This window comes from Gorilla gorilla, chromosome 10 (genome assembly GCF_029281585.2).
Source record: "Gorilla gorilla gorilla isolate KB3781 chromosome 10, NHGRI_mGorGor1-v2.1_pri, whole genome shotgun sequence".
NCBI classification, from domain to species: domain Eukaryota; kingdom Metazoa; phylum Chordata; class Mammalia; order Primates; family Hominidae; genus Gorilla; species Gorilla gorilla.
Genome location: NC_073234.2, coordinates 36195944 through 36717500, shown reverse-complemented (window position 1 = coordinate 36717500; position 521557 = coordinate 36195944). Strand labels below are relative to the sequence as shown.

The following is a 521557-nucleotide window of genomic DNA, read 5'->3' as shown; positions in this document are numbered from 1 at the left end:
ACATTAGAGGACTCTATATGAACAAGTTCCTAGGGGAGGAAATTGGTGACTTAGATGAAAGGGTGAAAAAGGTGAAACCTTCACTTTGTTGTGTAAGGGATTGTCCCAGAATGTGTGCAATTTGATGTAGTCCTTCTTGTCTTCGTTTTTTCCTCAGATGTTCTGGATGAAACAGTTCCCCCTGTCACACGTGGAGATAAGGATGTGGCTCTAGGCAGGGCATATCCTGTGTTTAAGACTGTGTTGACTCTTCTTTTACAGTGTCTGCCACTTGTTTCCTGCCTAGGTCTTTAGTTTTGAGTGAAGTACAGCTGTGAAGTCCTAGACTTGTAATGCTAAGGCGTTCATTATGTTAAATTCAGTTTCTTTTTTTCTTTTCTCTGCTTCACATCAGCCGTGTACTTTAGCAGGTTTCCAGTCCAGCCTTGGTAGCTGGGCTGCCGTTCTCCTTGACCCGTCCCTTTGCAAGCAGCAGACCACGGCCGGGGTTGGGAGTCCGGCTGGGCCACTGACCCCAGTGCTGAGGAAAGGTGGAGCGGGAGGCCCTTTCCTCCCAGCCTCGGGCTTCCTGTGCAAGCCACTGAGGAGGAAAAGGAGCTGGAGGGCGTGTGAACCCTCAGGTTATACAAGCAGCACTTCTGTGCAACAAAGAAAATGTAAATTGCTGTAAATTACCAAAAAAAAAAAAAAAAAAAAAATTGCTGGCTATCTGCTTTCCAGGGCAGATGGAGGGTAGCTTTTATTTATACATTGGTCAGCTGATTGAGTAATGTTTAAAAACCACCTTTACTTCTGGCACTTCTTGGCAGTATCAGTTTTGTTTTTTTTTTTAATGGATAGAGAAGCTTTTTTATTTTACAGATTATAACTGCATATCTTTACCTGAGGGAGCTCAGGTTTGCTCTATCTAGCAGCTTCCACGTGTCATCTCTGTATGTGCAGTTGGTGCCTGCATTAAGGAGGACGGACAGCCTTGTGGTGTTGATGCCTCTGTTCTGTGTCTAAAGCTATTTATTTGGGGGTGGCTGCCCCATGAGCAGCACATCAAAGTGGTGTTCAGTTATGCTGGCCAAGTGCTGAATTGCATTGTGTTTATTTTTATTTCCAAGGTTATTTTATTTTTTACACATGAAAGCCTTTTTCCCTCCTAGATTTTACTTTTTTTTCCCTGATTAACAAAGATGTGCAGACTGAGGATAAGTTTTTGAAAATTTTGTGAAAATGTTGAAATTTTTATGCAGAAAGAGAAACAAAGTGGGGGCCCATCCCAAATCTCACCAATCAGGCAGAAACTATTTGTCATACTGGATATGGTTTCTCTCTCTCTCTTTTTTTTTTTTTTTTTGTGGGGGGGATCTTTTCATTAAAAAACTCTTCTGTAGGCGTGTTAACAGCACTTGCATGGTCCTTAGGAGATGAAGGTGTTTCGCCATTTCTGGAGTGTTGCACATGTAGTTTTCTTCTTTTTAAATTGTCAGTGGCCCTGGCCAGATTACTAATTCCCTACTAAGTTGCCAGTTGTGCTAGTACCCCACCCTCCAAAATCCATATTGACCTTCTGTATCAAAATGGCTAAGTCGTCAGAAACCAGCAGTGGGCAAACGTTAGGGTCTCAGCTTTCCTCCTTTCTTTCACTTGCTTGGCTTCATTGGCTTTGAATCAGATAGACCCGGGTAGGAACCTCACCTAGCCCCTCCACTAACTTTGTGAGCTCTGGCAAAATAAATCTCCCTAAGCCTCTATTTCCTATATGCAAAATAGGGATGATAGTATTACCCAATTCCAGGGTTATTGTAAGAATTCAGAGGCAAGTTGTGAAGGGTGTGGCATGGTGTCTGGAATGGGTGATGATACAGTTCCCTAAGGGGAGCTGCTGCCACCTCTGTGCTGGGGACTCTCCCTTTGCCCCATCCCAAGAATTTGGGTTGGCTAATCCTGCCCTGTCTGGTTTTGGATGAGGGACCAGGAAAGAAAGGGAGGCAGGATAGGGGAGGTGTTCTTGAGAAAAACCTTCTTTTTCCCTCTGCAAGTATTTGTTTCAGGCATTTCGTGAACCCTCGAAGACTGATGGGGGCTGGTCCTGGGTCACCCCAGCAGGGTTCAGTGAAGTGGGCCAGGGGCACTGGACTCTCGGCTTTCTCCCTGCAGGGGGATCTGCCTCCCTGGCCTCGCCTCTTGTGATCTTCTGTGCATGTTCACTCCTTACTCACTCTGAGCCTTCTGACTCTGACCAGCCTGTGTTCCTGGCATTCTTTTGATGATGTAAGTGTTTCACACCCTATCTGCAACCAAGCAGGAGGATGGAGAGGACTTCTGCAGCAAAGAGTACCTCTAGAAATTGCTTTTGTGAGGTTCTTTGAGGTGCTAATCAGCTAACTTTTATTTGAATTGCTCTGACTTATCATTTAATAACTCCAGAGGACTTTTTACTTCCTTGGCAGGAGGAGGAAGGTGATTCCTCAGATAAAACCAAAACCTAGGGCTGCACTTCTGAAGGAAATTGCTGCTCAGGTAGGGCTGGATGTGTAGGTGTTCTCCATGGGCCCATGCCATGCCTGTACCAGCGTCCTGAATTGACGGCAGCAGAGGGGTATCTTTCTTCATTCTTCATCATTGATTACCTGAGGCAGAATGAATACTTGTACACTTGGGATTTCAGCCATGCCTTTTAAGGGCTGTGAACAGACTTATCAAAGAGCCATCTTGAGTGGCCTGTAGGGCGGAAGGGAGAATACAGGACAAGAAAGTGGATGGAATTAATGGGAACAAGAGTGATATAAAACAGTTTAACCCCCTGTGGCCCTCTTCAGACTTTTACATTTGTCTATTTTTATTTATTTAAAATTTTTTAACTTTTGTGGGTACGTAGGTGTATATATTTATGGGGTACATAAGATTTTTTGATACAGGCATATAATGTGTAATAATCATATCAGAGTAATATCACCCCAAGCATTTATCATTTGTATTACAAACAATCCATATATATTCTTTTAGTTATTTTATTATCTTATTTATTTATTTATTTTGAGACGGAGTCTTGCTCTGTCACCCGGGCTGGAGTGCAGTGGCACGATCTCAGCTCACTGGAACCCCCGCCTCCTGAGTTCAAGCGATTCTCCTGCCTCAGCCTCCTGTGTAGCTGGGATTACAGGCCCGTGCCACCGTGCCCAGCGAATTATTGTATTTTTAGTAGAAATGGGGTTTCACCATGTTGGCCAGGCTGATCTTGAACTCCTAACCTCAGATGATCCACCCACCTCGGCCTCCCAAAGTGCTGGGATTACAGGTGTGAGCTATCGCACCCAGCCTATTATTTATTTTTGAGAGATAGGATCTTGCTCTGTTGCCCAAGCTGAGTCATGCTCACTGTATACTCTACCTTCTGGGCTCAGGCAATCCTCCCACCTCAGCTTCCCAAGTAGCTGGAATCACAGGTGCACAGCCGCCACTCCTGGCTAATATTTTTATTTTTTGTTCAGACGGTGGGGAGGCTCTTGCTGTGTTGCCCAAGCTGATCCTGAACTCCTGGGCTCAAGCGATCCTCCTCCCTCCGCCTTCCAAAGTGCTGAGATTACAGGTATGAACCACTATGGCTAGCCTGGTCTACAGAAATGTCTAATTTTCTTCAGACTTTGTTCTCCCTTCAAATTAGGTTTCATCTGGCAGAGTGGCTACTCCATTTGTTTGCAAGCCTCTGCCCTTGATGTTCAGATTCCTGCTGCTGGTGGAGCCGGCTGAGTTTCCCAGATGGGCTCCACCTGCCTCCTCCTCGGTTGCTGCAGCATTCATTGCTTCGTGCTTCCTGTCTGGCTCGCCTCCAAATGAGCCTGTTCATTTCCTTTCTCCGGAAACTGTCCTTATCACTGAGGTTCAAAAGTTCCATAAAGGATATGGCAGTCTTGAGACTTGACCTCCAAACTTTGACCTTAATAAAAACTGGTTTTTTAAACCCAGCCAACCTGAATGAGTGGACTATGGCTTTTAATTGCTGTTAGCTGAAGGAGATGTATGGCTGCTGGGTGACGCCTTGAACAGTGAGATGTTATATATAATCTTGAATTTGGGGTGGTGCTTGTGTCACCACTCGGAATTATGTTGTCAGCCTCACTTCCCTCCTGGCTTCTTGGCAATTGTCTTTATTAATGTTTTCAATTTTCTTACTATCCAGTGAACTTACTTTGTATTTATTGTTTGGGGTAGTGTTGTAGATGGTATTAATATTTGAAAACTTACTGTTGAAAGGGACCGTAGTCCAGTGGCCTCTTTTAATAATCAGGGAAAACTGAGTCCATGAAGACACGCCTGCCTTTGAAAACCTAAGAATCCACTGCTTTTTCTGTTGAGACAGACCCCACAGAGATCTCCGAGAGGACGGCTGCAGCAAGAGTGCTGACTCCCATGCAGCCGCATTCCTTTTCTAATTGTCAAAGCTGATTAGTGGATTTGGATTGGCGTGGCTCGGAGGCCTCTAATAATCTTTCCTTTCTCACATAGCTCACCTAGAATTTGAAGAAAATTAAACCAGTTGTGAAATATATCACGTTTCAGAAATGAACAGCATCTTAATTGATTCCCTTTGAAAACACATCAAACTGGGATTTCTGAGTGTAATCTGGTATGCCTTGAGGTGGGGACCTCATGCTGGGGCACTCAGAGGAGACTGGTCCACCTCCAAGTTTGTTTTCTGGCTCCAAACAAATGAGTGGCTGTTTGACTGTTGGCACACTACCCAGTTTTAAAAGTACAACCATATAGGGTATGGAGGGCTGGTAACCAGGGGGTTTAAAAAGTGAGGTCATGGAAGGCCCAGATGAAGCTCTTTTAATGTGTATCACAACTGCAATTAATCTTATTAACATGCTGGGCCTGTTCCTGCTTTCGCTGCCCCGGGTGTGTGAGAGTATTTAGGGGGCATGCTTTGAAGGATTCTTGTTCTTTGATGATGCACATGGATAACAGAAGTACATCAAACTTTGTATCTGGCATTAAAAGGGCTTTTGTATGCCTCTGTAGATTCATTCAGTTCTGAGAAGAGAGCAAAAAGCTTCATGCCAATTGATAAGATGTACAAAAGAGGGTGGATTGCAAATGCAGTCTTGCAGCAGTGAGCTCTATGACCAGATCAGAATCAGCTGAACAGGAATGGAGCCCTCTTCTATATCCAACACTAAGGTAGTTCCAGCACAGTATTCTGGGAGTGAAAGATGTAAAAAAGCAGCCAGGCACAGTGGCTTATGCCTGTAATCCCAACACTTTGGGAGGCCGAGGTAGGAGGATCGCTTGAGCCTGGGAGGCGGAGGTTGCAGTGAGCCGATGTGGCCCCACTGCACCTCAGCCTGGGCGACAGAGTGAGATCCCGTCTCAAACAAACAAAAGTGTAAAAGCACTGTTGTGTATTTGGGAAGCAAAAGTATGCACAGGAAAGAACAAGGCATAGAAGGTGTTGTGGATCCTAAACCTGAATTGATGAGGGTAGCATGGGGATTCTGAGGGCAGGGAGGTAACTGAGGGCTGTTGTGGTTAGGACGGCTTCCTGGGTGGGGTGGGCCTTGAACGCAGAGGATTACCAGGTGAGGAGCAGGATGGGGTGCAAGTGGTGCTCTTAGCTTGTGCTGACTGGTAGGGCAGTACGTAGTGAGAGGTAAAGTTGGGGGAGTATAGTAGCAGCGGGTGGTACACTTCGGTTTTCTGTGTGCACTCTTTCTCTCTTGCTCTCTTGTTTTCTTTCTTACAGGTATATTTAAGGAAGGCTAGTATAGTACTCCAGCCTTGTAAGGTTGCCGCTTCATTTTACTTTTCTAGACCATGTGTTAGAAGTTGTCTAAAATACCCACCTAGACTCCCCCCTGCTTCTTGCTTAACAAGTAACCTCAAGGACCAAGAAAGAGGTTAAAGTTTCAAGTTCAACAGATGGGGATTGCGTGTGCTAATAATCCTCTAATGAGTAGAATCTGCTCACTTCAATGAAAAATAAGAAAAAAGAAATATTCCTTTATAATGTACTCATTTGCTCATAGTTAATGAATATCACATAAGATGAAAAGTCTCTTAAGGTTTTCTTGCTATGTCCTTTAACTGGTTTATTTTTTAATTTTTAAAATTTTAAATAGAGATGGGGTTTCGCAATGTTGCCCAGGTTGGTCTCGAACTCCTGGGCTCAAGCGATCCTCCCATCTCGGCCTCCCAAAGTGCTAGGATTACAGGCATGAGCCACTGTGCCTGGCCTGGTTTCTTAACTGCAGGATTTCTTAGAGTCTTTAACTTTCTAAGGAACACTGGGAATCTCTAAGAGGAGTGAAGGAGGAGGAAGAACAGGAGGGCCTTTTCTGTCCACAGCACATTTTGGAGGATTGGTGTTCCATGGAACACTCTTTGGAAAGCATGGCCCCCTGCTGTTCTGCAAAGCTGTGTGCCTTGCCCTTGTTCATTCCAGTTGCCCTCTGTTTTTCCACTTACTTTTCCTGCCCTGAGATAACAGTGATGCATCTATTGCTACAAGGAGGATTAGGGGATGGGGAGAGGCTGTTAAGTCCCTCTCTAACCTTTTCCTGCTGTTCAAAGCATGAACAAAGTGAACATCTTATATGGCTGCACTAAAAAAGTTGCCTGCTTACAAGCTGAATTCAGGCAAGATGAACTCCTGAATCCTCACATAAATGGAAATAGAGCCCCACCCTGTATCCTGCCATTAAAAAAAAAAAACAAAATCCTCTCATCTGGCAGGGGGAAAAAAATCCCAGCCCTAGAGTGGCCAGGATGAATCAGCATGCCAGGGCCATACACCAAGATAAGCATTGAGTCTCTAGATGTGGCACCATGGCAGATTATCAACACTGGTGCCGTGAGAACACTGCAGCAAGCAGCACACTGTACTTTTAAGGACAAGAACAGCAGCACCAAACACCCCAGAAACAACTGTTCTGATTCTTTCCTTCAGGAGTAGAATTTTTTTTTTTTTTTTTTTTGAGACGGAGTTTCGCTCTTGTTGCCCAGGCTGGAGTGCAGTGGTGTAACCTCCATCTCCAGGGTTCAAGCGATTCTCCTGCCTCAGCCTCCTGAGTAGCTTACAGGCCTGAGGGATTACAGGCATGCGCCACCACACCGGGCTAATTTTTTGTATTTTTAGTAGAAACAGGGTTTCTCCATGTTGGTCAGGCTGGTCGTGAACTCTTGACCTCAGGTGATCCACCTGCCTTGGCCTCCCAAAGTGCTGAGATTACAGGTGTGAGCCACTGTGCCCAGCTTTTTTTTTTTTTTTTGATGGAATCTTGCCCTGTCGCCCAGGCTTGAGTGCAGTGGCACAATTTTGGCTCACTGCAACCTCTGCCTCCTGGGTTCAAGTGATTCTCCTGCCTCAGACTCACAAGTAGCTAGGATTACAGGCTCACGTCACCACACCTGGCTAATTTTGTATTTTCAATAGAGATGGGGTTTCACCATGTTGGCCAGGCTGGTCTCAAACTCCTGACCTCAGGTGATCTACCCACCTTGGGCTCCCAAAATGCTGGGATTACAGGCATGAGCCATTGCGCCTGGCCACTTTTTTTTTTTTTTTAGACAGGGTCTTGCTGTGTTGCCCAGGCTGGAGTGCAGTGGCATGATCTTGGCTCACTGTAACCTCCATCTCCTGGGCTCAAGTGATCCTCCTGCCTCAGCCTCCCGAGTAGATGGGACTACAGGCGCACACCACCATGCCCAGCTAATTTTCTATTTTTAGTAGAGACGAGGTCTCCCTGTGTTGCCCAGGCTGGTATTGAACTCCTGGGCTCGAAGGATCCACCTGCCTTGGCCTCCTAAAGTGCTGGGATTACAGGAATGAGCCACTGTGCCTGGCCTGGAGTATTGCTCTAGAACATCCTGTTTCACATCGTTTTATGTGGGGTTTTTCCTTCCTCATTCTTCATTTACACCTCTGTCTATTATAGTCTGTATTTGCAATGTTTACTACAGTAATTAGATGAAGCTTAAAATTCAGTTCTCATTTCCAGGGCTCAGAAGCCACATGTTGCTTGTGGCAGCTCTGATGGACAGCACAGTTACAGGACATTTCCTCCACTGCAGAAAATACTGCTGGATAGCCCTGATGTATATCAACAATGCTGATCATTATTTGAGAAAACTTTCTGGGCTCCCTCAATACCTCTGCCTACTTTATTATTTTAAAACAATTTTTTGTAGGTGCATACCACCATACCCAGCTATTTCTATTTTTTTGTTTGTTTTTTTTAGAGACAGGGTGTGCTGTGTTGCCCAGGCTGGCCTTGAACTCCTGGGCTCAGGTGACCCTTCCGCCTCAGCTTCCCAAAGTGCTGGGATTATAGGCGTGAGACACCATGCTTGGTGACTCTGCCTACTTTAATATCTTAGAGGTTTTGGTACTGAAAGTGAAGAACATTGGACAGACATCAAACGTAAATACAAAACTGTCCCAGGTGGCTCTTCTCATACATTTCACTAGGGTTGAGCAGGACATGCTCCCCACCTGGAAGACCCTCCTAGGGCTTTGTAGGTTTAGCTCTGTGTGACAGTTCTCTTTGTATTCATCACAGGGCGGCCTCCACTTTGTATACCTAAAAGACTTCTGAGAACAGTATTTTTCCCTATTAATCATATTTTAAAATCTAGTTTAGGAGCATCTAACTTCACATGCTGAAATTTTCTTTTGAAATTTCCTTTGAAACCCCCACACTGCTTGCTCTGTAGCTCCTGGAAATCACTTACTTCATACCATGCTTCATTGCATACCTGCTTTGGTTTGCTTATAAGTCCCTCCATGAATTCATTGGAAATGTCTCTCCCAGAGAATGTTTTTCTCTTTAGGTCTGGTCCATGGTACTTTATTTGATGTCCTTATTAGAAGACATCTAGAGGAGTCAAGACCTAGACTCAGTTCAGTTTGAGCTAGGCTTGAATTCCATTTGCAACATGGGATGGGCCCACTGCTCCAATAAATGTGATGTTTTGCATGTGAAAGGTGCTTGATGTTTTGCTCTATGCAATTCCTAGGCTAGAACCTGTTCTGTCTGTTATTGCACTGGGTATTGCAGTCTGTTGGTCATCAGCAGGTGACTGCCTATTGCCAAAAGAGATGATGAGATGAAAAGTAGGAATTCATGATTTCAGAATCTAGCCTTACTTGGAGAAAGCACCTGTTGGCCTGGGAAGTTCACCCTTCTCTGCTGACACAGGCTGGACCCCACACCTGACCAGGTGTCAGAGCACCTGTGAGAGCTCTGGGACCTCCTAGTGGCAGTGTGATGGTACCACTTACTGAGTGTCATGCCACTGGCATCAGGCACTGTGCATATATTGTCCCCCACTCAATCAGAGCATCTGTGCTATTAATATTTGCTCTTTTTTGTTTGTTTGTTTGTTTTTGGTAAAAGGTCTTTATTTTTTAAAGAGATCCGTAATACCAAAAAAAAAAAACCAAAACCCAAAAACCTCTTGTGGGGCTGGGGTGGGGAGTAAGGTAAACTAGGCTGTCAGCCAAGCAAAGGCAGAAAGGTGGGGTCCACAACTGTCTCTCACAGCTTTAAGTGCTTGGCACCAATAGGCACTCAATAAATAGTTGTTGAATAATGGCTTATATTATATCTTCATAACAGTTGTGTAGATATTCTTTTGCACATTTTACAGTAATGAGAAAACTGAGGCCCAGAGAGGTTAAGTAACTTGCCTCTGGTCACACAGCTAGAATGTGGCAGAGCTGTGTGATTTTAGACCTAAGTATGTCTAAATCATAGTCCACAGGCCATCACTAAGCTAAAGTAGAGGAAATGATAGGGCCACATTCACCTTCTCTCTTTTGAACAGTCACTCGTTTTTTGAAGCGGGGGTGGGGACAGAATTGCTGTGTTGTCCAGACTGGAGTGCAATGGCACCATCTCAGCTCACTGCAACCTCTGCCTCCCAGGTTCAAGCGATTCTCCTGCCTCAGCCTGCTGAGTAGCTAGGATTACAGGTGTGCCACCACACCCAGCTAATTTTTGTATTTTTTGTAGAGATGGGGTTTCACCATGTTGGCCAGGCTGGTCTCGAACTCCTGACCTCGTGATCCACCCACCTCGGCCTCCCAAAGTGTTGGGATTACGGGCGTGAGCCACCGCTCCCAGCCTGAACAGTCACTCTTAATTGCACTATGTTTATTTGGGCGTTTTGTTATGTTTTTATGTTTTTAATTTTGATATAATTTCACAGTTATAGAAAAATTAACCAAAAGAGTATAAACAATTCTCAGACCCTTTACTGAGATTTGTTGGGACATATTCTTAGAAAGTCTGAGTTGTGAGCCTGTGGGATTGGGCCACACTTCTTGAGTAGAGCCTGGGTCATGCTACCCGAGAACTCCTGGGTGCCTGTGAGGTTGGGTGTGTCCCATCTGAGAAAGTTCGCTGCTGAAAAACAGTGACGTAATCCCACCCAGGAACTGAAGTGAGCCTGAGAGCAGCTCTCCAGGGCTTGCTGGCTGGAAACAATGAGGGAAGAGTCTAGGATTTATGAAATATTTTTTTGTGGAAGAACTCTTCCTCTGAGAAACTGCCGGAGGGTTTGGGGAATACAAAACAAAACTGACTTATGAAAAGATGACTTGTAACTCACCAAGCAGACGCTCTCAGGCGTGGCATGGTGCCCTCACTGGCTGCCAAGAACAATAACTGACACATTATCCACAGACGGCTGCACCCCATGCCATTTCCTCTCCTGCCATCACAATGAAAGACCAGAGTTGACACTTGGTATTGTATCTATTCCACGTCCGCTGCACCATTTTCTTTTAACCCTTCTTTCTTGCTCTCACCCCTTTACCTGTTGGAGCTACTATGCCCCTCCTGGGTTTCGTTTTCTTCTCTTCCTTTTTCCTGGGCATACAGCTGCGTTCCTAGAGATTGTGGTTCTGATTCATAATCAGTGTATGTGGAGGAAGGGGCAGGATTCTATTCTGTGAGGGGACGGGAGGGTCTTTTTTAAAGGGGTAAACAATTGGGAAGTTTTTAGAGTTAAGGGTCTTTCTCTGATGCTAAATGAAACCACTGTCCTCTGTTCCAAGGCCTGAGCTTATGTCTTCTTTGCTATGAGACCCAGAGAAACAGTGCTTGGTGGCCATTTTGGAAGCAGTTTGTCCTTTGACCTTCCCCACTCCACTTGTGCAGACACCACGCCCCGTGAGGACGGGTGTGGTGTCTGCTGCTGAGCCTGACTGCCCCACACTTAGGCAGGTACCTGGCACATGGCAGAAGCCCAGCAAATATTTGCTGAATGATGAGGCCTTGGTGTATGATTGCTACATTTTTGGCTTAAAAAGTACAGCATCAGGGCCCTTTGGGTTTTACCTGCTTTTCTGGGATATACTTTCCAGCTGATCTTTGTGGTTTTTTTTGTTTGTTTTTGAGACAGAGTCTCACTCTGTCGCCCAGGCTGGAGTGCAATGGCGTGATCTCGGCTTACTGCAACCTCCACCTCCCGGTTTCAAGCGATTCTCCTACCTCAGCCTCCCAAGTAGCTGGGACTACAGGTGCTTGCCGCCATGCCCAGCTAATTTTTGTATTTTTAGTAGAGACAGGGCCACCATGTTGGCCAGGCTGGTCTCAAACTCCTGACCTCAGGTGATCCGCCCACCTTGGCCTCCCAAAGTGCTGGGATTACAGGTGTGAGCCACCACGCCCAGCCAGTTTCCTTGGTTTTTAATCTCTGAGAAGGAAAGATAATTGTTACATAAGGATGTCTCAGTTATCTATGTGTGGATGATCCAGGGAAAATTTCTCTTTCCAGACTGGCTTACTCTTTGGATTTTCCTCAAGCTTCTCAGTCTGCCTGTGCGAAGGGGCCTAAGGCTGGGTGTTATGTCCCATAGCATGAGCAAAACCTGTAATTTAGGGTTAACCAGCTTTACTTAACTCCCATTACCCCTTTTCCTTCTCCTCATTCTTAGAATTCTCATGTGAGTGGTAGTAAGCCCCTAGGATGTATGTATGCTGCTGTGTATGTGCTTAGCCATTTCCTGTGTATTTAATGGTGAACCTTTGGTGATTCCTCACATGGAACCCTTTTGCCCTTGGTCACACTTGTGAAAGCACCTCCACATCTTTGCAATCAGATCAGCCTAGGCCAGGAAGCACCTTAGAGGAGGTGATTGACTCTAGTTCCTTGTTTGGTAGAAAATGAGGGAACAGGCTCAGAAAGGTTAAGCCCAAGGCACAGGGTTAGTTGGTGACAGACCCAGGACTGGAGCCCAAGTCTTGCAGGTGTGGTGCACTTTCTGCAACACGCCTTTGCCCTGCCAACTTCACATCCCACATCCATGAGATTTTAAGTCCCTTATTGTACACTTTTTAGTATATGCTTTGAAGAGTCTTTGGACAGTTAAAACTGAATGTACAAGCCAAGACTACCTCATTTTCTTCTTCAGCTATGACTGGTACCCAGCTAATTGTGGATTGGTAAGAGCAAGACAATCAGAGATATGATACATGTTTAAAACTTCATTGGGGCTCAGTGCAGTGGCTCATACCTGTAATCTCAGCACTTTAGGAGACTAAGGTGGGAGGACTGCTTGAGCCCAGGAGTTCGAGAGCAGCCTGGGCAACATAGCCAGACCTCATCTGTACAAAAAATTAGCTAGGCGCAGTGGTGCTTGTCTGTAGTCCCAGCGATTCAGGAGACTGAGGTGGGAGGAATGTTTGAACTCAGGAAGTCAAGGCTGCAGTGAGCCGTGATCACGCCCCTAAACACCAGCCTGGGTGATAAAGTGAGACCCTGTCTCAAACAAAACAAAACACTTTCTTGGAAGTAGTCACTGGAGCTTTTGAAAGTTTATTTTAATCCACAGCTTTTCCCCCACCAAACACTAATACCAAAAATAAGATTACTTTGGGGTTTTACCTTGGCAAATAGGATGCTCCCAAGGGACTTTGAAGCCTACCCCTGAAGCTAGGGAATGAACACATTATCTTGTGCTGGTATTTATCCAGTATTACCCAATATACTGACCCATTAGACTTCACCAGGATGGTGCTGACGTTGAAAAGTCACAGAGATAGGCCGGGCGCCACGAGATAGGTGGCTCACGCCTGTAATCCCAGCACTTTGGGAGGCCCAGGTGGGCGGATCATGAGGTCAGGCGATCGAGACCATCCTGGCTAACACGGTGAAACCCCATCTCTACTAAAAATACAAAAAATTAGCCGGGCGTGGTGGCGGGTGCCTGTAGTCCCAGCTACTCGGGAGGCTGAGGCAGGAGAATGGCGTGAACCCGGGAGGCGGAGGTTGCAGTGAGCCCAGATCCGGCCACTGCACTCCAGCCTGGGTGACAGAGCAAGACTCCGTCTCAAAAAAAAAAAAGTCACCAAGATAATTTGTAGCCAGCACACCCCTCTTAGGGTCTAAAGTCAAAGATCTTGAGGCTTCAATGGATCAAGAGCCTTTTCTTACTCTACATGGTATTGATGCAAGTTCTGTAGTAGCCCCTCCTGGTGTATTTACGACACTAGCTTCCAGTGGGCAGATGGAAACCAGTGCCTGCCTGGAGACTATCCAGCTGTGAGAATGGTGTGATGTGTCTGGCAGAAAGAGGCGTGTTTACAAAGGCTTTATTTTGCAGGCGTAAATCATTGGATTTTAACTGTTCTTCCTCTCTTTGTGTTGAATCTGATTATGCAGCTTTTCTGTAAGTTTTTAAATGTTTACCCACACCAGACCTTTGGGGACCGATTGGATTTAGTGGGAGCACCCTAGAAGACCTGGATTAAAGTGGAACTTGGTCTCTCAACTAGTTGGGTTGTCCTTGGACAAACTGCTTGACCTCTGTAAATCTTCTGTCCTTATCTGTAACGTAGGGGTGCTAATTAGCATTAATTAGCTCATTGTTGGGAGGATTAAATGAGAACACCCCTGTGGAAGTACTTAGAACTCCCAGTAAAGGCTGGAGTTAGGGAGGATTAGCAGGCTTTCATTTGCTTCCACATTTTTTTTCAGCAGTTTAATTTACTGAAACTGGCATAATAATGCCTCCTTGATTAGGTTGTTGGGAGAAGTAAAGGCGATACAAGTTTGGTGCCTGGTATACTTCATCAGGGTGACAAAATGCTGTCATTTGGTCATTTGTGATCATGTCTGCTACTGCATAATGTCATGCACTGGTGGGACTCTTTAGACAGCTAATTATTGGTAAATTCTTCACAGTGAGAAGAGGATTTAACCGATATTTCTCCCTCTAGAGTGTGGGGAGGTAGAGAAGTGAGTGAGACTGGAAGGGTGGGAAGGAGAAGTCTGGCTACTTGTATCTTGGCCTGGGGATTTGTTTGGAAGATGAATTATCCTCTGGTAGTTGTGTACAGTTTACAGGTCAGTGATTAGTATGAGTCCGTGAATAGTGCCAGTTAATACTGATTAACTGCTGTACTTTTTGCCAATAAATATTGTAAAGCTATAAAGACAACAGAGTTAATACAAGTTGCTAAAGAGAAACTTGTGGTAAATGTCTTTAAATGTTGTTTAAAATAGAAATGGCCAATCTAGCAGGCATGCTGAGGAAATGATGTTTTCGCAGAAGGGAAATTTAGCAATGACAGTTTTGCAGAATATATTGGTAATGAAATGTTACTTGTAGCTGCTGACAAATTAGTTTTCTTAAAAAATATATCCCCTAGGAAGACTGTAGTATGAAAGAATGAGAACCGTAATTGGTGGATGAGCCTGGAGAGTTTGAAGGTAAGAGAGAAAGAGAAGCAGCGAGGGAGAGAAGGAGAGAGAGAGAGAGAGAGAGTGAGTGTGTGTGTGTGTGTGTGTGTGTGTGTTTCAAGGTAACATGCAAGAACAATAAGGTTCTTCTTGTGTGGTTGTAATTTTTTTTTTTTTTTTTTTGAGACAGGGTCGCACTCTGTCACCCAGGCTAGAGCATAGTGGCATAATTATGGCTCACTACAGCCTCGACCTCTGGGCTGAGGTGATCCTCCCACCTCAGTCTCCTAACTAGCTGCGACTACAGGTGTGCACCACTGCGCCCAGCTAATTTTTGTATTTTTTGTAGAGATAGAGTTTCCTCATGTTGCCCAGCCTGGTCACAATCTCCAGGGCTTAAGCTGTGCCGTCCTTGGCCTCTCAAAGTCCTAGGATTGCAGGCTTCCGCCACCACACCCAGCCCTTGTGTGGAATTTTAAAAAAATCCTGACTTATCCGTTTTTTTTTGTTTTTTTTTTTTTTTTGAGACAGAGTTTTGCTCTTGTTGCCCAGGCTAGAGTGCAATGGCGTGATCTCAGCTTACCACAACCTCTGCCTCTCACGTTCAAAGTGATTCTCCTGCCTCAGCCTCCCAAGTAGCTGGGTTTACAAGCATGCGCCACCATGCCCAGCTAATTTCGTATTTTTAGTAGAGACAGGGTTTCTCCATTTTGGTCAGGGTGGTATTGAACTCCCAACCTCAGGTGATCCGCCCACCTCAGCCTCCCAAAGTGCTGGGATTACAGGCGTGAGCCACTGCGCCCGGCCTATCCGCACTTTTTTTTATGATTGCTCACATGTGACATGTCTTGTTTTTCTTCTAGGATGTTGAGAAAGAGAAGGAAACCCACAGTTACCTCAGCAAAGAGGAGATCAAAGAGAAAGTTCATAAATACAACTTAGCAGTCACAGACAAGTTGAAGATGACCTTGGTAAGTACTCACAATACTATTTAGGTTGACACCTGTCAAAAGACAAATATAAATTGTTGGTACTACAATCTATAGTTCTAAATATCTGAATAACATTTGTAGAAGTGTAGTAGTCAAGGTATACAGAACAGGAAAGTGGAATATTTCTGTGGCTTTCCATTTAAATCTGTATTGTGAAGTAGCTTTGTCTCAAAAATCAGTTGCTGGGTTAACCTTAAAAAAGTGAAACACTTATAATTTTATTTTAAAAGATTTTGTGACCCACCCCTCCCTCCTCAAAGGATTTTTAGCATCATTACCTAACATACAGAAATGGTGACTCAGATTCTAAGAAGGTGTTTTGTTTTGTTTTGTTTTGAAACAAGGTTTTGCTCTGTCACCTGGGCTGGAGAGCAGTGGCATGATCACCGCTCACTGCAGCCTCAACCTCCGGGCTCAAGTAATCCTCCCACCTCAGCCTCCCGAGTAGCTGGGACCACAGGTGCTTGCCACCATGCCCAGCTAATTTTTGTATTTTTTGTAGAGACGGGGTTTTGCCATATCACCCAGGCTCATCTCAAATTCCTTGGCTCAAGGGATCTGCCCAGCTTGGCCTCCCAAAGTGCTGGGATTACAGGTATCAGAAGCCCCTAAGTTTTTGTCTTGTACAAAATAAATATGGAAGTGTCAGGGAAAGGATTTTGAGCCCATGGATTGGAATATAGAGGTATATAATAGGATAGTTTTCTCTGCGGTCGTTAGTGTAAGACAAGGTACTTAATACTCAGTTTCTTCCACGTAGCCGTCGCAGGCTTCCACAGCATTGTACCACACTGTTTGAAGCATGCAAACAGGGAGTCGGCGTACAGGAGGGAGAAGCCTCAGGGCCTGGTGACAGGGAAACGAGCTGACAGCGGAGCTAGAGTATTCATGTTCCTCTAAACTTAGCTGGCATCTAGGTCTCGCCTACCCATTGGGTGGCCTGCCTTCTTCATGGCACTTGTCAGCCCTTGGTGCCAGTTTCCAGGGCACTTGGATCCCCGTCTCTCAGTCTGTTTACTGTGAACTGACAGAGTTTGGTAAAGGACAAGGTGATTGATTTAAAACAGGCCCTACCGAATCGGTGATTCTTGGGGAGGAGCTTTCAGATAGAAACCCTTGTGGTAAAGGACCCCTCCCTGGTAGAACTCCTCCAAAAAGAGGGGAGAGGAGCAGAGAATCCCAAGATAACTCTTCATCATTCCAGCAGCAAGATTTCTTTTTCAAACACATTTTTTCATCAAAGGAGAATTCCACTTGCTATGTTTTTTTTTTTTCCTTTCCTGATAGAGACCAAAACAGATACAAATTATCCATGTCATTTTAAAGATAAAAATTTTAGGCTGGGCACAGTGGCTCACACCTGTAATCTCAGCATTTTGGGAGGCTGAGGCAGGTGGATCACTTGAAGTCAAGAGTTCGACGATGGCTCACGCCCATAATCCCAGCACTTTGGGAGGCCGAGGTGGGCAGATCACGAGGTCAGGAGATCGAGACCATCCTGGCTAACACAGTGAAACCCTGTCTCTACTAAAAATACAAAACTTAGCCAGGCGTGGTGGCGGGCGCCTGTAGTCCCAGCTACGTGGGAGGCTGAGGCAGAAGAATGGCGTGAACCCAGGAGGCAGAGCTTGCAGTGAGCCAAGATCGTGCCACTGCACTCCAGCCTAGGCGACAGAGCAAGACTCCGTCTCAAAAAAAAGAGTTCAAGGCCAGCCTAGTCAACATGGCAAAACCCCATCTCTCCTAAAAATAGAAAAATTAGCCAGGCATGGTGGCGGGTGCCTGCAGTCCCAGCTACTCAGGAGGCTGAGGCAGGAGGATCACTTGAACTCAGGAAGTTGAGGCTGCAGTGAGCTGTGTTCGTGCCACTTCACTCCAGCCTGGGTGAGAGAGTGAGACCCTGTCTCAAAAAAAGAACAAACTAGAGAATTAGGATTGAAAATTGATCTTGTGGGAAGGAAGAAAAATAACACACCATAAAGGTAGTTTTAAATGTTCTACTTTAACTGTGGCATTTATATGTAACACTTGACAGTTTGTTTTAATAAAACAGTACAATAAATCTTTTCTAAATATACTGTTTTTGTTTGTTTGTTTTTGAGATGCAATCTCTGTTGCCAGGCTGAAGTGTAATGGCGTAATCTCGGCTCACTGCAACCTCCACCTCTGGGTTCAAGAGATTCTCCTGCCTCAGCCTCCCGAGTAGCTGGGATTATAGGCACCTGCCACCACACCCAGCTAATTTTTTTTTTTTTTTTTGTATTTTTAGTAGAGACGGGATTTCACCCTGTTGGCCAGGCTGGTCTCGAACTCCTGACCTCCAGTGGTCTGCTCGCCTCGGCCTCCCAAAGTGCTGGGATTACAGACATGAGCCACTGCGCCTGGCCCCAAATATACTGAATACAAAAATAAAAATAAAAAGTGAAGACCAAACTGTTATTACTGTTTTTGGCAACTAAGAAATAGTAATTCTACCATCTGTGAAGGTAGTTGTTTTTAAGATCTGTACTGTGAAGTATAGTGGTTTGAATTTGTTTTTTTTGTTTTGTTTTGTTTTGTTTTGTTTTTTGTTTTTTGTTTTTTGTTTTTGAGACAGAGTCTTGCTCTGTCGCCCAGGCTGGAGTGCAATGGCGTGATCTTGGCTCACTGCAACCTCCACCTTCTGGTTTCAAGCGATTGAATTTTTTTTTTTAAATGCTGCTTAAGAGACCCGAAATGCATTCTATGCTGTATGGCATATATGCTGCATTAAAAAGTTAAGCAGAGTGAGTAATTCAGTGCATATGAATATAGCCACTAGGAATGAAAATAGCCTGTTTTCTTACTGTCCCCTTGTTGTTGACTTCAGTATTTCAGAGCCCTAATTGTGACCTTCCTTTTGTGTATAATAGTCACCAGTTGAGGATGTTGTTTCCTTTGAGCCTGTAGCCTAGACATATCCCCCAAGCTTTAATAAGTTTTGTGGTTTGGCTAGCATCTGCTCCGTTGGATTGTAACCTCGCAAATGGGCCCTGACCTTTTGCCAGTAGCTTCAGGGGCATGAGTCTGGGGCCGGCAGTCAGCCACAGCATCAGGAGGCTTCTTCAGTGTCCACATCTGCCCTGCAGACCTTGCCTCTGGAAGCACTTTGCCTGGTGTGTTAACCACCCTCTGAGGTCATTTCCTTGGGGGCAATCTTTAGTGAAGTTCTGCCACAAACCTCAAGAGAAGAGAACAAAGGAGTGTTTCACCTTCCCGTTTTGTTTTGATATGCTTCTTCCCTAAAGTGCCACCATCCACCCAGCTAAGTGTGTGCTTCTCTCCCTGCTTCAGAATTCAAATGGGATTTACACTGGCTTCATTAAAGTACAGATGGAACTCTGCAAACCTCCACAGACTTCTCCAAATTCTGGAAAATTCTCTCCCAGTAGCAATGGCTGTATGAATACACTTCATATCAGCAGCACAAACACTGTCGGGGAAGTGATCGAGGCCCTGCTCAAAAAGTTTCTCGTGACTGAGAGCCCTGCCAAGTTTGCACTTTATAAGCGTTGTCACAGGGAAGACCAAGGTACGCTGCCAGCTTAAAAGGAAAATGGTCTGTGCTTCTACTTACATCTGCTGTTCTCATTAGCAGAGGGAAGACTGGTGGGTCTTATCCATGTCAATTGTGTCAGAACCTGGAGTCCAATGCTGGAAGCCATGGTGATCTTAGCATGCACTTAGTGCTTCCTGGCTGTCCATATTTTTGAGTTGGACAGTTGAGGGTCTGAGGAGCTTGGAAGCATCCATATGTGATTGGCAGTTACGAGTATTTTGTGTTGTTGGTGGGGGGATGGGGCGGGGGCTGTTTTTGGTTGTTGTTAGGAGTGGCTTTGATTTTAGTTTTCTTTAGGACACAAAAGAGTGCCTCTGTGTTTGAAGTTTTCAATAGCACATTCCACATTTGATGTGCATCAGTACGTGGAGTGGTTTGGTGGACCTGTGCTGAGATCTTGCGACTGGGGAGGCACATGTGCATCACAGCACATTTCAGCATACTGATGGAAACGGCCCAGCCCTGGGCTCTCCTGTTTCCTTAGCTTGTCTCACTTGGTGTTACACAGGGACATTTTGGTACTCTGTCCCCCAGAGGCTCATAAAATGAGTGAATAACATTTTGATCTAGGGTCTGACTAAAACTTCATATCCACATTCAGGGGATAGAAAGAGAACATTAAATATTAAATTACTGCATGAAACAGAATGAGATATTCCAGGTCAGGCAGTGACCAGAAATTGATAACAGTGGTGGACAGTAGTGATTCATGCGATTTGAAATCGGGGTGTGTGTGTGTGTGTGTGTGTGTGTATGTGTGTGTGTGTGTGTGTACAATAAACTATTTAAGCTTTCTTTGGTTTTTCTCGGTAAAGCCTAATGTAGCTATAGAAGAAAATATATTAACCTTGACATGATAGTAATGTTCTTCAGTTACACAGGATGAAACCCAGCTCATTGCTGAGTATGCATACATCTTTTTAAAAACAAACCATGGGGCTAGACCCTGTGGAATACAAAGATGAACAGGCCAGCGTTCCTACCTTCAGAGGTCACAAGCTTAGTATTGTGGGGGCTTATATCTATAGGGAAATTGGCACCTGCGATGCAGTGCATCTGGAAGTGCCACAATAATGTAGAGAAGCTCGATGGCATTTTTATCTGCCAGTTTCTTTGCCTGCTCACCTGGTCTTTAGCTGTACAATCTGAAAGTAATAGTGACTTGTTGAAATATTACCCCCATGGCTGGCAAATCCTTTAACATGATTGGCAATGTCACTGTATGTGTGTGTCTAGCATGAGACATATATAGCTGTGCTTGAAGCTACCAGAGCTTATATTCTGATTGCTTGGTTTGTAGCTGCTAATTCGCTAATTCTTTTTTTTTTTTTGAGATGGAGTCTCGTTCTGTTGCCCAGGCTGGAGGTGCAGTGGCGCAGTCTCGGCTCACTGCAAGCTCCACCTCCCGGGTTCACGCCATTCTCCTGCCTCAGCCTCCCAAGTAGCTGGGACTTACAGGCTCCCGCCACCACGTCTGGCTAATTTTTTTGTATTTTTAGTAGAGACGGGGTTTCACTGTGTTAGCTAGGATGGTCTCGATCTCCTGACCTTGTGATCCGCCCGCCTCAGCCTCCCAAAGTGCTGGGATTACAGGTGTGAGCCACCGCACCTGGCCTCGCTAATTCTTAATTAATCTGTAGAGAGATTTGCTTTTAGAACTCTTGTTTTTATGTTCTTTGGATGGTATATACATTTTTTTAAATTTGTTTTTTGTTTGTTTGTTTGAGACAGAGTCTTGCTCTGTTGCCCAGGCTGGAGTGCAGTGGCACAATCTCGGCTCACTGCAACCTCCGCCTCCTGGGTTCCAGTGATTCTCCTGCCTCAGCCTCCCAAGTAGCTGCAATTACAAGTGCTCACCACCATGCCCAGCTAACTTTTGTATTTTTAGTAGAGACGGAGTTTCACCATGTTGGTGGCCAGGCTGGTCTCAAACTCCTGACCCCAGGCAATCTACCTGTCTCGGCCTCCCAAAGTGCTGGGATTACAGGTATGAGCCACCACTCCTGGCCTTGGTTTTTGAGACAGTGTCTTACTCTGTCACCTAGGCTGGAGTACCATGGCATGATCGTAGCTCATTGTAACCTTGAACTCCTGGGCTCAAGTGATGCTCTTGCCTCAGCCTCCTAAGTAGCTAGGACTATAGGCGGGCACCATTATGCCTGGCTAGTTAGAAAAAAATTTTTTTTTTTTGGAGACCAGGGTCCTGCTATGTTGCCCTGGCTGGTCTTGAACTCCTGGCCTCAAGTGATCCTCCTGCCTCAGCCTTTAAGTGTTGGGATTACAGGTGCGAGCCACTATGCCTGGCCTATTTTTATTGTTTTTAAAGGAGTAGTGGACCCTTTTTTAGGTTTCTTATCTTGCCTTTTTTTTTTCATTTAAAAAAAAATTTATTTATTTTTTGAGACAGAGTTTCACTCTTGTTGCCCAGGCAGGAGCGCAATGGCACGATCTCGGCTCACTCCAACCTCCACCTCCCAGGTTCGAGCGATTCTCCTGCCTCAGCCTCCCAAGTAGCTGGGATTACAGGTGCCCGCCACCACGCCCGGCTGATTTTTTGTATTTTTAGTAGAGACAGGGTTTCGCCATGTTGGCCAGGCTGGTCTCAAACTGCTGGCCTCAGGTGACCCGCCCACCTCGGCCTCCCAAAGTATTGGGATTACAGGCATGAGCCACCATGCCTGGCTCTTACCTTGTTTTCTAAAAGGAAGAGTAGAGCTAACTAACTATAAGCATATTTTGGGACTAATACCTATTAAAATTTATTCTTGAAAATAATTTCCTTCTTAATCAAGGCACAGTTTATATTTGAACAGAAACAGAATAGATTTTATTCCACTGTGGGCTACTGGTATTAAATAATAAGATGAGCCGACTGGCGACTTAGAGGCTGGGGTAACTTGGATGGTTACCTTGATCTGGAGGAGGGGATCACAATGGGGAAGTGGTCTCAGGAATGGCTGAATACTCTGTAACATGCTGCTTGTTTCTTTACCCAGTCTACGCCTGCAAGCTCTCAGACCGGGAACATCCACTCTACCTGCGTTTGGTAGCAGGGCCCAGAACAGACACACTTAGTTTTGTTCTTCGTGAACATGAAATTGGAGAGGTAAGTTATTGTTCACTATTGCTTTAAACTATACAGAACAGCTGGCCCTATTTTATTGCAGTAGCCTAGTGACTTGGCTATTGATGGGGGATGGGAAGAGAAGAGAGTTGGAGGGCAGGGAGAGGGAGAGAGATTTTGAATTGTCAGAAATGAACCCAAAGTTAGCCTATGATGTCATTCTCTCACAACCTTATATTATTAGTCTGTCATTTTCAGAGGTGGGAGAAAATAAAGTTTTTTTACTTGATCTCCATCCAGAGAGTCATTTTCACCCCTTCCCACCTCCAAAATACTCCAGTCCAGCTGAACTTTGAAAGTTGACACTCACCATGTGTTTGCTACTAACAAAAGTCTCCAGGCTAATTCCCTTCTAAAGGGATATAAAAGGAAATTTGATCTCTTTACCATGGAAGGCATTTAGCTTTCTAGCATCTTTTTTTTCCCCCTTGCCCAGTCAACTGATTAAGAAATTATGTTTCCATGTGCATCATTTGCCATGTTGTCTCCAGGGAGGATTGTATTTAGCCAGTTCAGTAGAAGAAAAAAAGCACTTGAGCCTGCCCTCTAGATCAAGTGTCAGCTTTAAATGACACTTGAGCAAATCCCAAGCTCCTGTCCCAGTCTTCTGTCTGGAACAGGAAATGGTATGAAATGTCCTACATGGTGCAATTGAGAATAGGGTTTCTAGGTTAAAAGTTAGGAAACGACTCTGTTTCCTACTGTTTGTTAGATTAGTAGCATGACCTTGGATAAATCTTCTAATCTTTTAGCCTTCAGTTTTAAAATCTGTTAAGTGGGACTAAACACTTTACAAGGTGGGCTTTGAGTCGCAATTAGAAATGTATACATGTAAGTGAAGGGAGTTTTAGGAAGACAGTGGTTTTAGATGTTTTTGAAGTTTCTTTTGATTCTCGTGTTTTGAAGCTTTTCAAGACATTCAGACTCATTTTGGGGAGAAGGCAGGGTGCAGAAATCTGACTTGGCTTTGCAGTTGGTGACCATTCCCTCTGCCAGCTTAAGCCAGACACATTAGCATAGTCTACTCAGTGTTTTATTTTTCTTGTACTTAGTGTTTTAAGTAGCAACTAGAACTACATTGGGCAAGAATTTTATTAACTTTGTTATTTTATTGTATTTTAATTATAATTAGAGATAGGGTCTCACTACATTGCCCAAGCTGGTCTCAAACTCCTGGGCTCAAGCAGTCCTCCCACCTCAGCCTCCCAAAGTGCTGGGATTACAGACATGAGCCACTGCACCTGGCCTTAACTTAGTTTTGAAATTGACTTGACATTGGGTTTTATTGTTCCAGACTGCTGTACTGGACCTCTGTATGGTGTTCTTATTTCTCAGTTATTTAAGGAAAACTGAACTGAGGAAGAAATTTCCATAGCTGTTAGGGGGTGGGAGGGATATTTATAGGATGTCTTTATTTTGGAGACTTCAACATAGGTGAAAGATAATCTGTTAAAATTTTAAAAATTAACAGAATATTCTAACGTAGAAGTTTTGCTCTCCTACTCCATGTTGCTCTTTTTTTTTTTTCTTTCTAAATAACCAGCCTAAACTGATCTCCAGGAATTCTTCTACCACTGAGCCCATTTGGTGGATTTACTTATTTTTCACTATTTGTTTGTATTTGGTTATCTTGAATCTTTTCTCTACACCATCAGACAGCAGTTCTCCACCAGGATCCAGGGCCCCCTTTGGGAGAGGAGGATGTGTTTGGAAAAAACCTCCTAGACGATGCTAGATACCCTCCTTGACATTCACTGCTTCTATTTTTTAAAATCTGTTTTAATTTTTTTTTTTTCTTTTTAAAGAGACTAGGTCTTGCACTGTCACCCAGGCTGGAGTACAGTGGCAGAATCATGGCTCACTGCAGCCTCAATCTCCCGGGCTCAAGCAATCCTCCTACCTCAGCCTCCCAAGTAACTGGGACTACAGGAGTGTACTGCCACAGCCAGATAATTTTTAATTTTTTTGTAGAGACCTGGTGTCACTATATTGCCCAGGCTGGTCTCGAACTTATGGTCTTGAACTTCTGGGCTCAAATGATCCTCCTGCCTAAGCATTCCAAAGTGCTAGGATTATAGGCATGAGCCACAATGCCCAGCCTAAAAACTTATTTTGTGCCTGCTAAATAAGTACTAGGAGCTGTTAGGGAAACAAGGCTCAGAGCCTCAAGGCAAGAGATAAACTCCAAATAGCGAGAAGTACGGCAGCTGTGGTGTAGGTAAGGTGCAGGTGAGATAGATACTAAGCAAATAATTGTAATTTAAAAATCTTGGTTGTGATCAGGGGCTCTGTGAAGGATTTTGATACACTTAGTCTTGGGTGGGAAGAGAGGGGAGGAAGTTGTGGAAAGCTGCTTAGAGAAAGTGGCATTTAAGCTGAGATGGGGACGATGAGTAGTTCATAGCCAGGCAAAGTGGAGGAGGGGAGAATGCGTGCCACTTGGGTAGAGAGTGAAGCTCGGTGAGAGAGAGATGGGGCCGGAGAGTTTAGAGTCTTTCAGACAGCCTCAGCAACTAAGGGAAGCCATTGGATGGTTCTAAGCAGGGGAGAGTCTTGGCCAGATGAGCATTTTACAAAGGATGTTCTGTTTGGGGAACAGATAGGGGAGCATAAGAGCCAAGTGAGGAGGCCAGGTAGGAAGCTGTTCCAGCGATGCAGGAATAGATGATAGTAGCTAGCACCAAGGGGCCGTACCGAGGGAGAGAAGGCTGAATGGAGAACTGTTTGGGGGTGATAAGACTGATTATGCGAGGTAAGAAAGTCAGTTACAATGAGGACTCGAGGTTAAGATGAAAGGACTATCGAATTGTTTTTAATGCTGTTGGGGGTCAAATCAGGTAAGGAATGAAAGTGTCCAATAGACTTAGGGATATGGAGGTCTCTGGCTTTTAGGGAGATCGTCTTGAAGAACAGTGGGAGGAGAGGGTAGGAAGGTGATTGGTGTGAGCTGAGGTGGGAGTGGGAGTGGAGGGAGCCCTTAGGCTGGCAACACCCCAGCTCTTGCAGACCACACCTTCTGCGGCATGGGGCTGGGAGGGGAGGGCAGCCGCACCTCTGGGAGCTCCTGGTCAGCATTCCTAAGTTTAACTGAGTATTAAACATCTGGCATTTTTCTTTCTGTGTTTCCTGACAGTGGGAAGCCTTCAGCCTTCCAGAACTACAGAATTTCTTGCGCATCTTGGACAAGGAAGAAGATGAGCAGCTGCAGAACCTGAAGAGGCGCTACACAGCCTACAGACAGAAGCTGGAAGAAGCCCTCCGTGAGGTGTGGAAGCCTGATTAAAGCGGGGCTCCCTGCCCGTGAGGCCCGGTGCAGGACCGATGTACAAAACAGCAGCAAGTGCCTCTCTTCTCAGAGGGCTGCTGTCTTGCCCCACTATGCTAGGGTCTTCGCCTTTCTATCTGTAGATTTTGTTCCCCAAACCTGGTCACACAGCATCCTGCACCTTAGCGTCCCATGTAAGGGACTCTGCAAGCTTGTTGTTCAGCACCGCAGTGTTACCTCTTGGCAAGCTGTGAACCTGTCGCCTCATCAGGAGCATTCGAGGGTGCTTGGAAGCATGAACTCTGGGGGTGTTTTTTTTTTTTTTTGGTTATTTTAATTATGTGATGATGCTGTTAAGCTTACGGATATGCAGTTGATTTTTTAAAAAGCTTAACTAGGAATCTTTCTGAATACTTGTCCTATTTTGAAACTACCTGTCTGGTTTTTTGTTTGGTTTTGTTTTCTTTTTTTAATGTCAGAGGAATCTATCCATGTGAATCGAAAGGCACAGGAATCTAGGAACTCTGAGGAATTTATTGTGAAGGATTTTGTTAGGGGGTTGACAGAGAAAGGAAAGTGTAAGTTTGGAAGAAGGCATGTGCGGTGGTGGCGAGCACTGCGGGCTATGGAAGGTGACTTGGCTTTTCAGTTAGGGGTAGTGGAGAAAGGGGTAGTTGCTTGTAAACGAGTTAAAAGCATTCAGTGTGGAGGTGTTAAACCCATTTTAGGATCACTTGGTTTCCTGGTGGGTAGAATATGGAAACAGAGCCAGAGGCAGGAGCTAAACCAAAAGGAGGGACCCATGAACTCTGCAGCTGACCAGTCAGAGAATCAGGCAGGTGTAGCCTACTGACCTGGGCAGAGGTGGGCCTCACGCAGCTGGATCCGACCCTCTAATTCTGCCCTTTTGGAGTGGAAGGTCTGATTGGTGTAGCTGCTCTGCATAGGCAGGACAGTGACCGTTCACTAACTCTTGTTAAGTTACATAGTGTATAGCTTTCCCCCCCACAGGTGGTTTTCAAAGTTGAGACGGAATTTGGGTAGGGGCAGCTGTTTTTCCCTTGATTATTAGCTAGGATATTTATCAAGTAAACTTTGGTGACAATCAGTCTCTTCCCTTTTATTCCTCCTTTCCTTTTCCTTTCTTCCCTTTTTTCTTTCCTTCCCTGCTGTCTCCCACCCTACCTTGTTCTTTTCCTCCCTCCCTCCCTCCCTCCTTCCCTCCCTCCCTCCCTCACTCCTTCCCTCCCTCCCTCTCTCTCCCTCTCCCTTTCTTTTCTACGTTGAAATCTGTTCTTACATAATATAGAACAGGGCTATTGAATAAAGACCCAATCCTACCAGATCTTTAGTTCTAAAGGGCAACTTGACTGTGAGTAGGAGGGCCCCCAAGAAAGGGAGGAAAGTCCACACCCAGCTAACCACACAACAGGGCTTCATTATGGAAATATTTTAACAAAAGTACATGTTATTACCAACCAAAGAGATGCATGTGCAATAGAAGCCTTCCTTAAAAACAGGCTAAATAACCTCATTTTATGCAGCAGTTTAATCTGAGAACAGAGGGAAAGGTGTGCAGTGGTTCCAGAGGGGCCTTATATTCTATTTTTAGTCTAGATATTTTTTGTTTATAAATTCCCAAGGAATTGTTAACACTTTGGTGACACCTAATGGATTCTTTTTGAAATTCCAAGGTGCTTCAGTTCTTTGCCCAAGTGAACTGTGCCTTTTATTGCATTTCTGTTCGTCTCTTGGTGGCTCTTCTGACTTTTTGGAGAATACCCATCTTGTTGGAGGCAGACTTAAGTTGTTATGCTGTGCCACACAATTTACTGAGACAATCATATCTTCCTAAGCATTTAAGGAAAGTTGAAAAAAATAGAATTAGCAGCTATAAAATATGTATGGCACATCTTGTTTAATTTTGCATGTAACTTCTCTTTAGTACATTGATGAGGTTTTAGTGACATTGTCATCCAACACTTTACCTTTATTGTTCAGGGAATGCCTTCGTGATTTTTTGTACTGGTTTTACTATTCAGACTATGGCCTGGATTTGAGTATATTGTTATTACCACCTGGTTTTTTAATTATTCATCCCAGTAAACTTATATTTTGTGAAGCATTTGTTTCTCAGATTAAGACACTGTTAGAACCTAAAGTAGTAGCTGATGGGTATCTGTGAATTTTTTTTTTTTTTTTTTTTTTTTTACTTGAAGTAGATTGTCTGAATAGGCATCCTCATCTATATTTACCCAGAACCTCGCTTACTGTCATGTGCACTACAAATTGCAATTTGGAAACCTACTGTATTGAAATTCTGTCAGTTTATGGTTCTTGAAGACTGTTGTCCTTTCCCAAACACTGGTTACTGCAGCAGCATTTTTAATGTGTAAGTGAAGAAAAAAGGCCACTAAGGCCAAAGATTTTTTAAGAATCATTGTACAAATCATTATGTTAAGCTATCTAAGCTTTGCTGTAATACTGTTTTCTCTTCAATATGTGATGGTACAGGAAGGATGTTAAATGAAGGGGTAGTATTGCAGGAGAGCATTTTAAATGGCAGAAGTAAAAAGTTATAATATTTATAATTTTGATGGGTTTAAGTTTATTTTTGTAGGGAAGATTTTTCTCCCCTAAAATAGTTTCTAGAATGGCAAAATTGTTTCCATTATTAAAAACTGAAGTTATTAGTTGTTTATGTGTGTTTATTTATGATAATATGCTAGATTTAAAAAGGTCACAGGAGCGGGCTGAGCTGCTTTTGCACATACACAGGGACACATGCTGGAATGCAACAACTTTACTAGGTTTGCGTGGGTCATATTTGTTCTCCCAGATATCATTTTCTCTTTGCCTTATCCTCTGAGGAAAAATAACCCTAAGCTCACACAGCATGTTCCAATGTATTTAAAACAATTGTTTTAATTTTTGAAATATACACATTTAAAAGTATATAAAGCATGTAAAAGAGGAGGGAGGCCGAGAGTGAAAAAATAAAAATAAAAAAGCATGCAAACAGTTTAAAGGATTATTATATAAAATGGACACCCCATGACCATTACCAAAATAGAACCTTGTCAGTTCTTTAGAAATCTCTCCCTCCACCCCTGTTCTTGCCCTGAGGTCTCCTATCCCTGAAACATACCACTTCAACATAAAGTGAGTATTTGTATTTTTTTGGTCACCATGACTGCCTTACACAGATGGGATGGATAGTGTCTAGGGAACCACAGGGACGATGGAGTTCCACCCTGTGCGCACCTGCACCTCGGCTTTGTGCCATGGTTTCAGCTTCCATGCCTGCTGTTGGGAGTGTTTTTACTGCTACACTGCCCCCTGGAGGGGCTGATGAAAGGAGCAAGGCTGGCACCAGGTGGTAGAGGCCTTTCACGTACCATAGCTGCTCTCTAAATAAAAATACTGTGATAGAAAATTATGGCTCTGTATAATTTTGCTTTTCTACTGAAATATTCAGAGGAATCAGGTTTGGGGGTTCTACTTGGGTTACTACCCAAGGTGCGTGGAGAATGGGAATTTTTATATTTTTATCCTTTATTTTTTTTGGAGATGAGTCTCAATGTGTCACCCAGGCTAGAGTGCAGTGGCATGATCTTGGCTCACTGTAACCTCCACCTCCCAGGTTCAAGCGATTCTCCTGCCTCAGCCTCCCTAGTAGCTGGGATTACAGGTGCCTGCCACCATACCCGACTAATTTTTTTTTTGTATTTTTAGTAGCGACGGGGTTTCTCCACGTTGGCTAGGCTGGTCTCAAACTCCTGACCTCAAGTGACCAACACACCTCAGCCTCCCAAAGTGCTGGGATTACAGGTAGGACTTTTTTTCTTAAGTCAATTTTTATTACTAAAAAAAAACTTTTTTTTTTTTTTTTTTGAGATAGAGTTTCACTCTGTCTCCCAGGCTGGAGTGCAGTGGCATGATCTGGGCTCACTGCAACCTCTACCTCCTAGGTTCAAGCGATTCTCCTGCCTCAGCTTCCGGAGTAGATGGGATTACAGGCGTGTGCCACCACACCTGGCTAATTTTTGTATTTTTAGTAAAGATAGGGTTTCACCCTGTTGGCCAAGGTGGTCTCAAACTCCTGACCTCGGGTAATCTGCCGGCCTTGGCCTCCCAGAGTGCTGGGATTACAGGTGTGAGCCACCGTGCCTGGCTCACATGAATATTTATTGAAACAACACTTATCAGTTGGTGACAAATTCGGAGACACTGTCAGATAACGCTAATTAGGTATTTTGTTTTATTGAAAGAAGGGGGCTGGGCGCGGTGGCTCATGCCTGTAATCCCAGCATTTTGGGAGGCCGAGGCGGGCAGATCATGAGGTCAGGAGTTTGAGACCAGCCTGACCAAACATGGTGAAACCCCGTCTCTACTAAAAATACAAAAATTAGCTGGGCGTGGTGGCACACACCTGTAATCCCAGCTACTCAGGAGGCTGAGGCAGGAGAATTGCTTGAGCCAGGGAGGCGGAGGTTGCAGTGAGCTGAGATCGCCCCATTGCACTTAGCCTGGGCGACAAAGTGAAACTCGGTCTCAAAAAAAAAAAAAAAAAAAAAGAAGAGGGGCCAGGCACAGTGGCTCACGCCTGTAATCCCAGCACTCTGGGAGGCCAAGGCGGGCTGATCTCTTGAGGCCAGGAGTTCAAGACCAGGTTGGCCAACATGGCAAAACCTCTTCTCTGCTAAAAATATAAAAATTAGCCAGGCGTGGTGGCACACGACTGCTGTCTCAGCTACTCAAGAGGCTGAGGCAGGAGAATTGCTTGAACCTGGGAGGCGGGGTTCAAGCCCCGTGATTGCGCCACTGTACTCCAGTGAGCCGTGAGTACTGCAGTGAGCCATGATTGCGCCACTGTACTCCAGCCTGGGCAACACAGCAAGACTCTATCTCAAAAAAAAAAAAAAAATGAGGGTGGTGGTGAAGGTCTACACTATAGTAGCCAATGCCAACAAAGTGCTTACCATGTGCTAGGCATTCTTCTGAAATGCTTAATATGTATTAACTCACTGACTCTCCCATGACGTTATCACACTGTTTCATCATATCCCTTTTTTCACAAATGTGGAAATGGACATGTTGAGGTTTAGCAGCTTGCTCAAGGCCACTGTGTGAGTGAGTGGCAGAGCCGGGCACTGCCCCGTTTCTCTACCATCTTTTCCTGTAAGTGCTCTCTAGTTTCTCAGTTAAATTGCCTATTGAGTGAAGGAGCAAAAGTCTGTTAAATTGCCGTAATGGACAGTTCGCCCAGAAGCGTAACTGTTTTGGTGCCATTGGGGTTTGTTGATATCAGTGTGTTCTCATCCATTTTGGTTCATTTATCATTTCATTTAGGTGATTATACTAAGTCACATAGAATGAAATGCTGACCTGTGCTTTTTATTTTTTCGGATGGGGTTTCACCTTGTCATCCAGGCTGGAGTGTAGTGGCGTGATTACGGCTCACTGCAGCCTTAACCTCCTGGGCTTAAGAGATCCTCCCATCTCAGCCTCTCAAGTAGCTGGGACTACAGGTGCCTGCCACCACATCCAGCTAATTTTTTTTCATTTTTGTAAAGATGGAGTCAGGCTATATTGCCCACGCTGGTCTCAAACTCCTGGGCTTAAGTGATCCTCTTGCTTTGGCCTCCTAAAGGGCTGGGATTACAACCACCATGCCCAGCCCAGACCTGTATTTTCATTTAGAGGTTCTGTTGCATGGGGGAAATAACACGGCAGGTAACCAAACTTAGTGGTCTCACTGCAGTTGGTAAGACAATTCTCCTGGAACCACCAGAAGAACAGCTTCAGTACTACAGAGTGCTATAGGAGCCACAAAACTTGTGCAAAGGTTTGACTCATGGAACCATTCCCCCAAACAAGGCTCATCCTCTGCAAAGAGACACTAGGAGGTAAGTATTCAAAGTCTAAAGCATACGCTTGTGTGGTGTGAATCACTACTTGCTTAATTGAATGTTCAAGAAAGAAGTTTGATATAAGGATAAAGGTGGGGGGGCAGGTGTGGTGAAGGCTGGAATAGGAGGGAGTGGGGACTAGCTGGGTTATATACCAACAACTCTGAAGCTAAATCATTTATTCCATCTTCAGGCTTGGATCTGGGTTTGGGTTTTTGTTTTTTGTCTTTTGGGGTTTTTTTGCCTGTTGGTTTTGGTTTCATTTTGTTTTGTTTTTTGACAAGTCTTTCCCTATTCTAGGAGATAAGAGTAGCAGGGTACAGGATAGACCCCTTTGATCTTAAATAGTGTTTCCAAAGGATGATTGTGGTTCTCACGTGTCTGGCTGAGGCTGCATTTGGCATCAAGTGAACTCTGAAAGCTCCTCTCTTCTTGTTTCTGAGAAATGTGAGCACCTTTAAGTATTATTTACGCACAAACAACAAAACATCAGGGCTCTTTGTAAACTTCAAAAGAAATTGGGATTTGACTTTGTTTTGGGGAGGGAGTTATTTCAATGAGGAGAGTTCATTTTTTTCTCTTTCTAAACGAGGAGTTCCGATTACAATGGGCCTGGGTCATTGAGGGCATCTATCTGGTTTGTGTTTGCTGGCATATGTACTGCTGGCTGTTGAGCCATGCTTTGTGGACACGTGGGATTCATTAAGCCCTCTGTGGTTCCTGTCTCTGAAGTGGCTTTCTAGGGAGGCTCTGCTCTACAGGGTTTTTCCATTTACAGGTGCAATAAAATTTGTTTAAATTCTAAAAATTCTGAAGCAGCAAACTTTAGTGCCTTGCCAAAACTTAGAATTCTTGAATTACTGCTGTTGCAGGCAGGGAGGCAACAGCTTAAATTCAAACCTTTTACTCAGAACTATAAATGGTGTCTTCAGATTCTTTTAAAGATGGTGAACATTTCAAATATTTTTCTTGCATATGTGATCTTTGCAAGGAAAACATTCATAGTCAATTTTGTTTAGGTCAGATTGAGCATTTCGAGGCCTTATTAATAAAAGATGCTTGACTGAGCAGGTAAGGCCAACCATAGAAACTGAGGAACAAAAAGACCAGCTTTCAGAAAACTTCCAGTTCTTTTTTTTTTTTTTTTTTCTGAGACAGAGTCTCACTCTGGTGCCCAGGCTGGAGTGCAGTGGCTCGGTCTTGGCTCACTGCAGCCTGCGCCTCCCAAGTTCAAGCGATTCTCCTGACTCAACCTCCCGAGTAGCTGGGATTACAGGCACCCACCACCACGCCCAGCTAATTTTTGTATTTTTAGTAGAGACAGGGTTTCACCATGTTGGCCAGGGTGGTCTTGAACTGCTAACTTCAGGTGATCCACCCGTCTCGGCCTCCCAAAGTGCTGCGATTACAGAGGTGAGCCACTGTGCCCAGCCATCAGAAAACTTCCAGTTCTATCGCCTTTATCTAGATACAGTTTGTATAGGAGTTTGTGTGTGCTGGGGAAGGAAGTGGGCTTTAAGGGTGTAGTGGTGTCGGGGAGGCCAGAAATAATGTCCCCTTTATCATAGAAAGTTATTTGTTATGAAGGTGGTAGTTAGGAAAAGGCAACGTTTAGGATCTGTTGGAAGATATTTCAAGACAAAATGAGGTTACCACACTATTTCTTCACAGACTGCCTTCGGAACTGTGGAAGGTGCTGAATTTTGTTTTTTCGAGGTAGGTCTTGCTCTGTTACACAGTAGCATGATCATAGCTCACTGAAGCCTCTAGTTTCTAGGCTCAAGCAATCATCCCACCTCAGCCTCCCAAGTAGCTGGGACTAGAGGGGCATGCCACCATGCCCAGCAAATTTTTTAATTTTTTTGTAGAGATGAGGTCTGGCTATGTTGTCCAGGCTGGTCTCGAACTCCTGGCCTCATGATCTTTCTGTCTTGACCTCTCAAGACACTAGGATTATAGGTGTAAGCCACTGCCCAGGCTGATTTTTTAAAGGCAGATTTTTCTGTTCCCTGACTCTGAAGCTACTTAATCTGAATCTCTGGTACTGGCCCCTGAGAATCTGCCATTTTAATAAGTGCCCCCTATTTTTTCAAATGCTGACTGCAAATCCTAGAGCTCTATAGAGGGTTTCTGGGGCTGAAGGGATACATCATTGTGCACAGAGTATTTCCCTCATACCCCTTGTTTTGAAATTTTAAATAAATTACTTCCAAATTGAGAGTAATGACTAGCCTGCAAAGAGGCTTTCTGACCTGCCTCACTTAGCCCTGGAAAGGACAATTCTATATACCCTGTTCCCCTGGACCATGGCTGATTGGATCTTAGACCTCTGTTGAAAGGCCATTGATCAACTAGATTTTCTCAAAATTTTATTTATTTATTTATTTATTTATTTATTTATTTATTTATTTAGAGACAGAGTCTCGCTCTGTTGCCCAGGCTGGTGTGCAGTGGCATGATCTTGGCTCACTGCAGCCTCCACCTCCACCTCCCGGGTTCAAGTGATTCTTGGGCCTTACCCTCCCAATTAGCTGAGATTACAGGTGCCCACCACCACACCTGGAAGATTTCTTTTTTTTTTTTTTTTTAGTAGGGATGGCGTTTCGCCATGTTGGCCAGCCTGGTCTCAAACTCCTGGCCTCAGGTGATCTGCTCGCCTTGGCCTCCCAAAGTGCTGGGATTACATGCGTGAGCCACCGTGCTCGGCCAAAACAAAACTTGTGGCCAGCTACTTGGGAGACTGAGACAGGAGAATCTCTTGAACCTAGGAGGCAGAGGTTGCAGTGAGCCGAGATTTTGTCACTGTACTCCAGCCTGGGTGACAGAGTGGGACTCCCTCTCAAAAAAAAAAAAAAAAAATTGTTACTCTTATTCTGTTCTCTCTCTCTACATATATATATATATATATATATATATATATATATATATATATGTATGTATGCATATGTATACATACATATATATATGTATGTATATAGTGACCTCTATTATCTATTGGCTAGCTTCAAAGAAGCTTGCCAAATGACAAGTGCTGATATTGCTGCTGCAACCAACTTCATAGGTCTTTCAGGAATTTACTGTTTACAAGTGTCTGCAGTATGAAGCTTTAATGCATATGATCTGTAATATTCTAACCTAACATTTAAGCTTCCACATTATTGGAAACACAGTCGGGTCTACATGTGGTCTCTTCTTTCCCTCTTTCCCTCCCTCCTTTCTATCTTATTTAATGTCCTTGTAGCCTGTGATATCTGTACTTTTTTTTTTTTGAGATGGAGTCTTGCTCTGTCGCCCAGGCTGGAGTGCAGTGACACAATCTTGGCTCACTGCAAGCTCTGCCTCCTGGGTTTATGCCATTCTCCTGCCTCAGCTTCCTGAGTAGCTGGGACTACAGGCACCCGCCACCACGCCCAGCTAATTTTTTTGTATTTTTTTAGTAGAGACAGGGTTTCACTATGTTAGCCAGGATGGTCTCGATCTCCTGACCTTGTGATCTGCCCGCCTCGGCCTCCCAAAATGCTGGGATTACAGGTGTGAGGCACCATCCCGGCCTATTTATTTTTTAATTGAGATGGAGTTTCGCTCTTTTTGCCCAGGCTGGAGTGCAATGGCACCATCTCGGCTCACTGCAACCTCCGCCTCCTGCATTCAAGTGATTCTCCTGTCTCAGCCTCCCAAGTAGCTGGGATTACAGGCATACATCACCATGCCTGGCTAATTTTGTATTTTTAGTAGAGACGGGGGTTTCTCCATGTTGGTCAGGCTGATCTCGAACTCCCGACCTCAGGTGATCTGCCCACCTTGGCCTCCCAAAGTACTGGGATTACAGGCATGAGCCACCACACCTGGCCTGTTTTTTTTTTTTTTTTCAAGTCCGCACTGCCTGGTCCCATGACCCACCCCCTAGAACTGGGTAGATTATGATGAGTGAGAACATCATGAACTCTGTTATGAAAATCAGAGTCCATGTGTAGTGTAAACTGTTAAGTGTCATAGAGATAAAATTCAGTGTACTATGAGTGTATAACTTAGGAGGACAGAGAACGCGTCCTTGAGAAAGTGATTTAGAGCTGAGATCTTGAGGAGGAGGAGGAGGGGTTACCTAGAAGAATAACTTACATGAACATGTTCTGCATGGTGGGGACTGGTGTCTGAGGTCTTTCTTTTTGACAGTGTGTTTTATCGGGATTACTCTTGCCGGTTCCCCACCCCCCCATGGCAAAAACCTCAATTACTTTTGTACCAACCTATAATATTATAAGCAAAGAACTTTAGGCCTAAATAATTATCCTAATGTTAAGAGTTCATCTTTGGCAAGGGTGGAGTTAAAATTAACAATGGCAGGCCGGGCGTGGTGGCTCCCGCCTGTAATCCTAGCACTTTGGGAGGCTGAGGTGGGAGGATCACCTGAGGTCAGGAGTTCTGGACCAGCCTGGCCAACATGCACCTAGCTGGGCATGGTGGCACCCAACTCTCAGCTACTTAGGAGACTGAGGCAGGAGAATTGCTTGAACCAGGGAGATGGAGGTTGCTGTGAGCTGAGATTGCATCACTGCACTCCAGCCTGGGCGACAGAGTAGGACTCTGTCCCCCCGCCCTCCCCCCAGAAAAATTTACAGTGGCAATTGCTCTGGCTCAAACATATTTTTTCCCCTTGTAAAATGGAGAGGACATCACTTGTTTGCCTACCTCACAGGGCTGCTGCGAGGACCAAATAAGATTGGGAATGTGCATGTATCTTGTGCATTGTAATTCCTGGTATAGCGTGAGATGGTATTATTTTCCAACTATTTGTTCCTACAATAATGTGGCTGTTTCAATTCTGGGCCAATGATAGATGCTTATCTATCATTCTAGAGGCATCCTAGGTGCCAATTTCCAAGATGGACATTTTTCCAAGCAGAAAGGGTTTTGTTTTCTTTTAAAAATTCATGGTCGGGCATGGTGGCTCACACCTGTAATCCCAGCACTTTGGGAGGCCAAGGTGGGTGGATCCCCTGAGGTCAGGAGTTTTAGACCAGCCTGGCCAACTTAGTGAAACCCCGTCTCTACTAAAAAAAAATACAAAAATTAGCTGGGGGTGGTGGCGAGCACCTGTAATCCCAGCTACTTGGGAAGCTGAGGCAGGAGAATCGCTTGAACCTGGAAGGCGGAGGTTGCAGTGAGCCAAGATTGCGCCATTGGACTCCAGCCTGGGCAACAAGAGCGAAACTCCATCTCAAAAAATAAAATAAAATAAAATAAAATTCATGCTAAGGGAAGGAAATAGAGTTAAAAGCAAAACATTCAAGATTCTTAGGGTGATTGGTAGGCCAGATTGTTTAGTGCCTTGCCTTGTGTTCCCTAAAAATACAGTCACAAAGTGTTCTTTCTTCCTTGACAAGATAGAGCCCAAATGCTCAGAGCAGCTGAGACTGGGGATGCCCAGGTTTTCATATCAACATAAGGCACAGAGTGGTGTTGCATGATCCAAACCAGACGGCTGTGTGTCGGTGCAGTCGGGGGCCTTGACCTTTGTTTCTAGTCCATGTTTTTATGCATGTGAATTCTCCCCTAGATAGTAATCTCCTTGGAGACTGGACCATATCTTCAGTTCACTTTGCATCTCTCCTAGCTGCAGGGCACAGCATTTGTGGGACTAAACATTTCATAGACATGTCTGGAAACAGCCAGTTGGGCAGCTTTGAGACAGGAAGGTAGCCCTCTACAGAGAGACCTGGAGCTGCAGCTTCCTGCTGCTCCTCATCCAGCCAGCATTCACCTTTGGCTGAACTCTTAAACAGGACCTTCGTTGGCATTACAGGAAGAAGGAGAGGGGCCAGGATGATTGCAGGCCAGAGTGTTGTTATCCCCTGCTGTGCAGAGGACCAGACGTGGCATCATGGGCTTCATCCTCTGTGGGAGCATTGATGGGCATTGAGCTTTAGGCTGAAGCCTGTCCTGATAGATGACAAAGTGAATAGTCACTTGCTCCAGACTGCTGGAAAGAACCCGAGTTGTCATGTTGATCTCAGGCCTAATTAGTGTGCTGCTCACCTAATCTGGGAGACGCTGGGTAAAAGGGACTGGGAGGAAATGTACACGAAGCAGCCCCTTTCTTAGGGACTTAAGTGGGAACAGAATCAATTGTGCATCTGAGCTACTTTCCCATCGTTGGGAGGAGGAAGGGAGAAGTGACTGATGGTCTTGATTTGGACAACAGGTGCCTCAGACACCCAGCCAGAATCTTGGCGTGCTGCAGCTGCTGAGGGGCCGCTCTCCCAAGCTGCAACTCTCCCTCGCACCAGCTTTTGGAAGTTACGAAGACCCACTAGAGAGAAGACTTTGGACTCATGACTGGAGCCTTCCAGCCAAGAGTCCATTAAAATATTTTCCAACATGTGCTGAGAACATTTTAGCAACCATTCCAACAAAGAAGCTTCCACTTGGTTTTAGTAACAATAGCTAGGAACCAGTGCTTATTTCTATTATTTCAGTATGTAACGTACATATTTTCCCCCACTTCGGAGACAATCTGAGCCTCTACCGCTGGACAGCTCTGCTCTACCCTGTAGTAAAAAGGGCTCACTGCTCGATGCACCGGAAGCCGATACCACGACACTGGGTTTTTTGTTGTTTTTGAGAAAAGCTTTATATTATATATAAGTCGACTCACAAGGAGATAGGAGTGTCAAGCTCAAATATTTCTCCCTGTGCTGTCTTTAAGGCAAGCAGTAATTTTATTAGAAAAGATTAGACAGGCATGCTGGAGCATGCCTGTAGCATGCCTGTAGTCCCAGCTGCTTGGGAGGCTGAGGCAAGACGATCATTTGAGCACAGGTGCCATTGCACTCCAGCCTAGGTGACAGACTGAAACCCTGTCTCCAAAAAAAAAGAAAAAAGATTTAGGCTGGGCACCATGGCTCATGCCTGTAATCCCAGCACTTTGGGAGACTGAGGTGGGAGGATCACTTGAGGCCAGGAGTTCAAGAACAGCATGGGAAACATAGTGAGATCCCATTCCATTTCTACAAAAAATTAGCTGGGTGTGGTGCCATGTGCCTGTGTCCCAGCTACTCGGGAGGCTAAGGCAGGAGGATTGCTTGAGGCTGGGTGGTTGAGGCTGCGGTGAGCCATGATCACAACACTGTACTCCAGTCTAGGCAACACAGCAAGCCCATGTCTCAAACTGCCCCTGCAAAACCCCCAAAACATAGAGCCCCATCTCTACAAAAAAAAAAGGAGTTTGGGGGTGGATACTGGGATTAGCAGGTGCTTGGTGGAAGGAAAAGGGAAGTCTGGAAAGTCCTTGGGTGCATGTAGTTGTTTCTTTATGCAAACTCATGGGTCAAAGGTGCAAATTTGGGGAGTTCATGTGAAATATGCAGTGGAAATTCAGGCTGTGACGTCAGCAGACTCGTTCTATGCAAAATCTAGTTAGCTAGTTTTCTTTTAAAATCTGCTATCCTGTAAATTCAAGAATTTTTGTTACTGTTTTTTAATACTTTGGGGGCACAATTTTAATTTTAGCTTTTTATTTTTATTTATTTATTTTTTTGAGATGGAGTTTCACTCTTGTTGCCCAGGCTGGAGTGCAGTGGTGCGATCTTGGCTCACTACAACCTCCACCTCCTGGGTTCAAGTGATTCTCCTGCCTCAGCCTCCTGAGTAGCTGGGATTACAGGTACCTGCCACCACGCCCAGCTAATTTTTGTATTTTTAGTAGAGACGGGGGTTTCACCATGTTGCCCAGGCTGGTCTCGAACTCCTGACCTCAGGTGATCCACCTGCCTTGGCCTCCCAAAGTGCTGGTATTACAGGCATGAGCCACCATGCCCAGCCAGTTTTAGTTTTTTAGCAAGTTCTTTTCTTATCTGCTATCCTGTAAGTCCAAGAATTTAGTCATTTTTCTTTAACTTTTTGGGGCACGGTTTCACTACAGGTACCTACAGTTGGGTGCAGTGGGTGCAAAAGTAATCGCGGTTTTTTGTCATTGGCAAAGCTTTTGCACCCGCGTAATAGATTTGGCAAAAGGCTGGCCCAGTTTCTCTCAGTAAACCAGCTTCGGTCATTATATTAGTTATATATTGCTGCATATCAAGTTACCCCCAAACCAGCAGCTTACAACAGCATTAAACATTTTTTAGGCTGGGCGCAGTGGCTCACGCCTGTAATCCCAGGACTTTGGGAGGCCGAGGAGGGCAGATCACCTGATGTCAGGAGTTCAAGACCAGCCTCGACATGGAGAAACCCTGTATCTACTAAAAATACAAAATTAGCCGGGCGTGGTGGTGCATGCCTGTAATCCCAGCTACTCAGGAGGCTGAGGCAGGAGGATTGCTTGAACCTGGGAGGCAGAGGTTGCCGTGAGCCGAGATCGTGCCATTGCACTCTGGCCTGGCCAACAAGAGCGAAACTCCATCTCAAAAAAAAAAAAAACAACAAAAAACAAAAACCATTTTTTAGATCCTGTTATTATATTCTGTGGGTCAGGAGTCTAGTAGCAGCTTAGCTTGATGGTCCTTGCTTGGTCTCTCACGAGGCTGCAGTTAAGATGATGGCTAGGGCTGCAGTCATCTGAAGTCTTGACTGGGGCTTGGAGGATCTGCTTCCAAGGTGGCTCTCTCACATACCTGGCAAGTTGGGGCTGGTTGTTTTCAAGAAGCCTCAGATCCTCACCACGTGGACCTTACCAAAGATCTACTTTGGTGTCATTGATATGGCAATAGTTTTCTTTTCTCCCAGAGTTATCCAAGAGAGAGCAAGGCAGAAGTGGCCATGTCTTTTAGGACCTAGTTGTGGAAGTCACACAGCATCACAGGTGCCCTATTCTACTGGTCACATGGACCAACCCTGATGCATTGTGGGAGGAAACTGCGCAAGGATAATTAGGCGCCATCTTGGAGGCTGGCTACCACAGCCATGCTGGAAACGGTTAAATGAGGCATACAGAGAGGAGCCCTCTTTTTACTTGTTTTCTGACAGCAAGGCTATAGTGCAGGACAAGAAGACACTTGAATGGCAGTGGCACCTTCTCCTCTTAGTCTGAAACCATAGTTTCCCTGTAAGTACAGGTATGAGAGACGAGTTCTCTTTTCAGTCTACATAGTAATGTCCTGGAGGAATAGAATAATTCCCTTTTGTAACTAAGCTCACCACCAGGCAGAGTAGGCACTCACATATATAATGAGGTGGGGACACAGCCTCACAGATCATGGTGACAGCAGAGTTAATGGAAAGATGGCTTTAAAACCACATCTTTGAAATTTTGACTCTTCTTTGACGAATTAGTTTTGTGAGTTTCGATAAATTAAGCTGAGGGAAATAAATCTATCTTATGGAGCTGTTTTATCCTCCTAAAATGATAATTACAAGCATCTTTATATCTCTCTATCCTTTGAGAACCTATCATCATCAGTTAGAGGTGCAGGTTACGATGACATATATGGATATCAGTCTCACCAGCAGGTGATCATGAAATCTTCCTCTCAAAGACTAAGATTTAGAACTGTTAAGGCTGGGCGCGGTGGCTCACGCCTGTAATCCCAGCACTTTGGGAGGCCGAGGCGGGTGGATCACGAGGTCAAGAGTTGGAGACCATCCTGGCCAACATGGTGAAACCCCGTCTCTACTAAAAATACAAAAATTAGCCTGGCGTGGTGGCAGGCGCCTGTAATCTCAGCTATTCGGGAGGCTGAGGCAGGAGAATCGCTTGAACCTGGGAGGCGGAGGTTGCAGTGAGCCGAGATTGTGCCATTGCAATCCAGCCTGTGCGACAGAGCAAGACTCCATCTCAAAAAAAAAAAAAAAAAAAAAAGATTTAGAACTGTCATCTGCTCTACCATACTCCAGGAGCTAGCTCCCATGTCCCACATCTAAATCTTGTCTTATTCAGTGATTCTAGGCCATCAATAGAGATCTCAGCACGATGCTTTTAGCTTGTATCCTTTGGGCTCTCTGGTTGTCAGCTCTTGCCTCAACAGACGACTTTCGTGTATACATATGACCAGCCCTTTATATCCACTGGTGGTGGCTGGGTGCAGTGGTTCATGCCCATTATCCCAGCACTTTGGGAGGCCAAGGCAGGTGGCTCTCTTGAGCCCAGGCGTTCAAGACCAGCCTGGGCAACATGGCAAAACCCCGTCTCTATTAGAAATACAAAAATTAGCTGGGCATGGTGGTGTGTGCCTTTAGTCTCAGCTACTTGGGAGGCTGAGATGGGAGGATCAGTTGAGCCTGGGAGACAGAGATTGTGGTGTGCCAACATAGGGCCACTGCATCGAGCCTGGGCAACAGAGCGAGACCCTGTCTCAAAAAATAAAAATAAATCCACTGGTGGTAGAGGAAGATGAAACAAACACTACTTCTGTAGGGAATTTGGTTCTACAGGGCAGGTACCAGTTTCAGTGGGAATAGCTGGGATAAGTTAGAAAAAAAAAAAGGATCTAATGGAGTCTGTATTTATCTTCATTCCGAGTCTATGCAAGTGAAGATTCTCTTCTTCCTTGTTGATGGCTTGACTGACTGTGATGTAATCAAATTTCCAATGTTTAGGATGGTAATTTAGTGACTTTACGGGTGCTCTGTACCATCTTGCGTTTCTATTAGTATTTGGTCAGTGATCACAGGGGCTCTCCTTTCTCTGCCACCTTTCTCTAGTATTTAGACAAAGGCCAGACCAGGTAGCTCTCAACACTAAATCTGAACCGATGCTTAATCTTGTTATCCTTTCCCTTTTCATCACTTTAAGGTCTTGATGTCTTGTCTTGAAATATGGAAGGCCAGCACCCACTTCTCTTTCCCATGTTTCTTTTGGCCTTAGGTCCCAGGTAAAAAAAAAAAAAAAATCTCACTTAAGCATTTAGGTCTACAGTTGCTATTCTTGGCCTGATCTAGCATTCTAGCCCTTCTGGAGGGGGAAGAAACATCCAGCCAGGTGATCCCCTGCTACTGAACAGCTGACAGCTGTTGGGAGAGGCAATCCACTATGAACCCCAAGCATCCTTGCACCTCCTTGCTGGATATGCCAAGAACGCAAGGTCCTGACCGTTTTTTTGAGATAGAGTTCCACTCTTGTAACCCAGGCTGAAGTGCAGTGGTGCAATCTTGGCTCACTGCAACCTCCGCCTCCCAGGTTCAAGAAATTCTCCTGCCTCAGCCTCCCAGGTAGCTGGGATTATAGGCGCCTATCACTGCGCCCGGCTAATTTTTGTATTTTTAGTAGAGACGAGATTTCACCATGTTGGCCAGGCTGACCACTTTTTATGCTGGCCATTCCTCAGGGTTGTCTGTAGTGAGCAGTTTGAGGGATAAGTTAATGTCTCCTTCTGGAACAAAGAGCAGCCTCGCTCAGTGCTTGCTATAAAACAGCAGGCTCAGCTGGGTGTGGTGGCTCACACCTGTAATCCCAGCACTATAGGAGGCTGAGGCGGGCGGATCACCTGAGGTCAGGAGTTTGAGATCAGCCTGGCCAACATGGCAAAACCCCATCTTTACTAAAATACAAAAATTAGCCAGGCGTGGTGGTGTGTGCCTGTAATCCCAGCTACTCAGGAGGCTGAAGCACGAGAATTGCTTGAACTCAGGAGGCAGAGGTTGCAGTGAGCCAAGACTGCGCCACTGCACTCCAGCCTGGACGAAGCCTCCCCAAGCCTAATGTTCTTTTCCTGTAACAAAACCCACTGCATGTGCAGGCATCCCTCTGGGCCCTTTGCATCATACCTGTAGGACTTGGGTGTTAAGTGTGAACTGACAGGCTCTTACTGCTTGCTGTGCTGTACTACAGTCCTTTGTCTTTATCCCAGGAGTCTCATGAAATAACAGACCTACTTAATTAGCTTGCAAGAAGGGTACAAATCCCAGACCCTAATAAATGACCTTAAAATTGTGATATATCCAAATCCCCTATTTTTCAGTTTTACAATTGAAATATTTTTTATAGTGACAGAATCTCGCTATGTTGCCCAGGCTGGTCTTCCAACTCCAGAGCTCGAGTGATCCTCCTGCTGGGGTCTCAAAATGCCGAGATTAAAGGCGTGAACCATTGCCCCTGGCCCAAATCACCTGTTTTTCTGATAGTAATCTGGCAATTTTATGAGTGTCTAGCATTGTTTTCTATGTGGTCTTCAGAATTGCTAAGATATGAGGCAACCTATAAGCTCTGGGGTTGGCAAATTATGACCTACTTGTTTTTGAAAATAAAATTGTATTGGAACACAGCCACACACTTATCCATTGTCTATGGCTACTTTTGTGTTATAACAGCAGAGGTAAATAGCTGTGACAGTGAACACATGGCCTGGCAGCCTAAAATACTGGCCGTCTATCCCTTTAAGAAGTTTGTTGACCCCGTAAGAAGTCATTCCTCATCTAGAGCAATGGATCACATGGCAAAGCACCTTTGAAGGCGAGCTTAGTCTGTTTGAAAGCCAGCCAAGATAAGACTTTTTCTCCAAAGCTGTAAATACCTACAGATTTATCAGGAAATATTTTCTACATGGTGCTTCATTCAGGGGTTATCAGTAGGGGCCATGTATGTAAGAGCTATACAGGTAGAGACTATAGGATCTGACTAGAAAGCCCATTTCCAGTACTAGGTGAGTGATTAAAACAAACTGCATCAGAAGAAAGCATCTTGTCAAAATTACTACTTGTGAACTAAAACAAAGGACACATTCCCACTAGAACAGAAATAAATTTTAATTCATTGAAAAGTGCAGCAGTGAACAGGGTCCTTTTGAAGGGCACTTTCTAAGTCAAATGACTGAGATGACACAGAGCAAGGGCAGAATAGGAACAGAGGATGCAAACACAGGAAGTTACAAAATTCAGTGGGAACTAACTGGTGGTAAAACTCAAGAACCCAGCTCTACCCATCTAATTCCATTGGTGGATCAGTTGAATTAACTTTTGCTTTCTTTAGGATGAATCCTGGGACAACTTTCCTTTAAAAAAGCACTAAACCTTAGTTTAGACACTTAATAAGTTTAAGAACACTTCTCACAGAATAAGGTAAAACTTCCATGGCTATCATTACTATTTTGTACAACAGCCCTAGTGTTGTCAACTAAAATGTGTTTGCAGGCTGGGCACGGTGGCTCACACCTGTAATCCCAGCACTTTGGGAGGCCGAGAAAGGTGGATCACCTGAGGTCAGGAGTTAATCAGCCTGGCCAACATGGTGAAACCCCGTCTCTACTAAAATTACAAAAATCAGCCAGGCGGGGTGGCAGGCGCCTGTAATCTCAGCTACTTGGGAGGCTGAGGCAGGAGAACTGCTGGAACCCAGGAGGTGGAAGTTGCAGTGAGCTGAGATCACGCCACTGTACTCCAGCCGGGTGACAACCGCGAGACTTCATCTCAAAAAAAGAAAGTGTTTGCAACAGCACCATTTGTCAAATTCAAAGATGCTCAAAAGGTGTTCCCTACTTTGCATGAGAGGGAGAGCTTTGTAACAGGAAATTGTATAAGGCAAACTCTCTATTCATTCCTAAGGCCTCTGTTCATTCCTAAAGTTTACATGGTTCTCTACTCTGAAGGGCACCAACATGGACCTCACCTTCTTAACATGGAAAATCAAAATCTAAATGAATACAATTAAAAGGAGGCAGCAAGCTTCTTGCAGTGGGTCCCTTAAACATTATGAAAACATCAGTGCATTGTGTAGTCTGTTACGCTATAAACTGAGGTCTCTTTATGAAAGATTATTTTAGCACAAATTCAGAATGAAGCCAGTCCAAGAAAAAAAGAATTGGAAGCTATTTGAAGGTTAGATAGGAAATATACCAAAAATAGAAGAGCGTAGAGAGGGCTGCACCACACCCCACCACACAAGCACACCCACTGAACTGAGTAAGAGTGGCGTGGCTGAGGTGCCGTCGGCAGCTGACTATGTCACTCTTATGAGTTCTGCTCAGGAACAAGCATAAAACTGAATAATATGACATCACAGTCCAAGACCTGGTAAGAGTTGGTTTCTTTTTATTTGGAAATAACTATGGTCAACTTTCATTAATGTGGAAGTTGACTGATAATGTTAAGAGTCAAAGTGAAAAAGAAAGCCGATACCCATATTCAACAATGCTTTCAGTTACAACATTTTTTGAATTTCCTTCTCTAAAACATTCACAGCAGAGGTGTCCATTTCACTTGCCTGTTTCACCTCTAGATACCACCACAGTTGCTGGGATCATGTGAGGTAAAGGAATATATCCAATTGACTGTTAGCCCAACATGACTATCTGCAATTCTGATAGAAAAGCTACTTTCAGCCATGTCTTACAAAGTGCTTAAAGCTGGACAGAAGACTTTAAATAAAGCTAAAATCGCTTATTGCCTGAGTTGAACAAGTTACAAACCACAGCTCTTCCTCCTCCCCTGCTGTCTCACCACCAATTAGCCTTCTTGTGAGGACAACATTAGAAATGGAACTGGTTTTTGAGCCAAGAAACATAAAAATTTTGGTGTTCTTAGCCAAGCGTGGTGGCTCATGCCTGTAATCCCAGCACTCTGGGAGGCCGAGGTGGGTGGATCACAAGGTCAGGAGTTCAAGACCAGCCTGGCCAACATGGTGAAACTCTGTCTCTACTAAAAATACAAAAAATTAGCCGGGCGTGGTGGTGCGTGCCTATAATCCCAGCTACTCAGGAGGCGGAGGCAGGAGAATCGCTTGAACCCAGGAGGCGAAGGTTGCAGTGAGCTGAGATCACGCCATTGCACTCCAGCCTGGGTGACATAGTGAGACTCTGTTCCCACTTCTCAAAAATAAAAACATTTAGGTGTTCTCAACAGTGAAGAAACCTGAATAGATTTGATTTTGACAGGGGAATACTGATAATCGTACAAGACTCCAAAACTCAGGAAGAACCCATCTAAAAGGGGAGAAGGTAGGGTAAAGTAGTTGATACTTTGCATCAACTGTAAGAAAATTTTCCACCTTAAAACAAATGAAGAGAATGACAGAAAAATGCAGATAGAGCCAACGGCTTCATACATGGAACTTAAATTCAAGCTCCCTGCTGGACAGGCACTTCCTTCCTTTATCCCTGGTACAGCCCTTCCACTTGTCTGTTCAAGAGCCCTGTCTTCAGAAGGCCCTCGGAAGAAAGACAACCTTCACCAACTCTTGGCAGTTCTTCACTGCTGATGTTCCTAAGCCACTTCATTTTTCAGATCTCAGAGGGGAGTCTCAAGAGAAGGGACCTTGCCTTAATCCTTCCAGTGTTAACTGGCACTCCCTGTGGTTGGCAGCCACTGGAAAGTAGATGGCTATCACCTTCAAGAGCTACCTGGAATTGGCCTTTATACAAGCTTACTGGTCTACTTCAGTGCAGCACCAGCCTAGAATTCACAAAAACATGAACAGAGCTTGGGTGACATGTTTTGAATTTGCAACCTTACCACACTGTGATGAACATCATAAAAAAATGTATCTCTACTTATCAATGAACAATGGTACTTGTTCTTACTCGGATGATTCAGCTCTGATGGTTACTCTTCAAGCCATGTGATGTTAGTATTTTTGATAGTGAAGTGCTCAATCTGAAATGCTACACAGGTCCTTTGATTTTAGGTCAAGCTTACATATCAAAAGGTGTATCTGCGTGTTTGTGTGTGTCCTAAAGTACTGCCATTTATCTGAATGGGTTTACAAATTCAGTCTTTAACCACAAGAGGAATAATCAAGAACTGTGGCCCCAGGATAAAAAGAATACAGTGAGAACAAAGACCTCAGGAGTGTCCTTGTCAGCTAAAGGAAGAGACCAGAGACAGCCACTCCTGACACACGGGCAGAGTTCACAGTTTAACACATTGCACAAGGAAGTCAGCTGACTGGGTTGCTTTTTCAAACAGGACTTAAAGCCAGCCCAGAAACTCTTCCAGGTGTGGTCTTGAAGACTAGCTACAGACACCTACTACAATCACTTCATCAGAAAGAGGCGTGCAGGGATCCATCTGCAGAGGCTGTGTGAGGTCGCTACAGATGTTTGGAAAATCTTCGAGTTCTGACACTGCCGCGATTGCTGAACATGAGACGGGGGTCAAACCTGTATCTGGGGAGGAAAAACCAAATGTAACATTAGCTCTCACTAGCTTCTCACTCAGAATATTATTCAGTGGAAAGGATAGCAGGAAGGGGTGTAAAAGAAACAAATCACCAGAAGGGACTCTAGTGAGAAAGTCTATGGTACAAAACATGAGCCCTCTACAGTTCTGAACATTTCTATCACCAGTCAGCACACACAAAGTCACACACTGCAAGTCAAGAGGAGAAAAACAAGTAGGTTAATCTTGAAAGGTGTCAGAAGGCAGCAAGATTTGAGATTTTTTTCTTTTGAGGGAGTAGGGGTGGATCAACTGTTACATTATTACAGTGCTTGTGTTCAAGTCACCCTGATTTTATTTAATAATGGCTCCAAACCACAAGAGTAGTGATGCTGCCAATTCAGAAATGCCAAAGAGAAGCCATAAAGTGGTTCCTTTAAGTGAAAAAGTGAACGCTCTTGACTTAATAAGGAGAGAAAAAATCGTACAGCAAGACTGCTAAGACCTACAAGAGCCTCACCATAAACATGAGTCATTTTTGGTGGGGGTGCTGGCAGGGGGACAGAGTCAGTCTGTCGCCCAGGCTGGAGTGCAGTGGCACAATTTCAGCTCACTGCAACCTCCACCTCTTGGGCTCAAGTGATTCTCCTGTCTTAGCCTCCAGAGTAGCTGGGAACACTGGCGTGCGCCACCACACCTGGCTAATTTTTTTTTTTTTTTTGTAGAGACAAGAGTTTCACCATGTTGCCCAGGCTGGTCTAGAACTCCTGGGCTCATGTGATCTGCCCGCCTTGGTCTCCAGAAGTGCTGGGATTACAAATGTGAGCCACCGCGCCCAGCCAGGAATGAATCTTCTATCTGTGAAATCATGAAGAAGGAAAAACGAATTCTAGTTTTGCTGCCACACCTTAAACTGCAAAAGTTAGGGCCACAGTGCATGACAAAAGCTTAGTTAAGATGGAAAAGGCATAAAATTTGTGGGTAGAAGACGTGAACAGAAACATCTTCCGACTGATGGCAACTGGGCCTGGCACTATCCTTGGGGCTTCACGCATCCACTGTGGGTTCTGGAATAGATCCTCTGTGGATAAGGGGGGACTACTGCATTTTAGAACTGCAATTGACCAAGATTTTTTGTAAAGGGCCAGATAATAAATATTTTAGGGTATGGGAGCCATACAGTCTCTGTCCTAACCATTCTCCTTTGCTGCTGAAGCACACAAGCAGCCAAAACCAGGTAAAGGAATGTGTGAGGCTGTGTTCCAGCAGGTGGGGCTAGATTGGGCTCACAGGATCTGGTCTGATGACCCCATTTTGGAGGACTCAACAGGCCCAAATGTTTGATAGGAAAGGAATAATCAGGGCTAAGGAATTTAAAACAGAAAATCAGGTTAAGTTTAAGTAGTTCAGGCTAACAGGCCCAAATGTTTGATAGGAAAGGAATAATCAGGGCTAAGGAATTTAAAACAGAAAATCAGGTTAAGTTTAAGTAGTTCAGGCTAACATCAGCAAAGCCAGCATCTAGCACTTTAGTTATAAGCTTCTAAAATGTGAGGAAGACAATTTGTTGCAGTTAAAAACCAAACAAAACTTGCTTAGGAAATAATGTATTCACTTCCTTATAGGGTGACCCTTGGGCAAATCGCAACTGCAAGCTCAATTTCCTCATTTGAAATTTACCTGTTTGGGCTCTAAGGGCTGTGTGGAAATTCTATGAATTCTAACACTTAGAGCGAGATGTTCAGAAGAAACAGACAGCTGGCTCCATCTACCTTGCATTGGCCAACCAGATGCCAGCCTGGCAGGTCCATGTCCTAGCAGTGGCATGGTCAGGGACTGTTTGGCCACACATCACAATCCAAGAGGTCCAGTCCCTTGACCCTCCATTTAAGATTTAATCAGATGCTGGCTTTAAGTTCCCAGAGTCAGCCAGGGAGTACATGGTTAAAAAACATTAACTGCTATCGACATCTAACTTAATTTGGTTTAAAAGAACATTCTGAGCTAAGTAACTGTTGGAAATTGCAAAGTCAGCACATGTAAACTGGAAGTCTTGTGCTTTTATTTTAGGGACTGGACTTCCTATTTCAGGTAACTGGTACCAAGCTAGGATCTATTTCACTAACTTGGAGGAAAGACCAAAGGAAAGACCAATGGTCAAAATTCTTGACCATTCTTATTGTACTAATGGGATTATCCATATAAAAACAGTTATTTCATTTAAGCGATATAAAATAATAAATATTATCTTTTTATATTGTTACCTGGCTTTAGTTTACTGGTGTCCATGCCACTTTGGCACTATATACATTATTTAAAAGCAAACAATGAATAGTCTATCATCGAGTTTTTCTACTCATTCACATTCATTTGTCTCTAATTTGGACTAAAGATAAAATTTAATACAAAGACGGCTAAAAAATTAAGTGATAACTTTCCATCAACTTAGGACATCATTCTTCCCTCTCTTACAGTCTGAAGGTAGGAACTAAAATATTCCTTTCCCAGTGAAAGTTTGATTTTTAAACTTCATGATCTTCAAGCAAAAGATAAATGACAAGCTTCCTGCCACCAGCAGCTCAAATGCATGGTGTACTGACACCCAGTGTTACTGCTGAGAAGTTACTAAGAAGGACCGTGTGGGGAACAAATCTGACAGCAGGTGATAGCTAAACATCGTTTATACCTCCATATCGTGCAATATTTCAACATCTGAGTTTTCACCTTCTATTTTCATTGTGTGTTTAATATATTAAATTCACCAGCAAACATTCAAGTTTCTGTAGTAGGGGTTTCTGAGAAACGAAATGAAGGCATATACTCTTGCAAGCTCTAGGGAACAGGCGAACAGGGCAGCAGTGGGTCGCAGCTTACTTAAAGAAGCCCCAAGTGTCACCAATGCAAACAAGTGGTACCATGACAATAATCACAGCATGAAAATAACAAGAGCCCCATGTTTGGTGGGGAGCAGGGCTGTACCTCTGGCTAAAGTACCAACTGGCAGTGGAGAACAAAAGTTGCAAAAGCTTGATTTTCCCAGCACAACGGGCTGATGCAATTAGAACACAGTATTCCCTCTAAAGCAGAAGAATCATCATCTCACAGCAAAAAGGGCTCCCTTTGCCTTCAAGAACAGCATGTCTACTAGAAAAAACTTGGCCAAGTAAATGAAGAGAAAGGAAACTTACCCGGGGTCAAAAACCCCTGGAGTGCGACAGGTTGGCCCAGAACAAGACTGTAACATCATTAACCGATAGTTCATCTTTCCTAAAAGCTCTGGGTCTATGGTTTTAGCAATGTTAGTGATCTGGTCTGGGTCTGCAGTCAGATTATAGACTTCTACAAACACCTAGAGGACATGAAAGAATGGAGGAAAGAAAAGAGCAAAGGTTAGCTGTGAAGAAATACTCTTAACGTGACTTATTTCTAAAGGGGAAGGGAGGAGGTAGATTTAAAAAAAAAAAAATCAAGGCCCTGGAGACTCTCAATCTGTTTTCAAGATCCTCAAAGAGCTCACTGCTTCCTTGAGATGAGGGAGCATCTGTTCTGGGGGTTCAGTTGCTTCGGGTCTCTAGCCACATGCTAAAAAGGGGCCCCTGCACACCCTGTGCCTTCAGGCAGAGGCAAGAGAGGGTATGGGGAAGAAATGCATTATCTTCTGTAATTAGAACAGAAAGCAGGAGCCTCCAATGGCAAGGTCTCAGAAACAAGACTTGGCAATAAAGTTACTAAAGTGAGAGCGAACATTTAAAGGTGATTTTTGCCCTAGAACTGTGAAGTTCAAATGAGAATGATATGAAAGTACTCTTGCCTGTGTTATACAAATGTTAAGTTTTCCTATTTTAAAAAGTAATTGTGGATATATTGGGGAAGGACACAATACTAATTATTATTTCTAAAATAAGACAGGTCTAATGCAGTACTTTTCCCTCTATAATCTGTATGCTGTTCTCCAAACTGGAGTCAAATGTGAGGCTAGAAAGATGGTAGGTAATTCTGCCTATAATGGCTTCAGGCAGCTGCCCTCACTCACACAATCACTTATAAAGTAGTTATCAAACTGATAAACATTGTGGGGGAGCAGGGAACAGGAACTGAGTTTGAGGAAAGCTCTCTTGCTTGTTGTCCAAAGTGCTTATCAGCTGCAAATGGAGTGGAGAATGAGTCCATTTCTGAGAAACACAGATGGGCATCTGTTCCAGATGGTCAGATGAGGGTTGCCAGATGGGGCAGGTGAGCATATGCTGATAAACAGTAAGAAACCACAAGGGACTAGAGTCCATGGGATCCTTCAGATAATCCATACCAACCTGTGTTGGCCAAAAACCACCTTCTTCCATGGATGGACTCCTGGGCCTCTGACCCCCACTCTAATCTATTACAGCAGCATTGGATTATGCTGTGGTGGGAACAGGAGTTTCCGAATACACCAGGTGCTGGTAAGCTTTCTAGAAAATGCTCCACCCAATCTACCAGGGAAGCTAACAGACAAAGCATTTATCATTCTGAAAACATGAAATTGTGCATTTAAAGTGTATATTTGGGTGGTGGTGGGAGTGGAGAGAACTCAAGTCAGAAAGATTACAATTAGAGAAGTGAGACATGGCCTTACAACTGAAGGAAACCTAAAGTGAAGCACAGATAAGAAACACAACCTCTTCCCTAGGGAACAGCCTTGGAATTGCTCTTATGCCACCAAGTCCAGCCAACAAAGCACCAGCAAGAAAGGAGCGGGGGAAGTGCAGGCAGAAGTCCCTCTTACCTCCTGGTCATCAAACTCGCAATACTGCAAATTCCACAATGCTGACATTGTCCTCACACAGGCATAGGTATTGTTATAAGCATCTTCACATACACAGTCTGGGAAGCATTGCTGTAGGGATATTTCAAAAGTTAAATGAAGACAGTTCTTCCATAGTAACAAATACCTAGTTGCCTAGAAGGGCAATCGGCTTGGCTCATGCCGGACGTGCAATTTGACAGCAATTAGAAAACCTTCCATGGGGAAGCCAGTAACTCAAAAACAGATGTGAGGTTTTGTTCCTTTGGCTAACTTGATCAAGGTATATGGGTTGTTCCATTTGTAGACTGTTGCCATCCTTGTCTGCTAAACTCCTGACAATAATTACTTAAAATGGGCACCTGTAAAATGTATGGGTTGGCAAGGAGAAGAAATCAACTCAAATGACTCCTTTCTTTCTTTTTTTTGCGATGGAGTTTTGCTCTTGTCGTGCAGGCTGGAGTGCAGTCGTGCGATCTCAGCTCACTGCAACCTCCACCTCCTGGGTTCACACGATTATCCTTCCTCGCCTCCTGAGTAGCACAGGCATGCACCACCACGCCCGGCTAATTTTTGTATTTGTAGTAGAGATGGGGTTTCGGCATGTTGGCCAGGCTGGTCTCGAACTCCTGACTTCAGGTGATCCACCCGCCTTGGCCTCCCAAAATGCTAGGATTACAGGTGTGAGCCACAGTGCCCAGCCCAAATGACTCATTTCTAAGAGCTACTAGGAAATGTCACCCTAAGAAGTTGGAGGAGAAGGCTAAAATGAGTTTTGTGGAATCATGTGCAAGTAAGTTATTTATGAGTGTTCTTATCACCAGGTACGACTTAAATCTAATTTGTCTACCATATGATCTGTTATTGCACTTTTGGTTGGTTCATTATACTGTAACACTTTGGTGTTAGAAGAATCAATCAACTCCAAGTGGAAGCCTATTTTCCCTTCTCCAAAGTGAGGCCAACATGGCTGTTTCCCTCTTTGTGACCTGCCTGGCTGCCGCCAATGCGAGGCACTCATAATGGCATGGTTACAGGCAGGAACCACATCTCTCTACAGCATGCCTCAGTAACATTATCCCTAATTAAAAAAAAATGGTACTGTTATTGGGAGGGGTAGAAAAACAGGGAAGAGGAATTGATAAGAACACGGGTGGATACATGCACTTGCTACATAAATTGGAAGATTAACAGTGCACATTCTGATGACAGGTCAGCAGCATCATTTCCAAGATCACTGGATTTACCTTTGTCCATCTACTAACCACTCACAGTCAGTGACAAAGGAACAGGACTCAGATGAAAGGTTTCAATATTTGACACATGGCAACCAGCACCTTGCCATGTTGTCAGTGAGAAAGCTGTCTAAGTTGATTCAAGCTATTACTCACAGATACGCCAGGACTCAGGGAAGGGCATGTTGGGTCAGTGACGTTACGGCCTTCTCCTTGGTATTCCACCAGGACATCTGATCGCCAGGTCAAGTTACTGGCACCTCTCTAGAAAGAAGAGCAAGTGGAATTTCTGTAATGCACATAGACTATGATAAAGATCACAAAGTAATTGACTGCTAAAGGGGACTTGGGAGTCAAAAGTAATTGGACTGTTCATTCAGTAACTAAAGGGAATGACTAAAACAGGTACATATGAAAGCTACTGAGCAGTATGTTTGGTACTTAAGGGCCTTTACAAATGATGGTCAAATGCTTTGAAAATTTAATAGTTCCTTCCCAAGGCTACTTCTGTGAATCAGGTCAGGAATGGAACCTGACAAGGTAGCTAAGCAAGAATCAAAGTCACAGTGCAAGTTGCTGAAAGTCCAGACTAGAATAAATAATACTGTCATATGCTCTATGTAAGAACTGTTTTAAGCTCAGACTAAGGAATTTATAACCTAATAGACACAAGGACAATAAAGAAATATTCCACAGACTTGTGTGCTAAAGACTGTAACAGGTTCAAAGCACCTCTTGATGGTCAGAATGAAGGTATAGTACATTAACTCACTCACTCTTCAAAGTACATTCATGGTGTGGAAGGAAAGAAGTGGCAGCATTTGAAAGCAGCAAGTTTAAGACACAAATGGTGAAAGGAGAAAGAATCTAGGAACGGGAGCAAGTTTTAGATTCAAAGAGCATGAATATAGGTTGAACGCACACCACTTAGATGTGTGGCTTCCTGAAACCCAGCTTTCAGACAAGGAAGCAGTGCACAGTGAGGGTGGAGAGGCAGGCTGGTACCACACAGGAAAAGGCCCTGAACCTCATGCTGCCCAGGCTTGTCCTATAAAGAACAGCAGGTGATGGGAAACCATAGGAGGTTTTTGAGCAGGGAGGTAACACAATCAAGGCAGTGATTTAGAAAAGTCAGCTTAGTGGCAGAATCTAGAGACAGAAACTGCATTATTCATAACAGTCAAAAAGTGGAAAGACAGGAAGACCAGGTTAGAAGCTGCTCTTAAAATGGTCAAAGTCTGGTTGGGAGCTTGGTGAAATGCAGAATCTCAGGTCCTACTCTAGCTCTAATAAGCCAAAGCCTGCATTTAGTAAGAACTCTTGGTGATTTCCACGCATAGTAAAAATCTGAGCAGCACTGCTCTAAAAAAGTGGTTCTTAAAATGTGGTTCCCAGGACAAGCAGCATCACCTGGAAACTTGTCACAAATGCAAATTCTTAGTTCCTAACGTAGGTAGACAGCAACCTGGGTTTTCGCAAGTCCCACAGGCAATTCTGGGGAATGCCTGTTTGAGAATCACTGCTCTAAAGAATGCTAAATGTGGGTGAGTACAGTGGGGAATGGGTAACGGCTTGTGCAAGGCCTTGAATGCCGCAGTCACCTGAAAAGGGGGAGTTAGAGATAGGAATTATTTCCTAACTTGTTGTTCTACAATGAAACTTGAACAATCCTGTGCGGCTCAGGATCTCGGAAATCATGAGTCACTGGAGACTTAAAAAGCTCATGCTGGCTGGGCACGGTGGCTCACGCCTGTAATCCCAGTACTTCGTGAGGCCGAGGTGGGTGGATCACCTGAGGTCAGGAGTTCGAGACTAGCCCGGCCAACATGGTGAAACCCCGTCTCTACTAAAAAATACCAAAAAACTAGCTGGGCATGGTGGCACACACCTGTGGTCTCAGCTACTTGGGAGGCTGACGCAGGATAATTGCTTGAACCCGGACGGCAGAGGTTGTGGTGAGCCGAGATTGTACCACTGCACCCCAGCCTAGGTGACAGAGCGAGACTCTGTCTCGGAAAAAAAAACAAAAAAAAAAACAAACCTCATGATGCTGCCAAACCTGAGCCATGGAAGCCGGAAGGTGGAATTGAGTGAACTGTCAGAATTGAGTGAACTTCAAAATCCCACCCTTGAATGTCAAAGTGTCCAGAGGAGAAAAGAGCACCTGAGAAGTCTAGATCAGTGGTTCCTGAACTTTGCTGCATATTAAAATCACCAGGGAAACTTGAAAAATCCCAAGGGATTCTATCTCATGCCAATTAAATCAGAATCTCTAGAGGTGAGGCCCAGGCATTAGTATTTTAGTTTCTGAATGATTCTGATGTCTGACCAAGTTTGAGACTCGTGGTCTGTAGGAGTTGTTAAACTTTTTTTGTAAAAGGCCACAGAGTAAATACTTAGGCTCCTGGCTATACAATCTCTGTCACATCTACTCAGGTAGCAGGGAAGCAGCCATCAACAATACATAAATGAATGAGTGTGGCTGTATTCTGATATAACTTTATTTACAGAAACGGGGGTGCGCTAGATTTGGCCCACAGGTTGTAGTCTGCCAACTGCTAGTCCAGCAGAACTTTCTGGCTGAAACATTCTCGATCTTTGCTGTTCAATATGATGGCTACTGAGCACATGATGTGCAGCTAGTGCAACCGAAGAACTGAATTTCATTTTTAATTCAAATAGCCACACATGGCTAATTAACTGTTCTAATACATCAGTATTTCATCGGAATAGCCTCCAAAAACAAAACATGAACAAGGAAAATAACCACATCTTAAGTGGCACTTAGAGAACTGTGCAGAGAAATTATACACAACATAATGATTTTTACCCCTAGGGTGAATCAGTTTTTTTTCTAATTAGAAATAAACTTAATGCCGGGTGCAGTGGCTCATGCCTGTAATCCCAGCACTTTGGGAGGCCAAGGCGGGGGGATCATGAGGTCGGGAGATCGAGACCATCCTGGCGAACACGGTGAAAGCCCGACTCTACTAAAAATACAAAAAATTAGCCGGGCCTGGTGGCAGGTGCCTGTAGTCCCAGCTACTCGGGAGGCTGAGCCAGAAGAATGGCATGAACCAGGGAGGCGGAGCTTGCAGTGAGCTGAGATCGTGCCACTGCACTCTAACCTGGGCGACAGAGCTAGACTCTGTCTCAAAAAAAAAAAAAAAAAAAAGAAATAAACTTAATAAGGTACAAAGTATAAGACTTGTATGAAAAGTTAAAAGACGTAAAATTTCCTCTAACTGATCTATAGGTTAAATGCAATTCCAACCAAAAGCCAACATTTTTCAGATAATCTGAAAAGCTGATTCTAAAGTTTATGTATGTGGAAGACAGGGGCTAGGATCCCCATGAGGACAATAAGCCTATTGCAATAAGGTATGCCTATGCAAATTAAGATTTAGTTACACAGCTTTATAAGACAAAATCATATTGGCACAGGGATGGACAGATTCGTGGAGCAAAAAAAGACAACTGAGTATCTATAGAGAAAAAAAAAAAAAGAAACTGAATCCCTGACTCCTATCTTACAAGAAAATAAATTTTAGATACATCAAGGACTTGGATGTAAGAGGCAGAGCTATAAAACTTTTAGGAGAAAATATAGGAGAATAGCTTTCTGGCTTCAAAGTTTAGAAGCATCTTTATAAATACACAAATGACACTAAACATTAAAAGAAACAATATATACATTCAATTCTTGGAGTGCAGTGGTGTGATCTCTGCTCACTACAACCTCCACCTGCTTGGCTCAAGCGATCCTGCTACCTCAGCCTTCCAAGTAGTTGGGACTACAGATGCACACCATCATGCCTGGCTAATTTTCTGTATTTTTTGTAGAGACTGGGTCTTGCCATGTTGCCCAGGCTGGTCTTGAACTCCTGGACTCAAGAGATCAGCCTGCCTTAGCCTCCCAAATTGCTGGGATTACAGGTGTGAGCCACTGCACCTGGCTCCCATATCTTAATACATGGAAAAGACAAGTCATAATAAGGAGACTATGATACGCAAAAATGCAGAGGCATTTCTCAAAGGAAGAAACACAAAAAGGCATAAATGAAAAGTGATTCCCTGATCAATAACACAATAAAAAAAAAACTGGGCAAAGGATCCGAATATGAACACATCTCCAAAGAAGCTATACAAATGGCTGACAAACACATGATGAAATGCTAACCACCAACAGTCAGCAGGGAAATACAAATCAAAACCACAATAAGGTACTACTTCACACCTACTACAATATAATAATCACAAAGACAGATAATAGCAAGTATTGGCTCACACCCGTAATCTCAGCACTTTGGGAGGCTGAGGGGGGAGGATTTTTTTTTTTTCTTAAAATCTTGGAAAACAAGCGAGGTTCTCTTGAGCCCAGGAGTTCGAGATCAGCCTGAGCAATGTAGGGAGACCTCATTTCTACTATAAAAAAAAAAAAAAATTAGCCAGACGTGGTAGCCGGCAACTGCAGTCCTAGCTACTGGGGAGGCTGAGGTGGGAGGATCCTCTGAGCGTAGGAGACTGAGGCTGCAGTGAGCTGTGATTGGCAACACTGCACTCCAGCCTGGGTGACAGCGCAAGACCCCATCTCGAAAACAAACAAAACCATTACAACTGCATTATTCATAATAGCCAAAAAGTGGAAACAGCCCAAATATCTGATGAATGGATAAATAAAATGTGATATATTCACACACAGAATGTTATTCGGAAGTAAAACAGAACGAGGTACTAACACATGTTACAATGATATGATCCTTGAAAACACTATGCTCAGTGAAAAAACCAGTTACAAGAGGCCACATATTATGTAATTTCATTTATATGAAAAGTTCAGAACAAACAAATCTATACAGACGTAAAGAAGATTCGTGGTGGGAATGGGAGCAACAGATCTAATCAATTCCCTGCACCACAATTTAATCAATTCTCTACTAGATATTTGGATTTTCAGTTTTCTCCTATTAGAGTGACTAATGTGCCTGGGAGTTTAGGGTGATGAAAATGCTCTTAGATTATGATGATGGTTGTACCACTCTGAATACACCAACAACTATTGAATTGGACACTTTAAAAAAAATGATTTATTTATTTTGAGATGGAGTTTCACTTGTTGCCCAGGCTGGAGTGCAATGGTGCAATTTCAGCTCACTGCAACCTCCACCTCCCAGGTTCAAGTGATTCTTCTGCCTCAGCCTCCAGAGTAGCTGGGATTACAGGTGCCCGCCACCATGCCCAGCTTGTTTTTTGTATTTTTAGTAGAGACAGGGGTGCACCATGTTGGCCAGGATGGTCTCGAACTCCTGACTTCAGGTGATCCACCCACCTTTGGCCTCCCAAAGTGCTGGGATTACAGGCGTAAGCCACCGCGCCCGGCCAACACTTTAAATGAGTGAATTGTATGGTATGGGAATTAAGCTGTTAAAAAATAATTCACCTCATTATTAAACAAACAGATGCACAGTAAGACCAAATGCCACTTTTCACTCACCAGACAGGCAAAAGTTAACTTGTCTGACTGTTTTTGACATGTGTACTCTGAAGTGATATGTCTTGTTAAACTAAACTCTTGGTAAGTTATACTGATTACACTTGTATGAAAAGTATATGAAGTAGTTTCCAAATTCTCAGACTTCTGAAATCTTGGGTATTTTAAAAATCTTTGTCAGTTCACAGAGAGAGGTCTCCTTCAGTTAAAGCATTTCTGTGATTAGCACTGAAGTAATCTTTTTGCGTTTGTTTTAGCCATTTTTAATTCTTCTGCAAGTTGATTAGCCACTTTTTTTGCCCATTTTCCCACTGGGATATTAATCTTTGCTAAGAACTCATGTATTTGGACTAATGACTCTTTTTTATGTATGTTGCAAGTGTGTTCCCAACCTCTCTTTATTTATGGTGGGTGTTCTTAGAGGAGAGCAAAAGAGGGGAGGAAACAACTCTCGATTTCACATGTGGTCTAATTTTTTATTTTAGAACACTCCTTCCCATCACAAGATTTTCTGCCCCCAAATTTAATAGTATTATTTAATATTTAAATGCTTAAGTCTTTACACAACCCAGAATTTATTGCGGTCTTGGCTCAGGCCTGATTGAGGGCACTATACTTACCAAAATGGGCAATAAGGACATCCCATCCATCTGTGTCTTATTTAGGTCGTAGCCAGCAATGTCCAAAATAGTAGGACCCAAGTCAATGTTGGCAACCAGCATCTATGAGAATGAGGGAAAAACAATCTAGAACACAGCTGGTCTCATTTTCCTTTTCTACCTATACTAAAGTTCTCTTCCCCCCACCCCGCCCATGAGACAACAGCACTATTACCTTTTATACAGCCCATGCTTTGGTCTGTTTCATAGATTAAAATATAACTATAATAACTTCAAACAAAATATAAAGGCTTATAAGGCTTGTATAATAGTATATCCCCCTGGGAAGTTACATATTTATTCTACCCATTCTGTTATTGATCAAAATGTTTTTTGAAAACTCCTTTGGGACTGCTTTGAGTTTGTTGCGAATCATGAGAAAAATGTTGGTCTAATTATTTTATACAAAGTGTCTTACAACTTGATTATTCAGATTAACTAAATTTGATTTCAAATGAACTCCAGACATTTTGGAAGGCCTCAGAAAAGGAATGCTTGCCATCAGTGAGAATTATTAGCTCTTTTTATAGCTTCTCAAAGGGACAACACTGCCAAAATATGTTTGCAACAGGCTGTGAAGGCTGCAGAAAATTTATTCCAAAAATGTAGCAATAAAAGTTTTTTTAAGAGCAAAAGACTTAGATGTTTTTAAACATTCTAGAAACTAAAGGCATTGTCCTGTATTTATACTTTGACTTATTTCCTTGGTTATTAGACTATTTTCCTTCTGTAAGACAATGCCTCTACAGGGCCTAATCCAGAGTAGCCTAATGGAAATATAAAGGGGACCCCATATGTAATTAACAATTGTCCAATAACCACATTAATAAAAACAGGTAAAATTGTATATATTTTAACCTCCTATAAAATATCTGAATATTAATATTTCAACATGTAAACAATATTTTTTAAAAAATCAATGAGATTTAACTTTTTGTGAACCAAGTCTTTGAAATCTGGTATTTCACAATAATAATACATCTCCATTTGGACTATCCACATTTCAAGTGCTCGACAGCCACAAGTGGATAATGCAGGCCTAGAAAGAATGTAAGCACAGAAGTCACTTGGTCACAGGCTAGAAAAATCTTCAAGCACTGAAACAATCCATTGAGCGAAACAAAGAGGAAGTGAGAAAAACTGGGAACTAAAGTTTACTGTGCCAGGCATTTGACATTTATTCTCATTTATTCCTCATCACAGTCCTTGGACACAGTGTTTATAGGTGAAGAAATGAAACACAAGTCACTGAAGCAAAGTTGTCAGCTTATAACTGGAAAAGCCATTACTTACTGACAGGAAGTAACGGTCTTCAAAACTGTTGAGAACACTTAGATCATCTTAGGAGAGGCCAAACAGGGAGATAAAACAAAAACACCCCAGCCCTGCCACTTTTAATTTAAAAACAAAACCAAAAGTACAGATATGAAAGGCAAAAAAAAAAAAAAAAAAAAAGCTTCAGAATATTATCAGGGGCCAGGTTTCCTGATGGCCAGGACAGCTCTTAGAGGGCAGAATGATAAATATCCTGGCCCTGAATCAATTAGTCTAACTCTGCAGCTGTCAGGTATTACCGCCCAGAGGCAGGCACTTCAGGAGAAAGGCAATCCATATGTTACTCAGTGGGGGAAAAACCTCACACACAAAAAACCATGTCTCCAGGGATGATACAAGACCCACTGTTACAGATAATTTTCCTGGTTCGAAGACCCCCAGGCAAACTGAGCAGCTTGGAAAATAGTCATCAAGTGTGAGTGTCAATATGGAAGAGGTCACAGCAGGAAAGGAGGGTCAGAGAGAGATACCATCTCCAGAATGAGATCAAGACAACAAGCCATCTACAGACCCTGAAGTGTGACTAACAGATCTTCAGTGATATCTGTAACATGAATCAGGTGAAGCCAGTTCCTCAGATACTACTATGATGTCCAAGGCAGTTTTAAAAGAAAAGAGGAAACATAAAAAAACCCAGAGATATAAAATGATGACTGTCATCTCACCAAAAATTGCAAGAGCCACCACCTGTATAATGGGAGGCTTGTTCCTTTTTTGGTGAGGTGGGGGGAAACTCTTTTTTGTTTTGTTGTTTTTTGAGACAGGGTCTCATTTTGTCACCTGAGCTGGAGTGCAGTGGCACAATCACAGCTCACTGTGGCCTTCACCTCCCAGACTCAACTGATCCTCCTGCCTCAGCATCCAGAGCAACTGGGACTACAGGTACACACCATGATGCCCAGCTAAATTTTGTATTTTTTTATTTTTAGTAGCGATGCCATGTTGCCTGGGCTGGTCTCAAACTTCTGAATTCAAGTGATCTGCCTGCCCTGGCCTCCCAAAGTGCTGGGATTACAGGCGTGAGCCACTGCACCCAGCCGAGGCTCTTTCTAATGGCATTTTGCTCTCTGGAGATAAAGGGGTAAGTTCGTTCCAGTATAAATCCAAAGTCACTAAGATTCAGCACAAGTACCGTAAGCACAAGTCATTCCAGGACTCTTTTTCCCTAGAAATCTATAATGATCACACTCCCCTAAATATAATGGATAAAATGTCTCCTCTTCTAGAATTTTATTTGAACAAGCAGACAGTCTCAAAATTAGCATACTATATCAGGAGATGGGAGACTTCTAGCAAATACCAAGTATGAATGAAGAGTTAAAAAGAATTATACCTAACTCTGGTTTTTATATAACCAAGAATTTGGATGGATTCACCCATCAATGTGATGACTTTGAGAAACACTAGTTTCACAGTATTGCTTTTGTCTAGTATAAACTTAAAAATTCATTTAAGGGCTGGGCACAGTGGCTCTCGCTGGTAATCCCAGCACTTTGGGAGGCCAAGGCAGGAGGATCACTTGAGCTCAGGAGGGCAAGGCTGCAGTGAGCCATGTTTGAGCCACCACATTCCAACCTGGGTGAGAGAGCGCCTATCTCAAACAAACAAAAAAATCATTTACGGATTGGAACAGAAAAAGCTTTGACAAGACCAAAAATATATCTATTTTTTGAGACAGATTTTTTGCTCTGTGATCTCAGCTCACGCAATCTCCACCTCCTGGGTTCAAGCAATACTCTTGCTTCAGCCTCCCAAGTAGTTGGGATTACAGGCACCTGCCACCACACCTGGCTAATTTTTTTTTTTTTTTTTTTTTGAGTCGGTGTCTCACTCTGTCACCCAGGCTGGAGTACAGTAGCACGATCTCAGCTCACTGCAAGCTCTGCCTCCCAGTTTGATGCCATTCTCCTGCCTCAGCCTCCCAAGTAGCTGGGACTACAGGTGCCTGCCACCACGCCCAGCTACTTTTTTTGTATTTTCAATAGAGATGGGGTTTCACCGTTTTAGCCAGGATGGCCTCGATCTCCTGACCTCGTGATCCGCCTGACTCGGCCTCCCAAAGTGCTGGGATTACAGGTGTGAGCCACCGTGCCCGGCCTCTTTTTTTTGAGACGGAGTCTCGCTCTGTTGCCCAGGCTGGAGTGCAGTGGTGCGATCTCGGCTCGCTGCAAGCTCCGCCTCCTGGGTTCACACCATTCTCCTGCCTCAGCCTCCCGAGTAACTGGGACTATAGGCGCCTGCCTATAGGCTAATTTTTTGTATTTTTTAGTAGAGACGGGGTTTCACTGTGCTAGCCAGGATGGTCTTGATCTCCTGACCTCCTGATCTGCCTGCCTCGGCCTCCCGAAGTGCTGGCATTACAGGCGTGAGCCACCGCGCCTGGCCTAATTTTTGTATTTTTAGTAGAGACAAGGTTTCACCATGTTGGCCAGGCTGGTTTTGAATTCTTGACCTCAGGTGATCCACACCTGCCTTGGCCTCCCAAAGTGCTAGGATTACAGGCGTGAGCCACCATGCCCAGACAAAAAAATAAATTATTTGATAAATCACACTTTCTCAGGTTGAGAATGTTCTTAGGATTTAAGTATATAAATATCCTAATCAAATGAAAGTCCTTAGAAAACCCTGGGGTAGACTGGCTGTGGTGACTCATGCCTGTAATGAGGGGAGGAGGGCTGATTGCTTGAGCCCAGGTGTTCCAGACCAGCCTGGGCAACATAATGAAACCCCGTCTCTACAAAAACAAACAAACAAACAAAAAACAAAAAACAAAAATTAGCTGGGCATGGTGGTGTGCGCCTATAGTCCCAGCTACTCAGGAGGCTGAGGTAGGAGAATCACCTGAGCCTGGGAGGTGGAGGATGCAGTGAGCCAAGATTGTGCCACCACACTCCAGCCTAAGTTACAGAGCAAGACCCTGTCTCAAAAAAAAAAAAAAAAAAAAAAAAAAAAAAAAAATTCCTGGGGCTTAAATCAAAGGGTATCATGCATTGAACCTGCTTATTCTTGCTCTGAAAGAATGACACTTGCATAATTACTGAAAAGAACAAGATGGCAACGGGCTCTCAGAACACATCAGGTTTCCAGACACCCAAACCCTGATGTTGAATTTCTGTAGAGTTATCAAAGAAAAGGCTCCAAACATACCAGAAAGCACCCCAAATCCATTTAGTGAAAAGCACTGTAACCACATGAGAAAGTGCAGAATCCCCTATCTTGGTTGCTTCAGCTGGACTTGCCCCTCAGTTCCAGCTTTCCTGACAAGGAAGAAGCTGGGGCATCACCTGGTTCCACCTGATAATGGAGGCTTAACATCCTCTTACTTTTACAAAACTAGGGGAACCAAGGCTGATTTTGTCCAAAGCCAACAGGTCGTCTTCCTGACTCCCAGTTCAGTTCTATTTCCCTGGGACGGTGCTGTGTCATTCTAGTTTTCCTACTAATCTTTTCCTTTTTAGAATTCCTTTTGCAGAACTTCTACCACCAAATCTAAAGCTGAACTAGTCAGAGGAGAAAACGTCAATAGCCAATCTTTGACATCTACACATATGACCTTGTCCCATTTCTCCCACACAGCTAAGTCCACCAGTCAGTTAAATGTGCACTGATCTGGCTGTCAAGGCTGCTGACAGCTCAGCTCATTATGCCCAACTCACAAGCCTGTGCCACTCACACAGAACAGCTGGCACTGAGACAACTATGCTGCCAACACATGATGCATCACCCATCGTCTCTGACATTCTTTGTGCCAGGGGAAAGCTGGGGCATTTCATGCTTCTCAAATTACACCTGTCAATGCAGCAATGTAAATTCTGAGAATGCACAGACTTAATTTTCAGTCCCTGATCTGCCACTTACTTTGCGACCTTGGCAAAATCCATTCAACCAATGTGGATGTTCCCCAGTGTATGTTAGGGGCTGGATATTTTAAGTTTAGATAGTTCCTCTTTTCTAGGACATCCTAGACTGAAAAAGACAAACGTAATAGGGTGTGACAAGTGTGAGGCCAGCTGGGAACATACAGGAAGGGGCATCTACCCCATGTGGGAGCAGGATTATGAAATGACTTCCCAGAGGGAGCGGTAAACCAAAGCCCTAAAGGACAATTAACTTGACTAGCTGAGGAAGGCGCGAGATGGGCATTCCAGAAGGAAGGAGTAGTCACTTGCACAAAAGCCAGGAGGTGACAGAGAAGGTCCGCTTAGGAAGTACAAGGAGTTCAGTACAACTGCTACCTTCTGTCTCTTGAACAAGCCTAGCTTATCGCTACATCTGGGCCTTCGCATTTACCGTCCTGCTCAGGACACTCTTCCCACAGATCTCTGCACAGCTAAATCCTTTTCAACATCCACATCTGCTCAAATGCCAAATGCCTAAGAGGCTTTCACTGACCACTGTAGCTTAAATATCTGGTGCTCCCTGACACAAGGATTTAAGAACTGATCTTGTGACCAGGCATGGTGGCTCGCGCCTGTAATCCCAGCACTTTGGGAGGCCGAGGCAGGCAGATCATGAGGTCAGGAGATCTAGACCATCCTGGCTAACACGGTGAAACCCCATCTCTACTAAAACAAAAACAAAAACAAAAAATTAGCTGGGCATGGTGGCAGGTACCTATAGACCTAGCTACTAGGGAGGCTGGGCAGGACAATAGCGTGAACCCAGGAGGCGGAGCTTGCAGTGAGCTGAGATTGCACCACTGCACTCCAGCCTGGGTGACAAAGCGAGACTCCATCTCAAAAAAAACTAAAAAACAAAACAAAACTCATCTTGTTTGATTGCTCCTTGCCGTATGCAAGGCTCCTTGGTGTACCATGCTGGCAAAGAAGATAAAAAATACTTGTTGACTGAACTATAATGTAATGGTTAAGTATACAGACTTGGGAGCCAGAGTGCCCCAGTTCAAATGCAGGGCTCTGCTACTTTTTGGCTATGTGATCTTCAGCAAACAACTTCTCTGCTTCAGTTTTCCTCATCTGCAAAATAGGGATAACAGTACCTCTATCTCATCACCTGTGAGGATTGAATGAGTTAAATCAGGTAATAAACTTAGAATAGCACCTGTCCCATACTAAACACTCAATAAATGTTAGCTATATTACTGAAATGGCTTCTCAGGAACCAGACTTCATTTAGATTGCTTAGAGAAGGTGAAGTTTCTGATTTTTAACATTTAGATGGCAATGTTAACTTAAAGAAAAAAAGGAACAGTTTTTTCCACAGGCAGCTGGCCGACACATTTCACTATGATCTCATTCAGCCTCCTTCCCATGTGGGCTGAGGTAGCCCTGCTCCTAAAAACAGAACATGGCTGCTGACATGGTCTCCTCAATCAGTTCCAAACACCAACCTCAAGAAAACACTTTTAAGATTTAATGGTCTTCTAAACTTGCTTATCTCCTTTGAAAGAGGAAGCCTGTTTAGAAGGCACTGAAATTTGTAGGGAAAAGTGACTAGCTTTAGGAATGTGGGTCTTCAGAGAAAAACACAAAACGTAATTATGAAGGCCATTTTACCCTTCCAAGAGAATTTTAACAGAATTCCATCAAGAGTGTTTTAAAAGGAAATAAGTGAAAAATAGACATTTAAACAAGTAAACATCAAACTCCAAAATTAAACTAAAGTACCCAATATACCCAGAAAGTCTGGCCCATTTAAAAACCCACTTTGCAATTTTAGCTTAAAGTGTGTATTTGTTCATCTTCCTTGGTCTCACAGAACTGGGACTGAAACTGAAATTGTGATATCAGGAAGGAGAGAAGACATAGCTGGTGGAGCCTGTCAATTCTTTTCTCCTGAGTGTTGGAGGACAGTATTTTGGATGAAGGTCCTCATGACCGCTAGGAACAAAGTGCCTCAGCGTTAGGTACCACGTTTAGAAAAAGACACTGAAACCAAATGGGAAAGACAACAGAACAATGTGGCATATTATGGCAGTTCTAGGAGAGAGAACCAGGAAAGCAACAAAGCATTCATAAGGAAGAGCCCAGCACAGGGAAAGACTAATTCCTAGAAGACATGTTTTTGATAGCCTTATACTCAAAGCAAGGTCAGGCCAGCAGCAAACATCACCCAGGAGCTGATGAGAAATGGAGAAGCAGAATCTGCATTTTAACCAGCTCCCAGGGGATTCACACACAGAAAAGCCTGAGGGGCTCTGCTCTACAAGGCAGTGGGCCCCAAACCAGGCTGCCTCTCAGAATCACCTGCAAACTTCAAAAGGAAAAAAGGCAGATGCTGGGTCCCTATTCCAGACCAAGTGAGTCAATCACACTCTTTCTGGATATTGCCCAAGCATGTACCATTTTTCTTCTTCAGTTTCGAAGGGCAATTTTGATGCATATCCTCTGTTGAGAGTCACTGCTCCAGAACAAAGTAAAGATCTAGTCTCAAAAGACAAAGAAAAGCTATGCATTCTAATGAGACATGTATATGTGGGGTGAAAATACAGATACAGAGAGCAGTGGGAAGTTAAGGAAAAAAAAAAAGCAATCATTGTTTCCACTTAAAAACTCTTCTGCCGCTCAGCCCTAGTGGGAAGAGGAACCTAACCAATCTTATCTCAGGAGGAAACACCTTATTTTCTCAGGCAAGTGCCTACCTGTCCACAGCACCAGCTTGTCAGGCACCTACCTTGCTTGTCTGATTTGGTTTGATCCCAGGTCCTCGAACCAACAGTGGAACTTTGATATCAAACTCATACAGCTGTCTCTTGTCTATTGGCAAGGAAAACTGTCCTGAAAACAAAACACACAATGTAAAGATGGAGCCAAGACAGGAGCCTTGCTCATGTTATGTTTCACTCATTTAATCCACAGCCAAAACTAAAACAACTTTGTTCTACTGATTCTGGTGTTTTAATAGAAAGCTGAAATTTGCCTGGGTCTCTTGTTACTACAAGGCAGGAAAACAACAAATTCATCTTCTCTAAACAAATGACTAGAAGGGACTCCCTGGCTTATGATAGAACAAAATAAGCAAAAATAATGACAGGAAAGTATTGAAACACAAATACATAAAAAATTATGCATGCTACTCAGCCTCATCACAACTGAATGAAGTTTACTCCAAAAACTGTCAAATGAACAAAAACACCTATCCTGTGTTTCCTGAATAAACTGCATCTCAAAATAACCAAATAATTGATAAGGGGAAGTTCTTCTCTGAGGAACTTCAGCTAATAAATACAAAAGAAAGGACAGGATTATGAAATCAATATTTTGCAGTTTCTGAGGGAATAATGAATTTAGGCAGCAATCATCAACGGAACAACAGAAAAGCTCATAGGAAGAGCTAAGGCTGAAACCACCTGACTCATCAATCAACACCAGCACCCCAAAGACAGTGCAGTCAGATGCCACGGGCCTCATGACATGATGCAACAGGAAGTACACAGCAGCAGGTGAGGATGCACTGTCACCTGAAAATGCAAACTTCTATCAAGTCCCTAATCTAACTACCAATCTATAGGAAATGCTAACTGGAGATGAACAAGTTAAGGCACTATAAGACAGCAGTTAGCCAAATTCAGAATGTGAGACATTCTGATGGACAAAGACCCACTTCTCCCTGTAAATTCGTGGCAAATGACAGAGTTAGGAGATACAAGAACTAAAGGTAGTATGTGGACTTTGCCTGCATCTTTTTTTTTTTTTTTTGAGATGGAGTCTCGCTCTGTCACCCACACTGGAGTGCAGTGGCACGATCTTGGCTTACTGCAACCTCTGCCTCCTGGGTTCAAGAGATTCTCCGGCCTCAGCCTCCCGAGTAGCTGAGACTACAGGCATGTGCCACCACACCTGGCTAATTTTTGTATTTTTAGTAGAGAAAGAGTTTTGCCATGTTGGCCAGGCTGATCTGGAACTCCTGGCCTCAGGTGATCCACCTGCCTTGGCCTCCCAAAGTGCTGGGATTATAGGTGTGAGCCACTGAGGCTGGTGGTCTGCATCTTGATACATAATAACCAGAGTCAGATGCATAATCCGGTGTTGAATCCTGGAGTCATGTGTATGGGAGTTGCTTCAAAACCTTCTAGTAACAAAAGAAAAACACAGGGAGAGTAGGAAGAATTCAAAAGACTGGCCTCATGCAGCTGAAAATCTAAGCTGGATAATGGAGGTTATTTTACTATTCTCTACTTTGAGTGTTTAAAAATATTCACAGGCCAGGCGTGTGGCTCACGTCTGTACTCCTAGCACTTAGGGAGGCTGAGGTAGGCAGATTACCTTAGGTCAGGAGTTCAAGACCAGTCTGGCCAACATGGCAAAAACCCATCTCTACTAAAAATACAAAAATTGGCCAGGCGTGGTGGCATGTGCCTGTAGTCCCAGCTACTCGAGAGGTTGAGGCAGGAGAATCGCTTGAATCTGGGAGGCAGAGATTGCTGTGAGCCGAGATCACGCTACTGTACTCCAGCCTGGGTGACAGAGCGAGATTCTGTCCCCCCACCAGCCCCCCCAAAAAATCACAATAATGCATTAAATGTCTAAGCGATCTCCTCCTATGCAAGCAAGTCTCAAGTGAACCCCGTTCAAGTGGACATTTATATATGTGGAAAGAAGAAAACATTTGCTTTTAACAACAGAAGGTCCAAGTAGAAAGCACGAAAGTCAAGGACACAGAGCTGACTCATCCTGCAGCTTTTGAAAAAAACAACACCCAAAAAACAAATTCCATGAATGGCAAGAAAGTTTTCCCAAGACAACCTCCTTTTGGTCTTCCTATCTCAAATGCCTTCCATACGGCCTGCCTCCAACCCATCAAGCTCATGCTCTGCTCCCACTCCTAGAACACCATGTCATCTTGCATGTGAAACAGCAAACAATGAAACCTGGTTTCTCCACGTGGGAATGATGTGGTGCTCCAACTGGAGGGGTCCTGAGGGCAAGATCCTCCCTCTGGCATGTCCGCAGTTATAAAAAGACTAGAACTCCCTCCCAGGGCTCATTGGGTGAAAAAGGAAAGACATATTCTCAAAGATCACAGCAGTACCTAATCCTGCCTCTGACCTGTGTGATAGCCATTGTCTGAGGTATAGAAGATGTAAGTGTTGTTGAGCTCCCCAGTGAACTCCAGTCTCTTGACCAGTTTCTCCACAAGGTCATCAACTGAGAGGAGAGTTTGCCACCTGGATGTGAACAGAAGGTAGAAATGGGACTTCAGGGGCAATGGCTGAGGTATCACTATCTTGCCAAAAAAAAAAAACCAAAAACAAAAACAAAGACAATCCCGTTTAAAATAAAAAATCCAAAACAACCCCCGTTTAAAAAAAAAAAAAATCCAAAACACTCTCCCCCAAAACTCAAATCCCCAATCTCCATTCCCTAGACCTTCCCATTGTAAAAAACAGATTAGAAAATTCCAGAACATAATTAATTCATTCCAAAGTTAATTGTTTCCAAAGAAATAAACTCATTTTTAAATAACCAGTTAGCTTTACTTTTTATTGGCAACAGTGATGAGAGTAGAGACAATCGGAAGGAAGAGTTGTCCATTCTCAGTACTGTGTATTACAGATTAATTCAGATAGGACTGTGTTACAAAAAAGCTTAAGATGTTTGAACTAGGAGCTGGCAAGCTATGACTCATGGGCCAAAGCTTGCCCACTGTCTGTTTTTATGAAGTTTTACTGGACCACAACCATGCTCATTCATTTACATGTTACCCAGGGCTGCTTTTGTGCTACAACAGCAGAGCTGAGTAGTTGTGACAGAATGTATGACCTGCAAGCCTATTAATATTTACTATCTGCCCCTTTACAGAAAAAGTTTGCTTATCCCTGGTCTACACTAAACACTTCCTAAAAGAAAGTAATCGATTTTTAAAAATTGACTTAAGAGAATTTCTTGAAAATTCCAAATGGCAAAGGCAGATATTTTGATCTTGTCTAAGCTTTTGGGTCATTTGTCACATATGACAATGGGCTCTCTCAACCAAGTCACCTTTTCTTTAAAGCAGGAGAAAAAATTCCACCACATGGTTCAAGTTTGCAAGACTTTTGCCAAGTCCTAAAAATGGGCAGTCTAATTAGTACTGGGGTCCAAATGCCACCTCATTCATTTGAGTGTAAAGGAATCTCTCTGCTTCTGGTGCCCCATCGAAGCCTCTCTCCCACTGACTTGCTTCCCTCTGTTTTTGTTTCAGAGACAACAATGTGGTGTGGTCTCCTCTTCATGAGCTGATTTGTAGGGTCCTTAAAACCACTCAGATTGTTATGTAGCAGCAGCTCTTACCTTTTCCTAAATGCATTATCTAAAAACTGTATTGAAGAATTAGTCATTGGAGTCTTGGCTTGCCTAATTAACCAGTGCTTGTTCTAAAATTTAGAAGAAAAAAAATGTTAACACCAAGTCACCACAGTCAAACAAACTACTGGATTACTAGAGTAGATAATAAATAGAACCGTTTCACTCATACTTCAGCAAGAAGGAACTAACTGGAACTTGTTTAAGCAATTTCAGACCTTCTCTCCCTTCCTGTGTTCCTAAAATAGAAATTTCTGTAGATTAACTCAATCTCTCATTCTTCAGCTTCCCAGCACCTCCCAAACCATAAAAGGTCTTGGCTTCTCTGTTGGCAGTATTAAGAGATTTTAGAGGATGTCACTGGGAAACTACTAGCTAAAACGAGATTACATTTACAACTCTGATCTTATGCCTTTGGTCTACTACAATTACAAAATGGGCAAATAACTTTACCTTCCTCTAAGTTGCTTTTTTTGAGACAGAGGCGGAGGTTGCATTGAGCCAAGATCGCACTACTACACTCCAGCCCAAGCCCAAGCTGGAGTACAGTGGCACGATCTCGGCTCACTGCAACCTGTGCCTCCCGGATTCATGCGATTTTCATGCCTCAGCCACCTGAGTAGCTGGGATTACAGGTGTGCCCCAACATGCCTGTCTAATTTTTGTATTTTCAGTAGAGATGGGGTTTCGTCATGTTCGCCAGGCTGGTCTTGAACTCCTGGCCTCAAGTGATTCTCTTGCCTTAGCCTCCCAAAGTGCTGGGATTACAAGCATAAGCCACCATACCTGGTCTACCTTCCTCTAAGTTTTGCCTAGCCAAGATATCGGTCACCCTAGATCCCAAGGAAAAATCTTATTACAGCAATTTCCTAAAACTTAAAGTCCAAATCTGGAGGGCCCTCCCATTTAAACAAAGACATCCCTATATACTATTCTCTTTTCTCTATTCGTAAAACCCTAAGCCACCAGATCTCAAACTATGCTCCTCTAAGTGTTATTAAGTTTGAGAAATGCTGTATAGCATATTCTCCTGCTAGAAATTCACATTCGATCATGAATAACTCTGAGAAGTCCTGTAGCAGAGTGACTTATTTAACTCAAACTTTCCAAACTTACTTGACCATGGGAACTTTTTATTAACTTCTTTTGGAACACAGATTGAGAATGGTCCTATTTTACTATTTTTTAATTTATTTTATTTTATTTTATTTTATCTTATCTCATCTCATCTTATTTTATTTTATTTTATTTTGATGGAGTCTTGCACTGTTTCCCAGGCTGGAGTGCAGTGGTGCGATCTCGGCTCACGGCAAGCTCCGCCTCCCAGGTTCACGCCATTCTCCTGCCTCAGCCTCCCGAGTAGCTGGGAGTACAGGTGTCCACCACGCCCGGCTAATTTTTTGTACTTGTAGTAGAGACGGGGTTTCAGTGTGTTAGCCAGGATGGTCTCAATCTCCTGACCTCGTGATTTGCCCGCCTTGGCCTCCCAAAGTGCTGGGATTACAGGCATGAGCCACTGCGCCCGGCCAGTCCTCTAATTTAAAACACAGTTCATTCAGCTTTGAAACTGTATTTAGCAAGCACATGCCTATAATGTGCCAGGCAATATGCTAATTGTTTCTATGTACTTGAATTCATACAGTAGTTCCATGAGGGATCAAGAGCTCCCACTTCACATGAAAAAATGAAGTTAAGCATTGTGCTCATAGTCTGTACTGAGCTAGAAAGTGGTAGTACTGAGTTTGACTTTATGACTCATTCTTTCTATAACCTTACAAGCAATTACAATTTCTGGATAACAAACCTGAGGCAATGCAGGCCTTCTGTCTTTGAACCAGGGAACTGTCTATACACCGAGCCAAGGGAAGTATAAGTAATTGGCACATGAGGCAAATATATGGGTTGTTGCGGCTCTTAATCATGTCACCTCGTTCATTTTTCCATTCAACTTCCCTTTCCAACCATATTGCTCTGTGCCACCCCTTCTTCCCATGCCTCAAAGGCTAGTGAGGGCCACCAGGAGGCTGGTGCAGTCCCGGCTATGCCAGGAGGGAGGAGAGTCAGCACAGAGGTTACCAGGAGAGCCTGAGTGATATTCCTGAAAATTGGGAAAGATGGCATTCTTTACCATTCCCTGTCAACTCTCCAGCTGCTCACTGGATGTGTAGCAGGAACTTTATCTGTACTTGCAATGCAAGTTTATAATATCGGTTGTACTAGGGACAGATGCAATTACCTTTAAAATATTGTGAAGAAAAACCCACTACATGGCTCAAAGGCTTCCTGACAAGTATATCATATAGTTAATGATACTTAGTATGGCTGAATACAAGTGGTGGGGGAAGCTACCGTTCCATGGATGTTGAAGTTCTTGTTTCTTGGTGCAAAGACATTCTGGAAAGCCTTCTGGTACTGAGGTGCAGCTGTCCAAGGCGAATGAGGCGCTGGAGTGGCGATCATCATGAAGAAGGGCTCAAAGTTGGACTTGTAGTCCAGAAAGTCCAAGGAGACATTAGCCTGACACATAAAAAGATTTGTCATCTCCTACCTTACCCAACAGATGAGTATTTCATAGATAAATGTCTTCTGGTGAGCAGACAGTACAGGGTCTTACTAGCTTTTAAGCAATCTTAGCACATGATCTTATGTCATAGCCATTTGCAAGCATATTGTTGGAACAAATATATTTGCTTTTTAGGCAATACTTTAAAAACTGAGAAGCATACCAACATAAGAAGGCAATTAAGATCTTGATGACTTTTTATGACCTAGAAATCATGTCTCCCACAAAGAAGGAAACAGTAACTTGGATATTTTAGTATTAACTTACACTAATGGAGATTATGGTATCTACATGTGATGCCTTAAAGAATGTAAAAAGAGAGTCAACTTAAAACAGTGGGAAAGGTAGATTAAGTTACCTTAACCTTATGAAAATATGTAGAAAGTAGATGTCATAAATTATGCACTGAAGTAGCTAAGTGAATAATATTAGATTCAAATACATTCCACTAGGGTTTTAATACATGGACTTAGTTTTGCCTTTGCTTATCAGGAGATACTTTAGGAAAATGAAAGCATGCTACATACATGTTGTTTTTCATTGTTCTGAAGTAGTTTCATGTATTCCCAACACTAACTCAACAGATACTGACTGTATCTATCTCCTATAATCCCTCCATCCACCTTTCACTCCAGTCCTATCAGCTTCCTTGTGGTTTCTCAAATATGCCAGGTACACTCCTGCCTCAGGGCCCTCCTACTTACTGTTCCCTGACTCTGTAGCACTCTTCCCCCTGATATGCACAGCTCATTCTCACCTACTTCAGGTTTCTGCTTAAATGTTATCTAAGTAACCTCATACCCTAACTTATTTCTCTAACTGATCACCAGCTAATGATGCAACACATAAGACTGTGTGTGTTTGTGTGTGTAAACAAAATTAACTTCCACAGAATCAGGGACTTTGCTTCATTTGCTGTTGAACACTGGCTACACTAGGTGCTCAACTATTGAGAGAATATATAATACTATTGAAGACTGTCATTAGAAACGCCTCAGAATAGGAAAGTCCCAATTTCACCTGCTTTCAGTAATTTTTATATGTAAATACCCAATGCCCAAATAAATCGAGTATCCCTATCTCTCCATCCTCATAATGGGGCCTGTGAAGCTGCCATCTTGTAGCTTGTGAGTAAAACCGGGGTCAAGAGTAGGTACACTTACAAAGTAAAACCTCTACAAAGTAATCTCTGTAGTCGAAGAGATTAACCTTTGGAAAAGGGATTTGTTGCTGGAATTTCAAGAGCATTAGATCTGAGCCTGGCTTATACACAAAGAAAACACCCTGAGGAGTTTGTAATCAGCTGGAAATACTCTTGGGCAGTTAGACCAAGTTACTGTGCATTTATATTACCCAACACAAACAAATAAGATTATAGGTTTTCTAGGCAGAGTCTTCAATCAAATGTGAGCCAACCCTGTAAGGACAGAGCTACAGAGCTTCTGCAACTCACCAAAACATCTGTCAGGTAGTCCACACTATAGTTTTCACCATGCTTCCGTGCCTTCCCATTGATAGACAGGGTGTAATTATAATACTTAGAATTCTTTTCCTATTAAAAAGAGGAAAGTCAAATTTGTTATGAGGTCAGTGCACAAAGTGGAAGTCTGAATCCGTGCTGGGCTAAACTATACTCTGAGCAGTGATAAGACATTAAAAAGATAATTACTCAAGTCAATACTGAATTGGATTTTTTGACTAGGGTTTTATTAAAGACAAGCATAGTTTCAATTATGCATTCTAGTTTAAAAGCCAGAAGTAGATCCGGTAGAAAAGCAAACTATTTTGCTAAACCTTGTACAATGCAGGAAAAACATCCCAGAAAGGAGTGACTCACAAGTCAATAGACTTTTTTTTTTTTTTTTTTAAAGAGACAGAGTCTCTCTTTGTTGCCCAGACTGGAATGCAGTGGCACAATCACAGCTCACTGCAGCCTCAAATTCCTGGGCTCAAGTGATCTTCTTACCTCAGCCTCCCGAGTAGCTGGGACTACAGGCACACGCCACCACACCCAGCTAATTTTAAAATTTTTTGTTGAAATGGGGTCTCGCCATTTTGCCCAGGCTGGTCTCGAACTCCTGAACTCAAGAGATCCTCCTGTCTCTGCCTCCCAAAGTGTTGGGATTCTAGGCATGAGCCACTACACCTGGCCACAAGTCAATAAATTTTAAGGTTTTTAAAATGACTAATTGTAAAAGCAAATAAAGTTATGTCAATATCAGAGCTAAATTAAACATATTCTGCATCTGTAGGGCTGCATAAAATTGTCACAGACTTCAATAATCACTCACCAAGGCATACCAGTAACTCCAACCCAGAGGAACGTGTTCTAGTCCACCTGCATCTGGGGCTCCGTACTGAAAAGCAAAACAAGTAGGGACAATTACAAGTCCTTAGATATGACCAGACCAGAAAGAAACAGGAAATTTTACAATCTTTTTAGACCAGTGCCTGAAACATAGTAGGTACCTAATTTCCCCAAATAGACACTAGTCAAAAATAAACTCTAATAATCCTAGGAACTTCTAAAGCAGGAGCTGGCAAACTACAGCCAGTGAGCCAAATCTGGCCTGATGACTTTTGTATGAACAGCAAGCTAAGAATTTAACAATTTTAAAATACAAAAGTTAATCAAAATAAGAATATTTTGTGAAATGTGACAATTACATAAAATTCAAATTTTAACAGCGATAAAGAGTTTTATTGGAACACAGCCACATTCATTTACATACTGCAGTGTCTGTGGCTGCTTTCACGCTACAGTGGCAGAGCTGAATAGTAGCAACAGAGACATATGGCCTGCAAGGCCTGAAATGTTTACTATCTGACCCACTACAGAAAAAGTCCACACAGCCTACCCCACACAGCCTATTCATGGGGTGAATGCTGAGCTGCTGATACCACAGACTGAATAGTCCAACTGACCCTAAGCAGTTCAAATAATCAGACTATAAGCTATTGACTTATTATACGTTGAACATCCCAAATCTGAAAATCCAAAACTTTTTGAGTGCCAACACGACACTCAAAGGAAATGTTCACTGGAGCACTTCAGATTTTCAGATTTGGACTGTTCAACCAGTAAGTATCATGCAAATATTTCAAAATCCAAAAAATCTGAAACGCAAAATACTTCTGCTCCGAAGCATTTTGGATAAGGGATAATCTGTATTTCAGTTGCCCTGCAGATGAAACCCACTTTTAGAGCTCGATTTATCTGATGAGATGAATAAAATAAAGAAACCACAGAATTATCCCACTTTATCCTTACAAGGTTTAATGCCATCCACTTAAGGCAGAATTTAATCTCTGAAAACAAAATCTTTATACTTTAACGATCTCTCTTAATTTTATATACACATCAGATGACCTTCAATATGCAAAGTACTGTAAGCTCTCTTTATGAACCATAGCCCCAACCAAATGATCCAGTATCCACAGTTCCTATTTCTCATGATCCTTTTCAAACTGACTCATCTTCCTGTAAACTCACAAGGTTGCATATTCCCCCAGTTACTTGGGGGAGGGGAGAATTAACAGAAAATCCAGATCAGATATTAAGATCTCTAGCAACTACAGATAAAAAATATAAGTACATTTTCTCTGTCTTGAACCCCCACTTTAACTGTAAGAGCTAACCCCAAACATTCTCGAACATACTATTTCCTTTAAGCTTGGACTTTGGGTAAAAGCTAAGGCCAATGTGTGAATGTGGGCACATGGAATCCAGCCTTGACAGGTCACCACGAGGTATTCCCTCCATCCAGGTCTACAAGGCTGGTGTACCAGCTGCTGGCCATACACTTTAATGACCTGCACGACCCTGACTCTGGGTAACTAATCTCTGCACATTTTGTTGCCATGTTTCACATCAGAAAATGAATTAAGCATTAAGTTGTTATAATTCAGAAAAGATTCTAAGAAATCTGAGGAAAGATTCTAAGACGAAAAATGTCTTCAGTTAGATACTGATAACAAGGAATGGAAACAAAGATACCATGACAGCCACATGACAAACAGAATTCCTGAGGAAAAAGGGAAGACACATCAGACAGCAGCACTCTTAGGACAATTTTTAAATACATGCTCCTGGGACTACTGAAAGGAAGAACAAGTGCCCATATCATATAAATACACAAGTTCTTACCCAAATCATGTAAATATGTACGTGTACTTATATGAACATATTTACATGATATGGGTACTTGTTCTTGTTTAATGGGCAGATTCACAGAAAACAACGTATACCAAGAAATCCTTTAACATTAATTGAAATTAATAATAAAATTAACATGAATTATATTCACATTTTAAAAGCCATTATAAAAAAAGAAGCAGATCATTCAACATACCTCATTTAAATATTTCCCTGCAAAAAAGGTCTGATAACCACACATTGATCTGAGAATTGCTGGGAAAGTATTTGGTTCTTGGATCTTCTGCCAGGACTTACTACTGCAGTTCCCCTCCAGAGTGTTGTTCACAACATGATGATTATGTGGGTACTTTCCTGTCAGGATACTGGCTCTGCTGGGGCAGCAGAGAGCACTTGGCACATACTACAAAGGAAAGGAAGCAAAAACGACAAAGTCACACAAGAAAGATGGACTTCTCATCATTGTTAAAGAGAGTAAAGAAAAGCTCCTTAATATTCTAACTTCAAATATGTAGTTTCTCATGGAATATATATTTTTTCTACACATGACATGCTTCAGGGCTGCTTTAAATCATAGTGGAGACATTAAAGCAGACAGAACAAACTGAGAGAACGGATTTCTTTCTCAAGTGGCTTCTTTCTGCAGGATAACGGTAATTCTAGTCTCATCTGCCACAGAGATAGTTGCTTTTTTTTTTTCTTTTGAGGCGAGCTCTCACTCTGTCACCCAGACTGGAGTGCACTGGCACAAGCACAGCTCACTGCAGCCTCGACCTCCTGGCGCAAGTGATTCCCACCTCAGCCTCCCAAACAGCTTGGAGTACAGGTGTGTGCCACCACTCCTGGCCTTTTTTTTTTTTTTTTCCATTTTTTTATTTGTAGAGATAACGTTCTTCCTGTGTTGTCCAGACTTGTCTCAAACTCCTGGATTCAAGTGATCCTTCCACCTTGGCCTCCCTAAGTGCTGGGATTACAGGTGTGAGCCACTGCACCCAGCCAGAAATAATATTTATATACAGGGGGCACAGCATGGTGAGAGACGGGTCTTAACCAAAGACAAAGAATACTACTTGGATCTAATTGAGACACAGTGGTTCATTTGCAGGCTGATCTGCAGCTTTACACATTTCCTATATCATTTTATACACTGGACACAGACTTTTTTCCCTACTGTAATTATATTTCCATTAGCTACTGTCAGCAACAGATTTTCCCCATTCTACCCAATCATATTGGTACACATCACCAAGCCACTTCACAGAAAGGTAATACTAGCTTATACTTGGACCAGCAGGGAAGGAATGGGCATTTGAGCACACACTCATGCAAAAATTGGGTATTATCCTTTCAGTATTAGCAAGTTTTTTTGCCTTTCAAATTTGATTTGGCATTTTTATTTTTATTTATTTATTTTTTTGAGATGGAGTCTCGCTCTGTCGCCCAGGCTGGAGTGCAGTGGCGCGATCTTGGCTCACTGCAAGCTCCGCCTCCCGGGTTCACACCATTCTCTTGCCTCAGCCTCCCAAGTAGCTGGGACTACAGGCACCCGCCACCATGCCTGGCTAATTTTTTGTATTTTTAGTAGAGATGGGGTTTCACCGTGTTAGCCAGAATGGTCTCGATCTCCTGACCTCATGATCCGCCTGCCTCGGCCTCCCAAAGTGCTGGGATTACAGGCGTGAGCCACTGCGCCCGGCCTTGATTTGGCATTTTTTTTTTTTTTTTTTTGAGACACATTCTCGCTCTGTTGCCCAGGCTGGAGTGCAGTGGCGCGATCTTAGCTCACTGCAAGCTCCGCCTCCTGGGTTCACGCCATTCTCCTGCCTCAGCCTCCCAAGTAGCTGGGACTACAGGTGCCCGCCACCACACCCGGCTAAATTTTTGTAGTTTTAGTAGAGACGGGGTTTCACAGTGTTAGCCAGCATGGTCTCGATCTCCTGACCTCGTGATCCACCCGCCTTGGCCTCCCAAAGTGCTGGGATTATAGGCGTGAGCCACCGTGCCCAGCCGATTTGGCATTTTTAAATAATGGTGAGGAGGAACATTCTCCACATGTACTGACTGACTGTGTTTATGTGAACGGTTTGTTCATATGCTTTGCTCATTTTTTTCCTCCAGGGCTGTTGGCCTCTTGTTACATAAGATTTAAGTTAAGGAAGAATTCAGTCATGTTACAAATACTTCCCATTTTTACTTTTGCCTTTTAATTTTATTAGATGTTTGACTTCTTAAGTTTAAATTGGCAACTCTTAACTCTTTCTCTTTTTGTTTTCTGATCAATTTTATGGCCAGTACACAGTTTATCTTAATATTACATTTTAGCATCTAGTAAAGCAATTTTTTTTTTTTTTTTTGAGACAGGGTCTTACTCTGTCACCGAGGATGGAGTACAGTGGTGCGATCTCAGCTCACTGCAACCTCCGCAACCTCAGGGTTAAGCAATCCTCCCACCCCAACTTCCCAAAGTAGATGGGACTACAGACGTGCACCACCATGCCTCTGTTTTTGTTGCTGTTGTTGTTTTGAGATGGAGTTTCGCTCTTGTCACCCAGGCTGGAGTGCAGTGGCACAGTCTTGGCTCACTGCAACCTCTACCTCCTGGGTTCAAGCAATTCTAATGCCTCAGCCTCCCAAGTAGCTGGGCTTATAGGTGCTCGCCACCATGCCCGGCTAATTTTTTGTATTTTTGGTAGAGATGGGGTTTCATCATGTTGGGTAGGCTGGTCTCGAACTCCTGACCTCAGGTGATCTGTCCACCTCAGCCTCCCAACGTGCTGAGATTACAGGTGTGAGCCACCATGCCTGGCCCAATGCCCAGGTATTTTTAAGTATTTTTAGTAGATATAGGCTCTTGCCATGTTGCCCAGGCTGGTCTCAAACTCCTGAGCTCAAGCAATCCACCTGCCTCAGCCTCCTAACATGCTGGGATTACAAGCATGAGCCACTGTAATTTTTTTAAAAAATTACTTTGATTATTCTCATCTATTTATTATTCCAGATAACTTTTGGAATCACTTGAGTCTCAAATAATCTTGTCAGGATTACAACTAGAATAAACATTTTATTACATAATATTGTGTCTTAGCTGAGCACAGTGGCTCACACCTGTAATCCCAGCTATTTGGCAAGCTGAAGCAGAGGATCACTTGAGGCCAGGAGTTTGAGACCACCCTGAGCAACAGAGTGAGACCCTGTCACTAAAAAAAAGTGGAAAAAAATTGGCCAAGTGTGGTGATGCATGCCTGTAGTCCGAGTTACTTGGGAAGCTGAGGCGGGAGGATCGTCTGAGCCCAGGAGTTTCAGTTCAAGTCTTCAGTGAGCTAAGTCACTGCACTCCAACATGGGCGGTAGAGTGAGACCCTGTCTCAAAAAAGAAAAGAAAGAAAGAAAGAAAGAAATGTATATAAAATAATGTGCATATCTACATATCAAATATTTTTTATCTTACCACTCGCATCATTTTGTAAAATACATAGGTCATAGCCATTTCTGGCCCCAACCAGTTACTCTTAGAGAGTTTATAAATTATGAATGAGGCTGGGCATGGTCGCTCACACCTGTAATCCTAGCACTTTGGGAGACTGAGATGGAAGGATCACTTGAGCTCAGGAGTTCCAGACCAGCCTGGGCTACATAGTGAGTGAGACCTTTTCTCTATCTTTATATAGAATAAAAAGAAATAATTATGAATGAGATATTTTGTCTCCCGCCTTCTATTTTTCTAACTGATTACATGGAAGAAAGTTATTAATTTTTATTTTTTCATTTTTATCTTGCTGAATTCTAGTGATTTTAAAGGGTTTTCAATAATTCTCCTGTGTTTCTTAGAAAATCCAAACAAGCAGAAATAATTTTTCCAATATTTTTACCTCTTATTTCCATAAGACTTATGGCTATGACTAGACAGTCGGAACAACATTAAATGGAGCACTGTTTCATCCCTAACAGCAATGCCCTGAGTCTTTTACCTTATGTATTTGAAATAGGCATCATAGTCAGGATGTATTCTTATGATAGCTTATTACCAGGAAAGGATGCTAAAATTTCAGAGTACTTTCTCGTATCTATTGGGAAGAACATTCAATTTTCCTTCTTTCACTTACTTGTATCATGTTGGTAGACATATAATAACCAACATCATGTAGTATTTACTATAAGAAGTCAGGCATTGGCTGGGTGCGGTAGCTCATGCCTGTAATCCCAGCACTTTGGGAGGCCGAGGCGGGCAGATCACTTGAGGTCAGGAGTTCAAGACCAGCCTGGCTAACATGGTGAAACCCCATCTCTACTGAAAATACAAAAAATTAGCAGGGCATGGTGGTGGGTGCCTGTAATCTCAGCTACCCAGAAGGCTGAGGCAGGAGAACTGCTTGATCCCCAGAGGCGGAGGTTGCAGTGAGTCGAGATTGCGCCACTCAAAAAAAAAAAAAAAAAAAAGAAAGAAAAGAAAAAATAAGTCAGGCACCGATAGAAGTGCTCTACGCCTATTAACTCAACCTCACAACAACTCTGAAGAAGATTTTGGTACTCCCTTTTATAAATGGGGAGGAAGAGGGCCAGAGAGGTTAAATAGTTTGTCCAAGGTCACACTGCTAGAAAAGAGGCAGAGAGGGTGTTCCAGACTAGGCAGTCTGGCTCCAGAGTCTGAGCACTTAAACATAACACTATGCTACTGTTCAAGGGATTTCCTGATAGTAGGCTACCCTTACATTCCTAGACTACCATTCACTTGGTTACGTACATGGTTCTTGAAAATGAATTGCTAATACTTTATTTTGAATTTCTGCATCTATATTTATGGGGTGTGTGTGTTGCTATTTGTCAGTTTTGGCTATTAGGGTTAATTGGGTTTTTACCAAGGAAAAGTTTACACAGCATACATATTCCTTGATTTTTTATAATCCATTTTCAAACCTCAAATGGTGAGGTTTAAAATAAAATTCTCTAGTTCTGAGACTGGCTTAGAAATATCTGCAATTAATCTTCAATTGATAAGAGGTAATATTTCAATTAAAAGAGTTTATATCACATTAAATAAATCCTTCCTTCAGATCAGGCATTTAACAAGGAAAAAACCACATAGATCATACCAGATTCCCGAGAAGAGAGTATCTTCTTAGAATACAAACACAGTTAAATTAACAAAATTGAATTAGCTTTCAAACTTACAGCACTGGAAAAAGTCATCCCCATCTCTCCGATGAGAGCTTTGGTTTTCTTTAGTGGTGTCTGTAAAAGTAAGTAATTATCCATTAAACAATTTCTTCCAGTAAATTGAGACACACAGCCCAGAATTCCTGTTTTGTTACATCTTACTCAATCTTTTATTCCCAAATGGTCAGCTCTAAGCAACAGCTAAAGAGAGTCCTGTATGATTCTAGAGACAAGTTTGGTTCCGGCCAGCTCCATCCTGTATAAAAGTGCAGGAGGTCAAAATGCTTGCAGGAAGGGAAAGTTCAGTTGATGGCAATAACATCTTTGTGCCCTTATTAGTCATCAGCGCCCAAATAAGGCAGATAGGGCAGACCTATCTCCATGAATTAATCTTTAGAAGTAGGATGTGGGAAATGATATAAAGGGAGCCTTCCGCCCTATAGAACAGAAGTAAGACAACAGTTGGATTCTGAAAGCCAGACAAGGCCCCAGGACTCAGAGACTGATTCAAACCTCACACACTCAGTGGTGGAGGCCAGACACACACTGTTCAACTACCAACTACTGTTGTCTGCATAGACCCACAAGCACCTCAGGATAAGGACTTGAACCAGGTGGCAAGCAGGGGTACACAGAACACTCACTGTCAGGCAAAAGGCTACTCAGAAACTATTTTATGTCCTGCTTTTCATCTTTTGTTCAAAATCTAAGATCCTTACAAGTACAGAGAACAATTAACTTCCCTCTAGAGTGAGGACAAAAGTATGAAGACAGTCATTTAAATACGAATAAGAGGAACACTAATATTCTTCAGATTCCAGACAGCAAAAAGCACCATTGAAGAGGTCATTTTAGTTGTAATATAGGTCAGTTCACGATGGTTCTGAGATACCTTTGAAACCTAAGACCATATTGAATGCAGTTTTAAGTATATTTTGTTGTGCAATAATTCCTTAAAGATCGCTAATCTAAATACATAAGTAGGTTAACAGGAGCCTCATTTTCAATAATGTATAAATGACTTTTCCCCATTGTTTTATATAAATACAAAACCTACGGAATCCATAAACTCAAAAGGATGAGGATTCTAACTTATCCAAAAAAAGCTCTGATAATTTCATGAGTAGATCCAGAAGAGGCTGCCAAGAGACGCTAGAGAAGCAGAAGATCTTCGCCAGCCTTCCGAAGCAAGGTCGTCAGCCATACTCTCCTCAAAGCATCACTGGGTACCATCCTCAGGAAAAGAATACTGGGCTTCATGAGACATTGGTTTGATAAAACACCTGAGTTACTGTGAGGACATCTGAAGGTGAAATGAGGATTCAAAGAGTAAGTGGAGAAAAGGACCAGAGTTGACTGTATGGGACTTAATTGTCAAACTGTCTGATAAATATGTAAAACTATGAAAGAATATCTGATTTACAGTAAGACTGTGTAATAACATTTATTAAACACAACATGTGCCAGGCATTAATCTAGGCAGTGGTGGACAGAAGATAGATGGTCCTTGCCCTCATGATCTCTGCACTCTTGGGGACTTAAAACAACTAACAGGTAAACAATCAGTCATTTCAGGTGGTGGTAAGTGCTATGAAGAGAATAAACCAGGATGATGTGATTACAGCTGGTGGGAAGAAAGGGGAACTACTTTAGATGGGTGGTCAGAAAAGGCCTCTCAGGAGGTAACTTCAGTACGGAGAGCCATGCGATGAGGAGTCAGTCATGCAAAAATTCAGAAGATGTTTCAGGCTGGGTATATAGCAAGTACAAGGGCTGCCAGAGGAAGGAGAGAGGCACCTGGGAGGAAACAGAGAAGCCAGTGTGGTGATGGAAGCAGCTTAGGGAGGAAAAGGGAGAGTGAGGTAAGATGAGGTCAGAGAGGCAGGCAGGAGCCAGTGATGCAGGGCCATATAGGAATTTAGACTTTAGGCCCGGTGCAGTGGCTCACATCTGTTATCCCAGCACTTTAGAAGGCAGAGGCAGGAGGACTGCTTGAGGCCAAGAGTTTGAGACCAGTCAGGGCAACACAGCAAGACCCTGGCTCTACAAAAAATATAAAAATTAGCTGGGCATGGTAGTGCATGCCCATAGTCCCAGCTACTTGGGAGGCTGAGGTGGGAGGATTGCTTGTGCCCAGAAGTTCGAGGCTGCAGTGAGCTATGACTGCACCACTGCAATCTAGCCTAGGCAAGAAGAGTGAGACCTTGTCTCCAAAAAAAAAAAGTTTTTATTAACTGTCATCTTTATACTGCTAACTATAGTACAAAAGACAACCATAATCCGTGCTTAATTGAAAAAGTCCCAAACAAGAAACCACACTACTCAAAATGTGTCATGTGTCTCTATGCTAATTAGAATGTAAAATGAATCCTTAAGATCTAAGCAAAGACAATGGCTGGTCAAGTTAAGGCCATGCAACAGTCTTTAAGCAGCAGCCAACTTCATGCCTTCATGTGGGCAAACATGTTACTCTACTCACCCCAAGCAGAATCCTTTTCATTAAAACCCTAAAGAATCATTTACTTTCCTGGTTCCATGCACAGTTGCTCTGAAACGACAATTCTGATAATTCTGTGGCTAACAATGGAAATTGTTTTGCTTTCAATGAAGCAATGACATATTTATTCTCACACCTGTAATCCCACCACTTTGGGAGGCTGAAGTGGGCGGATCACTTGAGGTCAAGAGTTCAAGATCAGCCTGGCCAACACGGTGAAATCCCGTCTCTACTAGAAATACAAAAATTAGCCGGGCGTGGTGGTGGGTGCCTGTAAACCCAGCTACTTGGGAGGCTGAGACAGGGGAATCGCTTGAACTCAGGAGGCGGAGGTTGCAGTGGGCCGAGATCGCGCCACTGCACTCCAGCCTGGGTGCAGAGCAAGACTCCAACTCAACAACAACAACAAAAAAAAAAAAAAAAAAAAAAAAAATTATTCTTCCCCTACCTTTCATCATAGTTTCTTCTTTCACTTGCCTGCAGTTTTGGCCAAATGTCACTTTTCTTAGAGTAAATGATTTTTTTTTTTTTTTTTGAGACGGAGTCTTGCTCTGTCACCCAGGCTAGAGTGCGGTGGCACCATCTCAGCTCACTGCAACCTCCACCTCCTGGGTTCAAGTGATTCTCTCACCTCAGCCTCCCGAGTAGCTGGGACTACAGGCACGCGCCACCATGCCCGGCCAATTTTCGTATTTTAGGGTTTCACCATGCTGGTCCTGAACTCCTGACCTCGTGATCTGTCCACCTCAGCCTCCCAAAGTGCTAGGATTACAGGTGTGAGCCACCGCGCCTGGCCGTGAATTATTTTTAAAAGAGCAGCTTATGCTTCTGTGAAGAACAGTGTGTCCACCACACTATAATGATGTTTAAGTAAAATCAAGAAAGTGATAAGAACAGTGTCCTGGCAAAATAAAAAATAAAAACAGAGTCCCACAGATACCTGGAACAAATACAATGAAATGTTAAAGACGATGCTACTATATAAAAGAGCATTTCAAAGATGCCTGAAAAATTCCACTATAAATCTAAATCATGTTGTAAATGCTATATACAATCCTTTGACCTGAGTGAGTTTGATGGGGGTTAACCACTGTTTATTTTGCCAACTATGGCAGCAATCTGTAATCTTTTTTAGGTTAGAGCTCTTTCCACAAAAATGAAGATATTATACACAAAGTTTTACATGTAAATTAAGGAATTCCATGATGTCACTGGCATCCCCGAATGTCACCTGCAGACTCTCTGACCTATGGTGTGATTATGCTGGTGTGGGTATGTGGAATGAAATCTGATTATTATCACAGTATTCTAGAATAGGAGAAAAAGCATGGTGATCTGAGGTCATAAGATACCCAGGCTTTGTCCAATATTAGCTATATGAAATTAGTCATGTCACTTAACCACCTTCCAGTTTTAGTTTCCTTTTAAGATAAGGATACTATGTACAGCAGAGGACTCCTGTGATGACTGAAGCACAAGTATAAAAATCCTCATACTCTGCTCGGCTCCAAGTAAGTTCTCAAATGCTCTTGTCTTAGCTCTTCCCCTTGGAGTCCTGTTTGACAATTAGTGGTAGAATATTCTGAAAAAGCCTAGAAGAGAAGCCAGAATTCTTGAGTTTGGAACATTAAGTTTGACTTATGCCCTCCACTCAATTTTGGTACCTCTCTCCAGTAGAAACACTTATTAAAAAAAAGAATCTGGGCCGAGACAGTGGCTCATGCCTGTAATCCCAGCACTTTGGGAGGCTGAGGTCCAGGAGTTCAAGAGTTCAGGAGTTCAAGAGTTACTTGAGTCCAGGAGTTCAAGACTGACTTGGGCAACATGGAGAAATCCTGTCTCTACAAAATATTTAAAAATTAGCTGGACATAGTGACATGTGCCTGTAGTTCCAGCTACTAGGGAGACTGAGGCATGAGGACTGCTTGAGACTAGGAGTTCAAGGCTGCAATGAGCTTTGATTGTACCACTGCACTCCAGCCTGGATGACAGAGCAAGACCCTGACTCAAAAAATCTGCTGCTGGCTTAACGAAGCAAATTGGATTAACATACTAAAAGGAAGAGACCTCAAATACACACAGACTACAGCCGTGGTTTATAAGAATTGAAGAAACAATTCTGAATACCTTATATTTAAGTAATCAATTTTGTTTTCAACACTTAAAAAAGCCTGACCTTTTGACTGAGTACTTAAGTCACTGCTAGAGAAGGCTTGCTTTTTCTGGACAAAACACTCTTCAAGGACACAGTTTTTTTTTTTCTTTTTAATAAAAAAGGAATTTTGTGAGCAGACAAGTAAGTGCAGTAGTTGGAAGAGTAGTGAACCTAAAGTGTAGGAGGAAAATTAAATTAAGACTGATGTCAACATGGCTTGGTAGAAACTAACAGACAATGAAGCATATATGGCAGGAAGAAATGTGTAGTCAAAATGGAAGCCTCTTAAAACATCAGCTATAAAAGACTCTCAAGCTCTTGAGCATCAACCTAAGAAATATATTTTACAACTCGGGAAGAAAGAGAGATAGATAATGATTACCTTTATCAAGTGTAACACACACACACTCACACACATGGACCTTTTCTATTCTATTCTATTCCAGAGGAAATAAAAAATGTTGGTAGTTACTCACTAAACTGATTTCACAACTCACTCAAGGGTTGGGACCAGAGGTTTGAAGGACACTGAGCTAGGGTGTGTAACTACACAAGAAAAGTTAGGAACGTCTTGCCTGGAGTATTTCATAGTCTCAGCATTCAGCTGAAAGCAAAAAGAGAACTGAAACGAAGAAAGCAATAAAGCATTTGGTTTTAAAGCGAAGAGAGGAATGCTGAACCCAGGGTCAGAGGACTCTGCCTCAACTACTCATGTCTTGGGCAAGTTGCTTTCTGGGCCTCCATGGGGAAGGGGTTGGAGTGGATGTTTCCAAAGGTCACACATTCCATAATTCTGCAATACACAAGCAAAATTAACTCTGGAAAAAAATGAAGTCTTGTGACAACACCCATTAGATAGAAAATGAAACACTGACAGTCTAATGCAACAGTCAGGTGTTCAATCACACTAATTGAATTTTCTTGATTCTTGTGAGGCAACACACACCCTCAATAGTTCGACGGTCGGCCTACCAGATTAGTTCACTTCAGGCCTTTTTTCTTTTCTTTTTTTTTTTTTTGAGACGGAGTCTCGCTCTGTCGCCAAGCTGGAATGCAGTTGCTCACTGCAACTTCCGCCTCCCGGGTTCAAGCGATTCTCCTTCCTCAGCCTCCCAAGTAGCTGGGACTACAGCTGCGAGCCACCACGCCCAGCTAGAATTATTGTATTTCTAGTAGAGACGGGGTTTCACCATGTTGGCCAGGATGGTCTCGATCTCTTGACCTTCTGATCCGCCCGCCTCGGCCTCCCAAAGTTCTGGGATTACATGACTGAGACACTGCGCCCGGCCCAGGCTTATTTTTATTGACATCAGATACAGACATTGTATACAGGCACAAACGTGGAGGTGGTCTAGGTCCCTCATAAAGGGGACTGGACTTGTCTGTGATCCTCTAATCCAAAAGAAAAACAATCAGGCCTTGAGTGCTCTTAGACAGCACCTGATCCTCATTGGTTCAACCCATCCTCCACTGGTCTCCACATGTTTATCTTGGGATATTAACGTAAACTCCACAGCAGTACGGTCCAGACTAGAAGCTCCCTGTGCTGTACGCATGTGCCTCAATCCAGAAAGGAAAAGAGTATTGCAGTCCCTTACACCGGCATAAAGGGCCTCAGGTGGGAAAACCAAACCTATCCAAGGATAAGACAGCCAGTTTGGGGAGGGGGGTGGGGACCGGGAAAGAGAGCAACAAACCGGGGAGTCAGCCCGAGAGATAGAGGGGCGGGGCAGAAACAGAAGAGTTACCATGCCGCCGAGCACTTCGTCCTGGTCGTCCGTGAGGAGCAGCACCACGTTGGGCCTCCGGGTTCCCGCCGCCACCCCGAAGACCCCCAGGCAGCCGCCCAGCACCAGCAGTAGCAGCGCTGGGCTGCAGGAGGGCAGGTGGCGGGGGCTGCCCCGCCGGAGCCGACCTGGGGCTAGAGGCAGGAGCCGCATAGCGGACAGGCTCCGGGGTGACCCCGGGACGGGACCGGACGGAGGGACGCACAGGTATGAAGGGCGAGAGGCCGACCAGCCGAAGGAATAAAAAGCCGTGCCTTGAAGGCCGGTGGCTGGGGTCAGACGTTTTCTCCCTAGGCGCGATCACGTGAGCCGGGGACAGGGGGCGGAGCACGCTGCGCGGTCACGTGACGGCCGGCGTGTGGTGGGGGGGCCGCGGACTGGCGCAGCCGGGAGGGAGGCATCAGGCAGTGGCGGAAAAGGGGCGGAGAACCGGAAAAAAGGGCGGAGAACCGGAAAAAAGGGCGGAGAACCGGAGAAAAGGGCGGAGAACTGGGAAAAGGTCAAGACCTGTACGTACCTCTAGCGCAGGCTCGGGTTGCGTTCTGGTAGGACGTGTTTCTGAGTGCTTGGTGGAAAGATTTAAATGGGGGGAAGAGAAGATGAAAAGCAGGAAAGAGTTGGCAAATACTAACCAACCGATTAAGGAAGAGAAAGGAGGACTGTACGTAACAGATATTATCATCAGCTGGTGAGGAAAGTGGACTCTACCATATTTAATCCCCAAGTCGACGGGCACTTATTCAAGGCCCGGATGTTTAATCGTTTTTAATTTTCTCTACAACTTGTGAGATAAATCTTAACATTCTCATTTGGCTCAGACATTAAATTCGGAACTGGTTAGCTTTCTTAACTCCAAAGCCTGATTATGTTCTGCTTTCCTCAGCAGACATCGTAGTTTCAAACAATTTAGGGATGTCCTGGCAGCTTTACCCTAATGGTTATCCTAATGGTCCTTGGTGACTTTTTAAACACCCTCTTGGAACATGTTGGAGGATGTGCAGATCGAACAAAAATCTTGAAACGTGGTCATCCAACTGTGTTATTAAGTAATCTTTAGCGGGGAATAGCCCTTGAAACTAGCTCCAGATATTTCTGTGGTCGCTCTGGAACAATTAGACTTTGCCCCTCTCCTCTCACCGCCCACCGTGGGCGCGGTGGCTCACGCTTGTAATCCCAGCACTTTGGGAGGCGGGTGGATCACCTGAGGTCAGGAGTTTTAGACCAGCCTGGCCAACATGGGGAAACCCCGTCTCTACTAAAATACAAAAATTAGCTGGGCGTGGTGGCAGGCGCCTGTAATCCCAGCTACTCGGGAGGCTGAGGCACGAGAATCGCTTGAACCCGGGAGGCGGAGCTTGCAGTGAGCCACTGCACTCTGGCTTCGGGGACAGAGCGAGACTCTTGTCTCAAAACAAACAAACAAACAAAAAATCACAGAGATCTTCCTGGCAAGGTGAACTGTCAAGTCATATCCCCAGACCGATATAACAAGGTATACCTCCTTGCTGGTAAAAGTATTTTCTCTTGAGTTGAACTGTTTGCCAAGAAGAGTCTCTTAAAACTCGTGAAAACTATTCCAGAACTTAAAGTATTAAAAAAAAAAAAAAAAACTCGTGAATATACTATAAGGTAAAAATAATGATGGAAACACTTTGAAACCTCATGTATACAAGGATAGGGCTTATGCAAAAAAAAAAAAAAAAAAAAAAGAATTACCTTTATTACTTTGTTTTTTTCACACAGAGGGGTAATGTGCGGAGTCCTAACAAGGTTTGAGGTAGGGGTGGTAACTCACACAATAGCATGAAAACCCAATCATCAGGCTTATGAACCACAAAAGGATCTTAATACTTTTTTTTTTATGTAAGCCTACAGAAGGCAAAAGAAGCTTTAAAAAAACTGAAGTAGTTTTTCTGCAAGAAACAATTATGCCGGAAATATGGTCAGAGCAGTTCCTAGACAACCAGAATACTTGGTTACAGCCTTGGCCTAGGCCAATTTTTCAAGCTGGTTAGAATAACTAATCCTTATGTATTCAGGTTTCAAGACTTCCAGGAAGACTTTCTTGCACAAAAAAATAACCTATTTCATCTGTATCGAAGCCCCAAATTGTAAAATTGTTTCTTTTCTATTTTTTTCAAGGTTAGATTATAAACTATTTGAGGCCAGAAATTGTGTAATTAGTTGCCCACTTTGTTCAGGATGCTGCTGTCAGAGGCGATTGAACCAGAGCAACTCCATCTTGAAAAGGGGCTGAGTAAAATAAGGCTGAGGCCTGCTGTGCTGCATTCCCAGATGGTTATGCATTCTAAGTCACAGGATGAGATAGGAGGTCATAAAAATACAAGATACAAGATGCATATCATAAAGACCTTACTGATGAAACAGGTAGCAGTAAAGAAGCCGACTAAAACCCACCAAAACCAAGATGGTGATGAAAGTGACCTCTGGTCGTCCTCACTGCTAAATTCCCACCAGCGCCATGACAGTTTACAAATGCCATGGGAATGTCAGGAAGGTACCCTCTCTGGTCTAAAAAGGGGAGGCATGAATAATCCATCCCTTGTTTAGCATATCATCAAGAAATAACCATAAAAATGGGCAACGAGTAGCCCTCGGGCTGCTCTGCCTATGGAGTAGCCATTCTTTTATTCCTCTACCTTCTTAATAAACTTGCTTTCACTTTACTCTATGGTCTTGTCCTGAATTCTTCCTTGCTCGAGATCCAAGAACCCTTTCTTGGTGTCTGGATCAGGACCCCTTTCCGATAACACTGCTACACTAGTGCTGAAGAGACATTGTCCCTCGTTCATGGAATTTGCAGTCTAATGGCAGAGAGATGGACAATCTAATCTTGTATATGATTACAAATAGACATGCTATGAAGGAAAAGTAAAGGGTGCAATGAGCATTTCAGGTGGTGGGAGGCTGACTTAGTCTAAGGTGCCCTGAGGAAGTGATCTTTGAGTGAAATCTGAAGTTTGAGTAGGAGATAATTTGTTAATGGAGTATTGGGGTAGTGGAATGTCTCCTAAGCACAGAGTACAGCATATGCAAAGGTTCTGAGCTGGTGCATTGCAATAACTAAAAGAAGCCAGTGTGGTTAGAGCAGAGGGAGAGAGGTGGTGAGGACCCAGATCCTATTTTAAGGACTTGGGTTTTTATAGTAAGGCTAATTGGAAATTACTGGAAGAATATAAGAGAAATATAATCATACATGAACTTTTAGAAGATCCTTTAGACTGTGGCATGAAGAACAGATTGGAAGAGGACAAGCATGGGTGAGGGTAGACCAATTAGGTGGAGAGAAAAGTGGATAACAGGGACAGATTCAAATTTTGTGGGGCCTGAAGTTTATGTGCATTTGGCGAGTGGAGGCTCCTTAAGAAAAAGAATAACAATTTTAGATACAAAAGTAGGTACACAACTGAATATGTATTTAGACTAAAACAAAATACAACGTTATAAATTTTTAAGAGTTGAAAAATATTACAAATAATGCAAAAATTTAAAGTAACATATTTTTATTAAGTAACTGCCAGGCATACTTCTTCATACTTTTTTCCCCTTACATTATATGGCTATGTACTCTTTAATCATCTCTTCATATGATGTTAGTTTATAATATTTTCTAAAGAGAATAGAAAGATAATTTAGTTTTTTCTCTAGTGTGTTTGATCAGTATTTGCTTTTTATTGGTGATAATTCAGAAAAGTTATTTTTCACCTGCTCAGTTCATTATTGGTTTTATATATATGTTTAGTATTTTTGTCAAATTTCAGAAAACTCTATCAAATATCCTCGTAACATAGGCATTTCGTGACATTCTGCATTTTATTTTATTTTATTTTTTGAGATGGAGTCTTGATCTGTCTGCGCTCTTGGCTCACTGCAACCTCCACCTCCCAGGTTCAAGCGATTCTCCTGCCTCAGCCTCCTGAGTAGCTGGGATTACAGGCATGCGTCACTATGCCTGGCTAATTTTTGTATTTTTAGTAGAGATGGGGTTTTGCCATGTTGGCCAGGCTGGTCTCGAACTCCTGACTTCAGGTGATCTACCCGCCTCAGCTTCCCAAAGTGCTGGGATTATAGGCGTGAGTTTTATGTTATCTTCCTCATGCTAGTGTGAGATCAAATCGAAAGAAATTTGAATATTTTTCAATGAGTTTATATAATTCACAAGTTGTCAATTTAATAGTCTATTTGTTACTTTCATTTGCAATTTATCTCTTCCTCTTTCCAGCTTTATTGAGATATAATTGACGACAAAATTATGTATATTTAAGGTGTACAACATGATGTTTTCATATACGTATAGAGTGTGAAATGATTATTCTTTTCCTCTTAATGAATTACTGTTTTTCTTATGATTGAAACTTTTTTTTGTTACTCTTTACTTCTTAATGTCAGGATAATTTCTCTTTACTTTCTCATTCATCTTTATCACTTTGGTTTTGTATCCTATTAATTTTTTTTTTTTTTTTTTGAGACAGAGTCTTGCTCTGTCACCAGGCTAGAGTGCAGTGGCATGATCTCGGCTCACTACAACCTTCACCTCTCAGGTTCAAGCAATTCTCCTGCCTCAGGCTCCCAAGTAGCTGGGATTACAGGTGTACACCACCACACTCAGCTAATTTTTGTATTTTTAGTAGAGACAGGGTTTCACCATATTGGTCTGGTCTCGAACTCCTGACCTCAGGCTGGTCTTGAACTCCTGACCTCAGGTGATCCACCCACCTTGGCCTCCCAAGGTGCTGGGATTACAGGCGTGAGCCACCACGCCCAGCCTAGCCAAGTTGTTTTTTAAAGAGCATGCAGCCCTTTTTCCTAATCATTATAATAGCTGTGTTAACAGATGACTGATTGTAAATGCTGTTTAACCACAGGTTAAAATAACAATCTTGTTTTGCTTTGTTGAATAATGTCTCAGATGTTTTCAGTTGGCTAAAAATATTTAAAAATTGCTCGTAGGTTTTCCTATTAGAAAGCAGTGCCCAATAATTGCCAACTCATCAGTGGTTGTCATATCCAGAATAGAATATATAATATTATTTGGTGTTTGGTTATGTGTTTGTCTTACCACTTTTTAAACATTTTTTTCATTATGTCAATTTTTTCCATAAATTGTTTTAGTAAAAAAAGTCCTGTTTTCATTTTGACATGTTTTTCCAAGAGCTTAAGCAAAAATGGATCCAATTCAGCTATTAGTTGAAAAATTCCTGTGGAATTTTCATTATAGGAACAATAGTACTTTTCACCATGACCTCTGAAGTGTGACTTTCACTTAACGTTTAATAACCTCAAAACTTCCATCTCTGGCCACGATGGAGTAACAGTGCCAGACTAATTCTCTTGCTAAAAACAACTAGAAAACAGGGCAATATAGATGCCTTTATACAAGTGACAATAGTGAAGGACTGTGATCCACATGTAAAGAGAAAGAAACAATTGCTCCAACTTTTTGCCTGGTGGAGGGACATTCTGAACCAGAGACCAGGAAATAGGATCTCATGCTTGACAAAGTTGACTTGCTAACTTTGGGTGGACAGAGATGAAAGTTGAGGGAGACTGAGGCAGCTGGAAGTTTGCAGGGAAGAATTCCAAAGAGAAGGGTGCTGTATAGATTTAAAAGCTCCATAAGTTTGTACAGATGTCTTTCTGAAACTTTGCTGAACACTGAGATGTGCATTCACAGGGTGAAACACCACCAGAAGGCAAGGCAAAGAATGACCAAGGTAATGTAAAACAAATAATTCTCAGAGGGGTTGGGATGTTTGAGATCCAGCCAGCCATAGGGGAAAGTCCTCCTTGATCATCAGGAGCACTCCTTAGGAACCTGGAAAGGTCATGCCCTAATAGTGGAGCTAAACTATCATGAATAAAAAGTACTGTGCACCCACAGAAACAAAGCTTGGGTACAGCCCTCAAAAGATCAAACTAATCTGCAAGGAAAGTAACTTGCCTTCCAGAATAAGGCTCAACACTCTTTCAGGGAAGACTACGAAACCTAGATATTCAACAATATGAAATTCACAATGTCCTGCGTTGAATAAGAAAATTACTACACAGGGCCGGGCGTGGTGGCTCACGCCTGTAATCCCAGCACTTTGGGAGGCCGAGGCAGATCATGAGGTCAGGAGATCAAGACCATCCTGGCTAACATGGTGAGACCCCATCTCTACTAAAAAATACAAAAAATTAGCTGGGCATGGTGGCGGGTGCCTGTAGTCCCAGCTACTCAGGAGGATTAGGCAGGAGAATGGCGTGAACCTGGGAGGTGGAGGTTGAAGTGAGCCTAGATCGCGCCACTACACTCCAGCAGCCTGAGCGACAGAGCAAGACTGTCTCCAAAAAAAAAAAAAAAAAAAAAAAAAAAAATTACTATATAGGCTCCCAAACAGGAAAATGTGACCCCATGACCAGAAGAAAAAATTGTCAGTAGAAACAGATAATAAATGACAGGGATGAAGAAGTTAATAGATTAATGTGTTAAAACTCCTATTATAACTTGTTCAAGTATTTAAAGGAAAACATGAGCCAACTGAGAAGAGAGGTGGAAGATATATAACTGGGCCAGGCACAGTGGCACACACTTGTAATCCCAGCACTTTGGGAGGCCTAGGTGGGCAGATGGCTTGAGCCCAGGAGTTTGAGACCAGCCTGGGCAACTTGACAAAACCCCACCTCTACAAAAAAAAAAAAAATACAATACACAAAATTAGCTGGGTTTGGTGGTATGCTCCTGTAGTCCCAGCTACTCAGGAGGCTGAGATGGGAGGATGGGAGGATCAGCCGGGGAGGTCCAGGATGCAGTGAGCCGTGATCGTGCCACTGCATTCCAGCCTGGGTGACAGAGGGATACCCTGTCTCAAAAATAAATAAATACAAATAGAATCTATAACTGAATAGCACTATATCTGAAAATTCACTACATGGATTAAGAGATGATTAAACAATATGGGGGGGAGATAAGTCAACTTGAAGATATAGCAAGAGAAAAATACCCAAAATAAAGCAAAGAGAGAAAATAATGAAAATAAAAATGAGCAGGGCGCCTGTGACCTGTGAAACAAAATCATGGGGTCTACTATTTACATAACTGGAATTCCAGAAGGAAGAAATAATTTTTCGAAGAAATAATAGTTGCTGTCTGCATATAGAGAAAACTCTGATCTCAGATTCAAGAAATTCAATGAACCCCATTCAGAAAAAACATAAAGAAAATCATACTGAGAAACATCACAATCAAAATTCTGGAAACTAGTAATAAAGAAAAGTAGACTTTATGACAAAAATATTATTAGAGATAAAAACAGGGCATTTTATAATGATAAAAGGTTCAATCCATCAGGAAGATATAACAATTATAAATATATATGGACCTAACGAAGTACCAAAATTCTTGAAGTAAAAACTGATAGAAATAAAGGAAAAAATGGACAACTCGATAATAGTTGGAAACTTCAATACTCCACTTTCAATAATGGATAGAGTAGCTAGGCAGAAGATGAACAAGGACATAGAAGACTTGAATAACATTATAAAATAGGTAGACCTAACAGAGATCTACAGAACTCTCCACCCAACAAGAGCAGAATCTATACTCTTCTCAAGTGCCTGTGGAATATTCTCCAGGATAGACCATGTACTAGGCCATAAAACAAACCTCGATAAATCTAAAAGGGTAGAAATAATACAAGTATGTTCTCTCACCACAGTGAAATAAAATTAGAACATAAGATTCCCAGAGAAATTTGGGTAGCTCACAAATATTTGGAAATGAAACAACATACTCCTAAATAATCAGTGGATTAAAACAGAAATCAAAAGGGAAATTAGAAAATACTTTGAGATGAATGAATATGAATACACAGCATACTAAAACTTGGGATACAACTAACATAGAGCTTGAAGAGTAATATGCGGCTGTAAATGCCTATATTTAAAAAAAGAATGATCTCATATCATTAATTTAACCTTCTACCTTAAGACACCAAAGAAAGCAAAATAAACCTAAAGCAAGCAGAAGGAAGGAAATAATAAAAATTAGAGCAGAAATTAATGAAACAGAGGATAGAAAAAAATAGAGAAAAATCAATGAAAGCAAAAGCTGATTCTTTGGAAAGATTAACAAAATTGTCAAATCTTGGTGGTCCCTATCATATCTCCATTTAAGTAGCCGGTCTGGCCCCTGCAGAAAGGATCATGGGAAATGATCATAGCCTACCACAAGCTCAACCAAGTATTAGTCCTGACGCTGTGGCCATGCTGGATTTGATACCTTTGCTAGACAAAATCAATATGACTACAGGTAAATTTTAAGCAGCCACCGATTTGGTGAATGCACTCTCTTCTGTCCCTATCAGAAAAGAGGCTCAGAAACACTTCACATTCATACAGAATGAACAACAAAAGACATCTACAGTTTTGCCCCAAGGTTATGTTAACTCATCTCTGTGTCACAATATGTAACTATGTGACTATGTGTTATAATACAGCCCCGACAAATCCAGACTGCCCAGGTATCCTGCAGAACATCTTACTCATCCAATACATTGATGACATCATGCTGATCAGGCAGGATGAAAAAGAGGTGATTAGCATCTGGACACCTTGATAAGATACACATGCTCCGGGGGGGGGGGGGGGGGAGGGGTGGGAGACAGGCTCTATGAAAATTTAGAAACTTGGTACTTCAGTAAAGATTTTTAGAGGTCCTGGCGTGTGTCATGACATTGCCTCCAAAGTAAAAAAAAACTGCTGCATTTTGCATTTCTTACTAGTGAGAAAGAAGCACAGTGCTTGGTAGAACTCTTTGGATTCTGGGTGCAATACATTGTATGCTTAGGAATACTGACCAGCCCATATATGAAAGGCTGCCAGCTTTGATGGGGACTGGAGCATAAAAGTGCTCTGTAACAGGCAGGGCTGACTACATAATCTGTGGGGTCCAGTGTGAAACAAAAATGTGGGTTCCTTTGTTCAAAAAGCAGAAAAAATGTGCCATTTAAGTTACTAAAATATAAAACTTTTTCTTTAAAAAATCTTATTACTTACAAAATATAATAGGGGTTATAATAATACATGAGTAACAACATAATCTTAAATTTATATAATATAAATAATGAGACTTTATTATGTGATATCTTGATTACAAGTTTCTTCTGACTTGCTTTTCTGCAAATTCAATTGTTTTTTCTTTTAAACAGGGTCTCACTCCATCACCCAGGCTGGAGTGCAGTGGTGTAATCACAGCTGACCACAGCTTCAACCTCCTGGGCTCAAGCAATCCTCCTGCCTCAGCCTCCTGAGTAGCTGGGACTACTGGTGCATGTTATCGCACCCAGCTAATTTTTACATATTTTTGTAGAGATGAGCTCTCGCTACCTTGCCCAGGCTAATATCAAACACCTGGCCTCAAGTGATTCTCCCACTTTTGCCTCCACAAAGTGTTGGGATTATAGGTGTGAGCCACCATGCCTGGCCTGCAAATTCATTTCCTAGGCCATCATACGTTTTCAGCAAATTCATTTTCAATTGATGTAGTTGAAAGCAATGTCAGTGACTCTTGGCAAATGCAAGATTGCAAATATTTTTTGATAACATTAATTTTGAGAAGGATCTTTCTTCTGTTGTAACTGTTACTGTTGCTGTTAAGACTATTTTATAGGCTGTGTAACAAAGGAATAAATTTGACAAATTATTTCAAAATAGAAATTTTAGCACATGGGCCAAGTGTGGTGGCTCATGACTGTAATCCCAGCACTTGGGTAGGCTGAGGCAGGCGGATTGCCTGAGCTCAGGAGTTCGAGACCAGCCTGTGCAACGTGGCAAAACCCCATCGCTACAATAAAATACAAAAATTAGTTGTGTGTGGTTGTGTGCACCTATAGTTCCAGCTACTCAGGAGGCTGAGATGAGAGGATCGCTTGTGCCCAGGAGGTTGAGGCTTCAGTGAGCAGTAGTTGTACCACTGCACTCCAGCCTGGGTGACAAAGCTGGACCCTGTCTAAAAGAAAATTAGAAAGAAAGAAATTTTAGTACATGTAGAACTGACGATTCCTGTAGATTTTTTTTTTTGAGTCGGAGTCTCACTCTATTGCCCAGGCTGGAGTGTAATGGTGCGATCTTGGCTCACTGCAACCTACGCCTCCCAGGTTCAAGTGATTCTCCTGCCTCAGCCTCCTGCGTAGCTGGGATTACAGGCGTGCACCACCACACTCGGCTAATTTTTATAATTTTTTTTTTTTTTGAGACGGAGTCTTGCTCTGTTGCCCAGGGTGGAGTGCAGTGGCATGATCTCGGCTCACTGCAACCTCCACCTCCCAGATTCAAGCAATTCTCTGCGTCTGCCTCCCAAGTAGCTGGGATTACAGGCACATGCCACCACGCCGGGCTATTTTTTTTTTTTTTTTTTTGTATTTTTAGTAGAGACGGGGTTTCACCATCTTGGACAGGCTGGTCTTGAATTCCTGACCTCGTGATCTGCCCACCTTGGCCTCCCAAAATGCTGGGATTACAGGTGTGAGCCACCGCACCTGGCCTAATTTTTGTATTTTTAGTAGAGACAGGGTTTGACCATGTTGGCCAGGCTGGTCTCAAACTCCTGACCTTGTGACCCACCTGCCTTGGCCTCCCAAAGTGCTGGGATTACAGGTGTGAGCCACTGGGCTCGGCTGAAAAATTTTTTGAAAAATATTTAACTCTCCCTACAAATCAGTTTTAAGTTGAATTTAATTTTTAATGTAAAGTATAAATTGTAATTTTGCAATTGTAAAATTGTAACTGGCATAACAATTACATTGTAACATTTTCTTTGAAATTTCCAGTAACTTTTGAAGGTCATTTGAAAAACTCCATGGCTTCAAACTTTTATACGATTCAAAGTGCTTATTTATACATTCTATCACCGTATCTCTAATTACAAGGAAAAAGTAATTTTAATTAATAATAGGCTCATCCGAAACTTCCTATGAAAATAGCGTTCTTTCTTGTCAAATGTGAACATCTTTATATTTCTAAAGCTGTGGATATTTGATTTGCCATGTTGCAGAAGTTTTCAAAAGTAGAGACTCTACACTCTGAAGAATTGTAATAGTTCCCTGATATGGTTTATTACAATGTCTGAGTATGCTTTGTTTTTTTTGGTAACAATTTACTGACAGTGTGTACTGCCTGAACTGGCAATTTCTGTCCCATCTCTCAAGCCTGAAAATTAAGATTTGTGCAAATGCCACAAAGATGGGATTTGGGAAGTAGCCAGGCAAGCTAGGCTTCCACAGCAGGTCCCAGGGCTGGCTTTATGCAGAATCCCTTTACTCCCCTACTGCTGCCACCACTGCTGCTGCTTCTCAGCTGTTGCTGCTGTCAACTGGCACTGGTCCCCACCTAGCTACTTTGGGGCCCTTAAGTGCCCATGACTGCCCTTAGGTGTGCATGTGTGACAACTGCATGGTGGCTGGTGCTGCCTGCTGGACTTCCTAGCTTGGCATAACTCTGCTTCTCATGCATGTGGCCATTGTCCCATATGACTGCACTTATAAAACACCAATTCCTTTTTCTTCTTTTTTTTTTTTTGAGACGGAGTCTTGCTCTGTCGCCAGGCTGGAGTGCAGTGGTGCGATCTCAGCTCACTGCAACCTCCGCCTCCCGGGCTCAAGTGACTCCCCTTCCTCAGCCTCCCACGTAGCTGGGACTACAGGCGAATGCCACCACACCCAGCTAATTTTTTTTTTTTTTTTTTGTATTTTAGTGGAGATGGGGTTTCACCATCTTGGCCAAGATGGTCTCAATCTCCTGACCTCGTGATCTGCCCACTTCAGCAGATCGCAGTGCTGGGATTATAGCCGTGAGCCACCATGCCCGGCCAAAACACCAAATTTAAAAACAAAATTGTTCACCATTTCAAGATGGTGATAATACAGCATTAAACCAGGAGTAAAGACCTTCTGAGAGTGGGGTTCTGTACAACATATCCATGAAGCCCATCCTGGTAGCAGGTCCTAGCTGTGGTTCAAGTAGCCCTTCTGCTTGGGCCATATACTCCAGCAGAGCCTAAGGTATTCCATGTGTAAGATGCAATGTGGTGCAAACCCCAATAGGAGGGTCACAAGGCAGGCCCATAGGGTTTTGGGGCAAGGTCATGACATCTATAGCAGGAATTACACACCATTTGAAAAACAGCTCCTAGTGTACTGAGCCCAGATCAAGATGGAACTCTTATCCATGAGGCACCAAATGACCATGCTTTCTGAACTATTCATCATGAGTTAGGTTCTCCTGGATCTACCAAGTCATTAAGTTGGTCAGGACCAGCATTAATCCTTTGTAAGCTAAAACACTGCATTTGGGAACAAGCACAAGCAGGACCAGAGGGCAACAAACAAGTGCATGAATAGGTAGCCCAGACTCCCATATCACTAGTCATAGTTACACCACTGCTCCTCTCTCAGCTCACGTCCAAGGGCCTGTATGACCAGCTGAAGGAGGAGGAAAAAGCCCCAACTTGGTTTATAGACAAAACAGCATGGTGTATAGGTGCAAGGTAGAAATGGATGATAGCTGCAATCACTCAGCATTGGCCTTGAATCATAGTAGTTTAAAAAAACAACAACATAGTAACAGGAAGAGCTTTGGGTGGTACACCTGACCATTCAGTTTGTGTGGAAGGAAAAGTGGTCTGAGATTAGAATATATATGGACTCACTGGCAGTGGTGAATGGCATTGGCTGACTGGTCATGAGCCTGGAAGGAAGAAGATCAGAAGATTGGAGAAAGGGAGGTCTGGGGTTGTGGCACATGGATGAACATATAGGAATAGGCACAAAATGGCCAGGCGCGGTGGCTCACGCCTGTAATCCCAGCACTTTGGGAGGCTGAGGCAGGTGGATCACCTGAGGTCGAGAGTTCTAGACCAGCCTGACCAACATGGAGAAACCCTGTCTCTACTGAAAATACACAAATTAGCTGGGCGTGGTGGCACATGCCCGAGGTTGAGGCAGGAGAATCGCTTGAACCCAGGAGGAGGAGGTTGTGGTGAGCCAAGATCGTGCCATTGCATTCCAGCCTGGGCAACAAGAGTGAAACTCTGTCTCAAAAAAAAAAAAAAGAAAGGAATAGGCACAAAGTATGAAGATCTTTGTATCACATGCTTATGCCCAGCAGAAAGCATTCATGTTGGAAGAGGCACTAGACAACCAATTAGACAAAATGGCTTAGTCAATTGATATTAACCAGACTTTGTTGGTGGCCATTCAAGTGCTGGTACAATAGGCACATCACTTCCTTTATTTATTTTTTTTGAGACAGAGTCTCACTCTGTCACCCAGGCTGGAGTGCAGTGGCGCAATCTCGGCTTACTGCAACCTCTGCCTCCCCAGTTCAAGCAATTCTCCTGCCTCAGCTTCCCAAGTAGCTGGGATTACAGGCGCCTGCCTCCGTGCCTAGCTCATTTTTGTATTTTTAGTAGAGATGGGGTTTCACCATGTTGGCCAGGGTGGTCTTGAACTCCTGACTTCGTGATCCACCTGCCTCAGCCTCCCAAAGTGCTGGGATTACAGGCGTGAGCCACTGCGCCTGGCCTACATCAGTTCTTTTAAAACAATGTCACTATGCCAGGAGTTTGAGATCAGCCTGGGCAATATGGCAAGACTCTGTCTCTAAAAAAAGAAAATCACTTTAATACAGATGAGAGACAGAGGCTTAATTTTTAGCTGATACGTATTGAGCAGCCATAAACTTTCTTTCTACTATTGCAAAGGAAAGGTTATACTCTGTCACTTTGAAATCTTGTGTAATAATAACTAAGTAGTAAACTAGATACCCACAATTCCTGTAAGCATCATGACTTGAATATCATTCTGCATTAATAGTTTACTCACTGTCTACTGTGTATTAATATGCATTTCCTAAATTCTGTCTAAGGTTTGATGGCTTTAAAAAGTACTAAAATTGGGGCCGCATCTTTGCTGTTTGCAAAACTCAGCCATTCTACCCTGTGGGCTTTGGAGAGTCCAAACCAACTGAGGGTGGAAGGGATCCCCCAGCACAGCACAGCTGTTCTACCAAAACATGGCCAGACTGCTTCTTTAAGTGAGTCGCTGATCTGTTCCTCCTCACTGGGCAGGACCTCTCAACTGGGGCCTCTAGCCACCCCTGCCAGTGTTCTCTGGCCAACAGAGATTTGAAAACTGCCTAGGACAAATTTCCTAGAGGGCAGGGTGAGCTACCATCTTTGCTATTTGGGCGACCTAGCCATTCCAGCCTCTAGGTGTTGAAGAGCCCAAGCCAACTGGGAGAGGAAGTATATCCCAGCACAGCATGGCTGCTCTACAAAAGCATGGCCAGACTGCTTCTTTAAGTGGGTCCCTGATCCCCTTCCTTTTGACTGGGTGAGATCTCCCAACCAGGGTCTTCAGCCACCTTCTACAGGTGTGTTTGAGCCAGCAACAGGTGTGCACTTCCCTGGGATGGAGCTCTCAGAGGAAGGGGTGGGCTGCCCTCTTTGCTGTTTCACAGCCTTCACTGGTGATACTTCCAGGTACTGGAAAACCCAAGGTGACTGGGACCAGGCTGCCAGCAAACCACAGCAGCCCTACAGAAAAGTGGTCAGGCTGTTAAAACAAAAACAAAAACCATCCAAAGGTCAGCAACCTCAAAGATTAAAAATAGATAATCCCATAAAGATGAGAAAGAATCAGCACAAGAATGCTGAAAACTCAAAAAGGCAAAATGCCCTCTTTCCTCCAAATGACTGCATCACCTCTCCAGCAAGGGTTTGGAACCAGGCCAAGGCTGTGATGGCTGAAATGACAGAAGTAGAATTCAGAATATGGATAGGAACAAACTTCACTGAATTAAAGGAGGATATTGTAACCCAATGGAAGGAAGCTAAAAATCATAATAAAACATCATAGGAGCTGACAGAAAAAATAGCCAGAGTGGAGAAGAATGTAACCAACCTGACAGAGCTGAAAAGCACACTGTAAGAATTTCATAATGCAATCACAAGTATTAATAGCATAATCAAGCAGAGAAAAGAATCTCAGAGCTTGAAGAATGTCTTTCTGAAATAAGATAGGCAGCCAAGAATAGAGAAGAAAGAATGAAAAGGAATGAACAAAACCTCTGAGAAATATGAGATTATGTAAAGAGACTGAATCTTTAACTGATTGGTGTACCTGAAAGAGATGGGGCGAATGGAACAAACTTGGAAAACACATTTCAGGATATCATCCATGAGAACTTCCCCAACCTAGCTAGACAGGCCAACATTCAAATTCAGGAAATGCAGAGAACCCCAGTAAGATACTCCATGAGAAGATCATCCCCAAGACACATAATTAACACATTCCCCAAGGTCAAAATGAAAGAAAAAATGTTAAGGAGACCTAGAGAGAAAAGCCAGGTCACTTACAAAGGGAAGCCCAGCAGACTAACAACAGACCTCTCAGAGGAAAACCTATAAGCCAAAAGAGATTGGGGGCCAACACTCAGAATTCTTAAAGAAAATAATTTTCAACCCAGAATTTCATATCTGGCCAAACTAAGCTTCATAAGTGAAGGAGAAATAAGATCCTTTTCAGAAAAGCAAATGCTGAGGGAATTCGTTACTACCAGACCTGCCTTACAAGAGCTCCTGAAGGAAGCACTAAATATGGAAAGAAGGCCGGGCATGGTGGCTCACGTCTGTAATCCCAGCACTTTGGGAGGCCAAGGTGGGCACATTACTTGAGGCCAGGAGTTTGAGACCAGTCTGGGCAACATGGTGAATCCCCGTCTCTACTAAAAATACAAAAATTAGCTGGGTGTCATGTTGTACACCTGTAATCCCAACTACCTGGGAGGCTGAGGCATGAGAATTGGTTGAACCCAGGAGGCAGAGGTTGCAGTGAGCCGAGATTGCACCACTGCATTCCAGCCTGGGTGACAGAGTGAGACTGTGTCTCAAAAAAAAAAAAAAAAAAAATATATATATATATGGAAGGAAAAGACTGTTACTAGCCACTGCAAAAACACACTGTAGTACACAAAGCAGTGACATTATAAAACAACTACATAAACCAGCCTGCAAAGTAACCAGTTAACAACATCATGATGACAGGATCAAATGTATACATATCAATAATAACCTTAAATGTAAATGGGCTAAATGCCCAATTAAAAGACACAGAATGGCAAGTTGGATAAAGAACCATGACCTAGTGGTATGCTGTCTTCAAGAGACCCATCTCACGTGCAATGACACACATAGGCTCAAAATAAAGGGATGGAGGAAAATTTACAAAGCAAATGGAAAACAGAAAAAAGCAGGGGTTGCAATCCTAGTTTCTAACAAAACAAACTTTAAACCAACAAAGATAAAAAAAGACAAAGGGGGCATTATATAATGGTAGAGGGTTCAATTCAACAAGAAGACCTAACTATTTTAAATGTATATGCACCCAAGATAGGAATACCCAGATTCATAAAGCATGTTCTTAGAGACCTTCAAAGAGACTTAGAGTCCCACACAATAATAGTGAGAGACTTTAACCACCTGCTGACAATATTAGACAGATCATCAAGAAAGAAAATTAACAAAGATATTCAGGACCTGAACTCAGCACTGGATCAAATGGACCTGATAGATATCTATAGAACTCTCCAACAAAAACAACAGAATATACATTCTTCTCATTGCCACGTGGCACTTACTGTAAAATCAATGACATAATCAGAAGTAAAACGCCTCTCAGCAAATGCAAAAGAACTGAAATCATAACAATAGACAACAGTGCAATCAAATTAGAACTCAAGATTAGGAAATTCATTCAAAACTGTACAATTACATGGAAATTGAATAACCTGCTCCTGAATGACTTTTGAGTAACGAAATGAAATTAAGGCAGAACTCAAGAAGCTCTTTGAAACTAATGAGAACAAAGATATGACATACCAGAATCTCTGGGACACAGCTTAGGCAGCGTTAAGAGGGAAATTTATAGCACTAAACACCCTCATCAGATCTCAAGTTGACAACCTAATATCACAACTAAAACAAATAGAGAAGCAAGAGCAAACAAATCCCAAAGCTAGCAGAAGACAATAAATAACCAAAATCAGAGGTGAACAAAGGAGATAGAGTCATGAAAAATCATTCAAAAGATGAATCCAGGGGCTAGTTTTTTTTTGAAAAAATTAATAAGATAGACCACTAGGTAGACTAACAAAGAAGAAAAGAGAGAAGATTCAAATAAACACAGTGAAAAATGGTAAGGGGAATATTACCACTGAACACACAGAAATACAAGCAAACATCATAGAATAGTATGAATACATCTATGCACATAAACTAGAAAATCTAAAAGAAATGGATAAATTTCTGGACACATACACCCTTTTAAGACTGAGCCAGGAAGAAATTCAGTCCCTGAACAGACCAATAATGAGTTCTGAAATTGAGGCAGTAATAAATAGCCTAACAACCAAAAAAAGCCCAGGACCAGATGGATTCACAGCTGAATTCTAGCAGATGTACAAAGAAGAGCTGATATCATTCCCACTGAAACTATTTCAAAAAGTTGAAAAGAAGGGACTCCTCCCTAACTCATTCTATGAGGCCAGCATCATCCTGAAACAAAACCTGGCAGAGATACAACAACTACAGAAAAACTTCAGGCCAAGATCCTTGGTGAACATTGATGCAAAAATCCTCAACAAAATACTGGCAAACTGAATCCAGCAGCACATCAAAAAACTCATTCACCAGGACCAAGTAGGCTTCATCCCTGGGATGCAAGGTTAATTGAACATACACAAATCGATAAATGTGATTCATCACATAAACAGAACTAAAGGCAAAACCACACGATTATCTCAACAGATGCAGAAAAAGCTTTCAATAAAATTAACATCCGTTCATGTTAAAAACTCTCAATAAACTAGGTATTGAAGTAACATACCTCAAAAAAGTAAGAACCATATATGACAAACCCACAGCTAATATCCTACTGAAAGGGCAAAAGCTGGAAGCATTCCCCTTGAAAACAGGCACCATACAAGGATGCCCTCTCCCACTGCTCCTATTCAACATAGTATTGGAAGTTCTGGCCAGGGCAATCAGGCAAGAGAAAGAAATAAAGGGCATTCAAATAGGAAGAGAGGAAGTCAAACAATCCATGTTTGCAGATGATATGGTCCTATATCTAGCAAACTCCATCATCTCAGCCCAAAAGCTTCTTAAGCTGATAAACAACTTCAGCAAAGTCTCAGGATACAAAATCAATGTGCAAAAATCACTAGCATTCCTAAACACCAACAACAGTCATGCCAAGGGCCAAATCAGGAATGAACTCCCATTCACAACTGCCACAAAAAGAATACAATACCCAGTAATACAGCTAACTAGGGAGGTAAAAGATCTCTACAAGGAAAACTACAAACCACTGCTCAAAGAAATCAGAGATGACACAAACAAATGGAAAAACATTCCATGCTCATGGATAGGAAGAATCAATATCATTAAATTGGCCATGCTGCCCAAAGCAATTTATAGATTCAATGCTTTTCCCATTAAACTACCATTGACATTCTCCACAAAACTAGAAAAAACTATTTTAAAATTCATATGGAACCAAAAAGGAGTCTTGCTCTGTTGCCCAGGCCGGAGTGCAGTGGTGCAATCTCAGCTCCCTGCAACCTCTGCCTCCCAGGTTCAAGTGATTCTCATGCCTCATCCTTTCAAGTTGCTGGGATTACAGGTGTGTGCCATCACATCTGGCTAATTTTTGTATTTTTTTAGTAGAGATGGGGTTTCGCCATGTTGGCCAGGCTGTTCTCAAACTCCTGGTCTCAAGAGATCCACCTGCCTTGGCCTCCTGAAGTGCTGGTATTACAGGCGTGAGCCACTGCACCCAGCCATCAGTGGTTCTTTCTTATATCCAGAGCTTCAGGGAACTTGTGTGGGGCCTGCCAGTTTCCTGGTGGCAGTAGTGTAGGGTGAGAAAAGCGGCTGTCCTTTGCCAATACCGCTTCTAGGATTATATTTACTGAAGTTAACTTTTCTTAGGAAAGTAGGTAATTGGTTGTTTTTTTCTCTGGTTTTCATGGTATTCATTCAATTAGTTAATTAAACAAATATTTATTGAGCAGTTACAATGTGCCAGGGATTGTTTTAAGTGATGGGCATATATCAATGAACAAAATAGACAAAATTCCTGTGCTCGGAAGCTTACATTTTAGTGGCAAAAGACAGATAACAAAATAAATCAGTAGATTATGTACTGTAGTATGTGGGAAGAGGGTATTATGGGGAAAAAAAGAACAAGGAAGAGAACTAAGGAAAACCTGGGGGATGGGGAGCTGCAATGTCAAATAGGGTGGTTATGGAGTGATTCACAGAGAAGCCTTTTTTTTTTTTTTTTAAGATGGAGTCTCACTCAGTCACCCAGGCTGGAGTGCAGTGGCATGATCTCGGCTCACTGCAACCTCCGCCTCCTGGGTTCATGTGATTCTCAGGCATGGGCCACCACACCCAGCTAATTTTTGTATTTTTAGTAGTGACGAGGCTTCACCATGTTGGCCAGGATGGTCTCGATCTCTTGACTTCGTGATCCGTCCACCTTGGCCTCCCAAAGTGCTGGGATTACAGGTGTGAGCCATCGCGCCTGGCTCACAGAGAAGACATTTAAGCAGAGACGAGACTCTGGTGAGAGCAGAGTCATGCCAATATCTAGGGGAAGATCATTCCATAAGTACAATGATCTTAAGCGTGCTTTCCTTGTTAGTTTTTAGTTTGCCATTTTCCTCTCTTTAGATTTGGTAATGATGGGGAATGGGAAATAATTTTGAAGTTCTTATTAACTTAGAAATGTTGAATGTCAATAACCTATTGTTTTCTTGGTCTCTTTTTTCCCTTCAGCTCACTTTGAGTTTCTTTACCTGTAATTCCTGATAGAGATTCCCTAAATGAGAATAGTGCTGAAGACTAATAGTTAATCACATCTCTTCCTAGGGGGCAGAGATAAAAAGGGCTGGGAAGCCAACTAAAAAAATAGGTCCAATTTCAGTGTTTACTCCTCTGAAAGTCCTGCTCATTGCAAAGTTTGGCATACGAAGGAGGACTTGGAACTCGTTGAATGCCAGGGACAACAGGGAAAAAGACCTCAAAAAACAAAACAACAGCAATATAATAATGAATTCTACTCTCATTTCATACATTTAAACATTAAATGGTAACAATAGTCATTAATATAGTTATAAAACCATAAAATAATATTTCCAGTATAATTTAAAATTCCGAATACCTAAGCGAAAAGTACAACTTCTGCTTGTCTCATATTAACTCCAGTTTCAAAAAGGGCCCTTTTATTGCAGTGCTGGTGTCAAGGTACACCAGATTTCTACCAGCAGGGTCAGGCTCTATTATGAAAGTGCCTTGGAAGACAAAACTGTGCTGAACAAACACGAAACACCAGTGTTGTTCACCAGGTGTGTTGTTGCCCCTTTTGGAAGTGTGGTCAAGTATTTAATAGCATTTGACTAATATATATTCATCCATAATGAAAGCCAGACACTTTATGAAAAGTTCACTTTGTTCTTTGTGAATGGACACGTTATTTAGCCTCTTCGTGCCTCAGCTCCCTCAGCTGAAAAGTGAGAATATAACGACACTTAACTGCTTTATAGGGTTAAAGTGAGGATTAAGTGGGATAATTCATGCAAATCTCTAAGAACAGTGCCTGACATACAAAAAGCGCTAAACATGTTGCCAATTATTAACTTCACAAAAATATCTACAGTGGAGCGGCAGTTCCGAGTTCTATTGAGGTCTAGTGTAAGATACATCTTCTCACAGTCTCTTGTAAATTTTTGATTTTACCATCATTAGAACTAGCTCAATTAATACATTAGTTCGGTCATCTCAAGAACATTTATTAAACCCTCACTCTGGTTACATCTTGTATCAGGGAATTAGTTGATTTTAATCCAGTGCTTTGTTTTTCACTGGAGGAAAAAAGTTCACAGCGTTATTAAGTCCCAGATATTTGCCAGGTGTTCAGAGTTTTAGAAAGCTTATTGTCAGAGACTAAACTAAGAAGGCTTTTGAAGGCGCTCAGATCAGGAGGGAAAGTGAGAAGGGCTGGGTATTGTGTTCCGAGTATGTCAAGAAGGAGCTCCTGGCCTGGGCCTATTGATGGGCGTTTAGAACCCTCCTGGGCATTATTTCTAGCTGGCGGCTGAATAAGAGGCAAGAGTCACCCTCTTTTTGAGTTAAATCACGTGCTTAATTAAAAGTGAAGGTGGCGGCGGCCGCAGCGTCCTCCCCCTCCGTGCTGCTGGCTTCTTCCCAACGGTGTTCTGGCCACGTCCTGCGCCTTCTCGCGCATGGGAGAGCGCTCTGGGTAGAGGCCAGGCCCCGGCAGCAGGTGGCCCCAGGTAGCTCAGTGGCGTGGCAGTCTCCTTCTCGCCCGGTCCGGAGCGGAGGGGAGCGGCTCAGGTTGCCGGCTCGGGGGAGGCCCGGGCACCTCGGGGATCCAGAGCCCGCTGGCGCCGCGCCCGGGAGGGCACCACCGGCGAGGACGAAGCCGCGCCTCCTCCCGGAACTGGCCGGCGCCGCGAGGCGGGAGGAGCAGCGGGAGCCGGGCAGCCGCGCGCCGGGGACCATGGACGTCCTTCCCACCGGCGGGGGCCGCCCGGGGCTCCGGACGGAGCTGGAATTCCGCGGCGGCGGTGGCGAGGCGAGGCTGGAGAGTCAGGACGAAGAAGCGATTCCTGCAGCTCCCCCAGCTCCGCGCCTCCGGGGAGCGGCGGAGCGGCCGCGGGGCTCCCGGGACTCGTGGGACGGCGACGAGGACACGGAGCCCGGCGAGGCGTGCGACGGCCGCACAAGCCGCACAGCGTCCCTGGTGAGCGGGCTGCTCAACGAGCTGTACAGCTGCACAGAGGAGGAGGAGGCGGCGGGCGGGGGCCGCGGGGCCGAGGGCCGCCGGCGGCGCCGCGACAGCCTCGACAGCTCCACCGAGGCCTCGGGCTCCGACGTGGTCCTGGGCGGCCGCAGCGGTGCCGGCGACTCCCGCGTGCTGCAGGAGCTGCAGGAGCGACCGAGCCAGCGGCATCAGATGCTGTACCTGCGGCAGAAAGGTGAGGGCCGGGCGCAGCAGGGTCCCGGGGGCTTCCTGGAGCCGGGTTGTCCTCGCCGTCTCTGCCCGCGCTCCAGCGCGCACCTGGGCTGCTCGGCCGAGCGCTCAGATACTGTCTCTTTGGATCTGACGGTGGTACCCACCGTGGCACAGATTTATGTCCACACTTAGTTCTTAAGTTCTCCGGAGTAATTGAATCAAGCGTCAGTTGATGGCGTGGGCAGTTTCCCTGCTCTTCCCTCCTCCCATCTCCCGGTGTGTTCGCGGAGGCCCCAGGGGAGAGGCAGCCCAGATTCTAATTTCACCTGAACAGCTGTTAGGACAGGGTTGGAGGTTCTGATACGTATACCTGACCTACCTAGAGGGCGCCGCCAGAATCGAGGCGAGTCGTAGGGCTGTTCTTTCCTTTTTTTGTTGTTTTTAAAGTCCGCCTTCCCTGGTCACACCACTTAGTGTTTAACTAGTGAGGCAGAATAATTCGATAATGCGGTTTCGAAGCAGAGCGTGTGAATTCTATTTCTGCCAGAGCGTACGGTTCCAGGCAGCTCACTAGGAATTTTTGTTGTTGTTGTTTTGTTTCCTTTTTTTCCTTCTCGGTGGCAGGTTAGTGGAGGGCCCTAGAGTGTTGAGGTTTATTACAGAATTTAACTGCTGGTACCTTCAGTTGGCATGGAGAGGTGGACCTGAGAAAATGGCCTTGGCTTTCAGGGAGAGAGGCTAATTTGGTGTTTCTTTTGTTATGAGACTCTGATGCTCGTGTCTTGAGCTCGTGTCACACTTTTTTTTTTTTTTTCATCTGGTCATAATAGCTTGCCTTTCAGGCAGTAACACAGTTATTAGAGTTGTCTTTTTTGGTATAGAAATATCAAGACCTCCATTTACAAAATGAGGTGACGTATGGAAAACAGATGCCGAGCCACCATAACATTTCTTGACAGTAATGTCCTTGGGCTGAGTTACCAGGGGAGGGAGGAAGGAGAGTCTCCCATCTCCTCAGTGTATTAAAAAAAAAAAAAACAACCTAGGAAAAGAATAAATCTGTCTGCTTTCTCAGACCTACGTAAACAGCTTTTAGCTTCCTCTTTTGACTTCCTAGTGAAGATTTTTTTTTTTTCCCAGCTGATTGTTATAGATAGCTTCCAGGTTCCTCCCCCTGCCTGGGACTTTGGCTGTAGCTGTGCCATTTCATTTTATAGAATTATTTGGTTGTTCTCAGAGTGTCTGTGTATGCCGCAAGTCCCATAGGGCAATAGTTCTTTCAGACTCCAACAGAATCAATTTTGCAGAATTATGATTTCTCTTTTTACAAGGTTTTACATTTTTCATCACCGAGGGAATTCTGGGGATTAGTAATTTCCTTTTTGAAGAGGAAAATTGGCAAGCTAAAGTTTAAAGAAGTAGTAACGGTACAGCTAACTATGCAAGTGGATTTCATATGAGTGGCCACACAACTAACCAACCACAAGCCCTGTAATAGTTCGTTTTGCCTGTTTGGTCTTATTGCATGGCTAGTTGCCGGTTAAACCTTTCTTCCCTTGTAGTCAACCCTATTAAGATGAACAAAATGCCATATCATAATAGTCCTATACACACATATGCGTGCTTACTTGTGCACACATACACACACTAACACACTCCCTCTCCCCTTTATTGATAACATCATTCGCGTGCTAAGATTAAAGTATCAGGTGATGATACAGCTGTCTGCGTAAAGAATGCTGCTTATCAGGTTATTTGATCTTTTTCTCAGGCTCAAAAAATATTCCCCCCAATATAACTACTCTGCATTCAGTAAGAATGTCATACAATACCGATAGCCCGTGTATTGTCTCCTCTCCCTGCCAGGGATTTTGCTGTAGCACTTATTTAGCTATATATTTAACATGTGTAGGTCCTTTAGGTGAGGCACCAGAATGGTTTCTCAGGACATCTGGGCTCTCTTCAGTATTTCGTTGGTTAAGGGGATGAATTTTGGAGTCAGACTCCTGGGTTGATATCCGGCCACAGTTCCTTACCAACTGTGTGACCTTGGACAAGCTATTTAACATCTCTGTGTCTCACTTTCTTATAAATAGGGATAATAATAATACCTACCTCAGAGGGCTGTGGTGAGAATTACATAAGTTAGAGTGTATGAAGTGCTCAACAGATGTTAGATATAACTTTTTATCATATACCCTGGAATTCCTTAGGACACTGAGCACAGGTTGTGAGTTGACAATGTCCTTATTTTTCCTCAGTTATTTAACACTGTGTAAGAGGCTATGGCCGATGTCATGGAGCATTCAAAGATGAAAGAGACCTGTTTCCATCCCCAAGAGGCTTCTATACCAGCAGATATTGCTGTAAAAGACATTTTAACCCTCAACTCTGAAAAAATTTTCCCATATTGAACAATAAATGTAATTCAGAGAATTGGAGTTGTAGGTACCTTAGGGATCACTGGAAATGAGATAATGTAAGAACCCTTTTGTGGAGGAAAAGTATAATTTAAATGTTTTGTGATTATATTCCTACCCCTTTTATTTCTAGAAGGAAAATGTTGATTTGGTTCTTTGGTTTTTTTTTTTTTTTTTTTTTTAGACAGAGTTTTGCTCTTGTTGCCCAGGCTGGAGTGCAATGGTGCGATCTTGGCTCACTGCAACTTTTGCCTCCTGGTTTCAAGCGTTGCTCCTGATTCAGCCTCCCAAGTAGCTGGGATTACAGCCATGTGTCACCATGCCTGGCTAATTTTGTATTTTTAGTAGAGACAGGGTTTCACCATGTTGGTCAGGCTGATCTCAAACTCCTGACCTCAGGTGATCTGCCTGCCTCGGCCCCCCGAAGTGCTGGGATTACAGGTGTGAGCCACCGTGCCCAGCCCAAAATATTGAAATATTCAGAGAAAGATGTTTGTTCTATCTGAAGGCATCTAGGAATGAAGAGCCTCTGGTTGCCTCTTGTAGGCTTTTTCTCATATTTAATCATATTTTCATTTAACTTAAATGTTCTCTTTTCATTATATCCTACTATGTTTAAAATTAGGGAGACAGGAAGAACTAGCCTTTGCCCTCTTCTTCATGGTAATTCCTTATTCTTACTTAAAGCATTATTTATGTTAGTGTTTATAAAGACCATACCCATTTTTTTCTCAGCATAATCCTGTATGCTAGGCGTAATTTGAGACTTGGAGCACACTTCCTTGCCTAAAAATCACTCAGAGAGTTGGCTGATCCAAAAGCAGTCCTTTTTAACTCAGGGCCAAATGCATTTTCCATGGTGAGGTCAGGTTTGAGAACCCTGCGTTTCTTTGTTACAGACCCCAAAAGTTGACTTTGATCTCTAGAGTGCATTTCTACTTTTGAGCATTTATTTTCTTCTCTTCTGATTCTCTTTAGTTTCTCCATATCCCTTTAAAAATGAGTAGATCCAAACCCCACAGAGAACCTCTAATGGGGGGCTAGCTAAGGTTAAGTTGAGTGGAAGGCTTTGCCTGCCTACTAGATCGTGCTCTAGTGACTAATCATATCAAATGTGACCGAAAAAAACCTCCTCCCAAATCGTAATGATCATTTATATAAAGACAGTAGACAATTCTGGTTCCCAAATTTGTTTTGACCTGTAGAAAAACTGCTGTTAAGGGGAGGGAGAGCATTAGAACAAATACCTAATGCATGTGGGGCTTAAAACCTAGGTGATGGGTTGATGGGTGCAGCAAACCACCATGGCACATGTATACCTGTAACAAACCTGCATACTCTGCACATATATCCTGGAACTTAAAGTAAAATAAAGTAAAAAAAACTGCTGTTGTGAATATTAGTTTTATGAATGTAGAATTATTGTAATTTATCTGTGTAAAGGAAATTTATTTTCTACCATATTTGAAAAATTGCTGAGGCTCTAAGATGAAATATTGTACCTCTAAGACGAAATGTTTTTAGGCTATTGGAAGACTGGATATTTAAAACAAAATCAGTATTGCCACATTCATCTACATTACAAAATGTGGTAAAATTATTTACTTTTAGCTCATCATTTGTAAACATAGATGAGTACTTTAAAGACTTTTTTTTTTTTTTTTGAGACGGAGTTTCGCTCTTGTTGCCCAGGCTGGAGTGCAATGGTGCGATCTCGGCTCACTGCAGCCTCCTCCTCTCGGGTTCAAGCAATTCTCCTGCCTCAGCTTCTGGAGTAGCTGGGATTACAGGCATGTGCCACCACTCCCAGTTAATTTTGTATTTTTAGTAGAGATGGGGTTTCTCCATGTTGGTCAGGCTGGTCTCCAACTCCTGACCTCAGGTAATCTGCCCTCCTTGGCCTCCCAAAGTGCTGGGATTACAGGTGTGAGCCACCACGCCTGGCCTTTAAAGACTTTTTTTTTTTTTAAATTAGCTGTTAGGTTTATTATTAATGTAACAGACTAAAAAAGATTCTTTTCTAGCAAGCTTACCATCTGAACACTTCAGTGGTACAAAATATACATGCCAGTTTTCAGGCAATGAAAAGTAAATTTGCAGCCAGAGCTAGATATGGTAAAAGTAGGAGTTTTTGCGTACATGTTACAGATAGGCTTGAGGATAAATTTACCTTACAGTATCTGTCTCATGGACAGGGCAGATAAATGAGTGACTTATTTGATCGGAATGTCCGAGCTGAATGCATACATGTAATCTTGAGTGAAAACCTAGAATTAGTTGGTTTAAATGGATGTTCTATTTATCTTTGGACCAATATCACATTGGAATTTGTATTCCTCTGAATGTATTAATCGTTATTCTTATTTTTCTTTACTGATAGATGCTAATGAACTGAAGACAATCCTTCGAGAGCTAAAGTACAGAATTGGCATCCAGTCGGCCAAGTTACTTCGGCATCTGAAGCAGAAAGATAGGCTTCTGCATAAAGTGCAGAAGAACTGTGATATTGTGACTGCCTGCTTGCAGGCTGTGTCACAGAAGAGAAGTAAGTACTGGAATGGGTTACTTCTTTTGCCACATGCAACTAGAATGTTAGGAAAGCTGAGCCAACAGTCTGTGTTTGTGAATATATTGAGAAGTTTTAAATGCAAGCTTATACCCTCAGAACTAAGAACAAGGAACAACTCAGACAGTTTCCTATTTTTCAGTTAAAATGTATACTTCATGTCTAATGTTACAACCTTAGATTTATTATTCTAGATTTGAGGTAGTACTTTACTTTGACAATAATTTTACCTAATGCTGAATGATGATTAAAATTTTATTTTATTTATTTATTTTTTTGAAACAGAGTCTCACTCCGTCACCCAGGCTGGAGTGCAGTGGCGTAATCTTGGCTGAGTACAACCTCCGCCTCCCAGGTTGAGGCAATTCTCCTGTCTAAGCCTCCCGAGTAGCTGGAACTACAGGCGCCCGCCACCAGGCCTGGCTAATTTTTGTATTTTTAGTGGAGACGGGGTTTCACCTTGTTGGTCAGGCTGGTCAGGCTGATCTCAAATTCCTGATCTCAGGTGATTCACCCTTCTTGGCCTCCCAAAGTGCTGGGATTACAGGCGTGAGCCCCTGCGCCCGGATAAATTTTTATTTTTAAAACAGCATCACTGGCTGGGTGTGGTGGCTTACGCCTATAATCCCAGCACTTTGGGAGGCCGAGGCTGGTGGATCACCTGAGGTCAGGTGTTTGAGACCAGCCTGGCCAACATGGTGAAACCCCATCTCTACTAAAAATTAGCTGGGCGTGGTGGCTGGCACCTGTAGTCCCAGCTACTCAGGAGGTTGAGGCAGGAGAATTACTTGAACCTGGGAGGCAGAGGTTGCAGTGAACCGAGATCGCACCATTGCACTCCAGCCTGGGCGACAAGAGCGAAACTCCATCTCAAAAAAAAATAAATAAAATAAAAATAAATAAATAAAACAGCATCACACAGACATAACCTAAAAGGCATGTCCTTTTTCTCTTATTCTGTGTTGCTACAGTAAGTGAATTAAATAATTGATTTAAAGAAATAGATTCTTGTAACAGGACCTTAACAACTTGCTCTGAAATCTGAAGATGGCAACATATTTAAGCAAATGTAACCTATCTCTTGCATAATCATAACTAAGAGCTGTGTGGGAGCTGTGTGGTTTGTTAATCAATTAAAAATAAATTGTTAAATTGCTGATACACATTAAATACTAGGTATAAAACCTTGTGAATTAATTTTAAAATTCTCCATGCAATAGCCTTATGTTTTATTCTGCTAATATTTAACTATTTTTGTTTTGCATTCTTTATTAACATGCAGCATGGCAGAACAGTATGCTCAGGTATGGTAAATATAGGCACAATGATGTTTTTGATAAAATGCCTGTGACAGCTTTTCAGGCGATTGTGGAAGTTGCCTTTTGTTGCTCTTTCACTCCGTCACATTTTGTACGTAAATTGACACCTCCTAGAGTGTTTTTTTTTCAAAATTGCAAATTAAGATGTGTTTGCTTTCATGAAACAATTTTTGGGGTTTGATTAGTTTCTGGTAATGAAATTAATTGCTTAAATTTCATTCTTATGTTTATTATTAAAAGAAAATCCTGTATTTTCTTGCTTCTCTTCTATTATATTGCTGTTTGTTATCCCTAAAGTATTATTTACGCTGTTTATTAAAGAAGGTTTTACCTAATAGATATTAACAGATTGCTGCAGGCTGGGCATGGCGGCTCACACCTATAATCCCAGCACTTTGGGAGGCCAAGGTGGGCAGATCACCTGAGGTTAGGAGTTCGAGATCAGCCTCGCCAACATGGTGAAACCCCATCTCTACTAAAAATATAAAAATTAGCTGGGTGTGGTGACACATCTGTAATCCCAGCTACTCAGGAGGCTGAGGCAGGAGAATCACTTGAACCCAGGAGGCGGGGGTTGCAGTGAGCCAAGATTGCGCCACTGCACTCCAGCCTGGGCAACAGAGTGAGGCTCTGTCTCAGAAAAATAAAAAAAAAAGAGTGCTGCTTGATTATCATAATATCACTGTCGTTCATACAAACAGGAATGCGATTGAGTAGACTGACTTTGAATAGGCTTTTCTCCAGAGTCAAGCACTTGTCTGACATAGCTAGAGAAGGAAGAAGGGTGTGTAGGGGTGTGTGTGTGTGTGTGTGTGTGATTTGTGTGTAGCTATTGAAAGGTGGCATGTATTATAAGTATTTGATAGTTTTCCATTAATTCTGATTGATTTACACGTCAAGTTAAAAAATATTTTCCCCTTCTATTATGAGATACCTTGGTTTTGATTCTTCTCCTTTCAACTATGTTTATATCCTACTCATTATTATTGTTTGTACCAGCAGCTGAAAGCACAGAATGGTAAATGCATGGGTTTTTGATGTGTGGGAAAGTATAAGGGAGGGTGGAACAAGTTCAGGAGATAGAAAGGAATATCAGGTTAGTCCAGGGTCACAGATTGGTGGATTCTATTGTTAGTTACTAGGGACTGATTATCATTTGGAATTTAAATTTACTTGATTTATATAAGGACTGGCATTTATATCATTTTAGAAAAATGTGCCCACAAGTGCTCACCGTAATTCATGAATTTGTCAATGCATCCTTCCTATGTATTTTAGAGTTTGTCTCTTTAATTCCAGCCAGGGTTTTGCATTTCAGAGAATACAGGGTTGTCTGGCACCTTTCCTGAGAGTTCAATTCTCTCTTTGCTAATAAGACCCTATTCAATGGAACAGAATGTTTTTTGGTAAGAAATAACTGCATTAGAATTATTACTTTCATCACAGGATACTGTATTTTGATATAGACACTGTCAAAAATTTGACTACATGGTTATTTACCCATCTTAAAACTCCAGAGGTTAGATATTTCATGACTAAATCCCTGATTCCAGTAGTTGCATGTTTTGCCTCTTTCCTCAAAGTCAACTAATTCTAAAGAATTGAGATTTAAAAAAAAACTGAGATTTCACTATCACACTGAATAACATGTTGACTTTCTTGTATTTAGTATGCAGAAGTTCAGATAATCCCCATTTTGGTCTCCACATAGATTTGATGCTTATGATTCTTTGCATAAGTGACTTTTCCCCTTCTTCTTCCTTCTTCTTCTTCTTCTTCTTCTTCTTTTTTTTTTTGGAGACAGAGTCTCACTCCGTCGCCCAGGCCCAGGAGTGCAGTGCTGCAGTCTTGGCTCATTGCAATCTCTGCTTCCCGGGTTCAAGCGATCCTCTTACCTCATCCTCCCGAGTAGCTGGGACTTAGGTGGGTGCCACCATGCCCAGCTAATTTTTGTATTCTTTGTAGAGACACAGTTTCACCATGTTACCCAGGCTGGTCTTGAACTCCTGGGCTCAAGCAATCTGCCCTCCATGGCCTCCCAAAATGCTGGGATTACAGGTGTGAGCCACCTCACCTGACATATTTTTCTCCTTCTATAACATGCTATAGAATAAAAACTATTTTATTGTTTTATTAAACTGGGTTATTTCTTGTTAATACACAAAAGGGAATATAGTAATTTTGAAATAAGAGTCACAAGTAAATATAATTAATGAACCAAAATGGCTAGATCATTTTTATTTCTAACACAAATGACATAGCTACTTACATTTTATGGTTTCCTACACCAAGCCTTATAGTAGTATCTCCTTGTTTTAAAACTGGGCTGGGAATAAGAAAAACAAGATCAATATTGTATTATAGAAGAGCATACTTTTTTCCCCCTATATTTAACCATTTAAGGATAACCATGGTATAACCAATTTAATACTGAAAATTGATAATAAGAGTAGCAGCAGCTGTTACCATTCACTGAGTACATGCTTTATGCCAAACTTGCTTTTATTTATCATAGCAACTCCAAAATGGTATGTAGCTTTAGGCATATTTTATTAGGAAACTGATTCAGAAAGGTTAAGTAATTTGGCAAGCGTCACACAGCTGGTAAGTATTTGAGATAGGATCTGAAGATAGGTATCTTAAAAGTCCACACTTTACATTATAAACTGTGACATAAGAGGGTTCTACTTTTTCTTAGCAGTTAGATAGACAACTGTAATGTTATTGGAATACAGCTGAGCAAGAATAAATTTATAACGAGTTATAAATACAGAGTTTCTGGTTTATTAGAATGTGCGGCTTCAGCATAGTTTGCATATGAAATCAGTACTTTATCTTTCTTGGGCCAAATGGATTATTGAACAAATGTAGCTTGGTGTGCAGGAAAATACACCTAAAAGCTTCAAGGCACAATTAGAAGAATAAAAAGAGTATTTGGTCAGGAGGTTGATTCTGATGTTAGGATTTTTAAGTGGTTTGTTTAACCTGTTTTTCCTGAAAGCAGAAGGAAGGTCATATTAATTATTAGCATTGTATAGTTTTGCTATTTCCTGCATTGGTATAGTAAATGTTTAAGTTATGCTGATTGAATTTGTGAAATGGTTTTACAGATCAAGTGATAAAATCTAGCTGTCACTTGAAAACTGAAAAAAAAAACATGAACAAAATGTGAATATATGCAGAAATATTATCTTAGCTTTGCTGATCAATATAGAAATTTTAGACAGCTTACAGCCTAATTTTATTAATGTGTCCACTCTCACATCCTGATAATAATGTAATTAAATCTTACTATGATAAATGCCTAAAATGCCTGGTAGAGACTGATGGTTTGTGAAATAGGTGAATAATCTTTTTCTTTTCATAATGAGTGTCTTCTCTTCATTAATACCTTGTCCTCTGTGGCAGGAAAAAGAATTTGTGTGGTCCTGAGTTTGGTGGCACTAAAACTCAACATTTTCCACTAAAAGACAATTCTCTTTGTAAAATTATCAAAATAATCCACCCAGCCGGCATTTTCACTCCTAGATTTCTACCCGAGAGAATTGAAGACATATGTCCCCACAAAAACTTGTACAAAAATGTTCATAGCAGCATTGTTTATAATAGCCAAAAAGTAGAAACAATTCAAATGTCTATCAATGGATGAATGGATATATCAAATGTGATTATTATTCATATAATTGAATATTATTCAGCCATAAAAGAATGAAGTATTGACTCATGTTACATCATGGATAAACCTTGAAAACATTATTCTAAGTGAAAGAAGCCAGACACAAAAATTACCATATTGTATGATTCCATTTGGCAAATATGTAGAGACAAAAAGTAGATTAGTGGTTGCTAGAGGCTGGGGGTAGGGGAATGGGCAATGACTACTAATGGTATGGGTTTCTTATTGGTGTGGTGAAAATGTTCTGGAATTAGATAGTGGTGATGGTTGTACAATTTTATGGCATGTGAATTATATAAAATATGATAAAGTGTTAAAAATGTAATATACCCATGGAAGCCTTGGAAAATACAGAAATGTAAAAGGAAGAGAAAAAATTATTTTTTAAAGACAGTCCCTTAGAATATTCAAGTGGTGTTTTGTTGTTGTTGTTGTTTTGTTTTTGGTTTTTTGAGACAGGGTCTTGTTGTGTCACCCAGGCTGGAATGCAGTGATGTGATCACAGTTCATTGCAACCTATGCCTCGTGGGCCCAAGTGATTCTCCCACGGCCTCCCGAGTAGTTGGGACTGCAGGTGTGTGCCACCACACCTGGCTAATTTGTGTGTGTGTGTGTGTGTTTGTGTGTGTATATATATATATATTTTTTTATATTTTTGTAGAGATGGAGGCATGGAGGGGGTGGTGGGGGAAGGTCTTGCTATGCTACTCAGGCTGGGCTCAAACTCCTGAGCTCAAGTGATCCTCCTGCTTCAGCCTCCCAAAGTGCTGGGATTACAAGGCGTAAGCTAACGTACTTGGCCTGTAGGAAGGTTTTAAATTATCGATCCAGCTTTTAAAATAACTACAGGATTATTTGTATCTTCTATTTCTTCTTGTGTCATCCCTGGTGTATTATACAGAATTTGCCATAACTTTTCACATTTGTAGGCATAAAATTATTAAGAATATTTTGGGTGTTCCTTTAGTTTTTCAAGATGTTAAAACAATTTCACTGATTTTAAACAGGAATTCACTTACTACTTAAAATATCTTTTATTACAGAATGTATCATAAACAAGAGAATGTAATACATATATGTATTTTTTAAAGAATAAGTAAACAAAGGTGTATACATGTGGATATTCACCTGTCAAGCTTGAGTAACAAATATCACTGGCATGTTAAAAGCTCCCTGCGTGCTCCTTCCTGGTTGAAATCTCTCTCCCCCACATTTGTGTTAACCATTACCTTGCTTTTCTTTATACTTTCTCCACTTCCTGTATAGGTTCCTAAGCAATATATGGTTCTGAAAAACAGAGTAGCAAGCCCAAGCCTTGTTATGTGGGGAAAGGGTAATGTTGCTATCTTAGATAAAACCTTTCAGAAGATAAACTGTACTGGCTCTGGGTCCCAACCTGGTTTTAGGTTCCCTTCTGGAGAAGTCAAAGGGCAAGGTTATAAATGAGCCCTGTGACTTCTGCCAGGCTATGCTTTAGGCTAGTTATTATTTATTTATTTATTTTTGAGATGGAATCTTGCTGTGTTGCCCAGGCTGGAGTGCAGTGGTGCGATGTTGGCTCACTGCAACCTCTGTCTCCCGAGTTCAAGCGATTTTCTTGCTTCAGCCTCCCCAAGTAGCAGGGATTACAGGTGTGTGCCACCACACCCAGCTAATTTTTTAAAATTTTTTTAGTAGAGATGGGGTTTCACCATGTTGGCCAGGCTGGTCTTAAACCCATGACCTCAAATGATGCGCCTGCCTTGGCCTCCCAAAGTGCTGGGATTACAGGCATGAACTACTATGCCCAGCCTAGGCTAGTTATTGAATAATCAACTAGGCTGGGGGAGAGGCTTGCTTTTTGTTTTTGATTCAAAGCTCAGCAAGGCCTTTCCATGCTCTCCCCTCCATGCCCACAGAAGTATTGTGCTTTGGCCTACTTCTAGGAGCAGGAGCAAGGCCATGGTGAGCTTTGAATAAAAAATAAAGAGCAAGCTCGCTGGGTGTGGGGTCTCACACCTGTAATCCTATCACTTTGGGAGGCTGAAGCAGGAGGATTGCTTGAGCTTGTGAGTGGGAGACCAGCCTAGGCAACATAGTAAGACCTTATCACTACAAAAAATAAACAAAAATTCTCTGGGCGTTGTGGCATGCATCTGTAGTCCCAGCTACTCGGGAGGCTGAGGCATGATAATCGCATGAGCCTGGGAAGCAGAGGTTGCAGTGAGCTGAGATTGTGCCACTACCCTCCCACCTGGGTGACAGAGTGAGACCCTGACTCAAAAAATAAAAATAGGCAGGGCGCAATGGCTCATGCCTGTAATCCCAGCACTTTGGGAGGCTGAGGCAGGAGGATCCTGAAGTCAGGAGTTCAAGACCATCCTGGCCAACATGGTGAAACCCCATCTCTACCAAAAATACAAAAAAAAAAAAAAAAAAAATAGCTGGGCTTGGTGGCACGCACCTGTAATCCCAGCTACTCCGGAGGCTGAGGCAGGAGAATTGCTTAAAACCTGGGAGGCGGAGGTTGCAGTGAGCCAAGATTGCACCACTGCACTCCAGCCTGGGCAACAGAGCAAGACTCCATCTCTAAAAAACAAAAACACAAACAAAAACCACAAGTACAGATGAAAATATGGATGAGTTCTCCTGGGCATTCTGTCCTTCAGTTAGAAAGATGGTCCGGCAGCAGGAAGCCTCTTGTGTTGACTTCCCTCACACAAGTGTTGATTGAGCCACGCTGCTCCACTCCCTACTGGCTGGGCTCCATCTGCATGCACTGCCATCCTGGGAGCCTCACTGTGGAGGCTTTGTCTCTCTCCTGTGTTGGATATCTTGTATCCTGGATCTTATATTTCTTTCTTGATTATTCTTTTTATTTTGTTTCCCATATCCCCTTGAGAGAGAGTGCTTATGAAGTAAGTTTTTGGTAACTGTGCACGGGTGAAAATGTCAAATGTCTTGATTCTAAATATATGCACTTTGATCGACTATTCTATACTTGCTGTATTGCCTTCTCACTTGTCTTGTTGCTCTTGAGAAGGCTGAATGCCTTCTCTTTCTGATGCCTGACACTTTATCCTGGACTGTTTATTTTTTTTCCCTTTAAAAGCTTGTGGACTGTTCTCCTTGTTCTTGGTGTTCCTGAAATACAACAATCATGTTTCTTGGAGTGGGTCTGTTTTCACTCAGGTCATTGTCACTGGGCCTAGACAGGCTCTTTCAATCAGGCAACTTTTGTCATTCAGTTCTGGAAATTTTCTCTGAATTATTTCTTTGTTGTTTTTTCTCCCTCCTTTTTCTTTTTGCTTTTTCCTCTTTCTGGGGTTCTACTGTTTGGCTGTTGGAACTTATAGACAAGTCCTGTAATGATCTTTCTTTTTTTTTTTGAGACAGGGTCTCGTCTGTTGCGCATGTTGGAGTGCAGTGGCGCAATCGTGGCTCACTGCAGCCTTGACCTCCTGGGGCTCAGGTGATCCTCCCACGTCAGCTTCCTGAGTAGCTGGGACCACAGGTGCACACTACCACACCTGGCTAATTTTTGTATTTTTTGTAGAGATGGGGTTTCAACCACATTGCCCAGGCTGGTCTCAAACTCCTGGGCTCAATCAAGTGATCCCCGTATCTCGGCCTCCCAAAGTGCCAGGATTACAGGTGTCAGCCACTGCACCTGGCTGTAACGTTTTCTCTCTTTCTCGCTTCCCAACTCCTTGTTCTTTTGATTTATTTCTTTGGAGATTACCTCAACTTTATTTTCCAGTCCTGTTATTGAGAAATCTTTTTGGGTTGCTATTTGAATGTTTCTTTTATATGGTATCCTGTTCTTGTTTCATAGATGCAATATATTTTCTTATTGCTCTAAGGATATTATGATAGAGACTAAAACAGACAAAAGAAAACAATTTGGAAGAGATAAGATTATACAGGGAGGAAAGAAACTTTCAAAACTGTATTATATTTAGAAGCTTTCCTTAGATGTCTGGTATTCCTTGGCGGTCTGCTCATAAGTAAGTGTGGGAGTCTAAATGCTGACTTGAACTCTGGGCTCCCCGGCAGGGCTTATTGACTTTGAGCTTCATTGAAGTGCCATGTGGATGGGCCCTTTGTTGTGGAACCCCTCAGGTCAGTATCTTCAAGTCTTTCATCTGGGCTGGTCAGATTCTTCAAGGAAGAGTCTTCTGATCTCCTGCTAGAAAGGGTGAAGGTCTGGCTGCTGGTATTTTGGGAGCCGAATGGGGTGAAGAGAGCTGGGAGTCTCTGCATTCAGTATGCATATGGCCACTGAGTCCCTGTTTTAGGTAAGGTACTCACCCTCAGCTGGTTGTCCAAGGACTGTGTTATCACTCTCTTCAAATATAAGACTCTTAAACTTTTGCAGGGGTGGGAAAGTGGTAATTGCCCAACCTTATGAAGAGAGGAACGAGGGATCCAACTACTTCTCAACAGCCTTCTCCCCATATTTCTTGTCAAGCCTCCTGGGGAACTGGTTGCCAATCCCCAAGTCTCTTGTGGACTATGTAGTATAAGATAAGTTGGATTTCAGCTTTCCTGTTAGTTTGGGATTTGGCTTTCTAGGATCCTCTGTCAATTTATGTTTGTTTGCTTTTCCAGCTTCAAAAATTCATTGCTGTTCTCCATGATCCTTTTTTTTTTTTGTCCTTCACTCTGGTCCTTGTGGGTTATGATTTAAAAATTATCTTTAAAATATTTTTAGTGTGGTTTTGGTGGGGACCAAAGTTAGATGCTTTTTTTTTTCAATCTTCCGTCTTACCCAGATGTGCTTTTTCCTTTTTCATAAACTCATTTCTTTTGAGAGACAAAAATAAGTTATCATTTAGATTAGGGTAGATTTGCCTTAAATTTGGAATTTGCCTGCAAAATTGTGAATTTAATTACAAATTTGTTAATATTGATAACCGTTTTAGGTATGTTTTTGATATATAATTAGCAGCCTGGTCTACCCTGAAATAACTTAGAATATGACTAGATGAAAGAAACTGATTGAGCTTGCATACAGCATATTTTAGCAACAGTTTCTCCTCATTTTCTTTAAGCTCTTTAGCATCTTAAAGTTAAGAGTTTTTTTTTTTCATTTTGTCATAATTTACTTGTGTTTCTTATGACCTCATTATAAAGGGGTTGATTTGTAGGAAAAAAATCTGAATCTTAGTCATGGTAATTGAGAGCTACTGGAAATTTTTAAGAAATGATCTCCATTTACCCACAACCTTTGGTTGAGCAAAGGGAAACTTGGAAAAGTTGAACTTTGCTGGAACTCGCTCAGCTGGTTAGTGACTCAGGAGTTTTTTGTTTGTTTTCTCTTGTCAGTTATGGCAAGAGAAAACTATATATACAGCCAGCAGGGGGAGCTCCTTCCCTTAAGCTTACGTGAGAGAAGTATTATACTATTTATGTTCTCTGTATTGCCACAAGGGTAAGACAGCCTCTAAGACTAAAAATGATACAACATCAGATAGACACCATATGAAAGAAATAAAGGGAACTTTTGTTGGAACTACCATATATATGTATTGTGACCATTTTTGTGTTTAGTTATATTATGAGAGAATACTTCTAGAAGTGGGGATATTTTGTCATTTATAGTTTAAAAAGAGGCATTTACATTAAACCATTCTTTAGAGACTATATCTTTCAAAAGCGTTATTCATTTAACAGATATTCTATGTTTACTATTTCCCACACATGATTGTAGGTGCTGGGAATATGGTAACAAGCAATATATCAAGATTAAGACCTCACGATTTGAAGTTCTTTTATACGAAGTGTAAATACAGACCTAAAAGAAATACTTTTTCCCCCAAAAGAATTGACTCTTTAATTTGGTAGGACAATCAACTGCATTTTTCCTATGTCAAATCTTTAATCAACAGCAAAATATAAGATGATAATATGACTTATACTGAATGCTTACTTTTAGGAATTTCACATATATCTTCAAATATCATTCTCCTCTGCAAAAAAAAAAAAAAAAAAAAAAAAAAAAGAAGACTATTCCAGTGTTCTTAAGCTTTGCTGCATATTGGAATCACTTGAAAAATTTAAAAAGGCTATTAATGCCTGGCTCCCCAACCCAGACATTCTGCTTTAACTGGCATGGAGTGTGATCTAAACATTGTGATTTTTAAGCTCCCTGGGCTATTCTAATGTGCAGAAGAGTTTGGGAACTGTTGGACTGTTTCCTAATAGTGACAGCTTCCTGAAGACAAGCTCCGTTGAATCCCTGTTCTTCCTGTTCTGTCACCTTGCACAACATATTTGACCTAGCAGTGATCAATAAACATCCAGTGCTTGGTTTCTTACTAACTCTGCTTAGAGTTTATGGTCATCAGCGTAATGACTCACTTGTGTACATATTTAACTTATTTATTCCACTCTTTGTCATTTTCACCTTGCAAAACCCCAAGCCTGATTAAACTCAAGTCTCTGCACATTCTGTCTCTGCATCTACCTAGCTGACTGCAGCTGCAGAAACACATATCATGGGGACGACTCTCTTTAAATATGTGACCACCAGCCTCACAGACACCCTTGGTACCACCAGCAATCCTATGATATTTCTTTAGTCTGTTCATACTCTCTCTCTCTCTCCCTTTTTACATCCTATTTTCTCCCCTCGCTCTCAGCTGGTGATTTTTGCCGTGTATTTTAACAGGGAAAATGTAAGCAATCAAAAACAAATGTCCTCATACTCCCACCTGTATAGGTGGCATTCCTCTGAACCTCGAGATGAACTGTTCAGCTCTTCTGGGGTACCCTGGATCCATCTTGTCTTCCCTACTCAAGGAATCATCCTTCTTCTTGTCTCTCTTCCTTCATCAGGTTTTCCATCTCTGCTGGATGATTTCAACCAGTATAGAAGCATATCATTTTATCCTTAATCTGAAACCAAACATTAAAGTCATCTCTACACCTCTATTCAGCCATCATTCTGGTTTTCTGTGCCTCTGCTTTTTCATCTGTAAAATGGACAATAGTATTGGCCCTACTTATCTCTTAGAACTATGTTTTGAAGACAGAATTGAAAGTACTTTGAAATGTTAAGTGTGTACATGTATATATGTAATTGTTTATAAATTCAAAAGTTCTGTGTTGAGTACCTGCTGGGTGCTAACGTGCAAAGAAGAAGAAAAATATATAGTATCCTCAGTGAGCTTTCAGAAGAATAAAGTCAGAGAAGCAAATAAAAAATTACAGTATAATAGTTCTAATGGAGGTTGTGGTATATTGAAATAGATTTTTCGACAACTGCCATTTTTACACATCATGTGTTGACATTTTGAAGTATTCTGAATCCATCTTTCTGATATAATCAGCTAACGAATGGTGGTTTTAACTGTACCAGGTTTCAGCTTGACATTCCAATGAGTCTTACACTGTTTCAGGATAGAATTATGTATTTTTATGAAATTGGAGGAAAATGCTTAGGAGAAGGTGTTGCTGACATAGGAGAATTTCAGGCAAGTCAAGGCTGATTTGATATTCTCAAGACAAGGACTTGTTTGAGTGGTATTAGACTACCTGAAAGACCTCCTATTATAAAAATTAAAAACCTTGACGTTTGCTCAATTATGCAACAGAGTTATTCTGGGAATGAGTGGTAGAAAGATGGAATGGGAGCTCAGAGTGTTCTCTGTGTATACAGATCCTCTTCTCTTCTTGGTTCTCTTTCCTTGGGACCACTTCTTCAAGGTACAGACTGGGCCTCAGCATCTGCCAGGCTGGTCTGGCTTCAGGCACTTTTTTTTTTTTTTGTTGTTGAGACAGAGTCTCGCTCTGTCGCCCAGGCTAGAGTACAGTGGCACGATCTTGGCTCACTGCAAGCTCCGCCTCCCTGGTTCACGCCACTCTCCTGGCTCAGCCTCCCGAGTAGCTGGGACTACAGGCACCCACCACCATGCCCGGCTAATTTTTTGTATTTTTTAGTAGAGACGGGGTTTCACCTTGTTAGCCAGGATGGTCTTGACCTCCTGACCTCGTGACCTGCCTGCCTCGGCCTCCCAAAGTGCTGGGATCAGGCACCTTTCTTAAGAGCAGGGATGGAGAAAGGTGAGAGAAGCCTGGGCTTCTGACGATGTGCCTCTGGAGAGCTGATGGGATGGGAGGGGGCATATTGGTTGAGAACATGGACTCTGGAGCCATGTCCCCTGGGCTCAGATCCCAGTTTTGCCACTTACTAGTTCTACAGTCTCATGCAAGTTCCCCGACCCCTCTGTGTTTCAGTTTTCTCATCAGTAAAGTGGGAATGATGGTAATTTCACTTCATAGGATGGTTATGTGAATTAAGTGAGTTAAAGTATGTAAAATGTTTAGAAAACTGTCTGGCTGTAGTATTTACTACTACTGCAATAATTCCCACTGTGGGAGGTTTAGAGGTTGCCTTTGCCATCAGCATTTGCATCCTAGCCTGTGTAAGGCAATTATGAAGGTTGCTGGGCTTTTCACTTATAAAAGAAATTGATGAGATGGGTTATTTGAGGAGCAGGTGTTGAATAATCACTGTTAGGGATAATATAATTTTTTAACTCTTCGGGATAGGATTGCTTCCTCTTCTCCAATAACATGCAAGAAGAGTGCTCTTCCTCTGTGTGTTTCCATTGAGAATGTGATACGTAAATGTGTCTTGGGGATACATGTTATATCTGATGGTCAGCCTTGTGTGTACAAAGGGCAATAGGAGCAAAGGTGGGAACCACCCTAATCTTCAAAGCACTAGGGAACATGGGGAAGTGCGATTAGAAAAGGCTGATAGAGGCCGGGCGCAGTGGCTCATGCCTGTAATCCCAGCACTTTGGGAGGCTGAGGTGGGCAAATGACGAGGTCAGGAGTTCCAGACCAGCCTGGCCAACATGGTGAAACCCTGTCTCTACTAAAAATACAAAAAATTAGCTGGGCGTAGTGGCAGGTGCCTGTAATCTCAGCTACTTGGGAGGCTGAGGCAGGAGAATTGCTTGAACCCTGGAGGCGGAGGCTGCAGTGAGCTGAGATCGCGTCATTGCACTCCAGCCTGGGCTACAGAGTGAGACTCCCTCTCAAATAAAACAAAACAAAACAAAAGCCTGGTAGAAATGTGCCCTGTGGACAGGGGTAGGGGGGTGGCAGACATTCCATGCAGAGATAAGGGCACAGAGGCTGAGGGAGCATCAGGTATTTGGGATACTCTTGGTAATCAACAATTGCTAGATACAAAACTAGAGGCTGGAGAGAAGTGGCAGAAGTTGAGACTGGAGTTTAGATTGTGTGTCCTGTAGCAATATCTCCCTGAGCACAAAAGTGATGTGACTGGATTTTCATGTTTCAGAGGTCATTTTGACAGCAGTGAGGACAGGCTGGATAAGGTGAGTGGATGTGAGGAGTATTGGGAGAGGCGAATGGAATCAGCTCGTAGAGTCGATGGGCCCTGAGAAAGGGGCTCCTGGAAGTGGAGGAAAGGCAATGAGATATTTAGGAGGCAGATTCAGTGGGACTGGAGAGTGTGATATGGGAAGAGGAGGAATCTGGGTGGATGTGAGGGCTTGAGTAAGATGTGGGAGGCTGCAGCAGAGATCCCTCAGGTACCACATATAGACTGCAAGGGAAGGGAGTGACCTGTTAGAGAGGGCAGAACCCTGGGAGAGAGAAGAGCCAACAAGGAGAGCAGCGTGGAAGATGCTGTGGGAGGCTAGAGGCAGGGTCTCAGGGAGATGCAGGGTTAGCTTCCACAGAACAGCTGTCAACAACATGTGTACATATAGTTAAATAGAGAAGTAAGAAAAGGTTGTGAAAGAGCATTGGAATTTTCCCTTTTAAAAATGATGTTTCATTTAAGAGGAGTTTATGTTTCATGCAATGGTGGGGACAGAAGCCACATTACACTTGGTTTCTCAGCAAGGATGTTAGAGTCATTCAGGAGTTTTCTGGAGGTGAGACAGATGAGAACTAGGCTTGTTCTGTGCTCCTCGTACAGAGCTGCTTCTGTCCCTCTCCGTTTGTTAGAATTGATGAATTTTTCCTCCTCTGAACCTCACCATTCCCTATACTTATGTCTATTAGAGTGCTAATTATATTTCATATTTGTTTCTTTATACATCTGTCTTCTCTCTCCCTGCCCATTAGACATAGATTTTCTGGAGGAGGGGCCGTATCATTCATCTTCTTTTTCTCAGCATCTGTTACACAGCTTCATTACAGTAGGACTCATTGAATGTGTGTGAGATGAATGGATAGATGGGTGGGTGGATAAGTTAAGAGGTTGGATCAAAGTTTGTGTGTGTGTGTGTGTGTGCATGTGTGTGCACACATGAAGCAGGTGATTTGGCTATGAAAGCAAGAGAGGCAGGTGGGGTAGGCTTAGAGCTTATGAACAACAGTACATATTTATAATCATCACTTTGACAAACAGGAAAGGGACTGCTTGGGAAGGGGCACCAACAGGGTTCTATTGAGATCGGAGTTTCTTAGTTCATAAACATGGAGGAATTTTATGGAATTATAACATCTTAGGATTTTGGAGCTAGAGGGAGCTGTAGGGTTAATCTAGTGCCACCTCCTGTTGAACACAGGGCACTAGTGTATGTGGGCTGCCTTCCTAGCTAGATTAAAAGCATTTTGAGAGTATAGCAATTATCCAGTAAACATTTATTAATTGACAGTGTTAATACAATCTTTACATGAGGAGGGAATAGAGAAAATTAGGTTTATCATTCTAGTTAGAAAGACTGAAAAATAGTTCAAAAACCTATGTATCAGGCAGCAGGAGAATAGCAAAGACAGGTAAATTCAGATGTGTTCTGAGGACCTCCTTAACAGCATTGTGAAATTTTATTTACCCAGTCTTAAATGTGCATCTAACCTTATCCCCTCCCCAAACTGCAGGAGGTTTTCTTCTACCTGCTTTTTGGCGTTTTTGCCGTGAATTTTTACTTTCAGTGGATTATATGCTATTGAACAATAATGAAACATCATTTTTTTTTTCTGGTACTGGCACGAACAAGTACTTGTTTGTAATGGACTCTGTATAGAAATATATTTTGACACTGTGTGTTGGAAAATAATTGTTGCTAATGAATGCACGTCCTATCCCACGCCTAGCCCATTAGAGCTCTTTTTTGGTTCTGTCCAGTATTGCCTCCCCGACATCATTTGCAGAAAGGCATATGCCAGGACATGGTCATTAAGGAAGCATTAAAGCTTGCCGTCTGGCCTGTGATCTTTCCCAAAAAGCTTTGGTCATGTATGAATGTTGCTGTCGCTGGGCACCTTGTTTTGTTTTTGGCATATCTGGGCCCTCGAGCTCTGGGTGGAGACGAAAAGGGTCGCCCACATTTTGCTGCTGTTACCTGAGATGGCCAGCAGAGGGCAGGCTGGCTCCTTTCCCTGATCCAGTACCTGGGACGACTCTTCCTGCCCTGTTTGTCTCTGATCCCCACCAATTTTGTTTTTTTCTTTCTTTCTTTCTTTTTATTATTATACTTTAAGTTCTAGGGTACATGTGCACAACATACAGGTTTGTTACATATGTATGCATGTGCCATGTTGGTGTGCTGCACCCATTAACTCTTCATTTACATTAAGTATATCTGCTAATGCTATCCCTCCCCCCTCCCCCACCGCATGACAGGCCCTGGTGTGTGATGTTCCCCATCCTGTGTCCAAGTGTTCTCATTGTTCAGTTCCCACCTATGATTAAGAACATGTGGTGTTTGGTTTTCTGTCCTTGTGATAGTTTGCTGAGAATGATGGTTTCCAGCTTCATCCATGTCCCTACAAAGGACATGAACTCATCCTTTTTTATGGCTGCATAGTATTCCATGGTGTGTATGTGCCACATTTTCTTAATCCAGTCTGTTATTGATGGACATTTGGGTTGGTTCCAAGTCTTTGCTATTGTGAATAGTGCCGCAGTAAACATACGTGTGCATATGTCTTTATAGCAGCATGATTTATAATCCTATGGGTATATACCCAGTAATGGGATGGCTGGGTCAAATGGTATTTCTAGTTCTAGATCCTTGAGGAATCACCACACTGACTTCCACAATGGTTGAACTAGTTTACAGTCCCACCAACAGTGTAAAAGTGTTCCTATTTCTCCACATCCTCTCTAGCACCTGTTGTTTCCTGACTTTTTAATGATCGCCATTCTAACTGGTGTGAGATGGTATTTCCTTGTGGTTTTGATTTACATTTCTATGATGGCTAGCGATGATGAGCATTTTTTCATGTGTCTGTTGGCTGCATAAATGTCTTCTTTTGAGAAGTGTCTGTTCATATCCTTTGCCCACTTTTTGATGGGGTTGTTTGATTTTTTTCTTGTAAATTTGTTTAAGTTCTTTGTAGATTCTGGATATTAGCCCTTTGTCAGATGGGTAGATTGCAAAAATTTCCTCCCATTCTGTAGGTAGCCTGTTCACTCTGATGGTAGTTTCTTTTGCTGTGCAGAAGCTCTTTAGTTTAATTAGATCCCATTTGTCAATTTTGGCTTTTGTTGCCATTGCTTTTGGTGTTTTAGACATGAAGTCCTTGCCCATGCCTATGTCCTGAATTGTATTGGCTAGGTTTTCTTCTATGGTTTTTATGGTTTTAGGTCTAACATTTAAGTCTTTAATCCATCTTGAATTAATTTTTATATAAGGTGTAAGGAAGGGATCCAGTTTCAGCTTGCTACATATGGCTAGCCAGTTTTCCCAGCACCATTTATTAAATAGGGAATCCTTTCCCCATTTCTTGTTTTTGTCAGGTTTGTCAAGGATCAGATGGTTGTAGATGTGTGGTATTATTTCTGAGGGCTCTGTTCTGTTCCATTGGTCTGTATCTCTGTTTTGGTACCAGTATCATGCTGTTTTGGTTACTGTAGCCATATAGTATAGTTTGAAGTCAGGTAGTGTGATGCCTCCAGCTTTGTTCTTTTTGCTTAGGATTGTCTTGGCAATGTGGGCTCTTTTTTGGTTCCATATGAACTTCAAAGTAGTTTTTTTCCAATTCTGTGAAGAAAGTCATTGATGGGGATGGCATTGAATCTATAAATTACCTTGGGCAGTATGGTCATTTTCACAATATTGATTCTTCCTATCCATGAGCATGGAATGTTCTTCCATTTGTTTGTGTCCTCTTTTATTTTGTTGAGCAGTGGTTTATAGTTATCCTTGAAGAGGTCCTTCACATCCTTTGTAAGTTGGATTCCTAGGTATTTTATTTTCTTTGAAGCAATTGTGAATGGGAGTTCACTCATGATTTCGCTCTCTGTCTGTTATTGGTATAGAGGAATGTTTGTGATTTTTGCACATTGATTTTGTATCCTGAGACTTTGGTGAAGTTGCTTATCAGCTTAAGGAGATTTTGGGCTGAGACGATGGGGTTTTCTAAATATAGAATCATGTCACCTGCAAACAGGGACAATTTGACTTCCTCTTTTCCTAATTGAATACTCTTTATTTCTTTTTCTTGCCTGATTGCCCTGGCCAGAACTTCAACACTATGTTGAATAGGAGTGGTGAGAGAGGGCATCCCTGTCTTGTGCCAGTTTTCAAAGGGAATGCTTCCAGTTTTTGCCCATTCAGTATGATATTGGCTGATCCCCACCAATTTTCTGATGTGTCAGATTGCAGACTCTAGAATCAGTTATGTAATGAAAAAACTAGTGGGAAAGGGGCACAAAATTCATTTTTTTCCTCTAAACCACTTGAGGTTTTTGGGGCAGATCTCTTTTAGCCCACATTGGTGGCCTTCCCTGAGCATTTTCTGCCCTAATTCTCCTAAAATCACCCACAAAAGGTATACGGGGCTCAACCCTCAACCCTGTGATGTGGGGAGGTTTGTAGTCGTCAGGTGTTGGATGATGATTCTTAGTAGAACCGTTAAAGAGGCTTCTTTTGGCCGAATGCGTGGCTCACACCTGTAATCCCAGCACTTTGGGAGGCTGAGGCGGGTGGATCACCTGAGGTCAGAAGTTCGAGACCAGCCTGGCCAACATGGTAAATCCCTGTCTCTACTAAAAATACAAAAAAGTAGTTGGGCTTGGTGGCGGGGCCTGTAATCCCACTGCTCAGGAGGCTGAGGTGGGAGAATTGCTTGAACCTGGGAGGCAGAGGTTGCAGTGAGCTGAGATGATGCCATTGCCCTCCAGCCTGGGTGACAGAGTGAGACTCTGTCTCAAAAAATAAAATAAAATAAAATAAATAAAATAGTTTCTTCTTTTAAGATTTTAGTTGCCATAGTAAGGAGGATTAATCCTATATCAGAAAACATAACAGCTTTCCTGGGGGGAATGAGCAATTCTCTCTGCCATCCCAGTCTGACCACTAAAAAAAATTAGTTGCAATTTATTTCTGTATTAAGAGTGAATGTTGAACAATGAGCAGAAGATGTGTCTGCTGTTGTCATTGTTCATTCAACCCCACCAATGGGAAGACCAGTGGAATGTAAAATTGCTTCAGCTGTGTGTACTGTTCAATTTCAGCATCCATTGACATCTGTGTCTTCTCCATGGAAGGCTGGGGCTAGGCTTTCTTCAACTTTCCCATTAAGTTAATTCTCCTTGCACTTGAATTTCAATATGTATTTTACTTGAAACCATATCCAAAGTGTGTGTCAGTGCTTTGAATATAGTTAGGAAATGAGAGCCTCAGAGTGATTAAATGAAGTGACTGAGTTTTCCTGGAAAATGAACCTAATCCTTCTCTCAGTTCATACAATAATGAAATTTGAGATCCTTCGGGGATCATCTAGTCCAATTTGCTCATTTTACAGATGAGGAGATTGAAGGCTCAGAGAGTTGAATAAGATGCATACAGCCAGCTCACATCCATTAGGAGCTCTGTTATTGTTTAAAAAAATCAGAAAATGACAAATGTTGGCAAGAATGTGGAAAAACATTGAAACCCTTGTGCATGGTTGATGAGAATGTAAAATGGGGGAGCTGCTATGGAAAACAGTATGGTGGTTCCTCAAAAAATGAAAATAGAATTGCCATGTGATCCAGCAAATCTATTTCTGGGTGTATACCGAAAAGAATTGGAAGCAGGGTCTCAAAGAGATATTTGCACATCCACGTTCATAGCAGCATGAGTCACAATAGCCAAAAGGTGGAAGCAGTCCAAGTGTGCATCAGCGGATGAATGGATAAACAAAGTGTGTTACAGCATCTACATACAGTGGAACACTATTCAGCTTTAGAAAGGAAGGAGACTGACACATGCTATGACATGGATTAACCTTGAGAACACTATGCTGAGTGAGATAAGCCAGTCACAAAAGGACAAATACTGTATGATTCCACTTATAAGAGGTACCTAGAGTAGTCAGATTCATAGAGACAGAAAGTTTAATGGTGGTTTCCAGGGGCTGCGGAGAGAGAGAGTGAGCGGGTTTGGCTGTGTCCCCACCCAAAGCTCATCTTGAATTGTGGTTCCCAGAATCCCCACATGTGGAGGGAAGGACCCAGTGGGAGGTGACTGGGATCATGGGGGTGGTTCCTCCCATGCTATTCTTATGATAGTGAGTTCTCACAAGATCCAATGGCTTTACAAGGGTTTTTCCCCTTTTGCTTGGCGCTTCTTCCTGCCATCATGTGAAGAAGAACATGTTTGCTTCCCCTTCCACCATGATTATAAGTTTCCTGAGGCCTCCACAGCCATGCTGAACTCTGAATCATTTATAAATTACCCAATCTCGGGCAGTTCTTTATAGCAGCGTGAGAATGGACTAATACAGAGAGGAATGGAGAGTTGTTGTTTAATGTGTATAAAGTTTCACTTTTGCAAGATGAAAAGAGTTCTGGAGATTGGGTATACAACAGTGTGAGTAGTGCCTAACACTACTGAAGTGTACACACAAAAGGGGTAAGATGGTAAACTTTGTATTTATTTTACAGCAGTGAAAAAAAGATGCTCTCAAGTCACATGGGTAGTTGGTGCTGTATTTGCTCTCAACTCCCTGTCCTGTGGTTTTCCTAATATGCCATTCGTGGCATTCTTTCTACCAAACTAACCATGGATCAAAAGCTAAAGCATCCTTTCCCAAACTGGTTTTTTTACCAGTTTAAAAAATTTTACCAATTAAAAAATTTAATTTTTTAAATTTTTTAGAGACAGGATCTTTCTCTGTTGCCTATGCTGGAACGCAGTGGCATAATCATAGCTCACTGTAACCTTGAACTCCTGGGCTCAAGGAAGGCATCTTCCTGCCTCAGCCTCCTGAGTAGCTGGGACTACAGGCCCATGCCACCCTGCCTAATTTAATTTTTTTTTTTTTTTTTTTTTTTGTAGAGCTGGGGTCTTCCTATGTCTTCCAGGCTAGTCTTAAACTGCTGGCCTCAAGTGATCCCCTCACCTCAGTCCTGGAAAGTGCTATGATTTAACAGCACGAGCCACCATGCCCAGCCAGAAAAATAAATTTCATTGTTTGAACTTGGCTGCTGTTTGACTCTCCACCTTCCTCTCTCCTTCAGATGGCTCCTTCCCACTCTGTGCTCCAAGCAGAATGAGTTACATGCAGTACTTACAATTTATCACATTCTCTCTTGCCACATGCTATTTCCTCTGCCTGGTACTCTTTTCTGCACCACGTTTATATAGTACTTCTATTTTTAGGATTCAGCTGAAGCACCATCCCTTTTGAAAGTTCTTTTGACCACATAGTCTGATTTAGGTGCTTACTACTTCCAGGGTCGTCCTGGCCACGTGGCATTGCAATACTCTATTTCCTGGTCTGCATCTCCCACTGGACTGTGCCGTGCCTGTCTCAGTGCTCTGTGTCCAGCACATTGCTTGCACAGGGGAGGTGCTCAAAAATGTTTGCCATAAGATGAACTATACCTTGGAAGATACTGCCATAAGAGAGACATACTGAAAATTGCCAACTGATTTGCATCTCTCTGGCTTTTCTAAGGGTATCTCTTATTTTTATTGTGGTAAAATATATATAACAGAAATTTTACTATCTTAACCATTTTAAGTGTACAATTCAGTGACATTAGGTACAGTCACGCTGTGCATTCATCACCACCAGAACTCTTTTCATCTTGCAAAATTGAAACTCTGTACCTATTAAACAGTAATTCCCCATTCCCTCCCTCCCCAGCCCCTGGCGACCCCCATTCAGTATTTGTCCATTTGTGATGGGTTTGTTTCACTTAATATAATGTCATCAAGGTTCATCCATGCTGTAGCATGGATTATATAATATAGTAATATATCCATGCTACAACATGGATATTTAAGGCTGAATAATATCCCACTGTATGTATTACCACATTTTGTTCTTCCATTCATCCATCCATTCATCCATCCATTCATCCATCTTTGGGCACTTGGGTTGCATCCACCTGTTTGGCTGCTATGAACATGGTATAGCTCTGTGTTTTAAAACATGGCAAGTCTGTCTTTGTGCTATCCATTCAATACCACACAAAACTATACTTCTAATAACTGGAATTCTTTTTGTGAATTTTATTTAAATAGTTTTTGGGGAACAGGTGGTTTTGGTTACATGGATAAGTTCTTTAGTGGTGATTTTTGAGATTTTGATGTACCGGTCACCGAAACAGTGTACACTGTACCCAATGTGTAGTCTTTTATCCTTTACCCCCCTCCCATTCTTCCCCCCAAGTCCCCAAGGTCCATTATATCATTCTTTTGCCTTTGTGTCCTCATAGCTTAGCTCCCACTTATAAGGGAGAACATATGATATTTGGTTTTCCATTACTGAGTTACTTCACTTAGAATAATGGTCTCCAGCTCCATCCAGGTTGCTGCAAATGCCATTATTTCATTCCTTTTATGGCTGAGTAATATTCCATGGTGGAATGTTACTTTTGTTTATCTACTTGTTGGTTGATGGGCATTTAGGTTGGTTCCATATTTTTGCAATTGCAAATTGTGCTGCTATAAACATGCGTGTGCAAGTGTCCTTTTCATATAATGACTTCTTTTTATTAACACCCTGTAGTTAATAACCTGAATTCTTTATAGCTTGCATTCTGAAACATTTTTCTCGAACTATCCGCCTTCTGGCCTGTTCCAGTCATTCTGGCTTTCATCTTGATTTGTTTTTCTTAAAACTTTCTCCAGCTTCCCTCTGCATCTGTGATTCATGCTCTGCTTCTTGTTTGTGACTTTGGATCAATAATGCTACAGATCCAGTCTAATTAATCATGGATCAAAAGCTAAAGCATCCTTCCCCCAGATGGTTTATTATTAATACCACCCAGAAAAATAATTTATAATTTAATTCTCTACCTCATAGTGTTTGGGATCCTTGGTAGAATGTGTTCCCTTCCCCTTTTCTTCTTCGCTATTTCCTCCTCTTCCTCTCCATCAAAAGTGGCTTTATCTCCACTTTTGCAGCTGACAGCAACCCTCCCATGCTCAGTTGATGAAGCCCTCCTTTCTTAACCCCTCGTCCATATGGCTCTCCCTCCACCCTGCTCCATCTCCTGTGATCTCAAGGCCTCGGAGAAATGATCTCAAGGCCTCGGAGAAATGAAAAGTGACCTTTGGTATTTGAGACAACCAATAGCAAAATATAGCTCCCACTTCCAACAGCCCATATTGGTGGGGGAGGGATTTGCTTCATACGTGGTCTGTGTTGGGCCATTCTCCTTCTCCATGTTTTCTCTGTTCTTACAGCAGCATCTTTTTGCCTCATTTCTTTGCTCTACTCTATTCCTCCCCCATCATCGTCTGGTGACTCACACTGTAATCCTAGCACTTTCGGAGGATCACCTAAGGTCAGGAGTTTGAGGCCAGCCTGGCCAACATGGCAAAACCCCGTTTCTACTAAAAATACAAAAATTAGCTGGGCGTGGTAATGGGCGCCTGTAATCCCAGCTACTCAGGAGGTTGGGGCGGGAGAATCACATGAACCTGGGACCGGGAGGCTGCAGTGAGCCAAGATGGTGCCACTGCACTCCAACCTGGGCAACAGAGTGAGACTCCGTCTCAAAAAACAAAACCAAACCAAAAAAACCCCCGAAGTACTACTGACCTAATGCTATGTAACACAGTTTACAGAAGGCTTTAGCGCAACATGGAGAGAAGCTGTAGCATGAAAGAAAATAGGCAATGGCTAACTACTGAATCAAATCCTAAACAATATTGTTCTTAAATGACCTTTGACTTTCTTCTCCTGGGAATTCCTCCTGATAATCTTTTCCTCTAGGCTCTACTAATCTATTCTGTTGCTCAACCATCCTTACTGTTAGGAAGCCAGAAGCCCCAGAGCCTAGAAGGTAAACTCACATCACTGGCCTAATCCAATTTTTCCCTCATGGAGGAGTCAGCCATAGATAAATTTGCTGCCTACTAGCTTCACTCTGTGCCATTCTGACTCACCTGGATGGCATCAGGCAGGATAGAGGAGGCATTCTAAACATTTCTCTTTGAACAAAGTTCATTTGGAATCAAGTTGTATACCAAATTTTGTAATGCAAGTCTTAGACATATGGCAAGGGAACATCGGAAATGTTGACTCACTCTATCAAAATGTCAACATCAGTAAGTAGTTAATGAGATTTTTATGAGATTTAATGAGTAAGTGTAATATAGTGCAAGATTTTTAAAGCATTTTAAAAAAGTCTTTGGACAATTTTGTTCGAATCATCTCAAAAGTTATCTTAACACAGGTAGTGATTATGACAGCTGCTCCCTGCATGGGAGGGAACACAACAATGGCACAAAAATTATTCAAGGCCGATTATACTGAGTCTGTATCATTGAACATTTTCTCTCTATGGAGAGGGTCTTCAGTTTGTTGCTTTTTCAGCTAACGAATCAGCTTCCTGTTTCCTTTCTCACATTTGGCAAATTAATTTTCGGGACAAATCATGTCTGCGGTTTCTAAGGAAACTACAGGGGCTCAGATTTCTCCCGGATGAGTTACAGGGTGGGTTGATGCAGAAAGGAGTGCTCTGTGAGGTGCTCACCAAGCCCCATCCCACTGTGTACCCTAATTGACTCCTGTATGTCCAGCTATGGCATCGTATAAGATAGAGCCAGTATTTGTAGCCCTTACCTGAGAACTTCACTTGTTCTGTTATCATGAGATTTTTTTGTTAACTGGCAGTGCTAGGCTGACCTTGTTGTTGCTGCTTCTTTGATATTTCTACCAGTACCTTGTTTGTACTAGTAGTTAAATAATGGAAGAAGAGTTTTTGGAAATGATGGACATTTCGTTCAGTTGGTAACTTAAATGGGGGCTGTGAACAAGTCTACTTTCAGAACTTCCAAAATGTTTTGATCCTGCTAAGATACAAAATACCTGATTATATTTTATTGACTTAGTAGATAGAGTATGGCTTTCAAGTGAGACAGACCTGGGTTCAAATCTCAACTTCACCACTTAGTAATTGCATGACCTTGGGAAAGTTATTTAACCTTCTGGTCAGTTTGTTCATTCATTTGTTCATTCTTTTTTCTTTCCTGCCAGAATAAAATAATTAGAAAAGTGCAAGGAAAAATATAATAATTTCCAATATTCTAACTACCCAGAATTATCTACTTATATTTATATGACTATATTTTCCTTTAGTTGTTTTTTTCCTATGCCTAGGAAAAAATTACCCTATTGATATATGCATACACTCCCCTTTTACTTCTTGTTTCTTGGGTAATAATATATACTTTGTTGGGCTAAACAAGATAAAATAATTAAAGCATCCTGCCCAGTGTCTGATCCACAGTAAACAATTGGTATATGGCAGTAGTTGTTATTATTGTTAATCCTCCTCCTATATTTGCGCATCTCCGTTAGCAAATGTAGTCCTGGTAAATCAACAAACTTATAAAAATAATTGTTTTTGGACAAACTATTTCTCCTCCCACGATATATTTGTAAGCCACAACTGGAAGAATTGGTGTTAATACGTGTAGGAATGTAGAATACATTGTAAAACCTATTTATATTGCAAATAATGAAAATGTATGCAAGACCAGACCTTTTTCATAAATGATGGACTGCACTTGGTAAACTTTAAAAAAAAATGTTTGAACCAAATTTTAGAAAATTGCATGCATTATTTAAAAAGCTATGATGTTGGAGGAATAAAACAATTGAGAAGAAAATTGCTCACTTAAACTTTGCTGTGAAAGATTGATTTTTTTTTTTTTTTTTTGCTTGCAGTGATCTTGCAAAGCCAGTGGCTACGGAGTAATTAATGGTGGGGGCTTTATTAATTTATGAAGAGCAGGAAAGTGATCTTGCATTAAATTTCTAGGTCAAATTGGGTGGTAACGAAATTAAAGAGCAAAGAAGCTTGGGTGACCTGGCGGCATTGTTGGTAATCTATGACAAATGTCGTAAGGTAGGTTTAAATGTCCTTAAAAATATTGTAGGGTTGGACATGGTGGTTCAAGCCTGTAATCCCAGCACTTTGGAAGGCCGAGGTGGGCAGCTCACTTGAGCCCAGGAGTTTGAGACTAGCCTGGCCAACATGGTGGAACCCCGTCTCTACTAAAAGTACAAAAATTAGCCGGGTGTGGTGGTGCACGCCTGTAGTCCCAGCTACTCGGGAGGGTGAGGCAGGAGAACTGCTTGAACCTGGGAGGTGGAGGTTGCAGTGAGCCGAGATTGCGCCACTGCACTACAGCCTGGGCGACAGAGCAAGAGTCCATAACAACAACAACAACAACAACAACAACAAAAGAAAACCCCTATGAAGTAGGCACTTTTGCTGTCCCATTTTCTGGATGAGCAAACTGAGACAATGAACTTACCCAAGTTTACATAGCTACTGACTGTGGGAGCCAGGTTTCAAACCCAGGCAGCTGTACATTTTAGCTACTATTCTATGCTGACTGCCATTATATCTAGAATTTCAAGAGCATTTTCACCTGATGAGTAGAGCAAATATGTGACATTTGAGCATCACATGTTTTGGAAACTTGTCAGGGAGACTAAGAATAGTGTTTGAATTTTTTATTACGTGGTGTAAATCTTAGTCAAAATAACCATTTGTAAATACATCTGCTAATTTCTCTTGTAGTTGGATAAAAAGTCCTTTTCTAATGAGTGGGATGGTATGGCTTCCTTCTTGACATGATGAGCTCATGATTTTCTGTCTTTTTAAAGTTCATGCTGACTGTCAAATGTGTACGGAGCCCCATGCTAGCTGCAGGCAGGGGAGGAGAGAGATACAACAATGAGTAAGACTTAGTTCCTGTGTCACAGGAGTTTATGATGTATTGAGAGGAAAGAGACTGCCTATGAATAATACAAGGGCGTGGATGAATCAGGTGTGGGAGTGTGGAGAAGTGTACCATTTGGAATACAGGTGTTAAGGAAGGTACTTTTTTTTTGAGATAGGGTCTGGCTCTGTCACCCAGGCTGGAGTGAGGTGGTGTGATTTTGGTCCACTGCAAACTCCACCTCCCGGGTTCAAGTGATTGTCGTGCCTCAGCCACCTGAGTACCTGGGATTACAGGCGAGTGCCACCATGTCTAGCTAACTTTTGTATTTCTAGTAGAGACGGGGCTGTGCCGTGTTGGCTAGGCTGGTCTTAAACTCCTGGTCTCAAGTGATCTACCTGCCTCAGCCTCCCAAAGTACTGAGATTACAGGTATGAGCCACCATGCCTGGCCAGGAAGGTACCATTTCTAAATGTCAAATCAGCAGGATCCCAATCTGATATTCTTCATGTGCCATAGATAAAATTAAAAAAAAAAATTTACTGAGAGCCTAGTTTGTATCAGGTCATGTGCTAAAAAACTACTTTGAATTTTAAAAAAATACACTGTGGGTACTTAGTTTTCAAGTATCAGGAAGGTTTAAAATCTAGTGAAACTAGAAGTAATTTTTTAAAAAGATAGAATCTGTCCTCCTGAGGAGCTTGCATATCTGATTGATGCTGGCACTGGGCCATACTGATGCACTGCCAAGTGACACTCTGTTGTAAGCACGGACTAAAGACGGTGGTAATTAACAGTGCTGGCACTGCTATATTAAGTACATGAGTATAATAGGCCACGCTTATACTGTTTCTAAAAGAGAAGGAGAACATAGAAAGTGTATATATTAAGAGCTGTCTGCTTCCTTAGGAGTTTTTCTCTACTACCAAAACTTGAGATTGACTTTCAAAAACAAGACATAAATTTGACCATTACCAGGGCCCACTATTACTGGTGGATTCTTATATATTTAGATGGTAAAGATAAAAGTGAAAGTAAATCACCAGATATGCTACCTTTTGAAATGCTGAGGCCTATAGTGACTGACATACCATTAAATTCCTCTTATCCCCAAATATCTGTCACTTGTATAATTCAGGAGACATGTACGTTCCTTTTCATGTAGATGCTGATGTGATTTGAAATCCCTTTACGTTCACTCCTCTATGATTCAACCACAGCTGAATGTTCTGTTAACCTTTATCTCTAGAACATAGTAAGGGAAAACATTTGATAATTCTGTTAAATGTTCCTTTTGAGTCAATTTTTTAATATTGACTTTTGAAATACAATGCCAATTCTCTTTACACAGGTCTTAATTTTACTCATGGGAGTTAACCTGCTTAGTATGACTTTGGCTTACATTTTTTTCTTTCTGGTTCTCTGAACTGCCTTGAAAATAAGTTTCATTTTAAGAAATAAAATTCGCAGCTACTTTATGGTGTTTCTAGAAAAAGCAATAATAGAAAAGCAAATGTAGAAGCAGGAATTATGAAGTTTAGCTATTAAAAAAGACGTTTTCAAAAGGAGGTTCTGTGAAGAATCCTGCATCTCTACTTTCATTTTTAAAATTAAACTTTAAATTTATTGCAAAGTAAGACTACTGTAGCAGCACCTCATTGCATTGGAATATAACAAATATATCCGTAGAGAACTCACAAGGAAATAAATTCATGAAAAAACTCATAAAGCGTTTAGTTTTATATGCACATATACAATCATGCATAAATATATTTTTTAAACTTTCATATTTCAGATGATGACTTGGGTTCAGCTTAATTACATGAACTTCCAATACTTGTCTTGAACTCTTAAACAATGAGAATAACGATGTAAAGATAATGTAAGATTTTTTTTTTTCTTTTTTGAGACAGAGTCTTACTCTGTCACCAAGGCTGGTAGTATGGTGATGTGATTATGGCTCACTGCAACCTCGACCTCCTGGGCTCAGGTGATCCTCCCAAGTAGCTGGTACTATAGCCATGTACCACCATGCCTGGCCAATTTTTTTGGTAGTGTTTGTAGAGACAGCGTTTTGTCATGTTGCTCAGGCTAAGGTTCTTAATAAATACATGAAAATTTGATTTGTTCAGAATACTTTTTTTTTTTTTTTTTTTTTTTGAGATGGAGTCTCGCTCTGTTGCCCAGGCTGGAGCGCAGTGGTGCGATCTTGGCTCACTGCAACCTCCGTCTCCCGGGTTCAAGCGATTCCTGTGCCTCAGCCTTCCAAGTAGCAGGGATTATAGGCATGCACCACCACACCTGGCTAATTTTTGTATTTTTAGTAGAGATGGGGTTTCACCATGTTGGCCAGGCTGGTCTGGAATTCCTGACCTCAGGTGATCTGCCTGCCTTGGCCTCCCAAAGTGCTGGGATTACTACAGGCATGAGCCCCGGCATCCAGGCCCAGAATACTGTTTTTAAGTCAAGAGAGTGTAATACCGTGTAGAAATATTCTTAACGAGGACTGATACCAAAAAGATTTCTTTGTTTAAATTTCAGTTTATCTGAAAACACAGCAACTCAAACTGTATTGTCCAAGCATTGCTGTTGGCCAACATTTATATTGGATTGATGAATTCTAATAGAGTAATAAGACTGTCTGAGTATCAGTTAAATTGGTCTCAGAGAATTCTAGGGTTGGAAGCTGCTCTACTGGTATTGCTAGTCTGGCCTCAGCTCATTTTAAATGTCCTTTCACAGCATCCCCGACTGCTGGACTTGCAGCCTTTGCCTGAGAACTCCAAAGGAGAGGACATTTATGATCTCCTGAGGCTGGATGTTATATTACAGTCACAGCATTCTTTTGTTCCTTTCTTTTCTTTTCTCTTTCTTTCTCTTCTCTCTTTTCTTTCTCTCCCTCCCTCCCTCCCTTCCTGCCTTTCTTCTTTCTTGCTTTTCTTCCTTCTATCAGGGTGTTGCTCTGTCACCCAGGCTGGAGTACAGTAGTGTGATCAGGGCACAATGCAGCCTTGAAATCGTAGGCTCTCAAGTGATCCTCCTGCCTCAGTCCACCAAGTAGCTGGGACTACAGGTGTGAGCCACCATGCCCAACAGAGCATTCTGAAATTTTGCTGATATCTGCCTCACCACAGCTCCCACTTAGCAGTTCTAACTTAGTCCTTTGGAGCAAACACATAACTAATTTCACAGTTTCTACCAAGTGAGTGAGGGCACTAGAGGAGTATGCGGCGAAGACCTCAGTGGGGTATCCTGGCCAGTCAGACTCACCCTGTGGGTCAGAGTCTGGGTCCTGTGCTGGATAGACCTCTGGGATGACTGCTCACAGCGCCATTTTAGCCTCTAGTGCAGCAACAACAAGCACTAATCAAAGGACAGTATTGAGCGCCTGCTTTATGCCATGACTTTCATTATGTCATTTAATTCTCACCGTAACTCAAATATCATTATTCTAAAGATGAGGAAACTGAAACCCAGACATTAAGTAACTTGCTCAAGGACATAGAGGAAGCAAGTACTGGCATCAGAATTCTTTGTCTGCTGCGTTGCCTCCTGGAGGGTCTCACCAGGGGTGATGACCTGACCTGTGTCTCTTCACACGTCTCCTCATTGGCCCACACGTTCTACATTGTTTCTTCTGAATGAACTCAACCTGGAGAGTGAAGGTTTCCAGACCTGCCAAACCAAAATTATTGTTGATTCCAATCTCTCTCCTCTTCTGGTACTTCCCTCTTGTCATCACCAAAATCAAGCATATTACATTTGAACGCATCACCCTTCTCCTGTCTAGGGACACATTTCTAAGTTAAATCTACCTCAACAGATATGAGAAACCTCTCCTTTCATACTTCTCCTCAACAGGGTCAAAAGAATCTTTGGGCCTGGCACATGGCTCATGCCTGTAATCCCAGCACTTTGGGAGGCCAAGGCAGGCGCATCATTTGAGGTCAAGAGTTCGAGACCAGCCTGGCTAACATGGTGAAACCCCATGTCTACTAAAAATACAAAAATTAGCCGGGCATGGTGGCATGCACCTGTAATCCCAGCTACTCAAGAGGGTAAGGCACAGGAATCACTTGAACCCAGGAAGTGGAGGTTGCAGTGAGCCGATATCCCTCCACTGTACTCCAGCCTGGGCAACAGAGTGAGACTCTACCAAAAAAAAAAAAAAAAAAAAAAAAAATCTTAGAATGGCTTGGTGTAAGGTTGGGGAATCCCAGCTAAATGGTTCATCATGACCAGGTTAAAGTTATTTCATCTTCTGCAGTGATGAGTGTGAGTCTTCCAGTTCTATTCCTGATGTGGAACTAAAGAGCTGAATACCACAACTGTAAGAAGAGCATACATGAGCTTTGTCCTTGGCCTGTTTTCAGGTGAAATTTAATAGCTCAATGAAATGGAGCTCTGGGAAAACATTGCAACATATATAATACTTAAGATGTAGCAAGAATGGTATCTCTCCAATTATTCACATAGTATTTTAAAGGACCTTTCACACAATCCTTGTGTCCTTGTCACTACTCACTCAGTAAACTGTAAACTATTTTTTTTTTTTTTAAGACAGTCTCATGCTGTTGCCAGGCTGGAATGCTGGAATGCAGTGGTGCAATCCTGGCTCACTCAACCTCTGCCTCCCTGGTTCAAGTGATTCTCCTGCCTCAGCCTCCCAAGTAGCTGGGATTACAGGCACGTGCCACCACGCCCAGCTAGTATTTGTATTTTTAGTAGAGACGGGGTTTCACCATGTTGGCCAGGATGATCTTGATCTCCTGACCTCGTGATCTGCCCGCCTCGGCCTCCCAAAGTGCTGGGATTACAGGCATGAGCCACTGCACCTGGCCAACTGTAAACTCTTTGAGGGTAGAGTATGTACTGTGTTCATAATTTTCTCTCTCATAGTTCTTAGTACAGTGCCTTTCCCACAGCATCTGATTAATGATTTTTTTCATGAATAAATGAATGAATAAAAGAAATATAAAGGTGTCTTTATATGGTCAATATCAATCTAGCTCAAGTAGTAGTGAGTCAGTTTCGGTCATTTTGAAGCAAGAAAATACTTAACAGGAAATACCAGGACAAGAAGAATATGATGATATCTAAAATCTTTGGTTAGTTATGCATCTAAGGTTACATGGATCTGGCAGCAGAGTTTTAAGTACATTTCTGTATGACATTCTGAGTGTGATTTGGTGTTGGAATTTTAAAGCCTGTCTGTTCCATGCTTGATAGAGTCCTTTCTCAAAAATTAACAAAATACAAAAGCTACACCTGATTGTCTTAAAGGGTGCCTGTATTTAAATAGAGAAGTTATTTTTATGACTAAGATAAGAAAATCATATAAATAGAAAATGTCCCATGTAGGTAATGTGATCTGTCAAATAATTGTAAAGTTTTTTTCTTCCCCCTCAATTTCCTCCTGCTGCCCTGCCCCTTCATCTCTGTCATGAGGGGGAAACTGTTACAATGCTCATAGTGTGTGGACTCTGTCTTGGATAATGAATTGAAGGAACTACTTTTTTTTTTTTTTTTTTTTGAAATGGAGTCTCGCTCTGTCACCCAGGCTGCCAGTGCAGTGGCATGATCTTGGCTCACTGCAAGCTCCGCCTCCCAGGTTCAAGCGATTCTCCTGCCTCAGCCTCCCAAGTAGCTGGGATTACAGGTGTGCGCCACCACACCCAGCTAATTTTTGTATTTTTAGTAGAGATGGGGTTTCACCATGTTGGCCAGGCTGGTCAGTCTCCCGAAGTGCTGAGATTATAGGCATGAGCCACTGCACTCGGCCTTGAAGGAACTACTTGTTAAGTCCCTACTTTAGTAGGTCTGAGGAAAGTGTTAACTTCTTGTAGAAAAGGCCACAGATCTTGTCTGGTTAGCAGACGCCACTTCACTATTCAGGAGCTGTTTACACATGTTCAAAAATTGTGGGATGAGGAGAGAGGAGGAAGAGTGGCTTTTATGCCAACAGACCTCCATTCTTTTTATTATCACAGGTGCTAAATGTCCCCATCTCCTGCCCAATGGGAGACAGCACTAGATCTGGTGGTCTGATGAGATCTTTGATGCTCAGCTTGTGTGCACATCAGCACCTGCCAGGGAACTCCGCAGCTGTACAGATGAGTTCCAGGCCCACTTCCCCAGAGCAGGCTGGCTCCCTGTGGTCTCTCTCTCCTCATAGCAGGCTTCCAGGGCCTTTTCTCTTGGTAATTGTCAGTCCCTGAAGATAAGCACGTAGGCCCTTTTTATTTTAAGACTTTACTGTTAAACAAAAAAAATAGCAGCATTAGGAAATCACAGGTCTCAGACCCACTTCCCCTTCTGGAAGCCCCTTGGGACGTAGTTTTTATTCCTTGTGTTGGGCTTTCTTTTCTTACTGACTTCTTCCCCCTTCTCCCATTAAAGGAAAAGTTCGCTCTCAAGGAAACCTCATTCCCAGCATGTAGGCCTGAAGATGCAGGGTATGCCGAATGGTCCATACTTTTTTTGTTTCAGCCTGGGAGCTCACATCTGTGGGGGATGTCCTCAGGTTATTAGCTCTGCGACATTCGGGGCATTTCCTCAAAGCCTTCATTTTCTTTAGCAATCCAAATAACATTATCTCATCCAATGTGAAGTGTTCATTAAGCCTTCCTTCCCTAAATTCAGCATAAGTCATAACCATTGTAGACTGTGGCAGTGTATAATTTGCCCAAATGTGAATTCACTATTATTTGATTGGTAAAGCTTGATTAGTAAAGAATAATGGTAAATTGGCCTGGCTCCTGAGATTCTCAGGCAAAGTCCATGCTGGCTTGAGTTCTCTGTAAGTTGACTTTAGATGACATCTTTCACGTTTGGAAAACAATATTCCAGACATGAAATAAAAAACTGTGAGTCACACAATCAACATAATACTAGGCTTGGGCCATCGCTGCTTTTAGAGTATTGTGTTTTAGTGCTCATGTAATTATCTGTTTGCTATAAAAGTTGGCAGTCCTGACTTTCCTCTCTAATGTAAACAAAATAATATTATCTAATTCCTTTGCTGTTTATTGCCATCATAGCAGAAACTCTTAAATTTTATTTTAAAAACAGAGTTAGATTTTCCTCGTAATAGATCTAAAAGAGGTGAAATTGAATGTTCCTTTTGCAAGCAAAGAAGCTTCTGTCACTACTAGTAAAGGAAAGTATTATAAGTAAAGAAGAATCTAAAGAGAGGTCTTTTTATCAGTCATGACACATGGGTGAGTTGACAGCCTAGAGTCTAGATGTCAGCTTTGGCAGTCTGGAAATTTGGTATCTTCAGGTTACCGACTGCTGAGTGAACTCAGGGGTATTGACTGCTATTAACTGGTCAGTATATTCTCTGTGCTGCAGCAGAGTCTATATGGGAAATCAAATGACAATCCAGAGTTTGCTTGGTGAGCATGACGTCAGAGCCAAAGGGAGTTGGATGGTCTGAGTGGCATATGTCACAGCCCCAGGGGCAGGACGTCCTCCTCTCCACTCCAGAGACAGTGTTGTAGAACAGAGCTGATTGCTTGTCCTCTTGGCTTGCCTAGTGATGGAAACCAAGCATGAATAGCCTCTCTTGTTAAAATAGAACACAAAACCCTCTAAGATTTGAGCATATGAGAGGTCTGGAAGACGAGACTGGGCATGCAGTTACCAACTTGTCCTGCTGGATTTTCCCTCTCCTGCCAGTTCCCTCTCTTTGACTTCGGGTGTTCATCACCATCTTCAGCCCCAGGGTATACTGTGCCCTCTAAAAAACTGGTCAAAGGGAAGCATCAGACCTCTTCCTATGGCTCTCAGTACAACTGAGATAGGCTGCAACAGCCAATGAGTGTCTTATTAAAATTAATACAAAGCTGAAGGATACAAACATGTACCAAAACTGTAAAAAGTTGATGGTTGATGGAGGATAAATTTCCGTACCGGAGCTCGCAGCAAAAGGTTGGGAAATTTAAGCCAAGCAATTAGTCATGACCAGCTTAAACAGTGACTTCATTTTCTAAAGTGATGCCTTTTCAAAGAGTACTGCCCTTTTGAAAGCATCTTTACCTCTGCCAGGCAGCTACAACTGAATAGCTTGCGTGTCCTTTATTAGCCTGCTTTACTTTTGCAGATGGCTCATTTCATTTTTAATAGATTCTTATACAGCTCATTCTTAGGGTTGCACCATTTCTGACATTGTCCTCAAATTCTGGGAAGCGTCATAGGAATGCCTTCTTTTTCTGGCTTGTTTAGGCTATCTTTATGAAGGCATTTAAAAATATTCAATATTTTTTCAATCAATAGCAGCCATTTTGTTTTCTTTTGATACAGGGTCTTGCTCTGTCACCCAGGCTGGAGTGCAGTGGCCCATGATAGCTCACTGTAACCTTGAATTCCTGGGTTCAAGTGATCCTCCTGCCTCAGCCTCTCAAGTAGCTAGGACTACAGGCATACACTACCACACCTGGCTAAGTTATTTTATTTTTGCAGAAACAGGGTCTTGCTATTTTGCCCAGACTAGTCTTGAACTACTGGCCTCAAGTGATTGTCCCACCTTGGCCTCCCAAAGCACTGGGATTACAGACCTGAGCCACAGCGCCTGACCCAGCAATTAATTGCTTTTTGTTTTTGTTTTTACTTCTGAGGCAGGGTCTCACCATCACCCAGGCTGGAGTGCAGTGGTGCGATAATGGCTCATTGCAGCCTTGACCTCCCTGGCCTCAGGTGATCCTCCTACCTCAGCCTCCTGAGTAGCTGGGCCTACAGGTGTGTGCCATCATGCCCAGCTAATTTTTGTAGCTTTTTTTTTTTTTTTTTTGTAGAGATGGGGGTTCGCATGTTGTCCAGGCTCAGCCATTGTTTTTCAAGTTCAAATTGTTTCATCTTTGGCCAATAGGAAGGAGCCTATTTATGTGACTCTTGTGTCCTTTTGACTTGACCCCATTAATTGTGAAACATTTCCTTTCTTTTTGAGCTCATCAAAATGTTTCAGGGTCATCTTGTACTTTTTCTGTCCCAAACCTGGAATCAGTCACTCCTCAAAAGAGCCTTAGTTCCTTTGAGTGGGGAATGGTTTTTAGAGACCATAACCTGGGTGCTGCAGGTGTTCATTGCTGCTGAGTTGTCCTTACTTCTAAACCTATTCAATGAATGTATGTATTTTTTTGAAAAGAAAAAAAAATGAGTTCATACTAGTGTTTCCCATATAAATATATAATTGTAATATTTTAAAGAAAACTTAATTACTTTGGTTATACACATATTTTCTATTACACTGAAAACATCTTGGCTCCATTTGATGTTAGCATAATTATTTATTTGCTTTATCCTGTAGTGGATATAAGAATTTAAGAAATACGAATATTATTAATAACAAGAATAATACTGAATGAAATGTAAGGTTTCTTTGCAGTTTTATTTGCTCTGGGAATATGTACAACTGTTGATGTACAGTCATAATATTGTGTTCTATGTCAAGAGAGAATTTTTTCTGTGTTCTTATGCTATAAGTGGGATAGTCCATTAGGTTGATTTGTTTCCATTAATTTTCAATGGTTAGGGTTTTCTTTTACAATTTAGAAATAATTTATTCATTTATAGTCAGGGACTAGGTCTGTTGCTCAGGCTAGAATGCAGGGGTGCAATCATAGCTCACTGCAGCTTTGAACTCCTGGTTTCAAGACATCCTCCTGCCTTGACCTCCCAAAGTGCTAGGATTACAGGTGTGAGCCACCGTGCCCAGACTATTTTATGTATTTTCAAAATTTATTTTTATTTTTATGTCTTTTTAAGAGATGGGGTCTCGCTATGTTGCCCAAGCTGGCCTCAAACTCTTGGGGCTAAGCAATTTTCCCACCTCAGCCTGCCAAGTAGCTGGGACTATAGGCATGCTGCTCCATCATCCTGGTTTTTTAAAAATTTAATTTGTTAATATTATTAATATAGTGTTATTCCAGAGCCAAAACTACAGGAGACACATCAAGAGAGGACTCAGTTTTCCATTCTTGTCTCCTCCATGATGTTCCTTCTCCTATACAAGTTTTCTAATTTGTTTTTGGTTTATCCATCTAGTGTTTTTTTATAAATATTAGCAAACACAAATATCTTTATATCCCCCCCACACCCTTTCTTTCATCCATTTTAATGGTAAATATTCTATTGGTGAATATTGCCGTTTGAGAATGACTTTTTTTTTTTTAAAACCATAATGATGGGCAATAGTTCAGAACTACTGAAGTCTGGCTGGAGAGATGAGGAACATTACTTTTTAATACTGCTTGAAAAGAGAACACTTTTTTTCTGGAAGCCCATTTTTCTAAAAGAAACAATCATTTTTTTTTCCTTCATTTTCTCCGCGCCCCTCTAATCTGCCAGGAAATAATTCAACGCAATTCGGGCTGAAGCGTGTGCCTCGCCGCCTGCTGTTGGGTCACGGCCCCTTCTGAGACTGCTCGGAAGTGGGAGAGGATGCTTGCCCTCACGGGTGTTCTGCCCCTGAGACTGGCGCCCCTTGGTGCTCCCTCTGTTCCCTCCCAGATCTTGGGAGAAGCACGGACATCTCTGTTTCTGCTTTTGGTCCCCGAACGCAGTTACGCGCCCACTGGCTCACTGTCTCTGGCGCTTCTGGGCGCGGGGGAGCTGGGGCGGCCCCGCCTGCGCACGGCGGTGCCGGGATTGGGGGCGGGCACGCCGCCTCCGTCTCCCACGCGCTCGCTCGCTCGCTCCCGCCCTCCCCGCCTCGAGCGATCTCCTGCCTCAGCCTTGCAGGCTCCGCACTGCAGATGCCTGCTGGCTTCCCTGCGTTCGGCGGCTCCCGCAGTGCCCCGCAAGTCCCCGTGACCCTACAGCACCGGCCGGCTGTGCGCTCCCTGCTCCCAGGGGCCGGTCAGCCGCAGACACTCACCCAGCTCCGCGAGCTCAGCCGCTCAGCCAGTGGGGTAGCGGGGACCGAGACGGACGGTGGCCGTGCCAGAGCCCGGGGCGCTCTCGGATGCGGCAGGACAAGCTGACCGGGTCTCTGAGGCGCGGGGGGAGATGCCTGAAGCGGCAGGGCGGCGGCGTGGGCACCATCCTGAGCAATGTGCTCAAGAAGCGCAGCTGCATTTCCCGGACCGCGCCCCGGCTGCTGTGCACCCTGGAGCCGGGTGAGGACCCAGGGCTGCAGATGGGGCGCTGTAAAGTAGCGCCGGGGCTGCCCGCGCTTCTGCCTTAGCCTGACTCCGTCTAGGCCGGGGAGCTCTGGGAAAAGTCCGCGTGCCACCTGGTGCGGGGCACCGCGTTGGCACCTGCAGGGAGCGATTGGTCTGGAAGGGTAGAGGGCAGACGGGGGCCTGGGCGGGGCAGCGGCCTCCCCAGGCGCGGAGAACCCGCTGCTTCCACCCTCTGCCCTCGGACCCCCACCCTGCGGCCTGTGTGCTCGGCTTTCTCCGCGTGGCGGGGAAGTGCGGGTGGCTGCCCGGGCCCTCAGAGGCCGCACCACCTATTGTGTTCCAGGCTCGCAGGAAGCCAGACCTTACGAGAGGTGTGTGGGGGCGGAGAGAGGCACAGGTTTGACACTGGAGGTCGGAGGAGGAAGACAGTGGCTGCAAAGGCAAAATCGGGTGTTATTTTCCCAAGAGTCCCTTCAGCGTGAGTGCCGGGGTCAGCTCGAACTGGAGCCTGTAATTTGTGAGTGCGAGTGGGGAGCAGCAGGAGATCCTTTTCATAGGTGAGGTCCAGGAACGAGCCTGGTCGTGCTAGGCAAGGCCCTTCCCACTGTCAGCCTGTGTTTACCCATCCCTGCTTCTCCAGACTGCATAACTCCGTGTCGGCTCCATCACCCGGCATCCCTCCCCGGGATTTTAAGAGCCTGGCCCTAGCGCGGGCTCCTGGGCACGGAGGTTTCTGGCAAGGAGTGGCTGCAGAGGGAGTTGGCTGTACTCTCACTGGTGCTTGGCGCTCACCTGTTCACCGGAGTGGCACCGGCTGCGTTCCAGGCGGGTTCGCGGTCCCCGGCCCCCGCCCCCCAGCGCCAGCGCCTTGGGGACCTGCTGTAGAGCCGCAGGAGAATCGAGCTGCAGAGTCCCAAAGGGTGGGATGCGGCGCTGCCTTTCCCAACCTCGTGGTTTCTTTGTTGTTCTCCCCTAGGAAGTGTCTAGTTGCAGAGGCTGTAGTATTTATTCACCATCTTCCTTTACCTCTTTTTTTTTCTTTTAAATCTCCTTCCCACGTTAAAAGTAAGTGTTTTGTATTTCTGAATCCGGAATAGCTGTGATTATCAGATGAAACATAAACCTTCTCTCTGCCCGTATTCTGTTAGAAGAAAAGCGGGGTGAAAGTGACCTGGTTTAAGCTTTTGCATGCAGGCGGCGAATCAATTTCAGTTAAATCCTCTTGCTCATTTTTGATCTTGAGAGGATAGTTGTGGTTTTGGCCAACTAACCCCTGCTGGGTTTCACTATGAGAAGGCAATCGGCATGATGCCCAGCAAGTGCCCCGGAAAAGTCAGAAGAGCATATTGGTCAGACATACAGGGAATCCTTGTAGTGTGGCAAGAATAAGTCAGCGCGGGACCGAATTTCCTGATCTTTGTTATCAAGCAAACGTCATGATTATACGCTCCTCCATTCAGCACCTCGCGTCTGGACAGCAACCTCACTTGTTTCAGCGTGCCTTAAAGTGTGCGCTGGGCTGGAAACACTCCTGTGGCCATTGTTATCCCCGTTCTATGTTTGGGCAGGACTTCGTTTAAACCACCTCAGAGAGAGGCGGATCCATGTGGTACTTAATATTCCTTCGGAGAAAATAAAAACTTATCTATCCAGGCAGAGTGTGGTTATGGCCCTGAAGCTTTAAAAAGAAATATCAAGGCATTGATTGGATGCCTGGGATTCTCTGCCACAGCTTACTTTGGAAACCTAGGACCCAACTCATGAATTTACAGCGCTCTTCCAGGGTTCCAAGAACACCTGCATACTGATATGGGCTTGCAAAAATCAGATACATCTCTTTCCAGCTTCTTGACTCCGTGTATATATATATATTTTAAAAGACCAGTCTACTTGATTACTTACTATTATTTCATAAATTCTGAAGATTGCTCCTATTCATACCAACCACTAAGAAGTGGAAGTTGTGGAGAAGTTTTTAGTACACCTAATCTGCAATCAACAATCTTAGAAACAAAAATGCCATCATTTGACTTTTGAAATTTGTAAAACTTAATGTTATTGATAGTATTTGGCATTTCTTGGTCCTTGAACTTTTGGGCAATAATTCCTTTAAAAAATGGGGCCGGGTGCCGTGGCTCATGTCTGTAATCCTAGCACTTTAGGAGGCTGAGGCAGGTGGATCACTTCAGATCAGGAGTTTCAGATCAGCCTGACCAACATCACGAAACCCTGTTCTACAAAAAATACAAAAATTAGCTGTGCGTGGTAGCACGTGCCTATAATCCCAGCTATTTGGGAGGCTGAGGTGGGAGGATTGCTTAAGCCCAGGAATCCAAGGCTGCATTGGTGCTATGATTGTGTCTGTGAATAGCCACTATACTTCAGCCTGAGTGATATATTGAGACTGTATCTCTTAAAAAGAAGAAAAGGAATTGAGACTGAGATAGGTTAGATAAATTGTTTCAGTCTAGGAACCAAGTCGAATGGAGGACTGTATGACTCCAAGCCTGTGGTTTCATTTTTTGTTTTTGTTTTTGCTTTTGTGGTACTCCAGGCATCTATGTAAACCACCATCATATGTAGTAAGGCACTTTCTTTTGCTGTAAGGTATTTTCTTATTTTAAGAATCAATATGCTTACCTTTTGGCAAAATTGACTAAAATTTAGTAAAGACACATACTTTAAAAAAATTGTGATGATTCAGTAGAATCAAGCTTTTACTAGTATTTTTGATACAACTTGTTATATTCTCCAAAAATAACATCTATTTATGTATTTTTCTTTCAGGAGTTGATACCAAGTTGAAATTCACTCTTGAGCCATCTTTAGGTCAAAATGGTTTTCAGCAGGTAACTTTGGTTTTGAAAACACTCTTCTTTTGGGGGTACCAACAGGGCACATTGAGATATATTCTCAAAGTGGAAATAACGTATTCTTTGATATGAATGTGAAGATGAGTCACTTCAACAATATTTCAGGTAAAGTAGCTTTTGAGCTACAAGTGGCCTGGGTTTATATTTGCAGTGACAAATTTTGCACTTTCTATTAATGGTACATGTGTGAAAAATTTTAAAATGAATAAATTTCACACCTGTACCATAATGTCTTTTATTCTGAACCCTATAATATATATTTTGGCTTATTAACCAGAGCTTCCCAACCATTTTGTTTGTACTGCAAAGGGTTCACAGATGTGTTAAGGGTGCCCAAGGGGTGGGACGTGGCACAGTAATAGCCATGGACTGATCACTTCTGTCTGAAAGAAGCTTTGACTGTTTACCCCATTGTGCTGTGCAAATTTCAACACATTCTGTGAATGTCAAGATGGGAAAAAGATTGCAAAGTGCTTATCTAGGTCACTGTGATCACCTCCTGGGATTTCTTCTTTGTTCCTAGTGGTACGATGCTCTCAAGGCAGTTGCCAGGCTATCCACAGGAATACCAAAGGAATGGAGGAGAAAGGTAAGGAGGACTCATAGGGCTAAAATACAGAAGGATCATCACTGCCCTTCTTTAGAGCCTCTGGAATGTCAAAAAATATATTCTAGGTTTAGTTACTTGAAAACCTGTCTTGATTATTCATTCATGCAATAAATATTTATTGATTATTCTGTGCCAAGTAATGTTCTAGGTTCTAGGGATATAGCAATGGAAAAAAACAAAACAGACCAAAGTTTTTTGTCCTCATGGAGCTTACAATGAATAAAATATAAAGTATGTCAGATGGTAATAAGTGCCATGGATAAAAATAAAGTGTAGAGAGAAATAAAGAGCGTTTAGGAGAAAAGGGGTAAGGAGGTGGAATTTTAAATAGCAAGGTGACATTCGAGTAGGCCCCTGAAGGAGGTGAGAAGGCAGCCATGCATCTACCTGGGAGGAGATACTCCAGGCAGAGGGAACAGCCAGCGCAAGCACCCTCAGCCCTCAGGCGGGAGCATCTTGCATCTGGGTTGTATTCAAGCAAAGATGGGGTGGGGTGGGGCTGGGGTACAGTGAACAAAGGGGGAAGCAATAGGTGAGGGGGTCATAGAGGTAATGTGGTGGGTTGAGGGGTGGCAGATCATGGAGAACCTGGTAGGCTATCATAGGTCTTGGGCTTTTGCTCAGTGTGAGCTAGGAAGCACTGGGAAGTTTTGAGCAGGGGAGTGACATGATCTGACTTTTATTATGAACGGGCTACTCTGGGTACTGACTTGAGAATATGAGAGACAAGGGCTGAAGTAGGGAGACCAGTAGGAGACTTGCAGTAGCTCAGGCAACAGATGCATCAGGGTTGTGGTAGTGGAGATGGAAATCCTAGACATATTTTGAAGGCTGAGCTTACATGAATTCCTATTGGATTGAATATAAGGTATAAAAGGGATGTCAAAGATGACTTCAAGATTTTGGCCTGAGTGATTGGGAGGTAGAATTACTGTTTACTCAGATGGGAGGAGTAGGTGAGGTGTGTGTGTGTCTGTACGTGTAGGTAGGGTAGGTGGTGGAATAAGTGATTGGTTTTGGATCTGTTAAGGTTGAGATGCCTATTAGATATCTAATTTGAAGGTATCAAGTGAGCATTTGGATATATGCTTCTGAGGTTAGGAGAGAAGTCTGGCTGGATATATAAATCAATGTTTATTTCTGCTAAATCATGTTTAAATACCAAAACTTGAAATACACACTTAGGATATTAATTCATAAGCCTAATCTTTATATTTCTAGAATTTGAAAATTGAGGGTTCCTCACAATAGTCATAAAAATGACATCATGAAATATAACTTTCAGAAACAGATTTTCTGGATAAGATAATCAAAGGGTAAAAATATCCAGTGGCTCTTTTAAAAAACTTACTCATTATGGGAGCCCATCTGTCAGTTTTGTGTATGTGTGTGAGAGGGATGGTTTAAAGGCAGAGGCCACTCCATGGTGAAAAAAAGCCCCATTCACCATGAGTGACCAGATGGCTCTTCCTAAGTATGGAGAGCAATACAGAGCCAAGTAAAACAAGCTTATGAGATTATACAGGTTATTCAATGAACAGAAATACAATTTGAAAATCTTCTTGGTTTGTCTTTCTAACAGTATCCCTAATGCCTGGATTGCTGCTTGACACATAGTGGGAACTCAACAAATATTTATTGAAAGAGTAAATGAAAGGCCCTAAATGGTGCAAATCAGTACAACAAACATTTCAGTGAGACTCTTGTAGATTTCTACTTATGAGCGATAGCTGGTCTAGGGACACTTCCCATTTTCTTGTCGAATGCAATAACTACTTTCTAATAAAGGTGAAGTTATATATTCTACTTTGGCATTCTCCTTTGTCTATGTAATATTTTAGGTTTGGTTGACCTTGGCAGATCATTATTTGCACAGTATAGCCATTGACTGGGACAAAACCATGCGCTTCACTTTCAATGAAAGGAGTAATCCTGATGATGACTCCATGGGAATTCAGATAGTCAAGGTAATGCCCCTGAACTTGGCCTGTCATCCTAATATAGAAGAAAGACTCTAAAAGCCAGTTGCTTTTTGGACAGAGGATCAAATGGTCTCTACCTTCTGGTTTGAATGTCTGTATATTTTCTGCCTTCTCATTTCATTAGCTTTTTCATGGGGAACCTTGACAATGTGTTGTCTGCATAAATTTAAATGTTGCCGGTAAGAAGAAAATATTTGCAAATGAGCTTTCATTCACATTCAACTTATTAATCTTCCTCACACTATAGGAAGGATGCTTTGTCATGGGTCAATGATGCCAACTGGATTTTTATATAAAAGTCACTGATTGAAAAAGTTAGTTAAGTGTATTTCATATGAGAATCATTTGGTTCTTATTAGGGTCTTTGATAGTTTCTTAACTGCCAATTTCTAAAGACAGGTTCACAGGTGGGGTCTACTTCCAACCAAATACTTGTGGGTTCAAGCCAGCTGTGTAGGCAGTTGTGGCTTGCTTACCTGGATTATTACAGTTGAACAGAGCCTGGTGCTAAAAGCCAAGGATACTGATTCTGTTTGATCCCAGTATTATCCTCTTACATAAGGCTCTAGCACATGGTTTTTGATTTTATATGAGTACATTACAGTGTGATACTCAGCTGGGGTTTTAAAAGGAAAGTTGTTTCATCCAAATTTTGGCCACCTCAAGATGGCTAATGTTTTGGCATATTTGGAAGTTTTTTTTTAAGGATGAAGTACTAACTAAAATGAGCTACTTTCTGTTCTAACTTGGTTTCAGACAAATGCTAAAAAAGTTATGCAATTTTACATTGTGTACTAAAAAGCCTTTGCATTATTCACATTTAAGCTATATATTTGGAATTTTAGAATATGTTTCGCAGAGATGAAGTATCTCATATTTGAAATATTTCCTTTTTGTCTAACTGGTGAATTAAGGCAATGCACCTTTTGTAACAATCATCTTATTAAGACTATCTTTTGTTTTCTCATTGAAGTGAATGCTGTGTCAGTTAATGACTTCAGCTCTTGAAAATTGTAGTTCCTGCTTAGTAATTAAATTATAGATATTGCCTTCATTAAAGCATAGCAAATATTTCTGTCTTTCTTATATACATTCATAAAATAATTTGAATAGAATGATTTTTCTCTCTATAATCACATTTTTTGCTATTTTGATTTCACGCCTTTATGTTATTTAGAGTTTTGATAGCTAAATATTATACTTTATTTGTAGAAAGGAAGAATGTTAGCCTCAATCATACATGTATTGTGATGACTATTGTTTTACCTGAGAAATATTATTAAAACAATAAATTTATATGAAATTATAATGTAATTATTGTTAATTCTGAGCTACTTTTTGTGGTAATCCTGGAAATGTTTTAAGTTGAAAATTTGCCTGACTGAAATTCCCCTTGCAAATCTCTCTTAAACAGCATATTACAAAATATTATGAAAAAGAAAGCTAAAAATGCATTTTGGCTCATATGTATAAAAACACACATTTTTTAAAAATTTTATGTTGATAATTTGACTCTGTTTATTGAGTCAAAAAAAAGGTATTGTTTTGTAAAGAATATTAGGAGTTATTTTTGAAAATATTGTTTCCCTTCCATTTAGGACCTTCACCGCACAGGCTGTAGTTCTTACTGTGGCCAGGAGGCTGAGCAGGACAGGGTTGTGTTGAAGCGGGTGCTGCTGGCCTATGCCCGATGGAACAAAACTGTTGGGTACTGCCAAGGCTTTAACATCCTGGCTGCACTAATTCTGGAAGTGATGGAAGGCAATGAAGGGGATGCCCTGAAAGTGAGTAGCAGGCTCTGACAAAGGCAATGGACATTCTTCTGAGAGTGAGAAATTGGAACCATAATCTCTCTTCCTTGATGTCTCATCCTTTTCCAAGGTGTTTGCCACACCTTTGTAATGACCTATGATAGCATTTCCTCCAGGTTAGAGCCATGTCAAGTGACAGATTCATGTAGCTGCCAACTATGAGGCAAATGATTATGTGTTTAGTCTCATTTATAAGACATCATATTTTTAAAGCAAGTTAAATATTAATTGTATTAATTATTCATTCCTGTTCAACAAATTAGCTGCTTAAAACAGCAAATGTATTATCTTACAGTTTCTTTGCGTCAGAAATCTAGGCACAGCCTAACTGCCTCAAGGACACATCACTGTTGCTGTTGGTTGGTGTTGCGATCTCATCTGAAGGCTCAATTGGGGGTGGGCATTGGCTTTCAAGTTTGTTTATGTGGTTGTTAGCAAGATTTAATTCCTCACAGGCTGTTGGACTGAGGCCACGGTTCCTTGCTGGCTGTTGACTGGAGGCCTTTTATAGTTCCTTGCCATGTAGCCTCTCCATCTCTCAACCCAGTGGCTGGCACCCCCAAAGTGAACATGAGAGTAAAAGATAGTGAGCAAGGCAAAAGAGTTTAAGTTACAGATTTGTAGCCAAACATCAGAAGTGACATCCCACTATATTTCCATATTCTGTTCTTTAGAAGCCAGTCACCAGGTTCAACTCATAGTCAAGGAGAAGGGCTCATACAAGGGTGTGACTCAGGGGTCATGTTAGAACTGCCTCCCACACTAGTTATGCTTAATTTTGATTGGATTGCCCTATTGAGTTGCTTTACTCTTTCATATTTGGAGCAAGATATGGAGGAGTTGGGCTGAGAGTGAGTGTCTAAGGAAGGTGTTTGCATGGAGAAGCATTATGGAATTGACTTACATTAATATCTTTTAATCTTTGATGCCTACGACCTTTATTAGTTAAAACAAATTTTAAAAACGTGGAGATGGGGCACTAGTGATTTAAGCTTAGTTTGCATGTGTGTCAGTGAGTCACCAGAAATAGAGTGCTTATGAGAAATGAAGCATTTTAAATGTGGAGGCTAATGCCTATTTGCTTAAGGCAATGTGGGATTACTAATTCATATTTGAACCTTTAAACTGCTCTTGATTGCAATGCTTTGTGATGTATGAGATAGATACTCAGTCTTCGTGTTCAAGAACCGCCCCCTGCCACAACCCCACTCCCAACAACTTGTGTTTGACTATGGTGAATACCTTATTGATACTGTCAATCACTGATTAATGTGATGTGGAAAAATAAACAAATGTTCCTCTTGGTTTTATACAAATGATGGTGGACTAGTTATAAATCCAGCTTGACATGATCTAAATCTGTATTCAACCTCCCACTTTTTCCATTGATGTATTTAAGGAAGCAGCTTTGAAGTTACTTGTTCATCAAAAAGGCGAGGGTAGGAGAGGGAGGAAGGCAGTGACAAATACATGACTTTAAGATGTTTTTTATTAAGAAGCAATTTTGTTTACTCAGTCTATCAGCTTTCATCAGTTTTTTTTTTTCAGATGGAATTGGTATGATGATAAAATGGGAATTGTTGTCTAGAGCAATTGGAATAAGTGAATCAAGTTAGGGGGTCGGATGGAGATGTTCAGGGAAGGAAATGTACATGCCAATCAAATTATAAAAGGGCTCAGTAATACTTGAGAAACTAGAAATTAAAAACTCACATAAAAATATGGATTAGATAAAGATGAGAAACTGAATATTTCAGCCCCCACGAAAATGGGCTCCATGCAATGAGATGATGTCATCATCCTTTAAGAGTGTGTAGATCTTGTGTTTAGACATTTAATATACAGAGGAAGGTTGGCTTCATGAAGAAACACTTCTGATGTTGAGGAAAATATTGGACGTCTATTTTCTCAGCATGGCCTCTACAAGTCATAATTACTAGGGAAACATATAGTTTATTAGAAATAGGTGAACCATTTTTCCTGCTATTTAGCACTTAAGTTTTTACTTAGCAAATCTTTTATTTTCAACCTTTTGTTAAAAATTCAGAGCTCTCCCATTATTTAGCCAAATCTTTTTTTTTTTTTTTTTTTTTTGAGATAGAGTCTTGCTCTGTCACCCAGGCTAGAGTGCAGTGGCATGATCTTGGCTCACTGCAACCTCCACCTTCCAGGTTCAAGCAATTCTCCTGCCTCAGCCTCCCTAGTAGCTGGGATTACAGGTATACACCACCACGCCCAGCAAATTTTTGTATTTTTAGTAGAGATGGGGTTTCACCATGTTGGCCAGGCTGGTCTCAAACTCCTGACCTCTCAGGTGATCCTCCTGCCTCAGTCTCCCAAAGTGCTGGGATTACAGGCATGAGCCACCGTGCCTGGCTTTTTTTTTTTTTTTTGGATCTAAGATTTGACCTTGGAAATACAGTGGTGGGTGGTTTGAGTGAGCTGGCTCTATGTCTTCACATCAGACATTGAGATGCCTTCAGATAGAGAATTTCACTGTCACAGGAATTAGTATGATAATTGAAGAATTTTTTTTTGCTTGTTTTCATGTAATTTTGAGGGATCATAATTTCTCAATAAAAACCAAATATCTTTCTCAGCATTATATGTCTTATCCTTAGATGAAAAATACAACAGTTGTCAGTGTACATCCTTTACGTCTGCATTCATGATCCTGTAAATTCCTCTAATCCTGATCCATAGAGTGCTAGGTTCCTGCAAGGGTACTCTACCGTGCTGAAACTTGCTCTCCTCATCAGCTGCTGCCTCCCAGAACCTCCTCTTCCCGCAAAGACAGAATTTACTCCTTTCTTGTTGCTGAGCTCTTATTTGCAAGATGATGTTACGTTTACCTGGTAAATTTTATCCTAACATAAGAAGGCTAAGGCCTTCCGGGTCTGGCCACCTTACAACAAAGGAGAGGGTCCTCCTGGAGAGCATGCCCCTGCCCTACTGACTCGTTCAAAACTGTGACCCTGAAAAGTGGAAATTATAAGCTGGGGAGGAGGGGAAAATGGGCCCTTGGCAGGGCGGGAGATTTTTGTTTTTGTGGGGCGGGTTGGGGGGTGGAAATAGAGTTTTATAGTATCCTGAATGTCAAAATGTGAGATAGCTACTTTTCCATCGACATAGAGCCCATTATATATATAGAACCAGTTATGATTTTGTTCTTAATTTTGTTTTTCTGGTGCTTTGGGGAAGGAGCTGGTCTTTTAGGGAGTGGGTCAGGTACATAGCATGCCAGACCTTTTAAGAATGAAGCCGCCTGAATTAGCACCTGGATACTCTTCAGAGAACTGCAAACAAAGAAAGTAGAGGTAGTGATTCAATACTATTATAACTCTGAAAATATCTGACTTCTCCGATTCCACTGTACAAATGAGCCTAAACATTGAATGGAAATACATGGTTCCAGGTATTTTTGTTGGTAAGAGTTTGGTGGGAAAGAACCAGGGATTGACATACAGAACTCGTATGTGTTTGGCTGGGTCATTCTAGAGGTTCTTGACATTTTAGGAAAGGTAATACAAGTAGAAAAATCAAAATGAAAATAGCAATTTGAAGAACCTCTATAACAACCTTATGAAAGAAATACAGATTCTGAAAAGTACTATTTGTTCAAGCAAAGCATAGTTGCATTTTCCCAGGAAGCGGACAAAGAGCCAACATGAGTTGCTCTAATAGCCCAGGCTGATGGTGAGTAAATCTTGAGAGCTGCTTCAGTGGGGGTGTTTTATGATAGGCCTGCTCTTAGTTTTCATATTGAGGTTGTAAAACTGTGCTGACATCAAGGAGCCAATACTGAGGCTCTGCTGGCTGCTGCACAAGCTTGGGCTTTGTCATTTCTCAGAATGACGCTAAGGGTTGCATAATCACAGCTACTTATGGGCCGAACTCAGGTCTAGCAACCCATCTAGAAATTTCACACAGCAGCGGACTTGGGGTCTGAGTTACTTAGATGATTATGCCACATGCTCCCTAGCCAGGCTGCAGGAGAGCCTTGTAAATCTGGAACATTTGGTACTGATGCATTTAAGGATAGTGTGCTTTGGCTAACAGCGTTTTATCTATTTGAATACTTATTTTCTCTTTAGGACGTGTTGGGATCCCAGTTTTTACAAAGCAGTCTTAAGCTTTATCTTTTTTTCTTTAGATTATGATTTATCTTATTGATAAGGTACTTCCCGAAAGCTATTTTGTCAATAATCTCCGGGCATTGTCTGTGGATATGGCTGTCTTCAGAGACCTTTTAAGAATGAAGCTGCCGGAATTATCTCAGCACCTGGATACTCTTCAGAGAACTGCAAACAAAGAAAGTGGAGGTAGGTTTCAATGCTATTATAACTCTGAAAATATTTGTCTTCTCTGATTCCACTGTACAAATGAGCGTAAACATTGAATGGAAATATATATTTCCAGGTATTTTTGTAAGAGCTTGGTGTAATGAAATAGATTTTTAGAGAATGAAAACAAAACTGACAATAACAAAAGGCCACATGTTGAACCTCTAACTGGTCATAATTAGGAAGTCAGTGAAGAGCCTAATACTAGTACCAGATCAACAACTGAAATGATGTGCTCTGGATGGAATACCATGTACACATCTTACTATCTAGTTAAACTGCTCTAAGTTGGCACCAAACCTGTAGGAGTCTTTAAAACTGAGCTACAGGTACAATTTAGTACAAACTGGTTTTACCTGAACCATTGAGATTATGAAAGAGTAGCTAAGAGCCGCTGCTGTCTATTGGGCATCATCCAGCTTTTGGAAGTATCTGAGCTCATAGCTGTCATTATACCTACTGCTTGTACTTCCCTGGCTGTGCGTACAGAATAGTCAGGAGTTTGTTGTGTTTCCTCCAAACCAGTGGTCCCCAACCTTTTTGGCACCAGGGACCAGTTTCAGGGAAGACAGTTTTTCCACAGACCAGGACTTGGGGGATGGTTTCAGGATGATTCAAGCATATTTATTGTGTACTTTATTTCTATTATTATTACATTGTAATACATAATGAAGTAATTACACAACTCACTGTAATGTAGGATCAGTGGGAGCTCTGTACTTGTTTTCTTGCAACTAGATGGTCCCAACTGGGGGTGATGGGAGAAAGTGACGGATCATCAGGCATTAGATTCTCATAAGGAGCGTGAAACCTAGATCCCTCATGTGCACCGTTCACGATAGACCTTGTGCTCCTATGAGAATCTAATGGTGCTGCTGATCTGACAGGAGGCAGAGCTCAGGTAGTAAACAATGGGGAGTGGCTGTAAATACAGATGAAGTTTTGCTTGCTGCTCACCTCCTGCTGTGTGGCCTGGTTCCTAGCAGGCCACGGACCCAGAGATACCTGAATGTCTCTAGGCATTTCCTTCTAAACCATTTGAATAATCTCATTTAACTTGGCTCTGCAGTATAACTGTGTGGATTTTATAATGCTTCCGGATGGGCCAATCTTCCCTGTCCCCTAGTCAGACACACTTTAGTGAGCTACATGTTTTTACCCAAGTGCCTTGCACTTGGCTGTGAGGAACAACCTCAGATTCTAGTCTCTGAACAAAGATACTCCCATTGTTCATAGGTAAGGAAGAAGAAAACGAATATAGGAAAACAGACATCTTTTTGTTTACACTTAGGTATAATTGTACATATTGGCTGTAATTTGAAGGGAGGATCAGTGTAAATATCTAAATATTTATATTTCATAAAAATATATACTGATCACATAAAGTAAGAGGGAATACTATGTTTTTAATAAATTTAGAAATTTCAAAATTTGCTGGACCCCAGATCTTTAGTTGGAAATATTTTTAAATGTAATGTTTATTCTCTGTTTTGGGATTTGCCAGCTATCTTTCTGTTAATGATTTCTAGTTTAACTCCACTGTGGTCTGAGAACTAAGTATAACTTAAGAAGTTGATAGATAATTTATAGTGAGCAATTTATTCTTATCAAAGCAGCATTTGAATATAAGTGGGCATTATATGATTTTGAAAATCTGATGGCTTTTGCTTTTGAGAGGCTGAAGTCCTTTCTTTTTCTTCTATTTTTGGTGAGGAAAACTTTCTACTTAATTTTCAGCTCACTACAATAGGTAGAGCCAAAGTAAGTTTTAGGTTAAGATTTCTGAAGTATTGTAAATATTTTTTGAAGTTCATATTTGTTAAGCGTACCTGTGTTCTTCCAGAAACATGGCAGGAAAAAGAAAGAACAAGAGTTTAGAAATTTGAAGAAATCAGTCAAGAAATACAACAAATTTGAGTGGACATGGAAGACTAGAAAAGGGTATCTGCATATGCTGCCAATCATCAGTTCTGAAGGAATTGAATGTGTTTGTTTTATTTCAGGTGGATATGAGCCCCCACTTACAAATGTCTTCACGATGCAGTGGTTTCTGACTCTCTTTGCCACATGCCTCCCCAATCAGACCGTTTTAAAGATCTGGGATTCAGTCTTCTTTGAAGGTTCAGAAATCATCCTAAGGGTGTCGCTGGCTATCTGGGCAAAATTAGGAGAGTAAGTGATTTCCACCTTCTGCTCTGTTCTGTGATGTTGAGGGCCTTAAGCAGTTTTTGTGCTCTAATGTGTAAAGCATCAATATTTAAGTGAAATGAGAAAGTTGTGAACTTTTAAAATTGCTTTAGCCTCCTGAAATCTCAGCAGGCTCATTGCTGGCACATACAGTCTATTTTGGAGAAGGGGGCAGACGCCTTTAGGCCTGTAGATTCTCCCACTCCTCCTCAAGTGCTTGTGTCCTGGCTGGTTCACTCTTTGTCAGCATCTCTTTGGACACTAGTTGGGAAGAGGGAAAGGAACTTAGGTGGCAGAGAAACTGAAAGATCTGGTTAGGAGTAGGTGAATTTGTTAGTTAATATCATAATTTGGATTATTGATGAATCTTTATTTTGTTCTGCCTTTCAGGGCTGTGATAAAATCAAATGAGATAACAAGGTATCTAGCCTGGTAGAACACATAGAACTTCTTTCCTTTCATTAAGAATTAATTCTCTGTTGGAATCTGTTACTGCCAAAACATATTACCAAATAGATTTTGCTTATATTCTTTAGTAGTAGCAGGACTGAAAAAGATAGGGTATTTTTCATTCACCTTTGATATATTATGATTACTACATAAATATTGTGCCTTTTGGGTAACGGAAGAAGCATTAGGAAGAAACTTACAGTTAAGAAGCAGTGAAGTTTTTACTGTTTCTCTTCTGGAGCTATAAATGACGAGTGGGTTCCCACAGACAACATGTCACAAAACTAGTAAATCACTGGCACTGTTGTTTCAAAAACCTTTTAACTAGCCTTTGTATTTATGGTAAGTTGTTTCCTGGGAGACTTCTGGCATGTTTAACAATTTTGCAAAGAAAGATCCACCAACTATCGGCCGAGCGCGGTAGCTCACGCCTATAATCCCAGCACTTTGGGAGGCTGAGGCGGGTGGGTCACGAGGTCAGGAGATCGAGACCATCCTGACTAACACGGTGAAACCCCGTCTCTACTAAATATACAAAAAATTAGCTGGGCGTAGTGGCGGGCACCTGTATTCCCAGCTACTCGGGAGGCTGAGGCCGGAGAATGGCGTGAACCCAGGGGACGGAGCTTGCAGTGAGCCGAGATCGCGCCACTGCACTCTAGCCTGGACGACAGAGCAAGACTCTGTCTCAAAAAAAAAAAAAAGAAAGATCCACCAACTATCAATTCAGGGACTTAAAAAAATTATTATTGTGTGTATTTTTAAACATCACCTAGCTATCTCCTTTGCCTTGGTTTTATTGTACATTGCTTTTCAGTTGGGTAAATAAATTCATCTGTATGGGATTTGGTGTGCTATTTACTTATCTTTCATTACCCCCCAATAGCTACCTCTTGCTGCAGCCATGTATTTCCAACTTACTCTATATATTGTAAGCCCTTTGAGCTCTGATAGTTTCTTTGGGTGTGGTAGTCCAGTTGCTGCATAGCTGGTTTATAACATTAAAATAGTAAAGCACTTTACTGTATGATGAGTCAGTTATAATTGCCTTTGTGTTGGTTCTTCATGAAGGAGCAGGAAGAAAAGAGATTATCCTGGTTTTACTCCTCTCTATCCATTAATCTGTAGGATCAGAATTTATTCCTAAGATCATCCCAGGGATGTCATACTGTTGAAATAATAATAGCTGCAACAAAAGCCAATATTCATTGAGCGCTTGCAATGAACAGGCGCTGTTCTAATTACTCTGCATGGATAAACTCATGTATTCTTCATCATCCTATAAAGTATGCACTGTTGTCATCTCCATTTTATAGATGTGAGAATTGAGGCACACAGAAGTTCAGTTAATTGTCTAAAGTCACCTAATTACTAAGTGGAATGGCCTGAATTTGAACCCAGGCATTCCTGGCTCTAGAGTCTGTGCTTTTAATAATGTGAATCTACTGATAATAAATGGCTAGTCTTTTTGAAGTTTAGGGGATATATGAATCAGAATGATAGAATTTTAACTCTTTCAGTTTTTGCTTATTATAATTCTATATGTTTTGAGCATGCAGCTTGTTAAGGGAAAGGAAAGGCAATTTACATACATCATAAGTGCCTGCAGTGCCTGCCATTGTGTTAGGCAGTTTAAACACATCATCTCATTCAGTTCTCCCAATAACCCTGTGGAGTAGATAGGGTTATTCTCCCTGTCTTTTCAGTAAGAAAATTTCCCCAGGAAGGTTAATTAGCTAGTTCATAGTCACACAGCCAGTGAATAGCAGAACTGGGACTTCAATATGGAACTTTCTGATTCTAGTGCCTGTAATCTTCCCCACAAACTTCCTGTTGGAAAAACCATAAAAGCATATAGGTAATCTCCAGTTTATGTACACCTGAGTAACATGTGCCTTATGTATGGTGATGCAGGACCTCTCCTTTCACCTGACTTCTGCAACTTGGAATTTCTCCCTTTCGCTCACCCTAAGGGTACTTGGGAATATGTAAATTGTAGACCATCAGCACGCCATCACTAGCATCTCTTTATGTGTCCTTTCTCCTCTGCCCCTGCTGTTTTGGTTTCCTCCCTTGTCACCCCATGCCTGGCCCACTCTGGTGTGTCCTCCTTGGTTTCCTCATGGTAATCCACACTTGCCGTGCCACCTCCAGGCAGACCTTGCCAAGGGCACAGCTGTTCCCTCACTCCCTATTTAAAGCCTTTTCGTGACTCATGCTCTGTAGAGGCTCAGCTGGCAGGTGAGGCCTTTGCTCTCTGCTCTCAGTAGCTCTCTTCCCTCAGCTCTCACTGGGTTCCTCTGGTCCTGCACCACTACCCCAATGCTGGTCTCGCTGGTTGTGCGGAGCTACTTGCAGTTCCCCAGATAAGGCCTGCTGTCTCCTGCATCTGTGTCTTTGGGATGCTTTTTCTTCCTTGTCAGCCTGAAAAACACTTTTCAAAACTCATCTCAAGCATTATTTCTCTTCCTTACCTCCCAGGGTAAAGTTAAGCACCTTTCATTCATGCCCACAGGCTGCTCTGCTCTTTTATAGTAATATTTCAGCAGTTTGTTCCATTCATTTATTTACATTTGTGGCAATGGGATTAGAACAGCACTCCAGAACCTATGGTTTTTCCATAATCATATTATTTTGGATGGCTTTACAGAAATCCCCCAATATTAGTATGTATCAAAGTGTAGGTCTTCTGGTTGGTGGGAAACTAGAGTTATCCTACAATACAAACAACGTTGTCATATAAAATGGAAATACCTAGGCTGGGTGCCATGGCTCATGCCTGTAATCCCAGCACTTTGAGAGGCCGAAGGAGGTGGATCACTTGAGGCCAGGAGTTTGAGACCAGCCTGGCCAACATGGTGAAGCCCCATCTCTACTAAAAATACAAAAAACCAGCAGGGCATGGTGGTGGGTGCCTGTAGCCTCAACTACTCAGGAGGCTGAGGCAGGAGGATTGCTTAAGCCCAACAGGTGGAGGTTGCAGCAGGCCAAGATCACACCACTGTGCTTCAGCCTGGGCAACAGAGCAAGACTTTGTCACAGTAAAAAATAAATAAATAAATAAATAAACAAACAAAATGGAAATACCTGGTACTCTTTGTCTTGGGCTCTTCTGTTTTCCCCTTTGTAGAAGAAAGATTGAAGTCCAACCTGGCTCACAGGTAGCCAAGTGAGTGTCAGATTCTTTATTTACATGTAGAACTGAATGCAAGAAGAGGTGTAATCTCCAACTAGCAGCAGCACCCTGAGAAGAACTCAGAAAATTCTGCCTGTGAAAACACCCCATGGACTGATGAAATATGCAGATACAGTTCTTGTAATTTTCATCTTTTATTCCTACTGTGGTTTGGTTTTAAATCTATTATATTAATGATATCACTGTTTGCAGATTAAGACCAACAGAGTCCCTTAAAGGAGATAATTGTTTTTTAGTACCCAATTTCATGGTTATGCTTTCTAACGAGTGGTGGGAATTCTGATGTGTAGATTGTGTCCCATGGAAGCAATAAAGATGCCACAGGTGGGACTGTGAGGTGAGGAGAGCCAAGTAGGAATGACAGGACTTACCCAAAACGAGTACCTCAAAGTTGCTTTTGGTATTTTTAAATGTTTCATCCACAGTGGGCTTTACAAATATCAGGATTTTGATATTTGTTGATTGATAACTTGAGTTACTTGATGGCAAAAGGCAACTGCCCCCCGCCCTTTTTTGAGACAGGGTCTCACTCTGTTATCCAGGCTGGATTGCAGTGGTGCTATCATGGTTTACTGCAGACTTGGCCTCCCAGGCTCAGGTGGTCCTCCTGCTTTAGCCTCCTGAGTAGCTGGGACCACAGGTGTGCGTCACGATACCCAGCTGATTTTTAAAATTATCTGGAGAGATGGGGTCTTGCTGCATTGAGGCTCCTGGCCTCAAGCAATCCTCCCGCCCCAGCCTCCCAGAGTGCTGGGATTATAGGCATGAGCCACCATGCCCAGTCCAACATATCTTATACCTGCAGCATGTACTGTTACACAGCATGGATGCCCTAAACAAGTTGTATTTTCTGTCCTTTCTTTATCTAGGCAGATAGAATGTTGTGAAACAGCAGATGAATTCTACAGCACTATGGGGCGCCTTACCCAGGAGATGCTAGAGAATGATCTTCTGCAAAGCCATGAACTCATGCAGGTGAGTCGGCAACATGGAGCAGCTTGGCTCAGGGAACCCCGGGCATGGTGGGAACAACCAGTGCCAGAGCAGCGGTCTTGAGAAATGTGCTTGGTTAGCTGTCAGACTTAGTTTCTCAAATTGACCAAGAGTCTGTTTATAATTTGATAAGAATCTATGTCATAGAAGGAAGGAAGAAATGAATGATGGATATTTGTTGTAGCTTTCCGTCAGACTGTGTTGCTTAGAAGTCATTAGCAGCAATATAAACTGGAAAAATACACTGGAAAAACAAAATCACCAAGTGCTTATTCTGAATTTTATTCTTAGTCTTTGTTTTCTTTTTTGAGACTGTCTCATTCTGTCACCCTGGCTGGAGTGCAGTGGCACAATCGTTGCTCACTGTAGCCTCTGTCTCCTGGGCTTAAGTGATCCTGCCACCTCAGCCTCCTGAGTAACTGGGACTACAGGCATATGCCACCATACAGCTAATTTTTTATTTTTTATTTTTGTATAGATGGAGTCTTGTTATGTTGCCTAGGCTAGTCTTGAACTCCTAGACTCAAGTGATCCTCCCACTGCGGCCTTCCTAAGTGCTGGGATTATAGGCATGAACCACTGTGCCCAGCCTACTTAGACTTGTGGGGGGAAACACTTATTGTGGGGAATAAATTATTGAGGATAAAAAGATTATTCTCATCAGCATTTTGATTCATTTGTTTTGCCCACACTTTCAACTCAGGTAATTATATATTAATCATAAATTTTAAAGTGAAAGACTTGAAGGGTTTGGTTATTTTTTATGGCATGTTACTGTACGTCAATATCATATTCATCAAGTCTTTGAAATTGACAGCAAGTATAGAAAAAATAGCTGTCTTATTAACACTCACTCTTCCATTAGATTCTTTTTTTAATTTTTAATTTTTGTGGGCACGTAGTAGGTGCATGTATTTACGGGGTACATGAGACACTTTGATACAGGCATGCAATGCATAATAATCATATCGGGGTAAATGGGGTATTCCTCCCCAAATGTTTATCCTTTGTGTTACAGACAATCCAATTATACTTTTAAATTTATTTCTAAATGTACAATTAAATTACTATTGACTATAGTCAACCTGTTGTGCTATCAAATACTAGGTCTTATTCATTCTTTCTAACTACTTTTTGTACCCACTAACTATCTCTACTTCCCTATCAACTACTCTTCCCAGCCTCTGGAAACCATCCTTCTACTGTCTATCTCCATCAGTTCAATTGTTTTAATTTTCGGCTCCCACAATTAAGTGAAAACATTCAAAGTTTGTCTTTCCATGCCTGGCTTATTTCACTTAATATAATGACCTCCATTTCCATCCACAAATAAGCTCCCACAAATAAGTGAGAACATTCAAAGTTTGTCTTTCCGTGCCTGGCTTATTTCACTTAACATAATGACCTCCATTTCCATCCATGTTGTTGCAAATGACAGAATCTCATTCTTCTTTTTATGGCTGAATAGTACTCCATATTGTATATATATCACATTTTCTTTATCCGTTCATTGGTTGATGGATACTTAGGTTGCTTCCAAATCTTGGCTATTGTGAACAGTGCTGCAAGAAACATGGGAGTGCAGATACTGTTTTGATATACTGATTTCCTTTCTTTTGGGCGTGTACCCAGCAGGGAATTTTTGGATCATATGGTAGCTCTGATTTTAGTTTTTTTTGAGGAACCTCCAACCTGTTTTCCTAGCGGTTGTACTAATTTACATTCCCACCAACAGTGTACAAGGGTTCCCTTTTCTCCACATCCTTGCCAGCATTTGTTACTGCCTGTCTTGATTAAAAGCCATTTTAACTGGGTGAGATAATATTTCATTGTCATTTTGATTTGCATTTTTCTGATGATCAGTGATTTTCTGTCCCCAGGCTGGAGTGCAGTGGCACCATCTCAGCTCACCAAATTGCGGTTCAATAATTGCTCCTGGGGGCTGAGCGCGGTGGCTCATGCCTGTAATCCCAGCGCTTTGGGAGGCTGAGGCGGGCAGATCACGAGGTCAGGAGATCGAGACCATCCTGACTAACACGGTGAAACCCCGTCTGTATGTAAAATACAAAAAATTAGCCAGGCGTGGTGGCGGGTGCCTGTAGTCCCAGCTACACAGGAGGCTGAGGCAGGAGAATGGCGTGAACCTGGGAGGCGGAGCTTGCAGTGAGCCGAGATTGTGCCACTGTACTCCAGCCTGGGCAACAGAGTGAGACTCCATCTCAAAAAAAAAAAAAAAATCGCTCCTGGGTTCAAGCGATTCTCGTGCCTCAGCCTCCCGAGTAGCTGGAACTATAGGTGTTTGCCACCACGCCAGGCTAATTTTTGTATTTTTAGTAGAGATGGGGTTTCGCCATATTGGCCGGGCTGGTCTCAAACTCCTGACATCAAGTGATCCTCCCGCCGAGCTTGGCCTCCCAAAATGCTGGGATTATAGGTGTGAGCCACCGTGCCTGGCCTTGAGCACCTTTTCATAAGCCTGTTCGTCATTTGTATATCTTCTTTTGAGAAATGGCTATTCAGATCTTTTGCCCATTTTTAATCGAATTATAAGATTATAAGAGTTATTTGAGCTACTTGAATATTCTGATTATTAATCCCTTTTCAGATGAGTAGTTTGCAAATATTTTCTCCCACTCTTTGAGCTGTCTCTTTATGTTGTTGATTGTTTTCTTTGCTGTGCAGGAGCTTTTTAACTTTATATGATCCCATTTGTCCATTTTGCTTTGGGTGTCTGTGCTCATGGGGTATTACTCAAGAAATTTTTGCCCACTCCAATGTTTTGGAGAGTTTTTCCAATGTTTTATTGTATTAGTTTCATAGTTTGAGGTCTTAGATTTGAGTTTTTAATCCATTTTGATTGATTTTTGTATATGGCAAGAGATAGGGGTCTAGTTTTGTTCTTCTGTGTATGGATGTCTAGTTTTCCTAGCATTATTTATTGAAGAGATTGTCTTTTCCCCAATGTGTGTTCTTGGCACCTTTGCCGATAATGAGTTCACTGTAGATATGTGGATTTGTTTCTGGGTTCTCTGTTCTGTTCCACAGATCTATGTGTCTGTTTTTATGCCATGCTGTTTGGGTTACTATAATAGTAGTATAATTTGAAGTCAAATAATGTGATTCCTCCAGTTTTGTTCTTTTTGCTCAGAATAGCTTTGACTGTTCTGGGTCTTCTGTGGTTCCATATAAATGTTAGGACTACTTTTCTATTTCTGTAAAGAATGTCATTGGTATTTTGATAGAGATTGTATCAAATCTGTAGATTGCCTTAGGTAGTATGGACATTTTAACAATATTGATTCTTGCAGTCCATGAACGTGTTGTATCTTCCCATTTTTTTGTGTCCTCTTCAATTTCTTTCATTAATGTTTTGTGGTTGTCATTGTAGAGCTCTTTCATTTCTTTGGTTAACTTAATTCCTAGGTAGTTAATTTTATTTGTTGCTATTATAAATGGGATTTTAAAATTTCTTTTTCAGATTGTTCACTGTTTGCATAGAGAGATGCTAGTGATTTTTCTTTACTGGGAGACTTTTTATTATGGCTTCAGTCTTGTTACTTGTTATTGGTGTGTTCAGGTTTTGGATTCCTTCATTTTTCAATCTTGGAAGGTTGTATGTGTCTAGGATTTATCCATTTTCTCTAGATTTTCCGATTTATTGGTATACAGTTGCTCATAGCAGTCACTAATGATCCTTTGATTTTCTGTGGTATCAGTTGTAATGTCTCCTTTTTCATCTCTGAGTTTATTTGGATCTTCTCTCTTTTTTTCTTAGTCTGGCTACAGGTGTGTCAGTTTTATATATCTTTTCAAAAAAACAAACTTTTCATTTCTTTAATCTTTTGTATTGTTTTTTCATTCAATTTCATTTATTTCTGCTCTGATCTTTATTGTTTCTTCTACTAATTTTGGGTTGGGTTTGCTCTTGTTTTTCTAGTGCTTTAATATATGTCATTACATTATTTATTTGACGTTTTTCTTGTTTTTTGATGTAGGCACTTATAGCTATAAATTTCCCTCTTAGTACTGCTTTCACTGTGACCCCATAGGTTTTAGTATGTTGTATTTTTATTATTATTAGTTTCAAGAACATTTTCAGTTTCCTTTTTAGTTTCTTCATTGACCCACTGGTCACTCAAGAGCATATTGTTTAATTTGTATGTGTTCGTATAGTTTGCAAAATTCCTCTTGTTATTGATTTGTAGTTTTATTCCATTGTGGTCAGAGAAGATACTTGATACTGTTTCAATTTTTTGAATATTTTAAGACTTGTTTTGTGACCTAACATATGATCTATCCTTGAGAATGATCCATATGCTGAAGAGAAAAATGTGTATTCTACAGGTGTTGGATGAAATGTTCTGTAAATATCTACTAGGTCCATTTGTTCTATAGTACAGATTAAATTTGATGATTTTTTTTTGTTGATTTTGTGTCTGGGTGATCTGTCCAATGCCGAAAGTAGGGTATTGAAATCTTTAGCCGTCACTGTGCTTGGGTCTATCTCTCTCTTTAGCTCTAATAATAATTTTATTTTATTATATCTGGGTGCTCCAGTGTTGGGTGCATATATATTTATAATCATTATATCCTCTTGCTGAATTGACCCCTTTATCATTACATAATGACCTTCTTTGTCTCTTCTTAATTTTTGTCTTGAAATCTATTTTTTCTGATGGAAGTATAGCTACTCCTGCTCCTTTTTTGCTTTCCATTGGCAAGGAATAACTTTTTCCATCCCTTCATTTTCAGTCTATGTGTATCTTTTTTTTTTCTTTAGTATACTTTAAGTTCTGGGATACACGTGCAGAATGTGCAGGTTTGTTACATAGGTATATACGTGCCATGGTGGTTTGTGGCCCCCATCAACCTGTCATCGACGTTAGGTATTTCTCCTGATGCTATCCCTCCCTTAGCCCCATACCCCGCGACAGGCCCCGGTATGTGATGTTCCCCTCCCTGCGTCCATGTGTTCTCATTGTTCAGCTCCCACTTATAAGTGAGAACCTGTGGTGTTTGGTTTTCTGCTCCTGTGTTAGTTTGCTGAGAATGATCGTTTCCAGCTTCATCCATGTCCCTGCAAAGGACATGAACTCACCCTTTTTTATGGCTGCATAGTATTCCATGGTGTATATGTGCTACATTTTCTTTATCCAGTCTATCATTGATGGGAATTTGGGTTGGTTCCAAGTCTTTGCTATTGTGAATAGTGCTGCAGTAAACGTAAGTGTGCATGTGTCTTCATGGTAGAATGATTTACAATCCTTTGGGTATATACCCAGTAATGGGATGGCTGGGTCAAATGGTATTTCTGGTTCTAGATCCTTCAGGAATTGCCACACTGTCTTCCACAATGGTTGAACTAATTTACACTCCCACCAACAGTGTAAAAGCATTCCTATTTCTCCACATCCTCTCCAGCATCTGTTGTTTCCTGACTTTTTAATGATTGCCGTTCTAACTGGTGTGAGATGGTATCTCATTGTGGTTTTGATTTGCATTTCTTTAATGACCAGTGATGATGAGCTTTCTTTCATATGTTTGTTGGCTGCGTAAGTGTCTTCTTTTGAGAAGTGTCTGTTCATATCCTTTGCCCACTTTTTGATGGGTTTTTTTTGTGTTTTTCTTGTAAATTCATTTAAGTTCCTTGTAGATTCTGGATATTAGCCCTTTGTCAGATGGATAGATTACAAAAGTTTTCTCCTATTCTGTAGGTTGCCTGTTCACTCTAATGATAGGTTCTTTTGCTGTGCAGAAGCTCTTTAGTTTAATTAGATCCCATTTGTCTATTTTGGCTTTTGTGGCCATTGCTTTTTGTGTTTTAGTCATGAAGTCTTTGCCCATGTCTGTGTCATGAATGGTATCACCTAGGTTTTCTTCTAGGGTTTTTATGGTTTTAGGTCTTACGTTTAAGTCTTTAATCCATCTTGAGTTAATTTTTGTAGAAGGTGTAAGGAAGGAATCCAGTTTCAGTTTTCTGCATGTGACTAGCCAGTTTTCCCAACACCATTTATAAATAGGGAATCCTTTCCCCATTGCTTGTTTGTGTCAGGTTTTTCAAAGATCAGATGGTTGTAGATGTGTGGTGTTATTTCTGAGGCCTCTGTTCTGTTCCATTGGTTTATATATTTGTTTTGGTACCAATACCATGCTGTTTTGGTTACTGTAGCCTTGTAGTATAGTTTGAAGTCGGGGTAGTGTGATGCCTCAAGCTTGTTCTTTTTGCTTAGGAGTGTCTTGGCTATATGGGCTCTTTTTTGGTTCCATATGAAATTTAAAGTAGTTTTTTCTAATTCTGTGAAGAAAGTCAATGGTAACTTGATGGGAATAGCATTGAATCTGTAAATTACTTTGGGCAGTATGACCATTATCACGATATTGATTCTTCCTATCCATGAGCATGGAATGTTTTTCCATTTGTTTGTGTCCTGTCTTATTCCTTGAGCAGTGATTTGTAGTTCTCCTTGAAGGGGTCCTTCACATCCCTTGTAAGTTGTATTTCTAGGTATTTAATTCTCTTTGCAGCAATTGTGAATGGGAGTTCACTCATGATTTGGCTCTCTGTTTGTCTGTTATTGGTGTAGAGGAATGCTTGTGATTTTTGCACATTGATTTTATATCCTGACACTTTGTTGAAGTTGCTTATCAGCTTAAGGAGATTTTGGGCTGAGATGATGGGGTTTTCTAAATATACAATTGTGTCATCTGCAAACAGAAACAATTTGACTTCCTCTCTTCCTATTTGAATACCGTTTATTTCTTTTTCTTGCCTGATTGCCCTGGCCAGAACTTCCAATACTATGTTGAATAGGAGTGATGAGAGAGGGCATCCTTGTCTTGTGCCAGTTTTCAAAGGGAATGCTGCTTCCAGCTTTTGCCCATTCAGTATGATATTGGCTGTGGGTTTGTCATAAATAGCTCTTATTATTTTGAGATACGTTCCATCAATACCTAGTTTATTGAGTGTTTTTAGCATGGAGCGGTGTTGAATTTTGTCGAAGGCCTTTTCTGCATCTGTTGAGATAATTGTGGCTTTTGTCATTGGTCCTGTTTATGTAATGGATTACGTTTATTGATTTGCATATATTGAACCAGCCCTGCATCCCAGAGATAAGGCCAACTTGACTGTGGTGGGTAAGCTTTTTGATGTGCTGCTGGATTTGGTTTGCCAGTATTTTATTGAGGATTTTTGCATCGATGTTCATTGGGGATATTGGCCTGAAATTTTCTTTTTTTGTTGTGTCTCTGCCAGGTTTTCATATGAGGATGATGCTGGTCTCATAAAATGAGTTAGGGAGGAGTCCCTCTTTTTCTATTGATTGGAATAGTTTCAGAAGGAATGGTACCAGCTCCTCTTTGTACCTCTAGTAGAATTTGGCTGTGAATCCATCTGATCCTGGGCTTTATTTGGTTGGTAGGCTATTACTGCCTCATTTTCAGAACTTGTTATCGGTCTATTCAGGGATTTGACTTCTTCCTGGTTTAGACTTAGGAGGGTGTATGTGTCCTGGAATTTATCCATTTCTTCTAGATTTTCTAGTTTATTTGCCTAGAGGTGTTTATAATATTCTCTGATGGTAGTTTGTGTTTCTGTGGGATCAGTGATGATATCTCCTGTATCATTTTTTATTGTGTCTATTTGATTCTTCTCTCTTTTCTTCTTTATTAGTCTGGCTAGCGGTCTATTTTGTTAATCTTTTCAAAAAACCACCTCCTGGATTCATTGATTTTTTTTGAAGGGTTTTTCATGTCTCTATCTCTTCAGTTCCACTATGATCCTCATTTTATGAGTCCAGCATCATCCTCATACCAAAACCTGGCAGAGACACAACAAAAAAAGAAAATTTCAGGCCAATATCCCATTTGCTTGGTAAATCTTCCTCCATCCCTTTATTTTGATCCTATGTAGTCTTTGCATGTGAGATGGGTCTTCTGAATACAGCACACCGATGGGTCTTGACTGTTTATCCAGTTTGCCAGTCTGTATCTTTTAATTGGGGCATTTAGCCCATTTACATTTAAGATTAATATTGTTATGTGTGAATTAGATCATTATGATGCTAGCTGGTTATTTTGCTCATTAGGTGATGCAGTTTCTTCATAGTGTTGTTGGTCTTTACAATTTGGTATGTTTTAACAGTGGTTGGTACCAGTTTTTCCTTTCCATATTTAGTGCTCCCTTAAGGGGCTCTTGTGAGGCAGGCCTGGTGGTAACAAAATCTCTCAGCATTTGCTTGTCTGGGATTTTATTTCTCCTTTGCTTATGAAACTTAGTTTGGCTGGATGTGAGATTCTGGGCTGAATATTCTTTTCTTTAAGAATATTGAATATTGGCCTTCACTCTTTTCTGGCTTGTAGGGTTTCTGCAGAGAGATCCACTGTTAGTCTGATGGGCTTCCCTTTGTGGGTAACCCTTAACATTGGCTGCCCTTAACGTTTTTTCCTTCATTTCAACCTTGGTGAATCTGACGATTATGTGTCTTGGGGTTGCTCTTCTCGAGGAGTATCTTTGTGGTGTTCTCTGTATTTCCTGAATTTGAATGTTGGCCTGTCTTGCTAGATTGGGGAAGTTCTCCTGGGTAATATTCCTGAGGAGTGTTTTCCAACTCAGTTCCATTCTTCCCGTCACTTTCAGGTATACCACTCAAATGTAGGTTTGGTCTTTTCACATAGTCCCATATTTCTTAGAGGCTTTGTTTGTTCCTTTTCATTCTTTTTTCTCTAATCTTATCTTCGTGCTTTATTTAATCTCTGATATCCTTTCTTCCGCTTGATCAATTTGGCTATTGACACTTGTGTATACTTCACAAAGTTCTTGTGCTGTGTTTTTCAGCTCCATCAGGTCATTTATGTTCTTCTCTAAACTGGTTATTCTAGTCAGCAATTCCTCTAACCTTTCTTCAAGGTTCTTAGCTTCATGGTTCTTTAGCTCAGAGGAGTTTATTATTACCCACCTTCTGAAGCCTACTTCTGTCAATTCGTCAAACTCATTCTCTGTCTAGTTTTGTTCCCGTGCTGGGGAGGAGTTGTGATCCTTTGGAGGAAAAGAGGCGTTCTGGTTTTTGGTATTTTCGGTCTTTTTGCGCTGGTTTTCCCTCATTTTCATGGATTTATCTACCTTTGGTCTTTGATGTCAGTGACCTTCGGATGGGGTTTTTGTGTGGACATCCTTTTTGTTGATGTTGATGCTATTCCTTTCTGTTTGTTAGTTTTCTTTCTTAACAGTCAGGCCTCTCTGCTGCATGTCTGCTGGAGTTTGTTGGAGGGCCACTCCAGACTCTGTTTTCCTGGGTATCACCAGAACAGCAAAGATTGCTGCCTGTTCTTTCCTCTGGAAGCTTTGTCCCAGAGGGGCACCTGCCAGATGCCAGCCAGAGCTCTCCTCTATGAGGTGTCTGTTGACCCCTGCTGGGAGGTATCTCCCAGTCAGGAGGCACGGGAGTCAGGGACCCACTTGAGGAGGCAGTCTGTCCCTTGGTAGAGCTCGAGCACTGTGCCGAGAGATCCACTGCTCTCTTCAGAGCCAGCAGGGAGGAACGTTTAAGTCTGCTGAAGTTGCGCCCACAGCTGCCCCTTCCCCCAGGTGCTCTGTCCCAGGGAGATGGGAGTTTTATCTATAAGCCCCTGACTGGGGCTGCTGCCTTTCTTTCAGAGATACCCTGCCCAGAGAGGAAGAATGTAGAGAAGCAGTCTAGCGACAGCGGCTTTGCCGAGCTGTGGTTGGCTCCTCCCAGTTCGAACTTCCTGGCAGCTTTCTTTACACTGTGAGAGGAAAACCACCTACTCAAGCCTCAGTAATGGTGGACGTCCCTACCCCCACCAAGCTTGAGCATCCCAGGTCGACTTCAGACTGCTGTGCTGGCAGCGAGAATTTCAAGCAGTGGATCTTAGTTTGCTGGGCTCCATGGGGATGGGATCCGCTGAGCTAGACCACTTGGCTCCCTGGCTTCAGCCCCCTTTCCAGAGGAGTGAACAGTTCTGTCTTGCTGATGTTCTAGGCACCACTGGGGTGTGAAAAAAAAACTCCTGCAGCTAGCTCAGTGTCTGCCCAAATGGCTGCCCAGTTTTGTGGTTGAAACCCAGGGCCCTGGTGGTGTAGGCACCCGAGGGAATCTCCTGGTCTGTGGGTTGTGAAGACCATGGGAAAAGCATAGTATCTGGGCCAGAATGCATCATTCCTCATGGCACAGTCCCTCAAGGCTTCCCTTTGCTAGGGCAGGGAGTTTCCCAACCCCTTGTGTTTCCTGGGTGAGGTGATGGCCCACCCTGCTTCAGCTTACCCTCCGTGGGCTGCACCCATTATCTAACCAGTCTCAGTGAGATGAACGGGGTATCTCAGTTGGAAATGCAGAAATCACCCACCTTCTGCATTGATCTTGCTGGGAGCTGCAGACCAGAGCTGTTTCTATTCAGCCATCTTGCCAGCTACCTGAGTCTATGTGTATCTTTACAGGTGAAGTGTGTTTCTTGTAGGAAACAGATCATTGGGTCCTATTTTTTCATCCATTCAGCCACTCTGTGTCTTTTGATTGGAGAATTTAGTGGATTTACATTCAGTGTTATTGATAAGTAAAGCCTTACTCCTGCCATTTTGTTATTTGTTTTCTGGTGGTTTTGTGGGCTTCTCTTTCTTCTTTCCTTCCTTTCTGTCTTCCTTTTTTGTGAAGGTGATTTTTCTCTGATGGTGCGCTTTAATTTCTTGCTTTTTATTTTTTGTGTATTGTATGTTTTTTGCTTTGAGGTTACCACGACACTGGCACATACTATCTTAAACCTATTATTTTAAACTGATGGCAACGTAACACTGGTTGCATAAACAAACATGCAAAAAGAAAACTAATAAAAACTCCATACTTTAACTTTGTCCCTCTGCTTTTTAACTCCTTGTTGTTTCTCTTTATGTACTGTCTATGTCTTAAAAAGTTGTTCTAGTTATTATTTATTGGTTCAGCATTTAGTCTTTCTTTTTCTTTCTTTTTTTTTTTTTTGAGATGGATTCTTGCTCTGTCGCCCAGGCTGGAATGCAGTGGCATGATCTCGGCTCACTGCAAGCTCCGTCTCCCAGGTTCATGCCATTCTCCTGCCTCAGCCTCCTGAGTAGCTGGGACTATAGGCGCCTGCCACCACACCCAACTAATTTTTTTGTATTGTTAGTAGAGACAGGGTTTCACTGTGTTAGCCAGGATGGTCTCGCTCTCCTGACCTTGTGATCCACCTGCCTTGGCCTCCCAAAGTGCTGGGATTACAGGTGTGAGCCACCACTCCTGGCCATCATTTAGTCTTTCTACTTAGGTCAAGAGGAGGTAATACACCACAATTACAGTGTTATCCTAAATTTGTGTTTTTCTGTGTGCTTACTATTACCAGTGAGTTTTTTACCCTCACATGCTTTCTTCTTGCTCATTAACATCCTTTTCTTTCAGATTGAAGAACTCTCTTTAGCATTTCTTATAGGACAGGTGTAGTGTTGATGAAATCCCTCAGCTTTTGTTTGTCTAGGAAGGTCTTTATTCTTCCTTTATGCTTAAAGGATATTTTCACTGGATATACTTACTGTTCTAGGGTAGAAGTTTTTTTTTTTCTTTTGGCAGTTTGAATATGTCATGCCACTCTCTCCTGGTTATGCCACTCTCTCCTGGCCTGTAAGATTTCCACTGAGAAGTCTGTTGCAAGACATATTGGAGCTCCATTGTATGTTACTCATTTTTTTTTTCTTGCTGCTTTTAGGATCATTTATTTACCCTTGACCTTTGAGAGTTTGCTTGTAAAACGCCTTGAGGGAGTCTTCTTTGGGTTAAATCTGTTGGTGTTCTATAACCTTCTTGTACTTGACTGTTGATGTACTTCTCTTGGTTTGGGAAGTTCTTTGATATTATCTCTTTGAATAAGCTTCCTATCCCTATCTCTTTCTCTAACTCCACTTTAAGGCCAATAACTCTTAGATTTGCCCTTTTGAGGCTATTTGCTAGATTCCATAGGCATACTTCATTATTTTTTATTCTTTTTTATCTCCTCTGTGTATTTTCATATAGCCTGTCTTCAAGCTCACTAATTATTCTACTTGATCAATTCTGCTATTAAGAGACTCTGATGCATTGTTCAGCGTGTCGATTGCATTTTTCAAGTCCATAATTTCTGCTTAATTATTTCACTCTTTTGGTTAAATTTTTATGATAGAATTCTGAATTCCTTCTCTGTGTTATCTTGAATTTCTTTTGAATTCTCTGTCTAAAAGGTCATATATCTCTGTTACTCCAGGATTGGTCCCTGGTGCTTTATTTAGTTCATTTGGTGAGGTCATATTTTCCTGGATGGTGTTGATGCTTGTAGATGTTCTCTTGTGTCTGGACATTGAAGAGTTAGGTATTATAGTCTTCACAATCTGAGCTTGTTTGTGCCTATCCTTCTTGGGAAGGCTTTCCAGGTGTTAGGACATTCTTGCATTGCTACAAAGAAATACTTGAGACTGGATAATTTATAAAGAAAAGAGGTTTAATTGGTTCATGCAGGCCGTATAAGCAGCATGACCCTGGCATCTGCTTGGCTTCTGTGGAGGCCCAGGGAGCTTTTAATCATGGCAAGGTAAAGAGGGAACAGACATGTCACATAGCCAGAGCAGGAGGAAGAGAGAGTTAGATGGGGGGGGGGGGGGGGGGCGGTGCCACACACTTTTAAACAACCAGATCTTATGTGAACTCAGAGCAAGAGCTCACTTATCATCAAGGGAATGGCTCAAGCCATTCATGAGGGATCTGCCTTCATGATCCAAACACCTCCCATCAGGCCCCACCTCCAACATTGGAGATTACAATTCAACATGAGATTTGGGTGAGAAAAATATCCAAATTATCACCAGGTATTAGAAGGGACTTGGGCCCCAAGCCCAATAATGCTGTGGTTTTTGCAGACTTGTAGAGGTACCCATCTCGGTGGTCTTTCATAAGATCTGGAAGAATTCTCTGGATTACCAGGCAGAGACTCTTATTCTTTTCCTTTAATTTCTCTGAAACATGTGGAGTCTCTTTCTGTGATGAGCCCTCTGGAACTGGGGGTGTGGTGATGCAAACACCCCTGTGGCCACTACCACTGGGACTGTGTTGGGTCAGACCTGAAGTTAGCTCAGCACTGGGCCTTGCCCAAGGCCCTTCCCTTCAGGGCAGTGAGTTCCCCCCAGGCCCCAGGTGTGTCTAGAGTTTTTTTCTGGGGGCCAGGGATTGGAGTTAAAAACCTTAGAAATTTACCTGATAGTCTATTCTACTGCAGCTAAGCTGACACTGAAACTACAATACAAAGTTCTTCCTGCTCTTCCCTCCCCATACCACAGGCAGAAGAGCTTCTACCTGTGGCCACCACCACCACTGGTCCATAGGGGGTTCTGCTGGGCCACTACCAATGTTTGCTTAAAGCCCAAGGGCTCTTCCATCAGCTTATGGTGAATGCTGCGAGACCCGGGAGTCACCCTTCAGGGCAGTGGGCTCCCCACTGCCCCAGGGCAGGTTCCGAAATGCTGTCCAAGAGCCTGGGCCTGGACTCAGAGACCCCAAGAGCCTGCTTTGTTGCTCTACCCTACTGTGTCTGAGCTGGTATCTAGGGTGCAAGACAAAGTCCCCATTACTTTTCCCTCTGTTTTTCTCAAACAGATGAGTCTTTCACCATAGCCACCACAGCTGGGAATATGCTGGGTCTCCCCTGAAACCAGCATGTCTCAGAGCTCGGGCCCATGGCATACTCCCTGGATATTGCTGGTTGTTATTCAGGGTCCAAGGACTCTTTAGTCAGCAGGTGATGAATCCTGCCAGTGTTGAGTCCTTCCCTTTAAGGCAGGGGTTCTCTTTTGGCCCAGGGTGTGGCTGGAAATGTCATCTGGGAGCTAGGGCCTGGAATAGGGGCCCAGCATTTTGCTACCAGAGTAATGATCCATACTTACTGCTTTGGTCATTTCCTTGCTCTACACTAAGTCCTTCAGCACTTCCTTGTTACTAACCACGGTAAATAAAATGCTTCAGCCTGATTTTCTATGCTGTATATTAACTTCTCCAAATATTTATCGAGCACCACTAAATGTCAGGTAATGTGCCAGGTGCAGGGACACAGAAGAAAGCATGGGCTATGTCATCGGGAGCCTATAGTCTCCTAGAGCACAGTGTGGGGAGTGCGTGGAGGGAGGTGTGCAGAGGGGCTGGGAGCTGAGGAATAGAGAAGACCTCATCTAGCCTGAGGGGCAGGGGTGGAGTGAGTTGGAGGAGAGGAAGTTAGGAAAGCCTTTCTTGAGGGAATTCATGGCTGGTTTTACCTTTACAGAAGAATAGGATTTGACTAGGCTGTGTGTGTGTGTGTGTGTGTGTGTGTGTGTGTGTGTGTGTGTGTGTGTGTGTAGGGGTGCACATATATGCGAGGGTGTTGTGTGTGTGTGTGTGGAGGGGTGCACATATATGCGAGGGTGTTGTGCGTGTGTGTGTGTTGAAGGCTCTGGTGCAGAGTGGAGGGTCAATTCGTGTTTGAGAGAGCAGCATGTGTCAAGGTCTGTTGATAACATACTGCATAAGTGTGAGGGGGACTGTCAGAAGGCTGGAATTCAGGGACTGGCTCATGAAAGACCACAATGCCTGGTAAGGCACTTGGACTTGATGTTTCAGGTCAGTGATTGAGAGATTGTATTTGCTGGAGTTCTAGGGCTTCTGTGGACCCTTTGGAAAGGGGAATAGAAGAGCTGTGGACCTGAAAGATTTTAAGGAGAGGAGGAAAATGGTTTGAGTTTTGTTTTGAGTCAACTCCACGGGCAGCTCTGTGAAGGATGGATTTCAAAGGGACAAGTCTGACAGCAGGAAGGCCTGTGAGGAGGCAGTGAAGGGTGGAAACAGATTGGAACAGAGACAGTACTTACAAGGTGAAATTGACTGGACTTGGCCATGGAAAAGGGATACAGGAGTGAAAGAAAAAGTAATGGGGGAGAAAGGGCAACCCATAATCTCCTGGCTTAGAAGGAAGAGGGCAAGTTTCTGAGGGGAGGAGGATGGGTTCATTTTCAGATAGATTGCTTTAGAGGTGTACTTGGACTGCCCCATTCCTGACCTATCCAAAGGTGTTCCTGCTATTTCACAGACAGACTCTATGGCACTGGTCATAGCTCTGTTCCCATCCAGGCCTCTGTAGGCCATTGCTTATTCTGCAACAGGTCTTGTGGTCCCTCTGATGCTGCATCTGTGAAAATCCTATTTGCCCATCTGGATGCCGCTCAATCTCCTCTCTTTCCCACTCCCAGAGCCTCTGTTATCTCAGGACTCATGGATGATGGTTCCTCTGTACTCCTCCAGTACTAAAGATTCTTCTTCTTCTTTTTTTTTTTAAACATGGTCTCACTTTGTCACATAGACTGGAGTGCAGTGGCATGAACATGGCTCACTGCATTCTTGACTTCCTGGACTCAAGCGATTCTCCCACCTCAGCCCCCCAAGTAACTGAGTCTACAGGCATGTGCCACCAGGCTGGGCTAATTTTTAAATTTTTTGTAGAGATGGGGTTTCACCATGTTGCCCAGGCTGGTTTTGAATTCCTGGGCTCAAGCAGTCCTCACTCCTCAGCCCTGAAAGTAGCTGGGACTACAGGTGCATGCCGCCATGCTTGGCTAATTTTTTTTAATGTATTTTAGAGATGGAATTTTGCCATGTTTCCCAGGCTGGTCTTGAACTACTGGGCCTCAGGCGAGGCCTGCCTTGGCCTCCCAAAGTGTTGGGATTACAGGCATGAGCTACTGCACCCGCTGCTTTTCAAGTATATTACTTTTTTTTTTCTGTAAGTAGCAAGTTCCTTAATTCAGCAACATCTAGCCTAGTGTGAATAATACAACTGGTTACTCAGTGAATACACAGAATCATGAAATGTTAGATCTTGAGGCTGTGGTTTTCAAACTGGACTGTGTAAGAAACATCCAGGAGTGTATGAAAATGCAGACATTTGGCCCATGGGTGGTTCTGATACAGGTGGTTTTCAGAAAACTCTTAAAAACTGGCTTTAAAGAAACTTAAAGATCAGTTAAGCTAATTCTGTCATGTTAGAGAGAGGAAACTATGAGTTGGAGTGTGAGCAACTTGTTGGTTTCTCAGATTGTCTAGTGGCAGACCCAAGACTGCCTCCGGGTCCCTGACTCCTAGCTGAATGCTTTTCCTCACCACCCAACACACTGCTTCCACCTATTCAAAAGATGTCTTTATAAAAGCTGAAATCCTCTTTAGAAGAATAAGGCAACATCTCATTTCACTTACAGTTTAAACGTTGCCAGAAGGAATGAGATGTGTTGGATGCCATCTTTGTCCTCTAGGAATTTCCAATCTTAGGTATTAGGAGAAGGAACCACTTTGACACTGCTTAAAGCAGAAGAATCCTAGAAGGAGAATTGTAGGCTGTGGATTGATTGATGGGATTCCATTTGAGTAGCATCCTTCCTGTCGAGGAAAACATCTGCGTGAAGATGAACTAAGCCTAATTTTGTGCAACTCATGTTTTCATATTTCTTGTAAAGCATATCAATAATTACAAAATATAATGTCTTTTCAGTGACTAAATATAAATGTCTATTTAAGTGTATGTTGGTAGTTCAGATAGTAAATAGACTTGTTAGTTTTCCTTGACATCATAGAATGTTCAGGAGAGAAATGGTGAATGTCATTTCAAGCCATTTTCTTTCCTATATTCATTCATTTTTTTAAAAATTTAGTGCTGTCAGCAAACCCAAAATAGCGCCAGATGAAAAATGTGGGCTGAATGTAAGGTCTTTATTTTTGAGCTGAAGAGATGAAAGCATTCTCCCCTTTCAGTCTTTCCCTTTTCTTTCCGTTCTAAGTGCCATACTGAAAATCGTATGCTGGGGTTTCCTCCTTGTAGAGCACTGTTTTCTTATTAGCAATGGTCATTTTCATGTTTGTTTGATTTTTTTTAATTGATCGGGTAAAGAAACTGGAGGAATGCTGATTAAATAATGTACCTGGATATCAGTAGGATTTTTGACAATGCCTCTTGTAAATTCCTTGAGGGCAGTGTAGAGAGAAATTAGTTAAGATGCTATTATTAGGGTTTGTAGGTGCTTGGGAAGCCTAACCCAAAGTGTTTGTGACTGACTTCCTGTTGTCTGGTGGGAGATCTTATGTACTGAGAGGCAGGACTTTCCTTTGCACACACTCTGTTCACTTTTTTCCATAAGTGATGGGGTGGAAATTACAAGGGTATGGATACTTGTTCAATACAAGGATCATGTTTGATGAATTAAATTGAAACCGTCTGTCCTGCAAAACTGTGTGTGCCCATAACTGAAAGTGCTTAAGCTGTGCCTTTGTGGCCATCTGTTGGAGATGGTCTAGAAGGGACTCCTACTTGGGAGGGAGGTGGAACTAATATGTTTGAATTCTTTTCTAACTCTGTGATTCTATTACTGTACCGTATTTTGGCTCTAAGATGATTAGTCAAATCTCTTTCTTGGAATCTGTTGTAAATCTCCGACTTACCAAGGTGGAGGCCTAAAGGTTTCGGACACCCTGAGTGCTATGTCGGTGTGCCAGGGATGCTTATGCTCCTGGGATAAACATGCCTTCAGACGTGAGACCTTCAAGTGAGTGAGTGAATATTTGGGAAGAACTGCTATAAACAACTTTGTTTCAGGAATACTGATTTCTTCTTTGAAGGACTTACTAAAAGTCAGTGACAGAGAAAGGAAGACATGAAGTAGAGGATGAAAGTGCAATGGAGCTAGTTTTCTTTTTGGTCAGGTGTCTTTAGCTGAGTGGCCCCTGAGGGATCTTGCTCAGAGCCTAGACCATCATCCCTGGGGCAGGGCAGGGTGCGGTAGGGGGAGGATGTACTTCCCTGTTCCTCTTATGAACTTCCTTCACAAGGCTGGATGAGGGAATTTACTGATACCTCGTTACAAAACTGGCAAAATGAAACACAGGTGAACCTTTAGCTCGTCACTGTACTTATTGTCTTTAATAAGACATCTTATTTCACTTGTCAGGAATTTTGAAATTCTTAGCATCAAAAATCTCATCTTTTAAAGTTGAATCCAAAGGACATGGGTTTCTTAAATGTCTGAACACATTTCTAAACTGTTAGGGAGGAAAAAAAATTACATGAATGAGGGTTGATTCTTGGCCCAACTGTGGGATCACATTTGATATGTGATGGTCAGATAGAGTTAGGGCGATGCAGCTCCTACCCAGCCCCTAGAGAAGGTGCTGTGCTCTGGATCGGCTGCTGAGGAGAGGATTTCACATCTCTTGCGTTCCCTCAAAAGGGTATGTGGAGCTAAGACATGATAGTAAGAGCAAGCAGGGAAGAATTCTGCAGTGGCAGCGAGGTAGCTGTTGCATAGCTTTGTGGGATCAAAGGACATGAGAGTGCTTCTGACTACATTATTAATAAAATTATATGAAGTATTTTGGGCATATAGGATGTATTAAGAATAATACAATAAAATCTACATATCCCCCACCCAATTTAAGAAATAAAAATTAACAACCACGGGAAAACACCCTCATATAACTTCTCCCTGATCTTATTCCCATCTCTCCTCTCAGAGGTAACCACGATCCTGAGTTTCACACCCTTTATTTTTTAAATGAGGAAAAGGAAGCCCAGAGAGGTGGGGAACTGGTTTAATTTCACACTCAAGGCTAGTGAGAGCCACAAGATGCCTTCTGCTTCTTTTCTTGGGGCACAGTTTATTGTTAGTAAACCTGTACTCCTTCTCAGCCTTTTGGGTATAATCAAGTCTGGAGTGTCTGTGATAAGACAGCTTAGAGATTATGTTTGCAGTACCTATAAGCTGTGTAGCTTTGCGCAGTAAGCATGGAGAATTGAAGAGAAGGAATTTTAGCCAACACCTACTTGTTAGGAATCTTGGGCTGGTACAGTAAAGTATAAAGGGATACCATGACATCTGGGGACAGTCAGATGTACAGGTTGTTAGAATAAAATTGCAGGGGACTGTCACAATGGTGGCACTAAGCTATAAAATGAAGAAGCATCACAATCAAACTCCTTTCACAGCCTTCCTTTTGGCACATGCTAAATTAGACATCTTCTAAGCCTTCATAAAAACAGTCCTGCTGAAATAAAAAATACCTTTTTAAAATATTTTCCTAGGAAAGCATTATCAGGCTATTTCTTTGGCTTCCCAGGAGAAATGAACATGTGATTGATATATGTTTTCTGGTGAATAAGAATCAGGATTGAAGAAACATGTTTGGAGCTATTAAATTTTAATAAAAATAAGAAAGCATACAATATTACTCTTTTATTGCTGATAGAATGATACATAATTTTGAAATTCTGGTGGAAGCACAGGTGCTTTTCCCCATTTTTATTTATAGAGTTTTAACAGCCTAGGCTTTACACCCTGTCACTTTTTTCTTGTCTTTTTTTTTTTTCCTTTAAAAACACCACCTAACAATTTTCACCTAGAACTCATCCACAGACATTTAAAAAGGTGGTATCTTTGGAGAAAACTTGTAGTCGATCACAAGATCATCCACTAGATTTAATTTTATCCAGAAGGCTGACCTGATACTAAATGTCTAAAAATCATCTAACAGAGCTGTGAAAAGTAAGCACTACATAGGAAGGACATTTGTGAGTTCTTTGATACAGAAGACATAGGGAGCTGTGGATTTCTGCATTAATCCATTTATTGAACAACAGGAGGAAATCAGACTGCCCGTGATTGCCCACTCTTGTTTACCAGTTGGAATGCCCAGCTGCAGCTGGGTTGATTTGAGAGCTCACTGGGTCGGGTTTAATCATCTTCTTTTGTCTGTCTTGAAAGCGGATGTTGAAGTGGAATCTCTCCACCTGCTGTGTAAGGAGCAGTATCTGCCTCTTCACACTCGACTTCATAAAACTTTAATGTCTTTCCAGGATTGATAAGAGTTGTGAAGGCTACTGTTTCAGACTTGGCATTTTTGCTTTTGTTTTACAGACTGTTTATTCCATGGCTCCGTTCCCTTTCCCACAATTGGCAGAGTTGAGGGAAAAATACACCTACAACATTACACCGTTCCCAGCCACAGTTAAACCCACCTCAGTTTCTGGGTAAGGTTTTTAAATTCCTTGTTGTTTTCATGATGGAGGACTTACTATCTTAATTTGTTATTGTAAATTAATATTTATGAAGCCCCAGAGATATGTTAAAGTAATTTGACACTTAGAATCTAATGTCCCTTTCCAAATGGTTTTGATTTGAACTCAAGAGAGATTTTTAAAAGTGTACTTTGCAGAGAAATTTGGAATGTAAACTGAAGAGAGATTTAGCAACCCCACCACGTATCTAATGATATCAAGCATTAAAAATCTCCATAGTTAAAATAGTGTGGAACCTGTATACAAGTACACAGATGAGCTAACTTAAAAACCGTGAAGACCAAAAATTGACAATTGATAAACAGTTTATCAGATGAAAAATAGGCATATTGAATCAATGGTGAAAAGTTACACTGTTTGGTAAATGGTGATGGGCTAATGAGAACTAATTTGGAAAGAAAATGAGAGTCAGACCTCATACTAGATGCCAGGATAAATTCCATATGGATGAATGTGTTAAATAGAAACAATGAAATAATAAAATCAGCATAAGAGAATGTGGAAGAATTCCTTTAGTTCTTTGGAATTGGAAAGGCCTTAATAACTGACTCAAAATTTAAAAAAAAGGAAAAAATTAAGTCCTTTAAATATAATTTTCTGGGTGACCCAAACGGAACAAAACCAGACCTCTATAAGTAGACTCAAAAATATCTGTGGAAGGATATTTTTAACTTACTATGCAAAATAGGGATGGATATTGCTAATATGTAAAATTCCTAGAAATCGATAAGAAAATGGCCACCAAAGCTGGGTGTGGTGGCTCACGCCTGTAATCCTAGCACTTTGGGAAGCTGAAGCAGGAGGATCACTTGAGGCCAGGAATTCGAGACCAGCCTGGGCAACGTAGCAAGACCCTGTCTCTAAAAAAATTACAAAAATTAGCAGGGTGTGGTAGTGCATACCTGTAGTCCTAGCTACTTGGGAGGCTGAGGCAGGAGGATTGCTTGCGCCTAGGAGTTTGTAATAGTATATTATTGGAAACCACTCAAGTGTATACCATTAGCAGCCTGGCTCCACACTGTGGGGTGTGTACATCCAGTAGAGCTGTAAGAAAGCATGAGGAAGCTCTGTGTATTCTTGTGTACCATGATTGTGCAGTGGTACAATCATGGCATACTGCGGCCTTAACCTTCCAGGCTCAAGTGATTTTCCCATCTTAGTCTCCTAAGTAGCTGGGACCACAGGCACGTACCACCGTGCCTGGATAATTTTTAAATTTCTTGCAGAGACAGAGTCTCGCTATGTTACCCAGTCTGGTCTTGAACTCTTGGGCTCAAGCAATCCTGCCTTAGCCTCCCAAAGTGCTGAGATTACAGGTGTGAGCCACTGTGCCCAGCCCGTAAAGATTTCTTGTATAAATAAAGGCAAGATGCAGAAGAGCATATATAGTATGCTAATAGTTATGCAAAAAGAAGAGAAAAATAAAAGCATGTAGTCATATTTGCTTATGTGTGCACAGAGAAACTGAAGAATACATAAGAACCAGTAACAGTGATCACCTATGGGAATTAGATGGGAGATTCTCACAAATGACCATGGTTACTAGTTTCAGTGGGCAGAAGTTGGACAGAGATGGGAGGGAAACTTTATAAATCACGTCATTATATATAATTCTTTTTTTTTTGAGACGGAGTCTTGCTCTGTCGTCGCCCAGGCTGGAATGCAGTGACGTGATTTTGGCTCACTGCAACCTCCGCCTCCCGGGTTCAAGCGATTCTCTAGCCTCAGCCTCCCAAGTAACTGGAATTACAGGTGTGCGGCACCACACCTGGCTAATTTTTATATATTTTTAGTAGAGATGGGGTTTCACATTGTTAATTATATGTAATTCTATGTTAATTATATATATGGCATTTAAACCATGTAACCGTATTATGTTTTAAAATACCATGGTTTTCTTTGTATATTTCTTTTTTGTCTTTTATGTTTTCCAAGACGACATAGTAAGGCCAGAGACAGTGATGAAGAGAATGACCCAGACGATGAGGATGCTGTCGTTAATGCAGTGGGGTGTCTTGGACCTTTTAGTGGGTTCCTGGCTCCTGAACTGCAGAAGTACCAAAAACAAATTAAAGGTAAAGAGGTGGCTCTTGATTTAGATTATCATGATGTATTGGTTTACTACAATAAGAGTGATATTGTGTCCTATAGATGCCCCAGTAATTTTCTGAACTGGTTACAACTATTAAAAGTCTTTATTAGGCTAGTCATGGTGGGTCATGCCTGTAAGCCCAGCACTTTAGGAGGCTGAGACAGCATGATCATTTGAAGCCAGGTTTTCAAGACTAGCCTGAGCAACATAGGGAGACCCAGTCTCTACCAAACAACAACAACAACAACATTAAAAAGTCATTACTAGGCTGGGTGTGGTGGCTCACGCTTGTAATCCCAGCACTTTGGGAGGCTGAGGCAGATGCATCATGAGGTCAGGAGTTTGAGAGCAGCCTGGCCAGTATGGTGAAACCCCATCTCTACTAAAAATACAAAAATTAGCTGTGGTGGTGCGTGCCTGTAGTCCCAGCTGCTTGGGAGGCTGAGGCAGGAGAATTGCTTGAACCCAGGAGGCAGAGCTTGCAGTGAGCTGAGATCATGCCACTGCACTCCAGTCTGGGCAACAGAACAAGACTCCATCTCAAAAAAAAAAAAAAAATTGTTACTAAAAGTATCTTCTCTGTTACTTTATCTTTTTATTATGTAATGGTTTTTCTCTGTATTATGTGTTACATGCATAGTACACATTTCTTTTTCTCTATGGTGACTTTTGCTCCCATGCATTGGATTCAACTTTGTATGCTAAGTTCCTTAGCACAGACCCTGGCATATAGTAGATGCTTAATATATTCCATCTGAGTTTAATTTATTCCAGACTGGCTTCTCTTCCAATAGGATTACCCTTTAAATCAAAACATTATGGTGACCTCTACTTGAATTTCTTGAGTGACAAGAAACTTATTATTTCACAAGACACTTTGCTTGATTCTTCCCCTTAGTCCATGGTTTCTATTTACAAAGAGATAACTTCCACCTACCCGTTCTACTAATAGTTCTTCTCTTTGCTTTTTTTTTCTATTTGAAGGCATCACTGTTTATTAACTGACCAGATTACAGAAATAATCATGGTAGACCCCTTAGTTCATCCTTCTAATAAGCCTGTAGCTCTTCTCTTCCCTATTGCCAGCATTTCTACCTTCCACAAAATAGGAGGTCTTTTTCTTCATTCCACCTTGTGGAGAGGATAATTTGAAGGGTCACAGGAAGTTATTGGCTTCTTTGAAGCCTTTTCCAACAGTATAGATCTCATGAATCAGATCCTCCATGCAGATGATGTCATATTTACCAAGAGATTGAGCAATCAAAGTGTTATCTGTCATGGCAATTTGATTCTTTTCGATTTTGCTATAATGACACTTGTAGATGAGTTCATTTACTTACTTTAGGTTTGGGTACCGCCATGCAATGTGTGGTTCTCCAATCCTCACCATGTTAATTGAAGCCTTGCTGAGCTTAACAAAGATTCCATTGAAGATCTGACGAAGGTGAAGAAACTCCAACACCTTTCAGACCTTTGGGCTCACACCATTGATACCTCTGATCCTTAGGGAAAATGACAGTTTGGGTTCTGTAAGAACATAGAAGTTGCCAGCTTTTCTTGCCCTCCTAGCCATTCGAATCTCAGTTCTGTTCATCTGCCTGTATTCCTTGTGACTGTGTTTAGCTTTTTCATGGATAAGCTTCCTCCTTGCCTTTTGAAGCATCTTTTCGGCAAACTTCTTTCTCAGGTGCTTGATCTTCAGCTCTGCAAAATTCCTTTGCTTTTTCTTAAGGGCTTCTGGCATAGCATGAACCTTCTTTTTCTTCTCTTCGACACCCTCCATGGTTCCAGCTGGAAAAGAGGATTCTTCTCTTTGGAAAAAACCAGAACAAGTCTACTTACTCCCTCTTCTACCTGACATCTCTTCAAATCTTTGAGGACAGCTATCATGTCCTCCAAAGCTTTCTCAAAGGCCCAAGTTCAGAATTTCTTTAAGCATGTCTCTTAAGTTATGACTTCTGGACCTCCTAATATTCTATTAATTTACCTCTAGATATCCTGTAATTTGGTAATGTTCCCCTTAAAATGTGGTGCTCTGAATCACATGCATGTTTTATTTCATTTTTTTTTTCTAAACAGAATAGAATTCTGTGGTCTGGAATTATCAATGTTATGCACTGTTTTAAAGTTTGTGGTTCTCTACGTCCTTTCTTGTCTTGGGTGGAAGCTTTTCTTTTAGGATATTTATTCTACCTCTTCTAGTTTGAAGACCATTCTCCTTGTTCAAAGATATTAGAAATATGCTGAAAGAGGACAGAAACTGAATAGATGTCAGGCACCTCTGTGTTCTCTTTGCCATCTGCTAACTTTTTACTACCTTCTTGAAGTCATGGGGCTATCTTCTCTTTTTTTGGTTCTTATTTGGAAGATAGGAGCAGTGGCAGCAGCTGATGCTACTTCTAACTTTTGGTTGTGATCTTTTGGAGTATTTCCTGCAAGCCTCAGCTTGTTTGAATTTTAACCTTTTTAATAGCTGGGCTCATACTGTTTTGTGAGTATGTCCTTGGTATGTGCTCTTCTGTCATCCTTTTAAAGGCTTTTTAAAAATCTGAACCCAACAAGAGTCTTCTTGATTTCTGCAATGCCTTCTACCCCCTTTCTTATTGCCTGAGTTCCAGCTTTTGATTTCTAGCCATAGGATCAATATGTATTTTAGTGGTAAAGTTTTTGAATCTGCATTTCTATAGCCTGGGTCTATGTTTCATTTTTTTTCTCTGTTTTTCTTTCTGTGCATTTTTGTGCTCTAGGATGACATGATCACTTTCTCCTAAATTTCATCATGAGTCTTTCTTGTTGATTTTGCTCTGATTAGCAGTTTCTCTTTTAATTTTCTTCTCCTTACAGAAATGATTACAGTAAAAAAATGAATTTCTGAGATGTTTAGCCTTTGTCTGAATAACACTCTCAGCAGATGTTAGGATAGTTGGAGTCTCTCGGTCTTTTTTTGACTCTGGCTCCCATGTCAGTTTTACAAATTGTGCTGGAGAAGCTTGCTGTCTCCCGCTTTGGCCTGTGCAGTCTGTGGGTTACTCCCACCTAGTATTGTTTCTCTTTTTTGGAGGTCATCTCAATTTTATTTAAGAGACAAATCTGCTAGTTGTAGCTATCACAGGAGCAGACACCACATCCGATATAACAACAGAGTGGACAGGAAATGTTTGTTAAATGAACAAAGCATTCATTCTAGTGATACAGTGGTCTGAAGTCTTGATAATTTTATAAATTGTGTTACTATTTTTAATGTAAGAAGAATGCACTTTTAATGACTGTCTAAACTCTACAAACCAATTCTGTATAAATCCTCATGCCGTTGTGTGGAAATCTGTACAATGATTTTAGAAATTAGGAGTTATATCTTTCTAAGGGAATCTTAGACAATGGCAGTGATTTTTTATCTGGAAGCAGTTGATGTTATGTCTATATAGCTAACAAACTGGTAACAAAATCAAACACTGAACCCATATAGCTCATGTCAGACCCACAGTTAGGTTAATAAGAAAATGCAGAAATATTTTCAGGAGCACATCAAAATAAGCACATCAAAATAAGACAAACTCTAGTATGCATTTTTTTCTGTGGTTTAGAATTTCATGGAGGTTAAGATACTGCACTGAGTTGTAGTGTTATCAATGTCCATTTACTCCTGTTCCCCTCCACCGACCATCTCCTTATGTCTCATCCTTCGAGCGCAGAGCCAAATGAGGAGCAGAGTCTGAGATCTAATAACATTGCAGAGCTGAGTCCAGGAGCAATCAATTCCTGTCGAAGTGAATACCATGCAGCTTTTAACAGTATGATGATGGAACGCATGACCACAGATATCAATGCACTGAAGCGGCAGTACTCTCGAATTAAAAAGAAGCAACAGCAGCAGGTTCATCAGGTGTACATCAGGGCAGGTAATGTGATTGTTCATTTGAATCAATTTCAGCTCTATCTCAACTTGTAAAATGAAGAACAAATAATCCTAGGAAGGCCTTGGAATTACTAACTGTAGCTCAATATCCATCAACACAGCTGGCATGACATAATAGCATATTTAGCATCTCATTTTAAATTTTATTTTATCAGGCTCTAAAGAAGAAAAAGACTGCAGGTTCTTTTTAGGCCCCAAGGACCAGGCAGTTGATGGTATTAAACATGTCTCTACTATGTGTGCTGTGGAGAAGGGTTTACAAATGATTAAAATGTTGCAAAGCCTTGCAATCCTTGGACTTGAGAAATTTTGGAGCATAAATTTTATGCATCTGAATATAGAAGTCATCTGTGCACTAGTAAATTAAGCTATATACTAGTCATTTAGGTGATATTATAACAGATGTTGTGTCAGAGAAACTGGGAAAAAAAAACATTAAAAACCTGTGCCTTGCTGATGGCAAGTATCTTGGGAATATACTAAGAAGAACACAATTATAATGCAATTGGAAATACTCTTTTCCAAGGATTGCCAAGCTTTTTTCTTTTTTATTCCAAAAATCCCAGTGAACAATCTGCTTTATTGTTTAATATATGCTGATTTGGGAGTTGTTTTTTCTTGCTTGAAGTGAATATCTTAATGAAAATGGTGCCTGTCCAGAATTAACTGAAATATAAATTTGACATGTTTTTAAAGTGGCATGTGAGCATGTGACTGATCCTGCACAAAAACTGAATTTACCTTCCATTTATCAGAGAAGAATAGTTGACTTCTTGACGATTCTCACTTTATCCTGAATCATTAAGAAACCAGTCACAAAATAAATGAACAATTTCACTTTAAGTTTCAAAAACATTGGCACATACATTTCCTCATTTTGTCCTTAAAACAAATCTATGAGGAAGGCAAGGACAGATAGTCTCATCTTCTTCCAAATAGTGAGGAAATGGTGATTCAGGAAGGCTTAGCAATTGTCCAGGGTTATATAGCTATAGTGAGTGGTCAGGCCAGGGCTAGAACACAGGTGTTCTGATTCTTTGTACAGTCCCTTTTTAACTACACTGTACAAGTCTTTGGGTGTGATGGTAAACAATTGCTCAGGGTGCTAAATCGGCCCAGTGGTTTGTACCTTCATCAGGGATCAGCAAACTGTGGTCTGTAGGCCAAATCCTGCTCACTACCTGTTTTTGTAAATACAGTTTTTTGTTTGTTTGTTTGTTTTGAGATGGAGTCTTACTCTGTCATTCAGGCTGGAGTGCAGTGGTGCAATCTCAGCTCACTGTAACCTCCACTTCCCAGGTTCAAGCAATTCTTGTGCCTCGGCCTCCCAAGTAGCTGGGATTACAGGCATGCACCACCATGCCTGGCTAATTCTTGTATTTTTAGTAGAGACGGGATTTCACCATGTTGGCCAGGCTGGTCTTGAACTTCTGACCTCAGGTGATCTGCCCACCTTGGCCTCCCAAAGTGCTGGGATTACAGGAGTGGGCCACCGCACCTGGCCTGTAAATACAGTTTTATTGGAACACAGGCATGCCCATTTGTTTACAGGTTGTCTAAGGCTCCTTTCACACTACAGTGGCTAAAGTATTTACAGTCTGGTCCTTTACAGGAAAAGTTTGCTGACCGCTTCTTCAGATCATGGTTGATGGTGGTTCTCTTTAAGGGAGAGATTGCTGCTCAAAGGCAAAGCTCTAGAGCATTGGTTCTTGAAATTTAGTGTGCATACAGATCATTTGGGGATCTGCTAAAATATAGACTCCGTTTCAGTAGGTTTGGAATGGAGCTGAAATTATATGTTTCTAATAAGCCCGTAGGCACTGCTGGTGCTGCTGCTTGGGGACTGTATTAGTCTGTTTTCACACTGCAAATAAAGACATACCTGAGACTAGGCAATTTATAAGAGGCTTAATGGACTTACAGTTTCACATGGCTGGGGAGGCCTCACAATCATGGTGGAAGGCAAGGAGGAACAAGTCACATCTTACGTGGATGGCAGCAGGCAAAGAGAACTTGTGCAGGGAAACTCCCATTTTTAAAACTATCAGATCTCGTGAGACTTCTTCACTATCACGAGAACAGCATGGGAAAGACCTACCCCCACGATTCAATTATCTCTTACTGGGTCCCTCCTACAACACGTGGGAATTATGGGAGCTACAAGATGAGATTTGGGTGGGGATATGGCCAAACCATATCAGAGACCATGGTTTGAGTAGCATGGTTTTAGATGAGATTGTATATGATAGGATTAGCAGCACAGGTGGAGAGATTGAACTTGAACTAGAGGCAAAAAGACCTTAGCTTCTGAGACTTAGTGGAAGGTGGTGAGTATGGTGGTTGAGGTATCAGCTTCCGAGGTTAGGGAGGATGGGAAATAGAGGCCTTTCAGATCTGATAGCTTTTGTTTTCATGGAGAAATTGGGGGAAAGTTGTTTGGTGGGAATAAGGTGGGGATTGGGAGTAAATGAGAGGTTAAAGAAAGTAATGAAGATTTAGTTAGGTCATTGAAGGGAGCGAGAAAGGGAAATGAAAAGATTGTTTGGCATTGAGGACCCAGTGAAATGGGAGGTCATGAATTTGAAGGGCTCAGTTTCAGAAAAGAGAATGTAGATCATGGACCCCATGTTGGGGCTTTACTAGCAATGTGTGACAAAGAGACAGGGATGCCTATGAGGGAGTGATCTAAGCGGTCAGCCATGCATCTGGCAGGATAGGGGTGTCAGTGAGCCGAAGACACATGAGGGGTTGTGAGGAGCCTGAGGAACAAGAAGCCAGAAGTCTCTGTGGTTCATTACCACATATAGTTAGACTGAGAGCCTGAGAGCTAGAAGAGCCAAAATGAGGAGTATTAGAATTAAATATTTTCACATAAGGTAGAGCTGGGTGATAATGTTTAGGATGGAACTGGAGAGGTTGAGGAACTATGAGAATGTAATGGAGGGCCAGTCACAGTGACAGTCAAATAATTGGGGAGGTGGCAGGAATGTGGTGAAGAGGAGACAGTTATCAACATTTTTAGTTGATATTGGGGTATGACCAGTGGTAAATGACAACAGTAGAGAAGGGTGGAAATTAGTTCAGCCAGATGACATGGACATCAAGGAAGAAGGAAACTCGCACACAGAGGGAGAGGCCTTCTCCCTACAATTTCTGTCTGCAGCTGCCATCCTGGGACCATGTGTGTTGAATGCTGCATTGGAAATAGGAGTCTGGTCATAGTCGCAGGTGGTCAATGATAATGCCATCGACAGTGCCTTCTAGGAGAACAAAGCTTTTTTGTTTGTTTGTTTTGAGAAGGAGTCTCACTGTATTACCCAGGCTGGAATGCAGTGGCGCAATGTCAGCTCACTGCAACCTTCACCTTCCGGGTTCAAGCAATCTCCTGCCTCAGCCTCCCAAGTAGCTGGGACTACAGGTGTGCACCATCACACCTGGCTAATTTTTGTATTTTTAGTAGAGACAGGGTTTTGCCGTGTTGGCCAGGCTGGTCTCGAACTCCTGGCCTCAAGTGATCCTCCTGCCTTGGCCTCCCAAAGTGCTGGAATTACAGGCATGAACCACGGCACCTAGCTGAGGACAAAGCTTTTGGTGCTTTTCAGTTTTCAATTGTCTTTCGAAGTCCATTGAGGACACAGGAGTGGTTTTTCACCTGTAGGGCTAGATGCTGGATAGCTGTGATTTCACTGCATTCTCACTACCTTTTTATCACTTCTGTCATTCTGCTGGATCTCACTTCATAATATGCAGTGTGTTCTTTTCCTACCTCTCAGAGGCTGACAGATGATAATCCATATGGTCATAGTGTTTGTTGTATTATTTTTTTTAAATCTGCAAAGATTTTTCTAAGTACAGTAACTCAGAGGTTGCTACTCAGAGCCAAGAGCTCTCTGTAAAAAAAAAATTAGGGAGTCCAGGCTCTGATTAGGAATGAGGGGTCAGATGTTCCTTTTTGTATCATCACCCTGTGGTCCCTTCCTCTTTAAAGAAGAACGCATTGGTATTCCAGGCTCTTCAGTTGAATTCAGTTTCTGCTGTCTTCAGTCACATGACTCTGCCCCTCCCTGGGGAACACATGGGAAGGGATGTGGTAGACGGGGCTGGGAGGACCTCTAAGTGATTTGTGTTCCAAGATGGATGTGTTTCTTTGTGGTACACTTCATACTACCTTTCAACATTTCTTTCAGACAAAGGGCCAGTGACCAGCATTCTCCCATCTCAGGTAAACAGTTCTCCAGTTATAAACCACCTTCTTTTAGGAAAGAAGATGAAAATGACTAACAGAGCTGCCAAGAATGCTGTCATCCACATCCCTGGTCACACAGGAGGGAAAATATCTCCTGTCCCCTACGAAGACCTTAAGACGAAGCTCAACTCCCCGTGGCGAACACACATCCGAGTCCACAAAAAGAACATGCCAAGGACCAAGAGTCATCCGAGCTGTGGGGACACCATAGGGCTGATAGATGAGCAGAACGAGGCCAGCAAGACCAATGGGCTGGGGGCAGCAGAGGCGTTCCCCTCTGGTTGTACAGCGACAGCTGGGAGAGAAGGCAGCAGCCCTGAAGGCAGTACCGGGAGGATGATCGAGGGGCAATCTCCAGAGCCGGTGTTCGGAGATGCTGATGTGGATGTGTCTGCGGTTCAGGTGAAGTTGGGAGCCCTGGAACTGAACCAGAGGGATGCTGCCGCTGAAACTGAGCTCAGGGTGCACCCACCCTGCCAGCGGCACTGCCCAGAGCCGCCAAGTGCACCCGAAGAAAACAAAGCCACCAGCAAAGCTCCCCAAGGCAGCAACTCAAAAACCCCCATCTTTAGCCCTTTTCCCAGCGTCAAGCCCCTGCGGAAATCTGCTACTGCCAGGAACTTGGGATTATATGGCCCTACAGAAAGAACCCCAACCGTGCACTTTCCTCAAATGAGTAGGAGCTTCAGCAAACCCGGCGGTGGAAACAGTGGCACTAAAAAACGATGATGTCTCCCCGAAACTTTGTATCTGGACTCACCTTTTCACAGTAGTATAAGGGTTGCAGCTGAATGGCTCTAAAAGAGTTTTATTTGTCCAGTGAAAATGAATAGGTTCAGGGATGAGCAACAGCCCATAAAAAATGGGAACTGGAAGTTTTATAATAGGAGTTAGAACAGGGCTGTTTTCCCAGCTACTTGCTAACTGACGAAGTGGATTCTTGTGGCAAAATAAATATTGTGGTTTTATAGTGTGAAGTTTTCCCAATTTTTTTATTGTGAGCTGTTTAAAAAAGACTGTATAACTAGATTGTTAACTCTCGTCCATCCTTCTGTTCTGGGGGCCTTCAGAGTCCCTGTGACAGCACCCCCAAACCTTCCAGTTCTCTGGGTGTTACTAATACTCAAGCATGCACATACCAGCTTGCTAGGACAGAAACTGTAAAAAGAAAGTAAGTTTCTTCGTTACGAAAAACTTCCTGATTTTCCTTTTCATGCTTTACGGAGGGGATTGTGTCGTGTGAGATTTCCCACAGTACCGGTTTCAAATTTTTTTTTTATTCTTATGCTAAATCATAGGAGAAAAATCTAGATAGCCTTTCTTTAACTGTCTATTTCTACCTGCAAAATGAAGAAAACCTTTCATCTGTTGAAATTTTGGTCGATAACCCAGCTGAAGATCTTATGCACAGGACACACTTGGCATATGCTTTACGCAGTTGCTCCGGACAGCTTGCTCGTGCCACTGAGCTTTTCCTGAGGTTTGTGTTCACCTCTCAAGGAGAGCTTTGGTCCTCAGTGGTACGGATGACTTGATGGGCTCCATGCGGAGCCTGGCCTGCATCCCCCACCACACAGCTCACTCATGCACCAGCTCTAGACTGCAGACGCACAAGGCCTCTGCTCAGAAGCCAGAACACAGCACCTGTGACTCTGTTACTTGAATTTTGTGCTTTTTGATTGGAGTCCTTTGTTGAGTACTTTGTTAATTGAACACTGCCTTTCTCTGGAGAAGGCCCCAGTGCTTTCTAGCTCCCTCTCACTCCTGCCCTTTCTAGCTCTCTCTCACCCAGCGGGTCAGGGATAGCACCTCTTGTCTCCACTATGCAGATGGGAACTCTGAGCCACACAGAGGTGAAGTAGCACTTCAGTTACTCAAGGTCAGTACTCCCGGTATTCCAAGTGACTTAGCCACATTTCCTTCAGTGCAATAGGTGGGTTTAATGCTCTTTGTACACAGATGTATTGGCTACATAGCGTGTAAAAACCAAGACTGGGAAGCCATTCACCAAAATCCCTCCTGACTCAAAGGACCTGTCTCCAGATGGTACAGAGTCCCTTGATGGCATTTTACAAAACCAGCTCTGACTTCCTTATCCTGAACAGGGAGTTTATTTTAAAAATGCTTCATGCACCTGTTATTTGGCTGAACAGAAGGCTCACTCCTCAATCCCCTTCTCCTCGCCATCATTAGAGGAATAGACTCAGCCTTCATGTTTGTCTCTGGAAGACTATTGGCGATACTTGCAGGAATATTGTTGATGCAGCCAATATTAATTTGAGCTAATGGATTGTTAATTCTGAAACGAAAACTGTAACTGTAGAGCAGGCTTTTACTATGAGAGGTACTACTTTTTATAATAGAGAATGTGGTTGTGTGGGCTTTTTTTGAACAGAAAACACAACAATGACCTATACCGTGAGAAAAGCTATTTTATCTTCTTCGTGGTATTTTTACCCCCAAAGGAACTGAAGATGGAAAATATGACTAATAAGTTATTGCAGTTTTGGTCTTGAATTCTGTGCCATCTGAAGTTAGCATCCAGCTTCTTAAAAAGCAGCCACGCCTACAGCCTGTTTTTTGGGAAGGGTGTAGGTGGAGAGATGGGCTTATTTTGCATACCACCCTCAGGGCCCAGAGACCCACTGCATTTTCCAAAGTTAAGCAAATGACACCATTTTCTTCCATCAGCTAAACTTTACAGATAATAGTGATTCCACCTCATATCCTTTTCTTTGCCCCTTCTCAAATGAGTCAGAATAGTCATGTTCCCCTTGAGGGATGTCTGACTTGAATGGAGAATTGTTCTTTCCTCTCTTGAATCAGCTCACTAGCTCCCTGATGGTCTGGGTTCAAGGAAATGGTTAATGAGGTAGAGGCCACTTATACAAGTCCTTGGGATTGTACCATTGCTGTCCACAAACTTAGTATCAACAACATATGCTGTGCCCTGTGAACACTCTCCTCTCACCTATTTCCAGGGTTGGTCTTCCTGAGAAGGGGATGGATGAGGTAACACACAGTTTGGGATACGTATCTGTTGAATGAATGAATAAGTGAAAGGATAATAGTCCTCTGAGGTAAAAATGGCCTTGTCAGAATTTTGAAAATCCAACAGATTCCTATTAAAGCACTCTGTGTACCAATAACATGCATGCATTGTACCAAGTAATCACAATGTGAATTGGTCAATTTATAAGCCTTGCCTACTTTAGAAAATAAACCTGCAGTAGCCTCTACCACACAGCATGTACAAAGACCAGTATGGACTTGCTATCTTCCCTGTGTATTGGACACTGTATGCAAACACCAGAAGTACTTAACAAGTAGTGGTTTCTTGATTTTTAGATATGTCTGTAGCCTCTTAGCCCTTTTGCAGGGAATCAACTCATTCTGATGCCTCTGCACCTCAGTTCCTCTTACAAAAGCCTCCAGATGATCTAAATCTAGTTAGCAATGTCAGCCTGTGGACTGCAGCTGTTTGGGACATTGTATTCCTTTGTTTGTCTCTTGTTGTTCTGAAGGATTGTATTGATCACAAAGCTATATGCATAAAGATTCTCATTGTTGTAACTGTTCTGCCATTTTCTGAGCGCATGCATGGAACACTGTTGTGACAGTCCCTTCTCCCTTCTTCCTTCTTCCTTCACCCCCAACCCCAGACCCCCCTTGGTCACATGAACCAGGGAAACAGCCCAATAAGCTCCATCTCCCCCAGTCTAATCGCTGGGTTGCAGGGTGGCCTGTGACCTGCCCAGCATTTGCAGACTCGCTGGTTCCTGAATATGAGTAAGCACAGAGTTTACCTAGAGAGTTTACCTAAAATTAACCTTTAGATCTACTATTTATTTTTGTCTTAATAAAATGAACAATAAATATAGTTTAGCTGCATGGCATTAAGGATTCTGTATGAATAGATGTATAGTTGCTGCCATCTCCCCATATAAAATCTCTCTTTACATCGTTTCTGAGCCACTTTCTTTGCTGTTTACAGCATTTAAAATATATTATTTTTCCTAATTAGAAAAGTCACAGGTTTTAGAAAATTGAGAAAACAAAAAGAGCATAAGGAATCATCAGTACTCTGATATAGATATAGATCTTTCCAGTACGTTTGTGTATGTGTGTACACGCCATTATCTACAAAAAAGTTATGTTGAACATGGTAGTTTAAGCTGTCTTTCTGGTAAATGCTGTTATACAATATGATTTTTAGTGACTAATATTCCCTAATGTGTTCATGCCAGAATTCACATAACCAGTACCTTGTCAAATAGGAGGTTTCTGATTAGATAGTAGTAGAGACAGTATCCTGTTACATGTATGTACATAGCCCGAATTATTTTCTTAGGATATGCGTATAGAAGTGGAGTTGAAGGGTCAGGAAATATGTCCATTTTTAAGATACATATATCTCCAAATTGCCATTCTTAAAGGTTGGAGTTATACAAGTAGTGAATGAGAATGCCTGCTTCTCTACATCCTGGAAGAGGCAGCAGTCTCTTTCCTTTTTTTTCCTTTCTATGACTTCTAGTGTGGAAGTGCCAACAGAAGTGTTTTAGAAGCAGTGATAATGAACACTCATAACACCCATACCTCATTCCTGACTTTTAAAAGAAGCATTAAGTAAGATGTTGAGGTTTCTGGTAGGTGCCTATTATTAGGTTAAGAAAATTCCCTTTTATTCTTTGCTTGCTAAGAGTTTTCTTCATCAACAGGTATTGAATTTCATAAAAAGAACTTTAATTGTATCTTTTGAGAAGGGAATAGTACTTGAGACTTGGTATCCTGAACTCAAAGAAATAGCCATTACTAGGTTTTGTCAAAGAATACCAGATATTTTAGAGTTGGAAGTTATGCAGTAAAAGCTTTATGTGCAAATGTTCATTGAAGTATTAAATGTACTAATGGAAACCTGAAAACAATATAAACATCTGGGAATAGGGGAGATGTTTGGATGAATTATGATTAATCCCCAGGATGGAAATGTGAAGGCTGGTGAGTATTTGGGCCATTGAAGTGGGAGTTATCTGTTATCCACATCAGGCAGCTCAGAGTAAAGTCAGCAAGTCTACAGTCATAGAGCCACCAGGATACAGTGATGGATGGGAGGCCTTTGCTGGACAGTGGCTGAAGGCAGAACTGTCGGAGTGGTTCTTCCACAAAGGCAGCCAGTGCTCACCTGAATGGGGACTGGTACTGTAGGTATTGGGTCAGCTTTCATGCCGTTCCCTGCTGGCCATCTCCCAATGCTGAATGTCTGACTCAGTTCAGGCTGCTGTAACAAAGTACCATAGACTGAGGTGGCTTAAACAACAGACATTTCTTTCTCACAGTTCTGGAGGCTGAGAAGTCAAAGATCAACGTGTCCGCAAATTTGGTATCTGGTGAGGAAGGGCCCTCTTCCTGGTTTGCAGATGGCTACCTTCTCACTGTATCCTCACACAATGGAGAAAGGGAGTATGTTCTGGTCTCTTCCTCTTCTGATAAGGGCACTAACCTCATCATGAGGGTCCCATCCTCATGATGTCATCTAAACCTAATTACCTCCCAATGGCCCCGCCTTCAAATACCATCACGTTGAAGGTTGCTTCCTTCCTGGTCATTTGCTCTGGTCAGACCAAATGACCTGCAAAGTGTCACTTGATTCCATTCTCTCCATCCCTTCCATCCCAGGCAATCTTTATCTGGCTACACCAACCTGTGCCCCAGGGGCTTCAAGAGTTGTTGTTGTTTTGAACTCTCAGGGAAGCAGACTCACTCATTTCTACTGGATTTGGTCCTAAGTTGCTAAGGTTTGGGGAAAATTGGGTTACATATAGCTTATGTGATTAACTCCATAAATGAATATGCAACAGAATTTAACCTGGAAGGAAAAAGCCCAGGAGTTGTTGCTGGCAGCTGTCTTGTAACTATGAGGGGAGAGCTTGTTGGAGAAGAGTTAACACTGAGCAAGCAGAGCTGAGAAACAGAGAGAAAGCAGGCTGCTTTCAGGGCCTGTGGGCTCTGAATCAGGCCATGCCCAAAGCCAATTTGTCTCATCTTATTTACTATATCAGCTAACATTCCAATTTTGACGTTTAGCCAGTTTGGTCAGATTTTCTACCACTCATGTTGAAAAACTCTTAACTGGAACAGAGGTGTTGTGAAGATTACAGATTATAAGGGCAAAATGGTGGCTGTATCAGTGAACAGTAGTCAGGATTATTTTTTACTTTCCAGTGACTCAAACCTCTCCTAAACTCTCTCAGTTTTGGCTCCATCTTCCCATCATAATAATAGGTGGTGTAGAGAGGTGACAGAGTCAAGGAACATGGTTCTTGTTTTCTGAAGATGGTTCTTTCCTCAAGCCCTTTGAGTCTTCTTTGGTCTTATATTCTCATCACAGAAGGAGAGGTGATTGTCTTTCCCCAGTTTTGTCTACCATTCCGGTTCCATCTGCATTCCCGGAGGAGTCCTGTTGAGGGAAGAGTGACTGTGAGCAAAACATGAAGAGCTGTGTCACCAAGTTCCATAAAATCTGGGAGCCCGAGCAGCATATTTGTGGGATTTGTCTGACAGAATGCAATGGAAACAGAGCGTGGCATTCGCTCGTGGCCATCTCCCCCAGGTGAGCGGCAGCTTTCTCACAGAGAGGGGGCTCTAGCGCATCCCTAATGGCGTCTGCAGGGAAGCAGCAGGGCTGGGTGAGAAAGTGGGTCTCACGGGACCTGCAGTGTTCAGCAGAGCCGTGGGAGTACCTGCTGGGAGCATACTTGTTTGGGAACATGTGAGAGGCACCCCCTGAAGATTTCAAGAAAACCGGATAGCATTAGGAGATATACCTAATGTAAATGACGAGTTAATGGGTGCAGCACACCAACATGGTACATGTATACATATGTAACAAACCTGCACGTTGTGCACATGTACCCTAGAACTTAAAGTATAATAAAAAATATATATATACATATAAAAAGAAAACCTTGCCCAGTTAAGGGGATGGGAGGACTTTATAGGCCCTGTTTCAAAATATGTCTGTGAGAACAGTGTTGAGTCATTGTTGCTACAGGGACCCTATCTGGACCAAGAAGTTGCTAAGGTCTGAGGAAGGTTGAGCTACATATAATGTATGTGATGAACTCCACAAATGTCTATGCAACAGAATTTAACAGATGGTGAAAAGTGTAAAGATTTTTGTTGCATATATAGCTATGGAGCAGAATTTCTAGTACATTTGTCAAGTGTGAAACAAATTACAGAATCATGATATTATTTAATAAAAAGTGCTTATATCACAATAATAAACATTACTAATGGCAATCCTAGGCATCATGTAGCTCAATGATTTTCAAAGGTTTTTAAGAAGCAGAACATTATAAAATTATTGTTTAGACTATTATTTTAAGTAGATAATATTTGCACATGGTGAAAATTTAACATGTACAAAAAAGCACATAGGAAAACTAGGTCTCCCTCCACCCCTTGTCCCCTGTCCACTCAAAGCTTCTACCCACAGGAAACGATGTTACTCCTTTCTTTTGTATCCTTTCAGAGATGTTTTATGCGTATTCAAGCACATTCTCACACACACACTTTCGTAAGCAGTAACACAATAACCTTCTGAACTTTCCTTTTTCACTATGTACCATGAAGATTGTTCCAGAACAGTGCAAGTAGAGCCACCTCGTTCTTTTTTACTGCTGCATAGATTTCCATTTCAGGTCTGTACCCAATACATTTATTCTCTAATCTATTATTAGATTATTTGTTTGCTTCCAATTTCATATCTATGGAATATGCATATCCTTGTACATATGATGTAATATTGCTAATAAGGAAGTTAGCTAAAGAATAAATTCTAAGACATGGAATTACTTGTCAACAATGCACATTTAAAATTTTGATACATGTTGCCAAATTGCTCTCCACAGATGTTCCATAAGTTTCTGCTTCCATCAGCAATGTAAGGAAGTGCCCAATTCCTCCTACCCCCACATTACTGAGAATCTTATCAAATTTTTTGATCTTTTCTGATTGGGTGAGTACTTAATGTATGTTTGAAAAATATGCATAAGGTTGACATATATTTAAAAGTTATTTATATGTCCTTTGTTCATAGGCTTTGCTCATTCTTGCTGTTTTTTTTCTTACTGGTTTTTCTTTCTTTTTGAGACGGAGTCTCACTCTGTTGCCCAGGCTGGAGTGCAGTGGCGCGATCTCGGCTCACTGCAAGTTCTGCCTCCCGGATTCATGCCATTCTCCTGCCTCAGCCTCCCGAGTAGCTGGGACTACAGGTGCTTGCCACCACGCCTGGCTAATTTTTGTATTTTTTTTTAGTAGAGATGGGGGTTTCACCATGTTAGCCAGGATGGTCTTGATCTCCTGACCTCGTGATCAGCCTGCCTCGGCCTCCCAAAGTGCTGGGATTAGAGGCATGAGCCACCACACCCAGCCTTTTTCTTACTGATTTGTGAGTTTTTTATGCGTTAAGAAAAACATCCTTGTCTGTAATCTGTGTCACAATATTTTTCTCATTTTGTCAGTTATCTTTTGACTTTGTTCATGCTGATTTATTGACATGTATATAGATTTAAGGTCATTTTTATTTGGTCATATCTATTAATCTTTTCTATTATAGCTTCTGGGTTTTGTGTGATGTTTGGAAAGGCTCTCTCTACTTCTTTGTGGTTGTTTTAAAGTTCTTTAATTTTTTCCTTCTACTAGTTTTATGGTTTCATTTTTTATGTTTAAATCTGACTCATTTGGAATTTACTTTTGTGTAAGTTGGGAACTAAGGTTCCATCTTAACATTTATTTTTTCCAAATAGTTACCTAGTGGTGCTGGCACCATTTATTAATCTTTCCCCTATTGATTAAAAATGCCACCTTTATAATCACATACTAAATTCCTGTATGTTTTAGGGTGAATATCTGGACTTTTGGAGTACAACTGAACCACTACCCTCATTGAGGTGGGGGCAGAGAGGCCAGAGCTCTGTGCACTGGTTTCCTCTCTGGTTGCCAGCATTACCCCTGAAGTTGCTTTGGGGGAGATCTTGGGGTTCTGGGGAACAGAGTTTGGAAACTACCAGTCTGGACCACTCTCTTTTTTCACTGATGAAAATCTGTAGCTCGGTGTAATTAAGTGACTTAAAATAACATTCTGACATTAGCAAGTTGCCGTATGTTCCCAATCCCCTAACCCCCCGCCATGTGCATGGAGTATATCATTGGTGTAGGAGGCTCACTGTTACGAGAATCACAGGAAGTTGGCCAGGGAGCCCACAGCTGCTGTTAGGGACTGCTATAGTGTCAGAAGGCCTCATCCATGTATTTGGGGGAAAGAATGTTCCAGAAAGAGGAAACAGCAAGTACAAAGTTTCTGAGCTACATATGTAGAGAGATATAGGTATAGGTATAGAAATAGTATAGATAATTTAGAAAGACAGAGATAGAGACAGACCTAGAGATTAGAATGTGCTTCAGCTAAGAATAGGACCATTTTTACTTAGCATGCTGTTCATAGTAATAAGTTGCTGTTATAATTTTCACAGCCAAAAGTCCATACATGATGTTATTTGTATTGCTTATGTTGTTTTATATATTGTTTTTATTTATGCTTATATTTTCACAGCCCTCCTAAATTGAGTGGAATGATTGCAAAGTGTTTCCAATAAATGAGGATACTCCACCCCTTACCCTCCAAAAGTCTTCTCTTCAATTTGGGTTTGGTGCCAGCAATTTAGTCTTGACTGATACAATAACATTTCAAATTTCTAGAAATAGTTGGGGGAGGGGAAGACTAGCCTGTGTTGTAGAGCTTTGAAGAGATAAAAACAGCTTTGCACCTGATGCCTCTCCCTGAGAAAGTAGTCAGCCCCAGAGAGTCCCAGTTCCACCTTCTTTTGAAATTATCTTAAAGGTAACCAATGGATCCCCTCCAGGAGGGACTGTCCATCCCCACCAGGTGCAGAGAATGAACCACTGCTTAAGTTTGCCTGGTAAATGGTTTGGAATGTCACTGCTAGACATGGTGGCTGTGATGTCACTACTGTGTGTATCTTGAAAGGTCAGTAAAGAATGAGTAAAACATTTGAAGAGGTTCTTATTCAACAACAATATTTGTTTAAAGGCTTGCCAAAAACACAAAACAAAGCCTTAAACCCCAAACCTTTAATAGTATAAAGATAACGAGGCTTAAGTCATAAACATTGGATTTCCAGAATTTAAAAAGGTAATTTTTGAACAGGAATTACATCAAGAAAAGATTTTTTTGAATTGACTGTCTTCTAAAACAAATTAAAAAAAACAAAAACAAGAAAAGCAATAACAAAAAACAGTTGCTAATGTTCAATCCAGAGAAATGGATGGATTCCAGTATTTTATTCACAAACAAGCTTCATCCAAATGGCAGAACAACAGGGGTCTGGCCTTCTGCATGCTCAGGCCTGAGTTTCTGAACCGGAGGGTATATGGTGAGGTTGGGATTAAGGGTTTTCCTGCCTCATTTAATCAGGGCCTAGTCACAGTTGCACCAGCAGTTGTTTTCACATCCAATTCTGTTGGCCTTATAGTCTGGGAAAATTCTCCCAACTCCAACAATGAACTGACTTGGAACTTGAGACTCTGCGGTGCTGATATTGACATCAGAAAATCTGGACACTGCTCCAGGGTTCTTTCATAAAGTCCAAGAGGTCATACTATGTTCATAGCAACATCAGGGTGTGATTTGCCTTTTTCACTCCCATTTTCTCACAAGTATACAAGGAGGTTTTCAGAGGCTGCATAATGTGTGATATCACAACAGCCTGAATGCAGGAGCAGATAGGAGAACCCAGCTGTCTTCTATTAAACCACATATGAAAGAGATTTGCAAAAATGTAAAGCAATACTGCTCTTTCACCAAATATTTTTGTTTTGGAAAATGTGGTTATTTTTCATAGAATCTTATTTATGATAATGGATTTATTGTATATTTAAAAGAATTAAAATATTTTGACTTTACTTATAATACACTAAATAAAAGATATCATGTATAAGCTCTTTAGGGTTCTCATAATTTTTAAGAGCTTATGTTAAGTTTAAAGTTTGTCTAAAGAGGTTCAGAGACCATAAATTTTGAGAATTATGAGTCTATGGGATAGTGAAGGAAGATAAACACAAAATAACAATTAATATTTATTGAGTGCTTCCTGTTTGACAGGCACTGTGCTAAGAGCCTTACATGGATTGCCTCCTTTAATTCTCATAACCACCCCTCAGAGTAAGTACCAGTGTTTCTTCTTTTATTTTTAAGACACAGGGTCTCACTTTTTCACCCAGGCTGAAGTGCAGTGGCACAATCATAGCTCGGTGTAATCTTGAACTCCTGGGCTCAAGTGATCCTCCTGCCTTGGCCTCCCAAAATGCTGGGACTACAGGCGCGTGCCACCACGCCTGGCTTTAGTGTTCCTTCTTCTGCAATAGATGAGGAAACTGGAGCTTGGAGAGGATGTTACTTTCTCAAGGCCATAGAGCCAGAGAGTGGCAGAGGATGAAATTGAACCTGGGTGTGTGGCTGTAGCTCCCTTATTCTTAACCACTTGGTGGCGGTCCTTCTAAAAGCCTGTGTCCCCCCAACCCCCAAACCACTGTACTAATGTGATGTAATGGAAGACTGTGATCTGGGAGGCAACGGGAGAGGATATTGTACTACAGACACTCAGAAAATCTTTCTCTCTCAGAGTCAGGGTTGGGCTGGAACAACTGCTGGCCTCTCATGGTGTGTGGACACCACATGGGCAACTAGATCCTAAAATACAGTGACCCACACTGGTGTCCCTCCTCTTTTAAGTTGCTTTGGGAACAAAAGGGCCATGATTATTAAAAAGTCATAGTTTTGCAGGAAATGGAAGCCAAGACCCATTAACAGGGGTACAGCTAATGGGCATGGTGTATGAAAGAGGCAAGGGCCGCTTGGCATTGTTTTTCACTCTTAGATAAAGCTGGAAAGGACCTCAGAACAATGGCATGTTTTAGCCTAAAGAGAAAAAAAAGTATGTTTCTAATCTGAGGGAAAAATGATGGTGTGTTAAAGAATATGAATTAGTGGATGCTAAAGAGGTCTGTTATTACTCACAAGGGCTAACATTCACACAGAATTGAATTTGACTAGGCCGGCAGAAAAACTTCCAAGTATTCCTTTCTGTCCAATGCAGGGATCAGGCATTATCGCCCCAAGGCGGATTAGCCTTAATTGGTCATACATTTGCAAACATTAGCATAATGCCTTTCCATTTCTTATATTATCTTAACGAATTGCTTTACATTGGCTCTCCTATTGCCTTATCTTTCTTGCCAAAAGCACTTGATGGCCCAGTGAAAGGCACTTGGACTTCCCTAAAGATATGCAAACTTCATTAGCCTTGGTTCTTTAAAGGTGTTAGGCTACGCTTTCAAGTCAAAAGTCTGGGATAGTGTCAAGGGATAGGGTGGACTGTCAGAGTAAGAGACACCATGGGTTTGCTGCTTGGCTTCCTTAGTTAACACACTGTGTTTTGCCACGTGAAGGGAGAACTGACAAGGTATTTGGGAACTGAAAAATCATAGTTACAACTGAGTTCACAAAACTCTGAGCTGGAGTTGGACATGACATTACTGGCTTCTCCTGGTAGACGACCTGTGCTCCTCAAGGTCACCCAAAGGCATGACTAACCACTCTCCTTGGTGTTATCCCGATTCTCCAGTGAGCCATGACCTCATATTATTGACACTAAGAGCAATGTTCTCAGGCCAGGACGGGACTCTGGAGCTTCACAGACCAGTAAAGTCACATTCCTTCCCTCACAGAGTTTAAAGTCCCGCAGGGAAGGACAGATGGGTGAATGAAAGGCAAACACCAAATGGTAAATGCACTTGGGAGCTTCCTCTTCTTTGAGATAAGAAGGAAGGCTGAAGAAACAGAAATGTTGAGAGGCTGGTGTGGGGAAGTACAGCAGGTAGAGGTGGGAGAGAGTGACGGAATCTCTACTCCATTTGAACAGGAGATGGGAGTTTGGGCTGTAAGTGAAGGAGGTGGGGGGAAATTGCGCTGCAGGAAAGTGAGAGAGAGGTGAAATGAAATAATTGCAGTGGACTTTGGAAATTTAAATCAGATTTAAAAATACTCCTGCCCCCTGGCTTAGGAAAAAAATGAACATAGGTAAGCCTTATCGAAATAAGCATCTTCCTTCCATTTCATTTGTTCCAGTTTATGTTTGGAGGATTTGTATTTGATCAGATAGTTAATAAACAGATGAAATATGAGTACAAGAGAAAGAGTTGCCATTCCTATAAAATCTAAGATGAAAACTTTGGAAAGGCTCGATAAAACTGAGTTACCAAAAAAGCATCATTGAATAAAAGGTGAGAGAGACAACTATAAGAGAAAAAAAATCATAAAAATCAGTGGAGGGAATTTTGTTTCACAAGTGTCTTAAGGTTCTCACCATATAATAAGCAAACGCTGGGCACTGTATATGATGTACAATGGTTGGTTTGTGCAACAGAGACTAGCAGCAACTTGGTGGATCTGCATTCAGGAAAGAGACCCTGGCCATGCATCACATGATTGGTGAATACATGCATAGTTAGATGTATGTTCCAGGTTAAAGTGTTTAGTGAGCTCTGCATGTATCATTTTAATGATTCTCTGTTTTACTGACTTTTTTGATTTTTCAACCAATTCCCTGTCAGGTATGGTTGGATAAGAGGTATAAAAGGAGAGTAAAAAGGCTTGGGGTTTTGTTTTTTCCTCCTTCACTTGAGGTGAGCAGGAGTGTGATTATTTCATCTGACCACTAGATGTCACTATTGCTTCATGGAAATATTTTCCAGCTGCTTTGGCTCTAGCAATTTACGCTGGACATTTTACTCTTAACTGAGTGCTTGTGTGAGGAAAGGCAGAATGGGTCCCATTGTTACCTCCTTCACCTGTGCTCTAATCTAGTAAAGTTTAAAAAGTATATAGACGTGGCATTTGAATAAGGGGCACCCAGGTACAAATTTCCCAGCTAAGGATCATTATTTCTTGAAGAATGACTTCGAAAACGGCTTCCTTTTATTTTATTTTTATTTTTATTTTTTGGGACGGAGTCTTGCTCTGTCACCCAGGCTGGAGTGCAGTGGCATGATCTTGGCTCACTGCAACCTCCGCCTCCCGGGTTCAAGCAATACTCCTGCCTCAGCCTCCCAAGTAGCTGGGATTACAGGCGAGCGCCACCACACCCAGCTAATTTTTGGATTTTTAGTAGAGACAGGGTTTCACTATGTTGGCCAGGCTGGTCTCAAACTCCTGACCTCAAGTGATCCGCCCGCCTCGGCCTCCCAAAGTGCTGGGATCACAGGCGTGAGCCACCTCGCCCGGCCCAGCTTCCTTTTAAAACAAGTAGAGTGATTTATTGTAAGTAAGGGGAAATAAATGTTCCGTCTGATTTAGGGCATACACACTACCTTGTGTCCAGTGCAGGTCACTCTGTCATAACAAGCCTCACCAGGTGGCTATCCCTGGCTGCACAAAGGGTAAAGCTGCCGCTGAAGCCCAGCACCCCTCCCCAATGTGAGCCCCTACTCTATATGCTGAGGAATTCCTCAGGTCAGTAAAGTCACCTTCTGAGGAATTCCTCAGCATATAGAGTAGGGGCTCACATTGAGGAGGGAGGAGGGCCAGCCCTACAGTGTCCTGAGCTGGCCATGGAGATCCCCTCTACAGACCCTGACATCTGTTTCAGGGACCTCAGAGTTGAAAGAGCTCTTGGAGGTCACCTGCTTCAGTCTCCCACTTACTGCAAGCAATCCTTTGGTAACATCCTTGGTACATGAGTGCTCACCTGCTGGAACACTCTCTGTACTAAGATCCCTACTTGGTTGGGCGTTTCATTTCCTTATGGGGCAGCACTGTTAGAAATCATATTCTATATTAAGCCAAAAGTTGCCTCCCTTCAACTTCCTTTAATCATTTTTCATGATTTCCAGACTCCTCATCAATTCAGGAGATAGGAAGGAAGGATGATGAAGGATTGATTCTGGATAATTCAGTCCTTATTTATTGAACAGCTTTAGGGCCAAGGCCCTGTGCTAAGCAATCCAGAGCATCTCCTGGAGACAGTTGGGATTGTCAGTGTTCTTACTGTGTCTTTCCTGGAATGAGACATAACATTCCAGGTGAGGTCCAATTCATGCAAGGTATAGGGATAATTACTGCACTCGATCTGGAAGCTTCCATTGAATAAGATTATATCAACTTTTTATACACTATAACAATACTGGTTCATTTGTGGTTGAGGTAGATTTAAATTCCCAAGTCTTTTTTTTCTCAGAATCAGTGTCAAGCAAATTTTTTTTTTCTATTGTGTACTGCTTATTTTTATTTATTTTTTGGAGACAGGGTCTCACTTTGTCATCCAGGCTGGAGTGCAGTGGTGCCATCCTGGCTCACTGCAATCTCAGCCTCCCAGGGTCAAGCAAACCTCCAGCCTCAGCCCACCAAGTAGCTGCGACCACAGGCATGTGCCACCACACCCAGCTCATTTAAAAACATTTTTATAGAGCCGTGGTTTCTCCATGTTGCCCAGGCTGGTCTGGAACTCCTGAGCTCAAGCAATCTGCCTGCCTCAGCCTCCCAAAGTGCTAAGATTACAGGTGTGAGCCACTATGCCTGGCCGTGTACTGCTTATTTTTAAATTTAAATTTAATTTTAATTAAATTAATTTTTTTTTTGTTTTGAGATGGAGTCTCACTCTTGTCGCCCAGGTTGGAGTGCAATGGTGCGATCTCGGCCCACTGCAAACTCCACCTCCTGGGTTCAAGTGATTCTCCTGCCTCGCTGGGATTACAGGTGCCCTCCACCATGCCTGGCTATTTTTTGGTATTTTTAGTAGAGACGGGGCTTCACCATGTTGGCCAGGCTAGTCTTGAACTCCTGACCTCAGGTGATCCACCTGCCTCGGCCTCCCAAAGTGCTGGGATTACAATTAGTTGTGAGCCACCATGCCTGCCTAATTTAATTTTTTGAGATGGGATCTTATTATGTTGTCCAAACTGCTGTCAAACTCCTGAGCTCAAGTAATCCTCCTGTCTCAGCCTTCTGAGTAGCCGAGATCCATCCTGTACTTTATTTATTATTTAATTTAACTGTTATTTTAAGTTCAGGGGTACGTGTGCAGGTTTGTTATATAGGTACACCTGTGTCATGGGGTTTGTTGTACAGATTATTTTCTCAAATGGTATTTCTATTTTTAGGTCTTTGATGAATTACCACACTGTTTTCCACAATGGTTGAACTAATTTACACCCTCAACAACAATGTATAAGCGTTCCTTTTTCTCCACAACCTCACCAGCGTCTGTTATTTTTTGACTTTTTAATAATAGCCATTCTGACTAGTGTGAAATGGTGTCTCATTGTGGTTTTGATTTGCATTTCTCTAATGATCGGTGATGTTGAGCTTTTTTTCATATGCTTGTTGGCAGCATAAATGTCTTCTTTTGAAAATGTCTATGCCCTTTGTCCACTTTTTAATGGAGTTGTTAGTTTTTCTCTTGTAAATTTGTTTAACTTCCTTATAGATGCTGGATATTAGACCTTTGTCAGACGCATAGTTTGCAAAAATGTTCTCCCATTCTGTAGGTTGTCTGTTTACTCTTTTGGTAGTTTCCTTTGCTTTGCAGAAACTCTTTAGTTCAATTTATCCTGTAGTTTTTAAACAAAAATTTTCACTACAAACCTAGGTCTTTGTTCATCCATTCATTCAGTTAGTGGCTATTGAGTACTTCATAGTCATACCTGCCACTTAGCTAGGAGATATGACAATTAGTCTACCCTTTGTTCGTTTCTCATTTTAGTGGACTCTCCCAGGGTCCTGTCGTTCACAGATTTGAAACGTATGCTTGCTCTGACTTCATCCTAATTGCTAAAGCATGACTGCTTGTGCTTGTTTGTTCTACAAGAACTTTAGATGCATCTGACTCATTTTTATGGACTCTGAGTCAATACCAAGGAATATGAATGAAATTTAGCTTGGATTTGGGATTCTATTTATCATCATGTAAAGATGATGCTTTATAATTTTTTTCGAATGGTGACTTAGTTCCACACTTTTAGTTAAATATGGTACACATAGATATGTGATTATGCTCAAAGAATTTGCAGAATAATAGTGTGTATCAGGGAAATCAGAAGTGGGTAATATGAAAGCATGTGCCATCCTCCACTGCTGATAGTTCCTGGAGCTCAATTATTGTTTGAGGGAAATATGGCCTTGAAGACCTTTTTGGGAATAAACCTTCTAGAAGCTTCTTCTGATTTAAAAGGGTGATCATAAGCAAAGAAGAGGCAGCCTCAGTTTTACAGGGGACTAAATGTTTCTGAGAAACCACTTATCTGTTGTGAGCTAGAACTATATCACACATCTCTTTTCTTACAAAGACACTGACTGGTTCCAAGTCTGGTTTTGTTTATGCCTTGCTACAATAACCCATGAATGTCACACTGGCCAGCTAAATACTAATCTGTATCAATGGAAGAAATAACCAAGTCAACTGGTTCCAAGAACTCAGTAAGTGTTGGTCAAAACCCTTGAAATTAACCGAATAATTAATATATTGTCTGATAAAATACCAGATTACTAAATATTAGCCATTATGTGTTTAAAAGGGTTTGTTATGATGACATTTAGAGTTAGAAATAGCTCCCCCAAGTTTTGGTCCTGAGCTACTCATTTTGGTAAATGATGAGATTAATATCATTAGACAATGTAATTACTATATTTCAGATATTAGTCATATGTGTCAGTTTGATATTTCTACATATATATGCCCTATTCATACTATACCTAAGCTTCCAGTTTATTTAATTAAGTTGTGACCATCATAAGTAGGAAAACACATATTAAATGAAGATAAGAATCTGAACCACAAGAACTGCATGTGACAAATTAATGGGCAATATAATGCAGTGATGAAAGAGATATTTACATTGCAGGCTGCATTTGGAATGCAAATAGTTTGATTATACATTTCCTGGAAAAGTCTCTAAGAGGAATCTAGGATTTGAGGGAAACTTTTGACTCAGATTTTGTTCATAGACAGACTGTTTTTTACTCAGCTTATAGGATATGACACACACTTGGTTTTCCTTCTACCTCACTGATTCCTGCTTTTCAATCTCCTTTGCTGGTATTATATCAAATTTAGCCTAAAGCTGCCTCCTTACATATTTTAAGTTTGGCCTAAAGGTTTCTCTGTACCTTGTGAACTATAACAAGTGGAAGTGTAAACAGACCCATATCCTACAGTTGTGCCAATCACCAAGTCTTGGCCAATCAAATGTAGCCAACTGTTCAAACCATGTTCAAATAAGGCAAATGCTGAGCCGTAACCAATCCAGCTGTTTTTGTACCTCACTTCCATTACCTATACATCACTTTCCTTTTTCTGTCCATGAATCTTCTTCCCCCATGTGGCTGCGCTGGAATCTCAGAGCCTATTCTGGCTCAGAAGGCTGCCTGGTTGACGAATCATTCATTGCTCAGTTAAACTCCATTACATTTAATTCAGCTGAAGTTTTTATCACTGGTTTCTCCTTTTCTTCCCATCCATTTAATACTGAGGTGCCTCGGGGCTCAGCCCTAGCCCCTCTTTATCTATATCTACTCCCTTGGTGACCTGTTCCAGGTTCATGTCTTTAAATACCGTCTTTATGCCAACAAGTCCCAAATGTGTGCCTTTAGTCCAGAACTCCCTCTGAGTTCCAGACACAAGAACACCCAAATATGAACTCCCAATCTTCCTTCCAAACCTGCCCCCCTCAGCTTTTTCATCTCAGTTGATGATAACTAAGTGTAGCAGTTTATTAGGTCAGAAAAGTGACAAGAGACTTGCAGAGACTTGTGTGGAGTTTGAGTTTTCTCTGAATAAGTTAAGACAGAGTGTTTTGAGCAAGAAGTGGAATTATCTGGCATATTTTAAAGGGCTCATTCTGGCTGTTTTGCAGAGAGCAGACAGTGGAGGCACAAAGATATATCAGGAGAGACCAGTTAGGAGGCTGCTGCAACGACCCAGGTGTGAGATCATGATGACTTGGATCAGGGTAGTAGTAGTGGTAAGAAGTGGTCAGATTCTGGATGTGTTTTCAAGGTAGAGTTAATAGGATTTCTTGGCAGGATGCAGGATGTGAAAGAAAGAGAAGTCAGGGATTATTCCAAGACTTTTAGTTTGAGCAACTGGAAGAGTGGTGTTACCTTCAGCTGAGATGGGGAAGATTGCATAGTGAGTTTGGGATGTCCACTAGATATTGAAGCAAAATGTTTGAATGGGAATTTGAACATTTTAGTCAATTTGAAGTTCAAGAGAGAGGTCTGGACTGGATATGTAAAACTGGGAAATCATTGGCATATAGATAGTATTTAAAACCTCAGAGTGGAAGAGATCACTAAGGTCTAAGACACTTATAGTAAAGAGAATTTCCTATAGACCTAGAGCATTTGTTCTCAACCAGAGGTGCTTCCCTGGGGATATTTGACAATGTCTAGAAACATTTTTGGTTGTAGGGAGTGGTTGCTACTGGGACCTAGTGGACAGACAGCAGGGATGCTACTATATATATATATCTATCCTATAATGCCCAGCACAGCCCCCAACAACAAAGAATTATCTGGCCAAAAAGTCAGTAGTGTCAAAGTTGAGAAACCCTTGTGTAGATGGAGAAGACCAAGGACAGAGCCTGGGACACTGCAATATTTAAGAGGTAGAGAGGAAGAGGAGGAACCAGCAAAGGAGACAGAAGAGTAATCAGGCAAATAGGAGGAAACTAAAAGTTGTGGATCCTGGAAGGCAAGTGAAGAAAGTTTATCAACAAGGAGGTGTGTCAAATGCTGCTGATTAGGGGCATAGCATCAGGTGCCTGTAGTCCCAGCTACTGGGGAGGCTGAGGCAGGAGGATCACTTGAGCCCCAGAGTTCAAGGCCAACCTGGGCACCATAGTGAGATGATGTCTCCAGAAAAAAAAAATGCTGCTAAGTCAAATTGGTTGATAACTGAGAATTATTCATTGTATTTATCATCATGCATGTCATTTATGACCTTGAGAAAAACAGTTTCAGTGTATGTGTTGGGTGGACTTAAGACAGAATGGAAGGAAAGGGAGATTGCAGACAACTAGTACTTAAAAGTTTTGGGCGAGGTTTTTTTGCAAAGGAAAACAAAGAAATGGGGCAATGGCTGGTAAGTATCAGAGAATTGGGCATGAGTTTAGAGTGCTGACTGTCAGACCACATCAAGGACCTTAGAACCAAGGATAAGGCAGATCCAGGTTGAAATGATTCTGGACACAGGTCTAGAATGAGAAAAAGGTCTAGAAATTATTTTTGTTGGGTGATGGCTTCATGAGTCAGAGGCAGGTCTGATGGCTGGGGCCAACTGGACCAGACAGTTCTAAGACACACTATTCTTTATATTCTATCCTTTTCAGTCCAAATAAAGGACTGGAGCTGGCATATGAATTCTTCGCAATAACTCAGTACAAGATTCCTTGCTGTCTCTGACTTCTAGGGGTAGGCTTGTTTTTATTTTATGTGGCTCCAAGGGTGCAGGTAAGTTTCAGGGCCCTCTCTGTCTGGACTATTGCATCACTCACCTGACTCCAGCTTGCTGCCTTTCACTCTCTTCTTTATTTCCAGAGTGATCTTTCTAAATGCAAATCCGAGTCTATCATTCCCTGTCTAAAAACTGTGTATGGCTTCCCATCCTAATCAAGATAAAATTCAGGCTCCCTTGTGTGGCATACAATGTTATCTCAGACTTAGTTTTCCCCGTGTTTTCCAGGCTTGTGTCCAGCTTCTCTGTGCCTTGCAGCAGATATTGGACTTCTCCACATCCATGGTTCCATGTACTTACCGTGCAGAGTCACACCTCCAAACCTGTGCTTAACTTGTTTACCCTTCTATAAGACCCTATCTACTTTTCTGTGCTTGGTTAACTCCTGCTCATTGTTCAAGACTAATTTCCTTTAGAAAGCTGTATACATTAGAATTCAATTTGGTTACAAGTGACAAAAAATAACAGTGGTTCTGTTGCTGCCCTGGAGTAAACATGAGAAAGAAAAGGATATTCTGGGGTCCATGGAGAGGAACATCAGATGCTTCCACAATCTGTTCTTGGAACCACTATTATTCAACTGGGACTGGCAAATCCCAGCCTGATCTTTCTTAGATTTCAAGACTATGATGTTGCTGCCTGGTATGTGCCTTCAGCTCTAGGGAATTAAAGTCATGTATTTTGCTTTGTTTTGTCTCATATTTTGCCCGAGCCTTGTTTTAGATTAACTTGTCACTTCATTAATTCATTCAATGACTGATTCACATGTGGGTTTGCTGTAACTTACTATATAAAAAGTCTGTTTCTTCTGGTTTAGTCATCAGGGTTTCTGGAGGTGTGGAATAGCAGACTAATTATCCCTCTGTAACCACTCATGTTTTTGAGGTGAATTACCTATAGTATGAATTCTTTGCTCATTTACCCTATTATTTGTTTAAAAAGAACTATTGGGCACTTGTCACTTACCAGACACAGTGCTTGGTGCTCAGGATGCAGAATGAGAGACATTCCTTGTCCTGAAGGAGCTGCAGTCTAGTGTCAGGGTAGACAAGGAAAGCAAGAGTGGAGTGTAATAAGTTCTCAGGTCAAGGCATACCTGAAGTGTTATAAGAGTCCAGAAGAGGGGCATGTGATTGCGACTTGGAGTCAGGGAAAAACCTCAAGAGAAAGTAGTGCCTGGAGGTTGCAGTGAGCAGAGATCATGCCACTGCACACCATCCTGGGAGACAGAGTGAGACTCCATCTCAAAATAACCAACTAACTAACTAACTAACTAAATAAATAAAGTAGTGCCTGAACTGAGTGATGAGAGACCTAGGAGTCAACAGGAAGCTAACATGGGCTGAACCAGCTTGATAAAATAAAACTCTCCACAGTTTCATCAACCCTAACCCACACCATTTCAAATAAATATTCGAAGTAAAAAAAAAGTGCTTGGTAGGCAACTTTATCACAAGTTCCCTAATCTCCATCAACCCACCCCAGTGTTACCCCAAATAAATATATAATACAAGTTCCTCAATTTCAACTAGATCCCCACCTGGATTCCTATCCCTCCTCTAGAGACTTCTGGAATGTCACTGCCCTATTTTCTTCACCCCACTCCATCCCTCAGACTCACCCCTGTCCCTGATACCTACAAATCAGCATCATCCTTGGGCTCATCTAAAGAAAGTAATGAGAGATGGATGGAGTTAAAGGACAAGGCAAAGTTCAGGGGCGAGATGAGGCTTTAGGATGAAAAAGGACCAGGAATTGGGTGGGGATAACTGCTGCGCATATCCTGTAGTAGTGTGTGGCATTAAGAGTCTGCCTTATACCTTAGAAGAACTCTTTCTCCATCTCTGCTGGTAGGGTAGAGGATAAAGTGGAGACAGTCTTACTAGTTAAAGTGGAGAGAGTCTTACTAGTGCATCTTGCCAAGGGCTTTTTTTAAAAAACAGGTTCTAGCTCCGTCATCCCGGGCTGGAGTGCAGTGGTGTGATCATAGCTCACTGCAATCTTGAACTCCTGGGCTCAAACAATCCTCCTGCTTCAGCCCCTCAAGTTGCTGGGACTACAGGCACATGCCACCATGCCTGGCTAATATTTTGATTTTTTTAGAGATGAGGTCTCACTGTGTTGCCCAGGCTGGTCTCAAACTCCTGAGCTCAAACAATCCTCTTGCCTCGGCCTCCCAACATGTTGGGATTACAGGTGTGAGCCACTGCACTAGGCCCATTTTAACCATTTTTAAGTGCACAGTCCTGTGATGTTGAGTCATTTGCATTGTTGTGCTTTCCTGATACTTCTTGAGCTCTTTCTATCTGTAGACTTTGGTCCTCCCTTAATTCAAGATAATTCTCTTCTAGCATATCTTGATTATTTTTTTGGCCACTTTCACTGTATGTGTCAGAGTGTGTATGTGTTTTAACCAACATATCACATTCTGAGGAGAGTGCAGCAATGTGGGTTCTAGTGGTTTCTTCTTATTCTCCTGGGCCGCTTCAGAATTTAAGTGTTTGGTTTAATAAGGTTAAGGAGCTGTTTTTTTGTTTGTTTGTTTGTTTGTTTTTTTGGAGAGAGGTCAGCAAAATGCTCTGTGGATAAACCAAGAACTTAGTATGCAAAGGGCTTTTGGTAGCCTGTGCACACAACCCGAGCACACATGGTATGAGTGAGTGTCCACACACAAGCATGCCCTTGCTTTCCTAGGTCACCTGTGGAGAAAGAAACATCATCTCTCAACAGAGGATTGTTCCTCCGTTTGATGATACGTGCATCCTGGCATCTAGAATTCAATTGACTGTTCTGTCTTGGAGCCAAGAATCTAGAAAGTGAGTGGGAACATCAGATGTGAGTCAATATTTCACAATGTCACCAAAGAGAACATATCAACACTCAGTTGACAGGCAGCAGCCCCGTGCAGATGATGACAAAGGCTGGATACATGTCAGGGTGTGAGTGTGGAAGAGGGCAGGGGCTGGGGACTTTTATAAGAATGTTTCCGTGCCTAGCTCAGTGCTGGCCACATGTTTAGTTAAGCAGGACATTTCCTTACTGGGAGTCTGGTTGGAATTGATTTTCTATTAACTATTTATTTTGATCTTCTATTTTCTCCATTTTAATAGGTTGTTAGCAAAATCAGCTTAATGCTGGTCATATACATTGATTAACTGTTTCATTGATCATACAAACACAACTATTAAATGCTTGTGTGTTACAGAGAAAATTATTGTAACTATATTCATACTAGACAGATAGACAAACAATATGCTGGGAAGGAAGTTTTTTTTTCTTCTTTTTAATAAGAAGTAAATTTGATACTCAAGAGGTAGCGTGGTGGACTTAGAATGCCCCTCCCTACTTTGCTCATCCTTCAAGGTCTGACTGAAATATGACCTCTCTCCAAAGCCTTGCACAGTCTTCCCAGGCCCCGTCATGGTTCCTTCTGCGGCTTGTGTGTGTTCTCATAGCACTGCATATAGCTGTGTATTTACCTGAGGCAGGAAAGTGACCCTTATTTATCTTTTGCATGTAGTAGAAGCCCAGTACATTCTGACTAGTTTTTGTTGTTGTTGTTGTTGTTGTTGTTTGAGACAGGGTCTAGCTCATTGCAACCTGGAACTCCTGGCTCAAGAAATCCACCTACCTCAGTCTCCCTAAGGGCTGGGATTATAGGTGTGAGCCACCATGTCTGGCCCTTGATTCGATTTTAATTTCGATTTTCAAAAAGTAAAAGGAAGGTTTATTGTTTTTGCTAATTTTACAAGTAACCAGGCTCACTGGATTGGGATTAGACAATAAAGTAGAACGTGCAGTCACCTTCAGCCTATCACTTAGAGACAACCATTATGAATATTTTGGGATATTTATCTCCAGATCTCTCTCTCTCTCATATGTGTATATATATTTATTTATATTCATAAACTTAGAGGTAGAGATTTTTCTTTTTTTTTTCTTTCTTTTTTTTTTTTTCTTTTGAAACAGAGTCTCGCTCTTTCACCAGGGTGAAGTGCAGCGGCATGATCTCTGCTCACTGCAACCTCTGCCTCCCGGGTTCAAGCAATTCTCCTGCCTTAGCCTCCCGACTAGCTGGGACTACAGGCGTATGCCACCACACCCAGCTAATTTTTGTATTTTTAGTAGAGACGGGGTTTCACCATGTTGGCCAGGACAGTCTCGATCTCTTGACCTCATGATCTGCCCGCCTTGGCCTCCCAAAGTGCTGGGATTACGGGTATGAGCCACCGCCCCCAGCCCGAGGTAGAGATTTTTCTAAATAAAAATGAAATCACACTATAACTTCTTCTTCGTCAGAAGCTCTTTTAACTCAATATGCCATAGGCATCTTTTCCTTCCTTTCTTCCTCCCTCCCTCCTTCCCTCCCTCCCTCTCTGCCTCCTTTCTCTCCTCTTCTTCTCTTTTCTTTTCTTCCTGTTTTTTTTGACAGAGTCTTGCTCTGTCACTCAGGCTGTAGTGCAGTGGTGCAATCTCAGCTCACTGCTCACTGCAACCTCCACCTCCGAAGTTCAAGTGATTCTCCTTCCTCAGACTCCCGAGTAGCTGAGACTGTAGGTGTGCGCCATCACGCCCAACTAATTTTTGTATTTTTTAAGTAGAGATGGGGTTTCACCATGTTGGCCAAGCAGGTCTCGAACTCCTGATCTCATGTGATCCACCCACCTTGGCTTCCCAAAGTGTTGGGATTACAGGCATGAGCCACCATGCCTGGCCACCATAGGCATCGTTCTGTATCAATAAATATGGAGCTAGACCTTATAAGAAAATAATCCAAAATTATAAACAAAAATGAGCATATGAAGGAAACATTTACTTAGACTGAGAAAAAACTTACAGCGAATTCCATGTGATATGCTTCGGGATATGATCATGACTTTAAAAAAAAGCAAACAAACCCTACAGCAACCAGTATATTAAAACAGGAAATATTAAAAGCTTTCCTGTTGATGTCATGAGTGAGAAGATGATAATGTCTGCTATCACCATTTCCATTAAACATTATCCTGGATGTTCTAGTCAGAGAAATGGCAAGAAAAAGAATTTAAAATTAAGAACAAGAAAAGAAAAAAATAAAATGTCAGTGACATATGGTATAGGTAGATAATTTAAAAGTTACTACATATAAACTCTCAAAATTAATGTTAATTTTTACAAGTTATCTGGATAGAATAAAATATACACAATCAAATGTAGTGATTTATACATTAGAAACAGTAGAAAATAATATTAGTAAAGTATACTACTTAGTGTAGTTTTAAAAAAATTGAAACCCAAGGAATCGATTTCATAATGAGTGCCCCAGACCGCTACTCCCAAACTACAAAACATTATTTAAAGACATTAAAACTTACATCATGCTCATTAGTTGAAAAACAGTATTGTAAAAATGTTGGCTCTCCAAAGATACATCTGTAGTTTCAGCGAAATATCGAACAAAATCCCAGTACTCTTTGAAATGTGGAAATTGACGACATAATGTTAACCTTTCCCTTAAACTGTAAAAGGCCAAGAATAATGAAAGCAATCCTGAGGAATAATGAAGGTGGAGGAAGCCAGCATGGGATATTAATTCCTATGAAGCCAAAGTAACTGAGTCAAAGTGGGACTGACAACTCATCTCCTATCTTTTCCCCTGCAGATCTCTTCTTCACCTCACTTGGGATTCCACACTAGGAACTGGGCTACTCTCCTGTCTAGCCACTAGTCTAACCTTACTAAGTTTCTAACACTTCATATCAGACCTCTCCCCTGTTCATCCCCCACCACAGTGATGTCTTCCTCATCCTATTCAGGTATTGACACCCATACTAGGATACTCCATGTATAGATATTCTCCTTGCTCTCTGTGATTTATGTCTCCACTTGGCTGAGCCAGGGTACCCAGATTTTTGGTCAAACATCATTCTAGATGTTTCTGTGAATGTATATTTAGAAGATATTAACATTTAAATGAATAGACTTTGAGTAAAACATATTACCTTTCCTACTAAAAGTCTTAATAGGAAAAGATTAACCTTTCCCAAAGAAATCCTGCCAGCCCACTACCTCTGGACTTGAATTACAGCATCAGTTCTTTTCTGGGTCTCTAGTTTGCAGGACTACTTTCTCTCTCTCTGTATATGTGTGTGTGTGTGTGTGTCTGTGTGTGTACAGCTGACCCTTGCACAACACAGGTTTCAACTTCACAGGTCCACTTATACGTGGATTTCTTCAATAAAAGTAACACCAAGTGTGCCTGCTTCTCCTAAGCCCTCCTCCACCTCCTTCACTTCTTCTACCTCTGCCACTCCTGAGACAGCAAGACAGCCTACTCAATGTGAAGAAACAGGAATAAAGATCTTTATGATGATCCACTTCCACTTAATAAATAGTAAATATATTTTCTCTTCCTTGATTTTCTTAATAACATTTTCTTTTCTCTAACTTTGTTGAATGAATACAGTACATAATACATACAACATACAAAATGCATGCTAATCAAATGTTAATGGTACTGGTAAGGATTCCTTTCAACAGCAGGCAATTAGTACATAAGTTGTGAGTCAAAAATTAGATGTGGATTTTCAACTGTGAGGTTGGCATTTCTAACACTCACGTAGTTCAAGGGACAACTACAAGTATACACAGATACAAACACACACATACAGACTCATGCATATGTATTAAGATATAATAGAAATGTTCTTTTTCTCTGGCGAACCCTAATTGCTTTTAGTTAGTTCAGTGGGTTCTGACACACCACTGAATTCTCACTCTCCTTGGACACTCTTCTAACACCACTTGGGCCCTTGGGCTCTTACACCACACTCAGGTGCTTATAGTTTCTCTTAGAGAACCACTCCCTTCCTTACCTGATATACAGTCCCACTTGCTAGGTCCCATCTAATAGGTCAAGTTCAAATTATTCAGAAAGAAAAATGGAAAAAAACGAAAAAAGGAAAAAGAAAGGGAAGGGAATGGAATGGAGAAGAAGAAAAAAACAGAATATTTAATAAATTTTGAAAGTGAATATTATAATGGATGACTCATGCCTAGAGAATAGATACATACATCTACTTATGTCTCACCCTTAGCTCAATTATGCCTAGGACTGGATTAACAAATGCCATTACACAATATCATGGCTTTAAAACTTAAATTCATTACATGTTTTCTCTTGCTCTAGGATGAATAGAAAGAAATACTTTGTTTATAATAATGGTCTATCTAAAATGTTTTTCAGTTTGTTCATACGGGCACAAGAAATGTTGGAAATAATTTTTAAATGTATGGTCATATATCTAGTTTTAAAAGATATCACTCAAGTAATTTTTAGATCCAACAAATAACTATCTTAGTAGATTATTTTTATGTTTTTGAACAATGTAGCTATGTTCCTTTTATTTTTTCATGACATACTGGACACAAATTACAGAAATGGTCCATGCGGTGAGGCAGCTGTTATTTCATATCCCAACGAAAGATCTCAGAGCTTTCTTAAAAACAATTGTTAATAAAGTAAAGCTTCGTGATGATAAAAGCAAAGTGGAAAACCTTTCTATAGTTGGTCCTAAGAAAAATGTAAGAAAAATTTATGAAAAACAAAATCAAATTAAAGACTATCACAGGACTCTTCTAGCCCTCAGATGTTTATCATTACTGTTGAAGTCAATTATTGAATAAAATACTACTTCAACCTAACTTGATAACATGAAAAGTTTAAAAATTCAAGATACCCTTCAACAACATCATTTTTGATGACTAAATGACTGCAATAGAAGTTGAAGGAGATACATTCTTTCTGTTAGTAAAGATACACTGTGCTACTTTTTTGGAATAGCTAATATGGCAGAAAGTTATATAGGTCTTTAATATGAGTTGAAAATCTTATTGTTTAACAATTCTGCATGTTTTCTTAAGGCCTATGAGAAAAGTAACTTGCAGACCTAGTGTAGTATATACCTAACAACATCTAACAAGTTTGCCACCTTGGAAACGTTCTTGCAGTTATTCAAAATATCAGATATATTTGCAAAATTACACTTTTTCTTCCATCTTCAATATTAATGACATCATTTTATTTTTCTTTTTCAGTTGTTTAGAGATCTTATATTAATGAAAAGATTGGATTAAGAGTATGGGAGATATTGTGAGGGGAACATCACTAAAACTCTGAATGGAGAGGTGTGAGGGATCAATCTTTTGGTAAAATAATCCAGGGTTACTTAAACTCTGATTTATCCTGTTTGTTTCAGTAAACTCTTTGTTTACTGAATGCATTATGTATGAATTATTAGAGACTCTATTAAGAAAAATCAGGTGAGGGAAAGGGAGAGAGGTACTCTCATATAATTCAAATTGGTTTTGAAAATTTATGAAGGCAATAGAAACATATTTCCCTTTATACTAAAGGAATAAAAATGAGACTTTCACTTTCCATCAGAGATGCAGGGAGCAGGAGTGTCTCACCTACATCCTTATGATAGAAAAAAAGATGAATAAAATATGAATAAAATGCAAATCATAACTTTTCTTGAACCCATTAAGCAGTTGAGCTTATGGGTAAACAGCTAACTTAAAATCTCAAGAGTGATGGGCTCCTGTAGGAAGAAACAGGATTTGAACACTTGTTTACGTGGGGCAGAAGTCACCCAATGCTGTATAAGTAAGTATAATGAATCAGCTAGAAAATTTTAAGAAGTTGCTAAATACCAAGGATGGGTTGACAAGAGAAAGTGAAGCCCCTGAATGCTGCAGACGTAAGGGGCTTTATGCCTCTTGTGGCTGATTTCTTTAGTAGCCTCACTATGTACTCTATATGAAGATTAGAGATAATCTTTAGAGAGCCCCATTGGTACTGACTGGGGCATGAGAACAGCAACTACTCTTCAAGCCCTATTCAAGACCAATCTCTCCTTTCTCCCTTAAAGAATAAAAGTCCTTATCTTCAATAGGGAATGGCAACAAAAACTATGATTTGAGAGTACTGGTGAAAACCCTTGCAGCTGGGAAAGGAAGCCAGGAGAAAACTCCACTCCTCAGAAAGGAATAGATCATCCTCAAGACCAAGATTTACAGAGCTTGCCTAATATTGAGCTTCATGGGAACATCACCCTAATGCTAATGAGTATCTAGTAAAAATCAGAGTGGAATATAGCTGGGAGAGCTGCAAGATACAGATTTTTTCTGGGTAATACAGCAAAAGGGGAAACCAAATCTAGACAGGGGGCAGATTCTATATACATGTTTTTCCTAAAATATTTAAAGCTTTTGATATTCCCAGGGTAATCATAGCAACAACAACTTGAAACTCAGCCCTCTTACTGACACAACCCCCCACAATACATGCCAGGCAGAAGGAAAGATGTGATTATCTCCATGTAAAATAAATATTTACTTTAGTATTGACATTCCTATACCCCATTTGTGGATTTCAACCAAAAATTCTGAGACATCAAAAGGCAATAAACACACCTACTGAACAGATATAGCAATCATCAGAACCAAACTGCAATATGACACAGATGTTGGAATTATCAGACAAAGGTAGATTTATTTTTAATGCATGTGAATCAAAGAAACATTTTTTTGTGGAGAATTTAAATGTATATAATTTTTTTTGGTAAGATCAGTCCCAAACCAACTGGTAAATAGACAATTTTTTTTGTATTTATAATCTCACTTTTCTGGTCTTTTCTCTCAGTTTGTGCATATCCTCATGTTCTATTTTCACTCCTATCAAAAACCTGCTTCTTAAAAAGGAAATATATAACTCACAATACACAGTGAATGAAAACATTTCTCTTCCAACCTTGTTGGAGATTAAGTCTTAATTCAGAGGCATAAATTTATAATGATGGAACTTGGGACAACATCAAAGTTTGCAGTGCCAATTGGCTGGTGGTTAGAGTTGTGTATGTGGATATTAAGAAGATGTTGTCTCCATGTAGACATAGCTCTCTTGAGGATTCTGGTATCATGTCACTTTAAAGCCTTCACCAGTGGGCAGAATGGAATCATGAATTAAATGGGAGAATTCTTACTTTCCTGGAAACACACAACCTCCCAAGTTTGAACCAGGAAGAAATTGAAGCCCTAAACAGATCAATATCAAGTCCTAATTTGAATCAGTGCTAGAAACCCATCCAACCAAAAAAGCCCTTGGCTGATGGATTCACAGCCAAACTTTACATATATATAAAGAGAAGTGCTGGTACGAATTCTTTTAAAACTATTCAAAAAAAGTTAAAGAGGAGGGACTCCTCCCATTTCATTATTGAAACAAGCATCATCCTGATACCAGAATCTGACAAAGACACAGGGAAAAAAGAAAACTGCTGGCTAGTATCCCTGATAAACATAGATGCAAAAATCCCCAACAAAACACTAGCAAATCAAATCTGACTGTATAACACAAAATTAATTCACCATAATAAAGTGGGCTATATTCTTGTGATGCAAGAGTGTTCAACATACACAAATAAATAAAGGTAATTCAGCACATAAACAAAATTAAAAACAAAACCCATAGTATTACCTCAATAGACACAGAAAAAGCATTTGATAAAATACAACATCTCTTCATGAAAAAAAACCACCCACAACTAGGCACTGAAGGAACATACCTCAAAATAATAAGTACCATCTATGACAAACCACAGGCAATATCATACGGAATGGGCAAAAAGCTGGAAGCATTCCCCTTAAGTACTGAAATAAGAGAAAGCTGTCTTACTCTCACCACTCCTCTTAAAACTAGTACTGGAAGTCCTAGCCTGAGCAATCAGGCAAGATAAAGAAATAAAAGTCATTCAAATAGGAAAACAGGGAGTCAAATTATCTTTTTTGCTGACGATATGATTCTACACCTCAAAAACACTAAAAATTCTGCCAAAAGACATTTCTACCTGATAAGAAAACTTCAGCAAAGTCTCAGGAAACAAAATCAACATACAAAAATCAGTAGCATTCTATACACCAATAATATTCAAGCTCAGAACCAAATCAAGAGCTCAATCCCATTACCATAACCATATAAAAATACCTAGGAATAAACCTAATCAAGGACGTGCAAGATCTCCATGAGGAGAACAACATAACAATGTTGCAAGAAATAGAAGATGATACAAACAAGTGAAAAAACATTTGGTCCTCATGGATGGGAAGAGTAATATCATTAAAATGTCCATTCAGCCCAAAGTAATCTAAATTGCATTGAATATGCTACTCCTATCAAACTACGAACATTATTTTTCACAGAATATAAAAAAAACTATTCCAAAATTCATATGGAATCAACAAAGAGCCCAAATAGTAAATGCAAAAAGAACAAAGAAAGAGACATCACACTACATGACTTCATACTACACTCTAAGAATATGGTAATCAAAACAGCATGGTACTGGTACAAAATAAACACATAGACCAATGGAATGGAACAGAGATCCCTAAAATAAAGCTGCTTGTCTACAACAAATTCATCTCTGAAAAAGTTGACAAAAATCAACAATGGAGAAAGGACACCATATTCAATAAATGGTGCTGGGAAAATTGGCTAATCAGATGCAAAAGAATAGTATCAGACCCCTACCTCTCAGTATATATAAAAGTAAACTCAAGATGAGTTAAATAACTAAATGTAAGACCTCAAACTAAAAATATTCTAGAAGAAAACCTAGGAAGTATTTATCTGGACACTGGATAGGAAAATAATTTATGATAAAGATCCCAAAAGCAAGTGCAACAAAATCAAAAATAAACAATTAGAATTTGAGCCAAAGAGCTCCTAAACAGTAAAAGAAACTGTAAATGGAGCAAACAGGCAACCCACAAAATACGAAAAAAAATCTCCATACTACACATCCAACAAAGGACTAATATTCAGTGTTTTTTAGCAACTTAAATAAATCACAACACAAAAACCCAACTGAAAAGTGAGCAAAGGATATGAGCAGACATTTTTCTAAAGAAGACATAGAAGCAGCCACTAAAAATAAAAAAATAAAAAATTATAACTAATCATCAGAGATGAAAATCACAACCACAAGGAGATATCATTTCACACCTGTCAGAATTGTTATTATTTAAAAGTCAAAAAATATCAGGCTTTGGTGAGGTTATGGGAGAAGGGAACACTTACACATTGTTGTTGGGATTGCAAATTAGTGCAGCCTCTGTGGAAAGCAGATTGAATATTTCTCAAAGAACTACCAATTGACCCAGTAATCCCATTACTAGGTATATATTCAAAGGAAAATAAATCATTCTATCAAAAAGACACAGGCACTCATGTTCCTTGTAGAACTATTCACAATAGCAGAGAATGGAATGAACTTAGGTGTCCATCAATGGTGGATTGGATAAAGAAAATGTGGTACGAATACATTATGGAATACTACACGACATATGAAAGAATAAAATCATGTACTGAATAGCAATATGGGTGCAGCTAGAGGCTATTATCCTAAGCAAACTAAGTAAGAAACACATGTTTCCACTTATAAGTGGGAGCTAAATCTTACATTTCCACAGACATAAACATGAGAAAAATAGACAATGGGGACTCCAAACAGAGGGAGAGAGAGATGGGGACAAGGGACAAAAAATCTTCCTTTGGGATAATATTTTCTTTATCTGGGTGACAGAATCTATAGAAGCCCAACCCTCAGCACCAGACAATACACTCTTGTAGCAAACCTACACATGTACCTCTGGATCTAAAATTTCAAAAGGAAATTAAAATAAATAAATTTCATCATAAATAAATGGTCCTACTAGATATTTACAGAAAACTTTACCCAATAGTTGAAGAATGCATATTCTTTTAATCAGTTCATGGAAAAATCTCCAGGACAGAAATATGTTAGGACACAAAACAAGTCTCAAAAATTACAAAAAATCAAATTCATGTTAGGTATCTTATCTGACCATATAAAATAAAACTAACATTATAACAAGAGTAACATTAAAAACTATACAATAAGTGTAAAGTAAACAGCATGTTCTTGAATGACCAATGAGTGAAGAAATTAATAAAATTTTAAAAATTCTTTAAAACAAATGAAAATAGAAACACAATATACCAAAATCTATGAGACACAGTACAATCGGCATTAAAAGGCAAGTTGCAATAAAGGCCTACCTCAAAAACCTAGAAAGATTTCAAATAAAAACCTGAGTGTATACCTCAGTCAACTAAAAAAAAATCCAACCACACCCAAAATTAATAGAAGAAAAGAAATAATTAAGATCAGAGCAGAACTAATTGACAAACAGTGTAAAAAAAATAGAAAAGATTAACATAAAAATGCTGGTTCTATAAAAAGAAAATGAAAATTGACAAACCATTAACTAGATTAAGAAAAAAATACCCAAATAAATAAAATCAGAAATAAACAAGGAAACTTTAAAACAGCTACCATAGAAATATGAAGAATCATTAGAAGATACTCTGAAGCACTATTTATTTCCAATAAATTTGAAAACCCAGAGAAAATTGATAAATTTTTGACTCACAACCTATCATGATTGAATGAAGAAGGAATAGAAAATCTGACAGGCCAAAAGCAAGTAACATGGTTGAATTAGTAATAAAAAGACTTTCAACAAATACAAGTTGAGGACTGTATAGCTTCACTGTTGAATTCTACTGGTTTCTACTGGTACCATTCTTTTTAAGAAGAATTAACTCATTATTATCAAACTATTATAAAAATGTGAAGCAGAAGGAATTTTTCCTAACTCATTCTACGAGGTCAGCATAACACTGTAATCAAAACCCAATCAGGACACCAGGAAATAAGGAAACTACAGGCTAGTATTCCTGACAAACATAGATGCAGAAATACTCAATAAAATACTAGAAAACTTAATTCAACAACACATCGAAAAATAATATACAATGGCTGTGTGAGATTTATCAAAGGAATGCAAGGATGATTCAAAATATGTGAATCAATAAGGTCTTATCAGTAGAATGAAAATCATGTCATCATCTTAATACAGAAAATGCTGTTGACTAAATTCAATATTCCTTCATGATAAAAATTCCTAATAAATTATGTGTAGAAGAAAAATACATCACTATACTAAAGGTCATATATGAAAAACCCACATCTAACTATTTCCTAAGTAATAGAAATCTGGGAGATTTTTCTCTAAGCAATGGAACAAGTATGTCCACTCTCACCATTCTTAATCAACACAATACTGGAATTTCTAGCCAGAGCAAATAAGCAAAAGAAAAAGAAGGGCATTTAAATTGGAAGAGAGGAAGTCAAGTTGTCCATTTTTGCAGATGACCTGATCTCATGTATAGACAATCTAGAGACTCTACACAAAATTAATATACAAAAAATTAGTGGCATTTCTATACATGAATAATGAACTAGCTGAAAAAGAAATAAAAAAGATAAACCTATTTACTGTAGCTCAAAAAAAGACCTACAAATAAATTTTGGCAAAGAAGTGAAAACCTCTACAGGAAAAAGTGCAAAATGCTGATGAAAAATATTGAAGAGGATACAAATAAATAGACATTCTGTGTTCATAAATCAGAAGAATCAATATTGTTAAAATGACACTACTACCCAAAGCAGTCTTCAGATCAATGCAATTTATATCAAAATACCAACAACATTCTTCACAGAAATGGAAAAAAATTCTAAAATTTTTACAGAATCACAAAGTCCTCAAATCACCAAAGCAGTATTGTGCAAAAAGTACAAAGCTAGAGTCATTAAACTATCATACCTCAAAATATACTATAAAGCTGTAGTAATCAAAACAGCATGATACACAGGCCAGTGAAACAGAATACAAAATCCAGAAATTAATTCACGTATTTAAAGCCAACTGTTTTTTTTACAAAGATGCCAAGAACATTCATTGTGGCAAGGTTAGTCTGTTAGATACTAGTGCCGATAAAACTGAATATACATATGCAGAATAATGAAACAGGGCTCCCATCTCTTACTTTATACAGAAATCAATTAAGAATGGGTCATAGTACTAAATGTTATACCTGAAGCAACAAAACTACTATAAGAAATCATGGGGGGAAATTTTTCAGGACATTGGTCTGGGAAAGATTTTATGAGTAAGACTTTTAAAGCACAGGCAACAAAAGCAAAAATGAATAAATGAGATTATAACAAACAAAAGCTTCTATACAGCAAACAAAATAATCAACAGGGTAAAGAGCCAGTCTACAAAATGTGAGAAAATATTTTCAAGCTACGATTCAACAGGTGGTTATTATCCAGAATATACAAGGAACTCAAACAGCTCAACAGCACAGACAAGCAATTTAATTTTAAAAAGGGGGCAAAGAGTTTGTACAGACATTGCTCAAAAGAAGACATACAAATGGCTAACAAATATATCTTTTAAATGATCAACATCACTACTTAAAAAGAGATGTGAAAATAAAAAACACCCTGAGGTGACATCTCACTCTAGTTAGAATGGCTATCATAAAAAAAAAAAAACACGCAAAAAAAATGCTGGCAAGTATGCAAAGAGAATTCTTACACACTGATGATAGTAATGTAAACTAGCACAGCCACAAAGGCAACAGTATGGACATTCCTCAATAAACTACAACGGAAAAACCTTATGATCTAGCAACCCCTGTACTGGGAATTTATCCAAAGAAAATGAAATCACAATATTGAGGAGACATCTGCACCTTGATATTTATCTTATTCCTATTCATAATAGCCAAAATATGGCATCAACCTCAGTGTTTGACAATAGATGAACAGATAAAGAAAATGTAAGATAGAAAGCAAGCAAGCAAGCAAGCAAGCAAGCAAGAAAGAAAGAAAGAAAAGAGAAAGAAAGAAAGAAAGAAAAGAATGTTCTTCCATTTGTTTGGGTCTTCTTTCATTTCGTTGAGCACTGGTTTGTAGTTCTCCTTGAAGAGGTCCTTCACGTCCCTTGTAAGTTGGATTCCTAGGTATTTTATTCTCTTTGAAGCAATTGTGAATGGGAGTTCACTCATGATTTGGCTCTCTGTTTGTCTGTTATTGGTGTATAAGAATGCTTGTGATTTTTGTACATTGATTTTGTATTCTGAGACTTTGCTGAAGTTGCTTATCAGCTTGAGGAGATTTTGGGCTGAGACAATGGGGTTTTCTAGATATACAATCATGTCATCTGCAAACAGAGACAATTTGACTTCCTCTTTTCCTAATTGAATACCCTTTATTTCTTTCTCCTGACTGATTGCTCTGGCCAGAACTTCCAACACTATGTTGAATAGGAATGGTGAGAGAGGGCAACCCTGTCTTGTGCCAGTTTTCAAAGGGAATGCTTCCAGTTTTTGCCCATTCAGTATGACGTTGGCTGTGGGTTTGTCATAAATAGCTCTTATTATTTTGAGATACGTCCCATCAATACCTAATTTATTGAGAGTTTTTAGCATGAAGGGCTGTTGAATTTTGTCGAAGGCCTTTTCTGAATCTATTGAGATAATCATGTGGTTTTTGTCTTTGGTTCTGTTTATATGCTGGATTACGTTTATTGATTTGTGTATGTTGAACCAGCCTTGCATCCCACGGATGGGAAGAATCAATATCGCGAAAATGGCCATACTGCCCAAGGTAATTTATAGATTCAATGCCATCTCCATCAATGACTTTCTTCACAGAATTGGAAAAAAACTACTTTGAAGTTCATATGGAACCAAAAAGGAGCCTGCATTGCCAAGTCAATCCTAAACCAAAAGAAAAAAGCTGGAGGCATCATGCTACCTGACTTCAAACTATACTACAAGGCTACATAACCAAAACAGCATGGTACTCTTGCCAAAACAGAGATACAGTCCAACAGAACAGAACAGAGCCCTCAGAAAAAATACCACACATCTACAAGGATCTGATATTTGACAAACCTGACAAAAGCAATGGGGAAACGATTCCATATTTAGCAAATGGTGCTGGGAAAACTGGCTAGCCATATGTAGAAAGCTGAAACAGGATCCCTTCCTTACACCTTGTACAAAAATTAATTCAAGATGGATTAAAGACTTAAATGTTAGACCTAAAATCATAAAAACCTTAGAAGAAAACCTAGGCAATGCCATTCAGGACATAGGCATGGGCAAGGACTTCATGACTAAAACACCAAAAGCAATGGCAACAAAAGTCAAAATTGACAAATGGGATCTAATTAAAGAGCTTCTGCACAGCAAAAGAAACTACCATCAGAGTGAACAGGCAACCTACAGAATGGGAGAAAATTTTGGCAATCTACTCATTTGACAAAGGGCTAATATCCAGAATCTACAATGAACTCAAACAAATTTACAAGAAAAAAACAAATAACCGCATCAACAAGTGGGCAAAGGATATGAACAGACACTTCTCAAAAGAAGACATTTATGCACCAACAGACACATGAAAAAATGCTCATCATCATTGGCCATCAGAGAAATGCAAATCAAAACCACAGTGAGATATCATCTCACACCAGTTAGAATGGTGATCATTAAAAAGTTAGGAAACAACAGGTGCTGGAGACGATGTGGAGAAATAGGAACACTTTTACACTGTTGTTGGGACTGTAAACTAGTTCAACCTTTGTGGAAGACAGTGTGGCGATTCCTCAGGGATCTAGAACTAGAAATACCATTTGACCCAGCCATCCCATTACTGGGTATATACCAAAAGGAATATAAATCATGCTGCTATAAAGACACATGCACATGTATGTTTATTGTGGCACTATTCACAATAGCAAAGACTTGGAACCAACCCAAATATCCATCAATGATAGACTGGATTAAGAAAATGTGGCACATATACATCATGGAATACTATGCAGCCATAAAAAATGATGAGTTCATGTCCTTTGTAGGGACATGGATGAAGCTGCAAACCATCATTCTCAGCAAACTATCGCAAAGACAAAAAACCAAACACTGCATGTTCTCACTCATAGGTGGAAATTGAACAATGAGAACACTTGGACACGGGAAGGGGAACATCACACACCAGGGCCTGTTGTGGGGTGGGGGGAGGGGGGAGGGATAGCATTAGGAGATATACCTGATGTAAATGACGAGTTAATGGGTGCAGCACACCAACACGGCACATGTATACATATGTAACAAACCTGCACATTGTGCACATGTACCCTAGAACTTAAAGCATAATAAAAAATATATATATAAAGAAAGAAGGAAGGAAGGAAGAAAGAAAGAAAGAAAAAAAGAAAGAAAAAAATCTGCATATTTAGAGAGATGTAGAGAATACTATTTAGCTATAATAAATAATGAAATCTTGTCATTCACAGCAACACAAATGGAATTGGACAACATTGTATTAAATGAAGTAAGCCAGGAGCAGAATGTTTTGCACCACATGTTTTCACTCATATGTAAAAGCTTAAAAAAGTTGATCTCATAAAAGTAAAAAGTAAAAAAGAGGATACTAGACTGGAAAGGGTAAGGAGAAAGGAGGAATAGGAAGAGATTTATTAAAATATACAAAATTACAGCTCAAAAAGGAGCAGCAAAATGGCAGTAGTAAGGTCTTACTTTCAATAATCACATTGAATATATATAGACTGAATTCTGCAGTTGAAAGACATAAATTTGATGGAGTGGATAAAAATAACAAGGCTCAACTATATTTTGCCTACAAGACACTCATTTCACCTGTACAGACATGCATATACTGAAAGTGAATGAGTGAAAAAAAGATAGTCATACAAATAAAAACCAAAACAAAGCAAGAGTAGCTATACTTATAACAGATAAAATAAATCTCAAGTAAAAAATATATAAAGAGACAAGGCTACTATATAACGATAAAAGGATTAATAAAAGCATATAACAATCATGAATACATACACAACCAACATCCATCAAAGCATTTAAATACATGAAGGGTACATTAATCAATCTAAAGGGAGAGATACACAGTAATACAATAACAGTAGGGAATTTCAACACCCTGCTTTCTGCAATGGACAGAATATTTACAGCAAACCAAGAAGAAAACATCACATTTAAACTGCACTCTAGACCAAATGGACCTAACAGACATTAAAAGAACATTCCATCCAACAGCTGAAGAATACACATTCTTCTACACTGGACGTGGTATTTTCTACAGGACAGATCATATGTTAGTCTACCAAAAAAGTCTTAACAAATTCAAAAAATTAAAATCATATCAAATATCATTTTTCATGAAAATGAAGTAAACGAGGAATCAACAATAGGAGGAGCTCTGAAATGCTACATATACATGGAAATTAAACAACATGCTTCTAAACAACCAATAAATTGATGAACAAATTGAAAGAAAAATTTAAAAAATTTCTAGAGACAAAAGAAAATAAAAACACAAAATACTAAAACTTATGAAATACAGCAAAAGCAGTCATTAGAAGGAGGTCTATAGCAATAGATATCTACATCAGAAAAAGAAAAAAGCTCTCAAATGAACCACCAAATGAGGGATCTCAAGGATAGAAAAGCAAGAATAGACTACATTCACAATTAGGAGAAGAAAAGATATAATAAAGATCAGAGTACAATAGAGACTTAAAAACAATACAAAAGATAAACAAAATAGCTGATTTTATGAAAAGATAAATGACATTGACAAACTTTTAGCAAGACTAACCAAGAAAAAAAGAGAGGAGTAAAATAAATAAAAGCAGAGATAAAAAAGAAGGCATTACATCTGATACCACAGAAATACAAAAGATCATAAGAAACTACTATGATATGCCAACAATATGAAAAATCTAGAAGAAATGAATAAGTTCCTAATCACAAAAACCTACCAAGGGTGGGGCAGGTTGGGAGGACGGGTGAGAGATAAAGACTACATATTGGGTACAGTATACACAACTCAGGTGACAGGTACATGAAAATCTCAGAAATCATCACTAAAGAAATTATCCATGTAACCAAAATCTGCCTGTAACCCAAAAACTATAGAAATACAAGCAATTTATCAAACCTGCCAAGATTGCATTAAGAAGTAGAAAATATGAACAAACAAATAATGAGTAATGAGATTTGAAGCCGTAATAAACTCTTCCATGAAAAGAAAGTCCAGGACATGATGGTGTCATTGCTAAATTCTAGAAAATATTTTTAAAAGAACTAATACAATTTTTCACAAACTGTTCCAAAAAAATTGAAAAGGTGGGAACTCTTTCAAACTTACTATATGAAGCCATAATTACACTGATTCCAAAACCAGAGAAAGACATAACAGCAATACAAATACTTGAGGTCAATATTCCCGATGAATTTAAATGTAGAAATTGTCAACAAAATACTAGTAAACCAAGTTTAACAGCATATTAAAAAAATTCAGTGGGATTCATATCAGAGATGCCATGATATTTCAACATATGTGAATCAATAAGCATGATACATTACATCAACAGAATCAGATAAAAATTATATGATCATTTCAATAAATGCAGATGCATTTGACAAAATTTAACACCTCTTCATAATAAAAACTCTCAACCAATTAGGTACAGAAATAACATACTTCAACATAACAAAGGCCATATATGACAAATCCACAGGCAGCAAAATGCTGAATGAGGAGTTGTTGAAAGCTTTTCCTCTAAGATCGGGAACAATGTGAAGCTCCGCACTCTTACCGGACCTACTCAACATATTACTGGAGGTCCACAAAAGACTCTGAATAACTAAAGTAATTCTGAGCAAAAGGATAAAGCTAGAGACATCACACTACTTGCCTTAAAAATATACTACAAAGCTATAGTAATCAAAACAGCATTGTATTGGCCAAAAAAAAATTAGAAAAGACAAAAAGTTCAGTGTAACCAAACAGAGATCCCAGAAATAAATTAATGCATTGACAACCAAAAGATTCAAAAAAGACGCCAAAAACACAAATTGAAGAAAGCTCGGTCTCTTCAACACATGGTGTTAGGAAAACTGAATATCCACATACAATACAATAAAGCTAGACCTCTATTTCTCACCACATACACAATTCCATTCAAAATAGACTAAAGAGTTAAATGTAAGATCTGAAACTATGAAAGTACTAGAATAATACAAGAAGAAATGCTACATAACTTCAGTCCTGGCAAGGATTTATTAGGCGAGATCTCAAAAACACAGGCAACAAAAGCAAAAATAGAATAATTACATCAAACTAAAAAATTTCTGCATGGCAAGGAAGCAATCAACAGACTAAGGAGAAAACCTACAGAATGGGAGAAAATATTTGCAAATTTTACATCTGACAAGAGATTAATATAAAGAATTTATAAGGAACTCAAACAATTCAATAGGAAAAACCTAATTTAAAAATGGGCAAAGACATTTTTCCAAGGAAGATATAGAAATGGCCAACAGTTATATGAGAAAAATGCTCAGTATCACTAACAATCAGCGAAATGCAAATAGAAGCCAAAATGAGATATCACCTCATCCCAGATAGAATGGATAGCATCAAAAAGGCAAAAAAAAAAAAAAAAAAAAAATGCTGGCAATACTGTGGAGAATAGGAAAGTTTTACAAACTGTTGTTAATGTAAATTAGTACAGGGGTTATGAAAAACAGTATGGAAGTTCCTCAAAAATTTAAAAATAGATCTATCATATGATCCAGCAATCCCACTACTGGGTATATGGCCAAATAAAATGAAATAAATATGTTGAAAAGTCATTTTGCACTTTCATGTTTATTGCAGCACTTATTCATATTATCCAAGGCATGTATTCATATTACCCAAGGCATGGAATCAACCTAAATGTCATCAACAGAGAAAAGGATAAAGAAAATGTGAGGTAGATATGCATAATGAACTCCATTCGGCCACAAAAAAAGATGAAATCCTGTCATTTTCAATAAAATAGTTGAGCCTTGAGAACATTGTGTCCAGGGAAATAAGCTAGGTATAGAAAGAAAAATACTGCATGGTATCATTCATGTGAAGAATCTAAACAAATTGATCTCAAAGGCATTGAGAATGGAATAGTGGTTACCAAAGATGGGAAAAACGGGAAGTGGAAGATGGGGAGAGGTTTTTTAATGGTAAAATGTTAAAGTTAGGTAGGAGGAATAAGTTGCTGTATAGTAGGGTGACTATAGCTGACAATAATGTATCTTTCAAAAAGCTAGAAGAGAGGATTTTGAATGTACTCACAATAAAGAAATGATAAATGTGTAAGGTGATCAATATGCTAATAACCATTATTTGATCATTACACAGTGTATACATGTACTGAAACATCACATTGTATTCCATAAATATGTACAATTATATGTGTATGTGTGTTTATGTGTGCATGTGTATGATCCCATCAGATTTTTTATATGACACCTACAAACCTAGCAAATGTGTGGTTTTCCTCAAGTTTCTGTTTGTGTAATTAATGTATCTTTTCTCTAGTTTACAGACTGGGGAAACAATACATATATTAATTATATATATTAATACTTTTTTATATAAGTGTGTATGTATATGTGTGTGTGTATATATACATAGACACACACACTGGAAGTTACATATATATGTGTGTGTATATATATGAAGTTACATATGTGTGTGCGTGTATATATATAGGAAATTACATATATAGGTATTTGTGTATGTATATATATAACTTTCAGGCCATTTCCCAGATTCTAGTAATATTTATTTTGTGTGACTTTGCTATACTCAGGCATACTTTGTCTTATCACATGGCTTTCTGTCTATCAAGGAATACTAGCATCATGCGGAATTTTTTAAAGATGTCCAAGCTATATCACAAATGCTTGAATTCAGAATCTCTAAAGTAGGTTTATAATTATATTTGTTGAAAATATATTTTTACACTTGACTCTGATACAAAAAAAATTTAAATCAATTAAGAATAAGAAACTACAACCTCTAGCATTCATTACAGTAGAGTTGTTCCTACTAGAAAATGCAATATTTAAATATTTGATCTCATTTTCCCTATTTCTTGCCTGGCTTGTAGAGATCTGGAAGATATCTTTTTCTGCATGATGAACCAACAAACAAGTATGCAAGAGAGTGACACAGATTTTATTTCTCCCAGAGAATAGACAGATGCAATGAAGACACACCTTATCAATGGATTTTGTTTCTCAAGTCAAAGTCAGCTTTTCTTAAACCATTTCCTTATGCAAGAAGATGGGGAGCTGAATGTGGAAAAATGCTATTCAAACAAATAATTTGATAATTGCCAATGAAGAGTGTTCCTTCTTCTCACTACAGATGAAATACAAGAGATGTATCTAAGACCAGAGCTTTTACTTTCTCTAACTGGAGTGAAATTAAAATTGATGGATATTTTATTTTTATTTTTATTTTTTCTTCTTTTTTTTCTTGTGATTGTCTTTTTTATTTTAGCCATTTAAGTACATCAAAAAAAGGAAACACTTCCTCAAAGTGAATAAAAATGGAATCAAAAATCAAAAAAAAAAAATTTCCATAGGCCTAGCAGAAACTTAACACATGCTATAATATGTTGCCTAACAATTATACCTTGCAAATATTTGACTATTTCTATTTTTTCAATAGTATCTTAATGGGAGGTTGGAAGAAAATACATCAAGGTGGCTAGCAAACATAATTTCAAATTATAAAGTAATAACATTTATAATTTCTGAGTAATGTACAATTTAACATGAAAAATAGATATCATTATAGCATAAATCCAGGCTAGATTTTAGGCCTAAGTAAAATGTCTCAATGGTTTTGTTTTGTTTTAAAAAAAGGCATAAGGTTTTCTCCTTATTTAGGCTATTAATCTATCTCCACCTTTTTACTTCCACTTGTATTCTAGTCATTGGTTTTATTAAGAGTTACAACTACCTGAGCAAGTACTTTTTCTTCTATCACATATTAACTATTCCTCTCACTTCAAATTTTTATAAATTATATATTCTAAACTACAAATGCTTGTGTAGCTATGTCCTAACCATGGGTACCATTTTTTATAGTTTGTTTCATTATAAATTCATAGGCTTATTCATTGTTGCATCATAAGTGAAGAATGTGGGAATTCTCAGTGAAAAGACCCAGAACACCACAAAAATAACGTCTTATGGAATCAATACATTAGTTGGAAACAGCAGCAAAATTATTTTTTTCCTCATCTTAATTACATGCTTTACTGTTCTTCAGCAGAAGGTACAAAATGTTCACTGTCATTTAAGAATTCTAAGTTTGCTTCATCCATTACTTGTCTTTCATTTTCTGATACTTTCGTATCCTTTCCATGGAATTTTTTCTTTACAACAAAAATAAATACAGTAAGTAAAACAAGTACTGGGAATAATAGGGCTACCTTCAAGCCAAAGAAGGCTCTTCTGTGAAAAGAGAATAAAGAAAATAGATTATTAAATTGTGTAAAATATTTTACATTTTTTTCTCCCCAGTATGCAGACCTTAAAAGAAAAAAAAAAGAAGTTATACATACAAATATTAAGAAAGCAATTCTGTTTATTCTTTTCATTGGGGAATAAAAAACTTTCCTTTTTTTTTTTTTTTTTTAATACAAAGCTACAGAAACCAAACTCCGGCTTTCTCTAGCCTTCCTCTGGGATGGAGAAAAATATACATCTCCAGCCCCCTCAAACCCTCTCATTCTACGTAAGGGCAGGAGAGAGAAACTGAGAAGCAAGTTCGAAGTTCATAATCCACAGGTACAGGCTCGCTAAAAGATTGAGACCTTATCATAGAACTGTTGAATGCTACTTTTTCTCCAGCACCTTACACCACATTAATAAACCCTTAAATACAGCCGTTCCTTTTACCCGGTACATTTTGTCTGGCTGTCAAGAAAAAATTGCAAGTCTCATACTAAAAGGCAATAAACACAGTCTGAAAAGAATAAGACTTAAAGCCAGATCCAGGTATATAAGGGACGCTGGAATTATCAAAATGGGAATTTAAAACAACTATTATTAATTTGCTAAGGGCTCTAATGAATAATGTAGAGAGCATGCAAGAACAGGGGAGCAATGTAAGTAAGGAGATAACAATTCTAAGAGCCAAAAAGAATCACTAAAGATTAAAAAATACTGTAACAGATATGACAAATACCTTAATTTTTTTATTGTTAGGTAGATTACAGCTGAGGAAACTATCTCTAAGTATATCCCAATACAAACCTCCAAAATTAAAAGCAAAGAAAAGTAAGACTAGAGGAAAAAAAAAAAGGATAGCCAAGAACTTTGTGATAACTACGTGTGTATAATGGAAATACTTGAAAGGGAGAAAGAAAGGAACAAAATAAATATTTGAACTAAAAAGCACTGAAAATTTTTCTTGAATGAATGTCAGACACTAAACTACAGACCCAGGAAGCTCAGAAAACACCAAGAAGGAAAATTGCCAGAAAAATTATGCATAGGTTTGTTATTTTCAGACTGTAGAAAATCAAAGATGAAGAAAACATCCTGTAAGAAGCCAGAAAAAAAAACAAACCTTATGTATAGAGGAGCAAAAGATTACATCAGACTTCTCTTCAGAAACCATGCACTCCAGAAGAGAGTGGACTGAAATATTCAAAGTGTTGAGAGAAAAACACCTCCAACTTAAAATTCTGTACCCTGTGCAATTATCTCTCAAAAGTCAAGTTGAAATAAAGACATCGTCGGAGGGCAGCCAAGATGGCCGAATAGGAACAGCTCCAGTCTACAGCTCCCAGCATGAGCGACGCAGAAGATGGGTGATTTCTGCATTTCCATCTGAGGTACCGGGTTCATCTCACTAGGGAGTGCCAGACAGTGGGCGCAGGCCAGTGGGTGCAGCGCACTGTGCGCGAGCCAAAGCAGGGTGAGGCATTGCCTCACTCGGGAAGGGCAAGGGATCAGGGAGCTCCCTTTCCTAGTCAAAGAAAGGGGTGACAGACGGCACCTGGAAAATCGGGTCACTCCCACCCTAATACTGCACTTTTCTGACGGGCTTAAAAAACGGCGCACCAGGAGATTATATCCCGCACCTGGCTCAGAGGGTCCTACACCCACGGAGTCTCCCTGATTGCTAGCACAGCACTCTGAGATCAAACTGCAAGGCGGCAGCGAGGCTGGAGGAGGGGCGCCCGCCATTGCCCAGGCTTGCTTAGGTAAACAAAGCAGCTGGGAAGCTCGAACTGGGTGGAGCCCACCACAGCTCAAGGAGGCCTACTTGCCTCTGTAGGCTCCACCTCTGGGATCAGGGCACAGACAAACAAAAAGACAGCAGTAACCTCTGCAGACTTAAATGTCCCTGCTTTGAAGAGAGGAGTGGTTCTCCCAGCATGCAGCTGGAGATCTGAGAACGGGCAGACTGCCTCCTCAAGTGGGTCCCTGACCGCTGACCCCTGAGCAGCCTAACTGGGAGGCACCCCCTGTAGGGGCAGACTGACACCTCACACGGCCGGGTACTCCTCTGAGACAAAACTTCCAGAGGAACGATCAGACAGCAGCATTCTCGGTTCATGAAAATCCGCTCTTCTGCAGCCACCGCTGCTGATACCCAGGCAAACAGGGTCTGGAGTGGACCTCTAGCAAACTCCAACAGACCTGCAGCTGAGGGTCCTGTCTGTTAGAAGGAAAACTAACAAACAGAAAGGACATCCACACCAAAAACCCACCTGTACATCACCATCATCAAAGACCAAAAGTAGATAAAACCACAAAGATGGGGAAAAAACAGAGCAGAAAAACTGGAAACTCTAAAAAGCAGAGCGCCAATCCTCCTCCAAAGGAACGCAGTTCCTCACCAGCAACGGAACAAAGCTGGATGGAGAATGACTTTGACGAGTTGAGAGAAGAAGGCTTCAGACGATCAAACTACTCTGAGCTACAGGAGGAAATTCAAACCAAAGGCAAAGAAGTTGAAAACTTTGAAAAAAATTTAGACGAATGTATAACTAGAATAACCAATACAGAGAAGTGCTTAAAGGAGCTGATGGAGCTGAAAGCCAAGGCTCGAGAACTACATGAAGAATGCAGAAGCCTCAGGAGCTGATGCTATCAACTGGAAAAAAGGGTATCAGTGATGGAAGATGAAATGAATGAAATGAAGCGAGAAGGGAAGTTTAGAGAAAAAAGAATAAAAAGAAACGAACAAAGCCTCCAAGAAATATGGGACTATGTGAAAAGACCAAATCTACGTCTGATTGGTGTACCTGAAAGTGACGGGGAGAATGGAACCAAGTTGGAAAACACTCTGCAAGATATTATCCAGGAGAACTTCCCCAATCTAGCAAGGCAGGCCAACATTCAGATTCAGGAAATACAGAGAACGCCACAAAGATAATCCTCGAGAAGAGCAACTCCAAGACACATAATTGGCAGATTCACCAAAGTTGAAATGAAGGAAAAAATGTTAAAGGCAGCCAGAGAGAAAGGTCAGGTTACCCACAAAGGGAAGCCCATCAGACTAACAGCTGATCTCTCAGCAGAAACTCTACAAGCCAGAAGAGCATGGGGGCCAATATTCAACATTCTTAAAGAAAAGAATTTTCAACCCAGAATTTCATATCCAGCCAAACTAAGCTTCATAAGTGAAGGAGAAATAAAATACTTTACAGAGAAGCAAATGCTGAGAGATTTTGTCACCACCAGGCCTGCCCTAAAAGAGCTCCTGAAGGAAGCACTAAACATGGAAAGGAACAACCGGTACCAGCCACTGAAAAATCATGGCAAATTGTAAAGACCATTGAGGCTAGGAAGAAACTGCATCAACTAATGAGTGAAATAACCAGCTAACATCATAATGACAGGATCAAATTCACACATAACAATATTAACTTTAAATGTAAATGGACTAAATGCTCCAATTAAAAGACACAGACTGGCCAATTGGATAAAGAGTCAAGACCAATCAGTGTGCTGTATTCAGGAAACCCATCTCACATGCAGAGACACACATAGGCTCAAAATAAAAGGATGGAGGAAGATCTACCAAGCAAATGGAAAACAAAAAAAGGCAGGGGTTACAATCCTAGTCTCTGATAAAACAGACTTTAAACCAACAAAGATCAAAAGAGACAAAGAAGGCCATTACCTAATGGTAAAGGGATCAATTCAACAAGAAGAGCTAACTATCCTAAATATATATGCACCCAATACAGGAGCACCCAGATTCATAAAGCAAGTCCTGAGTGACCTACAAAGAGACTTAGACTCCCACACAATAATGATGGGAGACTTTAACACCCCACTGTCAACATTAGACAGATCAACGAGACAGAAAGTTAACAAGGATACCCAGGAATTGAACTCAGCTCTGCACCAAGCGAACCTAATAGACATCTACAGAACTCTCCACCCCAAATCGACAGAATACACATTTTTTTCAGCACCACACCACACCTATTCCAAAATTGACCACATAGTTGGAAGTAAAGCACTCCTCAGCAAATGGAAAAGAACAGAAATTATAACAAACTGTCTCTCAGACCACAGTGCAATCAAACTAGAACTGAGGATTAAGAAACTCACTCAAAACCGCTCAACTACATGGAAACTGAACAACCTGTTCCTGAATGACTACTGGGTACATAACGAAATGAAGGCAGAAATAAAGATGTTCTTTGAAACCAAGGAGAACAAAGACACAACATACCAGAATCTCTGGGACACATTCAAAGCAGTGTGTAGAAGGAAATTTATAGCACTAAATGCCCACAAGAGATAGCAGGAAAGATCCAAAATTGACACCCTAACATCACAATTAAAAGAACTAGAAAAGCAAGAGCAAACACATTCAAAAGCTAGCAGAAGGCAAGAAATAACTAAAATCAAAGCAGAACTGAAGGAAATAGAGACACAAAAATCCCTTCAAAAAATTAATGAATCCAGGAACTGGTTTTTTGAAAGGATCAACAAAATTAATAGACTGCTAGCAAGACTAATAAAGAAGAAAAGAGAGAAGAATCAAATAGACACAATAAAAAATGATAAAGGAGATCTCACCACTGATCCCACAGAAATACAAACTACCATCAGAGAATACTATAAACACCTCTACGCAAATAAACTAGAAAATCTAGAAGAAATGGATAAATTCCTTGACACATACACTCTCCCAAAACTAAACCAGGAAGAAGTTGAATCTCTGAATAGACCAATAACAGGCTCTGAAATTGTGGCAATAATCAATAGCTTAGCAACCAAAAAGAGTCCAGGACCAGATGGATTCACAGCCGAATTCTACCAGAGGTACAAGGAGGAACTGGTACCATTCCTTCTGAAACTATTCCAATCAATAGAAAAAGAGGGAATCCTCCCTAACTCATTTTATGAGGCCAGCATCATCCTGATACCAAAGCCAGGCAGAGACACAACCAAAAAAGAGAATTTTAGACCAATATCCTTGATGAACATTGATGCAAAAATCCTCAATAAAATACTGGCAAACCAAATCCAGCAGCACATCAAAAACTTATCCACCATGATCAAGTGGGCTTCATCCCTGGGATGCAAGGCTGGTTCAATATACGCAAATCAATAAATGTAATCCAGCATATAAACAGAACCAAAGACAAAAACCACACGATTATCTCAATAGATGCAGAAAAGGCCTTTGACAAAATTCAACAACGCTTCATGCTAAAAACTCTCAATAAATTAGGTATTGATGGGACGTATCTAAAAATAATAAGAGCTATCTATGACAAACCCACAGCCAATATCATACTGAATGGGCAAAAACTGGAAGCATTCCCTTTGAAAACTGGCACAAAACAGGGATGCCCTCTCTCACCGCTCCTATTCAACATAGTGTTGGAAGTTCTGGCCAGGGCAATCAGGCAGGAGAAGGCAATAAAGGGTATTCAATTAGGAAAATAGGAAGTCAAATTGTCCCTGTTTGCAGATGATATGATTGTATATCTAGAAAACCCCATTGTCTCAGCCCAACATCTCCTCAAGCTGATAAGCAACTTCAGCAAAGTCTCAGGATACAAAATCAATGTACAAAAATCACAAGCATTCTTATACACCAATAACAGACAAACAGAGAGCCAAATCATGAGTGAACTCCCATTCACAATTGCTTCAAAGAGAATAAAATACCTAGGAATCCAACTTACAAGGGATGTGAAGGACCTCTTCAAGGAGAACTACAAACCACTGCTCAATGAAATACAAGTGGATACAAACAAATGGAAGAACATTCCATGCTTATGGGTAGGAAGAATCAATATCGTGAAAATGGCCATACTGCCCCAGGTAATTTATAGATTCAATGCCATCCCCATCAAGCTACCAATGACTTTCTTCACAGAATTGGAAAAAACTACTTTAAAGTTCATATGGAACCAAAAAAGAGCCCGCATACCAAGTCAATCCTAAGCCAAAAGAACAAAGCTGGAGGCATCACCCTACCTGACTTCAAACACTACAAGGCTACAGTAACCAAAACAGCATGGTACTGGTACCAAAACAGAGATATAGACCAATGGAACAGATCATGAGTAATAAAGATATGTCAATATGGGTTGTCAATTGTAACAAATCTACCACCCTGATGGGAGATGTTGATAACGGGCAAGGCTATGCATGTGTGGGAGCAGGCAGGATATGGGAAATCTCTGTGCTTTCTCCTCAATTGTACTGCGATTCTAAAACTATTCTAAAAAATAAAGTCCTTTAATAATCATAAGATAACCATTTAACTGTGTATTAATTGGCAAATAACTGCTCTTTTAAAAATGTCCACTTTAAACAATCCAGCAGTGAACACAGATGACTACAATAAAAGTAGTAAGGGCCATGTGTCAGCTACAATATGCCAGGAGAGTTGTAAAGAGGGATGGTTATTTCTAGCTGGCTGAAGTGGTGCAAACTTTTGAAGAAAGGGTGTATGAGATAAGCTTGAAGCATGCACTGGATGTCAGAAGCCTAACACTTGCCTTAATTGGCTAAAATCAAGGTATTGATAGAGCTGCATCTTTTTATTTTATTATTTATTTATTTTTGAGATGGAGTCTCACTCTGTTGCCCATGCTAGAGTACAGTGGCAAGATCTTGGCTCACTGCTACGTCCACCTCCCAGGTTCCCGTGATTCTCCTACCTCAGCATCCTGAGTAGTTGGGATTACAGGCACCTGCCACCATGCCAGGCTAATTTTTGTATTTTTTAGTAGAGACGGGGTCTCACCATGTTGGCCAAGCTGGTCTCTAACTCCTGACCTCAAGTGATCCACCTTCCTTGGCCTCTCAAAGTGCTGGGATTACAGGTATAAGCCACCGCGCCTAGCCCTGCATTTTTTTTCTGTAAGCTCTACAACCTGTCTCCTTGTCTTTTCCCACTTCTAGAGGCGACCTACATTCCTTGGCTTCTGGGCCCTTTCCTCCAACTTCAAAACTGGCAACAATATGCATAGTTGTTCTCACATCACATCCCTCTGACCTCTTCTGTTGCTTCCCACTTACATACACACATACATATATATGTGTGGGTGTACACAGCACACACACACACACATTTCCTTTTAGTTCTACCAAAACCTTCACTAAAGGAAAAGAAACTAATATGGGTTTTTAAAAAAATTGTTTTAGAAGTCTTTTCATACTGAAAGTAAAGTAACTAAAGTAATGCTATCCTAAAATGTGATGTTAATGCTTGGACTTGGTGATCATTGCTTTGGGGAGATTCTGAGGAGCATCTTGACAGTTGTCCTAAAATGAGTTATAATTCCAAATAAAAATAAACACTTTCGGCTGGGCACAGTGGCTCATGCCTGTAATCCCAGCACTCTGGGAGGCCTAGGCGGGTGTATCACGAGGTCAGGAGATTGAGACCATCCTGGCTAACACGGTGAAACCCTGTCTCTACTAAAAATACAAAAAATTAGCCGGGCCTGGTGGCAGGCGCCTGTAGTCCCAGCTACTTGGGAGGCTGAGGCAGGAGAATGGTGTGAATCCTGGAGGCAGAGCTTGCAGTGAGCCGAGATTGCGCCACTGCACTCCAGCCTGGCCAACAGAGCAAGACTCAGTCTCAAAAAACAAACAAACAAACAAAAATAAACACTTTCTTAACATAATGTCATTAAAGTAAATTTAGTAAGTGTTGCTTTTTTATTTCTTTCCATACTTTTATTCATGAAAATAAAATCTACCATTTAGGAAGACATTTTATATAATAAGACTTAAAGTTAGGAGAATGTGGGGTAGTGAATGCTGCTTTACTACAATTCCAGGAAAAGCTGGATCATTACTTGTTGGGAATGTTTGATAGTGAATTTACACATTAAGTGAGAGAAGGTTCTAGTAAATTTGACCCAGGGAGTTTTCTCCAGGGATTTAACCTGAACTAAGAAACATTCCCCACTTTACATAAATAATAGCATGCTCCACGTATTCTTCCTGCTTTGTCTTTTTTTTAATGTAACAATATATTGTGAATAGGGTCCATATTAGAAAATACATATCTCGTTTCTTCTTTTTTTAAGAACTCAGAATATTCATTTGCTTGCATGTGTCATTATTTGATAACTTATTGATTGATATTTACATTGTTTTCGGTATTTTGGGAATATAGCTTGCGAGAGGATAAATTCCTAGAAGTACTCCCACTGGCTCAAAGTCATTTACTTTGCAAACACAATCTCCAATCAACACCTTTGTTGACAATCTGGGTGACTTTTAATTGCAATTCTCTTATTGTCAATGAATAAAAAAATGATGTTCATATTTTCATGTTTCATAACCTCTAGTGACTTTTTTGGAAAATGTTTGATGATTTTTTTTTCTTTACTAGTTCCTATATCTTATAGCAATTTTAGTTTTACAGAAAACTGTACAGAAAGTATGGAGGGCTCCCCTGCCCAACATACGCACAGTTTCTCCTATCATTAACCCCTTGTATTAGTACAGCACATTTGTTCCAAATGATGAAAGAATACCAATACATTATTAAGTCCGTATTTTACATTAGAGTTCACTTTCTACATTGTAAATTTCCAAAGGTTTGGCAAATGCATATTATGATGCAACATTATAATATCATATAGAATAGTTTCACTAGCCCAAAAAATGTCTTGTGTCAGACCTATTCAGACCTATTCATCCATTCCTTCTCCCCACTGAGCCCCAAGAAACAACTGATCTTTTCATTGCCCATTGTTTCCCTTTTCTACAAAGTTATACAGTTAAAATTATACAATCGGAAGCTTTGTAGGCTGCCTTCTTTTATTTACACATTTAATTTTCCTTTCTTTCTTTTTGTAGATTGATAGCTCATTTTTTTAAATTGATTGATGTGATTTGGATTTGTGTCTCTGCCCAAATATCATGCCAAATTGGAGGAGGGGCCTGGTGGGAGATGACTGGATTATGGGGGTGGATTTCCCCCTTTCTGGTCTCAAGATAGTGAGTGAGTTATGAGATCTGATGGTTTAGAAGTGTGTGGTACTTCTACTTTTGCGCTCTCTCTCTCTCTCTTTCTCTCCTGTTGCCATGAGAAGATATGCTTTGTTTCCCCTTTGCCTTCTGCCATGATTGTAAGTTTCCTGAGGCCTCCCAGTCATGCTTCCTCTAAAGCCTGTTGAACTGTAAATGAATTAATCCTGTTTTCTTCATAAATTACCCAGCCTCAGGTAGTTCTTTATGGCATCCTGAGAATGGACTAATACATTGATGACTAATGTTCCATTGTATGAATGTACCACAGTTCAATTATTTGTTTACCTATTAAAGGACATCTTAAATGCTTCCACTTTTTAACTTTCAAATGCAGGGTTTTTTTTTTTTGTGGACATGTTTCCAATTAATTTAGGTAAATATCTGGGAGCATGATTGCTTAATCATACAGTAAATCTATCTTTTGCTTTTAAAAAACTTTGACTCTGTCTTCCAACATGGCTGTACCATTTTATATTACCTCCAGCAATGAAAGAAAATTCCTGTTATCTCATTCTTGCCAGCATTTGGTGGTGTTTTTGTTAATTTTTAAGAGCTTTTTATATACATAGGACATTTGCCCATGTCTGTGTCTGACTTAGAAATTCTTCTAATTTATCTTTTGTTGTTGAATTTCACTTAAAATAAGTTTTGGTGATGCAGTTTTTAAAATATTTTATTATTTGTTCCTTGTCTTTATCTTCTTTGTTTTAACACTTATTTTAGGTTCACGGGTACATGTGCAGGTTTGTTATATAGGTAAATTGTATGCTATGCAGGTTTGGTGTACAGACTTATTGTCACCCAGGTAATAATCATAGTCACTTATAGGTAGCTTTGTATCTTCACCCTCCTCTCACCCTCCACCCACAAGCAGACCCCAGTGTCTCTTGTTCCCGTATTTGTGTCCATATGTACTCAATGTTTAGCTCCCACTTAAAAGAGAGAACATGTGGTATTTGATTTTCTGTTCCATAGGCTCACTTATGATTCAACATCACTAATTATTAGAGAAATACAAATCAAAACTACAATGAGATACCATCTCACACCAGTTAGAATGGCTACTGTTAACAAGTAAAAAAATAACAGATACTGACAAGGTGGTGAAAAAAAGGGAACACTTATACATTGCTGGTGGGATTGTAAATTAGTTCTGCCATTGTAGAAAGCAGTCTGGTGGTTTATCAGAGAATGTAAAACAAAATTACCATTCAGCCCATTAATTGTATTACTGGGTATAAACCCAAAGCAATAAAAATCCTTCCACCATTTTTTTTAAATTATCATTTGGGGCATTTGGGTCATACTTAGTGTTATGGGTTGGTTGTGTCCCCATCCAAATCTCATCTTAAACTATAGTTCCCATCATCCCCAAATGTCATGGAAGGGACCCAGTGAGAGGTAACTGAATTATGGGGATGGTTATCTCCACACTGTTCTTGTAGTGAGTGAGTTCTCATGAGATCTGATGGTTTTATAAGGTGCTTTTCTCCCTCTTTGCTTGGCACTTCTTCTTGCTGCTGCCATGTGCAGAAGGATGTGTTTGCTTTCCCTTCTGCTGTGATTTTAAGTTTCCTGAGGCCTCCCCAGCCCTCCAGAACTGCAAGTCAATTAAACCTCTTTCCTTTATAAATTACCAGTCTTGAGTATGTCTTTATTAGCAGTGTGAGATTGGACTACTACAGTAAATAGGTACCAGGTAAGGGGGCACTGCTGTAAAGATATCCCAAAATGGGGAAGCAACCTTGGAATTTGGTAACAGGCAGAGGTTGGAATTGTTTGGATGGCTCAGAAGACGACAGAAAAATGTGGGAAACTTTGGAACTTCCTAGAGACTTGGAGGGCTCAGAAAATAGGAAGATGTGGGAAAGTTTGAAACTTTCAAGAGTCTTGTTGAATAGCTTTGAACAAAATGCTGATAGTGATATGGATGATAAAGTCCAGGCTGACGTGGTCTCAGATGGAGATGAGGAACTTGTTGGGAGCTGGAGTAAAGGTCACTGTTGCTATACAAAGAGTTGGGTGACATTTTGCCCCTACCCTGGAGATCTGTGGAACTTTGAACTTGAGAAAGATAATTTAGGGTATCTGGTGGAAGAAATTTCTAAGTGGCAAAGTGTTCAAGAAGAAGTGGAGCATAAAAGTTTGAAAAATTTGCAGCCTGATGATACAGTAGAAAAGAAACCCATATTCTGGGGAGAAATTCAAGCCAGCTGCAGAAATTTACATAAGTAATGACAAGACAAATGTTAATTGCCAAGATAATGGGGAGAATGTCTCCAGGGCATGTCAGAGACCTTTGTGGCAGCCCCTCCCATCACAAAACAAGAGGCCTAAGAGAAGAACTGGTTTTGTGGGCTGGGCCCAGGGACTCCTGCTGTGTGTAGCCCAGAAACTTGGTGCTACAAGTCCCAGCCACTACAGCCATTTTTAAAAGAGGCCATGGTACAGCTTGGCCCATGGCTTTAGAGGTTGCAAGCCGCGAGCCTTGGCAGCTTCCATGTGGTGTTGAACCTGTAGATGCACAGAAGTAAAGAATTGAGGTTTGGGAACCTCCGCTAAGATTTCAGAACATGTATGGAACTTTCTAGGCAGAAGCTTGCTGCAGGGATGGGGCCCTTATGCAGAACCTCTGCTGGGACAGTGTGGAAGGGAAATGTAGGGTTGGAACCCCCACACAGAGTCCCCACTGGGGCACTCCCTAGTGTGGCTGTTAGAAGATGCCCACCATCCTCTATACCCCAGAATGGTAGATCTACCAACACCTTGCTTTGTGTGCCTGAAAAAGCTGCAGACACAATGCCAGCCCTTAAAAGCAGCCTGAAGGGAAGCTGTATCCTGCAAAGCCACAGTGGTAGAGCTGCCTAAGACCATGGGAGCCCACCTCTTGCATCTGTATAACCTGGACGTGAGACATGGAGCCAAAGGAGGTCATTTTGGAACAATAAGGTTTAAAGACTGCCCTATTAGATTTTCGGCTTGCATGGGGCCTGTAGCCCCTTTGTTTTGGCCAATTTCTCCCATTTGGAATGGGTGTATTAACCCAATGCCTGTACTCCCCATTGTACCTAGGAAGCAACTTATCTGCTTTGATTTTACCAGCTCAGAGGCAGAAGGTACTTGCTTTGTCTGAAATGAGACTTTGGACTTGGACTTTTGAGTTAATGCTGAAATGAGTTAAGACTTTAGGGGCCTGGTGGGAAGGCATAATTGTGTTTTGAAATGTGAGGACTTGAGATTTGAGAGGGGCCAGGGACAGAATGATATGGTTTGGCTGTGTCCTCACCCAAATCTCATCTTGAACTGCAGTTCCCATAATCCCCATGTGTCATGGCAGGGACCCATTGGGAGGTAATTGAATCATGGAGATGGTTACCTCCATGCTCTTCTCATGAAAGTGAATGAGTTCTCATGAGATCTGATGGTTTTATAAGGGGCTCTCCTTTTCCTTCACTCTGCACTTCTCCTTGCTGCTGCCATGTAAAGAAAGATGTGTTGGCTTCCCTTTCTGCCATAATTGTAAGTTTCCTGAAGCCTCCCCAGATCTGAAGAACTGTCAGTCAATTAAACCTCTTTCATTTATAAATTACTCAGTCTCGGGTATGTCTTTATTAGCAGTGTGAGAATCGACTAATACACTTAGAAACACATTTTTTTCTTCCTAGATAATTAAAAGAAATCCTATGTGAGTAGTTCTAATACTTATAATTTCACATGTAAAATTTGTGTATTTGGTCAATATATAAATTTCAAATTAATGTTTCTATAATTAGTAAGGTACAATTGCAGCAGCTTGTTTTCCTCCAGATGATCATCCAGTTATCTTAATGTCACTAAGAGAATACCTTTGCCTATGAAGAGTATTGAAACATTTTTTCCCATATTTTCCTCAATGACCATATAACCAGAGCCCGGCTGGTCATTCTATGTCTTCCTGGAGAAGCCAGAGGAGGAGAATTTTGTAATAAAAAGAGATTCAAGTACAGATCCCAGCTGTATTTCTTTTAGTTATGCTATTTTGGACAAGTTATTCATTATTCTTGAAACCTATTTTCTTCATATTTAAAGAAGGAGAAAATAGTGATTTTCTACAGTTTCTATGATTATTAAAATGAGATACCAGAATGCCTGAAACAATACTAAATACAAAGCAAGGGTTCACTATATGGTAGCTATCATTATTAATATTATAATCACACTAAAATGATAGACTTAGGAATTAACATAGTCAAAGCAAAAATCTATTAATAAAATATATTTATGACAACTTACCCCAAATATGTGGAATTATATATCCTACAAGCCCCTCGTGCTCCACAGCTGTTGGTGGACCACTTCATACACGTTGTATCAATCAGAGCCCCAAAATATATTGGAACTAGAATACCTCCTGCAACATGAGATAAGAAGATATCAATCCAAGGAAAATGTTTCAGATATAACTGGGTGATATTCTACATTGATATATTTTGAGTTAAAAAAGTTTACAATTTTGGAAAATTATTCCATTGTTTTGGCCTACATCTACCCAAGAATCAAAATTATTAGGAAGCTCAAAGGCTTAAGTCATATGGTAATGTCATAGACATATTTGATCTACTCTTCCCTCCCTATATTCATAGGGAAGAAGGAGGATTATATACCTATATACTCTGTTCTTCCTATAACATCGATTAACTTAAACCTGATTGGTAAAAGGGGAACGTTATTAGTAAAACATGGAAATCATATTGATTCATATACTATTTTTCTTAGGCAAGAAAGACTGGATTACTGGGAGTCAAATTACAACCTTATGGGAAAAGGAAAAAGGTCTCACCTCAACTGCTGTAAAGTCAAAGATTTTTAATACTATTTTAAGAAAATTAAAAAGTGAATGCTTACATCAGGATTCCCTCCCCCAGAGATGTTCAGGCCTGGTTTCAAAGAGCGCTCAGCTATTGGCCAGTTTTACTTCTTTCTGGGCTCAGAACCCCATTTCCTCCTTCTTGGTGCTCTTAAAGACCACAGTCCAGCATTTTCTTTCCATTGATTTAATGCTTTTCTTAATATCTCCTAAAGCAGCCTAGGCTGTACAGGTTAGGGTCGCTGCTAAATTTTGTTTCTGTCAGTGGTCTTATCACAACGGTGCATACATTTCAGTGGTCTGTCCCTAAGTCAATTTTTATCTGTAGTGCATGGTTTCACGGAAGGTACAGCATTCCAGGAATACATACATTGTTTATAGGAGAAGTATACATTCTGAGATTAACTCCTAGTTTTAAGCATAGGTAATTTGGTCAAAATTTTGAAGGACATCGTAGTAGAGAGCTATCCTTCAAATGTTGGAACTGAAGCATACAAGATTTTAGTTTGTTCTTGTTCTTTTTTGTGACTCATACTTTTCAGATTTTGTCACAAAACATGACAGTGATTTATATATGGCAGTTTACTGATTCTGCTTATTTTTAATCATTCTCAATTTCTGACAGTAAGAAATATTAGAATGACAAGGGAATGGTGTCTGAGGCCAATGTATCTGAAGCAATCTAGTGCTGACAAAATGGGTGAGAAATTTGCAGATTTCAAAAACTCAGGAGCACCTTTGAAAAATAAAAAATAGATGCCAACAATTTATTTTCTTCACATTATGCCACTGGTTTAAACAAACTTTATGAAGTAAATGTGTTAACTAACACTTAATTACTGGAATTAGAAACCTCTGATGACCTATTTTCTAAATAACTTTTTCAATTTAATACACTATATATTATAATAGGCCTTCCACAATTTGCAGACATACCATATTTAAGACGATTGTTTGTGAATTGGAAGTTTGGTACTAAGTGTGCATTTTTCCCATAGAGGCATTTGAGCTTCATTGTGGCATATGGTGGACACATCGAAATTGGATGTTCACAATTAGGATGGCCAGATTTTTTTTTTCTATTTTATGTTGCTAAAATAATTTCTATTTTCAGTCTCATTTCAACATATCAGAAGAAATACTAACTACCCAGAACTATTTTCAGCCTCTGTGTTCAAGTTCCAGGAGTGAGGTATCTTCATTGAATCTGAAGGTAGAGAACTGCCAAGATTACAGAGGCTGGAAGATTAGGGACACAGAAAGGGAATACTGGGAAGAGAACCGATGTAACCCTGCAGCATCTCCATCTTCTCTCTCCTATTCCCTTTGCACTTCTTTTTACCTTTCAGGATCTGTGACCTTCTCACCAAATACACTTCATGACAACTCCATTGTAATTTGGCCATACTTTTTCCTTTGCTTGCAAGGGTCCCAGAAACTGACCCCTCCCACTTCCGTTTCCTTCTGCCATCAGTGGTTACCTATGGGCCATAATCAGTCCTCTGCACCAATCCCTAGATGAATGATGCCCTTTTTGCTACTTCCCAGGAATAAGCATATAAGGTTTACAGTTCTTACGAAGGAGCACTCACAGGGGTTAGGCTAGACATTGTTTAACAACAGGCATCTGTGCAGTAAAGAAGGCAAATGGCAACAAGGGAGAAAGGGTAATTTTCTAAATCTTTTCTAATCAACTTTGAATATTTAAAATATAGGCCTCTAAAAGGTGGCCGATAGGAGGCAGGACCAGCTTGCAGCTCTCACTTGGACAAACAGAGCAGCATGTGGAGACTCACATTGCGAACTTTTTCTCCAAGAACTACCATAGCAACATAGTGGGAAAGCTGAGAGAATCCACAAACCCTTTGAAGGAACTGTATCACCAGCTGCAGGCTCCCTGAGATGCCAAAACACGGAGTCAGCTTCCTTTCTCAGCAGGGAGGCTGGTGGTTAGGGGCAAGTTTTTAGCCTTCGTCACCAAATACCTGGTAATAGACTTAGTGCTGTTGGGGGTCACAGTGGCAGTGAGATCAGCCTGTAGGACTGCATGCTAGATAGGAGCAGGGTAAGGCCTGTTACTGCCGGTCCTTCCACGCCCCCCTGCCGCTCACCTGGCCCCCCACTACTTCTTTTGAAATCTGTGTGACTCAGCAGAGGCAGCCATAATTCCCTTGGGAACATAACTTCATTGGCCTGGGAACCACACCCTCATCCCCCACAGCAGCCACAGCAAGCCCTACCCAAAGAGAGTCTGAGCTCAGACATGCCTACCTCTGCCCCCACCTGATGATCTTTCTCTACCTGCTCTGGTTGCCGATGACAAGAACGTAATCTCTTAGGAGCTCTATGGCCCTGCCCACCAACTGAGAAACCTGAATACTTAACCAGGTGATCCTAGGGCAAGTTTGCTTCCTCTCTATAGTACTGCGGCTGATGTACTCTTGAAAGCACCACCGCTTGGCTGGAAGCCAACCAACACAAAACCGGTGAACTAAACAAAAATACAACCAAGGACCCTATCACAGTCCACTTCAACCTCCTGCTACCTCCGCCAGAGCAAATGCTGGTATCTATGGCTGAAAGACCTGAAGATGGATCACATCACAGGGACTCTTTGCAGACACTCCCTAGTACCAATCCAGAGCCCAGTAGCTCCACTGGGTGGCTAGACCCAAAAGAGTAAAAACAACAACTGCAGTTCAACTATCAGGAAGCCGACCCCTAGGGGAATGGGTAGAATGCCACGTCAAAGGAGCACCCTATGGGACAAAAAAATCTGAACAGCAGCCCTTGAGCCCCAGATCTTCCCTCTGTCATAATCTACAAAATGAGCAGGAACAATAAAAACAATTCTGATAATATAACAAAACAAAGTTCTTTAACACCCTCAAGAGTCACACCAGTTCACTAGCAATGGACCTAAACCAGACAAAACCTCTGAATTGCCAAGAAAATAATTCAGAAGGTCCATTATTAAGCTAGTCAATGAGGCGCCACAGAAAGGTGAAGTCCAACTTAAGGAAATAAAAAACATGATACAAGATATGAAAGGAAAATTTCTCAGTGAAATAGATAAGATAAATCAAAAACAATCGCAACTTCTGGAAGTCAAGGACACACTTAGAGAAATGCAAAATGCACTGGAAAGTCTCAGCAATAGAATCAAACTAGCAGAAGAAAGACCTTCAGAGCTGGAAGACAAGGCTTTCAAACCAAATCAATTCATCAAAGAGAAAGAAAGAAGAATTTTAAAAAATAAACAAAGCCTCCAGAAAGTTTGAGACTAGGTTAAGCATGCAAACCTAAGAATAATTGGTGTTCCTAAGGAAGAAGAGAAATCTAAAAATCTGGAAAGCGTATTTAAGGGAATAATCAAGGAAAACTTTCCCAGCCTTGCTACAGATCCACACATCCAAATACAAGAGGCTCAAAGAACACCTGGGAAATTCATCACAAAAAGATTATCACCTAGGCACGTATTCATCAAGTTATTTAAAGTCACGATGAGGGAAAGAATCTTAGGAGCTGTGAGGCAAAAACATCAGCATCAGGTAACCTATAAAGGAAAACCTATCAGAATCCCAGCAGATTTCTCAGCAGAAACTGTACAAGCCAGGAGATATTGAGTTCCTATTTTTAGCCTCCTTAAACAAGAAAGTTATCGGCAAGAATTTTGTCCCCAGCAAAACTAAGCTTCATAAATGAAGGAAAGATACAGTATTTTCCAGACAAACAAATGCTGAGAGAATTTGCCACTACCAAGCCAGCACTACAAGAACTGCTAAAAGAGCTTTAAATCTTGAAACAAATCCTCAAAAGACACCAAAATGGAACTTCCTTGAAGCATAAATCTCACAGGACCTGTATAACAATAACACACACACACACACACACATACACACACACACCCCAAGGTATCCTGGCAGCTAGCACGATGAATAGAATAGTACCTCACATCTCAATACTAACGTTGAATGTAACTGACCTAAATGCCCCACTTAAAATATATAGAATGGCAGAATGGATAAGAATTCACCAACCAAGTTTCTGCTGTCTTCAGGAGAGACTCACCTAACACATAAGGATTCACATAAACTTAAAGGAGTGGAAATAGATATTCCACATAAATGGACACTAGAAGTGAGCAAGAGTAGCTATTCTTATATTATACAAAACAAACTTTAAAGCAACAGCAGTTTAAAAAGACAAAGGGGCACATTATATAATGATAAAAGAACTAGTCCTATAGGAACATATCAGAATCTTAAATATATATGCACCTAACACTGGAGCTCCCAAATTTATATAAAAAACTTACTACTAGACCTAAGAAATGAGATAGACAGCAACTCAATAATAGTGGGGGACTTTAATACTCCACTCACAATGCTAGACAGGTCATCAAGAGAGAAAGTTAGCAAAGAAACAATAGACTTAAACTACACCCTAGAATAAATGAGCTTAACAGATACTTACTGAACATTCTACCCAATGACTATAGAATATACATTCTATTCATCAGCACATGGAACATTGTCCAAGATAGACCATATGATAGGCCACAAAACATGTTTCAGTAAATCTAAGAAAGTGGAAATTACATCAAGTACTCTCTCACAGTGAAAGAAAATTGGAAATTAGCAGAAAAAGGAACACCAAAAACCATGAAAATACATGGAAATTATATAACTGTCTCCTGAATGATTGTTGGGTCAACAATGAAATCAAAATGGAAATTTAAAAAAGTTTTGAATGGAACAAAAATGTGACAAAACTTATCAAAACTTCTGGGATACAGCAAAAGTGGTGCTAAGAGGAAAGTTCATAGCTTTAAATGCCTATATCAAAAAGTCTGAAAGAGCACAAATAGACAACATAAGGTCATATCTTATGGAACTAGAGAAACAAGAACAATCCAAACCCAAAGCCAATTGAAGAAAAGAAATAACAAAGATCAGGGCAGAACTAAGTGAAATTGAAACAACAACAACAAAAAAATACAAAATATAAATGAAACAAAAATCTGGTTCTTTGAAATGATAAATGAAATTGATAGACCATTAGCAAGCTTAACCAAGAAAAGAAGAGAGAAGATCAAAATAAGCTCAATTAGAAACTAAATGGGAGATATTACTACTGATACCACAGAAATACAAAAGATTATTCGAGACTACTATGAACACCTTTAAGTGCATAAACTAGAAAATCTAAAGGTGATGGATAAATTCCTGGAAATAAACAACCAGGAATAAATAGAAACTCTGAACAGACCAATAAAAACCAATGAGATTGAAATGGTAATCTAGAAACTGCCAACAACAACAAAAAAAAGTCCAGAACCAGACAGATTCACAGCTGAATTATATCAGGAATTCAAAAAAGAATTGTTACCAATCCTATTGACACTATTCCACAGGATAGAGAAGGAAGGTATTCCTCCTAAATTTTCTATAGACCCAGTATCCCCCTAATACCCAAACCAAGAAAGGACATAACAAAAAAGAAAACTACAGACCGATATCCCTGATGAACATAGAAGCAAAAACCCTCAGCAAAATACTAGCTAACTCAATCTAACAGAAGATCAAACAGATAATACACCATGATCAAGTGGGTTTCATACCAGGGATGTAGCGATGATTTAACATCCACCAGTCAATACACCACAAAAACAGAATTAAAAACAAAAATCACCTGATCATCTCAATAGGTGCAGAAAAAGCATTTGACAAAATCAGGCATCATTTTATGATTAAAACCCTCAGTCAAACTGGCATAGAAGAGACACGCCTTAAGGTAACAAAAGCCATCTATGGCAAACCCACAGCTAACATTTTACTGAATGAGGAAAAGTTGAAAGCATTCCCCCTGAAAACTGAAACAAGATAAGGATGCCTACTTTTCACCACTTCCATTAAACATAGTACTGGAAGTCCTAGCCAGAGCAATCAGACAAGAGAAAAAAATCAAGGGCATCCAAATTGGTAAAAAGGAAGCCAAACTGTCACTGGTGATGATATGATTGTAAACATAGAAAGCCCTAAGGACTCATCCAAAAAGCCCCTAGAGCTGGTGAATGAATGCAGCAAAGTTTCAGGATACAAAAATCAATGTATACAAATAAGTAGCTCTGCTATACACCGGCAGTGACTAAGTGGAGAATCAAATGAAGAACTCAACCCCTTTCACAATAGCTGCAAAAATATAAAATAATTCTTAGGAATATACCTAACAAAGGAGGTGAAAGACCTCTAAAAGAAAAACTACAAAACACTGCTGAAAGAAATCATAGATGACAAAAACAAATGGAAACAAATCCCATGCTCATGGATGGGTAGAATCAATATTGTGAAAATGACCATACTGCCACAAGCAAGCTACAAATTCAATGCAATTCCTGTCAAAATACCACCATCATTCTTCACAGAACTAGAAAAAATAATCTTAAAATTCAAGTGGAACCACGTAAGAGCCTGCATAGCCAAAGCAAGACTAAGCAAAATGAAAAATCTGGAGGCATCACATTACCTGACTTCAAACTACACTATAAGGCCATAGTCACTAAAACAGCATGGTACTGGTATAAAAATAGGCACATAGATCAATAGAACAAAATACAGAACCCAGATATAAAGCCAAATACTAACAGCCAACTGATCTTTGACAAAGCAAACAAAAATATAAAGTGGAGAAAGAATACCCTAGTCAACAAATTGTGCTGGGATAATTGGCAAGTCACATGTAGAAGAATGAAACTGGATCCTCATCTCCCACCTTATATGAAAATCAACTCAAGATGAATCAAAGACTTAAATACAAGACCTGAAATCATAAAAGTTCTAGAAGACAACATCAGAAAAACCATTCTAGACATTGGCTTTGGCAAAGACTTCATGACCAAGAACCCAAAAGCAAATACAACAAAAACAAAGATAAATAGATGGGACTTAATTAAACTTAAAAGCTTTTGCACAGCAAAAGAAATAATCAGCAGAGTTAATAGCCAATCCACACAATAGCAGAAAATCTTCACAATCTATACATCTGACAAAGGACTAATATTCTGAACCTACAAACAACTCAAACAAATCAGCAAGACAAAAACCAAACAATCTCATCAAAAAGTGGGCTAAGGACATGCATAGACAATTCTCAAAAGAAGATACACAAATGGCCAACAAGCATATGAAAAAATGCTCAACATCACTAATTATCAGGGAAGTGCAAATCAAAACCACAATGCGATACCACCTCACTCCTCCAAGAATGGCCATAATCAAAAAATTAAAAAATAATAAATGTTGATGTGGATATGGTGAAAAGGGAACACTTTTACACTGCTTGAGGGAAGTACAACCACTATGGAAAACAATGTGGAGATTTCTTAAAGAAATAAAAGTAGATCTACCATTTGATCCAGCAATCCCATACTAGGTATATAGCCAGAGAAAAAGAAGTAATTATATGAAAAAGATACTTGCACATGCATGTTTATAGTAGCACAATTTGCAATTGCAAAAATATGGAGCCAGCCGAAATGCCCATCAATCAATAAGTGGCTAAAGGAAATGTGGTCTGTGTATATCATGGAACACTACCCAGCCATAAAAATGAATGAAATAATGGTATTCACAGCAACCTGGATGGAACTGGACACTACTATGCTAAGAGAAGTAACTCAGGAATGGAAAACCAAACACCACATGTTCACACTCATAATTGGGAGATATGTTATGAGGATGTAAAGGCATAAGAATGATACAGTAGACTTAGGGGACTCAGGGGAAAGGGTGGGAGGTGGGTAACAGATAAATGACTACACATTGGGTACGGTGCACGCTGTTTGGTTGATGGGTGCACCAAAATCTCAGAAATCACTACTGAGAATTTATTCATGTAACCAAACATCACCTGTTTCCCAAAAACCTACTGAAATAACAAAAAATAAATTTAAAAACAATTTAAAAAGGCCTTTAGCCTCTGGAGTCTATAATCTTACTCTTCGCCAATAATAAACCACAATTTTCTGATCTTTCTTTTATTCAGTACACGCTCTTAATCTAAGATGTCCAGTTCTAGAGTCTGAATTCTCATTCCCTTTTGCATTAACTTCTCCTAGTGGTTAGTTGGTCAGCCTTACAGGACCAGGTAGTGAGAAGTGGCACAGTTAATGTTATCTCCTGTTGTTTCATACAACTTCAGCCTGACCAGATTCCTAGGGCTCCTAAGCTAATTGAGGCCTGTCCTAAATAATGCCTCCATTTAGAAGGAAGACTCTCCACTCTGCCTATACCTGGAAGAAATATTCTTATTTTTCTGAAAGAAGGAAAATTTCAAATACTACCTATCTTTCTGTTAGAAAAAGTATAATATAAATATGATGATTCCTTGCTCTTAACAGATTGGCTTTAACAAGAATTAACAATGAAATTCTCTGCTAGGCCACTCAGTTTTCCTCTTATTATTTTCATTTATCACAACAATGGAAATGATTCTTACTTATTCGTTTTTTATACATTCTCATAGTTGAAAATTAATTACATTGTCTTTAAGCCTTAACATGAATATTTACATGTTAAATTTCTAATCTGTATATTTATCATACCTAGCGATCGCATAATCATTGAATGGAAGCCGATTGCAAGTGCTTTCAATTCAGGTTGAACAATCCTGTAATATGATTAAAGCAAAGAAACAATACACATCATTAAAATATCAAACTGAGTTAATATCAAAACATTTATCAGAATCATTTTTCTTCATGATAGAATGAGAACCCTTAAGTGAATGGCCCACATTAAATATAGTTATATTTTCAATTGTTTTAAAAGGCAAACACCTGGGTAGTAATAATAATTATTTTTATTTCTTATTTATTCTATGCTTTATGATTTCAGGACAGTTTAACAAATATTTTCATATTTGATCCTTATGAAAATCCTATAAAAAGGTGATGAACAGACTTGTTATGTTTATGAAGAAAATGATTTTGTGTGGACTATTTAGGTAGCTCATATGAAAATATTATATACCTTTATCCAAAAGTAATTCTTAGCAGTCCTCTTTTTTCCATCTTATTTCTGTCATCAGTGTTAACAGAGTAGTTTACTAATATGATTCATAAATTATATAATACAACCAGAAGGGTCAAAAAACTTTTCTGTATTCTAGTGTCTTGTGTATTTAACTGTCATACTGAAGGTAGACTATACTTGTATCCTCACTTAGAAACTAACTCTCTCTTGCATTTCCCCAATTCCATTTTTCTGTGTTCAATAAACTGATTACACTACCAACCCTGTGATAACTTAGTATATATCAAGTGAAATAAAATTATTTTGCATTAGTGGAGGGGGTGGATTGGGATAAGGGAGGATGACTGCGGCTCAAAAAACCCAGTTTTACTGAAAGAGTAAATTAACTGATGAAAAAGTTGTTTTTCTCTTGAACTCTTGGATGGTTATTCTTTCAGAGAGCTATGTAGCTGTCATCAATCAACAAACATTCACTGAGCACCTAATAAGAGATACTATGCTAGTTAATATTCTTGGGAGTAAATAGATAAATTATGCTTCTTCTCATCTAAGTGACTTGGAGAAGTATATCACTTAATTTCTCTTAGCCTTAGTTTCCTTGTTGGTTAAGTGAGGATAATAATGCTTATCTCATGTTATAAGAATCCAATAAAATGAGCTAGCACTCTAAACTTCAATTTAATTTACACATAATCACCTCTATACTTTACAAAACAGCTACCATTTATTGAGATTCTGAAAAGAATTCAACAGAATTTATAAACTTTTAAAAGGCAAAAGTTAAACATAATATATTAAAAGCTAAACATAAGATATTTGTATATTAGGAGAGACAATAAATGGAAAGTGTGTTTTGGCTCTCCTTTCACCAAGTACAGCAGTACTTTGTTAGCCCAGTTGAGGGCACAACAATCACACTGAGGACGATGAATCCATGTCTGCTATATAAGGAGAAAATTTATTTCATAAAGAGATGGTCAGGAGAAAATCACCAGGAAGGGTAGGTTAGCTTTTCTATGGAGATGTTACTCTCAAATATCAGATTTCCCAAAGGAGATTTGGGGAAGGGAGAGATTGCACTTCACCCCTGGTTGAGTTCTCTGACAATTGCCTGACAGGCATTTTTCCCTATAATTCATTTTCAAAAGTTGCAGTTTGTATACTATACGCACAAGGCAAACTGACATTTGTTATCAAGTTGTATTTTACCAGGGAAAGCGTTAGCATGCAGGAGAATTGGGGGACTTGCAGATAGGGTGAATATTTTCCTAAGAGTGGGCCTGAAATCTTCAATTCAGTGGAAATGATGGATGTGTGTAATATAGTAATATACACATACAATAACAATCATACACACTCACTCCTACATTTACATGCATGCACATTCACACTACTCCTTGCATGCTCATACTCACATGCTCACTTGCATGCACACACACACTGTTATCATGAAAGATATTTTTCACTGTAGGTTGATGCTTTGTTTGTCATCAGCTTACATCATGCCTCACACCGTTGTCACCAGCAGAATGCCAAGATTTTTAGATCTTCTCTGGGTACCAAGACTCTCATTCTACATGGTTTAGTACACATTCCTTAATCCAGCTCACTCTCCTACTCTTTTCCCATCACTCAAACCCTGTTATTTTGCCCATGGAAACTCTTGTTTCTTACCAGCAAAATGTTTACTTTTTTTTTTTTCCAGATGGATTCTCATTCTGTGGCCCAGGCTGGAGTGCAGTGCTGTGACCTCAGCTCACTGCAACCTCCACCTCCTGGGTTCAAGCAATTCTCCTGCCTCAGCCTCCCCAGTAGCTGGGATTACAGGCGCCCACCACCACGACTAGCTAATTTGTTTGTATTTTTAGTAGAGATGGGGCTTCACCATGTTGGCCAGGCTGGTTTTGAACTCCTGACCTCAAGTGATCCGCTTGCCTCGGCTTCCCAAAGTGTTAGAATTATAGGCATGAGCCACCGTGCCTGGCCAACTTCCTACATTCTTTTTAGCTCTTTTACTTTCTTGTTCTAAATGAAATCTAACTCCCATTAACACTCTTTCCTTGCAACTCTATCAAGTTTTCCTTCCACCGCCTCCATATCAGTGGGCCTGAAATGTGAAAGTCCTTATTGATCTTTTGTTTTTACCACTTCCATACCTGAGTCTCTCCTCTGAAAGACCTCTAGATCCCAGTAAGAGGTGCACCACCCTAATATACTACTCTCTAACCTCCTTGTTGAAGTTAGCCGTAGACTGGCACACCACAACTCTCATCATTTCTTGACAATTTTCATTCTAGGCTCTCTGTCGTTTTTGTCAAAATGATTTCTGCCCCTTTTCTTAGTTATTTTAATATTCATATAGATTATGCTCCCAATGCTCTGCCCTTCCAGTTTCTTGGCCTTTTCTCTGGAAAGTCGTATTTCTTTCACCCACAATGAGTTCATCAGTACCCACTTTTAAAATTCTCCATTTTGAGCATCCCACTCCTCATGACCACCTCTCAAATTTTAAAATTACTCCGTTTCATATGTCTGCTGCAATATACCCCAGCTCTAGCTCTTCAGGCTTATGACTCCTCTGACGTCTTCACAGGCCATCCCTAGTTTCACCTCTTCATGTCCTCTCTCATCATGATCTTTTGTTATAATCAATCCTTTGCATATATCTTGAACATTTTGTCTATCTCATCCTTTATTGTATTGGACAAGCAAAAATGCTTTCATCTAAACCTCTGCCTTCTCTACACCTATGTAGTGTGCTGCATGGCTGGAGGAAATAATTCAACCATGCTGGTTGGGCTCACTTTCAATTCATAAGCCAAAATATTCAGGGGACCTCCAGTGCAATTGTCCAGTATTTTACTAGTCCATTTTGCCAGTCAGTATATTTCTCCAATCTTCAAGATTACTAGGTAACATTTTCTGATATGAACACTCTTTCTTTTCTTTGTCTTCCTTCTCATCTGATTACATTGCTTTTTTATAACAGAGAAAGTAGAAGCAATTAGATAAAAAAACGTTTAATACTCTTTATCACTACCGGTACACATTTACCGGCTTTTTACCCACATAGAAAATTTTCCCTTCTACAGAGAAAAATTCTATGTCCTTGTTAACATCTCTTTTCATCTTCCTCTGTAATTACTTTCCCTCTCTCCCGCATTATCAGTTTCCTTCATCTGTACTGCTAATTCTCATTAGTATGCAAGCATGGTATGATTTCTAGCATTGAACATAAACAGAACTCTTGATGACACAATCATGCTAACTACCACATCTTTTCTCTGCTTCTTCTTATAACACTTCTCCTGAAAAGAACTTTCCATACTGACTGTTACACTTTCCTTTCTAGCATTTTCTTGATCCTCTTCAATATAGCCTTTCAGATTCTATGCAGCACACATTATAGTCACAGTTTCAAAGGGAGAAAAATCCTGTTAAAACAAAATAAATTCAAAATAAGGAGAGATAGCTTATCCAAATGAGGAAGAACAGATAAACAATTCTGGAAGTATAAAGAAGAAAGAGTGTTACAACATCTCCAAAGGACCACACTAACCTCCAGCAGTGGATTCTAAACACAATAAAATCTTTTATATAGTCAATGTAGAACGCACACCTGTAGTCTCAGCTACTCAGAAGGCTGAGGTAGGAGAATCGCTTGAAGCCAGAAGGTGGAGGTTGCAGTGAGCCGAGATTGCGCCACTGCACTCCAGCCTGGTGACAGAGTGAGACTCCAACTCAAAAAAAAAAAAAATCCAAAATATTGATTCTAAAGAATTCTAAAGAAGCCTCCAAGAAATAAGGCCTTTAAGAAATACAGGATTATGTAAAGGTTGAGATCCAAAGTTGAAAGCCATCACAAATACACCAGAAAAATGATGTAGCATATAAAAGAAAATATAGATTTTATTGAGAAAAACAGACATGACTTCTGAAAATGAAAAATTTTTTGATGGAATTGCAAAATGGTTTTGAAAGCTTTAACAATGGGCTGAACAAGCAGCATAAACCATTTAAGAGCTGGAAAACAGGTCTTTTAAGTAAACCCAGTAAGATAAATATAGAAAATTAAATTGCGAAACTTAACGATGCCTTCAAGCACTTTGTTATCATGTAAAGGTTATCATGTAAAGCATCCAAACTTACGAATTATAGGTATTCCAGGGGGAGAAGAAGAGAAAGTAAAAAGTGTGGGTAACTTGTTTGAATAAATAACTCAGGAAAACTTCCCGGGTCTTGCTGCAGAACTAGACATCCAGATATAAAAATCTGAGATGATTCCTGGGATATGTATTTCAAGAATAACCTAAGAAAAACATATAGTCCTCAGACTATCCAAAGTCAACATAAAAGAGGCAAGAGAGAAGTGTCTAAAAAGAAATCTCATCAAACTCATACCAGAGTTTGCAGGAACCTTGTAAGCAGGAACCTTAACAAGCCAAAAGAAACTAGGGTCCTATTTTGAGTCTTCTTACAAAATAAGGCCAGACAAGAATTTTTTTTATCCCCCTTAACTAAGATTCATAATTCAAAGAGAAATAAGGTATTTCCTAGATAATAAGCAAACACTAAACATATTTGTCACAGACTGGCATTACAAGAAATACTCAAAGGTGTTCTAAACACAGAAATGAAAGAGCAATACTAATCATTATGGAAACACACAAAAGCATAAAACACACAGATCTTATAAAGAAATTACCTAATTGATGCCCAAAGCAATTAAGAACTAATTAACAATATTATGGAAACAAAACCTCAAAAATCAATACTGACCTTAAATGTAAACAGACTAAATCCTCCACTTAAAAAATATAGGCTGGCAGAATGTTTAAAAAAAAAGATACAACTTTATGCTACATACAAGAAACCCACCTAACTGAACTAACTGGTATAGACACTTTCAGCGTCAAAGTAAAGGGGTGCAAAAAGATATCCCATGATAACATAAACCAACTATAGCTATACCTGTGTTAGATCAAACAAACTTCCAATCAAAAACAGTCAAAAAATGAAAAAGGTTATTACATTTTACAAAGGCTCAATTCAACAAGAAGATATAACAATTCTAAAAGTATGCATCGAACATTGTAGCACTCAGATTCATAAAACAAATACTACTTGACTGAAGAAAAGAGAGAAATGCCAACACAACATTAGTAGGGTCCATAAATAACCCACTGACAGCAACAGGAAGATCATGGAGGCTAAAAATCAACAAAGAAAGCTGGTAAGTTGAACACTAGACCGAATGAACCTAACAAATATTTGCAGAACATCTTATATTACTACCACAGAATATAGATTCTTCACAGCTGCATGTGAAACATGCTAAAAAATTGACCATATGCCATGCCACAGGCAAGAGTGAATACATTTTTTTAAAAATCAAAGTTACATCAAGTAACTTTTCAGAACACAGTGAAATAAAAATAGAAATTAGCACATAGAGGAATTCTCGACACTATACAAAATACATGGAAATTAAATAACTTGTTCCTGAACAATTATTGGGTCAATGATGAAATCAAGGCAGAATTATTTTTAAAAATCAAAATGAATGAAAATAAAGACAGCATGTCAAAACCTCTGAGATGCAGCAAATCAGTGCTAAGAGGGAAGTTTGTAGCATTAAATGGCTATCTAATATTATGCCTTATGGAACTAGAAAATCAAGAACAACCCATACCCTAAACTGGCAGAATAAAGTAATAACAAAGAACAAAATTAAATGAAATGTGGGCAAAAAAGTTTACAAAGGATCAGTGAAAAAAAAAAGTTGGTTATCTGAAAATATAAACAAGATTGCTAGACTGCTAGTAGATTAACCATTAAAAGGAAGAAGATTCAAATAAGCACAATCAGAAATGATAAAGGTGACATTAAAACTATTACCACAGAAATACAAAAGATCACCAGAGACTACTATGTACCTCTCTGCATACACAAACTAGAAAACCTAGAGAAAATTGATAAATTCCTGGAAACATACAACCTCCCGAATTTGAACCAAGAAAAAATAGAAATACTGAACAAATAATGAGTAATGAAATTGAATCAGTAATAAAAAAGAAATCTAACAACTATAAAAAGTGCAAGAACAGTTGGCATCACAGCCAAATTCTACCAAAGAAACAAGGAAGAAATGATACCAATTCTACCAAAACTGTTCCAAAAAATCAGGAAGGAAGGAATCCTCCCTAACTCATTCTATGAAGTCAGCATCACCCTGACACCAAAACTAGGCAAGTAAACAATAAATAAAAAAAACTACAGATCAATATTCCTGATGAACATAGATCAAAATATCCTCAACAAAACAGCAGAAAATTAAAAGCACATCAAAAAATTAGTAGCACATCAAAAGGTTCATCACAAGGATGAAGTGGTCTTTATTCCTGAAATGCAAAGATGGTTCAACATATGCAAATCAATATATGTGATTCATCAAATTAACATAATTAAAACCAAAAAGCATATAAAATCAACTGATACAAAAAAAGCACTTCATAAAATCAAGCATTCCTTTATGATAAAAACCATTACTAAACTAGGCATAGAAGAAATATACCTCAAAATAATGAAAGCCATAAAATGCAAAGCACAGCCAACAACATACTGAGGGAGGGAAAATTATAAGCATTACTTCTAAGAATGAGAACAAAGTGAGGATGCCTACTTTCAGCACTCCTGTTCAACATAGTATTGGAAGTTCTATCTAGAGCAATCAGATGAAAAAAAGGAATAAAAGGTATCCAAATTGTAAAACAAGTGTTCAAATTATTTCTGTTTATTTATGATATAATCTTATACCTAGAAAATCCTAAAGACTCCTCTGAAAGTCTCCTAGACTTGATAAACTACTCCAGTAAAGTTTCAGGATATAAAACCAATGTTCAAAAACCAGTATAATTTCCATACACCAATAATGATCTAGCTGAGAACCAAATCAACAAATGAATCCCAATACAGTTATCTATCTGATAGATAACTGATAGATAATATAGTTGTCTATAACAAGATTTTTTTACTGATATATATAATAGATAAAAAATAAAATAAATAGGAATACATTTAACCTAAGAGGTAAAAAATCTCTACAAAAAGAACTGATGAAAAAAGTCATATATGACAAAATTGAATGGAAAAACTTCCCACACTCATAAATTGAAATAATTAATATTATGTAAAATGACCATCCTGCCCAAAGCAACCTATATTCAATGCAATTTCCATTAAATTATCAATATCATTTTTTATAGAATTAGAAAAAAAATCCTAAAATTCATATGGAACCAAAAAAGATCCCGAAGAGCAAATTCATCCTAAGCAAAAAATAAGCTGAAGTTATTACCTTACCTGACTTTATATTATACTTCAAGTCTATAAGCCAGTATAAATAGTAATAGCATAAAAATAAATGCATAGATTAATGCAACAGACTACAGAAGCTAGAGATAAAACCACATACCTACAACATACTGATCTTTGACAAAGGCAAAAAAATATATACACTGAGGAAAGGACACCATATTCAATAAATGGTACTGGGAAAATTGGAGAGTCATATATGCAGACATAAAATTGAATCTCTATCTCTCACCATATATAAAAATTAACTCAAAATTGATTAAAGACTTAAATGTAGGGCCTGAAACTATAAAAAATCTTAGGAGAAAACCTAAGAAAAACTCTCCTGGACGTTGGTCTAGGCAAAGGATTTATGATTATGCCCTCAAAAGGAAATACAACAGCAACAACAAATATACACCAATGGAACTTAATTAAACTTAAAAACTTCTGCTAAGTAAAAGAAATAATCAACAGAGGACACAGACAACCCACCAAATGGGAGAAAATATTTGTAAACAATGGCTCTGATAAAGTGCTAATATCCATAATATATGAGGAACTCAACTCAATGAAAAAAAAAGAAAGAACCTCATTAAAAAGTGGGCAAAGGACATGAACAGACATTTTTCAAAGGAAGACATATAAGTGTTCAATAAACATATAAAAAATCCCCAACATCACTAATCATCAGAGATATTAAAATTAAAATCATAGTATCATCTTATATCCTTATGATAGCTATTATTACAAAGTCAAAAAAACAAGAGATGTTGGTGAAGATGAGGAGAAAAGAGAATGCTTATACACTGTTGGTGGGAATGTAAATTAGTACAACCTCTATGGAAAACAGTATAGAGATTTACTGTTTTCTAAAAATTGAACTACCATTCAATCCGGTAATCCCAGTACTGGATGTCTACCTAAAGAAAAAGAAATGATTTTATTAAAAAGACAACCTGTGGCTGGGTGAAGTGGCTCATGCCTGCAATCCCAGCACTTCAGGAGGCCAAGGCAGGCAGATCACCTGAAGTTAAGAGTTTGAGACCAGTTTGGCTGACATCGTGAAACCCCATCTCCACTAAAAAAATAACATAACATAACATAACATAACATAACATAACATAACATAACATAACATAACATAACATAACATAAAATACAAAAAAAATCAGCCAGGTATGGTGGTGGGTGACTGAAATCCCAGCTACTCAGAAGGCTGAGGCAGGAGAATTGCTTGAACCTGGGAGGCGGAGGTTGCGGTGAGACAAGATCCTGCCACTGCACTCCAGTCTTGGCAAAAAAGTGAGACTCTGTCTCAAAACAAAAACAAACAAACAAGCAAAAAATACCTGCACTTGTATGCTTATCACAGCTCTAATGACAAAAGCAAAGTCGTAGAATTAATCTAAATGTCCACTAACTGATAGTTAGATTAAGAATTTGATACATATGTATATATCATGGAATACTAGTCAGCCATAAAAAAATGAAGTCAAGTCATTTGCAGCATTATGGGTAGCACTGCAGGCCATTATCCTTAGTGAAATGAGGCAGAAACAGAAAGTTAAAAAATGCATGTACTCACTTTGATGTGAGAGCTAAATAGTGAGTACACAAGGACATACAGAGTGAAATAATAGACAATTAGAGACTAAAGTGTGGGAGGTTGGGAGAGGGTGGCAGGGATGGGATGGGACGGGAGGTTGGCAGGGATGAAATACTATCTATCGGATACAGTGTACACTATTCGGATGATGAGAACACAAAACCCCATACTTCACTGCACAATATATCCATGTTTCACAACTGCACTTGTACCCCTAAATCCATAAAAATGAAACACTTTTTAATAACCAAAACAGCCTTATTTTTCCCTTCCTTCTTCATGCACCAGTTTTGTTTGGGCTAACAGTGATCAGCATGTAATGAAATCCAACGGTCACTTTCTAGTCCCTAACTCCTGTGAACTCTCAGCGGCCCTTGACATAGTTGCTTTACTCACTACTTCATATATTCTTCATTATGCTTCAGGAACATGATCTTTTCTCAGTTTTTCTCATAACTCATGGGACTTCCTCAGTTTCCTTCACTGGCTTCTTCTATTATTGATCTCTAAAGTTAGAGTGCTAGGTGTTGGTCCTAGGATCTAGTTTCTATCTATACTGAGTCCCTAGAATATCTCAACAGTACATTGAATTTAAATAGCATCTGTATGTTGCTAACTCTAAAATTTATGTTTCTAACTTTAGTGTTTCTCCTGAATAGTGGATTCTGCATATGACATTGTTGGTAGATATCTAACAGGCAGCTCAGTTTTAGAGACACAAGAAGTCTTACTTGTCCACTTTCCCAAAACTACTCTTCTTTAGTCTTTCCCATTTTGTTCGATAGTACTATCATTTTTCTAGAACTCAGACCAGAACTTTCAGATCATCCTTAAATTCTCTCTCACCTGCTGTATTCAGTTGAGCAGCAAATCATATTGGCTTTGCCTTAAAAACAAAACAAAGACTGAGACTCAAGTCGCTTCCCACTTCCTTTATCATAACCATGCTCAATCAAGACCCCATCTTGTGAAGAATGATCATAGCCTTATGTTTTCCATGATTTCATTCTTGTCTTCCAAAAACACACTCCATCTCCATGCACAGTTAGAGTGTTCTTTTCGTTAGGTAAGCCATAAGCACTAGGTAATACTAACGCTTAAACCCTCTAGGGCATCTGAACACGTTTAGAATAAGTTCAAAGACTTTTCCTGGAACAATATAATCTGGATCATGCTAGCTCTGTCATTGTACTTCATACCTCTCTGTTCCTCACACACTTTTTTCTGACCATGTATATGTTAAGTATGTTCCACACCAGGGCCTTTACCTTTGCTCTACCCTGCCTCGATTGTTCCTTCCCTGTCCCCATTTAGCATGGCTTGTAGTTTCACTCTTCATCTCTTCATTTAGGTCTCTTATCATATGATTTCCAGTGCACAATGTCTGAACTAGTGTCTCTTACCTATCCCTACTTTTTCTATTTTCTTACTCAGATTCTTCTTTCTAGTGTTGCACACTTACCCTATTTTACATATTTACTTACTTATTTATTAGTTCTTCTCCTATGCCAATCCACCCCCCATTTCCCATCCCCACTGGATGCCAATGAAGTTTTATCACTTTCATTCACATTTCCATCCTCATTGCATGGACCTGTGGCTGACACACATAATGAATATGTACTGGATGAGTAAATGCCTACACTCCTGCTTAGTCTAGTTTTAGCAATAGCCTTATGATATAAACTTTAGAAAATCATTAATAGAATGAAGTTCATATTTTATATTTGTATTCTCTTGTCAGCCTCACAAAACTTTTCTTCAAAGAAAAAGGCTGGTGAGAGATTAATAAATGCTTTTGAAAAGTGGTAATGTTGATTTCATAACTTTCTTAATTAGATAAATCATAACTATCATCAAGGATGAAACAGTATTTTTAAAACTCTCCTTATGAAAAAGTTTCAATTAAGAAGGTGAAACACGTTGAGATGTAAACTGGTATGATATTTTGAGGTGAATTTTTATGTTAATGAATCTGTAATTTAGCAAATATATGCTTCTCCCTCTGAGTAGACATTTTATATTGAAGATGAAGATATATTTGTGGAATATTTACTATAAATAATTTGATAAAACTTGCAGTCAGAGTCAAAATTTAACAACTGTAAATTTAGTTTACAGGTTTATTTTCATGTTAACAAAATTTAAAAACACATTTTTTTTTCTACCACGTCATGCTGTTGGCTGACCATGACTGTGATCGGGTAGTATGTTTTAAAAGTATAATTAGATGTTAATCCAGGTCATTCTACTTATCATGTATATTTTTAACATCTACTTGCCTGTCTTTACATGTTCACAGTTTTAGGTGATTGAATTATTATATTGGCCAGTAGGGCACACATTATCTGCTTCCTCCCTAATTTTCCAAACTTCTCTTATACCACAGCCCTGTCACTCAGTATGTTCCAATGAACTGGATTCTTTTTGGTCTTCAAACACACCAGCGCTTTCCTGTCTTAAGGAAGCAGCACTTAGACCCTCTCCCTGAAAGCCCTTCATTTGGCTTTTTCTGCATGCCCTTAGATAAAATATCACTTCTTTTAAGATGCACTTTGTAAGTCCTTTCCCTCACGTACCCTCATTTCACTCCCAAATTTCGTTTCTCTTTTTATTCCCTTTATTAGCAGTCTTTTTCCTTATTAAGACTAAGAGCAATTTGTAATTATGTGTTCATTTTTAAACTTATTTGTCTCACGTCACTCATCGTTTTTCAAAGCTATGAGACAACAAGTACCTTATTGGTTTTATTTACCAAGAAATATTCTTCATTAAGCATCACATGCTGTCTAAATATCTGTTTAATGAGTGAAGAAAGGAATGAATTCTTTACATATACTTTTCTTCTGTCTACAATGGTATTAAGGGATACTAGGTCAGAAGCCATGCTGTGGGTGAATTTACAGCATTAGAATTTCATTACACACTGAAGTTTATATTTATATCTTGTTGCAAAACGTTTTCTTTCAATGAAATCAACAGATGATTTTCTCTAACTGGCCCATTAGGATCCAAGGCAACTCAAAATTAAAAGTTCTTTTTGAATCATATAGAGATTCTTTTACAATTGAGGCAATTGTCAATCAGTGTGTGTCTTAAGATTCTTAATAAAAGAAGAATGTATAGAGCCTAGATTTCACAATGGAAGTATTAGAGACAAAATTATATTATTAATGATAGCATTGAAATATCATAATAATTCTAAGAAAATGAATTCCCAGAAAATTAAAATGTAACAAAATATGAATTTGAGCTAAATACGGAAAATATGTATATCATTGGGTGTGTTTTTAGTTTAATATACATGATAATGTTTTAAAACATCATACTTACCTAATCACCAGCACAGAATATGAGGTAAGTCCAACTGCACAGAGGAAAGCATCTAAGACTTGAATTACAAAATAAACGTAAGATTTCCTTGTACAAACATCATCTCTTGGGCACTCACCCAAGTGCGCTGAGTAATTTTTGTTCTGGAGACCAATTACTTCCACACAGCTACAGTTATAAAACACCTAAAAATAATTTTTGAAATATTACCAAATACATTTGCCACATGCAACTGGGATATGAATACATTCCATTATATTTAAAGAAGTCTCAAACTAAAATATTTACAGTTTTAAAAATATTATAAAAATACAGTTGCTTAATAATGAAAGGCAAAATTGCTTCCTGAATTACTTTCTGTATAAGATAATGTTATTGAATATTAACATTTAATAAATTCTTAATTTTAAAATTGGGAAATAATTTAAGAAATTAGTGTATGAAAGTGTATATAATTTTCTCATTAATATAAATTGTTTTCAATATTGCTCTTTCACCCACACTTACTTCCTAAAATATGCATTTTTACTCACTTCGACAATCTCTACTAAGTATTAGGGACATGCCCTGGGGAAGGATTACCCCAAAACTTCAGAAAATACAGCAGTTTGAAAGGGGCCAAAATCTGGAACTAGAGCCACTCTTGAAAATAGGACAGAGTACAGAAGAAATAGAGATGGGCATGGATGCCAGAATTCTATTTAAGCAGGCGAAAGCAGCATTCAAGACCATAATGACAGATAATAAAATAGATAATATTATTACTAGAGAGGTCCAACACAACAGAATGTCCTGACTAATGGTAAGAGTACAGAAGGCGAACATTAGGATCAAATGATTTGAGAGATTTAATCAGGCAGTGTTTGTAGGTAGGTGGCTTTAAAAAAAATCTATTCTGATTCTAGGCTAAACAAAAGTTTAAGGGAAGTTTGCCTTTAACCTACTAGTGCTAAAGACTAATTATTGAAGGAAGAATTTTAAAAGAATTTAAATCTATACTTTCATGGTTCCACCAAGCTTCCTTTTATCCTCCTTTTTTCACTAAGAATAATATGGAACAATCTTTTATGGAGAAAGCACACTGGCCAATAAAACCAAACTTTGATACAGAGAACATTATTTTAAAAAGAGATTTCTTTTTTACTGAGGATTTAGTAAAGGAATTTTGCAGTAGCCCCCAGATGGTATAGCCATTGTTCACATTAAGAAGATGTCTCCATGTAGACAGAGCTCTTTTTAGGATTCTAATATTACGTTTCTTTCAGATCTTCACTACTGGGCAAAGTGAAACCAGGGATTAAATGAGGGCACCCTTACTGAAGGATATTATAGCAGATGAATATGAGATGTGGGCTTTTAAGTATAGTCTGTGGGCCATATATGTTGTGCAAGTTTATTAAAGTTATGGCCTATCTTCAAGGAACCTAGGATGCTTTGTTCGTCAAATTTCTCCATGCCTTTCCATAATATATCGGTATGACAATGGGCAGGGGAAAGATGAAAAATGTTTAAAAATGAAACATAGAAGATTGTGGTAGAGAGTAATCATCATAGCTGACTATGTTGCTAATGTTGGTAATAGGAAAATGGCCTGAAAGATGAATACACAACTTTGTGAGATGTTGAGTGAATGGTAGGTATGGGGAATAGCATACCCAATTTTCAACTATTGGGAGTTACCCAGGATATTAGGAAAAACCCACGGCTCACATGGAAAAAAACCCATTTGAGTGAAGAAAAAAATGGAATTTCAAATGGATATGTTGGGAATAAGTGGGCAGGATACTAAATTATCCTGGGTAAGAGAAGTGCCAGCTGTGAGGAAATCAACATACGAAATTGAGAATTTGGCAGTCAAGTGAGCATGAATCCTTGATTAATTTATTGGAAAGTCAAAAGCCCCAGTGAGCCCCTAGCTAAACTCATCAGGAGGTATATATAAAAATGCACATAGATTGTTGTCCTAGTAAAGTAGGTAGTTCTGACAACAGGTTAATCAGGACTTTCCCCTAACTTCTGATGGATAAATTAATTCCAAATTAATTGAAATCTTGTGCTTCAGTCAAATCAGATGCTTCTCAGAAATCCTAAGTGGATTAAATTCTAATAGGTCATATTTCTACACTCTCAAGAAAAAAGTGGGGTAATCTCAAATTAAAATTCAAATAACAGGAAAACTTGGTTGTGTCCTAAGCAGGACTTTATATGAAGCTTTGTTTATACTTCACAGCCATCACAATGACAGATAATACTGGAATCTTTTATCTTTATACTGAATACCTTAGCTATAGGAAGATGTGATGAGCAATTATTAAAAAATCAAATCTGTGATTTCGATTAAGGAGAGAAGGAAAAACAAAAACAAATACTTACTATGGGCTCTTTATTACCACTTGAAGATTTGCATCCTGCTAGACAAGGTGACAGGTAAGTTATTCCATTGTTTCCACAGACTGGTTCCCATTGACTTTCATCACAATTGCACTCTGAGTTGCAATAAGAAAGTGGTACATCTACATGAGATCTTACTGGACTATTTCTGAAAATATATGATAGACATATATCAAAAAGAGAAAAAGAGAAGAGAGAGGAAGAAAAGAAGGAAGAGGAGGAGAGAGACAAGGGGGAAGTAGAAGGGAAATAAAGGAGAAGGGAAGGTGAGGGAAAGAAAAGAGAAATGAAATAAAGGATTTTCTTCAATTAGATCAAGAAATTTGATCTGATGATGCCAAAATAGGTTTTTAAAAATGCTTTTAATTTTTTTAATGCTTGTAACTCTCCTTCTTTACCAAAACATGATTTGTTACTTAGAAAAAGTAAAACTTAAAAAATAAATAAGAGATTAGATAAGACTTAGACAAGAGGTTGTTATGATTCCATCAAGAAGGTTCACATTAGAAAAGTAACTTTATTTTTCTAGACTCAGTTTTTTTTTGGTGAGGTAATGGCGTTAGATTGAAGTTCCTCTCAGGTCACTATAAAGTTCTGTGAATCTATGGATGCTAGTTAATGTGGTTAAAGTTTAAAATCTGTATCTTAACTACATAAAATAAGAATTCATTGTGATTAGAGCTGAACCTCTGAAGAATGAAAAGCAAAAAATAATAGAATCAGTTGAAAAGGGCTAGAAAAGTTCTGTATATTTTTTAAGTGACAATACAATGTTTTTAAACTGATTTACTTTATAATATGATTATAAATTGTTAAATATAATTTTAATCATGGCTAAAATTATAAAGCATATTATTTGTATACATTTTCTGCTTCAAGATTTTAAAAGCTACTTTGTTTTGCAAAAATTTGTTAATGATTGAGGATTGATGAAGTACCTCTGAATGAGTGTCATTTAAATTAAGAAAAAAGTAGATCGGTAATTTAGAAAACACATTATTAATAATTTTATTTAAAGTCATCTAATTATTCTGCTTGAGGACATCCTACTGGGAGTAGTTATGGAGAACGGTTTATGATTACTATGGTCTAAATATTTGTGCACCCCCAAATTCATAGATTGAAATCTAATCTCCTATGTGAAGGTATTAAGAGATAGGGCTGTCAGGATGTGATCTGGTCATGAGGACGAACCCTCCTGAATGGAGTTAATGACCCCTTGCATATTCCACCATGACTAAACACAGCTAGAAGGCACAATCTATGAACTAGGAAGTGTGCCTTTACCAGATACCAAATCTCTCAGCACCTTGATCTTGTATGTTCCAGCCTCCAGAACTGTGAGAGATACATTTCTGTGTATCTACGAACTACACAATATTTTGTTATAGCAGCTCAAATGGACTAAGATAATGACCCAGTCCAGAAATTGCAATCAGTTCCTCCTGTGTTCAGATTTGTTCTGCCATAGCTTACCAATGTGACTACTCTTTGTAAAAAATGTCAACCTCATAGAGACTTTTGGGGAAAAATAATTTTGGGACAGTTTTCAAACATATTTTTTCTTAGGAGTCCTTCAGAGTCTTAAAAAGCATTGAAGGACCCAATTTTTTTGTTTTAATTAGTTATATCTATAGACACTCTATTAGAAATTAATATTAATACATTTTAATACATAAGCACACATATTTTTAGCTGTAAGACTGGTGGCATCAACACATATCATATAGTCTTAAAAATATCACTATACCTTCATGAGAAATGTGAATAAAAAAGGCAAAGTCTTTGTATCATTATAAAAATAGGTTAGAATTTGTGGACCCCTTGATAAAGTCTCAAGGACCCTTAGAGATAATCAGGGATAATTCGGAGACCTCTGCACTAATTTTACTTATAAAACAAGTCCTAGTGACTAAGATTTCATAAATGTTGAATACATTGATTTTATTATTTGCTATCATTAGATTATGAGTTCCATGAGGGAATTGATGTTTCCCACAAATAATCACCTTTCAGGAAGGACTCAGTAAATTTAATTAAATTGAACAACTCCTGTATAACTCTTGCTTCCATCTTTTCAGTAGATGGCACAGTTACTATACTTGTTTTCAGGAAACTAGCTTTATGCTAAAAAGCCTGCCCTGAAAAACAGGAAGCCTTTGAAACTAATGGTGTGATATAAGATCAATAGGGAGTCATTGTGTGTCTTTAAGCAAGTCATAATTCTGTAGGTCTCATATAATAAAGGAAGTGATATATGAAAGTTGGGCTGCATGATCTCTAAGGTTCTCTTACCTCTAAAATCCAATGTTCTAGGTACAATGTGTATTGACTTACCAAAGTAGGTGATAGTTGATAGGAAAGATCAAAAACAGTTTAGATTTAGAAGCATGCAGGAAAATAATTCATGATTAGTTTAACAAGCCTCGAAGAACAGGATGTTATTTAGATAAGAAAATGAGAATATTTGACAAATTAAAATCAACACCTCATAGAATCCAGATTTTGAAAGCTCCAAGCCAATAGTAACAGCACTAAAGATCATGGTTATTGAACTGTAATCTGAGCATCTTTGCTTGTTGCTTGACTGTGAACCTTCCTAAACTTACATTGTTGGCTATATTGAAGTGATTATTAAAAGTCTGTGTAGGAATCTTGCTCTCGATTTGGGGTAGAGACTGTAGTACTAAAAATACTTGACAAAACATGATAATAATGGAAAAGTAAAGATATCCCAAGGTCTAACATACAATTATAAACAGAACATATCTTAATGCTATTTCCATTGTAGACTACCAGAAGAAAAAAATATTAGCTTGCAAAAAAGGAGAATTAAGTACAATGTGAAAAAGTATTATTTCATAAAGACAGTTGTTAATATCAAAAAGAACTGTAGATGAAGGTTATTCAGTCACTTTTAGAGAAGGTAATTTATATTACTATTATGATCCATCTAAAATGTTAATGGTTAAGACTAAGAGTTTTAGAGTCAAAACCCCAAAATTTGAGTCAGAATCTTAATATTGCTAGCCATATAATTTATCTATTTCTCTAAATTTTACTTTCTCATTTATAAAATGTGGGTAAAAGTACCCACCACTCATTATAATTACCCATAAATTGTAGGTATTATTACTTCAACATATGTTGCTTTTCTTTAATGAAGGAATAAAATAACTTTAAGGTCTTAAGGAGTGAACATTTTAAGAATTTCAAAAATGAAATTTCTCTCAGTGAAAAGAAAATTTAATTACAATTGTTTTCTACCCTATTTTCCTTACACATAGTCTTTTAATTGGATGGTTAACATATTATGCAATTATATATACAAACCCATCATAGGTCAAGGTTAGGCCGGCAACTGATTTGCTTTCACAGATTAGAAAGAAATATAAAACTTGAGATAAGAGATGCACTGTTGCAGAACAAAATGCCAATTTGGCAAGTCCAACTAAAGACAATTTGAATTTTTTAATGATATATCCTCCTGAAAACATGCCAATTGCAACAGCAGGTAGGGCGAGGACTCCTAGAAATAAAAGAAGAGAAAAAAGCTGTAAATATATATATATATACACACACACACACACAAACATATTTAAATATATATTTAAATATATACACACATTTAAATATATATAAATATATACGCATATTTAAATATATATTTAAATATATATATATAAATATATATATGTTTTTTTCGGATATGTGTTTTTATATGAAACACAGTATGAGGTTGGGTGAACCAAATTCATCCCATCTTATCACTTCTTTAAAAGGAGGGTGGCAGACTAAGGTAGAGGTAGGGGACCAGTGTACCATGTAAGAGAGACAAAAATAATTTCTTCCTCCCAGTTATGAGGGTTTGGTTTCTTCAAGAGCAAAAGGCAATGGCTAAGAACATTTGTATGTCTCAACAGATTATTTCTATGAAGCACATTCTTTTTTTCTGGAAATCAACAACAACAAAACAAAATCTTTTTTCCTATGAGATTTTGAGCCTGCCATCTAAAATCCTTTACATCTCTCACAGTAGAGTTCCAACCCTCAGTAGCTTACTTCAAATTTTCCCAGAGATTTAGAATTGAATTCCTGAAGTAATAGCTCATCCTTATTCATCAAAACATATATACCCTGCTATAATAAAAAAAGATCAACATACAGGATTAAAAATGGTTAATTCCTCCTACAATTTTACCATTTCATTGTCCTGTAAGAGTTACTAAAGATGAAGTTTCCTCTAACAAAAAATTCAGATCAAGTTATTGGGAGCCAAAATTTAACTTTTAAGTTTAAACTTTTAGGTTCAACAGGGAGATCATCCAGGTGCCTGGTCTAGTGCTTCTGTACATTCATTTTCTAATTATTATTTTCTCATGTACTCATGACCTAGTCACATACCACTTGATAAATTTTTTAACTCATCACATATTTATCAAATTTCTATAATCTTTCTACAAATTGATAGTTTTGTACAATAGATAGATTTGTAGAATAGTTACTACAAAGTGTTATAACTTCTTAATGGGCAGGTCTCAATATGACACTGAAAATAGATACTGTAGCAAAAAAATACTCTCTATGATTTTTTTTGAATCATGCATATTTTGTGAGGCATTTAAATTGATTCTTTTTTAAAAAACGTCAATATCATGTTTTGTCAGTGGCTGAGGCCTTATTTCAGTCCATGAATTATAGGTTTATGATGGTTATATTACAAAAGGGTTTGTCTCAGGATCTCAGCACTATAAGATCCAATTATGCAGATACTACCTCTAAATGTTTTATTCAAAAGCAACTTTGGTTTTAGAACTCATCTAACATGAGCTGCAACTTCAAATGCAGAACAATGGTTATATCACAATATTGACAAATGTTACAAAGTTACAGAGATAATAAAAGTATATTTAGTAAAGTGTGAAATAACCTTCACGATAAAATCTGTCTTTTAACACAAATACTCAGTAATGTTGCATTTATCAAGTAAACACGTAAAAAGTATGTCTTACCCAACAAAAAGTTAGTCTTAGATGCAGACCAACCATACTGTTGCTCCACCATTTTAATGATATAAGTAAGAGAAGCAATGTAGCTGCTCATGTGTAACAATGTAAAAATTACAAATATAACATACAGGGGATTGGTAAGGATGCTTTTCAAAGACTGGAAAAAGCCTGTAGAATTATAAAAGTAAACAAAATATTTCAATGTAAATTAAATTAAATTACATTTAAATTTACAATTAAAATACATTAATATCTGAATTTTGAAAATATAAGTTTTATAAGATTTAAAATTACAAAACTACATAACACAGAAAGAGCACCCTTCAATCCTACTATTAACAGTTTAACTACATTCCTTCAATATTTTTCATATGCATATTATTATTTATTGGTTTAGTTCATTTTACTTCCAAATAGGATCATGCATAAATGCTGTTTTGTAACTTACTTTGTTCACTTAACATTTTATTATCCTTGGCACTCTGCCATACTATTACATACAGATTAATTAACTTATTTATTCATTCCACAAATGTTTGGTTTTCAATTGGGTACTAGGCAATATACTAAGCGTCCCAGAAAAAAAAAAAAAAACTGAATCAGAAATGTGATGTTCACAGGGTGCAGTGGCTAATGTCTGTAATCCCTACACTTTGAGTGGCAGAGGCACGCAGATTGCTTGAGCCCAGGAGTTAGAGACCAGACTGGGCAACATGGCAAAATCACCCCTCTACAAAATATACAAAAATTAGACTGGCATGATGGCATGCTCCCATCACTTCAGCTACTTGGAGGGCTGATGAGGGAGAATAACTTGAGCCTGGGAAATTGAGGCTGCAGCAAGTCATATACATGCCACTGCGTTTTAGCCTAGGGGACGGAGCCAGACCCTGTCACAGTGAAGGAGAAGAAGAGGAAGAGTAGGAGGAAGAGGAAGAAGGAAAAGGAGAAGGAGAAGAAGCAAGAAGGATAAGGAGGAGGAGGGGAAGAAGAAGAAAAGAAAAGAAATGTGATGTCCCTTATGTATCAGCACTTAATAATATAATTATTATATTAAAACAAAATTGTTAAATATAAATTTAAATTAAAGACAGCATAATCTGAGACACAGAAATAAAATCTCTGATGTTCAAAAATTTTAAAGACAAAATTAGTATGAGGGCTCAGACTTATTTTTTCCCTGGTATACAGCTTTTGTACCATAAAATACTGCCTCAGTAAATCTGGCAGTATTATAAATCACCTGTGTTAAGACGCAAGAAAGAGAGGCAGGGGATAAAAATGTTGGTCCCAAGGCACATTATGACAGTAATAGTACAACAACCTATGCCTACAAATAGGTGTGATAACAAATTTCTAACTTCTGTCCATGGCAGAAATTTTATATTCTGGGTCTGTGATTGCCAGGTCAATCAACTATAATAGAAGTTAAAAGTGGAAGGAACTACTTAGAACAAAAGGAAGTTTTAGAGTACAGCAAGCCAGGCCCGGAAATGGTTATTGAGAGATGGATGATATGGGCTTTGAAAGATCTTGTTCTCTATAGACCTCTAAAGATTTTCATTAGATATGAACAGTACTAACAGTAGTTTCTTTAAAAAATAGTTTCCTCTGATTATAATAAAACAAAATACATTTTGAGAAATGGCACAGAACAGAAAAAGAGGTAAGAAAATGTATAGTAAGAATAAACAATATTTAAAATTGTTAGGCCAAAGTGCTAAACTTCCCTCTATTGGTCTCCCCTGTGAGTAAGAACCACCACTGACTTGTGAGGCATTCTAAGAGAGTCGTGATCTTTGGTCAAAAGGAATGAAATGTGTAGATTAACCAAACTGTTAAATTTTTGTGGCAGATAGCAATTTGGATGTCATCTGGTCTGAACTTCTATACAATTGTGACGTATTACTTATTTTTAATAAACAGATCAATAAACAACTCAAGTGACATGAAGCTGACTACCTCAGAGCAATTTGCTCAACTTTTGAACAGTTCTCATTGTTTAAAAATTGTCTTTGTAATGAACTGAAATTTTCCTTTCTTTCTAACCAATTAGTCTTAGTTTTCAACAAGAACATAGAGAATAAATCCAATATGTCTTTTCTCCTGACTATAGGTATTTAGGTATGTTATCCATTCCTGACAGGCACTTATTAATAATTAAGATTCTCTTTACTATTCACGTCGCTAATCCCCCGAAAACCAGTTTATAATATAGACAATGTTACTATTGTACCATTTTTGTATCTTCATTATCCTCTTTATTATTTCTAGATTCACAGTCAACTCTGACTCTTATAGGTTTGAAAATCCATTAATTATTATGGATTTGATTAGATAGAGCAGAAACATGGCATACACAAAACAAAAATTCCTTGATATGCTATTTTTAGAACGCTTATTAAAAAACTTTTAAAACAGTGGTGTGCTGGTAAATGTTTAACAACTGATTTGTTGGTTGGGAAACCTGATTTGTAGGATTTCTCAATTTCCATGGTAACGTATGGTGGTAAATTCTCCTACCATGGACAATTTCAAGCTACCAATGCAGCTGAAATTGAACAATCCACTCTCATAAGTGAATACACAAGGCTCCATCATCCATCCCATCGCTCTTGGGTTAGTGTGGTGGAGAGGAGAAAATAATAACAACAACAAATGGGAAGTGAAAGAATTGATGAGAAGGAGAGCATGGGTTACCCTGGGAAATTTGTAACCTTACTTCAATAAAAACTTGAAACATTTGCCAAGAGTTTAGGTGTTGGTTGCACTACTTCAGGTTTTACGATTTCACCATTTTGTCCCAATCTGAAAACCGCTGTCAATACCTCACCATTTCAAATATTTTGCTCTGACTGCTGTCAGATCATTCTCTCAATTACTGCTTCTCTGTGGTTCTCCATTACCCCTCCAGGGCTTATATTCAAAAGAAGAGTCACTATCAAGTGGTAAAGGATCCTAATTCACATTACTGACTTCAATTACTTCAATAACAGCTATTGTTTCCACTTCATTTTTGAATACTTAGGTAAGCTATAATTATATATATATTAAAATTACATATATAATATTATTAAAATTATATATAATCTTATTAAAATTATATATAATCTTATTAAAATTATGTATAATTTTAATTACCAAGAAAAATAATCTTACTCCAATTACCTACAGAGAAACCTCTCCTGAATTCCTTCTCCTTATTCTATCTCTACACTTGAGAATAGTTAAGTATAACCTTACCACTATTTAAGATACTTTACTACAATGATCTATATACTTCTCAATATTATCCACTAGGTTTTTGAAAAATAAAAGTGATGTTCTGTCACCAGGGCATAGTGTGGTGGCTAGTACCTTTTGTTGAATAAGTGAATGAATGAAATATTATAATCTTTTTAACCTTCACAGTTTACACTATATAATATTAAAATGAATACATACTCTTTGGCTTATAAGGAACAAATGTTTTATTTGTAGCCTTTGATTGGTTTCTGCCTGCTAAAGAGCAAAATCCTAATCCACTTCTGCTTGTTATGTGCTCAAGAAATATTTGCTAACTTTAGTATGACTTTTAGAAAAATAATTCAGCTACATTTAGTGCAGAAGAAAGCTAACTCTTGATGATTTGAGTATGGTTTATATTTCGGAATACTCATCACTCCCTTTCATTGAAATTAACAACTCCAAGTTGACAATGAATGTAAAATACTTACCAGTCACATTTTTGGTAATATATTTTCTTCGGTTGGTCAAATTAGCTATTTGATTCCTTTTATCATTAGTTTTTAGCACATGCAAAAATAGTGAAACTTTCCTTTCTTTCTGTGGTTTATTTGGATTTAGAGGCAAGAAAAAGAATGGTATAGAAGAAATAATGGATACTATTCCAGACACAAGGAAACCAAGCCACCAAGCTCCAACCCAACGAGAGTCCTTAGGAGTTATCCTGATAGTGCCTAGAATAAATAAAAGAAGCCAGTCAAAAATCATTTTGAAATACAGTAGGTTCTGGGAAATAATGATAATGATTGCAGTCCTCCACAGATGAATAAAGTAAAGTACATGTAATAAATTCTAAGACACTATTTTCTTCTTTTCATATTTTGTTATCTTTGAAACTAGAATCAGTCTAACATTTGATGACATCTTGCAGCTGCTGTAGGCCAGAAATCAGTCATGACGTTGTTCTCATTTCTGGAGCTTGTGTGCACTTGGTGTTTTTTCAGGTTTCATGACAGGACAGCTGTCATCATTGGAGTCTTAACCCCATGGACCATTTAATAACTACTCATGGAAAAAATATGAATCCTCATTGTTGTCTGAAAATGTGGTGGGCACAAGGGTGCTTGCATCACTGAACCTCAAATTCTAGGTAGCTCAGTACAGAAAGAGAGAGATTCCATTGTTTTGGAGAATGTAGGGCAAAAGAACAAGAGTCTTTGTCTAGTAATTGAGAAAATTCTTCTGGATCTTATTTGAGGCCACCAAGACAGTACCTCTATAACACTGCACAAACCACAGTATTAATCATCATGGGGCATAAGTCACTTCAAACAACTAGGAAGCATATTCAAGATTGATGGGTAGAAGCAAACCCAGACTGCAAAAACTACAATAAATATCTAACTCATCAAGGCCCAGACAACAATGAATATTTATTAGCACCAAGGTCAGCCAGAAAAACATGACCTCATCAAATAAATTAAATAAGGCACTAGGAACCAATCCTGGTGAAACAGACATATGTGTTCTTTCAGACAGATTTCAACATAGCTGTTCTGAGGAAACTGAAAGAAATTCAAGATGACACAGAATGAATTCAGAATTCTATCAGATAAATTTAACAAAGAGAATAAAATAATGAATACCAACACTACTCAAACTATTCCAAAAAATAGAGGAAGAGGGAATACTTCAACATTCATTCTATGAGGCCAGTATCACCCTCATACCGTGACCAGACAAACACACATCAAAAAAGGAAAACTACAGGCCAATATCTCTCATGAGTAATTATGCAAAAATCCTCAACAAAATCCTAACAAACCAAATTCAACAATATATTAGAATGATCATTCACCATGATCAAGTGGGATTTATCCCAAGAAGGCAAGGATGGTTCAATATATGGAAATAAATCAACTGAACACATTGTATCAATGGAATAAAATATAAAAATCATGTGGTCATTTCAATTGATGATGAAAAAACATTTGATAAAATTTAACATTCCACCATAATAAAAAAAAAAACTTTAAAAAACTGGGGATAGAAGAAACATAGCCCAACATAGACAATGTTACTATTGTACCATTTTTGTATCTTCATTATCCTCTTTATATAAAAGCCATATATGACAGACCTACAGCCATATATGGCTTTAAATAAAAGCCATATATGACAGACCTACAGCTAGTATCATACTGAAAGGTGAAAACTGAAAGGCTTTCCTCTATAATCTGTAATACTACCAGGATGGACATTGTCACCATTTTTATTCAACATAGTACTGGAAGTCCTAGCTGGAGCAATCAGACAATGAAGATACAAAAGGCATCCAAATTGGAAAGGAAGAAGTCAAATTATAGTTGTTTGTATATGATATGATCTAATATGTAGAAAAACCTAAAGATGCTACAAGGAAGCTACTCAACCTGATAAACAAATTTAGTTAAGTTGCACAATACAAAAACAACATAGAAACCAGTACCATTTCTATATGCTAACAGTGAACAATTTGAAAAAGAAATAAAAAAGTAATCCCATTTACAATAGCCGCAAATACCTTGGAATTAACAAAAGAAGTGAAAGATCTCTATAGTGAAAATTTTAAAACATTGATGAAAGAAATTGAGGAGGGCAACAAAAAATGAAAAAATATTCTATGTCCATGGATTGGAAGATTAATGTTGTTTCAATGTCCATACTACCCAAAGCATCTACTGATTCAATGCAATCTCTATCAAAATAACAATAATATTCTTCATAGAAATAGAAAAATCAAACCAGAAGTTCATATGCAACACAATGACACAGAATAGCCAAAGCTATCCTAAGGAAAAAAAAAAAAAAAGCTGGAGGAATCCTATTACCTGACTTCAAATTTTACTACAGAGCCATAGAGACCAAAACAACATGCAGTATGCTACGGGCATAGAAACAGACACATAGACCAATGGAACAAAATAGAGAACCCAGAATCCATACAACTACAGTGAACTCATTTTAGACAAAGGTGCCAAAAGCATGCACTGAGGAAAAGACAGTCTGTTTAATAAACGGTGCTGAGAAAACAGGATATCCATAGGCAGAAGAATAAAACCAGGCCCCTGTCTCTCACCATATGCAAAAATCAAATCAAAAGTGATTAAAGACATACATCTAAGACTTCAAACTATGAAACTACTACAAGAAAATATTGGTGAAAATCATCAGGACATTAGTCTGGGTGAAAAAAAAATATTGAGCAATACCTGACAAACACAAGCAACCAAAGTAAAAATACACAAATGGGATCACATCAGGTTAAAAAGCTTCACACAGCAAAAAATACAATCAGCAAAGTGAGGAGACAACTTATGCAATGGGAGAAAGTATTTCCAAACTCCCCCTCTGACAACAGATTAATAACCTGAATATATAAAGAGCTCAAACAACTCTATAGAAAAAAATCTCATAAACTGATCAAAACAAGGGCAAAACACTTGAATAGACATTTCCCAAAAGGAGACAAATAAATGACAAACATGCAAATGAAAAGGTGCTCAACATTGTTAATCATTAGAGAAATGCAATTCAAAACTACAACGAGATATCTGATGAATGATATATCTCACCCCTGTTAAAATGGTTTTTATCCCAAAGGCAAGCAATAACAAACACTGGTGAGAACCTTCACACTGTTGGTGTGAATGTAAACTAGTGCAACCACTACAGATAACAGTTTGGAGTTTCCTCAAAATACTCAAAATTGAGTTACCATATGATTTAACAATCCCACTGCTGGGTATATACCCAAAAGGAAGGGAGTCAGTCTATTTAAGACATATCTGCACTTCTATGTTTGTTGCAGCACTGTTTACAATAGTTGTGATTGGGAAGGAACCTAAGTGTCCATCAATAGATGAATTCATAAAAAAGATTTGGTACATATGGAATACTATACAGCCATAAAAAAGAATGAAATCCAGTCATTCTCAAAGAATGAGATCCAGATCCAACATGGAGAGAACTGGAGATTATTATGTTAAGCGAAGTAAGCCCAGTACAGAAAGACAAACATCACATGTTCTCACTTATTTGGGGGATCTAAAAATCAAATCAATTGAACTTGTAGGCATAATGAGAAGAAGGACGTTGCCAGAGGCTGGGAAGGGTAGCAGAGGATTGGAGGTGGGAGGTGGGGACAGTTAATGTGTACAAAAAGAATAGAAAGAATAAGACCTACTATTTGATAGTGCAATAGGGTGACTATAGTAAATAATAAATTAATCATATTTTAAAATACCTTAAAGAATGTAATTAGATTATTTGTATCTCAAAGAATAAATGCTTGAGGGGTTAATACCCCATTATCCATGATGTGTTTATTTCATATTGCATGCCTGTATCAAAACATCTTATGTACCCCATAAATACATACACCTATTATATACTATAAAAATTAAAAATAAAAAAATCTTAAAAACAAAGCAAAGAGACTAAAATTATTAAAATCCATCAAGCAGAAATTTAAGAGTTGAAAAATTCAGCTGACATACTAAAGAATGCTTCAGAGTCTCTTACGAGCAGAACTGATCAAGCAAAAGAAAGAATAATGTGCTTGAAGACAGGCTGTTTGAAATTGCACAGTCACAAGAGACAAAAGAATAAAGAACGATGCACACCTAAAAGATACAGAAAATAACCTCAAAAGGGCAAAACTAAGAGTTATTTGCCTTAAAAGGGAGATAGAGAAAGGGTAGAAAGTTTATTCAAAGGGATAATATTACAGAACTTTTCAAACCTAGAGAAAATATCAACATTCAAGTACAAGAATGTTAATGAAAACCAAGCAAATATAACCCGAAGAAGAGTACCTCAAGGCACTTAATAACCCAACACTCAAAGGTGAAGGATAAAGAAAGAAAAAAACTTTTTCCCTAGAATATTATGTTCAGCAAAAATATAATTCAAAGATAAATAAGAAATAAAGACCTTCCCAGATTAAAAAAAAACAAAAAACTGGGGGATTTTATTTACACCAGGACTGTCCTATAAGAAATGCTAAGGGGAGTTCTAAAATCTGAAAGAAAATAGTGTTACTGAGCAAGAAGAAATCATCCAAAGTTAAAAAAACTCAGTGTCAATAGTAGGCACACAGAAAAATACCAAATATTATAATACTGTAATTGTGGTGTGCAAACTACTCTTAAGTAGAAAGACTAAATGATGAAACAATAAAAAATAATAACTGCAATAACTTTTTGAGACATACACAGTAAATAAGATAAAAGGGAAAAAATATTTAAACATAAGAAGATGATGTTGCAGTACAGAGGTTTTATCAGTTTTCTTTTTTCTTTTTTCTTTTTTTGAGACATAGTCTTGCTCTTATCACCAAGGCTAGAGTACAGTGGCACAATCTCAGCTCACTGTAACCTCCACCTTCACGAGATTCTCCTGACTCAGCCTCCTGAGTAGCTGGGACTACAGGCACCTGCCCCCACACTTGGCTAATTTTGGTATTTTCAGTAGAGATGAGATTTCACCATGTTGGCAAGGCTGGTCTTGAACTTTTGACCTCTGGTCACCCGCCTGCTTCTGCCTCCCAAAGTGCTAGGATTACAGGCATGAGCCACTGTGCCCAGCCTGTTAGTTTTCTTTTTGCATATTTATTTTTTTATGCAATCATTTTAAGTTGTTACCAGTTTAAAATAGTGGGTTATAAGTAAGTATGTGCAAGCCTCATGGTAATCTCAAGTCAAAATACATATGACAGACCAAAAACTAAAAAATAAAAGGAAGAAATTAAATTATTCCATTAGAGAAAATGACCTTCACTAAAAGACAAGAAGGGAGAAGAGAAGACCCCAAAACCACAAGAAAACAAATAACAAGATGGCAGGAGTAAGTCCCTACCTATTAATAACATTGAATGTAAATCAACTACAGTCTCCAATCAAAAGAAATAGAGTGTCTGAATGGGTGATAAAACAAGACCTAATGATCTGTTGCCTACAAGAAACGCAATTCCCCATAAAGATAAACACAGGATGAAAATGAAGGGATGGCAAAAGATATTATTACATGTCAATGAAACCAAAAGGAGTTACTATACTTACATCAGACAAAATTGATTCCAAGACAAAAACTGAAAGAAGAGACAAATAATGTCATTATGTAATAACAAATGGTTCAATTCGGCAAGGGAATAAAAGGATTGTGAATATATTTGCACCCAACACTGAAGCACCAAGAAATATAAAGCAAATATTATTAGAGTGAAAAAGAGAGACAGACTTCAATACAATAATAGCTGGAAATATCAACAACTCACTTTCAGCACTGAAAAAACCTATTAGACAGAAAATCAAGAAAGAGAAAGACTTAACCTGAGCTATGGAACAAGTGGACCTAATATATATTTACAGAATATTTTATTCAAGGGCTCCAGAATAAACATTTTCTCTCATCAGCATATGAATCATTCTTAAAGACAGATGATATATTAGGTCACAAAAGAAGTCTTAAAACATTAAGAAAAAAAATCATATCAAGCATCTTCTCTGGCCACAATGGAATAAAACTAGAAATCAATAACAGAGGAATTTTGGAAACTATCCAAACACATGGAAATTAAACAATATGCCCCTGAATGACCAGTGGGTCAATGAACAAATTAGAAAGCAAATTGAAAATTTTCCTGAAATGAATGAAAATGGAAGCACATATCAAAACCTATGAGATAAGATACAGTAAAAGTAGTACCAAGAGGGAAATTCATAGCTTTAAGGGCTCACATCGAAAAGAAGAAAAACTTCAAATAAGTAATCTAATGATACACTTTAAAGAACTAGAGAAACAAGAGCAAACTAAACCCAAAATTAGTAGAATAAATAAGAATAGTAGAATAAAAGAAGTAGAATAAAAGAAGAAAGAAGAAATAAATAAATCTGAGATAAAACAGTGCAAAAGATGAATAATACAATCTGTTTTTTGAAAACATAAATAAAATTGACAGAAATTTATCCAGACTAATGTGAAGAGAAAAGACCCAGATATGTAAAATCAGAGATGAAAAAGAATACATTACAAATGATATTGCTGAAATTTAAAGGTCCACTAGAGGCTACTATGAGCAAACATATGTCAATAAATTGGAAAATCAAGAGGAAATGAATAAATTCCTAAATATATAAAACCTATTAAGATTGAACTGAGATCCAAGACCTGAACAGACCAATAACAAGTAATGAAATTGAAGCTGTAATTAAAAGTCTCCCAGGAAAGAAAAGCCAAGGACCTGCTGGGTTCACAGCTGAATTCTACCAAACATTTAAAGAAGAATTAATATCAATCCTGCTCAAACTATTCTAAAATGCAGATAAGGAGAAAATATTTCTAAACTCATTCTATTAGGTTGGTGCAAAAGTAATTGCAGTATTTGCCATTGGTTTTAATGGCAAAACCAACCTAAGACAAGGTCGGAATTACTCTGCTATGCAAACCAGACAAACATACATCAAAAAAAGAAAACTACAAGCCAGTATCTCTGATGAATATTGATTCAGAAGTCCTCAACGTAGTACTAGCAAACCAAATTAAATAATACATTAAAAAGATCACTCATCATAACCAAGTTGGATTTATCCCAGGGATGTAAGAATGGTTTAATACATGCAAATCAATCATGACACAGATATCAACAGAATGAAGGATAAAATCCATATAATCATTTCCTTTAAAGCTAAAAAATCATTTGATAAAATTCAACAATGCTTCATGGTAAAAACCATAAAAAAGCTGGGTATACAAGGAATATACCCAAATGTAATAAAAGCCACTTATAACAGGCCCACAGAGCTAGTAGCATACCGAGTGGGCAAAAACTGAAGTCTTTCTTCTAATATCTGGAATATGACCAGGACACCCAGTTTCACCACTGTTATTCAACATAGTAGTGGAAGACCTAGCTAGAGCAATCAGACAAGTGAAAGATATAAAGGGCATCCAAAAGGAAACGAAGTCAAATTATCCTTGTTTACAGGTGATATAATCACATATTCAGAAAAACCTAAGACCCCACCAAAAAAAAGAAAATTATTAGAACTGTTAAACAAATTTAGTCAAATTGCAGGATACAAAATCAACATATAAAAATTAGTACCATTTCTATATGTCAATAGTGAACAATCTGAATAAAATAATTAAATCCCATTTACAATGGCCACAAAAAAATTAAATGTGTGGAGGTCAACTTAACTAAAGAAGGGAAAGATCTCAATAATGAAAACTTTAAAACACTGAGGATAGAAATTGAAATCAAGACACAAAAATGGAATTATATTCCATGTTCATGGATTGGAAGATTCAATGTGGTTAAAATGTCCATACTACCCAAAACAATCTACAGATTCAATGCAATCTCTATTATAATGCCGATGACATTCTTCACAGAAACAGAAAAAAAAATCTTAAAATTTGCATGGAATCACAAAAGACACAGAATAGGCAAGCTATCTTGAGCAGAAAAGAACAAAACTGAAGGAATCACATTATCTCACTTCAAATTATTCTACAGAGCTACACTAACCAAAACAGCATGCTACTGGCCATAAAAACAGATACATAGACCAATGGAAAAGAATAGATAACCCAGAAACGAATCCAGACACATAGAGCAAACTCATTTTTGACAAAGGTGCCAAAGAACACACACTGGGAAAAAGATAGGCTCTTCAATAATGGTGCTAGGAAAACTGCATATCTATATGCGGAAGAATGAAACTAAACCCCTATTTCTTGCCATATTAAAAAATCAAATCAAAATGCATTAAAGATGTAAATCTAAGACCTCAAACTGTGAAACTACTACAAGAAAATCTTAAGGACAATCTTCAGAACATTAGGCTGGGCAAAACATTTTTGAGTAATACTTCACAAGCACAGGAAATACAAGCAAAAATGGCCAAATGGGATTCTATCTAGTTAAAAGCATCTGTAAAGCAAACTATCAATAAAGTAAAGAGACAACCCACAGAATGAGAAAAAATATTTGTACACTACCCATCTGGCAAAAGATTAATCACCAGAATATATAAGAAGTTCAAACAATGCTATAGGAAAAAATTTAATAATCCATTTAAAAATGGGCCAATTGTTTGAATGGACACTTCTCAAAAGAAGGCATACAAATGATAAACAAACACACGAAAAGGTACTCAACATCACTGATCATCAGATAAATGAAAATTAAAACTACAATAAGATATCTCACAGAAGTTAAAATGGCTTATATCCAAAGAAAGGCAATAACAACTGCTGACGAGCATGTGGAAAAAAGGCACACTGTTGGTGGGAATGTAAATTAGTATAACAATGCTGGAGAAGTGTTTGGAGGTTCCTCAAAAAACTAAAAATAAAGCTACCATACAATCCAGCAATTCCGTTGCTTAGAATATACCCCAAATAAAAGAATCAATATATTGGAGAGATATCTGCACTCCTACATTTGATTTAGCACTATTTACAATAGCCAAGATTTGGAAGCAACCTGCGTCTAACACCAGATGAAGTAAAAATATTATACATATACACAATGGAGGGCTATTCAGCCATAAATATGAATGAGATCCAGTCATTTGCAACACAATGGATGGAACTAGAGGTCATTACATTAAGTAAAATACTCCAGGGACAGAAAGTCAAATATCACATTTTCTCACTTATTTGTGGGATCTCAACATCAAAACAATTCAATTCATGGAGATAGAGAGTAGAAGAATGGTTACCACAGGGTGGTAAGTGCAGTAGGGGTTTGGGGGGAAAGTGGGGATGGTTAATGGGTACAAAAATAGTATTTAGAATGGATGAATAAGATTTATTGATGGCACAGCTGGGTGACTACAGTTAACAATAAATTGTACATATTAAAATAACTAAAATAATATAACTGAATTGTTTATAGCACAAAGATAAAATGCTTGAGGGGATGGATACCCCATTTTATATGATGTGATTATTACACATTACATGTCTTTATCAAAATATCTCATGTGCCCATAAATATGTACACCTACTATGTACCCATGAAAATTAAGAATTTAAAATTTAAAAAATAAAAACAATACGTACCTGTGCAATTAAAAAAAAAGAGACATAAAAGTCCCAGACAAACAAAACTTGAGGGAATACTAAACCCATAAACCTGTGTAAAAATAAATAAATAAAATAAAGGAAAATTTCCTACTTAATACAAAATGATGCCAAATAGCAATATAATGGCATTAAAAGGACAAAAGTCATTGGTAAATGCAAATACATAGACAACTACAGATTAATATATTAGTATATCAATTGTGGGTAAGTTATTTTAATTAAATTATAAAAATTTAAGTGACAAAAGCATTAAAATAAGTATATCTAAAATATATTTATGGATATACAATATAAACAGATGTAAACTGTGACTTCATTAAGATAAAGTGTGAGCAGGCTAATCAATGTAGAATTTTTCTATGTAATGGAAGTTAATTTATTATCAGCTTAAAAGAGACTTTTATATTTTATGTAAGTCCCATGATACCCAGAAAATGTTTATAGAAGTAGCAAAAAAGGAAAAAATAAATAAACATATTACAAAAATCAACAAACCATAAAGAAAAACAGCACCACAGGAAAAGAGGGGAAAATCACTGCAAGACACAGGAAAACAGCTTAAAAATAGCAAAGTTAATCCTTCTTTGTCAATAACTACCCTAAATATAAATGGATTAAATCTCCAAACAAAAGATACAGAGTTGCTGATTGGATAAAACTACCTGCTGTCTATAAGAGACTCACTTTAGATCTAATAACACACATAGGCTGAAAACGAAGAGTTGGAAAAAGGTATTCAATACAAATGGTAACCAAAATAAAACAAGGGTAGGTATACAGATATTAGACAAAATAAACTTTACATCAAAACTGTCTCAAGAGACAAAAAATGACATTATAAAATGATTTTTAAAAGTTCATTCACCAACAAGATACAATTATGGATATATTATAGACTCAACCTCAGAGAATATACATATATGAAGCAAACATAGACAGAACTGAAGGAAAAAATATAGAGGAATAATATACAGTCATCTCTTGCTACCTGCGAGGGATTGGTTCCAGTACCTTCCATGGATACCAAAACACAAAGATGCTCACGTCCCTTATATAAAATGGTGACATGCAGTGGCCCTCCATAATAGGCTGACTGTAATAGTAGGGGACCTTAATATGTCCACTTTTAGTTATAATAGAACAACCAGAGAGAATATCAATGAGGAAATGGAGAACATTACAGATCAACTGGACCCAATTGTCGGTGAGCACTTTATTCATTAACAGTAGAACACATATTCTTCTCAAACAGAAACGGAACAATTTTTAAGATAGATCACATGTTACAACACACAACAAGTATCAACAAATTTCAGATTAAAATCATACTAATTATCTTTTGCAACCACAATGGAATAAAACTAGAAATCAATAGCAGAAGCAAAACTGGAAAGTTCACATGAATGTGCATATTAAACAACACATCTTTGAAAAATTGATTGTTCAAATCAACCAAAAGTGTATTTAGAAAATATTTTGAGACAAACGAGACTGAAAACAGAGCATTAGAAAACATGAGATGCAACAAGAGTAGCAGTAAGAGGGAAGTTTATAATGATAAATCCTACGTTAATAGGGTGAGTTTTATTCCTGTAGACTATAATCAGAGGTTAACTTCTCGAATTTCTGGTCACTAGAAGCATCTGAGAAATTGTTTATTGTCAATAAACACCAATAAATTTTACATAATTATAGCAATAAGAAAAGAATGATGTCAAATAAACACAACTTTACACTTCAAGAAAATATAAAAAGCAAACCAAATTGAGCCCAAAGTTAGCAGAAAGAAAAGGTTAGAAAACAAACAAATAAAATAAAGAATAGAAAAAAATCAACACAACTAAGAGTTGAGATGTTTTTCGAAAAGTGAACAAAATTGATGAACTTTAATCTAGACTAAGAGAGAAGTTTCAACTAAAGTAAGAAAAGAAAGCAGAGAAATTATAACTAATACCACAGAAATAAAATAATCATAAGAGATTACTATGCACAATTATATATAAAAAATTAAATAACTGGGAAGGAATGAATAAATTCCTAGATACAAAAAAAAAAATCCACCGTGACTAATTCATGAAGAAAGTCTGAATAGACCTACAAACAGTAAAAAGATGAAATCACTAATCAACAACCTCTAAACAACAAAGAGCTGAGGATCAGATGGCTTTACTGGTGTTAGAAAACTTTTAAAGAAAAAATTAATGACAATCCTTCTCAACCTCTTGCCAAAAATTGAAGAGGAAGGAACAGCTTCAAACTCATTTTATGAGACCAGCATTACCCTGATATCAAAGCCAGACAAAATCATCAAAAGAAACCTACAAGCCAATATCCCTGATGAATACAGATGCAAAGAATCCTCAACAAAATACTACCAAACATAATTTAAGAGCACATTAAAAGGATATTATGCCATAACCAAGTGGGATTTATACCTGAAATGCAAAGTTCAACGTACAAAAATCAATCAGTGTAATAAACCACATTAACAAAATAAAAGACAAAATTACACAATCATATCAGTAAATTTCAAAAAAGCACTTGATAAAATTCAACACTCTCATGACAAAAACTTCCAACAAGCTACAAATAAAGGGAAATTTGCTCAACATAATCATGGCCATACATGAGAAACCCATAGCGAACATCAAATTCAAGAGTGAAAAAAGGAAAGCTTTTAGGAAAAGGGAAAGGATGACTATTCTCACCAATTATATTCAACATAGCCCTGGAATTGTATGCCAGAGCTATTAGTCAAGAAAAAAAAATAATAAAATGCATCAAACTAGAAAGGAAGAAGTAAAATTATCTCCATTTGCAGATGATATGACTTTATACATAGAAAACCCTAGACTTCACACACACACACACACACGCGCGCGCGCACACACATACACATCTGTTAAATTAAATAAACAAGTTCTGGAAAGTTGCAGGATAAAAAATTCATAAGAAATGTTTGCCTTTCTATTCACTAACAAATAACTATCTGAAAAGGCAATTGGGAAAACAATCCCATTCACAATTAAATAAAAAGAAATAAAACACGATAAATTTAACTAAGCAGGTGAAAGACTTGTACACTGAACACTTCAAAACATTGATGAAACAAATCAAAAAAGCCACAAACAGTTAGAAAGATATATCCTGTGTCCATGGATTAATGAATCTAATAATGTTAAATGTCCATACTACCTAAATATATCTATAGATTCAACGCAATACCTATCAAAATCCCAATGACACTTTTACAAAAATATAAAAAATAATCCTAAAGTTCATATAAACCAAAAAATGACATCAAATAGCCAAGCAACCTTGAGAAGGAAGAAAGCTGATAGCTCACACTTCCTGATTATAAATATTTTCCAAAGCTAAAGTAATTAATACACTATGGTACTGGCACGAAGCTGGATATAGAAACCAGTAGAATAGAAGAGAGAGCTCACATAAATATATACAGTCATCTGATCTTTGTCAAGGGGCTACAATGGTGAAATGATTGTTTCTCCAACAAATGGTGTTGAGAAAATTGGATATTTACATGAATTTATAGTATTATCTTACATATAACAAAAAAATTAACTCAGACTGTTTTGAAGACCAAAATTTAAAACCAGAAACTTTAAAACTCCTAGAATAAAATCTAGGGAAAGTGCTTCATTAAATTGGTCATGACAATAATTTCATGGATATAACACCAAAAGCACAGGCAACAGAGGCAAAATTAAACTAATGGAACTCCATCAAACTAAAAAGCTTCTGCCCAGCAAAAGAAACAATCAATAGAGTGAAAAGGCATACAGAATACATGAAAATTTATTTGTAAAGCATTTATGTGATAAGGGGTTAATTTCTAAAAGATACAAGACATGCTTATAACTCCATAGCAAAAAAATTAAAATAATCTGATTTAAGAATAGGCTAAAGACCTGAATAGAAATTTCTCCCAAGAAGACACAGAAATAACAACAGGTATATGAAAAGATGTTCAACATCACTTATTACCATGGTAATGAAAATCAAAAACACAATTACATATCCCCATGCACCTGTTAGGATAGGTGTTATCAAAAAAAGGAATAAGAAAAATGTTGGCATGGATGTGGAAATATTTGAACACTTACAAACTGTTGGTAGGATGCAAAATGATGCACCTAGTATAAAAAACAGTATGAAGATTCCTGAAAAAATTAAATATAGAACTACCACATGATGCAGCAACCTCACTTCTGGGTGTAGAATTAATTCAAAAGAATCACAATCAGGATCTCAGAGATATTTGCACTTGCATGTTCATTGCAACTCTCTTCACGATAGCCTTGATGTGAAAACAACCTAATGACTACTGAAAGACGAATAAATTAAGAAAATATGATAAATATGAACAATGGAATACTATTCAGTCTTAAAAAGAAAAGAAATTCTGCAACATGTGATAACATGTATGAACTTTGCTGACATTATGCTAAGTGAAATAAGCCCATTACAGAAGAATAAATACTGAGTGATTATATTTATGTGAGGCATATAAAAGAGTCAAACTCATGAAAGCAGAAAGTAGAATGGTGATTTACAGTGGTTGAGTAACAGGGGAAATAGGGAGTTGCTAGTCAGTGGGTATAAAGTTTCAGTTATACAAAATGAATAAGTTCTAGAGATCTGCTGTACAACATTGTGCCTATAGTTAATAATACTGTATTGTACAGCTGACCTTTGAATAACATGAGATTGAGGGTGGCTGACCCCTCACACAGTTGACAATCTGTGTATAACTTTTGGTTCCCCCAAAACATAACTACTGATAGCCTACTGTTGACCAGAAACCTTACCAATAGCATAAACGGTCAACATATATTTTCCATGTTATATGTATTATAGACTGTACTCTTACTATAAAGTAAGCTAGAGAAAATGATGTTTAGAAAATCACAAGGAAATATATTTACTATTCATTAAATAGAAGTGGGTCTCATAAAGTTTTTCATCCTCATCTCTTCACATTGAGTAGGTGGAGGAGGGAGGGAAGGCATTGTTCTTGCTTTCTGTAGGGTAGTAGAGGTGGAGGCAGTGGATGGGGTAAAAAGGAAGACAGGAAAGGCAGGTACACACAGTGCACCTTTACAGAAATACATCAAAATTGCTATTTGACTTTGATGTTTAATCATTTCTCTAAAAATGTTTCTATATGATACCAATCCTTCTTCCACTGTTTGCTTTTGTTTCAGTGCCCACATTACAGAAGGTTCCACGTTGTAAAATATACCAAAACAGTCTTGAATAATCAGAACACTTCTGCCAGATTGTCTAATGTCAATTTGTTTCTGACACTGATTCTTCTATGTTTTTTCCTCATCATCTGAGACTGGTTCAGCACTTATCTTCATCAAGTTGTTTTCTGCTGACTCCTCTGATGTGGTGCCAATTAGCTCTTGAATGTCTCCAAGATCCATATTTTGAAATTCTTCACATCTTTGTTTGCCATATCCGCAATCTCTTCGTAATTTCCTTGAATGACCATGTTGTGAATCCTATGAAGTTATGCACTACATCAGGACAGTTTTCTCCAGTAGAAATTTGTTTCCTGCTTGACGGCTTTTTGTGGCTTTTTCTATAAAGATGATGGCAACTTCAACGGTGTAATCCTTTCAGACTTTTATAATGTTCTCTCTATAGGGGTTCTCTTCTACAGTATTGACAATCCTTTTTTTTGTGGTTTACATAAAACAAACTTTTGTATTTTATTTTATTTTATTATTATTATACTTTAATGACAATCCTTTCTATAGCGTAACATGCAATGAGCCTTAAATGTCCTTATAACCTCAGATCTATAGGCTGAATTAGAGACATTGTGTTTGGGATAAAGCAGACCACTTCACCACCTTCAGTATTCAATTCATGGAGTTCTGGATGACCAAGAGCATTGTCTATTACCAAAAGAACTTTAAAAAAGCAAACCCTTTCTGCCGCCATATTCCTTGTCTTGGGGAACAAACTATCAATGGAAACTGTCAGAACTTTTTAGTAAAAAAATGTTCTTACTGTTCAGTCCTTCTTGTTGTACAACCAAAACACTAAAAAGTGTTTTTTTTATCTTTCCCCTTTAAGGCATAGGGATTAGCAGTTGTATAGGTAAGAACAGTTCTGATCCTAAACCCCACTGCATTTGCGTAGAACATCAGAGTTAGCCTATCCCTTTCTGCCTTAAATCCTGGTGCTCACATGTCTTCCTTATTAATAAGCGTACTTTGTGGCATTTTTTTCCAGAATAGGGAACTTTCATCTAATTAAAAACCTGTTCGGGTAGATGTCCTTTCTTCTCAGTGATTTTCTTAATGCTATCTAGAACACTATTTCTGTTGCCTCCTGATTAGCAAAAGCTGCTTCTCCAGTTATCTTGACACTTTTCTGAGGCAAATCTCTTTCTAAAATTTTCAAATTATCCTTTAGTGACATTAAATTCTCCAGCTTTAAATCCTTCATTTTCCTTTTGCTTTAAGTTGTGATATAATGACTTCACTTTTTCTCAAATCATGTTTGAGTCTTACAGGTATGCTTTTTAAAAATTTTTTATTTAATTTAAGTTCCAGGATACATGGGCAGGGTGTACAGATTTGTTACATAGGTAAACGTGTGCCAGGGTGGTTTGCTGCACCTATCAACCCATCACCTAGGTATTACTCCCAACATGCATCAGCTATTTTTCCTGATGCTCTCCCTCCTGCTGTGCCCACTCCCTGACAGGCCTCAGTATGTGTTGTTCCCCTCCCTGTGTCCACATATTCTCATTTTTTGGTACCCACTTACGAGTGAGAACATGTAGTGTTTGGTTTTCTCTTCCTGTTAGTTTGTTGAGGATAATGGCTTCCAGCTTCATCCACATCCCTGCAAAGGACATGATCTCGTTCCTTTTTATGGCTGCATAGTATTCCATGGTGTATATATAGCACATTTTCTTTATCCAGTCTATCCTTGATCTGCATTTGGGATGATTCCTTGTATTTAACTTAATAGCAGTGTTGCACCTACATAAAAGCTGCATTTTCAATATGAGATAAAAACTATTTCACTAAAAGCACAGGTTTTGTGCCCACTGGTGTAGCTGCAGTGAGGCTTCATGTTGCTCCATTTTTCTCTCTCTCTCTCTCTCTGTCTCTCTCTCTCTCTCTCTCTCTCTCTGTGTGTGTGTGTGTGTGTGTGTGTGTGTGTGTGTGTGTGTTTACAATGGTCCTTCTACTGGATACATTTATATTGAAACAGTGGCCAGCTGCAGAGCTCAAACTACAGTACATATTAAACAACTTGACTTTTTCTTGTAATGTCATGACTTTTCTGTGCTTCTGGGAGCACTTCCAGCACTTCATATGGCTCACACAGTGTTATTTAAGGTTGATGGTATTGTACTAAACAAAATGAAAAATACACAGGAACCACAGGAGTTCACTTTTTAAAATGATTCATCACTTACTGGAGAGTGATGAAAACCACTCACATGGAGATGATGAACGACATGTGACATTTTAAGTAAATACTCTCAACACTTGAGCTAACTGCAATAACAACAGGAGATGGTTACAGAATTTTTACAGCAGTAAAATATGCACTACAGTTAATTTTATTCAGTTATGACTTAATACTGTATCGTTATATTTGGTTGCATTTCTCTTGACTGCAAATGGCATCATGTAAAATCTATAAGAGTTTTTCCGTATAAAGTTGGACAAATTTTAACTTTTAATAATAGATTTGTGCATATTTTATTATAGCAAATTATAAAATAGTTTAGCATCTATATATATTTTATTTATTCATGATATATCTGTATCTTAACATTTTCTAATTTCTAAGCTGTGTAGTTTACCTGCAGGTTTCTTCATATTGTCACAAATCTCAAAAAATATTTCCAATACATTTATTGAAAGATCTATGTGTAAGTGGATCTGCACAGTTCAAACCTGTGCTGTTCAAAGGTCAACTCTACTTTTAAAAATCTGTTCAGAAGGTAGATTTTAATTTAGCTGTTCTTACCACAATAAAATAATAAAATAATAAGAACTGAGAAAACACACACACAGAAAAACACACACCATAAAACTTCAAAGCACAATTAAATGATGCCATTACTCTGATCTATAAGGAAACTCATTGACATAAGAAAATATTGTCTTGATTTAAAACTATCTAGAAATAAATTATTTTCCATAAAGAATCTGTCTCTAAAATTGATTTATGTGATCATATTGTTTTATAATCATATTGTTTTATAATCAACAACACAGACTGCATTCAGGAAATGATTGGTTAAATCAGTAACTCCATATACATGCTAAGTATTTATTTATCACCTGCCAGAAATGTAATTTTGAGGACTTTTTTGGTTCTTTCACTGGTCTTTGTATAGGAACTAAAGAACATAACCTAGCTAGATATTGCCTGACAGTGTTTCCCTTGGGTAACATACCGTGTTAAAAGGTGGGAAATTCTACCAAAAAAAAAAAATCTTAGTTTCTGGAAGTTCTAGAAAACCAAGCAAAAGGTCTTTTCAATGCTGGGTCCAAAATTCTGCATGAAAAGTACAGGCCAGAGCTGGGCGGCGCCTGAGCTTTTGGGTGTGTGGCGATAGCAGTTTACCAACAACAACCCTTCCCATTCTAACCATCAAACCTTAATTTCCGGTCTTTGACATTCTTTACTTATTTGTGTTATCTCTTTGGCTTGTGTAGGAGTTGAAGTTTGCCAAAGTATACTTTATAATAACTGCACTTCATGCTTCTCACTGAGTAGAGAAGATGTGATAATATTTGAATGGCCAGGAGTAGAAATTGAATAACCATGAATTCTAAAATGCTGTAATTATTTCTGAATAGAGTAGAGAGACTGCAAAACTATTACCCTAAAGACCTAAAGCCCTTCACCACTTATTTTGTACTCAGTGATAAAAGCAATTATGAAACTGGAATCAAATGACTAAATATAATATATAATGTGTAGCTACAGTAAGTCACATTTCTAAAACGGAAGATATAAATCATCATTAAGTGTTTGCTTTCGTTTTATATTAGAAAGCACTTTCAAATTTGTTGGCCTACTGTGATGTCTATTCCTCTCAGAATGAATCCTTTGGTCTCATTGGAGTGATCTATTTAAGTCCTGGTGAGATAGAAAATCATATTCGTTTATTCACAAACACTAATCAGTTATTATTTGTTAAGACAGACAACATTCTGTCATGTTCTCAAAGAGATGGTGGGTAAGTACATACATATTTACAGATTGTTGTGAGAAGGGCTACAATAAAGACATGCTCTTGGTCATTAATAGGGGCACCGAATTTGAGACCAATGGAAAATGATTAAGTAAGGGTTATCTGAGGAAAGCCACACGTTGAAAGAGACTTTAAGAACTATGAAAATAAAAGAGAGAAAAGTTTTTCCAATTTTAAATAAAGGGGAGTGTGAGATTACAGGGTACAGAAATTCAGTCAATCACTGAATTAAGGTACAGATACTCAGCAAGAGAAGTAATATAGGGAACAAAGTGGGTTTGGAAATAAGATGATAAGACCAGCATTTGACAGGTTGAGTTTTAGGTAGTTATTTTAAAAAATCTAAGAAAAAAATGAATAAATAGTAGAAGTATATATTTAAACAAATTATAGAAAAATATCCATTACAGTTAGTAAATTACATAGAATTTTTTTGTGTTTCATTAGTGTAAGAAGCAGATTATAGTAGATGAGAAGTACATGGGAGATGAGACGATGAGGCACTTAGATGATTTTTTTCTAGGTACTTGGCTTTGAAGATGAATTGGGGAAACAGTTAATCAACTGGGAAGTCATTTGGGGATATAAAAAATGTATATATGTAAATAGATGGGAGAGACTTGAGAGTGTTTGCTGAGGAAAAGAGAGGATGCAGATGAACAAGAGGCAGAAAGATGAAATCTAAACCCCAGTTGGATTGATTAATATTAGCTAAAGATAGATACTTTTTCATAAGTATGGGTAAAACAAGATAAATATTGATATAGTACAGGTACATGTGTAGGAAGGAGGGCATGAAGTCAAGGCAGATATTACAACATGGGCTCTCATTCTTCTATGAGAGGAGAAATAAAGCATGCTCTGAGAGTGAAGACAAAAGTCATAAATTTTATTTACGTGTCATCTCCTTCATTCATTTGTTCTACAAGCACTCATTAAATGTTGCCGTAGGCCAAGCCATCAGTGAAAGCCAGGAAAAATGATCATAACCAAAGTGCACTCTGTTGTCTCTTAAACCACCCACGCCATAAGCCAATAAAGCAGTCACAAGGAGATGTTAGCAAAGCAAACTCTGAGTTCTACACATCAACCAAGTCATCATCAACTGAAAAATAAAATGTACTGGACTTGGCAGTCAGTTTTCAGAGTGGGACATTTTAAGTAATCTAAAATAAGTTTGTTAAAAATCTCCATTTACATGTAGTTTTATAAGCAAAGTATAAAAAGGAGCTGAATTTCATTTTTATTCTGATTATTAATGCATTTATTTCCTACCTGTAACTTTTGGAAAATAGTAAGCAAATTACTATTGAAAAAAGTAAATTTAATTATTTGGAAGAATGGTGTCCTGCACTTAAAAAGTACTATCATGGTACCTCGTTTCGATTGTACTTACTCAGATCCACATATCCGATATCCACATACATTTTAGCAAACAGAGATCCCAGCATAAAGGCAAAAACTAGACCAGTCATTCCCATTGCATTCACAGTACCTGTCGGTATTACAAAACAATTTAATCAGATACCGCAAATACTTGGTTTTTATTCAACATGTTTTTAAAAGTAATATTACACAATACATTTCTCCAAATATTTTTTCTAATAAAGAATACAATTAATGATACTATTATTCCAAAGGTAGACCTAAGGATTAACCATGCAATTTAATATTTTCTGTTTATTACCTAAATACAAGGAAGAATGTCCTTCTTTTGCAAAATCATCAATGTAAGAAATCCCCAGTGGTACTACGGGGGTTTCCCCTATGCCACGAAGCATATTACCCATGAAGACATAGATCCACATGTGTGACCCAGATTCCTTCACACAACCTATCGAGACAAGAGAGTGTTTTATTTTAAACATTATTTTTAACATTCTTATTAGAAATTTAACTACTTTAAGTCCCTTGCTATTCTATTTTTTTCTAATTACAAGTGATTCATATTCACTTTGCAAAGTTTGAAAATAAGGAAGGGCACAAAGAAAACAAGTAAAAAATATCTATAATCACACTACACACAGAAGATCATTGCAAATGTTACTCTAGATCTACATTTTTGGTGCACAAAATATGCATAATATTCATTATGTACAATATATAATTAAATATCTAGGTTATTTTTAAGCTGCATACATAGTTATCGCTATATTATCACAATTTCCCCATGTTGTTAAGATTCCTTCTATGTGAAAATGTTAATGACTGTATAGCAGTGTGTTGAGTAACAATTCCCTCATTTGTTTAAACAATCTCTTCTTTTTTAGTTACAAAATATTTCCATTTTTTATTCTGCTAAACACAGAAGTCATGGCTATAATTGTAAATAAGTCCTTGTGCACATTCCTGATTATTTTCTTAAGATTTATCACTAAAGTAGGTAAGTATATTTTTGTTCTTTAATATATATTAAAAATTAATCTCCAGAAAAAGTTACAAATTTACACACTTCCAGAAGTATATAAAATGTGAAATCTTATATTTCCTCCTTTCCATTTCTTTTCATTAAACTTTTGGGTTATAATTATAATTTATTATTTGTGTTATAATAGGCACAAAATCTTCAAATGCTATAATATTTTGCATTTTTTATGAAGAGCAAAGTTACACTATTCACATATTTCTGCCACTTCCTGCTGTTTAAATTTTAAATGTGTACGTTTTTTGCCAGTTACCGATTAAATGTTTTCTCTTTTCTCATCTACTTAAATATATCCTTCATATATATTACAGTCATCCCTTGACATATATAGTAGGATGTTTGTTCCAGGACAACTCATGTGTACCCAAATTCATGCATACTTAATTCCTCTGGTTGGCCCTGTGGAAACTCCCTATAGAAGTAAGATCTCCATATGGGTGGGTTTCTCCTTCTGTTTGGTTGGACAAAAGCCACATATAAGTGAACAGATGCAACTACAATCTACGTTGTTCATGGGTCAACTGTGTATATTAACAGTATGATTTTGTCTGTATGTAAGGGTTAAATATTTTTCCTATCTGTTCTTAAGTCAATTTTGCTAAAAAATCACATTTTATAGATGTAATTAGATATACAAATTTTATACTTTTTAACTGTCAGTATTAATTCTTACCTCTTTCTATTATCTCAGGTGGTGTTCTATTGAGTGATAACATTTGATTAATTAAACAGTTTGGTAAGTTTGATGTTGAATTTTCTGATGGATCAATATTGGTTTCTTTAGAATACCTGTAACTATAAGAGTAACACTGGATTGAACATTTTGCTTCTCTGCTGAATATTTTCACCTTTCCCAAAAATGCAGAAAAATTTTCCCCTTTATTGACACTGTCTTCGAATTACTGGACTTCTCTTTGTCAATTTCCCAGCATGTATGTCAGAAGAGGAGGTGATAAGTGGGGGTGGGGGTGGGGCGGGAATGGGAGCATCCACTAAGACAGATAATTCAACACACCATGGATAAAGTGGGTTATCACTTTTCTATAATCCTAGGAGTGCTTATATTCTGGTCAAGATGTAAAATATCCTGTTTCACCTGTTTTTTTTTTTAATCTGTTAACTATATTTATCCCTTTGAGTTATCGCCAAAGATAGTAAGTCTGTCTGATTTTCTTTCATGGACATACACACACTAATGCTTGACTCTTCAAAACTCAATTAAAAATTTCTAACCTATTTTAACTTTATGAGGAAGAACTTAATAAGGACAAAAGAGATGGTGCTGAATTAGAGACAGATGCTGATATCCAAAAGTACTAAGGAGCTCTGTGAGCTCTGAGAGCAGCTCATAGTGTGCCAGGTATTATGTTCAGCTTCAGTGAGCTAGAAATAAAGCTCAATTTTTGTACTTTAGAGATTTCACACTCTCTGAGATAAAAGCATATGATCAAAGACACAATAAGTTTAATATGCAAGGTCCCAAGTTGTCACATACACACACAGAAGAGATGATCAGCTTTGCTTGGAGGTCGTGGGTAGATCAAAGAAGACTTCACAATGTGAGTGACAGATAAAATGAATATTGAAGATGGATAGAAGTTTAACTGGTAGACAAAGGAAGAAAATTATTCAAGGCTGTAGAAACAACGGGTGCAAAGAGATGACATACTCTGGCACATTTAGAGAACTGTAAGCCTGGAATGTGGTCCTCAAATGTGGGGAGCAATGCAAGATGAAGCTGTGGTGGTTGCATCTAAGCATGTTCTCCTTAAAACTCATGAAGAATAAGATAGTAAGAAGATTAGAAGGAATTATGGGACACTGAAATTATGGTGTCAGAAGTAGAGAAAAAGGATGGGCATGATGAAGAGGCCACAAAGGTAGAAAAATGAATCAAGATATGGACTATGATGAGTATTAGAGCAGTACCATTAAGAAGAAAGTTCTTATAAGGGTCAAATGTAGGAAAAGAACAGAATTAATATGATGACCAAAAGGCATGATTGCTGGATATGGCAATGAGTAAGTAATTGGCGTCTCTAACAGGGACTGCTCATTGTCTCTCGGTATCCTTTTTTCTCTCCTTCCATAGTAACAGAAGTTGGGATTTTGAGCTGGAAACCGCGTCCTGGAATAAAGCCTTTTCCCCCCCAGTATCTATATATCTATGTGTAAAATGTAACCAATTTCTGGTAAATGTGAAGCCAGTATAAACATTTTGCTTCTGAAAATGCTCCTTCAGCCTCAGTCTGTGTGCATTTTTGGTTCTTCTCCTTGTTCTTCTTCCCTTCTTCTATCCTGCTGCCAGAAAATACATTGCCACAATTTGTACCATGAGGCCAAGGCCATGCAAGGCATAGCACTATGATGGAAAGAATAGAATCATATCATCCTTGGACTAACTACATTAACTTTTATGTAAAAAATAAGCTCTGTCTTATTTAAGTTTTAGCTATTTCCAGTTTTCTCTTATGAACACCTTACTCTAATCATAACTACGCAGTTACCTTAGAAAGAACAACTTTGGTGTAATGCTGTTGGGCAAACTTATATGCAGCGGGTGAAGCTGTGAAGTCTTACTGAGTATTATTAAAATCTTACAGGCAAAGACATGAAGTACACGTGTTATACTTCATGTAATAAATAGCTTATTTATTTCATTTGAAACTTTACACCTTATGTAATATTATTCTTATTTCAAAGTCTATGAAAGCCGTGATGAATAAAGCAATACATTAACTATCATATAAAAGAAATATACTCTATTTCTAGACATACTTGGTGAATATTCTCAAAAGATAACTATTTAAAGGATAAAAATAAAATTCTACTGCTAATTTACAAGTTGCTGATAATGAATGGCTCAGTGCTGTTTAACACTTACTATCCCATGAAGAAATGTGGTAAAGCCATCAAAATACTTCCAGTTCCCATAAGAAAACAACCAATTCCAATTAACTTCGGTCTGTGTAGTTTAGATCCAAAGTAACTTACAAATACAATCACAAACAAATTTCCTAGAAAGAGAACAAAATTATGTTGACATGACTTAGTTTAATTTTGTATCTGATAGAACTGAATGCCCCAGAATGACTGCAAATAAAGCCCAAGACATCATACCTTCCCTCAAAGACCATGTAATTTAATTGTGAAGATGAGCTCTCCTGCATTAAACCACTAATTGAAATTTGTATAGTACTAATGATAAGTAGAATAGGTTTTATATGCAAACAAAACACTTAGGTAATTTGGCAATATGAGAGAAGCAAAATGTTCTTGAAAGTTTGGAGATTACTGCATTGCGTTGGGATGGAAAAATGTCTTCCTAATCTGAGAAATCTTTTTATCATCATTCAGGCATTATTAAAATTTATTTCCAGCATTCTTTAAATTTATACTATATACCTACCATGGTGCTCAGAGTCAGAAATATAAAAAAAGAATAAACCATGGTACCTGTTCTCTAGAAACACATTAGTAATAAAATAAAACAGATGAATAGAGGTACTATTAGGTTATGGAAATAGCTTAAATTAGGGGCTTTGTGAAAATCTCCTGGAGGAGACGTCATTTGAGATTTAATGTTGAGTATAAATTATTTAGATTAAAACGTGGAAGAAGAGCAATCAGAGCAGACCAATTCAGATTTATCTGTAGCCTGATATATAACAATTAACAGATAACAATCAATAATTATTGAACATTGATTGAAAATAGTAGAATGAAAGAAGAGCATCCAAACAGACCAGCAGATAAAGCAACATAAGCATACTTAAACAAGATTAAACTAAAAACAGTAAAAACACTTTTTTAAAAATTCTGTTAGCATATTTAGAGGTACAAGGGCATGTAGCATCCATAAAATCAGAATGGCAGACTAAAAGTAACAAAAGAATGATAAAGTATTGTTATAAATTTAAAATATTATTAAAAATTTACAAATTAGAACTTGATATAATAAGATGGCATCAGAGAAGACTGATGAAACATAAGGAAAATAGGTAGAAATTTAGAAGAAAAAAATTTAAAAGCAAAAATACCCAGAAAATATATTATTTATATCATATATGTTACAGAATAAAATAGAAAAAAACAAATAGAAAACAGAAAATAAACTCGCTGGCCTGGTGAGATGGCTAACGCCTATAATCCAAACACTTTGGGAGGCCAAGGCGGGTGGATAATCTGAGGTCAGGAGTTCGAGAGCATCCTGGACAACATGGTGAAACCCCATCTCTACTAAAAATACAAAATTAACCGGGCATGCTGGGGCATGCCTGTAATTCCAGCTACTTGGGAGACTGAGGCAGGAGAATCTCTTGAACCCGGGAGGCGGAGGTTGTAGTGAGCTGAGATCACGCCATTGCACTGCAGGCTGGGTAGCAAGAGCGAAAAACTGTTTCCCCTCCTCCCCCCGCAAAAAAAAAAAAGAAAGAAAATATTGGGAGACCAAGGCGGGTGGATCACGAGGTTAGGAGGTCGAGACCACGGTGAAACCCCGTCTCTACTAAAAATACAACAACAACAATAAAATTAGCCGTGCGTGGTGGCGGGCGCCTGTAGTCCCAGCTACTAGGGAGGCTGAGGCAGGAGAATGGCGTGAACCAGGAAGGCGAGCTTGCAGTCAGCCGAGATTGCGCCACTGCACTCCAGCCTGGGCGACAGAGCGAGACTCCATCTCAAAAAAAAAAAAAAAAAAAAGGAAAGAAAAAGAGAAGAAATTCCCTGTGTTAGAGGAAGACTTAAGATGAAAGTTTCTGCTTTTGTCCAGCAGAATTAATATAGAAACAGACAGTCTCAGATATATGCTGGTATATTTTCAGAGATTTAGAGATAAAAAAGAGATTCATATCAGTGCATAAAAATTACAATGGCATTAATTTCTTATATACAACACTGAATGTTAGAAAACAGTAGATAAATAATTTAAACGTTTTGAGAAAAAGGGATTTTGAATGTTTAATTCCATATCCAGACAATTTATCACTTAAATATAATAGTCAAATAAGCACATTTTCCAAGAAAATATGCTACATTTTAAATTCTTCCTAAAAAAATAATTACAGTCATCCCTTAGTGTCCATGGGGTATTGCTTCTAGGATGCTCTGTAGATACCAAGATTTGTGGATGTTCAAGTTCCTTAAGTAAAAAGGTGTAATGCTGCATATAACCTATCCCCTATCCATACCCTCTTGTATACTTTATATCATATCTAGATAATGTCTAATACTTAATATAATGTAAATACTATGTAAATAGTTGTTATTCTGTGTTGCTTTTATTTGTATTATTTTTACAATTGTATTGCTACTTTTTAATTTTTATATTTTTTGAATATATCTTGCATCCACGGTTGGCTGAATCCATGGATGTGGGAACTGTGTATACAGAAGGTCATCTATACATGGAGCTATATTCCAGAAAGACTAAAGATGAGATTTGAAGTCACAAGATTCAAGAAACAGAGGTAAGCAAAGAAACAAAACTGATAATGATGTTCAAATAAGTGCTGTTAAACAGCTGCAAAGTTTAACAAAAATATGAAGGAATAATTTCTTAACACAAGGAGACATTCAGTGAATTAAACTTTAAAACTAATAACATTCTAATTCTAAAATCCTTGATGATTTCATTGAGCCTGAGAGGTGAAAGAGTGAAGGACATGTAGAGTGTAATATCTTTGAATCCCAAATATTTTGAATTGATTTAAAGAGATGTCTTCCTTTGACAATTACTTTTTAAATATTATTTAAGCATATTGTAAATACAGTTACATTAGAAAAAAATCATATAAAATATTTGCAGTTTATGTAATAGACAATTGAGAGGTCCCTCTAAATAATTAGAAAGTGAAAAGAAGAGGGAAATTTAGCAGAGACTGTGAGCTAGCAATACATAAGAAAAAAATTTCAATTATTATTTAAAACTTCACTATTGTTGCAGAAATACAAATTAAAATGAAGGCAACAAAGCAATATCTTCAATGTTCCCCCAAAAAGACTTTAACCCCTCAATTGTGTACCCCGTTAAACACTAGAATCTAGTGTAGGTTGCTCCTATACAGTCCCTCCCTCCTAAAACCGTAAGAATTATAGTCCTCCCTCAGCCTTTCTTCACACAGGGGCACCTTGAGGCAAGGGAGGTAAAGCTTCACAAAGCATTAATTTGCAAACAATGAGTTTGTGTAGGATTAGAGTTTTTCAACATCATCACTATAGACATTTTGGGAAGGATTGTTCTTTGTTGGTAAGTCTGTCCAGTGCATTGCACAATGTTTAGCAGCATCCCTGGCCTCTACCCCTGGGTACCAGTAGCATCCTCCCTTCCTCAGCTTGTTTATGACAACTAAAGATGCCTTCAGATATTGCCAAATTGCTCATGAGGGACAAATTTACACCTGGCTGAGAGCCAAGTGTTAAAAACAGTTTGTTTTTTTAACATATGCAAGTATGGTTATTAAAATAGAAAAAAAAAAGCTACCTATTTCGAAGCTTCCATCAATTAAACCAGCAAGAGAAGAGGATATCTCAAATCTTCTTTCTATTTGAGTGCTTGATATTTTCATAAAAATTCCAGCTAGTGCTTTAGCAACATAGCTGAATGACAGGAGTGTCAAGAAGATCTGAAAAACAGCAGAAAGAAAAGAGAAAATTGATTAATTAAAGAACTATATAATGTTTATAGGTACGTGGAATTAAAATAGTTTTTTTCTTTACTTACAAACATTATTTTTATCTTAAAAAGCATACTCATCTTTTTTCCTATACAAGTTGGAACTTGTCAGCCCTATAACTTTTTTTTTAGTGATTTTTTTTAGTTCATGAGTTTTGGGGGTACAGGTGGTTTTGGTTACATGGAGAGGTTCTTTAGTGGTGATTTCTGAGATTTTAGTACACTTGTCACCCAAGCAGTGTACACTGTACCCCATGTGTAGTATCACCCTCATTCCCCTCCCAACCATTCCCCCGAGTCCCCAGAGTCCATTATACCACTGTTATGCCTTTGCATCCTCATTGCTTAGCTCCCTCTTATAACTGAGAACATACAATATTTGGTTTCCCATTCCTGAGTTACTTCACTTAGAATAATGGTCTCCAGTTCCATCCAAGTTGCTGCAAAAGACATTATGTCATTCCTTTTTATGGCTGAGTAGTATTCCAAGGTGTATATATGCCACATTTTTTTTCTTGTTTTTATTTTTATTATTTATTTTTTATTTTACTTTAAGTTCCAGGATACATGTGCAGAAAATGCAGGTTTGTTACATAGGTATATGTGTTCCATGGTGGTTTGCTGCACCTATTGACCCATCCTCTCAGTTCTCTCCCCTTGCCCCCCAACTCCCAACAGGCCCTGGTATGTGTTGTTCCCCTCACTGTGTCCATGTGTTCTCACTGCTCACCTCCCACTTATGAGTGAGAATATGCGGTGTTTAGTTTTCTGTTCCTGTGTTAGTTTGCTGAGGATGATGGTTTCCAGCTTCATCCATGTCCCTGCAAAGGACATGATCTCATTCCTTTTTATGGCTATGTAGTATTCCATGATATATATATACCACATTTTCTTTATCCAGTCTAACATTGATGGGCATTTGGGTCGGTTCCATGACTTTCCCGTTGTAAATAGTGTTGTAATAAACATACTTGTGCATGTGTCTTTAGAGTAGAATGATTTATAATACTTTGGGTATATACTCAGTAATGGGATTGCTGGGTCAAATGGCATTTCTGATTCTGGATCCTTGAGGAATTGTCATACTGTCTCCCACAATGATTGAAGTAATTCACTTTCCTATCAACAGTGTAAAAGCGTTCCTATTTCTCCACAGCCTCACATCTTTTGTTTCTTGACTTTTTAATAATCGCCATTCTGACTGGCATGAAATGGTATCTCATTGTGGTTTTGATATGCATTTCTCTAATGATCAGTGATGTTGAGCTTTTTATCATGTTTGTTGGCCATATAAATGTTTTCTTTTGAGAAGTGTCTTTCATATTCTTTGCTCACTTTTTGATGGGTTTTTTATTTTTTCTTGTACATTTTTGCAATCTACCCATCTGACAAAAGTGTAATATCCTATAACAGTATTATCACTACACTAGTAAAGCATGATTTTCTAACTTGGTTAGAATATTCGATTGTTAGAGGAGTATAATCAGGGTTGTTATTTTTAAATTAATATCATTAACTGATTTATAGGAAGCTAGACACTGTTCTCAGATGGCCACAATGGTGAGCTATTTTTTATTTCCATGTGAATAGCATAGGCTAACTGGGAGGGGGGTGGTGGTACATTCGCAAAGGTAGCATTTCCAGGAGCCAGCTAAAATATTGAACTTTGTGGAGGCAAAGAGGAATTTTATGACCAACAGAAGTGACTATATCAACGTGAGATGTAGTGGTTATAGATGTTTTAATTTCCAATTTTATTTTAACAAAATGTATTGATTCATCCTTTCTCTTAAAGCTCACATCTACATCCTTAAGCTATTCCTTTAGCCCCACTATTAAACTATTACCTGCTTCTGAACTGCAGGTTTGTGTTCCCCCCAAATTTTTATGTTGAAACCCAAATTTCCAGTGTGGTGATAATTGGAGATGGAGCCTTTTAGGGGTACTTGGTCACAAGAGTAGAACACCCTAATAATATGAGAAATGAGAGATTCTCGCCCTCTCTCTATGCCATATGAGGACATAGTGAGAAGATAGCCATCTGCAAACCAGAAAGAGGCCCTCATCAGAATTCAGTTATGCTGGCACCCTGATCTCAGACTTCCCAGCCTTCAGAAATGTGAGAAATAAAGTTCTGTTCTTTAGTTACCAATCTTTGCTATTCCACCTTTCTAAATTAAGAGACCCTTTCTTATCACCTTCTATATTCCCAGTGGTTTGCACCACCACGTCTTGCCTCAATTACTGCAATAGCCTCTTGATACATCTTTCTAGTTCTGCACAAGTCTGCCCAATGGCATCTTCTCAAAACAGTAGCTAAAGAAATCCTTTCAAAATAATTTAAAAATAAATAAATCATGCTACTACTCAGTGTCTTCCCATGTGCCTTATAGCAATATCAAGCCTTTCCAATGACTTACAAGACCATGAATAATCTATCTTCTCATGTGCGAGGAGTCAATTCTGACAGCTTGTACGTACAGAAGTACATACAGTCTTTGTGTCAGAGAATAGTAATGAAAATTGTTCAATCATAGTCATTTCAGAGACTATTATGGGCACCTCTTTTCATACAAACTAGAAAACCAAAAAAAAAAAAAACAAAACAAAACAGATGGATTCCTGGAAATATACAACCTCCCAACATTAAACCAGAAATAAATTGAAATCCTTTTTTTTTTTTGAGATGGGGTCTCGCTCTGTTGCCCAGGCTGGAGTGCAATGCCACGATCTCAGCTCCTGAACCTCCACTTCCTGGGTTCAAGCAATTCTCCTGCCTCAGCCTCCTGAGTAGCTGGGATTATAGGCATGTGCCACCACACCCGTCTAGTTTTTGTATTTTTAGTAGAGACAGGGTTTCACCTTATTGGGCAGGCTGGTCTCGAACTTCTGACCTCATGATCCACCTGCCTCGGCCGCCCAAAGTATTGGGATTACAGGTATGAGCCACCACGCCTGGCCCTGAAATATTAAATAAGACTGATAGACAACTAGCTAGATTAATAAAAAAGGCTAAGAGGGAAGATCCAAATAAACACAATAGGAAATGACAAATGACACCAACCCCTGAAAAAACAAAAAAGCCTCAGAGACTATTATGAGCACCTCTTTTCACACAAACTAGAAAACCAAAAAAAAAAAAAAAAAAAAAAGATGGATTACTGGAAATACACAACCTCCCAACATTGAACCAGGAGAAATCCTAAATAGACCAATAACATGGCAAATATTAAATTATTAATAAAAATCCTGCAATCTAAAATAAAAACTGGACCAGAGAGATTCACAGTCAACTTCTATCAAATGTATAAAAAAGAGCAGGTACCAATCCTACTAAAATTATTCCAAAAAATTGAGGAGCAGGGACTCCTTCCTAACCCATGCGATGATAAAATGGATGTTCGCTACATTGTCGAGAAAAGGGAACACTTATGCACTGCTGGTGAGTATGTAAATTAGTTCTTCCACTGTGGAATACGGTTTAGAGATTTCTCAAACAACTTAAAACAGAACTAGCATTTGACTCAGCAATCCCATGATTGGGTATATACCCAGAGAAATATGAATTATTCTACTCAAATGATGTATGTATTTGTATGTTCATTGCAGCTATATTCACAATAGCAAATATATAGGACCTAGAAGTCCATCAAGGGTGGACTGGATAAAGAAAATATGGTACAGACATGCTATGAAATACTATGTAGCCATAATAAATAAAACAATTTTACTTGCAGCAATGTGGATTGAACTGGAGGTCATTATCCTAAGCAAATTAATGCAGCAACAGAAAAACAAATGCTGCATGCCCTCACTTACAAGTGGTGCTAAACATTAAGTACACATGGATGCAAAGAGGGAAACCATAGTCACCAGGGCCTACTTGAGGCTGGAAGTTGGGAGGAAAGTGAGGGTTAAAAGCTACCACCTATGGAGTACTGTGCTCACTACCTGGGTAATGAAATCATTTGTATATCAAACCCCAGGAACATGCAATTTACCCGTGAAGGTAAGCCGTACATGTACACACAAACTTAGTATAAACGTTAAAAAAAAAAAAACTTATGAAAAAAAAAAAGGAAAAAATGTGGGAGGGAGTGATTTCAGCCAAATGACAGAATAAGAAGCCTGGGACCCTCATTCTCCCATAAGACAGATTTAACAACAAATAAACTAAATGCCTTTGTGGGAACTCCAGAAACCAATTACAAGGTTTCTGCACCAATAAGCATAAATACAACATGGAAAGAAACATCATGATTCTCATTATTCTGTCTCACTAGAGACCCTCCCATCTCACACTGTTCCATGCAGTGGGGATGAAGCATCTAAATTTCCTATGTCCAATGTTTTCACCTTTAGGGTGACTGCCAGAGGCCTAGTCTCTGTCTTGCCTATATTCAAGTACTGATAGAAATGAAGAAGCACGATGAGTTTCTCTCAGAACAAAGACAATAAATGTGCATCAGAATCTGCACTACCACAGAAAGACTAGGTGCAAAGCCAGTACCATAATTTACTGTGACACTAAAGAGGTCACAGTATCACAGACATCGGAGAGATGAGAGAAGGTTTTTTGTTTTGTTTTTTGTTTTTTTGTTTTCGTTTTTGTTTTTTTAAGACGGAGTCTCGCTCTGTCACCCAGGCTGGAGTGCAGTGGCGCGATCTCGGCTCATTGCAAGCTCCGCCTCCCGGATTCACGCCATTCTCCTGCCTCAGCCTCCAGAGTAGCTGGGACTACAGGCGTCTGCCACCACGCCTGGCTAATTTTTGTGTGTGTGTTTTTTTAGTAGAGACGGGCTTTCACCGTATTGGCCAGGCTGGTCTTGAACTCCTAACCTCAGGTGATCTGCCAGCCTCGGCCTCCAGAAGTGCTGGGATTACAGGAGTGAGCCATCTCTCCCGGCCAGAGAGAGGGTCTTGAATAGAAACCAGCAAACCTTTTCAAATAGAAGATTATGTATGAGCCAAAGCACAGAGAGAGGAATGCATACCCAGAAAAGCCTGAGAGGGCTCCAGAATCTCTCTAGCCATGTAGAATGGAAAAAGTTCTCCCTATGGAAAACTGGACTACAAAGTCTGAAAAGTTGTTGGATTTATCAAATGCAAACTTTCTTCATGAAAAAATAACAACGCATATAAAGAGAGACCCCCCAACAAATTCAAAGGAGTAAATTAAATCTTCAGAAAATGACCTGAAAGAAATGAAGATACAGAAATTGCCATATGACAAATTCAAAATTACTGTCAAGTATGCTCAATAAATTACAAGAGAGCACATATAGACAACTAAATGAAATTAGAAAAATAACCAATAAACAAAATGAGAATATCAACAAAGATATGGTAACTACGAAGAACCAAACAGAAACTCTGGAATCAAAAATAAAATAACTGAATTGAAAAATCCACTAGAGGCTTAACAAAAGACTTGACCAAATATAAGAATCAGTGAAACCAAAGAAAAAACTTTGAAAATTACTGTGGCAGAGAAGAAAAAGAAAAAAACATGTGAAGAACTAAAGGAATGATGGAACACCATTGATCAGAACAACACATGCATTATGAGAGTACTAGAGGAGAAGAAAAAAAAAGGTACAGAGAATTTATTTGAATAAATTACATCCCCAAATTTTTCCAATCTGAGGAAAGTAATGAACCTAAAAATTTAAGAATCTCAAAAAATTCCAAATAGGATAAATCTAATGAGATCCACATCAAGACATTTTGTTTTCAAACTGTCAAAAGTGACAGACAAAACAGAATCTTAAAAGCAGCAACAGAAAAGCTACCCATGAAGTAGAAGAAGCTTCTTGCCAGGTGTGGTGGCTCATGCCTGTAATCCCAGCACTTTGGGAGGCCGAGGCGGGCAGATCACGAGGTCAGGAGATCGAGACCATCCCGGCTATCATGGTGAAACCCCATCTCTACTAAAAAAAAAAAACAAAAAAAAATTAGCTGGGTGTGGTGGCAGGAGCCTGTAGTCCCAGCTACTCGGGAGGCTGAGGCAGGAGAATGGCATGAACCCGGGAGGCGGAGCTTGCAGTGAGCCGAGATCGCTCCACTGCACTCCAGCCTGGCCGAAGCGAGACTCTGTCTCAACAACAAAAAAAAAGCTTCTTGTAGAGTATCAGCAGATTTCTTACAAGAATTCTTTCAGGATACAAGCGAATGAGATAATATATTTAGTGAACTGTTGTGGGAAAATCCTACAGACCAAGAATATACATTTTTGTTTATTTTTTGTTTGTTTGCTGTTTATCATTCTTTTCCTTCAACTTTTAGTACCCACTTCAGCATTCTGTTTTTCAAATGTTATTTCCCTGTCCTCTCTCTATTCTTCTTCTGGAATTCCTAGAATTTGTGTGTTAGTTCACTTGATGGTATATCACAGGTGCTTAAGTTTTGTTTATTTTTCTTCATGTATTTCTTTTTCTACTTATCTTTCTACTTATCTACTTTTCTATGTACAGATTTGTTACATAGGTATACACGTGCCATGGTGGTTTGCTGCACCCACCAACCTATCTTCTACATTAGGTATTTCTCCTAATGCTATCCCTCTCCTAGTCCCCCACCCCACAACAGGCACCAGTGTGTGGTGTTCCTCTACCACTGTCCATGTGTTCTCATTGTTTAACTCCCACTTATGAGTGAGAACATGTGGTGTTTGGTTTTCTGTTCCTGTGTTAGTTTGCTGAGAATGATGGTTTCTAGCTTCATCCATGTCCCTGCAAAGGACATGAACTCATCCTTTTTTATGACTGCATAGTATTCTACTGTGTATATGTGTCACATTTTCTTTATCCAGTCTATCATTGATGGGCATTTGGGTTAGTTCCAAGTCTCTGCTATTGTGAATAGTGCTGCAATAAACATGCATGTGCAGTGTCTTTTAGTGGAATGGTTTATAATCCTTTGAGTATATACCCAGTAATGGGATTGCTGGGTCAAATGGTATTTCTGGTTCTAGATCCTTGAGGAATTGCCACACTATCTCCCACAATGGTTGGACTAATTTACACTCCCACCAACATGTAAAAGCGTTTACATTTCTCCACATCCTCTCCAGCATCTGTTGTTTCCTGACTTTTTAATGATCATCATTCTAACTGGCGTGAAATGGTATCTCACCGTGCTTTTGATTTGCATTTCTCTAACGACCAGTGATGATGAGCATTTTTTCATATGTTTTTTGGCCACATAAATGTCTTCTTTTGAGACATGTCTGTTCATATCCTTCACCTGCTTTTTGATAGGGTTGTTTCTTTTTTTCTTGTAAATGTTTAAGTTCTTTGTAGATTCTGGATATTAGCCCTTTGTCAGATGAATACATTGCAAAAATTTTCTCCCATTCTGTAGGTTTCCTTTCTTTTGCTGTGCAGAAGCTCTTTAGTTTAAATTCCATTTGTTAATTTTGGCTTTTGTTGCCATTGCTTTTGTATTTTAGTCATAAAGTCTATGCCCATGCCTATGTCCTGAATGGTATTGCCTAGGTTTTCTTCTAGGGTTTTTATGGTTTTAGGTCTCACATTTAGGTCTTAAATCAATCCTGAGTTAATTTTTGTATAAGGTGTAAGGAAGGAGTCTTGTTTCAGTTTTCTGCACATGGCTAGCGAGTTTTGTCAATGTCATTTATTAAACAGGGAATTCTTTCCCCATTGCTTGTTTTTGTCAGGTTTGTCAAAGATCAGATGGTCGTAGATAAGTGACATTATTTCTGAGGCCTCTATTCTGTTCCATTGGTCTATACATCTGTTTTGGTACCAGTATCATGCTGTTTTTGGTTACTGTAGCCTTGTAGTATAGTTTGAAGTCAGGTAGCATGATGCCTCCAGCGTTGTTCTTTTTGCTTAGCTTTTCTTGGCTGTACAAGCTCTTTTTTGGTTCTATATGAAATTTAAAATAGTGTTTTCTAATTCTGTGAAGAAAGTCAATGGTAGCTTGATGGAGATAGCATTGAATCTGTAGATTACTTTGGTCAGTATGGCCATTTTCACAATATTGAGTCTTCCTATCCATGAACGTGAAATGTTTTTCCATTTGTTTGTGTCCTTTCTTATTTCCTTAAGCAGTGGTTTGTAGTTCTTCTTGAAGATGTCCTTCACAACCCTTGTAAATTGTACTCCTAGGTATTTTATTCTCTTTGTAGCAATTGTGAATGGAAGTTCACTCATGATTTGGCTCTCTGTTTGTCTATTATTGGTGTATAGGAATGCTTGTGATTTTTGCACATTGATTTTGTGTCCTGAGACTGCTGAAGTTGCTTATCAGCTTAAGGAGATTTTGGGCTGAGACGATGGGGTTTTCTAAATATTCAATCATGTCATCTGCAAACATAGACAATTTGACTTCCTCTCTTTATATTTGAATACCCTTTATTTCTTTCTCTTGCCCGATTGCCATGACAAAAACTTCCAATACTATGTTGAATAGGAATGGTGAGAGAGGATATGCTTGTCTTGTGCCGGTGCCCATTCAGTATGATATTGGCTGTAGGTTTGTCACAAATAACGTCTTATTATTTTGAGATATGTTCCATCAATACCTAGTTTATTGAAAGCTTTTAGCATGAAGTGGTGTTGAATTTTATTGAAGGCCTTTCCTGCATCTCTTGAGATAATCATATGTTTTTTGTCATTGGTTCCATTTATGTGATGGATTATGTTTATTGATTCATGTATGTTGAACCAGCCTTGCATCCCAGGGATGAAGCCAACTTGATCGTGGTGGATAAGCTTTTTGATGTGCTGCTGGATTCGGTTTGCCAGTATTTTATTGAGGATTTTCATATCAACGTTTGTCAGGGATATTGGCCTGAAATTTTCTTTTTTGTTGTGTCTCTGCCAGGCTTTGGTATCAAGATGATGCTGGCCTCATAAAATGAGTTAGGAAGGATTCCCTCTTTTTCTATTGTTTGGAATAGTTTCAGAAGAAATGGTACCAGCTCCTCTTTTTACCTCTGGTAGAATTCAGCTGTGAATCCGTTCTGGTCCTGAGCTTTTTTTGGTTGGTAGGCTATTAATTACTTCCTCAATTTCAGAACTTGTTATTGTTCTATTCAGGGATTCAACTTCTTCCTGGCTTAGTCTTGAGAGGGTTTATGTGTCCAGGAATTTATCCACTTTTGTCTAGATTTTCTAGTTTATTTGCATAGAGGTGTTTATAGTGTTCTCTGATGGTAGTTTGTATTTCTGTGGGATCAGTGGTGGTATCCCATTTAACATTTTTTATCATGTCTATTTAATTCTTCTCTCTTTTCTTCTTTATTAGTCTGGCTAGTGGTCTATCTATTTTGTCAATCCTTTCAAAAAACCAGCTCCTGGATTCACTGATTTTTTTGAAGGGTTTTTTGTGTTTCTATCTCCTTCAGTTCTGCTCTGATCTTAGTTATGTCTTGTCTTCTGTTAAGTTTTGAATTTGTTTGCTCTTGCTTCTCTAGTTCTTTTAATTGTGATGTTAGGATGTCGATTTTAGATCTTTCCTGCTTTCTCCTGTGGACATTTAGTGCTATAAGTTTCCCTCTACACACTGCTCTAGCTGTGTCCCAGAGCTTCTGGTATGTTGTGTCTTTGTTCTCATTGGCTTCAAAGAAATTATTCCTGCTTTGATTTTGTTACTTACCCAGCAGTTATTCAGGAGCAGGTTGTTCAGTTTCCATATAGTTGTGGAGTTTTGAGTGAGTTTCTTAATCCTGAGTTCTAATTTGATTGCACTGTGGTCTGAGAGACTGTTTGTTATGATTTCTGTTCTTTTGCATTTGCCGAGGAGTGTTTTACTTCTTATGTGGTCAATTTTAGAATAAGTGTGATGTGGTGCTGAGAAGAATGTATATTCTGTTGATTTGGGGTGAAGAGTTCTGTAGATGTTTATTAGGTCTGCTTGGTCCAGAGCTGAGTTCAAGTCCTGAATATCTTTGTTAATTTTCTGTCTCATTGATCGGTCTAATATTGACAGTGGGGTGTTAAAGTCTACCACTATTATTGTGTGGGAGGCTAAGTCTCTTTGTAGGTCTCTAAGAACTTGCTTTATGAATCTGAGTGTTCCTGTATTAGGTGCATATACATTTCGGATAGTTAGCTCTTCTTGTTGCATTGATTCCTTTACCAATATGTAATGCCCTTATTTGTCTCTTTTGATCTTTGTTGGTTTAAAGTCTGTTTTATCAGAGACTAGGATTGCAACCCCTGCTTTCCATTAGTTGGTAAATATTCCTCCATCCCTTTATTTTGAGCCTATGTGTGTCTTTGCACATGAGATGGGTCGACTGAATCCAGCACACCAATGGGTCTTGACTCTTCAACCAATTTGCCAGTCTGTGTCTTTCATTGGGGCATTTAGCCTGTTTACATTTAAGGTTAGTTTTGCCATCATACAAAGACTCTCTATAACCAAGGAATTCATACAGAGTTTTTACCCATTAAAGTACAAAGAGCCAAATTAAGCCACAGTAAACTACAAACATTAAAGTCACATACTTGGTGGGGGGGGGGGGGCGAAGAAATCCTTTCATTATGATGATAGCTGGTTAATTTGCCCTTTAGTTGATGCAGTTTCTTCATAGTGTCAATGGTCTTTACAATTTTTTTTTTTTTTTTTTTTTTTTTTTTTTTTTTTGCAGTGGCTGGTACCAGTTTTTCCTTTCCATATTTAGTGCTTCCTTCAGGAGCTCTTGTAAGGCAGGCCTGGTGATTACAAAATCTCTCAGCATTTGCTGATCTGTAAAGGATTTTGTTTCTCCTTTGCTTATGAAGCTTAGTTTGGCTGGATATGAAATTTTGGGTTGAAAATTCTTTTATTTAAGAATGTTGAATATTGGCTCCCACTCTCTTCTGGCTTATAAGGTTTCTGCCAAGAGATACTAATTGATGATATAGACTGGAACAATTTTTAAAGCAAAATATGTGGTAAAAAATAATTGAGTTTAGAAAATTTTTTGAAGTATTTGTTCATCAACTAATTGAACCCTATTCACACTCTCCATTTACACATTTTTTTTCTTGTCACTTCAGGAAGAGCAGGAACAGAATTAAGGGCCAAGGCTCTTCCCGCTGTTTCTGTAAGATACATTAAGGCTGAGTTTAAGGTATGCATTATAGAGTGAAATATTATAAATCAGTTTTCTGGTACAAAAACTGGATTGCGTACCCTTGCACAAAGATTTAAATCTGTGTTAACTATTAGCCTTGTTCCTTTAAAAATTAAAGTTCTTGTTTTTGTAAATCTACATTGGTTTTATTTAATTTTACTTTACATCATTTTATTACATTATGACAACCACTTTATAAAATTTTTGATTTTTTTCTCTATTAGCTAATGACAATTATATGCCTGTCAGTAGTCACTCTGGCAAAATAAATTTCTTATGTTTAATTCCTTTTACATTTTTACAGTGGTTGTCATTTGTATTTTCTGTGCTTTTTAATTTGATTTATTAGGATCAAATTTACTGTCATAATCCCATCCTTTTGTGATATCCTAGCAGTTGTCTGTGTCATCAGACTTAGTTGCTGACAAAGTTTAAAGTGCTTTATTTAAAAAATACACTCTTTGGTTATAAGTTGTTTTCTTAAATTATTATAATACATTGTTTTAAAGTACACTAGAGTTTTCAAAATGGTAGACTTTGACATAATTTTTAAATCAGTCACCTGTACTGTGCTTAAAGACGTGAGGTGTAAGCTCCTGGCACTCAAAGCACTCTGACCTGAAATCTTCACAAACATGTCTTCAACTTTACTTTTGTCTCTTGGAACCAATACTTCTGGTATTAGTCTTGGTATCCCTCTTCAGCTATTATATATTCATTCTATTAAAATTCACATTTTTTTCCCCAAAGCTTTTTTTCTTCCCCAAGATGGCAGATTAAAGGCAGTGTTAGCACATCTCTACCACTTGGAAAGAAAAAATAGTGTATGGAGATTCACACTGCGACTTTTTTTCCCCAAAAAGCAACTCAGGAACTTAACAGGAAAATGAAATCCATAGACCCTCTGAAAGCAGCAGCAGGCTGCAGCATGCAGCCTGAGCCAGGTAAAAATCTGTAAGTCCCCAGAGTGACACTGCCTGCAGTGTATACACTCCCACCGGGGAACCTAGAAATTCAGGGCATGCAGGAAGATCATAACTCTACACAGCACTGGAATTGATTTAGGGAGCAATGAGAAATAGAAAAGTAGGAGTGGCAGTGGAAAGTGCCTTGCATGCATTCCCAGTATCCAGTGTGTACTAAGGAAGCCATCCCATATTGTGGCTCACAGGGGACCCTGTGGAAGTCTCTTAACTAATCCAGCCAGTGGTCACAGGTTGAAAGAAGCTCCCAAATGAATTTTGTGATATACCCTCAAGTGGAGAACTCCCTGGGCCGGAATCGGGCGGCAGGGGTGGGGACAAGTTGGAAGTGTGATGCAGCCATGAGCAAGGGAGCTGGGCTCCCTAGCTGTGTGGACAGACTGGGAGGGGCGTGGCCCGAAAGCTTCAGTTGCTATCTCTGTGGGGAAAGTTAATGGTTGGAGGCAGTTTTGACAAGATGACCTTAATTTCTGCTATCAGCAGAAAACTTTTGGTGTGAAATCTGCCTTACCAAGTGCCTGGAAGCGGGGTGGAGATTACTGCTGCCCTGCCTGCTACACACTGCTAGCTTTGCAAACTCTTCTGTGCAGCAGAGGCAGCTACACTCTTCTCTGGAACATTACCCGAGTGGCCAAGGAACCACCCTCTTACTCTTACAATGGCTGCTGCTTGCCTAACACACCAAGAGCCGGAGTGTTAACCTGCCCCAATCAGCCCCTACCTTGCTTGGCCCCTCCACTCACCTTGGTAGCTTAACACAAAGAATAGGCACTTTTGAGAGCTTTATGGCCTCGCCTATCACATAAGAAACCAGAGTACCTTCCCTCAGTAACACAAGGCAAGTACAAATCCCACCACTACTAGCATAGCTAGTGCTTCTTTCTAAGTGCCACCTCCTGACTGGAAGCCAACCAACATAGTCCCTTACAGCATCTCCAGGCAGAATAGCACTGCACCCAGGAAGGAGAAAATTTGTGCATGACCTCAGCTATCACCATTTTCTGCACCACCTTGGCTAACCAAGAGGGCGAGTCTGTCCATGTGGCCAGCTTTTTACTACTACAACCTGCATTTGAGAAAGCCAACACAGTAAGACTACTTATAACCAAGGAATATCACAGAGTCTATGTTATTTCCCTGCACTCCCATCAGAGCTGGTGCTGGGATCCACTGCTGAGAGGCAGATCACACTGCTGGCTCCCTTGCAGACATTCCACAGCACCAGCCTGGAGTATAAGAGCTCCACTGGGTGGCTAGACCCAGAGGAGTTACAGCATTCACCATAGTCTGTCTCTCAAGCACTCCTCCTAGGGGAGGGGAAGTGCACCACATCAAGGGAACACCCCGTGGGACAAAAGAACCCAGACAGCAGGCCTTGAGTCCCAGATCTTTCAACTGTTGGGAAGTTTCTTTCAGCAGCAGAACAGTTGCAGTGCAGGGCTCAGCAGAGAAAGTCTGCAGCTCTAACCCAACAGTCAGGGAGTCCTGGTACTTGTGAAGAATCTTGGAGAAGGGGCTTCTTTTGCCTCTCATCCACTACTGCAGATATAGCTAGGGCTGTTACCACAGGAGCTTGGTATGGATACACCTATAGACAGCCTTTCTGGAACACTTCAGGGTGATTGCATCCCCACAGGAGGAACACCTCCAGGCACAGGTTTGCACAAGAGGTAGAGTCACAATTCTTCTCTATGTAGAACATCAACATTCTTGCAGATGAGAAGAGGTACCTGTCTGATATAAATAGCCAGAACATTGGGTCAAGGGTGTGTCTGGAATGGGAATAGCTTTCCTGCAGACCTGACAGAGCTGCTGAGGTGGAAATGGTCCTTCTCTCTGTTAAGACCTCAGTGAGTTTCACTGAGATCACCCTCATTCACCTTTGTCAAGAATAGGACCTCTGCCCACCATCGGGTATCGCAATTACCCACCCAATTTAGCCACAGCTGGTTTTTAAACATGGACACCTCCCACACTGGACTAAAGCCTGAACTATTTAACCCAGTAACTAAAATACGTAGGAAAAAATAAACAAAAAAGTACACACCAGAGTGGAATGAGATAAGCTTCAAGAGACCTCTGTCATTCCGACTCTATAAGAGATTGTGAACTTGCTTACACACTGGGCACATTGCTACTACAACTAGCGTCAGAGAAAGCCATCATACAAAGACTCTCTATAACCAAGGAATTCATACAGAGTTTTTACCCATTAAAGTACAAAGAGCCAAATTAAGCCATAGTAAACTACAAACATTAAAGTCACATACTTGGGGGGGGGGGGGGGGAAGAAATTTAAAAAAAAAAGTCAAATTAAAAATGAATTTAAGAATAATTAGGCCGGGTGCAGTGGCTCACACCTGTAGTCCCAGCACTTTGGGAGGCCAAGGCGGGTGGATCATGAGGTCAGGAGATCGAAACCATCCCGGCCAACATGGTGAAACCCCGCCTCTGCTGAAAATAGAAAAATTAGCTGGGCATGGTGGCGAGCACCTATAATCCCAGGTACTTGGGAGACTGAGGTAGGAGAATCGCTTGAACACAGGAGGCGAAGGTTGCAGTGAACTGACATCGTGCCACTGCACTTTAGCCTGGTGACAGAGCAAAACTCCGGAAAAAAAAAAAAAAAAGAATAATTAGAAGAAGTACTCTACCTAAATGAGAGAAAAACAAACCAAAAGACGATTTTGTTAATATGACAAAATAGGGTTCTGTAACACCCCAAAAGACTATACTAGCACTCCAGCAATTGATCCAAACCGAGATGAAATCTTTGGAATACAAAATAAAGAATTTAACAGGTTGATTATAAAGCTACTCAAAGAGATACTTGAAAAAGGTGAAAACCTACATTAAGAAATGAAAAAAAAATTCAGAATATGAAGGAAACATTTTATAAAGTGATAGATATCTTAAAGATAAACCAATCAGAACTTTTGGAAATGAAAGACAAATGTAGAAATTACAAAATGCAGTGGAAAGTTTCCACAGTAGACTAGAACAAGTAGAAGAAAAAAAATCAAAGCTCAAAGACTAGGCTTTTAAATTTACCCAAACAGACAAAAATAAAGGAAAAGAATAAAAATAAATGAAGTTTTCAAGATCTATGGGATTATGGAAAAGGGCCAAACCTAAGAATAATTGGTGTTCCTGAGGGAGAAAACAAAAAGTCTTGGAAGCATATTTCAGGGAACAATTGAGGAAAACTTCTCTGGCCTCGCAATAAATTTAGATATTCGAATATGAGAAGCTCAAACAATTCCTGGAGATTCACTGCAAAAAGGTCATCACCAAGGTATGTAGTCATCAGGCTACATAAAGTCTGTATGAAAAAAGACTTCTGAGAGCTCTAAGTCAAAAGCATTAGGTAACCTATAAAGGAAAACCTATAAGATTAACAGCAGACTTCTCAGCACAAACCTTACTAGCCAGAAGGGATGAGAGTCCTATCTTCAGACTCCTTACACAGAATAACTGTCAGGCAGAAATTGTGTATCTGGTAAAACTAAGTTATATAAATGAAGGAGAAATAAAGTCATTTTTAGACAAACAAATGATGAGGGAATTTGTTACTACCAGACCAGCCTTACAAAAAATTCTGAAAAGGGTTTTAAATCTTGAAACAAAAGCTTGATATGCATCAAAACAGAATTTGAAAGCATAAAACTCAAAGGGCCTCTAAAAGAATTACACAATTTAAAAAAAAGTATCCAAGTAACAATTCAAATGATGAGCAGGAAAATACCTTACATCTAAATATTAATGTTGAATGTAAGTGTCCAAAATGCTTCACTTAAGAGATACTGATCAACAGAATGTACAAAGAATCACAAACCAAATATCAACTTTCTTCACATGACTCACATAATACATAAGGATTCATAAAACTCAAGGTAAAGGGGTGAAAAAAGATATTTCATGGAAATGGAAATCAAAAGTCAGCAGAAGTAGCTATTCTTATATCAAATAAATCAGACTTTAAAGCAACAGCAGTAAAAAAGAAAGACATAGAAGATTATTATATAATGAAAGAAGGATCAATCCAACAAGAAGATATTAAATTTATATGCACCAAACAATGGAGCACCTAGATTCATAAAACAATTACTACTGGACCTAAGAAATGAGACAGACAGCAACACAATAATAGTGGATGGCTTGAAAACATCACTGACAGCACTAGACAGATTATCTAGCCAGAAAAGCAATAAAAAATGGACTTAAACTACATTCTAGAACAAATGAACCTAACAGATACACATGAATCTTACAAAACATTTTGCCCAAGAACTGCGGAATAACATTCTTGTCATCAGCACTTGGAACATTCTCCAACATAGATAATACAGTAAGACAGAAAACAAGCCTCAATAAATATTTGGAAACTCAAAATCTTATCAAATATTTTCTCAGACCACAGTGGAATAAAACTAGAAATGAACTCCATAAGGAATCCCCCAAATTATACAAATACATGAAAATTAGACAATATGCTCTGGAATAATTTTTGGGTTAACAATGAAATCAAGATGGAAATTAAACTTCTTTGAAATAAATGATAATATTGACACAAGTTATCAAAACCCCATGGATACAGCAAAAGAAGCTCTAACAGAAAAGTTTATAATACTACATTCCTACATTAAAAGTCTGAAAGATCACAAATTGGCTGGGTGCAGTGACTCTCCCCTGTTAATCCCAGCACTATGGGAGATTGAGGCAGGTGGATCACTTGAGACAGGGAGTTTGAGACAAGCCTGGCCAACGTGGTAAAACCCTGTATCTACTCAAAATACAAAAGTTAGTCCAGTGAGGTGGCAGGTGCCTGTAATCCCAGGTAATCAGGAGGCTGAGGCAGGAGAATTGCTTGAATCAAAGAGGCGTACATTGCAGTGAGCCAAGATGGTGCCACTGCACTCCAGTCTGAGAAACGGAGCGAGTCTCTGACTCAATAAATAAATAAGAATAAAAATAAAAATAAAAAAATCACAAAAAGACAACCTAATGTCACACCTCAAGGAACTACAGAAACAAGAACAAACTGAACCCAAAGCTAGCAGAAGAAAAAAAAAAAACAAAAACGAAGATAAAAGCAGGACTAAATAAAATGGAAACAAAAAAACATAAAAGATCAGTGAAACGAAAGGATGGTTCTTTGAAAAGATAAACAAATTTGATAGAACATTAACTGGATTAAACAAGAAAGGAAGACAGAAGATTCAAATTAGCTCTATTAGAAGTGAAACTGGAGACATTACAATCAATACCACAGAAATACAAAAGATCATGCAAGGCTATTATAAGCACCTCTATGCACACAAACTAGAAAACCTAGAGAAAATGGATAACTTCCAGAAAAAATACAACCATCCTAGATTAAATCAGGATAAAATACAAACCCTGAACACATTAATAACAAGCAGCAAGATTGAATCAGTAATTTAAAAAATTACCAACAAAAAAAGACCAGGTCCAGATAAATTCACAGCTGAATTCTACCAGATATTCAAATAAGGATTGGTATAAACCCTACTGAAACAATTCCAAAAGACTGAGAAAGAAGAAATTCTCCTTAAATCGTTCTGTGAAGCCAGTGTCACCCTTACACCAAAATCAGGAAATTATATAATGAAAAAAGAAAACTACATACCAGTATCCCTGATGAATATAGATGTAAAAATCCTCAACAAAATAGTAGCTAACTGGATGCAACAGAAGATCAAAAAGATAATACACCATGATTATGTGGGTTTCATCCCAGAAATGCAGGGATGATTTAACATACTAAGTCAATAAATGTGATATATCACATTAACTGAATTAAAAATAAATATCATATAATTTATCTCAATAGATGCAGAAAGAGCATTTGATAAAATTCGCCATTCCTTTATGATAAAAACCCTAGACAAACTACGTGTAGAAGGGACTTGCCTCAAAATAATAAAGTCCATATATCACAAACCAATAGCCAACATCGTATTGAATGGGGAAAATTCAAAAGCTTTCCCCCTAACAAGAGAAAGACGACAAGGATGCCCACAATCACCAGTCCTATTCGACATATTTCTGAAAGTCCTAGCCAGAGCAATTAGGCCAGAGAAAGAAATAAAGGACAACCAGGTTGGAAAAGAGGAAGTCAAACTATCACTCTTCACTGGTGATATGATTGTATACCTAGGAAAACTCTAAAGTCTCCTCCAAAAAACCCCCAGACTTGATAAAACAATTCAGTCAAGTCTCAGGTTACAAAATCAATGTATGCAAACCGGTAGCAGTGCTATACATCAACAAGGACTGAGCTGGGAATCAAAGCAAGAAATTAATCACTTTTACAACAGCTGCAAATATATATATATATATATATACACACACACACACACATATACATAGTGTGTGTATATATATATATACTCACACATATACATAGTGTGTGTATATATATATATACACACATATATATACACACACACATATATATAATCTAAGAATATACTTAACCAAGGAAGTAAAAATCTCTACAAGGAGAACTACAAAACACTTCTTAAAGAAATCATAGATGACACATATACATTCCATGCTCATGGATTGGAAGAATCAGTATTCTAAAAATGACCTTACTGCCCAAAGCAATCTGCAGATTCAGTGCAGTTTCCAACAAAATGCCAGCATCATTTTTCACAGAATTAGAAAAAGCAATCTCAAAATTCACATGGAACCAAAAAAGAGCTCAAATAGCCAAGGCGATCCTAAGCAAACAGAAGAAATCTGGAGGCATCATATTACCAGACTTCAAGTTATACTACAAGTCAGTAATTACCAAAACAGCTTGACACTGGTATAAAAGTAAGCCTGCAGAAAATGGAACAGAACAGAGAACCCAGAAATAAAGTCAAATACTTAATATCAACTGATCTTCAACAAAGCATACAAGCACATATATTGGTGAAAGTACACCCTATTTAATAAATGATGCTAGGAAAACTGGCTAGCCACATGTAGAAGAATAAAACCAGATCCCTATTCCTTACCCCACACAAACATCAACACAAGAAAAATTAGAAACTTAAATCTAAGACCTGCCTCCATAAAATTTCTAGAAGATAACTTCAGGAAACTCTTCCAGACATTGGTCTAAGTGAAGAATTCATGACTATAACCCCTAAAGTAAATGCAACAAAAACAATAAATAAATGAGACCTAATTAAACTAAAATGCTTCTGCACAAGAAAAAAATTCATCAGAGTAAACAGACAACCTACCAAAATGGAAGAAAATATTTACAAACTATGCATCTGACAAAGGACTAGTATTCGCAATCTATAAGGAACTCAAACAAGTAAGAAAACACCAAAGAATCCCATTGAAAAGTGGGAAAATGACATGAATAGGCATTTCTCAAAAAAATATGCAAATGGAGAACAAACATATGAAAAAATGCTCAAAATCACTAATCCTGAGGGAAATGCAAATTAAATCCCAATGAAATACAACGTTTACTACTGCAAGAATGCCCATTATTAAAAAGTCAAAAAACAATACATGTCAATGTGGATGTCATGAAAGGGGAATGCTTATATGCTGGTGAGGATGTAAATTAGTACAACCTCTATGGAAAACAGTATGGAGATTCCTTAAAAAACTAAAAGGATATCTATTATTTGATCCAGCAATCCCACTATTGGGTATATACCCAAAAGAAAAGAGGTCATTATTTGAAAAACACACATGAACACATATGTTTATAGCAACACAATTCATAGTTGCAAAGATGTGGAAACAACATAAGTGCTCATAGACTAATGAATGAATAAAGAAAATGTGGTACATATACACCATGGAATACTACTCAGCCCTTAAAAAGAACAAGATAATATCTTTTTGCAGCAACTTGAATGGAGCTGGAGGCTGTTAATCTAAGTGAAGTAACTCACAAATGAAAAACCAGACACCATACATTCTCATTTATATCTGGGAGATGCAGGCATTAATACACAATGTCAGGCAGAGTTAGATAATAAACTTTGGAGACTGAAAAGGGTGAGGTTGGAAGGGGAGGGTACAACTAGTGTAAAATGTACACTAGTTGGTGCGCAAGTGCACTGAAACCTCAGAATTCACCACTATATAATTCATCCATGTAACAACAACAACAAAAAAACTTGTATCCCAGAAGCTATTGAAATTTTAAAAATCTTAGAAATAAATTAAAATTCACAGCTATTAGACTATTTTTTGTTGCCTTCAATGCAGTTACATGATCCAGGTCAGCCTCTGGTAATCACTGCTTTCTATCTCAATGTATGGATTTGGGATAACAGTTCAGCCTTCCATTCCATGTGTCCTCCAGTGTAAAGTTAGAGAAGCTCCAAAGTCCTGCTCAACAGAGCAGCTGAGTAAAAAATGTAGAGCTTATTAGCCTGGGCATTCTCTTCCAAAGGTAATTCCTTCAATATCCCTGCAGTACTGGATCATAATCTCCCCCAAATCAGTTTCTCATTCAGTGGCTGAGGAAGTCATGGATTAAAAAAATGTTTGGCAAACCACAGAGCAATATGGTTTACTGGTAGCTGGTTTTCATTTTCAGGTTCATCTTCTTCCCCTCTTTCTGACCTTCTGGGGTTTACAATAACTGAGATTCGTAAGGACGCAAAGGCAGGCAGTCCTCCCCTGTGCTCACTACTATAAAGAGTGAGTATCACAACTAGGTAAATGTGAACACACAGGACAAAATATCAAGAATATTGAGGAAAACAAATCCCTTCAAAAGAGAGAGACAGAGAGAAAATAACTGGTATGCAGACGTTATAGAAGTAGATGTTTTAGAAGACAACAGGAATTTAAAGTAAATATAATAAATAAAGTATATAAGGAAAAATATTAGCAAAATGAATAAACTCAAAATAAGATTTAAAAAGTACAAGTGTAAAACATGAAGTACAAAATGTGTAATAGTTTAAAATAATATATGGATAAAAACAAGAAAGTATGAGTTAGAAAATGGAACAGAATTTTATTTTAAAAATTTGGAAATACATACATATACATGAAAGTGTAAAGTATATAAAGATTTTAATTAAAATTAACAATTAATAATGAATTCCTTAAAAAGAAACAAATTAAAGAGTATAAATATTGAAAGAAATAATAATTGCTAATTTCCCAATATTGAACAAAAATGTAAAAACCTCAGGATGAGACTGCCCATTGAAAACCCAGTGAAAGAAGTAAGAACACATACATATATGGAGAAAGTTTAGTAAAACATAACAATATCAATGGCAATAAAAAATGTTGAAATCTTTAAGGAAAGAAAGCATTTTACTTTTTAACAGCAAGTGTGTATATACAAAAGATTAATAATACTCTTACAGTATTGAAGTAAGAGAACATGAAATCCATAATTTTGTATTTAGCCAAATAGTCATTCAACTATAAGAAAACATATTATCAAGCATATAAGGTCTCAAAAGTTTGGCATGAAAAGATTCACACTGAAATCCATTTTGGAAGAAATACTTAAATAAAACAAGAATCAAATACAGATGATATTGTGTGAGATTTGTAAAACAAGGTGAATAAAATACTTGGTAATTTTGTTATTGTCTTTAAAAAAATAAGACCAAAAATAGAAAAGAAGGGAAAATAGGTATAGTATCTAAAATTTTAAATTTTAGATTGAAAATCCAGATAGTATTAGAGAGTATAGAGGTTAAGAAGGCATACCAAAGAACTTAAGAACTTATGTTTTAGTCTGCTTGGGACTTCTACTGAAAACATAGCAAAATATGGCATATAACGAAACTGGGACTGTTATAAACAGCAACAGTTTACTTGTCACATTTTTAGAGGCTGAAAAGTCTGTGATCATGGCACCAGCAGATTTGGTAGCTGGGGAGAGGCTCATCTTCTCACTGTAATCTCACATGCTGGAAGGGAAAAAAGAGCTCTCTAGGGCCTCTTTTATAATGACACTAAGCCAATTAATGAGGGGGTCTGCTTTCATGACCTAATCAATTGCCAATATCCCTACATTTGAATGGGGGGAGGGCACAATATTCAGACCATAGCAATATGGTACAGTTTGCCTTGTTATAAAAATAGATATATCAATTCAAACAGCATAAGAAAATATTAAAAGTCAACTCAGAAGGGAGTAAATTGGCATAATATTCCAAGATAGTAGAAAAAAATCTGACTATATAAAATACAATAAACGTAAATGGACAAAATTGCTAGTTTAAAGCTAGAGATTTTTCAGTTTGAATATTTTCCAAAAAAATCTAAATATGTGCTCTTTATAAGAGGTAACTCTAAATTGTGAGGAAGTGTTGATGATGCTAAAGGAATAAGAAATGTAACAATTAAAAGAAAATCTTATAGCTGTATAAATAATAGCCCAGACTTATAGAAACATCATAATGGATAGAGGTGTCTACATATTGATATATGTAAATCACCCTGAAAGATAAAATGATTATAAAATAATCGACTTAATTGCTATAAAATATTAAACAAAAATCAATAGAATTATTGTAATTAGAGGAAATTTCAATGTATCTGTTTTCTCAATTATAATAGGTCACTAGTCAAAATATTAGCAAGGACATAGAAGACCTAAATAACACAATTAACAAGACTGACATCTTAGACACATATAAAATTCTACATCCAGCACTTCAAAAGACATGCATTTTTCTCAAATACATAAGGGAGAATTACAAAAATTGATGATATATTTGGACATAAAAAAGTCTCAACAGTACACATGGACACAAAGAAGTGAGCAATAGATGCCGAGGTCTACTTAAGGGTGGAAGGTACAGGGATGTTGACAACTGATCAACTCCCTATTGGTTATTGTGCATATTACCTGAGTATTAAAGTAATCTGTCCACCAAACTCTCATGACACACAATTTACCTATGCAACAAACCTGCACATGTACCCACTGAACCTAAAATAAAAGTTAGAAAAAAAGAATTTCAACAAATTTCAAAAAGTAGGTGTCATACAGACAATATCTGCCACAATGCAACTATGGCAAACACTAGTAGAAAACATTTCTAAAGAAAAATCCCCATATATTTGAAGGAAAAACTTATTTTTAATAATTTGTGTATTAATTAAGAAATGATAATAAAATTTTAAGTAAAAGTTTAGAACCAAGAAGGCATGAGATAAGTGAATACCATTTAAAAAAATATGTTGGGACTTCTGGTTTCCAGTTCTGCAGACAAGGAAGTTGGAGGGTGCCATTTTGTCCTAACAACAAGAAAAAACACTAAATTGACTGAAAAGCAACAACTCTTCCTGGATCCATAAAAGAGGTGATGACATATAGCAAACCACTGTCTCCAAGATTGAAGAGACCAACCATGTACAGGGAGTTATAAGCTGACTTCCTGGAGCAGAAACTCATAAACAGAAACAACAAAGTAAACAATGCGAAGGCGAAAAAAAAAAAAAAAGAAATTCTGCACTATAATTGAATTGCTGGAGTCTCAGTTGTGAACAAGTCTGAGGGCTAAACACTCCAGGGGGACTCAGCCGACGACTCCACTTTTTATGAATGTTCTCCCCAAGACCCCAACTTGGATCCTATAGTAAATATTGGAGAAAAAATTCTCTCGTTCCATCAGTGTGAAGGCAAGAGCATGCGGTTGTTAATAGGGATTACAGGACTTGCCTTCAGGAGAAATTAGTTAATTGGAATCGCATAAGCTCTGGTGTTGTCTGAGCCTAAGTGACCTGAGGTAAAGGAAATATCCAACTTCAGCCAGTCCTAGACTTCCGTATGAGAGAGAAAAATACTCAGTTCCAGCCCACTATAGCCATTCTGTTCTGCCTAAGAAGGAAAAATTAAAACAAACTAACAACAAAAAAAAAAACCACGAGAAGCATTTGTGAAATTTACAGTCCAAAGGTATAGGTTTATTCAAATATTGATACCTAAGCACAGAATTATAGGATGCCTCCTCTCCTGACCATGCCTTACCAAGACATTATTAAAGGCCTATGCATATCAGGTTTTTAAAACCCAATACATTCTGGCTCGCTATCAAGAAAATATTACAAGTCACCTGAAAGGCAAATACACAATTAGAAGAGAGAGAGCAAGAATCAGGACCAAACTCAGGTATGGCAGAGAGGTTGGAATTATCAGACTGGGATTTTAAGACAACTGTGAGCAATATGCTAAGGGCTGTAACAGTTAAAAAAAAAAAAAAAAGAAAAGAAAAGAAAAAAAAGAAAAAAGACAGCATGTAAGAACAGTTAAGCAATTTAAGCAGAGATAAGATAAAATTTCTAAAAAAAGAACTGGAAACAAATGTTAGAGACCAAAACATTGTGGCAGAAATGAAGAATTCCTTTGATAAGCATATTAGTATACTCGACATGCCTCACAAAAGAATATATGAACTTCAGGATGTATCAGTTAAACTCTTCAAAACTAAAAAGCAAAAAGAGTAAAGACAGAAAATAATCCAAGCAAAATATCCAAAAGCTGAGGGATAACTATTAAAGGAGCAACGTACATATAATGGGCACACTCAGTAAAGAAAAAAGAAAACAGGAAACAGAAGAAATAATTGATTCAATAATAACTATTTCCCCAAATTTATGTCAGACATAATAAACAACAGATCATGGAAGTTCATAGAAAAACAAGCAGGATAAATGCCCAAAAATAATCTGCCTATTAATATCATTTTCAAACTACAGAAAATAAGCAGACAAAGCAAAAAAATCCAAATAAAGCTAGAGGGGAAGAAATGCCTACCTATATAAGAACAAATATAAGAAACTGCATCTGACCTCTCAGGAGCCATGGCCAAACAAAAAGTGGAATAAAATATGTAAAGCATTGATAGAAAAGAAAAAATTATAAACCCTGTGTAATTATCCTCTAACATGAAGGAGAAATAAGGATTTCTCAGACAACAAAAATTAAAGAAGTTTTTTGTCAGTTTATTTGCCTGGCAAGATGTTGAAAGAAGTTTTTTTAGAGAAAGAAAATACTATAGATCAAAAACTCAGAACTTCACAATTAAAGGGAGATATGGCAGAAAAATAAGTTAAGGTAAAATAAAAAGTATTATTCTTATATATAATTGATCTAAGAAATAGTTATTTAAAATAATAATTCTACAATGTATTTGATTATGCATGCTTACATATAAATTTTAAAAATGTAACAATGGTACAATAAATGGGGGAGAAGAATAGAAGAATAGAATCCTTTTTTGTTTGTTTGTTATTTTGAGACAGAATCTGTCACCTAGGCTGGAGTTTCATGGCATGATCTCGGCTCGCTGAAAACTCTGCCTTCGGGGTTCCAGCAATTCTTATGCCTCAACTTCCTGAGTAGCTGAGATTACAAGCATGTACCTCCATACCTGGCTAATTTTTGTATTTTTAGTGGACCAGGCTGGTCTCAAACTCCTGGCCTCAAGTAATCCACCCATCTCAGCCTCATAAAGTGCTGAGATTAAAGGTGTGAGCTACCACATCTGGTTAATAATTTGTTTTTATAAGCTACTCACACTACCCATGAAGCAGTATGCTGTTATGTGAAAGTAGACTTGAATTAGTTGTAAATGTATATTGGAAACATCAGGGCAACTACTATACAAGTCAAAGAAATGTAATGAATATGCCAAGAAAGGAGAAAATACAGTATCATATAAAATGCTCCTTTAAAACCACAAAAAGCATTTTATATGATACTATATTTTCTCCTTTCTTGGCATATTCATTACATTTCTTCAAACACCGTATAGTCTCACTCATAGGTGGGAATTGAACAACGAGAACACATGGACACAGGAAGGGGAACATCACACTCTGGGGACTGTTGTGGGGTGGGGGGAGGGGGGAGGGATAGCATTGGGAGATATACCTAATGCTAGATGACGAGTTAGTGGGTGCAGCGCACCAGCATGGCACATGTATACATATGTAACTAACCTGCACATTGTGCACATGTACCCTAAAACTTAAAGTATAATAATAATAATACATAAATAAATTAAAAAAAAAAGAAAAAGCCAGGCACAGACGACCAAAAAAAAAAAAAAAAAACCACAAAAAGCTCAAAAATAGTGGAAGACAAATATAGAAACAAAGATCAAGAACAGATAAAAATACAGTAAGAAATACGGCAGCTATTAATTCAACTACAGTTAAGCACCACATAATGACATTTTAGTCATCAATGGACTGCATATATGATAGTGGTCCCATTAGCTTATAACACTATATTTTACTATACCTTTTCTATGTTTAGATACAAAAATACATACCATTGTGTTACAATTCCTGCAGTATTTAGTACAGTAACGTGCTGTACAGGTTTGTAGCCTCAAAGCAATAGGCTATGCCATATAGCCTAATTGTGTAGTAGGATATACTTACTAGGTTTATGTAAGTACACTCTATGATGTGTGAAAAATTGAAAAATAAACACTAACAATGCACTTCTCAGAATGCATTTCTGTCATTAAATGTCACATGACTGTGTATTAGTAATGAATGTTAACATCAATGATCTGAATGCAGCAATTTAAAGATTGAGAGCATCACAGTAGATCAAATAACAAGAGCTTACTATATGTTGTGTACATGACACTCACTTTGAATATAAAAACACATATAGATTAAAAGTACATAGATGGAGAAGAATATTCCATGCTAACAATAGTCACAGGAAATCAGAAGCAGCAAAACTAATTTCAGATAGAGCAAACCTCAAAGCAAGAAAAGTTATAAGAAGTTAAAAAAAGGGGGTGGGAGGTATTACATTATGATAAGAAGATCAGTTCTCAAAAAATATACAATACTCCTTAACATATATGCACCCAACAATAGATCATCAAACTCTGGGAAGTAGAACTGCAAGGAGAAATGGATGAATACACTATCATGGTTGGAGACATCGACACTCCTCTAAGAGAAATGGGCAGATCCAGCAGGCAGAAACAGATAGAACACAGATGACTTTAACAACACCTTTAATCAACTGGATATAATAAACATCTGTATATTACTTCAGTAACAGCAGTAGAATAGATATTCTTCTTAAGCTCACATGGAAGGTTCACCAAAAGAGACCACATTCTAAGTCATAAAATACATCTTATTAAAAAAAAAAAGATGTTATAACGTTTGTTCTCAGACCACAATGGATTTAAACTAGAATCAGTAACAGAAGGATAACTGGAAAATCCACAAAAAAACACATTTTTAAATAACACATAGGTCAAAGGAAATCTCAAGAGAAATTTTTAAATATTCTGACTAAATAAAAATAAAAACACAATTCATCAAAATGTGTGAGAGGTCACAAAAGCAACGCTTAGAGGGAAGTTTACCGCACTGAATGCATATATGAGAAAAGAGGAAAGATCTGAAATCACTATCTAAGTTTCTACCTTAGGAAACTTGAAAAAGAAGACCAAATGAAATTCAAAGCAAGAAGTAAAGAAATAATAAAAATTAGAACACAAATCAATGACATTAAAAACAGGAATTCAAGGGCTGGGTGTGGTGGCTCATGCGTGTAATTCCAGCACTTTGGGAGGCCGAGGCGGGTGGATCACGAGGCTGGGAGATAGAGACCATCATGGCTAACACAGTGAAACCCCATCTCTACTAAAAATACAAAAAATTAGCCAGGCATGGTGGCAGGCACCTGTAGTCCCAGCGACTTGGGAGGCTGAGGCAGGAGAATGGTGTGAACCTGGGAGATGGAGCTTGCAGTGAGCCGAGATCGTGCCACTGCACTCCAGTCTGGGTGACAGAGTGAAACAAAAACAAAAACAAAACAACAACAACCACAAAACAGGAATTCAATAGAGAAAATATACACAACTGAAAACTGGTTCTTTACAAAGGTCCATAAAATTGCTAGGCTTCTAACCAGGTTAACTAAGGAAAAAAGAGAGAAAAAACACTAATTACTATTATTAGAAATAACAGATGGGATACCACTACAAATTCCACAGACATTAAAATGAAGGAAAGAATATTAAGAGCTGTGAGACAAAAGCCCCAGGCAATCTATAAAGGAAAACCTATCTTATTAACAGCAGATTTCTCAGCAGAAACCCTATAAGCTAGAAAGAATTAGGGTCTTATTTTAGCCTCCTCAAATAAAATGATTATCAGCCAAGAATTTTGTATCCAGTGAACCTAACCATTATATATGAGGGAAAGATACAATCTTTTTCAGACAAACAAATGCTGAGAAAATTCACCAGTGCCAGATCACCACTACCAGGTCACCACTACAATAGCTGCTAAAAGGAGCTCTAAATCTTGAAACAAATTCTGGAGACACATCAAAACAGAACCTCTTCAAAGCATAAATCTCAGAGAACCTATAAAACAAAAATACAATTTAAAAAGAAAAAACAAAAACCAAAAACAAAGGTACACAGGCAATAAATAGCACAATGAATGGAATGGTACGTCACATCTCAATACTAACATTGAATGTAAATGGCCTAAATTCTCCACAGATACAGAGCTGCAGAATGTATAAGAATTCACAGACCAAGTATCTACTACCTTCAAGAGACTCACTTAACATAAGAACTCACATAAACTTAAAGCTAAGGGGTGGAAAAAGGCATTTCATGCAAATAGGCACCAAAAGTGAGCAGCGATAGCTATTTTTTTCTTTTTTTTTTTTGAGACAGAGTCTCACTCTGTCACCCAGGCTGGATCTCCTGCCTCAGCCTCCTGAGTAGCTGGGACTACAGGCGCCCACCACTGTGCCCAGCTAATTTTTTGCATTTTTAGTAGAGACAGGGTTTCACTGTGTTAGCCAGGATGGTCTCCATCTCCTGACCTCATGATCCTCCCAAAGTGCTGGGATTACAGGCGTGAGCCACAGCACCCAGCCAGAGATAGCTATTTTTTATACAAGACAAAACAAACCTTAAAGCAACAGCCATTAAGAAAGACAAATGGAGATATTATATAATGGTAAAGGGCATTGTCCAACAGCATAATGTCATAATCCTAAACATATATGCACCTAACACTGGAGCTCCCAAATCTATTAAACAATTACTAATAGACCTAAGAAATGAGATATACAGCAACACAATAATAGTGGGGGACTTCAATACTCCACTGACAGCACTACTCAGGCCATCAAGACAGAAAGTCAACAAAGAAACAATGGATTCAAACTATAGCTTGGAACAAATGGACTTAACAGATATGAACAGAACATTTCATCCAACAACTGCAGAATAGACATTCTACTCAACAGTGCATAGAATTTTTTTCCAAGATAGACCATATGATAGGTCACACAACAAGCCTCAATAAATTTAAGAAAATTGAAATTATATCAAGCACTCTCTGAGACCACAGTAGGATAAAACTGGAAATCAACTCCAAAAGGAACCCACAAAACCATGCAAATGTATAGAAATTAAATAACCTGATCCTGAATAATCATTGAGTCAAAAACAAAATAAAGATGTAAATTAAAAAATTCTTCAAGCTGAATGACAATAGTGACACAACCTATCAAAACCTCTGGGATACATCAAAGGCGGTGCTAAGAGGGAAGTTCATAGCCCTAAACACCTACATCAAAGAAACTGAAAGAACACAAACTGACATTCTAAGGTCACACCTCAATGAACTAGAGAAAAAAGAACAAACCAAACCGAAACCAGCAGAAGAAAGGAAATAACCAAGATCAGAGAAGAACTAAATGAAATTGAAACAAAAACAAAAGATAAATGAAACAAAAACTGGTTCTTTGAAAACATAAATAAAATTGACCATTAGCAAGATTAACCATGAAAAGAAGAGAGAAAATCCAAATAACCTCAATAAGAAATGAAATTGGATATATTACAACTGACACCACAGAAATACAAAAGACCATTCAAGGCTGCTATGAACACATTTATGTATATAAACTAGAAAACCCAGAAGAGAATGATAAATTACTGAAAATGCACAACCCTCCTAGTTTAAATCAGGAATAACTAGATACCCTGAACAGACCAATAACAAGCAGTGAGTTTGAAATGGTAATTTTAAAATTACCAACAAAAAAAGTTCAGGACCAGATGGATTCACAGCAGAATTCTACCAGATATTCAAAGAAGAATTGGTACCAATTCTTTGAACACTAGTCTGCAAGACAGAGAAAAGGGAACCCTCCCTAATTCATTCTATGAAGCCAGCATCATCCTAATACCAAAACCAGGAAAGGACAAAAAAGAAAACTACAGACCAATATCCCTGATGAACATAGACACTAACATCCTTACCAAAATACTAACTAACCAAATCTAACAATATATCAAAGATAATCCACCATGATCAAGTGGGTTTCATACAAGAGATACAGGGATGGTTTACCATACACAAGTCAATAAATGTGATACACCACATAAACAGAATTTTTAAAAAATCACGATTATCTCAATAGATGCAGAAAAAGCATTCAATGAAATCTAGCATCCTTTAATGATTAAAACTCTCAGCAAAATCAGCACACAAGGGACATACCTTAATGTAATAAAATCCATCTATGACAAATCCACAGCAAACATAATACTGATTGGGGTAAATTTGAAAGTATTCCCTCTGAGAACTGGAACAACACAAGGATGCCAACTCTCACCATCCCTCTTCAACATAGTACTGGAAGTCCTCGCCATAGCACTCAGACAAGACACAAGAGAAATAAATAAAGAGCTTCCAAATTGGTAAAGAGGATGTCAAACTGTCACTGTTTGCCAACAATACAATTGTTAATCTCAAAAACTTTGAAGCCTCCTCCAGAAAGCTCCTAGAACTGATGAAATAATTTAGCAAAGTTTCCAAATAAAAGATTAATGCAGACAAATCAGCTCTTCTACACACCAACGGTGACCAAGCTGAAAATCAAATCAACAACTCAACCCCTTTTACAACAGACGCAAAAAAAAAAAATACTTAGATATATACCTAACCCAGGAGGTGAAAGATATCTACAAGAAAAACTACAAAACACTGCTGAAAGAAATCATAGACGACAAAAACAAATGGAAACACATCCCATGCTCATGGATGGGTAGAATCAATATTGAAAAATGACCATACTTTCAAAAGCAATCTACAAATCCAATGCAACCCCATCAAAATACCACCATCATTCTTCAAAGAATTAGAAAATAACAATTTTAAAATTCATATGGAACCAAAAAAAAAATCTGCATAGCAAAAGCAAGACTAAGCAAAAAGAACAAATATGGCATCATCACACTACCTGATTTCAAACTACATTATAAGGCCATAGTCACCCAAACAGCATGGTACTGGTATAAAAATAGGCTCACAGATCAATGGAACAGAATAGAGAAACCAGAAATAAATCCAAATACTTACAGCCTACCAGTCTTTGACAATGCAAACAAAAACACAAAGTGGGAAAAGGACACCCTTCTCAAAAAATGGTGCTAAGATAATTGGTTTGCCATATGTAGGAGAATAAAACTGGAGCCTCATCTCTCACCTTATAAAAAATCAACACAAGATAACATTGGAAAAACCCTTCTAGGCATTGGTTTAGGCAAGGATTTTATGACAAAGGACCCCAAAGCAAATGCAATAAAAACAAAGATAAATAGCTGGGACTTTATTAATCTAAAGAGCACTTACATGGCAAAAGGAACAGTCAGCAGAGTAAACAGACAACCCACAGAGTGGGAGAAAATCTTCACAATCTATATATCTGTCAAATGACTAATATCCAGAATCTACAATGAACTCAAACAAATCATCAAGAAAACAAAATCCCAGCAAAAAGTGGGCTAAAGAAATGAATAGAAAATTCTCAAATGAAGATATACAAATGGCTGACAAACATGAAAAAATGCTCAACATCATTAATGATCAGGGAACTGCAAATCAAAACCACAATGTGATACCACCTTACTCCTGCAAGAATGGCCATAATCAAAAAATCAAAACACAGTTGGCATACATGCAGTGATCAGGGGACACTTGTACACTGCTGGTGGGAATGTAAACTAGTACAACCACTATGGAAAACAGTGTGGAGATTTCTCAAAGAACTGAAAGTAGAACTACCATTTGATCCATCAATCCCACTACTAGGTATCTCTCCAGAAAAAAAAGAATTTAATAGAAGCACAATTTACAATTGCAAAATCATGGAACCAACACAAACACCCATTGACCAACAAGTGTATAAAGAAACTGTGATATATATATATGTAAGATGGAATACTACTCAGCCACAAAAAGGAATAAATTAAGGGCATTCTCAGTGACCTGGATTAGTTTAAAGACTATTGTTCTATGTGAAGTAACTCAGAAATGGAAATGTATATTCTCATTGATATGTGGGAGCTAAGCTATGAGGATGCAAAGGCATAAAAACAATACAATGGACTTTGGCAACTTGGGGGGAAGAATGGGAGGGAAGCAAGGGATAAAAGCCTACAAATAGGGTGCAGTGTATGCTGCTCAGGTGATGGGTGCACCAAAATCTCATAAATCACTACCAAAGAACTAACTCATGTAACCAAACACCACCTGTATGCCAATAACCTATGAAACAATAAAAATAAAAATTGTAGAAATAGACAAGTGTGCATGCACAAAGGGGCACACACACACACACACACACAAACACAGAGTTATATAAATGAGCCAAAGATTAGAAAACAAAATAAACTCAATATTAGGCATATAGGAGAATATCTTCAAACTGATAAAATATGTTTCAAAAATAAGCATACTAAAATCTGGAACTAAGCAAATGTAATGACCATCACATGCATTCAACATATGCATGTTTTATGAAACATGAATTTTACAAAACATAACATTTTACAAAAACTTAATATTTATAAAGATTTAAATGTCTTAATTATAACTATAATTTTCAAATTATATATCTACCCTCTTATGTTGTCAAACTCTTAAAGGACTACAAATTATCAGAAATTGGAGAGTTCAGCAAGGTTACTGGATATATGATATACATTTCATGATATTTCTTTTTTTTTTTTTTTCTTTTTTTTTAGATGGAGTCTCACTCTGTTACCCAGGCTGGAGTGCAATGGTGTAATCTCAGCTCACTGCAACCTCCACCTCCCAGGTTCAAGTGATTCTCCTGCCTCCGACTCCCAAGTAGCAGGGATTACAGCATTCACCACCACGCCCGGCTAATTTTGTATTTTTAGTGGAGACACAGTTTCACCATGTTGTTCAGGCTGGTCTCAAACTTCTGACTAATGATCCACTTGCCTTGGCCTCCCAAAGTGCTGGGATTACAGGTGTGAGCCCCCGTGCCTGTTCTACATTTAATTATAGTTCTATATGCCACTAAAAAACACCAGACAACATGATTTAAAAAGAATATATTGGGGCACATTCCAAGACGGCCGAATAGGAACAGCTCTGGTCTGCAGCCCCCAGCGTGATCGATGCAGAAGATTGATGATTTCTGCATTTCCAACTGAGGTATCTGGTTCATCTCATTGGGACTGGTTGGACAGTGGGTGCAGCCCATGGAGGGCCAGCTGAAGCAGGGCGGGGCATCACCTCACCCAGGAAGCACAAGGGGTCAGGAGATTTCCCTTTCCTAGCCAAGGGAAGCCGTGACAGACTGTACCTGGAAAAACAGGACACTCCCACCCAAATACTACACTTTTCCCAAGGTCTTAGCAAACAGCAGACAAAGAGACTCTCTCCCATGCCTGGCTCAGCGGGTCCCATGACCATGTAGCCTTGCTCACTGCTAGCACAGCAGTCTGAGATCGAACTGCAAGGCAGAAGCCTGGCTGGGGGAGGGGCATCTGCCATTGCTGAGGCTTGAGTAGGTAAACAAAGTGACCAGGAAGTTCAAACTTGCTGGAGCCCACCACAGCTCAACAAGGCCTACTGCCTCTAGATGCTACCTCTGTGGGCAGGGCATAGCTGAACAAAAGGCATCAGACAACTTCTGCAGACTTAAACGTCCCTGTCTGACAGCTCTGAAGAGAGCAATGGTTCTCCCAGCACAGCATTTGAGCTCTGAGAATGGACAGACTGCCTCCTCAAGTGGGTCCCTGAATCCTGTGTAGCCTAACTGGGAGACACCTCCCAGGAGGGGCCGACAGACACCTCATGTAGGTGGGTGACCCTCTGGGACGAAGTTTCCAGAGGAAGGATCAGGTTGCAATATTTGCTGTTCTGCAGCCTCCACTGGTGATACCCAGGCAAAAAGGGTCTGGACTCCAACAGACCTGTAGCTGAGGGACCTGACTGTTAGAAGGAAAACTAGCAAATGGGAGAATAGCATCAACCTCAACAAAAAGTTCATCTACACCCAAAACCCCATTTGTAGGTCAACAAATCAAAGACCAAAGGTAGATAAAACCACCAACATGGGGAGAAAACAGAGCAGAAAAGCTGGAAATTCTAAAAATCAGAGAGCCTCTTCTCCTCCAAAGGATTGCAGCTCCTTGCCAGCAATGGAACAAAGCTGGATGGAGAATGACTTTGACAAGTTGAAAGAAGTAGGCTTCAGAAGTTCATTCATAACAAACTTCTCCAAGCTAAAGGAGCATGTTCAAACGCATCACAAAGAAGCTAAAAACCTTGAAAAAAAGGTTAGACAAATGGTTAACTAGAATAAACAGTGCAGCAAAGACCTTAAATGACCTGATGGAGCTGAAATCCATGGCACAAGAATTTTGTGATGTATGTACAAGCTTCAATAGCCAATTTAATCAAGTGGAAGAAAGGGTATCAGTGATTGAAGATCAAATTAATAAAATAAAGTAAGAAGACAGTTTAGAGAAAAAAGAGTAAAAAGAAATGAACAAGGCCTCCAAGAAATATGGGACTATGTGAAAAGGCCAAATCTACATTTGATTAGTGTACCTGAAAGTGATGAGGAGAATGGAACCAAGTTAGAAAACACTCTTCAGGATATTATCCAGGAGAACTTCCCCAACCTACCAATGCAGGCCAACATTCAAATTCAGGAAATACAGAGAACTGCCAAAAAGATATTCCTCGAGAAGAGCAACCCCAAGACACATAATTGTCAGATTCACCAAGGTTGAAATGAAGGAAAAAATGTTAAGGGCAGCCAGAAAGAAAGGTTGAGTTACCTACAAAAGGAAGCCCATCAGACTAACAGCAGATCTCTCTGCAGAAACCCTACAAGCTAGAAGAGAGTGGGGGCCAATATTCAACATTCTTAAAGCAAAGAATTTTCAACCCAGAATTTCATATCCAGCCAAACTAAGCTTCATAAGTGAAGGAGAAATAAAATCCTTTACAGACAAGCAAATGCTGAGAGATTTTTGTCACCACCAGGCCTGCCCTAAAAGAGCTCCTGAAGGAAGCACTAAACATGGAAAGAAACAGTAACTACCAGCCACTGAAAAAACATGCAAAATTGTAAAGACCATCAATGCTATGAAGAAATTGCATCAATTAACAGGTAAAATAAAAAGCTAACATTATAATGACAGGATCAAATTCACACATAATTATATTAACCCTAAACGTAAATGGGCTAAATGCCCAAATTAAAAGACAGAGACTGGCAAATTGGATAAAGAGTCAAGACCCATCAGTGTGCTGTATTCAGGAAACCCATCTCACGTGCAGAGACACACATAGGCTCAAAATAAAAGGATGGAGGAAGATCTACCAAGCAAATGGAAAACAAAAAAGGCAGGGGTTGCAATCCTAGTCTCTGATAAAACAGACTTTAAACCAACAAAGATCAAAAGAGACAAAGAAGGCCATTACATAATGGTAAAGGGATCAATTCAACAAGAAGAGCTAACTATCCTAAATATATATGCACCCAATACAGGAGCACCCAGATTCATAAAGCAAGTCCTTAGTGACCTACAAAGAGACTTAGACTCCCACAGAATAATAATTGGAGACTTTAACACCCCACTGTCAATATTAGACAGATCAGTGAAACAGAAAATTAACAAGGACATCCAGGACTTGAACTCAGCTCTGCACCAAGCAGACCTAATAGACATCTACAGAACTCTCCACCCCAAATCAACAGAATATACATTCTTCTCAGCACCACATTGCACTTATTCTAAAATTGACCACATAATTGGAAGTAAAGCACTGCTCAGTAAATGTAAAACAACAGATACCACAACAAACTGTCTCTCAGACCACAGTGCAATCAAATTAGAACTCAGGATTAAGAAACTCACTAAAAACCACACAACTACATGGAAACTGAACAACCGGCTCCTGAGTGACTACTGGGTAAATAACAAAATGAAGGCAGAAATAAAGATGTTCTTTGAAACCAGTGAGAACAAAGACACAATGTATCAGAATTTCTGGGACACAGCTAGAGCACTGTGTAGAGGGAAACTTATAGCACTAAATGCCCACAAAAGAAAGCAGGAAACATCTAAAATTAACACTCTAACATCACAATTAAAAGAATTAAAGAAACACGGGCAAACAAATTCAAAAGCTAGCAGAAGGCAAGAAATAACCAAGATTAGAGCAGAACTGAAAGAGATAGGGACAAAAAAACCCTTCAAAAACTCAATGAATCCAGGAGCTGGTTTTTTTTTTTTTTTTTAACATCAACAAAATTGGTAGACCACTAGCAAGACTAATAAACAGGAAAAGGGAAAAGAATCAAATAGATGCAATAAAAAATGATAAAGGGGATATCACTACCAATCCCACAGAAATACAAACTACCATTAGAGCATACGATAAACACCTCTATGTGAATAAACCAGAAAATCTAGACAAAGTGGATAAATTCCTGGACACATACACCCTCCCAAGACTAATCCAGGAAGAAGTTGAATCTCTGAATAGACCAATAATGCTCTGAAATTGAGGCAATAATTAATAGCCTACCAACCAAAAAAAGTCCAGGAACAGACAGATTCACAGCCCAATTCTACCAGAGGTACAAAGAGGAGCTGGTACCATTCCTTCTCAAACTATTCCAATTAACAGAATAAGAGGGACTCCTCCCTAACTCATTTTATGAGGCCAACATCAGCCTCATACCAAATCCAGGCAGAGACACAACAAAAAGAGAATTTTTGACCAACATCCCTGACGAACGTCAATATGAAAATCCTCAATAAAATACTGGCAAACTGAATCCAGCAGCTTATCCACCACGATCAAGTCAGCTTCATCCCTGGGATACAAGGCTGGTTCAACATATGCAAAACAGTAAATGTAATCCATCACATAAACAGAACCAAGGACAAAAACCACATGATTATCTCAATAGATGCAGAAAAGGCCTTTGACAAAATTCAACAGCCATTCATGCTAAAAACTCTCAATAAACTAGGTATTGATGAAACATATCTCAAAATAATAAGAGCTATTTATGACAAACCCACAGCCAATATCATACTGAATGGGCAAAAACTGGAAGCATTCCCTTTGAAAACCAGCAGAAGACAAGGATGTCCTCTTTCGTCACTCCTATTTAACATAGTGTTGGAAGTTCTGGCCAGGGCAATCAGGCAAGAGAAAGAAATAAAGGGTATTCAATTAGGAAATGAGGAAGTCAAATTGTCCCTGTTTGCAGATGACATGACTGTAAATCTAGAAAACCCCATTGTCTCAGCCCAAAATCTCTTTAAACTGATAAGTAACTTCAGCAAAATCTCAGGATAAAAAAATCAATGTGCAAAAATCACAAGCATTCCTATACACCAATAACAGACAAATAGAGAGCCAAATCATGAGTGAACTCCCATTTACAATTGCTACAAAGAGAATAACATACCTAGTAATCCAACTTACAAGGGATGTGAAGGACCTCTTCAAGGAGAACCACATACCACTGCTCAATGAAATAAAGGAGGACACAAACAAATGGAAGAATATTCCATGTTCATGGATAGGAAGAATCAATATTGTGAAAATGGCCATACTGCCCAAAATAATTTATAGATTCAATGCCATCCCCATCAAGCTACCGATGACTTTCTTCACAGAATTGGAAAAACCTACTTTAAATTTCACAGGGAACCAAAAAAGAGCCCGCATTGCCAAGACAATCCTAAGGAAAAAGAACAAAGCTGGAGGCATCATGCTACCTGACTTCACACTATACTACAAGGCTACAGTAACCAAAACAGGATGGTACTGGTAGCAAAACAGATATATAGACCAATGGAACAGAACAGAGGCCTCAGAAATAACATCACACATCTACAACCATCTGAACCTTGACAAACCTGACAAAAACAAGCAATGGGGAAAGGATTCCTTATTTAATAAATGGTACTGGGAAAACTAGCTAGCCATATGTAGAAAGCAGAAACAGGATCCCTTCCTTACACCTTATACAACAATTAATTCAAGATGGATTAAAGTCTTAAATGTTGAGTCCTAAAACGATAAAACTGTAAAAACCCTAGAGGAAAACCTAGGCAATACCATTCAGGACATAGTCTCCAACTAGGACTTATATATTTTTTATTATACTTTAAGTTCTAGGGTACATATGCACAATGTGCAGGTTTGATAAATAGGTATACATGTGTCATATTGGTTTGCTGCACCCATCAACTTGTCATTTACATTAGGTATTTCTCCTAATGCCATCCGCCCTACCATTTGCTTCATTAGTACTTCATGACTAAAACACCAAAAGCAATGGCAACAAAAGCCAAAATAAACAAATGGGATCTAATTAAACTAAAGAGCTTCTGCATGGTAAAAGAAATTACCACCAGAGTGAACAGGTAGCCTATAAAATGGGAGAAAATTTTTGCAATCTACCCATCTGACAAAGGGCTAATATGCAGAATCTAGAAGAACTCAAACAACCCCATCAAAAAGTGGTCAAAGGATATGAACAGACACTTCTCAAGACATCTATGCAGCCAACAGACACATGAAATAATGCTCATCATCACTGGTCATCAGAGAAATGCAAATCAAAACCAAAATGAGATGCCATCTCACGCCAGTAAGAATGGCGATCATTAAAAAGTCAGGAAACAACAGGTGCTGGAGAGGATGTGGAGAAAAAGGAACACTTTTACACTGTTGGTGGGAGTGTAAATTAGTTCAACCATTGTGGAAGACAGTGTGGTGACTCCTCAAGGATCAAGAACTAGAAGTACCATTTGACCCAGCCATCCCATTACTGGGTATATACCCAAAGGATTATAAATCATGCTGCTATAAAGCCACATGCATGCGTGTGCTTATTGTGGCACTATTCAGAATAGCAAAGACTTGGAACCAACCCAAATATCCATCAACGATAGACTGGATTAGGAAAATTTGGCACGTATACACCATGGAATACTATGCAGCCATAAAAAAGGATGAGTTCATGTCCTTTGCAGGGACATGGATGAAGCTGGAAACCATCATCCTCAGCAAACTATCACAAGGATAGAAAACCAAACACCGCATGTTCTCCCTCATAGGTGGGAATTGAACAATGAGAACACTTGGACACAGGGCAGAGAACATCACACACTGGAGCCTGTTGGGGAGTGGGGGGCTGGGGGGGATAGCATTAGGAGAAATACCTAATGTAAATGATGAGTTGATGGGTGCAGCAAACCAATATGACACATGTATACCTATATATCAAAACCTGCACATTGATACTTTATACTTAAAGTATAATAAAAAATAAATAAAAATAAATAAATCAAAAAAATATATTGGCCAGGTTCAGTGGCTCACGCCTGTAATCTCAGCACTTTGGGAGGCCGAGGTGGGTGCATCACAAGGTCAGGAGATCGAGACCATCCTGGCCAACATGGTGAAACCCCATCTCTACTAAAAATACAAAAAATTAGCTGGGCGTGGTGACACGTGCCTGTAATCCCAGTTACTTGCGAGGCTGCAGCAGGAGAATCACTTGAACCAGGGAGTCGGAGGATGCAGTGAGCCGAGATCACACCATTGCACTCCAGCCTGGTGACAGAGCGAGACTCTGTCTCAAAAAGAAAAGAAAAAAAAAAGAATGCATTATTTACAATAGTCTTAAATAACATCAAGTATTTAGAAATAAATCTAACAAAAATATATAAATCTTTACATGGATAATTCTAAAACATTTTTAGTGACTTTTTTTTTTCTTTTGAGATGGAGTCTCGCTCTGTCGCCCAGGCTGGAGTGCAGTGGCACCATCTCGGCTCACTGCTCGCTCTGCCTCCCAGGTTCACGCCATTCTCCTGCCTCAGCCTCCCGAGTAGCTGGGACTACAGGCGCCCGCCACCATGCCCGGCTAATTTTTTGTATTTTTAGTAGAGGCAGGGTTTCACTGTGTTAGCCAGGATGGTCTCAATCTCCTGACCTTGTGATCCGCCTGCCTCAGCCTCCCAAAGTGCTGGGATTATAGGCGTGAGCCACCTCTTCCAGCCGACATTTTATAAAGTCTAAATAACTGGAGAGTTACATCATATTCATGGGCAGTAGACTTAATATTTGAAAAGTTTGAATTATTTCCAAATCAGTCTATGAATTCAATGCGTTTAATCAAAATCTTAACAAGGTTTTCATCAAACTTAATAAGCTTATTTGAAAAGTCTATTAAAAATTTTAAAAACACCAAGAATACTGAAGTCATATCTGAAGAAAAGTAAAAAGAGATTACCTACTCTACCAAACATAATCCTTAATATGAAGCTTTAGGCAATATTAGGCAATATCTATCCTTGCCACAGGAATAAGTTAATGGCCAAACGAATAGGTAATAGAGCTCCAAACAGAGTGATACATACAAACAGATTCATACCACTTTGATATAGAATAGAAGGCGCAACAGATAAATTGGAAAAATAGGGGCTAGTCAACAAACAGAGCTTAAAATAGTTATCCATATGGGGGAATGTTGGAATTAAATTTCTGCTTCATATTCCACATAAAAATTAACTTCATATAAATCAAAGATTTTAATTTCAAAAGCAACATGTGTAGATATAAATCTTTCTCACATTGGAAGAACAAGATATTCCTTTAAAAAAACTCATTACTTGTGTAAATGCTCAATTATAAAATTATAGACAGGCTCAAATATGTTAAAATTAAAGACTTTTTTGTCAAAAGTTCATTATGAAAAACCATTTAAAAGCCTACAAGATGTTCTTCTCACATATAATAATGAATTCATATTACAATATTTTCTTCGTATAAATAATTCATATAAATAAAAAAAGACAAGTAATCTAATATAAACATGGGCAAATATATGCACAGGTTTTCAGAGAAGAGAAAACATATATGGATAATAAACATGTGGAATGATGTTCAAACTCACTAGATATCAAGGAATACAAAGCAAGACAAAAATGAAACGTCATTGCTTATTTAAATTGCAAGAATCAAGAAGTCAGAAAACAAAGTGTTGGAGAGGACATACACTTAGATTTTCACTTCTATGTTGCTGGTGATCAAGTAAATTCATGTAGACACTTTAAAAAGAAACAGCATTATCTCCTAAAATTGAACATTTATACACTCCATGTTCTAGCAATTTTGGTTGTAAGTATTATCAAGAAAAACTCTTCGTACAAGGTAAAACAATGCATTAGTCCATTTAAAAGAAAGGAGGTTAAATGACTTATTTAACTGTGTTCTGTGTTCTGTGAGTTGTATGAGTGTGTGTTCTGTGAGTGTTCTGTGAGTTGTGCAGGCTTCTGCTTCTGGGGAGATGTCAGAAAACTTACAATCATGGTGGAAGGTGAAGGGTCAGGAGGCATGTATTCCTATGGCTGGCAGAAGAGAGAATGAGAGAGGAAGGAGGTACTACACACTTTTAAACAAACAGATCACAGGAGAACACTGTCAAAGAACAGCAAGGAAGAAGTCCGCCCACATGCTTTAAACATCTCTCACCAGGCCCTTCCTCCAACATTGAGGATTACTTGAGATTCTGGCAGACACCAGAGAGCCAAACCATATCATTCCACCCTGGCCTCTTCCAAATCTCATGACATTGTCAAATTTCAAAACACAATCATGCCTTCCCAGCAGTCTCCCTAAGTTTTAACTCATTACAGCATTAACTCAAACGTCCAAATCCAAAGTTTTATCTGAGACAAGGCAAGTCCCTTCCACCTATGAGCCTGTAAAATAAAAAACAAGTTATTTACTTCCAAGATACATTGGGGGTACAGGTAAACACTCCCATTCTAAAAGGGAGAGATTGGCCAAAACAAAGGGGCTACAGGCGCCATGAGAAACCCAGCAGGGTTAAATCTTAAAGCTTAAATCTTATAGCTTAAGTCTAAAATCTTATACCTCCAAAACAATCTCCTTTTACCCCATGTTTCACATACAGGCCACACTGAACGAAGGGTTGGGCTCCCAAGGACGGTGGCAGCTCTGTACCTGTGGCTCTGCCGGGCTCAGCTTCCAGTGTTGCTCTTAAGGGCTGGCATTGAGTGCCTGTGGCTTTTCCAGGTGCATGATGCAAACTGTTGATGCATCTACCATTCTGGGGTCTGGAGAACAGTGGCCCTCTTCTCACAGCTCCACTAGGCAATGCCCCAGTGGAAACTCTCTATAGGGCCAGCAACCCCACATTTCCCCTGTACACTGCAATAGTACAGGTTCTCCTTTAGGGCTCTGCCCCTCCAGTAGACTTCTGCCTGGACATCCACGCATTTTCGTACATCCTCTGAAATCTAGGCAGAGGTTTCCAAGCCTCAACCTTTGCCCTCTGCATACCTGCAGGCTTAACAACATGTGGAAGCCTCCAAGGCTGGGGACTTGCACCCTATGGATCAGCAGCCTTAGACATATCTGGGGCCATTTTAGCCATGGCTGAAGCTAGAGTGGTGAGGATGCCAGGTGCCATGTGCCAGGCTTCAAAGAGCAGTGGTGCCCTGAGCCTGGCCCACAACCATTTTTCTCTCCTATGCCTCCAGGCCTCTGATTGAAGGGGTTCCCATGAAGTTCTCTGAAATGCCTTGGAAGCATTTTCCCCACTGTCTTAGCTAGCAGCATTCTGCTTCTCTTTATTTACACAAATTTCTTCAACCAGCTTGAATTCTTTCCCAGAAAATGGGTTTTTCTGTTATACTACATGGTCAGGCTGCAAATTTTTCAAACTTTAATGCTCTGCTTCCTTTTTAAATATCAATTCCAGTTTCAGATCATCTACTTGTGAACACATATGCTGTTAGAAGCAGCCAGGTCATATATTGAATGCTATACTGCTTAGAAATTTTTTCCACCAGATACCCTAAATCATCTCTCTCAAGTTCAAAATTCTACAAATCCTTAGAGCCAAGGCACAATGCTGCTAGTCCGTTTTGCTAAAACATAGTAAGTGTGACCTTTACTCCAGTTTTCAATAAGTTTCTCCTCTCCATCTGAGACCTCCTCAGCCTGGACTTCATTGTTCATATCACTATCAGCCTTTTGGTCACAATCATTCAACAAGTTTCTAGGGAGCTCCAAACTTTCCCTCATCTTTCTATCTTTTTCTGAGCCTTTCAAACTGTTCTAGCTTCTACCCATTACCCAATTCCAAAGCTGCTTGCACATTTTCTGGTATCTTTATAGCAATGCCCCACTTCTATGTACCAATTTTCTGTATTAGTCCATTCTCAAACAGCTATAAAGAACTACCTGAGACTGACTAATTTATTTAAAAAAAAAACAGGTTTAATCTGCTCATGGTTTTGCAGGCTGTACAGGCATCTACTTCTGGGGAGGCCTCAGGAAACTTATACTCATGGTGGAAGGCAAAGAGGAAGCAGGTAAATCTTCACATGGTAGGCATAAAGTGGGGGAGGTGCTGCATACTTTTAAACAAGCAGAACTCAGGATAACTGTATCACAAGAATAGAAAGGGGGATGCTTGCACCAATGATTCAATCACCTCCCACCAGGATCCTCCTCCAGCATTGAGGATTATAATTCAACATGAGATTTGGGTAGGGATACAGGGCCAAACCATATAAATCAGAAAATATGAATGAAAATATTTACAACAAAAGTATTTAGAATAAAAAAATCTCTAAAAGCAATCCAAAAAAGAAACCCAACGTGAGTAGAGAAATAAATTAAGCTATATTAGTAAAATAAAATTTTATATAGCCTTTAAAATGCATAAAGTACTATATGAAATACTATTGATGAATCTTAACATTAAAATAACAAGTAAAAATGTAACTTGATAAGCACCAAGATAGCCCTTTATGTAGCTAAAACAATTAAACAATCTAAGTTTTAAAGGAATGCATATAGATATTACCAACTTACATTAAAAAATGGTGAAACAATCATCAACACATATTTAAGTTAGTCTTCATCTCAGATGAGAAGCAGCAGAATCCAGGAAAGTAGAAAACAATGTAGGTAGATATAAATTTCTGTCTTGTTTTAGTTTCTGTGCTAAGTAGTAATTTCATGGGTGTTTGTTATGTTATTACAAATATATAAATTCATAAATGAATGAATATATAATAAACAAATACATTAACATGGCTCAGCCAGTACATCAGTGATTAAAATTGGCCATAAATCAATACTCTGGTGTCTAATGAGAAAAAATTAAATACAAAAGAACGTACAATAGGCTTTTTTAAAATTTCTTTTCCCTTTTAAAAATATTGAGTGCAGATTTGATTCACTCGTTTTCATGATATGTATTAAATACATAGTAATTATACCAAAGTAATATTAACACAAGTATGAAAAGGGAAAAAGAGGAAGAAAAAGGAAAAGGAGAAGCAGCAGCAGTGGCAGACATTTCTACCAACTTGGAACAGGGTATTGAGCACAAAAATATTTATTCATCTACCCTTTCAGTCATTCAGCTAATATAAACTGACACTCATAATGTTTGACACAGAAGGCAATGAATCAAACACCTATGTTTTCATGGAGCTTATGTTATGGTACAGAGAGATAGATAATAAATAACTTACATATATATGTAATACATCATATACATATACATACATATAATATAAATTATATGTATGTAATATGTAATATACATACATATATAATTTATTGTCTATCTGTACTAGAGAGAATATATGTATTCTTTATATATATAAATATATATTTACATATATATTTATAAAAATATATATTTACATATATATTTATAAAAATATATATTTACATATATATTTATAAAAATATATATTTACATATATATTTATAAAAATATATATTTACATATATATTTATAAAAATATATATATAAGGGTTCTCTAAAGGGACAGAAGTAATATGATCAATGTATATAGGAAAGGGAGTTTATTAAGGAGAATTGACTCACATGGTTACCACATGATAGGCCTTTTGCAAGCTACGGAGCAGGGAAGCCAGTCTGAGTCCCAAAACCTCAAAAGAAGGAAAGCTGACATTGCAAATTTCAGTATATGGCTGAAGGCCCAAGAGCCCTTGGCAAAACACTGGTGTAAGTCCAAAAGACCGAAAACTGAATTACTTGGAGTCTGATTTTCGAGGGCAGGAAGCATTCAGCATGAGAGAAAGATGAAGACCAGAAGACTCAGCAAGTCAGGTCCTTCCACTTTCTTCTGCCTGCTTTATTCTAGCACTGCTAGCAGCTGATTAGATGGTGCCCATCCAGACTGAGGGTGGGTCTGCCTCTCCCAGTCCACTGACTCAAATTTTAATCTTTATTGGCAACACCTTCATAGACACACCCAGGAACAATACTTTGAATCTTTCAGTCCAATAAAGTTGACACCCAATATTAATCATATATATATATAGTTATATATGATATAACATATATATAATTATATATGGTATTATATATAATATAATGTATATATAGTGTTGCATATAATATAACATCAGGCAGAATAATGACCCTTAAAGACATCCAGGTCCTAATCTCCACAACTTGTGAATACATTAGGTAACATGGCAAGGGGGTATTAATGTTGTAGATGGAATTAAAGTTGTTAAACAGATAACCTTAAAATAAAGAGATTGACTTTATCTGGCCTAGTGAATCCAATGTAATTACAAAGTTCCTTTAAATGTGGAAAAGGGAAGCAAAAGAGTTAGTGTCCATGTGATGTGGACATTACTAGCTTTGAACATGGAAAAGGGCCATGAGCCAAGGAATTTGGACAGCCTCTAGAAATTGGAGAAGGTAAAGAAACATATTGTCCCAAACATTTCCAGAAAGACACATGGTCTTGCCAACACCCTAAGTTTAGTTCATTGACACCCATTTCAGAATTCTGAATTTCAGATCTCTGAGATAATACATTTGTTAAGATTCCTTAAGAAAATAGAGGTTTCCTCCCAGACTCCTTTTTGGGAGAAACGTCTGTTTTTCATTATGGAACTCTAAGAGTATAACCAGACAAATTTCTCACATCTTAAACTGCTTGCTTTTGTATTGTGTTACCCAATTTTTTTTTTTTTTTACTAAAATAGTTATTACAACAGGTGCTACTCTTGGGTGTGTAAAATACAAAAGGGTGTGGTTTAGACATGTAGAGAAACATCTTTGTAACAAAGTGCACTGTAAAAGCATTACATGGCCTACTATTAGGATACCTCTCTCTTTCTGGAGACCGAGGGTACAGTGTGGGCTCTGTGCAGAGCTCAGAGATCCAGTTAAAAAATAGAAATTAAATTTAAAACTACCTATCTAAATACAATTGGTCTCCTAAGCAATTCTATGGTACATTTCTACAATTTTATGTTTGACTTGGCATCCATTTTTAATCTTCCTCTAGCACACCAGACTCTCTCTCTGTACCTTGAAATGTAAATTTTGCTATCTGATTTTCACTTAAGAGTTGTTCCTTTAGTATGCAAATTTAACACTATCTAGCTAACAATTGCCTAGGGTAATGAAACAGTTTATAAGAAATTGAAAGTCTAAAATATCTAAATTGGAAATTTAAAATATCTAAAATATGAATCTGTAAGTTCTACTTTTATCTGCATGACTAATACATCTATGTATTTATTTGTTATGTATATAATGCTTACTACTGTTAACTACTGAAAATATATGAGTTCTAACCAATAGGATTTTTAAAAAGCACTTAAATCAAATACTTTATCAGAAAACTAGAAAATAGAAAAGCCCAAATGCTTTTTCCAAGTTCACGTGACTTCAGCAAATCCTTAATCAATACTGTGTTTTTAAATTGTTGGTAAAATAAAATTAGAAATGTGTTAGAATTGTCAACACACATTATTGTTTAGATTTCTTGGCCACACAGTTTAATATTTATCTCTGCTAGATATTATAAGGTGGCCAAATTTGGCATGAGGGTTATAAAGCTTGCAGCCCAAAAGAAAATTATCTTTGTTTGTATATTTTTTTGTATACACAAGGCTTTGGATATCGTTGGTTTAATAAAATGGTTAACTTTTGAGTTATTGGCAAAACAAACAAGCAAAAACATTTATCTAATCTTAAGGTTCTTGCTTAGGTAAACACCAGAGATCACAGCCTATAAAAATGATTAACAGATAAATAACATTAAATGTTGACTATCACAGTTTTCTTGAGTTAACTAGGTAAACTATACTTTTAAAAAATTAGTGAATTAGGTAAATGTAATGGAATAAATGCTTATAAATAAACTTGTCATATGATTTGTAATCGAAAGTTATGATATTAAATAACAAATATTAATTAAATATCTAAGTCATTTCTAATTTTTTTTTAATTTTAGGAAAATATTTTTCTAGAAAATGTGTTATTTAAAGGAAAGTTATTTTTGACTAATGCAAAGATTATTTAAAGTTTATGAAACCAAGTAATAGGAACTAGTATAGAAATGTTTAAAAAGTTGTAGATATAAAGAGGTATTTTTGATAAGAAAAGTTAAAGAGAAAATAATTTTATAAGAGAAATAATCTCATATGATTATTTTTTTCTAAAATAAAATGAGAGAGATGTTTATGAAAAAACAGAGAGGGATGTTTAAAATAAAATAAAATAAAATAAGAGGGATGTTTAAGATAAAACAGAAAGTCCAAGCATGTCATAAATTATTTGTATGTTGTAATAAAATTTGTAAAAAGAGGATTTATGAGAAAAAAGCTACATGTTATCATGTTTTCTGTAATTCAAAGGCAATTATTTATAATAGTGATTCTAGAGATTGGGCTTTGATATAAAAAAATTAATACACTAAAGAATTGGTTAGAACAACAAAATTTTCTTAAAGTATTGATTTACTCTTAATAAAATTGTGAGATATTTTAATTTTTTAAACCCAAAAGTTTGACTTTTATTGTGTCTGTTTTCAGTTTTCTCTTCCCTTTGAGAAGGACTGAGATAACTGTCTTCTTCAAGTTTTATCAGCTTCTGTAATTTTTTTCCCTCAGATTCTACTGCTATTGTGGCCCAGTGCTAAAAAATGTGTAAATGAAATGTTTTCTTTTAATCTAACATTCTGTGCTCTTGGCTTTAAATTGTTCTATGAAACAAAAAATTTTCATTTATGACACAGGACACATTCTTTCTATGTCTAAGTAATTCAAGTACAGTTTACATTGGTTGACTTGCAGGTTTTTTAAATGGACTCCTCACAGGGAAAGGCAAGCATACTGCAGAAGGTCTTTCATTTATTTATTTAATTATTTATTTACTTTTTGTTTTTTGGTAACTGACCTAACAAACATATTTTACATTTTATTTAAAAAACGCCTATGTCATTGTTATTAAGTTTTGACTTGCTTAGAAAAACAGATTTTTTTTTAATTAAGGTGGTTACATCCATGTAACTTCCTGTATTTTTTTTTAAGTCCTTATTCTGTTAAGTAGCAGGGCTTTTAATTCTGGGTCTAAAAGGGACACCAAGTCCTGCTAAATTTTAAACCCTAACAGCAGTTAAACCTTCATCTTCAGATGCAGGAAAAGATGACAATCAAAATTAATTGCATTCATTAGACATGGGACCAGAAATTAAAGCTGTTAAACACCTCTGGGCTCAGGAACTGTCACAGAAGACATGGGTGTGTGAGATTGTAAGGGTCAATTTTGAGAGAGATAAACTTAGTTCAGAGTTTCTCTATAAATTAAACATTAATATTACAGGCACACTGATGAAAGATCAGCATCAGGGCCCATGTGTCTGATTTGTTATAACAAGTTTCTTGGGACATTAACTCATTTTTTAATATAAAAAAATTAGAACATTATAAAAAAGTGTATGAAAATTATTTCTTATGGTCAACATGATTAAAATTTAATAGATTTGTTTATAAGACTTGAGAAACACATTTAATTGGTCTCATGCTGTCTTTAGTAGGTCTTATTGTTTGGGAAATTAAGTCTTCTTAGTTAAACAATAAAGATTTTTGCCTTTATTTTTTAGATCTTTGAGTTATCAGTTTGGCTAAATGAATGACTCATTTTACAATAACTTGTGATCCTATTTTGTGATATTAAGTATTTTAAACTTTTGATATTTGACAGACTTTCCAAAATCAAATTCTAAAATTAGTACTTTTGACTTCATGAATTTATTGATATTAGGTCTCCTGAAGTCCAGAAAAGATATATTTGACTTGTTTGATATAATAAAGTTATAAAGAAAACATTGTCAAATAAGAAATGGTGTTTAACCTTCTTTGAATTATATTATATTTCTATAAATGTGTTATTAGAATGCGTTCCAAAAATGTGTGATACTCCTGTGATTCTGATATGTCTTAGTGTTATCAGTAGTCATTATGATTATTATGTAAAATTGCTGTATGCCACAAAGGTAATCAAATTTATTTGGCAATTTTGTCTTTAACCATGGCTGTTCTAAGACTTTTGTCATCCACAACTGTTTTATTTTCATTCTTTTATAGGACAGTTTATAATCAGCTATAGAACTCTGAGGACTATTCTTAAATATAGGTTTCTAACAAATTTAGATATTGTGCCATTGAAATAGAGAGAAAAATTTCCAGGACTTTCATGGAAAACTGATGTATTCATAAAGTTTGGTGATCCAATATTGAATGGAACATGGAGTTAATTGCATGAACAAAAATAATAGAAGACTGAAATAATCCTTTATGATTTTTGTTTAAAATATTTGCTGATTGTTTTTGTTTTATTTTTCAGAGTCAGGAAAACTTTCCTTTTAAGCTACTTACAGCTTTAACAGTTTAGTAAAGTATACTCTTAAGAACAAAATTTAGAATGTAATTCCTTTCTCTAAACTTGGTTACTCCAAAATTTGGAAACTATTTTGTAAGTATCCTTAATTTATGAGGATATTTGCATATATTTACTGAGAATCTGTTTTCTTTTATTACTGGGAATAACTGAAGATGGTTATTTTATCAAGGCTTTCACTGAAATAACATTTTCAGATTGCCTTGAGAAAATGAGGCTGATCTGTGGAGCCAATGAAAGCCCCTCGTATAAACTAGCCCCATACCTTGTTCTTTACAGGGTCATGATCTGCGGTAATTAAAGAATGTAACTTTCTGACAGGCCCAGGAACCCCAAGTTTCCTTGGGACCTCAGAAAGAGAAGAATTCACACAGCTATTTGCAGGCACAGAGAAATCCTTGGCTAGGCTTCAAGATTTTACAAAAGTCTAATCTTAGATTCCTTGTGAAAAAGATTCCAGCAAAGCCAATTTTACAAAAAAAGAGAGACAGCCTATATGCCAAATGATTATTCTTGTTGCACTTTATGCAAATAATCAAACCAAGTGTAATAGTATTAAAAATTCTTTTACAAATAAATTGGTCCTACTATAATTTTGTCTTTAATAAAACTGGAGAATTGAAGAGAGAAAAATTATTTTTTTATAAACTATAGTATGCCTGTTGTTCAATTCTATTCTTCCCTGAGGTTTATCCATTTTTATTATTTTCTACAATTTGGACTAAATTTTAAAATTATTTCTTGCTACAAGTCTCCAAAATAATGTTTTTAATTGTTTTCCCTCTTTATTTTTCTTTTTTCTCTCATGTTTCCAATTTGAAATTACTAAATATTAAGCTGTGATTTCTATTAAAGCCTTGTGGATGCAAACTAGACAACTTAAACTTCAGAAGACAATAACAAGACCCTATTTATAGACATAAATCACCTTCTAATTGCCTACTGACAATAGACTTCAGAGTAATATTGCCTATATCAGTTTACCAAAATTGTTCTCCATTTTGTTATTTCTTTGTTGTTTTTTTCTCGCTTCCTCCTCCTATTTTTTCTTCTAAAATGCTTTTTTTATATTTGTTTACAGAAAAGGGAGCAGAAACATAAAGAAAAATAAAAACTTGGGACTCCAATTCACAACGCCTGCAGAAACAAAATTAACTAAAAGCTGAGTCCTGCAAGAAGCAGTCTTCCTTTTGTTCCTAAGCATATAGCTACAGATAAAAGGTTAAATATTTCCACAGGTAGCCACTCTATGTTCACCTTACTTTGTGTAAAGTGCCAATTTACTGAGCCCAAGGCAAATAAATGATTGACTATTCCCTTACCTGCTTTTTCTGTGGCAACACGTGGATTCAGTAATGTGACCATACATTCCCACTTTTCCGTCCAGCCTGCTTTTCTCCGTTAAATATTGAAGCCCTCAAAATCATCTTTGGAGAAATGCCCAGGTCTGTCTCCCAGGTGCATCCTTAACCTGGGTAAGGTAAATTTCTAACTTGATTGAGACTCGGCCTCAGGTACTTTTTGGTTTACAATCCAGTCTCTGTGGTCTTTATTAAACTAGATAGGACTACAAATGTGACTAAATAAAAATATATATCTTGAGGAAATCAACTAATTTCTTGATTTCGTCAAGACTCTCCTATGGAGATTTAAAGGCTTTGACTTCGGTTCCAGGGTTTTCAATTCACAATGTAGGTTACTTCAGGCAAATTTCTCAAATTGGCTGAGTATTGGCTTCCCCATTTAGCACTGTGCTTAGGAGTACTTGCTCCTGTTTATAAAACTACCAGTACAATTTAATACCTCACAGTTTTGTGTCAAAAGCAAAACGCAGAATTATTATATTTACCAACTTGTAAATGGAAAAATTAAGTGGCTTTTCTACATTATCAACTAGATTTTTGTCCCAGGTCTTTTGACTATTATAGATCTCTCTTTCATCAGCCTAAATTACTTATCAGAATTATTTAAAATACTGGGTTTTTTTTAAAGGAATATTTAAATAGGTCAGTATCAGAATGTAATTTTGGCAAAACATTAATATTCTATGTTTATAGGTTAATTCTAAGTATTTTTTAACATATTATTCCTTGCACATTTTTTAGTTTAATCACATTCATAAGTCTCTTTTGATCTATCCAAAAACCAAAGACAAGCTATCAAAATATTTCTAAATTTTTCACATTGATAAACTACAAAGCATCAAAAATTTCACCAAATAAATTCTTTATCAGATTAAAAGACTGATTTAATTCAAGATATGGATCATTTCATTAATATTTTAATATATGCTTCCATTAAAAATTATAATTTGAAATATAATGTTCTAACAACTTGCCTATCTATAAAGTTCCCCATCTACTTATTTTATTTCAAAAACACGAAACTTTTCACCTTGAACCCATCACAGTGTCTTGTTTTCTTATTCTCTCAAGATTGTGCCTCTGCTGTCTTATTCAAATGTTGATTTTAGTCCATATTTGAACTACAGATATCAATGAATGTTTTTAATTGTTTTTGTTGCCTACTTTGAAACAATCACTTATTCAGCATGAAAAACTATAATTTATTTTATTTTTACAATATATAATTTAGAAATAAGAAAAGCCACAAGGTCATCATCAATCAATCAGCCATTTACTAATATTAATTCAGGGACTACTATGGTCTGACTTTTGGGCTAGGTCAATGCTGGACACAAAAGGAGAAAAGAGAGACACAAACTCTGAGCCTAAGAGCATTATAATTAAATAGAGAAATAAATTTATGGAGATAAGTTTGAACAAGTAAGTAACATAGAATCACACACTAGATTACATGAACAAACATTTAATAGTTTTAAAAAGTGCCAATTAGTCCCTTGCGCATAGTAGATACTCAAAATAGGTAGAAAAATAATGTAAAGAATTAATTTAGAATAACCTCAGAGAGTTTTACAAAGGAAATACCTCTGGAATCAGACTAAAAAAACCGATAGAATTTGGATTTGTTAAAGCACGCAAAGTGTGCTCCAAGTACCTCTCAGAGCAATTCTGGTGATGCTTGACCTTGACGCCATGATGATCTTGTTTTATTTTGATGTTGTTCATTTCTTTTTCAAGAGAAAATGCATGCAGTTGAAATGTAAATTTAAAAAAAGCAAAGATTTTTTCTTTAACCATTGTCCCCTTATCCAGAAATATAATATGTATTTTAATTATGTATATAATATTGTCTTTTTTTAACACAAGTAGCATACTATTAACACTATTCTCTATCTTTGTATTAATAAAAGTCCTCCTTATTTTTCTTATGGTAGCAGGATATTAATTTGTCCATAATATATGTTACTAGTTCTATATTGATAAGCATTTAGGTTGTATCTAATTATTTCATATTAGAAAATGTTTTTTTAATTATTTTAAGTTCTGAGATACATGTGCAGGACATGCAGTTTTGTTACATAGACAAACATGCCATGTGGGTTGCTACACCTATCAACCCATCACCTAGGTATTAGACCCCACATGGATTAGTTATTTGTCCTGATGCTCTCTCTTCTCCTGTTCCCTGACAGATCCCAGGGTGTGTTGTTCTCCTCTGTGTGCCCATGCTCATTGTTCGGTTCCCACTTACAGTGAGAACATGCGGGATTTGGTTTTCTGTTCCTGTTTCAGTTTGCTGAGGATTATGGCTTCCAGCTCCATTCATGTCCCTTCAAATGACATAATCTCATTCATTTTTATGGTGGCATAGTATTCCATGGTATATATCCACCACATTTTCTTTATCCAATCTATCTTTGGTGGGCATTGGGGTTGATTACATCTTTGCTATTAAGAACAGTGCTGCAGTGAACATACATGAGCATGTGTCTTTGTAATAGAATGACTTATATTCCTTTGGGTATATACCCAGTAATGGGACTGCTGGATCAAATGGTATTTCTGGTTCTAGGTCTTTGAGGAATTGCCACACAGTCTTTCACAATGGTTGAACTAATTTACATTCTCCTCAACAGTGTTTAACCATTCCTATTTCTCCACAGCCTTGTCAGCATCTATTGTTTCTCAGCTTTTTAATAATTGCCATTCTGACTGGTGTGAGATGGTATCTCATTGTGGTTTTGATTTGCATATCTCTAATGATCAGTGATATTGGATTTTTTTTCATGTTTGTTGGCTGCATAGTCTTCTTTTGAGAAGTGTCTGTTCATGTCCTTTGCCCAATTTTTTTTTTTTTGTCTCATTCTGTTGCCCAGGCTGGAGTGGAGTGCGGTGGCGAGATCTCAGCTCACTGCAAGCTCCACCTCCCAGGTTCACACCATTCTCCTGCCTCAGCCTCCTGAGTAGCTGGGACTACAGGTGCCCACCACCACACCTGGCTAATTTTTTTTTTTTTTTTTTTTATGTAGAGACAGGGTTTCACCATGTTAGCCAGGGTGGTCTCGATCTCCTGACCTCGTGATCCACCCACCTCAGCCTCCCAAAGTGCTGGGATTACAGGTGTGAGCCACTGCACCCAGCCTCCTTTGCCCAATTTTTAATGGGGTTGTTTGTTTTTTTCTTTTAAATTTGTTTAAGTTCCTTGTTGATTCCGGATATTTGGCTTTTGTCAGATGGATGGATTGCAAAAATTTTCTCCCATTCTGTAGATTGTCTCTTCACGCTGATGATAGTTTCTTTTCTTGTGCAGAAGCTCTTTAGTTTAATTAGATTCCATTTGTCAATGTTTGCTTTTGTTGCAATTACTTTTAATGTTTTTTTTTTTTTTTTTGTCATGAAACCTTTGCCCATGCCCATTGCCTGAATTCTATTGCCTAGATTTTCTTCTAGGGTTTTTATAGTTTTGGGTTTTACATTTAAGTCTTTAATTTATCTTGAGTTAATTTTTGTATAAGGTTTAAGGAAGAGGTCCAGTTTCAATATTCTGCATATGGCTAGCTAGTTCTCCCAGCACAATTTATTAAACAGGGAATCCTTTCCCCATTTCTTGGTTTTGTCAGGTTTGTCGAAGATTAGATGGTCATAGATGTGTGGTCTTATATCTGAGATCTCTATTCTGTTCCACTGGTCTGTGTTTCTGTTTTTGTGCCAGTACCATGTTGTTTGGGTTACTGTATAGCCTTGATATACTTTGACGTCAGATAGTGTGTTGCCTCCAGTTTTGTTTTTTTGCTTAGGATTGTCTTGGCTATACGGACTCTTTTTTTGGTTTCATATTAAAGTAGTTTTTTTCTAATTCTGTGAAGAATGTCAATGGTAGTTTAATGGGAATAGCATTAAATCTCTAAATTACCTTGGGCAGTATGGCCATTTTCATGCTACTGATTCTTCCTGTCCCTGAGTAGAGAATGTTTTTCCATTTGTTTGTGTCCTCTCTTATTTCCTTGTGCAATGGTTTGTAGTTATCCTTGAAGTGATCCTTCACTTCCCTTGTTAGCTGTATTCCTAGGTATTTTATTCTCTTTATAGCAATTCTGAATGAGGGTTTATGATTTTGCTCTCTGCTTGTCTATTCTTGGTGTATAGGAATGCTTGTGATTTTTGCACATTGATTTTGTATCCTGAGACCTTGCTAAAATTGCCTATCAGCTTAAGGAGCTTTTGGGCTAAAACGATGGGGTTTTTCAGATATAGGATTATGTCATCTGCAAATAGACAGTTTGACTTCCTCTCTTCCTATTTGAATACATCTTATTCATTTCTCTTGCCTGATTGGGTCAGAACTTCCCATACGATGTTAAATAGGAGTGGTGAGAGGAGGCATACTTGTCTTGTGCTAGTTCAAAAGAAATGCTTCTAGATTTCACCCATTCAGTATGATATTGGCTGTGGGTTTTTCATAAATGGCTCTTATTATTTTGACATATGTTCCATCAATACCTAGTTTATTGAGAGTTTTTAACATGAAGGGATGTTGAATTTTATCTAAGGCCTTTTTTGCATCTAGTGAGATAATCATGTGGTTTTTGTCTTTGGATCTCTTTATGTGATGAATTACATTTACTGGTGTTCATATGTAGAAACAGACTTTCATCCCAGGGATGAAGCCATCTTGACCACAGAGGACAAACCGTGGAGGATAGGCTGTGTGTGTTTGTGTGTGTAAAAAACTTCATTTCCTTCTAGTGTTTAAAAAAAGTCACTGTTAATAAAAGATAAATACCATTTCCATAATTTACAGTACTTGGCTTCTGGATTCACTTTGCCTATATTTTACTGATGATTTTTGCATCAATATTTATCAGAAATATTAGCCCGAAGTTTTATTGTTGTTGTTATTGTGTCTCTGCCAGGTTTTGGTATCAGGATGATTCTGGCCTCATAAAATGAGTTAGGGAGGAGACTCTCCTTTTCAATTGTCTGGAATAGTTTGAATTCAGCTTTAAATGCATCTGTTATTCAGCTTTTTTTGGTTTGTAGGCTATTTATTACTGCCTCAAATTCAGAACTTGTTATTGGTCTATTCAGGGATTCAACTTCTTTCAGATTTAGTCTTAGGAGGGCATATATGCCCAGGAATTCATCCATTTCTTCTAGAATTTCTAGTTTATTTTCATAGAGGTGTTTATATTATTCTCTGATGGTTTTTTGTATTACTGTAGGGTCACTGGTGATATACCTTTTATTATTTTTATTGGGTCTATTTGATTATTCCCTCTTTACTTCTTTATTAGTCTATCTAACAACCTATCTAGTTTTTTTTCAAAAAACACCTCCTGAATTTATTAATTTTTTGAATTATTTTTGGTGTTTCTATCTCCATTTCTACTGTGATCTTGGATATTTCTTGTCCTGTGCTAGCTTTTGGGTTTGTTTGCTCTCAGTTCTGTGGCTCTTTTAGTTGTGATATTAGAGTGTCAATTTGAGATCTTTCTAGCTTTTCGATGTGGGCATTTAGTGGTATAAATTTCCCTTTTAACACTGCTTTAGCTGCATCCCAGAGATTCTGGTACCTTGTCTCTTTGTTCTCATTGGTTTCAAAGAACTTCTTGATTTCTGTCTTAATTTCATTATTTACTCAGGAGTTCTTCAGAAGCAGGTTGTTCAATTTCCATGTAGTCGTGTGGTTTTGAGTGAGTTTCTTAATCTCGAGTTCTAATTTGATTGCACTGTGGTCTGAGAGAATTTGGTATGATTTCAGTGTTTTTACATTTACTGAGGAGTGTTTTAGTTCTGATTATGATATTGATTTTAGAGTAAGTGCCATGTGGTGCTGAGAAGAATGTATATTCTGTTATTTTGGGGTGAAGAGTTCTGTAGACATCAATCATGTCCACTTGATCCTGAATATCCATGTTAATTTTCTGTCTCAAAGATCTGTCTAGTATTGATATTTGAGTGTTAAAGTCTCTATTATTGTGTGGAATTTTAAGTCTGTTTGTAGGTCTCTAATAATTTTATGAATATGCGTGCTCCTGTATTGGGTGCATAGATATTTGGGATAGTTAACTCTTCTTGTTGAATTGATCCCTTTCCCATTATGTAATGCCCATTTTTTTGTCTTTTTGACTTTTGTTGATTTAAAGTCTGTCTTGTAAGAAACCAGGATTGAAACCCCTGCTGTTTTCTGTTCTTCATTTGCTTGATAAATTTTCCTCTATTTCTTTATTTTGAGCTTACCTCTGTCTTGCATGTGAGATGTGTCTCTTGAATACAGGACACCAATGGGCTTCACTCTTTATCCAGTGTTTCATTCTGTCTTTTAATTGGGGTATTTAGCCCATTTACATTTAAGGTTAATATCCTTATGTGTTAATTTAATCCTGTCATCATGATGCTAGCTGATTATTTTGCAGACTTGTTGATGCAGTTGCTTCACACTATCATTGGTCTTTGCACTTCAGTGTGTTTTGGCAGTGGCTGGTAATTTTTTAAAACACATACAGACCTTTGTGTTTTATGTCTAATAAAACTAAAACCACATGATGTTAGAATTAGAGAGTTAATCTCATATAGCCCCATAGGTCATATTTTTAAAATCAATTTTTTAAAATATATAGCATTTAAAAAAAATTTTTTTATTGTACTTTAAGCTCTAGGATAAATATGCAGAATGTGCAGGTTTGTTACATAGGTATACACGCACAATGATGGTTTGTTGCACCCATCAACCTGTCATCTACATTAGGTATTTCTCCTAATACTGTCCCTCCCCTAGCCCTTCACCCCCCAATAGGCCCCAGTGTGTGATGCCCCTCTCCCTGTGTCCATGTGTTCTCATTGTTCAACTCCCACTTGTGAGTGAGAACATGTGGTGTTTGGTTTTCTGTTCTTGTGTTAGTTTGCTGAGAATGATGGTTTCCGGTTTCATCCATGTACCTGCAAAGGACATGAACTCATTGTTTTTTATGGCTGCATAGTACTCCATGTATATGTGCCACATTTTCTTCATCCAGTCTATCATTGATGGGAATTTGAGTTGGTTCCAAGTCTTTGCTATTGTAAACAGTGCTGCAATAAACATACATGTGCATTTGTCTTTATAGTAGAATGATTTATAATCCTTTGGGTATATACCCAGTAATGGGATTGCTGGGTCAAATGGTATTTCTGTTTCTAGATCCCTGAGGAATTGACACACTGTCTTCCACAATGGTTGAACTAATTTACACTCCCACCAACAGGGTAAAAGCATTCCTATTTCTCCACATCCTCTCCAGCATCTGTGGTTTCCTGACTTTTTAATGATCACCATTCTAACTGGCATGAGATGGTATCTCATTGTGCTTTTGATTTGCATTTCTCTAACAACCAGTGATGATGAGCTCTTTTTCACGTTTGTTGGGTGCATAAATGTCTTCTTTTGAGAAGTGTCTGTTCATATCCTTCATCCACTTTTTGATAGGGTTGTTTTTGTCTTGTAAATTTGTTAAAGTTCTTTGTAGATTCTGGATATTAGCCCTTTGTCAGATGGATAGGTTGCAAACATTTTCTCCCATTCTGTAAATTTCTTGTTCACTCTGATGATAGTTTCTTTTGCTGCACAGAAGCTCTTTAGTTTAATTAGATCCCATTTGTCAATTTTGGCTTTTGTTGCCATTGCTTTTAGTGTTTTAGTCATGAAATCTTTGCCCATGGCTATGTCCTGAATGGTATTGCCTAGGTTTTCTTCTAGGGTTTTTATGGTTTTAGGTCTAACATTTAAGTCTTAAATCAATCTTGAGTTAATTTTTGTATAAGGCGTAAGGAAGGGGTCCAGTTTCTGTTCTCTGCATATGGCTAGCCAGTTTTCCAACACCACTTATTAAATAGGGAATCTTTTCCCTATTGCTTGTTTTTGTCAGGTTCATCAAAGATCAGATGGCTGTAGATATGTGATGTTATTTCTGAGGCCTCTGTTCAGTTCCATTGGTCTATATATCTGTTTTGGTACCACTACCATGCTGTTTTGGTTACTGTAGCCTTGTAGTATAGTTTGAAGTCAGGTAGCTTGATGCCTCCAGCTTTGTTCTCTTTGTTTTATTCTTCTTGGCTATATGGGCTCTTTTTTGATCCCATATGAAATTTAAAGTAGTTTTTTCTAATTGTGTGAAGAAAATCAATGGTAGCTTGATGGAGATAGCATCAAATCTATAAATTACTTTGGGCAGTATGGCCATTTTCATGATATTGATTCTTCTTATCCATGAGCATGGAATGTTTTTCCATTTCTTTGTTTCCTCTCTTATTGCCTTGAGCAGTGGTTTGTAGTTCTCCTTGAAGAGGTCCTTCATATCCCTTGCAAGTTGTATTCCTAGGTATTTTATTATCTTTGTAGCAATTGTGAATGGAAGTTACTCATGATTTGGCTCTCTATTATTGGTGTATAAGATTGCTTGTGATTTTTGCACAATGATTTTTTTATCCTGAAAGTTTGCTGAAGTTGCTTATCAGTTTAAGGAGATTTTGGGCTGAGACAAGGGGGTTTGCTAAATATAAAATCATGTCATCTGCAAATAGAGACAATCTGACTTTCTCTCTTCCTATTTGAATACACTTTCTTTCTTTCTCTTGTCTGATTACCCTGGCGAGAACTTCCAATACTATGTTGAATAGGAGTGGTGAGAGAGGTCATCCTTGTCTTGTGCTGGTTTTCAAAGGGAATGCTTCCAGCTTTTGTTCATTCAGCATGATACTGTCTGTGGGTTTGTCATAAATAGCTCTTATTATTTTGAGATACATTCTATCACTATCTAGCTTACTGACAGTTTTTAGCATGAAGGGGTGTTGAATTTTGTCTAAAGCCTTTTCTGCATCTATTGAGATAATCATGTGGTTTTTGTCATTGGTTCTGTTTATGTGATGGATTACATTTAGTGATGTGCATATATTGAACAAGCCTTGCATCCCAGGGATGAAGCCGACTTGATCATGGTGGATAAGCTTTTTGATGTGCTGCTGGATTCGGTTTGCCAGTATTTTATTGAGGAGTTTCGCACCAATATTCATCATAGATATTGGCCTGAAATTTTCTTTTTTTGTTGTGTGTCTGCCAGGTTTTGGTATCAGGATGATGCTGGCCTCATAAAATGAGTTAGGGAGGAGTCCCTCTTTTCTACTGTTTAGAATAGTTTCAGAAGGAATGGTACCAGCTCCTTTTTGTACCTCTGGTAGAATTCGGCTGTGAATCCATCTGGTCCTGGGCTTTTTTTGGTTGGTAGGCTATTAATTACTTCTTCAATTTCAGAACATGTTATTGTTCTATTCAGAGATTTGACTTCTTCCTGGTTTAGACTTGGGAGGGTGCCTCTGTCCAGGAATATATCCATTTCTTCTAGATTTTCTAGTTTATGTGTGTAGAGGTATTTATAGTATTCTCTCATGGTAGTTGGTATTTCTGTGAGATCAGTGGTGATATCCCCTTTATCATTTTTTATTGCGTCTATTTGATTCTTCTCTTTTTTCATGTTTATTAGTCTGGCAACTGGTCTATTTTGTTGATCTTTTCAAAAACCAACTCCTGGATTCACTGATTTTTTGAAGGGTTTTTCATGTTTCTATCTCCTTCAGTTTTGCTCTGATCTTAGTTACTTCTTGTTTTCTGCTAGCTTTTGAATTTGTTTGCTCTTGCTTCTCAAGTTCTTTCAATTGTGGTGTTAGGGTGTGAATTTTAGATCTTTCCTGCTTTCCATTGTGGGCATTTAGTGCGATTAATTTTCCTGTAAACACTGCTTTAGCTGTGTCCCAAGGGTTCTGGTACATTGTATCTTTCTTCTCCTTGGTTTCAAATAACTTATTTATTTCTGACTTAATTTTGTTATTTTCCCAAAATGTCATTCAGGAACATGTTGTTCAGTTTCCATGCAGTTGTGTGCTTTTGAGTGAGTTTCTTAGTACTGAGTTCTAATTTGTTTGCACTGTGGTCTGAGAGACTGTTATGATTTCCATTCTTTTGCATTTGCTGAGGAGTGTTTTACTTTCAATTATGTGGTCAATTTTAGACTAAGTGCAATGTGGTGCTTAGAAGAATGTACATTCTGTTGATTTGGGATGGAGAGTTCTGTAGATGTCTATTAGGTCCACTTGGTCCAGAGCTGAGTTCAAGTCCTGAATATCCTTGTTAATTTTCTGTCTCGTTAACCTGCCTAATATTGACAGTGGGGTGTTAACGTCTCCCACTCTTATTGTGTGGGAGTCTAAGTCTCTTTGTAGTTCTCTAAGAACTTGCTTTATGAATCTGGGTGCTCCTGTATTGGGTGCATATATATATTTAGGATAGCTCTTCTTTTTGCATTGATTCCTTTACCATTATGTAATGCCCTTCTTTGTCTCTTTTGATCTTTGTTGGTTTAAAGTCTATTTTATCAGAAACTAGGATTGCAACCCTTGCTTTTTTTGCTTTCCATTTGCTTGGTAGATCTTCCTCCATCCCTTTATTCTGAGCCTATGTGTGTCTTTGCACATGAGATGTTTCTCCTGAATACAGCACACCAATGCGTCTTGACTCTTTATCCAATTTGCCAGTTTATGTCTTTTAATTGGGGCATTTATCCAATTTACATTTAAAGTTAATATTGTTATGTGTGAATTTGATTCTGTCATTATGATGCTAGCTTGTGTTCTTTTGCCTGTTAGTTGATGCAGTTTCTTCATAGTGTTGATGGCTTTTACAATTTGGTATGTTTTTTCAGTGGCTGGTACTGGTTTTTCCTTTAAATACTTAGTGCTTCCTTCAAGAGCTCTTCTAAGGCAGGCCTGGTGGTAACAATATCTCTCAGCATTTGCTTGTCTGTAAAGAATGTTATTTCTCCTTTGCTTCTGAAGCTTAGTCTGGATATGAAATTCTGGGTTGAAAATTCTTTTCTTTAAAAATGTTTAATAGTGGCCCCCACTCTCTTCTGGCTTGTAGGGTTTCTGCAGAAAGATCCACTGTTGGTCTGATGGGCTTCCCTTTGTGGGTAACCTGACCTTTCTGTCTGGCTGCCCTTAACATTTTTTCCTTCATTTCAATCTTGGTGAATCTCAAGATTATATGTCTTGGGGTTGTTCTTCTCAAGGAGTATCTTTGTCGTGTTCTCTGTATTTCCTGAATTTGAATGTTGGCCTCTCTTGCTAGATTGGGGAAGTTCTCCTGGATAATATCCTGAAGAGTGTTTTCCAACTTGGTTCCATTCTCCTCATCACTTTCAGGTGCACTAATCAAATGTAGGTTTGGTCTTTTCACATAGTCCCATATTTCTTGGAGGCTTTGTTCATTCTTGTTTATTCTATTATCTCTAATCTTGTCTTCATGCTTTATTTCATTGTTGATCTTCAATCTCTGATATCCTTTCTGCCACTTGATTGATTCAGCTATTGATACTTGTGTATGCTTCACAAAGTTCTCATGCTGTGTTTTTCAGCTCCATCTGGTCACTTATGTTCTGTAAACTGGCTATTCTAGTTAGCAATTCCTCTAACCTTTTTTCAAGGTCTTAACTTCTTTGCCACGGATTAGAACATGCTCCTTTAGCACGGAGGAGTTTGTTATTACCCAACTTCTGAAGCCTACTTCTGTCAATTTGTCAAACTTATTCTTTGTCCAGTTTTGTTCACTTGCTGGTGAGGAGTTGTGATTCTTTGGAGGAGAAGAGGCATTCTGGCTTTTGGAATTTTCAGCCATTTTGCACTGATTTTTCAGCAACTTCATGGATTTATCTACCTTTGGTCTTTGACATTGGTGACCTTCGGATGCGGTTTCTGAGTGGATGTCCTTTTTGTTGATGTTAATGCTATTTCCTTCTGTTTGTTAGTTTTCCTTCTAACAGTCAGGCCCCTCTACTGCATGTTTGCTAGAGTTTGCTGGAGGTCTACTCCAGATCCTGTTTGCCTGGGTATCACCAGTGGAGGCTGCAGAACAGCCAAGATTGCTGCCTATTCCTTCCCTGGAAGCCTTCTTATTTGGGGCTTCCTCCAACCAAGCCATCAACTCCTCCAGTTCCACCATCTCTAAAACTTTCCACTTACCCAATTTCACTCTTACCCCTACAGGAAATGCCCAATGGAGATGATGCCACTAGGGTTCAAGTTTCCTTCTCATTATAGGACCTTATGCAAATAAAGGGAGACTTGGGTCAATATTCTGACGACCCTTATTGGGATATATAAGCTTTCTAAAATTTAACTCAGGTGTTTTACCTCACATGGAGGGATGTTATGCTGTTTCTAAGCCAAACGCTAACAGCTGGTGAAAAAAAAAGGTAGCTGTGCAGGGAGCAGACAAGTTTGGGGTGAGCAATATGTCTTCCAGAGCAGGCCAAAAAGGAAAACAGAAAATAAGAAAGGCAAAGAAATAGAGGAATCACCATTTCCAATAAGAAAAGAGGTGGTACCTCTTGGCAACCCCAATTGGAACTCCAGTGATTCCACAAGTGAATGGAAAAACAAAACAAAAAAAACCCCCTTTTTAATGTGCACATTAAAGGGCCTATGATGAACTAGGGCCAAACCTCTTAATTACTCTAAACTGTCTATGGTAGACCAGAAGTCAAATGAGAATCCCTTAGCCTTTATTGGAAGACTGAGAGAGGCACTAATAGAACACAGCTGTTTGTCTCCTGATTAATTCAAGGAATGCTCATCCTAAAGGACTTTTATTACATGGGCACCTTGTAATATTAGAAAGAAACTACAGAAGTGGGTTACAGGAATAGACAGCACCTTGGGAAACCTCCTGAAGGTGGCCACCTTGGTCTTTTATAATAGAGACCAGGAGGAGACCCAAGAGATTAAAAAGGAAACACAAGAGAGGGACAGAGGCTCCAGTAGCTGCTTTCAAGCTTGCAAATTCCAGTATCTCCAGGGTGCATCTGCTAGTTGATACGAATATGGTAACTCAGGGCACTTTAAAAAAGATTGCACAGGCAGCAAGAGGAAGCCACCTTGATCCTGTCCAGCCTGTGGGGGCAGAAAACTGGAGATCAGACTGCCCCTGGAGATGGAGGTCACCAAGTCCAGAACTGATCATCTGACAGACGGCCCAACAGGACTGATGAGGTCACGTGGCTCAAAACCCTGGCTCCAGTTGCTCAAACTGCTATTACAGCTCAGGAGCCCTGGGTGATTTTGGAAATTGAAGGAATAAGGGTGGACCTTCTTCTGAACACTGGAACCAGTTTCACTCTTCTCTCAAATCCAGACCTCCCATCTTCCCATAGCATGACTGTGATGGGCATCTCAGAAAAGTTTCTAAATCAATATTTTTCTCAACCATGTAGTTGTAGTTTGAGGGCCCTATTATTTACGCATTCCTTTTAAATCATGTCTGAAAGTCCCACTCCTTTATTAGGTAGAGATATTTTAGCTCACATAAAGGCCAGCATCCTTATTGCCCTGGGACAATCTCTTTGTCTCCCTCTGGTGGAAGCTAATATTAATTCAGAAGCGTGTGCAACTCAAGGAAGAATAAGTCAGGCTATAACTGCTTGGCCAGTCTGGATCCACCTTAAGGATCCCACTTCTTTATCTAACCAGAGACAATATCCCCTAAATCCAGAGACTAGGAAAGGGCTAGAAGCCAATGTTAATAACCTAAAGATGCAGGGCCTCCTCAAACCCTGTAACATTTCCTGCAACACCCCAATATTAGGAGTGCAAAGACCTAATAGGGAATGGAGACTAGTTCAGGACCTCTGCCTCATTAATGAGGCCATAGTCCCAGTTCATCTGATTGTCCCTAATCTCTATACCTTGCTGACTCAAATACCTGAGAAAACTAAATGGTTCAAGGTCCTAGATCTAAAGGATGCCTGTTTCTGTATATCATTACATCCTGACTCTCAGTATTTGTTTGCCTTATAAGAGCCCTACAGCCAAATCATTCAGTTAACATGGACTATGCTGCCTCAGGGATTTCAAGACAGTCCTCACTTGTTTGGACAGGCACTGTCAAAGGACTTCTCTGAGTTTTTCCATCTGCAGGCCATGGTCTTGTAATATGTACATGACATACTGTTCTGTGCCCCAACTAAGAAACCTTCTCAGGAAGGCACTGAAGCTCTTCTTAATTTTTTAGCCAACAGAGGATATAAAGTTTCAAAATAGAAGGCCCAACTTTGCCAAACCTCAGTGAAGTGCCTGAGTTAGTGTCGTGTGAAGGGACCAGAGCATTAGGAGAAGAAAGGATTAAGCCCATTTTCTCATTTCCCCTTCCTAAAACCCTCAAAGCTATTAACCAGCTAAAACAAGCCTTACTTGAGGTACCAGCCCTCAGCCTTCTTGTAGGGAGGGCCTGAAATCTTTATGTATCAGAAAGAAAGGGAATGGCCTTGGGAATTTTAACTGAAGCTCAAGGACCAGCTCAAAAGCCAGTGGGATACCTGAGTAAGAAAACTGATTTTGGTGGCTAAAAGATGGCCAGCATGCCTCCAAGCCATTGCTGCAGTGACTGTACTGGTACCAGAGGCCACCAAATTAACCCTGGGATATGGCTTAACTGTTTATACCCTACATAATGTAGCAGAATTGCTGTTTTCTAGGAAAAGGCTTTGGCCAAGAGACAGCTGGCTTTTTAAATATCAGGCTTTGCTGTTAGAAGGATCTACAATCCAGTTCTCACCTAAACCCAGCCACTTTCCTCCCCAAGGAAACTGGAGAACCTGAAAATGACTGTGAACAAGTTATGGTACAGACCTATGGAGCAAGGGAAAATCTCAGGGAAACTCTCCTAGGAAATTCAGACTGAACATTCTTCATGGATGGAAGTTCCTTTGTAGAGCAAGGAGTCCATAAAGCAGGATATACAGTAGTCACTCTGAATGATGTTATTAAAAGTGTGCCCCTCTCACCAGGCACAAGCACTCAACCAGCTGAACTGATAGCTATTATGGAAGCACTTGAATTAAGCAAGGGAAAGGTAGCTAACATTTACACTAACTCTGAGTGGGCTTTCTTAGTCCTCTATGCTCATGCTGCCATTTGGAAGGAAAGACACTATCTTACCACTAATGGATCTCCTATAAAATACCATTATGAAATTAACAGATTATAATCCTCAGTTTTCCTCCCATGAGAGGTTGCAGTGATGCATTGTAAGGGACATCAGAAAGGAACAGATGAAGTAGTCGAAGGAAACAAGTTAGCTAATCAGGCAGACAAGTAAGGGGTAAGGAAGCCTCAGGGCCTCAACACACTTAAAGCCCCTCTAACCTGGGAAGGCTCCATAAGAGAAAGTAAACCTCAGTACTCCTTTGTAGACATAGAATGGGACATCTCTTGAGGGTACAGTTTTCTGTACTCAAGAAGACTCTCATCAGAGGATAGCAAACTCCACTTGCTAGCCTCCAGCCAGTTGAAAGTCCTTAAGATTCTTCACCAAGCTCCAAACTTTTCACTTATTCAAGGATAAAACTTATCAGTGTTCTCAGAGATTGTTTTAAGGAAAGAACTTATTAAAAACAGTCAAGCAGGTTGTTAATGCTTGTGAAATCTGTCTTAAAAATAATACCCTCAACAGGTGGCTTTTTCTGCCTCAAACCCAAAGGATGGGAAGCTATCCAGGGGAGGACTAGCAGATAAACTTCACCCACATGTCAACAACAGAGGTCATCCAATACATCCTGGTATGGGTAGACACTTTCAATAACTGGGTAGAAGCCTTTCCATGACATACTGAAAAGGTCTTTGAGGTAATAAAATTGTTAGTTAATGAAATAACTCCCTGATTTGCTCTACCTAAGTACCTCCAAAGTGGCAATGGCTCTTCTTTTAAGGCAACCATCATGCAGGGGATCTGAAAGGCACTAGGCATACAGTATCATCTCTATTGTGCTTGGAGACCCTGGTCCTCAGGAAAGGTAGAGAAGGCAAATGATATTATTAAAAGACACCTCAGAAAACTATCCCAAGAAACTCACCTTACTTCTGTCACTCTTCTTGCCATGGCTTTACTGCAGGTAAGAAATATCCCTTCAAAGTTAGGTCTGAGTCCTTTTAAAATGCTGTTTGGATGGCCTTTCCTTACAAATGATTTTCTATCAGACCAAGAGGCTGACCTTTGAAGTGGTAAACATGTAACCTCCCTAGTTCACTTCCAAACCAAATTAACACAATTAGCAAAAGCCCAACCCAAGAAATAGGGCAACCTTTATTTAACCCAGGAGATTTGGTATTGGTAAAGGCTCTCTCCTCTCTCTCCTTTCCTAAATCCCAACCTTGAAAGGGCGCTACACTGTTCTTCAACCACCTCAGTGGTAAAAGTTACAGGAATCAACTCCTGAATACATCACACTTGAGTCAAAACCTGGAAAGCTGACAGAGCAACTCCTGATGTCTCAAAGGAATGTTCTGGATATCAATGTGAAGAGATAGGAGATCTTAAGCTGAAATCATAAAAATTAAGTAAATGAGTGAGGGCCACTCATCCTACTCAGTCCTACCTCTACCTTACTAGATACTTTCAATCATTTCTACCTTTCCTCTAGAGATTCTCTGCCAGTTATTAGAACTTCCTTTTGATGCATATGTGCAGGGAGATTTTGATTACCCATGGGATTACATTTGTAACACCATACACCCTTAAAGGGAAATTCTATATCTTGGCAAGTAAAATTTTAGATGAAAATTATTTATTATATAACTTTTGCAGAAATTGCTATACTCACTCTTCTATTTGCAGTAGGTAGGACTATACACTGTGGCACCCACAATGTGGAATTCTGGATGAAAAATTCTAATTGCTGTAATATTCTGCCTAATTTTCATCTTTATAACAGAAATAATAATTACAGGAAAGATTTAGCCAAAATTAACACTAAAGATACTCAAGCCACTCAATCCAATGCCGCTTACATTGGATTTACATTGGAAAAATGGTGCTTCTTCATTAATGCGTCTACTAATGTACAGCGACACATGGTGGAGGCAAACCAGTATTATAACCCATCAAAATGGTTAACAGGTACCAAACAAACCCTGTCCTGGTTGTGGCCTCTAATGTCCCCACTAATAATGGTTATCTTAATACTCATATCCAAACTCTGTATTCTAAACCTTGTTGTAAAATTTATCTCTTCTGACCTAGAAGCTATTAAATTCCAAATGTTGTTACAGATGAAACCATTCATGGACCCACCTTTCTTCCAAGGACCCTTAGATCCTCAGGAGGAGCCTCAACTGCTGTTCCCCACAAGATGCCCCTCTCCAGCAGGAAATAGCCAGAAGAGTAGTCATACAACACCTGCTAAGAGCAGTTCAGGCTTTCACTCCTGAGTGGGAAGATGATACAGGACATAGAAAGAAATTATTTACGCAGATACTGAGGGCAACAGAGTCTTGGCAGAGTTTCTCTTCTAAGAAAAAAGCAGCCCCCCAAATCATTTCTAATGAAGACCAAATCATTTCTAATGAAGAGGAGCCTGGGAATTGAGCTGCAAACACAGATAAGCAAGTTGGAAGTTTGCACAGGGAAATGCCAGCAGCTGTGCCAATCAAAAAGGGCTACCTGCAGGCCAGGCAAGTCCAAATGGAGGCCTCATCTTCTTTTTTGTTGTTGTTGTTACCACGTGTGCAGTAACAGAGGAGTGGGCAACATGGTGCAGCTCAGGCAGAGAACTCGCTTGCACAATTAAAGAACAGGTTGGGGGCTACCAAAAATTTGCAACCCATGCAAATGGCACACCTGGTCTAAACAGTGTTTTGCACCCTGTGTAAATCAGGCACTGTCTCCTCACAATATCATCTATAATACTCCCTACATTTCATTGTGCATCTGGCAACCCATTTTTCTGGGACCCCTCTCTGCAGCACAGAGCTATTCTCTTTCTTTTGCCTATTAAACTTCTACTCTCAACCTCACTCTTTGTGTGTCCATGTCCTTGCTCTCCTTGGCCAAGGAGACAATGAACCTCACATGTTACTTCTGACAATGAGACCATTTCATTATCATTCATGGGACATTTGTTGATATAGTTGCCCCAAAATATATTTGATATATGTGTCACAGTTATTTCATAGATTCAGTTTTTACGGTTTTTTTTTTTTTCCTCATTTGGGTAGACAATGTTACAGGGAAGATCAGTGACTTAAGGGCTGCTATTCATATCCTTTTGTCGCATGGATTGCTTCCTTGATGTGGTGCTCTCCTGTTTCTCCTAGAAGGGGAGCTTCTTGAGAGACACCCTGCCTTGACTGTTATTTCTCATTTGGATCTAGACACTTAGAAGAGCTACTAGGCTCTGGGCTGGTACTAGGGAGTGTCTACAAAGAGTCGTGTGGTGTGATCCATCTTCAGGTCTCTCAGCCATGGATACCAGCACCTGCTCCAGTGAAGGAAGCAGGGTGGTGAAGTGAACTCTGAGGGTCCTTGGTTGTATTTGTACCAAGTGTGCTGATTTTGTGTTGCTTTCTGTACAGCCAGGTGGTGGTGCTTTTAAGAGTACATCAGTTGCATTTGTACAGGGAGGATACAAACTTGCCCTAAGGTCACCTTTGAATTAATATTCGAGATTCTCAGGCAGTGGGCATGGCCATAGAGCTCCCAGGGGATTACGCCATTTGTCTTTGGCTACCAGGCTGGGTAGAGAAAAACCATAATGAGGGGGAAGGGTTAGGAATTTCTGAGCTGAGACTCTCCTTGGTCATGGCTTGCTGTGGCTGCTGTGGGGGATGGGAGTGTGGTTCCCAAGCCAATGGAGTTATATTTCTAGGGGTAGGCTTGCTATTTTTAAACAATTTGAATTTCTCTCATTATTATTTTCTTACATTCTAATTTTTGTACATAATTCCTGGATTCCAGAAATTGGTATTCTTATCAATGCCAAGTAAGGATAAGTGCTGGAGAAAAGTTTAGAATATTTATCATTTATAAGCTATTAAAATTTTGTGCTTCTGAGAGATTGTGAAGTACTATGTTAAAGATAGAGGAGAAAAATAATATTCTTCAGTAAAATTTAAATGCCTTATTTTCTGTATTACATGAAATTAGGTAACTAAGGGGGTCTAGGTCTCTTGGCTTTTCTATTCCTTTCTAAGTGGAATTAAGGGAGGAGACCACCTCTCATATTGTCTTATGCCCAATTTCTGCCTCCAAAGAAAGAAGTAAAAACTAAAAGGCAGAAATGAAATCCACAGGCAGACAGCCCGGTGCTACACCTTGGGCCTGGTTAAAGATTGACCCCTGACCTAACCGGTTATGTTATCTATAGATTCCAGACATTGTATGGAAAAGCATTGTGAAAATTCCTGTCCTGTTCTGCTCTGATGATCGGTGCATGCATCCCCCAGTCATGTACCCCCTGCTTGCTCAATTGATCACGACACTCTCATGTGGACCCTGTTAGAGTTGTAAGTCCTTAAAGGGGACAGGAATTGCTCACTTGGGGAGCTCAGTTTTTACAGACATGAGTCTTGCTGAAGCTCCCGGCCGAATAAAGCCCTTCCTTCTAGAACTTGGCATCTGAAGGATTTTGTCTGCAGCTTATCCTGCTACATTTCTTGGTTCCCTGACTGGGAAGCGAGGTGATTAATGGATGGGTGGTTGAGGCAGCCCCTTAGGTGGCTTAGGCCTGCCCTATGGCGCATCCCTGCAGGGGACTCCAGCCAGCTTGAGAGATGTGGATCCAGACAGCACTCTCAGGTAGGCAATTGCCCCAGTGGAGTGCCTTGTCAGAGCGGTGCACAGCAGGTCCCCGCAGATGATCAACTCAGTGGTGAACACTGGGAAGGAACTGGCATTTGGAGTCTGGACATCTGAAACTTGGTAAGACTGGTCTTTGGAACTTGCCCACTCCATTTGAGTGGAAGCATGGCCTGATCACCCACAATGTGCCTGTACCGGTATTTTGGTTTTTGTTTTTGACTTGACTTGGATTGCTTGATACTTTTTGTGTTGGTTTTGACCTGGCTTGGATTTCTTGATGCTCTGATTTTGGTTTTCATTCTGGTTTGGTGTAAACTGTAAACGTGTGTGTGTGCCCTTTTTACTGGTTCTTTGTTTTGTGGTGTGCATGTGGTGTGAGTGTGGTGTTTTGTCTCGAGGACACATGGGTCAGGCACAAAGTAAGCCCACCCAACTAGGAACTATGTTGAAAAATTTCAGGAAAGGTCCCCTTACGGTGTTACTATGACACCAGGAAAACTTAGAACTTTGTGTGAAATGGACTGGCCAGCATTAGAGGTGGGTTGGCCATCAGAAGGAAGCCTGGAAAGGTCCCTTGTTTCAAAGGTATGGCACAAGGTAACCTATAAGCCAGGGCACCCAGAACAGTTCTCATACATGGACACTTGGTTACAGCTGGTTTTAGATCCACCCCCACACCACGTAGTGGTTGAGAGAACAGCAGCATAAGCAGCTGACAGAGGCAAGGAAAGACCAGCAGAGAGAGAGAGGAAAGAGACAGAGAGAAAAAGAGACAAAGAGGGAGAGGAAGGGACAGAGAGATAAAGAGGGAGTCAAGGAGAGAAAGAGAGAAAGAAAGAGAAAGAGATATACAAGTAGTTAAGAAAAAAAGTGTACCCTATTCCTTTAAAAGTCAAGGTAAATTAAAAACCTACAATTGATAATTAAAGGTATTCTCCATTATCCTATAACACTCCAATACCACTTGGTTGTCAGTGTAAACAAGGGCATATCCTGAAAGCACTGAAGCCTTCCTATCAAAAATCCTTAACCCAGTAACCTGCAGATGGCCCAAATGCATTCAATCTGTAGTGGCAACTGCTTTGCTAACACAAGAAAGTAGAAAAATAACTGTTAAAGGAAACCTCATTGTGAGCACACCTCACCAATTCAGAAGTATCAAAAAAAAAAATGATTTAACATTAACCACTGAAAATTCCCTTAACCCAGCAGGTTTCCTAACAGGCGATCTAAATCTTAGTTACCATACAAAGGTCCAACCAGACCTAGGAGGAACTCCCGTCATGAAAGGATGATAGATGATTCCTCCTGGGTAACTGAAGGGAAAAAAAAAGCCATCTATACCAACTCTAAGTTAATTTGGACTAAACAAGGTCTTATTAATAGCAAAGGATAATTGAAATCCCAAACTTACAAGGTTTTCAACAAAAGTAAAGTTTGCTAAAAGTTAACAGTGTAACATGTATTATAGTAACTTCTAATCTTGTGGCCTTAGACAGTCTAGTCCACAGACATAAAGGAAGTTCACTTTGGAAAAGAATGGTTATCATCTTCAAAAAAAAAAGGGGGGGAAAGGAGGAATAGAATTTATGTAAAAAGAATGTTATATGTTAAATTCTTGTCCTGAAATAAATTAACTGGTTGTTTAAAGAAAGAAACGTTTGTAATAAGTCAGAAAGTTGAGGCATGTCAAAGAATTGTCTGTGAAAGAGAAAAAAAATTATAAAAAGAACTTATGCAAGAAATGATGCATAATTTAAAAGTAATTAGGCCTCCTGAGTACTATTGAAGCAACAGTTTATGTGCAAGGTGTATAAGGAAAGTAAATTATACCTTTGGTAAAAGGGTTATAAGGAGGCATAAGAATGTAACATTTTATCTATATTAAAAGGTTAAAAAATTTTTGTTTTGAAGGTTTAAGCAAGTTTTAAAAAGTTAATTGTAAAGAAAATTCTGTGTAATATGTGTAAACATATTAGCTAAAGTTGAAGGGGTATCATCCAGTTTTTCTGTGAACTGGACATTAAAGTAAAAACACAACAGGTTTTTCTTAAAGGGCTAACCTGCTCTTTAACAAAAGATTATAAAAGGTTAAAAAGATTATAAAAGGTTAAAAAGAGTCTATAAAAATCTTACCTTATGGTCCGACATTAAAAATTGAATAAATATGTCTACAAATTTTATTAAAACTAAGTTTAACATTAATTACACACTAATATAAAGGTGAAATTTAGCTTATCTGGTATAAGAATCATACAGGAAGCATTGTCAGATATAAAATGGTGTTCGGCTTCTTTGGTCTAAAAACTAATAAAAATAAGTGCTAAAGGAAATTTCTCAGTAGAAAGGCACCAAGGACTATAAAGTCCACTGTCTGGAGGGGGTTGGCACTTTCTTGACTCAGGTGTGATGAGTCCATCCTTTTTTCACTGTGCGAACAGCAGTGATTAGCAGCACAAGGTAGGGTCCTTCCTAGGCTGGCTCGAGTCCCCACATTTAAAACAAAAGGTCAATTTCTTAAAAATTGTGCACTTGGTTTATCTTCCACTTTCCTTTCCCTGAAAACTAAAAGTATTTTAGCACATGTACCACCCCTAGAATTTCTGGTAAATCAGCACCAGCCTGAAGATCATGTTTTCATCAAAGAGTGAAAAGAAGGGAAACTTGAGCCAGCCTAGGAAGGACCCTACCTTGTGCTTCTAATCACTGCTGCTCGCAAGTGAAAAAACGATGGACTTATCACATCCAAGTCAAGAAAGCGCCACCCCCTCCAGAGTCATGGAAAGGGTTTTCTCCAGGGGAAAACTCTACCAAACTAAAGCTAAGAAAAATTTAACTCTTTCGTCTATTCGATTATTTTTTCTTTCCTCACTCTATTGCTGACCATCTAGTTATTAACATAATCAAGTCAATTTCACCTCAAACTATTGCTTTTAATGCTTGCCTTGTTATACCCTGTGGGGACTTGCCAAGTCAAAGACAGCTCTCTACTTCAGAAAAGTACCTCTGTCCCTCCTGACTCTTCTCAGACTGGGAATCAGTAAATTGGGACCATTTAATCCAGGGAGATTTCGATAAAGACCCCAGTGACAACCAGGATTCTTGCCCCCCATTGTAGAGCATTTATGCCATAGTTGGTCCAATGTTCTGTGTACACTAAAGAGCATGGATGGACTGTACCAACTGGTTTTTGTAATTTCCTAAAATCATATACATTCACTATACTAGAGGATCATAGCAGTTAAAGACTTAAAACAAACTTTGGCAATTAAGACAGGATACCAAGATGCAAATGCCTGGTTGGAATGGATCTAATATTCCATCCACATGTTAAACAAAAGCAATTGTTATGCTTGTGCACATGGCAGGCCAGAGGCCCAGATTGTCCCCTTTCTGCTAAGGTGGTCCTCCAGTCGACCAGGCATGGGCTGTGTGGTAGCTCTTTTCCAGCATTCTACAGCCTGGAGTAATAAGTCATGCCAAGCTCTCTCTCTGCTATATCCCAAAAGTCTGGCACTCTGCGGGTCAGCCCCCGAGGGCCATCCAGCTTCTGTCTCCCACTTCGTGTCTCTCACGACAGGGAGGAAACTTAGCGTTCCTTGGAGACCTGAAGGGATGCAGTAAGCTTAAGAATTTTCAAGAGCTTATGAATCAATCAGCCCTTGTTCATCCCCGAGTGGATGTGCGGTGGTATTGTGGTGGACCTTTACTGGGCACTCTGCAAAATAACTGGAGTGGCACTTGTACTTTAGTCCAATTGGCTATGCCTTTTGCCCTGGCATTTCATCAACCAGAGGGAGGAAAAATAAGACATCGTAAAGTGAGAGAAGCCCCTTATGGGTCTTTTGACTCTCACGTCTATTTAGACACAATTGAAATCCCACAGGGAATACCAGATCAATTTAAAGCCTGAAATCAAATAGCTGTAAGATTTGAGTCAATATTTTGGTAGATGACAGTTAATAAAAATGTAGATTGGGTAAACTACATCTATTACAACCAACAGCAACAAACTTTTAATGAGTTAAAAGAAAAACTCATGTCGGCCCCAGCCCTGGGGCTACCTGACTTGACAAAACCCTTTACACTGTATGTGTCAGAAAGAGAAAAAATGGCAGTTGGAGTTTTCACCCAGACTGTGGGGCCCTGGCCAAGGCCAGTGGCCTATCTCTCAAAATAACTAGATGGGGTTTCCAAAGGCTGGCTCCCATGTCTAAGTGCCCTGGCAGCAACGGCCCTGTTAGCACAAGAAGTAGATAAACTAACCCTTGGGCAAAACCTGAATATAAAGGCCCCCCATGCTGTGGTAACTTTGATGAATACCAAAGGACATCATTGGCTAACAAATGCTAGATTAACCAAGTACCAAAGCTTGCTATGTGAAAATCCCCGCATAACCATTGAAGTTTGCAACACCCTAAACCATGCCACCTTGCCCCCAGTATCAGAGAGCCCAGTTAAACATAACTGTGTAAAGGTATTGGACTCAGTTTATTCTAGTGGGCCCAACCTCTGAGACCATCCTTGAACATCAACAGACTTGTGAGCTCTACGTGGATGGGAGCAGCTTTGCCAACCCCTGCAAAGTGACTCTGAAGAAGATGACAAGTCTTGCTCCACTCACTCCTGGAAGCTGACTTGTCCATGCACGGCCGAAGCATGAGAAAACTCATCGCGGGACTCATTTTCCTTAAAATCTGGGCTTGTACAGTAAGGACTTCAAATGACCTTCCTCAGACTGACATCAAATCACTGAGGTAGGACAAAAAGTTGCTACAGTCTTATTATTTTATGGTTATTATAAGTGTACCAGGACTCTAAAAAGAACTTGTTTGTATAATACTATTCTATACAAGGTAGGTAGCCCAGGAAATGACCAACCTGATGTGTGTTATGATCCATCTGAGCTTCCCATGACCACAGTTTTTGAAATAAGATTAAGGACTGAGGACTGACGGGGGCTCATAAACAATACGAGTAAAGTGTTAGCCAAAGCCGAAGAAAAAGGGGTGCCCAAGCAAGTCACCTTGAAATTTGATGTCTGTGCTATCATTAATAGTAATAAGTTAGGAATAGGATGTGGTTCTCTTAATTAGGAAAGAGGCTATATGGCAGAAAATAAGTACATTTGTCATGAATTAGGACTGTGTGGAAATGAATGTGGATACTGGTCTTGTGTCATTTAGGCTACTTGGATAAAAAATGAAAAGGATTCTGTCCACCTTCAGAAAGGGAAAAGCGGCCCTTCCTGTACCAGTGGTCAGTGTAACCCCTTAGAGCTAGTAATAACCAGCCCCCTTGATCCTTGCTGGAAAAAAGGGGAGCCTGTAACCCTAGGAATAGATGGGGCTGGACTGGATCCTCGAGTAAATATCACAGTTTAAGGAGAAGTTTATAAACGCCCTCCTCAGCCAGTACGATGAACCGAATGTGCCAGTACCAGAAATTCCAGGAAAAACAAGAAATTCGTTTTTGCAATTAGCTGAGCATGTAGCCCAGTCTCTCAGTGTCACTTCATGTTACGTATTTGGAGGAACTGTAATGGGAGATCAATGGCCATGGGAAGCCCAAGAATTAATACCTACAGACCCAGTTCCTGATGAATTCCTGGCTCAAAAGAATCAGCCTGATAACTTCCGGGTCCTAAAAGCCTCAATCACTAGACAAACTGTACAGCAAGAGTAGGGAAGGGCTTCACCCTTCCTGTAGGAAGACTCAGCTGCCTTAGGCAAAAACCATATAATAATAGTACAAAAACAGCCACCTAGTGAAGTTCAAACCACACTAAAAAAAAATCCATTTAGTAAATTCCCAAAGTTAAAAACCATGTGGACCCACCTGGAGTCCCACCGGGACCGGACAGCCCCCACTGGATTATACTGGATATGAGGGCATAGAGCTTACACCAAATTATCCGACCAGTGGGCATGTAGTTGTGTTATTGGCACTATTAAACCATCTTTCTTCCTACTGCCCATAAAGACAGGTGAACTCCTGGGCTTCCCTGTCTATGTTTCCCACGAAAAGAGAAGCATGGCTATAGGAAATTGGAAAGATGATGAATGGCCCCCTGAAAGAATCATACAATATTATGGGCCTGCTCTTTGGGCTCGTGGGAATACCAGACCCCCATTTACATGATCAACTGAATCATACGGTTACAAGCTGTCTTAGAAATAATCACTAATAAGACCAGCAGAGTCTTGAATATTCTGGCCAGGCAAGAAGCTCAGATGAGAAATGCTATCTATCAAAATAGATTGGCTCTTGACTACTTGCTAGCAGCTGAAGAAGGGGTCTGTGGGAAATTTAACCTTACTAACTGCTGTCTACACATAGATGATCAAGGGCAAGTAGTTGAAGACATAGTTAGAGATATGACAAAACTGGCAGATGTGCCCATGCAAGTGTGGCATGGGTTTGATCCTGGGGCCATGTTTGGAAAATGGCTCCCAGCACTAGAAGGATTTAAAACTCTTATAATAGAAGTTATAATAATAATAGGAACATGCCTACTGCTCCCTTGTTTGCTACCTGTACTTCTTCAAATGATAAAAAGCTTCATTGCTGCCTTAGTTCATCAAAATTCTTCAGCACAAGTGCACTATATGAATTACTATCGATCTGTCTTGCAAGAAGACATGGGTGGTAAGAATGAAAGTGAGAACTCTGACTAATGAGTGAGGCTCTCAAAGTTGGGTGGGGGGAAAGGGTTTTTTTTTTTTTTTTTTTTTTTAGTAGAGACAGGGTTTCACCGTGTTAGCCAGGATAGTCTCGATCTCCTGACCTCATGATCCGCCCATCTCGGCCTCCCAAAGAGGGTAAAGGTTTTTTACCTACAGTAAAAATATTCTTCAAACCTGAAGAACAAATAAGGTCGTTCTCACACAAACAAAAGCTGAACAATTTCATCGACATGAGACCTGTCCTACAAGGAGTGCGAAAGTGAGTTCTTCAATCTGAAAGATAAGACATTCATAAGCAATAAGAAATCATCTGAAGGTACAAAACTTCTGGTACCAGTAAGTACACAGACAAACACAGAAAATTATAACACTGTAATTGTGGTGTGTATATTGTGCATATTTTAAGTAGACAAACTAAAAGATGAATCAATCAAAGATAATAACCATAACAACTCTTCAAGACATAGGACAATGAAATATTCATATAAATAGAGACAACAAAAATGTTAAAGTGAGGAGATGAAGTTAAAGTATAGAGCTTTCATTAGTTTTCTTTTTACATATTTGTTTATGCAATCAGTGTTAAGCTATCACCAGTTTAAATATTGGGTTATAAGATATTATTTGCAAGCCTCATGGTAATCTCAGATCAAAAAACATGTAACAGAGCTGGGCGCGGTGGCTCATGCCTGTAATCCCAGCACTTTGGGAGGCTGAGACGGGTGGATTACAAGGTCAGGAGTTCGAGACCAGCCTGACCAACATGGTGAAACCCTGTCTCTATTAAAAATACAAAAATTAGCCGGGCATGGTGGCGGGTGCCTGTAGTCCTAGCTACTCAGTAGGCTGAGGCTGGAGAATCGCTTGAACCTGGGAGATGGAGGTTGCAGTGAGCCGAGATTTTGCCATTGCACTCCAGCCTGGGCAACAGAGCAAGATTTTGACTCTGCCTCAAAAAAAAAAAAAAAAAAAAAAAAAAAAAGTAACAGATACACAAAAAATAAAAAGCAAATAATTAAAATATACCACCACAAAAAAATCACTTGATTAAAAGGGAGACAGTAAGGAAGGAACAAAAGAGGAGAGGATGACAGAACAAGCAAGAAATACACTTCATCTATAAAGAAACATACAGACTGAAAATGAAGGGGTGATAAAAGTTATTCCATGCAAATGGAAACCAATAAAGAGCAGCAGACTCTATAGTCTGCACTATAGATCAAATGGGGATAATAAATATTTACAGAAGTTTTTATCATATGGCTGCAGAATACATATTCTTCTTCTTGGCATACAAATCATTCTTAAGGATGGACCATAAGTTAGGTCACAAAAACAGTCTTAAACATTCAAAATTTGAAATCATATCAAGCATATCCTTTAAATACAATAGAATAAAGCTAGAAATCAACAAGAGGAATTTTGAAAGATATATAAACACATGAAGTTAAACAATATGCTTCTGAATGAGCAGAGAGTCAATGAAGAAATATGAAGAAAATTAAAAAATTTCTTGAAACAAATAATAGTTGGAAACAGAACATACCATTACCTATGGGATATAGTGAAAGCAGTACTAAGAAGGAAGCTTATAACTACAAAATGACTACATCAAAAAAGTAGAAAAGTTTAAATAAACGATCTAATGATGCACCTTTAATTAGAAAAGTGAGAGCAAACCAAAGCCAAAATTAGTAGAGGAAAAGAAAGAATAAAGATCAGAGCAGAAATAAATGATACTGAAATGAAGAAAATAATACAAAAGAATAACCAAATGAAAAGCTGGTTTTTGAAAAGATAAACAAATTGACAAAGCTTTGACCAAACTAAGAAAAAAGAGACAGCCCAAATAAACAAAATTGGAGATAAAAAGAAGACATTACAAATGATACTGCAGAAAGCCAAAGGATCATTGGTGGCTACTATGAGCAAATATATGCCAATAAATTGGGAAAGCTAAAATAAACAAGTAAATTCCTACACACATACAACTTACCAAGATTGAACCATGAAGAAATCCAAAACATGAACAGATCAATAAGAAGTAATGAGATTGAAGCCATAATAAAAAGTCTCCCAGCAAAGAAAACTCTTAGACTCAATGGCTTCATTGCTGTATTTTACCAAACATTCAAAGAAAAATATCAATTCCACTTAAACTATTCCAAAAAATAGAGCAAAAGGGAACACTTTCATACTCATTCTATGAGTATGAGGCCAGTATTAATCCTGAGAACAAAACCAGAAAAAGACATATCAAAAGAAGAAAAGCATAGGCCAATATCCCTGATGAATATTGATTCAAAAATGCTCAACTAAATAACAGGCAATCAAATTCAACAGTACATTAAAAAGATCATTCATCATGACCAAGTGGGATTTACTTCAGCAATGGAAGGATGGTTCAATATGTGTAAATAAATAAATGTAAAACATCACATCAACAGAATGAAGGACAAAAACCATATAATTTCAACTGATGCTAAAAAAGCATTTGATAAAATTCAACATCCCTTCATGATAAAAACTTTAAAAAGTAGTATAGAAGGAACATAGCTTAACACAATAAAAGCTATATACAACAGACTCACAGCTAATATCATACCAAATTGGGCAAAACTACAAGCCTTTTCTCTAAGATATGGAACATGAGAAAGATAATCAGTTTCACCACTGCTATTAAACATAATATTGGAAGCCCTGGCTGTAACAATCAGACAAGGGAAAGTAATAAAGGACATGCAAGTTGGAAAAGAAGTTACCAAATTATCATTACTTGCAGATGATAGAATATTTTATTTGGAAAAACCTAAAGACTCCACCAAAAAAAAAAAAAAACTATTAGAACAGATAAATTTAGTAAAGTTCCAGAATACAAAATCAACAGGCAAATATCAGAACTATTTTTATAAGCCAACGATGAAAATCTGAAAACAAAATTTTAAAAATCCCATTTACAATAGCTGTAAATAAAATAAAATATCTAGGGATTAACTTGACCAAGTAAGTAAAAGATCTCTACAATTGAAACTATAAAACATTGATGAAAGAAATTCAAGAGGACACCAAAAAATGAAAAATGATCAAGAATTAGATGGATCAGTATTGTTAAAATGTCTATACTACCCAAAGCAATCTACAGATTCAATGCAATCTCTATCAAAATACCAATGACGTTCTTCACCAAAATAGAAAAAATTCTAACATTTATATGGAACACAAAAGACCCAGAAGAGCCAAAGCTATTCTGAGAAAAAAGAATGAAACTGAAGGAATCACATTACCTGACTTCAAATTATGCTAGAGCTACAGTAACCAAAACCACATGGTACTGGCATAAAAATAGACATATAGACCAATGGAATAAAATAAAGAACCCAGAAACAAATCCATATGGCTATAATGAACTCACTTTCAACAAAGTTTCGAAGAACATACACTGGGGAAATAACAGTCTCTTTTCAATAAATGGTGCTGAGAAAATTGGCTATCCATATGTAGATGTGTGAAACTAGCCTCCTATATCTTGACATTTACAAAAATGCAATAAAAATAGATTAAAGACCTAAATCTAAGACCTCAAACTGTGAAACTACTAGAAATACAAGAAAACATCAGGGAAACTATCCAGGACATTGGAGTGGGCAAAGATTTCTTGAGTAATAACCCAGAAATACAACCAACTAAAGCAAAAATGGACAAATGAGATTACATCAAGATAAAGAGCTTCTGCACAGCAAAGAAAGCAGACAAAATAGAAGAAAATATTTGCAAACTATCAATCTGCAAGGGATTAATAACCAGAATATATAAGAACCTCAAAAACTCTATAGGAAAAAAAATGACAATTAAATAATGGGTAAAGATCTGAAAAGATATTTCTCAAAAGAAGACATGCAAATGGCAAACAGGCATTCCAAAGGTGCTCCACATTATTGTTTATCACAGGAGCACAAATCAAAACTACAATGAGATATCATCTCACCCCAGTTAAAATGGCTTTTATCCAATAGACAGGCAATAACAAATGCTGGCAAGGATGTGTAGAAAAGATAACCTCCACATTGTGTTGGTGAGGATGTAAAATAGCACAACCACTATAGATAACAGTTTGGAGGTTCTTCATAAAACTAAAAATAGAGCTACCATCCAATCCAGCAATCCTACTGCTGAGTATATAACCAAAGAAATCAGATACTTGCACTCCCATGCACTCCCATGCTCGTTGCAATACTATATGCAACGGCCAAGATTTGGAAGCAACCTAAGCATCTAGGAAAAGATGAATGGATAAAGAAAATGTGATACTTATACACAATGGAATACTATTCAGTCATAAAAAAGAATGAGGTCCCAGCTTTTGCAACAACATGGACGGAACTGGAGGTCATTATGTTAAGTGAATTTAGTGATGCACACAAACTTCATATGTTCTCATTTATGGGAGGTAAAAATCAAAACAATTGCACTCACATATAGAGAGAGTAGAAGGATGGTTACCAGAGGCTAGGAATGGTTGTGGGGTGATGGTAGGGGAATGTGGGGATGGTTACTGGATGCAAAAAATAGTTACAAGTAATAAATAAGACCTAGAATTTGATAGCATAAGAGGGTTACCATAGTCAGCAGTAATTTATTGAATATTTAAAAATAGCTGAAAGAGTAAAATGGAATTGTTTTTAATACAAAGAAAGGATAAATGCTTGTAGCGATTATACCCCACATTCCCTGGTATGATTATTACGCATAGTATGCCTCTATCAAAATGTCTTCTGTACCCCATAAATATATATATACTTACTATGCGCCAACAAAAATTAAACATAAAAATATTTACTTAAAAAAAAGACAAGTGTCTGCATCAAAGGATAAGAGAAAAATGTTAGAAAAACTCATCTTCAAAGGGCATTATAAAAGGGTCAATACAACAAGAGCATATAGCAATCATGAATACCTATGCACCCAACATCAAAGCATCTAAATACATAAAGGAAACATTAATAGATTTACAGGGAGAGATACATAGTAATACAATAATAGTAGGAGATTTCAACACCCTGCTTCCTGCAATGGACAGATTATTTACAGAAAACCAAGAAAAAAAATCAGATTTAAATTGCACTCTAGACCAAATGGACCTAACAGACATTTACAGAACATTCTATCCAACAGCTGCAGAATGCACATTCTTCTATACTGCACATAGTATGTTCTCCAGGATAGACTATATGTTAGTTTACCAAAAAAGTCTTTAAAAATTCAAAAAAATTAAAATCATATCAAGTATCATTTTTCACCATAATGAAATAAAACTAGAATTCAACAAAAGGAGGAGTTCTGAAATGCTGCAAGTACATGGAAATTAAATAGCATGTTTCTAAACAACCTGTAAGCCAATGAAGAAATTAAAAGAGACATTTTAAAACTTTCTAAAGACAAATGAAGATGAAAACACAACATACTAAAACTTATGGAATACAGCAAAAGTGGTCCTTAGAAGCAAGTTTATAGCAATAGATGTCTACATCAAAAAAAGCTCTCAAATGAACCACCAAATGATGGATCTCAAGGATAGAAAAGCAAGAATAAAATAAACTCACATTAGAAGGAAAATAATAAAATCAGAGTACAGTAGAGACCTAAAAACAACACAAAAGATACATGAAATGCAGAGCTGATTTTATAAAAACATAAACAAAATTGGCAAACCTTTAGCAAGACTAACCATGAAAAAAAAGGAGTCAAATAAATAAAATCAGATTAAAAAGGAGGCATTACAACTGATGCAACTGAAATACAAATGTTCATAAGAAACTACTATGCACAATTAATGATATGCCAACAATATGAAAAATCTAGAAGAAATGGATCAGTTCCTGAACATAAAAACCCACCAAGGGTGGTTGAAGGTTGGGAGGGTGGTGAAGGATATAATGGATATAATACTACATATTGCATACAGTGTACACTTCTTAGGTGACAGGTACACAAAAGTCTCAGACATCACTAAAGAACTTATCCATGTAACCAAAAGCTGCCTGTACCCCAAAATCTATTGAAATAAAAATAATTTTAAAAATCTGCCAAGACTGAATTAAGAAGAAATAGAAAATGTGAATCAACAAATAATGAGTAATGAGATCTTAAGCAGTAATAAAAGGTCTTTCATTAAAGGAAAGTCCAAGACATGACGACTTCATGGCTAAATTCTACAAAATATCTTTAAAAGAATGAATACAATTCTTTACAAACTATTTTAATAAATTGAAAAGGAGAGAACTCTTTCAAATTTATTATGTGAAGCCATCATCACACTGATTCTAAAACCAGAGAAAGACACAACAGCAACAAAAATACTTCAGGCCAATACCCTTGATGAACTTAGATGAAAAAAAAGTCAACAAAATACCAGCAAACCAAATTTAACAACAAATTTTAAAAATAAAGTGGGATTCATCCCAGGGATGCAAGCATATTTCAACATATTTAAATCAATAAACATGATACATCACATCAATAGAGTCAGACAAAAATTATATGATCATTTTAATAGATGCAGATCCATTTGACAAAATTCAACACCTCTACATAATAAAAGCTCTCAACAATTAGGTATAGAAGGAACATACTTCAACATAACAAAGGCCATCTATGACAAATCCATAGGCAGTGTAATGCTGAATGAGGAATAGTTGAAAGCTTTTCCTCTAAGATCTGGAACAAGATAAAATTTCCCACATTTACCAGTCCTATTCAACACATGACTGGAAGTCCACAACAGACTGAATAACTAAGGCAATTCTGAGCAAACGGACAAAGCTAGAGACATCGAACAACTTGGCTTAAAAATATGCTACAAAGCTATAGTAACCAAAACTTCATTGTATTGGCTAAAAATATAGAAAAGACAAAAAGACAAATGGAACAAAACAGAAATGCCAGAAATAAATTCATGCATTTACAACCAACTGATCTGAAAAAGATGCCAAGAACACAAATCGAGGAAAGGTCACTCTTTTCAATAAATGATGATGAAAAAACTGAATCTCTGCATACAATAGAATAAAACTAGACCTCTATTTCTCACCATATACAAAATTCAATTCAAAATAGATTAAAGATTTAAATGTAAAACCCAAAACTATGAAACTATTAGAATAATACAAGGAGAAATGCTACATAACTTCAGTCTGGGCAAGGATTTATTAGACAAGATCTCAATAACTCAGGCAACAATAGCAAAAATACAGTAATTACATCAAGTTAAAAATCTTCTGTATAGAAAAGGAAACAATCAACAGACTAAGGAGAATACCTACAGAATAAGAGAAAATATTTACAAATTATACATCTGACAAGAGATTATTATCTAGAATTTATAAGGAATTCAAACAATTCAATAGAAAAATAATGTAATTTAAAAATGGACAAAATACCTGAATAGATATTTCTCCAAGAAAGATATAGAAATGGACAACAGTTATATGAAAAAAATGCTCAATATCACTAACAATCAGGGAAATGCACATAAAAAGCAGAATGCGATATCACCTCACCCCACTTAGAAAGGCTGTCATAAAAGACCAAAAACAAAACAAAAAAAAGAAAAGAAAAAATGCTGGCAATACTGTGGAAAAAAAGGAAAGTCTTATACACTGTTGGGAATGGAAATTACTACAGCCATTATGAAAAACAGCATGGATATTCCTCAAAAAATTAAAAATAGATATACCATATGATCCAGCAATCCCACTACTGGGTATATCGTCACAGAAAATGAAATGAGTATGCTGAAGAGTCATTTTGCACTCCCATGTTAATTGCAGCACTGTTGATTTTAGCCAAAACATGGAATCAACCTAAATGCCATCAACAGAGAAATGGATAAAGAAAATGTGGCATATATACAAAATTGACTACCATTCTGCCACTAAAAAAGATGAAATCCTGTCATTTACAAAAAAATAGTTGAGCCTGGGGAACATTATGTTAAGGGAAATAAGTCAGGTACAGAAAGAAAAATACTGCATGATGTCATTCATGTGAAGAATCTAAACAAATTGATCTCATAGACATTAAGAGTAAAATTGTGGTTACCAAAGACAGGAAAAACAGGGGAAGGGGAAGATGGGGAGGAGTTGGTCAATGAGTGCAATGTTCCAGTTAGATAGGAGGAATAAGTTGCTGGTACTTACTGCATAGTAGGGTGACAATAGCTAACAATAATGCATTATATATTTCAAAAAGCTAGAAGAGAGGACTTTTAATGTACTCATAATTAAGAAATTATAAATGTATAAGGTGATGGATACGCTAATAACCATGATTTGATTATTAAACAATGTATACATGTATTGAAATATCACACTGTATTCAATATGTATGATTATATGTGTGTGTGTATATGTGTGTGTGCATGTGATCACATCAGATTTGTTATATGATACCTACAAACCTAGCATGTATGTGGGTTTCCTCAAATTTCTGTTTGTGTGATTAATTTTTTTTTCCTTAGGATTACAGTCTGAGAACAGGTATAAAGATATATATATATATATATATACACACACACACACACACACGTATATATCTTCCAAGCCAGTTCCCATATTCTAGTAATAATTTCTTGTGACTTTGCTACACTTAGGTATACCTTCTCCTATACCATGGTGGTCTATCAAGGAATCCTAGCATCATGTGGAATGTTTTAAAGATATCCAAGCTATATCACACATGTTTGAATTTGGAATCTCTACAGTAGGTATATAGTTATATTTCTTTTAAAATATATTTTACAGTTGATTCTGATACAAAACATCTTTTAACCAATTGCGAATTATAAACTACAACCTCTAGCATTCACTAAGTAGAGATGTTGCTCCTGATAGTGACAGGAGACAGCCAAATGCCTAGGCAGATAGGCGCAGGTGCCCGGTGAAACCCCACCTCCAAGCTGAAGACAGTTTAAAGTCCAAAAGCCAGGCTACAAGTTAAAGCCTTAGACCAGATTGAGAAGTTGTCTTCTTATTTGGCAGGCTTTCCTCTGACTGGTCCCACCCTCCACCTATTTTAGATATAACTACTCTTTCTTAATTGGTTTTCTATACTGTCATGCCCACCTTTGAGTGGTGCCTTCACTTTAACCTTTTTTGCATACTCAGAAACCAGTCAGCACACACTCCCCATCCTGTGCCTATAAAGACTCCAGACTCAGCTGGTAGACTGGGGGAGACAGCCTGAATTTGAGGAACAGACAGCAGGACTTCGGGGAAGACAACCGGCCCTTCCCATCCCCTCTCCAGCTCCCCTCTCCACTGAGAGTCATTTTCATTACTCATTAAAATTCTCCACCTTCACCACCCTTCAACTGTCAATGTGACCTCATTCTTCTTGGACACCAGACAAGGGCCTGGAACCCACCGAATGCAGGTACCCAGAAAAATCTGTCACATTGGCCTTTGCCCTCACTGGCAGAGGGTAGTCACCCAAGGTAAAGAGACAAGGGGCCAACTGAGCTGCTAACATGCTGCCATCTGTTAGACTGTAGACGGTGGAACTAAAGGAGCACCATAACAACCCCTCTGGGGCTTCAGGATCATGAGCACCCTTGCACCTTGTCTGGCTGCCAGCCCTGCATGTAACTCACTCGTTTCAGTGCCTGAAGTGGTTGCCCAGGTCCAGCATTCACTCACTCGCACCTGGTCTGGCCATGGGAAACTCACAGAGCTTGTTTCTGTGTCGATGACCAGAACAGCCCACATGGTCCTGCACTTGGTCACTCACACTCTCCCTCCCACAAGGGGCTGAGCATGGCAGACCAAATAAACAGGGCACCTCTATTGTGAGTCCAGTGAAGAGGCCAAGAAATATCCTGCATCGCTACCAGAAAATGCAATATTTAAATATTTGATCTCATTTTCTCTATTTCTTATCCAGCTTGTGAAGATGTGGAAGATATCTTCTTGTGCACAATGAATAAACAAACAAGTATGCAAGAAAGTAACACAGATTTTGCTTCTCCCAGAGAACAGACAGATGCAATGAAGACACATCTTATCAATGGGTTTTGCTTTCTCAAGCTAAAGTCGGTTTTTCTTAATCCACTTCCATGGGTCCAGTAGAAACTTAACACATATTATAATATGTTGTCTCACAATTACACCTCGCAATATTTGAATATTTCTATTTCTTCTGCAGGATCTTAATGGGAGGTTGGAAGAAGATCCATCGAGGTTGTTAGTCAAACACAAATTCAAATTTTAAATTACTAATATTTATAATTTCTGAAAAATATACAACTTAACATGAAAATATATATTATAGCATAAATCCAGGCTAGATTTTGGCCTAAGTAATACATCCAAAGTGTTTCATTTTTTTTAGAGGCATCAGGCTTTTCTCTTTATTTAGGCTATTAATCTCTCTTCTCCTTTTTACCTCCCTTATATTCTAGTCACTGGTTTTATTAGCAGTTACAACTACCAAACAATTACTTTTTATTGTATTACACACTAACCATGCCTCTCACTTTAAATTTTTATGGATCATATATTCTAATCTTAACCATAAAGGCATAGCTATATCCTAACCATGGGTACTCTCATTTTTTATAGTTTATTATAGATGCATAGACTTATCCATTGGTCCACTGTAAGTAAAGAATGTTGGAATTGTCAGTGAAAGACCAGGAACACCTCAAAAATAACATCTTAATGAATCAATGCAATGTTAGTTGGCAACAGCATTGTCTTGCATGTCCAAATTACATGTTTTACTGTCTGTTCCAGCAGAAGGTACAAAATGTTCACCATTATTTAAGAATTCTAAGTTTGCTTCATCGATTACTTTTCTTTCATTGTCCGATGCCTTGGTATCTTTTCCTTGAAATTTTTTCTTCACAGCAAAAATGAATACAATATATAAAACAAGTGCTGGGAATCTTAAAGCTATAGATAAGCCCAAGTAGACCCTTCTGTGAAAAGAGAAAATAGAGAGTCGATTATTATTTTAAATGTGTAAAATATCTTACATTTTTTTCTCCCCAGTATGCATACCTTAAAAGAAAGGAAAACAAGTTACACATACAAATATTAAGAGAACAATTCTATTTATTATTTTCACTGGGGGCATAAGATATTTTTCTATTATTAAAAAAAACATATGAAGCTACAGAAACTAAACCCCAGCTGTCTCTAGCCTTCCTTTGGGAGGGAGGAAAATATATAACTCCAGCCCCCTCAAGCCATCTCATTCTACCTAAGGAGTGGGAGACAGAAACTGAGAAGCAAGTTTGAAGTTCACAGTCCAGAGGTACAGGCTCACTAAAAGATTGAGGCCTTATCATAGAACTACAGGATGCTACTTTGTCTTCATCGCCTTACACCACATTAATAAAGGCTTATATACAGCAATTCCTTTTACCCAATACATTTTGTCTGGCTGTCAAGAAAAATTTGCAAGTCACGTACTAAAAGACAATAAACACAGTCTGAAAAGAATAAGACTTAAAACCAGACCCAGATATGTCAGGGAATATCAGGGATGGAAATTTAAAACAACTATTATTAATTTGTTAAGTGGTCTAATGGATAATGTAGACAGAATGTAAGAAAGGTTAGCAATGTAAGTAAAGAGATAAAAATTCTAAGAACCAAAATGAAAGAATACAGATAAGAAAACTGTAACAGAAATGATAAATGCCTTGATGCATTTATTATTAGATAGAGCACTGCTGAGGAAACAATCTCTAAGTTTATATCAATTAAAAAAAGCAAAGAAAAATAAGACAAAAGAAAGAAAAAACAGAATAACCAAGAACATTGGAAGGACTACGTAAGTGTTTATAATGGAAATACTTGAAGGGGAATATGAACAAAATAAATATTTCAAATAATAAGTACAGAAAATTTTTATTGAATTAATGTCAGACACCAAACCACAGATCCAGGAAGCTCAAAAAACACCAAGAAGGATAAAGGCCAGAAAAACTATGCATAGGTTTGTTATTTTCAAGCTATAGAAAATCGAAGATGAAGAAAACATCCTGAAAGAAACCAAAAGGAAAAGCAAACCTTATTTATAGAGTAGAAAAGATTACATCAGCCTTCTCTTCAGAAACCATGCAAGCAAGAAGAGAGCGAAGTGAAATATTTAACTGTTAAGAAAAATAAAACACCAACTTAAAAATTCTGTACCATATGAAATTATCTTTCAAAAGTTAAGTCAAAATAAGGACACTGTCATACAAACAAAAATTGAGGGACTGTTTTGCCAGTAGACTCTCCTTGAAAGAAATGTTAAAAGAAGTTTGTTAGAGAGAAGGAAAATGATATAGGTCATAAACTCGGATATACATAAAGATGGAAGAATATCAGAGAAGAAATCAGTTAAGGTTAAATAAAAAAATTATTCTAAATTGATTTAATATAAATCAGTTTCTTCAAAATAATAGAAACAATGTATTTAATTATATATAATATACATGCTTATTCATATGTGTATGTATGCTTACAGTAAGTGGAGTAAATGACAGCAATGACACAATGGGTAGGAAAGAAGAATTAGGGTTATTTTGGTATTATAAGGGTACTCATAATCTGTAAACTAATAAAGTGTTACTAAAATATAAACTTGGATTAGTTCTAAATGTATATTGCAAATTCTAGGAAAATCACTGAAATTTTTATTTAAAAAGTACAACTAATAAACTAACAAATGAGAGAAAATGAAATTATATAAAATGCTCAATTAAAACAAAACGGGAAGACAGAGAGTGGAATACAAAAATAGGATCAAAGAACAAGGAGAGCAAATAGAAAATAGTAACAAATATCGTCAGTATTCTTTCAATTATATCAGTAATCACTTTGAATGTCAATGATATAAATACACCAATTAAAAGACCAAAATAAGCCAGGCATGGTGGCTCATGCCTGTAATCCCAGCACTCTGGGGGGCCAAGATGGGAGAATCAAGTCAGTACAGGAGTTTGAGACCAGACTGGGCAACAGAGTTGCCCATCTCTTAAAAAAAAAACAAAAAAAAACAAAACAAAAAAACAAACAATTAGCTACGCATGTTAGTTCATGCCTGTGTTCCCAGCTACATGGGAAGCTGAGGCAGAAGGATCTCTTGAGCCCACGAGGTTGAGGCTACAGTGAGCCATGTTCAAGCCACTGCTCTACAGCCTGGGTAGCAGAGTGAGACCCCATCTCAAAAGATAACAATAAGATTGTTAGAGGATTAAAACCAAGAACCAAACTATATGTAGTCTACAAGAAACTCACTTTAAATATGAAGACCTACAGATTAAAAGTAATTAGACTGAGGAAGATATACACTGATAACATTAATCAAAAGAAAATGGGAGCACCTATTTTAATTTTTAAATTTCAAACAGAGCAGACTTCAAAGCAAGGAAATTTATGAAGGATAAAAAAGTCTTTACATAATAACAAAGAAATCAGTTATCATATTATCCTTTTACAAAACAGAACAATACTTAACATGTAAGCATGTAAAAATGGAGTGTCTAAATATGTGAGGAGAAAATGATAGAGCTGCAAAGAGAAATTCAGTAAGTCTTCACTTAACATTGTCTACGGGTTCCTGGAAATTATAATTTTAAAAGTGAATTTATGTATTGTATAATGAAACCAATTTCACCATAGATAATTGGTATAAAAATAGTTACTATGGTACATAGTGTATTGTTTTGCTTAAAATCAGTTTCTAAGAACCTATGGACAATGTTAAGTGGATACTTAATGTAAATGAACCCACAATTATGTTGGAGACTTCAATATGCCTCTATCAGAAATGCACGGATTCACCAGGCAAAATTCAATCAGACATAGTTGAACTCAACAACACTATCAACCAACAGTATAACAGATGTAACCTACTACATCAAACAGCAACAGACTACAAAGTCTTCCCAAGCTCATATTGAATATTCACCAAGATAGACCACATTCTGGTCTATAAAAGATATCTTAAGAAATTTAAGGCCAGGTGTGGTGGCTCAGGCCTGTAATCCCAGCACTTTGGGAGGCCAAGGCAGGCAGATCACTTGAGGTCAAGAATTTGACACAAGACTGATCAACATGGTGAACAACATGGTGAAACCCCGTCTCTACAAAAATACAAAAAAAAAAAAAAAAAAACGCTGGGCGCAGTGGCTCACACCTGTAATCCCAGCACTTTGGGAGGCCGAGATGGTGGATCACGAGGTCAAGAGATTGAGACCCTCCTGGCCAACATGGTGAAACCCCATCTCTACTAAAAATACAAAAATTAGCTGGGTGTGGGGGTGCAGGCCTGTAATCCCAGCTATTCAGGAGGCTGAGGTAGGAGAATCACTTGAACCTGGGAGGTGGAGGTTGCAGTGAACTGAGATTGCACCATTGCACTCCAGCCTGGGCGACAGCAGTGAAACTCCATCTAAAAGAAAAGAAAAGAAAAGAAAAGAAAAGAAAAGAAAAGAAAAAATACAAAAAAAAAAAAAAATTAGCCAGGCGTGATAGCACACACCTGTAATCCCCGCTACGCAGAAGTCCAAGATACGAGAATTGTTTGAACCCAGGAAGCAGAGGTTGCAGTGAGTGACACCGTACTGCTGCACTGCAGCCGTGGTAACAGAGCAAGACGGTCTCAAATAAATAAATAAATAAATAAATAAATAAATAAATAAATAAATAAAAATAAAAATAAAATAGAAGAAATTTGAAAGAATGAAAATCATGTAATATCTGTCCTCAAACCACAAGGGAATTAAACTAGAAGTCAATAACAGAAAGATCATTGGAAAGTCTCAAAATCTGTGAAGATTAAAAAATACACTTCTAAGAAACATATGGGTCAAGATGAAATTTCATGAGAAATTTAAAAATATTTTGAAATAAGTGAAAATAAAATTATAACATCAAATGTTATGGATGCAGTGAAAGCAGGATTAGAGATAAATGAAGAATATCTTAAATCAATCATTTAATCTTTTACCTTAGCAAACCTGAAAAAGAAGAGCAAATTAAATCCAAAGTAATCCGAAGATAATAGTAAAAGTAGGGCACAGTGAAATTTAAAATGGGACATGAGGGGAGAAAATCAACAAAAACAAAAGCTGTTTCTCAGAAAAAAATTGGTAAAATTGGAGTCCCTTGCCAGGCTAATTTAGATAAAAAGGAGGACACGATTTACTAATATCAGAAATCAAAGATGGAACATCACTGTAGACCCCATTGACCTTAAAAGGATCAAAAGGGAATGCCATAAACAACACCATGCCCCCAATTTTAATAACCTGAAAGAAATGGACCAATTCCTTGAAAGATACAATCTACCTAAATTCACACAAGAAGAAACAGACCATCTGAATAGATCTATATCTGTTAAAGAAGTGAATTGATAATAACCTTCTAAAGCAGAAAACACCAAACCAAGATGGGTTCAAGGATGAATTCTATAAAACACTTAAGTAAGAATTTATACCAATTCATTACAATTTCCTACAGAGGAATAGAAGCAGCAGGAATACTTCCTGTCTCCTATGAGGTCAGCATTATCCTAATACCCAAAGCAGACAAACATTACAAGAAAAGAAAACTACAGAGCGATACATCTCACAAATACAGGTGCAGAAGTTCTCAAAAATAGCTAATTGAATTTGACATTGCATTAACAATTTGGGCACCACAACCAAGTGGAATGTATTTCAGGTTTACAAGACCAGTTCAACATTCAAAAATCAATTATATAATTTATTATATTAACACGCTAAAGAAGAAAAAAATCACATGATCACATCAATAGACACAGAAAATGCATTTGACAAAATCAAACAACCATTTGTGAACAAAAACTTTCATTAAACTAGGAATAGAGGAGAATTTTATCAACCTGATTAAAAACATATACACCAAAAATTCTACACATTTTTTACTTGATGGTGAAGAACTCCGAGCTTTCCTGATAAGGTTGGAACAAGCCAAGAATGTCCCTTTTCACCATTAATTTTCAACATGGTACACAGAAAGTCCATGTGATTAAAAAAAAAGTGAAAAGGGAATGGTATATATACAGATTGAAAGGAAGGAATAAAACTACCTTTGTTTGCATATGTATATGTAGAAAATCTCAAATAATAGACAAAAACACTACTGGAACTAACAAGCAGTTATAACAAGGTTGCAGGATATAAGATTAATATGCCAAAGTGAAAGGTTTTCCTATAAATCAGCAATGAACAAGTGGAATTTGAAATTAAAAACACATTACTATTTACGTTAACACCCCCAAAAATGAAACATTGGGTATAAATTTAGCAAAATATATACAAAAGGCATAGGCAGAAAACTATAAAACTCTGACGAAAGAAATCAAAGAAGCACTAAAAAATGAAGTGATATTCCATGTTCATGTACAGTATCGTAAGACTCAATATTGTCAAGATGTCAGTTTGTCCCAACTTGATACACGGATTCAATGCAAGCCCAATCAAAATCTCTATAAGTTATTTTGTGGATATTGACAAACTAATTCTAAAGTTTATGTGAAGAGGCAAAAGATGGTAAATAGCCAAGACAATACTTAAGTATAAGAACACAATAATAGGACTGATACTACCTGACCTCAAGACTTACTATGAAGCTACAGCAACCAAGACAGTGTGACTTTGGTAAAATAATATACGAATAGGTAAGTGGAAAGAATAAGTAGCCCAGAAATAGACCCACTTAAATACAGTCAATGGATCTGTAGAAAAACATAAAGGCACTACAATGGAGAAAATATAGTATTTGCAACAAACGGTGCTGGAACAATTAGATATCCACATGCAAAATAATGAATTTAGGCTTCACAAAAATTAACTCAAAATGAATCACAAACCAAAACGTAAAATGCAAAACTATAAAACTCCTAGGACGTAACACAGGAGTAAGCAACCTAGGATTCGGTTATGACTTTTCAGATGCAACAGCAAAAGCACAATCCATGAAAGAACTTATTGACAAAGAGGACTTCATTACAATTTAAAACTTCTGAATAAAACAGTTATCCAGGCATATATTCCAGGTTTGGAAGACTGGTTCAACATTCACAAATCATTTATATAATTCATCATATTAATGGACTAACTAAGAAAAATAATCACATGATCACATCAATAGGAGGCTAAGGTGAGAGGATCCCCTGAGCCTAGGAATGCAAGGTTATAGTGAGCTAAGAAGGTGCCACTGCACTCCTGTTTGGGCAACAGAGCGAGATCCATTTCCAAAACAAAACAAAACAAAAAAATTCTGCTCTGAGAAAGTAAGAGACACTGTCAAAAGGATAAGATGAGAGTCAGAGGCCACAGACTGAGAGAAAATATTTTCAAAAGGCATATTCAATAACTGTTTTCAAAAATATTAGGAACTGTCAAAATTCAACAATAAAAAAAGTTAAAAAGTAGGCCAAAGACTTTAACATATATCTCCCCACAAAAAATTTAGAGGTGGCAAATAAGCATATAAGAAGATGCTTCATGACCAGGCGTGGTGGCTCATGCCTGTAATCCCAGCACTTCGGGAGGCCAAGGTGGGCGGATCTCGAGGTCAGGAGATCAAGACCATCCTGGCTAACATCGTGAAACCTTGTCTCTACTAAAAATACAAAAAAAAAAAAAAAAAAAAAAATTAGCCAGGTGTGGTGGCGGGTGCCTGTAGTCCCAGCTACTCGGGAGGCTGAGGTGGGAGAATGGCATGAACCTGGGAGGTGTAGCTTGCAGTGAGCCGAGATCATGCCACTGCACTCCAGCCTGGGCGAGAGAGTGAGACTCTGTCTCAAAAAAAAAAAAGAAAGATGCTTCACATCTTATGTCATCAAGGAAATCAAGGAAATGCAAATTTAAACAACAATGAGATACCACTACATACCTATTAGAATGGCCAAAATCCAGAACACTAGACATTAGATGTGGATAAGGAAGTGGAGCAACAGAAATTCTCATTCATTGTTGGTCAAAATGCAAAATGATACAGCCACTTTTGAAGCCAGTCTGACAATTTCTTATAAAACTATACATATTTTTATCATATGATCAAGTAATTTCACTTTGGTGTTGACACAAAGAAGTTGAAACCTGTATCTATACAAAAATTGGCACATGGATATCTTTTGTTATTAACTTTTATTTATAATTGCCAAAACCTGGAAGCAATCAAGATGTCCTTCAGTAGGCAAATGTATAAACTATGGTGTATTGAGACAATCAATTATTGTTCAGTGCTAAAAAGAAATAACCCATCAAGCAATACAAACAAGTACAGGAAACTTAAATGCATATTACTGAGTTAAAGAAGCTACTCTGAAAAGGCTACACAATGTATAATTCCAACTATATGATCTGAAGCAGACAAAATTGTGGAAGTAGTAAAGAGACTATTGGTTTCTAGGGATCCAGGGATTACTGGGAAAGGATGGATGAACAGGCAGAGCACAGAGGATTTTTAGGGCAGCAAGACTACTTTTTATGATAGTGCAGTGGTGGATATGTATCATTTTACATTCATCCAAACCCACAGAAAGTTCAACACTAAATGTGAAACCTGATGTAAACTGTGGATCCTGAGTGATAAAGATGTGTCAATCTGGTTTGTCAATTGTAACAAATGTACCATCCTGATGGGAGATACTGATAATAGGGAAGGCTATGCATGCATGCGGGAGCAGGCAAGATATGGGAAATCTCTGTGCTTTCTCCTCAATTTTACTGTGATTCTGAAACTATTCTAAAAAATAAAATCTATTAAAAATCATAAGATAATTATTTAATTTTCAGTGTATTAACTGGCAAACGAACTGCCCTTTTTTAAATTTATTATACTTTAAAATTCCACTTTTCATTTCCTTTTACTTTTACCTAAACCTTTACTGAAGGAAAAAGAAGTAGTACAGTTTTTAAAACAATGTTTTAGTGGCCTTTTCATACTGAAACTAACGTAACTCAAGTATCACCATTTCAAAATGTTATGCTAATGCTTGGACTTGGTGATTATTGCTTCAGGGAGATTCCGGGGAGCATCTTGCCAGTTGTCCTTAAAATGAATTATGATTTCAATTAAAATAAATGTTTTCTTAAAGTAAATTTATTAAGTTTTGCTTTGTTATTTTTTTCCATACTTTTATAAATAGAAATAAAATCTCCCAGCCGGGAGTGGTGGCTCACGCCTGTAATCCCAGCACATTGGGAGACTGAGGTGGACGGATCACCTGAGGTCAGGAGTTTGAGACTAGGTTGGCCAACATGGCGAAACCGTATCTAGTAGAGATACAAAAAAATTAGCCTGCCGTAATGGCGGGCGCCTGTAATCCCAGCTGCTCAGGAGGCTGAGGCAAGAGAATTGCTTGAACCTAGGAGTCGGAGGTTGCAGTGAGCCAAGATTTTGCTACTGCACTCCAGCCTGGATGACAGAGTGGGGCTCCTCTCAAAAAAAAAAAAAAAAAGGAAGGGAAGGGAAGGGAGGAGAAGAGGAAGGGGAAGGAGAAGGGGAAGGAGAAGGGGAAGGGAGGGGAAGGAAGGGGAAGGGAAGGGGGGAGGAAGAAAGGAAGGGAAGGAAGGAAAGAAGGAAGGGGAGGGAGGGAGAAAAGAAATCTCCCATTTAGGGAAAGATTTTCTATAATTATTTTAAATTTAAGAGAATGTCTGTGGGCTGGTGAATGCTGCTTTACTGTAATTCCAGAAAAATCTGGATCATTACTTGTTGGGGATGTTAGACAGTGAATTTACACATTAAGTAGAAGAAAGTTCTTTTAGTAAATTAGATCCAGGGAGTTTTCACCAGAGATCTAACCTGAACTAAGAAATATTCCCCACCTTACATAAATAATAGCATATTCCACACACATTTTTCATGTAATGCTTCCTTTTTTCACATAATATATATGTGAATATACCAATACATTGCGAATAGGCTTCCATATTAGTAAGTAAAAAGATTTTTCCTTTTTTTAAGAACTCAGAATATTCATTTGCCTGCATGCACATTATTAATTTAATTGATATCTTCTTGATTGTTTCTTACTTTGTTTTCAGTATTTTGGGAGTATAGATATCTTTAGGATAAATTCCTAGAAGTATTGCTGTTGGCTCAAAGTTATATACTTTGCCAACACAGTCTTCAAGCAACATTTTTGATTGTTGACAATCTGGGTGATTTTTAATTATAATTCTTTTATTATCAAGATGATGTTCATGTTCTTATTCATTAATAACAGAACAATTATAACATAATTGATAATAACAGAGCTGCAATCTTTTTATAGGTTTCATAACCATTAGTGACTTCTTCTTTGAAAAATGTTTCATGATTTTTTTGTCTTTATATTTTATAGCAATTTTAGTTTTACCAGAAAACTGTATGGAGATCTCCCTGCCCAACAGGTACACAGTTTCTCCTATCATTAATATCTTGTATTAGTATAGCACATTTGTTAAAATTGATGAAGAAATATTGATACATTATTAAATGCATATTTTACATTAGAGTTCACTTTTTATGTTGTAAAGTTCTATAGGTTTGGCAAATGCATAATGTCATGATCCAGTACTACAATATCATATAGAATAGTTTCACTGCCCTAAAAATCCCTTGTGCTAGGCCTACTCATCCCACCTTCCCCACACTGAGCCCCAAGAAACTACTGATTTTGTCGCCCATTGTTTTGCTTTTTCTACAAGATCACGCAGTTAAAATTATACAATCTGAAGCTTTTTTGGACTGCCTTCTTTTATTTAGCTATATGAGTTTAAGTTTCATTTTTTTCTTTTTGTAGGCTGATAGCTCATTTCTTTTTATTGATTGATATAGTTTGGATTTCTGTCCCTGCCCAAATCCCATGTTATATTGGAGAAGGGGCCTGGTGGGAGGTGATTGGATCATGGGGGTGGATTTCCCACTTGCTTTTCTCATGATAGTGAGTTCTCACCAGATCTGATGGTTTAGAAGTGTGTAGTCCTTCCCTTTTTACACTTCCTCTCTCCTGTTGTAATGAGAAGACATGACTTGCTTCTCCCTTCCACCATGACTGTAAGTTTTCTGAGGCAGACTAATAGGGAATATTGGTACTGGGAGTGGGACACTGCTATAAGGATACATGAAAATGTGGAAGCAACTTTGGAACTGAGTAACGAGCAGAGGTTGAAACAGTTAGGAGTGCTCAGAAGGAGACAGAAGATGTGGGAAAGATTGAAACTTCCTAGAGACTGTTGAATGGTTTTGACCAAAATGCTGCTAGTGATATGGACAACGAAGTTCAGGATTGTCTCAGATGGAGATGAGGAACTTACGGGGAACTGGAGTAAAGGTCACTCTTGCCATGCTTTAGCTAAGAGACTGGTGGCATTTTGTCCCTGCTCTAGAGATCTGTGGAACTTTCAACTTGAGAGAGATGATTTAGGGTATCTAGTGGAAGAAATTTCTAAGCAGCAAAGCATTCAAGATGTGACCTGGCTGTTTCTAAAAGTGTTTACTCATATGTGTGAACAAAGAGATTATCTGAAACTGGAACTTACATTTAAAAGAGAAGCAGAGCATAAAAGTTAGGAAAATATGCAACCCAGCCATGTGGTAGAAAAGAAAAACTCATTTTCTGAGAATAAAATCAAGCCTGCTGTAGAAATTTGCATAAGTAAAGAGGATCCAAATGTTAATAGCCAAGACAGTGGGGAAAATATCTCTAGGACATTTTAGAGACCTTCATGGAGGCCCCTCCTATCACCAGCCTGGAGGCCTAGGAGGGTTAAATGGTTTTGTGGGTCAGGCCCAGGGCCCTGCTGCCCTGTGCAACCTTGGGAGATGGCACCTTATTTCCCACTGACTCCAGCTCCAGCCATGGCTAAGAGGAGTCAAGGTACAGCTTGGGCCATGACTTCAGAGGGTGCAAGCCCCAAGCTTTGGTGCCTTTCACATGGTGTTGGGCTTATGAGTGGGCAGAAAGCAAGAGTTGAGGTTTGGGACCTATTCCTAGTATGTATCAGAATGCCTGGATGACCAGCCTGGCCAACATGGTGAGACCCCATCTCTACTAAAGACATGAAAAGTAGTCAGGTGTGGTGGTGCATGCCTGTGGTCCCACCTACTCAGGAAGCTGAGGTACAAGAATTGATTGAACCCAGGAGGCGGTGGTTATGAGAAGCTGAGATCATGCCACTGCACTCCAGCCTGGGCATCAGAGCAAGACACTGTCTCAAGGAAAAAAAAAAAAAAAAAAAAAAAAAAAAAAATGCCTGGATGTCCAGGCAGAAGTCTGCTGCAGGGGTGGAGCCCTCATGAAAAACCTATACTAGGGCAGTACAGAGAGAAAATGTGGGGTTGGACCTCCCACACAGAGTTCCCATTGAGGCACTACCTAGTGGAGCTATGAGAAGAGGGCCACTGGCCTCCAGACTCCAGAATGGTAGATCTACCAACAGCTTGCACTGTGTGCCTAGAAAAGCTGCAGGCACTCAGCACCAGCCCATGAAAGCAGCCTTGGGGACTGTACCTGCAGAGCCACAGGAGTGGAGCTGCCCAAAGCCTTGGGCACAAATTTCTTGCATCATTGTGCCCTAGATGTGCGACATGGAGTCAAAGGAGATCATTTTGGAGCTTTAAGATTTAATGACTGCCCTGTTGGGTTCTGAACTTGCATGGGGCTTGTAACCCCTTTGTTTTGGCCAATTTCTCCCATTTGGAATAAGAGTATTTACCAAATGCCTGTACCCCCATTGTATCTTGGAAGTAACTATTTTTTTTTTTTTTAGACAGAGTCTCGCTCTGTTGCCCAGGCTGGAGTGTAGTGGTGTGATCTCGGCTCACTGCAAGCTCCACCTCCTGGGTTCATGCCATTCTCCTGCCTCAGCCTCCCAAGTAGCTGGGACTACAGGCACCCACTACAACGCCTGGCTAATTTTTTGGTATTTTTAGTAAAGATGGGGTTTCACCGTGTTAACCAGGATGGTCTCAATCTCCTGACCTCATGATCCACCCGCCTTGGCCTCCCAAAGTGCTGGGATTACAGGCATGAGCCACCGCGCCTGGCCAGAAGTAACTAACTTTTTAAAATTTAATAGGCTCATAGGTGGAAGGGACTTACCTTGTCTCAGAAGAGACTTTGGACTGTGGGCTTTTGAGTTAATGCTGAAATGAGTTAAGACATGGGGACTGTTGAGAAGGGTAACTTTATTTTGCAATGTGAGAAGAACAGGAGATTTGGGAACGACCAGGGGTTGAAAGATATGGTTTGGGTTTGTGTCTCTGCCCAAATTTCATGTTGAATTGGAGAAGGAACCTGGTGGGAGGTGATTGGATCTTGAGGGTGGATTTCTCCCTTTCTGTTCTCAAGATAGTGAGTGAGTTCTCATGAGGTCTGGTGGTTTAGAAGTGTGTGGCACTTCCCCCTTTGCTCTCTCCCTCTCTCTCTCCTGTCACTAGGAGAAGACATGCCTTGCTTCCTTTTAGGCTTCTGCCATGATTGTGAGTTTTCTGAGGCCTCCAAGTCATGCTTCTTGTTAAGCCTGTGGAACTGGGAGTTAATTAAACCTCTTTTCTTCATGAATTACCCAGTCTCAGGTAGCTCTTCATAGCAGTGTGAGAATAGACTAATACATTGATTACTAATATTCCACTATATGAATGTAACATAGTTTACTTATCCATTTACCTACTGAAGGACATCTTCAATGCTTCCACTTTTTTATATTCAAGTACAGGTTTTTTGTGGACATGTCTCCAACTAATTTATGTAAATACCTGGGAGCATGATTGCTTAATCGTACAATAACTCTATTTGCTTTGTAAGAAAATTTCACTGTCTTCCAACACTCCAGTACCATTTTACATCACCTCCAGCAATGACAGGAAATTCCTGTTGTTTCCCATTCTTGCTAGCATTTGATGTTTGCATTGATTTTTTTTTTTTTTTTTTTTTGAGATGGAGTCCTGCTCTGTCACCCAGGCTGGAGTGTGCAGTTGGTGATCTCAGCTCACTGCCACCTCCACCTCCCAGGTTCAAGCAGTTGTCCCACCTCAGCCTCTGAAGTAGCTAAGATTACAGGCATGTACCACAATGCCTGGCTAATTTTTTTTTTTGTATTTTTACTAGAGATAAGGTTTCACCATGATTGTCAGTCTGGTCTCGAACTCCTGGTCTCAAGTGATCTGCCTGCCTCAGCCTCCCAAAGTGCTAGGATTACAGTTGTGAGCCACTGCATCTGGCCTGTTTTTGTAGATTTTTAAGAGATCCTTATATACATAGGACATTTGGTTGTGTCTATGTCTGAATTATAAATTCTTCTAATTTACCCCTTGCTGTTGAACTTTGCTTACAATATGTTGTGTAATGCAGTTTTTAAAATATTTTATTATCTGTTCTTGTTCTCTTTCTCTTTTTTAAATAAGCATAGTCACTTACAGGTAGTTTTGTTTCTTCACCCTCCTCTCACTCTCCACCCACAAGTAGGCTCCAGTGTCTATTGTTCCCTTCTTTGTGTCCATATGTACTTAATGTTTAGCTCCCACTTACAAGGGAGAACACGTGATATTTGGTTTTCTGTTCATGCATTAGTTCAATTAGGATTCAACATTACTAATTATTAGAGAACTACAAACCAAAACTACATTCAGATACCATCCCACACAAGTCAGAATGGCTATTTTTAGTGGGTCAAAAAATAACAGATACTGAAGACGTAGTGGAGAAAAGGGAACGCTTATACACTACTAGTGGGAATGTAAATTAGTTCTGTCATTGTAGAAAGCAGTCTGACGGTTTCTCAAAGATCATAAAACAGAATTACCATTCAACCCATCAGTCCTATTATTGGGTATATACACAAAGCAATATAAATCCTTTCACCATTATTTTTCTATTATACTTTCAGGCATTTGGGTCATACTTACATTTATTCTTCCTAGCTAATTAAAAGAAATTCTACTATGAGTAGTTCTAATACTTATAGTTTCAGAAATCAAATTTATATATTGATCAATATATAAATTACAAATTAATGCTTCTATAAGAGGTAAGGTACAATTGCAGCAGCTTTTTGTTTCTTCCAGATAATCTAGTTGTCTTAATGTCACTTGCAGGATACTTCTGCCTATGAATAGAAGAGTAATGAAACTTTGTTTTTCCAATTCTTTCCTCAATTACCATATAACCAGAGCTGCAGCTGGTCATTCTGTGTCTTCCTGGAAAAGCCAGTGGGAGAGAGCTTTGTAATCAAAAGAGACTCAAGTACAAATCCTAGCTGTATTTCTTTTAGTTGTGCAATTTTTGACAAGTTACTCATTATTCTTCAATCTTGTTTTCTTCATATTTAAGGAAAAAGGAGGAATATATACAATTCCTACCGTTTCTATGAGTATTAAAATGAGATACCAGAATGCTTGATACAATAGTGAATACAAAGTAATTGTTCACTAAATGGTAGCTATCATTAATATCATGATCACACTAAAAATGCTATATCTTAGACATTAACATAGACAAAGAAAAAATCTATTAATGAAATGTGTTTATGACAACTTACCCAAAAAATACGGAATTATATATCCTACAAGCCCCTTGTGCTCCACAGCTGTTGGTGGACCACTTCATACATGTTTTATCAATCAGAGCCCCAAAATATATTGGAGCTAGAATTCCTCCTGCAACGTGAGATAAAAAGATATCAATCCAAGTGAAATGCTTCAAATGTAACTGAGCGATAGTCTATATTGACACATTTTGGATTAATACAAGTTTAAAGTTTTGGAAAATTATTCCATTGGTTTGGCCTACATCCACCCAGGAATCAAAATTATTAGAAATGGCAAAGGCTTAAATCATATGGTAATGTCACAGATGTATTTGATCTACTCTTCTCTCCCTATATACAGAGGGAAGAAAGAGTATTATATGCCTATATACTCTGTTCTTCCTACAATACCTATTAACTTAAGCCTGATTGGTAAAAAGGGGAATGTTGTTAGTAAAACATGAAAGTTATGTTGGTTCATATGGAATTTTTCTTAGGCAAGAATGGCTGGATTACTGACAGTTAAATTATAACTTCTTGAGAAAAGGAAAAGCTCTCATCTAAACTGCTGTAAAGGCAGGAGATTTTAATACTATTTTAAGATAATTAAAAAGTAAATGCTTACACCAGGATTCCCTCCCCAAAGAAGTTCAGGCCCAGCTTCAAGGGGTGCTCAGCTATTGGCCAGTTTTACTTCCTTCTAGGCTCAGAGCCCAGTTCTCTCTTTCTTAGTGCCATTAGAGCCCACAATTCAGCATTTTCTCTCCATTGATTTCATGCACTTTTTAATACCTCCTAAAGCAGCCTGGGTTGCAGGTTAGGGTCTCTGTTGCTAAATTTTGTTTCTGTTAGTGGTCTGTTAGTGCAAAATGGTACATATATTTTCAGTGGTCTGTCCCAAAATCAATTTTTATTTGTAGTGCCTGATTTCAATGACTGTGCGGCATTCCAGGGAGACATATGTTGTTTATAGGAGAAGTATAAATTCTGAGATTAACTCCTAGCTTTAAGAATAGGTAATTTGTTCAAAATTTTCAGGGACATCATAGTAGAGAGCTATCATTCAGATGGCAGAACAGAAGCATACAAGATTTTACTTTGTTCTTGTTCTGTTTTGTGATTCATACTTTTCAGATTTTATTTTGTCACAAAAAATGACAGTGATTTATAGATGAATGTTTTACCAATTCTTTTTACTTTTAATCATTCTCAATTTTCTGAGACTGAGAAATAGTAGAATCACAAGGGAATGTTGTCTGAGGCCAATGCATCTGAAGCAAACTGGTACTGAGATAATGGGTGAGAAATTTGCAGATTTCAAAAAATCACAGCGACCCTTTGAAAAATAAAAAAAAATAGATGCCAACAATTTATTTTCTTCACGTTATGCCACTGGTTTAAACAAACTTTGTGAAGTAAATGTTTTAAGTAACAAACTTTGTCTTATTAGAATTGTAAATCTTATGATAACCTATTTTCTAAATATCTCTTTTAGTTTAATATACTATATACGTCTTCTACCATTTACACATATATCATATTTAAGACAATTGTTCATGAATTGGAAGTTTGCTACCAAGTGTGGATGTTTCCCACAGAAGCATTTAGGATCCATTGTGCCATATATTGGACATAACAAAATTGGATGTTCACAATTAGAATGGCAAAATTCAATTTTTTTCTATTTTATATTGCTTAAACAATGTCTTCTATTGTCATAGTCTCATTTCAACATATCAGAAGGAGTCCTAACTACCCAGATGCTATTTTCAGCCTCTGTGGCCCAGATTCTAGGAGTGAGGTATCTTCTCTGAATCTGGAGGTAGGGAACTGCCAAGATTACAGAGGCTGGAAGATTAGGGACACAGAAAGGGATGGCTAGGATGGAGGCAATGCAACCCTGCAGCATCTTCATCTTCTCTCTCCTATTCCTTTTATATTTCCTTTTACATTTCAGGATCTGTGACCTTCTCACCAAATACACTTCATGTACAACTTCTTCACAGTAATTTGGCCATAGAGTTATACTTTTTCCTTTCCTTGCAAGGGTCCCAGAAACTGACCCCTCCCACTTCCTTTTCCTTCTGCCATCAGTGGTTACCTATGGACCATAATCAGTCCTCTGCACCAATCCCTAGATGAATGATGCTCTTTTCCTACTTCCCAGGAATAAGCACATAATGTTTACAATTCTTACAAAGGACCACTCACAGAGGTTAGACTAGACATTATTTAACAACAAGTATCTGTGCAGTAAAAAAGGCAAATGGCAGTAAGGGACAAAGGTTCATTTCCTAAATCTTTTCTCATCACTTTTGAATATTTAGAAATAGGCCTTTAGCCTCTGGAGTCTACAATCCTACCCTTGCCACCATAAACCACAATTTTCTGAGCTTTCTTTTATTCAGGACATCCTCATAATCCAACAAGCCTAGTTCTAGAGTATGAATTTTCATTCCCTTTTGCATTAACTCCTGCTAATGGTTAGCTGCCCAGCCATAGAGGACCAGGCAGTGGGAAATGGCACAGTGAATGTCAGCTTCTGTTGTTCTAGACAACCTCAGCCTGACCAGATTCCCAGGGTTCCCAAGCTACTTTAGGGCTGTCCTAAGTAATGTCTCCATTTGGAAGGAAGGTCCTCCACTCTGCGTATACCTGGGAGAAATATTCTTATTTTCCTGAAAGAAGGAAAACCTCAGAGACCACCTATCTTTCTGTTTCTGCTAGAAAGAATATAATATAAATATGATGATTCCTTGCTCTTAACAGATTGACTCTAACTAGAATTAACATCAAATTATCTCTTAGACCACTCAATTTTCCTGTTCCTTTTTATTTTAATTTATCACAAAATAGAAATGATTCTTACTTATTCCTTTTTCTACAGTCTTATAGTTGAAAATTAATTGCATTCAGTCTTTAAGACTTAACATTAATATTTATATGTTAAAATGTATAATCTATATATTTGTCATACCTAGTGTTCTTATAACCATTGACTGGAAACCCATTGCAAGTGCTTTCAATTCAGGTTGAACAATCCTGAAATATGATAAAGGCAAAGAAATAATACATGTCATTAAAAAATCAAACTGAGTTAATATCAAAACATTTATCAGCATCATTCCTCTCCCTGGTAGAATGAATACTCTTAAGTGAATTTCCCACATTATATAAAGTTACATTTTCAACTGTTTTAAAAGGTAAACACCTGAGTGATAATAATAATAATTTCTTTATTTATTAAATGCTTTATGATTTCAAGACAGTTTAACAAATATGTTCACATTTGATCCTTATGAAAATCCTCTAAGAAAGTGGTTGGAATAGACTTTATTATGCTTATGAAGAAAATGATTTTGTGTGGACTATTTAGTCAAGGTACCTCCTATTAAAAGATTATATACTTTTATCCAGGAGTAATTCTTAGCAGACTTCTTTTTACCACCTTATTTCTGTCATCAATGTTAACAGAATAGCTTATTAATATGATTCGTAAATTATATTATACAACCAGAAGGGTCAAAAAACTTTTCTGTATTCTAGTGTCTAATGTATTTGACTGTCACATTAAAGATACAGAGCATATTTGTATCCTCACTTGGAAATTCACTCACTCTTACATTTCTACAATTCCATTTTTCTGTGTCCAATAAACTGATGACACTACCATCCCTGTGATAACTTAGTACATACCAAGAGAAATGAAATTATCTTTCATTAGTAAAGGAGGAGAGTTGGGATGAGGTGGATGACTGTGGCTCAAATAACCCACTTTTACTGAAATGTTGAATTAACTGATAAAGAGGGTTTTTTTCTCCTCGAAGTGTTGGATGGTTTTTTTCAGAGAGCTAAGTAACCACCATCAATCAAGAAACATTCACTAAGCACCTACTAAGAGATACCATGCTAGTTAATATTCTTGAAAGTAAATAGACAAATTATGCTTTCTCTCATCCAAGTGACTTGTAGAAGTATATCACTTAATCTCTCTTAGCCTCAGTTTCCTTGTTTGCTAAGTGTGCATGATAATGCTTATCTCATGTTATAAGAATCCAATACAATGAGCTAGCACTCTAAACCTCAGTTTCATGTACACATATTTGCCTCTATACCTTGCCAGAGAACTGCCATTTATTGAGATTCTGAATTCAATAGCACTTATAAAATTTTAAAAGACAAAAACTAAATTAAACATAATACATTGAAAGTTAAACCTAAAATAGTTATCTATTAGGAGAGACAATAAACAGAAAGTGTGTTTTGGCCCTGCTTTAACAAAGGACAGCAGCACTTTGTTAGCACAGCTGAGGGCACAAAACTACACTGAGTACAATGAATCTGATATGATTTGGCTCTGTGTCCCCACTGAAATCTCATCTTGAATTTTACTCACATAATACCCACGTGTTGTGGGAGGGATCCGGTGGGAGATAATTGAATCATAGGGGCAGGTCTTTTCTGTGCTGTTCTCATGATAATAAGTCTCACAAGATCTGATGGCTTTGTAAGTCAGAGTTTTCCTGCACAAACTCTCTTTGCCTGCCTCATCCACATATGATGTGACTTGAGCCTCCTTGCCTTCCACCGTGATTGTGAGGTTTCCCCAGCCACATGGAACTATAAGTCATATTAAACCTCTTTCTTTTGTAAATCGCCCAGTCTCAGGTATGTCTTTATCAGCAGCGTAAAAACAAACTAATACAGTAAATTGGTACCGGTAAAGTGGGACATTGCTAAAAAGATACCTGAAAATGTGGAAGTGACCTTGGAACTGGGTAACAGGCAGAGGTTGGAACAGTTTGGAGGGCTCAGAAAAAGACAAGAAAATGTGGGAAAGTTTGGAACTTCCTAGAGACTTGTTGAATAGCTTTGGCTAAAAGCCTGATAGTGATATGGACAATAAGGTCCAGGTTGAGGTGGTCTCAGATGGAGATAAGGAACTTGTTGGAAACTGGAGCAAAGATGCTGCTTGTCATATTTTAGTGAAGAGACTGGCAGTACTTTGCCCCTGCCCTAGAGATTTGTGGAACTTTGAACTTGAGGGAGATGATTTAGGGTATCTGTCAGAAAAAATTTCTAAGCAGCAAAGCATTCAAGAGGTGACTTGGGTGCTGTTAAAGGCATTCAGTTTTATAAGGGAAGCAGAGCATAAAAGTTTGGAAAATTTGCAATCTGACAATGTGATAGAAAAGAAAACCCCATTTTCTGAGGAGAAATTCAAGCTGGCTGCAGAAATTTGAATACCTAAGGAGGAGCTGAATGTTAATTCCCAAGACAATGGGGAAAATGTCTTTAGGACATGTGAGAAGTCTTCATGTAGCCCCTCCCATCAAAGGCCTGGAATCCTAGGAGAAATGGTTTCCTGAGCCAGGCCCAGGGTCCCTGTGCTATTTGCAGCCTAGGGACTTGGTGCCCTGCATCCTAGCTGCTCCAGCTGTGGCTGAAAGGGACCAATGTAGAGCTTGGGCTGTGCCTTCACATGGTGCAAGCCCCAAGCCTTGGCAGCTTCCATGTGGTGTTGAGCCTGTGGGTGCACAAAAGTCAATAATTGAGGTTTGGGAACCTCTGCCTAGATTTCAGAGCATGTATGGAAATGCCTGGATGCCCAGGAAGAAGTTTGCTGCAGGGACAAGGTGCTCATAGAGAACCTCTGCTAGGGCAGTGTGAAAGGAAAATGTCAGGTCAAAGCCATCAAACAGAGTCCCTACTGGGGCACTGCCTAGTGGAGCTGTGAGGGTCACCATCCTCCAGACCCCAGAAGCTGTCAGTAGATCCACCGACAGCTTGCACCATTCACCTGGAAAAGCTGCAGACTCTCAATGCCAACCCGAGAAGGCAGCCAGGAGGGAGGCTATACCCTGCAAAGCCACAAGGATGGAGCTGCCCAAGACTATGGGAACCTACCTCTTGCATCAGTGTGACCCAGATGTGAGACATGGAGTCAAAGGAGATCATTTTGGAGCTTTAAGTTTTGACTGCCCTGCTGGATTTCAAACTTGCATAAGGCCTGTAGCCCCTTTGTTTTGGCCAATTTCTCCCATTTGGAAAGGCTGTATTTACCCAATGGCTGTACCCCCATTGTATCTAGGAAGTAACTAGCTTGCTTTTGTTTTTACAAGTGCATAGGTGGAAGGGACTTGACTTCTCTCAGATGAGACTTTGGACTGTGGACTTTTGGGTTAATGCTGAAATGAGTTAAGATTCTGGGGGACTGCTGGGAAAGAATGATTGGTATTGAAATGTGAGGACATGAGATTTGGAGGGGACAGGGGTGGAATGAAATGGTTTGGCTCTGTGTCCCCATCAAATCTCATCTTGAATTTTACTCACATAATTCCCACATGTTGTTGGAGGGACCCAGTGGGAGATAATTGAATCATGGTCTTTCCCATGCTGTTCTCATGATAGTGAATAAGTCTCATGAGGTTTGATTGCTTTATAATGCGTACTTTTCCTGCACAAGCTCCCACCCATGTAAGATGTGACTTGCTCCTCCTTGCCTTCCACCATGATTGTGAGGCTTACCCAGCCACGTGGAACTGTAATTCCAACTAAATCCTCCCTTTTTTGTAAATTGCTCAGTCTTGGGTATGTCTTTATCAGCAGCATAAAAACAAATGAATACAGAATCCATGCCTGCTATTTAGGAGGAAGTTTATTTCATAAAGAGATGGTCAAGAAGAAATCAGTAGAAAGGGGAGTTTAACTTATCTATTTAGTTATTACTCTCAAATATCAGATTTCTCAAAGGAGATTTTGGGAAGGGAGAGATTGCACTTCAACCCTGGTTGAGTTTTTTGACAATAGCCTGACATGTGTTTTTCACTGTACTTGATTTTCAGAAGTTGCACTTTGTCTGTATACTACACACACAAGGTAAACTGAAATTTGTTATTGAGCTGTATTTTCACCCAGGGGAAGGGGTAGCATGCAGGAGACTTGGGGGGACTTGAAGATAGGGAAGATATTTTCCTAAGAGCTGGCCTGAAATCTTCAACAATTCAGTGGAGATGATGCATGTGTGTGATATGGTAATATTCATATACAATAACAATCACACACACCCCTACATCCACATGCATGCACACTCACACTACTTCTTGCCTGCTCATACTCACATCCTCACTGATCTGCACACGTTCGCGCATGGTTATCATGTAAGTTATTTACCACTGTAGTGTGACTCCTGCTTTACATATGATATTGAGCAGCTGGCACCTCTCTCAGGATGAATTCATCACAAAAGGCACCCTAAGAAGTTAAATGTGCTATTTCATTTAATTGTTTAATTTAAGAGATTTCATTTACATTGATCCTCTGTTATTCTTTCTAATGACAATCAACCATCATGACCTGCTGTTTCTTGAGGTAATTTCCAGTTAGACCTAATGAAACCCTAACAACAGATAGCACAGGTAGGGAATGCTTGTTTTCCTGTTTGCAAAAGACTGAAGAAAAGCTCTAATTTATTGTGTATATGGGCCAAATCTTTTCTAGCTAAGCCACTAAAATGCAGTTTTTTAAAAAAGTTCTGAAACATTACCCTCCTTTGGGCCTTTTCAATTGATGTTTTGTTTGTCATAAACTTACATCATGCCTCACATCCTGTCACCAGCAGAATGTCAAGATTTTGAGATCCTGTCTGGGTACCAAGGCTCTCATTCCACATGGTTTACTACATCCCTTAATCCCACTCACTCTCTTACTCTTTTTCCATTACTCAAACCCTTTCATTTTTCCCAGGGAAACTCATATTTGTTATCAGCAAAATATTTAGTTCCTACATTCTTTGTAGCCCTTTCACTTTCTTGTTCTAAACAAAGCCTGGCTTACTCCCAGTGACACTCCATGTAACTCTCTCCTGTAGGCTTTTTCCTTCCACAACCTCCATATCAATGGGCCTGAAATGTAGAAGTTCTCATTGATCTTTCATTTTTACCACTTCCAGATCTGAGTCTTTCTTCTGACAGACCTCTAAGTCCCAGGAAGAAGTGCACCACCCTACCATACTATTCTCTAACCTCCTTGTTGAAGTTAGCTATAGAATGGCACATCACAACTCTCATCATTTCTTAACAATTTTCATTCCAAACTCCTTGTCATTTTTGTGAAAATTATTTCTGCCCTTTTTCCTAGTTATTTTAGGAAATATAGATCATATAGATTATGCTCCCAATGTTCTCTGGCCTTTCAGTTTCTTGGCCTCTTTTCTGGAAAGTCTTCCACCCACAGTCAGTTCATCAGTACCCACTTTTAAAATTCTCCATTTTGGCCATCCCAGTCCTCATAACTACCTCCTAAGTTTTAAATTTACTCCCTTTAATATATCTGTTACAAGAAGCTCCAGCCCTAGCTCTTTAGGCTATGATTCCCCTAACCTCTTCACAGGTCATATCTAGTTTTACCTCTTCACTTCCTTTCTCATCATGATCTTTTGTTATAATTGCTTATCTGCATATATTCTGTAAATTTTTGTCCATCTCATCCTTTACTGTACTAGACAAGCAAGAACGCTTTCATCTAATCCTCTGCCTTCTCTGAACCTATATACAAAGAGCTGCATCCCTGGAGGAAATAATTCAAACATCTCACTGTGCTCACTTTAAATTCATAAGCACAGACATTCAGGGGGCCTCCAGGGCAATTGTCCAATATTCTACTAGTCCGTTTTCCCTGTCAGTATGTTTCTTTAATCTTCAGGATTACTAGTTCACATTTTCTGATCTAAAGACTCTTTCTTTTCTTCCTCCTCTTTCTCATCTGATTACATTCCTTTTTTATAACAAAGAAAGTAGAAGCAGCAGAAAAAAGTTCAATATTCTTCATCACTACAGGTACACATTTACCTGCCTTTTACCCACATAGAAAATTTCCCTTCTTGTACAGAGAAAAACTCTGTGTCCTGGTTAATCTCTTTTCATCTTCCTCTGTAATTGCTTTCCCTCTTTTCTGCATTGTCAGTTTCCTTCATCTCTACTGATGATTCTCATCAGTATGTAAGCATGCTATTACGTCTATCATTGAACACAAACAGAAGTTTTATTCCACAACTTTGCTATCAACCACAACTTTTGTCTGTTTCTTTTGTAGCACTACTCCTGAAAATAACTTGCTGTGCTGACTGTTGCACTTCCCTTTCTGGCATTTTCTCTCTATCCTCTTCAATATAGCCTGTTAGATCCTACATAACACACATTATAGCCACATTTTCAAATGGAAAAAACCTAATTCAAACAAAATAAATTCAAAATAAGGAGAGATAGCCTATTAAGTTAGAAAGAACCAGAGAAAGAATTCTGGAAGTATAAAGAAGATAGACTGCTAAAGGTCCAAAGGACCACAATGACTCTTGAGCTATTAATCCAAACCAAAATAAAATCTTTGATATGCTGATAAAGAATCCAAAATGTTGATTCTAAAGAAGTCTTCAAGAAATAAGACCTTCAAGTAATATGGGATTATGTAAAGCTTGAGATCCAAAAGAAAGTTAAAAATTACCAAAAATAAATGAAAAAAAAAACGCAGGGTATAAAAGAAAGATTTTATTAAGAGAAGCAGACACAACTTCTAAAAATTAAAAATGTATTGAAGGGACTGCAAAATACTTCTGAAAGCTTTAACAATAAGCCAGACCAAGCAGAATAAACAATTTCAGAGCTAGAAGACAGGTCTTTCAAATAAACTTGGTAGGAAAAATATATAGAAAAGTGAATTGAAAAACCTAACAGAGCCTTCAGGACATATGGGATTATGGAATGCATCCAAACTTACGAATCATTGGTATTCCAGAGGGAGAAGAAGAAAAAGTTAAAAGTGTGGGAAACTTGTTTGAAAGAATAACTCCCAAAAACTTCCCTGACTTACTACAGATCCAGACATCCAAATATAAAAAGCTCAGGTGATTCTTGTAAGATGCATTGCAAGAATAACCAGCACAAGACATATAGTCATCAGACTACTCAAAGTCAACATAAATTTAAAAATCTTAAACGTGGCAAGAGAGAGGTATCTAATCACCTGTAAAAAGAATCCTGTCAGACTAACAACAGACTTCTCAGCAGGAATCTTACAAGCCAAAAGAAATTAGGGTCTTATTATCAGTCTCTTAAAGAAAAAAAAAATGCCAGCCAAGAATTTTGTATCCTGCTCAACTAAGAGTTATAATTCAAGAAGAAAAGTAGTACTTCCCAAATAAGCAAACACTAAGGGAATTTGTCGCAAACAGACTGACTCTACAAGAAAGGCTTGAAGGAGTTCTAACATATAGAAATGAAAGGGCAATACTTATCATTATGGAAACACACAAAGTATAAAACTTACAGATCTTATTTTAAAATTACCTAATTGAGACTGCAAAGCAATTAAGAAATAATTTACAATATTATAGAAACAACCCCTCAAAAATCAATACTGACCTTATATATAAATATACTAAACACTCTTCTTAAAAAATATAGTCTGGCTGAATGAATTTTTAAAAATCCAACTATATGCTGCATACAAGAAACCCACCTAACTCAAGTAACTGGTAAAGACCTTTTCAGACTCAAACCAAAGGGGTGCAAAAAAACATTCTATGAAAATACAAACCAAATCTGAGCAGAAGTAGTTATACTTGCATTAGATAAAACAAATTTCAAATCAAAAACCATAAATAATGACAAAGAAGGTTATCATATAAAGGATCAATTAAACAAGAAGATATAACAATTCCAAACATACGCACCCAACATTGGAGCACCCCAATTCATAAAACAAACACTACTGGACCTAAGGAAAACAAAATAGATAGCAATACAACAGTAGTGGGGTCTTTCAATAATCCACTGACAGCACTAGGCAGATCATGGCAGCCAAAAATCGACAAAGAAACTTTTACAATGGACATTAGACCCGATGGATCTGACGAACATTTTACAGAACATTTTACCCTACAACCTCAGAATATACATTCTTCTCATGTACACATGCAACATTTTCAAAAACTGACCACATGCTATGCCAAAAGGCAATACTCAATGATTTTTTTAAAAAATCAAAATAATATCAAGTACCTTTTCAGAGTACAGTGGAATAAAAATAGAAATTAGTACCTAGAAGAATTCTCAACACTACACAAATACATGAAAATTAAATAGCCTGCTCCTGAACAATTATTTGGTCAATAATGAAATCAAGGCAGATTTTTTTTTTTTAATTGAAATGAGGCTGGGTGTGGTGGCTCACACCTGTAATCCTAGCACTTTGGGAGGCTGAGGTGGGTGGATCACTTGAGATCAGGAGTTTGAGACCAGCCTGGCCAACATGGTGAAACCCTGTCTCTACTACAAATAAAAAAAATTAGCTGGGTGTGGTGGCACAGGTCTTTAATCCCAGCTAGTAGGGAGGCTGAGGCCAGAGGACCGCTTGACCCCAAGAGGTAGAGGTTGCAGTGAGCCAAGATTACACCATTTCACTCCAGCCTGGGTGACAGAGTGAGATTCTGTCCCCAAAAACAAACAAACAAAAAATTATGAAAATGAAATGAATGAAAATAAAGACACAACATACCAAAACCTTGGAGATACAACAAATCAGTGCCAAGAGGGAAGTTTGTAGCATTAAATGCCCACAACAAAAAGACAGAAAGATATAAAATTAACAATCTAATGTCACGTCTCACAGAACTAGTAAAACAAGAATAAACTGCACCCAAAGCTAGCAGAATATAGCAAATATCAAAGAAAAAATCTAAATGAAATTTGGGCAAAAAAATTACAAAGGATCAGTGAAATAAAAAGTTGTAATTTGAAAATATAAGTAAGATAGATAGCTTACTAGTAGCTTAACCAAAAAGAAAGAAGATTCAAATAAGGACAATCAGAAATATTACTGGTGTTATTAAAACCATTACCACAGAAATATAAAAGATCATCAGAGACTACTATGACCATCTCTACATACACAAACTGGAAAACCTAGAGGAAATGGATAAATTCCTGGAAACATACAACCCCACACGTTTGAACCAGGAAGAAACAGAAATCCTTAACAGACCAATAATGAGTAATTAAATTGAATTAGTAATAATAATTAAAAAATCTCCTGATGACAACAACAAAAAGATGAACTTACTGCCAGATTCTACCAAACCAAAAAGGAAGAAATGATACCAATTCTACTAAAACTATTCCAAAAAATCAAGGGGGAAGGAATCCTCTTCAACTAATTCTATGAAGTCAGCATCATGCTGATACCAAAGCCAGGCAAGTACATAACAAATAAAAGAGAAAACTACACATTAATATCCCTGATGAACATAGATCCAAATATCCTCAAAAAAAAAAAAAAAACAAACTCTAGAAAATAAAATTCAGCAGCACATAAAAAGGTTCATCACAATGAAAAGTGGACTTTTTCCTGAAATGCAAGGACGGTTCAACACAGGCGAATCAAAAATGTGATTCACAAAATTAACAGAAATCTTTTTTCAAAAAGCATATGATAAAATAAATTGATGCAGAAAAAACATTTGATAAAATCCAGCATTGCTTTATGATGAAAACACTTACCAAACTAGGCATAGAAGAAACATACTTTAAAATAATAAAAAACCATGTATATGACAAACCACAGTCAATAACATACTGAATGGGGGAAAATTGTAAGCATTACTTCTAAGAATGGACCCAAGATGAGGATGCCCACTTTCACTACTCCTATTCAACATAGTATTGGAAGTCCTATCAGGAACAATCAGGTAAGATAAAAGAATAAAAGGTCTCCAAATGGGAAAAGAAGAATTTGAATTATTCCTCTTCACTTATGATATAATCTTACACCTAGAAAACCCTAAAAACTCCTCTGAAAGCCTCTCAGACTTGATAAACTACTTCAGTAAAGTTTCAGGATACAAAACCAGTGTACAAAAATAAGTACCACTTCCATACAACAATAATGATCAAGCTCAAAATCAAATCAACAACTGAATCCCATTTACAATGGATATAAAAAAATAGTAATACATTTAAACTAAGAGGTAAAAAAGTCTCTACGAGGAGAACTACAAAACACTGATGAAAAAAGTCATATATGTCACAAAAAAAAAAAAATAGAAAAACATCCTACACTCATGAATTGGAATAATGAATATTGTGTAAAATGACCATCCTGCCCAAAACAAGCTACAGATTCAACACAATTTTTATGAAATTACCAATGTAAATCCTAAAATTCATATGGAACCAAAAAAGTCTGACTAGCAAATCCATCCTAAGCAAAAAAATGAAGCTGAAGGTATCACATTACCTGACTTCAAATTATGCTACATGGCTATAAGCCAAAATAAGAGGGTACTAGTATAAAAATAGACACATAGATCAATGGAACAGAATGGAGAAGCCAGAAATAAAGCCACATACCTACAACATACTGATTTTTGACAAAGTAACAAATATATATACAGTGAGGAAAGGACATCCTATTCAATAAATGGTGCTGGGAAAATTGGAGAGCCATATACACAGACATAAAATTGAACCCGTATCTCTCACCATATATAAAAATTAACTGAAAAAGGATGAAAGACGTAATTGTAAGGCCTGAAACTATAAAAATCCTAGGGGAAAACCTAGGAAAAACTTTTCTGGACAATGGTCTAGGCAAAGAAATTATGACTACACCCTCAAAAGGAAATGCAACAAAATAATACACCAATGGAACTTAAACTACAAAACTTTTGTTCAGTAAAAAAAAATAATACTAATAATCAACAGAGTATACAGACAAACCACAGAATGGGAGAAAATATTTGCAAACAATGCATCTGACAAAGGGCTAATATCCAGAATCTACAAGAACTCAAACTACTCAATAAAAAAAAGAAAAAAACCTCATTAAAAAGTGGGTAAAGGACATGAACAGACATTTTTCAAAAGAAGACATACAAATGGCCAATAAATATATAAAAATGCCCAACATCACTAATCATCAGAGAGATGAAAATTAAAACCGTAATGAGATATCATCTTATACTCATCAAGATAGCTATTATTACAAGGTCAAAAGTCAAGAGATGTTGGTGAAGATGAAAAGAAAAATGAATGCTTATACACTGTTGGTGGGAATGTAAAACCTCTACGGAAAACAGTATAGAGATTTCCTGATGACCTAAAAATTGAACTGCCATTTAATCCAGCAATCTCACCACAGGGTGTCTACCTAAAGGAAAAGAAATCATTTTATTAAAAAGACAACTGACTTGTATGCTTTCTACAGCACTAGTGACAAAAGCAAAGTCATGGAATCACTCTAAATTTCCATTCACTGATAATTAGATTAAAAATTTTGTATATACGTATACACTATGGAATACTAGTGAGCAATTAAAAACTGAAATCATGTCTTTTATAGCAATGTGGATAGAAATGGAGGCCATTATCCTGAGTGAAATGATTCAGAAACAGAAAGTAAAAAATGCATGTACTTACTTTGATGTGGGAGCTAAACAATGGGCACACAAGGACTTACAGAGTGGAATAATCGACATTGGAGACCCTAAAGTGTGGGAGGGTGGAAGGGAGCGGGAGGGAAGAAATACTACCTATTGAATATAAAGTACACTATTCGGGTGATGGGAACATTACACCCCAGACTTTACCACTGCACAATATAATCCATGTTTCACAACTACAATTGTATCTCTAAATCCATAAAAATGAAAAAATTTAAAACCAAAACAGCCTTTTTTTCACCTCCCATCTTCATGCACTAGTTTTGTTTAGGTTAATAGTGATGAGCATATAATGAAATCCAATGGTCACTTTCTAGTCCATAACTCCTATGAACTCTCAGCAGGCCTTGACATAGTTTCTTTATTCACTGCTTCTTCATATATTCTTCACTGTGCTTCAAGGACATGATCCTTTCCCAGTTTTCCTCATAACTCATGGGACCTCCTCAGTTTCCTTTAGTGTCTTCTCCTTCTATTATTAATCTCTAAAGTTAGAGTGCCTGTTGTTCCTAGGATGTAGTTTCTATCTGCACCCAGTCCCTAGAAGATCTCAATGTGGCATTGGATTTAAATAGCATCTGTATATTGCCAACTCTAGATTTGTGTCTATGGCTTTAGTGATTTTCCTAAATGGTGGATTCTACATATGGCATTGTTGGTAGATACCTAACAGGCAGCTCAGTTTTACAGGGACATAAGAAATTTTGCTTTTCCACTTCCTCCAAACTACCCTTCCTTAGTATTTCCCCTTTTGTTCAATAGTATCACCATCTTTCCAGAGCTCAGGCCAGAACCTTGGGATCATCCTTAAATTATCTTTCTCACATGCCACATTCAATCAACCAGCAAATCATATTGGCTTTGCCTTAGAAAACAAAACAAAACAAAGAATGAAGCACAAATATCTTTCCACTTCCTTTATCATAACCATGCTCAATAATACCTCATTGTGAAGAATGATCATAGCCTTTTGTTTTCCCTGATTTCATTCTTGTCTTCCAAAAACAGAAGTCATGCACAGTCAGAGTGATCTTCTCATTAGGTAAGCCTTAAGCATTAGGTAATACTAATGCTTAAACCCTCTGGGGCTTCTGAACACACTTAGAATAAACTCCAAAGCCTTTCCTGTGAACAATATAATCTGGATCACGCTAGCTCTGTCATTGTACTTCGTACCTCTCTTTTCCTCACACACTTTTTTCTAACCTTGTATGTATCAAGTACGCTCCACCCAAGGGCCTTTGTCTTCGCTCTACCTTGCCTAGCTTGTTCCTTTCCTCTCCTCATTTAGCATGGCTTGTAGCTTCTCTCTTCATCTCTTCATTTAGGTCTCTTGTCACATAACTTTCACAATATCTGAACTAGCGTCTCTTACCTATCCCCACTTTTTCTGTTTTCTGACTCTGATTTTTCTTTCTAGTGTTTCACATTTACCCTGTTTTACATATTTACTTGCTTATTTGTTTATTAGTTCTTCTATATACATTCACTCCCTGTACCCTATCCCCACTGGATGCTAATGAAGTTTTATCATTTTCGTTCACATTTGCATCCTCAGTGCATGGATTTGTGGCTGATACACATAATGAATATGTACTGGATGAGTAAATGTCTACACTCCTGCTGAGTCTAGTTTTAGCAATAGCCTTATGATGCAAGCATTAGAAAATCATTAATAAAATGAAGCTTATATTTGTATTCTCCAGTCAGCTTCAGAAAACTTTTCTTCAAAGGAAATCAAAGGCAGGTGAGAAATTAATAAATGCTCTGATAAGTGGTAATGTTGATTTAATCACTTTTTATTCAGATAAAATATAACTATCATCAAGGATGGAACAATGTTTTTAAAACTCTCCTTTTCTCATGAAAAGGTTTCAATTAAGAAGCTAAAACATGTTGAGAGGCAAACTAGTATGAAATTATGAAATGAATTTTTATAAGTTAATGAATCTGTAATTTGGAAATATAGAAGGCTTCTTCTGAATTGACATTTTATATTAAGATGAAGCTATACTTGTGGAATATTTACGGTATGAAATTTAAGAAAATTTGCAGGCAGGGTGAAAATTTAACAACTGTAAACTGACTTAGTTTACAGGTTTATATTCATGTTAACAAAAGTTAAAACACATTGTTGGTTGCTTTTTTTTTTTCCTACCATGTCATGCTGCTGGCTGGCCATGAACTTACGATCAACTAGTAGGTTTTAAAAGTACAACTAGGTGTCACCCCAGGTCACTCTATTTATCATGTATATTTTTAAGATCTACATGCATGTCTTTACATGTTTCCCGTTTTAGGTGATTGCATGCTTCTTTTGGCCAGTAGGGCACACATTATCTGCTTCCCCCCAACTCTCCAAACATCATCTGCCATACCCCTCTCACACAGTGTGTTCCAATAAACTGGCTTCTTTTCATTCCTCAAAAATTCTAGCTCTTTCCTGTCTTAAGGAAACAGCACCTAGACCCTCTCCCTGAAAGCCCTTCATTTGGCTTTTTCTTTACATCTTTAGATATAATGTCACTTCTTTTGAGATGTACTCTGGGAGTCTTTCCCCTCACATCCCCTTACTTTAATCCTAAATTTAGTTTCTCTTTTTATTCCTTTAATTGGCAGTCTTTTTCCTTATTAAGACAAACAGCAATTTGTAATTATGTGTTTATTTTTATACTTATTTGTCTCACATCAGTCTTCTCATTTTCTAAGCTGTGAGATAACAGGTACCTTATTGGTTTTACTTACTAGGAAATATTCTTCATCGAACATCATATCCTGTCTAAATAACTGTCTAATAAGTGAAAAAAGGAATGAATTATTTCCACATATTTTTCTTATTCCCTACAAGGGTATCATGAAATACCAGGTCAAAAGCCATGCTGTGGGTGAATTGAAAGCATTAGAATTTCATTACAAGTTGAAGTTTGTATTTATACCTGGTTGCTAAATGTTTTCTTTCAATGAAATCAACAGATGATTTACTCTAACTGGCTCATTAAGATGCAATGCAACTCAAAATTAAAAGTTCTTTTACAATCACACAAAGATTCTCCTACAATCAAGGCAATTGCCAATCAGTGTGTGCCTTAAGATTTTTATTAAAGAGAAAGAAAGTATAGAGCCTAGATGTGACAATGGAAGTATCAGAGACAAAAATTATTAATGATGTTATTGAAAGATCAAAATAATTCTAAGAAAATGCATTCTTAAAGAATTAAAAATTGACAAAATATGAATTTGAGCTCAAAATACAGAAAAATATGCCTATCATTAGGTGTATTTTAGTCTAATATACATGACAATGTTTTACAGGATCATACTTACTTCACAGTCAACAAGATAAATGCGGTACCTCCTGTTGCAGAGAACAAAGAGTTTATGACTTGAATTGCAACATAGATGAAAAATTTCCTTGTACAAGTATTATCTCTTGGGCATTCACCCAAATGCGCTGAGTAATTTCTGTTCTGGAGACCAGTTACTTCCACACAACTACAGTTATAAAACACCTAAAAATAGGTTTTGAAATATTAACAAATACATTTGCCAAATACAACAGGGCTATGAATACATTCCATTATATTTAAAGAAGTCTCAAACTAAAATATTTACAGTTTAAAAAGTGTTATAAAAATATAGTTGCTTAATAGTGAAAGGCAAAATAGCTCCCTGAATTTAGGAATTTAAGAAATTAGTGTATGAAATTCTGTATATAATTTTTTCATTAATATACGTTATTTAAAATATTTCTCTTCCACCCACATTTTCTTTCCAAAATACACATTCTTACTCTCTTTGGCAGGTTCTAAGTATTAGGGACTTACTCTGGGAAAGAATTACCAAAAGAATCAAGAAAATATAGTTTGAAAAGGGACAAAATCTAGCCACTCATGAAAATGGGACAGAGTGCAGAGGAAATAGAGCCAGGCAGAGGTGCCAGAATTCTACTGAAGCAGGCAAAAGCAACATTCAAGACCATAATGACAGGTGATAAGATATATTATATTATTACCAGAAAGGTTTAACACAAAAGAATGTGCTGGCTAATGGTTAGAATATAGAAGACGAATATTAGGAACAAGTAATTTTAGAGATCAGGCAGGCAGTGTATGTGGTTAGGTGGTTTTAATAAATTCTGCTCTGCTTCTAGGCTAAAGATTTAAGTTCATCTTGAACCTACTACTGCTAAAGACTATTTACTGAAGGAGCACTTGTAAAAGAATTGGCCAGGCGTGGTGACTCGCACCTGTAATCCCAGCACTTTGGGAGGATGAGGCAGGCGTATCATGAGGTCACGAGTTTGCGACCAGCCTGGTCAACATGGTGAAACCCCGTCTCTACTAAAGATAAAAAAAAAATTAGCCGGGTGTGGTGGTGTGAACCTGTAATCCCAGCTACTTGAGAAGCTGAGGCAGGAGAATTGCTTGAACCCAGGAGGTGGAGGTTGCAGTGAGCCGAGACCATGCCATTGCACTCCAGCCTGGGTGACAGGGCGAGACTCCATCTCAAAACAAAAAAAAGAATTTAAATCCATACTCGTATGGTTCAAGAAAGATTCCTTTTTTCCTTTTATTTTTTTTCAATAGGAATAATATGGAGGAATCTTTTATGGAGCAAGCACATTGGCCAATGAAACCCAGCTTTGATACAGAGAGCATTATTTTAACAATTTTACTGAGGATTTAGTAAAGGAACTTTGCAGTAGCCCCCACATGGCATAGCCATTGCCAATATTAAGATGATGTCTCCATGAAGACAGAGCTCTCTTTAGGATACTAATATCACCTCTCTTTCAGGTCTTCACTACTGGACAACACAGGACCAGGGATTAAATGGGGTACTCTTACTGAAAGATACTATAGCAGATGAATATGAGATGTGGGCTTTTAAGTATAGTCTTTGGGCCACAAATGTGCAAGTTTACTAAAGTTGTAGCCTATCTTCAAGGAAACTAGGATGCTTTATTCTTCAAATTTCTCCATGCCGTTTAATAATACATTGGTAGGATATTGGGCAAGGGAAAGATAGAAAATGTTTAGAATTGAAGCATGGAAGAGTGTGGTAGAGAGTCATAATCGCAGCTGACTATATTGCTAATGTTGGTAATAGGGAAAGGGCCTGAAAAATAGTTATGCAACTTGTGAGATGTTGAATTGATTGTAGGTATGGGGGACAGCATACCTAATTTCCAATCATTGGGAGTTACCCAGGATATTGGGAAAAATAGGATATGTGTCACATGGAAAAAAAAAAGCCTTTGAGTTAGGAAAGAAATGGAATTTCCAATGGATATGCTGGCAATCAGCGAGTAGGATACTAAACTATACTGAGTAAAAGAAGTGCCAGCTTTGGGAACATCAAAATAGGAAATCAAGAATAGGGAATTCAAGTGAACATGAAGACTTGACTCATTTCTTGGAAAGTCCAAGGCCACAGTGAGTCCCTAGCTAAACTTATCAGGATATATATATTAAAATGCAAATAGATTATTGTTCTCGTAAAGCAGGTAGTGCTGACAACAGGCTAACTCTGAACTTTCCCCTAACTTCCAAAGGGTAAAGTAATTCCAAATAATAAAAATCATGTGCTTTAGTCAAATGAGATGCTTCTTAGAGACCCTAAATGCATTCAAATTCTAACAGGTCATATTCTTAAAATCTCAAGAAAAAAAGTGGGTAATCTCTAATTAGAATTCAAGTAACAGAGAAGTCTGATTGTGTCCTAAGCAGAGTTTTATATGAAGCTTTGTTTATACTTCACAGCTATCACAAGGACAGATAATACTGGAATCTTTTTGTTTTATCTTTTTATTGGAGACCTTAGTTATAGGAAGATTTGATAAGTAATTATTAAATCAAATCTGTGATTTTGATTAAGGAGAGGAGAAAAAGTGAAAACTAATACTCACTGTATGCTTTTTAATACCACTTGAGGATTTGCATCCTGCTAGACAAGGTGACAGGTAAGTTATTCCATTGTTCCCACAGACTGGTTCCCACTGACTTTCATCACAATTGCACTCTGAGTTGCAATAAGAAAGTGGTACATCTACATGAGATGCCACTGAATTATTTCTGAAAATATATGATAGAAATATGTCAAAAAAAGAGAAAGAGGAAGTAGAGAAAGAGCAGAAGAGGGAGACAAGGGGATAAGGAGAGGGGAAATAGAGGACGAGGAAGACAAGAGGAAAAGAGAAGAGAAATAAGAGAAAGGGTTTTCCTTTAATTAGACAGAGAAATTTGATTTGCTGATGTCAAAATGGCAATTTTTGTAATGCTTATTGACTTTTAACTCTCCTTCTTTACCAAGACATGACTTATGACCTAGAAAAAGTAAAACTTAAAAAAGAAATAAAAGAGGTTAGATAAGACTTAGACAAGAGGTCTTTATCATTCTATCAATGAAACTTTACATTATATGTAACTTCATTTTTCTGAGACTCAGTTTCTCTTCAGGGAGGTAATGGCATTAGACCGAGGTTCCTCTAAGCTCACTTTAAAATCCTCTGAATCTATGCATGTTAGTTAACATTGTTGAATTTTACAATCTATATTTTAACTACATAAAAAAAAAGATTTCAATGTAGTTAAAACCGAACCTCTGAGGAATAAAAAATCAAGAATAACAGAATTAGTTGAAAAAGGATAAAAAATCTCTGCATATTTTCTGAATAAAACTATAATATTGTTTATACTGATTTACTTTACAATATAATTATAAATCATAAGATATAATTTTATATTATGACTAACATTATAAAATGTTATTTGTATAATGTTCAAGCTTAAAGATTTTAAGTTATTTGTTTTGTAAAGATATGACAATATTAAGGATTTATAAAATATCTTCAAATGAGTATAGAATTTAAATTAAGAAAAATAAGGAGATTGATAATTTAGAAAATACATTATGAATAATTTTATTTAATGACATCTGATACCTCTAATAGCTCAAATTTGTGTCTTAATCTTAACATTGCTAGCCATATAATGTGTGTGTTTCTCTAAATCTCACTTTCCCATCTATAAAATTGGGGTAAAAGTGTCTACCACTCATTTTAATTACCCAGAAATTATAGGTATTATTATTTCAACCAATGTTGCTTTTCCTTGGAAGGAATAAAACAAATTTTTATTGTCTTAGGAAATGGACATTTTAAGAATCTGAAAATTGAAATTTCTCTCAATTAAAATAAAGTTTAATTACAATTGTTTTCTACCTTATTTTACTTGCACATAATCTTTTAATTTGATGGTTAACATATTACACAATTTATATAGCAATATATACAAACCCATCATAGGTCAAGGTTAGGCCGGCAACTGATTTGCTTTCACAGATTAGAGGGAAATATAGAAGTTGAAACAAGAAGGATATCATTGAAGTAAGAAATGAAAATTTGGCAATTCCAACTAAAGACAATTTGAATTTTTTAATGATAAATCCTCCTAAAAACATTCCAGTTGCAATCGTAGGAATGGTTATGATTCCTAGAAATAAAAGAAGAGAAAAAAGCTATAATTATACGAATATGGTTTTTCTGATATGTCTTTATATATAAAACACAGTGTATATCAACCAAATTCACCCATTCTTATTTCTTTAAGAGAAGGGTGGCGAACCTGGGAGGCGGAGCTTGCAGTGAGCCGAGATCGCGCCACTGCACTCCAGCCTGGGCAACAGAGCGAGACTCCATCTCAAAAAAAAAAAAAAAAAAAAAGAGAGAGAGAGAGAGAGAAGGGTGGCACACTAGGGTGGAGGTAAGGGACAAGTATACCCACATGAGAGACAAAAATAATTTATTTTGGCCAATTATGAGGGCTTGGCTTCCTCACAAGAAAAAGGCAGTGGCTAAGAATATTTATGTGTCTAAAAAGGTTATTTCTATGAGGAGCTTTCTTTTTTTCTGGCAATCAACAACAAAAACAAAATCTTTCTTTCTCTGAGATTTCTACCCCACCATCTAAAAAATCCTTTATACATTTCTCAAAACAGAGTTTCAATCCTCAATAACTCACTCCAATTTTGCCCAAGGCTTTAGAATTAAATTCTTGAATTAATCTCTTTATTATTCATAAAAGACATATCTACCATGATATGATAAAAATGTCTACATACAGGATTAAAAATGACTGATCCCTGTTACATTTTTTCCATTTCACAGTCCCGTAAGTGTTATTAAAGGTGAAGATTCCTCTAACAAAAAATTCAAGCCAGGTTATTGGGAGTCAAAACTGAATCTTTTAAGTTTAAATCTGTCAGTTCAACAGGGAGATCATCCAGAAGCCTGTTCCAATGCTTCAGTACATTCATTTTCTAATTATTACTTTCCTATGTACATATGACCTAGATACATACCATTTGATACACTGTTTAACTCATCAAATACTTATCAAATTTCTACAAGGTTTCTACAATACTGGAGTTGTGGGAAAAGGGATATAAGATAACCTTTCCTTAATGAGAAGGTCTCAATATGACTTTGAAAATAGGTATTGTAGCAAAATAAACCTCTCTAAAATATGACATTTGTTTTGAATCATGCATATTTTGTAATGTATTTAAATTGATTCTCCTTCTGAAAACATTATGTCTTTTGTAAGTAGCTGAGGCCTTATTTCAGTCCATGAATTATAGGATTATAATGGTTATATTATAAAAGGGTTTGTCTCAGGATCTCCGTACTATATTATAAGATCCAATTATGCAGATACCATGTCTAAATATTTTATTCACAAGCAATTTTTTTCTTTAGAATTTCACCTATAGAATTAAATTCACCTAACATGAGATGCAACTTCAAATGCAGAACAACGATGATATCACAAGATGGAGAAATTTTGTAAAGTTTGAGACATAATAAGATTACATTTAGTAAAATATAAAATCACCTTCATAATAAAATGTGACTTGGAACACAAGTACTCAGCAGTGTTTCATTTATCAAGCAAACAGGTAAAAAATATGTCTTACCCAACAAAAAGTTAGCCTGAGATGCAGACTGACCATACTGTTGCTCCATATATTTAAAGACGTAAGTAAAAGAACCAATAAAGCTGCTTACTTGTAACAATGTCAAAAGCAGAAATATAACATACAGGGGATTGGTAAGGATGCTTTTCAAAGACTGGAAAAAACCTATAGAGTTATAAAAATAACACATTTCAATAATAAAATATATATTAATATCTGAATTTTGTAAATATAAGTTATATAAGACTTAAGGTTACAAATGATTTGTGAGGCTTTCTAAGAGAGTCGTGACCTTTGCTCAAAATAAATGGAACATGTGAATTAACCAAATTGTTAAATTTTTGAGGTTAAATAGGAACTCAGATGTCATCTAAGCTGAACTTCTATACAATCATAACTCACTATAATGTTGATCCATTAAAAAATGGATCAATAAACAATTCAAGTGACATTATGCTACTTGAGAGAAATTTGCTCAACTTTTGAACACTTCTCATTGTTTACATGTTGTCTTTGTAATGAACTGGAATTTTCTTTGCTTTCTAATCAGTCTTAGTTCTACTCAAGAATATATGGAATAAATCTAATTTTTTTTTCTGACTATAGGTACTTAGTATTTTAACCATTCCTAATGAGCACCTAATTAAAATTCGCTTTACTATTCACGTCACTACCCTTAAAAAAAACAGTTCATAATATAGAAAATGTTTACAGTTGCCCCTTTTTTTGCACCTTATTATCTTCTTTATTCTTTTTGGGCTCACAGTCAACCCTGGTCCTTATAGGTTTAGAAAATCCATTAATTGGCTGGGCGTGGTGGCGCCTGTAATCCCAGCACTTTGGGAGGCCAAGGCAGGTGGATTGTCTCAGCTCAGGAGTTCCAGACCAGCCTGGCCAACACGGTGAAACCCCGTCTCTACAAAAATACAAAAAATTAGCCGGGCATGGCAGTGTGTGCCTGTAGTCCCAGCTACTCGGGAGGCTGAGGCAGGAGAATTGCTTGAACCTGGGAGGTGGAGGCTGCAGTGAGTCAAGATTGCACCACTGCACTCCAGCCTGGGTGACAGAGTGAGACTCTGTCTCAAAAAAAAAAAATTCATCAATTGTTATGGATTTGATTAAAGTAGAAACATAGCATAGACAAAATAAAAAATCTTTGATATGCTGTTTTTAGTATGCATGTTAAACTACAAAAACTTATCAATGATGTGCTGGTAAATGTTTAACAACAGATTCATTGGGAAACAAACTCAATTTTTGATATTTTTCAATTTCCATGGTAATACATGATGGTAAATTCTCCTACCATGGACAATTTCAAGCTACCAACGCAGCTGAAATTGAGCAATCCACTCTCATGAGTGAATACACAAGGCTCCAGCATCCATCCCATTGCTCTTGGGTTAGTGTGGTGGAGAGGAGAAAATAACAACAGCAACAAAAAAGGTAAGTGAAGGAACTGATGAGAGAAAGAACATGGGTTACTTTGGAAAGTTTGTAAGTTTACTTCAATGAAAACTTTAAAAAGTGCCAAGGGTTTAGGTGTTGGTTGCACTGCATCAGGTTTTACTACTTCACCATTTCTCCCTAATCTGAAAACTGCTGTCAATACCTTACCATTTGATATATCTTGCTCTGACAGCTGCCAGATCATTCTCTTGATTACTGCTTCTCAATGGTACTCCATTAGCCCATATGGCTTATATTCGAAAGAGGCACCACTATCAAGTGCTAAAGAATCCTAATTCACATTATTGACTCCAAATATCTTAATTACTGATGTTGCTTTTCACTTCATTTTTGAATACTTAGGTAAGATTATATATGTATATATATACTTTTAATTCATATATAAAAATTAATTTAATAAGATATAATTTTAATTACCAAGAAAAATAATCTTACTCTAATTACCTAGACAGACTCCTCTCCTGACTTCCATCTCCTTATTTCATCTCTACACCTGAGAATAGCTAAATATAACCTACCATAGTACTTAAGATACTTTATTACAGTGATCTATATACTTCTTAATATCATCCACTAGGTTCTCAAAAAATAAAGGCAATGTTCTATTACCAGAGAATAGTATGATGGCTGGTATCATTTGTTAAATAAATAAATGAATGAAAAATTATAATCCTTTAAACCCTCACAGTTTATACTATATTATATTAAAATGAATATATACTTTTTGGCTTACAAGCAACAGATGTTTGTAGCCTTTGATTGGTTTCTCTCTTCTAAAGAGCAGAAACCTAATCCTCTTCCCCTTTTTATGTACTCAAGACATATTTGTTAATTTTAATAGGAGTTTTAGAAAAAGTAATTCAGCTAAATTTAGCAGAGAAGAAAGCTAACTCTAGATGATTTGAGTATGCTTTTTTTTTTACTCACTTCTCCGTTTCATTGAGATCAACAATTCCAAGTTGACAATGAATGTTAAATACTTACCAGTCACATTTTTTGTAACATTTTTTCCTTGGTTGGTCAAATTAGCTGTTTGATTTCTATCATCATTTGTTTTCAGCACATGCAATGATAGTGAAACTTTTCTTTCTTTTTGTGGTTTATTTGGATTTTGCGGCAAGAAAAAAAATGGTATGGAAGAAATAATGGAAAATAGTCCAGACACAAGGAAACCAAGCCACCAAGCTCCAACCCAACGAGAGTCCTTAGGAGTTATTCTGATAGTGCCTAGGAGAAACAGTTAAAAGAAGCCAGTCAAAAATTGTTTTGAAATACAGTAGGTTCTGGGAAATAATGATAATGATTGCAGTCATCCATAGATGAAGAAAGTAAACCAAATGTTTACTTTCAATTCTAAAACACTATTTTCTTTTCATATTTTGTTATCTCTGAAACTAGGTTGATGACATCTTGCAATTGCTATTGTCCAGGAGTCAGTCATGACACTGTTTGCACTGCCTGATCTTGTGTGCACTTGGTGGCTTTTCAGATTTCATGACTGGACAGCTGTCATCATTGGACATTTAACTCCTCAGACCATTTAATAACTATTCATGGAAGAAATATGAATCCTCACTGTTGTCTGAAAATGTTGGAATCATCTAATGAGGTCAAGAAAGCATCAGAAATAAAATTTAAGCAGCTGGCAAAAAATACTTAGAGACAATAAAGGAGCTTCCATCCACAGCACCCTAACTACCCAGGAACCTGCATTTGCAACTCTCCAGACAGCACAGAGGATGAAAAACTATGCAAAATGAAAATCTGAGTTTAAGAGTAACCCAGAAATATTGGACTCTAAATGTTAGAAATCATTTAACCATTTTATTTCAACTATATTTCCCTTAAAGTATGTATAAGAGTAATGTGTAAATGCTATATCTCAAATGTCAATGGGTTATTTTAGTAGGTAGAAAATATACAGTTTAAGTAATAGGAATGCATCCATGAGATATCAGCAAGATACCAGAATAGGAAGCACAGATACCTTTTTCTCCATGAACATACTGATTCAACAGTAATATTCAGATCAATTTCATTTGTGAGAAATACAGAAGCTAACTGAGAGATTGCTATACATCAGGAAAGTACAAAACCAGATACATAAAAACCAGTAAGATAATTGAAGACATCCTCTTGCCATTCTCCTCCTCAGTATTATGCCACACAATTGGGAAAAACTAGCAGTTTAAACTGGCATGTGAACACTTGACACAGCTCTTCCCTCTGGCTTAACACAGAGCGAATGTGTGAGAGAAAAAGAAACAAAAAATGTGGCAATTCCTCAAGGATCTAGAACCAGAAATGCCATTTGATCCAGCAATCCCTTTACTGGGTATATACCCAAAGGAATATAAATCATTCTATTATAAAGATACATGCACATGTATGTTTATTGCAGCATTATTCACAATAGCAAAATCATGGAACCAACCCAAATACCCATCAATGATAGACTGTATAAAGAAAATGTGGTACATATACACCATGGAATACTATGCAGCCATAAAAAGGAAGGAGATAATGTCCTTTGCAGGGACATGTATGAAGCTGAAAGCCATTATCCTCAGCAAACTAACACAGGAACAGAAAATCAAACACTGCATGTTCTCACAAGTAGGAGATGAACACTGAGAAGACATAAACACAAAGAGGGGAACAATACACACTGGGGCCTGTCATGGGGGCAGAAGGAGGGAGAGCATCAGGACAAATAGCTAATGCATGTGGGACTTAATACCTAGGTGATGGGTTGTTAGGTGCAGCAAACCACCATTGCACATGTTTACCTATGTAACAAACCTGTACATTCTGCACATGTATCCTGGAACTTAAAGTAAAATAAAATTTTTGAAAAATGCTCCCAGCTTATCCTTGGGGAGAGAAAGGGCTGGACTGCACATTCAACATTTCAACCTTTCCAAGTGCTACCCAATAGATTAGCTTCTATCTCATCTGTCTCGAAGTACTGACAGGACCCAGCATATGCCAGACACCTGGGAACTACAGAGAATAAAGATGAGCCAGTATGTGGACATTTATCACAGATCCTGCCCCCTAGGTTAGAGTGCAGAGTGAGCAGGCAAAAACAAACAAAAACAAAAACAACAACAACATCTCAGCTCTTAGCTCCTCCATGGGGAAACAAAGATTTGGACCACATATATAACATTTCATCTTTTCTGAGTTCTATCAAGGAAAGGTATTTTGTCTTCCTTGTCTTTAGGTTAGACATACACTTGGCCCCTGGGTGCTACAAAGAACACAAAAATGATGATTTAAACTAGCACATGGGCACTTGCCAAGTTCTTCCTGCCCCTAGATTTAAGCAGAGTGATGAGGTAAGAAATCTCAGCTTCCAAATTCTCCATGGGAAGGGAAAGAGTTGGACAGCATGCCAAATATTCAAACTTTCCTAAGAGTTGACTAAGGACTGTCTTCTGTCTCAAATGTGTAAAGGTGCTGATAAGACCCTGCATACTCTAGATGCCTGGGGGACCCTAAGACAAAGATAGATGTTTGGACGACCATGAAAATTTGAGATGCCCAAGAAGATATAGCTGGGCTGATTGATGAAGGTTTTCTCCTACAATAAGGCCAGTCCATGAAGAGTTGGAGAGGTGATTCTTTTTTTCTAAGGCATAGATTGCAAAATATTTTTTCTAATACCAGCTCAGCCACAGTAAAATAGGGCACCAGGCAGAGTTTTGAGGCCCTAACTCATGCACAACATTTCTAGGCACATCCTGGGCCAAAAAGGAATCCACTGCCTTGAAGGGAAGGACCCACTCCTGGCAGCATTTATCATCAATTGACTAAAGAGCCCTCAGGCCCTAAATAACCAGCAGTGGTACCAAAGTAATGCAAAGTAATGCACTCAGGGCCTTGGGCTCTGAGATTTGCTGACTTCAGGTGTGACCAAGCACAATCCCAGCCGTGGTGGTTACGGTGAAAGACTCCTTCTGTTTAAGAGAAGTGGTGGAAAAATAAAGGCGACTTTGTCTTGCACCTTAGGTAGCAGCTCAGCTACAGTAGAACAGAGCAACAAGAAGCCTTTTGGGGTCCCTGAGTCCAGGACTAAGCTCTTGGAAAGCATTTCTAGACCTGCCCTGGGCCAGAGGCAAGTCTAGAAATGCTGTCCAATAGCCTAGTCCTGGACTAAGAGACCCACTGCCCTGAAGGATGAGTCTCTGAGACCTGGCAGCATTCATAATAAACTGACTGAAGAGCCCTAGAGCTTTAACTGAACATGGGTGGTGGCCTGGCAGAATCTTCCTTGGGCCTGTGGTGGTGGTGGACACAGGGAGAGGCTCCTCTGCCTGTGGCAAGGGGAGAGAAGAGCAAGAAGAACTTTGTGCTGTGGTTTGGGTGCCAGCATAGCCACAGTAAAATAGAATATCTATTACAGGTAAATTGCAAAGGTTTTTTGCTCCAATCCTTGGCTCTCAGACAGCATCTGTAGGCCAGCCTGAGGCCTAGAGGAACTCACTGCATTGAAGGGAAGGATACAAACCTGGCCGGCTTGGCCAACTACTGATTGTAGAGCCCTTGAACTTGAGTTAACACAGATGGTAGCCCGACAGTAGTTAAAGAGGGCCTTGGGCAAGACCCAGTGCTGTGCTGGCTTCAGGTCTTACCCAGGACAGTCTCAGTGGTTGGGGGGCCACAAGGATGCTTGCTTGCATCAGTGAACCCCCAGTTCCTGGCAGCTCAGCACAGAAAGAGCAAGACTACATTTGCTTTGGAGAAAGTAGGGGAAGAGAACAAGAGTCTCTGCCTAATAATCCAGAGAATTCTTCCATATACTTTCCAAGGCCACCAAGGCAGTACCTCTCTAAGACCGTAAAAACCACAGTATTATTGAGGTTGTGGCCAAAGTCCCTTCATATACCTAAAAAGCCTAGTAAAGAAGGATGGGCAAAAACAAACCCAGACAACAAAGACTACAATAAATACCTAAGTCATCAATGCCCAGACACTGATGAATAACATAAGCACTAAGATGAGCCAGGAAAACATGACCTCACCAAACAAATTAAATAAGGCACCAGGGAACAATCCTGGTGAAACAGACATATGTAATCTTTAAAACAGAGAATTCAACATAGCTATTTTGAAGAAACTCAGAGAAATTCAAGATAACACAGAGAAGGAATTCAGAAACTATCAGATAATTTAACAAAGAGACTGAAATAATTAATGCCAATACTATTCAAACCATTCCAAAAAATGGAGGAGCAGGGAATATTTCCAAACTCATTCTGTGAGTCCAATATTACCCTGATACCAAAATCAAACAAACACACATCAAAAAAACTACAGGCCAATTTCTCTGATGAATATTGATGCAAATATCCTCAACAAAATAGTGACAAACCAAATTCAACAATACATTAGAATGATCCTTCATCATGACCAAGTGGGATTTATCCTGGGATCCAAAGTTAGTTCAACATATGCAAATCAATAAATCTGATACATTATATAAACAGAATGAAAGGTAAAAATCATATGATCATTTCAATTGATGCTAAAAAAGCGCTTGATAAAATTCAACATCCCTTCATAATAAAAGCCCTCAAAAATCTGGGAATAGAAGGAACATACCTACCCAAATATATCTACAGATTCAAATTCATATGGAACCAACAAATGGCCTCAAATAGCCAAAGCAACCTTGAGAAAGAACAAAGGTAATGGTTCACACTTCCTGATTACAAATATATGTCAAAGCAAAAGTAATTAATACATTACAGTAATGGCATAAAGATAGATATGTAGACCAATAGAATGGAATACAAAGCCCAGAGAAATCTGTGTGTATACAGTCATCTGATCTTTGACAAGGGACCACGATAGTGAAATAACTGTTTCTCTGATAAATGGTGTTGAGAAAACTGGATATTCACATACAAGAAAATGATGTTATACCCTTATCTTATATATACTGAAAAAATAAACTCAGACTATGTTGAAGACTAAAATTTAAAACTAGAAACTATAAAATTCTTAGAATAAAACTTAGAGAAAGAATTCCATTACATTTGTCTTAACAATAATTTCATGGATGTACCACCAAAAGCACAGGCAATAAAAGCAAAATTAGACAAACGGAACTGGTCAAACTAAAAAGCTTCTACCCAGCAAAAGAAATAATCAACAGAGTGAAAAGGCAACATACGGAATAAGAGAAAATATTCATAAAGCATATATGTGATAAGGTGTTAATTCCTAAAATGTACAAAAAATTCCTACGACTCCATAGCAAAAAAAATATAATTGCCTGATTTAAAAATAGGTGAAAGACCTGAATAGAAATTTCTCCAAAGAAGGTATAGAAATGAACAACAGGTATATGAAAAGATATCCAACATCACTTATTATCATAATAATGCAAATCAAAAGCACAATTACGTATCACCATACACCCATTAGGATGGCTATTATCAAAAATAAAGAATGAGAAAAGTGTTGGCATAGATGTGGAGATATTTGAACACTTATACACTGTTGGTAGAATGCAAAATTGTGCACCTGGTATAAAAAAATAGTATGAAGTTTCCTCAAAAAATTAAATATATAACTACCATATGATGGAGCAATCTCACTTCTAGGTGTATATCCAAAATAACTGAAATCAGGATCTCACAGAGATATTTCCATTTGCATGTTCATTGCAGCACTCTTCACAACAGTCTAAATGTGAAAACAACCTAATATCTACAGAGAGATGAATAAACAAAGAAAATGTGATATATACGTATAATGAAATATTATTCACCCTTAAACAGAAAGGACATCCTGCAATATGTGATAACGTGGTTGAACTTTGCCAACATTGTGCTAAGTGAAATAAGCCAGTCACAGAATAACAAATACTGAGTGTGGGCGGCAAGCCACCCAGGTGCCGAGGCAAGAGACCAAGGACACGAGCTGTTCCAGTATAATAAAATATAAAACAAGAATAGTTATACCAGATATAGATCTTAGATATGATTATATATGAATATCATTAATCACTAGTTTGTAGCAATTACTCTTTATTCCAATATTATAATAATCCTCACTCTATAATCATAACCTAGGAAAAGCCAGGCCATACAGCGACAGGAGCTGAGGGGACACAGTGAGAAGTGACCAAAAGACAAGAGTGTGAGCCTTCTGTTATGCCCACACAGGGCCACCAGAAGGGCTCCTTGGTCTAGCGGTGATGCCAATGTCTGGGAAGACGCCCGTTGCCAGGCGGACCACGGTCTAGCGGTAGCGAAAAGTGTCAAGGAACAACACCCGCTACTTAGCAGACCGGGAAAGGGAGTCACCCTTTCCCCAGGGGAGTTTAGAAAAGACTCCGCTCCTCCACCTCTTGTGGAGGGCCTGATATTAGTCAGGCTTGCCCGCAGTTATCCGGAGGCCTAACCGTCTCCCTGTGATGCTGTGCTTCAGTGGTCACGCTCCTAGTCCGCCTTCATGTTCCATCCTGTACACCTGGCTCTGCCTTCTAGATAGCAGTAGTAAATTAGTGAAAGTACTAAAAGTCTCTGATATGCAGAAATAATGGTGTAAGTTGTCTTTCTCTTTGTCTCCTCTCTCTTCTCTGCCTCGGCTGCCAGGCAGGGAAGGGCCCCCTGTCTAGTGGACATGTGACCCACATGACCTTACCTATCATTGGAGATGACTCACACTCTTTACCCTGCCCTTTTTGCTTTGTAGCCAATAAATAACAGCACAGCCAGACATTCGGGGCCACTACTGGTCTCCGCGCATTGGTGGTAGTGGTCCCCCGGGCCCAGCTGTCTTTTATCTCTTTGTCTTGTGTCTTTATTTCCACACTCTCTCGTCTCCGCACACAGCGAGAGACCCACCGACTCTGTGGGGCTGGTCTCTACAACTGAGTGATTACATTTATGTGAGGCATACAAAAGAGTCAAACTCATGAAAGCAGAAAGTAGAATGGTGATTTCCAGTGGTTGTGGGAAAGGGGAAATAGGGAGTTCCCAGTCAATGGGTATAAAAAGTTTCATTTATACAAGATGAGTAAGCTCTAGAGATCTGCTGTACAACATTGTGCCTGTAGTTAATAATACTGTATTGTACAGTTGACCTTTGAATAACATGGGATTTAGGGTGGCTGACCCCCCAAACAGTTGACAATCTGTCTGTAACTTTTGGTTCCCCAAAAACTTAACTTGAATCTGTAGATATATTTGGGTAGGTATGTTCCTTCTATCCCCAGACTTTTGAGGGCTTTTATTATGAAGGGATGTTGAATTTTATCAAGTGCTTTTTTAGCACTAATAGTTGGCCAGAATTATTACCAATAGCATAAACAGTCAACATATATTTTGCATGCTGTATGTATTATAAACTGTATTCTTTCTATAAAATAAGCAGGAGAAAATGACATTTAGAAAATCACAAGGAAATGTGTTTACTATTCATTAAGTGGAAGTGGGTCATAACGCTTTTCATCCTCATCTCTTCACATTGAATAGGTAGAGGAGGAGGAAGGGGAGGCATTGTTCTTGCTTTCTCTAGAGTAGTAGAGGCAGAGGCAGTGGAGGAGGTAAAAAGACAGACAGGAAAGGCAGGTAGTGTGGCTTTACAGAAACACATCATAATTTCTACAGGAAAGACAGGTACACACAATATGGCTTTACAGAAATACATCATAATTTCTATTTGACTTTGTTGCTTTATCATTTCTCTGAAAATGTTTCTATGATACCAATCCTTCTTTCACTGTTTGCTTTCATTTCAGTGCCCACATTACAGAAGCTTCCATGTTGTAAAATACATCAAAACAGTCTTGAATAATCAGAACACTTCTGCCAGACTGTCTGATGTCAAATTTGTTTCTGTCACTGCTTCTTCTATGTCTTCTTCCTCATCATCTGACATTGGTTCAGAAGCACTTATCTCCATCAAGTTGTCTTCTGTTAATTCCTCTGATGTGCCTGTTACCTCTTGAATGTCTCCAAGATCCATGTCTTGAAATTCTTCACTCCACATCTTTTTTTTTTTTGGCCATATCCACAATCTCTTCATAATTTTCTTGAATGGTTATGAATTCCATGAAGCTATGCACAACATTTGGACAGTTTTCTCCAGTAGAAATTTGTTACCTGTTTGAAGGCTTTTGTGGCTTTTTACATAACAATGATGGTGACTTCAACGGTGTAATCTTTTCAGACTTTTATAATGTTCTCCCTATTGGGGTTCTCTTCCACAGTATTTACAATCCTTTCTATAGGGTAACATGTATAATGAGCCTTAAATGTCCTTAGGACCCCACATCTAGAGGGTGAATTAGAGACATTGAGTTTGGGGTAAAGCAGACCACTTCAGCACCTTCAGTATTCAACTCATGAGGTTCTGGATGACCAAGAGCATTGCCAATTATCAAAAGGACTTTAAAAGGTAAACCCTTCCTGCCAAGGTACTTCCTGTCTTCAGGAACAAAGCATGGAAGGAAACTGTCATAACTTTTCACAAAAAAAGTTATTGTTCAGGCCTTCTTGTCATACAACCAAAAGACTAACAACTGTTTTTTATTATTTCCCCTTCAAGGCTTAGGGATTAGCAGTTTTATAGGTAAGAACAGTTCCGATCATAAACCCCACTGCATTTGCACAGAACATCAGAGTTAGCCTATCCCTTCCTGCCTTAAATACTGGTACTCACTTATCTTCCTTATTAATAAGTGTACTTTGTGGTATTTTTTTTCCTGAATAGGGCACTTTCATCGGATTAAAAACCTGCTCAGGTAGATGTCCTTTCTCCTCAATGACTTTCTTTATGCCATTTAGAACTTTTCTGTTATCTCCTAAGTGGCAGAAGCTGCTTCTCCTGTTATACTGACACTTTTTTGAGGCAAACCTCTTTAGAAAATTTTCAAATTATCCATTAGTGGCATGAAGTTCTCCAGCTTTAAATCATTCACTTTCCTTTTGCTTTAAGTTGTCATATAATGACTTCACTTTTTCTTGAATCATGTTTCGAGTCTACAGGTATGCCTTTCTGATAGCAATCTTGCATCTACATAAAAGTTGAATTTTCAATATGATATAAAAAGCTATTGCACTAAAAGGACAGGTTTATGTGCCCAATGTTGTAGCTGCAGTGAGGCTTCATGTTGATCCATTTTTCTGTGTGTGGGTTTTTGTTTTTGTTTTACAATGGTCCTTGTACTGGATACATTTATATTGAAACAGTGGCCAGCTGCAGAGCTCATTCTACAGTACATATTAAACAATTCAACTTTTTCTTATAATGTCATGACTTTTCTTTGCTTCTGGGAGCACTTCCAGCATCACTAGTGGTACTTCATATGGCTCACACAGTGTTACTTAAGCTTCTGGGAGCACTTCCGGCATCACTAGTGGTACTTCATATGGCTCACACAGTGTTATTTAAGGTTGATGTTACAGCACTAAACAGGATGAAAAATACGCAGAAAACACAAGGGTTCACTTTTTACTGTGATTCATCACTTACTGGAGAGTGATGAAAACTACTCATATGGAGATGATGAATGACACATGGCATTTTAAATAAATACTCTCAACACTTGAGCTTACTGCAATAACAACAGGAGATGGTTACAGAATTTTTACAGCAGTGAAGTAGGCACTACAGTTAATTTTATGCAGTTATGATTTAATACTGTGACTGGGAATGGCATCATGTAAGGTCTATAAGAGTTTCTCTGTGTAAAGTTTAACAAATTTTAACTTTTAATAATAGATTTGTGCATATTTTATTGTAGTAAATTATAAAATAATATTTACATATATTTTATGTATTCACAATATAACTAATTTTCTCTTAACTTTTTCTGTATTTGTAAGCTGCCTAGTTTATCTGCAAGGTTTTTCATGTTGTCACAAATCTCAAAAAATGTTTCCAATACACTTATCAAAAAAACTATGTATAAGTGGACCTGCACAGTTCAAATCTGTGCTGTTCAAGGTTCAATTGTATTTTTGGGAGGTAGAGTCCATTTTAATTGTTCTTATCTCAGTAAAATAAAAATAATAAAGATTAAGAAAGCGTACACACACGGAAACACACACACCATAGAAGTTTGTAGCAAACTTAACTGATGCCATTACTCTGATCTATAAGAAAAATTATTGACATGAAAAAATATTGAATTGATTTAAAACTATTTAGAAATACATTATTTGCTAGTATGGACTGATCTGGTTTTAAAATTGATTTATGTGATCATATTGTTTCATAATCAACAACTCAGGCAGACTTCAGGAAATGACTAGTTAAATCAGTAACTCCATTATACATGCTAAGTGTTTATTTATCACCTGTCAGAAATGTAATTTTGATGACTGTTTTTGGTTCTTTCACTGGTCTATATATAGGAACTAAAGGTCATAACCAAGCTAGATATGTCCTGCTAGTGCTTCCCGTGGCTCACACATAATCTTAAAAATTGGAAAATTCTACATTAAAATCTTGGTTCCTGGATTCTCTGGAAAACCAATCAGAAAGCCTTATTAATGCCGGTGCCAAAATTCTGTATGAAAAGTATAGACCAGAGCTGGGGAGCACATGAGTTTTGGTGTGTATGGGGAGAGTAGTGCACCAGCAACAACTCTCCCCATTCTAACCATCGTACCCTAATTTCCTGCCCTTGATACTCTTTACTCATTTATGTTATGTCTTTGGATCCTGTAGGAATTAAAATTTACCAAGTATACTTTATCATAAGTTCACTTCATGCTTCTCACAGAATAAGAGAAGATGTGATAAGGTCTGAACAGTCGGGTAGAAGTTGAATCACCATGAATTCTAAAATGGTGTGCTTATTTCTGAATAGAGAGGCTACAAAACTACTATCCTAAAGACCTTCAACACTTACTTTGTACTCAGTGTTAAAAGCAGTGATTAAAGTAGAGCAAATGAGTAAAAATGATGTACATAATGTGTAGCTACACTAAGCCACATGTCTAACATGGAAGATATAAAACATATCATCAGGTACTTGCTTTATATAGAATATATATATATAATTTATATATATGTTTTATATAATAGAAAACACTTTATGATTTCTTGGCCTACCATAATGGCTATTCCATCTTGGAATGAATCCTTTGGTCTCTTTGGAGTGATCTATTTAAGTCCTCAAGAGATAGAAAATCATATTTGTTTATTCACAAACCCTGATGAGTTATTATATGCTAACACAGACACGATTCTGTCATGTTCTCAAAGAAATGGTGGGTAAGTATGCAAATATTTATAGATTGTTGTGAGAAGGGCTACAATAAAGGCATGCTCTTGATGATTAATAGGAGCACCGAATTTGAGACCAATGGAAATGATGAAGTAAGGGTTACATGAGAAAAGTCACATGTTGAAAGAGACTTTGAGAACCATAAAAATAAAAAAGAGAGAAAAGTTTTTCCAATTTTAAATAAAGGGAAGTGTGAGATTACAGGGCATAGTAATTCAGTCAGTCATTGAATTAAGGTACAGATATTCATCAAGAGAGGGAATACAGGAAACAAAGTGGGTTTGGAAATCAGACGATGAGACCAGCTTTTGACAGGTTGAGTTTTAGGTACTTATTTAAAAAAAAATCTAAGAAGAAAAAAATGGAACAAGTAGTAGAAATATCCATTAAAATAAATTATAGAAAAATATCCATTACAATTAGTAAATTACATAGAAGTTGATTGTGTTTTATTAGTGGTAAAGCAGATTATAGTGGATGAGAAGTAAATGGGAGGTGAGAAGGTGAGACACTTATGTTAGATGATGTTTTTCTAGGTACTTGGCTTTGAAGATAAATTGAGAAACAGTTAATTGGAAAGTTGTTTGGGGATATAAAAATGTGTATGTGTACATAGATGGGAGAGACTTCAGTGTGTTTGCTGAGGAAAAGAGAGGGTGCAGATGGAGGAGAGGCAGAAAGAGGAAATCTAAACCCCAGTTGGATCTACTAATATTAGCTAAAGATAAATACTTTTTCATAAGTACGGGTTAAAAAAAGATAAATATGGATATGGTGAAGGTATATATGTAGGAAGGAGGGCCTGAAGTCGAGGCAGATATTACAACATTGGTTCTTATTCTTCTACGAGAGGAGAAATAAAGCATGCTCTGAGAGTAAAGACAAAAGTCGTAAATTTTATTTATGCATCCTCTCCTTCATTCATTTGTTCTATAAGCACTCATTAAATGTTCCCATAGGCCAAGCCCTCAGTGAGAACCAGGAAAAATGACCACAACCAAAGTGCACTGTGGCCTCTCTTAACCCACCCCTGCTGTAAGTCAATGCAGCAGCCACAAGGAGGCTTTCGCAAAGCAAACATCAACATCTGAGTTCTACACATCAACATCCAAGTCACCATCAACTGAAAAATAAAATTTACTTGACTGGGCCAGTCAGTTTTGGGAAAGGGACATTTCAAGTTTGGTTACTTTGGATCAAGTAATCTAAAATAAATTTGTTAAAAATCTCTTTTTATACTTAGTTGTAAAAGCAAAGTATAAATAGGAGCTAAATTTCTTTTTTATTCTGATTATTAATGGATTTATTTCCTACTTGTAACTCTTGAAAAACAGTAAACAAAGAACTATTGAAAGACTGAATTTAATTCTTTGGAAGAATGGTGTCCTGCACTTAAAAGACACTATCATGGTACCTTGTTCTAATTGTACTTACTCAGATCTACATATCCAATATCCACGTACATTTTAGCAAACAGAGATCCCAGTGCAAAGCCAATGACAGGACCAATCATTCCTATTGCATTCAAACTACCTGTAAGTATTACAAAACAATTTAATCAGATGTCACAAATACTTGGTTTTCATTTAACACGCTTTTAAAAGTAGTATTACACAATACACTTCTGCAAATATTTTTCTAATAGGTAAAAGAAAAAAAAATGACATTATTATTTCAAGGGTAGATCCAGGGAATGTAATCATGAAATTTAATATATTCTGTACGTTACCTACATACAAGGAAGAATGTCCTTCTTTTGCAAAATCATCAATGTATGAAATCCCCAATGGTACTACGGGGGTTTCCCCTATGCCACGAAGCATATTCCCCATGAAGACATAGATCCACATGTGTGACCCAGATTCCTTTACACAATCTATCGAGACAAGAGAGTGTTTTACCTTAAACATTAATTTTAACATTCCTATTAGAAATTTAACTACTTTAAATCCTTCATTTTTCCATTTTTTGTTTGTTTCTTTCCTAATTACAAGTGATTCATATTCACTTTACAAAGTTTGAAAATAAGGAAGGGCACAAAGAAAACAAGTAAAAATTTTCTATAATTACACTACACACAGAAGATCATTGCAAATGTTATTCTAGATCTTCTGCATTTTTTAGTGCACAAAATATGCATAACATTCATTATGTACATTACATATTTAAAAATCCAGGTTATTTTTAAGGTGCATATACAATTATCACTATATTGTCACAATTTCCCCATGTTGTCAAGAGTTCTTCTATATTAAAATTTTAATTACTGCATAGTAGTGTGTTGAATAATAGTTTCCTAATTTGGTTAAACAATCTCTTCTTTTGTCGTTACAAAATATTTTTTTTATTCTGTTAAACATGGATGTCATGGCTGTGATTATGAAATGTCCTTGTGAACATTACTGATGATTTCCTTAAGATTAATCAAGAAAGTAGGCAAGTATATTTTTGTTCTTTAATATGTATTGAAAATTAATCTCCAGAAAGACTTTCAAATTTATACTCTCCCAGCAATACAGAAAACTTGAAATCATTTTTTTCCTCCACTTCATTTATTTTTATTAAATTTTGGGGTTAAAATTATACTTATATTATTGTGTTTATAATAGTTACAAAGTCTTCAAATGCTATAACATTTTGCATCTTTATAAAGAGAAAGTTATATTATTCACATATTTCTACCACTTTCTGCCTTTTTATTTTAAATGTGTATGTTCTTTGCAAATTTCCTACTAAATTTGTTCTTTTTTCCTATCTACTTCTAAATGCCCTTGGTGTACAATAATCCATTTGTACACTAGTAGATTTGTTCTAGGACAACTCATATGTACACAAATTTATGCAGACTTAAGTCCTCTCATTTGCCCTGTGGAAACCGCTTATAGAAGTCAGACCTCCACATCGGTGGTGGGTTTCTCCTTCTGTTTGGTTGGACAAAAGCTGCATATAAGTGAACAGGTGCAGTTCAAACCTGTGTTGTTTAAGAATCGACTGCATACATTAACAGTATGATTTTGTCTGTATGTAAGGGATAAATGTTCTTCCTATTTGTTCTTAAATCAATTTTGTTAAAGAATATCACGAACTTTATAGATGTGATTAAATCTATCAATCTAGAATTTGTTTTACTGTCACTATTAATTCTTACCTTTTTCTACTATCTCAGGTGATGTTCCATTGAATGATAAGGTTTGATTAATTAAACAGGTTGATAAAGTTGATGTTGAATTTTCTGATGGATTAATATGGGTTTCTTTAGAATACCTATAACTATAAGAGCAACATGAAATTGAACATTTTGCTTATCTACTGAATATTTTCAGTTTTCCCAGAAATAGAGAAATTTTCTCCTTTATTTGAACCGCTGTCTTCTCCAAATTACCAGAATCTTGTTTGTCAACTTCCCAGCATGTATTTCAGAACAGGTGATGAGAGGGGGTGAAATGGGAGTGTCCACTAAGAAAGATACTTCAATACACCATGAACAAAGTGGGTTATCACCTTGCTTTTATCCTAAGAGTGCTTATAATCTGGTCAAGATATGAAATATCATGGTTTCACCTGTTATTTTTTTATCTGTTAACTATGTCTATTTATCCCTTTGAGTTACCGTCAAAGATGGTCAATCTGTCTGATTTTCTTTCATGTACACACACACACACACACACACACACACACACACACAAAGTACTTGACTTTTCAAAAAACAAAAATAATAAAATAAAATAAAAATGAAATCTAATTCATTTCAACTTTATGAGGAAAAAATAAGAACAACGGAGATGGAGCTGGATCAGGGACAGATGCTGATGCTCAAAAATACTAACCGCTCTGTGAGTTCTAAGGACAACATACAGTGTGCCAGGCATTTTGCTCAACTTCAAAGAACAAGAAATAAAACATGAAGATCAAGAAATAAAACACACAGTGTTTGTACTTTGGAAATTTCACACTCTCTAAGATAAATGTATATGATCGAAGATATAGTAAATTTAATATACAAGGTCCTGGGTTGTCACACACCCACAAAAAAGAAATGATCAGGGGCTGGGCGCGGTGGCTCACGCCTGTAATCCCAGCACTTTGGGAGGTGGAGGCGGGCAGATCACAAGGTCAGGAGATCCAGACCACCCTGGCTAACACGGTGAAACCCCGTCTCTACTAAAAATACAAAAAATTAGCCGGGCGTGGTGGCAGGCGCCTGTAGTCCCAGCTACTCGGGAGGCTGAGGCAGGAGAATGGTGTGAATCCGGGAGGCGGGGCTTGCAGTGAGCCGAGATCGCGCCACTGCACTCCAGCCTGGGCGACTAGCGAGACTCCGTCTCAAACAACAAAAAAAACGAAATGATCAGCTTTTCTTGGAGGTGAGGGTAGATCAAAGAAAACTTCACAATGTGAAGGACAGATTAAATGAATATTGAAGACGGGTAGAATTCAAATTGGTAGACAAAGGAAGAAAAGTATTCAAGTCTGTAGAAATAACAGATGCAAAGATATGACATATTATGGCACATTAGAGAACTGTAAGCCTAGAATGTGGTCCTCAAATGTGGGCAGCAATGGAAGATGAAGCTGGGGTAGTTGCATTTAAGGCATATTCTCCATAAAAATCATGAAGAATAAGATATTAAGAAGATTACAGGGAATTATGGGACACAGAAATTATGGTGTCAGAAGCAAAGGAAAAAGATGGGCATGATGAAGAAGCTACAAAAATAGAAAAATGAATCAAGATTGTGGAATATGATGAGTATTAGAGCAGTACCATTAAGAAGAAAGTTCTTATAAGGGCCAAATGTAAGGGGGGGGGTGGGAAACAGAATTCATATGGTGACCAAAAGGCATGATTGCTGGATTTGGCATTAAGGAATTGGTGTCTCTAACAAACTGCTCATTGTCTCTCAGTATCCTTTCTTCTCTCCCTCCATAGTAACAGAAGTTGGGTTTTTTAGCTGGAAATATGGAAGCCTGGAATAAAGTATATTTTTCCAACATCTACATATCTATGTGTAAAACGTAACTGACTTCCCGTAAATGTGAAATCAGTGAAAGTGTTTTGCTTCTGAAAATGCTCCTGGAGCTCAGCCTGTGTGCACTCTTTGTTCTTGCTCTTCTCTTCTTCTATCCTGTTGCCTGGAAATACATTGCCACAATTTGTAACAAGAGGACAAGGCCATGCAAGGCATAGCACTATGATGAAAAGTAGAATCATATCATCCTTGGACTAGTTACATTGAAAAAATGTAAAAAATAAACTTCTATCTTATTTAAGTTATTGCTATTTTCAGTTTTCTCATATGAGCTTCTTACTCTAATCATAACTACACAGTTACCTTAGAAAGAGCAGCTTCAGTGAAATGCTGATGGGAAAACCTGTACAGCAGCAGGTGAAGTTGTGAAGCCTTACTGAGGATAATCAAAATCTTACAGGCCAAAAACATAAAATACATATGTTATACTAAAATTGGTAAATAAGATATTTATTTCATATAAAACTGTATACCTTATATAATATTATTCTTATTTAAAAGTTTATAAAAGCCATGATAAATAAAGAAATACATGATGAATAAAGCAATACATGAACTATTATATAGGAAATATACTCCATTTCTCTATGCATACCTATAGGTATTCCTCTCAAAAGGTAACTGCCCACTTAAAAGTATAAAAATAAAATTCTACTGCTAATTTACAAGTAGCTGATAATAAATGGCTCAGAGCTGTTTAACACTTACTATCCCATGAAGAAATGTGGTAAAGCTGTCAAAATACTTCCAGTTCCCATAAGGAGACAACCAATTCCAATTAACTTCGGTCTGTGTAGTTTAGATCCAAAGTAACTTACAAATATAATCACAAGCAAATTTCCTAGAAAAAAAACAAAATTATGTTGATATGACTTAGTGTAATTTTGTATCTAGTAGAACTGAATGCCCCAAATGAATGCAAATATGCCCAAGACATTGTACCTTCCCTCAAAGACCATGTAATTTAACTGTGAAGGTGAACTCTCCTACATTAAACCACTCATTGAAAAGTTGTATAGTATTAATAAGTAGAATAGGTTTTATATGCAAGGAAAGCACTTGGGTAATTTGGCTATATGAGAGAAGCAAAGTTTTTTTTGAAAATTTGGAGTTTACTGGATTGCATTGGAATGGAAAATGTCTTCCTAATCTGAGGGAAAGATAATCATTCACGCATATTTTAAACTTATTCTAGGCATTCTTTAAATTTATACTATGTACCTACCACAGTGCTCAGAGTCAGAAATATAAAAAAAATCATGGTACTTGTTCTCTAGAAACACACTAGTAATAAAATAAAACAGATGGATAGATGTGCTATTAGATTATGGAAATAGGGAGCTTAAATTAATTAGGGGCTTTGTGAAAGTTTCCTGGAGGATACATTATTTGAGATGTAATGTTGAGTATAAATTATTTAGATTAAAACATGGAAGAAGAGCAATAAGAGTAGACCAATTCAGATTTATCTGTAGCCTTATATATAACATTGAACAGACAATAATCAAGAATTATTGAACACTGATGGAAAATAGTTTCACGAAAGAAAGCACCAGAATGGACCAGCAGATAAAGCAACACAAGAATAAATACTTAAACAATATTAAACTAAAAAGAGTAGAAACTTTTTTAAAAAAAAATCCTGTTAGTATATTTAGAGGTAAAATGGCATGTTGCAGCCATAGAATCAGAACTGGCAGACTAAAAATAATAAGACAACAATAAAGTGTTGTTATAAATTTAAAATATAATTAAAAATTTACAAATTAGAACTTGATATAAAAGATGACATCACACATCAGAGAAAATTGATGAAACATAAAGAAAAGAGGTAGAAATTTAGAGGAAAAATTTTAAAGGAAAAATATTCAGAAAATATATTATTTATCTCATACATGTTTCAGAAGAAAAGAAAGAATAAAATACAGGAAGAAACAAATAGGAAACAGAAAATAAAGTTTTTGTGTTAGAGGAAGATGTAAGCTTTCATATGAAAGTTCCTACGTTTGTCCAGCAGAAATAATGTAGAAAGAGAGAAAGTCTCGGATACATGCTGGTAAATTTTTGGATATTTAAAGATAAAAAAGAGATGCATATCAGTGCATGAAAATTACAGTGGTAATAATTTCTCATATACAACATTGAATGTTATAAAACAGTAGATGAATATTTTTAATGTTTTGAGAAAAAGGGATTTGGAAATTTTAATTCCATACCCAGACAAATTATCAATTAAATATGATACTAAAATAAATATTCCAACAGGCAAGGGCTTAGAAAATATGCCACGTTTTCAATTCTTCCTAAAAAAAATAATTACAGTCATCCCTCGTGTCCACTGGTTATTGGTTCTAAAATGCTCTGTAGACACCAAGATTTGTAGATGCTCAAGTCCTTTAGGTAAAAAGGTGTAGTATTGCCTGGATGTGGAGGGTCACGTCTGTAATCTCAGCACTCTGAAAGGCTGAGGCTAGCAGATCACTTGAGGCTAGGAGTTTGAGATCAGCCTGGCCAAATGGTGAAAACCCGTCTCCACTTAAAAATACGAAAATTAGCTGGATGTGGTGGTACACGCCTCTAATCCCAGCTACTCGGGAGGCTGAGGCAGGAGAATTGCTTAAACCCAGGAGGTGGAGGTTGCTGTGAGATGACATCAGGGCACTGCACCAGCATGGGCGACAGAGGGAGACTCTGCCTCAAAAAACAAAAACAAACAAACAAAAGATGTAGTATTTCATAAAACCTATCAACATCCTCCTGTATGCTTTATACCATCTCTAGATAACTTCTAATACTTCTAATACAATGTAAATACTATGTAAATAGTTGCTATTCTATGTTGTTTTTATTCGTATCATTTTTATTAATATATGGCCATTTTTAAGTTTTATATTTTTTGAATGTGACTTGCATCCGTGGGTGTGGAACCTGTGGATACAGAGGGTCATCTATACATGAAGGTATACTCCAGAAAGAGTAAAGATGAGATTTGCAGTCACAGGATTCAAGAAATAGAGGTAAGAAACCAAACTGATGATGATGTTCAAATAATTGCTGTTAAATAGCTGCAAAGTTTAACAAAAATGTTAAGGATTAATTTCATAATAAAAATAGACATACAGTGAATTAAACGTTAAAACTAATAGCATTCCAATTCTAAAATTCTAGATGATTTCATTGAGCCTGGGAGGTAAACAAGTGAAGGACATGTAGAGTGTCATATCTTTGAATCACAAATATTCTGAATTTATATAAAGACATAAATCTTCCTTTGACAATTACATTTTAGTCATTAGTTAAGCATAGTGTAAATACAGTTAGAATAGAAATATGAATTGTAGAAAATATTTGCAATCTATACAATAGACAATTTGGTGGTCCCTCCAAATAATTAGAAAGTGAAAAGAAAAAGGGAAAATTAGCAGAGGCTATGAGCTAGCAGTTCGTAAAATAAGAAAAATTTTAATTTTTCTTTGAAAAATTATTATATTGAAAATATATTATTTTCAATTATTATATAATATAATATTTTCAATTATTATATAAAATCTCATTATTGTTGGAGAAATCCAAATTAAAATGATTACATCAAAGCAGTATCTTCAATGTTCAAAAAAAAAAGACTTTAAATCCCCAATGTTGTACACAGTTAAACAGTAGAATCTAGTGTAGGTTGCTCCTATGCAGTCCCTCCACCTAAAACCATAAGAATTATAGTCCTCCCTCAACCTTTCTTCACACTGGGGCACCTTGAGACAAGGGAGATAAAGTCTCCTAAAAAGTTAATTTGCAAACCATGAGTTTGTGTAGGACCAGAGTTTTTCAACATCCTCACTATAGACATTTTGGGAAGGATACTTCTTTGTTGGTAAGTCTGTCTTGTGCATTGCACAGTGTTTAGCAGCATACCTGACCTCTACCCCTAGGTACCAGTGGCATCCTCCCCGCCCCAGCCCATTTATAGCAACAAAAATATCCTAACATATTGCCAAATTGCCCATGAGAGACAAATTTACACCTAGTCCAGACCCAGTGATATAAAGCATGCATGAACAGTTTGTTTTTCAACTTACGCAAGTATGGTTATCAAATAGAAAAAATAAAAGTTACCAATTTCAAAGCTTCCATCAATTAAACCAGCAAGAGAAGAGGATATGTCAAATCTCCTTTCTATTTGAGTGATGGAAATTTTCATAATGATTCCACCTAGTGCTTTAGCAATATAGCTGAATGACAGGGCTGCCAAGAACATCTAAAAACAATAGAAGAAAAAATGAAAATTGGTTAATCAAAGAACTATATAATGTTTATAGGTACATGGAACTAAAACAGTTTTTCTTCTTTACTCGAAAACATTATCATAAAAAAATACCCATTTTTCCCTATACAAGCTGAAACTTCTCAGCCCTATAATACTATCATCAGTACACAACTAAAGCATGATTTTCTAACTTGGTTACAACATTCGATTGCTAGAGGAGTATAGTTAAGGTTGCTATTTTTAAACTAATTTCATTAACTGATTTATAGGAAGCTAGACACTGTTCTCAGATGGCCATGATGGTGAGCTATTTTCTTTATTTCCATGTGAATAGCCCTGGCTAACTGGGAGGGGAATGGCAGTGCATGCAGGGGTAGCACTTTCAGGAAGCCAGCTGAAAAATAGAACTTTGTGGAGGCAAAGAGGAATTTTGTGACCAACACAAGTGACTGTATCAAGACAGACAAAGGTATCCGATGCTAACAGGAACCTAAAGAGAGCAGGTATGTCCATAATTATATCAGAAAAACTAGATTTTATGACAAAATCTGTCTCAGGAGACAAAGGACATTATAGCAGCATAAAATTATCAATTCACCAGGAAGAGCCAACAATTATAAATAGATCTGCACCTAAAACTAAAGCAATGAGATATATGAAACAAACATAGATACAACTGAAAGAAAAATGGACAGTAACATAATAATAATAATAATAATGATACTTCAATATCCTGCATTCATTCATATACAGAACAACCAGGGAGACTATCATAGGAATCAAATGACTTGAACATGATAGACCAATTAACCTAACAGACAAATAGAGCACTCTCTATCAAATAACAACAGAATACATCTTTTCTCCAGCAGAAATGGAACATTCTCCAAGATAGACCACCGTGGCCCACACAACAAATCTTAACAAATTAAAAATGTTGTAATTATATTAAGTATCTTTTCTCCTACAGTGCAATGAAACTAGTATTTAAAAGCAGGAATAAAACAAGAAAATCCACAGATATGTGAAATTAAAAAATTCTTACACAACTAATGGGTCAAAGGAGGAATAACAAGAATTAATAAAATATCTGAGGAAAAATGAAAATGAAAACACAAGAAACCAAAACTTATGTGATGCAGTGGAAGTAGCACTAAAGGGAAAATTTATAAATTGATATTAAGGAAAGAAAAATCTCAAATAAATAACATAACTGTATCCATCAAGGAACCGGGAAAACAAAAACAAACCTGAAATTAAGAGATGAAGAAAATATTAAACATTAGAGTAGAAAAAATAAAATATAAAATAAACAAAAACAACAGAAAAAAATTAATGAACCCAAGTTGGTCTTTTGAATATATCAACAAAACTGAGAGACCTTTAGCTAAAATAAAAAAGAGAGAGAGACTTAAATAGCTAAAATTAGAACTGAAAGAGCAGGCATTACAACGGCTGTCTCAGAAATTAAAAAGAATTATAAGAGATGACTATGAACAATTATAAGCCAACAAACTGGAAAACATAGAATAAATGAATACATTCCTAGAAACATACAACCTACTAAAATTGAATTATGATTCAATTTTAAAAATCTGAACAGAACTATAATTAGGACATTGAAGCAGTATCAAATACTTCCAAAAAAGATAAAACCAGTAACCAATATCTTCACTAGAGAATTTTACCAAACTCCTAAAGAATAAGTAACACCAATACTTTTGAAAGAAACTCCAAAATTCACTTAATGTGGCCAGAATTACCCTAATACCAAAATAACATAAAGACAGAAAAAAAGAAAACTACAGAAAAATATTCCTGGTGAATACTGATACAAAAATCCTAAATGTAATACTAGCAGACTGAATTCAACAGCATATTTAAAAAAATCACATCATGATCCAGCAAAATATATACCTGGAATACAAGGATGGTTTAACATACAAAATTAAATCAGCATAATACATCACATTCACAAAATGAAGGACAAAACCACATGATCATCTCAATTAATGCAGAAAAAACATTTGACAAGATACCCACTCCTAACATTAATATTAATTCAACCTACTGCTGGAAGTTCTAGGAAAAGAAATTAAACAAGAAAAAGAAATAAAATGCATTCAGATTGGAAAAGAAATAAAATTATCTCTGTTCACAGATGACATCATCTTATATGTAAAGATTCTACCAGAAAAAATTTAGAAAAAATAAACACATTTAGCAAAGTTGCAGGACACAAATCAACATTCAAAATTAAGAAGTGTTTCTATGCACTACCAAAGAACATTTCAAAAGGAAATTAAGAAAATCTCACTAGATCACAAAAAAGATAAAACACTTAGGAATAAACTTAAATGACAAAGTGAAGATTTTTACACTGAAACCTATTAAATATTACCAAAATAAATAAAATGCAAATAAATGGGAAACATTCAATTCTCATAGATTGGAAGATATAGTATTGTTAAAACATCCATCCTATCCAAAATCATCTACAGATTTTAATTTCAATGCCATTTAATTTTTTAAATTTTGAATTTTTACAGAGTCTTGCTCTGTTGCCCAGTCTGGAGTACAATGGAGTGATCATGGCTCACTGCAGTCCCAACCTCCTGGGCTCTATCAATCCTCCCACCTCAGCCTCCTCAACAGCTGGTACTACAGCTGTGCACCACTATGCCTAACTAATTATTTTTTTTTTTAAAGATGTGGCGTCTTGCCGTGTTGCTTAGACTAGAGCTAGTCTCAAACTTCTGGCCTCAAGTGATCCTCCAGCCTCAGACTTCCAAAGCCCTGGGGATACAGGTATGAACCACCATTCCTAGCCAGCATTTGTATAGAAATAGAAAAAACAAATATAAAATTTACAGAGAATCCAAAGGCACCCTGCGTAGCCAAAATAATCTTGAAGAATAACACAGCTGGATGCTTCATATTTCCTGTTTTCAAAATATACTGCAGAGCAACTGTAATTAAGATGGTGTGTGCTGAAATAAAGATAGTCATATAAAACAATCGAATAGAATAGAGTTCAGAAATGAACTGTTGCCTATATGGACAAGTGATTTTCAACAAGGGTGCCAACACTGCATGACAGGGAGAGAACAGTCTCTTCAACAATTGATGTTGAGAAAACTGGATATCCACATACAAAGGAATGAAGTTGACCCATTGTCTTACACCATATGCGAAAACTAACTCAAAATGGATTAAATGCCTAAATGTAAGACCTTACACTCTTAGAAGAAAATACAGAGAAAATGCTTCAGAACATTCGATTTGACAATAATTTCTTGAGTATGACACCCAAAGCACAGGCAACAAAATAAAAAATAGACAAATGTGACTACATCAAACTTAAAGACCTCTGCACATAAAAAGAAACAACAAGATGAAAATTTAACCTATAGAATGGCAGAAAATAATTGCAAATCCTATATTTAATAAGGAGCTAATACCCAGAATATATAAGTAACTTCTGCAACTTAACAACAACAAATAATGCAATTAAAAAATGGACAAAGGACTTGAATAAACATTTCTCCAAACAAGATGTACAAATGGCCAATAAACATATGAAAAGATGCTCAACATCACTAATCATAAGGGAAATGTAAATTGAAACTACCATGAGCTATCACCCCATGCTCATCAGAATACTCACTATTCAAAGAAAAAGAACAAATGTTAATAAGTATGTGAAAAAGTTGGATCCACTGTGTTTGTTGTTTGAAATGTAAAATAGTGCTGCCATCATGAAAACTAGTTTGGAGTTTTCACAAAAAAGTTACAAGCAGAATTACCATAGAAGCCATCGATTCTTCTTCAGTGTATATATTCAAAGAAATTCAAACTGGGATCTTGAAGAGATTTTCACACACCCATGTTCATCACAGCATTATTTACAATAGCCAAGAGGTAGAAGCAACTAAAATGTTCATTGACAAATGAATAGATAAGTAAAATATGATAATGCAAATCAAAACCACCATGAGATATCATCTCATGCTAGTCAGAATGGCTATTATTAACAAGTCAAAAAATAACAGAAAATGGTGAAGTTGTGAAGAAAAGGGAACACTTATACCTTGATGGTGGGAGTGTAAATTAGCTCAACCATTGTGAAAAGCACTTTGGCAATTTCTCAAAGAACTTAAAATAGAATTATCATTCAACCCAGCAATTGTATTCCAGCAACATGAATGAAGCTGGTGGCCATTATCCTAAGCAAACTAACACAGGAACAGAAAATCAAATATTGCACATTCTCACTTGTAAGTGTGAACAAAAAATTAAGTACATATGGATACAAAGAAGGGAACAATAGACATTGTGGCTACCTGAGGGTGGAGGTTAGGAGAACACAGAGAATAGAAAAACTACCTATCAAGTACTATGCTTATTACTTGGCTGATAAAATAATCTGTACATCGGCCGGGCATGGTGGCTTACGCCTGTATTCCCAGCGCTTTGGGAGGCCGAGGCGGGTGGATCACGAGGTCAGGAGATCGAGACCATCCTGGCTAATGCGGTGAAACCTCATCTCTACTAAAAATACAAAAAAAAATTAGCCGGGAGTGGTGGTGGGTGCCTGCAGTCCCAGCTACTCAGGAAGCTGAGGCAGGAGAATGGCGTGAACCCGGGAGGCAGAGCTTACAGTGAGCCGAGATTGCGCCATGGCACTCCAGCCTTGGCGACAGAGCGAGACTCCGTCTCAAAAATAAATAAATAAATAAATAAATAAAATAATAATAATAAAAAAAAATCTGTACATCAGACATCTGCAACACACAATTTACCTATATAACTAACTGGTACATGTACCCCTGAAGTTAAAATAAAAGTTTTAAAATGTTTTTTTCCAACTTTGTTATTTTTTCAATATTATTTTGGTTATTTGGGGACCCTTGCCATTTCATATGACTTTCAGTATGGATTTTTCCATGTCTGCAAGAAAAAAAAAAAAAAACGGCTGTTGGGATTTAGATAGAATGTGTGGTAAATCTGTAGAGAAATCTGGGTAGTATTGTCATTTCAAAAATACTGAATTTTATAATCTATAAACACTGGATGTTTTTCCATTTATGTGGGTCTTTAATTTTTTAAGCAATGTTTTATAGTTTACAGTGTGTGATTTTTTTAACCTTTCTGTTTAAATTTGTTCCTATATATATTTTCGAGATGCTATGATAAATGGATTTACTCCTTTAATTATTTTTCAATGCTTATTCCTGGTGTACAGAAACACAAGTAATATGTGTGTGTGTGTGTGTGTGTGTAATTTTCTACTATGTAATTTTTCTTTAATTATTTATTAGCTCTAGTAGATTTCTTGTGGATTCTTTGGGCTTTTCTTTACATATAATTATGTTATCTGTAAATAAAGACAGTTTTCCTTCTTTCTAATTTGAATGCCTTTTGTTTCTTTTTCTTGTCTAATGGATCTGGCTAGAACTTCTAGAACAATCTTGAATAGCGTTAGTAAAAATGAATATTCTTGTATTTTTTTTAATTACAGGGACAAAACTTTCAGTCTTTCAATATCAAATATGATGCCAGCTGAAGATTTCATAAATGCCCTTATCATATTGAGAGAGGTCCCTTATATTACTAGTTTTCTGGGTGTTTGTGTTGAGAAAGGGTGTTGGATTTTTGTCAAATGCATCTAGTAAGATGGTCATGTGGCTTTTTTCTTTGCTTAATGTATTGCATTCCTTTGAGTTTCATGTATTTAATCATGCTTAAATTTCCAGGATGAATCCATCTTTGTTATGGTGTACAATCTTTTAAATGTGCTGTTGGAATTAATTGGCTAGTATTTTCTTGAAAATTTTTAAATATACTTAATAGACTTTATTTTTTAGAGCAATTTAGATTTACAAAAAAAAATTTGACCATAAATTACAGAGAGCTTCCACATATTCCCTCCATCCACACACAGTTTCCCCTACTATTATGTTTACCTTCTATTGGTGTGGTACATTTGTTTACACTGATGAACCAATTTTGATGCATTATTACATTAGGGTTCACTTGGTGTGTTGTACAGTCTATCGATTTTGATAAATGTATATTGATAGGTCTTCTTCATTACTGTATCCTAAAGAATAGTCTCCCTTACCTAAAAATCCTCTGCACTGTGTTTCTTTCTTTCTTCCTTTCTTCCTCAAACACTTGGCAACTACTGAGCACATTCCTTTCTTTAGATTTTTCTTCTCCAGAATCTCATATATTTGAAATCTTACAATATATAACATTTTAAGATTTGCTTCTTTGCTTACAGTTATGTTTTGGATGTCTTTCCATGTATTTTTATGACTTGATGGTCCATTTCTTTTTAATCACTAAAAAAAATTCTATTGTTTGACTGTATCACAGTTTGTTTACCTATTCACCTATTGAAAGATATCTTGGTTGCTTTTAAGTCATGACAATCATGAATAAAGCTGCTATAACACTTGTGTGCAGGCTTTTATGTGGATATAAGTTTTCAAGTCATTTGGGTAAATACTAAGGTCTATGACTGCAGGATTGTACAGTAAGCCTGTCTTTAGATTCATAAGAAACTATCAGATTGTTTTACAAAGTGGCTCTACCATTTTGCATTCCTACCAGCAATAAATGAGAATTCTGGTTGCTCCTCATATTTGCCAGCATTTGGCATTTTTTGTGTTTGGAATGTTACTCACTCTAATAAGTATGTAATGAAAGCTCATTGTTTGAATTGGCAATTCACTATTGACATATTATGTTGAACATGTTTTCATATAGTTGTTTACCATCTGTATATGCCCATCAGTAAGGTATCTGTTCAGATCTTTTTCCCATTTTATAATTGGCTGTTTTCTTATGATTGAGTTTTAAGTGTTCTTTGTAGATTTTGAATATCAGCCCCTTATTAAATATATCATCCACTAGTCTCCATAGTTTCTGATAAGAAATCAGTTATTAATCTTATGGGACAGCACTTGTACATGATGAATCCCATTCTAGCTGCTTCCAAGATTCTGTATTATTATTATTATTTTGACTTTTAATGGTTTGATTACAAAATATCTCAAAGTGAATTTCTTTCAGTTTTTTTACTTGGAGTTCCTTAAGCTTCTAGGCTATTGAGACTTATGTCTTTCCTCAAATTTGTGGTGTTCTCAGCCAGCCCATTTTTCAAATATTCTTTTTTCCCTTTTCTCTCTCTATTCTCCTTCTGAAATCCCTGTAATTTGTATCCTGGTTCACCTGATGGTATATGACAGGTCCTTAGGTTTTGTTCACTTTTCTTCATATATATATATATTTTTTCTGCTTCTCAGACTGAAGTTTTCAATTGGCCTATCTTAAAATTCGATGATTCTGTATTCTGCCTGCTTAAGGTTGCCACTGAACTTTGGTTTTAGTTCAGGCTGCTATAATAAATTACTATAGACTAAATGGGTTGAGAAATAAACATGTATATTTCATAATTCTGAAAGCTGGGTTGTCTGAGATCAAGGGGCCAACATAGTTGAATTCTAGTGAAGGCCCTCTTTTAGGTTGAAGACAGCTAGCTTCTACTTGTACCCTCACAGGGAGGGAAAAATTTAGTTGGCTCTCTCACATTATCTAAGGGCACAAATCCCATCATGAAGGGTTCCTCTCTCATGATCTATTTACCTGCCAAAGGCCTCAAATACCAACACCTTGGGATCAGGGTTTCAATTTGTAATTGGCAAGGAAGGCACAAATATTCAGTCCATAACTCTTTTCTTATAAATTATTTTAGCTATTTTTTTTTTAATTCTTCCACCTTTGGTAAGCCTTGGGCTGAGCCTGAGGATCAGCCTTAGGTAAAAGCTTATGGTCTTCTCAGGTGTTTTACAAGTGAGTCTACTACCCTGGGCATATGTGAGGCTGTCTAAATACCTCCAGGAACATGAAGTGCTAGCTTCACAGTAAGCTTGATAAATTTCTATTTTTATTAAAATTGTGAACTACCAACCTCCAGCTCTCTGCTTTAAGTTCATTCAAATAAAAACAAAACAGAGATACAAATGTACATAATTGTCAGAGAGATTTTAATGTGTCACTGGCAGGAAGAGACAACTGGCATCGAGATAAGAGGTAAAGTCTCTATCTACCTGCAGTCACGGCAAGCTGTTCATTAGTGTAATACGGTAAAATTTCTGGACTTACAGTCAGAAGACAGTTCTAAGCTTCTACAGTTTATTTTATTTTAAAAAATAACTCCCCTGCCCCACTGAACCTTCTCTTTCCCATAACTCTCCCTTGTGTCCTTTCCAGTAGAAGCTTAGAGTTGACTACGCCTGCATGACTCAAATCCTGTTTTTTGCATCATTCTTCCCAAGTATCCGTGGATTATGTTATTCTGGTTATCCCCTGTTCTTCCAGGGATTTGTTTCAGACACTCTTCTCTTTTTACTTCATATACTTTTTCTGGGCAAACTCACTCACTGTCATTGTTTTTATTACCATCTGTTAAGGACTGAACGTTTGCATATCCTTCAAATATATATGTTGATGGTTTTTGTTTTAGCACCTGAGCTGATTAAAACACCAACACATAGTTCGCAATTCCAAGTCAACGAAGTTAAATACCTTATAAAACAAAGAAACTAACTAACTAACTAACTAAAGAATAACACTCTTTGGAAGAATATAACAATGTTCAAAATTATCCACATGTGAAGGTCCAGGAAAATGTGAGATATTCTCATGAGAAATGACAATCAACAAAGACCAACCCATAGATGGCACATGTGTTGGAATCACTGACCAGAATTTTGAAAGAACTATTCTAACTATTCTCTTTGATATAAAGGAAAACAATGTCATAGTAAATGAAAATATAGTGAATGTTACCAAAAGAAGTAAGCTATGAAAATGAAAAAAAATTGGAATATGTGAAATAAATATGTGTAACTGTTGTTGCTTTAAAGTCTGTTTTATCTGATATAAGAATAGCTCCTGCTCACTTTTTGATTTCGATTTCCACAGAATGGAACAACGGTTAAAAAAAAAAAAGACAAGGAAGATGATTATATAATGATAGAAGAAATCAATCCAACAAAAAGAGATTAAATTTTCATGCACCTAACAATGGAGCTCCCAGATTCATAAAACAATTACTACTAGACCTAAGAAATCAGTAGACAGCAACACAATTATAGTGGAGAACTTAAAAACTTCACTGACCGCACTAGACAGATGATCTAGAGAGAAAGTCAACAAAAACAATGTACTTAAACTACACTCTAGAACAAATGAGCCTAACAGATATTACAGAACATTCTACCCAAGAACTGCAGAATATACATCTTGTCATCAACACATGGAACATTCTCAAATATAGATCATATGATACATCACAAAACAAATCTCAATTTTTTTTTTCATATTCAGGCACCTCCAAACATATTTTCTTAATTTCCTCCAGAGAACAGGCTTTAGTTCTGAGGTCCTTGTAAACATTTAACACAAAAGAACAAACTGAAGTATCTATATCCTTGCCCTGTGTTGCTGGGGTGAGAAGTTGAGACAAATGCAGTAGTCACAGGTGAGCTTCTTACTCAGTTCAAAGTAGGTCTTGGGATGAGAGTCCCATATAGCCAGGACAGCTGACTTTCTGTGATTTCCAAGGGGCGCCCAAGACATTAAGGACTGATGATGTTTCTACTCATTGTTGATCAGGGTCAAACCTTTTCACTAACTGGGGCTGCTCTTTCCAAGAGGTCAGAGGTCAGAAAGCTGGCAGAATCGTACAAGACCATCTTAACAGTATGTGTAGATCTGCTTCTCCCATGTGGCTACCTTGTACATGGGGTCACAATCAGCCCGGTGAGCTCAATGACATGGTCTAAGTCTTGCTGGATAATAAAATGGCTTCCATCACCTTGGTTAGCAATGAATCCATCTCTGAAACTTAGAGGGATAGAACTGGTGCTTTTTTTTTTTTTTTTTTGAGACAGTCTTGCTCTGTCACACGGACTGGAGTGCAGTGACACAATCTTGGCTCACTGCAACTTCTGCCTCCCGGGTTCAAGCAATTCTCCTGCCTCAGCCTCCCGAGTAGCTGAGATTACAGGCATGCACCACCACACCTGGCTAATTTTTGTATTTTTAATAGAGACGTGGTTTCACCATGTTGGCCAGGCTGGTCTCGAATTCCTGACCTCAGGTGATTCGCCCACCTTGGCCTCCCGAAGTGCTGGGATTACAGGCGTGAGCTACCGTGCCTGGCCGAATAATTTTTTTTTAATTGAAATCATATCAACTATTTTTTTCAGACCATAGTGGAATAAAACTAGAAATCAACTCCAGAAGGAACTCCTAAAACTACATGGAAAATAAACAATCTGCTCCTGAATGATTTGGGGGTTATCAATTAATGCAAGATGGAATTTTTTTTCCTTTGAGACAGATGCTTGCTCTGTCAACCAGGCTGGAGTGCAATGGTGTGATCTCGGCTCACTGCAACCACTGCCTCCTAGGTTCAAGTGATCCTCCTGTCTCAGCTTCCCAAGTAACTGGTACTACAGGGGTATATGCCACCATGCCTGGCTAATTTTTGTATTTTAGTAGAGAGGGGGGTTTCACAACCTTGGCCAGGCTGGTCCTGAACTCCCAACCTCAAGTGATTTGCCCACCACAGCCTTCCAAAGTGCTGGGATTACACGGAGGAGCCACTGCGCCTGGCCAGAAATTTTATTTAAAAATTTGGAAATACATACATATATATATGTAAGGTATCTTTATATACCTTAAACCTATGTATATATAAATATCTTTAAGTTTAAGGTATATAAAGTTTAAGGTGTATATATACACACACACACACACATATATACACACAACTTATATACTATATATATATGTTTAAAGTGTACAAAGATTTTAATTAAAATTAACAATAACTTAATAATGAATTCCTTAAAAGGAGTATAATAAGTTGAAGAGGAGAAAATTAAAAAATAAAATAAATGCAAATTTTCCAATATTCAACAAAAATGTGAAAACCTCAGATTGAGAGTGCCTGCTGAACACCCAGCAAAAGACATAGGGACACACATATATATGGAGAAAGTTTAGTAAAACATAAGAATATCAATGACAAGAAAAAAATTTGAAGTCTTTCAGAAAAGAAAGCATATCAATTTTAAACAGTAAGTGTGGATGTACAAAAGATTAATAGTACTTTTTTTTTTTTTTTGAGACAGAGTCTCACTCTGTTGCCCAGGCTGGAGTGCAGTGATGCGATCTCAGCTCACTGCAAGCTCCGCCTCCAGGGTTCATGCCATTCTCCTGCCTCAGCCTCCTGAGTAGCTGGGACTACAGGTGCCCACCACCACACCCAGCTAATTTTTTTGTATTTTTAGTAGAGATGGGGTTTCACCATGTTAGCCAGAATGGTCTCAATCTCCTGATCTCGTGATCCACCCACCTCAGCCTCCCAAAGTGCTGGGATTATAGGCATGAGCCCCGCGGATGAATAATACTTTTGAAGTATTGAGGTAAGAGAACATTAAAACTGTAATTTTATATTTAGCCATGTAGTCATTCAACTATAAGGAAATATATTATTGAGCATATAAGGTCTCAAAAGTGTGGCATGTAAAGATTCACACTGAAATCAAATTCGGAAGATGTAATTCAATAAAACAAGAATCAAATACTGAAGATATTGTGTGAGATTTGTAAAACAAGGTGAATAAAACACTTGATAATTTTGTAATTGTCTTTTAAAAAATGAGACCAAAAATAGAAAAGGAAAGAAAATAGATATAATATCTAAAATTTAAAATTTTAGATGGAAAATCGAGATAGTATCAGAGAGTATAAAGGTTAAAGAGGCATATCAAAGAACATGAGAACATGTATTTTAGTATGTTTGGGGCTTCTATTAAAAATATAGCAAAATATAGCATACAACAAAACTGAGTACCTTATAAACAACAGAAATTTACTTGTCACAGTTCCAGAGGTTGAAAAGTCTGAGATCAGGACAGCAGCAGGAAGAGGGTCATCTTCTTACAGTAATCTCACAGTGGGAAGGGCAAAATAGCTCTCTGGGGTCTCTTTTATAAAAACATTAAGCCCATTCACAAGGGGTCTGCTTTCATGACCTAATCACTACTCGAAGTCTTTACCTTTGGATCAGAGACAGTACAAATATTCAGACCATAGCAATATGCTACAGTATTTGCCTTGTTGTAAGAGAGATAAATATATCAATTCAAAAAGTATAAGAAAACGTTAAAAGGCAACAGGGAAGGGAGTAAATTGGCATAATATTCTAAGATAGTAGAAACAAGTCTGACTATATAAAATACAATAAACGTAAGTGGACAAAATTGCTAGTTTAAAGGCAGAGATTTTTCAGTTTGGCTATTTTTTGAAAAATCTAAATATGCGATCTTGATAACAGGTATTCCTAATTCATGAGGAAGTGTTGATGATGGTAAAAGAATAAGAAGCAATTAAAAAAAAATCTTGTAGCTGTATAAATAATAGCCCAAATAGATTTACACAAACATCATTATGGATAGAGGTTTCTACATATTGATATAAGTATATCAACCTAAAAGATACAATGATTATAAAATAATGGATTTAATAGGTATAAAATATATAAACAAAAGTCAGTAGAATTATTGTCACTAGAGGAAATTTCAACATATCTTTGTTTCTCAATTATGATAGGTCAAGTAGTCAAAATATTAGCAAGAACATAAAAGATCTGAATAACACAATTAACAAGACTGACCTCTAAGATACATATAAAATTCATATAAAATTCTACATCTGGTTGGGCATGGTGGCTCATGCCTGTAATCCCAGCACTTTGTGAGGCCAAGGCAGGTGGATCACGAGGTCAGGAGTTCAAGACCAGCCTGACCAATACGGTGAAACCCAGTCTCTACTAAAAATACAAAAATTAGCCAGGCACAGTGGCATGTGCCTGTAATCCCAGCTACTCAGGAGGCTGAGGCAGGAAAATCACTTGAATCTCACTTGAACCTGGGCGACAGAGGCTGCAGTGAGCTGAGATTGCTCCACTGCACTCTAGCCTGGGTGAAAGAGTGAGACTCTGTCTCAAAAAAAAAAAAAAAAAAAAAAACTACATCCAACAATTCAAAGAATATGCATTTTTCTCAAGTACATGAGGCAGAATTACAAAAACTGATGATATATTCAGACATAAAAAAATCCCAACAGTACACATGGACACAAACAAGTGAACAATAGATGCTGAGGCCTACTTGAGGGTGGAGGGTAGGAGGAGGGTGAAATCTAAAAAAGTACCTGTTGGTAACTATGATTATTATCTGAGTGCTGAAATAATCTGTACACCAAACTCCCATGACACACAATTTACCTATGTAACAAACCTGCATATGTACCCCCTGAACCTAAAATAAAAGTTGAAAAGAAAAAGAGAACTCAACAGGTTTCAAAAAGTAGGTATCGTACAGACAATATTTGCCACAGTGCAGTATGGCAGGCAATGGTAGAAAACACTTTTAAATAAGAATCCCCATATATTTGGGGCAAATCTTATTTTAAATAACTTGTGTATTAATTAAGAAATTATAGTGGAATTTTAAGTAGAAGTTTAGGACTGATAAGACATGAGATAAGTGAATACAATTTTAAAAAATATACTGGGACTTTTGGGTGCTGCTTTTGCAGAAAAGAAAGTTGGAGGGCGCCATTTTTTTTCTAACATCAAGTAAAACACTAAACCGACTGAAAAAGCAATGATTCTTGGATCCATAAAAGAGATGAGGACATGTGGCAAACCACTGTCTCCAAGATTGGAGATGGAGAGACAAAGTAAATATAAGGAGTAACAGCTTCCTGGAGCAGAAACTCATAAACAAAAACCAGAAAGGAAATAGTGCTAGGGTAAAAAAGAAAAAAAAAATGTACTATAATTGAATTGCTAGAGCCTCAGGTTGGACAAGTCTGAGGGCTAATAACTCCAGGGGGACCAATTCAAGGACCCCCTTTTTTGATGATTTTCTCTTCCGGAGCTCGACCTGGATCTTATAGTAAATGTTGGAGAAAAATCTTCTCATTCTAGCAGAGTGAAAGAGAAAGGAATCATTTTGAAATAGGCCAGAGCACTTTGTTTTTAATAGGGATTATGAGACTTGCCCTCAGGAAAAACTAATTAATTGGAGCCTCATAAGCTCTGGTGTTATCTGAGCTTAACTGACCTGAGGTAAAGGAAATACCCAACTTCAGCCAGTTCTAGCCTACCATATTACAGAGAGAAATATTCAATTACAGCCCACTCTAGCCATCCTATCCTGCCTAGGGAGAAAAACATTTTTTTAAAAATTGACACTTTGGGAAGATGAAGCTGGTGGATTGCGAGGTCAGGAGTTCAAGACCAGCCTGGCCAAGATGGTGAAACCCCGTCTCTACTAAAAAATACAAAAAAATTAGCTGGGTGTGGTGTTGGGTGCCTGTAATCTCAGCTACTGGGAGGCTGAGGCAGAGAATTGCTTGAACTAGGGAGGGAGAGGCTGTAGTGAGCTGAGATCACGCCACTGCATTCCAGCCTGGGCAACAGAGTGAGACTCCATCTCAAAAAAAAAAAAAAAATTGAGAAGCATTTGTGAAATTTATGGTCCAGAGTCAGAGGTTCATTCAAAGACTGATACCTAAGCTTAGAACTGTAGGATGCCTCTTCTCCGGACTGTGCCTTACCAACACATTATTGAAGGCACATGTATGGTAGGTTTTTATCCAATACATCCTCACTTGCTATCAAGGAGATATTACAAGTCACCTAAAAGGCAAATAACACAATTAGAAGAGACAGAGCAAGAATCAGGACCAAACTCAGATATGGCAGACATGTTGGAATTATCAGACTGGGAATTTAAAATGACTATGAGCAACATACTAAGGGCTATAAAAGTAAAAGAGACAGTATGCAAGAACAGATGAGCAATTTAAGCCGAGATAAAAATTCTAAGAAAGAACCAAAAACAAATGCTAGAGATCAAAATATTGCAGCAGAAATAAGTAATTCCTTTGACAAGCATATTAGTATACTTGGCATACCTGAGAAAAGGCTATATGAGCTTCAGAATATACCAATTAAAATCTGCAGAAGTAAAAAGCAAAATGAACAAAGACAGAAAAATATCAGAAGAAAATACCCAAAAGCTAAGGGATAACTACAAAAGTAGCAACATGCACATAATAGGGACACCCCAAAAATAGAATATGAAACAGAATAAATATTTGAAACAATAATAACTGAGAATTTCTCCAAATTTATGTCAGACAACATACCACAGATCTTGGAAGTTCATAGAAAAACAAGCAGAATAAATGCTTTAAAGAGTCCACCTAGGAATATCATTTTCAAACTACACAAAATCAAAGACAAGGGGAAAAAAGTCCCAAAAGAAACCAGAGGGAAAATAAAATACCTATCCTTACCTATATAGGAACAAAGATAAGAATTGCATTTGACTTCTCAGAAACCATGCCAGCACAAAAAGAGTGGAATAAAAATATGTAAAGCATTGATAGAAAACAACAACCTAAAATTATGAAACCTGTGCAATTACCTTCTAACATGAAAGAAAAATAAGGATTTCTCAGATAAACAAAAATTAAAGGAATTTCTTGTCAGAGTTGCCTTGCAAGATGTTAAGAGCAGTTTTTTAGAGAAAGAGAAAATAATATAGATCAGAAGCTCAAAACTTCATAAAAACAGAGAGACACTGCAGAAAATAAGTGAAGGTAAATTAAAGAGTTTTTTTAATTCTTAATTGATCTAAGAAATAACAGTTATTCAAAATAATAATATCTACAATGTATTTGATTATGTATGCTTACACTAAAATAAAAAGAATGACACAATGATGCAATAAACGGGAGAGAAGAATAAAAATAATTTGTTTTGCAAGTTACACTACCCATGAAGCAGTATGTTGTAATTTGAAAGTAAACTTGAAATAGTTGTAAATATATCTTACAAGCACCAGGGCAACTACTATATAAGTCAAAGAAGAAATATAACAAATATGCTAAGAAAGGAGAAAAAATATTAATGGTATTATATAAAATGCTCATTTGAAACCACAAAAAGCACAAAAAGAGTGGAATACAAATATAGCAACAAAGAAGAACAGATAGAAATACAGTAAGAAGTATGGTAGATATTAATTCAACTACAGTCATGTACCACATAATGACATTTTAGTTATCAGTGGACTGCATATATGATAGTGGTCCCATTAGATTATAACACCATATTTTACTGTACTTTTTCTATGTTTAGATACAAAAATACTTATTGTGTTACAATTCCTGCAGTATTTAGTACAATAACAGGCTGTAAAGGTTTGTAGCCTCAAAGTAATAGGCTATAACATATAGCCTAGGTGTCTAGTAGGCTAATCTATCTAGGCTTGTGTAAGTACAGTCTATGATGTTTGCAAAGTTAAATTTGTCTGACAGTGCACTTCTCAGAATGCATTCCTGTCATTTAATGTTCCATGACTGTATATTAATAATGAACTTTAACATCAATTATCTAAATGCACCAACTAAAAGATAGAAGGTGACAGTAAATCAAGTAACAAGGCCAACTACATGTTGTGTACACGACACCCACTTTAAATATAAAAACACATATAGATTAAAAGTAAATGGATGGAGAAAAATATTCTATGCTAACAATAATCAAAAGAAATCAGGAATAGCTAAATTAATTTTAGACACAGCAAACTTCAAAGCAAGGAAAGTTACCAGAGGTTAAAAAAAGGTATACATATGTAGCAAACCTGCATGTTGTGCACATGTACCCTAAAACTTAAAGTTTAATAATAATAAAATTTAAAAAAAAGAAAAGCAAAAGGAAATTGATTTAAAAAAAAAGGTGGGAGGGGGCATTACAGAATAATAAGGACATCAGTTCTCAAAAAAGATATAATACTCCTTAACATATATGCACCCAACAACAGAGCATCAAATTCTATGAAGTAAAAACTGGTAGAACTGCAAGGAGAAATAGATGAATACACTATCATAGTTGGAGACATCAATACTCCTCTGTGGGAAGGGAACAAATCCAGCAGGCAGAAACAGATAGAAAATACTTGACCTTAATAACACCATTAATCAACTGGATATAATTAACATCTATATATTACTTTACAACTTCATGTATTACATCCAACAACAGTAGAATAGACAGTCTTAAGCTCACATGGAACATTCACCAAGAGAGACCACATTCTAAGCCATAAAATATATCTTATCCAATTTATTTTCAAAAAGAAGTGATAGCATTTGTTCTCAGACAACAATAGAATTAAAGTAGAATCAATAACAGAAATAACTGGAAAAATCCCCAAATATGTAGAGACTAAGTAACACACTTTTAAGTAACATTTAGGTCAAAGGAAATCTCAAGATAAGTTTTTAAATATTTTGACTAAATAAAAATAAAAACACAATTCATCAAAGTTTGTGGGAGGTAGCAAAAGCAATGCTTAGAGGAAAATTTATTGCACTGAATACATATATGAGGAAAGAGGAAACATTTAAAATCAGTATTTAAGTTTCTACCTTAGGAAACTTGGAAAAAAACAGCAAATGAAATTCAAAGCAAGAAGAAGAAAGTTAATAATAAAAATTAAAACATAAGTCAATGACATTAAAAACAGGAATTCAATAGAGAAAATATACACAACCAAAGACTTGTTCTTTAGAAAGATCCATAAAATTTATAGGCTTCTAACCAGGTTAACTAAGGGAAAAAAAAAAGAGAGTGAATACTAATTACCAATATCAAAAATAACAGAGGGGATACCACTACAAATCCCACAGACATTAAAAGGATAATAATGAAATACTATGAAAAAACTATACCTGCAATTATAATAACCTAAATTAAATCGACCAATTTCCCAAAATAAACAATCTACTCAAACTCCTACGAGAAAAAACTGATGATCTGAATTAGGCCTTTATCTGTTTAAGAAATTAGATTGTCAAGTAATAACCTTCAAAAACAGAAAGAATGGGCCTAGCGCAGTGGCTCATGCCTGTAATCCCAGCACTTTGGGAGGCCAAGGTAGGCGGATCCCGAGGTCAGGAGATCGAGACCATCCTGGCTAACACAGTGAAACCCCATCTCTAGTAAAAATACAAAAAATTAGCCAGGCATGGTGGCAGGTGCCTGTAGTCCCAGCTACTCAGGAGGCTGAGGCAGGAGAATGGCATGAACCGGGGAGGCAGAGGTTGCAGTGAGCTGAGACAGCACCACTGCACTCCAGCCTGGGTAACAGAGCGAGACTCCATCTCAAAACAAAACAAAACAAAACAAAAAACAGAAAGAATGAGGCCCAGATAGTTTCACTGGTGAATTATACCAAACATTTAAGAAACATGTTATACTAATTGTATACAACCTTCTTCACAGGATAAAAGCATCAGGAATACTTTCTATCTTATTCCATGAGGCCAGCATTACCCTGATACTAAAATCCAAGATATTACAATAACAAAAAAATGTAGACCAATATCACTCATGAACATAGATGTAAAAATCCTCAACAAATATTAGTAAAAAAATTCAATAATACACAAAACATAAAATAATTAAATACCATGATCAAATGGGATTTATTCCAGGTATGCATGGCTGGTTCAATGTATGAAAATCAATTCATGTAATCTATCACATAAACTTAATTTGAAAAGAAGATATTTATAATAGTGATATGTTTTGGCCATGTCCCCACTGAAATCTCATCTTAAATTGTAGCTCCCATAATCCCCATGTGTCAAGGAAGGGACCCAGTGGGAGCTAACTTTATCATGGGGATGGGTTTTTCCTATGCTGCTCTTGTGATAGTGAATAAGTCTCACAAGATCTGATTATTTTATAAAGTGCAGTTCTCCTGTACACACTCTTTTGCCTGCTGCCATGTAAGATGTACCTTTGCTCCTCTGCGTTTCACCATGATTGTGAGGCCTCCCTTGCCATTTGAAATTGTGAGTCCATTAAACTTCTTTTTCTTTATAAATTACCCAGTCTTCAGTGTTTCTTCCTAGCAGCAGGAGAATGGAATAATACAGTAAATTGGTACTGAGGGGCATTGCTACAGGATACCTGATAATGGGGAAGCAGCTTTGGAACTGGGTAATGGGCAGAAGTTGGAACAGTTTGGAGGACTCAGAAGAAGACCAGAAAATGTGGGAAAGTTTGAACTTCCTAGAGAATTGGAGGGCTCAGAAGACAGGAAGATGTGGGAAAGTTTGGTACTTCCAAGAGACTTGTTGAATGGCTTTTATCAAAACACTGATACTGATATGGACAATAAAGTCCAGGCTGAAGTGGTATCAGATAAAGATGAGAACTTTTTGGGAACTAGAGCAAATGTGATTCTTGTTATTCTGTAGCAAAGAGACTGGCAGAATTTTGCCCCTGCCCTAGAGATCTGTGGAACTTTGAACTTGAGAGAGATGATTTAGGGTATCTGGTGGAAGGTATTTCTAAGCAGCAAAGTGTACAAGAGGAAGCAGAGCATAAAAGTGTGAAAGATTTGCAGCCTGGCAATGCAGTAGGAAAAAAAAACCCATTTTCTGGGGGGATATTCAAGCAGGCAGCAGAAATTTGAATAAGTAATGAGGAGACAAATGTTAATTGCCAAGACAATGCGGAAAATGTCTCCAGGGCACATCAGAGACCTTGGGAGCAGCCACGCCCATCACAGGTCTGGAGGTCTAGAATGGAAAAATGGTTTCCTGAGCCTGGTCCAGGGCCCCCCTGCTGTGTGCAGTCTCATGACTTGGTGCCCTGCATTCCAGCCACTCCAGCCATGGCTAAAAGGGGCCAAGGTACAACCTGGACTGTGGCTTCAGAAGGTAAAAGCCCCATGCCTTGGCAGCTTCCACATGGTGTTGAGCTTACAGGTGCACAGAAGTCAAGAAGTGAAGTTTGGGAACCTCCACCTAGATTTCAGAGGATATATAGAAATGCTTGGATGTCAGGCAGAGGTGTGCTTCAAGGGTGAAGTCCTCATGGAGAAATTTCAGTATGGCAGTCAGAAGGGAAATGTGGGGCGAGAGCTCCCACAAACTGTCCCCACTGGGGCACTGCCTAGTGGAGCTGTGAGAAGAGGGCTACGATCCTCCAGATCCCAGAATGGTAGATCCACTGACACTTGGATTGCACTGTGCACATGGAAAAGCCACAGATACCCAATGCCAACTGATGAAAGCAGCTGGGAGGAGGGTTGTTCCCTGCAAAGCCACAGGGGTGGAGCTGCCCAAGACTGAGGGACCCACCTCTTGCATCAGTCATTCAGCTTATACACACTGAGCACTGATGTTTGCCAGAGAGAACAGTGAATCAAACACCTATGTTTTCATGGAGCTTAATTTATGGTACAGAGAGAGAGATGGTAAATAAATTACATATATATTATATATAAATATAGGATAAATACATATGTTATATATCATAATATATATTATAATATATATACATATATAATCATTACCCTAAGGTTATATTATATATAACCTGTTACTCTACCAAAGGTTATATTATAACCTATATATAATTATATATATATATAGTCTCCACGTATATGAAGACTACATATATAGCTTACAACATATATATGTATATATACAACCTATATATAATTATATATATATATTCTCCATGTATATGAAGACTATGTATACAGGTTATATATATGTTTACTATATATACACACTTTCTCCATGTATATGAATACATATATAGTTTATATATGTTTACTATATACATACATATATAGTTTGATATATAAATACACATATTTTATATGTGTATGTATGTATTATATCTATGTATGCATTTATATATTATATATGTGTATATATTTATATATTTATATATTTTTATATATGCATATATATAATATATAAATACATATATAAATATAATACATATACACATATCCACACATAGACATATATGTTTACTATGTATGTATATACATATACAGCTTATATATGTATATGTGTACATATGTATGTGTACACATGTTTACTATATATACATGAATATATACATATATTGTATACATACACTATATATAGTATATAAAAGAGTATATAAACTTATTTAAACACAAACTGTGTGTGTGCATATATAGATATATACACACACACTTTATGATATAGATAGATGATAAACTACATATATGTAACACATATTACATAAATTACATATGTAAATATATGTAATATACATGTAATTTATCATCTCTCTCTATACCATAAAGTGTATGTATATATATGCACACACAGTTTGTGTGTATATAATAGTTTACATACTCTATTTTATATACTATATATAGTGTATATATGCAATATATGTATATATTCATGTATATATAGTAAACATATGTGTACAATATACATATATAAACTATATATGTATATACATACATAGTAAACATATGTATATATCTGTGTATATGTGTGTATATATTTATATATCAAACTATATATGTGTGTATATATAGTAAACATATATAAACTATATATATGTATTCTTCATATACATGGAGAATATATAGATGTAATGTTATATATAATATAACCTTAGGTAGAGTAATGACCCTTAAAGACATCCAGGTCTTAATCTCCAGAACTTGTAAATATGTTAGGTAACATGGCAAGGAGATATTAAAATTGCACATGGAATTAAGGTTGCTAAACAGATGACTTAAAACAAAGACATTGACTTGACCTGGCCTAGTGAATCCATTGTAATCACAAGGCTCCTTTAAATGTGAAAGAAGCATCCATGTGACATGGACATCACTAGCTTTGAACACGGAAAAGGGCCATGAGCCAAGGAATTCAGACAGCCTCTAGAAACTGGAGAAAACAAAGAAGTGTATTGTCCCTAGAATTTTCAGAAAGAAACATGGTCTTGCCAACCCCCTGAGTTTAGTTCACTGACACTTATTTCTGATTTCTGGATTTTAGATCTCTAAGATAATAATTTTTTTTTTTGTTTTACGCCATTAAACACACATGTGCGCAAACACGCACTTCTACACAGGTGCGTTTTGGGGTCTTAGTGTCAGCTGGTGATAAATACTATGAAAATCAAGCTGGTTAAAGAGTTATGGATAGGGAATGCTATTTTATATGGGGTGTTCAGGAGTAAAGAAATCTTTAAACAGAGATCTGAATGACATGAAAGCACAAGACACCTGGAGGAAGAACGTTTTAGAAGAGGAACAAGGAAGTGCAAAATTCCCCAAGTCAGAAGTGTGCTTGGCATGTTTGAGAAATAGCAAAAAGGCCACCATGGCCAGAGAAAAGAGACCCAGAATAAAACCTGTGGGATATGGATCTTGGTGGCAATTACATATGTGGAGTGATTATTCCAGAAAGGGAGTGAAAATGAAGGCAGAAAGGGGAGACTTTTTCTTTTGCTCTATTTTTTTTTTTAATAATCATTAATTTTTTGTTGTTAAAGATTTTCATTACAATATAGGGGTACAGGTAATTTGAAGAGCAGAAAAGACAAGTGTAATGAAGAAGCATACACTGGCAGATTCTGTGTAACACAGTTGGTTCAATACAAAAAACTGAGGGAAAATAATCAAATAATGGTAGAAAATAATCAAAGTATGTCATTTTATTTAAATGGGTTTGTAATCTACTTGGGCTTTTATACATTTCCATCCACTGAGTCTGTACATGCAAGTCAGTAACAACGTGTATTAGTGTGCGCACATGCACGTAAACCAAGTCCCATGGTTGTTTGAAACTGAATAACATGGAATAAGATATATCATTAAATAGGCCGCACCGCTTAAGGGTAGTAATAGCACGAAAGTCCACAGTTACTTTAGCAATGTGAAACAGAGTTGAGAGCATGGAATTTGGAATCAGACTGCCTGAATTCAGACCTTGGCTCCATCTTTTACGAGCTGTGAGAACTAGGGAAATTCATTTGTCTTTTCCATACCTAGGTTTTTTTCATCTGCAAAGGGAGATAATAACATCTGGGTGATGGAACTGTGGTAAGGAAGAAAATCTATTAACACAAACAAAACACTAGCGCAATATCTCATATATAGTAAGTGCTCAACAAATGTTGGCCACTATTATTGTTTCTCTCACCATCTCTTTTTATGTTGCTGAATTAGATCTATTTTTACCATTGTTTTAATTATCTCTGTCTGTATGTGCGCATACTCCTAATTCACAAGATTTCAAAATTAATAAGATTTTTGGTAATTATTTTTACTGAAACAATACTTTGTTGATAGTTTGATGTCCCAAACTTCATAAAAAATTAAAATACTGATTATTTAAAAATTTTATCGCATTACATTTTTGTTCCTCATGAATACAAAGTAGGCACAGAAATGCAACTAAATTCAACTGCAGACACACAAGTCTTTACAAAATTGTTGTAATGCAATTGTTGAGGTTAATATTCTTTCAATGTTAACAATTTAGCTTAGTGAAAAGATTCCTTTAAACATCACTTGTGGATATGATTAATCAATTTAGCAATGTTTTCGATGATGTTAACCTTATTCAAACATTTTCCCCTGGCTTTTTTTTTTTTTTTTTTTTTTTTGATACGGCGTCTCGCTCTGTCACCCAGCCTGGAGTGGAGTGACGGGATCTCGGCTCACTTCAACCTCTGCCTCCCGGGTACAAGTGACTCTTCTGCCTCAGCCTCCTAAGTAGCTGGAACTACAGGCGCGTGCCACCACGCCCAGATAATTTGTGTATTTTTAGTAGAGATAGGGTTTCATCATATTGGCCAGGCTGGTCTCGAACTCCTAACCTCGTGATCTGCCAGCCTCGGCCTCCCAAAGTGCTGGGATTACAGGCGTGAGCCACCACGCCCGGCCTGGCTTCTTTATTGGACTGCAGGTAATGTGCCTTACATACACTGCTATCTTCCTAACTCCTAGCTTCCATTCCAAATATGCTTTAAGGGATTATTCTGGAAATCTTATTTCTTCCACCAGCTTGTTGTCACTTTGCTATGCACATGAAAGTGAAATCACTGTAACACTCAGTATTTAAAAGTAAAAATAATTAAGCCTAATATTACCCTTAGACAATAGAAGATAATTCACTTGCATTAGCCAATACTTTTTCCTTATGATTGCCATTCTGCTGAAATATTATTCAAATATTTCATCACAATAGACTTTACCAGATATCTCAGAAAACAAACAAACTCTATGTTCCCTGGACAAAGTTAAAAGGAACTTTGTTTAACATTATTGCAAGTGAATTCTGTGAAAGGAAATAAATACTTGGGACCCCAATTTACTATGCCAAAAGAAACAAAATGAAGCTGAGTCACCAAAAGCGGCTTTTTCTTTTGTTCCTAAGCAGGTAGCTACAGGTAAAAGGTTAAATATCTCCAGGAGTAGGTACTCTATGTTCACTTTACCTTGTTTAAAGTGTCAGTTTACTAAGTGCAAGATGCATACATAGTTGACTATTTGCCTACCTGCTCATTTTTCTCTGGCAACCTGTGGATTGAGAATTGTGACCATACCCTCACCTCTCTTTCCCCTTCAACCTATTTTTCCCCTTTAAATATTGAAGCTGTCAAAATCATCTTTTGAGAAAGGCACAGGCCTGTCTCCCCCGTGCATCCTTAACCTTTGCAAAATAAACTTCTAAATTGATTAAGACCTATCTCTCATACCTTTTGATTTACAAATTTGTAAATTGGTGACCAAAGGAAGGACTCTTAGTGGAGATGGCCCTAACCTTTGACAAGGCTCCTACGGGTGCCAGGTGCAAGCTTGAGCTATCTTCATTGCTTACACTGTCAGAGGCATGTGAACCAGAGCAACTCCATCTTGAATAGAGGCTGGATAAAATGAGGCTGAAACCTACTGAGCTGCAGTCCCCGACCATTAAGGCATTCTAAGTCACAGGATGAGACAGAAGTTCAGCACAAAATATAGGTCACAAAGACCTTGCTGATAAAACAGGTTGCAGTAAAGGAGCTGGCCAAAACCCACCAAAACCAAATGGTGACAGAGTGACTTCTGGTCATCCTCACTGCTACACTCCCACCAGTGCCATGACAGTTTATAAATGCCATGGCCACATCAGCAAGTTACCCCATACGGTCTACAAAGGGGAGGCATGAATAATCCACCCCTTGTTTAGCAAATCATCAAGAAATAACCATAAAAATGGGTAACCAGCAGCCCTCGGGGCTGCTCTCTCTATGGAATAGCTATTCTTTTATTCCTTTACTTTCTTAATAAACGTGCTTTCACTTTTCACTGTGGACTTGCCCTGAATTCCTTCTTGAGCAAGATCCAAGAACCCTCTCTTGCGGTCTGGATTGGGACCCCTTTCCTGTAACAAAACCAATTGCACATTTTGCCAAGGTCAGGGGGCTCCCACTGCAGAGAGAATGCCTGATCTCTCAAAATTTGGTTAAGATCTAAGATTTATTTTGTTGTGCAACACCTTTTCTGGAGTTTCACTTGCTTTGAACAAAGAAGGGGAGTTTTCCTGCTCTATGATGATGAAGGAGACCAACAACTCCTTTCTGAAGTTTGAGCCCACTTCCCACAGGGAAGGTGAGTTTGAGTTTTTCCCTGCTTCTAGGATGGTAGAGAGCAGTGTTCAGCCTGGGCCCCATTCCTAGGCAGTAGCTGAATTGTAGTTTTTGTCTTGGAAATTCTCCTTAATTACTAAAAGTTAAGATTAGCAACTAGCTGGCCTTAATTTCTCCGTACCATTAGAGCACTCAGCGATCCTATAAATTGTACAATTGTTTATTTGTTTGACTTAACTGATTTTTGTTTGCTTGTTTTTGTTGTTTCAGTCTTTTTCCCGTTAGGTTTGACCAACTCTACTCGACACGGTCAAAGCCAAAGAAAATTTCCAAATTATGGGGAAAAAGGCTACTGAGTTGATTAAATTCCTGCCTCTGTAAAAGGAAGGAAAAATTAAAAAACAACCAGCAAAAGGAAAAAATTATATTGATTACCTGAGGGGCTTTTACGTACATAACAGGGCCATTTATTCCTAGCTAAGCCAAGATGACAGAGCAATGGTAGTTACCCCATGCTGTAGTTCAGTAGCTAAGATTCTGCCCTTTTTTCACCATGACAGCCTGGGTTTGGTTCCTAAATCCAATCTTTTCTGGGTTGATACTTGTGTTACTTTTGAAATATCAGCAGTTTGTCACAGCTAAAATATGGTAATGAAATTTAAAAGGATGTATTTAGTTCCATGGTTAAAAATCAGCTTAATTAAAAGCTAATATCCAAGATGTGTGTGTGAGTGTGTGTGTGAGTGTGTGTGTGTGTGTGTGTGCCTTTATGCTTTCTTTCTCTCCTAGGATCTTGTTTTTTGAGAAAAAGTTCTTTTTTCTTCTCAGTTGGCTGAGAAGAAACAGCTCAGTTGACTGTTTCATTCATTTACTTCTATGTGTCTTTCCTTCTTCTTGCCACCCTCCACTGTGTGAGGGACCTGAAATCATTTCTAACAGCCTGGGATTCCTTAAGAAAATACAGGTTTCCTCCCAGACTCCTTTTTGGGGAGAAATCTCTGCTTTTCCTTATGGAACCCCAAGAGTGCAATCAGACAAGTTTCTCAGTTCTTAATGCTTGTTTTTGTATTGTATTACCTTTTTTTTTTTTTTTTTTTTACTAAAATAGTTGTTACAACAGGTGCTATTCATGGGTGTTTAAGATACAAAAGGGTGTGGTTTAGACACTTAGAGAAATGTCTTTGTAGCCAAGTGCACCGTAAAAGCATTACATGTCCTAGTCTCATGAATCTCTCTCCTTTTGGAGACCTAGGATTCAGTGGAGCTTTGTGCAAAGAGCTCAGAGATCCAATTAAAAGATAGAGACTAAATTTAAAACTACCTATCTAAATAAAATTGGTCTCCTATACAATCATAAGGTAGATTTCTACAGTTTCATGTTTGACTTGGCATCCATTTTTAATCTCCCTCTAGCACACCACTCTCTCTCTGTACCTTGAGATGTAAATTTTGCTATCTGATTTTCACCTAAGAGTTGTTCCTTTAGTATGCAAACTTAGGGCTATCCAGTTAAACAGGTCATAAGAAATTGGAGGTTGTGCACCGTGGCTCACGCCTGTAACCCCAGCACTTTGGGAGGCCAAGGCGGGCGGATCATGAGGTCAGGAGTTCGAGAGCAGCCTGGCCAATATGGTAAACCCTGTCTCTACAAAAATACAAAAATACAGGCATGGTGGCATGTGCCTGCAGTCCCAGCTACTCGGGAGGCTGAGGCAGAAGAATCGCTTGAACCTAGGAGATAGAGATTGCAGTGAATGGAGATAGTGCCACTGCACTCCAGCCCGGGCAATGGAGTGAGACTCTGTCTTAAAAAGAAAAAAAAAGAAATTGGAAGTCTGAAATATCTAAATTGGAAGTCTAAAATATCTAAAATATGAATCTTTAAGATCTACTTTTATCTTCATGACTATTAAGTCTACATATTTATGTGTCATGTACGTTTCACTACTAAAAATATATAAAGTAGCTGTAATTAATTGGATTTACAAAAGCATTTAAATCAAATACTTTATCAGAAAAACAGAAGATAGAAAAGCCCAAATGCTTTTTCAAGTTCATGTGACTTAAGAAAATCCTTAATAAATAAGTGTGTTTTAATTGCTGGTAAAATAAAATTAGAAATGTCTTTAGAATTGTCAATTCACATTATTGTTTAGATTTCTTGATCAAGCAGTTTAATATTTATCCCTGCTAAATATTATAAGGTGTCCAAATTTGGCATGAGGGTTATAAAGCTTATAACCCAAAACATGGTTATCTTTGTGTAATTTTTGTAAAAATAATGCACTGAAAATTGTTGGCTTAATGAAACAGCTAACTTTTGAGTTACTGGCAAAACAACAACAAGAAAAAAGTTATTTAACCTTAAGGTTCTTAGGTAAACATCTGAAATCACAGGCTATAAAAATGATTAACAGACAAATAACTTTAAATGATGACCATTTATAATCTAAAGTTATGTTACATTAAGTATCTGGGTTATTTCCAATTTAAAAAATATAGGGAGACATTTTTCTAAAAAATATGTTCTTAAAGGAAAATAATTTTTGTCTAATACAAAGGCTAAAGTTTATGAAACAAAGTGAAAGAAACTAGTATATAAGAGAGATGCACAGAAAGTTGTAGGTATAAAGAGGTATTTTTGGTAAGAAAAGTTGAAGGGAAAATAATTTTATATGAGAAAGAATCTTGTGTGATTAATTTTTTTTCTAAAATGACTGGTTATTTAAGAAAGAAGTACCTTTAGGATAACACAGAAAGTCCAAGCATATCATAAATGATTTGTATAAATTGTAATAAGGTTTGTAAGAAGAGGATTTATGAGTAAAAAAAAAGTGATCAAGTTTGCTATAATTAAAGGGAAATTATTTATAATAGTCATTCCAGAGATTGAGACTTGATATTAAAAAAGAATTAATTCACTAAAGAATTGGTTAGAACAACATTTTCTTAAGGTATTGATTCACTCTTAATAAAATTACAAGAGATTTTAATTTTTTAACCCAAAAGTTCAACTTTTATTGTGTCCCACTGTTTTCAGCTTTCTCTTCCCTTTGAGAAGGACTGAGATAATTTTCTCCTCCAACTTTGTCAACAGCTTCTATAATTTTTTTCCCTCAGGTTCTGCTATTGTGGCCTGACGTTATAAAAAAAAAAGTTTTACCTTAAAGGTCTAAATAAAATGTTTTCTTCTAATATAACCCTCTGTGCTCTTGGCTTTAATTGTTCTATGAAACCAAGAATTTTCATTTATCACCCGGAACACACTCTTTCTATATCTAACTAATTCAAGTACGGTTTACATTAGTTTTGATTGCATGTTATTTAAATGTACTCCTCATAGGAAAAAGCAAACATAGAAGATCTTTTTTATTCTTTTTGTTAACTTGTCTAACAGATTTTACATTTATCAAAATAATTCCTGTTATTCTTATTAAGTTTTTACTTGCTTAGAAAAATTGAGATTTACAAATTTTAAAAATTAAGGTTATTATGTCCATTTTACTTTCTGTGTTGCTTTTAAAGTCCTAATTCTATTAAGTTTTCATGGTTTTTCTTCTTTTTTTTTTTTTGTTTTTTTTTTGTTTTTTTTTAGACAGAGTCTTGCTGTGTCACCCAGGCTGGAGTGCAGTGCCACAATCTCAACTCACTGCAACCTCTGCCTCCCAAATCCAAGCAATTCTCCTGTCTCAGCTTTCTGAGCAGCTGGGATTACAGGCGCACACCACCACGTCTGGCTAATTTTTGTATATTTATTAATAGAGTCTGGGTTTCACCATGTTGGCCAGGCTGGTCTTGAAGTCCAGACCTCAAGAGATCTGCCCGCCTTGGCCTCCCAAAGTACTTGGATTACAAGCATGAGCCACCGTGCCCAGCCTATTCTGTTAAATTAAAGGGCTTTTACTTCTGGGTCTAAAAAGCACACCAAGTCCTGCTAAATCTTAAACCGTAACACCAGTCAAACCCTCATCTTCAGACCCAGGAAAAGATGATAATCAAAATAAACTGCATTCATGAGACACAGTGCCAGAAATTAAAACTGCTGAACCCCTCTAATCCCAGGGACTGTCACAGAAGACATGCGTCTGTGAAATTATAAGGGCCAATTTTGAGAGATAAACTTAGTTCAGAGTTTCCATATAAATTACACATTAATATTATAGGTTGATGAAAGACCAGCATCAGGGCCCCTGTGTTAGATAAACAAGGTTCTTATAGCATTAACCCATTTTTTAATTTAAAAAAACATTAAAAGGTTATTTAAAGGTTTATGGAAATTATAGCTTATGGTCAAAATGATTAAAATTTAATAGATTTGTTTATAAGATTTGAGAGAGATTTAATTGGCCTCATGCAGTCTCTCTTAGGGCTCATTGTTTGGGAAATTAAGTCTCCTCTCTCAAAAAATAAAGATTTTTGCCTTTTTTAAAAAAACTTTGAATTATCACTTTGACTAAATGAATGATTTATTTTACAATGACCTATGAGCCTATATTATCATATTAAGTATTTTAAACTTCTGACATTTGACAGACTTTCCAAAATCAAATTGTAAAATTAGTACTTTGACTTCATATATTTATTAATAATAGGTCTCTGGAAGTCCAAAAGAGACATATTTGACTTATTTGGTATAGTAAAGTCATACAGGAAGCACTGTCAAATAAACAATGACATTTAACCTTCTTTGGATTATATTATATTTACGTGAATGTGTTATTATTGTGTGTTCCAAAAATATATGCAATTCCTGTGATTCTAATATGTCTTAGTAGATGTTGTCAGTAGTAATTATGATTATTATGTAAAATTGCTGTATGCCACAGGAGAAACCAAATTTACTTGTCAATGGTGTCTTTAACCATGGCTGTTCTAAGATTTTTGTCATTCACAATAGTTGTTTTACTTTAATCCTTTTATAGGACAGTTTGTAATCTGCTATAGAACTCTGAGGAGTACTCCTAAAAAATAAGTTTTTGATAAATTTAGATATACCATCATTGGAATAGATAGGAAAATTTCCAGGCCTTTCATGGAGAGCTCATATATTAATAAGTCTTGCTGACCCAATATTGAGCAGAACATGGAGTTAATTGCATGGACCAAACTAATAGAAGACTGAAATAATCTTGTATAAGATTTTGTTTAAAACATTTGCTGATTGGTTTTATTTTTCAGAGTCAAGAAAACTTTCCTTTTAAGCTATTTACAGCTTTATCAATTTAATAAAGTGAATTTAGTAAATTCAGTAAAATTTGTTCTTATGAGCAAAATTTAAAATATAATTCCTTTCTCTCAACCTAATTTCTCCAAAATTTGAAAACTATTTTGAGAGTATTCTCAATTTATGGCAATATAATTATTTGCATAAGTTTAATAAGAATATATTTTCTTTTATCACAGGACGTAATTCGAGACACTCATTATTTTACCAAGTCCTTGACTGGAATGACATTTTCTGATTGCCTTGAGAAAAGGAGGCTGACCTACAGAGCCAATAGAAGCCCCTTGGAAAAACTAGCCCCATATCTTATCCTTTACAGGGTCATGACCTGCGATAAGTAAAGAATGTCACTTTTTGACTGGTCCAGGAACTCCAAGTTTTCTTAAGACCTCAGAAAGAGAAGAATTCACCCAGTTCACATATGTATCTGCAGGCACAGATAAATCCTTGGCTAGGCTTCAGGCATTTACAAACGTCCAATCTTACATTCGTTGTGCAAAAAGATCCAGCAAAGCCAATTCACAAAAAGAGAGAGAGCTCCTATATGGCAAATGATTATTCTTGTTGCACTTTATACAAATAATTAAACCAAGTGTAAAAGTACTAAAATTTATTTTACCAATAAATTGGTCCTACTACGATTTTCTGTTTAATAAAACTGGGGAATTGAAGAGAGAAAAATTATGCTTCTATAAATTATAGTACCTGTTGTTTGATTCTAGTCTTGCCTAAGGTTTATCAGTTTTTATTATTTTCTACAATTTGAAATAAATTCTAAAACTTTTCCTGACTACAAGTCTCCAAATAATGTTTTCAATTTTTTCTTTCTTTTCTCCTTTCCTTTCATTTTCCTTTCCCCCCTATTGTCCAATTTAAAATTACTAAATATTAAGCTGTGATTTTCTTAAGCCATGGGGATGCAAACTAGACAACTTAAACTTCGGAAGAAAATAACAGAAACCGATTTATACACACAAACCATTTTCATACGTGCCTACTGACAACACACTTCAGAGTGATATGGCCTATATCAGTTTTCCAGGATTGTTCCTTTTACTGTGTGTTTGTCTCTCTTCCTCCTCCTATTTTTTTCTTTGCAGGACATAAGATTTCACAACCTGCTAAAAATGAGCATCCCTAATAACATGGGATCTATTGGTCTAGGAATAAAGCATCACAGCCATGCGAGATCAGACAAAATTCAAGACCAAGGAGTAACTTTCTTCTAAAATGCTTTCTTCAAAAGATTTTAAAAGGAAAAAGGCAGGGGTATGAAAGGAAAATAAAAACTTGAGACCCCAATTCACTATGACATAAACAAAATTAAGCTAAAAGCTGAGTTCTGCAAAAAGATGCCTTTCCTTAAGCAGATAGCTATAGATAAAAGGTTAAATATTTCCACAGGTAGATAGTCTATGTTCACCTTATATTGTGTAAAGTGCCGATTTACCGAGCACAAGATAAATAAATAATTGACCATTCCCTTACCTGCTAGTTTTTCTCTTGCAACATGTGGATTCAGTAACGTGAACATACATTGCCACTGTCAGGCCTCTGAGCCCAAGCCAAGCCATCCCATCCCCTGTGACTTGCACGTATACGCCCAGATGGCCTGAAGTAACTGAAGAATCACAAAAGAAGTGAAAAGGCCCTGCCCCGCCTTAACTGATGACATTCCACCATTGTGATTTGTTCTTGCTCCACCTTAACTGAGTGATTAACCCTTTGAATTTCCTTCTCCTGGCTCAGAAGCTTCCCCCACTGAGCACCTTGTGACCCCCGCCCCTGCCCACCAGAGAACAACCCCCTTTGACTGTAATTTTCCTTTACCTTCCCAAATCCTATAAAACAGCCCCACCCCTATCTCCCTTCACTTACTCTCTTTCCGGACTCAGCCCAACTGCTCCCAGGTGAAATAAACAGCTTTATTGCTCACACAAAGCCTGTTTGGTGGTCTCTTCACCCGGACGCACATGAAATTTGGTGCCGTGACTCGGATCGGGGGACCTCCCTTGGGAGATCAATCCCCCGTGCTTTTCTGGGGGAGTGGCAACTACCGCAACCCCTTCTCTCCATGTATCTACCCCTTCTCTGCTTCTCTGGGGGAGGGGCAAGTACCCCTCAACCCCTTCTCCTTCACCCTTAGCGGCAAGTCCCGCTTTTCTAGGGGTCAAGAACAACCGATCCCTTATTTCCGTGCCCCAACCCTTTCTCTGCTTTTCTGGAGGGCAGGAAACCCCCACCACTTCTCCGTGTCTCTACTCTTTTCTCTGGGCTTGCCTCCTTCACTATGGGCAAGCTTCCACCTTCCATTCCTCCTTCTTCTCCCTTAGCCTGTATTCTTAAGAACTTAAAACCTCTTCAACTCTCACCTGACCTAAAATCTAAGCATCTTTTTTCTTCTGCAATGCCACTTGACCCCAATACAAACTCGACGGTAGTTCCAAATGGCCAGAAAAATGGCACTTTCAATTTTTCCATCCTACAAGACCTAAATAATTCTTGTCATAAAATGGGCAAATGGTCTGAGGTGCCTGATGTCCAGGCATTCTTTTACACATCAGTCCCTTCCTAGTCTCTGCCCAATGCAATTCATCCCAAATCTTTCTTCTTTCCCTCCTGCCTGTCCCCTCAGTCCCAACCCCAAGCATCGCTGAGTCTTTCTAATCTTCCTTTTCTACAGACCCATCTGACCTCTCCCCTCCTCGCCAGGCCGAGCTAGGTCCCAATTCTTCCTCAGCCTCTGCTCCTCCACCCTATAAACTTTTTATCGCCTCCCCTCCTCACACCTGGTCCGGCTTACAGTTTTGTTCCCTGACTAGCCCTCCCCCACCTGCCCAGCAATTTACTCTTAAAAAGGTGGCTGGAGCCAAAGGCATAGTCAAGGTTAATGCTCCTTTTTCGTTATCCCAAATCAGAAGCGTTTAGGCTCTTTTTCATCAAATATAAAAACCCAGCCCAGTTCATGGCTCATTCAGCAGCAACCCTGAGATGCTTTACAGCCCTAGACCCTAAAAGGTCAAAAGGCCGTCTTATTTTCAATATACATTTTATTACCCAATCTGCTCCCAACATTAAATAAAACTCCAAAAATTGGAATCTGGCCCTCAAACCCCATAACAGGACTTAATTAACCTCACTTTCAAGGTGTACAATAATAAAACAAACTTGCAATTCCTTGCCTCCACTGTGAGACAAACCCCAGCCACATCTCCAGCACACAAGAACTTTCAAACGCCTGAACCGCAGTGGCCAGGCGTTCCTCCAGAACCTCCTCCCCCAGGAGCTTGCTACAAGTGCCAGAAATCTGACCACCAGGCCAAGTAATGCCCGCAGCCCAGGATTCCTCCTAAGCCATGTCCCATCTGTGTGGGACCCCACTGGAAATCAGACTGTTCAACTCACCTGGCAGCCACTCCCAGAGCCCCTGGAACTCTGGCCCAAGGCTCTCTGACTGACTCCTTCTTGGCTTAGCGGCTGAAGACTGATGCTGCCTGATCGCCTCAGAAGCCCCACAGACCATCACAGACGCCAAGCTTTAGGTAACTCTCACAGTGGAGGGTAAGTCCGTCCCCTTCTTAATCAATACAGAGGCTACCCACTCCACATTACCTTCTTTTCAAGGGCCTGTTTCCCTTGCCTCCATAACTGTTGTGGGTATTGACAGCCAGGCTTCTAAACCTCTTAAAACTCCCCAACTCTGGTGCCAGCTTAGACAATACTCTTTTACGCACTCTTTTTTAGTTATCCCCACCTGCCCAGTTCCCTTATTAGGCTGAGATATTTTAACCAAATTATCTGCTTCCCTGACTATTCCTGGACTACAGCCGCATCTCATTGCTGCCCTTCTTCCCAATCCAAAGCCTCCTTCACATCCTCCTCTTGTATTCCCCCACCTTAACCCACAAGTATAAGATACCTCTACTCCCTCCTTGGTGACCGATCATGCACCCCTTACCATCTCATTAAAACCTAATCACCCTTACCCAACTCAATGCCAATATCCCATTACAGCATGCTTTGAAAGGATTAAAGCCTGTTATCACTCGCCTGCTACAGCATGGCCTTTTAAAGCCTATAAACTCTCTTACAATTCCCCCATTTTACCTGTCCTAAAACCAGACAAGCCTTACAAGTTAGTTCAGGATCTACGCCTTATCAACCAAATTGTTTTGCCTATCCACCTCATGGTACCAAACCCATATACTCTCCTATCCTCAATACCTCCCCTCCACAATCCATTATTCTGTTCTGGATCTCAAACATGCTTTCTTTACTATTCTTTCGCACCAGTCATCCAAGCCTCTCTTCGCTTTCACTTGGACTGACCCTGACACCCATCAGGCTCAGCAAATTACCTGGGCTGTACTGCCGCAAAGCTTCCCAGACAGACCCCATTACTTCAGTCAAGCCCAAATTTCATCCTCATCTGTTACCTATCTTGGCACAACTATCGTAAAAACACACATGCTCTCCCTGATGATCGTGTCCGATTAATCTCCCAAACCTCAATCCCTTACAAAACAACAACTCCTTTCCTTCCTAGGCATGGTTAGTGTGGTCAGAATTCTTACACAAGAGCCAGGACCGCACCCTGTAGGCTTTCTGTCCAAACAACTTGACCTTACTGTTTTAGCCTAGCCCTCATGTCTGCGTGCAGCAGCTGCCACTGCTTTAGTACTTTTAGAGGCCCTCAAAATCACAAACTATGCTCAACTCACTCTCTACATTTCTCATAACTTCCAAAATCTATTTTCTTCCTCATACCTGACGCATATACTTTCTGTTCCCTGGCTCCTTCAGCTGTACTCACTCTTTGTTAAGTCCCACAATTACCACTGTTCCTGGCCCGGACTTCAATCCAGCCTCCCACATTATTCCAGATACCACACCTGACCCTCATGACTGCATCTCTCTGATCCACCTGATGTTCATCCCATTTCCCCACATTTCCTTCTTCCCTGTTTCTCACCCTGATCACGCTTGATTTATTGATGGCAGTTCCACCAGGCCTAATCACCACACACCAGCAAAGGCAGGCTATGCTATAGTACAAGCCACTAGCCCGCCTCTTAGAACCTCTCATTTCCTTTCCATCATGGAAATCTATCCTCAAGGAAGTAACTTCTCAGTGTTCCATCTGCTATTCTATCTGCTTTTCTACTACTCCTCAAGGATTATTCAGGCCCCTTCCCTTCCCTACGCAACAAGCTCAAGGATTTGCCCCCACCCAGGACTGGCAAATTAGCTTTACTCAACATACCCCGAGTCCCAAAAACTAAAATACCTCTTTGTCTAAGTAGACACTTTCACTAGATAGGTAGAGGCCTTTCCTATAGGGTCTGAGAAGGTCACCGCAGTCATTTCTTCCCTTTTGTCGACATAATTCCTCAGTTTAGCCTTCCCACCTCTATACAGTCTGATAAAAGACCAGCCCTTATTAGTCAAATCAGCCAAGCATTTTTTTAGGCTCTTAGTATTCAGTGACAGACTAATAGTCTATTAAAAACACACCTCACCAAGCTCAGCCACCACCTTAAAAAGGACTGGACAATACTTTTACCACTTTCCCTTCTCAGAAGTCAGACCTGTCCTCAGAATGCTACAAGGTACAGCCCATTTAAGCTCCTGTATAGACGCTCCTTTTTATTAGGCCCCAGTCTCATTCCAGACACCAGACCAACTTAGACTGTGCCCCAAAAAAACTTGTCATCCCTACTATCTTCTGTCCAGTCACTCCTATTCACTGTTCTCAACTACTCATACATGCCCTGCTCTTGTTTACACTGCTGGTTTACACTGTTTCTCCAAGCCATCACAGCTGATATCTCCTGGTGCTATCCCCAGACTGCCACTCTAGAAGAGTGACTACAGAGTGGCCAGGCATGGTGGCTCAAGCCTGTAATCCCAGCACTTTCAGAGGCCGAGGCAGGCGGATCACGAAGTCAGGAGATCGAGACCATCCTGGCTAACATGGTGAAACCCCATCTCTACTACAAATAAAAAAAAAAAAATTAGCTGGGCATGGTGGCGGGTGCCTGTAGTCCCAGCTACTCAGGAGGCTGAGGCAGGATAACGGCATGAACCCAGCAGGTGGAGCTTGCAGTGAGCCAAGATCATGCCACTGCACTCCAGCCTGGGTGACAGAGTGAGACTCCATCTCAAAAAAAAATTATACTATAGAGTTATAGTAACCAAAACAGCATGGTACTGGCATATAAACAGACACATAGACCAATGAATCAGAATAGAGAACCCAGAAACAAATCCACACACCTACAGTGAGCTCATTCTTGACAAAGGTGCCAGGAACATTCAATGGGGAAAAGACAGTCACTTCAATAAATGGTGCTAGGATGAAACTAGACCCCTATTTCTAGCCATATACAAAAACGAATCAAAATGAACTAAAGACTTAAATCTAAAGACCTCAACCCATAAAAATACCTCAATAAAATATTGGGGAAACTCTCCAGGACGTTCATCTGGGCAAACATTTCTTGAGCAAATTTCTTACCCCAGAAACACAGGCAACCAAAGAAAAATTGACAAACAGGATCACATCTAGTTAAAATGTTTCTGCATAGAAAAGGATACAACCAACAAAGTGAAGAGACAACCCACAGAGTAGGAGAAAATATTTGTAAACTACCCATCTGTCAAGGAATTAATCACCAGAATGTCTAAGTAGATCAAACAATTCTATAGGACCAAATCCAATAATCCGATCAAAAGGTAGGCAAAATATTTGAATATACATTTCTCAGAAGAAGACATACAAATAGCACACAGGCATAGGAAGAAGTGCTCAACATCATGATCATCAGAGAAATGCAAATCAATACTACAATGAGATGCTATCTCACCCCAAGTTAAAATGGCTTATATCCCAAAGACAGGTAACAACAAATGCTGGTGAGGTTGTGGAGTAAAAGGAATTCCTTGTACACTGTTGGTGGCAATAAAAATTAGTAGGACCACTATGAAGAACAGTCTGGAGGTTCCTCAAGGAACTAAAAATTGAGCTACCATGTGATCCAGCAATCCCACTGCTGGGTATATACCCAAAAGAAAGCGAATTCGTATATCTAAGATTATCTGTACTTCCATGTTTGTTGCAGCACTGTTTACAATAGCTAAGATTTGGAAGCAATGTAAGTGTGCATCAGCAGATGAATGCGTAAAAAAAAGTGGGACATATACACAATGGAGTACTATTCAGCTACAGAAAGAATGAAATCTAGTCATTTGCAACAAAATGAACTGGAGATCATTATGTTAACTGAAATAAGCCAGGCACAGAAAGACAAACATTGCATGTTCTCACTTATTTGTGGGATCTAAACATCAAAACAATTGAATTCATGGACACAGTGAGTAGAAGGACGGTTACCAGAGGCTGGAAAGGGTCATGGGGGTGTGGGGGTAGGAGGATGGGGATGATTTATGGGTACAAAAAATAGTTAAAAAGAATGAATAAGACCTACTATTTGATAGCACACAGGGTGACTATAGTCAATTACTTAACTGTACCTTTTAAAATAAAGTATAATTGGATGGTGTGCAACTCAATGAAAAAATGCTTGAGGAAATGGATGCCGCATTGTTCATTATTTGCTTATTTCACATTGCATGCCTGTACCAAATCATCTCATGTACCCCATAAACATACATACCTACTACATACCCACAAAAATTAAAAATTAAAAAGTTAAAAATAAATAAACCTTTATTCATCAAAAAATTCTAGCAAAGAAATAACTTCAATCAGATTAAAAACTGATTTAAATCAATATAGGGATTATTTTGTTAATATTTTAATGTATGCTTCAATGGAAAAATTGTAATATGAGATATAATGTTCTTTTGGACAATTAGTGGCCTTTCTATACATAAAAATTTTCCATTAACTTATTTTAGTTTGAAAATATAAAACCCATTCTACCTTGAATCCATTGCAGCGTCTTGTTTTCTTTTTCTCTGAAGATTCTGACTCTGCTGTTTTATTCAAATGTTGATGTTGGTCCATTATTAAACTACATATACCACGTGAATATTTTTAATTGTTGCTGATGCTTGGTTTGAAATGATCACCTGTTAAGAAAAAGTATAATTTATTTTACTTTAACAATATACAAGTTAAAAAATAGGAAAAGCCACAAGCTCAATATCAATCAATCAATCATTCTCCAATATTCATTCAGGGCCTGCTATTTCCTGACCACAGGACTAGGTCAATGCTGGACACAGAGGAGGAAAGGCAGACACAACTCCTAGCCTAAAGAGATTATAATTTACTTAGAAAAATAATTTTCATAGAGAGAAATTTGAAACAAGTAAATAATATAAAACCACACACTGGATTGTATGAACAACAATTTTAAATTATAGAAATTAAAATTTTTATATTTTCTACATGTCCAGATTCCAAGATTTATGAAAGGAAATTTATGTTTACGTTATCCTTATAAGTTTATAAAGTGCCAAATGATGACTTGCACATACTGGATACTCAAAATGGGTTGAAAAATAATGTAAATAATAATGATTAGGATAGCCTCAGTCAGTTTCATAGAGGAGATGCCTATGGAACAAGGCTCAAAAGCAGATAAAGTTTGGATTTGTTTAAAAGAGCAAAATATATTCCAAGTATCTCTCAGAGAGACTCTGGCCATGCTTGACCTTACCATCATCATGATCTTACTGTATTTAGGGTTTACCCATTTATTTTTCAAGACAAAATACATGCATGTAGTTGAAAATGCAAAAAAAAAAAAAAAAAGAAAAGAAAAGGCAAAGATTCTGCTTATAACCTTTGTCCCCTTATCCAGAAATCTGGTATGCATTTTTTTTTTTTTTTTTGAGATGGAGTCTTGCTCTGTCTCCCAGGCTGGAGTGCAGTAGCGTGATCTTGGCTCACTGTAAGCTCTGCCTCCGAGGTTCACGCCATTCTCCTGCCTCAGCCTCCCGAGTAGCTGGGACCACAGGCGCAGGTGCATGCCACAACGCCCGGCTAATTTTTTTGTATTTTTAGTAGAGACGGGGTTTCACTGTGTTAGCCAGCATGGTCTCGATCTCCTGACCTCCTGATCCGCCCGCCTCGGCTTCCCAAAGTGCTGGGATTACAGGCGTGAACCACCACGCCCAGCCTTAATATGCATTTTTAATTAAATACATAATATTTTCTCTTTTAATATAAATGTAAGCATACCAGTATTACTGCACTCTACCTTTTTATCTTCTGTATATACTTTATATTAATAAAAGTCCTCCTCATTTTGCTTATGGTAGCAGGGTATTCTGTTGTTCATAATATATGTAACTAGTTCTATATCGTTAACTATTTAGCTTATATCTAATTATTTCATATTAGAAAATGTTCTTAATATGTTATATGTCATTTTCTGTGTGGTCATATCTGTAGGATAAATTCCTACAAGTGAAGTTTTGAAGTCAAAGTATATGAGAAATCATAAGTTTGAGAGTTATTAAGCCCCTATTTTAAAGACCAGTAAAATGAGTCAACTTTTTACGTCAGTTGACTCTTTTATATAGAACAGTGGAATATTTATAAGGTTTAGAGATGTATTCTTGTTCATACATATATGCATAACACATATTTATGTATATAAAGTATATAAGCAGATACATAACATAGATATAGGTATATGTTATGTATATAGCATATATATGTAGATACATGCTATGTAGATATATGCTATGTAGCTGCTTATATAGATACCTTAGATATGTAAATATCTAAGTATGTAAATATCAACGTTATCTATATAAGCATCCAATTTGTAATAGGATACTGATTATATAATATGTATGATATAGGTTATATGTACAATTGATTCTCACTTTTTGCAATAATTATGTTCCATAAAGTTGCTGGGAACACTGAATTTGCAAATATTAATCCATCATTCCTAGAAGAGATACAGCGTTAGGTGACTGTGTGGCTTTGGTCACAATATTTTCATGAACGGATCAATACATAACTTAATACATAATGTTTTATGTATGTTTTTGTTTAAAGACACCTTAGTATATACTGTTGATGCATTAACATTGAATTAGTGGCCAATAGCACTGTAGTTCATGCCTGAAGGAAACTTACATAGCATATGTACCTCTTCTGTCAGGCACTCTTGGAGGTGGGAACAATGGCACAACACTTCAGGGCTATGCTTGAAGTCCATTTAAAACAGTAAACTCAGCATCGCAAAGCACAACTATGGAAACAATGTGGCGATAAATGCACTGTGAAGTTTATAGTATGGGAGCTGAGACAGGAAGGCAGAGCTTCACTTTGTTCCACTTCAACTGGAAACAGAGCAACTCAAATTTTTCGCCACTCTGCTCCTGCATGCCAATGATCACAAAAGCCCAGCAGTATTAATTTTGGTGTCACAAACAAATTTTAGTGTTTAGACAAATTTTCTAATATAGAATCTGTGAATAATGAAGATCTACTGCATATTTTATGCATTAATTTACTCAAGAAGGATTTGATTCTCTATATTATAAATGCATAAAAACCATAAATATATATCATGCATATTTAGTGGATAATGCATGAATATGGAAAAATCAATATCTGAAGATATTATCACTTATGTATATGCGAGTGTATATAAATACACTCATGGAGAAACCCATACCTATGTATCTCTAAGAGAAGTTCAATTATTCCACTTTTTGTATGTGTTTTGTAGGTGAAGTGAGGAAAAAAATCAATAATTTGGTGGTCTCAAGGTAATAAGCAGCCCCTTAATAAATTTACACCACTTTTTCCACGAATATCTCTTTCTGTTTCTTCATAATTTAAAAGTTGGAAAATATTTATTTTTTACCAATTAATTCTATAATTGCAAATCTTTTTGAATGACTTGCAAGGTAGATAGTCTTCCTTCAGCTTTAGAGTTTTCTTTTTCTTTATACTAAACAAATATTCTTGAAGGCTTGAAGACTATTACCTCACCACTCAAGCCTTGTTTCTTTCAATTGATTAATTTCTACTTGTCCTGTCTTCCAGCTTGCTTTCTTTCCTATGCATATCATGTCCATTCTTGGAATCATTCAAAGATCCCTGTTACAACAAAAATAAAACTTACACTTCCTATTTGAGGGTCTTCACAGCCTAAATCAATCCATGTTTTTAGTCCCATTTCCCAATACAACCATAAGCACTTGCAGACGTACGGAACCACTGTCCCAAGAGAAAAGCTCTCTACCTTCATGTATATGTCTTCCATTCCTGGAATGTCCTTCCCTATCTCTTGGCTGTAATGCGGCTCCAAATCACACCACTTTAATGTTTCCCTATTTACCTCTAGTTGAAATAAACTCTCTCATCCTTCTGTACCACTGGAGAACATACCCAAATAATCATTACTTTTTTCTGTTATTTCCCCTACTTTCCAAGACAACTATTCCACACCTCTCTCTTTTATGTTCAGATAAAATACCCATCCAGAAAAATAAGAAATGTGGGCACTTGGTTCCTCATCTCTCGGAAAGGTTAAATTGTATCAAGTAGGCCGGGCGCGGTGACTCACGCCTGTAATCCCAGCACTTTGGGAGGCCGAGGCGGGCAGATCACCTGAGGTTGGGAGATCGAGACCAGCCTGACCAACACGGAGAAACCCCATTTCTGCCAAAAATACAAAATTAGCTGTGTGTGGTGGCACATGCCTGTAATCTCAGCTACTCTGGAAGCTCAGGCAGGAGAATCACTTGAACCCAGGAGGCTGAGGTTGTGGTGAGCTGAAATCGCGCCATTGCATTCCAGCCTGGGCAACAAGAGCGAAACTCCTTCTCAAAAAAAAAAAAAAAATGTATCAAGTAAGTACAAAGTACCTAGAAAACTTGAGTATCAATTTAGCCTTGAATAAATACCACACTTTTTACTTCATTGTGGCATTTTAAGCCTTATTTAGAAGCGTTTAATATATTTTGCTCTGAACATACTATTTCTGAGTTCCAAATTATTGACATAAATAAATTTTGAGGACACAATATGTTTATAGACAGAGCCACAGGCATCTGTATGCAGCATTGCAACTCTTCCCTGAACAGAACAGGTCAGTTCTTCACAGTTTGATTGGGCTGAAGTAGAGGGCAGAATCTTACCAGCCTCTGCTTATTTCTGTTAAGCTTTTCATATTTAAGGGGTTATAGAAAACCAGTGCAGGCCAAGTGACCCAGTTTCTAGCATGTACCTATGGAACTGAGGAGGATAAAAGGGAAAACAGCATTTCCTAACTTCTTAGATTGTTCAGAGGAGAGACTTTCTGCATCCCCACCTTACTTTCACAATAAAAATAATTGTCTTATCAGGGAAGCCACCCTCCTGAATGGGTGAAGGGGACCATTATTTATTGAGCTGTTAATTCTTTCCAAGAGCTGTGCCCAGAAGACTTTTTTCTCTTATTTGAACAGAGATAAAAAAGTTATCTAGAAAATCTGTTTCCCCTCACCCTAAATCAAACTTGAGTTGAATGGAGGAAAGTGAGGTGAGTAAGTGACTTTGAAACATATTTTCCACCCCTCCACCCGCCCACTCCTACTTATCCAGTTAAAATGAAATCAAAGAAATAGGGAGCCTGGTATAGTAATTCAATACAGTTTATACAAATAATTATCTTATAGTATATTTTAAGAGAGTAACTAGAAGTCCATACTTTCAGACTTCATGTTTCATTTGTTTAGAAAGCAATAGAAATAGGACTCCAAACTTTATTTTTCACTTTATAAAGGTATGATTTACTCTTATTTTTGAGTATATAAATCTGAGGCTCTTCTATTTCTAGAAGGGATATTTACTAGGCTTCTAGGGCTCAGAACACAAGTGTGGAGAAGATACAGAGCATAAAATCTGTAATATTTATCATAACTACCAAAAACATTTTCACTGAAATTTGTTAAAATTTCTTACATAAAAGAAATGTTTTAATTAGACAACCTCGACGGTTCTTACCTGGACTTTGAATGCTACAGCAACTGCAACAAGTCCATCCTTTTTCTGATGTTAAAGTCTCACTTTAAATGGTTAGTTGGCTTTTTATTTGTTTGTTTTTAAGAGTCCCGTGATGATTAACCATCTTATTAGGTCATTGTCCTAGGCAAACAGAAAAAACATACCTAGCTAATTCTAGGAGTTCACCCCAGAAGCCTATCTTTTAAACATTTTATTAATAATTTCTCAGAATGTACACATTATTTTATGTTAACATTAGAAAATAAATTATTTCTGGGAATGATTTATTTCTTATTCAATTAAGTTGGTTGCATAAGATTTTCTTCTTTAGAAATACAAATACAACACATTATCCAAAGTATTTAAAACTATTCCAAATAGAAAATATGTCAAGGCGATTTTTTAAAATGTCCCTACATGTTACATTAGCATTCAAAAAATAAAACATACCCTCTTTGCTTGTTATATGTGTATGGATCTAATATGATGTACATGGACACTGGATATCTCACATGGAATACTAAATTGCCAATTAATTACAAGACTAGTCTTCTAAATGACAAAAATCAAGACTAGTTTGTATGATATATTCCTTACATCAATGTGTAAAGGAAGAATGATCTCCTTCTATTGACTTGCTTTTTAGAGAATGGAAGACCTTCAGTCAGTTGAAACTTTTCTTGAGTAAGGATGAAGTCGAATTAATTAATTCAGTAACTCAAACATATTTGACTCCCTACTATATCTCAGGCACATGGCTGTGTTTTAGAAGTGTAGTACAATAATATAAATAATAAACGGACTCTTCTCTCACATGTATATATATACACACATGCATGAGTGTATGTATATATGTATGTATGTGTATGTGTGTATGTATACAGCAAAGAGAGAATGCATGTATGAAAACATTGTTACCCCTTATCACTGACAGGACAGTTGTTGATACAGTTGCAGCAATATGTATTTAATTTCTATATCACAGTTATTTGATAAACTAGGTTTTTTTTTTTTTTTTTTTTGAGACGGAGTCTTGCTCTGTCACCCAGGCTGGAGTGCAGTGGCACGATCTCGGCTCACTGCAACCTCCGCCTCCCGGATTTAAGCAATTCTCCTCCCTCAGCCTCCCGAGTAGCTGGCACTACAAGTGCCCGCCACCAAGTCCGGCTAATTTTTTCGTATTTTTAGTAGAGACGGGGTTCCACCATGTTAGCCAGGATGGTCTCGATCTCCTGACCTCGTGATCTGCCCACCTCGGCCTCCCAAAGTGCTAGGATTACAGGCGTGAGCCACTGCGCCCAGCCTAGATTAGTTCTATACCTGGTTAATTCATGGAAGTATTAGAATAATGAAAGGAACCAGAGTGTGGAGGGAGAGAAGGATTAGAAAATGTGGGGAACACTGAAGTGTAGACCTGGGGGAGGGAAAATTAGAACTAGGCTCCCAAACACCCCTCTGTTGAGTCAAAATCTACTGGGGAGCCTTTGTCAAAAGTGCGATCCAGCCCCACACCCAAGAGATTCTGATTCATGAGTTCGGAGATTATGCTTTTTAAATAAGCACTTAGGATAATTTTTACATACTGTCAGCTTTTGAGAACCATCATAGCAGAGATACTAAACATTTATTATCAGTTTTATGGCTTTTCTTTTATTCAGAGTGGGAAAAGAGTTTGGATATTCTCATGCTAATGGTTTTCTCCTCACACATCCATTTCATTCAAGACACATCAATTTCATTTGGGACAAATATATGCATAGAATGAAGATAAAATAGTACAAATTCACTGAGAAACTTTCTAATCCCTAAACTAAAGCTATCAGTGGTAAAATTCTGGAATGTTTTCAGAAGTCAAAGAGCATTCTCTGTGCCCTTTTTTCTTCCTATGTAAGTAATTAGACTTCCCTTTTTGTGGGACTTGTGGAAAAAATAAGAGTAGTCAGAGGAAAGACATTGCAACACTTTTTTTCAAGATAAATATTATGCTAACAGCTGTGGATCAATACAACTCCAAATTTGCTTAAAACAATCTGCTGTTTGTTGCTGCAATAATCATCACAGTTCTGATGAAATATTATGGGCTTTGAAGTTTGATAAACTTTGATACCAATGTCCCTGCTACTTGACAGCAGTATAAATTTCCTAAGTTGTTTCACCATTCTAAGTATCTATGCTTTCATCCATTAAGTGGGAAGGCTATAGTTGTGATAAGAATTTGCTCTGTGTAAACTGCCTCACCCAGTACCTGGCACATTATAGATTCGATACCTAAATAGAGTCATTGTATGGCATTTGCATATTGTCAATTTTTAAAGCAGTTAATTCATATTAAAAGAGTAAAAGTCAAGTCTCTGAAACACGTCCCCAGCAATTTTTCCTAATAGTTTTTAGTCTCAGAGTTCTCAGATGGGTACTGGGTGCGTATTCCCAGAAGGAGACTTCAGGCTCAAAGCAGACCTGCCATTGCCTACCCACCCCACCTTCCTTAGCTGGTCAAGACGTAATTACAGAAAGCTGCACTCCCTGGAAAGAACCCCCATGTCTCCATACCCACTAAGGGTCAAAGCTCTGGTATCATTATGACTAATCTTATGGCAATTATCTCTCTTAATGTCAGTCACCACCATAAGAAGGTAGGGGCCAGGCGCGGTGGCTCATACCTGTAATTCCAGCACTTTGGGAGGCCGAGGCAGGCGGATCACGAGGTCAGGAGATGGAGACCATCCTGGCTAACACGGTAAAACTCCCTCTCTACTAAAAATAACAAAAAATTAGCCGGGCGTGGTGGTGAGAGGTGACAGCGTCCTGGCAGCCCTTGCTCCCTCTCCGCGGCACCTCCTCGGCCTTGGCGCCCACTCTGGCCGCGCTTGAGGAGCCCTTCAGCCCCCCTCTGCACTGTGGGAGCCCCTTTCTGGGCTGGCCGAGACCGGAGCCGGCTCCCTCAGCTTGCTTGGAGGTGTGGAGGGAGAGGCGCGGGCGGAACCGGGGATGCGTGCTGCGCTTGCGAGCCAGCGCCAGTTCCCGGTGGGCGTGGGCTCCGCAGGCCCTGCACTCGGAGCGGCGGGCCGCGCCAGGCAGTGAGGGCCTTAGCACCTGGGCCAGCAGCTGCGGAAAGTGCGCCAGGTGTCCCAGCAGTGCCGGCCGGCCAGCGCTGCGCTGGAATTCTCGCCAGGCCTCAGCTGCCTCTCCCTGGGGCAGGGCTGGGGACCTGCAGCCTGCTATGCCTGAGCCTCCCCCTCTCCCCCTGCCGCCCCTTCTCCCCCCGCAGCCCCACACCCGGCAACCCACCACGGGCTCCTGCGCCAGCTGGAGCCTGCCCCAGGAGCGCCGCCCCCTGCTCCAGGAGCACCTGGTCCCATAGACCGCCCAAGGGCTGAGGAGGGCGGGGCGCAGGGCGTGCGGGACTGGCCGGCAGTTCCACCTGCGGCCCCAGGTGAGGCAGCCACTGGGTGAAGCCAGCTGGGCTCCTGAGTTTAGCCGGGACTTGGAGAACCTTTATGTCTAGGTAAGGGATTGTAAATACACCAATCAGCGCTCTGTGTCTAGTTCAAGGTTTGTAAATGCACCAATCAGTGCTCTGTGTCTACCTGATCTGGTGGGGACTTGGAGAACCTTTATGTCTAGCTAAGGGATTGTAAATACACCAATCAGCACTCTGTGTCTAGCTCAAGGTTTGTAAATGCACCAGTCAGCACCCTGTGTCTAGCTCAGGGTTTGTGAATGCACCAATCAGTGCTCTGTGTCTAGCTAATCTAGTGGGGACTTGGAGTACTTTTGTGTCTACCTCAGGGATTGTAAACACACCAATCAGCACCCTGTCAAAATGGACCAATCAGCTCTCTGTAAAATGGACCAATCAGCAGGATGTGGGTGGGGCCAGATAAGAGAATGAAAGCAGGCTGCCCAAGCCAGCATTGAAATCTGCTTGGATCCCCTTCCATGCTGTGGATGCTTTCTTTGTTGTTTCCTTCTTTGCAATGAATCTTGCTGCTGCTCACTCTCTGGGGTGGCACTGTCTTTATGAGCTGTATCACTCACCGCAAAGGTCTGCAGCTTCACTCCTGAGCCAACGGACCGTGAACCCACAGGGAGGAATGAACACATCCAAACATCAGAAGGAACAAACTCCAGACATGCCACCTTTAAGAACAGTAACACCCACTGTGAGGGTCTGCGGCTTCATTCTTGAAGTCAGTGAGACCAAGAACCCCCCAATTACGGACACTAGTGGCATGTGCCTGTAAGCCCAGCTGCTCGGGAGGCTGAGGCAGGATAATCGCTTGAACCTGGGAGGCAGAGGTTGCAGTGAGCAGAGATCGCACCACTGCACTCCAGCCTGGGTGACAGAGCAAGACTCCGTCTCAAAAAAAAAAAAAAAAAAAAAAAGAAAAAAAAAAAGGTAGGCATTTCCTGATCACTCATTACCTCTTGTCTAATCCCAGTGTGGCTATGCACATTTTTGCTTTTGCCCCCATCTCCTATCTCTCTCCCAATCCTGAACCAAAACTCTTTTCTTGAGCTTTCTGGAATGCATAACTAATAATAAATGAAATTCTCCATACTTTCAGCCTCTTGTAAGAATTTTTCTGTTTCTCTTTTTTTTCTAGCTATAACTTGGCCCTTCCTGTCTCTTCTGCAGCCGTGATCAATGTGGGTTGCTTTATCTTCCATATTGCTCCAAACCAGATGGACTGGTTTCCAATTTGCCTTACTTTACTACTTTGTTCTCATTTTCCTACCCATTACCCTCAGAATTTATAGTTTTGAATCTCATCTCAAAAGACTCTACCATTTGTT

General features: G+C 38.7%; 5 protein-coding genes and 1 non-coding gene across 13 annotated transcripts in view; 2 read left to right on the top strand and 4 right to left on the bottom strand.

Annotated features, from left to right (window-relative positions):
* RASSF3 (Ras association domain family member 3) overlaps positions 1–28336 on the top strand; it is an 86599-nt gene extending 58263 nt beyond the window's left edge. The window contains exons 1-5 of one of the 2 annotated variants that reach the window (XM_055358082.2): positions 12312–12443; positions 15546–15653; positions 18987–19224; positions 22248–22357; positions 25509–28336. In XM_055358082.2, coding sequence (XP_055214057.1) covers positions 15645–15653; positions 18987–19224; positions 22248–22357; positions 25509–25658 — 507 coding nt within the window. In that variant the 5' untranslated portion in view covers positions 12312–12443; positions 15546–15644 and the 3' untranslated portion in view covers positions 25659–28336. Of the gene's footprint in view, positions 1–12311; positions 12444–15545; positions 15654–18986; positions 19225–22247; positions 22358–25508 lie in introns of those variants that run through there. The other variant, XM_004053505.5, reaches the window with a different exon arrangement.
* Positions 28337–44212: 15876 nt separating this feature from the next.
* On the bottom strand, positions 44213–92580 carry GNS (glucosamine (N-acetyl)-6-sulfatase). Of its 2 annotated transcripts, XM_063693847.1 has the most exons (15): positions 89593–92580; positions 87186–87281; positions 83208–83267; positions 78235–78441; positions 76174–76239; positions 75336–75434; positions 73669–73836; positions 71308–71390; positions 70084–70202; positions 67709–67812; positions 59702–59803; positions 53747–53854; positions 52338–52448; positions 50764–50924; positions 44213–47583 (listed from the first exon to the last, which is right to left on the bottom strand). In XM_063693847.1, exons 1-15 carry the CDS (start codon positions 89782–89784, stop codon positions 47508–47510), a joined length of 1752 nt encoding a protein of 583 aa, XP_063549917.1. In that variant the 5' UTR covers positions 89785–92580; the 3' UTR covers positions 44213–47507. The 2 variants fall into 2 exon arrangements, with proteins under 2 accessions (XP_063549917.1, XP_004053550.1); XM_004053502.4 differs by lacking the exon at positions 87186–87281 and having other exon boundaries at positions 89593–90074.
* On the bottom strand, positions 91369–91474 carry LOC115930364 (small nucleolar RNA U13). Its single transcript, XR_004066999.2, has one exon. It is a non-coding gene; the product is annotated as a small nucleolar RNA U13 (small nucleolar RNA).
* Positions 92581–110530: 17950 nt separating the features above from the next.
* TBC1D30 (TBC1 domain family member 30) lies at positions 110531–230744 on the top strand. 4 transcript variants are annotated; one of them, XR_010129308.1, is made up of 16 exons: positions 154449–154926; positions 157720–157781; positions 158329–158394; positions 160257–160382; positions 161996–162181; positions 166362–166530; positions 168555–168723; positions 173254–173359; positions 193344–193456; positions 195440–195579; positions 199289–199495; positions 203700–205637; positions 210173–210368; positions 211394–211461; positions 211672–215003; positions 229991–230744. XR_010129308.1 is itself a non-coding variant. In XM_004053506.4 (13 exons), exons 1-13 carry the CDS (start codon positions 111276–111278, stop codon positions 204485–204487), a joined length of 2775 nt encoding a protein of 924 aa, XP_004053554.3. In that variant the 5' UTR covers positions 110531–111275; the 3' UTR covers positions 204488–207331. The 4 variants fall into 4 exon arrangements, 3 of the variants coding, with proteins under 3 accessions (XP_004053554.3, XP_030856914.2, XP_030856915.2); XM_004053506.4 differs by lacking the exons at positions 154449–154926; positions 210173–210368; positions 211394–211461; positions 211672–215003; positions 229991–230744 and adding exons at positions 110531–111753; positions 116532–116696 and having other exon boundaries at positions 203700–207331; XM_031001054.2 differs by lacking the exons at positions 210173–210368; positions 211394–211461; positions 211672–215003; positions 229991–230744 and having other exon boundaries at positions 203700–207331.
* A 16752-nt stretch (positions 230745–247496) lies between these two features.
* Positions 247497–375692, bottom strand: LOC134756555 (putative solute carrier organic anion transporter family member 1B7). Its single transcript, XM_063693846.1, is given in 14 exon segments — positions 247497–248668; positions 261974–262091; positions 271153–271217; positions 283878–284062; positions 286251–286416; positions 289602–289797; positions 291281–291445; positions 294994–295236; positions 315304–315402; positions 315595–315741; positions 317006–317127; positions 319217–319349; positions 322814–322955; positions 375609–375692. Coding segments are annotated over 14 exon segments (2064 nt in total). The 3' UTR covers positions 247497–248469.
* A 33794-nt stretch (positions 375693–409486) lies between these two features.
* Positions 409487–520239, bottom strand: SLCO1B3 (solute carrier organic anion transporter family member 1B3). 3 transcript variants are annotated; one of them, XM_055358077.2, is made up of 17 exons: positions 520049–520229; positions 519421–519511; positions 516761–516901; positions 511721–511869; positions 472795–472936; positions 469393–469525; positions 466803–466924; positions 465384–465530; positions 465089–465187; positions 452383–452625; positions 449929–450093; positions 448250–448445; positions 446861–447026; positions 444277–444461; positions 429436–429500; positions 426471–426588; positions 409487–411890 (listed from the first exon to the last, which is right to left on the bottom strand). In XM_055358077.2, the coding sequence occupies exons 4-17, from the start codon at positions 511802–511804 to the stop codon at positions 411647–411649; spliced, it is 2109 nt and encodes a 702-aa protein (XP_055214052.1). In that variant the 5' UTR covers positions 511805–511869; positions 516761–516901; positions 519421–519511; positions 520049–520229; the 3' UTR covers positions 409487–411646. The 3 variants fall into 3 exon arrangements, with proteins under 3 accessions (XP_055214052.1, XP_055214053.1, XP_030857011.2); XM_055358078.2 differs by having other exon boundaries at positions 519421–519514; positions 520049–520217; XM_031001151.3 differs by lacking the exon at positions 519421–519511 and having other exon boundaries at positions 520049–520239.
* Positions 520240–521557: the final 1318 nt, after the last annotated feature.

Coding starts and splice junctions, on each gene's coding strand:
- TBC1D30 (XM_004053506.4), top strand. CDS start 111,276: ATGGACGTCCTTCCCACCGGCGGGGGCCGCCCGGGGCTCCGGACGGAG. Junction 111,754..116,531: donor GCTGTACCTGCGGCAGAAAG/GTGAGGGCCGGG, acceptor CTTTACTGATAG/ATGCTAATGAACTGAAGACA. Junction 193,457..195,439: donor AAACCCACCTCAGTTTCTGG/GTAAGGTTTTTA, acceptor ATGTTTTCCAAG/ACGACATAGTAAGGCCAGAG.
- GNS (XM_063693847.1), bottom strand. CDS start 89,784: ATGCGGCTCCTGCCTCTAGCCCCAGGTCGGCTCCGGCGGGGCAGCCCC. Junction 67,813..70,083: donor AGACAATGGCTATCACACAG/GTCAGAGGCAGG, acceptor TTTTGTTTTCAG/GACAGTTTTCCTTGCCAATA. Junction 47,584..50,763: donor CCAGGGGTTTTTGACCCCGG/GTAAGTTTCCTT, acceptor TTTCCTCCCCAG/ATACAGGTTTGACCCCCGTC.
- SLCO1B3 (XM_031001151.3), bottom strand. CDS start 511,804: ATGGACCAACATCAACATTTGAATAAAACAGCAGAGTCAGAATCTTCA. Junction 472,937..511,720: donor GACGCTGCAATGGATTCAAG/GTAGAATGGGTT, acceptor TATTGTTTTTAG/ATGTTCTTGGCAGCCCTGTC. Junction 444,462..446,860: donor GTGGTATTAAAAAGCATACA/GTGAGTATTAGT, acceptor ACCTATTTTTAG/GTGTTTTATAACTGTAGTTG.